The sequence below is a fragment of the Microcebus murinus genome, chromosome 19, assembly GCF_040939455.1.
Source record: "Microcebus murinus isolate Inina chromosome 19, M.murinus_Inina_mat1.0, whole genome shotgun sequence".
Classification (NCBI taxonomy): domain Eukaryota; kingdom Metazoa; phylum Chordata; class Mammalia; order Primates; family Cheirogaleidae; genus Microcebus; species Microcebus murinus.
Window position 1 is genome coordinate 1,701,353 of NC_134122.1, and position 546,031 is coordinate 2,247,383.

General features: G+C 53.9%; 29 protein-coding genes, 5 long non-coding RNA genes, 2 other non-coding genes and 1 pseudogene across 60 annotated transcripts in view; 24 read left to right on the top strand and 13 right to left on the bottom strand.

Moving 5' to 3' along the window:
• Positions 1–5,481: 5,481 nt before the first annotated feature.
• RAB26 (RAB26, member RAS oncogene family) lies at positions 5,482–11,026 on the top strand. The gene is made up of 9 exons (XM_012743879.2): positions 5,482–5,804; positions 6,816–6,926; positions 8,973–9,014; positions 9,096–9,162; positions 9,295–9,347; positions 9,615–9,680; positions 9,790–9,846; positions 9,953–10,029; positions 10,127–11,026. Exons 1-9 carry the CDS (start codon positions 5,631–5,633, stop codon positions 10,227–10,229), a joined length of 750 nt encoding a protein of 249 aa, XP_012599333.2. The 5' UTR covers positions 5,482–5,630; the 3' UTR covers positions 10,230–11,026.
• Positions 11,027–18,704: 7,678 nt separating this feature from the next.
• LOC105859643 (uncharacterized) lies at positions 18,705–28,404 on the bottom strand. 2 transcript variants are annotated; one of them, XR_001148637.3, is made up of 5 exons: positions 28,206–28,404; positions 27,902–27,979; positions 27,328–27,394; positions 19,351–20,755; positions 18,705–19,204 (listed from the first exon to the last, which is right to left on the bottom strand). It is a non-coding gene; the product is annotated as an uncharacterized LOC105859643 (long non-coding RNA). The 2 variants fall into 2 exon arrangements; XR_012913465.1 differs by having other exon boundaries at positions 18,705–20,755.
• On the bottom strand, positions 28,083–28,165 carry LOC142862494 (small nucleolar RNA SNORD60). The gene has a single exon (XR_012913580.1). It is a non-coding gene; the product is annotated as a small nucleolar RNA SNORD60 (small nucleolar RNA).
• A 407-nt stretch (positions 28,405–28,811) lies between the features above and the next one.
• Positions 28,812–46,908, top strand: TRAF7 (TNF receptor associated factor 7). 3 transcript variants are annotated; one of them, XM_012743583.3, is made up of 21 exons: positions 28,812–28,909; positions 36,660–36,778; positions 37,037–37,094; positions 38,745–38,836; positions 40,797–40,913; positions 41,369–41,461; positions 41,744–41,777; positions 42,375–42,558; positions 42,673–42,807; positions 43,300–43,517; positions 43,594–43,667; positions 43,930–43,978; positions 44,060–44,187; positions 44,364–44,446; positions 45,186–45,225; positions 45,339–45,455; positions 45,535–45,657; positions 45,819–45,938; positions 46,033–46,164; positions 46,249–46,368; positions 46,546–46,908. In XM_012743583.3, exons 2-21 carry the CDS (start codon positions 36,698–36,700, stop codon positions 46,558–46,560), a joined length of 2,013 nt encoding a protein of 670 aa, XP_012599037.2. In that variant the 5' UTR covers positions 28,812–28,909; positions 36,660–36,697; the 3' UTR covers positions 46,561–46,908. The 3 variants fall into 3 exon arrangements, with proteins under 3 accessions (XP_012599037.2, XP_012599041.2, XP_012599042.2); XM_012743587.2 differs by lacking the exon at positions 36,660–36,778 and having other exon boundaries at positions 28,830–28,909; XM_012743588.3 differs by lacking the exons at positions 28,812–28,909; positions 36,660–36,778; positions 37,037–37,094; positions 38,745–38,836 and adding an exon at positions 38,865–38,959.
• A 1,534-nt stretch (positions 46,909–48,442) lies between these two features.
• CASKIN1 (CASK interacting protein 1) lies at positions 48,443–63,536 on the bottom strand. Of its 2 annotated transcripts, XM_012743582.3 has the most exons (20): positions 63,354–63,536; positions 58,216–58,267; positions 58,016–58,113; positions 57,672–57,817; positions 57,493–57,588; positions 57,257–57,387; positions 56,673–56,781; positions 56,476–56,584; positions 56,300–56,394; positions 56,009–56,126; positions 55,147–55,248; positions 54,967–55,055; positions 54,800–54,884; positions 54,627–54,718; positions 53,673–53,783; positions 53,491–53,592; positions 51,965–52,103; positions 49,873–51,885; positions 49,013–49,424; positions 48,444–48,692 (listed from the first exon to the last, which is right to left on the bottom strand). In XM_012743582.3, the coding sequence occupies exons 1-20, from the start codon at positions 63,445–63,447 to the stop codon at positions 48,596–48,598; spliced, it is 4,290 nt and encodes a 1,429-aa protein (XP_012599036.3). In that variant the 5' UTR covers positions 63,448–63,536; the 3' UTR covers positions 48,444–48,595. The 2 variants fall into 2 exon arrangements, with proteins under 2 accessions (XP_012599034.3, XP_012599036.3); XM_012743580.3 differs by having other exon boundaries at positions 48,443–48,692; positions 57,257–57,588.
• A 6,686-nt stretch (positions 63,537–70,222) lies between these two features.
• MLST8 (MTOR associated protein MLST8) lies at positions 70,223–74,265 on the top strand. Of its 5 annotated transcripts, none has more exons than XM_075994981.1 (9): positions 70,223–70,362; positions 70,839–71,043; positions 71,192–71,243; positions 71,329–71,491; positions 71,884–71,959; positions 72,040–72,231; positions 73,061–73,185; positions 73,319–73,407; positions 73,554–73,639. In XM_075994981.1, the coding sequence occupies exons 2-9, from the start codon at positions 70,915–70,917 to the stop codon at positions 73,577–73,579; spliced, it is 852 nt and encodes a 283-aa protein (XP_075851096.1). In that variant the 5' UTR covers positions 70,223–70,362; positions 70,839–70,914; the 3' UTR covers positions 73,580–73,639. The 5 variants fall into 5 exon arrangements, with proteins under 5 accessions (XP_075851096.1, XP_075851094.1, XP_075851095.1 ...); XM_075994979.1 differs by having other exon boundaries at positions 70,230–70,362; positions 73,319–73,482; positions 73,604–74,265; XM_075994980.1 differs by having other exon boundaries at positions 70,230–70,362; positions 71,195–71,243; positions 73,319–73,482; positions 73,604–74,265.
• BRICD5 (BRICHOS domain containing 5) lies at positions 74,201–76,806 on the bottom strand. The gene is made up of 6 exons (XM_075995536.1): positions 76,744–76,806; positions 75,321–75,707; positions 74,993–75,148; positions 74,820–74,921; positions 74,420–74,573; positions 74,201–74,324 (listed from the first exon to the last, which is right to left on the bottom strand). The coding sequence occupies exons 1-6, from the start codon at positions 76,804–76,806 to the stop codon at positions 74,230–74,232; spliced, it is 957 nt and encodes a 318-aa protein (XP_075851651.1). The 3' UTR covers positions 74,201–74,229.
• On the bottom strand, positions 76,554–79,474 carry PGP (phosphoglycolate phosphatase). The gene is made up of 2 exons (XM_012743592.3): positions 78,759–79,474; positions 76,554–78,658 (listed from the first exon to the last, which is right to left on the bottom strand). Exons 1-2 carry the CDS (start codon positions 79,396–79,398, stop codon positions 78,333–78,335), a joined length of 966 nt encoding a protein of 321 aa, XP_012599046.2. The 5' UTR covers positions 79,399–79,474; the 3' UTR covers positions 76,554–78,332.
• A 4,628-nt stretch (positions 79,475–84,102) lies between these two features.
• Positions 84,103–94,058, top strand: E4F1 (E4F transcription factor 1). 3 transcript variants are annotated; one of them, XM_012743596.2, is made up of 14 exons: positions 84,103–84,317; positions 86,694–86,845; positions 87,876–87,981; positions 90,466–90,659; positions 90,745–90,865; positions 90,993–91,145; positions 91,268–91,437; positions 91,720–91,929; positions 92,187–92,295; positions 92,457–92,674; positions 92,902–93,100; positions 93,184–93,326; positions 93,397–93,459; positions 93,535–94,058. In XM_012743596.2, the coding sequence occupies exons 1-14, from the start codon at positions 84,155–84,157 to the stop codon at positions 93,889–93,891; spliced, it is 2,358 nt and encodes a 785-aa protein (XP_012599050.2). In that variant the 5' UTR covers positions 84,103–84,154; the 3' UTR covers positions 93,892–94,058. The 3 variants fall into 3 exon arrangements, with proteins under 3 accessions (XP_012599050.2, XP_012599051.2, XP_020137111.2); XM_012743597.2 differs by having other exon boundaries at positions 84,104–84,317; positions 91,720–91,911; XM_020281522.2 differs by having other exon boundaries at positions 84,104–84,317; positions 91,720–91,911; positions 92,190–92,295.
• A 97-nt stretch (positions 94,059–94,155) lies between these two features.
• Positions 94,156–97,110, top strand: DNASE1L2 (deoxyribonuclease 1 like 2). The gene is given in 7 exon segments (XM_012743605.3): positions 94,156–95,278; positions 95,377–95,465; positions 95,560–95,643; positions 95,722–95,830; positions 95,832–96,011; positions 96,140–96,391; positions 96,767–97,110. Coding segments are annotated over 7 exon segments (1,032 nt in total). The 5' UTR covers positions 94,156–95,014; the 3' UTR covers positions 96,821–97,110.
• A 1,267-nt stretch (positions 97,111–98,377) lies between these two features.
• ECI1 (enoyl-CoA delta isomerase 1) lies at positions 98,378–108,739 on the bottom strand. 2 transcript variants are annotated; one of them, XM_075994983.1, is made up of 7 exons: positions 108,643–108,739; positions 108,420–108,533; positions 104,648–104,775; positions 102,238–102,384; positions 101,175–101,296; positions 100,891–101,069; positions 98,378–98,889 (listed from the first exon to the last, which is right to left on the bottom strand). In XM_075994983.1, exons 1-7 carry the CDS (start codon positions 108,692–108,694, stop codon positions 98,723–98,725), a joined length of 909 nt encoding a protein of 302 aa, XP_075851098.1. In that variant the 5' UTR covers positions 108,695–108,739; the 3' UTR covers positions 98,378–98,722. The 2 variants fall into 2 exon arrangements, with proteins under 2 accessions (XP_075851098.1, XP_012599080.1); XM_012743626.3 differs by lacking the exons at positions 108,420–108,533; positions 108,643–108,739 and adding an exon at positions 106,092–107,014.
• A 1,223-nt stretch (positions 108,740–109,962) lies between these two features.
• RNPS1 (RNA binding protein with serine rich domain 1) lies at positions 109,963–447,954 on the bottom strand. 2 transcript variants are annotated; one of them, XM_012743624.3, is made up of 8 exons: positions 447,951–447,954; positions 120,356–120,409; positions 116,316–116,471; positions 115,493–115,684; positions 115,115–115,217; positions 114,763–114,916; positions 111,503–111,644; positions 109,963–110,880 (listed from the first exon to the last, which is right to left on the bottom strand). In XM_012743624.3, coding segments are annotated over exons 2-8 (849 nt in total). In that variant the 5' UTR covers positions 120,358–120,409; positions 447,951–447,954; the 3' UTR covers positions 109,963–110,780. The 2 variants fall into 2 exon arrangements, with proteins under 2 accessions (XP_012599078.1, XP_012599070.1); XM_012743616.3 differs by lacking the exon at positions 447,951–447,954 and adding an exon at positions 116,708–116,895 and having other exon boundaries at positions 120,356–120,415.
• LOC105859651 (uncharacterized) lies at positions 116,469–119,726 on the top strand. Its single transcript, XR_001148643.3, has 2 exons — positions 116,469–116,570; positions 118,331–119,726. It is a non-coding gene; the product is annotated as an uncharacterized LOC105859651 (long non-coding RNA).
• ABCA3 (ATP binding cassette subfamily A member 3) lies at positions 126,891–172,555 on the bottom strand. 5 transcript variants are annotated; one of them, XM_012743614.3, is made up of 34 exons: positions 172,416–172,543; positions 171,041–171,255; positions 165,857–166,062; positions 164,708–164,810; positions 163,739–163,821; positions 163,358–163,622; positions 162,057–162,184; positions 161,153–161,318; positions 157,194–157,453; positions 155,006–155,122; positions 154,656–154,776; positions 152,016–152,189; positions 150,330–150,511; positions 147,694–147,837; positions 147,062–147,191; positions 146,268–146,422; positions 145,867–146,022; positions 145,477–145,687; positions 144,070–144,220; positions 141,828–141,926; positions 138,717–138,903; positions 137,634–137,937; positions 136,706–136,979; positions 134,795–134,999; positions 134,213–134,432; positions 133,680–133,838; positions 132,711–132,883; positions 131,587–131,715; positions 131,248–131,442; positions 129,422–129,609; positions 128,828–128,998; positions 128,363–128,553; positions 128,109–128,182; positions 126,891–127,805 (listed from the first exon to the last, which is right to left on the bottom strand). In XM_012743614.3, exons 5-34 carry the CDS (start codon positions 163,790–163,792, stop codon positions 127,674–127,676), a joined length of 5,115 nt encoding a protein of 1,704 aa, XP_012599068.2. In that variant the 5' UTR covers positions 163,793–163,821; positions 164,708–164,810; positions 165,857–166,062; positions 171,041–171,255; positions 172,416–172,543; the 3' UTR covers positions 126,891–127,673. The 5 variants fall into 5 exon arrangements, with proteins under 5 accessions (XP_012599068.2, XP_012599063.2, XP_012599062.2 ...); XM_012743609.3 differs by having other exon boundaries at positions 164,708–164,884; XM_012743608.3 differs by having other exon boundaries at positions 164,708–164,971.
• LOC142862409 (uncharacterized) lies at positions 185,241–194,247 on the top strand. Its single transcript, XR_012913466.1, has 3 exons — positions 185,241–187,955; positions 189,455–189,617; positions 193,899–194,247. It is a non-coding gene; the product is annotated as an uncharacterized LOC142862409 (long non-coding RNA).
• Positions 199,970–223,867, top strand: LOC142862466 (ATP-binding cassette sub-family A member 17-like). Its single transcript, XM_075995537.1, has 7 exons — positions 199,970–200,154; positions 210,513–210,686; positions 212,669–212,841; positions 213,806–213,949; positions 215,449–215,578; positions 219,646–219,800; positions 223,673–223,867. The coding sequence occupies exons 1-7, from the start codon at positions 200,094–200,096 to the stop codon at positions 223,865–223,867; spliced, it is 1,032 nt and encodes a 343-aa protein (XP_075851652.1). The 5' UTR covers positions 199,970–200,093.
• LOC105859734 (ATP-binding cassette sub-family A member 17-like) lies at positions 251,836–261,413 on the top strand. The gene is made up of 8 exons (XM_012743816.2): positions 251,836–252,007; positions 252,517–252,639; positions 253,778–253,972; positions 258,605–258,792; positions 259,800–259,970; positions 260,244–260,434; positions 260,615–260,688; positions 261,175–261,413. Exons 1-8 carry the CDS (start codon positions 251,879–251,881, stop codon positions 261,319–261,321), a joined length of 1,218 nt encoding a protein of 405 aa, XP_012599270.2. The 5' UTR covers positions 251,836–251,878; the 3' UTR covers positions 261,322–261,413.
• CCNF (cyclin F) lies at positions 265,591–286,358 on the top strand. The gene is made up of 17 exons (XM_012743861.2): positions 265,591–265,690; positions 267,590–267,744; positions 268,787–268,893; positions 269,927–269,994; positions 271,576–271,769; positions 272,087–272,140; positions 272,928–273,032; positions 273,357–273,434; positions 275,612–275,763; positions 277,511–277,675; positions 280,718–280,841; positions 281,126–281,306; positions 281,636–281,723; positions 282,561–282,660; positions 282,772–282,899; positions 283,636–283,805; positions 284,422–286,358. Exons 1-17 carry the CDS (start codon positions 265,675–265,677, stop codon positions 284,907–284,909), a joined length of 2,373 nt encoding a protein of 790 aa, XP_012599315.2. The 5' UTR covers positions 265,591–265,674; the 3' UTR covers positions 284,910–286,358.
• On the top strand, positions 287,671–292,513 carry TEDC2 (tubulin epsilon and delta complex 2). Its single transcript, XM_012743862.2, has 10 exons — positions 287,671–287,736; positions 287,831–287,929; positions 288,153–288,223; positions 288,347–288,755; positions 289,213–289,266; positions 289,884–289,977; positions 290,147–290,258; positions 290,371–290,472; positions 291,477–291,667; positions 291,949–292,513. Exons 1-10 carry the CDS (start codon positions 287,711–287,713, stop codon positions 292,150–292,152), a joined length of 1,362 nt encoding a protein of 453 aa, XP_012599316.2. The 5' UTR covers positions 287,671–287,710; the 3' UTR covers positions 292,153–292,513.
• Positions 297,327–300,145, top strand: NTN3 (netrin 3). Its single transcript, XM_012743574.3, has 6 exons — positions 297,327–298,649; positions 298,721–298,909; positions 299,007–299,156; positions 299,274–299,324; positions 299,424–299,498; positions 299,728–300,145. Exons 1-6 carry the CDS (start codon positions 297,722–297,724, stop codon positions 300,075–300,077), a joined length of 1,743 nt encoding a protein of 580 aa, XP_012599028.2. The 5' UTR covers positions 297,327–297,721; the 3' UTR covers positions 300,078–300,145.
• Positions 301,079–322,797, top strand: TBC1D24 (TBC1 domain family member 24). 5 transcript variants are annotated; one of them, XR_012913467.1, is made up of 9 exons: positions 301,079–301,127; positions 316,376–317,453; positions 318,049–318,066; positions 318,503–318,661; positions 319,645–319,708; positions 320,064–320,159; positions 320,428–320,659; positions 321,004–321,210; positions 321,761–322,797. XR_012913467.1 is itself a non-coding variant. In XM_075994972.1 (9 exons), exons 2-8 carry the CDS (start codon positions 316,489–316,491, stop codon positions 321,156–321,158), a joined length of 1,689 nt encoding a protein of 562 aa, XP_075851087.1. In that variant the 5' UTR covers positions 301,079–301,127; positions 316,376–316,488; the 3' UTR covers positions 321,159–321,174; positions 321,761–322,797. The 5 variants fall into 5 exon arrangements, 4 of the variants coding, with proteins under 4 accessions (XP_075851087.1, XP_075851089.1, XP_075851090.1 ...); XM_075994972.1 differs by having other exon boundaries at positions 321,004–321,174; XM_075994974.1 differs by having other exon boundaries at positions 318,503–318,646; positions 321,004–321,174.
• On the bottom strand, positions 323,307–323,410 carry LOC142862515 (small nucleolar RNA U13). The gene has a single exon (XR_012913601.1). It is a non-coding gene; the product is annotated as a small nucleolar RNA U13 (small nucleolar RNA).
• Positions 324,282–326,775, bottom strand: LOC105859559 (mitochondrial calcium uniporter regulator 1 pseudogene; annotated as a pseudogene).
• ATP6V0C (ATPase H+ transporting V0 subunit c) lies at positions 336,249–342,006 on the top strand. The gene is made up of 3 exons (XM_012743678.3): positions 336,249–336,518; positions 341,040–341,223; positions 341,356–342,006. Exons 1-3 carry the CDS (start codon positions 336,443–336,445, stop codon positions 341,558–341,560), a joined length of 465 nt encoding a protein of 154 aa, XP_012599132.1. The 5' UTR covers positions 336,249–336,442; the 3' UTR covers positions 341,561–342,006.
• Positions 336,854–339,724, top strand: LOC142862410 (uncharacterized). The gene is made up of 2 exons (XR_012913468.1): positions 336,854–337,055; positions 337,640–339,724. It is a non-coding gene; the product is annotated as an uncharacterized LOC142862410 (long non-coding RNA).
• Positions 342,116–350,132, top strand: AMDHD2 (amidohydrolase domain containing 2). The gene is made up of 11 exons (XM_012743677.3): positions 342,116–342,315; positions 342,404–342,540; positions 342,620–342,759; positions 347,741–347,795; positions 347,959–348,171; positions 348,251–348,339; positions 348,431–348,575; positions 348,645–348,752; positions 348,909–348,977; positions 349,325–349,426; positions 349,845–350,132. The coding sequence occupies exons 1-11, from the start codon at positions 342,233–342,235 to the stop codon at positions 349,931–349,933; spliced, it is 1,230 nt and encodes a 409-aa protein (XP_012599131.2). The 5' UTR covers positions 342,116–342,232; the 3' UTR covers positions 349,934–350,132.
• PDPK1 (3-phosphoinositide dependent protein kinase 1) lies at positions 354,131–424,877 on the top strand. Of its 4 annotated transcripts, none has more exons than XM_012743680.3 (14): positions 354,131–354,265; positions 388,591–388,857; positions 391,716–391,758; positions 392,013–392,150; positions 396,483–396,627; positions 397,191–397,288; positions 405,549–405,624; positions 410,555–410,623; positions 410,869–410,965; positions 411,892–412,065; positions 415,385–415,602; positions 423,169–423,226; positions 424,028–424,180; positions 424,547–424,877. In XM_012743680.3, exons 1-14 carry the CDS (start codon positions 354,146–354,148, stop codon positions 424,661–424,663), a joined length of 1,773 nt encoding a protein of 590 aa, XP_012599134.2. In that variant the 5' UTR covers positions 354,131–354,145; the 3' UTR covers positions 424,664–424,877. The 4 variants fall into 4 exon arrangements, with proteins under 4 accessions (XP_012599134.2, XP_075851092.1, XP_012599135.2 ...); XM_012743681.2 differs by lacking the exon at positions 354,131–354,265 and adding an exon at positions 358,508–358,658; XM_075994976.1 differs by lacking the exon at positions 354,131–354,265 and adding an exon at positions 377,873–378,444.
• KCTD5 (potassium channel tetramerization domain containing 5) lies at positions 430,444–454,769 on the top strand. 2 transcript variants are annotated; one of them, XM_075994984.1, is made up of 7 exons: positions 430,444–430,751; positions 442,619–442,727; positions 444,678–444,769; positions 446,338–446,433; positions 448,308–448,433; positions 450,654–450,790; positions 453,079–454,769. In XM_075994984.1, exons 1-7 carry the CDS (start codon positions 430,500–430,502, stop codon positions 453,128–453,130), a joined length of 864 nt encoding a protein of 287 aa, XP_075851099.1. In that variant the 5' UTR covers positions 430,444–430,499; the 3' UTR covers positions 453,131–454,769. The 2 variants fall into 2 exon arrangements, with proteins under 2 accessions (XP_075851099.1, XP_012599141.2); XM_012743687.2 differs by lacking the exon at positions 450,654–450,790.
• A 3,153-nt stretch (positions 454,770–457,922) lies between these two features.
• Positions 457,923–464,579, bottom strand: PRSS27 (serine protease 27). The gene is made up of 9 exons (XM_075995538.1): positions 464,516–464,579; positions 464,374–464,425; positions 462,690–462,762; positions 461,304–461,424; positions 461,202–461,228; positions 460,465–460,627; positions 459,333–459,604; positions 458,533–458,702; positions 457,923–458,216 (listed from the first exon to the last, which is right to left on the bottom strand). Exons 1-9 carry the CDS (start codon positions 464,577–464,579, stop codon positions 457,923–457,925), a joined length of 1,236 nt encoding a protein of 411 aa, XP_075851653.1.
• Positions 464,580–472,096: 7,517 nt separating this feature from the next.
• Positions 472,097–477,775, top strand: LOC142862381 (uncharacterized). The gene is made up of 3 exons (XR_012913430.1): positions 472,097–472,158; positions 477,073–477,229; positions 477,662–477,775. It is a non-coding gene; the product is annotated as an uncharacterized LOC142862381 (long non-coding RNA).
• A 3,158-nt stretch (positions 477,776–480,933) lies between these two features.
• PRSS22 (serine protease 22) lies at positions 480,934–487,363 on the top strand. Its single transcript, XM_075995541.1, has 10 exons — positions 480,934–480,953; positions 481,043–481,189; positions 481,893–482,037; positions 482,709–482,765; positions 483,534–483,933; positions 484,018–484,044; positions 484,417–484,588; positions 484,811–485,088; positions 486,251–486,408; positions 486,949–487,363. Exons 1-10 carry the CDS (start codon positions 480,934–480,936, stop codon positions 487,156–487,158), a joined length of 1,614 nt encoding a protein of 537 aa, XP_075851656.1. The 3' UTR covers positions 487,159–487,363.
• A 10,095-nt stretch (positions 487,364–497,458) lies between these two features.
• Positions 497,459–500,923, top strand: LOC105859763 (serine protease 30-like). The gene is made up of 7 exons (XM_012743880.2): positions 497,459–497,626; positions 498,281–498,485; positions 498,565–498,591; positions 498,740–498,905; positions 498,996–499,267; positions 499,772–499,932; positions 500,143–500,923. The coding sequence occupies exons 2-7, from the start codon at positions 498,434–498,436 to the stop codon at positions 500,857–500,859; spliced, it is 1,395 nt and encodes a 464-aa protein (XP_012599334.2). The 5' UTR covers positions 497,459–497,626; positions 498,281–498,433; the 3' UTR covers positions 500,860–500,923.
• An 8,549-nt stretch (positions 500,924–509,472) lies between these two features.
• On the bottom strand, positions 509,473–511,181 carry ZG16B (zymogen granule protein 16B). The gene is made up of 3 exons (XM_075994869.1): positions 511,109–511,181; positions 510,879–510,964; positions 509,473–509,845 (listed from the first exon to the last, which is right to left on the bottom strand). The coding sequence occupies exons 1-3, from the start codon at positions 511,161–511,163 to the stop codon at positions 509,483–509,485; spliced, it is 504 nt and encodes a 167-aa protein (XP_075850984.1). The 5' UTR covers positions 511,164–511,181; the 3' UTR covers positions 509,473–509,482.
• Positions 511,182–521,230: 10,049 nt separating this feature from the next.
• On the bottom strand, positions 521,231–527,853 carry LOC105859730 (serine protease 41-like). Its single transcript, XM_012743798.3, has 6 exons — positions 527,753–527,853; positions 527,534–527,560; positions 527,029–527,197; positions 526,095–526,375; positions 521,823–521,980; positions 521,231–521,467 (listed from the first exon to the last, which is right to left on the bottom strand). The coding sequence occupies exons 1-6, from the start codon at positions 527,817–527,819 to the stop codon at positions 521,231–521,233; spliced, it is 939 nt and encodes a 312-aa protein (XP_012599252.2). The 5' UTR covers positions 527,820–527,853.
• A 4,001-nt stretch (positions 527,854–531,854) lies between these two features.
• On the top strand, positions 531,855–532,676 carry LOC105859732 (histone H3.3A-like). Its single transcript, XM_012743800.3, has one exon. The coding sequence runs from the start codon at positions 531,954–531,956 to the stop codon at positions 532,362–532,364; it is 411 nt and encodes a 136-aa protein (XP_012599254.2). The 5' UTR covers positions 531,855–531,953; the 3' UTR covers positions 532,365–532,676.
• A 6,126-nt stretch (positions 532,677–538,802) lies between these two features.
• On the top strand, positions 538,803–541,706 carry LOC105859561 (testisin-like). The gene is made up of 6 exons (XM_012743418.3): positions 538,803–538,891; positions 539,242–539,268; positions 539,476–539,641; positions 540,257–540,540; positions 540,982–541,136; positions 541,386–541,706. Exons 1-6 carry the CDS (start codon positions 538,825–538,827, stop codon positions 541,626–541,628), a joined length of 942 nt encoding a protein of 313 aa, XP_012598872.3. The 5' UTR covers positions 538,803–538,824; the 3' UTR covers positions 541,629–541,706.
• A 3,005-nt stretch (positions 541,707–544,711) lies between these two features.
• Positions 544,712–546,031, top strand: part of LOC105859562 (serine protease 41-like) — a 5,735-nt gene continuing 4,415 nt past the window's right edge. The window contains exons 1-4 of the mRNA XM_020281474.2: positions 544,712–544,815; positions 544,902–544,928; positions 545,267–545,435; positions 545,613–545,896. Of these exons, the coding sequence (XP_020137063.1) occupies positions 544,746–544,815; positions 544,902–544,928; positions 545,267–545,435; positions 545,613–545,896 (550 nt within the window). The 5' untranslated portion in view covers positions 544,712–544,745. The remainder of the gene's footprint in view (positions 544,816–544,901; positions 544,929–545,266; positions 545,436–545,612; positions 545,897–546,031) is intronic.

Sequence of the window (546,031 nt, forward strand, 5' to 3'; positions counted from 1 at the left end):
TGAGCCAAGGACCTCCGGCAGCTCCCAGGAACTAGAAGAGGTGAGGACCAGATTCTCCCTTGGCGGCTCCGGAAGGAACCGGCCCTGCCGCCACCTGGACTTCAGCCCCGTAAGGCTCATTCTGCACCACGGGCTCCTGACTGTGATAATAAATTTGGGTTGTTTTATACCAGTGGTGCCCAGCCTTTTTGGCACCAGGGACCAGTTTCATGGAAGACAGTTTTTCCACGGACTGCGGACGGGGTCGTTTTGGGATGATTCGAGCACATCGTATTTACTGTGCACTTTATTTCTGTTATTATTACACTGTAATATGTAATGAAATAATTATACGACTCACCATAACGCGGAATCTAATGACAGGAGGCGGAGCTCAGGCGGAGATGGAGCAATGGGAGCGGCTATAAATGCAGAGGAGGCTTGGCTCTTGCCCACCGCTCACCTCCTGCTGTGCAGCCCGGGTCCCAGCAGGCCAGGGACTGCTGTGTTTGTGGTGGTCTGTCACAGCTGCAATAGCCAACTAACGCAGACACTGCTACCAAACCTGACAGCGGCCACCACTGAAGGGTGGGATGTGAGGGAGAGGGGCGATGCTTGTTCTCACCTTTATTTTTCGTGGTGTTGACATGGCACAAAAATCACGCTACTTTTTTTTTTTTTTTTTTTTTTGAGGCAGAGTCTTGCTTTGTTGCCCAGGCTAGAGTGAGTGCCGTGGCGGCAGCCTAGCTCACAGCAACCTCAAACTCCTGGGCTCAAGCGATCCTTCTGCCTCAGCCTCCCGAGTAGCCGGGACTACAGGCATGCGCCACCATGCCCAGCTAAGTTTTTCTATATATATTAGTTGGCCAATTAATTTCTTTCTATTTATAGTAGAGATGGGGTCTTGCTCTTGCTCAGGCTGGTTTTGAACTCCTGACCTCCAGCAATCCGCCTGCCTCGGCCTCCCAGAGTGCTAGGATTACAGGCGTGAGCCACCTCGCCCGGCCACACGCTACTGTTATAATAACAAAAAGGAAACAATGCAAGACAAGCACTTGACCCAGGCCTCGGGCAAAGATGGTCTGGGGGCCTTAGTCACTGTCACGGTTCCACAGGGGTGTGTTGTATTGCTCTGTGTTGATGCCGGCACCTGCCACGAAGCCACACACATGTCACCCCGGGGCTGCCTGGAGCCACAAGCCCGGGCTCTGCCTCCTCCCGTGACCAAGGTGGCCCGCTCTGGGACCGAAGCCCCCTGGCCCTGTGGGGCTGAGGACACTGCTGTGACAAGCAGCAAGAGGCGGACATGACTTCTGCATGAGCTCATCTTCCTCTGTACAGAGCACCTCTGAGTCGCTGTGGTCACATCTGCGAGGGGACAGCTCTCTGCTTTGGCCCCACATGAAGGGTCCCCCTTCAGGCAAGGATGGACACCCACCCGTCACTACTCAGGGTCACAAAGGCGAGTGGGGTGCAGGGGAGTGTCCTCTCAGGGGGCAGGACACTCGTCACTCACGTGGCCCCTGCACACCTGGGCATTGGGGGAAAGCTCAAGTCTGATGTCACCCACTTTTTGGGGTGACTCAGTTCTTCTATCTCGGGTGGAAGTCACACTCATTGCTGCTACCGTTCTTCTGGTGTCTCCATGGCAACATTCATGCAGATTTCAGAGAACATAAGGTGTTTGAGCTGGAAGGGACCTCGGAGATCAGCTCCTCCCGCCCCCTCGTTTCATGGGAGGGAGGGGCCCAGAGAGGGGATGCTACTTGCCCAGGGTCACACTTCGAACCAGGGGCCCACCTGGCCCTCTGGCCTCCTGGCACCGTTCCCACCCTGACAGCCCAGACAGCCCAGACAGCCGGGTTCTGTAGGACTGACTTCTGCGGAGGTGCTCTGGGGGCACAAGCTTTGGGGGCTTTGCATTCCCCCACTTGCTAAAGGACGTCCAGCCTGGCTCTCTCCTGCTCAGCTACAGAGCCCTCCCTTCAGCGCTGGCTGGGAGCAGGAGCGGGGACAGGCAGGATGGGGCCCCATCCTCAGGGGGCTCACGGGCTGGCAGAGGCAGCACAGCCCCCCAGGGACCACTGGAGAGCACGCGGGCAGCAAGAAACAAGGGCAGGAGGAGCCAGGGAAGGTTCCAGGCAGAGCCTGGAAGGTTGAGGAGGATGCCCGCCTGCCTGTGTCCCCTCTCCAGCACACAAAGGCCAGCCTGAGGGCCAAGCTCTGTGAGTGAGCAGAGTGTGGGGCTAAAGCTGGAGGCCTTGGACAATGGGAGCCCAGAGTGAGACCATCCTAGGCCATTGGGCCCCCAAGTCATTGAGGCTGAGGACTTAAGGCACATGTCATTCCAGAACAAGGTCTGACACTCAGAAGGACAAGTCAGGAGGCACACTGCAGGAGCTGGAGGCCACAGCATGAACTCATCTCAACATTGGACCCTGCCTCAGGGATCTGCCCTGGTCTCTTCTCCTCTCCAGGCCTGCGGGTCCCAAGAATCTGGACATCCCCAGACCCAGCCAAGCCCACCCACCCGGCCTTTCCCGCCATACTGGCTCCCTTCCTTGCCCTTGCTGGCAGCCTGTTCCAGTTATTTATTGCTGTGTAACAAACACCCCCCAAATGCTTATGAATCTGCAGCTTGGAAGGGCTCAGTGGGGACAGCCCATTCTGCTCTGCACGGCACCAGCTGGGGCCAGGGCGTCCACCACCGACATGGCTTCTTTACTCTCAGGGCTGGCAAATCGGTTTCTCTCCCCGTGGGGAAACCCACAGTGCTACTCGGGCTTCCTCCCAGCATGGGAGAGAAGACTATTCCAGGACACAGGAAGGTCTGGGTCCAGAGATGGATACAAAGTCTCTTCTGCCATAGTTGTTGGTCAAAGCAATCACAGCTTCTACCCAGATTCAGGGACAGGGCACAGAGACCCTCCCCTTCGCTGGGAGGAACAGCAAAGACTTTCATCCATGTTTGATGCACCACAGCAGCCACTGTCTCTATCCCGTGGACTCTCACTCTTCCTTTGTTGCCTTCAGGGCTGCAGGTGTTGTCCCTCCTGGAAGACCTCTCTGACCCTATAACCTCTGCCCTGGGTTACTGCAAACCCCCCCCCCAAATTCATCCCCCTGCCCACAGGCTCCACCATTTGTCTCTGCCTGCCACGCCCCAGCGTGACACTCCTGTAGCACCGTGTCCTCTGCTCACAAACCATGCATGACTTTCTGCTTCCTGCTGGACAATGTCCAAGCTCCTCGGCATGCCATTCCCACTTCCTTAGGATCTGGCCCCCTCCTACCTTACCAGTTACCTTGCTTGCCATTTCCTCCAAGCAACTGGCCCCTACATGGCCTGTTCATCTCCAAGCGCCCACCCCTGGCACTCTGTGCCTGTGCACATTCACTCCCTCCCGCCGGTGGGTTTCCCTGTCTTGTCTTCTGTCAGACTCCAGCTCAGCCTTCAAAGCCCAGTGCAAATCCTCGCTCCTCCACAAAGCCTTGCTCTCACTGCTTGACCACTCCAGTCCTGCTCTCATTGCAGGTTGAGGCACATTCTGCCTTAAATCCTTGTTAGCAACGACATGTCCTCCTGAAGTGAGGCCTGTGTCTGTAACTCGTGTTTCTTTTGCCCATGTAATAACTGTTGATTGAGGCCCAGGGCCAGCTGCTAAGGACACAGCAGTGACCAAGACAAGCTGCTTCCTGTGCCCAGATAGTTTACATTCCAGAGGGCGAAACAGATGGCAGACAGAGGAACCAAGAGACACAATGATCAAGATTAGGGGGCTGAGGGAAGCCAAGAGAATGGGGCCATGATGCAGGCACCCAGGGCCCCCTCTTTTCAAGAGGAACCAGAGACCTGGGTTTTTACGTAAACTCTCCCAATTTTAAAGGTTCCAAGGGCAAGCCCGTCTCCTACCCTCCCAACCAGGCCTCTCACTTTCTCTGGTCACCCATCAGCACTTCTGCCCCACCCCAAAGCACCCAACCCCTCCTGGTTTCCATGCCCTGGGTGTGCCCTGGGCAGGAGCTGGCAGGAGCAGGTGGGGAGTCCACTGCCCAGGACCCTGGAGCCAGTGGGTGGCAGCTGCCCCAGACCCACTGTGCACACATGTGGGGACTGGCCTGGAAGAGGTGGGGGAGTGAGACAAGGAAAGGCAGCCTGGGGGCTCTGAGGGGGCTTCCCAGCTTTGTCCCCCAGCTCTGATAGGTCCCTGAGGAATGAGTCGCCAGAGGAGCCTGGGACCAACTCTGACATGGGACAGTTTACATTCTGGGAGCTAGAGTTCCCAGGGGCAAATCCTGGCTCGACTCCTTCATAGCCTGGTGACCTTGGATAGCTCCCCTCACTTTTCTGGGCCTCAGTTTCCCCACTTGTACACTGGGAACCACAACAGCAGCCATCCCACAGGGTAGTGTTGACAATGACAAGTGCCTGGCACATGGTAGCACTCAAGGCAGGGCAGTGCTCTGTGGCCTCTTCTTCTGTGTGGGCAGCGCCAGGCCCTCTCGCGTACCCGCTCTGCCAGGCGCGTGCCACCATCTGTGTTTTCTCAGGCCTCGGAGCCCAGGGGCAGCTCATCATTTGGGCTCTGGGCCCTGCCAGCTGGGAGGACCCAGGCTTCTGAAGGGCCCAGGGTCCTGGTGGCAGCTGTCACATCTTGGGGGACAGCCAGGCTGTCCTCTGGCTCCCAGAGGAGTACCAGGAAGCATCCCACCCCAGGGGCACTGCCCCCTGCACCCACTGCCCCCCAGGCTCATTCTCAAACCCAGAGCTCCAGTCGGCCCTGCCGGGGAGGGTGTGTCAGGCCCTGGAGAGGAGTGTGCCAGGGACCAGCTCAGGGTCTGCAGAATCAGCACAGCCACCTCGGGGCCAGAACCTGGAATGGGCAGGCTTAGGGGCCTGCTACAGCCCAGGGGAGGGGCCTCCCAACTTGTAGAGCCCCGGGGGCAGAGGCCCACGGGAAGGGACCTTCAGAGGGTGGTCCTGCTGACTGTGGCACCTGCTACCTTTTTCCCTTTCCAAGGCTTCGGCGTAGGCAGAAGCTGCGGGCAGAGTGCTATGTGCCCCTCTGTCCTGCCTCTGACGACCAGCTGTCCCGGAGCGCAGAGCGCGGGTGCAGCCCGGTTCCTCCCCCAGCCCGAGTGTTGCAGCTTCCTGGACCCGCCTGCCCTGGAGCGGACGGGGCAGGCCTTGCTGAGCAAGAAGGGACAGCTCCAGGGTGCTGACCCCTGCAGGCCCTTTGTCCCAGCGCCCTCAGGTCAGGGCAGCTCCGGCGTCCGAGGCCCGGCGGCGGTCCCGGAGGGCGCTGGGCTGGAGCAGGGCGGACAGAGGGGGCACAGGACCCCGCGGCGCTTCCTCGCCAGGCCCGCCGCCCCACGTGCGGTGCGTGCGGGGAGGCCAGGGAGGGTCGCTGGCCTGGGCGGAGCGCGAGAGGCGCATTTGCATGGCCCCGCCCCGCGGCGGCGGCGGGAGGCGGGGCCGAGCGGCTGCGCGGCCCTAAGGGCGGCGGGGGCGGGGCGAGGCGCCGGGCCCGGGATGTCGCCGCCGCCGCAAGGCAGAGGGTTCGGGTCTGGGTCGCGCTCGGCCGGCGCGGGAAGCGGGACAGCCCGGGGCGCGGCGGCCGCGGCGACAGCGCACTGAGCGCCACCCCACCATGTCCAGGAAGAAGACCCCCAGGAGCAAGGGGGCCGGCACGCCCGCTGCCAACGGGCCCCAGCCGGCGCGCCCCGGGACTGCGCGCCCGGGCCCCGACGCGCCGCCCAACGGGTCCCTGCAGCCCAGCCGGCCCTCCCTTGGCGGCGGCGACTTCTACGACGTCGCCTTCAAGGTGAGCCGGGCACCCCCCCCCCCAGGCGACAGCAGCAGGTGGCGCCCGCCCGGTCCGAGCCAAGAGGGCAGGGGCTCTGGGAGTGGGTGCAGGGCCCCGCGGACCCTCGGCATGGCGCTGGCCCGGCCAGCACCCGGCAGCTGGAACGGCTGGCTGGCTCGGGCATCGCACGCACACACACACACAGCTGTCAAGCCCAGGTTTGGGGGATTCAACAGCTGGCAGGCCTGTCCCCTACCCCCAGCTGGCAGGGCCGCACCAGAGGTCCCGCAGACATCGGGGCCCGCAGCGCCCCTTCCTGCGCCCTAACGTCCTGGCCCCCACCTGGGCCCCAGTCTCATCTCCCATACGACACCTTCCCTCACCCCCAGGGTCCGTGGATCTCCCCTTGTTTTTGGAGGGGGGAAGAGGCCAGGAAGGGGTCTGCCAGTTAGGTGGGGAGCACTTGGAGCCTTGCCCAGACCCAGGCAGAGGTGTGGGGATGGGGGCTCAGTAGGACCATCTTTGGGTTTGGGCTCATGTGGCAGCGGGTGGGGGGAGGGGCGGCCTGCCCGCTGTCCCTGTCCACAGACTCTGCCCCTCTTTCCGTCAAGATCTGACCCTGGTTTGGCAAATTTCTCCCAAGCCTTGCTGGGATTTGAAGAAGCCCCCTGGCACAGAGGCCACCACAAGTCATAGAAGGTCCCCAGCTGCTGCCCCCATCAGCTCTGCTCTCCATTAGTCCCCAGATGCTCCCCTCCCAGGTCAAGCATGGTGTCCATGGCCGGGAGGTGTAGGCAGCGTCCTGGATGGAGGCAGCTGACCTCGACCCTCCCCAGTTGAGATGGGCCACTGCTCGGAAGAGAGGGGACCAAGCCTTCCAGAGGCATAAGCTGGGCATCCAGGCCAGTGGGGACTGTGGCTGCCATCTCCCCAACGCCCTGCTGACCTTGCAGTCCTGCCCCTGAGCCACAGTCTCTCTCTGGCCAGGCCAGCTCAGCCTGACACCTCTGACTGTCCTGCCTGTCCTAGGTCATGCTGGTTGGGGATTCGGGTGTGGGGAAGACCTGCCTCCTCGTGCGCTTCAAGGATGGCGCTTTCCTGGCGGGGACCTTCATCTCCACTGTGGGCATCGACTTCCGGGTGAGAGTGGAGGCTGATGTCCCCAGCCCTGGCCAGGCCGAACCAGGCCCTGGGCCCCACGTCAGCTCCCTGCATCCCCCCAGTACTGCTGGGAAGCTGGTGGTACCAATGGGCTCATGAGATGGGGCTCCTAGCAGGGCCACTCAGATCCGGGGTGAGGGCAGTTGAGGTGGGAAGCCTTAGCCGCCAAGCCGACGGGCTGCACCTGACCAGCTGAGAGAGTTCCCATGTCAGTGGCTGGCTCTACCTAGGGGACTATATCCTGTGCCTTGGTGCAGGTAGTGCTGGCGCTCCCACTAGGGTGACAACAGTCAGAGGTAACTCAAGACCCATGTCCACTCAGGAGGCCAGCACTGCTGCCCTGCCGCACAGAGGTCTTGAGGCTGTGGGAAGTTCCAAGTGGCCTGCCTAGGTCCTACAAAACAGGTGGCTCTAGTGCTGGAGCAGATACACCACCCAGGGCCTGGGGAGGAGGGCTTCCAGGGCTCGCTTGGGGGAGAGGTCCCTGCCTTTGGGTGAGGAGATGCCCCCCACGTGAGCAGGGGCCTGTGGGGCTCTGGCACCAGGGCCCCCACCTCTGCCCACCAGTCTGAATGCCACGTGCTGAGGTGCTGGTGTGCTCTCAGCAAATCTTGGATTTGCATTTTCTCACCCTTTAATTAGACCCAGTTAGCAGGCGCCTGGGAGGGAGGCCCATTCCAGGGACAGGAAGGGGGGTGGGGAATCCCTCCAGTCTGGGGAGCCATTCTCTATCCTGTTTGGGGGGGGGGGTCCAGGCTCCCTCAAGTCCTCTGGGATGAGTCAAGAGTTGAGGTGCCAGAAGGGGTCAGGTTGGGCCAGAGGGTGGTGGTCCTTTGTTTTGCTACCCCCCTTCCCCACCTTCCTCTTAGCTCTTGGGCAGGAGGTGAGGCCGTGTGGTTTGCACCCTACTCAGGGTGCCAGGGAAGGCGAGATGTCCTCTGCAGCCTCCTCCCCAGCCCAGCAGATGGCTGTGCCTGGTTCCCCGGAGACCCAGAAGCACTCTGGCAGCAGGAGCTTGCAGAGGGAGGGGGTGTGCACTCCAGCCACCCAGGGTCTCAGGCTGTGGCTTGAAGCCTCCACCCCCACCCCAGCAGATGGGACTGGGGTTGGGCCACTCCCTGCCTCCCATCTAGTCCTCAGCCGAGAAGGCCGGCTGGGAAATACTGCCAGCAAACACGCACAAATAGGCAGTGCCCACCGGGCACAGGCAGGCTCAGCCCTTGTGGAGCTGACATCCAGTGGGGACAGGCTTTTACATCAGAACATACACTTTTAGCCAGACAGCTCTCAATGCTTTGCATATAATACTTCATTAAGTTACTGGAGCAGCCAAGTGCTGCTCTGGTCACTCGGGATGACCAGAGTGAGTGTCACTCTGGTCATCCCCCGTTTGCAGATAGGGAAACTGAGGCAGTGTTAGTAAAAGGCCTGGGGTCATACTGTGGGTGACTTCAAATATGCACAGGTGGCTTCAAGCAGGAGCAGCACGGATAGAGCAAGTGAGGACGTGGGGGGCGGGCAGAGGGCTGCAGTCTGTGCAGGGGAGGGGCATGCAGCAGGTGGAAAGTGGGCACTGGCAGGCCGCTGGAGCGGGCCCCAGGATGAGGAGGGTGGCCGGGCCGGGCTGGGCTTGAGAGGCCTGGGGGACAGGGAAGAGAGGGAGAGCCTCTAGGTGGGCAGAGGAAGAACATGCTGGCCCCAAACTGGAGACAACTAGCCATGGTCCATCACCAGGGTGGCCATCTGAGAGGAAGAGGCCTGGGCACCCTCTGTGCATGAGGCCACCATGAGAGCTGGGTGGCCCAAGAGCACTTGGGCTTTAGGGGGTGTGTGACCTGCAGATAGGATGGAAGGTGGTCAGAACAGAAGCATGTGGGGTGTGTGGGTGGCAAGCAAGAGCTCAAGAATGACTTTAGGGACTTAGCCAGGGGTAGGGCCTCCGACCCTCCTCGCCCCACCCCACCCTCAGGAGCCGGCCAGAGGCTGGCGCCAGGCCCTGGCTGGAGCTGGCTGGTTCTGTTTCAGAACAAAGTTCTGGACGTGGATGGCGTGAAGGTGAAGCTGCAGGTGAGCTGTCTGGGAGAGCAAGTTGGGGGCAGGGGACACCAGGGAGAGGCTGGGCAGCCTGACTGGTACCTGCTGCTGCAGATCTGGGACACGGCTGGCCAGGAGCGGTTCCGCAGTGTCACTCACGCCTACTATCGGGACGCTCATGGTGAGCCTGTGGATACATGGCCCCACCCCCAGGGAGTTGGGACTGTGGTCTGTGGGTGCCCTGCTTGGAGGGGCTATCTGAGCAAGAGGGTGTGGGTGACAGGGGACGTCCTCACTGCCCCTCTGCTCCCAGCACTGCTGCTGCTCTATGATGTCACCAGCAAGGCCTCCTTTGACAACATCCAGGTCAGTGGCCTCCTTCCTGGTAGGGCCCGACCCACCCCCAACCTCCTCCAGGCACGGGCCATCGGGTCGCTTCTGGGATGGAGGTGGCTCAGGTTGAGTGTGGGCTAAGGTGGTCCCAGGTGACATACCAACTTTTCCATGTGTCTCCTTGGGTAAGGTGTAAAGTGGGTGCCTCTGCCTGACACACGGGGGGCTCTTCTGGAGACAGGCAGAGGCTGTGGGGCACAGGGCAGGGCGTGCAAGGGGCACCAGCCTCTCCCCCCATAGGCCTGGCTGACCGAGATCCAAGAGTACGCCCAGCACAACGTGGTGCTCATGCTGCTGGGGAACAAGGTGGGCGGCCTGTCTTGTCCTCTCCAGCCCAGCCCCACAGAGCAGAGGTGAGGGGGGCAGGTGGCAAGCCACGGGCCAGCTGTCATCAAGACCTCTGTGCCCCGGCCAGGTGGACTCTGCCCACGAGCATAAGGTGAAGAGGGAAGATGGGGAGAAGTTGGCCAAGGTGAGTCAGGGGAGGGTGGGTGGTGAGGAGGGTGCCCCTGGGCTGTGGAGCCTGGGATGTCCCCACTATGCCAGGCCACCACCAGGCTGGCAGCGGCTGTTTGCAGGAGTACGGGCTGCCCTTCATGGAGACCAGTGCCAAGACAGGCCTCAACGTGGACTTGGCCTTCACGGGGATAGCAAAGTAAGTCCTGGTAGTCACCAGAAAGACCAAACCCAGGGTCGGAACCCTCTTGTTGGGGTACAGGAGGCCACCCTGCTTTGTCACCCTTGCTCTGTAGGGAGCTGAAGCAGCGCTCCATGAAGGCTCCCGGCGAGCCCCGCTTCCGGCTGCACGATTATGTTAAGAGGGAGGGCCGAGGGGACTCCTGCTGCCGACCCTGAACCTGGCTGAGCTCGATGCCCATCTCGGAAGGCTGGAGAGGTCTACAGGCCCTTCTGAGCTTGTCACCCAGTGGCCAACCCCATGACATCCATTTCTAGGACCCCAGCCCGAACCTTGCCCCTTCCTCCTCCCAGCAGCAGACTGTCTTCAGGCTTCAGAGGGGCAGTGGGTCCACAGCCCCCTTCCCTGGCTGTGGCCTTAATGCCTTGCCCTCGAGTCCGTCTTGTTAACAAGGCCTTCTGCACGGGAGGGGGCGTGGCAACAAGTGTACAGATAGAGCCACGGCACTCTGCTGCTCCCTACTGGGCACACCCAGCTATGAGGCTGGGCCACGGGCTGGCGCCACGTGTTCAAAGCCTAACCCCTTAGAAAAGCCATGTCTTCACTTGCACCCAGCAGCTCAGGCAGAGAAAGGACTTTGGCCCATGCCTGGGACAGAGGCCTTCACCGCCAATCACATTGTGCATTTGTGTGCCACCTGCTCCCAGCCCACCCAGCAGGAGGCTCCGGTTCACCAAACATCAACAGGGTCTTCTCATGTGACCTTGGAGGACACGTGTAGCTCTGTGATACTGGAACTAGCATGTGAGAAATCACTGCAATGTCAGGAAACTAGAATTCCAGCCCAGCCTGCTGACCAGGGTTCCAGCTCTGCAGGCCAGGGCAACAGGCCCAGCAGCCCACAGCTGAGGGCTGTGATGGCCAAGCACACCCCACCTTGCACTACAGTTATCAAGTCAGTCTTCTGACTGAAAGCCTGTTTCCAGTCCTAGTGAATAAAGTTGTGTTTCCTGAAGCGTCTGTCTCATCCATTGAAAGAAATTCCATTCCCCCATAATCCATGGCAGCTTCGAACATCAGCGCTCCTTGGGTAGCACGTGGGACCCTAGGTGGTCAGTGTCAACGCCCCTCCACAAATCCCAACACCAGAGAGAGCCTCAAGACACCACGGGCCAATAACATAAACACAACCTTTTGGCTTTATAGGCAAAAATGGAGAGCACAGTCCCAAGGAATTTGCATTTTCATACCCCTGCCCTTTTTCCAGTAGTGCCAGGACACGAAAATGATAGAGCAGTATAAGAACAACTTGTCCAGTCTGTCTCGGGCACCCTCACCAAGTCGATGCCGGGTCAGCCGCCTCCACTTACAAGCAGCTTTACCCAGCCCAAGAGCGTTCTGGAGAGGAGCGGGCCTGCCCCGTGCAGAGACCCTGAGCATAATGAAGTTTCTCCTTGTTACGTTGGTTCCCCAATGTTATGCTAAGCTCAGGGTGAAATACTCATTTTCTGAAAGGATGCAGAGTCCTAGGAATTGCTACCTTCCCACTTTTTGTCCTTGTGAGGCTGGCTCCAGAACCGTCATGGTGCCAGGTGAAAGAGGAACCACACAAAGGACAGATCTCATACCCAGGCTATGTGGGAGCAACAGAGCTGGTCTGTTATCCGAAGAGTCAGCCCAGGTGGGGGTTTTGTGAGGATTTTTATAAGCACAGCCGCCCTCCGACCTGCCCTGTTCAGTTCTTTGTTGTTTCCGGGTAGGATGCCAAACCCTCGATCCGTTTGGGCGCTGTGGCCAGGCCAGGTGGTAGCTGATGTGAAGTTTCTGATCCACATCACTGCTGTGGCGCAGCCGGATCCTGTTCAGGGGCCTCCAGGTTGGGCAGGTGACTTTCCACCACGTGCAGTTAGTGGCTGGGCTCAGTAACCGCTGCTCTGCCTATCACTCCTGCATTATTTTTGGGGTTTTTTTGAGACCGAGTCTCACTCTGTTGCCTGGGCTAGAGTGCCATGGTGTCAGCCTAGCTCACTCATTATTTTTATTACTTTATGGCATGGGGCGAAGTTTCTCAAAGCCTGCTTCCTGTGTGTGTTGGGGCGGCGTGGGCATCCAAGAGAGAGAGAGAGAGAGAGAGAGGGGGGGGGGGCAGAGAGAGAGGCGGGGTTTGGGGACATGGGGTCAGCTGGCACATGAAGAGGAGACAGGGAGCGAGGAGAAAGCATTGTGGATAAGCTTTATCAGTGACGGTAAAGGCAGTTTTGTGGATACAGCGTGTGGTGAGTTGTACAAGGGGAGCAGCAGTTTTCTGATCATAATACTAGCAGGATAAGAAGTGACCACAACCAGGTTTCCAGCTGAGACCAAAGGGAGGACATCCAATTAGAGCATAATTATCTCGGGCTTTCACGGAGTTTTGTGCTTTGTCTAGATGATTTTGCATGTGTCCCGTGTTGTTGATAGAGTAGCGGCATTCTTCCCCCAATAGATCAGGAGATGAAGGGCTCGTCTGTTTTGAAGGGCGCCCTGGGCGAGAGAGTGGGCCTGGCTGGTGAGAGCTGTCAGGGCCCCCGTGGTGTGCTGTGACATTCGCTATTGAAGGTACAATGCGGCGTCCCCAACGAGGAGGCCCGAGGTTGCCAGGAGAGTGAGTCCTGTACTGGCAATGGCCACCACAGCTCCTTCCTGCTTTTGTCACAGGGGAGGAAGAAACGGGGTGTTGGCCAGGACAGACTGGCAGGCCCTCAGCAGATGGGAGGGGCAAGGAAAGTTGGGGTGCAGCGTCCTCTCCACACGGGTGGTAAGACTGAGAGGCCTGATGCCTTGTTTTGCAGGCGAGATTCCAGTGGCTGTTACCTGCTACGTAAGGGTAGTTGGTTCCGAGGGGATCTTTGTTCCAAAGGGCGAGTTCTGCTAGGGAAACTGTGGGAGACTTGTTGGTGAGTTTGGGTGTTTTTTTGAGACAGAGTCTCACTTTGTTGCCATGGCTAGAGTGCTGTGGCGTCAGCCTAGCTCACAGCAACCTCAAACTCCTGGGCTCAAGCAATCCTCCTGCCTCAGCCTCCCGAGTAGCTGGGACTACAGGCATGCGCCACCATGCCTGGCTCATTTTTTCTATGTATTTTTAGTTGCCCAATTAATTTCTTTCTATTTTTAGTAGAGATGGGGTCTCACTCTTGCTCAGGCTGGCTTCAAACTCCTGACCTTGAGGGATCCTCCTGCCCCAGCCTCCCAGAGTGCTAGGGTTACAGGCATGAGCCACCGCGCTGGGCAGTTTGGTTTTAACAGGAAAGTTTTGCGCCCAGAGTGTGGGGATCGGTGGATCTTGCTGTCATTGGCTGGGTGGTCTATGAACAAGCACAATGAAGAGGGCTTTGTGAACTAAGGGAGAAATGAGAACAGGGTGGTGGTGGTGGGGGGGTGTTGGCAAAAGGCTGATGTAGCCATAGGGAGGATTCCACTTAGGAGGTGGTATTTTGCAGGTTAAAAAGGGGTTTTGCTGTTTTAGCTACAGGTGAGGATGAGAGGTGGCGGGGGACTTCTTGGTCAGATCTGTTTTATAATGATGGTATGGTTGCATCCGTGGGATGATAAATTGCCCAGAAAGGTCCAAAATGGGTCGAGTAACTTTCAAAGCAAATTACTGCAGGGCTGGAGAGCTCTTGGTGCCAGCTGTGGCTGACGGGAACAGATTGTCTTTAATTTGTTGGAGGAGCAGTTTTTGTGTGTGGGGGTGCAGGGTAGGATGCATTAAGGGCAGTGTGGGGGAGGAAGGTGAAGTTTAAGGTCATCCAGAATTGGAAGGGGAGAGGTGTGGCCTCGAGGGTCTCACAGCCATCCATGCACAAGTAGCAGTTGGACAAATTAAGAAGGGCTGTGGATTGAAACGCGTCTGATAGCTGTTTGGGTCTTGACAGAGGGGGGCAGGCATGGGCAGAGGTTACAGAGGCGCCAGCGTGAGTACAGGAATGAGTGAAAGGACAGAAGGGGACTTCCTCTGAGCAGCAGTCCTGCAAGGTCCCCGATCCAGTCAAGGCCATCAATATCTAGTGTTTGGGTTTAAACCATGTTAGTTCCTGGCAAATGGCAATCGGGAAGCCTTGAAACCTTGGCGAGAGGAAAGAAGAGCTCATGAAGATTACTCTAGGATTTTTGTGAGTTTCAGGGAGGTTGGGGAGAACACTTGCGATTTCCACCCGGGATGGTCGGGCTGAGCTTCAGCTGAGATCTGTGGACCCACCAGCCGGTTCCCCAGGCGGGCTGCAGCGGGACACCAAAAAGGACCCTAAAGGGGCCGTCCCACCCCGGCTTGAGAGGCCAGGGAGTGAGGTCTTTTACCAGAACTAGTTTTCCAGCCAGGTAATGTCAGTGGATGAGGGGATTGGGATGAGATTGGCAACTCTTCGTTGCTGGGTTGAAATCAGGGCCAGGTTTAATGGTGAAGATGGGGGTTTCACAAAACAGAGCAAAGTGTTGTAGGAGTTTAGGGGCAGTAAGGATGGAGGAGAGAGAAATTAATTAAGCTTGGAAGATGATGGGAGGAATACATGGATGGGGGGACACAGAGAGTATTTAACACTTTGGTACTGCACTCAGCGGCCTCAAAACCTTGCCTCGAAACTCATAGTCCGCACGGTACTTTCTGCTATGCGTTGACAACGAATCGGTTTTGCTCTTGTGTGATGAGGAAAGCTTTAAAGCACTGAAAGCTTGTTTTACTTTATAGGCAGCTTTGGTGTAATGTAAATCAGAAGAGGTAACATGCATTATGTTTTCATTATGTTATTTTTAAATATTCACAATTTTATTTTGATAAATGAAAAATTAGAAAAGTCAATTCAAAATTATAGACTAAAGTCGACCCTCGGCCGTGTGTCTTCATCTGTGGCTATCGACTGTAGTTGACGCTCGTACCAAAGTGGTTAAAGGCTTTTAATATCAGGGTAGCAGGTGCTGCCGCAGGCTGCAGGCAAGCTGGCCAACCCTGAGCGGTAAGATCTAGCTGTTTTGAGGGAAAGGGTATGGACAAGGACCCCCCAGTCTTTCAAAATAAAAGAGGAAAAAGGGCCGGGAGGGGTCAGGCAGAGCTAAAGAGGGCACTGCGGAGGTGCTGGAAGGGATGCAGGGAAAGGAGGCTGGGTCAATGGGTTCCTAGAGATTTCCTTGGCAAGGAGTGAGAAACCAGGTATCCGAAGTCTGAAATAGTTGACAGGTCCAAGGAATGAGGAGATCCTGTTTTGTGGAGGGAGGGGGCAGGCGTTGATTTCCTGGAGTTTTGCCTCAGGGAGCAATTTTTGGTTTCCCTGGAGGATGACGCCTAGATAGGAAACTGTGGGTTGGGATATTTGTGCTTTGGAAGGAGAAACTCTGCAGGCTTTAGAGAAAAGATGTCAGAGGAGCAAGACAGCGTCTCCCTGAGAAACAGAGAGGGAGGGACTGCGTAACAGGAGATTGCCGACATGCTGGAGTGTTGGCAAGCGGGGCTTGTATGAGGTAAGATCTGAAGACAGTGCTTGGCTAAAATAATGAGGGTTCCCTCTAAAACCCCGGGAAAACACCATCCAGCTAAGTGGCTGGGAAAAGGTGGTGGTGGGATCAGTCCATGTAAAAGCAAAGAGGGGTTGGGAATCAGGTTGTAGAGGGATGGAGAAAAATGCATCCTTCACATCAGGACTGTGTAGCAAGTGGTTTCGGATGGATAGTCGAGAACCACTGGATGAATGGGCTGTACTATAACAGTTGATGAGACAGAGGGCCTGGACAAGTCTGTACGATCTATAGTGCTGTAAGGAGACGGAATGCATCAGAGGCCATGGGAGAAGAGTTTGGTTATGGTGGGCTTTAGGCCCAACCAATAGAGAGGGGAGGGGATCGGATAGTGACGCTGAGCAAGGTATGGGTGATCACGTTTTAAGGGGATTTTGAAGGGAGGATGGTGTGCAGAGAGGGATTACAAACATCCTATATCTGGGGGGTCAACAGCTGGGACATTGGCACGTGGGACCAGGAACGAAACGTGAAGTTAGAAAGGCAGGTAGGGGAGATCGCTGGGACATAAAGGGTAGTAGATTTGTTAAAATATTCCTCCCTAGGCCGGGCGCGGTGGCTCACGCCTGTAATCTTAGCACTCTAGGAGGCTGAGGCGGGCGAATTGCTCGAGGATGGGAGTTCGAAACCAGCCTGAGCGAGACCCCGTCTCTACTAAAAATAGAAAGAAATTAATTGACCAACTAAATATATATATACATATATATATAAAAAAACTCTCCCTAATAATGGAGCAGGGCACGTGGGGATAACTAGAAATCTGTGTGGAAAGGAGTGGCAACCTAGGTGACACCAAAGGACGGGGTTTGGAGTGGTTCAGAAGGTCAGCCATCAATACCCACAACAGGAATTTTAGATCTGCTTAGAGGCTTATAAAAAGGCAGGGGGGGCCGCGCACTAGGCCGGGCACGGTGGCTCACGCCTGTAATCCTAGCACTCTGGGAGGCCGAGGCGGGCGGACTGCTCAAGGTCAGGAGTTCGAAACCAGCCTGAGCAAGAGTGAGACCCCATCTCTACTAAAAATAGAAATTAATTGGACAACTAAAAATATATAGAAAAAAGTAGCCGGACATGGTGGCACATGCCTGTAGTCCCAGCTACTTGGGAGGCTGAGGCAAGAGGATCCCTTGAGCCCAGGAATTTGAGGTTGCTGTGAGCTAGGCCGATGCCACGGCGCTCTATCTCGGGCAACACTGAGACTCTGCCTCAAAATAAATAAATAAATGAACAGACTTACCCTCCACTGCCAGTAACCGGGAGCTCAGCATCCATGATGGTCCACAGGCCTGCTGGGCTTCCTGGCGTCATCAGTCTGAGTAAATCCTGATACAGCTGCCAGGGGCCCTGGAAGTTGGGCTTCAGCACGGGCTGTCCCTGTGGACTCCAGTGGGCCTGGGGCAGTCAGACTTCCAGTGCGGGCCTCTGCAGGCTGGGCACAGCAGAGGGGGAGTTCCAGGCTGCAGACACTTTCTAGCCCAGTGGCCACTTTGGCCACATTTGAAACAAGGCCCGGGCGGACTCTGGAATCCTAGACCGGGCTTAGTAGTCTTTTTGGCACTGCTGCTATTGGGCTGTGTGACGGCAGAGCCAAGCATCTGCAGTTCAGTTAGTCTTTGTTTACGGGCCACTTCCTCCGTTGTTAAAGACCTTAAAGGCCACCACTGTAAGTTCCTGCTGTGGGGCTTGGGGGCCGAGGTCTAGCTTTTGGAGTTTCTTTTTAAGGTCTGGAGCGGACTGGGAAATGAGATGCATTTTGAGATTAGTCGGCCATTGGAACCCTCTGGGTCCGTAGAGAATTTCTGCATAGCCTTACTAATCGCTCCCAGAATTGGGCAGGATTCTTATCTTGGGTTTGGGTTGTTTCTCTTAATTGGTTAGAACCAACGGCTTTATGTGCCGCCTTTCTTAGTGCTTCCACCAGGCAGGCACTCATGATCTCAGGGGCCGAGCCTGAGATCTGGGGAACTGTGCTGACACTCCAAAGGGGGGTCCTCTAGAATAGCACGGGCCTCGAGGGCAGGTCCCTCGCCACTGATTGTCAGCATGTGACTGGGCCGTCAGCCCACACTCTGTCACCTTCATGGGAACTGAGGGTATTTGGAGGTTGACAGGAATATCATATGATAGGCAAAAGTACTGGAATTTCTGAATAAATTTAGTGGAATCTGCTGAGAAGACACCCAGGCGGATGGATCTGGGAGAGGTCTGTGAGGGAAAGGGGGATGTGGACACAAACGATTCCTTCTGCCCCAGCAACCCTGGAAGGGGGAGGTGATGACTAGGGCCAAGTCAGTGCAGGGGGGAAGGAGCAGGCTGGGGGCGGAGAGGGCTAGGGCTAAGTGATCTGCAGGGTCCAGCGGGTCCCGGTCTGACTGAGCGAGGAGGGGCAGAAGAAAGGAAAAGCTGAGAAGGGTCGCAGTGAGAGATGAGGGCTGTGAGTGGACAGCAAAGAAAGCCCTGGACACAGGGAGGCTCGGACCACTTACCCCGGTCAGCAAACGTTACCTTATCAAGATCTGGACAATAGGGAGGGCAAAGGTCGCATTTTTGGGCCAGTGACCCATCATCTAATTTATATTGGGACGAGGCTGTGTTACAAAAGATGAGGCATTTGGGCTTAAAGTCAGGATAAAGTCTGAGGGGCTTCAGAGCAAAAAGGACATAGGCCAGAGGAGAAAAGGGGACAGAAGATGGTAAGTTTCCCATTATGGGGTGCAGGAAACAGACGAGAGAAAAAGGACCACACCAGTGCAGCACGGAGGAAACACACGCGTCCTAGCCTGTGACCTGGGGCTGAAAAATGGCTATTACGGGTGGGGGCACCCCCATCACTGGTCACACAGAAAGGCACGACTGTCTTCCCTTGAGGAAGCCGTGAGCGACACTGGGGTTTGACACGCATGGCCAAGGGGGTGGCCCTGTGAGGAAAGGAAAGGAACAGACTTTAATGCCAAAGCCAAGACCAAGATTCCGAGACTGTGAAATGCAGCGGCGCAGGCTGATGGGTCTGAGGGCAGATGTCCTGAGAAGCGTCCTTGAAAGGTCAGGACAGGAGCCAACCTCCGGAGTCTGGAGAAGGGGCTGCCCACCCCAGGTTTTGGCACCAAATGAAAGGGGAATGACCCAAAGGACAGATCTCACACACAGGCTACATGGGAGCAACAGGGCTGGTTTATTCACTTGGGTGCAAGTGGGCTGAATCCGAAAAGAGTCTGCCCAGAAGGGGGTTTTGTGAGGACTTTTAGAAGCAGGAGAGAGCCGACCCCCTTCCCACCCGCCCTGTTCAGTTCTTTATTGTTTCTGGGTAGAACGCCAAGCTCTTGATCCATAGTTGCTGTGGTCAGGCCAGGTGGTTGTTGATATAAAAGTTCCTGATCCACATCCCTGCTGTGGTTTAGCAGGATTGGGCAGGTGTCTTTCCGCCACATGCAGTTAATGTAGGGCAGGGGTCCTCAAACTTCTTACACAGAGGCCCAGTTCACTGTTCCTTAGACCTCTGGAGGGCTGGACTATAGTTTTAAAAAAAACTATGAACAGGCTGGGCGCGGTGGCTCACGCCTGTAATCCTAGCTCTCTGGGAGGCCAAGGCGGGCGGATTGCTCGAGGTCAGGAGTTCAAAACCAGCCTGAACAAGAGTGAGACCCCGTCTCTAAAAAAAAAAAAAAAAAAAAAAAAACAAAACTATGAACAAAATCCTACGCACACTGCACATATCTCATTTAAGTAAAAAAACAAAACGGGAACAAATACAATATTTAAAACGAAGAACAAGTAAAGTTAAATCAACAAACTTACCAGTATTTCAACGGGAACTATGGGGCTGCTTTTGGCTAATGAGATGGTCGATGTCTGGTTCTATATTTGTCACCGCTAGTCGTAACAAGTGGTGCTTGTATGCATCAGTTAGTCTAGGTCTGGTTGGAGATTTCAGATGTTTCATTCTGTAAAGTCTGTTCACAGACATAAGTGCTGCCAAAGATGGTTGCCATTTTGAGTGTATGGTTCCTGAGATTAGGGTATGTCTCAGAGGGGAGAGGCACATAGAAATTAGGAAGACTTGAATGCGTCTTTCAGAGAGTCACAATTCTGCAGTTCAGCCAGTTCCATTTGATAAACTGCATCCACATTTTCAATGTCAATAGAAAATGGGTTATGGAAAAGCTGTATGTCCTATTCATGGAGATGAAGCTCTTTAAATCTAAATTGGAACTCCTTTTGCAACTTTTCCAGTGAATCCACACATTTTGTTTGGGAATACAACCAATGGTTTTTCTGCTAACAGATTTTGAGTTGTGGGGAGATAGCAGAAATTTTCCTCCTTCACTTGTTTGATGAGGAGGCTTAATTTTACTTCAAATGCTTTCACATGTGATTTACATATCACAGATGAGCTTCCCCTTTCCTTGAAGTTGCACACTGAAACTGTTGAGTAGCTCTGTTACATCTGTCAGAAAGGCAAGGTGCCACTTCCATTCTGCAGTATGATCCAAAATCACCCAATCAGCTGTGAGCATTAGCAGCGGCTCAATCAGGAGTAGGATAAGCGAGGCAGGCAGGTTTTGGTGGAACGCCCTGACATTCCCCCCCTTTGATGCTTCTTTTGCCTCTAGACAGGAGCATCAACTTCTAAAGGATTGCTACTTAAGGGGTGATAGCCTCGTGGGGCCATTATACGGGCTGTGGCCCTTTGAGTTACTGTTGTCTCTGTAAACTTTATTAGGGTGCCAAGTAGGCATGGGCCTATAGTTACCAATAGGATTGTTATCAGTGGTCCTGCCAAAGGAAGTAACCAAGGAAGTAACCACTGGCCCAGACCAAGGCCCCATCCTGAGTTTAGTTCTTGTTTTCTCTTTTGAAGCCTCTTTCAGTTCCCTTACTGTGCAGTGACGACCCGATTTACACAGTAACAGCGCTCTTCTCCAAGGAATACACAAGTTCCCCCTTTTCTGCAGTGAGATCGAGCGGTCACCTATTTTGCAGCGTGACTGCCGCCAGTGCATCTAGCTGGCTCTGGAGGGATAACAAGGAATCTGATATCTGTTCCATGTCTTCAGTAAGTTCTCGGGATAGCTTGTAGTACAGACCCAATGAGGTCCCCAGGCCGGCGGTTCGTTCCTGTGCCTGTGCCGGCTGCTATCCCTCCTCCTATGAGTATTGAGGCTAGTAGGGCACGTTTGCTCCGGGTTTGACTTTCCTCTTCCTGAAAGACAGAGACATCTCTATTAGAATTCTAGAGGAAAACGTTGGAAATACTCTTCTAGACATTGGCCTAGGCAAAGAATTTATGAAGAAGACCCCAAAGGCAATCACAGCAGCAACAAAAATAAAATGGGACCGATCAAATTAAAAAGCTTCTGCACAGCCAAATAACTGTCAAGAGAGCAAACAGACAACCCACAGAATGGGAGAAAATTTTCCCAAGCTATATATCCAATAAAGGGTTGCTAACTAGAATCTATTTAGAACTCAGGAAAATCAGCAAGAAAAAAATCAAACAACCCTATCAAAAACTGGGCAAAGGACATGAACAGAAATTTTTCAAAAGACAGAATAAAGGCCAACAAACATATGAAAAAATCCTCAACATCTCTAATCATCAGGGAAATGCAAATCAAAACTGCAATGAGGCCGGGCGCGGTGGCTCAGGCCTGTAATCCTAGCTCTCTGGGAGGCCGAGGTGGGTGGATCGTTTGAGTTCAGGAGTTCGAAACCAACCTGAGCAAGAGCGAAACCCTGTCTCTACTCTAAATAGAAAGAGGTTGCTGTGAGCTAGGCTGATGCCATGGCACTCACTCTAGCCTGGGCAACAAAGTGAGACTGTCTCAAAAAAAAAAACAAAAAAAAACCCCAGCCTGAGCAAGAGCAAGACCCTGTCTCTACTCTAAACAGAAAGAAATTAATTGGCCAATATATATAGAAAAAATTAGCTGCGCATGCCTGTAGTCCCAGCTACTCAGGAGGGTGAGGCAGAAGGATCGCTTGAGCCCAGGAGTTGTGAGCTAGGCTGACGCCACTGCACTCACTCTAGCCTGGGCAACAAAGTGAGACTCTGTCTCAAAAAAAAAAAAAAAAAACCAAAAAAATGGCAATGAGATATCATTTGTCTCCAGTAAGAATGGCCTTTATCAAAAAGTCCCCAAACAATAAACGTTGGCGTGGATGCGGAGAGATAGGAACACTCCTACACTGCTGGTGGGACTGCAAACTGGTTCGGCCTCTGTGGAAAGCAACATGGAGATACCTTAAAGTGATACAAGTAGATCTACCATTTGACCCAGCAATTCTACTACTGGGCATCTACCCAAAAGATCAAATGACACTCTACAAATGGGACACCTGCACTCGAATGTTTATAGCAGCACAGTTCACAATAGCAACAGTGTGGAAACAACCCAGGTGCCCATCAATGAGTGGATTAATAAAATGTGGTATACGTATACCATGGAGCACTATTTGGCTATAAGAAACAATGGTGATATAGCACCTCTTCTATTTTCCTGCATAGAGCTGGAACCCATTCTACTAAGTGAAGTTATCTCAAGAATGGAAAAACAAGTACCACATGTACTCACCAGCAAATTGGTATTAACGGATCAACACCTAAGTGGACATACAGGAATATTTATTGGGTGTTGGACGGGTGGGAGGGGGCCACGGGCAATAATATACATAACCTTAACATTTGTACCCCCATAATATGCTGAAATTAAAAAAAAGAGACATCTGGGGTAAGGAAAATCAACACCCAAGTAAGTACCTGTCCAGTGGCTGGGCCAGCATTGGTATGCCGTGGCTCTAGAGAGAAAGAACAATCCCTCTGGGGCACGGGTGGCACAATTTTCAGATAAGGTCAGATTACAGGAACACAGTTCCTGGGGCAATCCCCCTGCCGTTGGTTTCTCCAGGATTTTGGCAGCAGGTTATGTTTGTGGTTCCTGTAATTGCCAGCTGGACACTGTATGCTACAGGGCCTACTAAGGCAGTTTGATTGCTGTCTGAGCTCAGACTGGTGTTATTTACCCAAGTTGGAGGTACTGGGACCTGATGTAGACTCGCTCTTGGAGCGGCAAGCAGACCCAACATTGGGCAGAGCTACTAAGGTTGCGTCAAGGAATCTGGCTATCTTATGGGAAACCTTGATGGGTTCGGTGAGCTTTCTCACTCCTGTGAAGTCTGGCCTTTGGTATGGTTTTTGTGTTAATGATGAGCTCTGTCTTGACCTCTCTTTTTAAGTTTTCTTTAGCCTGGTCTTGGGCTCCTCCTCCGTCTGTTATTCCGGTATGACCATAATAGGTACAACAAACCATGCTTCACCTTTAATAACCGGAGCAGGAGCCCAGTGAGCCTGTGATTGTCCCTGTATGGTATTTTTTTTACCGTTATACATGCATTCTGTGCCCTGAATATAGCAGGAGTGGTCAAAGTGGGTGACTGAGTTGAACCATTTGCTATTCCCTGAGGCCCTCTGTCCTAGCGCATTTACAATGCTGTAGCACTCCTGAGGGCAGTCAATGGCTACAGCTGTAAAGACCCTCTACAGGAACAGTACGCCCACAAACATCCCATATAGCCAAAATAAAAAGTGACCAGGGCACATTTTTGCAGTATAGAACAGTCTTTTGGAGCCACAGCCCAAAGTCCAAGTCCCAAAAGGACGGTCAGTAGTCCGACAATAATTCGAGTCAATGTCAGCAGTCCTGTTTAGCTTTTCCCTTTCTTGTCTGTCTTGGCGGAGCTTGGTCTGGCAAGTTGTCAAGTTGTCGTCAGAGTTGGAGTTTTAGTGGGTTTTGTGGGTCTGGTCTCACTGCCCAGGGACCAGTTGCGTCGCTCGTCTCAGCCTGCTTTACTCGGATGTGGTGGATCCATGGTGCTACACCTGCAACTTTAACAGTAGTGGGAGTAACCAACATCACAATATAGGGCCCCCTAATGTGGGTTCTGAGGGTTCCCGTTTTCAATCTTTGACCCAGAGTTGGTCTCCCGGCTGGTATGAGTGAACCTGGTCGGCCCTAGTTGGAGTCTATGTCAGGAGTCCTATCAGGTCCTGGGCCTCCGATCTGTCGAGTGGTCTCACATGGAGCCCCTTCCTGGCAGCGGGCAATTCCGTTTATGAGGGCACTTATTCTTCCAATGGCCAAATCCTTTGCAGTTAGCGTACTGATCCCTTACTAGGGACACTCGCCTCCTAGCTCCCTCTTCCCTTGGGGGCATGGATGGATCCGGCCGGCCCATGGCTGCAGCCAGGAGCTTGGCCTTTTCCTTCTGTGCCATCCGAGCCCAAATGACATACACCTTCTGAGCCACTTCCATCAACTGGGTGATGTTCATTCCCATGAATCCCTCCAACTTCTGCAGCTTTCTCAGAATGCCTAGGGCTGCCTGTCCGACAAATGCAGTGTTCACCATTCTCTGATTCTCGGCTGCTTCTGGGTCAAAAGGGGTGTACACTCTATATGCTTTGCACAGGCACTCGTAAAAGTCGCTGAGTTATGAGGGCGACCTTATTCATGTTGGTTTCTTGGCCCCTTCTCACACCCCCTGCAGGAGGGTCTCTCGGTACTGACCTAGGGCTGCTCGCCTCTCCAGTGTGTTGAAGTTCCAATCGAGATGGACTTCCAGTGCCGCTCGGGACGTCTCCCAGTGCCTGATCTTGCAGCCATCTCCTGGTTCTGGCCAGGATCTATCACCGTTCCTAGTGAAGAGTGTCAACAGGAATTGTTGGCAGTCTTCCCAGGTTGGCCGGTAGGTCTGAAAGATTGACTCTAGGAGGTCGATGAGTGCCTGTGGCTTCTCCGAATAAGATGGAGTGTGGTGCTTCCAATTCAGGAGGTCCATCATGGATGGAGAAGGGTTGGTAGTACATGACGGGCTGGCCCGGCTGGGGGGGTGCCATCTTCCTGGACCTGAGTGGTTTCTTGAACTTTTTTTTTTTTTGAGACAGAGTCTCACTTTGTCGCCCAGGCTAGAGTGAGTGCCGTGGCGTCAGCCTAGCTCACAGCAACCTCAAACTCCTGGGCTCAAGCGATCCTCCTGCCTCAGCCTCCCAAGTAGCTGGGACTACAGGCATGTGCCACCAAGCCCGGCTAATTTTTTACATATATATATATATATCAGTTGGCCAATTAATTTCTTTCTACTTATAGTAGAGACGGGGTCTCGCTCTTGCTCAGGCTGGTTTTCAACTCCTGACCTCAAGCAATCCGCCCGCCTCGGCCTCCCAGAGAGCTAGGATTACAGGCGTGAGCCACCGCGCCCGGCCTAGTTCTTGAACTTTTGAGCAGAGGCATCTGGAGGGTAGATCAGTTGGAACGCAGCCGGCACGCTAGGGGAGTCCCTTCTACCTGGGACGAACTCCTTGGGGGCTCCTCCTGGGGTGGGCTTACAGACAGAGGGCTCACAGGTTCCGGAGGAGGCAGCATGTTGGGGCCAGTTGGGAGGGAGCGGCAATGGGATTGTATGGTGGTGGTAGATCTTCCATTGAGTCGCCCTGATAGATGGGCTTTGCCTTTGGGTGTCGTGCCTTTTGAGCCACCACACCTTGCTCTGTCCCTGATGCAGAACCGAGCCCAAGGGGTTGTGTTTGGGCAATCTCTAGCCAAGAATCTATGTAAGGGAATTGGTCTGGATGTCCGGGGGATCCTGTGACAACTTGCCACACAGCCTCAACTTTTGACAGACCTAGAGTGCCTTCCATAGGCCATCCTAATCTGAAGGTGGGCCACTCCAGTTCACACACGGTTTAGCCTGCCTGGGGTCATGCTGACTATATAATCCCCTTGAAATCCCTTCAAGATTTTTTTACCATGCACTTTAGAACTGTTGGTTTTGACTCAGACCCGTCCATGGCTTAACTAGGCGTTCCAACGCTCTCACCCTCTACGCCACCAACAGTGCCCCTTCCTCCCCTCCGGTTCCTGCCTAGGTGTCACCTGTGCCTCAGCACCTCCCCTTCCGTCATGAACGGAGCCGCAAGACAGACAAGGGGTGGTGTTCCTTTCAGGTGTCCGCCTGGCTGCATCCCTGGTGGGAGCTTAGGTGCATCTTGGCTAAGATGTACCAGTATAAAGTCCGGCCACTCCCTCTTACAGGGAGTGGATCGCTGTTATGCCCTACGACGCCACCACAGAACTGCAGGTTAGGACCCACTCATGCTCCACAGCTAAAGCCATGGGGCCACAGAATCAGTGGCCTCAAGCAGTCACCAAGTTGCTCTCCCTCACATGCACACAGAGGTAGTGCATTTCCACCCACTGGGTTATCCCTAACTCTTAGGAGGTAATCAAGCTCCTCTTCTGCCAGACCAGCAGGCCTCCCTGGGTCAGGTCCCTGGATCTTACCTTGTCTGACCTCCTGGTTGTTGCTTAATCGGTACGCATTTCCACTGTATCTGGGCAAGATAGCAGCCCCGGCAGGCGGCCCCGCAAATGGCAGTTCGGCGCTGGCTTGGCTCTGTTGGGGAGGTCCTGCCGTCTGCCATGCCCGTCCAGAACCAGTGGCTCAACAGGCCAGGGAGGTCAGGTTTCTTGGCCAGGGACAAGTGTTAACAACAAGTGTAACAGCTATTGACCGAGTGGCACACGGAGAGTTGGAGAGTCAGCTTTATTTCGCTGGCGGGCTCAGAGAGGCATATCTGCCACCAAACTCTTGAGCGCCGCTTTGTTTTCTTTTAGTTTTATACCTTCTTGGGAGTTACAGTTAGCCAGTCACAAGTTCTCACAAAAGTCACCTCATTTACATAGTAGCCAGCCAATCAGAAGTATGATCCAATCAGCTGTGAGCATTAGCAGCGGCTCAATCAGGAGTGAGATAAGCAAAGCAGGCAGGTTTTGGTGGAACACCCTGACATCAGTAAAATATCTATCTATATACATATATAAAGTGCTACAAAAACAATATACCAGCAATAACTTTGCCCACACAGAGACATATACACTGCACTACCCATCAATGCAGTCTGATCAGTGTCCATCGATGCAGCCTCACCAGTGCCCATATTGGAAGAACTGTGCTTTTACCTCAGGCTCACACTGGCGAGGTGCGGGCACCAGCAGGATTACAGAGCCGGTTCCTCCAACACCTTTCCAGTTCACACTACCCTATGTGAACCGTACTGCGATCTGTGAACTCGCACAGGAATCTGATTGCCTGGGTGAGAAGACCCATGCGATCAGATTCCACTGCAGGAAAAAAGAAGGCATGTATGCCTTCTTCCTTTTCTTCCTTCCTGTATGCCTTTTCTTCCGAATCTAATGCGAGTTTAGCCATATAAACATATGGCTGAAGTTGCACGGCTCAGATTGCAAGTGTGAACCAGGGCTTACACAGCACACAACATACAACATCATACACAACTCAACAGCAATCCGAATATAAACGTACTTACTGTCAATTAAATTGGGTTTCCTACTCCTCGGCTGTCTGCGGAGCCGGATTAAGTTCCCATGGGGCCCTAGGCAGATTACCAGTTTGGGGCACCCATGCGCTAACACTGACCACTGACCATTTGCATTACTACTGAGCACTTATAGATATCATTACCACCGAGCACTGACCATTTGCATTAGCACTGAGATCTATTTGCGTTACCACTGTGATGCAACCCCTTAGAAACCACCCCCAACCAACCAACTTAAAAAAAAAAAGGCGCCCCCCCATCTGCAAAAAAAAAGCCTCCTAACTTCAGGGAAAAAGCCCCCCCCCTTAACTGCAAAATAAAAAAAAAATACACCTCCTAACTTAAAAAAAAATAAGTTAATCCTAACTTGTTCTTACCTCTGTCCTCAGACAGCAGCAGGCTCTGCACAGGCAAGCTCGTGACTCCTCCGATCACACCCTGAGACTGAGAGGAGTCAAGAGACAAAGAGGAGGGGAGTCAGAGAGGGCAACGCACATTTCACACATGGGCACTGTTGGCCCAGGACGAGTTGGCTGCTAAGCAGGACAGGCAGCGGCAGCAAAAACACCCAGCGGGCCAGATAATTGTCCTCGGTGGGCGGCATGTGGCCTGTGGGCCATAGTTTGAGGAGCCCTCATGTAGGGCAATCATGGCGGAAGTGGCTGGCCTCAGCAACCACTAACTCTGCCTATCAGCAGGGGATGTGAATTTTACTAAGCTAATGAGAAAGTTTACTTTCTGTCATGAACTCCTAGCTTTTGCGCATGCCCCCAGTCAGAAAAGATCCCTAACCTCAAGTTCCTGCTGTTATGGTTTCTCTATTCTGATGTATCAGTCCTTACCCCTGGCCACCTCCCCTTGTCGCCTGCATGCCCCTAGCCCTACCTAACAAACTCACTGCCGCTACTTTATTTCTAACCAGTTCAGATAGAAACAGCGCGTCTGCCTTACCACCAGGCCCTCCTGCCTGCTGGGCCTCTGGATTAAGGTTGATTCAGATTCAAGATCTGCTGCCGGCTCACGTCGGTCCTGAAAGTCAGACAGCACCGAAATGTAGACAGAGTCTCCTCTTCCCCATTTCGGTTAAGACTCTTTTTCACTCCCAAACCCTCCCACCAAAGGTGCGCACCACAAGCCTCAGTCTTGCAAAATAATCAGACTGCACGTGCAGTTTTCATACGAGGTGTCAGAAATTAAAGCAATTCATCACAGGCTCGGAGCTATAGCGCGGAAAACAGGCCTGGCCCAGTCTTACCTGCAGGGCGCTGACGGTCTGAAACTCGGGAAGAGAGGTTTAAACTCTCAGGGCCAAGGCGAGCTGAGGCCAGGGCTTTTGTCCAGCAAAGTCTTGCAAGGTACGGGCTACCCTCGAAACCCCACCGGGAGCCCAACTGGTCCCTGAATTGTGAAAAATCAGGACGAAACAACAGCATACTTTATCTCGTTCTTAATCCCAAAAGACTGAGCGCGCGCGAGGCTCAAGCCTTTATAGAAACAAGATCACCTCCGTGATTGGGCAATCCTAGCGGAAGTGCCCGCCTTCCCTTGCCGCTGATACGCTCCACTCTCTATAGCTTTGTTTCCACCAATCGTGCCATGGCATTTCTTTAGGGAGGTGGTCTCTCAGGCGGTGACCCGAAGCTCCTCCTTTTGCAGAGTCCTTTGCGCCGAGCGGTGAGCGACAAATAGATACAGCCAATCAGACTCCGAACTGCAACATAGAGTGATTCTGAAGCCGCCAATCCCGCCCCGCGGCGACGGGGCCGCCGGAAGTCGTAGTTTCCGAAGCGCTGCTCGTGAGGCAGCTGCTCGGGCCTCGTGAGCCGCGGAACTACAAGTCCCGGCGGGCGCAGCGCTCGAGCACTTCCGGCTCGCGCTTCTGTCCATTTCCCGGCCGGCTGTCTAGGGGCACCATGAAGCGGGAGGGTGGCGCTGCCGCTCCAGGGCGGCTGCGGGCGGGTGAGTGTCCGTGCGGCGCGCCCGGATCGGGGCTCGCGCCTCGAGGCAGCGCGGTGGGGCCAGGCGGGCGCGTCGGGGCCGGCGTGGGGGAGGTTTGGGCTGGGGGGCGGGGCTGGACGTCCAGGGTCTCTGCGTCGGTCAGTCTCCCTGCCTGTCAGCTCGTCTGTCGCTTGCTCCTTCCCTCTTTCTCTCATTCTTTATTCGTTCCTTTTTCCTGCATTCACTGGGTGCCATGCACGGTTCTAGGCGCCGGGAGACTGCGGAGAACACGATCCCAGGTCTCATAAGCTCATGGTCTGGTGCAGGGTTCCTCACCCTCCGCGCTCTTGACAGTTCCGGCCGGGTCATTCTTTGCTGCGAGGGGCTGGCCGTGCATTGTAGGATGTTGAGCACCATCCCTGGCTTTTACCCACTAGATACCAGTCAACACATTCCCCTGCCGTTGTGACAACAAAAATGTCTCCAGACATTAGCAAATGTCTCCTGGTCTAGAGAAATGGCGTGGAGGGACTGACAATGGCCAGACGAAATTCCAAGGAGCAGTGAGTGAGAGGTGCTATGACAGAAAAAAACAGGGTACTGAGAAAGCGAGGGGGGGTGGCAGCGCTACGGTTAGCCAAAGATCCGATGGAGAAGCAGCCAATCCTGGGATGTTGCGGGAAGAGCATTCCAGGCAGAGGGAGCCACAGGTACAAAGGCCTTGGGTAAAAAAGGCCTTGGCATACCCCAGTGAGTATCGCCAGTGGTGGAGTTGAGTGAGGAAGTGGATGAGGCCAGGGGAGGTTCACACGGTGCAAGGTAGGGATTTTATGGTGCTGACAACCAGGCTGTTGGAGGACTTGAAGCACAGGAGAGGCAGGAGCAGATCTCGGTGTAGTAGACAGCCTTATCACATGTGGAGATCGGACTTGGGGGTTCACTGGGGAAGTGGGAGAGTATGAGAAGGCTGGGCCAACCTCTTAGTCCCCATTGGGGTCCAGCTGTCCAGGCATGGTTGTCCTGAGCCAGGCCAGGGTGGTCAGTGGGGGCTGGGGCTCAGGTCCAGGTGTGGGTCCTGTTGGGTCCCATGCTGCTCTCAGAGAGCAGGGTGGGGTTGCACCCTGCTTGTTCCTTCGCTTCCATAGGAGCACCATGCTGCCTGGACTGTCTGCCCACCTTTCTCACCACCTCTCAGACCCCTCCCTGGGGACACACAAGCCCTCTCTGGGCTGCCTGCCCCCTAGCCTTCCCCAGGCTTGTGGCCTCCCCTTCCCAGACCCCTTCCCTGAGGACCTGTGTGGCAGGCATTGCCTCTCTGATGTAAATGCCTACTTGCACTGCTCTGGGTCTTCATGTTTTCCACAGAAGCCCTGGTCCCCATGTCCCAAGGTTCTCGCATCCTATAGCTACAGTCTCTCCAGAAAGCCAGACTCTCCCTCGGAGGGGAGCAGGGATATGGGCAGCCAAGCTGAGAGAGGTGACTGCCCAGGAAGAAGGGGCCCCCAACCTGAGCCGTTCCTGTGACATGACTTCCACTGTGTGTAACTGTCAAGATATTTGTGGGACTGAGTAGAAAAGATCAGGGTCTTCAGCACCCACTGAAAAGTCTCTCAGAGAGAGTGAATGAGATTCGCGAAATGTTGACCCTCTGTCCGCCGCCTCCCCCATAGGCTCCTCGCACCTCCAGGATCAGACTTGTGTTTAGCTGTCAGTGTGCCCCCCTCCCCAGCACAAGAGCCCCCAGTAGCGTGACCCTTGGCTACCTGGCTGGCTGAAGGGCCTGGGGAGTGGGAAGAAGATACAGCTGCAGGGTCTGCCAGCCTGGGGGCACCATCAGCACACATGCTGCATGTGGCTGCTCCCCAGCTTGGTGTGGGGCCATGCACCACCCTGTGGGGCTTCTAGGTTTGTGGCAGCAGTGGAGGAAGCAGAAAGAATGGGGCTTGGCCAGTCGGTGTCACCTCTTGCTGGTGGCGTGTCCCTGGGTGGGCTTCCTGGCCTATCTCAGCCTCCAGCTGTGGCTGTCACGGAGGAGCTGCTGTCCGTGGAGCTCTCCCACTTGACCCGTGTGTCGTCTTCCTGATTCTTTCCAGATCTGGGTCCATCTCTACTAGTACCACCTCTAGTGTTATGAGAAACCCCAGGCCCAGAGTCACGTGGCTGTTAAGGGGCAGCAGTAAGATTTGAACCATGTCTGTCTGGTGCCTGTGGCCTTGGCCACTGTGCTATACTGTCTCCATGACAGACACCTGTGTGTGAAGTTCCAGCACATGCCCAGCACAGTTCCAGCACAAGAGCTGTTGGCTGGGTGTATCTGGCTCTGAATCTGGGTCCCCACCAGCCTGGCCTTACCGGTGGGTAGGCACCTAGGACTTCACCATGCCCTGTGACTGGCTCACACAGGAGGGACCCTGGAAAGGGACCCACCAACCCCTTGGCTTTTTTTTTTTTTTTTTTTGAGACAGAGTGTCACTCTGTTGCCCATGCTAGAGTGCCATGGCATCACCCTAGCTCACAGCAACCTCAAACTCCTGGGCTCAGGCGATCCTCCTGCCTCAGCCTCCCGAGTAGCTGGGACTACAGGCATGCACCACCATGCCTGGCTAATTTTTTCTATATATTTTTAGTTGGCCAATTAATTTCTATTTTTAGTAGAGATGGGGTCTCGCTCTTGCTCAGGCTGGTCTTGAACTCCTGAGATCAAGCAATCCTTCTGCCTCTGCCTCCCAGAGTGCTAGGATTACTGGTGTGAGCCACCACGCCCGGCCTCCCTTGGCTTTTTTTTTTTTTTTTTTTTTTTGAGACAGAGTCTCGCTTTGTTGTCCAGGCTAGAGTGAGTGCTGTGGCGTCAGCCTAGCTCACAGCAACCTCAAACTCCTGGGCTCGAGTGATCCTACTGCCTCAGCCTCCCAGGTAGCTGGGACTACAGGCATGCGCCACCATGCCCGGCTAATTTTTTATATATATATCAGTTGGCCAATTAATTTCTTTCTATTTATAGTAGAGACGGGGTCTTGCTCTTGCTCAGGCTGGTTTTGAACTCCTGACCTTGAGCAATCCGCCCGCCTCGGCCTCCCAAGAGCTAGGATTACAGGCGTGAGCCACAGCGCCCGGCCCTCCCTTGGCTTTTGACAGGTGTCCCCAGGGTCCCCAGTGTGCTGGTCCTGAGCAGGAGCCGAGTGGTTGCTCCCTGGAGGAGGGTGCAGCTGGGTGGGGCTGATGAAGGAGGAAGGTGGGCACAGGAGCAAGCTTCCCGGTCGTGGCCCTGTAGCTGGGTGCTGAGACAGGACAGATGCCATTTCTTCCTATGCCCCAGAATGCTCTCCCTGCACTGTATCTGGCCAGCCCTTTACTCCGGGAAGCCCTCTGGACTTCCCCCACACTGGGCCAGGTCCCCATACCACAGACAGCCATGAGAGGTGACTAGGTGGCAGCCCCTAAGGGGCAGTGGGGCAACGTGAAGAGGGGTTAGAGCCCGGCCCTCCCTCCAGCAGAGGGAGCTGTGGGTGCTGGAGCAGCGTGGCCAGGGTTGGAAAGGCTGGAGCTGGCGGGGGGGGGGGGGGGGGGGGGTGCAAAGGGGCAGAGTCCTGGGGAGGGGAAGCCAGTTAGGAGGCCTCTGATAAGTTGGGGCTGTGGGCGCAGAGAGCAGGGAGAGACGAGGTGAGGGCGGAGGCCGGGCCGGTTGCTGGGAGGGAAGGGAGGCCTGTGGAGGTTCCAAGGGAGAGCCCCAGGGGCCCCCACCATCACACCCTGCCTGTTTGGGATGGAAAAGACGTGCTAAGGGAACGTCACAGGAAGTGCGTGTGGCTTTGCTATGGCAACTAGGCCTGTTTATGTAGGATTTGGTGGCCTGGGCCTGGGCCAGGGGGCCAAGGCAGGGGCTGACCCAGGGTCCGGGTGGTCTTGGGTGCCTGGGGCAAGCTCTGTGATGCCAGAGGCTGTGCTTGGAGCTCTGGCTGCAGTCCAGCCAGTTGGCCACACACAGCTCTGTGGCCAGCGGGGCTGAGGCATCTCAGCTGCACCAGGCTCCTCCCAGGGCAGTCACAGGCCTGATGGGTCTCCGCCCCCTTGCTGGCTCAGCATGGCTGTTTAGGGGATACCCCAGCCTGGCTGCCTGGGGTTGCTGGAGGAGCTGCCTGAGGCCGAAACATCCCAGCAGGGAGCTGCACCTGAAGACCCTGTTTGCCCCAACTGCAGCAGGGCCCACCTGGCTGCTCACTCCTCTGGCCCAGACCCCTCTGGGTGTGTCCAGGGGGAAGTGGGGTGGGGACCTGTGTCCGCATCCTCCTGGAGGTGATGTCCCAGCAGATCCTGTGCTCCAGCTGGGCCTCGGGCTCTCTCCTGAGAAGGGATGGGACAGCTCCTGAGGTGTCAGAGGAAGGGCTGTGCTGGAGCAGACTGCCGGCCGGCACGACCGAAGGCAGGCTCCAGTGCTGCACTGGACCTTGAGTGTCCCCCAGGGCCCCAGAAACCCTTTGGATGTGGAGGGACAAAGACCCCTGGGTCTCCACCCCAGCCTCAGGTGAGGTGGGTGGGGCCGCACCGGAAACCACAGAGGAAGGCTGCCTGCTCATGGCTCAGCCGGCCTTCCTCGCCCTGCAGGGCCCTGAGTGTCCCAGGGTCCCCGTGAAAACAGGCATCCCGCCAGGTGCACAGACCGCTTTCTTCCTGACCTTTACTCTTTAAAGACAGAATCCCCTGGTCCCAGGAGCACCTGCCCCAGGCTCTGGGGACAGGTAGGTGGTGGGGGCTTGGAAGGGAGGGGCAGGGAGCTGATGGGGAAAGCCCTTTCTCCCCTGGCCTGCCCCTCTCGGCTTTCCCAGTTTGGGCACAAGGGTGCCCCTCCCGTGGAAGGCAGCTTCCTCCTAGCACCGAGAACTGGAGGGCAGGAGAGACCAGGCTTCTGGGGCACAGGGAACCGCCGGAGAATTCTTGCTGTGGTAGGGGGCCTCAGTAGACATGGGGTGTGGAACAGGTGCTCCCACCCTGGGGGCTGGGGCATGACACCCCCACCCAGCCCCCCTGCCTCCCAGTGGCAGGGGTGTTGGGGTGTGGCCTGCAGGGCCTGGCCTAGAGGATCGGGGGAAGCAGACTGCTATTGCAAAAGTCAGGCCCTGTGGGACTGGGCTGAGGGGAGGCTTCGGGCATCTTGCTCAATTCCAAGGTGCTAAGGATGGATCTCCGTGTCCCGGGCAGGGCACAGATGGGGTGCTGGACTCCAGCCTGGGGTCCTGGCCAGCCCTGGGTCCCAGGCTGGGGCTGAACACTGAACCCCAGGCCAAGCAGGGAAGGAGGGAGGGGGACATACTGGGCCTGGCTCTCGGGCAGTTTTGTACGTCCCCCCCACCCGGGGTGTGTGTGTGTGTGTGTGTGTGTCACTGTGGGCCTGGCTGTTATTGGCCAGCCGGGACTTTCCGGCTGATTTGCATGTTGCCCTGCGTGCCTTTCTGTTTACCTCACTTTGGAGTGAGGGAGAAGCCAGACGCTTGCTCTCCCAGACTGAGCAGCAGGCGCTCGGGGCTGGCAGGCTGGCTGAGGTCCCCGGGGAAGTGCCTGCTGGGATCCCAGCCGCCTGGGCCCCTGGTGTCACTCACTGGGGCTCTCAGCTGGCCTTGCAGCCCTGGAAACTTGCAGTGGAGGGAACAGATGGGTTTGTAAAATCCAGGTCAGTGTCTCCCAGCAGCCTGCCTGCGAGCCCCGACCCCTCCCCGCTTCACAGAGGCGGAGCCGGTCTCGGCTTCCCCACGAGGGCTGCACCTTTTGTGCTGACGGTGAGTCCTGGAGTCCTCAGGTTCAGGCTGTCTGGGCCTCCCCTGGCTGGGGCATCCTCACCCCAAGCAGGATACAAGCCGAGCCCCTGGCTGTTCTCAGACCTTCTGCTTATCGAGGAGCAGGCGGCTCTGCTGGGAAGTTGGGGAGCAGACTGGTAGAGGGTGGGAGCGGGGCTTCCAGCCATGACATGTTCACAGCTCTTTCCCAAGGCTGTCTCTGAGCTGCAGGTGCCTGGCACTGCCTACTCTCAGGAGCCCCTGCCTCTCCCCCGAGAGCCTGGTCTGGGACACAGCCAAGCCCCTCGAGTCACATTGGGCCTGTGGGTATCGGGAGGGGTGGCCTGTGTTTGGACCCTGTCCCAGCTCCTGGTTGAGGCTGGGGCTGTGGGAGGGCAGAATGCAGGAGCAGTGGAGCCTGGCTGTGCACTGGCAGGCCGATGGGGGAATTGGGGACAGGAGGAGAAGGGCTTTGGCCAAGCTCTTGGGACCCCTCACCCATCTACTTGGACCCGTAGGGTGCTCAGAGTGAGGCCGAGTGTCTCAGGGCAGTGCCGACCATGGGGACCGAGTCACCCCTGATCTGTGAGATGTCGGGCTGAGGCCTGAAGGCTGAGTGTACCCGTGGCTGGGCAGGGGGCATTGCAAGGGGCAGGCAGGGGCTGGACAGCCCAGGAGCCCTTGCAGGGAATGCCAGGGCTCCCTGCTGACCCACAGACCGGGCTGGGGAGCCACTACAGGGCCCAGGTCACACTGCACGGCCATGGTGTGGGTGACGAGTGCAATCCTGAAGGCGTGTGTGCAGGGCAGACACCACCAGAGGGGCCAGGCCAGGAGGGCCTGGCAGGGAAGGTGCGGGAACCCACTGGACTCCCTGTGGGTTGGAGCAGAGACCATCTCTGCCACCCTCTTGGCATGTGCCGGCTCAGCAGGTGTCCCACCCAGACCTTCTAGCAGCTTGTTTTCTCTCCTGTCCCTTGGGGCCTTGGCCCATGGGCAGGCCACCCTGAGGTGAGAGCAGGGCCACCAGGGTGGGCTCCCTGCTGCTGCACTGCCCCAGGGAGCAAGCTTGTTCCAAAGGCCCCACCCTGGGGCAGTAATCCTGGGCCGGGAGGGCTCCCCGCAGGGAGCTCAGCGTCAGGGGCCTGGCTTGCAGACTGCCAGGGGCACCTGCTGACAGAGTCCAGTGGCCCCCCGGGTGTGCCACTGCACTGCTAGGGCAGGTGTTGTCTCGGCAGCTCCATCCCCGAGATCTGTCCCACATGTGACCTGCTGTCTGGTCCTTTCTTCTCTAATCTCCTACTTCTCCTACACGTGCCCCTGGGCCTGGCCAGAGTTCCCGGGGCCCACCTAGCCCCTCCGCTGGGGAGGGTGATCCCCACGTGCCTCCCCTGCCACCCAGCCCAGAGCCTCAGTGGGCACACCTGGGGGTGTGGTGACTAACAGGCTCCCGCCCCTGTGGGGCACATCTCTCTCCTGTTCTCTGCTTGTCATGAGGCTCGTACTTTAGCCCCCAGGCTCGCTCTGGGGTGTGGCCAGGTGGCCACTGGCCGGCTGGGTCCTGACAGCACCTGCTGTGGCAGAAACTCATTCCTCTTGCCTTGGCTGGTCCCCATGTGACGGCTCCACTGTGTGTGCCGCACCCTGGGTGAACCCAGTGGGCTGGCAGAGACACTCCCCGGGGCCCAGCCTTGGCCCCAGGGACATTCGCCCTGTGGAGGGGAGGGCCAGGAAGTGACTGGCTGTGACTCAGGACCCAGAGAAGCAGACAGAGCCAGGTGGGGGTCTCTCCACCTCTGGAGGGCGGGCTCTTCAGAAGGGCAGAGCCCTAAGCGATGGCTCGCCTGCCTGCGCCCAGCTGGGTGGAGACGTGGAGGGGACTGTGCCCACTGTGGACCTGCCCGAGTTGGCCCTGGTGGTGGAAGGAGGCTGTAGTGTGCCCTGTGGGCTGGACGGGGCAGGCCTGCCGCCATTAAAGCCTCTTGCTTGTGCTCCACCCACAGGGGATGCTGCCCGAGGACCCTAGATGCCTCTCTAGAGCATGAGCTCGGGCAAGAGCGCCCGCTACAACCGCTTCTCCGGGGGGCCTGCCAACCTTCCCACCCCAGACATCACCACCGGGGTAAGGGTCTGCCCTCTGCACACCCCACACAGCCGGAGTCCCCAGCACGCTCCAGTGACTCGATACCGACTGCACAGCTTCCAGAGCAGACCCCTTCCTACCCCGGGGGCCCCTTGGGGTGGCACTGTTCCGAGTCTGTTTGCTACTGGTGTATCTGCACGTGCACATGCCTGGCCTGTTAGTGTGTGAGCATGTGCACACGTGCGTGGCTTTGTTCTCTCTGGGGACAAGGTCAAGTCTCCTCCATTCTCTCTACAGACCAGAATGGAAACGACCTTTGGACCGGCCTTTTCGGCCGTCACCACCATCACTAAAGGTGAGACTGAATGCTAAGGCCAGTCCCGGCTGCAAGTATTCAGGGCACCCCTACCCCCACCCTGCCAAGGCCCGAGGGCCAGTTCCTGGTGGGGCAGGTGCTGGTGCTGGGCGCTGGTGTCGGGCTCCCAGCCACTGTCCTTGCTGCCCCCCATCCCTGCCCTCCTCCCACTCTGGGCAGGACTCAGGCTGCCCGTCCCGCACTCAGCCTCCCTCTGCCTTGGCACTGCCGTGCCCCCCCACCTTGCTTGTCCCCTCTCCAGGTAGCCTACCCTGACTTCCTAGCACCACCACACACGCCCGGCCTGCCCCAGCCTCCTGGCCAGCTCCCGAAAGGTCGCAGGTCCTCTCTACAGAGGCGACAGGCGACGGCACAGCCCCCTTCCCAGAGGAAGGAGAGTGATGGGCCCCTCTCAGGGCCAGGGGTTCTAGGGCGGAGTTTGTCCCTTGCCTTTTTTGGCACTCCGCCCCTTGTAGAGGGACACCAGCTGCTAATTAGGTTTTAATTATTTCCTCCTGGTTTCCACTGGCCGAACTTAGCCACTGGGTTGAGGCCACCTAGGACACCTGCTCACACCAGCACCTCTCTGCTGCTGCGTGATCCCTCAGGGGCTCTGAAAGTACCCCCTGTTTTTCTCATCTTTTTTTTTCCTGAGGAAAAAATAAGTATCACCTCCACCATCCAACCCCACCAAGAAATGGTTCCCTCATTTCCCCCATCCCTTTAGAAACCACAGAGCACCTGTCACAACAGTTGAGCATGCCCAGCACAGAGAAGGACGTGGGCCTGTGGCACCTTGTCCGGGTGCCGGGACGGGCCAGAGCCAGGTGGTGAGGCACTGACAGTGGCCTCTCCCAGGCCCCTCCCATTAAGATGGGGAAACTGAGGCCTGGTCACAGGGCAGCTAGGTTAAAGCTTGGATCTTTAGCCCAGGCCTTTGGAGCTGGTTGTTGTGACAACTGAACCTGAGGCCGGTGACAGCCACCCCAGGGCCTCTGTCTGGGGACTGAGGAGGTGGCCCTCCCTGGCTCCCACAGGGACAGCTGACCAGCACCTTCCCTAGAGGCGGCAAGAAGGCCGTGGCTGGACCCGGGTTATGGCCGGCAGCTCCCTCCTCTGTGAACCGAGGCTATCAGAGAACTCACCTGGCAGGGTTACCTTAAGGGTCAAAAAAAGTGTCCTCAGTTCCTGCCAAGTGACCTTAGGTGTAATTAAGCAGAGTTGGCCCTGTGCCTCGGCTGGGCAGAGCAGCCCCAGGCCAGACTAGGGTGACAGAAACCTTGTAGAAGCTTTGGAAAAAGACTCCTCTGGGGATTAGGGCTGGGTGCCAGGAGCTCCCAGGCTCAGCGCTGGGACTGCCCAGGGGGCCCAGGCCCTGCAGCTGCCCTCCTGGCACCAGTTTGACCTGGGGCGGCAACACAGTTTCCCACCTGTGCCTGCACCCTTTGCATCCTGCCAGGGCCCTGGGAAGAGCTGAGAGCTACAGGTGGCCCCTGGGCCTGATGTGCAGCCAGGCCCTGCTCCGCCCCACCGCACATTCCCCCCGGGGATACCCCCGCCCACCCGGCGCAGTCAGGCCCCTGCGGCGGCCCTCGTTCATGGTGCCCTGCCCCTCTCGTTCATGGTGCCCTGCCCCTCTCGTCTTGGCAGCTGATGGGACCAGCACGTACAAGCAGCACCGCAGGACGCCCTCCTCCTCCAGCACCCTCGCCTACTCCCCGCGGGACGAAGAGGACAGCATGGTAGGTCCCCACCTCCAGGAGCAGTCACCTCTGATGAGCCTCAGGTTCCCGGAGGAGCTGACAGTGAGCTGGTGAGGCAGAGGGGACAGCAGGTGTGGGCACCCTGAGGCCTGAGCACACGTGGTGAGTCCACGAGACTAAAAGGAGGCCCCTGTGGCTGGACCGTGGGTGGCAGGGGGCAGCCAGTGAGGGCGGCCGGGCTGGGGGATGTGGTGCCTGCAGGCCAGGTCGAGGTGTGTTTGGCCCCATCTTAAGAGGGCTGGGAGGTATAGAAGGTTCAATCAGGAGAGTAAGAAGATAAAAGCTTCCTGTGCTGCTGGGTAGAGAATGAGTGGGCTTGTGGCATAGAGGCAAGGGTCGAGGGAGGTCTTGACACGGGAGATAGGCCATGGCAGGTGGGGAAGGGTGAGTGGGCCCAACCATGGGGTCAGCAGAGGCAACAGGGACCTTTCGAGGCCTGTACCAAGTGCTGGGGCAGCAGGAGGACTCCCTGGTGCTGCTCTGCAGAGTGAGGACGGGTCTCGGGTCACGGTGGCCATTTCTGCCAGTCTGGTCACTGGTGCTCACCGATGGGCTCTGGGCCAGACTGGGCCCCTGGGTGTTGGGGACCAGCCCAGCCTTGGGGCAGGGGCACAGCGCACTACGTCACCACACTGCGGCCAGCCGTCCTCTCAGGCGTGGTGGCCCCACTAACAGATCCGGCTAGCGGTCCAGTGCTCCCAGTCTTTCTCCGACCAAGGCTTCTCCCCATGCCCAGTCGCCAGGCCTGGTCTCTTTTCTTTCTCAATAGGAAGGAAAAACTTTCTTAATTAATCAAACAAACACACTCTGCACTAGTCCCTGAGGACAAGTTGACCACCCTGTTCCCTCAGGCCTCAGCAGTGTGGGTCACAGGTGGCCCCTGCCTACCACCTCCACCCCTAGGCCTGGCCCCCGTCGGCCCCTGTGCCAGCCCCTGCCAGTCCCACTCTTGCCCTCTGGCTAGGTCGCTGCAGGCGTGTTTGACTCACTTCCTCTGGCTTTCCCTGCTGTCCTCACGTGGAGTTTCCATGCAGATAGGCCACCCGGGACCCTGAAGGGTGGTGGGCACTGCCCTGGTGAGGCACGCGGGACACAGTGCCCTCCTCTGGCAGCTTGGGGACACCCGACCCTGCAACTCCTGTGCCTCTGTGTCCCGCAGGTTTCACACCTGGGCTGCTGGGAGGAGGGGTCATTCCCACAGAGGCACAGCAGAGCTGCAGGTGGGGGACCTGCAGTGTGGTGTCCTCCTGGGGCTGCTGTCAGAGCACCAGGGGAGGGGCCATGGGGAGCAATAGCTCTTGGAAACTTCTGGAAGCTTCCAGGCCCAGAGGGGAGGAAGGGACAGTGCCTGCCCCTCCCCCAGGACTCCCCAGTTGGTGGCCCAGGCTCAGGGCAGCATCTGTGGTCCTCACCTACTCTCAGAAGTCCAGCCGGGGTTTGGTGGGGGCACGGCCCTACCTTCCCCCTGGCGGGGTCTGGTGTCTCTTGGCCAGAGAGGCCAAGCAGGCGGCTGAGCCCAGCTGCGGTCCCCCAGCCAGCCTTCCTTCCGTGCCCTTCCATGCAACAGTCTTGGGCCTTTGGCTGCCTGGGATTGGCTGGTGGAGGTGCCCCTCTGTGGCCCACATTCCATCACGGGAAGCAGGAAGCAGCCTGAGCATGTCCTCGTAGAATTGAATAGCAGGAAGTCTCTCCGTTTACACAAAGAAAGTTGGCAGACGTGAGCAGGCAGCCCAGCACCAGAGGCCGTGGCCAGCCCTGGCAGGCAGGCGGGCGCCCACACACACCCACGGCCCCTGTGGGCAGCCAGAGGGCCTGCTAGGACAGAGGAAGCCCCAGGGGCACCGCTGCCCCCCAGGTTCCACAGGCTTTGTCCCTGTCCTCCTCCCACCCCACCCAGACCCCATGCTGAGACCCTGACGGGCCACCTCTCTCTGCACAGCCCCCCATCAGCACGCCCCGCCGCTCCGACTCAGCCATCTCCGTCCGCTCCCTGCACTCCGAGTCCAGCATGTCCCTGCGCTCCACGTTCTCCCTGCCCGAGGAGGAGGAGGAGCCGGTAGGTGTTGGGGCTCGGCGTGGATGGCCTTTAAGGGCCATAGCTGTCTTCAGCCTGGCTGGCAGCGAGAGGCAGATCAGGCTGGGTCAGGGCCTCCAGTCTTTGTGGGTCTATGTCAGGACTGAGGGGCCAGGTGGGTCCCCCAGGCATGTCCTCCCCCTCCCCCACCCCAGGGACAAGCTTGGGAGTCTGCGGGGCTCAGGTGGGCCTTTCCAGTCTTCTTCGCAGGAGGAGGGGCAGTGGGGTGGGCCGGGACTGGGCAGCTGGATGCAGTCCACCCTGCCCGGCCATCAAGGCCCCCTTGGCTTCATCAGGCCCCTCTCAGTTCAGGTCCCTGCCCCTGGGGGCAGCCCTGGGCCTGCAGGGGCCAGGCACCCGGTGGTGGCATGGCCCAGCGTGGCCCTGCTGCCGTGCTAGCAGCCTGTGCCCACGCTCCCCTGCCCTGCCATTTCCAGGAGCCGCTGGTGTTTGCCGAGCAGCCCTCAGTGAAGCTGTGCTGCCAGCTCTGCTGCAGCGTGTTCAAGGACCCTGTGATCACCACGTGTGGGGTGAGCCTGCCGTCCGACCCTCCGACCCCTCTCGCCACCTGCCCAGCCCAAGGCTGCGGGAAGCAGCCCCCACAGTGCACCCCCGAACCCCCAGAGGCGCGGGTGCTGCTGGCCCCTTGCATGTGGAGCTGTGGCCTTGGTCACAGGCCTGCTCTGGCTGCCCAGACAGTGTCCCCGGCAGTGGGCTCGGGGCAGGGGTGAGGCCCTGGCCGCTGCTGGCTGTGGACTTGGGCTGAGGAAGACTCTGCAGCCATCCCCCAAGTCCGCCCTTTGTCCCCACAGCACACGTTCTGTAGAAGATGTGCCTTGAAGTCAGGTAGGTGCTGCCCCAGCCCAGGCCTGGCCACCTGTGGGCTATTTTCCCCGCTGCAGAGGGAGGTCCCGGCTTAGTTCAGCTTCTCCTGGGCGGGTGGTACTGGGGCTGCTGGGGCAGTCAGCCAAGGTTCAACCTCCCTGAGCAGCACGGGGGACCCGGCACCTCTGGGGTCAGTGCTGCACTCTGTGGAGGCTGTCCTCGCTGTGAGGACACGTCCTGCTGCTCCAGTACCTGCTCCCGCCGGTGCCGCGCCCCAGGCTGGCTGCTGCGCACTCTGCCCTCTGGTCCTCCCGGCCCCACCCAGGCTTTTCCGGGCTCAGCTGAGAAGCTTCGTCGGCACCTGCTCTTCCTTCTTGGTGGTCCAGCTGTGCCCGTTCCATGCCGGGCACCTCAGAGGGGCGGATGGAGGGTGGATCAGGCACCTGATAGTGGCTTGTGTCCACCCAGGTGGGGGATCGTGTTCCAGGCCTGCCGCTGCTCCCCCACCTCTCCAGGACTCAGTTTCCCACTGGGCAGAGCTGTCCCCACTGGGCAAAGCTGCCAGGGGACGGGGTGGCCAGGCAGGCCGTGGGGAGTCAGCATGTCCTCCTTTCCCAGAGAAGTGCCCCGTGGACAACGCCAAGCTAACGGTGGTGGTGAACAACATCGCGGTGGCCGAGCAGATCGGAGAGCTCTTCATCCACTGCAGGCACGGCTGCCGCGCGGCGGGCGGTGGGAAGCCCACCATCTTCGAGGTGGACCCCCGAGGATGCCCCTTCACCATCAAGCTCAGCGCCCGGAAGTAAGTGCCCCTCCCCTAGCCACAGCCCCTGGTGGGTGCTGGGCAGCTGTGCCTCTCTGGGAGCCCCGTTGTAGGGCCCCAGCTCAGTCCCTGCCATGTCCTGCCCTCCCACAGGGACCACGAGGGCAGCTGTGACTACAGGCCCGTGCGGTGCCCCAACAACCCCAGCTGTCCCCCGCTACTCAAGATGAACCTGGAGGCTCACCTCAAAGAGTGCGAGCACATCAAGTGTCCCCACTCCAAGTACGGGTGAGTGGGCGGCCCAGTCCCTCCTGGAGCTGCCTGGTGGGTGCTGGTCCCCAGGGAGCTGGGGCATAGCTGGGAGCCACACCTGTAATCCTCACTGGAGAGCCCTGAGCCTCTGGGAAACGCAGGTGGGGGGCTGGGGGTGTGAGGGAAGGCGAGGGCAAGGGCATTCCCACAGCTGGCTCGGGGGTGGACTCCAGCAAACGGGCAAGGTTGAGAGGGGAGAGGAGGCAGGAGCGGGTCCTTCAGGGCGTTACTCCCAGGGAGAAAGGAGCCCTTGAAGAGCTTTGCCCAGGGTGATGTGGTTTGCCTTCACTTGTGAAGTGGCCTGCTGGTTGCTAGGTGGGGAGGACAGGCAGGTGTGGGTGGAGGAGGCTGGGTCTGGAGTGCACTGGGCACAGGGGCGGAACATTCCAGGGGGGATCACTGGGGTCAGAGAGGCACAGGCAGCAGTCTTGCCAAGCAGGCAGGTGGGCAGCCGTCCTGTCACTGCAGGTGCACGTTCATCGGAAACCAGGATACGTATGAGACACACCTGGAGACTTGCCGCTTCGAGGGCCTAAAGGAGTTCCTGCAGCAGACGGATGACCGCTTCCACGAGATGCATGTGGCGCTGGCCCAGAAGGACCAGGAGATCGCCTTTCTGCGCTCCATGCTGGGCAAGCTCTCAGAGAAGATCGATCAGCTGGAAAAGAGCCTCGAGCTCAAGTTTGGTGAGGGCTGGCCCAGAAGCGTGGGGACCCAGCCCCTGCTTCCGGCCCCAGTGACACCCCCTCTTCTGCCACTCAGATGTCCTGGACGAAAACCAGAGCAAGCTCAGCGAGGACCTCATGGAGTTCCGGAGGGACGCATCCATGTTGAACGTGAGTGGGTGGGGCCGTGGGCGGGGGGCCGGGAGGTGAGACCTAGGAGGCAGTCTGCGGGCAGAGCACCATGTCTCAGTCTGGGCCCTAGCAGGGAGCCTCCCCCTCTGACCTTCGCCCCTCCTGATCAGGATTAGGGGCATGTGCTCTGGGGAGGGCTGGGGAGGGTCACGCTGCCCTGCCCAGGCCGCCATGGAGAGGCTGCATTGGCAGCTGCAGCAGCTCTGCCCACCTGCCCTTCCCTCTGTTCCTGGCTTTGCAGGACGAGCTGTCCCACATTAATGCGCGGCTGAACATGGGCATCCTAGGATGTAAGTATGGGCCCCTCGGCTCCACCTGCCACCCCTGAGGCCCCCGCTAGGTCCCTCACAGCTTCTCCTATCTCTCTGCAGCCTATGACCCTCAGCAGATCTTTAAGTGCAAAGGAACCTTCGTGGGCCACCAGGGCCCCGTCTGGTGTCTGTGTGTCTACTCCATGGGTGACCTGCTTTTCAGTGGCTCCTCTGACAAGACCATCAAGGTGGGTGGGGTCCTGCAGCCTGGCTGTGCTGGGTGGACACTGCATGCCAGTCTCTGCTAGCTGTAGCCTGCCCCTGGGCGGGCCTTCTCACTGATGGCTTCCTTCCTTTCTTGCCATGCTGCCCTTTGGCACTGGGCTGACCCTGCTGGGACCTATTCTGGCCCTGGTCTCTGCAGGTGTGGGACACATGTACCACCTACAAGTGCCAGAAGACACTGGAAGGCCATGATGGCATCGTGCTGGCTCTCTGCATCCAGGGGTGAGTCCAGGTGCATATATGGCCACTGCTCACAGGGACAGGAGCCACCATGCTGCTGCTGCAGCCTGTGGACTGTGAGCTCAAGCCTGCATGGCCGTGTGCCCTCTACCCTGAACAGCGCTGGCTCACTGGGTAGGTAGCAGGAGGTGAGCTCCTTTGTGGGTCTTCTCTGAAGTCTGAGCAGCCTGGCCCTGGCCCTGGCCCTCACCCTCCTCAGGCACCCAGAGGACAGAGGTCTAGGACATTAGAGGTGGAGGCAGGTGCTCAGCTGTCACTGGCCTGCAGCCAGAGCCCTGGCACAGCTCTGGGCATGAGGCCATGGAGCAGCCACCCTGGCTTTGTGGGAGTGAGAGTGTGTTTGTGTATGCGTGTGTGTGCGTGCGTGTGTGTGTGTGTGTGTGTGTGTGTGTGTGTGTGAGGGAGGGAGGGAGGGAGGGAGAGATGCTTGCTTACAGGCAGTGGCAGCTTGACTGCCAGGACCCCGGGATTTATTCAGCGCTAACAGTCGGGTAATTACCTCCCAGCTCGCTGTCAAATGCTCTCCAGGCAGGCACCAGGGGTTGGGCTGCCACTTCCAAGGTTCCTGTGTGGAGACAGGAAAACAGGCTGCGGCTTTGGGAAACTGCACTGGGCCAAGCTGCAGGTTCCCTGTGGCCAGGCGGACCTCCTCCCTGGCTAGGGCAGTGTCAGGAGAGACGGCAGTTTCTCCTGCCTTGACACATTGGTCTTGCTTCCCCAGGTGCAAACTCTACAGCGGCTCTGCAGACTGCACCATCATTGTGAGTAGGGGCCGTGGGCAGGCGGGGGGAGGGGGCACCCGGCACACACTCCACACTCCCGGCACACCCTTTCCAGGGCTCTGGGCTCTGAGGCTTCCCATCCTCCCTGCTAGGTGTGGGACGTCCAGAACCTGCAGAAGGTGAACACCATCCGGGCCCATGACAACCCAGTGTGCACCCTGGTCTCTTCCCACAACATGCTCTTCAGTGGCTCTCTGAAGGCCATCAAGGTATGGCGAGGGGTGCCTGTGGGTGCAGCTGCCGAGGCGTCCGATGCCCGCTCAGCCCACACTCACGGCCATCGTGCAGGTCTGGGACATCGTGGGCACCGAGCTGAAGCTGAAGAAGGAGCTCACAGGCCTCAACCACTGGGTGCGGGCCCTGGTGGCCGCCCAGAGCTACCTGTACAGCGGCTCCTACCAGACAATCAAGGTGCGCCCGAACCACACCCTGCCCGGGGGGGCTCTGCCCTCCCTGCCCTACCTCGTACACACCCTGGGTGGGCAGGTGGGCTGCCCTGTGGTGTTTGAGCCCCAGAGGCCCTGGAGGTGAGGTGCCTGGCCTGGGACCAAGTGGCCCCCACTTACCCATAGATCTGGGACATCCGAACCCTCGACTGCATCCACGTCCTGCAGACGTCTGGCGGCAGCGTCTACTCTATCGCTGTGACAAATCACCACATTGTCTGTGGCACCTATGAGAACCTCATCCACGTAAGGGGTGGCCACCTGGGGGCAGGGCGAGACTCTGGGCCCATGTCCCCCACCTCGTTTTCTCTCTGAAACCTGCCTGTGCCCACCCTTCCAGGTGTGGGACATTGAGTCCAAGGAGCAGGTGCGGACCCTGACCGGCCACGTGGGCACGGTGTATGCCCTGGCAGTCATCTCCACACCAGATCAGACCAAAGTCTTCAGTGCATCCTACGACCGGTCCCTCAGGGTGCGTGCTGTCCCAGGTGGTGGGATGCTCAGAGGATGGGTGCCCGGGCTCCAGTGGGTCCTCACATCACTTGCGTCCCCCCAGGTCTGGAGTATGGACAACATGATCTGCACGCAGACCTTGCTGCGCCACCAGGGTAGCGTCACTGCGCTGGCCGTGTCGAGGGGCCGGCTCTTCTCAGGGGCTGTGGATAGCACCGTGAAGGTGAGTGTCTGGGGCTTGGGCCACCCAAAGGGGCTACACAGAACAGCAGGAGCAGGGGAAGGGTGGTGAGGAGCTAGCAGCCCCAGGCGAGTGGCGGTGGAGAGCAGGTGTGGACCTCAGTGTCATTGGGGTAGGATGGCCACAGGTCACCTGAATGAAACATCCCTTTCTTTGCAGGTTTGGACTTGCTAACAGGATCCAGGCCAGGCCTTGGCTGCTTCTTGGCCTGCCCTGGAACTGTCTGAGCCAGGCTGGCCACATGGGCTGGTCGCGGGGGTCTCTGCTTGCCCTGTGGGGACAGGTGGACAGGCTCAGGCAGCCAAGCAGTGCCCTCCCTGCCCTGTGCTCAGTCCTGTCCTTGCTGCTGCCAGGACAATGCCCAGGCCCCTCTCTGGGTGCCAGGTACGACGCTGCCCGGCTCACCGTCAGTCCCCGCCCCAGATGGACTGTGCTGGCCTTTTTACTCACCTTTTCTACTGTTTTTAGACTGTATATAGATTTGATTACTTCCCGATTGAAATAAAAGCTGCACAGACTGTGGCGCTGAGTGAGGTCAGGTCCTTGGAGTAAGGGGGCTGTGTGTGGCCTTGAGAAAGTTGGTGTGCACTGGCACCAGCCATGAGGATGAGGGACGCTGGGGACAGACCACAGAGCAGTTCCTTTGGTTGAGCCCAGGACTGCGTCCCCTCTGGGGACCTACATGCCAGGAGGAGGCTTGGCACACCTTGGCCCTGGCTTCCAGCCCTGCTTCCCTGCTTTCCCCAACACACGCACTCCCAAAAAGTGAGCCAGGCAGCTCTGTTTTCTGCTGTTTATTGACAGCCGACAGCAGCTCCCTGCCCCGACCCCCCTCCCCACCTGCTGGAGCCCCAGCCTGGGCCACCCACCGAAGAGAGGCCGGGTGGGCGTCCGGACACATCCACTTTCAGGGAAGCACTGGGTATAACACCTGGAAAGGGCCCCGCATGCCCAGATGCCCCCTCAGCCAGCCCCCTCCACCCGCCCCGCACCACAATCGCTGGTTTTCGGCGGTTTTTTTTTTAATTCTTTTTTTAAAGAAATGTCAAAGTTGTGCCCAACACTTGTGGATCAGCAAACACGAGAGAGGAGACCAGTCAGTACTTCTTGGAGAGGGAGAAAGAGACAGGAGGGGAAGAGAAGGCGGGAACAACCACACGACACAGCCTTGGACCATGAGTAGAAGTGTCCTTGGAACTTGGGTGGGGTGGGCTGGCTGCCCTGCAGGGCCAGCATGCGGCCTGGGGGGAGAGGTTTGGGCGCACCCTCGCACACGAGCCTCAAGCCACATGGAGCCTGGCACGCATGCCCCTGCACCCACGCTGCTGTCACTTGGCTGACACGCCCACGTTCACCACATTGCACGCACAGCACACCTCGCACCAGCACCCCCAGGACGCAGCCACACCCGGGAGGAGGACACAGCCCATCAGTGAGCAAGGCACATCCTTTGAGTTCTTCAGACGCGGAGAAATTACGAGAGAGAAGAGCAGAGGAGAGACCCTGGGCGGAGGACCCACCCCTCCCTGGACCCCAGCCTCCTGTTTGTGCTAGTGGGCCAGGGGCCTGGCCACTCCGGGGCGCAGGGAGGGAAGCGTGGACAGACAGACGGCCTGGGCCTCTAACAGCTTCTGTCTCAAGCTAGACTCCAGTGTCCTTTCAGTTGGTAAATGGTTTTCTATAGAATCAATAATATTTCTTTCTTTAAATATATATTTGTTAAAGTTATACCTTTTTGTTTCTCTGGGGAAATCTGCCTCAGCTCATTCCCAATAAATTAATACTCTTGATAGCTTATATTCTGGGGGGTGCAGTGGGGCAGGGGGCCCTGACCTTGGTCCCTGGCCCTTGTGCTGCGCCGGAGCAGCTGGCAGAGGCTCCCAGTGGGCAGTTCTGTGCTGGGCCTAGGCCTGTGCTCTGCCCCAGCCGGGGAGCGGCCACGGCGCCGCCCTCCCTCCTCCAGGGCGCCCGCAGCGGGCAGGGCCTGGCGCGGGGGCCAGCGGTTATTGCACAGGAGCAGCAGGCGGGGACGGGCCCGGGGCAGCGGCGTCCGCCCAGAGCCCTTGGGGCCCCGGCCCGGGCCCAGGGGCAGGAGTTGTGCTTGTGCCGGCGCCGGCCGCCCGCCCGCGCCCAGACGTGCCCGTCCTGAGGTAAAGGTCAGTGTGCGGGGCCGCAGCCCTGGCGGCGCGGGCGGCCCGACGTGGCCGCGTCACTCCAGCATGGCGTCCAGCTGGTCGGCCAGGTCGTCGAACATGCTGCCGATGTCGTCCAGGATGCTGCCCGTGCTCTTCTCCGCGGCCGAGGGGCTGCGGGCGGGCGGGCGGGCGTGAGCCGGGCGGGCGGCGGAGACCACGCCACCACGCCGGGCCCCGCCCACTCGGCCGAGGCCCGCCCCCGCCCCGTCCTAACGGGCCGAGGCCCGCCCTCAACCCCGCCCACCACGTGCAGGCCCCGCCCACGCGGCCAAGCCCTGCCCCAAACCCTAACGGCCAAGGCCCCACCCCCCAACAGAGTCCCGCCCCCCACGTGCCAGGCCGCCCCGCCCGCTCCGGGGTTCCGGACTGGCTGAGGCCCCGCCCACCGCGGCCGGCCCCGCCCACCGCGGCCGGCCCCGCCCCGCGCCTACCGCGGGCCCTGCCCGTCCTCCTGCCGGATCTTCTCCTCCACCGCCTGCAGCGCCGCGGCCAGGCACGCGCTCGTCTCCTCCAGCTTCTGCCGGGCGCTGTCCCCGGGCGAGGCGCCGTCAGGCGCGGCGGGGGCCCCGGAAGCGGCGGCGGCGGCGGCGCGCGGGGGCTTGGCGGGCACGTGCAGCGCGGGCGCGCCGGGGGACGGGGGCTTGGCGGGGCTGGCGCTCAGCGAGGGCGGCGTGCCGGCAGGCTTGGCGGCGGCGGGCGGCTGGCGCGCCGGCGAGGGCGCGGGCGACGGGCTGGCGCTGCCTGCCGGCAGCCCTGCCGCTACCTTGGCCGGCTTGGGCGCCGTGGGCGGTGGCGGCGGCTTGGGAGACACGGGCGGCGGCGTGCCGTGGGCGCGCTTCACCTCTGCGGGGAGGACTGCGCTGGCACCCCGGCAGGCACGGGCCGCGCCAGCTCCCGCACCCGGCGCGCAGCCGCTGCCCCGCAGCCTCTGGGCCCCAGCCTCCCGCGGCCGCCAGGGGCCGCACCCCCAGCTGCAAAGCTAGCTTCGCTGCTTCCGAAACCCCCTCCAGAGGTGGCCTGCATGCCTCAGGGCCTTTGCACCCCTGACCCTTCTGTCTGGAAACCTCTCCTCTCCCTTCTGCGCCTACGTCAGGGAGGGCCATCCACCTTACTCCAGCCTTAGGCTGGCAGGGTTGTCCAGCAGTGGGTGGATGAGAGGGTCTGGGGACACTTTCCCACCCTACCCCACCTGGACTTCCATCAAATCCAAGAGGAGGAAAACCTCTCAGAGTAGGGAGACAGGGCAGGGGTCCTGACTCCGGGCTGCCCTCACTTGGCTCCATGCACCTACCTGGGCTGCCAGGGCCTGGCAGCGGCACCTTCTTGGAGGTGGGTGTGGGCGAGCCCTGGATCTTGGGTACGGGCTGAGCCAGGATAGGCTTGGGAGACACAGGCGGCTTGGCCGGCTTCCGGGCATCACTCTCCGGTGGGGGCAGTGGAGGCAGGTGCACCAGGTCCGTGGGCGGCGGCTCTGCAGGTGGGGGTGGCGGGGGCAGCTCCGGGGGCCCAGCCTGCTCCGAGGCCGGCAGGCGGCGTGCAGTGCCCGTGCCATTCTGGTACACAGACAGGGGCGGAGGTGGCTCAGGCCCGGCCTCCCGCTCCTTGGCCTTGGGCCTGCGTTTGACTGTGTCAGACTCGGTCAGGATGAACTTGACGTTCTCCTGCTGGCTCTGCTTGGCCCGGATGCGCCTCTTGAGCGTGGCACTGGCCTCCACCCTGGCCAGGGGTGGGCCCTCGACATTTGCCTCACCCTTGACTGGACCTCGAGGCCGCTGCCGGCCAGCACCGTCCTCCACAAAGTGGCCTTGATCTGCCGACTCCCCGGGCACCCGACGGGCAGTGGCCAGAAGTCCAGTGACTGGCCCGCTGAGTGTGCGGCGCCGGTTCACCACCTCCCCGTCAGGCCCAATGGCCTCTTTGTGCTTCACGGAGGCCAGCACCGTGGCCACCCGGCCCGGCTCTGGACTGGCAGGCCGAGGCGTGGGGTGGCCCTCGGGAGGCCTGCGGGCAGCCCGGCCCCCACCCCCAATGGAGGACAGCTCAAGCATGGCTGCGATGCTCTTCACACTGCCGGCACTGCCCGTGTCCACGCTGCCAGCTAGGTCGCTAGCCCGCCGGCGCTGTGCCCGGACCCCCAGCAGGCCGTCTTCGGCCTCGGCGTCCGGCACCTGCTCATCAGCCAGGTTGGCACTGGCCATAGCTGAACTGGAGCGCTTGGGTGGGGGCGGTGGGGGCCCCTTCTTGCGGGGCCGCACAGCGAACGACTGGCTGCGGTTGACATTCTTGTCGGTGCCAGCAGGTGCCCTCACCGAGTGGCTGCGGCCCACACGCCGCTGGACCGTGGCGTAGGGCCCTGCAGCGGCAGGCACCAGCAGCTCGTCCCGCTCAGGCTCGCTGTCAGACGCTGCGTAGCGGTTCAGGCTGTGGGCGCGCTTCTTGGGCCGCCCTGGCTCGGTGTCAGCCTCAGGGGGCAGGCATAGCGTTGGCACAGCTGCTGGCACAGGCGGGGGTGCAGGCCCTGGGGCAGCTGGCCCGGCCTCACCCTCCACAGGCTGGGGCAGCACGTAGGCAAAGCCACGGTGCGTGGGTGACTGTGGAAGGGAGCGAGGTGACATGGGTCGCTCCGTGGGTGGTAGCAGCTGTGGGGTGGGCTTCACCTTGGCGGTGGCTGGGGCTGGACCATGAGGTCCCCCAAGGGCCTGGGGGGAGCCTGGCCGGGCTTTGGTGGGTGTCTGTGGGGGTGTAAAGTGGCTGGCACCGGGCAGGAGTACCTGCCGTGGCTTGCCAGGCACTGGGGGCACACTGGCCCTCTTGACACTGTGACCATGGCGGCCAGCCCGGACCTCCTTGGCGGGGGTGCCGGGGGCTGGCCCCTCATCCAGCAGGTACTCCTGGCTTCGAGACATGGGGCTGCCTGGCCCAGGGGGCCCGTCACCTAGCAGCTCCTGGGAGCTGCTCATGTGCCGTGCCCGCCCACCCAGGCTGGGCTCCTGCCGCACAGTGGCCCTTGGGGTGGGTGGCAGGTGGTTGGGGGGTTTTTCGGCAGCAGCAGCAGTGGCCCCCTCGGCCGGGCCAGTCAAGGCAGCCTGCAGCTCGCCGCTAAGCTCACTGTCCTGGAAGGTGGTCATCTTAGGGGACTGGCATTCAGCTGGTGCAGGCTCAGGCAGGGGTGGTGACTCAATGGCCATCACTTCCAGTGACTGGGGTGCCTTCCGACGCAGGGGTCCCCCCTCATACTTGGCGTATTCTGCCTTCTGCAGCTCCGCCAGTTTCCGCACTGCCAGCATCAGCTTCTTCTGGTGTCCTGAGAGGTGCACAGAGGGCAGGTCAGGTGGACCAGGAGCTGCGGGGGCCGGGGCTGGGCCTGGGGCTGGGGCCCTCACCCAGCTTGGTGATGCCGATCTCCTGCAGGTCCTCCCAGGTGATGTCGGTGATGAAGTCGATGTTCTCGTAGCCATTTTCCACCAGCACTTTGTAGTACTGGGCCAGGCCGATCATGGACAGCCACACAGCCAGGTTAGCCTACAGAGCAGGGGACACAGAGGGGCAGCCCGAGCTGGCTGCCCACACCCTGCCCACCCGCTCAGGGCTGTTGGAGGAGGGGTGCTGGGCCAGCAGGGCACAGACAGACAGGAGGACAAACGGACAGGCCGAGGTGCCATCGTTGGAAACCTCACAGGCAAACCTCGGCAGGAGCCCAGGGCCAGCGCCTCAGCACGGCCCCACACGCAAACATACACACGGGGACGGCCCCTCCTCAGGACGCCCTTTGAGGGGAGAAGCAAGGGCTTTGCCGCCGGCCAGGCAGCCGTGGGCACAGCACCCTGAGGAGACCCACCCCACACGTCATGGACACAGACACACAGCACCACACCAAGTACGTGTACACATACACACGCTGCACACTGCGCTCCCAGCCGCACACAGGCACTGACATCCTGTCCCGTGCCACGCTCACGCCCTCTCACTGTGTGCCCACCTGCGTCAGACACACAGCCACACTTGTGCCACACAGCCACATGCACGTGCAGATATCCACAGCAATCCACTTAGAGCCACCGATCGCTCCCTGAGCGGCATCCAGGTGTCCACACTCCCAGCTGGACGTCACTCCTGCACCCACACTTGGCACACTCAGTCACCCCAGGTGCACAGGGCAAGGCGAGGCCCACAGGACCCAGACGTGCCCCCAGGAGGCCCCCTGAGCCGCTGACTGAGTGGGGCAGGGCGGGGTGCGTGTGCACCAACTGTGAGTGCAGACCGCCCGGCAACAGATCCAGGACCCTGAGGGCCTTTGGTGGCCGCCGAGCACCTCTCCCATCAGTGGACAGGACCCCAGAGCTTCAGGCTGGGCCAGGCCCTGGGCCCACCTCCTCCAGGCCCAGACCCTACTCACTCCACCTCCCTGTAGTGACAGCATAGGCCAATGTGTACAGGTATGGCTGGAAATGGAAATGTCACCTGTCAGCATGGGCCACATGTGCGGTGGAGCATGTGTGTGCACATGCAGTTGTCGGTAGGTACCTGGAGGGCATTCAGTGCACACACGTGCTGGATGCGGTGGACTCAGGCCCTGCCAGCTCTGCGTGCGTGTGTGAGAGGTGGTGCTCAGGGGCTGGCGTGGCTAGGGGTCCCTGTAGGGCAGCCTGTGTGCAGAGGGGGTCTTTTTGGGGGGCAGGGAGGTGGAAACGGGGACTCCCCTGGCTCCAGGTTCCTCTGACCCCCACCCCTGCCCCAGGGAGTCTGGTGCCAGTGCCCAGGACGGACAAACTGGCTGTCCAGGTGGCTCACTGCTGGAGGCCTGTCCTCCACTGTCCTCTCCCTGGAGCCCCTAGGGGTGGGGAGCCAGCCAGTTTGTCTGTCTGTCTGCCCGTCCTGGGCCCAGCCACTGGGGTGCAGAGGGCCTTACGGGCTTGTGCTCAGGCAGCCAGTCGGGCACACTCAGGCCACTGATCTCTGCTGTGATCTTCTTCCGGTGGCCTGGCTTGGTGACACCGATGGCCGTGAGGTCCTAGGCAGAGGGGAGCCCATCAGCAGGAGGCTGGGCCTGTCTCTGGGATGCAGCTGGCAGGCAGCCCGCAGGAAGCTCACCTCGGGGGTCATGCGGCTGATGGTGGGCAGGTCGTAGCCAGCACTGACGAAGTTGGGAGTGTACAGCTGTAGCTGGAACGTGGCAAGCCACTGGCTGACGGCCTCGGCACTCTGGAAAACACAAGGTACTCGCTGCAGGCTCGCCGCTCCAGGCCTGCACCCCAGCCACCTCACGCCTCCTTCTCTGCTTGGCTGGCAGGCCATGTAGCCACCGGGTGTGCTGTCCGCCGGTCCATCTGCAGTCGGACCTGGCACGCCTGGCCCCGTGCTCCTCGATCGCAGTCCTGAGCGCGCCTTCCTCGAGCGTCCTCCAGCCCTTCTGCCTTCTGGGATCTCCACCAGGAGGGTCCAGTGCAGTCATGTCACGACCTCCCTGACCTTCCCCTGCCCCCGTTCCTGCACCAGGGACACCCCGCACCATCTCGGGCAGGCAGGCAGTGTGGCCCCGTGTGAGAGGGTTCTGGGGAAAGGGGCCTCTGGCTGGGCTGCACAGGGCTGTCCCCAGCTCCCTGGAAGGTGGGCTCTGTGCCCACAGGCGGGCACCTTGCTTCCTCCGCCCCGCAGGAGGACTCAGCCAGCAGCTCACGCCTCCCCAGCACCCGGGTGCACGCACACACGGCCCACTGTGCCCACGCACACACTGTGTTGTCTCACACCTGTGCCCAGCTCACAGCCACACCGCCGCACACGCACCCCACTCACTGCACGTGCCCTCCACGAGCGTGCACACACCTAGGCACACACCAGCTCACGCGTACCGCTTACATGATAGACATCACCTGTACACACGGGAGTGTGCACACAACGCACACAGACTGACAGACAGAAGTACAGGCTCTGGCCTGGCAAGACCCCTGGCCCTGCTGTGCCCGGGGCCAGGCCAGGCTGCCTGGGTGCCCATCAGACTGTCAGCCCTGCCACCCCGCCCTCCCTGAGGCTGGCCCAGCCCTGTACCTTGCCCTCTGACGCCGGCTCCAGCTTCTTCGGTGGCTGATCTCCATGGACTTGCCCGGGGTGGGCCACTGGGGGCTGGGACCGGGCCGTACCTGGGGAAGAGAGTGGTGGGGGGCAGGGGCTGCTCAGGGCCTCTTGCCCACCAGGCAGGCGCAGCTGCACCTTCCACTTACCTGCGGAACCCTCTGGAGGCTTGGCCGGGCTGTCCCCGGGGCTGGACTCGGACACGGACTTCTGGGAAAGCACCGTTGCCAGGAGCTATAACCCAGAAAGATCCGCTCACCGCCTGCTCCAGGCCCTGGCCACCCTGGCCACCTGCGCTGGCCACCACTCCACCCACCTTGACTCCCTCGGAGCCTGCATGCAGGGCGTGGCCCCCGCTGCCTCGGCCACTGGCCACGCTGCTCACACTGCCACTTCGGTCCCCACCTGCCAGCAGAAGGGAGCAGGGTGAGGCGCTGGCCCCACAGTGGAGCCCTGCAGAGTCCTGCTGCCCCAGCCCTCAGGGCCCCCAGCCCACCTGCAAAAGGCTTCCTCAGCACCCAGATCTCCTCTGGGGGCACAGAGGGCCCCAAAGAGCCGCCTCCCTGGGGTGGGCTTGGTTCGGTGCCTGCTCGAGAACCTGTAGGCCAAGCACAGACCCCTGAGCCCTGGGCCGAGGGGAGGGGCGGGCAGAACAGAGGCTAGCTCGTCCGCACTTCCAGGGGCCACACCATGGCTGCCTCCTGCCCCTGCTGTCTCCAGGGAGCGGAGGGGCCTACGGAAGGCCCCATCCACCTGGATGGCTGTGGGTGCGGGCCCTGCCTCCTAACCAGCCGCCTCTGCCCTCTCACACACCGTCGCCTGCCGTGTTCTCTGGCCCTGGAGACCACCTGTGGGCTCCGCAGCCTGGGCCCTGGGGCCAGCCACATGCCCCTCTCCCTGGCACTCACTGTGCCCCAGCTCACGGCCTCCCCTCCTCACTGCGCCCAGCCCCCTCCGGCCTCAGTGCCTGAACTGCTCTGCCCATGGCGGCCCCCCACCCCCTACCCCCCGCCAGGGCCCTCTCTGACCTCTGACCACCCCATCTAAAGCAGGCCTCTGTTCCCTTGCCCTGCGTCACTGGTACAGTTCCCTCTGTGTTTATGTCACTGTCCCTACCCGCTCCCACCCCAGGGCAAGCTCCCTGAGAGCAGGAGCAGCGTCTGGGTACCGTCTGTAGCGGTCAGCTCAGAACCACAGCGTGGCGGGCACGCGTGCTTGTGGGATGAACGGAGGGATGGGTGCGCGCGGCCACTGGCGAGGAGACGGCCGGCGGGCCACACTGCTGGACCCCTTTCTGGCCCCCAAGCAGAGGCTGACTGGCTCCTCCCTGCCGGCCCCCAGGCTGTGGTGGGACTTGCCTGCTCGCTTGACAATGGCCTCGCCCAGTGAGGACGGGAAGTAGCCCACTCGGTCATTGCCCGTCCGGTTGTCATGGATACAGCCCTTCCACCGGCCATCCGGATGCTGCTCCAGAACCTGGTCAGTGAGGTGGGGCCGTGCTCAGGATGCTGCTGCACGGGGAGCAGTCTGGGCCACCTTTCTGAGACTCCTGCCCGCCCAGCGCCCACGGCTGCTGCGGGAGGCTGTTCTGGGAGAGCCTGCCCAGGCCCCACCTGGCCCCGCTCCCCGGGCCCCGGGGCCACCCTCACTGTGATGATGTCGCCGGCCTTCACGTTGAGGCTGGTCAGGTCGTAATTGTTGCAGTAATCCTTGGTCGCCCGGACCTGCAGGGCTGCCGAGGCCTCTGGGGACACAGGGGGTGGACCTTTGTCCCGAGAGCTGGCCTCGCTGGGCCGGGCCCAGCCCCCGCCCCACCCGGGCCCACCTCGCAACAGCTGCTTGATCTCCTTGCTGGCCTGGGACGTGGTGAACTGGTGCACGATGTCCAGGGCCGTCTGGCTGTAGGTGTTCCTCACGTGGGCGTTGATCCCGCTCTGGGTGTGCAAGAGGGCGAGGCCGTCAGGAGCCTGGGCCAGCTCCCGACGCCGCCCGCCTGGGCCAGCTCCCGCAGCCCCGACTCACGTCCAGCAGCAGCCGGACCACCTCTGTCTTCCCGCAGAGCGCGGCCTCGTGCAGGGCGGTGCCCGACTTGGTCTGGCGGTTAATGTCGATGCCGGCTTGGAGGAGGAGCCTGGTGGGGGTGAAGGCGGAGCGAATGGCAGGCCTTCCAGCAGGAGCCCCCAACACCCCACACCAGGCCTCAATTCCTGGGTACCCCAATTGCCTGCTGGGGGCTGAGGACCGGCCGGCCCTGCCCCGTGTTCCTGACTGCCACGGTGTCTGACTGACCCTGTGCTAACCCTTCCCAGCTGGTATCTCCTCTAATTCTAGTGTTTGCACTGTTGGGACCCCCATCTTATGGGTGGGGAAACTGAGGCTCAGAGAATTCAGTGCCTCCACGAGGTCACCTAGCAGTGGCAGGGCCAGGACAGAGCCAGGCTTGTGGGCTGTAGCAGCCCCTGCAGCTCATCCTATACACGGGCGGTTAGAGGCCACACCAGAGGGCTGACCATGTCCCTGTGGCTCCCAGGATGTCATCCCTGAGCCCAGGGTGCCACTGAACTCTAGGAATAGTGAGGCCAAGTTCTCTCCTGCCAGGGCTGTACCTGATGATGTCGATGTGGCCATTCTTGGCTGCCAGGTGCAGGGGACTGGTGCCGTTGGGGTCAGTGGCGTCCCCCGGCCGGGGCTCCAGCAACGCCGCACACATGTTGCTGCTTAGAAGCAGCTGGACTACCTTGAAGGAGGGGGCAGGGTAGGGGGGCCCTGGCCTGGGCCACCCCAACCCCAGGTGAGGGGGACGGGCAGACTGAGCCCCACTTGGCTCTGCAGGGAGACTTACCCCAACACGGCCGAACTCACAGGCCAGGTCTAAGGGCGTCTTCCCCGAGTTGTCCACCATGCAGGGGTTGGACTGGTGCTGCAGCAGCATCTCTGACTGTGGGGCCGAGAGCACCGTCAGGCCCACGGCAGCCCCTCGGCCTGGGCTGCCCCATCCCCCCACCCCCACCCGGGTCTCACCACATCATAGTGACCGTGCTGGGCCGCCAGGTGCAGGGGAATGTGGCCCTCGTCAGACGGGATGTTCACAGCTGAGCCGGCCTTCAGCACCAGCTTCATGGGCTCCTTCCGGCCCTGCCAGGCCGCATAGTGCAAGGGCCGCATGCCTGGGGGCAGGTGGGGGCTGTTGGGAGCTAACCCCTGACCCTGAACCCAACGCTGACCTCCAGAACACGGATTGCACAAGGACTCGCCTCAACCCGGACCCAGACCCTGGGCTGAGCCATTGGGTGAGGGACCACCTGGGCCTGTGGGGGCAGCCCCTGACTGCCCACCCCCTGGCTCCAGGCCTGGGCCAAGCTTGCCTTTGTTGTCCTTGATGTCCACGGCGGCCTGGGCTTCCAGCAGCAGCGTAATCAACTCCGTGTTGCCATTCAGGGCTGCGTGGTGCAGCGCAGAGAAGCTGGCGCAGGCAGAGGGCAAATGTCGGGGAAGACCCAGCACCCCAGCTCCCCAGGAGCTGCCACCCCCTTCCAGGCTGGCACCACCCTGGCTGAGAACTCACCCATCTGGGTCCTGGAAGTTGACATTGATCTTCTTGGTGGAGCCCAGGAGCTCTGGGAGTGGAGAGGGACACGGTTAAGGGGAGGCTCTGCCCAGCCCTTCCAGGCGGCCGGAGAGCAGGGGCTCATCCACTCAGCTCTGCCCTGCTCTCGGCCCCGAGTGCCAACTGCCTGGGCCTTGGTTCCCACTGCACTGAGATGGGGGTGATTCACAGGACCAACCAAGGACTCCGGTCTGTCCCCGCCTGGGGACAGGAGACTAGGCTGTGCACCCACACAGACACACTCACACACACACACACGCACACGTGTGCACAAGCACTCCCTCCCTGGGGACGCTGGCTGAGCACCTGCCAATGGTGGGAGGGAGAGAGCCGGCCCAATCTGTCTCTCAGAAGACCCAGATGGGGCCGGGGGTGGCCAGGGAGGCTGGAACACCCGGAAATGGGGGTATCTCTGGGGGAAGAGCTGCATCTCCACCACGCGGCCACCTCACTGCCAGCTCTGGGCCACAGCCAGTGTGGGCTACCCACATGGCCAGGGCAGCGGGGAGGTAGGTGAGAGGCCAGTGACCCTGCGTGACCTGCACACAGCCATCATGGCCACAGGGCTCAGGCCACCTGAGCTCAAGGGGCCCAAGCCTGCCCGAGGGGCCTCCATCCCCCCTGGGACCATCCCCTTCCAGCCTCCACCAGCCGGCTGCCAGAGCAGGGAAGCCCACCAACGCCCTCCCAGTGGGCTCATGTCCACGTGGACTTGGGCCAACCCCCTGCCTGTCTGGGCCCTGGTTACATAACCCGTTTGTGGGTCAGTCACTCAGTGAGGGGGAGCGCGCAGGACAGAAGCCCCTTTGTCCAGGCCCAGGACAGGGGTGGGGGTGGGAGCCTGAGGGCGGGAGTCGAGGCACAGAGGCTGCAGGGCTTGCCTGGTGACCCACAGCAGCCCTGGTCTCAGCCGCCAGACACAGGGTGTGGGTCCCCTAATGACCCACGAGGCCCACAAGGTCAGACGGGCCTGAGTTCAAGTCTCCGTTCTGCCAGTGGCTAGCCCCATGGCCTTGGCCGCTGGCCTCCTCCCCAAGCTAGAGAAGGCTGTGCTGACGGGCGGCAGTGGTGGCAAGCACTTCCAGACAGGAAGCCCACGGGCCGGCACTGCCAGGGCTCAGTGAGTGGCAACGACTAACATCAGCTAGGTGGGAATTCCACCCCCACCCCCTGCAGCGAGGGGCTTCTCTTGCACAGAGTGAAGGCGTCTCCAACCACGCCAGCGCCCCCGTGCTCAGACACGTCCATTTCCACGCGTGGCAATGCCACCCTTCCCCTTTGCGGCCCAGGTCTAAGCCATGGATCCGGCCCTGGGCCTCTCCTGCATGCTGTATCCCGTCCCTCCGTGAGCCCTCCTGGCTCTGCCTTCGAGATGCTCCTGGCACGCTTGGAACCCTACTCACCGCTTCTCACCACTGCCACCACCACCAGGCCAGGCCAGGCCAGGCCAGCATCCCTCACAGGATCACTGCCACCACCTCCCCACCGCGTCCCTACGTCCTCCCTCACCCCTGGGTCTAACCTCGGTGCCCAGCAGTCAGGGGGGCCCTGTCAGAACACAAGTGGGATCCTGCCGCTCCTCTCCCGAAGACCCTCCAGCAGCCCATCTCGCTGGGGGGCGGGGGTAGGCCGAGGGAGGGCGATGATACTGCACAACGGGTCCCTCCCACCCCCGCACCTGCCCCCGCCCTGACCTCCCTGCCCACTCTCACGCCACCCCTGCTCCAGCCACATGGGCCTCCGTGACGTGCCCCCGACATACAGGCTGCCCCTGCTGCGGGACCTTTGCACGTGCCGGGGGGGCTGTTCTTCCACTACGGACCCCCACAACTCCCTCCCTCATGCCCACCGTCACCTGTCAGCAAGGCCTCCCCACCCAAGACGGCACCCCCGTCCCATGGCTGCCATGTTGCTCTGTCCTTCACGATCACTGGCCACGTCACATCTCACTGATCTCGTTCCCTACCCGCCTCCACCACTAAACTATAAGCACCAAGAGGCCAAGAGATGGAATCGACGTCCATTTCCACGTGTGGCAATGCCACCCTTGGCTAGAGCAGTGCCTGTGGGCGTGGGAGGTGCTCACTAAACCACAGACTGAACCGATAGCTCCATCTCACACTCTGTCCACCTGCCAGGGGCGGCCTCGCGGGAGTGCAACTGCCCACGCGCCCAGAAGTCCCCACGACTGCTGGGTTGCTCTGTTGTCACCATCTTTAAATTCTTAATTTTGGGACAAGGCGCCCTGCATTTTCATTCTGCACGGAACCCTGCGAATTATGTAGCTGGGCGGCCTGCACAGTCCCTGTCCCTTGCCATTAGCTGAAGGGAGTACAGACGTCACTGCCCCTCCCCCATGGCCACACTGGGGATGCTCCCCACAGGAACACGGCACCCCGCCCTTCCCAGCTCCAGCGCAGCCAGTCCTGGAGTCTCCCCCAAGACAGGCTAAGCCAGGCCCTCTCCTCCCTGCACAGTGGGACCCACGGCCAGGCCCACCTGCTCACCCAGCTACACCTGCTGGGGCTGAGATTTCAGGGGGTGGGAGGTCAAGGAGCAGAAAGTGACACCTGTGGGGGAGGAGGAGTCTCCATTAGGATGGGGACCACCCCATGAGGAGGGGCAGCAGCTCACCAAGTCAACTCATCCCTCTTTCTGCCCAGGGCCTCCTCAAAGAAGAAAGTAGCTGAAATTGGATGGTGGCAGCTTGAAGTCTTGGGACACTCTCTCCCAGTTCCTGTGAGGGATACTGGGTGGCCAGGAAGGTCCCAGAACGGACACAGGCCTGGGGCTGGGGAGGCTGCCCCTGGAGGCAGGTTCTCTGGATGAGCAGGGGTGGAGGCTGGCTGGAGGGGGCAGGTGGGGCCGGGCCGGAGGTCCAGGAGCCTCTACCAGAAGCCATTGTCCCGCCCTGCGAGGTCACTACACCCCATGGGTTCCATGTGAGTAGGAGCAACAAACCTGAGCACCCCCCTGCCTATTACCCAGCCCTTCACTGCTCCCTGAGACCAGACCTTTGCGGTCAGGTCCAAACTCCAAGCTGCAAGGAACTTAGTGGGCCAAGGTGAGAGGGTGGCAGGCACCAGTGTGCAGGGAATTCCTCCAGGGTGTCCTCAGGCCTCCTGGACGGGGACACCGGGCCCTCCTCACCAGCAGGAGGCCACCCCTGCCCCAGCATTCTCCCTCCAGAGAGCAGAGTCTCTTCTTCCCTCAAGGACAACCGCTAAGCGTGCATGTGCACACAGGGGAGGCTCCCTTCAAGGCGGGGTGACAGAGCCTGGGGTGACACTACAGTGGTGGGAGGAGGGAAGAGGCCAGGCACTGGGAGGGGACCACGAAAGCAAGGGTCATAGGAATACCTCTGGGCTCAGAGGCCTAGAGGACACTGCTGGACACCCCCCACCTCGTGGCCCAAACTCCAGCTGTACTTTGCTGAATCAAAATACATCTTACTCCAAAGCAGGCCAGCGTTGCCATGACGACGGAGCTAATTCATGGAGGGATTTCTCCATCTGATTTATTGCACCCGCCCCTGTGAGTCAGAGAGTACAGACACGGGGGCCAGGGCAGGTGTCTCCCCTGTCCCAGAGGCCAGACAGGCAGAGGCAGAGACCCAGGCAGAGGTAAAGGCCCCCATTGCCCCTGAGCGGCCTGAATAGAAAGGAGGAGGGACCCCCAAATCTGAGGCCTCCACTTCCCCAGTTCCGGGCCCGGGCCATCTAGGGGAGCAGTGGTAGTTGGCATTTGGTGAGAACTTGCTAAGTACTGGAGCCTCACATGCACTCACCTCTCGCTGTCCTCACAACACTGCTGAGAGCAAACGTCCCATCCTACAGATGGGGAGACTGAGGCCCAGAGAGCAGAGCTGTCCATGCCCAAGGTCACAGGATCACTAGGTGGAAGCCTTTCCTATGTCTATGCCTCTCTTGGCTGAGATGCCTCTGCCTGGAAGCCCTCCCTTTCTGAACCCTAAGGGTCTGAGCCAGCCCAGGGCCAGCCTGCCGACACGCAAGGCACCAGTGTCTCTCTCTCTTGCTGCATGGAGTGGACACAGGCTGGCTAGGAAGGGGGCTGGGGGGCGGGAGTACTCCTGCCCCCCCCCAGGAGCTAGTCCCAGTGCTCATCTCAGTGGAGAAAGGGGAGGGGCCTTCTGGCTACAGTCTGGGGGGGAGGGGGAGTGAGGTGCCCAGACCCCACGTGCTGACCTGCAGAGCCCTTCCCGTGCCTGCACAGGTGCCCTGACACACTGACACGGTCATACGTGTGCAGCCGCACACACGGCTGGTCCAGACGCCCATCCATCCATCTCCTGTGGCCCCCAGGGAGGTTCCGGCTGAGCAGGGATGAGTGCTAGGATCAGGGCTCCAAGCTCCTAACCCTTCCCTGGGGCTGCCACAGCGCCAGCTTGGGATGGGCAGTGGCGCCCCTCCCTCACAGCCCCCTTTACCAGCAGAAAAGCCCAAGGGGACCAGGGTCTGTTGGAGCCTGCCAGAGAAGTGGGCCCACAGCCTTGCCCGGGGCTGCCCCTGCCTGGGCGACCTTGGGCCTCTGCTCCGGGAGTAAACGGCCCCCCACCAGCCATGCAGGGGGTGGGGGGGCAGCCACACCCCCAGCGTGGTCCTGTCCCCCCTTCCCTGCGAAGCGTGTTATTAAACATGGGGCGGGGAGGGGGAGCAGGCACTGCCAGGGCCCTGGTCACCCCTTGCCGCCACGGCCCCTCCCTCTCTCCACGGTGTGTGTGTGGGGGCATCCGCCTCGCCCTTTAAAGGCCCATCCAAGACCTCCAGCTGTCAGCCCGTAGCCTGGGCAGGGAGGGGACGGAGGCAGGCAAGGAGGGATGCGAACGCCTGCGGCCGGCCGGGTAGGTGGGTGCCGTCAGGACCCCGCCGGGGGCTGCGGGGGCTGCGGTGACGGTCGGGCGCTCCGCGCCGCCCCTCCTCCCGTGCTGGGGGCAGGGGGGGCGCTGACTGAGGGTCTGGGCGCTGCTGGCCCCGCCCCGCCCCCGGGGACCCGGCAGCATCCCTCCCCGCCCTGCGCCCAGAGGGGTGGGGGGCTCGGCGCGGGAGGTGGGCCCCGGGCGCGCCCCCCGCACTCACTGGCCTTCCCGGGCCGTGGCCTCTGCAGCAGCCTCTGCGCGGTCCCCACGTCCTCCGCCTTCACCGCCTGCACCAGCTCCTGCTCCTTCCCCATGGCGCGGCCGGGCCGCAGCGACGCGGCTGCGCTCCGTGCGCTCGCGCGGCTCAGACGCGGCGGCCCTGCGGCCGCGGCCGCATCCCCTCCCTGTCCCGCCGCCTGCTCGGCCGCCCGCCGCCCCTTCGCCCTCCTCGGGCTCCGGCTCGGGCTCGGGCTCCCGGCGCGGAGGGGGCGGGGAGCGCGTCACGGGCGGGGGGCGGCCCGGGGGCGGGGGCCGGCGGCGGCGGGCGCGGGGCGGGGGCGCGGCACCTGGCGCCGCCTCCCGGACGCCTGGGTTCCCGCGGCCGCTGACCTCCGTCAGCCCGCGCCGGCCGCGCGCCCGGCTCCGTGGCTCCGCCCCCGCGCGGGCCCTCCCCCGAGACGCCCCCTCCCCACGTGCGGGCCGCGGGGCCCGGCCCGGCCTCTGCGGACAGGACCGCCCGGCGCCCGCCGGGGGCTGGACGCGGCGGCAGCGCCAGGCTGAGCCCGAAGAGCCTTCCAGAGGCTGCGGGACCCAAGCGGGGAGGGATTACCGAGGCAGGGGCGGGCGGGGGCCGGCACGGAGAGACCCGGGCGCCAGTGGCCGCGGTTCCCGTGGGAGGTGTGGAGGGGCTGTGAAGAGGAATCTCCCAGTAATGAATTCGGTGTCAGGGAACCCGCTCTCCCTGCCCCCAGCTTCACCTCTTTCCCTGCAGCGGCTGGCTCCTCTCCACAAATAATGCGGGGACAGCTTCCCCCAGCCTCAGTCTGGACCCAGCCCAGGGGCAGGTCCCACATCCACAGCAGAGGGGCCTCAGCTCCCCTACCCCGCACCACCCCCCAAGCTAGCGCCCACCCTGCGTTCTCTCCAGCCTCCAGCGGCGGGTTCTGGGGCCCCAGGAAGGACAGTCCTGGCTGACAGATGCTGACCCTACCCCACCCCCGACAGAAGTGTCACCCTCTGACCTCCTGCCTGCAGGCCTGGGCCACTCCAGGCCTGTAGCATTCTAGAGACAGACCAGTTGGGGTCTGAGTCCTGGCCCAGGCTCTGTTTCCTCATTCGCAGAGAGGGGCAGGTCACCACCCCCACTGGACAAGGCTGCAGGGAGAATTTGGTGAGGGTGGCACACATGAAGGGTGTCCTGCCCCTGCTTCCTGTGGCACAACCATCAAGCAGGTCGAGGAGGTGGGGCAGGGGAAGCAGGGGTCCCGGGATCACAAGGGCAGCTGGCCATTCCCTTTGTGGCGTCTCCCATGAGGTTAGGGAGCAAGCCCCGGTTTTCTGGCATGTGCAGAGCTGGGGGGGCTCCTAAAATGCAAGGGCCCTCACAACCCTTACAGTGACTGATTCCTGGGTACCTGCTCAGGCCAGGCACTGTGCTGGTCACTTTATAGATGAGGTTGGACTTACTGTCCTCATTTTAAGGATGAAGAAACTGAGGCTTAGAGAAGCTAAGTGGCTCATCTGATGTCCCAAAGTCTCGAGGTCATGAATCTGGACTTTGAACCCATGTTGGCTTCTGGACTTGTCCCAGTTCATCCTCTTATCAGTTTTGTGGCCATGAGCTGGCCACTTTGTCTTTCTGAGTCTGTGCCCCCACAGGGAGATGAGGGTAAGCATGAGATTCCTGGAGGATTCCTTGCGATGATGTCCCTAAAGCACTTTGCAGCAGGACTTAGTACATGCTTGATAAAAGGCTGCTGTAGATACTGTGATATTCTTAGGTTTCTCTGCCTGGGTGCTTGGCATCTTTGTATCTACAGAGTCTGGCAATGTGACTAGCATACCGGAGGAACTACAAAAAAATAAAAATAAGAAGACAGCTACCATCATTACTCTTATTTATGTTTTGGACTTGTCAAGGTAAACCGTGCTGACCTGTGCCTAACATTTACAGGGCCTGGGGCAAGAATACAGAGGCCCACACACTGAATGTTTGACAGGGTCTTTTTTTTCTCTCTGTCATCCAGGCTGGAGCGCATTGGTGGGATCACAGCTCCCTGCAATCTCCCAACTTCTGGGTTCAAGCGACCTCCTGCCTCAGTCTCCCCAGTAGCTGGGATAACAGGTGTGTACCATCGCACCTGGCTAATTATTCTGGTGTTGTTTTTCTTTTGTGTAGAGACGAGGTCTTGCCATGTTGCCCAGGCTGGTTCCAAAAGTCCAATCCTCCTGCCTGTGCCTCCCAAAGTGCTAGTGTTACAGGCATGAACCACTGCACCCAGTCTGAATACTTAAATGTTGTAAATCATGCCAATAACCTGTGAAATAAAACCTGTCCTATCCTTCTACCTTGACAAATGTAACTTTATCATGACCTGAAAGTCCAAGTTCAAATTTAGAATTCTTGGATTCCTTTGGATAATAAACTGATCCTTGCCTGCAGCTGCCCACGTGTTCTCTGCCTAGCTCCAGCACCATCTGCACCCCACAACAGGCAGCCCTTAGTCCTCAGACCCAGGGGTGGGCACTGCACTGTGTGGCTCACCTTCAGGAGGACAGACCCAGGAAGAAGGCTGCACAGATTCTGGGAGTGGGCTTGGGGCCCTTTGGGCAGGGAATTCTGGGGTCCCAGGCATGTACTCAGAGTGTGGTCTAGAAGCACCTGGGCTCCAGGTGGGCTCCTGGTCATGGCCCCTGAGGCTCCTTACATGAGGGGTGGAGTGTGGCAGGAGGAGGCCAGAACCTTCCCCTTCTAGGTTAGGCTAACGCCCAGGAAAAGTCAGGAAGCCTCAGATCCAATACTGCCAACCAGTGACCTTGGACAAGTTCCTAACGCTCAACTACCTCATCTGTTAAATGGGCCAGCAGCTCTGCCTGCAGCCCAGGGCTGATGGGAAAGTCGCATGAAAACAGAGATGTGCATCTGTCTGGGGAGGACACTCCAGCCTGGGGACTAGAGCGGCCCAGTAGGCAGCCACTCTGGCTGGGGGATGAGGATGCAGAGGCGTGGGACTCGGGCAGCCCTCCAGGAAGTCAGGCTGGGGGTGGGGGGTGGGGGGTGCCGCTGAGCCAGCAGAATTGCTGAGGCTCAGCCTGGAGTGGAGCTGGCGGTAGCTCCACTGCAGCCTGGGCTGGCCTCCTTCCCAGATGCACGGCGTCGGCTGGCCAGCTGCAGCCCCCTCCTCTGCCCACCGGCTGTGTGGCTGCTCAGGTGCTCTTGGGTGTCCCTCCTAACCCCCCAAGGCCCTGGTGCCTGGCCCTTTATGTATAAAATGGGGATGATAACGTGCTCTCCCCATGGGGTGCTGGAAGCACGAATCATACGTTAGCTGCCATGGTTTCTATCATTCCTGTGGGTGCCACCTCTGTACAGCACTTAGCTAGTGCCTGGTACATTGCAGAGGATCAAAAACCACACACTCCCGCCCAGCAGAGATGCTGGAGCTACTTAGGAGGATGGGGGCCTTGCCTATTGCATCAGCACCCCGAGGCCTGGGACACCTGCAGCCTCCCAAGAGCTGTTCCCCTGCCCTCAGCCTCCATCCAGAGGCCCCACGGAAAAGGCAAGCAGCTCAGGGTGTTGGAGACAGGTGGGAGCCTACACACCTGGCCAAGCCTGCCTCAGCCCACCCTTCTCTCCTGCACGTAGGTCCCCTCACGGGTTTAGTGGTCTCCAGGCTACAAAGGCTGGTGTTCCTGGGGCTCCTCTCCCAGCCATGCAAGCCCGAGTGTCATCCATCTGCCATTCCCCAAGCTGCCTCTGGGCCAGGCGTTGAGCCGGCCTCAGGGATCTCCTGTTCACTTCGAGAGGAAGATGAAGAGGACATATGAGGTGCAGGGCTGCCCAGGAGGAATCCCCCTAGCCAGAGGGGGAAAGATCAGGAGAGAGTTGAGCCCACGGGATGGGGCCTGGCCCAGAGCTGGGCGAAACCTGGGTCCTACCGTCTTCCAGTCGTGTCCTCTTGGATACATGGTTCTACATCTTTGAGCCTCTGTTTCCTCCAAAATGAGGGCGGTTCTTCCTCATCAGAGTCGTTGTAAGGACTCCATGCGTAGTAATGTAGGTAAAAGGCTCCTCCCAGTTTGGCGGTTCCTGCCAAAGTTGAACACAGAGTTGCCATGTGATCCAGCAATTCCACTCCTAGTATATGCCCAAGAGAAATGAAAACACACGCTCAGATGCTGGCACCTGAGTGTTCTTAGCAGCATTAGTGGCAATAGCCAAAAAGGAAAAAAAAAAAGAAATATCCAGGCCGGGCGCAGGGGCTCACGCCTGTAATCCTGGCACTCTGGGAGGCCGAGGTGGGCTGATTGCTCGATGTCAGGAGTTCAAAACCAGCCTGAGCAAGAGTGAGACCCCCGTCTCTACTATAAATAGAAAGAAATTAATTGGCCAACTAATATATAGAGAAACAATTAGCCAGGCATGGTGGCGCATGCCTGTAGTCCCAGCTACTTGAGAGGCTGAGGCAGGAGGATTGCTTGAGCCCAGGAGTTTGAGGTTGCTGTGAGCTAGGCTGACGCCACGGCACTCACTCTAGCCTGGGCAACAAAGCAAGACTCTGTCTCAAAAAAAAAAGAAAAAGAAAAAAAAGAAATATCCATGGAAGGATAAATGGTTGAATCAAATGTGGTTTGCCTGCACGGGAAAATATTATTTAGCTACAAAAGGAATGAAACACTCAAAAACATTACGCTGAGTGAAAGAAGCCAGTCGAAAAAGGCCATATATCGTATGATTTAATTTATATAAAGTGCCCAGAATAGGCAAATCTGTAGAGACAGAAAGCAGATTAGTGGTTGCCAGGGCCTGGGCCGGGGAAGGAAGGACAGGGAGTGCCTTTTGGGTCAATGAAAATGTTCTGGAACCGGATAGAGGTGGTGGGTGCACACACTGTGAGTGTACTAAGCACCACTGAATTGTTCACTTTAAATGGTTAATTTTATGTTATGTGAATTTCATCTCAATTAAAACAAAAACACCAAGCACAAAATCCCACACAGAATAAGCCCTCAAAATGCTATTACTTGTAGTTCCAGCTACTTGGGAGGCTGAAGTGGGAGGTTTGCTTGAGCCCAGGAGTTCAAGACCAGCCTGGGCAACAAAGCAAGACATCTCTGCCAAAAGAAAAAAAAAGAAAGCTATTAAAGGTGCTTAAAGCCAAGAGTTTGGCAGGGAAAGGAGTAGAGAGAAAAGTATCCCAGGCGCAGGCAAGGGCTCAAAGAGGAGGGTGTGTCTCCCCTGGCTGGAACACATGACCTGAGGAGAGACACAGGAAGCCACAGCTCCAGTAGGGGCCAGACCCAGGAGTCTAGAGGGTGATGGAGACCCTGGAAGGCTTCTAATGGGATGATAAGATCAGACTTAGATTTTTGTTCTATTGCCTGGGCTAGAGTGTGGTGGAGTGATCACAGCTCACTGCAACCTTGAACTCCTGGGCTGAAGTGATCCTCCCACCTTGGCCTCCCAAAGTATTAAGATTATAGGCATGAGACATTGCACCCAGCCCAGACGTAGGTTTTTCTAAAAGACCACTCTGTAATTCAGAGGATAGCCTGGAGAGAGCAAAAGTAAGTGGATGGGACAAGTGAGGAGACTGTTTTGGGGGGTGGGGGAGCCAGAGCCAGGGCGGTGGAAAGAAAAGGACAGGCAGGCAGGTAGGCCAGAGGTAGAATCCTGGCTGATGGGAAAGGAAGGGTGAGGGAGGGGTGCGTCCACATCTGGCCCAGCTGTAACACAAGGGGTGATGCAGCACACAGAAGGGGAAGCAGTCAGTGATGACGTGTCTTGGCCGTGGAAGGTGGTAGTGTTGGTGGGGCATTCAAGGGACAGTGATATGGAGCTGGATGTGCTTCAAAAGCGAAGGTTCTGGAAACCACCTGAGCTGGAGACAGGGTAGAAAGGCCCCAGAGCAGGGAGGCTATTGGAAGCCATTGAGCGGGGGGTTCCCAGCCCCCAGGTCTAGCATGGGGTGCAGAGAGAGGTCTCTGGAGAGCTGGCAGGAAAAGAGATCCAGTGCCAGGCAAGAGGGTAGGAGATGGGAGATTTTAAGGCGTGGCGCTGCCAACCACTGCACAGACTGTCAAGATGTGGGAGGAAAAGTATCCACTGGGTTTAGCAAAGTGAGATTGCCAGTGACCTTGAAGGGTTTTCACTGGAGAGCTGGGGGTAAAAGGCAGATCCAAGGGGTTGCGGAATGAGGGGGCGTTGAGGAAGGGAGCTAGCAAGGCAGTGAGATGGCTCTTCCAAAGAGACAGTTTGGGATTGTTTTGTGGTGTTTAAAGGCTTGGAGGAAGGAAGTAGGAAGGAGGGTTTCTGGGACCCAGGGCCTGGATGGGTGGCAAGGGACTTGGTGTGGCGGGAGGAAAGGAGGGGTGCAGGCCTGCTTATAAGCACAGTGGGAATAAACCATGGGAGAGTCCATCCCAGGGGTAAGACCACTTTTGGAAGGGCGCGGGGCTGTAATGAGTGTCTGTGGTTCTGAGGGGTCCCTGGGCTGGGTGGGGTGTCCCCAGGGTCTGGCTGGGGCTAGACAGACCTTGGCCTTGGGGTGCCAGATACAGCTAATAAAACGACAAGATAAGCAAGTTATTTTTTAGTATGAGTATGTCCCACGCAATGTTTGGGAGATACTCACACTAAAAAAATTATTTATTGCTTATCTGAAATTCCAGTCCTGTACTTGACCTGACAACCCTAGCGGGTGGTAGGGTGTGGGGACCGCGCCACTCCGCCTGGGGGTCCAAGCCTGGAAAATGGGCAGCCGTGTCAGAGGGGGTGGTGCCGATTTGGGAGAAGGCTGGGGACAAAGGCGCTGCCCACCCCCCGGGAGCCTCCAGGTTCAGGAGCCCCAGTTCCAGAACTTGGTCTCGTCCCACCCACCCCTGTCCGCACATGGTCTCGCCCTAGAGGCCCATCGATAATTCTACGCTCGACCTCGGCTTCTATCGACTCGCTCTGGCTCCCCTCGCCGTCCTGGGCCACGGCGCAGCGCGGAGCCGCCTGTAAGGTATGGAGGCCACGGGGTTAGGGTCGGGAAGCAGCTGCTGGGCCGCGGGGAGAGCGCGGCCGGGGCAGGCTGGCCAGAAGAACCAAACCAGGGCGGTCGGCGGAGAGCACTGGGGAGCTCGGGGATCCGGCCAGACATCGCCCCCCGAGCAGGGCCCGCCGCCGTCTTGCTGCGCATGCGCAGCCGCAGCGCTCGGCCGTGCCCCGGCCCGCCCGCCGCCCTGCGCACGCGCGGCTCGCCCCTGCGGCAGAGTGGGCCCGTGCGCTACTGCCCCCTGCCGGCCGCGGGGCGGGGGCGGGGAACCGAGCGCGCGCTGGAGCCCGGAGCTGCCCCTGGCGGATTGTCACGCGTGTCCCCGAACCTGTCAGCGCTGTTTTCCCGTCTCTAAATGCACATGGCAGCCATCTGTCAGCACCTAGTGGATCTGTAATCCACTTAGTACCTAGGTGTCTCTGCGTCGCCTCTCTCCTCTGCAGACGCTCTTCTGACCTGTGACCCCTGCCGGTCCGATCGCGGGCCCTTTGCAGCCTCAGTCTCCCTAACAGCCACACCATGAACACCTCGCCGGGCACGGTGGGCAGTGACCCAGTCATCTTGGCCACTGCGGGCTATGACCACACCGTGCGGTTCTGGCAGGCCCACAGCGGGATCTGCACCCGCACCGTGCAGCACCAGGACTCTGTATCCTCCACCCAGCGGGCGGGCAGGGTGGTGCTGGCAGGACGCCGGGTGGAGATGACAGCGTGGGAAGGGTGCAGCAGCAGCTTAGGCCAGATCTCGTAGGCCCTGAGGGCCTCGTTTTCCCCGCCATCCTCCTTAACAGACCCAGCAGGTGAATGCGTTGGAGATCACGCCAGACCGCAGCATGATTGCTGCTGCAGGTACCCGTGACCCTTGACCTCTGACCCCAACCTCTGGTGGGCCGACCTGGGCAGAGCCAAGCTTCAGTTCAGCCTGTCCCCCTAGGTTACCAGCACATCCGCATGTATGATCTCAACTCCAATAACCCCAACCCCATCATCAGCTATGACGGTGTCAACAAGAATATTGCGTCTGTGGGCTTCCACGAGGATGGCCGCTGGATGTACACGGGTGGGGAGGACTGCACGGCCAGGATCTGGGACCTCAGGTGTGGAGTGCTGGGCAGGAGGGGCCTGATGCCTGGCGGTGGGGTGGGCCAGGCCCGGAGACTGTGTCTAGTCAGGTTCTCTCCAAGCAGAGGCTGAGACAGGAAGCTTTAGTGTGGGTGATTTATTGCAGGAAGTGAGGAAAGCAGGACAGAGTGACTTGCTTCAAAGAGCTAGTCCTGCCTCCAGGCCAGGGGCCAGCCTGTTCCTTCCCTTTAGTTAGACACTGGCTTCAGGCTGGCCCCTGGAGGGGAGGGTGGAAGCTCCCAGTGCTTTCTACAAGGCATTTCTTATCAGCAGCGGGACAAGGATAATCCACCAGAGAGAGGTCATCTGGGTGGGGCACCAACAGCACCCGCTACAGATGGTGTGTGCCCCCACCCCCACCCTGCAGGTCCCGGAACCTGCAGTGTCAGCGGATCTTCCAGGTGAACGCGCCCATTAACTGTGTGTGCCTGCACCCCAACCAGGTGAGGGGTACTTTCGAGGCCGGCTCCTTGGGCCTCTGGAGGACAGGGGTCCTGCCTGCCTCACCTCCTCTGCACCCTAGGCAGAGCTCATCGTGGGTGACCAAAGTGGAGCTATCCACATCTGGGACTTGAAAACAGACCACAACGAGCAGCTGATTCCTGAGCCTGAGGTCTCCATCACGTCTGCTCACATCGACCCTGATGCCAGCTACATGGCAGCGGTCAATAGCACCGTGAGTCCCTGTGGTGGGCGCAGGTCAGCACGCAGCCCTGTAAGGCCCCTCCAGATGGGCTTATTCCCTTGGGTCCCTCTCTCCCCCCACAATCCTGCTTTCCCTCTTCTGGGCTCCAACACCCACACAGTCACCGAAGAGCCTGGTGTCACTGCTGATGCTACTCTGCTCCCTGCCTTAGCACATATAGCAGGGGGCGGTCACTTCAGTTTCCAGAATCTCTCTCGAGTCTGTCCACTTCCTTCTTTTCTCCTTGTTGCCTTTCCTGGTCCAGGTCATCCTTGTCTCCCCCTGACAGCAGACATACTCTCTGTGGCTTCTCTTCCTCCTCTTTGACCTCTCCTGGGCCCTGATCCATTTTCCCTTGGCCGCCAGAGTGTCCTTCAGCAGCACTGGCTAGACTGGTTCTCCTGGGGGACCCAAGATGCCCAGCTCCTGACCATGGCTGTGGGATGCTGTGGTTTGGGCCCTGCTCCCCTCTCTAGCCTCATCTTCTCCCGTTAATTTTGTTGGGATCGTAGCGCATCACTACTCTCCACGTCCCCAGACTTCCCCCCTCCAGCCTCCATCTGTGCTGTCCCTCTGTCGGGTGCCCTTGCCGCATCCTTCTTCACGTTCTTGTTGGCCAGCGGCATCCTCCAGGAGGGCATATGCAAGTCCTTGGCCAAGTGTGGCCTCCTGCACTCTTCTGGCTGATGTGGCCCTAGACTGGGGCCAGGCCTCCTGGGTGCCTCCTACAGGTAGGACCAGAGGTGCCCACCTGTGTGCCCCTGAGCACAGTTGGCTCCCAGTTTTGGAGCCCCCAAAGCATCCTTCCCTGAGTCTCAGGGCAAAGCCAGGCTCTCTGTGACTGCCTCCTACCCTACAGGGAAACTGCTATGTCTGGAATCTGACTGGGGGCATTGGTGACGAGGTGACTCAGCTTATCCCCAAGACCAAGATCCCTGCCCACACACGCTACGCCCTGCAGTGCCGCTTCAGCCCCGACTCCACGTGCGTCAGGGCCTGGTGGCCTAGGCGGGGTCCTGCCTGGGGCTGGGGGCTTGATGGGTTGGGGCCTACCTGGTGCATGGCATGGGGGTGCAGAGTGGGAGGCTATTGCTCGATGCCCCACACTTGCCCCCAGGCTCCTTGCCACCTGCTCGGCCGACCAGACGTGCAAGATTTGGAGGACGTCCAACTTCTCCCTGATGACAGAGCTGAGCATCAGGAGCGGTAACCCTGGGGAGTCATCCCGGGGCTGGATGTGGGGCTGCGCCTTCTCGGGGGACTCCCAGTATATCGTCACTGGTAAGCCCAGCCCTCCCACCTCCTCCACCCTTGCCCACCCTGCTCAGGCCTCTGCTCCTCCTCTGCCTCAGGCGGCCTGGCCTGGCTGGCGTCCTGAGCTGCTGCCTGGCCCTCCCTTCAGCCTCTTCGGACAACCTGGCCCGGCTCTGGTGCGTGGAGACTGGAGAGATCAAGAGGGAGTATGGAGGCCACCAGAAGGCTGTCGTCTGCTTGGCCTTCAACGACAGCGTGCTGGGCTAGCCTGTGCCCTTCAGGACTGTGCCGGCCTACAGCTGGCACTGCCTGGTGCAGGTGGCACTGGCTGGATATACCTGCACAGCACCAGGTCAGAGTGAAACCCCACGGGCTAGCCTCTGCCAGCCCTGGCTAACCAGACCTGACTGGCTCCCCGGGCCAGCCCAACCTGCAGGCTGCTCCGCCCTGGGCTCTCTCAACCCACAGTTGCTTATCTGGCTGTGACAGGGCCCAGGAGGTGGCCTGAGACTGGACTGGGACAGCCTGCACTCCTTTCAGAAAGTCTGGACCCCCAGGGCCTGGAGCTGTGGAGGGGTTTGAGTCTGGTGCCCCCCCAAGCCAGTGCTCTCCCCTCTCCTCCCCTCCCCACCCATGTCAGGTCTAGAGGCCATAGAGAACACCACCACAGCCAGGTGTAAGGGTTTATTAGTCCCTGCCGGCAGCTGTCCTCCATGCTGCTGGTGACCCAGCTGGCCCGCTAGACTGGGGACGGGCTGGGCTGGCCCAGGCGGCTTAGTCTGGGAGGTAATAAAAGCAGACTGACACGCAGATGTTGCTTGGGAAGCAGATGTCGATGCAGAGATAGATCAACCGCTGCCTCTGGGGCCCTAGGGGGAGGGGGCTGCATGAATTCCCGAAAAGGCTTCTCCCCTAACCCCCCAGATGTCCAGAGGAGCCTCCCCACACAGCTGCCCTCACTCACCCTCTGCTCGACGAGCCCAGTAGATGGGGGTCTTTGCACAGAGGTGCTGCACCAAAGCCCCCACCTGGGCAGGGTCCACCTCATGGCTCCCTCGCACGGCCAGCAGCTCCTGGGTATAGTGAGTGTCCTGGCTGGGGCTGCGGGACCCTTGGGCCTGCAGAGAAGGCTCTGGTGGGCTGCGGATGGGGACACCTCCCCTGCCTCTGGCTGGTGGGTCCCCTACATCCCTGCCCCCAGCCTGATGGCCCCACCCTCAGCTGTTGTCAACAGCCCCAGCTAAGGGAAGATAGAGCTTTCTGTTCCCCTGAAACCAGAGCCCCAGCCTGCCCTGGCCCAGGCTGCACACAGGACCCTTTGTCTGGCCCCTGGCCCTGGGCTGAGCCCAGCGGGGGCTGCTCACCTTCGAGGTGTTCACCAGCAGCTGCAGGGTCTCCCGATCCCGGTCCTCCATCAGGCGGAGGAAGCAGGCCTGGTGCTCCTCAGCCCGGTAACAGATGCAGCCCTGGGGAGGCAGGGGCGTGAGGTAGGGCCACCCCAGACACCTGCGGCAGTGACCCCTCCCTGCCCACTCACGCTCTGCCCGTCGAACAGCACCACCCAGCTGCGGTTGCTCTGAGGTGGAGTCACTGTAATGGTTGCCGAGTTGCGGGCTATGTCCACCAGGATGGTTTGGTTGGACCGGGGTACCTGGGGGCTTTCGAGGGTCAGTCGCAGCATCTGCAGCAATGGCTGGGAGTGGAAGTTAGAGCTCAGCTGGGCAGCCCCCCACACCCCTCAGTTCTGGGCTGTGGGGTTTCCAACATCCCCTGAACAGGCCCTCTGCTCCCAGCCCTGGCTCTCTGGAAAGCTGAGATGTGCTGGCCTCCCCTGCCCCTTCCCCTGGTCCCGAGGAGGGGCTCACCTTAGGAGGGCCCTGAGCAAAGCCAAGGAGCCCCCCAGCCACGGCCCCGGCAGTGGCCAGTGCCAACAGCAGCAGCAGGCCAGTGGCCCTCCAGCCTCCATGGCAGGGCTTGGTCTTCACCTGGGGGCACGTTGGGGTAGGTGGGTCATTGGGGTTAGATACCAGGGAGCAGGCTTGCTCAGGGAAGGAAGGGGCGGAGGTAGGGTGGGCATTTCTGTCCCCTGCCTTGCCTGGGGCATCCCCTGGGTCCTTGTCCCAGAAGCATGGGAGGCACTCACCCCCGCAGGCCCGGGCCCGGGGCTCTCCGTGCAGCCGCTCTCCTGCTCCATGCTGCAGCCCCTGCTGACAATGCGCCGATTGTCTGCAGCCCCTTGTCGGCAGCCTCGCCTAGGAAACCTCAGGACGCCTCTGATGAGCCAAACAACTGGACCCCTCCCCTCCTGACCCACAGCCTCCTGCCCAGCTCCGGATCTGATGTCCAGGTCAGAGCCAGGACAGTCGCCTCCTCCTACCTGGGGGTGCCTGTCAGCAGGCCTGGCTCTCCAGACACCTGGCCTGTGCAGACTGCGGAGTACGGGGTTTGAGAGGGTGTAGGGCACAGCCACGTGGAAAGTAAGTCCAGCCTGCTGACTGGAGGGCAGCCCAGGCCTGGGCAGGGCAGCTGATAATTTTCTTGAAGAGGTGTCTAAGTCTCCTGGGTTACCTCTAGACTACCAGGGCTGGACACAGGCCCTGGCACACAGAGAGCTGTCAATAAATGCCTGTTCAGTGAATGAGCGGTGTGGGCCTATGCACCCCTGGCCACTCCTCTGCCCCAACCAACACAAGACAGGCACCATGCAGAGCGAGTGCCACAGCAGGCTCTTGGAGGCTGGACCGTTAGGACAGCCTTGGTGTCCCGCCCAGGGCGGTTTCTAACTCAACTTCGCTCACTGCCCTGCGCCTCCAGCCATCCAGCTGCTGCATGGCGGCCCAACACAGGCACACATGCCTCCACCAGCTTCCCCCGTGGCCCTCTCTCCTCCACTTTCCCTTTATATCTTGCTTTTCCTGATTCTTCAGGACCTGTTCCTCTGTAATGGGTCTGAAATGGGGTGGATGGCATTCCAACTCTGGAACTGGAATCCCAGTCCAGCCTTCCACTTTCATCCCTCCCTGCTCCCACCTGCGGCTAGACAGCTGCCACCTCAGTGCAGGGCTAGTGCAAGACAAGAGCAAGGAATGCCTGAGTCGTTGTGGGTTTAAGAGTTTAATATGCATTCAGGGTCACACAGTGCAATGGCCCTTGTGGGCCGGCGACAGGGCACACACAGGCTCTTGGGTGGTGGGCTGAAGAGGGAAGTGTCACTGACTGCCGCACCTGCCACGTGCTCCTGGTGTGGGTGACAACGCCCTGACAGGCCTGCTCAATATCCAGACCTACCTTGAGCCGACCTCGCAGAGCCAACGTCAGCACCACCAACCTCACAGGCGCAGCTGCCCTCATGTGGCCCTGTGGCACATCCAAACTTTGGGGCCCAGGCCTGGGAGGAACTGAAGGCTCATGACACCTTTATTGCTCTGAGAACGCTCCGTGAACAACTGAAGGAGTGCTGTGACCGTGGGGCTGGGAGAAGCCACTGGGTGCAGGGCAAGGCGCCAGGAAGGAGTCAGCCAAAAGGAACAGCTTCCCAGGCTCTGCCCTGCAAGTGCTGCTGACTCTGCCTGTCAGGCCTGTTAAAAGTCTGCGGACTCAAGGAACAGGCAGAAAGGGGCAAAGCCCCTGCCAAGAACCGTGGGCTAGCTGGTGGACCCAGCCAGTACTCCTGCTGGCCACCTACAAGGGAATTCAGGGCCAAGATGGGTGGCTCCATGGGCCACTGGGCATCTAATCTCCAGCATCTAATCCTTGCCCTGACCCAACCCAGGGTATGTGAGGACAGGAAGAGACTGGTTCATAAAAGGACTTCCTGTTCTTGGGACATCTCATTCCTCCCCCACCCAGAGCCCTGGGCAACAGGCATTCCTCGGCCAACAAGTGCTTTTAGCCCTGTTGCTGGCTGCAGGCCACGGAGGCTTCTTCAGTGGGATTTTCCCTATGAGACAGAGCACAGCTATTAATCAACACACTTAAAATTCAATTCCACCACTTGACAAAGTTGTTCAAAAGTTAAAAAAGTAATTTTTGGTACCAACACTGCTTGGAGCTCCCTGCACAGCAGCCCAGAGTTCAGTGAAGGCAGCCATACCTTCTTGGCCACTCAGCCAACACCACACTCAGTGCAAGTCACCTGGGTTTAAACGTGAGAGCAGTGAGGTTTAGCTGTCTGAGTTTACAGAACTGGGCAACTCTGCATGAGCAGCAGCAGCCCTGGGTATCTAAAACGGAACAGACACTCAAGTGTGACATCAGAGTGGTTTTCAAAGACGGCGGGGAGGGGGAAGGTGGCAAATGCAGCACCCTGAAGCCCACACCCCAAGGGCAGGAAGACACCACCTGGCGCAGCCCCCTCCTCCACTCCCACCCTGCAGTGAGGAGTGGGGATGCAGAAGGCTCTGCCACTGGACAGTCACACTGATGGGGCCTTGGTTCCATCTCTGCAAGCTTCTCACCACAGTCACAATATCAGCCCCTCCTCTCTGCCCTTCAGAGCAGTTGATCCCTGAATGAATTTTCCAGCAAAATAAACGACAAACCATTCTAGACCCGTCTCAGTCCTGTTAGCAGGTCCCCAGGTGACCTGACTCCTGGGCAGACGCTGAGGCTGCCCTTGCCAAGGACACCCGAGGCCCAGAACCTGCCCCCTCAATGCCCTCCAAGCTTAAAAGTGCATCTTAAAATATAAGCATCTGTAAACAAAATCGCCCCCAAAACGTTTACTTGCAAGGTTAACAACCAATCCCTTCGCTTAACTCCAATTACACTCTGTGAAGCCACCTAGCTGAGCAGATGCTCAAGCCCCACCTATAAATTTGGGTAACTGATTTTCAATTTTTTTTTTTTTTATTCTGGAGATTAAAGACACTGAATCTTTAACCTTGAAGGGCGGGCAAAAGGTCGGCTACGCTGTCAACATAGAAGTCAGGGACCATTTTCTTCTTAGACATGCAGTCACTTTCCTGATTAGTCTTCACATCCCCTAGAGTGGAGACTCCAGTGAGGGTCAGGATGGTCTTCAGGCCACAGCTGACGCCCAGGAGGATGTCTGTGTCTAGGCGGTCTCCCACCATGACGGTGCGCTCCGGGTTGATCCCGTACTCCTGGGACACGCAGTCGAAGATGAAGCGGCTGGGCTTCCCTATGATATCCGCCTGGCGCTGGGCCGCCATCTCCACGGCTCGGACCAGACAGCCCGTACCTGCGGGGCAGAGAGGCAGGGGGAGAGAGCGACCGGGGTCAGAGCGGGGTAGGGCGCCCGACGTCCGGCCCCCAGCCGCCCGCCCCCGGGGCGCACGGACCCGCGATGAAGTGGCCATTCTCGAGCGGGAGCCGGTTGTCCATGTTGGTGCCCACGAGCAGGCAGCCGGGCTGCTGCAGGTAGCGCAGCGCCTTCGTGAGCTTCATGTAGCTGAAGTGCGGGTCGAAGCCCACCACCACCGCGCGCACGTCGGGCTCCAGCGGCGCGTGCAGCCAGTCGCCCGGGCCGTCGCCCTGCAGCGGCTCGGGCCCCACGCCCACGCTGGCGACGCCCACGGCCTCCAGCTCGGCGGCCAGGGCCGGGCTGCCCAGCACGTAGGCCTTGGGCGCCGGCGCGCCGGCCAGGCGCTGGCGCAGGTAGAGCGCCGTGCAGTAGGCCGTGCCGAAGACCTCGAGGCCGGCGCCGGGCCCCGCCGGGCCGCCGAAGCCCAGGCGCCGCAGCTTCTCGGCGTAGGCCTCGCGGGTCTTGCTGCTGTTGTTGGTGATGAAGCCGAGGCGCTTGCCGCGGGCCCGCAGCGCCCTCAGGACCTCGGGCGCGCCGGGCACGGCCGTCTCGCCGCGCCACAGCACGCCGTCGCAGTCGAACAGCAGCGTGTCCACGTCGGCCAGCAGCGCCTGGGCCCGCTCGGCGCTCAGCCGCACGCAGCGGGCGTCGTCGCCGCCGGCCTCCGCCTCCGCCATGGCCGCCAGCCGCCCGCCGCCGCCACCGGCCGCCGCCGCCGCCGCCGCCGCCGCCGCCACCGGCCGCTCCTCACAGCCGCCCGCCGCGGCGCCCGCCCCGCCCCCGGCGCGCTCATTGGCCCCGCGCCTCGCGCGCGCCTCCCATTGGCCGCTGCTTGCGCCAATCCGCCCCCGCCTCCCGCGGGCCGCTGGAACTCAGCGCCAACCGTCGCAGCCCGGCGCGGCGAGGCGGGCGGGCATTGGCTGCCGGGCTCGGGGCGCACCGGCGATTGGTTGGTGGGGCGCCAACCGGCATTCGGAGTGGAGCGCCCACTGCGGAAACGCTGCAGGGCGCCGGGGAGCCGGCGCGGGACGTAAGGTCGCGGCTTCTCTGAGGCGGCAGGGCAGGGCGCCCATTGGAGGCGAGTGGTCAGCTTAGGTGACGGAGGCCCTTGTTTAAGTGACCCTGGGCCGGGCCGGCTGCTGATTGGCTGGCTCCTCTCACAGGCGGGGCTCTCCGCAGGAGCGCGGGAGGGGCCGAGGGGCGAGGGGGGGCGACCGGAGTCACTTCCGCACCTCGGCTGGGCCGCGCCCGGGCCGGTGCCTGCGTCCAGAGCACGGTCGGGCCCGACGTCGGCGCGGGGGCGGTTTGCCCTCCAGTTCTGGAGCCAGCGGGCCGCGCGGTCTCGCCTCCAGCCCCTTCCAGTAAGGCTCTCCCTGTCACGTGGGCCGGTAATTACCAGGCGGTGGCATTAGGGTCTAAAGGGACACTGCCTATCATGTAGCACTCAGTGGGTCCCTGGAGTCATCGTCGATTATTAGGTATTGTGTGTGTGTGTGTGTGTGTGTGTGTGTGTGTGTATGTGACAGAGTCTGGCTTTGTTGCCCAGGCTAGAGTGAGTGCCATGGTATGAGCCTAGCTCACAGCAGCCTCAAACTCCTGGGCTCAAGCGATCCTGTTGCCTCAGCCTCTCAAGTAGCTGGGACTACAGGCACGGGCCACCATGCCCGGCTAATTTTTTCTATATATATTTTTAGTTGATCAGTTAATTTTTAGTAGGGGGGGTCTCGCGCAGGCTGCTTTCGAACTCCTGACCTCAAGCAATCCATCCGCCTCGGCCTCCCAGAGTGCTAGGATTACAGGTGTGAGCCACCACGCCTGGCCAGGTATTAACTTTTATTGAGGCATAACACATAGTGAAGGGCATAAGTCTTAAGTGTGGAGCCGGATGGAGTTTTTACATGTGGATATATGTATATAGCCCTGTGTAAACATAACCCAGATCAAGATATGAAATATTTCCAACACCCCAGAAAGTTCTCATTTCTTTTGGTCTCTGCTGGCCTGGAAACCCCTGGAGGACAGGGACCATAGCCTACAAGGGCAGGGCCTACTGAGTGTTACTGCCCGGAGCACCCACTGCCCAGGAGGAGAGGACCTTCTTCCCTGAGTCTTCATGCTTGGGTTTGGTGGTCAGGCTGACCCTGGGAAGAACTGGATTTGACAAGAATCACAAACCCTGCCTTTGCCATCCAGTTGATTAGATAAAACGACCAGAGTAGGAAACCCTGATGAGGTCGGGCGGTGACTCAGCTCCTGCAATACTTGTCCAATTGCCTTGGTTTCCTGGGTACTCAGGAAGCATCCGGACACCAAGCACTGCTCCTCACGTGCGTTAGCGCATCAGAACCGCAGGATAGCCCTGAGAGGCAGGGATTATTAGTATCCCCACTTATAGATGAGGAAACTGAGCAGGAGAGAGTCACCAACTTGACAATGCTGAGTTGGGATTAAACTCTGTCAACCCTGAAGCTGAGCTATGCTGCATCTGGTTGGTTTTACATCCTCTGAGTGTGCTGCGTGGTAGAGTAGTAGGGACTGAGCTGGCATAGTGGGAGAGGTGGGATGGGCAGGAGTAACAGCAAGGATGATTGTGGACAAGGTCATCGAGGAGACTGGAAGGGACAGTGCCATTTATGGGGGAGGTCTGACCATCGGTGGGAACAGGATGAGGTGGCCCTTCATCTGGAAGGGAAAGGAACCTGTCACAATGTGTTCCTGACACACAGGAGGCACTCATTACACACCTGTGACTGGATGGCACTAGTATCTCCCCAAGTGAGGAATTCGTGCCATCTGCGGAACGGGGGATGGTTTTAAGTGGTACAAGGACAGACAGTATCTTAATAGTGTTGCATGGATTTACATTCTGTTAGAAAATACAAGTAGCCATTTAATCTGTGTACAAAGATGTTATTGCTTCTAATGAGCAAAAATGAGGGTCATTGAAAAAGCACTCAAGTGGTAAAAAAAAAAAAAAGGATTCAGCCTAAATGTTCCACATGGGATTGGCTAAACACAGTACATCCAACCAATGGAGATTGAGCTGATATTGTAAAAGATTTTAGAGTTCCTGTCTAGGTATAGCCACGGAAAGTCAACACATGGTTCAGCTAGAGCCCAGGCTGAGTGCAGGGTAGGAGAGGGGACCATCTGGGAGAAGGGAGACTCCGGTCCTTCTGCCTGCTCCTGGCCACTCTGCCTTCCACTGCCCTGTCCAAGGTATGGCCCAGAACTCACCTGGCAGGATGCCTTTTTCTGACCCCCAGGGAATAACTAAGCAGAAGCCCTGGCCTGGCCCTGACCCTACATCCGGCAGGTCTACCCTGGCCCAGCCTATCCTCATGTCCATCCACACCCAGGCCCATCCTCTGCCTTCAGAATCTTTCCCCCACCCCAGTCTTCATCCGTTTTCTGTTGCTATAACTGAATACCTGCGACTAGGTAATTTATAAAAAACAAGAAATTTATTTCTTATAGTTCTGCAGTCTGGGAAGTCCAAGGTACAGGGGCCCCATCTAGTGAGGCCACACTCTGCAGAGTCCCCAGGCATGCAGGGCATCCCATGGCCATGGGAGAGGGGCAACCTGGCCTTCACAAGACACCCACTGTCAAGATAACTGACCCATTCCTGTGATAACCCTTCACCCATTAATGGATTGACCTATTCATGAAGGTGGAGCCTTCATGACCCAATCACCTCTTAAAGGCCCCACCTCTTAATACCGTTACACTAGGGATTCAGTTTCCGAAGGAGTTTTGAAGGGGTGGAACGTTCAAACCATAGCACCCTCCATTCCTCTGGATGCCGGCTTCTCTTACCCTCCAGCACAGGCTCAAGGGCAGTGACCTGGGCTCTGGGCTCACCTCCTGGCTGGCTTCACCTCACCTAGCTCTCTCTGGTCCCCCTCCCACTGGGAGCTCTTCAGATCCCTGTGCTCCAAGCCCAACCTGCTCTTCCTCTCTCAGAGACCATCCACCCTGGATCCAGTGGCTTCCTGAGCCCCGCTCCTGCCTCTGCTGGGGCCCCAAGGTCCTTTTTCTGCTCAGCAGTCAGAGGGACCCGCCTGAAACACCGACCATCATTCCCTCTGCTTGATCCCCTGCAGTGGCTCGGGACCTGCCTGCAGAGAGCAGCCCTGCTGTGACCTCGGCCTTACTGCCCATGGCTCTACCTGTTATCACACATCCCAGCTCCTCTCCTGCCAGGCCAGAGGTCCTGTTTCCCAGCTGGGCAGCTCCAGCATGGAGGCCGCCTCTGTCCAGTGCCCTTCCCACTCCCTGCTGAGGGACATGCTTCTCTTCTTGGCCCTCCTTGTGTCTGTGCTTCATCTTCCCTGGCGACTAGCCTTGCTGGAGGGGAGTGGGTCTGATGGCCCCTCGTCCCTGGCACCGAGCATCTGGCTGGCCCACAGAGAATAAGTGTGCGGGGAGGTCAAGCCATGTGGGTTCCCAGCACACAGCTCTGGACAGGCCTGCGCCAGTCTTGCCTCTGGGAAGTGTGCTATCAGTCTGGGCCTCAGCCTTTTCATCTTCAAAATGTGGATGACTATCTTAAATGAGCTACCCTGTGAAGCACTTAATTTCAAAGAGCTAATTAAATATTACCTTATAGAAAAGGAACTTGTACATGAGTGTTCACACCAGCACTATTCACAATGGCCAGAAAGGTGGCAACGACTCAAATGTGAGGTTTATCCATACAATGGAATATTATTCAGTCATAAAAAGGAGCCAAAGACTGACATTATATGGATGAACCTCGAAAACATTAGGCCGAGTGAGTGAAACCAGACACAAAAGGTCACAAGTTGAATAATTCCATTTATGCGACACGTTCGCAATAGGTAAATTCATACGGACAGATTGGTGGTCGCCAGGGCAGAGGAGGAGAACGGCAAACGACTGCTTAACAGAGACAGGTTTCATTTTGGGATGCTGACATCTCTCTGGAACTACACAGCGGTGGTGGTTGCACGACACCGTGAACTAATGGTAAACTTTATGTGTATTTACCACAATTTTAAAAATACATACAAGAATAAAAGGCTTCGCAAAGCCGCCCATGAGCGGCTCGGGTCCTCCTGAGACCCGGTAACCATCTGGAGAGGTTCTGAGGCCTGAGGGTCTGAGGGGAGCGGCGGGCACCGCACCGTCCGTTCCGGCCGGCCGCACCTGCTCTGCCTCCGGAGCCCCGGAGCCGCGCCTGCCCCGCCCGCGATCGGCTCCGCCGTAGCCCCGCCCCGCCCCGCCCCCCGGCTGTCTGTTCGGGCCCAGGCCACACCCCTCCCCAGGCCCCGCCTCGCCGCCTGTCTGTCAACTCCACTCTGGCCCCGCCCCGCCCCCTCCCGTCGTTCCTTGGCTCGGGGCTCAGCGCGGCCCGTTGTTATGACGACACGGTCGTAAATCCGCCATCTTCCTGCGGCGCGTTGCGACATGGAGGGCGCGATGGCAGTGCGGGTGACGGCCGCTCATACGGCAGAAGCCCCGGCCGAAGCTGGGCGGGAAGCGGGCGAGGGCGGGGTCGCGGCGGAAGCGGCGGCGGCGGCCTTGGCCCCTGGCGGCTTCCTCGGCTTCCCGGCGCCCTTCAGCGAGGAAGGTAACGGGGCGAGACCGGGCCGGGCGCGGCCGGGGTGGGGGCGGCTCAGCCTGGGCTGGCGGAGGCCTCAGTGGCCCGAGCTGTGAGCGCGACAGACACTCCCAGACCCAGATTCCGCGCGGACCGCACGGGGCCCCGCACAGCCAGCCACGAGCCTCCCAGGTTTTCTCGGACCCTCACGGCCTCCCCTGCGGGCCGCCCATCCCCCGCGTGGGCCCGGGTGCGTGTTCACGGGTACTCACCGGTGCCCAAGCCTCCGGGCTCTCCGTGTAGGTCTTCGCAGACGCCACCACCACCAGCCCTGCCCCCTCGGCCCGGCCCCTCTCTGCCTCCTGTGCCGAGCAGGGCTCTTCCCTCCTGCGGGCCCCCTCCCACCGCATCTGACGCGCCGCCAGGGCCCTGGCCCGGGTGGGGCTGGAGGCTCCAGGAGGGCGGGGCTCCAGGCCTGTCTGGGGACAGCAGAGCCCAGTGAAGGAGAGCTGGGGCACTGCAGCCAGCCTGTGGGCTCCGTCTCAGACCTGCCACTTTCTAGCTTTCATGCTGGGAGGGTGACAATACCTCTCTGAGCCTCCATTTCCCCTTCCAAAATGAGGTGCGTGTTGCAGCACATAATATACCCAGCACTTACTCTGCATCAGCGTTTTTCTTTCTCAAACCAATCCTGAGACGTGGATGCTGTTGTTATTCCCATTTGGGGGATGAGGAATATTGAGGTTCAGAGATGTGAACGTGACCGAGTCACCCAGCTAGTAAGTAGCAAGGACTGGACTGTATCCCAGGACTGTGAAGCTCTGCCTCTTTTCCATCTGGGCTCTGTATCTCATAGGAGAATCGTGATAATTAAAATAGAGTGTGCGTGTAAAGCCCCAAGAACGATGTCGGGCACACACCAAAGACTCATTCATGGGGGCACTGATAGCTTTTGGAGACATAGCCTGGGTCTCTACCCTCTAAGCTTGTCCCATAAGGCTGTAGAAGGGGTCAGACAGGAAGGAAGGGGTTGGCTAGTGGTACTAGAGTTAGGGTGGTCTAGTTTTTGTGCTCACAGGATTCATAGTCTGTGCATTTTTTTCTTGTCCCTTCCTATTTCAGCTTGGAGAGGGGCAGTGCCAACATGGAGAGGGTCCCTTTGGAGGTTGCTGGGCTTGCCCATACCCTGTTTCAGCGAAATGGGCTGGGTGTGTCTCCTAATGGGGTAGGGGCTCCTTTGATGGCAATGACCTGGTGCCGAGTCAGATTTGGCAAGCGGGGCGGGAAGGTTAAGAGGGTGGTGGGCACCTAGGTGCTTGGTTTCTGCCTGAGCCATCGGGAGGGGACCACCTTCTCTCGAGTGGCCTTCTGTGGGCAAGTCAGACTGTGGTTTGGCCTTTTATTTGCTCATTACTTCAACAAACATTGACCAGGTTTCTGTGCCCCAGCCTTGGGTTTGACCTTGACGTGGGACTGAACGTGAGGTGATGGAAATTGGCAGACTTTTGTGGAAGCAGAAGGGACAGCTCCCCACCCCTTGTGCAAACAGCAGGGCGTCTGGAGTAGACCCTCGGGTTCAGGTTCTGGCCCCAGCACTCAGCAGTTGGGTGATCTTGAACCTCAAATCATTTTTTTAGGATGGGAATAGTCATCTCCATTTCCCTAGGGTGCTGGCATGATTTGGTGATGTCCCCATTGGGGTGCTTGGCCCACAGGAAGGACTCAGTGAGCATGAAGTCTCTTCTGCAGGATGTGGAGCCAGCATGGTGGTGATGAGGGGCTCAGGTGCAGTGGCCCTGGGGCATGGAACTCCTCTGGAAAGCTCTACCATTGGTGTCTATGTCTGAGCAGGGGTGCTGCCTGCTGGGGACCCAATGAAGCCCCAAATCAGTGAGAGGAGTGGTCATTGGTCAGGGCCCTGCTATAGGCATCAGCCTGCAAGCCCCCACTGTACCCTCTACACGCACTGGGTCAGCCCATTTTGCAGATGAGCCAATGGACCTAGAGAGGTCACTGAGGTGCCCAAGGGTACATCCACACCCCAACAGTCTTAAATCTTAGTCCTCTACTGTTCCCAAACCTTGGGGAATTCCTCTGCCTCCCAGCCCCTTTCCTGGTTCTCTCTCCCTCGCTGCTAAAATGGAGGGTTTGGGTCTGACAGCCTGAGTGGATCCTGGCAGCTCAGCGTGTGGTCAGGGCCACACCCTACTGCATGCTGTGCTCCCTGGGTGGGCTTTGCTCCTGCAGAACTCCAGAGGATGGGGGCTGCACCCGGGGGTTACCTAGTCCTGGGTCCCCATGTGTGTTATCGTCTGGGAGGGCCGGGAAAGCAAGATGCCAGACTTGGGTGAGTTGGTCTGAGGCTGGAGGGGAAGCCCAGGCCTACTGACAGCAGGCTCATTGCAGATGAGGATGACGTGCACAGATGTGGCCGCTGCCAGGCGGAGTTCACTGCCTTGGAAGACTTCGTTCAGCACAAGATTCAGAAGGCCTGCCAGCGGGCCCCTCCAGAGGCCTTGCCCGCCACCCCTGCCACCACTGCACTCCTGGGCCAGGAGGTGAGCCCCCACCCCACTGCCACCACACGCACATGCCCATCCCTGGGCTAACCTGACAGGAGGAGGAAGAGGCAGTGTGCCAGGACAGACCTGTGCAGCTGGTTCCTGGGGACACGTGGGCGGGCAGAGGGCAGGCATCTGGCTGTAGGTAAGGGAAGGTCTAAGCTGTGTCACTAAGAGCCTGGTGTTGCCCTGGCGTGTCCTGGATTGCCTGGGGTGGCCCAGCCTTCTCAGCAGCCTCTGGCCGAAGCCTGTACAGTTAGGGGACTGTTGTCTCTTCTTTCTTGGGGTCTGAGGGTCTCTCTTGACTTGGGGGCATCAAGGTGGCTTTTGTGCTTTTGACACCTAGTTTTTGGGAATCCCACAAAGAAAGCATGGCCCTGTGGATCCCACTACCTTGTGATAAAAACGGTCAACCTTGTTGACATGCTTGCAGTATGACATGCTCCTTGGCTTGGAGCATGTCAACAAGGTTGGCCATTTTTATAAATTCTGCAGCACACCGCAGGGTGGGAGCTCTTGTCATCCTCATTGTAGAGAACAGGAGAGGAGGCTCAGAAAGAAGTCAGTGGTCTTAGGCTGCCAGCAAAGAGTGGCCCAGATGACATTGGAACCCTGGTCATCTTACTCTGATCCTGTACTTGCCTCTCCCAGAGGGGCCCTCTCCTCCAGGAGGGCTCTGGGCCTTGTCCTTTGACCCCTTAGCCGGGGCTCTTGGGTTGCCTGATTCACCTTCATTCCCGAAAACCAGCCCGGCTCCATTCCAGAGTTGTTGGTCACTCCCTGCAGATGTTCAGAGTTCTGGGTCAGCTCCTGGTGGCCAGAGACATTGGGGTGATGGGGTTGACACCTGCCCTGGGTAGGCAGGGCCAGGCTGGGAGTCAGGCTCCAAGCAGTGGTCCTCTGGGGGAAGAGAGCCCCGCCACAGGCCCTCTCCTCCACAGCTCCATGCCAAGGGAGCTCAGGCCGCACTCTGGGAACTCTGGAGCCTCCAGACAAGTCCCCTCTGCCCCCTGCTCCCCCTTGGTAGGTGCTGCCGGCGGCGGCTGGCCCAGAGGAGCCCATCACTGTGGCCCACATCGTGGTGGAGGCAGCCTCTCTGGCAGCAGACATTGGCCACGCACCGGACCTCGTTGGTAAGCCAGGCATGGCCACAGTGGGTGAGTCAGCTGTGACGCATTGCTGACTTGATAGCCAGCTATGGTCAGGGCCAGGGAATGGCTCTCTCTGCTGCCTATACCCTCCTCTCTGCCGAAAGCAAGGCCTGGCCAGGAGGGGGCTGAGGGCTCTCGTGAGCCTTCCCCAGGGCACAGCCTGCAGGAGGAGGGAGCACTGGGCACGAGGCCTTGCCAGGAACGGGGAACCAGGGCCTTGCTCACTGTGTCCATGGTGGTCTGGGCAGCTCTGGGGCACATCCTGGCATTGGGAATCTTGGATTTGTGCTTAATTATGAGCTGGTTGCTCTTTCCTGCGTGTTTTCCCAAGCTGTTCCTGCCCTGGTCCTTCTAGACTATTCCCACCCCCCAGGTTCCTACTTCTTGCCTCCAGGAAGCACCTACTGGGGACACCCCCAGGATGGCTCACTGCTCCAGCAGTGGCTCTGGCGGGTGGGTGTGGGGCAGACCTGGTAGCACCTGCTGCTCATGCAGGGCCCTGACTCACAGCCTGGCCTTGGCCTGCACCTCCCCAGAACCTCCTTATTCTGGTGTGGGGGTGGTGGTTGCTGCCCTGATATTCACACGGCTTTTATGAGCTGTACAAGCCAAGCCTCTTTTTTTTTTTTTTTTTTTTTTTTTTTTAAGCCAAGCCTCTTTGATGGCTGTTGTTTAAGTTAAAGTGCCTCACTGATGTGCAGGGTGTTGTGAGGTCTGGATTGGGTCAAGCTCTCCTTAATCAGGGACAGATGAGCATGCAAGGGGTATATTCAAAGGGCAGCCTAGGGCCTGGGCGGATGGGAGCCAGGGGCTGTCCCGGGGTGGAGATGAGTGGCTGGGCGTGCATGTGCCTTGAATGGAAGCTGGGTTGGGGCTGATGTGGTGGGAGGTTGGGAAGGGCATGGCTGTTGCTGGGGCTGCCTGCTGGGCAGGGGCTAAGGCAGGTGAGTGGGCAGCTGGACAGGAAGTGGGTCTGCATAACAGGTCCAACTTGGCCTTGGGAAGACCTGGGGAGCAGCTGTGGCTGGAAGAGCTGTGGCAGAGGCTAGCCTTGGGCCCAGGAAGGGAGCCTGGGCACAGGCTGCTCTCTGGGAGGCAGCAGGAACACCCATCTTGGTCTCTGTGCCACCTTTCCCCTGGCACTCTTACAACAAGGACACTTATCTGGGTTAGGATAGGAGGGATAGGAATGTGCATGTGGGAGGTGGGGTGTGCTCCAGCTTTGGCGGGGCATTTGGTTTCTGGGATGGCATCATTTGGGAGCCTACCTTCCCTGGGTTCCAGCAGCTGCTCCAGGCCCCTTTCCTCCCACCCCAACCTCCAGCCTCAGCTCAGCATGGCAGTCCCTCCAGGTGCTGCTCACCCCTGCCTCTCTTGCACCCTTGGGATTTTCTCTTTGTAGGCTCCCTGGGTGCCCTAAGTGTGCCCCTTGGCCAGTGCTCGGCTCAGAGGGCCGGGGCCAAGGGCTGCCTAGGACTCCTGCTGGCCTTGTGTGGAGACCAGCTGCTGGTGGCCCAGGGCGAGGCAGGGGCTGGACATACCCCTCCTGGCCCTCCTGCCTCTCCCTTGGAAACAAATCGTGTCTCCTCTCTGGATCTGGGGCAGTCGCATTCCACCTTGCATCCTCGCTGGCCAGAGCTCTCTGTCCTTTCGGGAAGATCATTTCTGGGGCATCGAGCACGTCAACCAGGGCACGGGCAAGAGAGGCCCTTAATTCTTTCTGAATCACAGCGCTTTCGCTCTGTTTCAAGAGAATGGCTTGTCAAAACAAGACGCCAAGCCGACTAAGACGATGTCTAAGAAGTGGTTTCACAGCTGTTTCCCACTTGTCATTTTTATGAGCAGAAAATGTGAAGTGTGTTTACAGCCCAGCTTTGCACATTGTCAGACTTGCTCAACACCCTGTGACAAGTGCAAAAGCCCGACTTCCTTTCCCCAGGCTATCCCAGGTGTCTGGAGAGCATTCAGTCTCCCAGGCTGAGTATCCCTAGTCTGTCTGGGGACAGGCCAGCTGGGCCTGCCAGCAGCCTAGCCAGTGGCAACCCTGGACACATTCCCTCTACAATGGTACAGGACAAATGTCAGTGAGCCAGGCTGGCCAGACTACTGTCTGTGTACTGGGCACCTTGTCACCAGGATTTGTGTGTCTTCTAGGCTTAGGGGATAGGGCATCTGTGCTCATGGTGCGTCTCCCTACTGGACACATTTCAGGAGCCCTGGGGCATCTCTGGGCTGCTCCACAGAGTCGGCGAGGGGGTTGTCTACTGCGCTTTCAGGCTGACCTTGGAGCGGCTGAGCAGTTCCCTGGCTGCCTCCCAGAGCAGCATGTCCCATGTCCTGGGCTGGGGCTGGGGCTGGTCTGGTCTGAACAGCTCCACGGCCCCATCAGTCTCTGGGTAGGGATCCCATGGAGGTGGCAAAGCCTGTGGTGGGTCCCAACGCTTAAGCTGACCTGCCTCTCCTCAGGTGGTGGGCACATCAAAGAGGTCATCGTGGCTGCTGAAGCAGAGCCAGGGGACAGTGAGATGGCGGAGGCCCCAGGCAGCCCCCACCAGCAGGGGCTGGGGCTTGCCGGGGAGGGCGAACAGGCCCAGGTCAAGCTGCTGGTGAATAAGGACGGCCGCTACGTGTGCATGCTGTGCCACAAGACCTTCAAGACGGTGAGCCACGGGGGCCGCGGGCCGGCCAGGCCTCCTGCCTGCTCCCCCAGGGAGGTGCCTGAGCCTCGCTGCCCCTCCCCCACAGGGCAGCATTCTCAAGGCCCACATGGTCACCCACAGCAGCCGCAAGGACCACGAGTGCAAGCTCTGCGGGGCCTCCTTCCGCACCAAGGGCTCGCTCATCCGGCACCACCGGCGGCACACGGGTGAGCCTGGCTGGGGCCTGAGGGCCAGAGCCGCACAGTGCCCTGCTGCCTGGCTCAGGCACCCACCCCAGCCTGGGGTGCCCTGGCTCTGGGTGTCTGCCTGGGGCTGACTCGGTGCTCTCCGCAGACGAGCGCCCCTACAAGTGTGCCAAATGTGGAAAGAGCTTCCGGGAGTCGGGTGCGCTGACGCGGCATCTCAAGTCTCTTACCCCATGCACGGAAAAAATTCGCTTCAGCATGAGCAAGGATGTGGTTGTTGGCCAAGAGGACGTGCCTGCAGGTCAGCAGGGTGGGTGTGGGCCTGGGTCGCTTGGGGCTGCCATTCCCGGTCGGGGCTGCCGGCCCAGACACCACTGGTCTGTGTGAGGGGTCTTTAAGGACTTCCTCGGCTCTGTCTTAAAGGGTCTGGAGCCTCCGCTGTGGGGACAGTTACATCACCATCGGTGACAGACGAGCCCATGGAGACTTCGCCCGTGATTCATCTGGTGACAGATGCCAAGGGCACCGTCATCCATGAAGTCCATGTCCAGATGCAGGAGCTGCCCCTGGGCATGAAAGCCCTGGCCCCAGAGGTGGGGGCAGACTGGGGGCCCCTGTAGGGCTGCTCTGTCCTCTGCCCGCTCAGTACCAGGCTTCATTCTGGGTTGTGTCTCCAGCAGGAACCCTTGCTCTGCTCTCTGGGCTGCCTCCTGGCGCTCAGTCTGGGTGCAGGGGAGGCGGGAGGCGGTGGCAGGGAAAGCTTGTCAGCAGACAGCACAGCAGAGGGCAGCGTAGGGGTGAGGGAGGAGAGTGAGGCAGGGTATGGCGTGCCTGGCTGCCTGCGGCCAGCCTCCTTCCCTCCACTTGCTCCACAGCCCCCAGTGCCTGAAGAGCTTCCCTGTGCTGGTGAGGGCGGCCGTGAGAACCTGCTGCACCAGGCCATGCAGAACTCTGGCATCGTCCTCGAGCGCGTGGCTGGGGAGGAAGGTGCCCTGGATCCAGCCCCTCCCGCCGGGTCCAGTCCCCAGCCCTTGGGAGATGGCGCCCCGGAACTGCCACTGCTGGAGGTACAGCCGATGGAGACAGTAGGTGCCTGCGCCGCTAGCACACTCCTTCCGGGGGCCAGACCCTGGAGGCCTGCTCACCCCGGGGGCTTGGTCATGTTCCTCACAGCCTGGCAGAGAATGGTGTCTCTTTCTGCTGTGACTTTGTCCACTGATCTGTTTCCTGTCTTCCCTGGGGCCAGGAGGGAGCCTGCCAGGGTGGGGCTCATGGTCATGTCCTTGTTACTTCTGGGGTGCAGCCTGCAGTGGGTGCTGGAGGCCTGCCTGTGCTCCCCCAGCAGGTGGCCAATGAGCCCTCAGCTGTGCCCAGGACCCACCCGTGCCCTCAGTGCAGCGAGACCTTCCCAACGGCAGCCACCCTGGAGGCCCACAAGAGGGGCCATGCAGGTGGGTGGCAGGAGGGTGTGTGCCTGTGGGCAGTGGATGGCCTGCGAGTGTGTAGCGTGGGCCGGTGGGCAGTGGGTGTTGAAGGTGGCCTGTGGGCAGGCAGGAGGTGGCTGAGCGGGCCCAAGGGTGGGGGGCCGGCCTGATGTGGCATGTGGCCGCAGGGCCGAGGCCGTTCACCTGCATGCAGTGTGGCAAGGCGTTCCCCAAGGCCTACCTGCTCAAGAAGCACCAGGAGGTGCATGTGCACGAGCGCCGCTTCCGCTGTGGGGACTGTGGGAAGCTTTACAAGACCATCGCCCACGTGCGTGGCCACCGGCGCGTCCACTCTGATGAGCGACCCTACCCATGTCCTGAGTGTGGCAAGCGCTACAAGACCAAGGTGGGCCTCTGGCCTCAGGACCCTGGTGGCTGACCACCCCCATCCTTTAGCTCCCTAGCCTTGGGGCCAGATGCGCCTTGTTCCCTGCCCGCACTGTCCCTCCTTGCCCCCGTCACCTCCAGCCTGTGCAGCCCAGGCTTAGGTCCTCACTCAAACCCGAGGTGGGTGGGGAGAGCACAGGCTGTGGTGGCTGAGGCCAGGCTGGTACTGACAGTGGGTCTCTGCAGAATGCCCAACAGGTGCACTTCCGGACACACCTGGAGGAGAAGCCTCACGTGTGCCAGTTCTGTAGCCGAGGCTTCCGGGAGAAGGGCTCGCTGGTGCGGCATGTGCGGCACCATACGGGCGAGAAGCCCTTCAAATGCTACAAGTGCGGCCGTGGCTTTGCTGAGCATGGCACGCTCAACCGGCACCTGCGCACCAAAGGTCCGGGACACCAGGTGGCAGGCAGTGGGAGGGGGCGAGGGCCAGGACTCACCAAGCCTTGACCGAGCTCCCCCAACCGGCAGGGGGCTGCCTGCTGGAGGTGGAGGAGCTGCTGGTGTCTGAGGAGAGCCCCGAGGCAGCTGCCACTGTCCTTGCGGAGGACCCACACACTGTGTTAGTGGAGTTCTCGTCCATGGTGGCCGACACCCAGGAGTACATCATTGAGGTGCGTGTAGGGCCGGTGGGCTGGGATAGGGCCCGGGGCAGCCGAGGCTCACCTCTGACTGTCTGCACAGGCCACTGCAGACGATGCTGAGACCAGTGAAGCCACGGAGATCATCGAGGGCACCCAGACAGAGGTGAGGGCTGGCGTGAGGGGCGGGCTGGCCTGGCTCCCTTTCGCAGCCCCTTGGCTGAGCTGTGGGCCCCTGCAGGTGGACAGCCACATCATGAAGGTGGTGCAGCAGATCGTGCACCAGGCCAGCGCCGGGCATCAGATCATCGTGCAGAACGTGACCATGGACCAGGAGGCGGGGCTGGGCCCAGAAGCAGCTGCCGCCGATACCATCACCATCGCCACCCCTGAGAGCCTGACGGAGCAGGTGGCCATGACACTGGCCTCAGCCATCAGCGAGGGCACTGTGCTCACGGCTCGAGCAGGTGCAAATGGCACTGAACAGGCCACAGTGACCATGGTGTCATCGGAGGACATTGAGATCCTGGAGCATGCGGGCGAGCTGGTCATCGCCTCACCTGAGGGTCAGCTTGAGGTGCGGACCGTTGTCGTCTAGCATGGAGGCCTGCAGGTCCCTGGTGGCTGGAGCCGGGCCGGGGTCTCTGAGTGCCCTGCCCACGCCTGGCCTGGTAGAGAAGATGGCACAGAACTCAGACGTGCAGAGGAGAAGGGGAGTGTAAATAGAGTTTTTTGTTGCTTTACAATAAAACATGAAAACCTGCAGCTTGTGATGTTCGGCAGGGACGGCTGGGCCTGGCAGCCCCGCCTTTGCAGCTTCCTCTGGCGGCAGCACCTGCCTGCCCAGGCCCCCCCTGGACTCATGCCTGTCCTCCCCGCCCAGGGGCTCCCACCCACTCTGGCGGCTCCTTGGTGGTGCGTGGGTGTCGCTGGCATGTAGACAGGCAGCCTGCTGCTGCTGCCCCGCCCAGCCGGACCCATGACCCCGGTTTCCTTAGGCTTGTGGGGTGGTGGGTGGAGGGTGCTGCTGCCCAGCCTGCTGCCATGGGGGGGCTGAGCAGCCTTGGCTTCTTACCCCAAGGGGAGGACGTGTAGGAGCAGCAGGGATGCTGGGCTGGACCCGGGCTGGTCTTTCCTGAGTGCCCTGCTTTAGTTTCCCTAAGGTGATGCCCGCTCAAGGCAGATTCTGGTGCCTGGCTTCTGGTTGATCCTCTGTCAGCCCTGAGGCTGCCTTTGTGGGGGCTGGCAGAGGGTTCCCGGCTGGTTCTGGGACCAGGCCTGGGGCACCAGAGCTGGCTCAGGCAGATCCCCTGCCCCTTGCCTCGGGTCTCCATGGGAAAGGGAGCCAGGAGTCCCAGCATCCAGCTCCATCGAGGGGGCGGGACCCAACACAGCTGGCCCCTCCCTGGACCAGGGCCACAAATACCCGTGCCCTGGTGCCAGAGCTGCTTCCCGACCAAGTCCGGGCAGTTGGTCCTGCGCGGAGACGTGCCCCCAGCCTGGACCCAGCATACCCACTGGACCAGGCTCTCTGAGTCTCTGCTACCGCCTCAGCCACATCCCAGGTGAGTCTCGGGGCTGGGTTGAGCTGGGGGCTGGGGAGTGGATGGGACCGGGTTCCTCCGTTCAGGCTTCAGTTTCCCCACGCAGTGGCAGAACACTAGGGTCCCAGAGCCCAGCACGCTACCCCTGGGACACCTGGAGAACGTGGCGGGCGGAGAATGCGCTTTGGCACCCGCTCCCCCAGCTGGTTGGTTGGGAAGCGGGCAGAGGAAGGGTCCATGTGCCTGACTCCAGGTCCACGCTCACGCTGGCCGCCGTCTGTCCCCCCAGCGCGCGCCATGGGCGGGACCCGGGTCCTGCTGGCCGCGCTTTGGGCGCTGGGGGCTGCAGGGGCCGCTGCGCTGCGCATCGGAGCCTTCAACATCCAGAGCTTCAGCGACAACAAAGTGTCGGACTCAGCCTGCGGCAGCATCATCGCACAAGTGAGGCCAGGGAGCGGGGGCGGAGCTTCGGGGCGGGGCCGCAGCTGTCTCGGGGCGACTGGCTGCTCATCACCCCGCACCTGCCGGCTCCTCCCCAGATCCTTGCTGGCTATGACATCACGCTGGTGCAGGAGGTGCGAGACCCAGACCTGAGCGCCGTATCCATGCTCATGGAGCAGATCAACAGGTGTGGCGGGCCGGGCTCCGCGTCGCGCTCCCCGGCCGGGATGCAAGGCCTCTGCGCAGCGCCTTGACCCGGGGCCTGGCCCGTATCTCCGCAGCGTGTCGGAGCATGAGTACAGCTTTGTGAGCAGCGAGCCCCTGGGTCGGGACCAGTACAAGGAAATGTACTTGTTCGTCTACAGGTGAGGGGCGGGCCTAAAGGAGGGGGCGCCCCAGCTGGAGGTGGCGGCTCAGCGCGACCACCTATTCTCTGCTCTCAGGAAAGACAAAGTGTCGGTCGTGGACACATACCAGTACCCGGACCCCGAGGACGCTTTCAGTCGCGAACCTTTCGTGGTCAAGTTCTCAGCCCCGGGCTCAGGTGAGGCCGGCCCCGCCCCTCCCGCCAGCCCCGCCCCTCCCGCCGCCCCGCACTGACAGCCTGGCCCTGCCCGCAGCCATCAGGGAGCTGGTGCTGATCCCGCTGCACTCGGCGCCGCGCCACGCCGTGGCGGAGATCGACGCTCTCTACGACGTGTACCTGGACGTGATCGACAAGTGGGGCACCGACGTAAGCCCCGTGCGCCTTGGTCCTGTGGTCCCCGTAGGCGCGCCCTGGAGGTTTGGGCCATCGAGGGTGGGGCTGGGGCTGGGGCAGCCCCTCCGGGCGGGCTCAGACCGGCTCCGCGGCGCCCGCAGGACATGCTGTTCCTGGGTGACTTCAATGCCGACTGCAAGTACGTGCGGCCGCACGACTGGGCCGCCATCCGCCTGCGCAGCAGCGAAGTCTTCAAGTGGCTGATCCCGGACAGCGCCGACACCACGGTGGGCAACTCGGACTGCGCCTATGACCGCATCGTGGTGTGCGGCGCCCAGCTGCGCAGGAGCCTGAAGCCCCAGTCCGCTGTGGTGCGCAACTTCCAGGAGGAATTCGGCCTGGACCAGACTCAGGCAAGTGCTGGGCTGGTTCCCAGGCCTGGGGTTCCCAGGCCACCCTGGTGCACGTAGGCCAGCAAACCTGCTGCCCAGGGCCGGGCCCCACCTCAGCTCCTCCCTGCACTGGGGCCTCCATCCCGCCACCAGCAGAATAATTCCGGGAAGGCAGGGCAGTGTCTCTTTGCCTTCCCCAACAGGGAGCCGTCTTGGGCCCATCTGCACCCCGCAGCCGCAGGGGTGGACACTTACTGGCTACCTCCCCACAAGGGCAGTGGTTTGTAGACGTCCATCTGGCCTGACCCTGGGGGGTGGAGGCAGCTTTCCAAGGTGGAGCCAGAGGGAGGACAGGCTGCCCAGCAAGACCCCTGAAGCTGTCCCTTCTCCCTCCAGGCTCTGGCCATCAGCGACCACTTTCCTGTGGAGGTGACCCTGAAGTCCCACTGACAGCCGAGGCCAGCCAGGGCTGCCAGCCACACTCTGGAATGGCCCCATAGTGACTCCTTCGGGTGGCAGCTACCCACAGTGAGGCCACAGGGCAAGGTCTGCTGGCCATGGACAAGTGGCCATGGACACATTATGGGACCACTGAGAGCCTCAGTTTCCACATCTGTGAGGCAGACCACACCACCCACCTCAGGGTGGTTGTGAAGAGTCCCCATGAAGGGCACTGACTGCAGTGCTGGGCACACACGTGTGCTCAATAAACGAGCTGCTCTGAGCCAGGACCACATGCAGGTTGGCTTCAAGGCCTCCGTGTCTTTTCTCAGGACTCAGCCCTTCTGGGGCATGAGGCTTGGTACGTGGTCCAGGGATAGCCTGACCTGCCCTTTCATGTCCTGGTGGGAAGTGGCAACCTCTGGGAAGCCCGTTCTTTCTTGGTGTGAATTGCAACCACCTCCAAGAACTTCTACGAATACAGCTGGGACAGTTATGGTGCCAATGCTCCCGCTGGCTTCCTGGGCCCTGGTGGATTTCAGAGCAGGTCTCCCCATGCCCACCCTGCAGCCCCCCATTCCTGGGTCCTAGAGGGACCCTTGGGTACTTGTCTGTACCCTGGACCCTGTCTCACCCACCACTGCACGGAGGCCAGGGAGGCTGGCCCAATGTCCCAGCTGGTCAGCTCCCCTGGAACTTTTGGGGAGCCCTTCAACAGTGGAAGGGCTGGACTCCTCTGTCAGCCCAGGGCGGTGGTTGGAGACTGCGTCCTTCTCAGAGAACTACACACCATGCCATGGCACAGCCCTTCAAGGGTACCTTCCTGTGTAGTGTCCCCCTCAGGAGCCCTGGGCTGGGGCCTCTGTGCTGAGGCCATCCCATTAGGGTCAGGACCAAGCAGTCCTGTGGGCACATCATGTCACAAGCACCTGATGGGGTTTCTGGTTGTTTTTCTTTCTTTTTTGAGACAAAGTCTCACTGTGTTGCCCGGGCTAGAGTGCCGTGGCGTCAGCCTAGCTCACAGCAAACTCAAACTCCTGGGCTCAAGCAATCCTCCTGCTCAGCCTCCCAAGTAGCTGGTACTATAGGCATGCGCCACCATGCCTGGCTAAGTTTTTCTATATATTTTTAGTTGTCTAGCTAATTTGTTTCTCCTTTTAGTAGAGACAGGGTCTTATTCTTGCTCAGGCTGGTCTTGAACTCCTGAGCTCAAACAATCCACCCGCCTCGACCTTCCAGAGTGCTAGGATTATAGATGTGAGCCACCACACCTGGCCGGGTTTCTGGTTTTTGAAACATCTCATCTGTGGCAGAATTTGGGAACTGGCCTGAGTCATAAGAGAGGAAACACCTTTGCTTCAAGGGTTTGGACAAGTGTGCTAAAATAAAACTTAGGATTCCAGTAGCATAGCATGCCTCTCAATTCCCCCAGTTTCTCTGAACTGCTGTCCACTCTCTCCTCAAAATGAACGAGCACAGGGTCAAAGGGCTTTTCTCCAGGAGTCCTGTGTGGGTCAGGCCAAGACTAGCTGGCCCTATGCCTCCAGCAAGCAGGTAGCCCAGGGCTGGGACAACCCAAAGAATTTATTTTTATTTACAGTTCTGCTTTGGGAAAAGGGACACTCAGTGGCGACCTTTCTGAGGTCCAGGACCCCCCCACCTGCCAGTTCATGATTCCCAAGTCAGGACACTGCTGAGCCCCTGCTGCTAGCCAGGCAGAGAGGGCACTCTTGTGGGCAGTGGTGGGGCCCTGGGACGCTGGGCTACAAGGAGCAGGACCTTCTAAGAAGATTATCAGAATAAACAGCTAAAAGTACTTTTAAGTTGAAAAATACCTTGTTTAAGACCCTGTTGGGACCACAGGCCCCTAGAGGGGCACATGTGGCTAAAAGCCCTGTGGCAGCCCAGCCACTAGCCTTTCTTTTGTTTGAGCTTTTCTAAGTATGTCTGCAGGGACTTCTGAATGGAGTCTCTGGAGATAAAGCTGACAAAATTCTGGATGTCTGCGTCACGCTGTTTGATCAGGCGGTCTGCTGTGGCCTTTCGCATCATGGCCTTGGTCAGCTGTCGAGCATGGTCTAAAGAAAACGAGTCCACTGGTGAAAACCCACTTTTAGAGATAGTAGGATCATTCCCAAGCTTTCTATGCAAGTTCAAACTCTGGTAGGAAACAGTGTTTCTGCCCACCAACTTCTTTTAAAATCATATTAGCTGATACTATAAAATTTTTATTTTTCTGTTTTGTCTTGAGACAGGGTCTCATTCTGTCACCTGGGCTAGAGTATAGTGGTGTCAGCCTAGCTCACAGCAACCTCAAACTCCTGGGCTCAAGCAATCCTTCTGCCTCAGCCTCCCAAATAACTGGAACTATAGGCATGATACACCATGCCCAGCTAATTTTTCTACTTTTTTTTGTAGAGATGGGGTCTTGCTCTTGCTCAGACTAGTCTCTAACTCCTGGCCTCAAGTAATCTTCCCACCTCAGCTTCCCAGAGTGCTACTCCTGGCCTCAAGTAATCTTCCCACCTCAGCTTCCCAGAGTGCTGGTATTATAGGTGTCAGCCACCGTGCCAGTCCAAAATTGCTTTTTTAATATGTCATTTTTTATTTTATTTTATTTTTTTGAGACAGGCTGGAGTGCCATGGTGTCAGCCCAGCTCACAACAACCTCAAACTCCTGGGCTCAAGTAATCCTCCTGCTTCGGCTTCCCGAGTAGCTGGGACTATAGGCATGCACCACCATGCCCGGCTAATTTATATATATATATATATATATATATATATATTTTTTTTTTTTTTTTTAGTTGTCCAGCTAATTTCTATTTTTTTTAGTAGAGATGGGGTCTGGCTCTTGCTCAGCCTGTTCTTAAACTCACGAGCTCGAACGATCCACCAGTCTCGGCCTCCCAGAGTGCTAGGATTACAGCCGTGAGCCCGCCCTGCTGGTCTACAAAGTCTTACTGGAACACTGTATGGAAGCCCATTGGTTCCGTGTTCTTTTTTATTTTATTTTATATTTATTTATTTAATTAATTTATTTATTTTTGAGACAGTCTTGCTTTGTTGCCCAGGCTAGAGTGAGTGCCGTGGCGTCAGCCTCGCTCACAGCAACCTCAATCTCCTGGGCTCAAGCAATCCTCCTGCCTCAGTCCCGAGTAGCTGGGACTACAGGCATGTGTCATCATGCCCGGCTAATTTTTTCTATATATATTAGTTGGCCAATTAATTTCTTTCTATTTATAGTAGTAGTAGAGATGGGGTCTTGCTCTTGCTCAGGCTGGTTTCGAACTCCTGACCTCGAGCGATCTGCCCGTCTTGGCCTCCCAGAGTGCTAGGATTACAGGCGTGAGCCACCGCGCCCGGCCGGTTCCATGTTCTGTATGGTTGCCTCCACGCTGCAGTGGCTCCCTGGCAACAAAGATCTTACCTACAGAGCTGACAAGCTATCTGGCCCTTTTTAGTTGGGGTTTGCTGGTCCTGGTCTATATCATGATTGATATGAGCAGTCCTACTTCTGCAACACAGACAAGCAGGTTTTCAGTTGTCTTTGTAGTAGGTTGAAAAGTGAACCCCAAAGGGACAGGTCCAAGTCCTAACTACCACTCTAGAACCTGTTAAGTGTGACCTTATTTGGAAAAAGTCTCTGTAGATATAATTGTGAGATCCTCATTGGATTTGGGTAGGCCCTAAGCCCAATGGCAGGTATCCTTATAAGGAAAGGGAGAGGGAGGTCTGAGACGCAGACACACACAGGGAGAATGCCACAAAAGGGCGGTGGCACACATCGGAGTGATGCGTCCACAAGCCAAGGAATGCCTGAGCCACCAGAAGCTGGGAGAGGCAGGACGGATCCTCTCCTGGAGCCTTTGGAGGGATGTGGGCCTGCCCACACCTTGATTTTGGATCCCTGGTCTACAGAACTGAGAACAAGTTTCTGTGGTCTTAGCTGCCCAGTGTGTGGTGCTTTGGTGTGCAGCCCCGGACGCCCACAGCCTGCGCGCATGCGGGGCACCTCTGGGTGTGGGAACACTCTGGTCTCACCAGGATCACAGGCTGCGGCCCGCCCCTGTGCTCCTCACCTGGAATGGCCATCCAGCGGGCCATCACTGAAAGCGCCGTGCTCTGCACCTGGTCCTCAGGCACCACCTGGTCCACTATGCCCACCTGGAGGGCCTCGGCCGGCGGGAAGAGCAGCCCCAGCTGCAGGGCATGCTCCGAGGCTCGGTGCCCAATGGTGTTCACGAGGGTGTCTTTGAACCTGGGATGCAGACACCCACTCACCTGGTGGCTCTGGAGCTCCCAGGCAGGTAGGCCTGTTCCCCCAGAGCCAACCGCTGCCTATGGGTGCAGCCCCCGGGCTTACCAGAAGGGGGCGACGATGCCCAGCAGGGTCTCGTTCAGTCCTATAGCAAACTTGGGGTTGCTGGCCAGGACACGGAAGTCGCAGGTGAGGGCCATCAGGCAGCCTCCAGCGGGGCAGGCCCCCTGCAGGGAGAGGCCAGACCATGGGGATGCTGGAGGTGCTGCCGGTCCCAGTCGTATCCAGAGGGCAGGGTGCGAGGACACCGGAGGAAGGGCCCCCTGGGGCTCTGCACCAACGCTGTCTGGGCTGGGTGTGGGAGATGGGGAAAAGGACAGGGAAGGAACTGGCCCCTCAGGGCTCAGCATGCACCTCAGGTTTGCTCATCAGCCAAGGGCCCTTGATGACAGGGTCGTCAGCTCTCAGGGGTCAGAAAAATCACTCTTTTCTGCACTGTGTGGTTAGGGTACAAGCCGCCTTTCCTCCTACAGCTTCTGTCCAGTGCTAAAGTGCTACCCAGCATTTAGCTAGAGCTGTCATTTCACATCATGGCCCCATGGGGCCCTGTACCACCACAGCAGCCAATCCCACCAGGATGTCCTGGGAACTCCAGATCCATCCTGTGTTCTCACCCCATGCACCCCCTGCCCCAAACAGATCCCCACCTCTGGTCTGCTGCTGCCGCCTCTCACACCAGGCCTCCCCTCTGCCCAGCTCGGCCCTCTGTGAACCTCGCCTGGGCTGTCACTGCCACCCCCTTGAGCACACTGGCTCCCAGGGTCCAGCCTCCCTGAAGCCAGGTCTGAGTGATGTTTCCCAAGGGGATCCGACCACCCACTTGCCCTGGCACAGCCTCACCAGGTCCATGTGGACCACAGGCCCGGGCCCGCCCACCGGACCTCTCCCCTCTGTGTCCGCCCAGGCCATCTCCGCACCCACCCACCCGGCCCGCCCGCCCTCTCCACACGTCACGTGGTCTGCTGTGGCACTTACCCGTGCATGTCTCAGGTCTCCACAACTGCCCCCTTCCCCCTAAGAGCTTCTGAGGGCTGGACCACGGTCTCTCCTGCCCCCTGGACTGGTACCACCCGAGCCAGTGGGGCCACGTGGGAGTGGGGGCACTCACATTGATGGCAGCCACCAGCACCATGTTGGAGAGGAAGAGCCGCAGCCACAGCTCCTGCACTGCCTTCCAGTACTCAGCGTAGTGGGCCGGGTTCCGCCCGCACATCTCCGTCAGGTCCAGGCCAGCCGAGAAGACACCGGGGCGGTCCTGGGGAGTAGCCAGGGCCAGGAGCCCATCAGAGCCCCCGCCACCAGCATCACACCACCAGGGCTGGGTCACGCTCATGGAGTGGGGATGATGCCCCCACGGAGCCCAGAACCGGGGGCTCCAGGAACTCAGCCCAGACCTTCCCCAGACCCCATTCCCCTCCACTTCCCAGCACACTCTTCCCTATCCAGAGTCAACCCGGAAGAGAGAACAGGCAGGGCAGGCACGGTGCCAGCTCTCTGCACCCCTGCACACGTGTGGCCTTCTGCATCCCTGGCTCTGACACCCAGCTGTCTGGCAGGGGACTTCAGGGACACAGCGAAGCTTCCTGACAGAGTCTGGAGGGGGTACGTGTTCTGATCCACCCCCAGAGGGTAAGCAAGCCACAGACCACCATGCAGGTTGGGAGTGCTGGGCAGGAGAGTGGTCTAGGTGGATGACCCAGGTCCCCACACAGCTACCAAGGAAGGAGGAGGTGTGAACTCAGAAGGAAGAGGAGGCCACTGGCTGGGGTAAAGGTTAATTGGCACAGTGGCATTCAGCAGGGCTCAGCAAAGATTCTGGACCTTCAGCCCAAGGACCGCCAGCCGGGAACACAAACTGGGGCACAGTGTGTAAAAACCCACCCCCGGCTCCTGCCGAGTCTGCACCTCTGGGCAAATGACAAAGGCCCCTCCAGAACGTCTGCAAGCTTTCTTTCCACAGCTGGAGCTCCCAAGGCTGTGGGCTGATCTGTTAACACAGCCCAACCTGGCCCCTCCAGACTCGGCGAGATGTTTACCCCACGCTGTTGACGGGAACAAAGACTGACAGCAGGCCAGGCTGGTGGGTTGCTGTGGCTCATGCCCGCCTCCTAGCGCTGCCTCACTCCCCTTCTCCTTGGCCTCTGCACACTCTCCCCTTGGGTCCTACCCAGTCCCACCCTTCCGGGACTTAAAGATGCTGCTTATTGCCCCTCCCTGACCTTAGCAATGACACTGTTCAGGGATGCTGCTCCCAGCATTTGCCAGCACTTGGAGGCAGGGCTGAGGTGCCCTCAAAAATCCATGTGGGGGCAGGGCAAAGTGGCTCAAGCCTGTAATCCTAGCACTCTGGGAGGCCGAGGCGGGCGGATTGCTCAAGGTCAGGAGTTCGAAACCACCCTGAGCAAGAGCAAGACCCCGTCTCTACTAAAAATAAAAAAACTAAATTAATTAACCAACTAAAAATATATAGAAAAAATTAGCCGGGCATGGTGGTGCATGCCTTAGTCCCAGCTACTTGGGAGGCTAAGGCAGGAGGATTGCTTGAGCCCAGGAGTCTGAGGTTGCTGTGAGCGAGGGTGACACTATGGCACTCACTCTAGCCCCGGCAAGAGAGTGAGACTCTGTCTCAAAAAAAAAAAAAAAAAAAAAAAGAAATCCATGTGGAAACGTTTGCCCTCTGTAAACTTCTTTGCAAACTGCAAGTCTGCAAACTGCATGGCTGGCTGCAGTGGCTCACGCCTGTAATCCTAGCACTCTGGGAGGCCGAGGCGGATGGATGGCTTGAGCTCAGGAGTTCAAGACCAGCCTGAGCAAGAGTGAGACCCCACTTCTACTAATTAGAAATAGAAAATTAGCCAGGTGTCATGGTGTACTCCTGTAGTCCCAGCTACTTGGAGGGCTGAGGCAGGAGGATCGCTAAAGCCCAGGAGTTGTAGGCTGCAGTGAGCTATGACGACGCCACTGCACCCTGCCCAGGTTAACAGAGTGAGACTGTCTCAAAAAAAATTTTAAAAAAAGGAAACTGAAACAGAATTTGACCTTAAGACCAGCCGAAAGATAACCTAAGAGCATGGCTTTTGCAAGAAACGTTGTTTATGGGACTGGCTCGATGCACCAAGGGGCTCTGAGGGCGGTGCCCAGGAACCCACGGTCAAGTTTGTGAAGTGGCATGAAGTTCGTGAAGTTGCCCCTGCAGACACCCCGTTCTCCCTCACTGACCCTGGCCCAGGCTGCTGAGCACCACAGCTGTGCGCAGGGTCCACTCTGACAGCTGCACAGGCCCGGGAGACCGTCTCAGACATGGTCTGCCTTCAGGAGAATGATCTGGAAGGAGAATGATGGCCACGCCCAGACCACACTTCCTGGAAGCCTCTCGTGGTGGCGTTTGGCATTCAGGGTGTCGGGGACTGTCTGGTTACTCTACACCACGTGATGGCTGGCGCCAACCTTTTTCCAGTGTGGCAACAGGTCTGCACTTTGATGAGAACGGGGGCTGTGGGGGCCGCGTGGGCACCCACCGAAGTGAGGACCACGCCGCGGAAGGCCTTGTCATTCTCCAGCTTCTCCAGGCTGATGACCAACTCCGTCAGGAGCTCCAGGCTGAGGCTGTTCACTGGCGGGTTCTTCAGTTTCATCACAGCGACCCCTACGGCACAGAATGAGGAAGACGAAGCTCACATCCAGTGCTGGGAAACCGCCCTGACCAGCCTGCACCCTCAACCAGGCCATGGGTAGCTGCACGGTTTGGGGATTTTTAAAATGGAGGTGAGATTCACATAACATAAATCAACCATTTTAAAGGGAACAATTCAGGGCTGGGTGTGGTGGCTCACACCTGTAATCCCAGCACTTTGGGAGGCCGAGGCAGGAGGACTGCTTGAGGTTAGGAGTTCAAGATCAGTCTGGGCTACATCGCAAGACCCCAGCTCAAATAAATTAAAAATGTGTCATCTTAAATCACAAAGGTGTCTAATCAAACAGCCCAATTAAACAGGCTGAAGGTGAAGCCACATTGCCAAAACCCTCCCCAGGACTCCCCACCCCACTTGCTGACCTTCCAGCCCAGTGGTGGGCCTTTCTGTAAAGGGTGAGGGAGTGAACGTCTTCAGCCTTGCAGGCCACAGGGCCACTGCACAAGTCAGCATGAAAGCAGCCACAGACAGAACAAGTGGGTTCAGCTGTATGCCAATAAAACTTTATTTATAAAAATAGGTGCTGGGCTGGATTTGCTAAGCCCGTGTTCTATAACATCATTTTTAATTTTTCTTTTTTCTAAGGAGACAGATTCCTGCTGGTACACATGGACTGCTCATATTCACACAGATGTGCGGTCTCTGAACCCAGTGTGCCGAGAGAAGGAAAATGCTGGAACTCTGATCTCCCATGCAGGGCTTGGCAGCCTCCAGCAGAACAAAGAGACCAGCAGGTTTTCTTTCTTCTGCTCACACAGCACCGTGGTGTGCAGAGTTCATTAAGTTTTGTTCGGACAGGGAGAGTTACAAATAAACTTAGAATAGAAAGGGATAGATTATTTTCCTAGTACGCTCTGTTCAAGGTATTTCTCCCCCAAATATGTCCAGAACCATGTTATCAAGTGGAGAGGCAAGCAATGCCCCCAAGGACAAAGGAACAACAACAAAAACCCCAGAGGTTTGCAACCTGTCCCCGGGACTGCGGAAAATTAAGGAGGAAGCCCTCAGAGCCCCTGGGTGTTCAGCCTCACTGCCCTGGCAGGTTGAACTGTGTACCCCCCAAAAGATGTTAAAGTCCTATCCCTTGGTACTCGGGCATGTGACCTTATTTGGAATTAGGGTCTTTGCAGATGTCATTAAGATGTAAGTTCAAATGAGGTCACACTGGGGGGGCCCTTAATCCAATATGACTGGTGTCCTTATGAGCAGAAAAGAGGTGCAAGGAGAAGCCATGTAGAGACGGGGGCAGGGGCTGCAGGAGTGCGCTTACGTGGCAAGAAGCACCAAGGATCTCGGGCAGCCAGCAGAAGTTGGAAGAGGCAAGGAGGGATCGCCTTGATCGCCAGCAGAAGTTGGAAGAGCCTGGGGAGGGAGCACCGTCCGTGCGACTTCCGGACTCCAGAACTGGGAGAACACACTTCTGTAGTCTGAGCCCCTTGGTCTGTGCTACTTTGTGACGGCAGCCCTAGGACACTAATGAAATCGCCATCTTCTGCCCCCTCTTCACCATCAAGCAGGGGCCAAGATCCCCGCAGTTCAGTCGAGTCTCATCTTTGAGGGCACTGCCCGCCTCGTGCACCTGCCCTGCCCATGGACGCGCTGGCTCTGCAGGCCCGGCCACCTGCCGACAGTTGGGTCCAGCCCCAGGCAGATGTCCGCCAGACTTCAGGGGCAGCCCTACTCTCATTCATGCATGGTTCTCTGGCAAAGACCCTTATCTTAGTTGAAGTAAAAGTTTCTCTCAAAATTAAAATCTATCCTGTAACCCGACTTCACACCGTCCAGTTCTGCCACGTCCACTCTGGACAAAGACCGACTGCCTCTTAATCCTCCACTCCAGGCCCGGAGGACACCTGAGAAGAGTCAACAAAGGTGGCTTCTGCCAATCTGGGATCTGGGCTATTGATTCTCTTGAACTCTTGACCTTGAGCAATCTTCCTGCCTTGGCCTCCCAGAGTGCTGGGATTACAGGCTGAGCCATCACGATGGCCTTGATTCTCTGTTGTGAGGGAGCAGCTGGTGGAGCCAGTCACCTCTCTTCTGCCTTCACGTGTCCCTGCCAGCTTGGCCGTACGCCTGTTTCATATCCTACTTCATCAGTTCGTTCAGTGCCCCTGTGTTCTTTTTCTGCAGTGGCAAGTCCTGTGTCCTCATGGGAGCAGGAAATGGCCTCAGCTTCTCGAGGAGCGAGAAAAACCTAAGCACCAGATATACACAGAGAAACCCCAGTGGGGAGCCTCTGGCTCACACTTGTTTGAGGATAAAGGCTGAAAATATTGGGGGTCAGATGTTCTTAAACTTTCCGTGGTCTGTCCTTTCACTCTGCCAGCAGCAGAGAAAACAGCCATTCTCTGGGAACGAGACCTAAGTCTTGACGGCAAGTGGGCTCCTTGGGCCCGTTAGTTTACAAGAAGAGGCAATTTTTCCCTAGCTGCAGGCGTGTGTAAGGCATACATATGAGAAATGAGCTGCCAGAACTTCCAGAACAAGTTCCCTAAACCTGGCTCAGAGGGAAGTTTCTAAAGTTGCCTCTGAAGTGGGCACATGGAGGACACAGGGCGGCAGAGGGCCGGGGAGGGAAAGGGGCCAAAGGTGAGCGTGAGCTCACTGGGGAGAATCTGGAAGAGCTCAGACATCACGGGGCAACGACCGCTTTCCTGGCACAGGGCGGTGCTAGACAAATGCATCCTGATTGAAACGTAAACAGTGAACCTCGGGTCAGCTTCACCGCGGTACCAACGGAAACAATAAAAAGGCAAGTTTGAGCTGTTTCTTCATCCAAGCCTCAGGTTGTCCTGAGCGATGAGTGTTTTCATTTCACAATATTTGCCTTTTCTCTGGCAATGGGGACAGAGTCAGGCCTGGCTTTCTGACCCCAGACTACTTTCTATCACACGAAGCCACAGAAGTTAGCAAGTTCTTACATGGAAGAGTGTGAAGCACTTGGGTAAAAAAATTATTTCGCCAATACTTTTTCTTTTTACTGGACACATACACACATATTTAAATGGTGCTAAAACATACATAACATTTACCATTCTAGCCATTCTGCAGTGTGAGGTCCAGTGGCATTACACACATTCAGTGTTGTGCAGTCCCACTATCCATTCCAATATTTTAAGATATGGGTTTTTACATTTTTTGAGATATATTCGAATCTGTCACAGAAATGATCCTTCAAAAACTCAAGTTTTTGTTGGGCTCATAGTTGGCCCCTCAAAAAGTGCTTCTAATCCCCTCTTCAGAGTTTCAGGTAGGGACAGGTAAGAGTGACACTGGGAGTGTTAAGGTCAATTAAAATATTTCATTCCAAAATACTTTCAATTATTTTCAAGGTCCAATGAATAGCTTACATAACAGATCATATCCTCCAAACTTTAAAAACAGAATCATCTACATCTTCATAATGAACAAAGCCCATTTAAGTCACCTGGTGTGATGACCCTTAAGTTCTAAAGAGAAACCGAATTCTAAAAACCGGGCTTCACCTCCTTGCCTTTAGAAACTCAACCACTTTCTAACACTTCAGTCTGGACCCGACCGACTGCGGGGCTCCTGGCCAGCCCTCGCCCGCCCGGAGGCGGCGGCGCCCGCTTACCTGCGGCCGGGTCCGGCTCCACCAGCACCCGCAGGTTCGTGAAGCGCCGCGCGCCGTCCCCGCCGCCGGCCGCCGGCTCCGGCCGCCCGAGGGCCGCGCCCCGGAGCCGGGCCCCTGCAGACGCAGCGCGGGAGGCCGGTTAGCTCGCCCCGGCCCCGGCCCGGGCCCGCCCCCCGCCCCCGCCGGACCCCCGCGCCGCCCCCGCCGCCGCCGCGACCCGCACCCGCACGGAGCAGCGCGCGCGCACGGACGCGCATCCCCGCCGCCAGCGCCATCTTGACCTCGCGGGGCGGGCCGGGGTCGCCCGCTGTGGCCGCCGGGCGGGGCGGGGCGGGGGCGGGCCCGGAGGGCGCCCGGCCTGGCCCCGCCCGCTCGGCTCGCCGGGTCCGCGGTCATAGGCTCAGGAGGGCTGCCGAGCGGGAAGGCGAGTCGGCCTCCCAGGCGATGCCCTGGCTCACCCCAGCCCCAGGGCGTAGGCCCTTTGCAAACGCAACCGTGACCCAACGTGGCGGCCGGGGCGGGCCCTTCCCGCGGCTGGCAGCAGGCCGGTCAGGCGCTGCCCCACCCACTGCTGAGCCCCAAGGTCAGGCCGAGAAGACACGTCCCCTCTTCCTGCTTCCGGTGGTGTCCACTGACCAAAGACCAAAACCACTATGGCAGGAGGCTGTGGGTGCCAGTTGTGAGCTCACGTGGCAATAAGGGACCGGGCAGCTCCTTGCCAGAGGCAGCTATCACAGCGTCTGAGCAGGTAAGGCCATCGGATCAGGGTGCTAAACCACACAAGGGCCCTCTGGGGAGGCCAGGGGCTGCCTAGGGTGAGTCCTGCCCCTTTGGGGAACAGGAGTCAGATTTGGCAGTTTAGCCGCAGAGGCAGCACTGGAGGTGGTTAAGAACAGCCCGGCCACCTTGCACATGAGAACCCCAAGTGTACAGACAAGGATGTCAGACAGCACCCTTGAAGGCAAGGCTGAGCCAGCAGGCACCCTCCCTGCTGTGGGACAGCAGTTGCATCTCCTAAACTTTTTATTTGCACCAACATGGAAAGGACATGAATAACTGGCCACCTGTGTGGGCAGCGCACTGAGGTGGGGGGGAAGAGGCCTCTGTACAACCTGGTGTGGGGCCTTTCCTGACTATTCAGAGCACTGGGCACACAAAGGGCCCAGCAGTGTTGGGTGATGTCAGCTTTTGTTATCACCTGAGCATTTCCAATTTTTCCTTGTGGCCCAAACCAATTTTTGAGGTAGAAAAATATATTTTCCTATAACTACTTAATATGGTAGCAGCAAATAAGATTAATATTTCTGGTCTGGCAGAATTCGAAGCTTCTGAAAAGATGAAGGTTTTGAGATGCCAGCCCTCTGTCTGTCCACCACTTCAAGCCTGTAGGACACTGGCCTTACGCTCTCCTGCCTGAAAGCTTCTGGAGGGGTCACTCTGGAAATGAGACCAAAACTCAGTTCTTAGTGAGGCACTAGAAGTCACAAATAACAAAATGTGCTGGGGACTAAGGGACAGGAAGGAGGCAGTGAAACCAGCACTCTGCACTCTAATCCTAGGTTTATTTAACACAATTCCTTCACTCTACACAGTACAAACACAATGTTATCTAAAATGCTACAAAGTTACAAAACTCAAAACAAATTTTATAGTACTGACTGTACAATACAAGAAAAAAGAAGCAATGTACATGTTGCCAAGGTAACCTGCAAAACCACCACAAAAGACAGGCCCAGTGGAGCTCTGGGCCAGCCCTGCAGCACCGGCTCTCAACTTGCTCACCAATTTCAGAGGATAGGGGTTCCAGGTGTGGCCCGTGCACGAGTACAGGAACAGACAACCATTTATGCACCGGCACTGGGGCGAGAGGCTCTTTCTTCTTGGGTGTTAGGCCCACAAGGTCAGAAAACTACTCAAGCAGGAAAGCAAAAGGCCAGGCCACAGCTCTGGCAAAAGAGCAGCTCCCTTTCCCCAAGGATGCTGCGCTGTACCGGCAAGGGTGTGACCAGGCCACATGTGGAAAATAAAAGTGTGTTCTCCAGGCTGGCCCACATTGTCACCTGGACCCTTCCTTTGGGTCCCTAGTGGCTTTGCCACTGAACTGACTCTCAGGTACTGGAACAAGGTGAGCTTCTAGCCAGAAAACTGAGGGCATCTTTACAGGCACAACCCCAAACCAGCAGTACGTCTGCAGCTAGAACCTGGACTGCAGAGCTGTCAATAGCTGGCTTCCAAGCCTGCCTGAGTGAGGAATTTCCTTTCCTACCGATCCTTTGGCTAGAAAAGTGACAAAACTGATCCGGATGGGATGGGATGGGATGGGGTATAAGTTACAGGGAGCACGAGCTTCAGTGGCCCTGCTTATCGGGAGGAGTTGGAGCTGGAGCGGCTCCTGTGGCGGCGGCGGCCAGGGGAGCGGGATCGCCGGCGCAGAGGGGACCTGCGCCTCGGGGAGCGGGACCTGTGGGAAGAGGAGAAACCATGTCAGTCAGACTCGGCATGGGCCACAGGGGCAAGCTAGCTTCTTTCTGGAACAGTTCTCCATGGTTTTACTTTTCAACACTAGAAGTTGAGACAGCTCTCATGGGATGGGAATGACCTGGAGCTCTGGGAAGGGAATGGGGTGTTCTTGAGAACAAGGACACAGGCCCAGGCTCTCCTTTCTCAGGGCTGAATGAAGTGCAGCTCAACACCCCTGGCCAGATAAGGCCAGACTGAGGCCTCTGCCAAAGGGATTACCCCCACCCCCACCACTCCTTTGACCCTTCCTGTTTTCTTAGCTAGGAAGGGGAGCAGGCCCGCACTTAGTCTCAGGATCCACAAGTCTCCTGAGAAGGCCACGCAATGTCACTGCTCAGACTCAGAAAGGAGCACTGGCACAACTCTGGGCCTCTTCTGCCTGTCACTCACTGCAGCGATGGCTCTCCTAGTAAGCTTTCCACACCAACTACCAACTATGAAGGGTCACCTCACACCCACACAGCAGTGGAGGGCAGCAGGGATGAATAAAGGGTCCCAAAGTCATTCCAATCACTGAGGTTTGTGGCCTCATCAGGCCACTGTGAGGTTCCAAATTGATTTACCTTCTCCTCATCCGTGGGGGAGACCGGCGCCACATGGGAGGTGGTGGCAGCATTCTCCTGGGAGGGCTGAATCGCCTGGGGGGTGGCCTAGGCCAGGGAGCCAGCACAGCAGTTGCAGTGATCTCCTGGCCATCGATTTGTCCTGTTGAAAAAAGGACCAAGACATAAAATATCTACCAAATACCTACACTAGACAAAATATGCCATGGTGAACAAGGCAGGCCTGGGGAATACAATGACAAACCTAAATGATCACAGAACATCATGACTGAAGTCTCATCAGGAAAACCGTAAGAGAGCATGGAACCTAACAGGGGTTTCAAACAGTGGTGTTTTGGGACAGCCATCCTGAGGAAGTGCCAACCAAGCCAAGACCTAAAGAAAGTGCTGGAATCCACTAGGGGGAAGGGAAGGGTTGTGTCTGTCCCTGAGCTGGGAAGGACCTAAAGCACTAGTGAGGGAAGGAAGCAACTAGGAAAATTACAGGTAAACATGGGGCCTCAGGGGCAGAAGGTGGTTCTTCTGGGCAGGGCCATGAAGATGGTATCAGCACTGGAGTTTCCTTCTCAAGGAGGATGGGGGCTGGGCACGGTGGCTCACGCCTGTAATCCTGGCACTCTGGGAGGCCAAGGCGGGCGGATTGCTCAAGCTCAGTTCAAGACCAGCCTGAGCAAAAGTGTCTCTGCTAAAAATAGAAAGAAATTATATGGACAACTAAAAATATATAGAAAAAATTAGCCAGGCATGGTGGCACATGCCTGTAGCCCCAGCTATTTAGGAGCCTGAGGCAAAAGGATTGCTTGAGCCTAGGAGTTTGAGGTTGCTGTGAACTAGGCTGACGCCACGGCACTCTAGCCCAGGCAACAGAGTGAGACAGTCTCAAAGACAAAAAAAAGATGGGAAACTGGGACCAAGAGGAGGGGAGACCTGTTAGGAGGATTCTGTGACATCAAATGAAATGGAGAGACGCTGGGCATGGTGGTGCCTGTAGTCCCAGCCACTCAAGAGGGTGAGGTGTGAGGATTGTTTGAGCCCAGCCTGAGCAATTTAGTGAGACCCTGTCTCTAAAAAATATTTAAAAAATTATCCAGGCATGGTGGCCACACCTGTCCAGTTACTCAGGAGGCTGAGGCAGGAGGATCACTTGAGCCTAGGAGTTTAAGGCTGCAGTGAGCTATTATGGAGCCACGGTACTCCAGCCTGGGTGATAAGACCCTGTCTCTAAAAACAAAATTAAATAATGGACAGGGGGTCCGGGCGTGGTGGCTCACGCCTGTAATCCTAGCACTTTGGGAGGCCGAGGCGGGCGGATTGCTCAAGGTCAGGAGTTCGAAACCAGCCTGAGTGAGACCCCATCTCTACCAAAAATAGAAATAAATTAATTGACCAACTAAAAATATATATACAAAAAAAAATTAGCCGGGCATGGTGGCGCATGCCTGTAGTCCCAGCTACTCAGGAGGCTGAGGCAGTAGGATCGCTGAGCCCCGGAGATTGAGGTTGCTGTGAGCCAGGCTGACGCCACGGCACTCACTCTAGCCTGGGCAACAAAGCGAGACTCTGTCTCAAAAAAAAAAAAAAAGGACAGGAGGGTGTGGCAAGAGATTATCTGGATGAGCTTCCACCTACTGAGAGGTGGGGCTCTGTGGGCAACAGCATGAAAGACGTTTCAAGAGATGTTGGGTGCTTTGTATTAGGAGTCTGAACAAGAGGCCTAGAGAGGAGACTCTGCGTGTACAATATTTAAACATCTGCGTGTGTGCCAACATCACAGCAAGAGCGAGCCGAGGCAGTGCAGGATGGAGGTCCAAGGGAGAGAAAGAGCAATGGAAACTCAAGTGCAGACTCAGGAACCTCAGGGGAGCATGTTCCCCTGACCTCAAGAGACCGTCTCCATAGCTGGGGGTGCCTGGAGTCCAACCTTAGCTCCTTTTGTGCCCCCCAAAGGCACAAGTGCTTTGTTTGCTTAACTTCCATCTTCGAAGCAACTTCAAAGGTACCTAGAGGCTAACTCAGGTACATGGACATGTGTTCTGAACATACTTAAGGGGCTTAACTTAAGTAACTCAACCCAACCAAAGGTGGCCCCTGGCCCACTGCCAAAACCAACTCAAACTAGGAATTTTATGGCACTGATTATACAATAATGAAGACAAATCCATTATATGGCTAGCTGCCACTAAAGGCCAACCCTTTCCAATCTTCTCCTGGAGACAGTGTGGACTGGCTCAGTACAGTATGGGAGACACAAAGAACAAGTCCTACTAGAATCTTAAGAAAAACCAATTTTTATAATCATGCCCACACTGGATATGCAAGTCTCTTGAGTTTTTAAGCTTATTAGCAAGTGCTCAGACTTTGTCAAATACCAGATTGGCAGACTCTAAAGCAAAGATGTGATTCACAAGGCCAAGAGTGGATGTGAGTGAGTGACACAGCGGAGCTCCTAACACACTTCAGAGATTTAACTGAAAGAGAAGTTAGCTAAGCACCAAGGAAAATTCTCTAATACCCAAACTCTACTGGAGCTTAAAGGTAATCATCAAAGAAGCTGTTAAACTATTCATAAGGTAGATAACAGGGCCTCAGAGGACCCCGAGGTTCTAGGGCATTCACACTCTCCTGCCCACCTGGGCCTGGCTCCCAGGCCAGAGGGGACTGACTGCAGACTGCGAGCTCAGCCCTTGCTGCCTACCTAGATCACTGCAGTAGGGAGCTGGACAGGGACAAATTCCACATTCCTTAAAATGTTGACTTGAGGACGAAATGAAAATTGGTCATCCAAACTATTTACAACTGTTCACTTGCTTTCAAAACCGTTCTGCCCAATACAACAGCTAAAAATGTTATAAACAGTTAAGAGAGGTAAGTGTTTAGGAAGTAAATTTTGTAAATTGAGCAAATCTGTCATTTAGCAAAATACTAAAATGTTGGGAAAATAGAAAATGACTCTCAGAAAGGATTAAATGAAGTATTCCCAACTAAAAAAGTCAAATATGTTCTTTATAAGAAACCTTCATTTGATCCTTATGCTTTTAACAGATTGAAAATTAAAAAAAAAAATGCTAATATATTCATATTTGCTGATGTCCCCCCCTAAGAATCATGTTCCTAAGACATGTTTTAGGTAAACACACACCCACTGAGTAAGAATTGGAATCCTGAGAGAGCTCTAAAGAGACTCTGAGGCGCAGCCAGGATGGAAAGGTCCCTGTGAGCAGGGGTCTCTGAGGGGACAGAGGTGCCGGCAGGTCACTCACCTCCGTCCATGTGCTTCAGTGCCTTCTCAGCTTCATCTGGATTCTCAAACTCCACATATGCATAACCTTTGGATAGATGGGGATGCATCCTTTCCACAGGCATGTCAATCATTTTAATTTTCCCATAGGTGGAAAATATCTCCATGATGTGATCCTAAAAGGGAAAGAATGGTCACTCTAATGCCACCTACCAGTTCTGATGAGAACCAGTGTCTCCTAGGCACATAATAGTCCATTAAAAGGAATTAATCAGGGCTCTACTCAAATCAAAAGGCTACATTCTAAGTTCACCTGCTGGCAAAGGCCTGCTAATCCATACCCACTGCCCACCAGATGGATCTGTGATCCTTACCTTGGTCACATTCCTGGTGAGCCTCCCGATGTGCACTTTGGTGGGTTTAGGGGAAGGGCTCCGCCTTTTCCTCTCCTTTTCATCCCTTTTAGGTGGTTTGGATCTGATTGAGAAATCAAAACAAAACACCAGAAAAAAATCAACTTCTGTCAAGTTAAAATATATCTGATTTCTTTTTAGTGGGATATTATCTGCTTGTATGATAGTTTTTATAGGGAAGACTTTCCCACCACTTCCTGTATGTTATTCCTGTCTCAGAAATCTTAGTAACACTGGAAGACTCCTTTTTGGTCTACGTTTATAATAGCCCCAGCAAATTTACAGCTCCCAGATTGTAAAGTTAAGTTCCTAGATAGTTCACAAGCTTGGAGCACTTACTTGGAGCGGGAGCGCCGCCTGTTGTCGTGTCTGCGCCGAGAAGGACTTGGAGAGCCAGAGGAACTGCTCGAGCTGGAGCTGCGGGACGTGCTGGAACTTCCTGAGCGGCTTGACGCTGAGGAGGAGCTAGAGCCACTACTTGAGCCAGTGCTGGTGCTGGAGCCTGAGCTGGAGGTTGAGCTGGAGCGAGACCTGAGGGCAACATGGGGGTGGTGATGTCGCAATAGGCAGGGTGGTAAAGCAGAGGCCTGTCTCCTTCAAGCCTGTCTTGTGCTCCTCAGAGGAGGAAACAGCTGTCCCTTCCACCCCCACTGCCTTTCCCAGTGGGGAAAACACCTTCCCACTCTCCCCTCTCTGGTCCTTGGCTTCACAGTGTGCAGGTGTGAGGAAAGGGGGATAGGCTGCTCTCTACCTACACAGATACCTTTCCTACTAGGAGGTAAAAAGAGTCTGACAAAAGCCAGAACCACCAACTTAAGCTGGGAAGGTGGCTGCTGGCTGACTCAGACTGGTATCAACTACTGAAAAATAAACTCTAGAGTAGGGCAAGCCAATCACAATTCTGAATAAAACACACTTGAGCAAAATATACCCTTCAAATGTCATGTCCCCATATATCTATAGAAAAGGAAAAAATCCAAACACATCTTTTATATGTAACTAGAGCAAACCACAGACTGCTCTGCCATAAAACAGGGTCTCTATTAACAATCTGAGGGTGTGTTTTCTTTGGAAATAATCAAGAAAACTGAGCCCTCTGTGGAAAGGAGGGAGGTGGCTGCTGCAGCAGGGTCCTTCCAGGCTCCAGGCCAGCCAGCCCCACCTGGTGCTGCTGCTACCACTGGAAGCGCTGCGCCTTTTTCGAGTTTTATCCCTGCCGCGATCCTTCTCACTCGACTCCTTGGCAGCCCCTTTATCTTTGGAGCGATCCTTTGACTTCTCATCAGAGCGGTCTTTGCGTTTGGTAGGCGAAGGAGCCCTGGATGGTGAGGAAGAGTGTGAGACTGCATGCTCCTGTGACCAAACCCTAAAACAACAGCACAACCCACAAGCTCCAGCAGGGCTACAAAGATCCCGGGTGAGCACAGAGCAAAATGGTCTGTGGCTTAGGACACTCACTGCAGAATACAAAACATTTTCAATCTTCCCCTTTCTGAGGGTCCCTAGCAGTGAGCACCCCCATAGTAGCACTAGAAAAATCTTACAGAGGATTACCTAGTGCTGGACTTTTTATTATTTTCTTTGACTCCTAGCAAGCTCTTCTTTTTCACTCCTGATAAATCCATTGTCCCCTTCTGAGGTGTTCAAAGCAGCAATGGCGGCCTCACTTATCTGAACTCTCACTTCTAACTGGATTCTGAGAAACGATCCCTAATCGATTGCAATTTACGCCAAAGAGCAGCCTAATAACAAGATAAAAGGATTTAAAGAGTGAACGAATTGGCAAGGCAACAAATCTACTTTGCAGTAAAAGCTGAGTACATGAGAAGGCAGCAAGGGAACACAGTAAGCAACTAGTGTCCACACAGCCAGAACCCGTGGGGACAGTCACCATCTCCTCATGGAGGGTTCTCTACCCCTACAGGCATAGGCAGAACTGACACCTCAGCATCTTAAAAAAAATAAATAAAAAGGAGGTGGCAGTGGTACCCATCGTTGTTGTTATATACATTGTACAATACCAGTTTTCACTCCTAAGTTTGAGGACAAGCCCTCTGTGGTTCTGTCAAAACACTATAGCACCATTTGCATGCAGAACAGAGAAAAAGCTAACTCCAAGTGTGGCTCTGCAGACAGGATTAGATCTTGTTTTATTTTGGTAATTTCCTTTTTCTTTTTGAGAAGGAGTCTCGCTTTGTTGCCCAGGCTAGAGTGAGTGCCGTGGCGTCAGCCTAGCTCACAGCAACCTCAAACTCCTGGGCTCAAGCAATCCTCCTGCCTCAGCCTCCCGAGTAGCTGGGACTACAGGCATGCGCCACCATGCCCGGCTAATTTTTTCTATATATATTAGTTGGCCAATTAATTTCTATTTTATAGTAGAGACGGGGTCTCGCTCTTGCTCAGGCTGGTTTCGAACTCCTGACCTCGAGCAATCTGCCCGCCTCGGCCTCCCAGAGTGCTAGGATTACAGGCGTGAGCCACCATGCCCGGCCTATTGTGGTAATTTCCTTTTAGGATACACTGGGTAATATGACTGGAGTTTTGCTTTCCATTTCAAAGGCAACTGTACTAGCATTAAAACATTTAACACTCAAACGCAATTAGATGCAATTTCCCATATGAACATTTAAAAAGCAGTTGAAGAATTATAACAAATACTGAACTTTGGTTAATAATATGCATATGGAATGTATATGGGAAAGTACACACAAATCTGCAATTTACCTTGAAATGCAAAAAAAGGTAAAGATTGATGGGTGGCAATGCATGATAAAGCAAATATGGCAGAAACGTGACTTGTAGAATCTAGGTGTGGTTATGTGGGTATTAACTGAACGATTCTTTCATTGCTTAGAAATAAGATGTTAGGGGAAAAAAAGCAGACATTGAAATTGGGTGAGATACTGCATGTCACACACGAAAAGGTTTAGCAAAATGCCTGGATTGTAGCATGTGCCCAAATAATGTCAACAAATTACTACTCAAAAACAAACTACTGCCCAGGTGTGGTAACTCACACCTATAATCCCAGCACTTTAGGAGGCAGCGGTGGGAGAATTGCTTGAGGTTACAGTGAGCTATGATTGTGCCACTGCACTCCAGCCTGGACCCTGTCTCAAAAGAAAAAAACCAAAAAAACCCACAAACAACTAATTCATTATATGCCCTATTTTCCAGGGACTGCTGCCTTCGGCATTTCCAGAGAGGCTTTGTACAATCTCCATGAGTTGTAAGCAAAGATCTCAGGATGCTGGTTTTAACTACTTCTGTCTCACCTTCTCCATCAGCCTGTAAATAAGGAGGACACAGCACACCAATCGAGTCCTGGTTTCACACATGCAGGGTACACCTGCCAGGAGTGCTTCAAAATGCTGCTGAATACACATTCTGACCCAAGAAAGAAGAGCACTTGGCTTTGGGCAAATGGGAGTGGAAGAGGGCAGAATACCACTTTTGCTGCTCTTTTACAGGGATGTCAAACCTTTACAAAATGTTTTACCTTAAAACAGTGAGATACTAGATAAACCTAGCAGGCAGCACCTGACAAGGTTAGTGAATACAATTCAGAGATTAAGAGTCTGGAGTCAGCATGCCTGGGTTTGATGTGAGGTTTTGCTGTGTAATCTTAGACAAATCATTTATTCTTTTGAGGTTTCTCACTGGCAATATGGTGACAATTAGTTCCCACCTTATAGTTATTAGGGGCATTAATTAAGTTAATTCACAAAAGAGACATGGCACCCAGTTAAGCTTCAATAAATGTTAGCTTATGTTAGACTTGGGTCTCCATATTGGAGGCTCCTTCCCCATATACAAGCTGTTTCCAAAGCCACGCAATTTCTGAATGCTCAATAGGGGTTCCTGGACCAAGGCCCCCCCCCCCCACTTAGGATCACCTAGAGCAGCACCGTCCAATAGACTGTGAGCCACAAGCATAACCTGAAATTTCCTAATAGCCACATCACAAAAGTACATGAAATTAGTTTTTAAGATTTGACACACTATATCTGAAATATATTTCCAACATATTACTATTAAAATTTAATAATAAAGGTTTACTTTTTCTCATAGTAAACAAAGTCTTTTAAATCTGGCATGCATCATTTTATCATCTCAGTTTGGATTAGCTATATCTCAAATGCTCAATAGCTACACGTGGCCAAAGGCTACTACTGGACAGTGCGGACCTAGAGTGGAGGTTGCACACACAGATTCCAACCACAACCCCTTCCCCGCCCCCGTCCTAAAGATCTGTCCGAATGTACTTTGTGTAACAAGCACCAGTTATTCTTAAGCACTCTAAAAACTAAAAACCACAAAGTGATCGCCTTGCTGGTGGGTATGGTCGAGTGCTAGAAAGCAAAGGTTGAGGTTCTGTGTTCACACAAGTTCAGGTAACAGCTCAGGACCTTGGTTACCTCCCCCATCCTCCGGAAAGGTGCGCGTCCAACAGAGAGAGAGAGAACAATTAGTTAAATCTCTAGCAGATGGCGTTTCAGCACAAATCTTCAGAGGACCTTCCCCATTTAGAAGTACATTTCAGGCATAATTCATGCAAAATAAAAACAGAAAAGCCTACTCCACGTTTCTCCTCCATCGACTTTAACCTTCCCGTGTCCACCCTTCTAGGGTACTCCGTCGAAATGAGCTCGGCCACCGTGCTCGGTCCACACTAGGTTGTATCCCCAAGGCCTAGCGCCAAGAGAGGTAACAGGAGCCCAGTGAACGTTCAGGGAGTCAATGTTTGAATAATGACTCCGAAGGGAGAATCAGCCGGCCTTCCGCGGAATGCCACAAAGAAACTGCGCCCGCCGGCACCGGCCCGAGACGCCGACCTCGCCGCTCCCCGTACCCTTCCAGGGCAGGGCCTGGCGTTGCGGGCCTGGGTCTCTGGCCCAGGGGGAAAGCCCCAAGAGGGGAAACCGCGCTCCCTGAGTCCCGGGGGCCTGGTGGGGCCGCCGCCGCCGCCGCGGAGCGGACGAAACACGGACGCCCTTCTGTCCGCTGCGGCCCCGACCACTTCCGGGCCGCGGCCCGGACGCCTCCCACTCTGCCCGCCCCGAGCCACGCTTTCTTTTTGGATTCCGCGCCGCGCCGCCGCACCGCGGTACTGAGGAGCGAGCCGGATTCACGATGCGCCCCACCGAGCCTGGCGGGGGGACCCTGAAGCTCGGATGCGGCCGGATTCTGGCCCCAACTTACATCTTCCCGCCGCCACCTCCTGCTCTCCTTAGCCGCTGAGGCCGGCGCGGCTCTGGCGTCAGAGCAAAGGAGCGGGAAGGCACCGCCGTCCGGCGCGCAGCGATGACGCAGAACGTCTGAACCAATGGGCGCGAGCGGGGTAGTGTTAAAGGGCCAAGGCAGTTTGTGGGGAGTCGCGTTGGGGCGCTTAGTGTGTCTACCCCTTGGACGAGTCTCCGGGGCTGCCCCGGGCTGGCCGCGCGCCTACCAGAGTGGACAAACTGGCAGTTTTAGGGGCTGCGGGACCGCGCCGCGTGGTCGGCTCGTCCGCGGCGGAGGGGGTTAACGCGGCCGCGGCCCCGGCCCTTTCCGTGCGCGTGCGCCTCAGGTGCCGGGTTGCTGGCCCGGCGTCTGCTCGTCCAGGCGGCCGGGGGCCCCGGGAGGGGGAGCGCGCAGGGACCGCGACCTCGCGCGGCCAGCCGCAGGGGCCTTCAGGGTGGAGGCAGCTCAGAGACGGGCCGGTGCGGGGCGTGGGCTCGTGCGGCCAAAACTCGCAGGTGGTGTGCGGGGTGACCGTGTAGACGCGGCCTCGGCGCTGGCGGAACTCGGCGGGTGGGCGCGGTAGGCGGGCAGTGCGGCCGGAGGGAACAGGAGCTTGGGCAGAGCCGACGGTGAGGCGCAAAGGGAGAGGCGTCTCCGAGGAGGCGATGTTGCAGCTGAGACCGAGGGGAAGCGCGCGCCTGGTGGCGGGAACAGCAGGTGCAGAGGCGTCGTCGAGGGTCGTGGGGGAAGCGGAGGGAGGCCAGTGCGCTGGCTCGCGGGCCGGGGCTAGTTCAGCGGTGGGGGACGTGGAGGAGGTGCGGGGTACGGCGCCAAGCCTTCATCCCAGCGGCCGGTGGAGAGCCCGGGCGGGGAGACTGTCGGGCTTTCTGGGAAGGACAGTGGAGGGGCTGCGGGTGTGGAGGCCGGCCCCGGAGGAGGAGGCGGTCGGAGCAACGACCGGCGCTGAGAGAGTGAGCACCTGGCGGGCTTTGTTCACCGCTGTGTCCCCCGCGTCCCCCTCTGTGCCTCGCAAGCAGTCGTTGCTCTGTGATCATTTGTGCAAGGAAGGAAGGCGCACTCAGCCCCAGACGTTGTCTGAACAGCTTGGTGGCAGCAAGGAAGAGAGAAGGGGAAAGATCCAAGCCTACCTTTTGGATGAGGGAACCAGCGTGACTTGGGGATGTTAGATGTCAATGCGGAAAACAGGAAAGAGTCCAGGGTGCAGCTCGGTGACCTGGGATGGACGGAGGGGACCCGGTCTGCAGTCACTGCTCTCTTCCCTACCTGCTTTTTGCAGCCAGTGTGTGGTGACTCCCTTCCCAAGCTCACTCCCACCGTTCTGTCCAGGTGTGTCAGGTGTGCTTTTAACGTTTCATCCTAGGCTGAGGGATGTCCATGGAATTGAGAACAAAGGACAGCTGAGTGGAGGAGTCACCTCCAGAGTCCACTCCACTGAGCCCTCCCCCCCCCCCATTCCTGTGGGTGGAGGTTGCCAGGCCCAGTCAGTCTGGTCCAGGAATCCCCGTTGGGCTTAGATTTGATGTGCAGAGCATTTAAAATAAGTTAAATTGTCTCCATTACTATCATATCTGCCGTGGCCAAGCCTGAAGGGGTAAGTGGAACAGCCCCTCCCTGCTGCAGGGAAGGGCCCTGGGAGGCCTTGGTGGTCAGGGCAGGCAGCAGATGGAGTTGGAGGCAGGGGAGCCCGGTGCTCAGAAAGGCTCTTGGAGGGCCCCCAACCCAGAGCCTGTGCCCAGGGCAGCACTGACACCCTAGGAGGGTGGCCTGGTGACCCCACCGTCATGGACAGAACCAGCTGGGCTGACAGCCCCACTTCCTGCTTTTTTAAACACTTTTGAAGTAATTTAATGTGGGCTGCATATAAGCTTTAACACATTTTATATTAAATCCAAAAGCATGATTTATTCAGACACGAATTTAATCAAATTTGCTTCTAAATGTTACTGATAATTTTATGAAAAGTGCTATCAGCTGTCAAGCTTTAAAAATTGAGCATCCTGACTTTTGCCATTTTGAGAATCGGCAGAAACATGTTCGGAAGAAACATAAGCATATAAGATTTGCTTATATGCTGGGTGCAGTGGCTCACACCTGTTATCCCAACACTTTGGGAGGCTGAGGCAGGAGGATCACTTGTGGCCAGGTGTCTGAGTCCAGCCTGGGCAATGTATTGAGGCCCCCCGTCTCTACAAAAAATTAAATTATCCAGCCATGGTGGTGCATACTTCTAGTTCCAGCTGCTTGGGAGGCTATGGCGGGAGGATTACTTGAGCCCTGGAGTTGGAGGCTGCAGGGAGCTATGATGATGCCACTGTACCCCAGCCTGGGTGGACAGAGTGAGACCCTGTCTCTAAAAAGAATTAAAATAAAATTCTGGAGTCTACTAGCTCCACCACCATCCTTCCAGGAGTTCTAGCGATTCTCCTACCCACTGCCCTTAACCTGTTAGGGCCTGGGAGGCTAAGAGCTGTGGAGCTGTGGCCTTTGGGACCTCAGGGGATTTTCAGTCCCCTGGAAGGGGCATTTGGTAGCTGGATAGAGCCCTGGAGTGCTGTGCCACAGGCACCCTGTGGGCTCTGGCCAGTGTCCTGAGCTGCGGGTCACCTGGGGGCGATTTGAGTCTGGTCTGACTTTGAGCACGTGTTAAGGCAGACTGTTCTCCCCGCCTTCATCCTGTGTGTGCCCGATGGCTTCTGCAGTGCCCGCCCTTGGAGCTGGTGGCCCAGGACACTGCGAGAGTCAGTGATAGCCTGGGCTGTGGTGGAGGTCACAATGGGCCACCAGGAACTTTGGACAGGCAGCGCATCCCCTCGTAAACCGAGTCAAGGAAACACTTCTACCCGCCACTAAAACTGGGCTCTAGGCTGAGGGCAGGTGTGGCCTGCCCAGGTGGAATAGAAGGTTATGACTGGTGACCTCTGGGGAGGCAGTAGAAGAGGAGCTGCCAAGAGGGCAGTCACCAAGTCCTGGCACCTGTCTGAGGAGTGGGTGGGGCTGGGTCCTTCTGGGTGGCCAGGCTGGGTCCAAAAGGGCCAGCCAGGCAGTGGGTTTGGGGCGAGCTTGGCCAGCTGGGAGAGGCTGGAGTTGCGAGAGGCCGCCCTACTCCAGGTGTGTGTCCTCAGGGTAGGGGACCATCAGGGCCTGAGGCGTCCACAGGCCTCTCCTGAGTGGTAGATGTGGGAGCCTGTGCTCGTTCTCACACCGAAAGCCACGTGTCCATCTCTGTCATGAGGAAGCTAAGGGTCAAGATACCTGAGCTGCCCACCCAGGTGGCCTCGGGCAGGTTGGGGCAGACCAGCCGAGGAGCTGGCCAGGCCTCTGGCTGGGCTGTGGTGCTGACCAGGCCCAGCTGCCCTGGTGCCATCTGTAGCCAGTCGATGTGGAGCTTCTCTGACCAGGAGGCACCCGATGTTGGCGTCTGTGGGGTGCGGGCCGGGCCCCAGGAGCGGGGCCTGGGCAGCCCCGTGTGTTGAGGAAGGAAGGCAGGGCCCCCGCTCCCCGGGCCCGCCCCACTGCTTCACCCCACTCCTGCCTTTCCGAAGCCTGGCCAGGAGGGCCCATCAGGTGAGAAGGGGGCCCCGCCCAGCACTGGCCTGACTGCTGCCTGCCTCCTGGGGGTGCAGGGTGGTTGCAGGGGCCTGGGGGCAGTGGTGAGGCCTCATGGGGCTTCTTTGGGGAAGGCAGCGGGGCTGCAAGGGCTTGCCAGGGATCGGGCCTGGGGCCTCCTGTTGGAGGGAGGGGCGTGCCTGTTGGGGGGAGGGGTGCAACAGCCTGACTCTGACTTCAGTGCTGGGCCGTCTCCTCCATGCTGGAGTCGGGGGCCTTTGGCTCCTCTGGGCTCACGCGAGGCTCAGGCTGCCCTACCCAGGACAGTCCTTCAGACCTGTGTGCAGGGCAGGCTGAGGCCTTTAGCACAGGCAGCACTGGCCTTCACATAGACCCCTGGGAGTTGGGGGGGTCCCAAAGTGCCCAGCTGGCTGACGCCATGAGCATCGTGCTGGCCCCAGAGGTGAGCGGAATGCTATTCAGATGGAGCAGAGGCAACACGCCCTGGCTGGGGTTCTAGCCCTGGGCTGGCCTAGTGGAACCCCCTCTGTCACCCCCGGCACTGGCCCTGCAGGTGTCAGGTCTGACTACCCTGCAGCCTTGGGATGTTGCCCCCTCTGTGTGTTCAGGGAAGTGACAGCTCAGGCTGGGCTGGGGTTCTGGGGTGGGCTGAGGGGGCCAGGCCAGCTCCTGTGTCCACCTGCTGTATGTAGTTACCCGCAGACAGCTTGCTGCCACGCTTGGACCTCTGGCCTCGGCTCACTCAGGCGACCTTGGTTCCCCCTGGAATCCTGGACTACACATCTGTCACTGGAATTTTCCCAGCAGGAAATGGTCCTGTTGGCTTCTCTTTTCTGAATCCCTGCAACCAAAGGGCCAGGACACTCTGGGGTAGGCCCTGGGATATGGCCACTTCTGCCAGAGGGGTGTCCTGGGTGCCATGGGGTGTCACCAGCTCAGGTGGACACTGCGGGGGTTGGGGGCCACCTCCAGAGGGACACAGATCCTGCCTTCTGTGCCTGTGGTGGGTCTGTGGTCACGTCCTGCCTGGGTTCCCTGTGCTTGGCATAGGTGCCTATGTTCTGGGCAGAACTAGGCACGTGGAAGCCAGTGGCGTCTGGGAGTTGTCTGAAGGTTCTGGGTCAGCCAAAGGTGCCCTTCTGTCGCCCCGCCCCCTGCTTCCTGCTGATTCCAGACCAAGAGAGGACCTTGAGAGAGCCCCTCACCAGGGTGGGGAGCAGGCAGGGGGAGCCTGGCTCCCCAAGACCCCGGAGGTGGCAAAGCCCTGGACTGCCTTCTGCAGACCTAGAACACAGCTGAGAAATAAACTTTCTTAAACCTCTGTGATCAGGGTTTTCTGGGGCTGGGTTCCCTGACCTGTGGCTGGCGCTGCCTGGTGGCCTGCCTGCCCCCTGTGAGGGCAGTGGAGGAGCTCAGCGTTGGCCGAGCCCCATGGCACTTTCTCCCTCACCCTTGTTCTTGGTGCAGTGACCACTGTCCCAATGGACTGGGCAGGACTTGGGGGAAAAAATCACAAGCTTTTCCGTGGGTCTGGCTCTCAGCCTCCTCAGGCGTCTGCCCCGGGGGAGCGAGAGGCCAGGCCGTGCAGAGCAGCGAAGGCAAAACCTTTCCTCCCACAGCTCACTGAGCTGTGGCGCAGGAGCGAGTCTCCACGGAAGCGTCTCCAGACGCCTGGATGGGGTGGCGTGAAGCAGGCCGGCTCCTGTTGCTCCAGTCCATGGCCCCCCTTCCCTACCCCCACCCCCCGCAAGGTTGAGAACTGCCAAAGCCCAAACCATTAGGCTTCCATCCTCGAGGACTGGCTCCAGCACTGAGTAGGGGCCTTGGGGACACCTGGTAGGCCCCTCCAGCTGCTCCTGGGTCCACATTGACGGGATTGGCCCTTAGGCTCCCCCACAGACACCTCATTCTTCCCCCAGCTCTGCGTGCACCTGTCCCCTGGCCCCCACGCAGTGGCCTCGGCTGTGCCCATGTCACCCCCTCCGTAGCTGCGGGTCATCTCCCTAAGAAGGATTTCTGGCTGTGAAATTTAAACTTCTCACGTAAAAATCTGTTGGCATGGTCCTGCGCCAGGAGGGATGACCAGGCTCCTCGGCATGTCCTGGCCACATAGGTTGGTCACAGGTGCGGTACCTCCCGTGGGCTGTGTCTTTAGTCCTAGATGCCTTCCTCACACCCCTTTTTTATGGTATCGAAGGAGGAAAATGACAGATTCATAAATCTCTAGCACATGGGTTTAGAAACAAGTCCAAGGATGCCCTGATGTAGGGTTGTCGGTTGTCCATGTGCCCTGGGTTCTGTGCCCTCCCAACCCACAGGCCCTGGCCGCGGAGCTGGTTGGTGAGGGACTGGGACAGGCCCGCCTCTTGTCTCTTTTCTCCTGGACAGTGTTTAGGCCACAACCGCTCCTCAAGTTTACTTTTTCCAATGTGGAACTAAATGATGATAGTTTGAAGAATTTTAAAGGGAATAAAAAGCTGCTGGCAACTTTGCAGCTTTCATCAACTTTCAGGGACTGGTAAGAACACAAATTTGAAATTGTCCAAAGTGAGGAAAAGTCCTTTCCGCAATTATGAAATCTAAGGGAATGTAAAGTGCACAGGAATTCAATCGCAAGGTTGCAGAAAACCACCGAAGTAACTGCGTGAATGGGGGGCCGACAAATGGGGCGTCTTCAGGGGAGGGGCATGAGGCCCATGGTGATCCCAGAGCCAGGGCCTCCCGCCCACCCAGGTGCCTCCCGCGCCAGCCCACACGCTCTCCTTGGCCGTAGACTGGGGATCTGGCCGGTGGGCGTTTGTCTGCCCTGCTTTTCCATTTGTGTTTTGAGCCTGTTGCTTCGCCTCAGGTCACCGAGGTGTCTCCCTACCCAGAAAAGTGAATGACGGAGCCCTGGACCCCCACTCCTGTGTGACGCAGACGGTGATCGTGTCCCTTCAGCCTTTATTTTCTGGACAGACTCAATGTGTTCAGTGTGGCCTTGAGAGACGGCTGCCCAGCCCCTGTAGTGGTCCCTGACTGTCCTGGGGCCGGTGACTTCTCCAAGGCGCAGTGTTGGGAACAGAGGACTGTGCTTCCCATCTGGACCCTTCCCTCCCTGCACCAGAGGCTTCCGGAATATGCTCCTGGGATGGTGCCCAGGCCCTACACCCGAGGAACAGCTCGCCAAGGACACTTCCGGGGCTGCCCTGGACGTGGAGGCCCCAGCACGTAATCACGACCAACATCTCTTCATGGATGGTGACTTGCAACTTTCCTGTTCTCAGCAGCCTGGGGGCTGTGCTACAGTTCATCCGGCTTCTCATTTCCTCCCCAGGGGAGTTTAGTGTCATGTAAACACGAACATGTCACTGGGTCCTCTCTGAATGCGCACCCCCAGGTCAGCTGCAGTCCCTTCCTGGGACACCTGTCCACCCAGAGACCCCAGGGCTTGCCCACGCAGACCTGCTCGTAGTCTGGGGACGTGACTCCAGGGTGCCTGCGGAGGTGGGTGTCGGCATGCTGACCCCTGGCGGGGGGGCCCTGACGTATCTGGTCCCTTCTGTGCACACTGCCTTGATTTTTTCATGTTCATCATAGAAAACAGTGATTAAAAATAAAAGATAAGATAAACCCAGAGGGAGAGGAGGCAGCCCGCACACCGGCTTGTCCTGTCTCGGCACGGCTCGTCCTGTCCCAGCACGGCGCCCGCGAGGCGGCAGCAGGCCCCTCATCGGCTGTCCTCTGCAGCGGGTGGCTGCAGGTGGGCGAAGCTCAGGAAGACCTGCTCCAGCGAGATCTGGCTCACGGAGTAGTCGTCCACTCCGTACTTCTCCTTGGCCTTCTCCAGAATGCCAAACACCTTTGGGAAGCAGAAAAGCCGCTGGTAAGAGAGGCCAGGGCCAGGCTCCTCGATTGGACTTGGGAGGAGTCTGGCAACCAGCAGCTGGCAGGGCGCCCAGGTCCCGCTGTACCCAGCCCTGCCCCACAGCCCCAGCAAGAAGTCGGCTAGGGGGGCCCACTGTGCTCCAGGGTGAGGATGACCTGGAGGCAGCTATACCCCTCTGGGTAGGTACTGGAGGAGAAATGGGCAGGGAGAGGGCCTGGCAGCCCCTGGAGGGACCTTGCCCAGCCCCAGCAGTGGGGCCGCAGGGCCTGCACTCACCTTTGCCCAGCTGAGGTCACGGCCTGGCAGGTGGTAATGGACCATGCCTTGGTGCTCATCCTCCAGTACACTGCCTGCATGACAGGGAGACCAAGTTCCTGTGAGGGCTGGGCTGGAGGGGACCCTTGTCCCAGGAGTCAGGGAGACGGGACTTGGCAGGGGTGAGGCACAGACACCCTCTGCACGGTGGCTGGAAGAGGGCTACGCAGGGGCCCAGGGCCCAGCCAGCGGGGGCTGCCAGGGCTGGCACACACCTGAGAAGGTCAGGTCCACGAACGCCTTGAACTCCTGCAGCGCCTCCTGCTGCCCTTCGCTCCGCACCTTGGCCCGCAGGGAGTAGCCACTGCCGAACTTGCTCTTGAGGTGCTGGGGGCTGCCCAGGCACTTGAACTGGCCCTGCACCATGATGGCCAGCCGGGTGCACAAGGCTTCGCACTCCTCCATGCTGGGGAGAGGGGGCAGAGGCCTGAGACGGCTGGGGGACGCTGACGCCTGCCCTGGGTGTCAAAGGCTTGTGGGGACGGGAAGGTGTCCACACCCAGATCGGGCCGTTCCTGGTTCCCGTGCTGGGAGTGTGGCCCACGTGTAGGGCCTGGGGATCTCCCGGCAGACTCTGCACCAGCTGCTGACAGGTCTTCTGAGACTCGGCCCTGCCAGCCCAGCCCTCCGATGGACCTGCTTCTGATTCTGTCACTGACCCACAAAGACCCAGGCTCTACCTGTGGGAGGTGATGACGATGGCCTTGCCAGACTCCCGGGCCCGGGCCACTGTGTCCCAGAGCAGGCGCCGGGCCACGGGGTCCATGCCGGTGGACGGCTCATCCAGGAAGATGACCGCGGGCTCTCCTATCAGGGCGATGCCGGTGCTCAGCTTCCGCTTGTTTCCACCACTGTGGGCAGAGGGGTGCCAGGTTAGCACAGGCTCCGTGTCCCGGCAGAGGCCTGTGCGCAGTGACGGCAGAGCACCCCTGGTGAAGAGGAGGGGCCGTGCACTGCACAGTGGGAGGCTCCAGAGAAAGCCAAGCCCAGGGCTCGGGCCACGCTCCTACCGAGAGCAGGAGTGCCATCTGCCTGCACCTGAGGGGCCTGAGAGATCCCTGACATCACTCACCGCTGGCCTGGTGTCCAGGCGGTAGGAACCACCAGGGCAGCCCCTCTTACCCAGCACTGCCTGGGTCCTGCTCCCAAATCTTGCTCAGGCCTGGGCCCGTGGGCAAGAGCTCCGGCCACTGGCCTGCGGAGTCGCTTCCGCTCTATGCTCAGGAGACCCCGCCCTCTCCCTGGGAAGGGCCTGGGCTGGGTGCAGCTCGCACCTGTAAGTCCTGACCAGCTTGTTGGCGTGTGGCTCCAGGAGCAGGCCCCGGAGAGTGTTCTCCACACAGGCCCCGATGTGGCGCTCAGGGATGCCCCGGAGCCGGGCGTACATGACCAGCATCTCGCGGCCTGTCATGTGGTCCAGCAGGGCGTCGAACTGCGGGCAGTAGCCGATGCGCTGCCGCACCTGCAGTAGATGCAGCCAGGGAGAAAGCAGGTCAGAGGGAAGCCCCACAGGGCCCCTGCCCTGGTGCCCACCTCAGGCTGTTTCTGGCCTCCGGGATCTGTCCAGGGTGGTCCATGGAGCTGTGCCCAGGCTGTGGCAGCTGCCTACGGCTGACCTCACTGAGCAGTGCTTAGCAGGGACACAGGAAGGGCTTGGCTGGCCGGGCCCAGGATCCCAGACCTGCTCGAAGACCTGCCATCACTTGGTTCTCACCCTGAAGTCACAGGCCAGCAAGGTCCAGCCTGGAGCCTGGTCCACCACAGGCAGCCACGGGTCAGCGTGGAGTAAGAATGGCCGACTGAGGACGTGACATGATCTCCATGCAAACCTCACACAGAAGACTTTACAGCTCCTAGCTGGTCACCTGCTCCTTTGTTCCCAGGTATTTAGCGAACATATAACATGTGCCAGGCCTGGCTTTCTTCCCCCTCTAATGGGACATGTTTGCTGGCAGCTCCTTCGTGGTGGAGCGTTACTTGGTCAGTTGGCACAGCAGCTGTTCTCTGAGCGGGTGGCCACGTCCAGCAGAGCCAGGACGCCACCGTGTGGCCTCCCAGGGCTGCCAGCCACCACCTGTGCAGCTACCCTCAGCAACTGGCAGGGGACAGGTGTGCCTGGGTTCTGTGGATTCCAGAGACCAGGTTTCCTCACCCTCCTTGGGGTCCCTCAGGCTTTCAGCATCTGTTTTTAGTGGGTTTAGAAAGAATTCGTAGCCAAGTAGACAAACACGTACTGTCTTTGGCTGCTACCTTTGCCGTTCCTTCTCCTTTCCTCCTGGGACTCACATGCATTCAGGGCATCCCACCTCCCCTCCATGTCTAGGTCACATGTAGTGCCCTCTCTCCTGCATGTATGTCAAGTCACTTAATCTATTTCTGTAAACATGGTGAACAGCTATTGTATAACCTGGCCTGACACCTGTAGATCTGAGGTCTGTGGGTTTGTCCCTCCCATGGGGCCTGGAGTCTGGATTCCAGCCACGGTGCCTGTCGCCTTTGTCTGTTTTTTGTGCAGCACTCGCCTTGGAACATTATTTGGGGGACTCTTCGAGTACCAGGATAAGCCTTTCTCCTGAGAGGACCTAGTGTGCTCTGGCTTGAGGGCCACAGTCCACAGCTCCTGCTGCCAGCTCTAGACAGGACCCAAGGCCACGTCTCAGGCTCTTTGCCTTTTCATGTCCCTGGCTCTGCTTGGCACACGGGGACCTTCTGCATGGGCAGCAGGGGCAAAATGGCTGCCTCTGGTCCACCTCTACGCTGGGGGATAGCCTGTGGGGTTCAGCCCAATGTGGGGAAACTGGCGGGTCCTAGGCCTTCACTTCTGTCCCCTCATTCAGCAAGGCCTCTGAGCCCACACTGCAGTCGCCTGGACACAAACGGCTTCTGTCAGTGTGGGATGTGCCTCTCAGCGCTCACAGGTGTGGCACCTGTCTGTCCTCCCCATCGCCTGCCTGGCCTGGCCCTGCCACTGCCTCGTCCTGCCATCCACAAGTGTGTGCTGTGCCCACTGGGAGCCAGAGGGTGGCTCCAGCCCTTCCTTCGGAGTTCCCCCTGCCAGGCCTGCCCCCTGTCCCCTGTGGGGCCCCCTGGCTGTGCCCACCTTCCCGATGTCAGAGCTGATGCTGTGGCCCCCGACAAAGGCATCCCCGGAAGTGATGCTGTCCTCCCCAGTCAGCATTTTGAAAGTCGTGGTTTTCCCAGCTCCGTTGAAGCCCAGCAAGCCAAAGCACTCCCCTTTCTGGACTGCGAGGGAGACCTTGTCCACGGCCAGGAGGGGCACCCGCTGCTCGTACACCTGCGGTGCCCGATGGAAAATGCCAGAATGAGGAGGCGTGGAGACCCACCAGAGCAACCCTGGGCTTCAGCCCCTGCAAGCTTCCGGGGACGGGGCCAGACCCCAGGGATGGCTGGTGGGAAGGGCCCCACGTCCCAGCCTTGCCTTGGAGAGCTCCTTGATGACCAGAGGCGTGTCAAGCAGGGAGTCCAGGCTGGGGGCCAGGACCCGGCTCCTCTCGTCTGCCACATCTTGGTCCTCAGGAAGCACCGACGTCCGGGTGCACAGTTCCGCCTGATTGTTTAAGTCAAAGACCACGTGAGTGAAGCCCAGCCCCAGGGTCCCTCCGAGGGAGGAGGTGGAGGCAGAGGTGTGAGATAGGTTGGCCAGACTAAGGTTTCTAGGCTTTTCGCCCCCCCACGCCCCATGTGTGCGACTCAGACCTTTCACAAGAAGGCCGAGGGACCTTATAGACTGAAATAAGCACCCGGGAAACATACGCTACCCAAGGAACAAGAATTGCACTGACTCACTGAGAAAATAAAAACTCCCTGAGGTATGCAGGAGATTTTCACATGTCAAAAGAAACTTCCTTTGGAGAAGTCGTAATTTTCTTTTTGAGACAGGGTCTTACTCTGTCGCCTGGGGTGGAGTGCCGTGGCGTCAGCCTAGCTCACTGCAACTTCAAACTCCTAGGCTCAAGCAATCCTCCTGCCTCATCCTCCCAAGTAGCTGGGACTACAGGCCTGTGCCACCACGCCTGGCTAATTTTCCTATTTTTTGTAGGAAATGTTCCTATATTTTGCTCTTGCTCAGGCTGGTCTTGAACTCCTGACCTCAAGCAATCTTCCCACCTCAGCCTCCCAGAGTGCTAGGATTACAAGTGTGAGCCACCATGCCAGGCTGAGAAGTCTCAATATCTTAAAGAAGCTAATTCACCAGGTCGAGCTGTCTATCCCATGCAATCTTAACGGGTTTTGTTTCATTGTTTGCAGGGTAGGACATGGAGACTTGAAGTGTTTTTGAAAAAACAACCCCAGGCCCAGCTGACCCTGAGGCACCGGGGCTCAAGACTCAGAGCCTTGCAAGGTGTGAGGGCCGTGCCCCTGCCCGGGTGGACAGTGCACTTGGGCCCGGCTATGCTGTGCTGAGGCCGCCAGCACTGGCCATGAGGAAGCCTGACCGCCGTGGGGGCCGGAGAGAGGGAGGTGAGTGCAGTCCCTTGTGCTGGGCCCAAGTGGAGGCATGGGGAGCATCTGGCTAGCGTCCCCAAACTGCCTAGGACTCACCAGCGTCTGCTTCCTCCGGAAGGCACAGAGGAAGGTCCTAAGTCTCCACAGCAGGTTGGTCTCGATGAGGAAGAGCAGAGAGAGATATGCACACCCTGAGGCAGCCATGGAGGCCACGAACCTGCCGACGCCCGGGGCCCTCCAGGCGTAGAAGTTCTCCTGGTACTCGATGTCTGTGCAGGCCAAGGAGACACACTGAGCCCGTGGCCTGGGACGCCCTCCCCACCATCCCCCGCAGCACGAGGTGCCTGTGCCCAGCCCCTCCATGAGGTGCCAAGTTCCTCCTGCCCCGAGTGCGCCCTGTGTCTGTCACCCCGTGTGGGAGCCTGAAGTACTTCCCGTGCCTCGGGGGAACTTTGCCAGGCAAGGTGCCCCCACGCACCCTCATGCACTCACACACCTGATTCCCTGAGTTGGGGACTGTGCTGAGATATAAAAACTGGCTTAGGGAAGTTTAGGGAGGGGACAAGCACATGTCAAGCAGTTACTACTCCTGTTGTACAAGTGACTAGGTGGCAGGAGCCACCTGGGCCTGCCCAAGACATGCACACAGGGCTCTGCAGAGGGGCCCAGCTGCCTGCAGATGTGGGATGGAGACTGTTCCAGGTGCAGAGGGGAGGGAGTGTGTGGTGGGCTGAGGGTGGCCCCAAAGGATAGGTCCAAGTCCTATCCCCCAACCTGAGAGCGTGACCTTGCTTAGCATTAAGGTCTTGGAGATGTAATTAGGTAAGGGTCTGGAGATGAGATTTGGGATTTAGGGCCGGCTCTACAGCCAACGATAGTGTCCTTGTAAGACAAAGGCAGCAGGAGATTGGGTCTGGGGCAGGAGCTAGGCGGCTGGCACGGTGGGGTGAGGCGGATGCCGACGAGGGGTGAGCGCCAGGCCGCTCAGAACACAGGAGGCCGCTGAGCTCGGGAGCCCCTCTGCAGTGACGACCGACTGACCGTCCAGGGGCGCAGGACACTCACTGTACTTCTTGCAGTAGTGGGCAGCGACCTCGGAGGAGGTGCAGTACCTCCGTGTCTCGTAGTTCTCGTAGAAGCTGCTGACCGCCATCCCCAGACAGTGGTTGGGCAGCACCAGGAACACGTGGTCCAGAGTTCTGGAAAGTTCTTCTAATTTTACCGCTGCAATGAGGAGGTACAGACCAGTTAGCGCTGGAGGGCACACCACACCTGCTCCCAGGGCAGATCTAGTCTGAGAATGTTAGGTCCCCAGGTGTCCCCACAGATCAGGCGCCTCCATGGACAGGGCCTTGTCCCTGCTGTGCCAAGGAGGTGGCACCTCCCAGGGGACGCCCCCGCCAGCTCTGCCGAAGCTGCCCGGGAAGGGATGTGCAGACGCCTGCCCACCACAGCTGGCTGAGCAGGGCTGCCTTGGGCAGAGGGGCCAGGTACCTGGTGCCTGAGCCCCACCCCTGGCCCAGAGTCAGTGCCACCCCCGTGTGGCCCCGGTGCGGCCCCCAAGGTGGCCACTGGGGAGGGGTTCTCCGTGCCCCCACCTGGGATGCGCATGATGGTGACCATGAGGAAGGTGGCAATGCCCGACAGGATGTTGAATATGGTCAGCCTCGCATAGGCGGTGGCTGCCCCCGAGAAGAAGAAATTCATCAGGTACATGAGGGGGATGATGGCCCAGCCGTACAGTAGGAGCAGCAGCAGCGTGTCGGCCACATGGCCGTCCCTCGTGAAGGCGCGCACGTCGAAGGCTTTGAACACCACCTGTGGCAGCAGGGGTGAGGCGGCTCAGCAAGCAGGCAGAGCTCCGGCACCCCCTTGGGCGGGGCAGAGACAGGTAGGAGCACTTCTGACAGATCAGCCAGCCCAGGCCGATGGCCCCACGGGCTGTGTCTGGCCTCCGAGGTGGCTTTCAGCCCTGGGATCCCTCTGACCAGCAGCTCCCCTTGTCCCTGTGCTGCTACAGTCGACTGGGCAGCGGCTCGGCCCGGCACACCCAAGAGGGGCAGAGGCTGGGGGCATCTCCAACCACCCTCCTGGCACCCAGGCTGGCTCCGACCCTGCAGGGCCCCTGAGGCAAGCCCACTGCGGTCTGCAGGGAGGACCCAGCGCCACCCAGCACTCACCAGCAGCAGCAGACTGGGGACGAGGAAGGAGATGAGGTCCCACAGCAGAGCGGAGAGCCAGAAAGTAGCCACGCGGACTCCGCTCACAAACTGCACATGCTTGGCCTGCCCGGTCCTCTCGCTGACCGCCAGGATGGAGAACGTGCTGGCCAAGAAGGCCATGGCGAAGAGCAAATTGAGGGCGATGTCAAAGCCCTTTCGGCCCCTGCGGGGACAGGGCAGATCAGGGCAGAGCACAGCCGACCAGGAGGGGGAAAGAGTGGTCCTCCGTCACTGCGGTCCAGAGCGTGGGGCGCGGCAGCCCGACCTCTAGAGGGGGCTGCGGGGGAAAGCTAGAGCCAGGGGTGCCTGGGCACCTGGAAGACTCCCACCCCTAAGAACGGCTACTCCTCGGGACTTCCTCTCCCAACTGGTGGCAGTGAGCATTGCTCTGCCCTGAGCCGCTGTCCCCACATGTACTTGGGGGACAGTACCGCGTCCCTAGTGCCTTTCCCATTTCTCCTGGGGAACACTCTGCCTTGTTCTCTTCATATCGCCCCAGATCAGACCCCGCTGTCAGATGCTCGCATCACTGCAGTAGCTAAACTCTCCCTGCAAGTGCAATCGACTCTGCACGTGGTTGCCAGCAACACCTTCCAGAAACAGGCTCTGGCGGCATTATTCTTTTGCTTTAAAACCTTCTGATGGTTTCAACAAATGGTTCTGGGACAATGGAATATTATCTGGCATTAAAAAAAAAAGGCGGCAGCAATAACGCTACAACATGGGTGGACCTTGAGGAGAGGCGGACGTGTTAGGGACATGAAATGTCCCAGTCGGGCAGATCCTCAGAGGCAAAGCAGATCGGCAGCTGCCAGGGGCGGTGACCTGGGAGAATGGGGAGTGGCTGCGATCGGGCATGGGTGTCTTTTTGGGGTGATGGAAATGTTCTGTACAATTATGTTGTGGCAACAGTCCCACAGCTCTGTGAATACACTGGCAGGCGTTCCACTATGGACTGTAAGTTGGTGGATTATGTGGTGAGGGAATTGCATCTCCCAAACCCGTTAAGAAATTCTTCTGCCTGGTCCACTGTCACCATAACAAGCCCGGACCCCTCAGCCCAACCTCCCAGTCCTGAGCCCACCAGGCCATGACCCCCTGCCAGGCTTGCAGCCTCCCATGGGTCCCATCTCCTTCCTGAGTCGCCTGGAGGTCTTGAAGGAGAAGCCCCTCCCATGCCCTACAAGACGTTTCAAGGCCCTGTAGGCTGCCATAGGCCAAGAGATGAGGCCGTTGACTTTCTGCTCTGGGGCAGGGATGGGGCCAGCAGAAGGGGACACAGATGTCACAAGGCTCAGGCACAGCCTAGAGAGGGGTAGAGATGAAATGGCCCCCCAGTGGAGACTGTTCTAAAATTAGCAGACTCTGTGGCTTCCTCTGGGTGGGTCCCAGAGTCCTGGTGCCCTGTGTTTGGGGTGAGGGACAGCCCTGCCCACATGACGGCATGACAAGGCTCCCAATGTGTGGCCACTGAGGGTCAGGGACACTGATTCTTGCTGAGTCCTGCTGTCCTCCCCCTTCCTCCTCTGGCTCACGTACACAGCAAGTGCTGTGGGGGGCATGGCCACACTGGCTGCCCCACTGCAGAGAGCAGTCCTGGTGAGCACGGTGACCAGCAGGGGCGGGGGTAGGTTTGGGAGAAGGCAAAGCTGCCCTCCGAGCCCTCAGACGTCCCTGTGCGGACTGTGCAGCGTGGGACAGGCCTCCGTGGCTGTCACAGGGCAGGCCAAGTGGGGATGGCTGAGGAGGGGGCAGGGTCCCCAGCAGCTCTGGAAGGGTAGGGACGATGCTCTATCTGTCCACGACCCTTGGCAGTGCCCATGGTGGCCAGTCCTCAGGAGGGGCCCTGGTGGGCAGCAAATGACATACTCGCTGAACTGGTCCTTGGCAGCCTGCAGGGCGCTCCGGGGCTGGGGGTAGTTGGAGACCACAATGGAGGCCTGGGGGCTGCACAGCAGCTTGAAGAGAAGGTTGTCCACGACGGCCAGGGCGGTGGCTGGGGAGTGGTACGCCTGGTTGTTGAACAGGGCAGTGACAACCGTCCGTTCTCCCACGTCTCTGAAGGACACCGCCACAAGGCACCGCTCGTTAAAGCCTCCCCCTTCCACCGAGGCCCTGAAAATCAGGAACTCCTCCAGGTCACCTGGGGAGCAATGGCAGAGTCAAGGGACACAGGAGATGGCAGGTGGAGGTGCCGCCGCTGTCTCAGCATGGCCCAGCAGTACCCAGCACCGTGCCGCACGTGCCGAGCTGCCCCCGTGGCCAGCTTCTTCCCAAGAAGAGCCCAGTTTCTGTTTAGAGTTTGTCCAAAGTGCCGAGCCTCAAAGCTGCAGGTCAGGAAGTGGGAGGGAATAGTAAGGTGAGAAAACCTTCCAGCATGTTCCATCTAACCAGAGCATAGTCCCTGTTCTAAGCCTGGGGCAATATCCAGCTGTGTCTCGAGGCAGTCGTGTCTTAAGATGCTGGAGGAAAACACCACGTCACACGGAGACACAGTGTGACTGGCCTCATAAACAAAGGAAAGGCCACCGAACGCTTGCATTTTGCTTATGAATGGTCCTGACGGATCAGCTTTAGGACGCGGTGTGGCCCCAGTGATGTGCCTGGGTCTGCAGCCTCCCCAGGGCACCTCCTCTGACTCAGTGTCATGATCTGCCTTGTGGGGGCGTCTGGCACTGTCAGGGGCACGTGTGATTGTCAGGATGGGCGGCAGCAGAGGCACTGGTGAGCCCAGCCAGGAACCACCCACCCCAGAAGCTCTGACCGCCCATGGGGCCCTGACCCAGGACGCCCTTACCCAGCACCTCGCGCGGCTCCTGGCCCTCTGCCTGCAGCATGTCCTTCAAGTGCTCTGACAGCTGCTGATCCAGCCGGGAGGTCCCGGAGACTGAGAAGGGCACTACAGTTCTGCCATATGCACCCAAGGTCAGCTTCAGGATGGGGTCGTCGAAGATCTCGGAGGAGTAGTTGATGGCCAGGAGGGCCAGGGTGACACAGGTCAGCGGGACCAGGACCTGGGCCACCACCATCTTCCACTCCCGCCAGCTGTATGCGGCCTTCTTCAGGAACATGGCCCAGAACTGCTGGCAGTGCAGGGCAAGCTGCGGCAGAGGGGACTCAGGTGACACTGGCACCGCTCGAGACCACGCTAAGAGCCTCCTGGGGCTTCTTGCGGGGGCCATTGGAGGAGCTCAGTAAACGATAAATGACACGGAGGGCACGGCTGTCCACGTCCCTGCAGGTCCCAACACGGATCTGCACATCAACCCCGGGGGCTCACTACAGCCATGGAGGCGGGGCAGACATTGTTTGACTGTGGCAGGACATATGGGACCAGCTGCCATCCCCTGCCTTCCCCTGCCCTACAGAGACGTGCCATGCAGGAGGGCCCTGGTCCCGCTCCCACATGAGTAGACGCACAAACCTCCCCACTGCTCCCCAGACTGACTGCCCAACTTCCCAGCACCACCCCTCACGACCCACTAAGTGCAGGAGCACCTGGGCTTCACGGTCGGGCTGGCCCGGGACCAGACCCTCGCTCTGTCACAACTGGCCATTCCACTTTGGCCCAGGCCTCAGTTTCCTGACTATAAAATGGAACTAGCATGTTAAGCCTTCTTAGCACCGAGCTGGGTAAAAGGCAAGCTCTTTCTCGATAAAGTACTGTGCCCAAGTTAGAATGTTCAGAAATTTCCATTGCTCCATTAAAACGCTCCGTTTCCCTTCTCCCTGCCAACCCACGAGCTGTAACCGGCCCTATGCCCAGTGCACTGACCCTCTGGAGGCCTGTGCCTGCCTTCATGGGCTCTCCTCTGCGTCACCTAACACCAGGGGCTCAGGGGCCACCAGCCTTCCCGTGCTGCCCGCCTGGAGCACTCACCCCAGTGTTGAGCTTGACGGCGGCACGCTCTTCCTCGATGAGGGCGCCGATGCCGTCGGTTGGGTCCATGGCCCCGCACAGGTTGCTGTCCACTGCCCAGTCGCTTGCCCGCCTCTCGTGCTGGTACTGCAGGGCAGGGAGCTGGATGGCCTGCATGTCCATGCTGGTGTCCACCAGCTTCCCAACCCTGTGCGGACACAGGCACCACTCACACACTGTGCTCTCGGGGCGGGGCAAAGCTGTCTCCCAAGCAGCAGGGAGAGGCAGACAGAGGGCTGTTATCAGAGGCCCTGAAGCAAAGCCACCCCAGCAATTCCTTTGCTCGTTCATTGTGCTCATTCGTTCACTCACTCATCCATAGTTATCTCCAGAGCAGCATCTGTCCTCCGCCAAGCAAGGTCCCGGGGAGAGGGACAAGCTGATGGGGCCCCTGCCCAGGGAGACTGTCCAGACAGTCAGCATTCATGACCAGGGCTTTGGAGAGGGACAGAAGGCGGGCAGGGCACAGTGGTGGCTCTAGGGAGGGCACAGCCAGCCCGATGCCAGGAAGGTACAGATCGGGGCACTTGCTACCAGGGTGAGGCTGGGAGGCGGATGACCATGCTCTAGGGGGGCAACCCTGGCATGGGCAGGCCAGGGACAGGCATGGAGGGCCGGCAGGGTGGGCCGGCAGGGCTCACAGCAGGGGCCTGGTGTTGGGCTGTGCTGGCTGAGCGGTAGCCTGTGAGCCACCGGATCTGCTTCAGAGACCCCAGGGTTGGCGCTTTCAGGCGCACGTTCCTGTCATGCTCTGACTGTAAACGCCGACTCTCCGCTCAGTCTCCCGAGAGACTGGAAGGTTCTCAGGGGCAGAGGCCCTGTCTGATTGTCTGCCCCAGACCTTGCGTGGCCGGGTACAGATGGAGTCCCCTCCATGGTCACTGAGGGACAGGTGAATGAATGAATGGATGAACAAACGAGCTAATGCATCAGAGGCCTTCTTCTACGCTAGTGCTTCTGACAGCAGCCTCTAAAGGAAGGACACTTGTCACAAATGGAGTGACTAAAGGTTACACACAGCTACTGTGCCCACTCTGAAATATACGCCTAAGAGAAGTAAAAACACACATCCAAAACCTGCACACAAATGTGCACGGCAGCAGTGTTCACCCAGCCAAAAAGTGGAAAACCCTCCTGACGTTCCTCGGCCGGTGAGTGAATGAGCTACAAGTGATCTATTCACGTGCTGGAACATGAGCCACAGAGGGAGTGAGGCTCTGGCACCTGCCGCAACCTAAAGACAGTACGCTCAGTGAAAGAGTCGGCCACGGAAGACCACGTGCTGTCTGACTCCCATTACGGGAAACATTCAGAACAGAACAGAGATGGGGAGCAGTGGTCACCAGGGGCTGGGATGTGGCTGCTATCCCGTGTGGGTTTATTTTGTGGGGTGATAAAAGTTCTCAAATTGATTGTGGCGATGGCTACAAAACTGTGTGAATATGGCATACAGAAAGAAGGTGATTTTTTAAACAATATACAGATTATATATATATATATATATATATATAAAACTTTCATTTAAACACATGAAACCCTCCCACAGCTCCCCGATGACTGGAAATCACAGCGAGGTTGCCGAGCAGGCGTGGGAGCAAGTTCATCCCCACCGCCCTGGGGCGAAGCCGAGCAAAGGAGCCACCGCTCCCTTGGTCCCACACGAGCTGCTGTGCGAGGCCCCGGTCGCCGCTCGGCTGGCCCCTTGCTCAGAGTCCCTAGTCCTTCCCTGGATTCCCCCAGACCCACTTATCTTTCCTGGCTCACATCACAGATTCGGGCCAGGGAGACATGCGTCGCCATCTTGCTGACATTCCCTTGAATCCAAGCCACCCCGCCCTACCCAGCTGCTGTGGCGCTGGCGCCACGCTGACCCCACGCTGACCCCACCAGCGTCCTGGACAGAGGCTCTGATTACTTCTTGGGACCAAGAGCATGGAGAGACCACCCTCAGGAGGGGGCTCTGGAGCTGAGTTACGGGTGGGCCATGGGCCAACTCTAAGGGGGCAGGAGAGGCCCAAGACCCCAGAAACACAGAGACAAGAAGCCCTGCGGCTGTAGGAATGAGCTGGTCTGACACCCAGGTCCAGTCGACACCCTCTTGCCATGGTTTTCACATTTTCCCACTTCCTTTGTTCAACCTGACAGCCACTCTGTGCCAGATCCTTCCCTCCTGCACCTCCTCACCACCCCATTTCAGGGAGTCTGTTCCTGGGAGCTGGGTCTGAGCCCCCTCCCTGCTGGTGTCCTCGTGGCACCCTGGGCCATATCCCCAGAGCACACACCTCACAGCTGTGCGCCTATGGCCACTTATTCTTTTGTCTCCTCCGGGCCACGAGCTCCTCAAGGAGAAACATCTACCTGTGGTTTTTTGTTTTTGTTTTTGTTTTGAGACAGAGTCTCACTTTGTTGCCTGGGCTAGAGTGAGTGCTGTGGCATCAGCCTAGCTCACACCAACCTTAATCTCCTGGGCTCAAGCAATCCTGCTGCCTCAGCCTCCCGAGTAGCTGGGACTACAGGCATGTACCACCATGCCCGGCTAATTTTTTCTATATATTTTTAGTTGGCCAATTAATTTCTTTCTATTTTTAGTAGAGACGGGGTCTTGCTCTTGCTCACGCTGGTTTCGAACTCCTGACCTTGAACAATCCTCCCACTTCGGCCTCCCAGAGTGCTGGGATTACAGGCTTGAGCCACTGCACCTGGCCTGCTTGTGTTTATTTTTATTTCTAGTTCTTAGCACTGCATCTGCCAAATAAATATTCCGGAAACGTCTGGTAGGTGCGCTGGTTGCCTCAAGCTCCCCTGGTAATTCTGAGGGTCTGAATGCTAAACTTCATGTTCGTTACTGACACAGGCAGGCCCCCCCCCCCCCCCCCCCCCCGTGTGCAGGCCGTTGGCAACTATTACATCTGACAGGGGCTCTGCCAGCGCCACTGTCCCGCCTACCCCAGGCCGCTCCTCCACCCTCACATGGGCCTGCCAGCTCAGGACTAAGGTGACTGCTTTATCTCAGCGCTTTGAAAGTCTCCCGCAGCCCGAGGCCTAGGCCGCTGGAGATGCACAGCTACTGACCGAAGGAAGACCTCCTCCATGGTGGTGACGGAGGCCCCAAAGCTGGCGATGCCCAGCTCCTTCTGCTTCTTTTCCAGCTTCGTAAAAAGGCTTTCGAACCTGAAAAAAAAAAAAAAAAAAAGACCCAGAGTGACAAGTTGCTTCTCAGTGACTCTCTAGATAATTTGCTCCTAAATAATTACCTCCCTGTAGAACAGGGCAGGGGCCACAGGAGGTTACACTTTGAAATGCCACTTAAAAAATAATAAAAGCTGGCCGGGCGCTGTGGCTCACGCCTGTAATCCTAGCTCTTGGGAGGCCGAGGCGGGCGGATTGCTCAAGGTCAGGAGTTCAAAACCAGCCTGAGCAAGAGCGAGACCCCGTCTCTACTATAAATAGAAAGAAATTAATTGGCCAACTGATATATATATATAAAAAATTAGCCGGGCATGGTGGCGCATGCCTGTAGTCCCAGCTACCCGGGAGGCTGAGGCAGGAGGATCACTCGAGCCCAGGAGTTTGAGGTTGCTGTGAGCTAGGCTGACGCCACGGCACTCACTCTAGCCTGGGCAACAAAGCGAGACTCTGTCTCAAAAAAAAAAAAAAAATAATAATAATAATAATAAAAGCTAAGTTCATATGGTTTCATTTCCTGGTTTTTTACCTTTCCTTTTCTTTTTTAAAGACTTTTGGTTTTGTAGAGAAGGTTTTAGGTTCATGGCAAAATTGAGAGCAAGGGACTGAGATTTCCCACATACCCCTGCCCTACCCTGTGTTTCTTTCTCACAGAACATCTTGTGAGCACCTTGGCCTGTTAGATGTTCCTTGAGAGCAAACACCTACATGAAATTACAAAAAAACAAAACAACAACAACAACAAAAAAACCCAGAAGAAACTGGCAAGGCAGCTGGGCACAGTGACTCACACCTGTAATACCAGCATTTTGGGAGTTTGAGGAGAAAGGATCATTTGAGCCCAGCAGTTCGAGACCAGCCTGGAGAACATAGTGAAACCCCATCTCTACAAAAATTTTTAAAAAATCAGCCAGGCATGGTGGTGCACACCTATAGTCCCAGCTACTCAGGAGGCTTAGGCAGGAGGATCACTTGAGCCCAGGAGTTTGAGGCTGCTGTGAGCTATGATGATGCCACTGCACTCCAGCCTGGGTGACAAAGGAAGACCCTGTCACTAAAATAAAATTTAAAAAAGGGAAGAAACTGGCAAGTATTTATTTGATTATAGGATAGAAAACCACTTAGAATAAAGGAATGGAAGAAATCACAACAAAGAGGATATGGTACAATACAGGTAATATCTGTATAGAAAAACAATGCCACAGAATCAAACTAGAGAAAGTCACAACAAAAATGATTAATGTTAACATATAAAACTGAACCATAAACAAGCAAAAGACAAATATACAAAACCTAAAAGCAGCAAGACCTAACGCCAAACAGGCACTGAACACATTCCACCACCTGTTGATAGGAACTGAAGAAGTGCAAAAAGCCAACCAGACAGCCACCTGCCACTTTCACACAAGCAAATATGAAAGAGCAACCACGGGAGTGGATACTCCCCTATCCACCAACAGGGAAGCAAAGCCACGCCTTCTTTCTGGGAGGATATTTGGGGATATATTCTGAGGGGGTCATTGGAGATCTGGACAAAGAGTTTCCTAGAAGGATGTTTACTGGCATATTTTGGGGGGGAACGTGAATACATGGTAAGAGAGAAATGTTAAAACATGATCTCATATATCCGAATCATGGAACAGTGTGCAGCTATAAAACTACATTACTTAATCGGATTGGCAGGAAGATTAAATGTACTTTAAAGACACACATCCCAAAGTTTCTGAACGTGAACCAAGAGCTTGGCTTCTCCCTCCCACACGGGCGGTTCTGCCCTGTGGACGGGACAGTGATGAGGCGAGTGCCCACACTTGAGCTCTCCGACCGACATCCACAGATCTCAGCTGCACAAGGACTCCCTGGTGTCAGGAGGGAGAGCATGAATGGCACAGGGGTGCCGAGTGCCCCTTCGATTCAGGTCCCTTATGCTGTTCCTCGCCAGGAGGCCTGGCCCACAACACCCAACCACGCAGAGTCACCATGGCTGACTGTCCCCAGGCCCAGGGCTGAGAGAGACCCACGGACCCATCCAGAGAGAGGCAGGGCAGGTGATTCTGAGCACTGAGCCCATGGGGGGTACCTTCTTGGATTTTTACCTGTGCGTGCTGTCTGTGGGAGGGAGGCGTACCTGTGAGTGCTCTCCTTGGGAAGAATAAAGGACAGCTCAGCTCCAGCACTGCTTTCCAGCGTGGCGTTGGGCACGTGGTGGTAGACCAGCTGGGAGACGCCTTCAGGGTTGCAGTGTGGCTCCTTTACCAGTGTCATGTGGTAGCCTGCGCCTGGAACACGGGCCGAGTGTGAGGCCCCTGGGCTATTCCCCAGCTTTGCCTCCTGCCCACACTACGGTCTCCAGGGCTCAGGCTGGGCAGGCTCACGGGAAAGGGGCTGGAAGGCCAGGGTGGAGGAAGCAGAATGGATGAACCACGGAGCTCCTTAGTGCCCTCCCAAGGTTCTCGCCTCCCACCCACTAGCTAGGGAGAGACGCTGGGGTTTTGGGGTGCTGAGCTCAGGCAGCAGCACCTGCTCGAAGGCAGAGTCTTCCCTCACTGTGCAGCTGCTAGGGAAGGAGGTCAGCAATAATAACCCTGGCATTTAAGGGTCTCTGTACTGTGGGGCGATGCTGAGGGTTATCAGGTGACGATGACAGGGAGGGAGACCATCTGCAGGGCCAGAGTGCGAGTGGCACAGCCACATTACACAGCACTTCGCTGCAAAGCGCTTTCGGGCATATCGCCTCACCTCCTTCCCAATGTCACTTTGTGGGAAATAGTATTTCCATGTACCCTTGTAAGACAAGGATGCTGGGTCTGGGACGAGCCATGGCTTGGCCACCTGGGCAGCCAGGCAGGAATCAGCAGGTGAGACGCCCAGAGGCTGTGGCAGGGACCACACTTTGTCACCTCAAGACCTGTTCTCCCCCCTTTCTTGGTGATGGGCCCATGTGTCTTTGCTGGGCACATGGCCACCCAGGGTGAAGGTTGCCCCTCCAGGCCTCCCCCGCCTGCTGCTGACCATGTTGGGTGGCCACCTAGTCCCGGGGGCTGGCATGCTGGCCCCAGGAAACCAGGAGAGTGGGGCTTGCACTCCAGGGTGTTCTAAGGGGAGCAGCGCTTCTGGATCTTTGCTCAAACCCCCTTTGAATGTGTTGGGGGGGGGCAGGCACGCCAGCACCAGGTAGGGCCAGCAGGCAGTCTTGAGAAGGGACACAGAGCAGAGCTGCTCTCACTTGGGATTTGCAGCAGCGGCCAGTGTGCTTGCCCTCTGCAAAGATGCCGCTGGGCTTGGCCTCAGCTCTTTTGGTCGTGGCTGAACCAAATCCTAACCACATCGGGACTTTCTGCTCCACTCTGTCCTTACCACCCTCACGGCCCCTCTGCCTGGGGCCTGCGTCTCCACCCAGGGGCAGCAGAGCAGGAGTCCAGAGGGGGCCCTTCATGAAGCTGACGGTGGGCAGTTCCCTTCAGCACAGCGGGCCAGGGACGCGGACCCCGTCATGGGATGGAGGCTGGACTGCTGCCCACTCCCCTCCACTCACCGTATTTCTGCTTGAGGAACAGGGACGACCCACAGCACTGCAGCTCCCCCTTGGCCATGATGGCGATGCGGTCCCCCAGCAGGTCGGCCTCATCCATGAAGTGGGTGGTCAGCAGGATGGTGCGGTCACTTTTCTGCTGCTGAAGAAGGTCCCAGATGGCCCTCCTGGAGATGGCGTCCATGCCTGAGGTGGGCTCGTCCAGCATCAACACCTGGAGGGCAGAGGCACAGCCTCGTGACAACAGCAGAGCCACAACCCAGGCCCCCGTCAGACTGGCTGTCCACGGTGTTGAGGGCTGAGGTGCCTGGACCACGGTCACAAGGCCAGCAACCAGCCCAGGCTGAGTGGGAGCTACAGCCCGATGCCCCTGGGCCCTGCGGAGCCCGGTACCTTGGAGCCCGCTATGAGGGCGATGCCGATGGAGAGCTTGCGCTTCATGCCCCCGCTCAGGTACCGGCTCCGGGAGTCCCACTTGTCCTCCAGACTGAGGATGTGCAGCATCTGCTTCACTTCCTCAGGGCACTTCTGGCGTGACAAGCCTTTCAGCTGGAACAACAGGGACAGGGGAGATGGATGGGGCAAGGCTCCTGACAGAGGCCGACCCCAAGCGGCGAGCTCCTGGCCCCAGAGAAGCTTCCCTTGGTGCTGCTGGACTTGGAGCCTTGGCTGCTGCCCCCAGCTCCCTGGAACAGCTCCTCAGAATGCGTTCAGGGGCTCGGAAAGCCTCAGAAACTCAAGTGTGCCACTGATAGAACAGCCACCACTGGCAGGTTCCCATCACCCCAATGCACCTGAGCGTAGAAGTAAAGATGTTCTGCGACTGTGAGGTTGTCAAACAGGATGTCGTGCTGGGGGCACAGACCCAAGCTCTTCCGAATCTGGACCATGTCCTGGGAAATTTCATACCCGCTGATGTACGCCTGTCCGCTGGTAGGGGGAAAGAGACCTGGGGCCGAGCAGCAGACCCCCAAATTCAGAATGAAAATCTTGTTCATCAGTATGAAGTGTAGCCACCCCCCCAAGTCCCACAGTTCCTGTTTCACCCAAGGAGCTAGCCCATGAGGGAGACAATGCCAGGATCCCCACTCTCGACTGCAGTGGGCTGTGCTGGGCCTGTAGCTGGGCTGGCAGGAGACAGGAGAGGGACAGGGTGGCCCTGCTGCCTGGATGCACAAGCTCATCAGGAATGACAAATGCACGCACACGCTTGCATATATGAGTCACTTGCACTCCCAAAGCCCCTGCCCCAGGTCCCAGCCTGTACTACTGCCAGATGTCCCTGTGCTCAGGGGAGACAAAGTATGACACCAGAGTCAGTGTGATGCACCAGGAGTGCAGGGTTGGGACAACAGACGCAATATCAGACCTGCCCCGAGTGGCCGGAGAGTCGACCTCATTTGTTTCTACTGATCCCGCCAAGCACGGGCACTCACGGGCGAGGCAGTGAGGAGAGCGGGGGCTGCCCGGGGGCTGCCCACGTGGGGCCCTAGGGCTGAGGCCTTGCCAGCGGTAAGGGCATCTGGCTCCTTGAACTGCAGTTGGAGGGCTGCCAATTGCAGGTGGGCATGGAGCTGCCCTGTCTCACCAGTGAGCATGGACAAGGTGGTGGTCTTCCCAGCGCCATTGTGGCCCAGCAGGACGGTGATCTGCCCTTCATACAGGTTCAGGTTCAGGTCCCAGACAGCCGCCTGTTCCTTATTCCCCACTCTGAACACCTGCAGGAAAGGCACAGGCTGCCCTGGCTGTCCTCGGGCTTCCCAATTGCCTGCCCGGCCATCGCAGGAGACCCAGCCCAGCCCCTGCCAATGGGCACACAGAGAGGAGTGATGTTTGGGCAGAGGCAGCTCCCTGCTGCTCCCCTCCAGTTTCCCCTGACCCTAACACATCCCATGACATCCTTGGTGTCTCTGCAGGATCAAAAGGCCCGTGAGGCCGAGGCATGGCCTTAGTACAGCCACATACACATCCCAAGAAGCTGCGAGAGACAAAGCCAGGATGGCACGTCTGCTGAGCTCCACAGGAGCCTGGCTCCATGCTGGGCACCGGGGACACAGACACTGAGCCCTGGCCACAGCAGCCAAGGGCACCCTGCCCTCCTTCACCAGATACTCAGGAGGCTCCAGGGAGCACCTGCTGGCGGTCAGGCCAGCCCCGGCCCCACCCTATTCCCAGAGGGAGGTGGCACCTTGGACACCTGTCCCAACAGGGAGGTGGCACCTTGGAGAGATGCTTAATCTTGATCCCGGCCACCAGGTCCTCTGGCTCAGCTTCAAAGTACTCCGTCCTGAGCGCTTTCTCAGGGTCATTGTCTTCTTCCTTTTTCCCCACGACCGTCCTCGGGGTCCCGAACCAATATGAGGGCTGGGGTGGAAGGCAGACAGGTGTCAGTCATTCTGTCTGTGATGAGCAAAGCAACAATCGGCGTGCTAGGTGCCTTCAGCGACGTGCCCTTCACCTTAATGCACCAAGGCACTGCTGAGAAGACACCACTCAGCACAGACCCCGGAGTGGGTCCTAGCTTGTTTTACCCCTGGGGAAGGTCTAAGCCTCTGTTTCCTAATCTAGCGAAGGGGTGTAATGGTAACTCTCAGGCTTGTTGTCAACATCAACCCTGCTATGATACCGAGGAAAAGGAGTTTGTCGATTAGGAAATTTGACAGAGAGAGGTTGTCACCCGTTGCCCTGCTCAAGCCACATGGGAACTCATGACAGGGCAAGAGGAGACAGGACCTCCTCCCTCCATGAGAAAGTCTCTTCCCACCCTTTCTGCGGGGTGCGTGGGGCAAGAACACAGTGCAGCCCGGTGCACACGGAGACCACGCAAGGAACACAGTGGTGTGGGCAGAGCGGCAGGAAGGTGAGAACAGCAGCCCTGGAAGAATCGGCACTGGGGAAGCCACGTGTGGGCACTTGTTCCGCCCACGGCTCTATCCCAGGGTATGCCAGAGCCTGGAATAGCGACCGGCATGTACTATATTTCATTGGTTTTAAAGACGTTTTTCTTACATTTAAAGTGGCTTTAGAATCAGAATGGGTCTTACATTACGAGATGCCACAGTGTAGCTGTGGCATTTTCTTTCTTAGTGATAGGCAAAGTAACTGTTGCCTCTAATAATGAATGTCATCTTGGATTCAGTGAAATACAGCAGGGGACACTTGACAAACATTTGCTGAATCAAAGAACAAAGAAGTGTCCCTAACTAACCATCAATAGGAAATTAGTCAAGTACATGGTGGTGCCTCCATGTGACAGAATACTGTGTAGTCATTATAAGTGAAGTCGACTCTTAAACAGGTAATATTTAGATACAAATATATTTATAAATAAATAAAATGAAATTTGTCAATAGGTTTAGATAAAAATCTAAAACTACATTTATAAATAGACACACACATATATTTTGTATTTTTATTTTTATTTTAAATGGAGTCTTGCTCTGTCACCTAGGCTGGAGTGCAGTGGCATCATCATAGCTCACATCAACCTCAAACACCTGGGCTCAAGCGAGCCTCTTGCCTCAGCCTCCCAAGTAGCTAGAACTATAGGCATGCGCTACCATGCCCAGCTGATTTTTTCTACATACCATGTTTCCCCGAAAATAAGATCTACCCATAAAATAAGCCCTAGTAGGATTTCTAAGCATTTGTGCAATAGAAGCCCTACCCCAAAAATAAGAGCTAGTGATGGGCGTGCCTACGCAGAGTATCTGCACAACCAATGCATTTCGTCACGGAGCGGTAAAGACGATGAGCAGCCTTTCTCATCTGCCCCATCGTGATAGCTACTATCCAAGAGGTGACCAGAAAGGTGTGGGCAGCCCCACCAACAAGGTTGGTTCCCCCTGTCAGGTCCTGGCCATCCTGTGCGTGCTGCAAGTTGAGGCTTTGAGGGGAAAATAACACATCTCCTGAAAATAAGCCCTAGGGTGTCTTCTTGAGGAAAAATAAATATAAGACCCTGTCTTATTTTCGGAGAAACAGTATTTTTAGTTTTCCAGCTAATTTCTTTCTATTCTTAGTAGAGATGGGGTCTCACTTTTGCTCAGGCTGATCTCTAACTCCTGAGCTCAAACGATCCTCTTGCCTCGGTCTTGTAGAGTGCTAGGATTACAGGCGTGAGCCACTGCACCCAGCCAGTATATATATCTAAGATACCTAAGATATACTGTTAGGTTTTTAAAAAAACAAGTTTCATGCTGGGCATGTTGGCTCATGCCCATCACCCTAGCACTCTGGGAGGCCAAGGCAGGAGGATCCCTTGAGCTTAGGAGGTCAAGACCAGCCTAAGCAAGACTGATACCTTGTCTCTACAAAAAATAGAAAAATTGGCTGGGCATGGTGGTGTGCACCTGTAGTCCTAGCTACTCAGGAGGGTGAGGCAGGAGGATCTCTCGAGACCAGGAGTTTGTTTGCTGTGAACTATGATGATTCCACTGCACTCTAGCCCAGGTAACAGAGTGAGACTCGTCTCCAAACAAACAAAAAAAACAAAAAAAAGTAAGTTTCAAGCATATTTTACAACATAATCTCATTTTTATGAAACAGACGTAGGTATGTTATACACATACCTGTGTGTGCTCTATGACAGTAAATGCCTAGAAAAACCTGAAGTGCACGCGGTGTCCACGGTGCTTGTCCGTGGTGGGGGCTGCGCTGCATGTTCCAGCGCCGCAGTCACTTTTATGAGCAGCGTGTTTATTTTGTAGGCAGAAAACCCTCACTTTTATGAGCAGCGTGTTTATTTTGTAGGCAGAAAACGCAGGAAGATTTTTTATGAGAAAGGAAGTGAGGGCTGGGGGGCAACTGGACCGCACGGAGTGGCCGACCTGAGGAGCAGGGGCGCCACAACTCACCAGGACGCAGAAGTACCAGGGCTGGGGCACGCCGAACTGCCCTGGGAAGACGGCCTCCACGTACCAGGCGGCCATGCCGTAGAGCACAGAGTCCAGCAGCAGCATCCCCAGCACTTGCCCGAAGCAGAAGTCATCGTCCACGCTGACAGGGCTCAGGAGGTCTCGCCACTGGATGCCTGTGCCTGGGGACACACCAGCAAAGTGGCCCGAGACCAGGCAGGCTGGGAGGGCCGGGGGAGCCCTCCTGAAGCCCTTGAGGGCCCCTCCATGCATGCCGGACTCCCCGTGCTAGGGCAGTGTGTCTGCTAGGGCAGTGTGTCTGCTAGGGCAGTGTGACTCTGCCCTCCTGGAATGTAACAAATCTGATCACTTTCTTCAAGTCTTTAAGACAACAGCAAGTTCCAAAATCAGGAAGTTACAGAACCAGCAAAGCTCGCTGACTGGCTGGGCTTGCATGGAATTTTCAACATACTTACACACATAGACACATGCACACACGTGATTTGGGTAAGGCCGATGAGGGCCAATGTGCACTTAATGTAAGTCTTTTCTTAAAAGGGAAACATTTCAGACACTCAGAAAGCTCTACTGAAACTCAAGGCTTTGTGTCTTCTCTCTGGTTTGCTGACGGCAGAGTCCCTGCCATGCCTGGGGGGTCTCTGTTGGCCCACGGGCCCCTGATGGAAATCTCCAGTCTTGGTGAATCTTCACTTCCGATGACTAGAGATTTGTCTCTTTTAAGAAAATTCACTATACAACTTTGGGGGAAAAAAATGGAGGTGTCACATAGTCAGACTCCTTCTTGCATGCGGCCTTTTAAAAGCCTTTGAGCCCTGGAAGGGAACGCTCATTTACGAAGTCTACATTTTTTCGGAATGTAGGAAACTACAGAACCCCAGATATGTAAAAGCTAAAGTGTGAAAAGACACTGCCAACTGAAGGAAGAAGTTCTAATTCATGGTAAAGCAACCCTGAGCCCACCTGTGGTTGCTCGATGACCCCCTTCTGCAGACCCGTAACCCTAAAAACTACACTGACCAGAAGCCTGGCAGTGCTGTGGCACAAACATGCCCCCAGATTGTGTGTTGGGGACTTAATCCTGACACCACAGCGGTGGGAGCTGGGCCTGACGGGAGTGCTCACATCAGCCGCTCAGGGTCTGCAAGGCCAAAGTCAGCCCAAAGAAGTGTTTTATTTGACCCCCGTGATGTTTAAAAAATCTGAAGATGTCACAGAAACCAAGAAAAAACTCCCTGGTTGATCACGTGTTTCTCTCTCGGGCCTCCCTGCCTTCTCAGCGAACCTTGTCGAAGGGACTTGGGGAGCAGGAGGGGGAGACACCAATCTGCCCTTTACCAAGAGCTCGGGGTTCATCAAAAGTCCTCAGACCCCACGGACTTGCGGAGCTCTGGGGCAATAATTCTGGATGTCCCACAAAGCTGAAAGACACTTGGAAGTCACTGAGTTAAACTCATCATTGGACTGACGCAGGTGCGACAGGTCTCCCATCATTCCTGTCATGTCTTCTGTCCCCCAGGTGGTGCCCGGCACCCAGGGCAGACCCAGGGCCCATCTGCCAATGACCTGCTCGCTTAGCTGGCGTGGGGGCCTGTCCTTTGTCGGAGCCTAACTGTGAGGGTGTTCCAGGTTAGATGCAGGGCCGATAGCGAGAGGGAGAACACTCACCTTTGGCTTCAAATTTTCCTATGAGCTGGGCTCCCATTGCCATGGCAACATTGGACAGCAGACAGGAGCAGAGCTTCTGGTTTAGAGTCATCCAGTTGTACCGAGGAGCAATGAAGAAGTAGGGGACATACGTGAGGAAGTAAAGGAAGCCCCCCACGGCCGCTGCCATGTTGGCTGAGGGGAGAGGAGAGCACAGGTGTCACCGTGGGTGTGCCAGCAGGGTCAAGGGCCCACCGTACCAGGGACCCTCTCTGGGGGCCGATTTGCCCCACCCTTGCACCTGCCGTCCACACGGGCACTGGGAGGCCCAGGCCTGTAGCCGCTTCTCTTTCTGGCGTGCTGGTTCCCTGGGGATGGTCTCCTGCCTGGGGCCACACGTGTTGTCCCCATCCTGGGACACACTCCCCCCCCATATCTCCAGCCCATCCAGCTGCCTCCCTGACTAATAGTGAAGCCCTGAAACTCACCCAGTCTGCTCAATCTCTCTCATGTATTCATTCATTCATTCAAGACTCACTGAACACCTACTCCGTGCTACGTACTGTTGTAGCCCTAGGGAGACCGCCCCGCACAGAACAGAAAGGCTCCGCCCTCCCGGAGCCCAGAAGCTAGTGGGGAGCACAGCACAGAGCAGGGAGTGTGGAGTGCACTTGCTTGACAAGGATAAGCGCTGGGCAGGAAGATGCCCTGAGGCTAGGGGCGCCTGGGGGAAAGGATGACACGTGAGGAAGACCCGAAAGAGGTAAGTGGCTGAGTCAGGGAGGTGTAGTGGGGTCACCGTGGTTGCAGCCCTCGAGAAACACTTTGGTCTTAAGCCCCTTTTCCACCCTTAAGGGCTTTTATGTGTGTTGTACATGTCCCTATTTACTCTACGAGAAATTAATAGTGAAACAATTTAAAGTTTTTAAAATTTAAGAATAGCAATAAGCCTGCTACAAGTTAGCATAAATATTTTTATGAAACATCACATTTTCCACAATTCAGTGAGAAGAGTGGCAGTTTTCCCATTTATTTATGTAGGCCCCTTCCACCCCGTCACCCTCTGTCCTTGAATCAGGAGCAATGTTTCACATTTCTGCAAACTTCGCTGATGTCTGACTTGATAGGTTGCAGCTAGAGTCTCATATCTGCCTCTGAACTTACTCTGTCATATTATGTTGTTGTGGTTGAAGTATATGAATAAAATCCAGCTTCACAGATGCACACTTGGGTACTGTAATACCCAGTACAGATATTTGGGGATATTCTTCTTTCATACTATGCCATTCAACAAGTGGTAGTTTCTGAAAGGGTACTGGCCATGTGCCACCAGATTAACCAATGAACTCTACCCTTGTACTCTATTACATTAAAGTACATTGGTTTATCTCGCACCTTGAATGGATTTTTACTCTTGCGTGCTTTTATAACATGATGCGGTAGTCATTTGGTGAATAGTACTTATTTACTAAATATTATGCAAATATGCCAATCATTGACACAGTTTCTTATACAATATCATAAAAATCATATTTGTTAATATTATTACCAGTCCCATAAAAAGCTCTTTAAGTACTGGGAAGCTGTCAAGCTCGTGGTGGTAGATTTAAGTTTGTAAAATTCTATTTTTTACTTGAATGCTTGAATTTTATTATTGACATCAGAAACTACTGGTAATTTTCCTTAGGAAGGCTCATATTTGAGGCTTTGAAAGAAAATAAGGATAAAAAAAGGCTTAGTTGAGAAAATGCCTACCAAATATGCAAGTGTGAAAAACTATAGTCTAACGGTTGTTCCTTCAAGCACAAATGGTGTTCCGTGAAAAAAGTGGCTAGTCCAGCTGGCAACTCAATTGTGTACCAGCTTTTCCTCAAGATAATCGATATGCAGCACAAGTATTCTGCGTGTATCTCATTTCATCACTCAGAAGACTACAAAAAACTATAGAGAGATCAAGATACGATAAAATTAATAATTTTTACTGCTCCATCAAGGACATTCTTGAGAGAATCTGGCATTTTCTGTCTGTTTGCTGTGAGTGTGTGGTGGTGAAGAACAATGATGACTAGTATGGTTTGGTGCCATGGTCCATGCTCAGGGCCTGGCGGTTTTGCCCACTGTTGCTTTCATGCCAACACTATGCAATGTCAACAAGGTGGAAGAGGCAAACATCGTCTTGGCGTCATTATAAAACCATTTTGATTTTGTGAACCCCCTAAATCCCTGAGGATTTCAGGAGTCTACAGGCTATGCCTTGAGAACCTCTAACTTAGAGACAAAAGCCCCAGGAGGGAATGTGACAGGCACAGTGCAAATGGGGAGAGCAGCCACAGACACAGACAGCAGCGGGCCCTGCTGGATAGGGTCTTGCCGGCCACGGCAGGGGCTTCGTCTTTTCCTCCATGTGAGACAGACTGTCCCAGGAGGCTTCTGAGCAGAAGTGTGACAAGTTCTGACTTAACATTTTAGGAGGATCACATCTGGCTACGTTGAGAACAAAAGGAGGCTAAGGGCGGATGTAGGGAGACCAGTGAGGAGGCCACTGACGCCTTAACTCCACACATCCCAGCAACCTGCCCGGCCTCCCCGGACCAGCTCACTCCTACAGCGAGACCGGCTCACCCCCACGGCCCTCTGGCTCCAGGGCAGCCAGCGACTCACCTTTACTGAAGAAGGTGCTGACCATGAAGCTGAAGGAGATGGAGGCGATGGCAAAGCACACCAGGAAGGCCAGCACCAGAGAGGGCTCGCTGTGAGCCAGCACCGCCACGTCCTTCTTCACCTGCACGACACGCACTCGGGAGTCGGGGGCGGGCGGGCTGGGAGGGAGGGGCACTGCTGAGGACGGAGGGGGCTCTTCCTCCCCTGGGGAAGGATCTCCCCCCACACACCCACAGTTGGTGACCCTGACATTCTCTCCAAAGCACAACCTGAACGTGAGCCTTGGGCGCCCGTGGCAGTGCCAGAGCCACCTGACTCTCCCTCGCCTCTCCTCAGGCGACACCACTCACCTTGATGCAGAGAAGCAGGGTCATCAGGGAGACAGCCACGAGGAGGAAGAGGAAGAAAAGGAGGAACCAAGCGCTCCAGTGCAGCCAGTTGCTGAGCCCCATCATGCGCATGTACTCCTGGGGGGGAGGGGCTGTCAGGTCTGAGGGCCTGTGCTCCCCCTGCCCCTCCTCAGGGCCTCTGTGTGTGTGTGTATCTGCGTGTACATGTCTGCACGTGTGTGCATGTCTCGATCCATATCTCATCTGTGCTCGTGTGGGCTATACATCCATGGACCGAGGGGCACAATGGACGCCATACTGTAGACTAGAGGCTGGGGCGGCACAGCACACGCCAGGCTGGACGGCAGAGGCCCCAGCTCGACACCGCTCAGCCGCATGGCAGAGGGAATCCTGCCATCTCCTACTGTTCCCTTCCTCACAAGCTGTTTCCAACGTCCAAAGCAGGGAAAGGTAAGTGCGATGGTCGCTCACATTCCCACCACTTAGATCCAATAATCATTTCACATTTTGCCCTACTTCTTTTACCTCTGTATCTGTAGATGGGTATGTGTGCACACACACTTTCTGTGGACAATTTCACGGCTCACTGCTGACTACCTCAACGTTGTACTGTGTTATTAAAGGCATTTAAGATCACTGAGCAGACCACGACACTCCTTGCTGGCTTTCCAAGCCTCTCATCTGCAGCGATTTAGAAGCTCCAGCAATCACCAAGAATGTCCTCAATGCTATTTCACTGGCACTGTGGACATTTCCAGAGGAGGAACTTCAGAGAAGTTTTGGGGGATGGCAGTGTCGTTGGTATGAGTTTACAGGTGACTCTACGCATTCAGCTGTACTTAATTAAGTCCGTTATGTGACTTCATCATGACACTTCATATACTTAATTTCCCATTACATTATGCCTAACAGTCTGTGACTACAGCTGTACTTGGTCTATATGTAACATAATTATCCGCCTGTTCAGCCATATATTTAAACTCTTTTTCTTTCGAGACAGGGTCTTGCTCTGTCACCCCTGCTAGTGTGTGCAGTGGTGTCATCATAAGCTCACTGCAACCTCAAACTCCTGGGCTCGAGTGATCCTCCTGCATCAGCCTCCTGAGTAGCTGGGTCTACAGGCACACACCACCACACCGGGCTAATTTTTTCTATTTTTGTAGAGATGGGGTCTCCCTCTTACTCAGGCTGGTCTCGAACTCCTGACTTCAAGGAATCCTCCTGCCTCGGCCTCCCAGAGTGCTGGGATTACAGGCATAAGCCACTGTGCCCAGCCAATTTAAACATTTTATCTCACCATTGATCTACTCTCTAGAGCTGTGCTGTTCAAGCAAAATAGAATCTGAGCCCCATAGGTAATTTTCAGCTTTATGATAGCCACATCAAAAACATTAAAAGAGACAAGTAAAATTAATTTTTTTTTTTTTCTTGAGACAGAGTCTCACTCTGTTGCCCTGGCTAGAGTGAGTGCCGTGGCGTCAGCCTAGCTCACAGCAACCTCAAACTCCTGGGCTCAAGCAATCCTCCTGCCTCAGCCTCCCGAGTAGCTGGGACTACAGGCATGTGCCACCATGCCCGGCTAATTTTTTCTGTATGTATTACTTGGCCAATTAATTTCTTCCTATTTATAGTAGAGACGGGGTTTCGCTCTTGCTCAGGCTGGTTTCGAACTCCTGACATCGAGCAATCCGCCTGCCTCGGCCTCCCAGAGTGCTAGGATTACAGGCATGAGCCACCGCGCCCGGCCTAAAATTAATTTTGACGATAAGTTCTACTTAACTCACTATATCCAAAATATTGTCTTTCTAACATATAATCAATATAAAAGTTACATACAAGATGGTTTACATTCCTTTGTCCTGTGCCTTCAATACGTTTCACACTTTTGGTGCGTCTCATGTGGGCCCTGGCACACGGTGGGTGTTCAAGGCTCCTGCGTTGGGCAGCACAGCTCTGGAGCCACCTCCGGTCCCAGTGTACAAACTATGGTGCTGTGCCAGAGTTTTGAAACCCCAGCTATACCAGCCTGAGTTCTAGGAAGCCCCAAGATGGGCTAGAACTACAGAGGGCATCCGCCCCACCAGCCCTGCTCTTGCAGCGCCAGCCTGAGTGATGACGGGGCAGCCTCTAAGTGAGCGCCTATACACCACCTGCTAGAACGGCATAAGGCCAGCACCACCCGGGTTACCTTCAGCTTCCTCTCTTTCTCCTGCACGACGGCCCGCGTGATGGTGAGCGAGGCATAGGTGAAGCTGAGCATGAGAAGCAGCGGGAGCTGGTACTGGATGGCAGCCAGGAAGGGGTCCGAGATAAATGGCGGGTATGGGAACCTCTTCGCAATCACGGTGAGGTTCTGGAACAGCTGGCGCGTGGCGGCGTCCGCGTGGTACTGCATGATGGCTCTGTCCACAGCATGCTGCACAGCCAAGAAACCCTCTCGGATGTACCCTGCGCGTGGGAGCAGAGGGCAGACCAGCCATGTCACGGCGCTGCTTGCTTAAAGCAGAGAGCCGCAGGCACTGGACTGTGCCAGGTGTCCCCGAGGTCTGCAAAGTGAGGGGTGCAGGGGGCAACGGAGTGACTGCACCTAATGCCCCCACCCCAGCCAAAGCATTCCACGCTGTTCTGTGGGCCGTCCCCTGGGAGAAGGGAGAAAACACACCACATGCCCATAGCAAAGGAGAAGAGTGACGTTATTGTCACTTCCACTCATAACTAACACAACACACACACACAAATCGCTTGTAAAAGTGAAGTTGGCTGGAAAGACCCCACATGCCCCAAGTGGGTTTGATGGGACTCTGAGCAAATAAACAAAAGTTAGGCCAAAAATGCGCTAGGAAGGAGTATGCCAAAAGGGTTAGGTTAGGGAAGCGGGACGGCAACGGAGGTCGGAGAGTAAAGAGCGCATTTCCCCACATCTTGTGTAGACCCTAGCCCAAGGGTCACCCCGCAGTCTGGGCACACAGAGGGGAAGAAGCAAATGCCCATGCGCCCCACACGACTTCAGGAAGGAGGCCATTGGGACCAGAAAGAGGCTGATGCGCTTCGCTAGAGATGGAGTCAGAAGAGAAGGGTTTGGTGAGTGTGTTTCCTGTTGCTGCTTTAACAAATCACCACAAATGTAGTGGTTTTAGACAATGGAAATCACTGTCTTATAGTCCTGGCAGTACGGGTCTCCCTGACCTAAAATCGAGGTGTTGGCAGGGCCACGCTCCCTCCTGGCATTTTTGGTGTGTAGAGGCTGTCAGCATCCTATGGCTTGTGGCCCCTTCCGCCACCCTCAAAGCCAGCAACGCAGTACCCCTCGGACCCTCCTCCTTCATCTCAGCATTCTCTGCCCCTGTCTGCTGCTTCACTCATCCACTTTTAAGGACTCTTGTGATGACACTGGGCCCCCAGGGATAATGGGTAAGCACTTTGCTTAAGGTCAGCTGATCTTAAGGTCAGCTGATTAGCAACCCTAATTCCCCCCTGCCATGGCCCCTGACATACTCCCAGGTCCCGAGGATTAGGCTATAGACCACTCTGGGTGGGGGCTGCCATCCCATTGACCTCGGCCAGCTGGGGTCCTCCAGCCACCATCTCAAAGGCAGGCTGGCAGCACAGCCCAAAGGCCATCACAGTAAGAGCTTTGTGTGCTTTGTAATTTCTCTGTTTGCTCTTCTTGACTCCCCAAAGTGTTCTGTAATAAAATTCTCAAAGGGAGGCTGGGCGTATTGCTCAAGGTCAGGAGTTCAAAACCAGCCTGAGCAAGAGCGAGACCCCGTCTCTACTATAAATAGAAAGAAATTAATTGGCCAACTAATATATATAGAAAAAATTAGCCGGGCATGGTGGCGAATGCCTATAGTCCCAGCTACTCGGGAGGCTGAGGCAGAAGGATCGCTTGAGCCCAGGAGTTGGAGGTTGCTGTGAGCTAGGCTGACGCCACGGCACTCACTTTAGCCTGGGCAACAAAGTGAGACTCTGTCTCAAAAAAAAAAAAAAAAAAAAAAAAAATTCTCAAAGGGAAAAGGGCCTGGGGGAGTGACAGCTGGAGAAACAGTGTTCCCAGGAGCATGAGGCCTGAGAGAGACTCAGCCCAGGGAAGGAGTGGGCTTAGCTCTGGGGAGAAAAAGGCAGCCCAAGGCCCCGAGCTGAGCCCCAGGGACAGGGACAGAGACAGAGCACCGCGGCAGGTGTGGGCGGCCTGGGCGCCTCCCCTACAAAGTACACTGACAGTGAGAACATCCAGTGTCCTCTAACACACAAACATCCCCTGCCTGGGTTCCAGCCCCTAGAAAAGAGAAACACAACATGCCGACCACAGCCTCGTGCAGGGTTCCCGTGCACACGTCTCTACCTCTCCCTCTGGTTAGGTCTTCCTACGGCTGCAACAGAGGTGGTGTCAGTCAGTGCTATACGTTGTGTGCCAAGGACAGCTTCACAACAAGCCTGCACAGCAGGTGGCGACACCCCGTTGGCCCGGTGGGGACACCGAGGGCCGGGGCGCTGAACTGCACAACTGAGGGGCTGAGCTGGGGACACCAGGTGCTTTGGCTTCAGGGTCAGCATCTTTACATGACATCTGCCTGTCTCCCCCCGAGACCTTCCCGCTACTGCTCGCACGCTGTTCTCTCGGGAGGCTTTCCATGCTGCTGTGCAGTCTCCATATCCTTGTAACCTTGTGGCTGTTGGATCATATTCTGAGGCATAAAGCCCCCAGTCGTACGTAATCAAACGTTTCCCAAGTGCTGAGGTTTTTATGATCATAAATAAAGCTACAGTGGACATCTTTACACATGCGGACCTTCTCCTCTTCCAGGTTATTCTGGGGCTAAATTCTCACCGGGGGGTTAGTGGGTCTAAGGCAAGGACATCTGAGGGTGTCTGGGGACAAAAAGGAGGACAAGAACGTACCAGAGCCAGCTCTGTGCCGGCCCCGCATGCTTTCTGCCTGTTTCTCTTTTCTCTTTTTCTAGCCCACTTGCATGTGTCCTTTTATAACAGAATACACTTGCCCTTTGTCATCTGCCACAGATGATCCCCCGTCTCCTAATTGCTTTAAAATTGGTGTTAGGCCTTTTCATTTCTTGGCAAATTCTGAGTTTGTACCTGCTGAAATCTGTTGGCCTTTTCCTTTGAGGGTTTTTTCCTATTGTTTCCAAGCCTAGGAAATTGTCCCCAACACACAGGAGGGAGCTGAGGGCTCCAACCCAGCCCTGGGTCTGTCCCCGGGGCCATAGGCAGCCTGTGCCACGGCCAGATTCAGCCTCTCCCGAGCCCTGGGTCAGGTGACCTGCCCAGGGCCTCACCCTGGGCCTCTCACACCACACTCGGGGCCTTGCTCATCTAAGTTCCTCTTCCAGAGCAGCCTGGCAGCCACAGACAGACATCTCTAAATGCCAGCTGCCCACGCATGCCCTTCTGCCTGCCTGGTCCTCCTGGTCTCAGAGCCGTGCTCCTGGGAGGCATGATCCCATGACTTCCATCGAACCCTCTAACGAGCCCTGTCTCCTGCCAGACCCATGGAACACTGTGTTCTCTGGACACCCTGTACTTCCGCCCAGAACCTGCAGCTGGGTCTCGGCCCGAGAAGTAAGTCTAGTCCTGAGTCCCAGTCACTTCTGGGCTATCCCTAGCTGGGTTCCCAGACGTGCCCACGCTTCAGAGGAGGCACAGACGTGACCACCTGCCTGCCAAAGTGCTACCCACTGCCGGGGCAGCAGAGTCACCCAGATCCAACCCCAGGAAAGTCACGCTGGTCCATTCAAACCACGGATGTATTACGTAAGGACGATAGAGCTTAAAAAACTTATAAAACTGTGCACAGAGAAGGTCAGGGACAGAAGGAAAATGTAAACGAAGCCCAGAAGATTTAAACAGAAGCCTCTTAAAACTGAAATTCGAGTGCGTCATTCAAGAGGATGTGTCTTCTGGGACACAGGGAGAGGCCACTACTATTTTTTAAGGATGAATTTAGCCTTTCAGAAGCCAATTTTACTGGCTGTTTTCTTCCATTTCCTACAAACAAGAAGATTAAATGTTCCTAAATAGTTATTTCTGCAGAGAAAGGCCAGGTGGGCACCCTGTGTTGCGAGTGGGCACCCCGTGTTGCGAGTGGGCAGCCTGGTCAGGCAACATGGCCCTGAAAGTGCTTCTCACCGGGTTCTCCGCCGTCAGCGGACGTAGGTTCCCTCGGTCCCGGGTTTGGGAAAAGTGGAAAGAGGGACGTGGTGTGCCAGCCTTCCGTCTCCTTCAGGAAAAAGGAGCCCGTCTGGGTCCACATGTAGTTTCTCCTTGTGTAACTGAACCGTAGGTGGTACTTCACCTGTGGAAACACAGAGAATACCAGCCGTCCCAAGGGATCCAGGCGGGGTGGCATGTGGTGCAGTTGAGTGAGCGCTCAGGGGACTCCTGTCGCCATGGAGAGCTCACCATCTCCACCCCTGAAGGGTTCAAGGGGCCTCAGGATGTCCGAGTGAGGGTCCTGCCCCAATGGGAGCCAGGAGCTCCTCGGGGCAGCTTTGAGAGGTTCCTGGCCACCCCTCTCTTGCCAACTGCCGGCAGGAGCTCCATGAGTGAGGCACCGCCTGTCCAGGACCCACCAACACAGTGAGAGACAGGCTTGATAGCTTCCCAGGTTTAATATCATCAGGCCACCAAAAACTCCTTTTCTCCTTTTTTTTTCTTCCTGTCAGACAATATTTAATTTCCAAATCTCTGCTACTTCCCTATCTACGCTATGTGACTTTATCCAGAGGCCTGGAAACCAGCGACGCCATGTATAAAATGTGGTGAGCAAAAGGGCCTGGGGCCACCGTGCACAGGCAGGTGCGTTTTCCAAGCTGCTCTGCACGGATAGGTTAACACGTCGCTGGGCCCCCTCCAGTGGGCATCGGGATGGTGATGATGGACCCAAAGGAGAGTCTGACATTTACTCCCAGGCAGGCAGGACTTTAAGGAAAAGTGGCTGTGTTTACAGCTGCATTAGTCACTCGGGGAGCTGAGCCCTGCTGATGGGGTGTGACCACTCAGCATGGCAACCGGGACCCAGCGCGAGTCTCACCGCCAGCGGCAGGGGGTCCTTGCTGTGGTTGAAGGTGTGCTCGAACACCACAGCGGCCAGCACGTTGGTAGAGTGGTTGTCGTACCTAATGTAGTCCTCAAAGTCCTTCTCGGAGGGAAAGCCACGAACTGTGGAGAGAGCACAGGGCCTGAGAGTCACCCATGGTCCCTTCTACTTGAAAAATCAGATGGCAGACTCACCAGGTTCTCGGGGGCTCTGTAAACCTTCCCAAGACTCAAGGTGGCTTTCATCATTGGCAGACTGACAGGCTGCCAGAAAGACGGGCAGAACAGAGGGTGCTCTCACCACGACTTCTGACCAGAGCTGGAAGCTCAGAGCCGGGCAGGCACCTAGGCTGAGCTGCGCAGACCTACAACCCAGCCTGGCCTGGGTTCCCCGGCCAGGGCAGCTTCTCTCTCGTGACCATAATGGAGTGTTTTAAGAGTCGGAGTGGGCCGGGTGCGTTGGCTCACGCCTGTAATCCTAGCTCTCTGGGAGGCCAAGGCGGGTGGATTGCTCGAGGTCAGGAGTTCAAAACCAGCCTGAGCAAGAGCGAGACCCCATTTCTACTATAAATAGAAAGAAATTAATTGGCCAACTGATATATATATATATATATATATAAAATTAGCCGGGCATGGTGGCTCATGCCTGTAGTCCCAGCTACTCGGGAGGCTGAGGCAGTAGGATCGCTTGAGCCCAGGAGTTTGAGGTTGCTGTGAGCTAGGCTGATGCCACGGCACTCACTCTAGCCTAGACAACAAAGTGAGACTCTGTCTTAAAAAAAAAGAATTGGAGTAGACACTAACTTATAGTTTCTCAAATGATTTCTCTTGTTACACAGACCCCATTTTACATAGAGGCTTTTACTGTGATCATTTACTGAGGGACCAAGGAACATCCTCTAAGTGTCTGCTATATTGACTTAAACAAGGCACTGCAGGATATACCAAAATGAAGAGGAAAAAAGGGGACAATAGTTTTTACCCTGAAAGCAACTAGAAAAGATGACTGGTACACATTTATTGGGAGTGTCCCTCGGCAGGCTTTCTCATGGGCTTTTTTTGAGCTCCCCTCTCAAAACCACATCCCAGAAAGGGTTCCCTGTGCCACACACTCAAACCATGCTTATAACTGAAGAGCTTCCCTTGGCCCCGGTCCACCCAGTTTTCCCTGTGAATTCCTACGCCCACTGTCAATCATCAGTGGGATGGGTTCGACCTCCACAGCACAAGGCCCGTGGAGACAATGCCACAGAGACGGAGATGGTGGCAGTGGCCCAGAGCCCTGCTGGGTCTCACCTCTCATGTTGATCACCAGCTCCCTCCTCACTGTCTGGGTGATGGCTCTGGCGGTGTCGCTGTGGGAGGGGACAAAGGCGAGCTCCCAGGTGCCCCCGGGCGGGGGGAAGGTGAAGAACAGGGGCAGCTCCTGAATGGACTGGCCGGGGTAGATGGTGGCGTTGGGCACGTTTTCAGACTGAATCTTCAAGCGGAGCCAAATCAGGATTCCAGAAAACAGTAACGGCAGGAAGAGCTCCAGGACTGTCACTAGAACCTTCCGCTTCTAGAAGAGTAACAACAACCCCACATGGAGGGAGTTGTGAAGTTGTGGAGCCCACACATGGCCCTTCTCGAGGGTGTCCTGGGAGCCTCTGCCACCCTTGGGGGGGCTGGACCCACCTGCAGGGTGTAGTTCTTCCAGAGGAGGAGCGCCAGCTGCCTGAGCACGGCCATCTTCTCACCGGAGGCACGCCCAGCGCTAGCTGCCAACCAAAGGCAGAAAGTTTAGGTATGCGAAGAAAACTCGAATAGTGGGTTTTTAGGGAAGAGCTGCAAACCCTCTTCCTCCATCTTTCTCACTTTCTTTTATGCCATCTTAACTCCAAACACCCCCAGAGGGGTAGAGAAAGGAACCAGGCTGTGGGCCATCCTGACATCTCAGACACTGTACTCCATACGTCCAAAGAACACCCTTTTTCTGGAGACTGCCTTGTTTCTTACCGAACGTGAGACTGACATGCTTTCATGAGTGCTGTGACTGGTGTAGTGGTGTTTACCGTTAGAGAACCAACTACCCGGATGTTCTCTGCAGTTGATATGAATTTGCTATATATTAACAAAATGTTCAGGCTTATGGAATGCCCCTCCTGACCCACTTTATTCTCAATCAATCAACACAGAACCAGTACAAGAAAACTCAACATCGTGCCCTGGCTGGGGGCATTCCTAGGACTTGCAGAGGGCTGTCGGGACAAGGGTAAGGAAAGGAGCCTGGAATCAGGGCCTGGAATGAGGAACAGGACGGGGTGGGCACAGGGGGCATGGTCAGTCGGGCTCTCCTGCCTTGAATCTAAGGACGAGTTCTTCTTGTTGCTACTATAGGTATTGGTATCAGAGCCTCCAGTGCATAAGACTGGCCATTTTCATCTTTACCACTTGTCCAAAGAAAATATATCCAAAAATACCTATCCTGTGTTACGTATAAATATGATATTTAAATCTGACACATAAAATTGGGAAAAACACAAGTGATAGCAGAAATAAGAGCTCAGATCTATAAAGGTATCCCTCAAGTTACATACACCCATTTTACTAAATGTCAAATGTAAGAAACCGAGACAGTGAACCCTGAGTTCACTGGATGCTAACCTGCCGGAGAAGTAGGTGGACCCTGCGGCACGCAGGACGCAGAAGGAACTTGCTCTGAAGGCTGAGGGCAGGGGGCTGGGCTGCGTGGACACGGCTGCTCTGCCTGGAGAGGGCAGAGAAGGCGATGGAGCAGGGGCAGCCCCCAGGGAGCCTCAGGTCCTGGCCACGCACTGAGAACTGCAGGCAAAGCGAAAAGAAGCCCTTCGCAGCTCGGCGACTCACAGTGGAAGAGTTTCAAGTTCAATCAGCTCCATGCAGCTGATACTAATCAAACACCATCCATCAGTCGGGGTAAAACAGCACAGAATACAGAGACACAATTAGTGGATCATTCATTAATTAACAAGAGCTAACACAACCACCAAAATGACCCTTTGGAGACTCCAGTGCTCACAGTGAGGGGCCGTTTGCTTTTAAAAATGACCCATTTTACTTTTGACTTCCATCAGTTGAAAATCATTTCCAGTAAGATTCTTTTTTATTAAAATTCTTGCTGTGTTTTTAAAAGATGTGGCTGTTGATAGCTATCTGATAATACTCAAAATTTATGCTTTAAAAGGGTAGTCAATAAATATCTGTACAAAAAACAAGTGTAAAAACTTAGTTACAAATTAATTTGAAATATGACTTTGAATTAACCGCATGGTTAAAATGTGAAGAAATTAAAGCTTAAAATGGTATTGCTATTAAATGGCACCTTAATAAATTATCCCAATTCTTTACAAATTAATAAGGTAGAAATCCTGTCTTAAAATCAGTTGCAGAGGATTAATAAAAGAGTAGTGACTTAATGATACACACTAAGGCCTGTGGTTTATGAGAGGTTTCCAGAAGCGGTTTAGGCAAAACAGAGAGGCCAGGACCTCCAGTTGGGGCCAGTCGTCCTGGGAAGGACTATCTGGATGGGCAGCAGTGTGGCTGAGATGAACTTTCTCGCTCTACCAAGAGAAGAACATCAAAGGGTCACAGTTCAAAGAACCCTCCTGGTCAGAGAAATAGATGACTCCCTTTTCTGGAAAAGTCTGGCCCAGAAAGAAAACATGCCATGCTTAATCCCATCCTCTCCAGGCCCAGGGCTGGGAGGAAAAGCACAAAGACAGACTGTCCACCTCCTTTTACCTGCCAGAGAAGCAGCAGCAGAGAACTGACCTGAATGCTGGGAGAGGCTCCAGGCAGTGGGTCTTCCTTCAGGCTACAGGAGAATTGGCTGGGAGGAGGCAGCCCTGCACACAGGGCTCCGGGGTGGGGCCGGGGCACCTCTCGGGCGGAGCGGGGTGACCCTGGGGTTTGAGGGCACTGAGGCCTTGCGGGACATCAGGAGTGACCCAGGGCTCACCGGCATTACTCTCTGGCACCTTTGGGAAGACAGAGGGCATGTGGGCAAAATTTGGAAAATAATCATAACACGCCTCTTACCAAGTTAGAAAATAAAACAGCAAAATAGGTGACAAGTATGTTACTTAAAACAGAGCAGATCTGCTCACGAAGAAATATGGATTTAGAAAACAGTTACCCCAGGACTCTTTCCTGACACATTAAAATATAAGATACTTTTCATATCCTGTACTTCTATACTTAGAAGGATTATACTTCTGTAGCCTCCTAACCCTGCTCTGGCTTCCAGTGTTGTTACCTTTTCCAGGTGAAGAAGCCAGGAGGAAGTACCTGGCCCCAAATCACACAGCAAGAAAGCCACAGAGCCAGGATCGGAACCTCAGCCCGAGTTGCAACTTCAAAGTCTGTTCTCACCACTACACTACCACATCCTTGTGGATCCTAAAACCAGTGAACTTCTTTATAACATTTTAATATATTGCTCCTAGAACATTGGAAACCAAAAGGAAAAAGTGTCCCATAAGCCCCACCACCTCCACAGGTACTTCACGTGTTCCCGCGCCCCACAGCACCCAGGCTGCTGTTCTGTGCGTGCCAGGCATTAGCTAAAGTCTCCCTGAATGCTATGCTCGGATCTGTTCTGTTTGGGTAAAAGGCATTTGAAGGAGGAGGTCCCGGAATTACAAAATCTGGAAAGCTTTCTGGTTATGAAAGCATATGTACCCGAGAGAAGGAAGTTAAAGTTCCTTAAAACACTCGACCCTGTGGCTGCACAGAGAGTCCCCAGACATGACGGCTGTGGCCCAGACCAGCACAGGAGCTGGGCCCCTTCAGCTACTCCAAGGCAAACACTCAGGACTGCAGCCACTTGCAAAGCTGCCACCTCCGCCCGACAAGAGCTTGTCAAGAACTTCCCTCTAAGGAGGGCTCACTTCACTTGTCCCAGGGACAAGGCCGGGAAGGGGAAGGCAAACCTCTTTTCCCCTCTACTAAAAAGTTTGTGTGCTTACTGTTAAGATATTCAACATTACACCAATCACTGAGTATTTCAATGTTTGTTTTTTAGGTGAGCAACTGAATTGCGGCACAGTGAGCACATACTGTGGGCTGCTAGTTTCTGAGAACTCTCTTGACGACACACAGGATTCCTCTAAAAATGGTCTTTCCAGTAACTGTGGTGAAGCAAGCATGACAGGTACTTAATTAATGTTTGCTGGTAGAATCTGGGGCCTCTTAGGATACACAAGACAAGAAACATTTATTCATTCCACAAACATTTGCCCAGGTTTTACTACGTGATGGGCATTTGTGCGAGGTGTGAAGGATTTGGGAATGAGAATGATAATGTTCTGAATCGCAGTCTATGAATGCTTGTATGCATTGTACTTGCTGTAACTGATGCTGAATAAAACATCACAAGACTCTGGAGAAGACTGGAATTAATTGTGTGTGTGTATGTGTGTGTGTGTGTGAGGGTGAGTATGACAGAGAGATGGCCCAGGTGGGCGACAAAGAGGAGGTGACAAGGGAGACCAGTGTGGAGGGGCTCATTGGCTGGGGTGGGGAGGGCATTACAGGATCCTGGAAAGGTGAAAGAAAGAGTGAGTATGGGGAACAGAAGGTCGTGCTGGGTGCTGGGACAGCAACAGGAAGAACAGCAGTGGGAATGAGCCGGAAAGGGAAGGAGACATGGGCTCCACGTTGCCAGGGCCTTGCGTGCTGCACCAAGAAGGGGGCTGGGGTGTGTACAAATGTGCAGTGACAATGCTTGAGGGGGTAGGGTTTGGTTTAATCTTTTACCCAGTATATTATCTTTTGGGGGGGGGAGTTGGTGAATGAAATAAATATTTGAAAATTTCAATTCAATGGAGCCTGTGGATAAAATGCCCAAACACCATTAAATATTGTGAAAACAACAGGCTGAAAACAGCAGGCACACTTACAGAGTATGGTTCCTGCCCACGGACCTTACTAGTGGTCTCTGAGTGGGGTGAGCAAGACAGTCCGTGGCAGTGAAGGAATGGTGAGAAAATCTACTTATCAGTATTTCTCTTTAAAAATGTGGGAAAACAGGCCAGACGTAGTGGCTCAGGCCTGTAATCCTAGCACTCTGGGAGGCTGAGGCGGGCGGATTCCTCGAGGTCAGGAGTTCGAAACCAGCCTGAGTGAGACCCTGTCTCTACTAAAAGTAGAAAGAAATTAATTGAACAACTAAAAATATATATACAAAAAATTAGTCGGGCATGGTGGCGCATGCCTGTAGTCCCAGCTACTCGGGAGGCTGAGGCAGTAGGATCACTTGAGCCCAGGAGATTGAGGTTGCTGTGAGCTAGGACACCATGGCACTCACTCTAGCCTGGGCAACAAAGTGAGACTCTATCTCAAAAAAAAAAAAAGTGGGAAAACATTGGTTTTACTGGTAGATGGAGCCTGGTGCTAGCGCCAGCCTGTGCATCAGGGCTACGGCATCCTGACAGAGGAGGAAGAGATGCCCTGTGACGTGGGTGGGGACGGTGACAGTGGGTCCTCATCCACAAGTTGACTTTAGGCATCTCAGACATGCTGGAGTTTACATGCTTCAGGATATTATGGTTGTGTTCAATTAACAAGCAATGACAACAAGACCCCAAAATAGCCAAAGCTTTATACTACTTTGTATTGATTGGGTAAGTGACCATTAGTTATCTTTTGTGTGATATGGAGGTTCACTGGTTGTCTATGACTTCATGAAAAGTTTCAAATCCAGAGACCTTTTTTCTCAATGACTGTAGGAGTGTGCCAATTAGCCTTTTTGGGGTTTTTTTTTGTTTGTTTTTTTCTTTTGAGATAGGGTTTCACTTTGTTGCCCAGACTAGAGTGCAGTGGTATCATCATAGCCCTCCTCAAAGTCCTGGGCTCAAGTGATCTGCCTGCCTCATCCTCCTGAGTAGCTGGGACTACAGGCATGTGCCACCATGCCCAGCTAATATTTTTTATTTTTTGTGTAGAGATGTGGGTCTCACTATGTTGCGCAGGCTGATCTTGACTCCTGGCCTCAAGCAATCCTCCCTTCTCAGCTTTCCAAAGTGCTGGGATTATAGGCATGAGCCACCATGCTTGGCTACTTTTTTCTTCTAAACAAACACACTTAAATCTGTCCCTTCAAGGAAAAGGTAACAATGCCATGAGTTACAGTTTTCAAAATAATTTGTTCCAAGAACAGTGCATTTGTGAAAACAGATGTTTGAAGATGTGAGTGCATTGCCAATGATGGTACAAGAATATCATCTACTTGAACACTTATACCTGCACACTAAAAAACCTTCAAAACCAGAAGTCCCACCTTCCCTGATAGCCTCTGATCATACATCAGCCCAAATTCATCCAGGGCCCTCACGTGATTGGTGACTGGGATAGAAAAATGAGTCCCCTCCTGCACCAGGTGTACAGTGTTTACTTGTGAACACTCCAGGGAACAGCATCTGAAATAAACAGAACTTAGAACCAGACCTTCAAATGCTGCACTTAAGTTTCACAAGGCGTGCATACATGGGTTGTGGACTTGATCATATGGTTTTCATTTTAAGAAAACATGTTTATGCAATAGTTTTTGTACCACTTATATGTTGGAAAAACATAATCATGTTTACTTCACCTCTCACCTCTTTAAAAGACCTATATTTCTGTACATTTCTATGTCCGCAATATATCATGACTATAGTATATGGCTTTAATTTATAATTAAATTATATATATATATATTGCATTGATGCTCAAATTCTTGCACATAAAGCAGTGCACAGAAAAAAGTATGAGGATGACTTGTTTACACAGCAGCCCTTGTTCGGATAAGATGGGAACAAATGCACAAGCCACATCCACTGTCCCAGAGCCCCTGAGGCCGGGCGGGAGGCTGTGGTCATCCGCATAGCAGCCCAGGTGGAGTCCCAGCGCACTGGTTCTCACACTCAGCACCACCAGCTCTGTCCAGGGTTGGAAGTGGCTATCCAGGATCACAAGGCTCTGGGTTTACACTGAAGCTCCTTGAAGGGGTTGGCAGGGTGTATTTTTAAGCCATAGATGTGGTTTAAAGGATGCTATTGGGAGAGAGTTCCACAAAATCTTCCCTAACCCTTGCTGCGGCCTCAGTCTCATTTCCCTGTCTGGCTGGCTGTTCTGCCTCTCTAGGGTAGGAAATGAGGTAATGAGGCAATCGAGAATCCCCAGAGAGAGGTAACCATGGATCTTCTGTAACAAGCCAGGTAGTAAGGACCTCATTACACAGCTCCCTCAAAGGCGCCTATCTGCCTCTTGCCTCCAAACCTCTCCAAATGCCGCAAACCCTCTGAGCCATTCAAAGGAATGGGAGCTGCAGGATTCTCCCAGCACAACGACTGATGTACCTTACTCTTCCCCACAAACTGGGGGCCTTCAGCATTTTGTTTGCTTAGGCTATCACCCAACATACCTGCTGAACCCTACCTGTCACTTCCCAGCCTGCTTCTAGCACCACACCCTCTGTGAAGCAGTCTCTGATGAGCCTGTTTCAGGCAGGGGTTTGTATTCATTCATCTTGGCTGTCTGCACAGTGGAATTTTCTGGGGCACTTTAAGACAGAAACTGATGTCTGAGGTCCACCCCTGGAGATTCTGGGCTCTTCTGGGAATGGGAACATTTCCCCAGGGGATTGTAATGTGCAGCCTTGGTGGAGACCCAGCCACTTCTCCTCTACCTCTGGGCACCTGCAGCACCTTTTCTCAACATGTCACGTGGTACTCATCTTGTTCCATTTTATGTCACAGCAATTTGTGAATATATCTATCACCTCTTTAGCTCCACCCTAAGGTCTCTAAGAGGGGGGACCATGTCCAGTTAATCTTTCAATCAGGCGCAGAGCCTTCTCCACCAGGGCAGACTCCAGAGTTTTAAAGGCTTCCCCTGCACAGGCTCAACAGCTGAGACATCTGTGCCATTTTGAGAAGCAGGGCTGGAGAAAAAACTGTAAATTAGGGATCTTACCTGGGCCTTCCCAGTTGAGACTAAGACAAAATAGGTTCCCATGAGACTGCCTGGCACATGCACTGTGGAACACTAATGTCTTTTTAGAAACAACTGCAGCTACCCTCTTGTTCCAAAAGGCTGTCTGGTCAGAATGGTGGCAGATCACCGTAGAGAGGGAAAGATGTCATCCTCTTTGTCAGATATGGTAAGCGAAGGTTCAGTTAAAACATTCCCTGTGGAGTTAAGATAAAGCATGGGGAAATTCCCATGGCATGCATTTTTACCTGTTTCCCCCTTTGTTTTACATTTCCCACCAGACCCACTCGCTAAAAGGAAACTGTCTTAGTGTTTTCAAGTTTACAAAAAGTGGCACCCAGACTTTCTGAATAAAATGATATGGCTGCTCAGAAAAAAACTGTCAAACTCTTCCACTTGCACCTCGCCCGGGCCTCCGCGGTCAGAGGGTCTTAGCCACTCATTCGCCCAGCATTTCCTGAGCACCTGTTATGTGCCAGGAATACCAATACCAACGCGATCCCACCCGAGCCTTCAAGGAGCTGCAGTCCAGGAGGCCGACAGGCAAACAAACAGAAATGACACACTCTCGTTCAGCCATGTACAAGGAAGTGTGGAGAGACATCCCTCCAGGCAACAAATCGACACCAAGCATCTGCCTACCCTGAGCCCTCGCTCAGAAGACAGGCCGGGCCCCCACGGAGCTTGGAGTCGTCCTGGAAAGGAGCCAGAACCTAGGGAACACCAACTCATAGCGCGCACGCAGCGACCATGGCCACCAGGGAGGGCGAGGCGGCCCTTGGGCTGCTGCCGGCCCCTCCGCTCCGACACCCCACAGGGGAGGGCGACGCAGGCTCCCACCACTGACGGTGGGCGGCTGGATGGATCCCCCTCAGGGGCTGACCGGAGTGAGGGGGTGGGGGCAGGGACCCATTCCCACCCACGCCGGGAGCCTGCGGAGCCAAGCCGGGCATCCCTGCGGCCCTGCCTCTGTCGCCAGCCAGCCCGGGACGCGGGTCGCCACGCCCAGGGGTGCGCGGCAGGAGCCGGCGCGTCTGCCCGCACCAGGGCTGCCGGGTGCCAAAGGTCGGCCGCCCGGCTCCGCACAAAGAATTCCGCAGTGACGCCGGCTCGGGCGAGGTGAAGTTTCTCCGCGCGGAGCCGGCTTCGGAAGCTGCCCGCAGTGCCGCGGACACACCCAGGCGCGCGAGGCAGAGCCCCCTCCGCCGCGGGAGCCGCACCTGCGGGAGCCGGGCGGAGCGCGGGGAGCAGGGCGGGCCCGGGCGGCCCGGGACTCCGGCCGGCGAGGGTGGGAAAGGCGAGCCCGGGCACGGAGGCGGGCCCGGAGCCGCGAGCCCCGGGTCCCGGAGACACTCACCGACCCTCAGCGCCGGGGCGGCGGCGGCGCGCAGCCTCTCGCGGGGTCCCCTCCCTCGCCCCGCGGCTGCGTTCCAGTCTCGCACGGGCGGCGGCAGCCGGCGCTGACGGCTGCGACGCCGCCCTGCGGAGAGGCGGTGCCTGCGACCCGCGACGGGCGGACGCACTCGGCCGCGCGGGCGCCTGCAGGGGGCGCGCTGGGTTGCGCGTGCGCAGTCGGCTGCCCCTGCGGGTGCCCGGTTCGTCCCCGGCCGCCTCGGCTGCCCGGGCCGGCCCGACCCCGCGCCTGCGCAGTGCCCCGCGCGTGCCGTCCGCGTCGGCGCGCGCGAAGTCGGCCACGCTGCGGGTGCGCGTCGCGCCTGCGTGGCGCCCGCGCCCACGTCCACGTCCACCTCCGCCGGGGTACCGCGGTGGAGGTTCCCAGTGCGACGCCGAGCGCGGGTGCTGCGGGCCCTGAGGAGAATGGCTTTGTGCACATGCTTGTCACAGCAGTCGAAGTAATCACATCGGGAAATTCCCCTTTCGTTGCTCTTTTCCCACTTCCCCTCCGCGCTCTCCCCAGAGCTCCTCCTTTCTTGGGCCCCTCGCAGGTGGCTCGTCGCTCCTGTCCAAGGGAAGGCGGGATGAGGGCCAGGAACCTTCTGGAATTTGGCCATGGCGTGGGCGTCGAGTTTATGGGAGAAGACCCGGTATCCCAGAGTGTGGCCCAGTCATGGCCTCAATTCGGGAGCGCGGAGACCTCCAGGTCCTGCGGCCAGGTCGGGGTCACCTCAGGCAGGGGTCCGGGCCTAGGTCGGGTCACCTGGGGGGACAGGCCTGGGGCTAGGTTGGGTCACCGGGTCGGAGTCACCTGTGGGGATCCCCATGGCCAGGCAGGGGTCACTATGGTGTGGCCAGGACCCGGCAGGGTGAGGGTCTCCCGGGCGGGAGCGAGGGGTGTGGGCGCGGGGCGTGCCCAACAGTCGCTGCCGGCCGGGTCCATTGGGTCCCCGGAGCCACCAGTCAGCGGCAGGACCACGGTGAGAAGTGTCCGTGGTCCCGGCGCCCGCCCTTCTGCGGGCGTCCCAGCCAGTGGTGGCCGGGCCCGGAGCCCCGGGGGCCCGCACCTGGAGAGCCACCTTCGACTCAGCCCGCCCATCCCGGCGCCCCACCCGCCTCCCGCTCCGAGATGGGGCTGACAGAACGGTAATGTAATGCCCTGGTTAAGGGCTGATGTCTCTCAGCCCCTGGGACTCCTTACGGAGCGGCTCCTTGCCCCATTGTCTTTATAACATCTTTAATTCTCTGAGATGTCGTTCTTGTTAGCCCAGGAGGTGGACTCCATGAGGGAAAGGGTTTTGTCTGCTTCCTCTGTAGAGCCAGGGTCCTAGAGTGCCTGGCACAGAGGGGGCCCTTGTTAAATATTTGTTCAATGAAGGAGTCTCAAAGGCATGACTTCAAATCTTGGCCCACTCCTTAACTAGTATAGATAATATCGTTTTACCTTTCTGAACCTGAATTTCCTATCCTTGAAATTGAAATGATAATAATAGCAAACTCAAAATTTTGTTTTGTTGTTGTTTTATTTATTTATTTTTTTCAGCATATTTTTTTTTTTTTTTTGAGACAGAGTCTCACTTTGTTGCCCAGGCTAGAGTGAGTGCCGTGGCGTCAGCCTAGCTCACAGCAACCTCAAACTCCTGGGCTCGAGTGATCCTTCTGCCTCAGCCTCCCCGGTAGCTGGGACTACAGGCATGCGCCACCATGCCCGGCTAATTTTTTATATATATATCAGTTGGCCAATTAATTTCTTTGTATTTATAGTAGAGACGGGGTCTCACTCTTGCTCAGGCTGGTTTTGAACTCCTGACCTTGAGCAATCCGCCCGCCTCGGCCTCCCAAGAGCTAGGATTACAGGCGTGAGCCACAGCGCCCGGCCTTTTTCAGCATATTATGGGGGTACAAATGTTAAGGTTACGTATATAACCTTAACCTGCCCCTCCTCCCCGTTTTATCTTTTTTTTTGAGGGTCAAATAAGAAAAAGCATGTTTAAGTGCTTATCACAATGCCTGGCACAGAAACGTCAAATAAATAGTGTTATAATGTGAGTAGGCTGGAGATTTACATAGACTACAAGGCCCTAGTTTCTATAATGAGCATATAGGAAAAAAGCAGTTGAATGCAGTTACAGATGGGTGGGGGAGTAGATTTTTAATGTGCTGCAAAAATCTTAAAAACCATTCTCTCCATCTTTTCTCACAAATTGCACACCCATCCTCAACCAAAAAGGCCTCCCCATTCTCTACTCCCTGCCAGAAACCTGTGTGAACTGGTCATCTGGACCTTCTCTTCACCCTGCCACATCCTCACTCAGTGATATTTTTCTTTTGAAAACCAATCCTCTGCTGGCACTGGTGGCATGAACCAGTAGTCTAACTACTTAGGAGGCTGAGGTGGGAGGATCACTTGAGCCCAGGAGTTGGAGGCTGCAGCAAGCTGTGATTGTGCCACAGCACTCCAGCCTGGGCCACAGTGAGAAAGTGAGAAAACCGCCCAAAACAACAATCCTTGCATTTTTTCCAGCCCTTTCTCAACCTGATCCCAGTTCTGCATAACAAAATCTAGTAACAGCTTGCTAACTCAGAATTTCCTTTAGATGAAGATGATGGTGGAAGTTTTGGAAACCAATTTTTTCTATTCTCAGTCATCCAGCTAATTTTTTCTATTTTTAGTAGAGATGGGGTGTCACTCTTGCTGATGCTGGTGACATCATACCCAGATGACTTTTTTTTTTTCTTTTTTGTAGAGATAAGTTCTTGCTGTGTTGCTCAGGTTGCTCTGGAACTTCTGACCTCAAGAAATCCTCTCACCCTTGGCTTCCTGGAGTGCTAGGATTATAGGCATGATCCACTGTGCCCAACCCCCAACAATACATTGTTAGAAGCAAAGATAGAACAATTGAAAATAATATAGACTGGGCCTGTCTTTAAAAAAAATCCTGTGTGTTTTGCCCATTCATCCCTTTGTCTCTCGACCCCTGGCAACCATTAATTTTTTTAGATCAGATTCACATGGTAGACATTTTCTTTTTTTTTTTTTTTTATTTTTTTTAATTTATTTATTTATTTTTTTTGACCTGGCAATAGACTGATGGATTTTAAATTTTTTTTTTTTTTTTTTTTTTTTGAGACAAGAGTCTCGCTTTGTTGCCCAGGCTAGAGTGAGTGCCGTGGCGTCAGCCTAGCTCACAGCAACCTCAAACTCCTGGGCTCAAGCAATCCTTCTGCCTCAGCCTCCTGAGTAGCTGGGATTACATGCATGTGCCACCATGCCCGGCTAATTTTTTCTATATATATTAGTTGGCCAATTAATTTCTTCCTATTTATAGTAGAGACAGGGTCTCACTCTTGCTCAGACTGGTTTTGAACTCCTGACCTCGAGCAATCCACCTGCCTCGGCCTCCCAGAGTGCTAGGATTACAGGCGTGAGCCACCACACCTGGCCCGGTAGACATTTTCATCCCAAGGATAATTGGAATGCATACTTTAAATCAGAATTATACTAACAATGATGAATTATCATCCAAAAAGTATTTTTTACAAGAACTCCATTTAGACACTCCTTAATGAACCACATTAATTTCTCAGCCTCTTGTTAGGAAGCAGAGGTCAAGGCTTCTAGAAGCAGTAAACTGAGGACCAGTGAGCCTTAGCTGTGGTAAGAGACAGAACCCCATCACTGCCAACCAGATTCAAGCCCTGGGATTGGACATAGTATCTGCTTTTAGTCGCCACCCTGGGGAGCTATTCATAACATAATGTAAATTGACTGGCAAATTAGTGATATTTTACTGGAATTGCATTTATAGAAAAAGAAAATGTTCAATAGGAAAAGCCTTAAATTCCTCAGTAAATACCTCCTTAGGTAATCCCTACATATTCCCCAAACCATACTGACAATAAGTGTGCTACTAAGGTGCTGTAGCTCCCCAGAAAGGAAATTGACTCACCTGTAATCTCAGCACTCTGGGAGGCTGAGGTGGGAGGATTGCTTGAGGTCAGGGGTTGGAGATCAACCTGAGCAAGAGCGAGACCCTGTCTCTATTAAAAAATAGAAAAATTAGCCAGGTGTGTTGGGCAGCACCTGTAGTCTCAGCTATTCAGGAGGCTGAGGCAGGAGAATTGCTTGAACCCTGGAGTTTGAGGTTGCAGTGAGCTGTGATGATGCCACTGCACTCTAGCCCAGATGACAGAGTGAGACTCTTTCAAAAAAAAAGCAAGAGAGGAAAAAAAGTTTAAAAAGACAGGAAATTGAATACAGGCAAGGTGGCTCCTGCCTATAATCTCAGCACTTTGGGAGACCAAGGTGGGAGGATCACTTGAGGCCAGGAGTTTGAAACCAGCCTGGGCAACATGGCCAGACCCTGTCACTACAAAATATAAAAAGTTAGCTGGGTATGGTGGTATACCCCTGTAGTCCCAGCTACTCAGGACTCACTGGGCAAGGAGGATGGCTTGAGCCCAGGAGTTTGAAGCTGCAGTGAGCTCTGATCATGCCACTGCACTCTACCCTGGGCAACAGAGCAAGACCCTGTCTCTTAAAAAAAACAAAAAAGTAAAAGGGAAATTGTCTCTAGTTTCCTTATCATGAAGGACCGTGAATCGTGGTGAATTACCACTTTTCCCTCCACTGTTCTGTATTGGGTGACTTGAGTGGTCATATTCTCATTTTTTAGCTAAAAGTGCCAGACCCTGGGGAGACATACCTAGAACAGGACCAGAGGAATGCACATTACCCAGCAGCCTAGCTTTGCTGCTGGATACCGAAACTGCACAAAACCTGGTAGATCTTCTTTTGTAGAGGAAGTGAGTATGTTTTATATTGTACATAGATGGTTTATTGTATTATGAGGATTCTCGAAACTTTATGTATAGGAAGAAGGATTTCTTTTTGAGGAGCAGAAAAGAGGTACACTTTCCCTCCCCCTTTTTGCTCATAATAGAAAACTGTTTTGATTGTGGTGTGTGTTGGGGGGGTAACCATTCCACATGGTTCAGGAGGTACTGACTCTTTCTCCCCCTTTTTCCTTGTCCTCCTCCCACCTGCCACCTTGCTGGCACCTAAGCAAAGCAAACCAGAGTCTTCCTTGGGATTTTTTTATGGAGGAAGGAGACATTCTTTTCTCTGGGATTTCTGATATGAGCCTAGAGCTCCAGGGGGCCATTGCAGCCACTGTATGTTCAGAGACTGCCTGACAAGAGGCTACATGGAGGAAGGTAGAATGGAGAGAGAGACAGAGCCCTGGTTACATTACTTGAATACATGGGTTCAGCTGTGTTCTGTAGCATATTCCACTTGGGATCTCCAGTTGGGCAAAAAAATGAATCTTCCCTTTTTATCTTTTCTTTCTTTCTTTTTTTTTTTTTTTTTTTGGCTTAAGCTATGTTGGGTTGGATTTCTGTTACTTGTAATGGAGAGAATTCCTACTTGGTATATCAGTTTAACTTTGTGACTTGAACTGGGCTAATAGCAGAGATATAGAAAGAAGTAGATGGGTTGAGAAATCTTTCAGAGACAGAGTCATGAGGACTCACTAATGGATTTGATATGAGAAGTGAGGGAAGGAGAATGATTGAGGTCGGAACCTAGGTTTTTGGCTTAGGTAACTGGTAGAGATTTACCATTTACTACAGATCCCAGAAGAAAAGCAATATATCAGCTCTTCCTTTTTAAATTTAAGGTTACATTATAACTTAATTGTTTATATAATTAGTCCCCTGTTGGTGGGTACTGGGCTCTTTACATTCTTTTGTTATTATAAATATACTGCAATGAGTAATCTACGCGTTATTTCATACTAGTGCAGGTGTGTCTATAGAATAGATTACCAGAAGTGGAGTCGAGGGGCCAATGGCCTTTCCTAATGTTGTTCAGGCAGAAATTCTGAATAGCTGCTGTGTTGCTTATTTTCAGTCCATTTTTTTATTCTTCTTTCTGGATCATCTGTTTCCCCAAATAAGCATCCTCAGGTTTTCCTTTATTACCCTCCTTGCTTATTTGGGACCCCTTTGAATCCTTTTCTCAGACTCTAGCTTGAAGGTGGCGATTCATCATGTGTGTTTTGTGGAGACCTTGCAGAAACGGCAACGGCCTGTGTTTGGACTGTGTGGCAGCCCAGCTTCTCTTTGCCCATGCCTGCCTCCTTTGCACCCCACAAGGACTAGGTCAAAAGTGTTCCCCAGGAACGTCCTGTGCAGAAATCTCTCTCAGTGTCTGCTCTATAGTTTAGATAAGATCCATGGCTGATCAATCTTTTTATGATAACGTTTTACTTGGACACAGTGCCTTCGATACAGAATTGCTGCATTAACAGATGGTTGTGCATTACAAACTTTTAAATAAACCTTCTTTATAAAGAAACAGCCCACCTCTATTATTACAAATTTAAAAAGATGCTTAGTAGGAAAATCTCCATCTGCTCATATTTTTTTCCTGTCCCGTTCCACTGAATGGTAACTGTGGTTGGAGAAAACCACGTATTCCCATTGTCTCTGGCTTTTATTTTCTTGTTTTGGGATAGTCATGAGCCAAAATGCTGTCTCATCTAGATGGTGAGAGTTAAGGTTGGCAAATTCACAACACAAGTTTTTAAAGAATTAAGTTTTGGGTGTTTTGGTAGCTGGATATTGTTCCCAGCTCTTCACTGTTCCTTGCATAAAGTTTTACATCCATACCCTTCACTTTGTGGCTTTGCGGAAGTCCAGGCTAGGGATGGTAAGAGTAGGCGTGGTGCTTTAAAGGGATTGGATTCTGGGTATACTTTGAAGGTAGAGCCGACAGTGTGTGCTGACAAACAGGATTTAAGCTGTAAGAAAGAAGTCAAGAATAATCCTGTTAGAAGTAAATACTGTTAATGTTTTGGTGTATAAACTTCCAGTTCCTTGTATGCATGTTCATACTATTTATTTATTTATGTAGTTATCATAGTTAGAGACAGGGTCACGCTCAGTCACCCAGGCTGGAGTGCCGTGGATTGATCATAGCTCACTTTAACCTTGAATTCCTGGGCTCAAGCAATCCTCCTATCTCAGTCTCCCAAGTAGCTAGGACTATAGGCATGCACCACCACGCCTGGATAATTTTTTAATTTTTTGTAGAGACAGGGTCTTTACTATGTTGCCCAGACTGGTCTTGAACTGCTGGCCCTAAGCAATCCTCCTGCCTTGGCCTCCTAAAGTGCTGAGATTGCAGGTGTGAGCTGCTGCACCCAGCCCTATACTTTTTAATTTTTTAAAAATAATAAATGAAGTTATCCTCTACCTACTACTTGTAACCAGATTGTTTCATAACATGTTATTTTCCTGTGTTATTAAATAATTACATCAGTCTTGTAAAAAGAATAATCCTGTTTAACTGAAATGATGGAACTGATGTTAGTTGAGAAGAGGAAGACTGTAAGACAGCCTGATGTAAGGGAAATATGACTAGGCCAGTTTGGCCATGTCAGCTTTGAGATGAAACACATGGAGACATCAAGCAGGCAATTGGATAACTGAGTCTAGATTTAGAGGGAAAGTGCCGGCTGGAGGTAGAAATTTAGAAGCCATCAGCAGATACGTGCATTCAAACCTAAGAGCTGAGTGAGATGGCCTAAGAAGTGAGTATCGCTGTAAAAGACAAGAGAACACAGACTAAGCCCTGGAGTACTTTCATATTCAGAGGTTGGAGAGGAGAAAGAATCAGCAAGACAGACTCAGAAGGAACTGCTAGAGGGGTAGGAGGAAAAGTAGTCCAGCCCAGTGATCTGAAAGCCCAAAGGAAGAAAGCTTTCCAAGTGGAGCCTGGTGGCTCATGCCTGTTATTATCCTAGTACTCTGGGAGGCTGCGACAGGAGGATTGTTTAAGGTCAGGAACTCAAGGCCAGCTTCAGTACCAGCGAGACTGTCTCTACCAAAAATAGAAAAAATTAGCCAGGCATGTTGGCACATGCCTGTAGTCCCAGCTACTCGGGAGGCTGAGGCAGCAGGATCGCTTGAGCCCAGGAATTTGAGGTTGCTGTGAGATAGGCTGATGCCACTGCACTCTAGCTGGGGCAACAGTGTGAGACTCTGTCTCAAAAAAAGAAAAAAATTGGCCGGGAATGGTGGTGCTCATGTAGCCCCAACTACTGGGGAGGCTGAGGCAGGAGGATCGCTCAGGCCCAGGAGTTTGAGGTTGCTGTGAGCTAGGCTGACACCACTGATCCCAGGAACCCAGGTGACAGAGTGAGACTATGTCTCAAAAAAAAAAAAAAGTTTTCCAGAATGAAAGAGTAAAACTTTCAACATGCATAATATTTCCCTTCATTTGTTTCCTGACTAGTGATGAGTCCTCCTCTTCATCTAGAAAAGTGGCAGTGTTCAAGAAGTTAAAACTTCTTCTCTGGAAGAATTTCATCTTAAAGGTGGGTATTGTTATATGTGGGGAAAATGTAAGTCCTTGGGAGGGAGCGAATATTTAATTCAAATTGTTTTATAATAATGGGTTAAAAAAAATTAAGACCTTTACTTGTAAAGGGGCTTTTTTCTGCAAACAAGTCATGTTTCCCCAGTATTGTGTTAACCCTAATTATTATAGATGACGTCATTGTTACTGATGTCTAGCCATTGGTGTTACAGAAAAGCTAAAGGAAGATGTTTCTAGCTAATTCTCATTCTATTTTTTTTTTTTCATGTGTTATATAGGGTGGCTAGAAGAAATGAAAGTGTTCTTAATGGAAGAACATTCACCACATAGTGATTTACACTTATGTTCTGTTTTGGGTTAACACATAGCTTTTGTTTTTATTTTAGAAGCGGAAGACTCTGGTAACAATCCTTGAAATCTTGATGCCATTACTGTTTTCTGCAGTTGTGTTGTATCTTCGTTTCAATAGTGTGCCAAGAAAAAGATCTTCTGGTTACTATCGTGCATTTGATATCAGTTTACTGCCAGAATTCTTCTATCATTTTCCTTTGAAAAATAGATTTCAACTGGTTTATATCCCTTCCAAAAGTGAAACTTTGAAGGCTGTCACTGGAATGGTGGAACAAAGCTTTGATGTTGAGTTTGAAGGTTAGCCATAAAGATGGGGTAAGGATAGGGAGGGTGTTTTTATAAAGTATAGTGTGAAGTTTTTCCCTGAGAGTTGTTGGTAGTGATTCCAGAGCTGGGGTCTGCAAATTCTAGGCAGCCTACAGAGGGATGGTTGGGGGGAAGCTGCCCATGAAGTATTTTTATTATTCCAGACAACACACTAGAGAATTATATATTTATGTCACAAGGCTTCAAGGCTAATTAAAATGTTAAATGTTAAGTATTTGCTTTTAACTCACTATTGTGATACCCATCATCTCTGATTGATCAGAAGGTCTGATTGGCACTTAAACGTCTCGGACTAATAAAAAATGGAAAGCATTCAGCATTCAGAGATTCTGACATAGCCTTCCAGCTGGTCTCTCTGCTTCTCCTCTTGTCCCATTTTAATCCCATCTCTATGTGGAGGTAGAAAGATCTTCAAAAGGTTGGTAGGATTTGGCCAGTCCCCTGTTTAACCTCTTCAGTGTCTTCCCACGGCAGTCAGAGTAAACTCTGACTCTTCTCTGGGACTGACCCTGCTTTTCTGCCCAGCCTTACCTGTTCGACTCCTCCCTGTGCTCCTGCACCCTGGCCATGCTGGCGCCTGTCGGTTCCTGTCCTTAGAGCCTTTGCCCCCAGCCTTCCCTGTGCATTGCTTCCTCGTGTCCTTCAGGTTTCAGCTGCAGTGACACTTAGGAAGACAGCTAAATGGCTTTAGGTTGCTCACTTCTACCTTCTCTTTCACAGAACCTTGTGTGATACCTTCTTCGCATTTTTATAAATGTTTAATTACATGTTCACTTCCTTGCTTTCTGTGTATTGTCTGCCTCTCCCCACGAAACTCCACCTCTGAGGGCAGGACCACATCTGTTATGTTCACCACTGTGCCTGTTGTGCCTGGCACAGAGGAGATGCTCAATAAATATTTATTGAATAGATTAATGCAGTTAGGTAGATAAGATTTTTCAGAATGTGGAAGCCACAGGAGAAAATTTTTAAAAATTACTATAATTGCTCTATATGCTATTGTAAAAGTATTCTAATAAGATATAGGGCACAAAGTGAAAAGAGTTTTCGTCTCCCAGCTCTAGTACCACTCAGTGGAGACAGTTCTTTTAAAGGCTGTCCGTGGTGAAATGTGCAGAAACCATTGTTTTGAAAGTTGTGCTTTATGCTTGTCTAGTATCCTAAAATACTACATATTCTAACTCACTTCATAAATATGAGATTATGAAATTTGAAAAAAACATGAAATTTTCTCTGGGGCGGGTAAGTTAGTTAAGACAAGAATGATACAGAATAAGCCGTGTGAGATAGGATGGCGGTGGGTGTCAGAAGCAAGGGGCTGCCCAGGTAAGGGCAGAAAGTAGCAAGGCTCTGGGGTGGAAAATACTCAGGTGTCTAAAGGCCCGAAAGTCAGCACGCCAGCCTGAAGTGCTTTGAGAGGGTGGTTTGAGATGAGCTGTGAAGAGCTGGGAGGAGCCACATCCTTTAGAGCCTTGCAGGCCACATTAAAGTAGTTGGGTTTTCTTCTGCATGCAAAGGCAGCCACTGAAGGGGTTTCAAGAAGAGGAGTTATACAATGTAATTTGTTATAAATGAGATTTCTGTGGCCATTCTCTGGAAGTGTGATTGGAAGGAGGCAGTATTTGCAGAAATTCTTGAGGAAAAAGATAATGAATGATGGAAATATGTAGTTGAATTTAAGACAGTTTTGGAGTTATAGGTCATCAGTCAGACGACCTCCTGCCTCTTTTGAGCCTTCTCAGCAATTCCTCCCTCTGGAGAAATATTTCCATCTGGGTTTGATTTCCCCCTCACTTTTAAATAAGCCTCAATCACCTTCACTTTAGAAGAAAGCATTTCCTATTCTGTCTTCCCTGTAATATCCTTCCTCAGACAATTTAATTTCCCCCCCATCAATGTCTTGAAAGTTTATTTCTATTTTATTTCCCACTCATTTCATAACTTACTATAATCTGTATTCTACTCTCAATACCATACTGATAGCTAAGAAAACGTCATCCATGTCTTGCTAATTGTCAAATATACTGTTTTCTTTCCAGTCTCCTATTTGTCCTCACTGTAGCAAGGATGCTTTTAACTACTCCTTCCTTGGAATTCTGTTCCCCTTTGAATCCTAAGGTAGTGTTGTCCTCTGCTTCTACCTTCCTCCTGCCTCCCTTTCAGTCTTCTCGGCTTTCATGTCCTCTAAGCAGCTCCTTGCCTTCCTCTTCTTCCTCTCTCCTTAGGACGACGGTGGTACGTGAAAGAGTACAGGTTTAAAGTAAAACGTTAAAGCTTTCATCCCAGATCCCACTTCCCAGAAGAATTATTTAATGCATTAAAATGTATTTTTCTGGGATTTAACATTTAAAAAAAAACACCTTAAAATTTACAATAAAATAGGAGTTCTTTGCACTGAAAATTCCAAACAGCACAAGATAAAGAATGAAAGGTAAATTTCCTCTTCATGCCATCCCCTAAGCAAATCCTCTGCCCCAGAAGCGATGACAAATAACAGTTTGATGATCCTTTCTAAACTGTGGTGGACATGTGTTCTGTTTCTTCTTTCTCCATTTGACATACATAGCCTGTTTCTTTCTGGGGGTCTGATCCCTCTGCCACTCTCAGACCATGTACTGCTGGTGTTGTTGACTCCACCCTGAGCTCAGGATGGATCATGTAACCTGTGTCTAAACCAGTTTTCACTTTGCATTCCCCTTGCTACAGTGATCTGTCCAGGAAGAACACTTAGTAGGAGTTAATGCGACAGTGAGGTCTTTCTTGGGGATTTCTAAGAAGAGATTAGTGCCATTCCATTTCTGGTAATATAGTAGACTAGATTATTTGAATCAATCCTCCAGTTGAAAAACAAATGCTAGATAAAATATTAAAATTATGTTCTTGAAAACATTAAAGAACTAAATAGATAGCAAGGAACTATCTAGATAAAAAAAACTAAGGTAAAAATATTGTATTTATTGATCCAAAGGGTGATGACTTAGGTGTTCATTTTATAACTATTCATTAAACTGAGCATTTGTGTTTTGTATACTTTCCTATATATATGTTATTTTTCACAATTTAACCCTGTGTGTCTGTGTGTGCATGTGTGTATTTAAGAAACCTGAATAAGGCTAAGGAAACAAAAGAACAAAAAAAAAGTGAGGAGAAAAAGTCTGTGGAAAGATGGAATTATAAGATAAAAATTAAAAAATATAAACTCTATTTCACAAGCTCCATGGGTTCAAGACACTTTTGTAAGCGATGACACCAGCCATTTAGTCCATCCCTGGAGGACTGAGGGTCTTGGGACTTTAACCATGTTAATGCAGACTTTTTAACATTATTACCTGAAGAAAAATGGGTGCCCTTTAAAGTTTTTTTTAAGAGTAGGAACCAAAAAGAAGTCAGAAGGGCCGGGCGCGGTGGCTCACGCCTGTAATCCTAGCACTTTGGGAGGCCGAGGCGGGCGGATCGCTCAAGGTCAGGAGTTCAAAACCAGCCTGAGTGAGACCCCGTCTCTACCAAAAATAGAAAGAAATTAATTGACCAACTAAAAATATATATACAAAAAATTAGCCGGGCATGGTGGCACATGCCTGTAGTCCCAGCTACTCGGGAGGCTGAGGCAGTAGGATCGCTGAGCCCAGGAGATTGAGGTTGCTGTGAGCCAGGCTGATGCCACGGCACTCACTCTAGCCTGGGCAACAAAGTGAGACTCTGTCTCAAAAAAAAAAAAAAAAAAAAAGAAGTCAGAAGGAGCCAAATCATGACTGGAAGGTGGATGCCTAACAATTTCTCTTCAGAACTCTTGAAAAATTGCCCTTGTTAGATGAGAGGAATGGGCAGGAGCACTGTGGTGGTGGAGAATGACTCTCTGGCGAAGTTTCCCAGACGTTTTTCTGCTATAAAGCTCTGGCTAACTTCCTCAAAGCACTCTCATAATAAGCAGGTGTTATCATTCTTTGGTCCTCCAGAAAATCAACAAGCAGAACCCCTGAGCATCCCCCCAAACTAGTGCCATGACCTTTGCTCTGGACCTCTTGGTGACCTCGTGGTGGCTTAGATTGTGCTTTGTCTCCAGGACTGTACTGTAAAGCCATGTTTCGTCTCTTGTTGCAGTTCTTCAAAGAAGCACTTCAGGGCCTTGAACCTACTGGTTTAAAACTTCTATTGAAAGCTCTGCTCTCGTCTGCGGCTGATCTGGGTGCAGTCATTTTGGCAACTGTCAAGTGGAACGTTCGCTCCACTTTAATTTTTCAGCCAGGATTGTGTAAGCTGAACCAGTTGGCATGTTTATAGTGTTGGCTGGTTTTTCTGCTGTTAATCGTTGGTCCTTGTCAGTTTTGGCACAGACAAGATTAATTTTTCCTCGAAAATTGATAATGATGTTCTGAGGCTGGGGGTTTCATCTTCAACATTGTCTCGTTGCTTCTTAAAATGAGTGATTCATTTGCAAACTGCTGATTTCTTTGTGGCATTGTCTCCATAAACTTTTTATAAAACATCAGTAATTGCAACATTTTTCCACCCAAGTTTCACTGTTAACTTGGTATTGCTTCAATTTTAGCAGAACTCATGTTGCTCTGTTAGAGGCTCTTTTCAAATTGGTGTCTTATCCTTTTTAGTCCCTCAAACTAGATCCTGTTCAGACATGTTACAACAAGTTAGTACTAGATTATTTTGGTGCAAAAATTTTGAAATCCATGCATAATTTTTTGTTTTCTTTTTAAAAGTGCAGTGGCACAATCATAGCTCACTTCAACCTCAGACTCTTGGGCTCAAACAATCCTTCGGCTCAGCCTCCTGAGTAGCTGAGACTACAGGCACGTGCCACTACACCTGGCTATTTTTTAAAAATTTTTGGTAGAGATTCTTGCTGTATTGCCCAGGCTGGTCTCAAACTCTTGGCTTCAAGCGATCCTGCTGCCTCTGCCTCCCAAAGCGTTAATGTTACAGTCATGAGCCACCGCACCCTGGCAATTTCTTCATAAAACATATTTTTCATGAACTTTTTAAAGTCCTCTTATATATAAGAAAAAAGAAAATTCACTCATTATTTCATATCTTGGTGTGCACGCTTCCTGCCTTTTTGTAAAAAACAAAAATAACATCCTGTTATAATAGTGAGCTATTTTGTTGTCTGCCTTTTATTTTATTGTGAACATGTTTCCAGATTACTAGATAGTTTCCTAAATTAAAAAATCTAGGTGAAGGAAAGAACCCAAAGAGGTCATTGGAGGCCCTAATGAAAACATGCCTCGTACTAGGAGAAATTGAACTTTAGTTTTCATAGCCTTGAAAGGCACAGAGGGAAAGAAGGAAAGGTTAAGGCCCATTCAAGGTGGGGTGTCTAATAATAAGAGACTATCTCCCCATAAAGCTGGGAGCCCAAATGCCTACATCATACATGGTGGTTAACATAAGATTGAGCCTGAAGTAAACATGCCCCATTCTCACTCCTAAGGGACTGCAAGGAACACTGCCTCGGAACTAAGCACAACAGCAAGGGACCAGCCCTGAGATTTGTAGCTCAACATCACCTGGTTGGTAAAAAAAGAAAGAGACAAGAGAAAACCCTTTGCAGTGGGACTCAGACTGACCGATGCAAATGTGTTCTGGAAGAACACACCTTCTTTCTCTATCTCAGAAGACTCAACGCGAGCACAGGAAGGTCGATGAGCAGACACTAGGAGATGAGACGCCAAGGGTGACACTCAGTACTAACAACAGAAGCCATAAGAGAACTAGAACTATTTCAGATGACGGAATTATTAGTGAAGGATTATAAAATCACTATGTTTACTTGGTTTGAAGAAATCAAAGACAAGCTGAAAGGATTTAGAGGTAGCATGTCACTCTAAAGAGTCACCTAGAAGATTTGGGAGAAAAAAAAGAACCAAATAGAACTTCTAAAAATGAAAAATGAAATAACGCGTAAAACTCAGATTAAAAGGATCAAACTGAACTTAAACGTCCTACAAGAACAAAGCTCATTCTTTAACAATGAACAAACTATGAAGCTTGTTCCAGATCTCAAATTGGGTGATTGGGACTTAAATTCTCTCTCTTCCTTCCTCAGCTTACGTTGATCTTCCAAGACACAGTTCCTGGGACTACAGACTGAATTATAAAGTTCTGAGTTGAACAACAAGAGTCACGTCTCTTAATCTCTCTTCCGTGTTTCTTTTTGTCTCTCTGCTCATATTCTTGCAGAACAAATGAGTGAGTGAATGGAGAAGCTGGCAATCTTAAGTCTCCTTAGGTAGAAGTGGGGTAGTTGGGCAGCATTTGCCTTCACACCAGCCTGATTGAATTTTTTTCTCTGTAGTTTTAGGCTACTCTTCGGTAACTTTGTTTGAAAATGACATAATTAATGATCCCAAAGCTTTCTACATATTGGCAGGAATTGTTTTTGACTATAACTTCAATGACAGCAATGCACCGTTGCCACTTGCGGTAAGAACATCTTTTCTATAACAGTCTCACTGTGCTACCCAGCCTTGAGAAGGGGTTTCTTAAGCAGCCTTGCTACCTGGTCTGCCCCTCAGCCCTCCTCTGTGGCAGCTTTGCCATCTTATTTCCAGAGGAGATAAGAGAATGCTCCTGTGTTTCACATCTTGCAGCCTAGACTTTGAGATCCCTTCCAGTTTTCAGATTCTTTAAAAGACTTGTTCTGAGCAAGCTCCACCCTGAGAGTATAGGATGGTCCGTGTTTAACTGCTTGATTGCAACGACACCAGGCTCTGTAGATGTGAGTCCAGCTCTGCAACTTACTAGCTATGTAATCTCAAGAAAGTTACTACCATTTCTGGGCTTCAGTGTCCTTACTGGTGTTGTGGGGTTAATATGAGTACCTAACTCAGAGGCGTTGTGGGAATTAAATGAATTTATGCCTATAAAGTGCTTAGAATAGAGCTCAGCACAGAGGAATTTTCCAGAGGGATTCATTATTATTGTTGTCATTACACCAGTCCCACTGACTTCAGATATGGTAGGTCTGTGTGTGTTTGTTTAAGGAAAGGGCAGCATTTAAATATAGGAATATTTTGGTTTATGTTTTGGAATGGAGAAATCACTCACAACTTTTGTGCTGTATAGTCTATCTAATGATTAACTGTTAGAACTTGCATGGGGTATTGGTAGATGGAGAGAGACATGTTAATAAAGTAATCAACAGTGTTTTTCAAGCATTTGTTTATGCCAAGCATATCACAGGGACCATCTCAATCCTACAGCAGCCTATGAGGTAGGTGCTATTAATATCATCCCCATTTTACTGATGAGGAAACTGATGTATGAAGAGTAAGTAACTTGCCTGAGGCGATTTGGGTTTTGGACCTTGGTGGCCTGGCTCCAGAGCCCTCACTCTGGACTATTCTGCAGCACACCCTTCCCAAAAGTGGCTCAGTAGCCACTTGGCTGTTTGCCAGGGTGGTAGCAGGGGTAATTCCCAAAGTTCTCAGGGAAGACCAGTGTGCTACCCAGAGAACACCATGGCAACCCAGAAACCCCACTGGGGTCCCAGTGCCCCACAGGTCACTACCCTCCTAAGGCACACAACTATTCTGTCTGCTGATAAAAAATGATTTTGAAAAATTATTTACACACCATCCAGCCCTGTGTGTTTATACACATATCACCTTGTTTAGCTCCATCTCGCAGGGCCAAGCTTCTAGTTATGCACAAAGTATTTAACTTCCAGGTTTTCTCTAAGTTTAGCAACTGAAAAATTGTGGCTGTATGTGATTTTAGAACTCTCTCTTTATTTCCATTTAGGGGGAAAATTATTTCTCATTTTGGAAACTTGCTTTACTTTTTGGTATTCTCACTTCCCACCAAGGCCAGTGGGTGCCTTTCCTCCAGTCGCGGCTTCTGCCACACACAGCGTTGCTGTCTGTGTTTTGCTGAGTGCCAGGATCCCGCGACTGAATTTATTTTCTCTTTATCTTTCGTAGGTTAAGTATGAATTGCGCTTTAGTTACATTCAGAGGAATTATTTATCATTGAAGCATATATTTTCTGAAGATGATCTAGAGGGCTGGTGCACATCCTTCCTTTATCCTCCTAACCCAAGCCAAGGACCCCGGGAATTTGCATCTACGGACGGGGGAAACCCTGGTGAGGAAGCTCCGAAGCCTGAGTGTGTTAAGAGCCCACGGCCATGTTTGTCCTGTGGTACATGTTTGTGATGCTATTTTGTTGTTGTTGTTTTGATGCCAGAACACTTGCTAACCTAACATTTCAAAATTGATTGAAGGAGCTACATTTAGAAATGTGGCATTCAGTAAAATGCTTACATTCTAGAGTAAGTTAGAACTGGAGTTGTGTATTTGATTGTTTGTAACCATTATTTAGAGAAAGGATGGAACCATTTTATAGGAACGAGGAATGCAAATCCCTTCCCTACGTGTCTGTATATATTAACTTTTATATTTGTAAAAATGCATTTTTGGTTTTTGCTATCTATAGACTACCATTTAAGAGGCCTTATTTTTATAAGTTGTTAAAACTCTCATAAAATAATTACTCTTCTACTTTTTCTTAAAATGATTTGATTTGGGCTCAGGCCTTTGCCAAGCTGTTCTCACCCTGCCTCCTGCTTCACAGGGCTTGGTCTCTGTTTAACTGTCTGGTGTGGATGCTGCATTCTAGAGTGTTTTGCTTTTTTTTTAACTTTTTATTGAAGTGCAACATATGTACAGAAAGGTACACAAGTCATAGAGGTACAGCTCTATGAATTTTCACAAATGGGATACGTCTGTGTAACCAGAACTCAGGTCTAGAAACAGAACATTATAGCAACCCAGGAACCCCATTCTGCCCCTCAGTCACTGCCCTCCCAAGGGAAATAGCTCTTCTGGCTGCTAATTAAAAGTGACTTTCAAAAATTATTGATACACCATCAGGCCCTATGGTATGTGTTTATACACCTACTGTCTCACTTAGCTCTTGCATTTGTCGCATGGCAAAGCTTCTGGTTATCTAGAAAAGTATTTAACTTCTGAGCTTAACTGAAAAAATTGTAGCTACATGTGACGTTAGAACCCTCTCTTTCATTTCCATTTTTTGGGGAAAATTATTTCTCATTTTGGAAACTTGCTTCACTTTTTGGTATTCTTACTTCCCACAATTTGAGAAAAATTTCCTGTGGCATATTTTCTCCTGCTACATTTTAAGCTTCCTTCCTATTTTGTTTTAGCATATCATATCCAATTAGGTACCTTCTAATCCTTCCGTATTCCATAACCAGGAAAGAGAGGGAAATGAGAATGTCCACATCACGGAATGCCATTCCACTGCTTTCTCCAGTTCCATCCTTAGCCTCCTGCTTAGCTGTCCAAGTCTCCTGGCTCTTGCTTTCCTCAGCTGTAGTCCCAGGGACTGACTGGGCCTGTTCTCCTCTCACCAGTTGCCATTCCCCCTCTAGCCCTTGGGCTGCTTCTCTCTTTCCCTCCAGATCCTCATTTCTTTGTACCCTTTGAAGACAAACATCCAGTATCTTTTCATTTTAAGGAATTTACAGCTGATTTCAGTGAGTATTGTGTGGGAAATCATCTAGATGCCATGGTAGCTTCCAAGGCTACTATCAGGAAAGCTGTCCCAGAGGCAAGAGAATGCAACATTCATATGTCCTGCTCTCTCTACTGCACTAGCCTCCCCCGATGGTGTAGGTAGGGGCCAGAGCTCAGGATGAGCGAGGTAGCTAAGCAAACACCAACATGCACTTGCTCTGTTGGACACATGTGGAAGCAGGACCACCCGGCAGACCTGTAGCTCCTGAGTAACCTCTTGAGCTCCCATGAGCTTCATCTGTGTTTCTTGGGCAGAGGACTTACAGGGCCCAAGTAGGACCATAACAGGTGTTACCAGTGGGTGGCCAATTTAAGGGTGACATATTTATCATCGTGGAGGAAACATGATCAATGCTTTATGATTATTTAAAATTGTCTTGGCCTCACTTTTCTGCCTGTACGTTCTACTCGTTTGTTCTATCCTTTTAAAAACGCATCCTGTTCAACACCCACATTCTGTTTTAACTGCAAATATCTAACTTTCTTGTTTCACTATCTCCACTAAACATGTCCTTTGCATTTCATGTATGTCATTTTATTTAATAAAGAAGAAACAGAAGGCAGTCGTCCACACTGCCTCAGGGCTCCCTGCCTACCCATCAGCTCTAAAGGTTTGGTTCCTGCTTCTAGGGATGTTTCCAGGCTTTGCCTCCAGAGCCCCTGAGCTGTGTCTGGCTTGTTCCTTGGCTCATCCTTTACTCAGATTTTACTCGCTCTGACTGATGCTTTAGATCTTTCTTTGATTCCTGTTCTCCTCCCTGCCCCACCCCCGCCACTGGTGCAAGAATGCCAGTTCCCTTTTCTTCTGATCTCATAATCGTGGCTGATCATCCCCATTTCTGCTCCTGTGTCCCCCTGTCTGGAACCCTAGCCTGGGAAAAGTCCCTTGCCACTCCCCGTTTTACTCAGGATAAGGGGACAGAAAATTAATGCTAGAGGTTGGGGTTTTTCCAGGAACTCTTATTTGTCCTAAAGGATGGTGTGTAGTCCCAGCGCTGGGTCCTGACCCCTGGCTGCCATCGTCCTCTCTCCTTGGAGAGCTGTGCTGACTTTCTGCCCTGGTGCCCTCCGGCCAGGGTGCAGAGGAGCCTTGCTGAGTGGCTGCTTTCCCTCAGCTTGCTCTCTCCCGCAGAGAGGGCTCTAACTCTACCTGATCGAGCAAACGCCTACACTTGGCACCCAGTTCAGGACCTGGAGCTGCCTGCACCATCACAGCCCCTGCTCTCATTCTGGCAATCTCAGGCACTCAGAGAAGTATTGGGACAAAAATATCTACTTATCCTATGTCCTTCACTTCACAATAAGCATTGTATTCCTGACTGGAGGCCCCTGGGCCAATCTCTCATAAAGGACTCGTGCTCTTCAATTCACGTTAGATTTTTGGGTCTCCCTCTTGGTGAGGGCTTTAGGGTGAGCACCCTCTAGGCAACCAACTGTTCTTAGAAATTAGTTTTTGAGATTTGAGGTCTCTCTCTATCACCCAGGCTGGAGTGCAATGGTGTCATCATAGCTCACTGCAGCCTTGAACTCCTGGGCTCAAGCAATCTTCCTACCTCAGCCTCCTGTATAACTAGGACTGCACTTCTCTATAGAATGACCCCACAGCTGGCTTGAAGCCTTGGGCCGCCATGCCCACCAAGTGGGAATCTAAGTCCAAGTACTTAACTTCATGTAACTCTAGATAAGTTTCAGCAGTTCTGCAGTGAAGATACTCCTACACACAATCAAGAATATGTCGCCGGGCGCGGTGGCTCACGCCTATAATCCTAGCTCTCTGGGAGGCCAAGGCGGGCGGATTGCTCGAGGTCAGGAGTTCAAAACCAGCCTGAGCAAGAGCGAGACCCCGTCTCTACTATAAATAGAAAGAAATTAATTGGCCAACTAATATATATAGAAAAAATTAGCCGGGCATGGTGGTGCATGCCTGTAGTCCCAGCTACTTGGGAGGCTGAGGCAGAAGGATTGCTTGAGCCAGGAGTTTGAGGTTGCTGTGAGCTAGGCTGATGCCATGGCACTCACTCTAGCCTAGGCAACAAAGTGAGACTCTGTCTCAAAAAAAAAAAAAAAAAATATGTAACAGTTCCCAAAATTCATTACCAGCAATTTGTTCCTCCTTTTTTAATCTTGACAAATGTGGGGTCTGCCTAGGTCCAGACTGTCAGAAGACCACAGCCATCTCTACTCCAGGGCTGATGTATCCCACCCTGGCTCAGCCCACATAGAGGGTTGGTGGCCCTTGGAGGTGGGGATATTATCTCTTAGAAGGCCCCCAAACCGATTTTTCCTGAAAGCTGACCCCAACACACAACTTACGCAGTATTGAAAAGAGGGTTACTTGTGGTCAGGAGTGTTTTTGAGAATTGGCAGCAAAATTCAGTGACCATAATGCTCAGGCTATAGCAGTAATGATGACTCAAAAATAGGTCACAGCAAATTACACAAGCTTCAAGCACTGTGAATTAAACCATCCTGTGCACACTGTGTGATCAAACTCTAGAACAGGTGTGCTTTCCTTAAAGTCTGAGTAGGGGAGAAGATGTGGCCCCACCGTGGAAGATTCTTGAATTGTCCATCCCTTATTTTGTCTTCCCAGAACTCCTTTACCCCATTTTCTGATCATAGGTGCTATCAGCCTCAGCCCCAGGGGCCTCCATTGTCACTCCTCTCTTTCTTCCACACTTCGAGCTGTGGACTATGAGGATGCCTTCCCTACCGTTGTCTGTCTGGCTCTATGAATGGCTGGGCACGAGCCATCTGGATTGTCAGTTGCTTCACATCTTCAGTCTTCCTTAATTTCTTATGCTTGATACTCACCGTTTTCTGGTAGGATACCACAAAGAGGGCTTCCTGGCCATACAGCATGCTGTGGATAAAGCCATCATGTGGTACCACGCTCGCAATGCATCGACCGACATGTTTGAGAGTCTCAGTGTGCTTATGAAGAGATTCCCGTATGGAGCCTATGTTCAGGACAGGTTCTTCCTCGTCCTGCAGAACGAGTTCCCTCTGCTCCTCATGCTCAGTTTCATCTGCATCGAGCTCAACATCATCAACTCCATTGGACTGGAGAAAGAAAAGAGACTGAAGGTAACCCCGCCTACCTCAGACTGCGCCTCTCCTGGGACAGGGCTGTGCACAAGCTACTGAGGGAAAATGACAGTATAGGAATGAGGCCAAAGCAGGTAAGAGGTTGCTTTAGGTGTCAGAGTGGCCTCCAGGGTGAGTGGGAACATGGAAGTTCTTTCATAATTTTAACCTGGTTGTAACTCAGGTGGTTCCGTCTGTTACTATGACATGAATCCTTGCGTTTAGACTGGGAATGTCCTGCCACATGCTTCCTGGTTAGCTAGTACACAACTCCCACAGGGTAGGTGTTCAAAAAATGCTTGTGGAATGATGGACTGATAAACCTAGAGGGGGATGTTGCCCCCAGTTCGCTCACTCTGTTGGCTGTAGGGTGGGTAGGAATCATCTACAGGAAGACACACTGAGGACAAGCTTGATCCTGCCGACTGGCTCCCAAAATCTCTGATTTTACTCTGCTTTCTGCACTCTCCTGTTGTCCTGCTCTTGCCTGTTACTTCTCTCCTCACTTTCTGCTCTCTTTAAAAAGTCTTCTCACTCTTTTTTTTTTTTTTTTTTTGAGACAGAGTCTCGCTTTGTTGCCCAGGCTAGAGTGAGGCTCGTGGCATCAGCCTCGCTCACAGCAACCTCAAACTCCTGGGCTCAAGCAATCCTCCTGCCTCAGCCTCCCAAGTAGCTGGGACTACAGGCATGCGCCACCATGCCCGGCTAGTTTTTTCTATATATATTAGTTGGCCAATTAATTTCTTTCTATTTATAGTAGAGACGGGGTCTCGCTCTTGCTCAGGCTGGTTTTGAACTCCTGACCTCGAGCAATCCGCCCGCCTCAGCCTCCCAGAGTGCTAGGATTACAGGCATGAGCCACCGCACCCAGCCATCTTCTCACTCTTTAATTTTCTTCTCCTTTTATTCTTAGGACTGTGTACCATCATACATCACCTAACGACAGGGATATATTCTGAGAAATGCATCATTAGGCAATTTCGTACTCACGTGTGCATCCCAGAGTGCGCTTTACATAAATCCAGACAGTTCATCCTACTACACACCTAGGCCAGGCGGCATGGTCTGTTCTCCTGGGCTGCAAACCTACACAGCGCGCGACTACTGAACAGTGCAGGCAGCCGTCACACAGTGGGAAGTATTTGTGTATCTAGATACATGTATTAAAAGCTATTGTTTCTAAAAAATTAAAAAGAAACAGACGAGGTACAGTAAAGACGCAGTGTCATAATCCCACAGGACCATCGTCATGCGTGGGTCTGCTGTTGACAGAAACGACGTTATGCAGCACGACTATATTAAAATAGCCTGCCGGTCCCTGAGCCTTGGTGGCCACTGATGATGTCTCACAGTGAAGAGCTAATCTCCCTCTCTGCTTTGTCTTCTTGTGTCATCAGTTGTAAGGAGCAGGGACTGAGGCTGCCTCCTGAGGCTGCCTGTGGGGTGCACTGTCTTTGCTTTCCTTGTCTTTTCCTTTCTGCTGTGACAACGGAGGGCAGTGGGACAGTGGGCTGACTGGCAGGCTCTTCCGCCAGCTCTGCACCTACTGGAAAACCTCAGGGAAACTAGAAGCTTCTGGTGTGTTGTTGGGAGCCCCTTTCAGTTTCCAGGTGTGGGATGGAGTTTTACCTTCCCTGTTTGTTAAATTGTTTCAGCAATACACTGGTAGAGAGAGGTGGTGGGCTTCAGATGTCTGCATTTCAGTCACTAAACTGGTTGTGTATTTCCTATTTCATGCTTGAGTCTGCTCTTTAGACAAAGGTAGGTTAAAAAATGCTTTTGGAAACCTTTCTGCGTCTTGCTGTCTGCTCTGAAGGCTGACCTGTAGGGATTCCAATGTGTCCCCCAAGGACTTGGCAGGCCCTCAGGAGGAAGAGTGAGGACGGAGTCCTAGTGCTGCTCCCCAGCTCCCTCCCTGCAGGGCATTCTAGGCTCTGCTCCTTCCTTAACTGAAGGTCACTGTTCTCTCAAGATGTCTTGCTCTACAAGACTCTTCCCCCTTCTGAATTATGGTCACCTCTCTTCCTTCTCATCCCTTTGGGCCCAAGAAGGGTAATAACTCTGTTGCTGCTCGCCCTAGGTTTCTGCACTGTCCTGTAGAGTTTCTGTCCCTGTGTACACATTTGCAGTTAGATCTGTTATAAGCCAACCCTCTTTGAATTATTCTAACTTGAGTGTAACAGCTGTTTCCTTTGGGGACCCTGACGGATATACACTTCTAGAAGAGAACTACTACTATTATTCTTATTTAGCAGAGGAACTAACCTCACACATATAGAGGTTAAAAATTTCAAAATACTTGTATGGGACAGCACAACCCAGCCATAAAAAAAATAGTTTTTATTCCCAGATAAAGAATATCTCTCCCTAAGCAAAGTAAAAACAGTTTTCCAATAATTAAGCTTTAGCTTCTCCAGGTGGACTCTTAGATGAAATGTGCCAGAGAGGAGGAATATGCTCCGTTTCTGCGGCAAAGATGGTTCCCGGGGAGTTCCACAACAGCTTTCAGCCCTGCATGCTGACAGGATCTGTGTGATCGGCTCCTCTTTTCCATTCAGATGATGCCCTGAGACCCAACCCAAACTTCTCAACTCTTCCTGGCAAGGACCCAGGAGTTGGCAAGTTGCATTCCAGGAGGAGTCCTTTAATACAGAAACTATTCAAGAGGGAGAATGCCCTGACAGTTTGTCCCTAGGACCAAGGTGGGATAACAGGGGATGGGGCACTAATGTCATTTTCTTCTTTGAACACCGAATACAACTAATAGAACTCTCTTTCTTAAAATCCAACATGTCGATCTAGTTTTAATCTAATCTGACTACATGGATGGGTTAAAGAAAATTAAAATAGATTGTCTTTAATTTAGGAGCCACCTGTAACACCCTTGACCCTCCCTCTCCCCACTTCCTCCTCAGCACAGGCAGGTTCTGGTTGATTGTGTTCCTTTTCTACTCCCCAGATAGGTACTAACTACACTGCTCCTCCTATAAGTGAGCCCTCTGTTTGGAACACCCTCTCATTCAAAATTTGTATTGCAGTTCACCTCCTTCAAGAAGTCTTTCTAGGCCAGGTATGGTGGCTCCCACCTGTAATCCTAGCATTTGGGGAGGCTGAGGAAGGAGGATTGCTTAAGCCCAGGAGTTTGAGGTTGTAGTGAGCTATGATGATGCCACTGCACTCCAGCCTGGATAACAAAGCAAGACCGTGTCTCTAAAAAAAAAAAGGAAGTCTTTCTAAATTTCATCGATCTTCCATCCCATCTTCCCACAGCATGTTGTTTCCATTTCTGCCATAGCACAGTTGGAGCATTCTTAACTGATCTCCACGTAAGCAGTTGTCCAAAGTAACTGACACTTCTATCCCCTCTGTAAAATTTCGGATTGGAGCTCCCTGCACACTGCAGCTGGTAGACTTCTCCCTCATACACGTGGGCTCATCTCTTACTAGCTGAGTTGTAGGCTTATCAAGATTTGTTCCTAAACCTCTTTGTACCTGTACTTGTTCTTATAATTTGTGATTTAATTAAATCTTATTATATAAATTGATGAAGCGGACAGGAATTTCCTTTGAAAGATTAGTTGAATGCTTTGGAAAGTAAGGCAGATCTCTAAAAAAACATGCTAATAAATTTCATGTAGGTGAAACCACTGTAAAATTTGGGGAAAAAAATTGTAAAAAGCCTTTGCGTAGTCTGCATTGGTCTCTTCACACCTGTATTTACGTCCTCAGTCCACTTTCGAGACTGATGGTGGTGTGTGCGGTTTGAGGGAGCATTACGTTACTGCTTCCAAGAGCAGGCCCAGGCTGCAAGAGGAGAGCTCATGTTCTGACATCCAAATACTGGCCCGCATTATACATTTGTATGCTATAATTAAAAGCAAAAATGTAAGGTATGTGTGTATCATTTTTGTGATTCCTGCTTTAACCAACTTGTTTTTGATTAATCAACCAACTGCTAGTTCCAGTGTTCACAGCTAAAAAGGCAACTTCTGCAATTACAGTGTGGCACATTCAGTGTTGTTACCACATGTGTGTCTTCGGCACCTTTGCCTGTTACCTTCTCCACATCTTCCACGCAGTGCCTAGCACAGCACTTTGCACATGTTCATTTGCCAGACATTGACTGAGTGACTTATTTTAGTATCTGCCACACATGTCTGTTAGGGATGCAGATACAAGTGACACAGACCTTTTCCTTGGGTGATGCGTGGCAGTAAGACTAAGTGTTACAGAAGAATCCCAGTGCTAAGGTAACAGAATGTACAGGTACTATGGGTGTGTGGAGGATGGGTAAGGCTGCCCAGAGAAGGCTTCCTAGAGCAGGTGGCTCTTGAACTAGGTTTTGAAAATCAAGTAGGATTTTGCTAGGTAAAAAGAGGATGAGAGAAAAAAGAATGGAAACAGTGCATGTGAAAAAAAGACATAGAGGTCACGTCTCATTCAGTGAATTGCAATAAGGTTTGTGTGACCAGGGCATAGGATGTCAAGCAGTTTAGATTTATTCTCAGGGCCATAGGAGCCATTCACTTATAGTAGGCATTCCATAAATGGATGAATGAATGGAATCCTTACCATTGCAAAAGAAGAATGATTTCAATACGAGGCCTGTCTCTACCATAGTGAAGCCAAATTAGTGCCACTCACTGGTTTGTACTTCTCTTTCCAACTCACTCAGTCTCCATCACCCCCTACTGGCAAGTTCCCCCCAGTACACACATGACCCTTCACCCTAGTCTGCTAGGGTTTCAGTCACAGGCTGCTGGACCAGACCAGCTGGAATTGAGTGTTGGGCCTCATGTCTGCTGCTTTTACTTTCTCTAGGAGTACATGTGCATGATGGGACTGGAAAGCTGGCTACACTGGGTTGCTTGGTTCATCGTGTTCTTGATTTCTGTCTTCATTGCTGTTTCTTTCATGACCATTCTCTTCTGCATGAAGGTATATATGTCTCTTGTCCTTCAGGATGTGCTAAGCTATGAATAGGCAGGAAAGAAATTTAGTGTTGCGTAGGGGGTGGTGCTGAGACTCGATACGTGATGGAAACACAGTTATTGCTGACCACTTAAAATGCTCAGGTTGATGTGTGGTGGCATTTGCTGAAACTTGGGGGAATCAAGCATTTTTTAAGATCTTTAGTTAGGATCAGGGAGAGCTTTGCCCTCCTTTCAGTTCCCAGGTCTTTGGGTACTGGACATGGGTGTGGTTAATTCCATTAGTAAAGGGAATACCAAAAAAAAATTTTATAAACTTTAAAACATTGCAAATTTTATACTCTACAAAAAGTTGAAAATAGTTATTATGAAAGATGAGGACATTCTTTTATGTCTATGGTATCTTGGGTGTTTTTCTTTTATATTCTCAATGGAATTTGGTGTTAAAATGTGCCAACTTGCATTTAATGACTAAATTATAACCCACTGTTTGGATATATGAAAATTTACATTCTAACTTACCAAAATAGGGGCAGTTTGGACAAAGGAAGATAAGAAAATCCAGACAAAATAGCAAAATATGTAAAACAAAGGAAATGGCCAGAAAACATTAAAAAGAGAAGATACAAGATATCAAAAGAAATATCAAAATTATCTATAATAGTGATAATGACAAATGAGATAAACTCACTTATTAAAAGAAAAAAACATTCACATTGGATCCAGAATTAAAACCAAACTTACATTTTCCAAAAAAAGATACATGTACAGGGCATAGTTTGTAAATGGTAATGAAGCTGAGTCAAAAGTCTGCCTTAAAAATCTATATAAATTGTCTAAGATAATTTCAGATTTTAAAAATATTTCCTGTATTATTTGACAGTAGTTTATGCTTTCATCTTATTCTTTCCATGTAAAAATTATGTACATCTATGATTGTTTTATAGGTGGAAAATGAGGCAGTATTCAAGAACAGTGACCCTAGTTTGATATTTATTTTTCTGATGTGTTTTGCCATTGCCACAATTTTCTTTGCCTTCATGATCAGCACATTCTTCCAAAGAGGTGAGTGCTAATATAATTTTCTATCTGGGGGTGTTTATGACTTATTTTTCTGATAGCATTGCTATTTCCATTACCTACACAATTAATTATTCCTCAAGAGCCAAGTTTTCATTTTTATGGTTATTTTAGCAATGGAAGACTTCTATTCCCACTAAAGACTTATTGAAATATCTCAATATATGTTTTTTTTAAAATATATATATGTTTTTATGCTTCGTTTGTCTCCTTAATGTAACTTCAAATGGAGGCAGCAAAACTCAATGTGGAAGGAAATGAGGGAGTTACCAGACATCCAAGGCAGATAATTTTCCAGATCTTGATTGTGAAGTTGGGGCACAATAGTAGGGTGGCTTCTGGATCACCATAGTAAGAGAGGAATCCCTTTGAATTTGGTCTTGTCAGGAGATATGTTATCTCTAAAACTATTGGTAGAATTGATGAACTAGGAATGACAAAAATAATAAGTAGAGTCAAAGTCACAGTGTAGGAGAACTGAACTGTGAGTCAACCTAGAGAGGTAGAGTAGAAACATATAATGAAGGACAGGCCCAGCAATTGATGACAAAAAGAAAGGGAGGGGTGGGGAGAGGCTCAAGAGAACTGGGGAAAAAAATCAATGTGTGGTATAAATGAAGCCAGGCAGCTTATCATTACATTTGTGACTATTTTACATCAAATAGCATATTCTTTTTTTTTTTTTTTTTTTTTTTTTTTTTGAGACAGAGTCTCACTTTGTTGTCCAGGCTAGAGTGAGTGCCGTGGCGTCAGCCTAGCTCACAGCAACCTCAAACTCCTGGGCTTGAGCGATCCTTCTGCCTCAGCCTCCCGAGTAGCTGGGACTACAGGCATGCGCCACCATGCCCGGCTAATTTTTTATATATATATATCAGTTGGCCAATTAATTTCTTTCTATTTATAGTAGAGACGGGGTCTCGCTCTTGCTCAGGCTGGTTTTGAACTCCTGACCTCGAGCAATCCGCCCGCCTCGGCCTCCCAAGAGCTAGGATTACAGGCGTGAGCCACAGCGCCCGGCCCAAATAGCATATTCTAATATGTGGGCCCTGGCAAATCTCTTCTCTGCCAAGAGGGGTTGGATCCTTGGAGAGATTGAATGGGCCTGAACACTATCTCCTGATTCAAACTCTATATCTAGTCTCCTACCTCCCCCTCCATGGCTTTAGGGTAAGCATGGCAGGAGATGGTCAAGTAGGAGAGTTGTGTGGGGAGCCTGGAGCATGAGTATCAAAGGAAGCCTCCAACCTAAGGCTTAAGGGATGCTAAAGGTTGAAGCCTGGACAGCTAAATTTGTGGTCAAATGCAAGAAATAAACAGAGGGCTTCAAATAAAAGACAAAGACCAATGAGGTCAGAAGCATGATAAATCAGGACCAGAGTGGGAAGCAAATATCAGGGAAGAGCACCAAACAAAAGAAAAACTATAATATGTAACCCAACATTTATGATAATTGATTTTCAACAAAGGGGCCAAGACAATTCAATGAGGAAAGAATAGTCTTTTCAACAAATGGTACCGGAATAACTGGATATCCACATTTAAAAGAACAAACATGGACATCTACATTACATCGTAAACAAAAATTAACTCAAAGTAGATTATAACCCTAATTGTAAGAGCTACAACTATAATATAAAACTCTTAGAAGAAAATGCAAGAGAAAAATCTTTGTGATCGTAGGTTAGACAGTGATTTCTTAGATAGGACACCAAAAACACAACTGATAAAAGAGAACATTGGTAAGTTGGACTTCATCAAAATTAAAAACTTTTGTGCTTTAAAGATACCATTAAGAAAGCGAAAGAGAAATTAGAATGTTCCCAACACACATGAAAAAAGATAAATGCTAGAGATGATGGGCATCCTACTTACCCTGATTTGATCATTACACATTGTATGCTTGTGTCAGAATTTCATATGTACCCCATACATATGTACAACTATTAAGTATTCACAAAAATTAAAAATTAAAAAAAATTTAGGGAAACAAATTTAAAATTTTTTAGTTTTTAAAAAAGATATGTACTTTTATATGTGTTCAAGTTTTAGATTATTGACAAAAAATGTGAAGTTTTCAATGAAATATTGTATCTTAGGACCAATAATTATTTTTTATTTTTAAAAAATAGTCTTCAAATTAAAAAAAAAGGAAAGTAGAAAAACAGAAAAAAAATAAGAAAAAAGGAAAATGTTAAGATAACCCTCAGATTGGAATAAAACATTTACAAATGATATGTATCGTAAGAGATATATTCAGAATACATAAAGGAACTAAAAAGTAAGAAAAAAATACTCCTAACTCATTTTGTAAGGCTGGCATTCCCTTGATACCCAAACTGGAAAAGACATCACAATAAAACTGGAAACCAGTATCTCCCATGAATATAGATGGAAAGATCCTCAACAAAATGCCAGCAAGCCAAATCAAGCAGCATATTAGAAGGGATCATACTCTGTGTCAATGGGATTTATCCCAGGAATGTAAGAGTGGTTCATCATATGAAAAGCAATCAGCAGAATACACCTCTTAGTAGAATGAAGAAAAAAAAATAAACACATGATCATCTAAATTAATACCAAAAAAGCATTTGACAAAATTCAGTATCTTTCCATAATAAAAACACTTTAACAAACCACGATATAAAGGAACTTCCTCAATCGGATGAGGGGCATTTATGAGAACCACACAGTCAGCATTATATTCAATGGTGAAAAATTAAAGGCCTTCCCCCTAAAATCAAGAAAAAGACAAGGATGCCTGTTTTTACCACTTTGATTCAACATTGTACTGGAAGTTCTAGCCAGAGCAATTAGGAAAGAAAAAGAAGTAAAAGGCATTCAATTGGAGAAGAAGAAATATTAAAATAAAACTGTCTCTATTCAAGGATGACATGATCTTATATAGAGAAAATCCTAAAGAATTCACAAAAGAATCTATTAGAGCCAATAAATGAATTCATCAAATTTGTGGGTTACAAGGTCAACACATAAAAATCAGTTGTATTTCTATATAGTAGCAATGAACATTCTGAAAAGGAAATTAAGAAAACAATTCCACCCATATGCAAAGACCATGCGCCGGAATACCATTCTTCGCCAGGCCAGGAATCACAAACTTCGGGTGGCTAAGGCAGCTGCAGCAGTAGGGGACAAATCAGATGAGAAGGGGGTTGCAGGCAAAAAGCCTGTAGTAGTGAAGAAAGGAAAAACACTTGTTGGTGTTAAGAAGCAGAAGAAGCCTCTGGTGGGAAAAAAGGCTGCCTCTACCAAGAAACCTGCAGCTGAAAAGAACCCAACAGCTGAAAAGAAACCTACCACAGAAGAAAAAAAGCCTACTGCATAAACTCTTAAATTTGTTTATTACATGAAGGTCAAATCATTTTGGACACCTTATTTTGAATGAAGACCTGATCCAAGAGGCAGTGAAAAAAAAAATAAAAAATAAAACAATTCCATTTAGAATAGCATCTAACATAAGATACCTAGGAATAAATTTAACCAAAGAGGTGAAAGGATTTATACTGAAAACTACAAAGCATGGCTGAAAGAAGTAAAAGAAGACTTAAATCAATAGAAAAATATCCTATTCTCATAGATTGGAAACTTAATATTGTGAAGATGGCAATATTCCACAAACTGATATAGATTCCCTATTGCAATCCCTATTAAAATTCTAGCTGTCTTTTTTTCAGAAACAGACAAGTCGATCCTAAAATCCATATGGAATTACAAAGGGGCCTCAAAAGCCAAAACAATATTGAAAAAGAACATAGAGTTGGAGGACTCAAATTTTCTGATTTCAAACTTAATACAAAGCTACAGAGATCAAAACAGTATGGTTTTAACATAAGGATAGACATACAGACCAATGGAATACAATTGGGAGCCCAGAAATAAACTCATACATCTACGGCCAGTTGATTTTTGGTAAAGGTGCCAAGACCATTCTCTGGGGAAAGAATAGTTTCTTCAACAATTCAGGGACAACTGGATAACCATTTGTAAAAGAATGAAGTTGGACTTTTACTTCACTCCATATACAAAAATTAACTCAAAATGAAAAAAACATAAGGGTAAACCTTCATGACCTCATATTTGGCAATAAATTTTTAGATTTGACACCAAAAACAGGAACAATAAAAGAAAAACTAGATAAATTGTACTTTATCAAAATTTAAAACTTTATACATCAAAGGACATCATTTAGAAAGTGAAAAGACAACTTACAGAATGGGAAATCATGTATCTGACAAGTACTTAATATCTGGAATATATACAGCATTCTTTTTTTTTTTTTTTTGAGACAGAGTCTCACTTTGTTGCCCAGGCTAGAGTGAGCGCCATGGCGTCAGCCTAGCTCACAGCAACCTCAAACTCCTGGGCTCAAGCAATCCTTCTGTCTCAGCCTCCCAAGCAGCTGGGACTACAGGCATGCGCCACCATGCCCGGCTAATTTTTTTTTTCTATGTATATTAGTTGGCCAATTAATTTCTTTCTATTTATAATAGAGATGGGGTCTCGCTCTTGCTCAGGCTGATTTCGAACTCCTGACCTCGAGCAATCTGCCCACCTCGGTCTCCCAGAGTGCTAGGATTACAGGCGTGAGCCACCGCACCCGGCCTACAGCATTCTTAAAACTTAACAACAAAAAGACAAATAACCCAATTTAAAAATGGGCAAATTAGCCAGTTCCAGCTACTCAGGAGACTGACATGGGAGTATCACTTGAGCCTAGGAGTTCAGGTCTAGCCTGTGCAACATAGTAAGACCCCATCTCTAAAAAATCGAAAAAAATAAATAAAATTTTTAAAAAATATAGGCAAGTGACTTGAATAGACGTTTCTCCAAAGAAGATACACAAATGGCAAGGAAGCACATGGAAAGATGTTCAACATCTTGGCCATTAAAGAAAAGCAAATCAAGACCACAATGAGATACCATTTTGTACCCACAAGGGTGATTTTAATACAAAAAAAAAAAAAAAAAACAGAAAATAAGTGTTAGGTTTTCTTTTGGGGCGATGAATGTTTTAGAACTTGATATAGATGGTGGTTACACACATATCATTTAAAATGTACTAAATGCCAGTGAATTGCATACTTTGGTTAATTTTACCTCATTTTAAAAAACAGAATAAAAACTTACAATCCAATTTAGCATAATTTGTCTACGGTTCACATATTAATAAGTTATAGCATGTATCAGTACTTCACTTGTTTTATGGCTAAATAATATTCCATCATAGGTACATACCACAATTTGTTCATCTATTCGTTTGTTGATAGACCTTTGGTTCATTCTCACTTTTGACTATTATTAATAATATTGTTATGAACATATCTACAAATTTCTATGTGGACATTGCAGTCCTCATTAAGAAACAATAGCGATCCTAGGGGATGGGAAAGAATATGATTTCCAGAGTTACCATATTACAATATTCAAAATGTACACTTCTTAAGAACAACCAAAATACAAAGCATACAAAGAAACAGGAAAGTATGGCCCATTCACAGGAAAAAAGAAGTCAACCAAAGCTATCTTTGAAGAAGACCAGATATTGAACTTATTAAAACTAAGAACTACTTGATTAATATACAAGAATGTAGGAAAATCAAACAGCACCTCATGCTACAAAGAAAAAAAAAGAAGACAGGAAGAGATGAACACAGAAAAACAGATGAAAAACATTTAAAAATAGCAAAATGGTAGACTTAAACTAAGTCATATAAAAATTACATTAAATATAAATGGACTAAACACATAAGTTACAAAGCAAAGGTGGTTTGATGAGATAAAAAAGAAGACCTGGCTGGGTACAATGGCTCATTCCTATAGTCCTAGCTACTCAGGGAGCTGAGGTGGGAGGATTGCTTGAGCTCAGGAGTTTGAGTTACAGTGAGCTATGGTCACCTCACTGCACTCTAGCAACAGCAAGACTCTCATATCTTAAAAAAACAAAAAAAGGAAGACCCAATTTGAGAGATGCACTGTAAATATGAAGATTTGAGTTAAAAATAAAAGGATGGAAAAAGATGAACTATGCAAACAGAAAGAACAAGAAAGCTGGCAGCAAGACTAAGAAAGCTAATGTAGCTATAATTATATCAGGCAAAGATAGCCTTTAAGTCCAGGGTGTTATCAGGGATGAAGAGGGACATTTCAAAATGATAAAAGTTCATCAGGAAGACAATCGTAAATGTAAAGCCTCTAATAACAGAGCTGCAAAACACGTGAAGCTAGAAATAGGCAAATCTACAACCATTGGAAAGTTTAACATTTCTCTTGTTAAGAGTCATTTGATTTGAAAAATCAATAAGGATATAGATTTGTATGCCACCACAGACTACCTTGACCTACCTGGCTGTCGTATTTTCCCTTGAATTTGGTCTTGCAGTCTTTCTGAAGAGTGGCTGTAAACTCTAACCGGGCCCTGACAGCACTCCAGCAAGTTTGGCTTGGGTGTTCACAGTACGCCTTTCAGCACTGCTTTATCCTGGCAGATGGCCCAGTGCCTGTGTGGCTAACCTGTGATCAGGTGTCTTCTCACAGGAAACTTCTTTGTATGTGCAGATAGCCCTGTGGTCCAGCCTGTGTACTGTTTATTCCTACCACGATAGCCCATCTTTAGGGGAACTTTGATGAGACAGGTTTGGGTGTGTGGGTCAAGTGAGACACCGAGGAGACAATTCAACAAAATGTGAGATAACAAGCAGCGTATTACTTGCAGATCCAGAGAGAAGAGGGAAGCTTGCTTCATAGGGCCAAGTACAGGAAGGGGGTGAGAGGGCTGTGGACATGTGTGCTCAATCAGCGCATGGGAGCAAGAGCCAGAGAGACCTGTGGGCCAAGCATTTACTGGGATGTGAGGCATTATCCTAAGCAGGTTTCTGACAGGGAGTTCTGACCGGTGAGTTCAGAGCAAGCAGACACGAGCTTCGTGGAGTCATGCTGTGGTCACTGCAGCAGATCTGAGCAGCAAATGTAGGGTGAGGGGGTCTGTGGGGAGAGTCGAGGAGGTTGTATCTAGCTTCCTGTGGGGAGGGGTCACCAGGAGCTGGAAGTGTGAGGCAGATATCTGGATGAATCACAGTAAGGAACTGGGAGGAGGTGGAGAACTGGAAACCATCTGCATGACTAAGCCCTGCTTCTGGTATGAGAGTCAAACCTGTATTCAGAGTAGATGTTTAGACAACACAATTATAAGAACTTACCACACTGACATTTTAGGAACCCCACACCCAACTATTTGCAGGTACACATTTTTTCAAGTGCCAAGGAATGTATACCAAGAAATGCTGAGCCATAAAATTAGTCTCAAGAAACATGAAAAGGTAAAATCTAACAATATATTGTTTGACCACAATGGAATTAAACTTGAAATCGATAAAAAGATATTCAGAAAAGAACCAAATACTTAAAATCAAACAACACATTTCTAAATAAAGCATGGGAAAAAGCAGAAATCACAAGGGATTCTTTCTTAATCTGAATGATAATGAAAATGCATTACATAAAAATTTGTGAGATGCAACTAAACAGTGCTTAGAGGAACGTCTAAAGCTTTAGGGCCAGACATAGTGGTTCACGCCTATAATCCCCACAAGGTGGGAAAATCACTTGAAACCAAGAGTCGGAGACCAGCCTGGGTAACAGAGTGAGACCCCGTCTCTAAAGAAAAAGAGAGAGAGAGAGAAAACTAGCCAGGCATCGTAGAATAGGGGAACAGTAGGCTGTAGTCCTCCCTACTTAGGAAGCTGAGGCCAGAAGATCCCTTGAGCCCAGGAGTTTAAGACTGCAGTGAGCTGTGATGACACCACTGCAGTCTAGCCCGGACAACAGAGTGAAATCCTGTCTTAATAAAAAGGAAGAAATAATACCAAATTTAAACAAACTGTTTCAGAAAGTGGAGGAGGAAGGAATACTTCCCAGCTATTTTTAAAAGTCAGGTTTATTGAGGATATAATGCACTTACATTAAAAGTGACCCTTTTATTAAAAAAAATTGAAAACTAAAAATTGAACTCATATAAATAAAAAGTAAATACTGGATACTGGGAATAGGATAGGGGGAAGGGGGCCACAAGGAGAGATTGCTAAAGGATACAAAACTGCAGCTAAATAGGAAGAGTAAGTTCTAGTGTTCTATGGTACTGTAGGATGACTGTAGTTAACAATAATGTATAGTTTCAAATATCTAGACAGAAGATATTCAATGTTCCCCGCAAAAAGAAATGCTAAATGTCTGGGATGATGGATATGCTAATTATTACCCTGATTTGATCACTATATAGGATATGTATTGAAACATCACTATGTGCTCCATAAATATGTAGAATTATTATGTTTCAATTAAAAACATAAAATAAGACCAGGCACTGTGGCTCATTCCTGTAATCCTAGCACTCTGGGAGGGCAGAGGCAGGAGGATCACTTGAGGCCAGGAGTTCAAGACCTGCCTGAGCAAGGGCAAGACCCCGTCTCTACAAAAAATAGAAAAATTAGCTTGGCGTGGTGGTGTGCACCTGTAGACTCAGATACTCAGGAGGCTGAGGCAGGAGGATTGCTTGAGCCCAGGAGTTTGAGGTTGCTGTGAGCTGGGCTGATGCTATGGCACTCTAGCCCGGGCAACAGAGTGAGACTCTGTCTCAAAAAAAACACAAAAAAAAAAAAACCCAAGAAAAACCATGAATTAATACAGAAACCCTCATTGGTCATGACTGAAGATTGCTAGGACAATCTGACAGTAGTTACTTCATAATGTAATTGTGAAGGTTAAATGGTATATTACACAAGAAATGCTGAGAATAGGACTTGGTATATAGTAAGAAGTTAGTAAATATCAGCAATTGTTGTCACCTTTTACAAAAGAAGAAGGTGGGACACAGATAAGTCATAGAAGATTAGCCAATACTTCATGTGACTAGAGCTGCCTCCTGCCTTAGCTGCAGCTCTTGCTTTTACATACAAACCCTCACATTTTCAATCCTTATTCTCTTAACTTCCTAGAAATCAAATATTTACGTTTAATTTTAGTTCAGCCCCCAGGCTTCAGTCAGGTTGGCCTTGTTTCCAAATCTGGAGCCACTGTGTTTAGAGCCTGGAAAACCTTTAGTCTGTCACTGTAATTTACTAGCTTTATTTTTATTTTTTTATTTTTTTGAGACAGTCTCGCTTTGATGCCCAGGCTAGAGTGAGTGCCGTGGCGTCAGCCTAGCTCACAGCAACCTCAAACTCCTGGGCTCAAGCGATCCTGCTACCTCAGCCTCCCGAGTAGCTGGGACTACAGGCATGTGCCACGATGCCCGGCTAATTTTTTCTATATATATGTTAGTTGGCCAATTAATTTCTTTCTATTTATAGTAGAGACAGGGTCTCGCTCTTGCTCAGGCTGGTTTCGAACTCCTGACCTCGAGCAATCCGCCCGCCTCGGCCTCCCAGGGTACTAGGATTACAGGCGTGAGCCACCGCGCCCGGCCAATTTACTAGCTTTATGACAGCACATTTCTTTAATGTAGCTGAAGTTCAGTTTCCTCTGAACTGGGAAGTTATAAAGATTAAATAAGATGATGTCTTTACAGTGTTGATCATAGGGCCATAGTGTTTAATAGATGTTATACAAATCTACCACTCATCTTTCAAGAAGAGCGTCTGTTTGTTTGTTTGTTTTGCTGTTTTGGGGGGGGTGGGTTGAGGCAGGGTCTCACTCTGTGACCTAGGCTGGAGTGCACTGTTGTCATCATAGCTCACTACAACCTCAAAGTCTTGGGCTCAAGGGATCCTTCTACCTCAGCCCCCTGAGTAGCTGGGACAACAGGCATGCACCACCACACTTGGCTAATTTTTCTATGTTTTATAGAGATAGGGTCTTGCTACATTGCCCAGGCTGGTCTTGAAGTCCTGGCCTTAAGCAGTCCTCCTGCCTGAGCCTCCCAAAGTGCTGGATTACAGGCGTGAGCCACCATGCCCAGCCTAGAAGAGGAATTTTATTGTAGGAGAAATTAATACAGTGTTAGGGAGTGGAAGTTTTAGGTGGTTAGATATTTGAGCCTTTATGTAAGGATCTATTCATTTTTTAAGTGCCACAAATGTTCTTCATCTTTCCTTAGTGAGAATGCAACTATAAAAGGTTTCTATCAATATTTCTTACTTTCCTTCCTTTTTTTTAATTGTTATTTTTACTGAACCCGCTCTCCTGCAGAAGATTGCTTCCCTTCTAAAATGCTGAAACAAGTGCAGAGACAATTCTCTTACCACGGCAGGGAAAGGGGGCATGTGTCATCACTGACTTCCTCTGTGCATTATTGACTGAACTCTTTACATTTCTTTCCTCTGAACATGCAGCCCATGCTGGAACTGCCTTAGGAGGCATCATCTTCTTCTTCACCTACCTCCCATACCTGTACCTCACTTTCAGCTATACCCAGAGAAGCTACTTGCAAAAGATTGTCTCTTGCCTCTTTTCGAATGTTGCCATGGCAATGGGAGTCCGACTCATCTCCATGTTTGAGTCACAAGGTGAGCCTTCTCTCTCTGAGCTGCCTTGATGCTTTTCCATGGGCAAGGCTGGCCTTTGTGTCCAAATAAACATAACTGGCTCAGTGTTTGAGCACTGACAATATACTTAAAATTATGGTGAGCACTGTGTGGGACACTAAAGAAATACAAAATATGGTTCACAATATGCAGTTTACAGCGTAGTTGGGGAGAAAAACTAAAGCATATTAAAGAAGTAGGAATTTATATGCCTTTGTAATTAGATAGATATATAGGTTTATGACTGGAAGTTCAGATAATAGTTTAGAACTTCACAGATATGTAGTGCTTTTTACATATATCATATTTTATTCTTATAGCCTTTGGGGGTCTCTTCTTTTACAGGTTGATCTAGAGGACCTTCTATCAGAGGTTTCTAGCTCCCTTATAACTTCCATAGTTGGAGTGCAATCCTAAACTTTCAAACTCCTATGTTTCTGGAGTTTGAAGAATTCCTCATGGCATCTGCAGTTCTTTGCGGAAGATTATAGCCCAACTATCAGTCAAAATGTGGGACACCCTAAGCTCTGGGGGTTTTTGATACTTGCTGTCTCCAGTTCCAGTGGTACACTAAGATGGTGTACTTGCGACTGTTCTAGCAAGTGCTTTCATTGCTCAGTGTTTGGTTCCGAATATTACATCTGGTTTAGCAGCAGATGACAGGAATAGGAGTTATAAGCTGGATCTAGTTTGTGGATCCCCTTGGTGTGATTGGGATAACCACAATGACTTGGTTAGAGGCTTCACCTACCAATGAATTAATTTAAGTTGGGATGGTCCAAATGGGCCCTAGGCTTAAAGCTACCTAAAATATAGTAAAGGATGTTAAGTCAATGATAATTTATTGAAATTAAGTGGTTTTATTTAACAAAACAATGATGAAATCACAATTACAAATACTCATGGGGAAAAATAGATTTAAATGGTAAGTTGATTCCTTATATGTTAGTGAATGAATATGTGTTCTTTGTGGGGCCCATCTGTTGAAAGTTGAGAGCATTAGGGGGAGAGGTTTCACTGAATTAACTCTTAGATTTGTCATACACTAAGGTTCTCTTGGTTTGAAAGCACACTGACCTTGTTGAACTTGGGATCAGTGTCCTTCCTGAAAGGCACAGGATGGCTCCCAAATGCATGTCTGCTGTCACGGATGCAGGCGCACAGATGAATGTGCCCACGGGCAGGCAGTGATCCCTAAGAACCTGAATAATGGAATGTTGGGCATCTGCTTACAGCAGACCCCAAGTCAGGGGTTGGAGATACTGAGATAAAGACTGTCTCTGGCCCCAGAGACACACACCGGGGATAGTGGTAAGTGGACAGATTCACAGCACAGGGCAGGACCTTCTTTGAGGTAGCACAGAAGGGTGATCTAGACGCACATGGATTGAGCATCTAACCCAGACAAGGAGAGGGGGTATATGTGCTTCTTGGATAAGGAACTGTCTGCACTGGTCTTTGAAGTAAGAATTAACAAAGAAGGCGGGAGGAGTAGGAAAACATTCCAGATAGCATGTGCGAAGGTGTGGAGATGTGGCCAAATTCCTTACTTCTTGTGCCAATGAAAGTACTACCACCTTTTGGTAATAACAAAAATATTTTATCTCAGGGAGGAAACTTCTGGAGTTTTCCCCTTTCCTGTGCCTAGCATTGGTCCCATAATGCCCCAGACACAAATAGCCCAGTCTTATCATCGGCCTGGTCCCTGACTATTTGAAAAATTCTGGTAACTGTTCTCCTCTGTCTTTTGTTTTTTCAGAGGCAGGGCCTCAGTGGGCTGTCCAGGCCGGAGTGCAGTGGCTGTTCACAGGCATGAACACAGTTCACGTGGCAGCCTTGAAGTCCTGGGCACAAGCAACCCCCCTGCCTCTGCCTCTTGAGTAGCAGGGACTACAGGCACATCCCGCCATGCCCGGCTTCTCTCTGTCTTTGATGTGATGACCGATTTCCTTCCTCTGGAACAGGCACAGGCATCCAGTGGAGGAACATGGGCGGTGTGAGTGGAGAGCTGAGCTTCACTCAGGTGCTGCTGATGCTGCTGCTAGACTCTTTCTTATACTGCTTAGTGGCCTGGTATGTGGAGTCCATCTTCCCAGGAAAGTACGGTACACCCAAGCCCTGGTACTTCTTTGTTCTGGTGAGTACTGATGCTGTTTTATGGACTGGTATGAGACTTTACCTTGTTTATTATCAACATTCCTACCCCTTGCAGTGATGTCCTGATCCAAATCCTCAAACTCCAGGAAATCTCTAATCTCTGTGTTCATTCCAATCCTATCAGCTTATGGTTGCCAATGGGGCATAATTAACAGTGAGGCTCAGTTTCCGCGACTCTTACCCCACTGCTGATGTACGGTGTCAGTCCACGCAGAGTCCCCCACCCCTGAGAGTACCTGCGCATGTCTTGCATGTGCCCACTCAAATGTCAGGGTGCATTCTCCCAGTGTGCTACAGTTTTCACGCTACCTGTTTTCCCATTGAGCTGCACTGTTGGCATGGCCCTGAAGCTTTTTGAGACCTCTGTGACTCCCAGGGCACTGGCAGGGGACACAGCTTTTGTTGACAAAATGAAGTTCTCAAAAATGAAGTTCTTGGAATCACTTCTCTCCCATGATGACCAAGTTTTTCTTACAAAGCTGAGCTCTTCATGCCTGCTTTAGTCCTCCCGCAGTAGCATCTGGTGGCCTTGCCCCATGGTCTTGCTGTGACTGATCCTGTCTGGATGGCACTCAGTTTGGACCTCTGCAAAGGCTGCCACGCTTGCCCTTCTTGTGGGGAAATGGGTACATAGTTAACTCCAGTGTTTCTTCAGGCCTCCACCCACAAGGATGCTGAGTGCTGACACGATGGCTTCCCTGGAACACCAGGAGCATCTTTTGTAACTCCATCCTCAGGACATGGGCTATAGGTTGAAATGCAGTTGATTAGTAGTGAATCTATGAGTAAGTTGCTTAACTTCTCCAGGCACAATTAAATATTTGATACAACAAGTAAGCTGTGTGGCTGGTGGGAAGGTTCTAATTTACCAAAATATTTGCCTTCCAGAAAAGGAAATTAATTCACCTAAATGATTAATGTGTACATTGACTCTTCTTCTCCAGCCCTCCTACTGGCATGGAAAACCTATACCTGCTACACAGTCATGGCTGGACATGAGGGATCCTGTAAAAGCTCTGAAAAGTGAGTTATTTCAGGAAGAGCCTACCGATTTGATTAAAGGAATTGAAATTCAGCATCTACGCAAGGTATTGGCTCACAAATCTCCTTCCAAGAACTTAAGATATAGTGCATATAAGCTTCTGTTTTATTCTAATAGTGGTTACCAGGTATGTTTTGTGATTGAAGATTTTAATTCCCTTTTATTATGCTATCCTCAGAATTAGAAATATAACTTGAAATGTCCCATTTTCTGTCATAAAGTTAAATGACAAGATAGAGGGTCTAGATGATCTCTCTCTCAAAAACAGTCCTCTCTCATCCTCCCAATGCCAAACACACCCTTGTTGGAGACACATTGGAATTCAGCCATTTGATGGATGACCTTTATATAACAAAATCATATTTTAAATGAGATTCCACTGTTAGCTTCCAAACATAGAAGTAGAGGCATTTGCTCTTTCACAAGGGTTGGCTGAGCACTTGCTGCATGGAGAGCCTTGAGTTGACTGAGCACACCCACAACAGAATGCCTGGATGTAAATGTGTGCCCTGGAATGTCCTACAGAGCATTGCTGTTTCATGTGAAATCTTCCGTTCTTCAACTCTGAAGGACACGGCAGTGTCCTTGTACCGCTGATGCAGCGGCACTGTGCTGCCTTGTTCTGCTTGTCGAGTCAAGTGGATCTTGTCCCAGCCCAAGGGACTCAGGAAGCAGTGCTGCTTCCAGCTGCTCTATGCAGCACGGGGGTAGTTAGGAATGCTCGAGTCTTCACCCAGCTTACTGTGGGGACTTTGGTTTCTTTTCCCACTTAACAAGCAGTTAAGGCAGATGATTCTGGCATGATTTCCACTATTCAACAAAGCCATCCCAGGCCACAATGCCTTCTGATTGATTGATTGATTGATTGATTGATTGATTTTCCCCGGGCCATTTGTAGCCTATTAGCTTTTATCCATAATCTCATGGTTGCAAGATGGATACTTAGCTTCTCTATGGGGAAAGATTAGAGTTAAAATGCTTTCTTTTGGCAAGACTATCTTACTCCCTCCCTTCCTTCTTTCTTTCCTTCTATTACCTCTTATTTTTATTGCCTAGAATTCTGTCACATGGTTACTTCTACTGCAAGGAAGACTGAGAAGTCAGGGAACAAGACTGTCATACTTGACTTAAAATAATTAAGGATGGGCACGTTGGCTCACATCTGTAATCCTAGCACTTTGGGAGGCTGAGACAGGAGGATTGCTTGAGGCCAGGAGTTCAGCCTGAGCAAGAGGGAGACTCAGTCTCTATAAAAAATAAAAAAATCTACAGGCTCCAGGCCCTCTGTGGTTTAGGTGCTCTACCACCAGGTTCCAGGTATCAGGGAAAAGATCCCATGGGATTGCTCTGGGTCAGCTTCCTCAGTACTCCAGGCAGTTAAAAACTAATAGAAAGGGCTCCCTATCTAAGATTTCCACTTATACTCCCACTGACGAACTGTCAACGGAAGTTGATGGGTGTGCAGCCTGTCATAGGTTCTTCAGAAATGTTCTTCTTCCATGTGCACATGTTATACTGTCAATCACACCTTGACTTTTTCCACAGGTGTTTCACAGAGGAAAGGCTACACACATAGCAGTCAAAGATCTCACCATGAATCTATACAGAGGACAGATCACTGTTCTTCTGGGACACAATGGATCAGGAAAAACCTCCACCTGCTTCATGCTCACAGGTATGTGTGTGTGTGTGGGGGGGGGGGGTCAGGCCCCTGAGGAAGCCCTGAAAAAGTCATTGAATGGATCTAGATTTCTGTCTCTATCTCCCCTTCATTAGATTTCACTGATATTTTAATATTAAGCATTGTTTGCTGTTTGTTTTACCATCTATGTAGTGTCTGGTTGTTCAGTTTACCCTATACTAGGAAAAGGAAATCTTTGGCTTTTAGTCAATCTGCAGAACTTATTTTTATTCACTTATTAACTGAAGAAAATGATGATGTTCATAAACTTGGAAAGGAGAGTTTTGTCTCTCATAAAGCATTGCAGCCTGCGGGTGGCTAATCTGACAGGCCAGAAAGCAGAGCCCCAGCCACAAGTCAGGAACATGTGCTTCAAGGCAGGGACAGTGGGAACAGGAATTTATACTGAGTGGGGTGGCCAAATATACATATTTAACAAGCTATAGGAGGAGTCATGCATATTTATGAAAGGAGAAACATGCACCTGTGCAGTGGAACTTTCTGCCTCTTTATAGGGTCCATGTTCAGGAATGGTGGCTCTGATGTCAAAAGGTGAAGCAAGGACATGAAAACTCTCTGTACCTGCTCTGTATACCGGTCAGAACCACTCCATGGCCGGTGTTCTCATGTCAGGAATGAGTGCTGGTCTGGATCGTGAGGCTGGTTTCTGTTTATAAACACCCTTAGGAAAAAAGCCTGATGGCTGTTAGCAAGGGAGGGGGTAAAAAAAGGCATATTTGACCTCCCACCCATCATGGCTGGGAGCTCAGTGTTAAGGTTTCTCTGGAGTCGTCGCCTTGGCCAAGAGGGAGTTGTTCAGTCAGCAGGGGCTTAGGATTGTATTTTAGTTCATGTACTATTGAGAAGCTATGAACAATACTTAGCAATTCTTTTCAGATAGAACCTCCTATTCTGTTAGGAAAAATGATTTCAGTTTCAGAATAATTTTTATGCCTAAATAATTCTTTCACATTCTATCAACTAAAATATTAATAACATTCTTGAAATTCAACAACTCTTTTATTCAAGAAACATATATTTACTGAAGGCTTAACATGTGTAAATGAACCAATGAGATTCCTTTTCAACCTTCAAGGAGCTCAAAAAGGCAACCAGTTCTTCTGCATTGAACACAGCACACCTAGTGGCTTGGAGGCCGCTGGCGCCCGGCAAAGCTAGTCTGGGTGCTTCTCCCACAGTGCTGGTGTGCCCCCATGGAAGACATAAGAAGAGCAGCAAAATAGTGAAGTTTGGTCAGAGGTATCTGTAGCCACCCCTGTGGTATCAGGACTTTAAAAGCCAAGTCTCGGCCCAGCAGGTGCTCACTGGCTAAGCTCTGTGTTTGTCAGGACTGAGGACTGAGCCCCAGCCATCGTCCCGGACTGGGACACAGTGGTGTTTCTTGAAGTACAGTCCTGTCTCAGGTGTGGGCATTGTTGCTTCCGGCAGTGTGACCGTTTAGGGAAGGCCTCTCTGCTATATGGCCTGTGAGGTCCTCACTGTCTGAAGGGTGATCCAGCCCCATGCCCCAGCTAAGCGGTGGCAGAGGCAAGCCAGGCCTCAGCACTGTTTAAGGAGGGCACGTGGTAGAAACACCGCACGGGCTCTTTTACATTCCTTTCTGTTTTGTGCCCAGTATTCCTTGCATTCTGTAATCATTTCATTTGTTTGTGTGTATGTGTGTTATTTCTGTCTCCCCCATCCCTTTCCCTAGTTCTGTTTGCTTCTGGATTCAGTGCATGAACAGTGCTTAGCACAGAACAGGCACTCAATAAAGACCATTGCAGGAATGACTGAATTAATTAATTAACATAATTGCAAATACTGCCAAAATGCCAACTGTGAATGACGTTATTATAGAAACCCTGCTGTGACATTCTACTAACAGTGACAGGGCATAAATAAAGCTAACACAGCCCTGCAGAAAGGGGCATGGCTAGAAGACACGTAATGGGGTTCAGTAGCCCTGAAGATGCTAAGCTGGAAAGGAGAATCTGGCTGATTGCCCAGGACATCGGACAGAAAAGGCTACCTATCACAATTATTTATAAAAAGGGCCAAAACTTGGCCCAGGAATTTTCTGTCTTAAGCCCCATTTCTCTTTCCGGTAAAGTTATGTGAGTGTTTTGGTTCTTCTATGAGTTCTTCTATTTAGTTCTTCTGCTGTTATAACTTTACATTGAAAGACTTGTTACATTTACTATAGAATAGCATCACCTTTTCCCTTCTTTCCCCCAAAAAATTATGACTGCTTTATTACTCACAGCCAAAATGGAAGTTCTAAAAACCCAACCACAGGGTACATTGGCAGTAAGTATCAAAAACCTTTAAAGTCTTGTCCCCCTTTTGACCTACCAAATCTATTTATATCAAATTAGAGTAAGGACATCGGCCGGGTGCGGTGGCTCACGCCTGTAATCCTAGCACTCTGGGAGGCCGAGGTGGGCGGATTGCTCGAGGTCAGGAGTTCAAAACCAGTCTGAGCAAGAGTAAGACCCATCTCTACTAGATACAGAAAGAAATTAATTGGCCAACTAATATATATATAAAAAAAAATTAGCCGGGCATGGTGGTGCATGCCTGTAGTCCCAGCTACTTGGGAGGCTGGGGCAGGAGGATTGCTTGAGCCCAGGAGTTTGAGGTTGCTGTGAGCTAGGCTGACACACTACAGCACTCACTCTAGACTGGGCAACAAAGCAAGACTCTGTCTCAAAAAAAAAAAAAAATAGAGTAAGGATATCATTGTGGAAGTAGGCAAAGTTACATTGCATGTTTATACTTGTGAAAAATTCCAAATAAGCTAAATATCCATCAGTGTGGGTTGAATAAATAGGGTATATTCATAACAATGAAATCTTTTTAGTTCTTAAAAATGACACAGATTTCGTTGAGGTGGACAAATGGCCTCCATACATTGTTATGTGGAAAAGCCAGTTAATATGGTATTAGAAAGCCAGATAAAAAGTAGAATTTACACTTACATTCTCATTTTTGTTAAAAAATGAATATGTGAGTTGGTCATGCATAAAAATAGCTAAGGCTATATAGCAAAATGTTAACAGAAGTTATCTTTCGGTGATGGGACTTGTACAACCTTTGTTTTGTTACCTTTTTCTTTTTCTAACCTTGTTGCAATAAGAATTTATTGCCTTTTTCAACATGAGAAATATATTTAGAATAAGAATTAGAATAAAGACAAAGGTAGTATGCAAGTGGGCAGACTGCAAAGTTTTACTCTGGGGTTTATTTGGTAGTGAGTGTAGTCATTCATTCATTCATTCATTCCTTGAGCATATATTTCTTCGGAATCAGATGAGTCATAGACCTTACCTTCAAGAATCTCAGTTCAGGCCGCATGGTGGCTCACGCCTGTAATCCTAGCTCTCTGGGAGGCCGAGGTGGGCGGATTGCTTGAGGTCGGGAGTTCGAAACCAGCCTGAGCAAGAGTGAGACCCCGTCTCTACTATAAATAGAAAGAAACTAATTGGCCAACTAATATATATAGAAAAAATTAGCCGGGCATGGTGGCGCATGCCTGTAGTCCCAGCTACTTGGGAGGCTGAGACAGAAGGATTGCTTGAGCCCAGGAGTTTGAGGTTGCTGTGAGCTAGGCTGATGCCACGGCACTCACTCTAGCCTAGGCAACAAAGTGAGACTCTGTCTCAAAAAAAAAAAAAAAAAAAAAAGAATATCAGTTCAAAACTTAGATTCTTGAAATACTTTTCTCCTTAACCATATTTACTAGGCACCCAAATCATTATTTAGTACTTACAGTAATATCATTTGCTTTATTAGAACCTGTGTGTGTTATTCACTTAACCAGACTGGAATTCCTCAAAAACAGGAGGGACCTCTCCTATCTCTGATACTAATTTTACCACATATCCTTGTACATTGTTGTGCATAGATATTCCTTGGATGTCATTGATTGCCTGGCAAAGAAGTAGAATATGGATAGTCTGTGAAAACAAGCAAAGAAAGCAGAAGGTATCATTAGGCCTTTGTATTGCAGTGTGCTCTTACTGGAGATGGTTTTAGGATATGTCTTCCCTTGGTTCTAGGTCTCATTACACCTTCAAGTGGACGGGCGTATGTCAATGGATATGAAATTTCACAAGACATGTTTCACATTAGGAAGAGCCTGGGCTGGTGCCCTCAACATGATATCTTATTTGAAAACTTCACGGTAGCAGAACATCTTTCTTTCTATGCTCAGGTGAGTTGGTGGATAACAGTGATTTGTTTCCTCTGTATGCATTCTTGGGAATAGTGAGATAGATTGCAGCTCTCTGACTCCACCTGGGAAGGCCTTTAAAAAGAACCCTCATATTTCTCTACTCTCAACACTTCTGATACCAAATGTGTGTGGGGTTTTCCCACACCAACCAATTCTGCAACTTTCCAGCCACCAACTGGGTGTTCTGTGATTCACTTCTGCCACTAACAGACCCCACAGATTTAGGGCTCAGTCCCACAAGACATCCCCCCTACTTCAGATACCAATTACAAGTCCCAGGTTGTCAACTTCTAACCAAATGGCTGTCAATTGGGGGTTCCCACAATCACCTCCCTAGGTTCAACAATTTGCTATAATGGCTTACAAAACTCAGGTGAACACCAGATGAAGCCGTGTTAATACATAGATCAAGGTATGTGGAAAGGGGTGCAGAGCTTCCATGCTCTCTCTGAGCGTGCTACTCTCCCAGCACCTCAATGTATTCACCGGCCTAGAAATTCTTCAAACCCCGTAGTTTAGATATTTTCGTGTAGGCTTCATCATGACCAATTATTAGCTCAATTTCCAGCCCCTCCCCTCTCCCTAAATGATTGGGGGTGGGGCTGAAAGTTCCAAGCTTCAAATCATGGCTTAGTCTTTCTGGTGACCAGCCCCCATCCTGTAGCTATCAGAGAGCCCACCCAGAGTTGCCTCATTAGAACAAAAGACATTCCTATCACCCAAGGGATTTAGGAGCTCTGTCAGGAACCAAGGCAGAGACCAAATATGTGTTTCTTATTATGTCACAATCTAGAAGCCTCTTCTGGACACAATTACCTAAACATTCAGGAAGGAGGAAGGGTGTGGCATTTTAGTCAAGATTTCTGAGTTAAAGGATTTCTAGAAACTATATATATAGTTTCTAGAAATATAAATATATATTTAAAATATATATATATATATATTTTTTTTTTTTTTTTTTGAAACAGGACCTCACTTTATCTCCCAGGCTGGAGTTCAGTGGCATTGTCATAGCTCACTGCAGCCTTGAACTCCTGGGCTCAAGCAATCCTCCTACCTCAGCCTCTGGAGTAGCTGGAGAGCTAGTCCAGCCTCTGGACTACAGGCATGCACCACAACACTTGGCTAATCTTTATTTTTTGTAGAGATGGGGTCTCAAGATATTGCCCAAGCTGGTCTTAAACTCCTGGCTTCAAGCAAACCTCCCACCTTAGCCTCCCAACGTGCTGAGATTATAGGCATGAGTCACTGTGCCTGGGCTAATTTTTTATATTTAATTTTTTACTTTTTATTGAGATAAAATTCACATAACATAAAATTCAACATTTTACTCATTTTACAATGTCCAATTCAGTGGGTTTTAGTATACTCACAATGCTATACAACCATCACCACTGTCTAGTTGGAGAACATTTTCATTGCCCCAAAAAGAAACTTACACACAATGGCAGTGGCTTTCCATTGCTCCCCAGACCCATCAGCCACTGGCAACCCCTAATCTGATTTCTGTCTCTATGGATTTGCCTATCCTGGATATTTCATATAAATAGAATCATAAATTATGTGGCTTTTTGTCTGGCTTATTTCACTTAACGGTGTTTTCAAGGTTCACCATGTTTTAGTATGTATCAATATTTTACTCCTTTTAATATCTGAACAGTATCAATTCAATACTCAGCTGAATGTTTATCTGTTCATTCATTGATGGAAATCTGGGTTGTTTCTAGACTTTGGTCATTGTGTACAGTGCTGCTGTGAACACTGGTGTTCACATTTTTGTTGAAATACCTATTTTCAGTACTTTAGTAAATACCTAGGAGTGAAATTTGTGGTTCATATGGTAATTCTATTTTTACCTTTTTTTCTTTTTTTTTTTTTTTTTTTTTTTTACTTTTTGAGAAACTGCCATTATAGTGGGTATGAAGTAGTATCTTATGGTTTTGATTTGCATTTCCCTGATGACTAATGATGTTGATGAGCACCTTTTCATGTGCTAATTGTCCATTTGTATACTTCTTTGGAGCAATATCTATTCAAGTCCTTTGCCCATTTTTCAGTTCGGTTCTTTAGCTTTTTGTAGTTGAGTTGTAAGAGGTTTTTTAAATATATTCTAGATACCACACCCTGATTAGATATATGATTTGCAAATATTTTTCTCCCATTCTGTGGATTCTCTTTTCCCTGTATTGATACAATTCTTTGATGCACAGAAGTTTTAAATTTTGATGAAGTTCAGTTTATCTATTTTTTATTTGTTACCTATGCTTTTGATATCGTATTTTAAAAACCATTTACACCTGTATTTCCTTCTAAGGTTTCATAGTTCTTATTATACATTTAGGTCTTTGATCCATTATGAGTAAATTTTTGCGTGCATTGGGAGGTAGAGGTCCACATTTATTCCTCTGAGTGTGGATAGCTCGTTGTCTCAGCACCATTTGTTGAAGAGACTGCTCTTTCCCATTGAGTAGTCTTGGCACCCTTGTCAACATCAATTTACTGTGCACACGTGGGATTGTTTCTGGACTGTCAGTGCTACCCATTGTGCTATATATGTCTGTCCTTAAGCCAGCATCACGATGTCTTGATTACTGTACCTTTGTAGTAAATTTTGAAATCAGGAAGTGTGAGTCCTCCAACCTTATTCTTCTTTTCCAGATTGTTTTGGCTATTCTGAGACTTTTGTATTTCCATATGAATTTTAGGATCTGTTTGCCCATTTCTGAAAAAAATAAAAAAGGCTCTTGGAATTTTGATAGGGATCACATTGACTCTTTAGATTGCTTTGGGTAGTAATGTCATCCCAACAATATTGAGAGTTTTAATCCATGAACATGAAAAGTATAATATTTCCATTTATTTAGGTCTTCTTTCTTGCACTTCTTTGGTTAAATTTATTCTTACATTTTATTTATTTATTTATTTTGGAGACAGGGTCTCACTCTATTACCCAGGTTAGGTATGGTGCTGTGATCATAGCTCACTGTAACCTTAAACTCCTGGGTTCAAACAATCCTCCTGCAGCAGCCTCCCAAGTAGCTAAGACTACGGATGCATGCCACCATGCCTGGCTAATTTTTTATTTTTTTGTAGAGACAGGGTCTTGCTATGTTGCCCAGGCTGGTGTCTAACTCCTGGCCTCCAGTGATCCTCCCACTCAGCTCTGCGTCCTCAGGATGTGTCACTCTCTAGGCACATCCTATCAAGATGGCTCACCTGAGCTTTAGGTGTCCAGAGGTTTTATTGGGGTTTTATTACTCAGGCATGAATAACTGCATCTTGGCCACATTATTAAACTCAATCTCTGGTCCCTCCTCTCCCAGGAGGTCGGGAGGTCAGGTGGATATCACATGGCTCAAAACCCCAACCCTCTAATCACTTGGTTGGTCTTTATGGTGTGACCACCCCGATCCTGGGGCATCAGTAGCAAAAGGTCAGGCCTGACCTGAGGGTACCATGCATACCAAAGACACCTGTGTGCATGGGAAGTTCCAAGGGCTTAGAGCCTTCTTCCCAGTAACTGGGGACAAAGGCCAGCCAAATTCTTTGTTGTGAAACACTTACATTGATTTTTCATATACTGAACCACTCTTGCATTCCTGGGATATATCCCACTTGGTCATGATGTACAGTTCTTTCAACATGCTGCTGTATCTACCTTCTTTAAGTCATGTATTTATTTATGCGGTTCAAATGCAGAAGCCTTTGATCTGTCCCTTTCTGTAAGGTAGTAAGTTCCTTTTGTATCTTTCTTGTGTATATTTTATGTATCTACAAGCAAAACATTCATGGCACAGGGTCAGTCTCCCATCAGGAGCCCTGCCCCATCTCCCCTGTCCCTGTCGTTCCAGCTGAAAGGCTTGTCACGCCAGAAGTGCCCTGAGGAAGTGAAGCAGATGCTGCACATCCTCAGTCTGGAGGACAAGTGGGACTCCCGGAGCCGGTACCTAAGCGGGGGCATGAAGCGCAAGCTCTCCATCGGCATCGCCCTCATAGCGGGCTCCAAGGTACCGGGCTCCAAGGGGCTCAGGGGCATCGGGCTCTAGCTCCCACTCAGCCTGGGCTGGCTGCTGGCCCTATGACTGTGGCCCGGGCACCTCAGCCCTCAACACCAGACAGCCAGTCTGACGGGGGCCTGGGTTGTGGCTCTGCCGTTGTCACGAGGCTGTGTCTCTGCCCTCCAGGTGTTGATACTGGATGAGCCCACCTCAGGCATGGATGCCATCTCCAGGAGGGCCATCTGGGACCTTCTTCAGCAGCAGAAAAGTGACCGCACCATCCTGCTGACCACCCACTTCATGGACGAGGCCGACCTGCTGGGGGACCGCATCGCCATCATGGCCAAGGGGGAGCTGCGGTGCTGTGGGTCGTCCCTGTTCCTCAAGCAGAAATACGGTGAGTGGCGGGGAGCGGGCAGCAGTCCAACCTCCATCCCATGACGGGGTCCGCGTCCCTGGCCTGCTGTGCTGAAGGGAACTGCCCACTGTCAGCTTCATGAAGGGCCCCCTCTGGACTCCTGCTCTGCTGCCCCTGGGTGGAGACGCAGGCCCCAGGCAGAGGGGCTGTGCGGGTGGAGAGGAAATGAAGTAAACAGAGTCTCCTTAGCACTTGTCACTAACACCCCCAACATATCACTGACTTATCTGTTTGTCGTCTGTCTCCCACCCCTTTAGTGAAAGCCTGTGAGAATAGGGATTTTTGAGTATTTGGTCCATTGCTATATCCTCAGCACCTAGAACAGAATGCCTGTCACATCCTAGGAATGTCACATACAAGAAATGTTTGTTGAATGAATCATCATCAGCATAATAATAATAAGTGTTACTAAATTCTGAAAGAAAGTTTAGAATGCCATAAGGTATGTATCCTCAGAAACATCATTTAATTATTATACAGGTATCTTTGTTCTTTACCTTAAAATTCAAGACCTCTGCCTACTAAGTTTTTACTTCCCCAAGTTAGTTGTCGCTCAAAGGGAATGCCACCCTTAATCAGCCCTCCTTCATTTTGCCTAGCCTTGCTAAGTTTGCCATCACCACCTCCCTGTGATAGAGAAGACTCCAAAAAACAGCACTACGGAGCGTTCTAGGAGAGTTCGTTGTGGTTTCAGTTAGACCCCATTGGCTCTCCAGCTTCTCTTTCCCTTGGAGCTGGAGCCACTCCAAGCTACAGAAAACTAAATGTGGCTGAAGAAGAGAAGTATGAAGAGTAAAACTGTTTCATGGTCTTCTAAATGGCATTTCAGGTGCAGGATATTACATGACTTTACTGAAAAAACCTCATTGTAACACAGAGAAGATTTATGATCTGATTTATCATCACATACCAAAGGCCACTTTGGAGTCCAACATCGGAGAAGAATTAACATTTATACTTCCCAAAGAGAGTGTGCACAGGTATGGACCCGAGAGGGCTGCAGGTGTTGTTTGCCCGTGCTGAGTGTCCAGCGCTGTCTCCCTGTCTGTGTGCTGGGCATAGGCACTCTGTGTGGTAGCGTCTGGAGGCCAGGCCTTTAGCATTTCCTAGAAAGACAGCACCCTGCAGCCAGAACATACATTCAGCTATGGGATTCTGATCATGTCACCTCCCTCCTTGAACTCTCAGTGTCTCCCGGTTGACTTCAGGTTAAAGCCAAATTCCATAATATGGCTTTACAGGGACCCTTGATTTTGTTAACTCCAACTATCAGTACTGACTTACTGAGCTCTGGTGAAGATTTTACTTTAGATTATTTATTTCAGACCTCAAATAGGTTCCGAACCCTTCCCTTTCTCCTCCTCAGCCCTTCATGTCACTCTTAGATCAGAATCTTATGTTACACTTCATTGAGAAAATGAAAACCATCAAACCATCTTTATCACAAACCTGCAAAAAACCTACTTGCTTTTATACTTGTTTTTTTCTTTCTTCCAAGTTGGTGCAGCTTAGAGGTTGTTTCTCTTTCTGTTACAGTCCCACCCTTCAACACCAGCTCAAGACCCATCCACCCCATCTCCTCAAGAATTCCCTTGTTTGAGTAACCTCTCTCTCATCTGCATCAGCAATTTTTCTCTTTCCTGCATCATTTCTATTCACATGCTAGCATGCTCTGAAGAAAAACCTTCTTGGGCCTACCTCTCTTTCCAGCCACCACTCTGTGTCTCTGTTACACCCCATAAAGACTAGGCTAAACATGTTGCTTCCTCGCTCTTGCACCCCATGCACTTCTCAGTCTACTCAGTGGCTTCAGCCTGTACCCTTCCATCCAAACTGCTGTTTCAAGACCAGCAGCAGCTATCATCACCAGGTAAGATGTCACTTAAGGCAGTAGGGATTTTTCTCTCTTTCTTTAAAAAAAAGTATTAGAGGTCAGGCACAGTGGCTCACTCCTGTAATCCTAGTATTTACGGAGGCTGAGGCAGGAGGATTACTTGAGGCCAGGAATTCAAGACCAGTCTGAGCAAGAGCAAGACCCTGTTTCTAGAAAAAATAGAAAAATTAGCTGGGTGTGGTGGTGCGTACCTGTAGTTCCAGCTACTTGGTAGGCTGAGGCAGGACACACAGCCGTAATTAGTCTGTAGCAATTCTGAATTCTAGCTGGGCATGTGTCACCAATTTCTGCTTTTTTAGGAGCAAGAAATGTATGTTGATTAGGACATAGTTTGGCTTCCTAAGAGTGGTTTTGATCAGCCTTTTACTCTATCCACTGGGCTGTATGATCTCTGACTACAATGGAATTAAATTAGAAATTGATTACAATATGAAATCTAGTCCAGGCTTGATGGCTCATGCCTGTAATCCTAGCACTTTGGAAGGCTGAGGTGGAAGGATTCTTTGAGGCCAGGAGTTTGAGGCTGCAGTGAGCTATGATCATGCCACTGCACTCCAGCCTGGGCAACAGAGGGTGACCCTGTCTCTTAAAAAAAAACAAAAAGTCTAGCAAAACAATATTTGGAAGTTAAACAACATACTTCTACTGGTCATGTGATGGGGGAAGTGGCTGCCTAGGTGGGTTCTCCAGTCTGTGGCTGGCCAATAAAAAAAGCAAACAACATACTTCCAACATATCAAAAAGTTTCAAATGTTACTGTAGCTGTGCTTAGAGGGAAATAAATAGCTTTTAAAAACTTACATTAGAACATAAAAAGGGCTTAAAATTGCCTTAGTTTCCAACTGGAGAGATAGGAAAAGAAGAGAAATTTAAATCAGATACAATAGAAGAGAAGAAATGAAAAATATAGGGAGAGAAAACAATGTAATAGGAAACAAAAAAATGGATAAAACTTAAAAAGCCAAATGTTGTTTATTTAAAAGTTTAATGAAATTGATAAATTCGTTTATAACCACTAAATGATAATCTATTAATTATAAGACCATTAGAAAAAGAAAGAAAAAAAAACAAATTAACCAGCATCAGGAATGAAAGACTGCTCTAGTCGCACAGCCTGACATTACAACAGGACAAAAAGAAAATATTATAAATGAATAAATTGGACAATTTAGATAAAATGGACTGATTCCTTGAAAAATATAGCTTCTCAAAGCTGACACAAAATGAGGTAGAAAAATCTGAATAACCATACACCTATTCATGAAATTTAATTTGCAATAAAAAATATTCCCCAAAAGAAAACTCCAGATCCTATCAAACATTAAAGAAAAAAATAATCCCAATCTTTTGAAAAATGGAGAAAGGAACATCCCAACTCATATTAAGGGTAGCACAACTCTGATACCAAAACCTGGAGAAGGTATGACAACAGAAAATCACAGACTAATATTCCTCATGAACCTAGATGAGTTGGTGAACGGACTTACATGGAAGTTCCAAAATGGCTTTGTTCATATCTAGTTCTTTGGCAGGGATTGCTGGAAGCCTGAGCTCACCTGGGACTGTTGACCAGAGGGTCATACATGTCCTCTGTAGCATGGTGGTTTCAGGGGTAGTGAGGCATCTTACCTGATGGCTTAGGGCTCCCAGAGAAATCAAGGCACCTGAAGCCTTCTGCCTAACCTCCATTACTTCCAGTGCTTCCTCTTTGTCAAGCAAGTCACTAAGACCAGCCCAGATAAAAAGAATGGGAATTAAAGGCTGCCTCTCAGTGGGAGAAGTAGCAAAGAATTTGCAGTTATCCTTTACCTACTATGTTGTCCAAGATAAATGAAAGCATATGTCCAAGCACAGGATATGTTAGAAGACCATTTACAGCAGCTTTATTCCTAAGCATCCTTCCATGGAAACCATCCAGATGTCAATCAGCAGGAGAATAGATGCTTTCCTTCTATTGAATACTGTTCAACAGCTAGCAAGAATGGGCTGATGCGTACAACATGGCTGAACCTCAAAGTACTTTGTATGGATGAAGCTAAATATAAAAAAGACTGTCAGATTCCATTTATATGAAAAGCATGAAAGACAAAACTAACCTACAGTGATAGAAATCAGGACTGGTTGTCTGAGGGCATGAGGGCATTTCCTAGCATGATGGAATGTTCTGTGTCTTGATTGGAGTGGGATTACACATTTGTCAAAACTCATCAAACTGTACACTTAGAAGAAAGACACTTCACTGTGTGTAAATTGGCTCAGTGTTTTAAAAGGGACACTTTGAGCTTATTGGCAAGACAGTAGCAATGGCATGAGTACAATTTCAGTAACTGGAAACTGAATAAAGAGCAAGATATTGAGCATATTGAAGATATCAATATTGACGGTATTTGGTAAATAGTATTTGCTGAACGTCTAACATAGGCTGGCTACTTTGCTAAATGATTTTACATTTTTCTCAATCCTAATAACAGCTCTATGAATTAGGCATTATCTATTTTACAGATGAGGAAAGATTTGGAGAAATAAAATAACTAGCCCAAAGTCACACAGCTAGTGAGTGGCACAGTCTGGACTCAAATCCAGCCCCAGTTAATTTATAACCACTGTCTGCCTATGGGGGCGCCCACAGAACTCTTATGGGCATCTGGCATGTGAATGTGGTTCCTCAAAAGCACTTTGTTGGGCTGGCCACTGGGTTGTGAGAGAAGAGAAGCCTCCACTGTAGAAGATTGTGATGGATTTCTTAATATCACACAAAAAGCCACGCTTCATTCAGTTCAAAGAAATGGAAGGCATTTATGAGAAAGGTTCAAGGTTAGCAGACTGGTCAACATTAGTTAGTTCCTTTTCTCATTTAGCATTGCAGTGAAAAGCACTATCTTTGGAGACAGAAGGCATGAGATTGAATCCTAGCTCTGCTACTCAGTGTTTGACCTCGGGGAAGTCTCTTAACCTCTCAGCTCTACCCTAAAGGAGTTATTGAAAGGATTGACAGATTTAATACATGTAAAAGTGCCAAGAATGGCCCCAGACATTTAGTAAGCACTCCAAAAACAGTAGTTATTTCTTTCTACTAAAAAGAAAAAAAAAAGAATTAATGATTACTTTGCATCTGTGATATGCTAGATGTAGTTTAGGTTTATCCTTACAGGAACCTTCCATAGTAAATGCTATTACTCATAGTTATGTTCAAGTTCCCACAGTTATGAGGATAGAGAATAATGAAGTTAGTGTGAGAACAAATATCTTCCTGACACCAAACACTGTGCTTTTTCCCCTGTAGAGAGTCAAGGGTGGTAATGAAGGATTCACTTCACATCTTTCAGAAATAAAACCATTCTTTCTTTCCAGGTTTGAATCTCTCTTTACTGACTTGGAACTGAGGCAGACAGAGCTGGGTATCACCAGCTTTGGGGCCTCTGTCACCACCATGGAGGATGTCTTCCTCCGGTAAGCAAGTGTAAAACTGTAGACTCCAAGGATTTGGAAGGATTGGAAGGGACCTTAAAGATCATTTGTCTAAACATTGCCCAGTGCTTGAATCTTTTCTGGTAGAGCCTCACTGAATGGTCTTTGAACCTCTGACTAGTACTTCAAACAATGGGGATATTGGATATTGGACATGATGTTAAATGTATTATCATCCAAGAAATAAAATTTTAACAGAAATTTTTAGAAATGAAAAGCAGAAAAAAAGGCATTGTATCAGTTGGGATGTTCTTCCCAATTCAGTCGCTCTAAACCAACTCAGCTGGTTTGTTTGTTTATTTATTCCTTCCTTCCTTCCTTTCAATATCGTTCCCAATCAACTGGTTTAAACAAAAAGGAGTTACTATTTTTTTTTTTTTTTTTTTTTTTTGAGACAGAGTCTCGGTTTGTTGTCCAGGCTAGAGTGAGTGCCGTGGCGTCAGCCTAGCTCACAGCAACCTCAATCTCCTGGGCTCGAGCGATCCTTCTGCCTCAGCCTCCCGAGTAGCTGGGACTATAGGCATGCGCCACCATGCCCGGCTAATTTTTTATATATATATCAGTTGGCCAATTAATTTCTTTCTATTTATAGTAGAGACGGGGTCTCGCTCTTGCTCAGGCTGGTTTTGAACTCCTGACCTTAAGCAATCCGCCCGCCTCGGCCTCCCAAGAGCTAGGATTACAGGCGTGAGCCACCGCGCCCGGCCAGGAGTTACTATTTTATTTTAAAAGAATTCCGGCTGGGTGTCGTGGCTCATGCCTGTAATCCTAGCCCTTTGGGAGGCCAAGGTGGGAGGATTGCTTGAGGTCAGGAGGTGGAGACCAGTCTGGGCAAGAGCAAGCAAGACCCTATCTCTATAAAACATAGGAAAAGTAGCCAGGTGTGGTGGTACACGCCTGTGGTCCCAAATACTTGTGGGGGCTGAGGCAGGAGAATTGCTTGAGGCCAGGAGTTTGAGGTTGCTGTGATCTATGATGATGCCTCTGCACTCTAGCCCAGGCAACAGAGCCAGACCCTGTCTCAAAAAATAAAAAAATAATTCCCAATGTCGGACAGCCCTAGGGTTGGCTTATTGAGGGTGCTGAAGCAGGGTGCAGGCTCGATTCCTGAGAAGCCTTGATGGAGCACTGAATGTCAGCTACCCTGGAGGCTGCACTAGACCAGAGAGTGGCTGTGAGAACAGGTATTATTTTATCCAGTCTGGCAATATTTGTCTTTAACTGGAACATGTAGTCTGTTTACAAGTGTTAGTTATGGTATTAATAATATATTCAGATTTATATCATTTTACCTATGTGGCTTTTTAAATTTTTTTATTGATACATAATAAGTATACATATTAATGGGGTACCTGTAATATTTTGATACATGCATATAATGTGTAATGTTCAAATTAGGGCATTTAGGATATCCGTCACCTCAGACATTTATCATTTCTTTATATTGGGAACTTTTCAACATTTAAAATCTTCTAGCTTGGCCGGGCGCTGTGGCTCACGCCTGTAATCCTAGCTCTTGGGAGGCCGAGGCGGGCGGATTGCTCAAGGTCAGGAGTTCAAAACCAGCCTGAGCAAGAGCGAGACCCCGTCTCTACTATAAAAACAGAAAGAAATTAATTGGCCAACTGATATATATATATAAAAAATTAGCCGGGCATAGTGGCACATGCCTGTAGTCCCAGCTACTCGGGAGGCTGAGGCAGAAGGATCACTCGAGCCCAGGAGTTTGAGGTTGCTGTGAGCTAGGCTGACGCCACGGCACTCACTCTAGCCTGGACAACAAAGTGAGACTCTGTCTCAAAAAAAAAAAAAAAAAAAATCTTCTAGCTATTTTGAAAGATGCAATAAATTATTGGGGATATTTTGTTTGTTTGTTTAGAGACAGAGTTTCTCTCTGTTACCTGGGCTGGAGTGCAGTGGCTCCATCATAGCTCACTGCAGCCATGAGCTCCTGGGCTTCAGCGGTCCTCCAGCATTGCATCAACTTCATGAATAGCTGGGATAACAGCCATAAGCCACCATGCCTGGCCAATATTGTTAATTATAGTCATCCTACTGTGCTATGGAATACTAGAACTTATTCCTTCTGTCTAATTGTATGTCCATACCCATTAACAACCTTCTCTTCATCTTTATCCCACACCAGTCCCAGCTTTCTGGTAACTATCATTCTACTTTCCACCTCCATGAGATCAACTTTTTTAGGTCCCACACGTGAGTAAGGACATGTGATATTTGTCTTTCTGTGCCTGGCTTATTTCATTTAACCTAATGACCTCATCCATTTTGCTGCAAATGACAGGATTTCATTTTTTATGGCTGAATAGTATCCCATTGTGTGTGTGTATGTGCGTGTGCACGTATTTATAATATACATAATATATATCACATTTTCTGTATACATTCATCCATTGATGGCCACTTAGGTTGACCCTTTATCTCGGTTATCGTGAATACAGCTGCAATAAACATGGGAGTGCAGGCATCCCTTTGCAGGTATCCCATGGGAGTACAGAATATCCCTACTGATATTCTTTCCTTTGGATAAATACCCAGTAGTGGGACTGCTGGATTGTATGGTACTTCTATTTTAGGGTTTTGAGAACTATCCATACTATTTTCCATAATGGCTGTACTAATTTACATTCCCGCCAATGGGGTGTAAGAGTTCCCTTTTCTCCTCATCCTCACCAGCATTTCTTATTTTTTGTCTTTGTTAATAGCCGTTCAAACTGGAGTGAAGTGACATTTCATTGTGGTTTTGATTTACATTTCCCTATGATCTGTGATATTGAGAATTTTTTCATATATGTTTGGCCATTTGTATGTCCTCTTTTGAGAAATGTCTATTCAGATTCTTTACCCACTAATTATTTGGGTTTTTGCTATTGAGTTGTTTGAGTTCCTTGTATATTCTGGATATTAGTCCCTTGTTTGATCAATAGTTTGCAAATATTTTCTCCTATTCTACAAATTGTCTCTTCACTCTCTTGGTTGTTTCCTTGCTGTGCAGAATCTTTTTAGTTTAAGGTTGTCTGTTTGCCTATTATTGTTTTGTTGCCATGATTTTGAAGTTAGCCATAAAATCTTTGCCTAGAGTCTAGGCCCTAGCCCAATGTCCTGAAAGATTTTGCCTATTTTTCCTCTAGTAGTTTTACAGTTTAGGGTCTTAGGATTAACTCTTTAATCCATTTTGAGTTGCTTTTTGTATATGGTGAGAGATAGGGATATGGTTTCATTCTTCATGTGAATATCCAGTTTTTCCAGCACCATTTATTGAAGAGAGTGTCCTTTCCCCAATGTATGTTCTTGGGGCCTTTATTGAAAATCAGTTGGCTGTAAATACATGGATTTATTTCTGGGTTCTCTGTTTTGTTCCATTGGTCCATCTCTGTTTTTATACCAATGCCATGCTATTTTGGTTACTATAGCTTCATAGCATATTTTGAAGTCAGTTAGTGTAATGCCTCCAACTTTGCTTTTTTACTCAGTATTGCTTTGGCTATTGGGGGTCTTTTGTGGTTCCATACAAATTTTAGGATTGTTTTTTCTGTTTCTGAGAAGAATGTCACTGGTATTTTCATAGGGATTGCATTGAATTTGGGTAGTGTGGCCATTTTAATAATATTAATTCTTCCAACCCATGAGTATGAATGCCTTTCCATTTGTTTGTGTCCTCTTCAATTTTTTATTAGTGTTTTATAGTTTTCACTGTAGTATGTGGCTTTTCTTTCCTTTTTTGGATTTATTTTTATCATTCTATATTCCCACATACACACACTAGTTGGAAATTATGCAATATTTATTATTTTAATGGTCAGCCCAGACACTGAGACACATATAATTTGTAATTTGTTAAAGGCTTAAGTAAATTAATATCTTTACTCCACTCCTGGAAAATGCCAGGACCTTGGAACACCTTAATTTCTTTCACATATGTCCCATCATTACCAGTTTACATACTATTGTATATTTTAATTCCTTTCCTCCTTTTTTTTTCCTTTTTCTTTTTTAAGAGAGAGGAGGGTCTTTTTCTTTTTCTTTCTTTTTTTTTTTTTTGAGAGTCTCACTTTGTTGCCCACGATAGAGTGCCGTGGCATCAGCCTAGCTCACAGCAACCTCAAACTCCTGGGCTCAAGCGATCCTCTTGCCTCAGCCTCCTGAGTAGCTGGGACTATAGGCATGCGCCACGATGCCTGGCTAATTTTTTCTATATATTTTTAGCTGTCCAATTAACTTCTTTCTATTTTTGGTAGAGATGGGGTCTTGCTCTTGCTCAGGCTGGTCTTGAACTCCTGAGCTCAAACAATCCACCTGCCTCGGCCTCCCAGAGTGCTAGGATTATAGACGTGAGCCACTGCGCCAGGCCAGATGAGGGTTTGTTTCTGCTGCCCCAGCTGAAGTGAAGTGATGTGATCACTGCTCACTGCAGCTTCTAACTCCTGGGCTCAAGCAATCTCCCTACCTTAGCCTTAAGAGTAGCTGGGACCATAGCGTGCACCACTAGGCCCGGCTAATTCGTTTTTAGAGAAAGGGTCTCTCTCTGTCATCCGGGCTGGGTTGCAGTGGCACAATCATAGCTCCCTGTAACCTTGAACTCCTGGGCTCAAATGATCCTCTCACCTCAGCCTCCCAAGAAGATAGAACTACAGGTGTGCACCCCCCTTCCTGGCTAATTTATTTTTTTATTTTTTGTAGAGACAGAGTCTCATTATGTTGCCCTAGGTTGGTCTCAAACTCCTGGCCTCAAGGAATTCTCCTGTCTCGGCCTCCCAAAGTGCTGAGATTACAGGCATGAGCTATGATGCCCAGCCTAATTCTCTTTTTTAACTCCGAAAAACATTATTATTGTAGGCAGAGACAGCCATTAGTCATTTAGATTCGTGTACATACGTACCTCTTTCTGTGTTATTACCTCTTATTTGTTAGAACTTTCCTCTGCCCTATAATGCATTCTGTACAGTGTCCTTTACTGTTCTTAGGCCAGTGTCAAAGATAGCACAAACTGGTTTTGGTCTGGAAATAATTTTATTTCTCTCTCATTTTTGAAGGATATTTTCACCAGATTGAAAGCTATTTTCCTTAAGTATGCTGAAAATATTATTTCACAGTCTGTTGCTGATGAAAATCCAGCTGTAGCTTCAGCCATTGTTTCTGTGGAAGTAATCTGGATGCTCTTTTTTCTGGTGCCACACAGTTTCACTATGGTGTCTCTAAGTATGAGTTTGTTTTTAATTATTCTACTGAGACTTGGTTGACTTCTGGCTATGAATTGATGTCCTTCATGAATTGAGAATGTCCAGCCATTACCTGTTCATTCAGTGCCTGTGCTCAAACTACTCTTCTCATTTTGGAACTCCAATTAGGCATATTAGATCTTTTCACTCTATACTATGTGAATTTTAACTTTTTCATATTTTCCAATTCTTTGTCTCCCTGGGCTACATTCTACCTAACATCTTCTGATATCACCCAGGTCATTGATTCTGTGTCTAGATGTTTCTCATCTTCAGTTAAACACTTCCATTGAGGTTTTTAAAAAATAATTACACTTTTATTGAAGTATAACATACATACCAAAAGGTGCACAGTTATTAAACCTATAGCTCAGTTTTTATTTTATTTTTGAGTTGTTGGAGTTCTTACAGAGTCTGGATTCAAGTGTTTTGCTAGATATGTGTTTTGTCTACATTTTCTTCCAGTATGTGGCTTGCTTCTTCATACTCTTAGTGGCAGCTTTTGATGAGAAGTTTTTCATTTTTATGAAAGTTGATTTCAAAATTTTTATAGTTATTGTTTTCTGTGTCATTTCTAAAATAATTTGCCTACAATTAGGTTATAATGTTGTTTTTCTACTTTTTCTTCTAGTAACTATCATTTTAGCTTTTACATGTGAATAATTTTTATGTGTGGTTTGATAAGGGGTTGAATAGAAAAACACACACTGTTTTTCCTCTGCTTTCACACCACAACAACAATCAATACAGAAGACTTCTGTGACCAGATATGTGGGAATTTTCCCCACCAACAAGCAAGCAATCAGTTCTACAGCAGACACCAGCTGGGTGTCCTCCAATTCAAATCTGACACTATCTGGAGATAGTGTCAGATCCCATGGGTAAAGGACTTAATCCCACAAGACTGTCCCCACTTCCAGTGCCAATCATAAGCCCCAGGTTATTTTACCTGTGCTTCTGATCAACTGCCTATAAATCAGTGATCCCACAGCCCCCTCCTTGGATCTGATCAATTTGCTAGAACTGCTCACAGAACTCAGGGAGACACTTAAATTTTCCAGTTTATTATTTATTTTATTCCAGTTTATTATTTAAAGGATATTACAAATGAAGAGATAAATAGGGCACGGTATGGGTGAAGAGGCATGGAGCATCCCTGCCCTCCCTGGGCATGCCACCCCCAAGGAACCTCTATGTGTTCAGCTATCTGGAAGCTCTCCATACCCTGCGTCCTCTTGGGCCTTTTATGGAGACTTCATTGGATAGGCATGATTAAAGCAGGGACAACCATGTAGAAATGTGATTGGACAAAAAGGGTATGATTTACTACTAATAGACCAAGTGGAGAAACCCAGCAAGGCCTGTCTGTTCAGATTCTCCTTGGCCTATCTGCACAGCATTCCTTCCTCCAGGGTATGAGGGAGGACCCCTTCTGAAATGGCGGTCTTATGACCTACAATCAGACAATGTAGGTCAGAGATTTTATGGCCAACTCTAACATAGAACAGTGGGGGCTTATTAGAGTATACTTTGAATTTCCATGGCCTGCCTTTGAGAGAAATTACAAGGACTATAAGGAGCTATGAGCCAGGAACTGTGAACAAAAACCTCTGTATATATACACATATATGTACATATCATAATTTCACAGAGGTCTAGGTTCATTGTCTTCCACATGGGACAGAACTATCTGTTGAAAAGACTTTTCTTTCCACATTGAGATGTTTAGATGTTTAGAGTTATCAATTATAACTAATGTGTCACACTAAGGCAAGATGTTAATAATAGGGGAAATGGATGGGCAAGAGGAGATGGATATCTGGGAAACTCTCTGTACTTTCTGCTCTTGGAAGTAGATGCTCTAGTCCCAGTTGAGCCTTCAGGCAGCTGCAGCCCCAACCAATAGCTTGACTGCAGCCTCATGAGAAACCCAGACCACTCAGCTAAGCCACACCCAAATTTCCAACCCACAGAAACTATGTAATTGCTAACTTTTGTGATAATCTGTGTCACAGCAATAGATAACAAATATACCATCTTTTTTTTTATTAAGAGATGGTCTTCAGTAGCAAAATACACCATCTTTTACAGAACTGTACTGAAGGGAAAATGAGTCACAATTTCCTGGATTATTTTGCTGTGACACATTCCCAAGAGTACAATAATGGCCCAAAGACTATGAATAGAAATAGTTTCCTGGCACATTAGCACTTTGCTGCAAACATTGAACATATCTTTTTGCCTGGGGCAGGGTTCAACAAACTTTATCTTAAAGGGCCAAATAGTAAGTATTTTATACTACATGGGCTTAATGGCATAATCAAGAATATTATTTAGGGAATTATATAACCATCTAACATGTAACATAAAATCTATTCTAAGTTCAGGACCATACAAAAATAGGCCTTGGGCTGGATATAGTCCATTGGCCACTGGCTTAGAGTCTCCACAGTGCTATGTTTTATAATTTTCAGTTTTTTTCATAAAATAGATATTAAATGATATATCATTTTTGTTTTAATTTGCTTACAGTATCTTTTAAGGGAAGTAACAAAATCTGTTCATAATATCAGTGTCATCTCAGTTCTCTGGAAAAGCCATTGGTTAGTTAACTGAGTACTCAGTACTGATATTTTTTCTTCTTCTTTTTTTCCTTATTATTTTAAATTTTAAAATTCTGAGGTCACTGGAATGGAATTCAGTACTTATTTAAGACCTTGCTCTACCCAGTGTATAATCTAGATGCAGTTCCTTTTTCTCTCATTATTCTGTCCTACTTATTATTCTCAATATTATATTACTTTTGCTCTTTAAATCCAAACAAAATGAAATGTGCTGTGATTTTGAGTATTTGTATTTGTTTTTGGTTTTGGTTTGGTTTAGGGTTTGTATGTTGGCGGATGCCTGTAGAGCTTTCCCAAAGAGGAAGCGTCCCTCTCTCCGTCCCCAGCCCCGGCTTGACAGGGTTCCTGTTGACAGAATTAGACATCTTCATTCAAGCATCTACTCAGTACATACTGGGATGCCAATCAGACCAAACACTGGGGTAAGCAACGTATTCCAAATGCATGCAAGAAAACAGATATTGGTTTAATTCTTAGAATTATGCCATCATTCTTTCAAGAAGCATACATCAGACTGGGCACAGTGGCTCACGCCTGTAATCCTAGCCCTCTGGGAGGCTGAGGTAGGAGGATCACTTGAGGTTAGGAGTTCAAGACCAGCCTGAGCAAGAGCCAGACCCTGTCTCTACTAAAAATAGAAAAATTAGCCATGCATGGTGGCATATACCTGTAGTCCCAACTACTAGGACAGCTGAGGCAGGAGGATTACTTGAGCCCAGGAGTTTGAGGTTGTAGTGGGCTATCATCACACCACTGCACTCTGGCCTGGGATAAGAGAGTGAGACTCTGTCTCAAAAAAAAAAAAAAAAAACAGAAGAAAGAAAAGAAAAGAAAAAAATGTGCAGATTTTAGGCATAAAAAACTGGCCTCACCAGTTTGAACAATATAAAATTATCTGTTCTACTTCAAAAGCAAAAGGTGGCGTTTTGGACACGTTATTAACCCAATGGAGAAGTTATCAGAAAAGATCATTGTACAGGTCCTGGCCATTCCTCTAACCGGGAAGAAGATAGAATAAAAACACTAAATCTACTGGCCAAAAAGCACATTTAATCTTTGTCTGTGAGAAAAATCAGGCATTATATCACCTGGAATTAAAAATTTTTAAATATATCCTTATGAAATGTATGGACAACCTATAATGTTCTTTTAATATTGAAATAAAAGAAAATCGATGTACATTTTATAAAGTATTACTGATGTAACTATACACAGGCATTGATATAACATAAGATGGACTTTCATGGGTTAGTGAAGAGATTAATTTCATTGTCTCATAATCTTGAATCACATATTAAAGGGGAAGCTGTCAACCATGGAGCCTCCAAGTTGGGAAAGATCTTGGAGTCATCTAGACCAGCCACCTGTCCTGTATAGGAAGCTCTTCTCTAACTCCCAGCAAGAGATTTTCCAGGCTCCACTTGGCCAAGCTCTGATTTTTGGAGACAGCACTCAGGTCTTTTTAGGAAGTAATTCTCAGTGTGCAACTGTAGACAAATCATTAGCACAGCCTTTTGATGACTGCTTGGGGTGAATGTGGCCTCCATCAGGTTGAGTGTAGAAAATTCAGGGAGTATATAGTAGAGACTTTCGGGGATCTGCTGATATTTTGGGCCAGGAAATTAAACCTGACCACTAAGCCTCCTCCCACAAGGGCTCCCAAGGGTGAAGAGCTGTGCATGAGGAACACTGGCATCTAAGGCTTGGAGGCTCCTCCCCATCCCAGCTCCTGCGGCACCACAGAAAGCTGAATGTGAGCGTGTGGTGCCAGCTTCCAGGGTCCTCCTTCCCCCAGGCCCGACTCCAGCTCTTGGGATCTCAGCACATGTGACAATGAACTTTGACATTGACTGTCATTACGGCAGGGGACCTCTTTGTGAATGGGACTAACATACTTATACAAGTAATCTGTAGGATACATTGCTAGAAATGGAATTTCTAGGTTAAAAATTATATGGATATGAAATTAAATTTTATTCAAGCGAACAATCTGTTCTCTGAAAAAGTCATATCAAATTAAAACCGCATCAACAGTGGCATTTTCCCCACATCCTCATCAACTTAAAATTCTTGCCAATCTCATAGGTGAAAAAACTATACCAATTTACGTGTGGTATCTGTCTAGTCTGCTCGTCCAGACTTATTTCCGTCTGTGCCTTCTCTTCCTGTCATTAAACATCAGTCAGATCTTAAGTACAAGGAACTTTAACTTGAAGCAAATTGTGAACATAATTGAAAAGTTGGTCAGAAGTACTAGGAAGGAGTGCCGTTGGGCACACACTGGGGGCCACCTAGTGCCTGCTGGCTTCTGTCTGTGACCGTGTTAATGCTGTGTCTCCCGTTCATTTTTTTATTATAGTTCAGTCTTCTCTGCCAACAATTCTATGCCATGCTCCTGAAAAAGGTTTCATATTCTTGGCGCAACTGGATGTTGATGTTGTCGATACAGATCCTCGTTCCTCTGGTGGTCGTCATGTTAAGCCTCATATTCTTCAACTTCAAAACAAGAAGCATGAAAAATGTCCCATTAGACCTTACTCTAAAAACATACGGTCAGACTGTTGTTCCATTCTTTATTTCTCAGAATTCCAGCCTGGGTCCTCAACTTTCAGAGCGCTTTGCGAGTATGCTCATGGCTGAGGGACAGATTCCTCTGGAAGTCCAGGGTAAGTACTGGCACAGGAGCATGGGGCACAACAAGCCTGCTGTCCTTTGTAGCGAAGCGTGTCCTCCCTGGGCATGTGGTGCTCTCTGAAGTCATGCTGAATAGCCAGAAGTCCCAGAAAAGCATCTTTCAAACCCAAAATAATAGGAGAGGTAGAGTTCCTAGAATGAGACCAAGTATGTGTCTTTCTAGGGATGAAAGCATGCCCAAAAATAAAATTGGTAAATTATCTCATGTGTTTAAATGTATTGAAAGAAGATTTACATGTCTATGGACAGTTTGTGGATGAATGGGTGCTAGATATAAAGAAAACTGAGCTAATGAGAAAAGGAGGACATTACTAACTTCAGGGGGAAAAATAATGTCCTACTTGGTTCAACTGTAAATAGTTTTTACTTAGTCACAACAATGTCAAAACTAACTATAGATTTATCTAAAATTGTGATTTAACTCTAGTGGGAGTAAGGGGAGGGGAAGTCCATAGTGGTTGGGGAGGGTTGTAAGGGAACAAAATATAAATGTACTATTGAGGAATGTGGATAAACGCCAGCTAAAGGGTGTGAAAGGGGTGCTTCTGGTGAGCAGGCACTGAGGGTGGAGAGGGCTAGGGCAGGGCACTGCTGTTTCTTATTATAAGTCTTATAGAACTATTTAATTTTTAAATTATATTTGTGTATTATTTTATTAAATAAAATGTTGAAGTAATGACTTTTTTTTTTTTTTTTTTGATATAGAGTCTTGCTCTATTGCCCAGGCTAGAGTACCGTGGCATCAGTCTAGCTCACAGCAACCTCAGACTCCTAGGCTCAAGTGATCCTCCTGCTTCAGCCTCCTAAGTAGCTGGGACTACAAGACACGTACCACCACACCTGGCTAATTTTTTCTAATTTTAGTAGAGATGGGGTCTTGATCTTGCTCAGTCTGGTCTCAAACTCCTGACCTGAAGCAATCCTCCCAGAGTGCTAGGATTACAGGTGTGAGGCACCACACCTGGCCATGACTTTAAGAAAGTAAAGTGAAGAGGCTAGGTACAATGGTGCTCTGTAATCTTAGCACTCTGGGAGGCCAAGATGGGAGGATCACTTGAGGCCAGGAGTTCGAGACCAGCCTGGGCAATAGCAAGACTCCATCCCTACAAATTTTAAATTAGCTGGGCATGGTGGTGCATGCCTGTAGTCCCAGCTCTTCGGGAGGCTGAGGCAGGAAGATTGCTTGAGCCCAAGAGTTTGAGGTTGCTGTGAGCTGATGATGTCACAGCATTCTAGCCTAGGCAATAGAGTGAGACTCTGTCAGTAAATATAATAATACTTAAAATAATAATAATACTTAAAATAATACTTTAAAATAACACTTTAAAATAAATAGATAAGTAAATAAAGAGATCAAGTACAGAATGTGATGTGACAAAAGGGTTGGGATCGTAATGCCGACTTCTCTATTACTTGGTTTCTTCGTATGCCAAATGAGGAAAATAATAAATCTTGCCTCGCCGGGCGCGGTGGCTCACGCCTGTAATCCTAGCTCTTGGGAGGCCCAGGCGGGCGGATTGCTCAAGGTCAGGAGTTCAAAACCAGCCTGAGCAAGAGCGAGACCCCGTCTCTACTATAAATAGAAAGAAATTAATTGGCCAACTGATATATATATAAAAAAAACTAGCCGGGCATGGTGGCTCATGCCTGTAGTCCCAGCTACTCGGGAGGCTGAGGCAGAAGGATCGCTCGAGCCCAGGAGATTGAGGTTGCTGTGAGCTAGGCTGACGCCACGGCACTCACTCTAGCCTGGACAACAAAGCGAGACTCTGTCTAAAAAAAAATAAAAATAAAAAAATAAATCTTGCCTCGTAATGTCGTTAGGATGATTCCATGAGGGAGCACCCAGCAGTGGTACTATTGTCATTTTTGTTGTCATTGTGATTGAAGATTCCTTCCAGTACTAGAGAGTCCAGAATTCTAGATGGGGCATGTGTTTGACTTGGCACTGTGTGCTGGGAGTACAGTAATGACCAATATCATCACCAGCCCTCAAGGACCTTCTGGTCAAGAGGCCTTATGGATGAGTGATACATAATTAGAACACAAAGTGACAGTGACTGATTGGAGTGCTGTGGGACTACACAGCCATCTCTCCACCTTGGAGGGTCAGAGGAGGCTCCAGGGTGAAAGCCTGAGATAAGAGTAGGACTGACCAACAGAAGGGAAAACATGAAGAGCATTTGAAGGTTGGGGCACTGTGAGTCCTTTTGCATGTCTGGAACTCAAAGACATGAGGCTGAGTTTGGGTGGCCAGGGAGCTCTGCAGGTTGTGCGCAAGAATTTGGCTGTATCACGAGGGCAGCTGAGGGCAACTGCAAGTCGATTGGTGGGGTGCAGTGCGACCAGATGTGTCCTTTCTGACAGAGCCTGGAGATACCAGACAGAAGGCAGGAGCTTGTTAGCACCACATGGATCTGGTGCAGATGGTGGGACCTGGCCCCGGAGAGGCAGTGGGAAGGAGAGAAGACAGAGTTGAAAGAGATTTTTTTTTTTTTTTTTTTGAGACAAAGTCTCACTCTGTTGCCCCTGGCTAGAGTGCCATAGCATCAGCCTAGCTCACAGCAACCTCAAACTCCTGGGCTCAAGCAATCCTCCTGCCTCAGCCTCCCTAGTAGCTGGGACTACAGGCATGGGCCACCATGCCCGGCTAATTTTATATATATACTTTTAGTTGTCCAGTTAATTTCTTTCTAATTTTTTTAGTAGAGACCTGGTCTCTTGTTCAGGCTGGTCTCAAACTCCTGAGCTCAAAAGATCCACCCACCTCGGTCTCCCAGAGTGCTAGGATTACAGGCATGAGCCACGGCGCCTGGCCTGATAGAGATTTTTAAAAGATAAATAGAAGAGACTTAGAAATTGACTGGGCATCAGGGCGGTTGTGGCAGGGAGAGGCTGGCTTCTGGATGTGGTGGGGGTTGGGGATACCAACTGGGCAGCAGGCTGGGGGAGACGATGGTGAGTGCACAGCACCTCACAGCCTGGTGTGACGCTTTCTGTCATTCTTATTGCCTAGTGGGTACTTTGCTCCCTTCCAGGTTCTATGGATACATTCCTATTGAATAAGGCAAAAGAGGAGCCTGAGGCATTTAATAAGCTTTACATAGTGGCAGCTTCCTTTGAAGACATGGGAAACCACACTGTGGTGACAGCGTTGTTCAACAACCAGGCATACCATTCCCCGGCCCTGGCTCTGGCTTTGGTGGACAATTTCCTCTTCAAGTTGCTTTCTGGTGCCAGGGCTTCCATCACCGTGTTCAATCATCCTCAGCCTCAGACCGCCACAGAAGTCTCGGAGAGTATCTTGTATCAGTATGTGCATCTTTTCTTCCCTCCAGGTTAAAGCTTACACGTTTGTAAGGCTTCTCACTCTACCACCTATTTCTTTCTTTGTTTCTTGTTTTAATGACAAATTGTTATTTTGGAAGATGGTTGCTGTTAGCAGTTCTGCATAAACCGCATAAACTTTCTCCTCATGTTCTCTCTTTATAGGGGTCCTAAAGGACATTACCTTGTTATCAACTTGCTTTTTGGATTAGCTTTCCTGTCTAGCTCTTTTTCCATCTTGACTGTCAGAGAGAGGCGCATTAAGGCCAAGCACATCCAGTTCCTCAGTGGAGTTTACGTGGCTACTTTCTGGCTCTCTGCTCTGCTGTGGGACCTCATCTCCTTCCTGGTCCCCAGTCTGCTGCTGGCGGTGAGTGCTGGGTGGCACTGGGATCCTTCCCCTGCAGAACACAGTGAGCTTACCTTGGGGACCCCTATGCAGAACCAGAGCCAGCTAGGAAGTCTAGGCTGGCAGCTCATGCCCTAACTGGGGATCCTGGGTTTGAAAGCGCCTTCATCACTGACCCTCAGTAGAAGATTACTCAGGTGAGGCATAGTGGTTCATGCCTGTAACCCTAGCACTTTGGGAGGCCGAGGCAGAAGGATCACTGGAACCTAGGAGTTTGAAGTTGCAGTGAGCTATCATGAGGCCATTGCACCCTAGCCCAGGCAACAGAATGATACCCTGTCTAAAAAAAAAAAAAAAGATGACTCAGTTCCTGGCATTGTTAGGAGCAAAGGGACCTGCTCCCTGCTCTGTGGTCTCTACGTGGCATCCACAGAATTGCTGCCTAAAGCTAGTAAAAAGTAGTCCTTTGGGGACATGTGTTTGTTGTCCAGAAATACCTCACCAGGTACTGATGGGTTGAAGCATTTAATTGTGGTTGAATTAGATAGTTTGAGAGTTCCCTGGTTATTTTACTCACAGTGGATCACTCCCTGCTTTGTTCTGCCTGTGGGACTTGAAACATCCCTGGATCCTCGGCCATACTGCACCGCTGCTGTCCAGGGCAGCCCTGAGCAGAGTGTGGGGCTTGCCCCACTCTGCCCTGGGGGAGGAGAGGAAGCAGGGAGGTGCCTGTGGATTGTTGGCACCTTTTTTTTAAAATTGAGGTTATTGTATTGTTTTCTCCAGTGCTCAGGATTGACTCATAGTGACTTTTCCAAATTCTTCTCCCTCTCCTTTCCTCAGGGGGTGTTTTTCTACTACAAGGAGGAAGCTTTCACACACAACGGAAACGTCTTGGCTGTCATCTTGATGTTAATGCTCTATGGCTCAGCCATCATCCCATGCATCTACCTGGTCAGCTTCTCCTTTGAAAGTGCCGGCAATGCGTGTGTCAAGCTTGTCGTGATGCTCACCTTCTTGAGCATCTGCCCCTTTGTTCTCGTCTCCGTCACAGGGGAGCAAGGTAAGGACTGCTGTAGCCGAATGTCACATAAAGCTTTCACTGTTCCTCCAGCAGCCTCAGAAATTATGCCCAGGAAGGTGGGTGTCTACTAAAGACCCGAGAGAGAGTATTCACTGCAGCTATAATCTGAAGAGTCCCAAACTGGAAATGTCCCAGACATACATCTCCAGGAGAATGGATAAACACATCGGTCATATTAATTCAATGTATCACTGCTCAGCAGTAAAAAAGGAACATGCAACCGTGTGGATGAACATAAGAGATACCATATCGAGCCAAAGAGTGTCGTGTCACTGTGTGACACCTTTAATGTCAAGTCCACAGCCAGACAAACTAATCCTGGTGACGGAATCAGAAAAGTGGTTTCCTCAGAGTTGGCGAGAGGGAAATTGACTAAAAAGAGACTTTAGAGGACTTTCTGCAGTGGTGGATATGTTCTTTATCTTGGTTGGGATGTTGGTTACATGGGCTTATATTTTTCAAAGTTCATCAGATTGTCCACTTATGCTCTGAGCATTTTACTGCAATATATTATTCCTCAATAAAGAAAGGTAATAAGTAAATAAATAGGCCCAGGTTGAGGAAAGGCAGGTTAGTGAGTGTAGTTAGAGTAAAAGAGGCTAGGAGGGAGGCCTCGTTCACACTGCACACCTTAACACTGGAGTCTTCAGATTTAGGCTGCCATCTCTCTGGGTCAGGGTTGACTAAACGCACTGATATCTTACGTCTGTAATGCTCTCGGGAGACGTTCTGTCTCCTCAGGGACCCTTAATGATAATTTTGTCACCTCCTCTGTCTGTAAGATGACGTTCAGACAACTCTGAAGCTGGCCCACCAGACCTGCTCTTGCGGCCCAGCTCACTTGTAAGCCTTGTCTCCACCTGCCCTCAACTCCGCCTCTCTGCAGCTGCGCCCCGTGCTGCAGCCGTGCTTTTGCTGATTTCCCTAAACGCCACTTTCTCTGGTTCTTCCACGTGAACAACTGGAATAGAAGTAAAGTGACAGATTCAAAGAGCACCGCAAAAGAAAAAATACGTATGTGTTGGAGGTTGAATGACCACAAAGGAAGAGGGAAAACTAGGAGTCAGGGAGAACCAGGTTCTGGTCTAGCGGCCTGGGAGTGTGACGGTGTAGTGACAGGTGGAGAATGGAGAGGCACGCTGGGTTAGGAGAGATGATAGAGGACGTGCCCTTTCTACCTGCAAGTAGAGTTAATGTTTCCTATTCCCTTCACAGAGCTAGGCTACACAACAGTCTCAAAATCCTTGGATCAAATGTTCCTGATACTTCCAGGCCACTGCCTGGCAATGGCTTTCTCCAACTTATATTACAACTTTGAGCTACAGAAGTTTTGCAGGTCCAAGAACATGACTCAGACTGAGTGTAATGAAGTTTGTGAGTATTATAAATGGAATTTTTAGTTATATTTTTATTCAGATATAATTCACATAAAATCCACCCTTTTAAAGTTTACAAGTGAGTAGTTTTTTGTATATTCAGAGAGCTCAACCTTCATCACTGTCTAATTACAGAATATTCATCATTCCAAAAAGAAACCCTGTGCCGCTTAATAGTCACTCCCCGTTCCCTTCTCACCTAAGGCAATTACTAATCTACTTCCTGTCTCAATGGTTTGCCTGTTCTGGATTTTTCACATAAATGCAGTCATATAAGGTGGGCCTTTTGTGTCTGTCTTCTTTCGCTTAGCACGAAGTTTTCCACGTTCGCCCAAGCTGTGGCCTGCATCAAGGCTCCGTTGCTTCTTACAGCTGAGCAATAGTTACGCCACAATTGTCTTTGCATCAGTTGATGGACACCTGGGTTGTTTCTACTTTTTGAGTATTATGAATAACACTATAATAAACGCTTGGATACAAATTTTTGTGTGAATATATGTTTTCAAATATACCTAGAAGTAGATTTGCTGCGTCCTTGTGGTAACTTTGTGTTTAGCTTTTTGAAGAACTACCAAACTGCCTTTCAGAGTAGCTGGACCATTTTACATTCCCCCCAGCAATGTGTGAGGATTCCAGTTTGTCCACATCCTCTCTGATGCTTTTTAAAAATTATTTATTTTTTAATTATGGCAAAATATACATAACTTTTTTTTTTTTTTTTTTTTTGAGATAGAGTCTCACTCTGTTGCCCGGGCTAGAGTGCCGTGGCATCAGGCCAGCTCACAGCAACCTCAAACTCCTAGGCTCAAGCAATCCTCCTGCCTCAGCCTCCTGAGTAGCTGGGACTACAGGCATGTGCCACCATGCCCGGCTAATTTTTTTTTCTATTTTTAGTTGTTTGGCTAATTTCTTTCTGTTTAGAGTAGAGACAGGGTCTCGCTCTTGCTCAGGCTGGTCTCAAACTCCTGAGCTCAAGCAATTCTCCCTCCTCAGCCTCCCAGAGTGCTAGGATTACAGGCGTGAGCCACCATGCCCAGGCTATACATAACATTAAATTTGCCATTTTAACCATTTTTAAGTGTACAGTTCAGTGGCATTAAGTATATTTACATTGTTGCGAATTCACATGCACATCCATCTCCAGAACGTTTTTTTGTCTTGCAAAACTAAAACTCTATACCCATTAAACAATAATTAATTAAACTCATCATTCCCCCCACCCTCAGCCCCTGACAATCAGCATTCTACTTTCTGTCTCTTTGAATTTGATTAAGTACTTCATATGAAACATTTTAATTTCTTTCTCATTTCCTTTTGTTGTATATTCTCTGACTAATTTTCTTTGTGGTTACCATGGGGAGTATATCTTTTTTTTTTTTTTTTGAGACATAGCCTCACTCTGTCACATGACTAGAGCATAGCAGCAGCATCATAGCCCACGGCAACCTCAGTCTCTGGGCTCCAGCGATACTCCCATGGAGCCATGCCCAGCTAGTTTTTCTGTGTTTTGTAGAGGTGGGGTCTTGACCTTCTTCAAGATGGTCTCGAACTCTTGGCTTCAAGCAATCCTCCCTTCTCCCAAAGTGCCAGGATTACGCCCAGCCCTTTGTCTCTTTATACGGTGCCAGGTTACTCTCTAGTCTCCTCTCATTTCAACCTGAAGGACTGCCTTTAGCATTTCTTACTGGGCGGTCTAGTGGTAATTTTATGCCCCATTCTCCAACACTTTTTAATTTCCTTTTTAAGATTTTATTATTATATAAAGTTGAGTATAGTAGTCCCAGCTACTTTGGGAGGCTGAGGCAAGAGAATCACTTGAGCCCAGGAGTTTGATGCCAGCCTGGGCAACATAGCAAGATTCCGTCTCTTAAAAAAAATGGTTATAGCTATTCTAGTGGGTATAAATTAGTATTTCATTGTGGTTTGACTAACGATGTTGGGCATCTTTTCATGTGCTTTTGGCCATTTGTATATCTTCTTGGGAGAGCTGTCTAGTCAAATTCTTTCTCAGTTTTTAATTGGGTTATTTGTCTTTTTATCACAAAGTTGTAAGAATTCTTTATAGATTTGGATACTGTACACTTATCAGATATATAATTTTCAGGTATTTCCTCTCATTTTGCAGGTCATCTTTTTATTTTCTTGATAGTGTCCATTGATGCACAAAAGTTTTTAATTATGACAAAGTCCAATTTATCTATTTTTGTCTTTTGTTGCTCTTGCTTTTAAGAAACCATTGCTTTATCCAAGATATGGAAGATTTACATGTATATTTTCTTGTAAAAGTTTTAGCTCTTATCTTTAGGTCTTTGATCCATTTTGACTTTTTTTTTTTTTAGAGGAAAGGTCTTGCTCTGTCACCCAGGCTGGAGTGCAGTGGTGTCACATACCTCACTGTAGCCTCTAACTCCTGTGGTCAAGTGATCCTTCTGCTTCAGCCTCCTGAGTAGCTGAGACTACAAGGCATGTGCCACCATGCCCAGCTAATTTTAAAAAAATTTTTATAGTAATGAGGTCTCACTTGAGGTTTTGTTTTTTGTTTTTGTTTTTGTTTTTGTTTTTGTTTTGAGACAGAGTCTCACTTTGTTGTCCAGGCTAGAGTGAGTGCCGTGGCGTCAGCCTAGCTCACAGCAACCTCAAACTCCTGGCTCAAGCAATCCTCCTGCCTCAGCCTCCCAAGTAGCTGGGACTACAGGCATGTGCCACCATGCCCGGCTTTTTTTTTCTATATGTATTAGTTGGCCAATTAATTTCTTTCTATTTATAGTAGAGACAGGGTCTCGCTCTTGCTCAGGCTGGTTTCGAACTCCTGACCTCGAGCAATCCACCCGCCTCGGTCTCCCAGAGAGCTAGGATTACAGGCGTGAGCCACCGCGCCCGGCCTGTTTTTGTTTTTAAGACAGAGTCTCGCTCTGTCACCTGGGCTAGAATTCCGTGGCATCATCATAGTTCACTGCAACCTCAAACTCCTGGGTTCAAGCGGTCCTCCTGCCTCAGCCTCCCAAGTAGCTGGGACCACAGGTGGGGGGGGGGCACAAAGCCCAGATAATTTTTCCATTTTTAGTAGAGAGGGGGTCTTGACCTTGCTCAAGCTGGTCTCAAACTCCTGACCTCAAGCAGTCCTCCCACCTTGGCCTCCCAGAATGCTAGGATTATAGGCGTGAGCCACTGCACCCAGCCTTGAGTTAATTTTTTACGTGGTGTCAGGTAGAGGTCCAGATTCATTCTTTTGCATACATATCTAATTTTCTCAGCACCATTCTTTGAAAAGTTAAAGATTTATGGTTTGGAATATTTTTAATTACAAATTCAATTTATTTAATAGCTCAGTTTATCGGTTTCTACTTAGGTAAGTTTTGGTAGTTTGTGACTTTCAGAGAATTAGTTTCAGCTCAGTTGTCTCACTTATGTGCTAAAATTGTTCATAGTATTCCCTTATAATTATTTTAATGTCTATGGGGTCTGTAGTGATGTAAGGTCCTTTTTTTCATTCCTGATATTGGCTATATTTTCTCTTTCTTCTTTTGTCAATCTTGTCAGAGATTTACCAATTTTATTGTTCTTTTCAAAGAACCCCCTTTTGGTTTCATTGATTTTTCTCTATTGTTTTTGTTTCAATTTCAGTAATTTTTGCTCATAATATGATTTCCTTTTTTCTGCTTGATTTGGGTTTATTTTGCTGGTCTTTTATGTAGTATCTAAACTTGGAAGTATAGATTATTGATTTGAGAACTTTCCTTTTTTATTGAGACAGAGTCTCACTCTGTCATCCTGGGTAGAGTGCAGTGGTGTCATCATAGCTCACTGCAACCTCAAACTCCTGGGCTCTAATGATCCTCCTGCCTCAGCCTCCTGAATAGCTAGGACTACAAGCCCAGCTAATTTTTCTATTTTTTGCAGAGACAGGGTATCATTGTGTTGCCCAGGCTGGTCTTTTTTTTTTTTTTTTTTTTTAGACAGAGTCTCGCTTTCTTGCCCAGGCTAGAGTGAGTGCCATGGCATCAGCCCAGCTCACAGCAACCTCAATCTCCTGGGCTCAAGCAATCCTCCTGCCTCAGCCTCCCGAGTAGCTGGGACTACAGGCATGCACCACCATGCCCGGCTAATTTTTTCTATATATATTAGTTGGCCAATTAATTTACTTCTATTTATAGTAGAGATGGGGTCTCGCTCTTGCTCAGGCTGGTTTCGAACTCCTGACCTCGAGCAATCCACCTGCCTCGGCCTCCCAGAGTGCTAGGATTACAAGCGTGAGCCACCGCGCCCGGCCCCCAGGCTGGTCTTGAAGTCCTGGCCTCAAGTAATCCTTCTGCCTTCCAAAGTGCTAGGATTACAGGTATGAGCCACCCCCACCTGGCCATTATTTATTAATTTTTAAAAGTGCTTTTAAAAGTGCATACCCTTATTTTTAAAAAAAAAAAAAAAAAAAAAAAAAAGGCCGGGCGCTGTGGCTCACGCCTGTAATCCTAGCTCTTGGGAGGCCGAGGCGGGCGGATTGCTCAAGGTCAGGAGTTCGAAACCAGCCTGAGCAAGAGCGAGACCCCGTCTCTATTTTTAAAAAAAAAATAAAAAGTGCATACCCTTTGACCCAGTTATCTATACTTCTAGAAATTAGAAATTTATTTTGCAGAAGTAACTACCACCAAGATTATAAATTATACATATAATTTATAAATTATATGATTACATATATAACTATTATAAATAAAATTTATTTTAGTATTGCTTTATAAAAGTAAAAATATAGAAATAAATGTATGCCAAAAAGAGACTGGTTAAAAAATTATGGTACACAAAATGATGCAGGCATCAAAAAGAATTATTTTAAACTGTATGTCCTGATAAGATCAATGTTCATTATATAGTATTAAATGCAGCAAGTAAATGCAGCAAGATAATGCATAGCATCATTCCATTTTTATTTTTTATTCCATTTAATTTTAGAAGATAATATCCAGAAAATATGTAAGGATTATACACAAAACTGTCACAGTACCTATGCTTTCTTTTTCATGTCTCTTTTTTCCAGTGAGCATTAATTTATTGTATAATTTTAAAATACATACATTTAAAAGAAAAATTTTTAAGGCAGACCTTAAAGAGTATAGAGGCTCCTAAGTGTTTTTTACATGTGTAGTCAGTTGAAGTTACAGGATGATTAGTGATTGATAGTGATGATAGTGATTGAAGAACCAAACATATAAATATTTTTAATTTCAAATAACTGTTATGTGGATAAGGAGAAGCCTTTTATTTATTTTATTTCATTTTTTAATTGACAAAGAAAAATTATATATATTTATTGTATACAACATGAGAGAAGTCTTTTATTACATTATTTTTAGAAAACATGGGTTATAGCAAGGAAACAAAATATTAATGTTTACTATTTGCTGGGACATGGTGATAGCACTGATGACAATAATGCTTCTGTTAAGTTCTATCTGCTGTAACGGGAGTTTACCTCCTCTACATAAAGATGAGGGATAGCTTTGGAAATCACCCAGAGATTTGTAACATGTGTTTATCCCATTGTAGCAGAAGGATATGTGGTCCAAAAGAACATCTATGCCTGGGAGTCTCTAGGGATGGGGAAGTACCTAGCAGCCCTGGCTGTCTCAGGACCCCTGTATATGATCCTGCTTTTCTTTGTTGAAACCAATACGTTCTGGAAACTGAAAACCAGGTTTGCTGACTTCTGGACGAAACAAAAGTTGGTGAGTACGTCAGAGTGTAAATCTCAGGACAGGGCAAGGCCGGGCTCTGTGGCTTCCATAGTGTGCTTGGTGGCTCCCTGGATTCTCAGCACCAGAAGGAGCCTGGAGACCGTCTGTGCCAATCTCAGAGCAGAGAGGTGACAGCCATGCCTGGGGACACCCAGAGAGGGAGGAGGACTCTGCCTTAGCTCCTGTGACCCCAATCCAGATGCTGGTCACCCGGTGTCCTTTCAGGGCTTGCTCCTCAGACTCTGGGTTTCCTAAAACGAGTCACCTTCTGGAACACCCCTTCCCCATAGTCATTCATGAGCCAGATAGGAGAAGGGTCTATTCAGCTTTTAGTCAGAATGTCTTCTAGAGGCCAAGGCTACCCAAGGAAGCTGTGGAAAATGGGCTTTTGTTATGTTCTGACATGCCCAGGCTTTAGGTCTTACAGTGGTTCCCCTCAACCTCTACCTCCTGCCCTCACAAAAACAGTTACATTTTCTCTTCTTGTCTTGGGAATGTAGGCAACATGCAAAGTAGCGCTAGTGCCTGAAGACCAAGATGTGGCAAAGGAGGCAAAGATGATCCAGACTAATCTAGGACAGTTGTGTGAGAAAAATCCACTAGTTGTCAAAGAAATGTCAAAGGTAAAGTCAGCCTTGGCTTTAAAAAGTCAAGAACATTATTCTGTGGGGCCCTTTGTTGAGGAATTGGCAAGTTGGAGGGCTCCTGGCCTTGCCTGTGGGCTTGGAGTCCTGGCAGCTGACTCAAAGTGAGGTTTCTGGCTGGACGCAGTGGCTCACGCCTGTAATCCTAGCACTCTGGGAGGCCAAGGCAGGAGGATTGCTCAAGGTCAGGAGTTCAAAACCAGCCTGAGCAAGAGCGAGACCCCGTCTCTACTATAAATAGAAAGAAATTAATTGGCCAACTAATATATATAGAAAAAATTAGCCAGGCATGGTGGCGCACGCCTGTAGTCCCAGCTACTCAGGAGGCTGAGGCAGCAGGATTGCTTGAGCCCAGGAATTTGAGGTTGCTGTGAGCTAGCCTGACACCACGGCACTCACTCTAACCTGGCTAACCTGGGCAACAAAGTGATACTCTGTCTCAAAAAAAAAAACAAAGTGAGGTTTCCTCTGTGAGTGAATCGCATCCGAGTCCACACATGTGCCCTGAGACAGATGTCAGCCACTCAGCCCTCTGTTGTCTGCGCTGTGGCCCCTAGAAGATAGGAAGGCCTGGGATAGGAGGGAACCAAAGCCATGAACCCTAAGAAGCAAGGCAGGCTGGAAAGTCAGACGTGACTGGTTGGATCTCTCCCGATCTAGAGGATCCAAGGTGGGGGGAGGGCTCAGAAGGCTCAAGCCAGCTTCTTCTCCCTGATGGGGGGGAGGGGGATTTTCCACACATCAGGGAGCTTGGTAACATTTTGCCCTAAGTTTGTTAGTTTTATTGTTTCCCTATAGTTACCATTGGTTAAAAACAAAGAAAACCCTCAGATAAGCATCAAAAAGATATTGTTTGCTTCAGGGACAGAGGGAAAAAGGCTTGTCTTAGAGAAGTAAGTTCTCAATATGCAAGGACAGCTGGAGGAGAGAAGACCTAATTAACCCATGCTGGGAGTGGCAGCTGAGAAAAGGCAGGTCCCTGCCCAGCCAGGTGTAGGAGAGGCCACCTGGGCCCAAGGGCAGCTCAGACCTGTCCCAGAGCGCTGTGCAGTGAGTGCAGCCCCAGGACTGTTCACGGGCAGCGTCCTTACTGCATGTCCTGTCTTCTGTACCTCAGATCTATGTCAAGAAGGTGGCCCTGCTGGCTGTGAACAAGGTATCCTTCACCGTTCAAGCACAAGAATGCTTTGGCCTTCTTGGCCTCAATGGAGCTGGGAAGTCTTCCATTTTCACAATGCTGACGGGGGAGAAGCCCATAACCTCTGGGGATGCCTTTATCAAGGGCCTGAGCATCAGCTCTGATGTAGGGAAGGTGGGTGTGGCCTTGGAGACAAAGCTGGAGATGTGGGAAGGGGGATTGGAATGCAACTTGGTCTCTGACAGGCTCCATGTTGTCAGTTTCGTCTGTGGCCCCCAAGTCCATGGCTCCATCCTAGATGCTTCCCTGAGCTCCAGATTATATGTCCAGCTGCTCACTCATTGCCATCTCATGAATGTCCCTCAGGCACCTGAAACTCAACGGGCCCCCAAAGTGTCTCACGGTGCTTCCTGCGGGAGGGAGTGGCACATGCCCACCCGATGTTGAAGGCCCCATCAAGACGTACAGTCAGCATGTCCACAGTAACCCCTGAATCGGCTCTCCCAGCTCCCCATTCCTGCTGCACACACCTTGGCTGGAGCAACTGCTAATTGCTCATCTATATCTTCCTTGACTTCTCTGCAGCGTTTGTTGATGCTGGCCTTTCCTCCTGCAAGCACCCGCCTGCCTTTGTTTAATTCTGTGGCTGCCCTCTCTTCTGGCTCTTCTGTCTCTAGCACTTCTTTTTCACATTCCTTTGGCAGCTCTTCTTCTTCACCTGGCCTGTTAGCTGGGTGCTCCTCAGGGGTGCATGGCCAGCCCATTGCCTTTCCATCAACACACACTGTGCTGCCTGGTCTCATTTGGCTCTGATTCCCATCACCATCTGTTAGTGGACATCTCCCCAGTAGCCACATCCCAGCCCAACCGCAGTCCCGTGCTTCAGTGCGGCATGAAGGTGCCTTCCAGTCAGCCTCACTCAGACATGTTGCAGTTATTTCAAACTTGAACTTTTTATCTAACCCTCAAACCTGACCCTCTTGTTGGAGTTTCTATTTCAATTTTGGCTCCAATTCAGTGAGACACTTTGTGAATGCTCTTATGCATTACGAGTTGTGCTGGATTCTGTGGTTCTACCTGCCAAGGGTGCGCACGATCCCATGAACAAGCCCTCGCCACGCAGTGAGGTGAGTGTAACGACTGAGGTGGTACAGGGAGGAGATAGCAAGAGGCATGATCAAAGCTGTACCCTTCACCACAGAACATGCATGAATCATATGATTACCAAGACATTTGTCAAACCAGCCTCAATATCCATGACCTAAGTAATGTTCAGAGAGACAGTAGGAAAACCTACACAGGCTAGTTCCAGCATCCATGCTCCAAAGTATCTGTATTGTCTTTTGGTATACATGGCGTGGCTGAACTAAGCCCCTCATGGCTATGAAACATTTACTATTAATTTTAACTTTTTATCATTTAAAGAATTATGGGCAAGGTCTTATGGTAATGGCAAACTAGATGATGATAACTAGAAACATTGGACCAAATGTTGCAACCATCTGTTTGAAGGCTTCAGAGAGCCAACAAAATAGTGAAAACTTACTGGGCCAGGAGATAGAGGAGAACATGGGCCCAGGCTGGTGACCAGTTCAAGGCTGGGTGCTCTTGATGCTGAAGTGACAGTGATTGGAGGTCAGGGCTCCCACGGGGAAAGAAACGCCTGATGAATGCATTTTTTTCTGTGAATTGGGAAGCTGAAGGCCTACTCTGTTGATGTAGGGGTAAACTACACTTAGACAAGCTCATACAATGATTGGAAGACAGCTTGGACTCAAACCAGTCTCCGAAATGATATTGATGTGACCCTGAATTGCCGGCAGAAACAAACGCCAATCTTCTCTGGAGGAATATCAGATCATCCTATGCTCAAATGATTTCTGCAAACAATTTTACAAATGCAATGCTTGGTACATAATAAAAAATAACCAGGTACATGTGGATAAAAGTCAACACCATACCCCAGCCAAAAAAAAAAAAGTTTTTTTAAGAGACAGGGTCTCTGTCACCCAGACTAGAGTGTGATGATAGCTCACTGCACCCATGAACTTCTGGCCTCAAATGACCCTCCCACCTAGGCTTCCCAAAATGCTGGGATTATAGTAATGAGCCACCATGCCCAGCTAGAAGTTATTTTCTAAAAGACATTTTCAGATATTGAATCTTGGGTTATAAGAAAAAAAGTTTTTCAGAGAAACAAAAACAGAGAGAACTTACCACCAGCAGATGTACACAAAAGGAATTAATAAAGTGTTAGTGTCACATGGAAGGAGAATGATCCCAGATGGAAAGATATAGAAAGGAATGAAGAGTGATTTTTTTTTTAAAAAAAGGCAAATGTATAAGTTTTGACTAAAAGCTATAATAATAATATTTTAATAATATCTCATGAGGTTTAAGATACATATAAAATTAAAGTACCTGGAAACAGTGGATTTAAGTCAGGAGTTGACTGAATGAAGTTAAAGTATTAAATATGTTAAGGTCTTTGCCTTGTTAATGAATAAAGAGTTAATATTATTCATTGCTGAGTCAAGGATGCACACCTTAGTCTCTAAGGAAACAACCAAAATAATGAGAGGAAAGGAGTATGCACTTTTTAAGCTAATAGAGGATAAAATAGAAAAATGAAAAAAATAATGTGACAGAAGTTAAGAATTGAGAGGGGAAAAAAGAACATAGAACATATGGGACAAATAATGCCTTAAACTTAGGAGTAAGGAACATAAGGGATAAATAGATACCCTGAATAAGATTGTAGATTTATGTCCAAATATGAGGTCTGTTCAGAAAGTATCCAGCCATTATATCCATGTATCATTGTATCCATGACTGGATACTTTCTGGACAGCCCTCATATATCAGTAATTATATTAGATGTAAGTGGAATAAAGACTCAAATCAAAAGATTTAAATTATCTCAGAGAACTGGGCAGGGTGGCTTATGCCTGTAATCCCACCACTTTAGGATGCAAGGGCAAGAGGATCGCTTGAGCCCAGGAGTTTGAGGTTGCTGTGAGCTAGGCTGACACCACTGCACTCTAGCCTGGGCAACAGACCAAAACTCTATCAAAAAAAAAAAAAAAGACTTAAATAAAAAAGTAAATGTTTAAAAAATAAATAGAATAAAAAATAAATAGAAAACTTGTATACATCAAAACTGGAGGTAAAAATGAAATGATGGTTAAAGACTACTTCTTAAAAGGCTCTAGACTGAAAGGGACTGATAAGTGGGCCCTTCCTTCACATGTAACCCATTCCAAAACATGGGAGAAGGCAGATGCACCCAACTGACTAGTGGGTAGCAAAAGCAGATGAGGACAGCACCCAAAATGAGTCCTAGGCCAGCTTCACACAGGAACACAATATCCTAAATGAGATATTAACAGTACAAGTGACCAGTATATTGAATGCATAAAAAGTAAGATCAAGTTCATTTATCCCAGAAATGTAATTAAGGTCCAGCAGCATAAAATCCACCAATACAAATTATCACCTTAATAGACTAAAGGAGAAAAATATTTATTCAATATATATTGGGAAAGCATTTGACAAAAACTCAACACCCAGTCATGATTTTTTAAAATTCTTAGTGAATTAGAAACAGAAGACACATTAAGTTAAAAATCACTTAATAAATGCAGTCTACTAGGAAGCTTCATATTTAACAGTGAAATATTTGAAGCGTCCTTATTCAAGTCATTTGTGTCTTTCTTCTCAGCAATTCCCACAGGCCTGGGGACATCTGTCTTCCAGGGAAGCCCCACTCTGGGAGCCAACGTCCTGCCCTTAGTTGTGTGCAAACATTCTTTCTTCCCTGCTGACAGCTGCCTGGCTTCACTCTTCTGTTTTGCACTCTGTCAAATCCTCCCCGCCTTCCCCCACGGGCAGTGGAGCCCAGGGCCGTGCAGCCACTTGAACCGGGAGGCAGGGAGGGTAGTAAACAGGAGGGAAAAACATGGATTGCTTTTCAGAAACGGTACCTGCTCCTCTCAGCAGCTGGCAACATGTGAACACAGGCACAAACCAAGGTGCTTAGCTGCAAGTTTATAATGGCTAAAACGTGGAAATAACTCAAATGTGGCTGAAATTTTTAAAATCTAGAAACCTTCTTTGGATGACTAAGTAGCAGTTAAACTAAGTTGCAGTAGGTCTGTATTGACTGATCAAGGAAGATTTTAAGACATAACGTTAGAAGAGCACGTTACAGAGTGGTAGATACAGTGTGAGACTGTTCAGCACAAACAACACATGGCCAGCCATGGGCAGGGCCACGCGTCTGTGTGGACGCCTGCGTCACAGGAGCTTAGAGCATGTGCACTCGCCTGACCACTGGGCCTGGGTCGGGCCCTGGCAGAGACTCCAGGGCCTTTGTGTGAATATTTTACAAAGAAAGTCTATCTTCATATTACTAGTCTAATAGAAAATATTTCTAAAGGGGAGGGAGGAAGTAAGTCTTTTCTATTGACTAGACACTTCAAAAATGACCATGAAGGTGCTAGGTGCTGAAGTTTTACGACAGGTGGGCAGGAGCCACACGAGTGCTCCACTCCACCTGTGCCCTCCAGAAATGTCCTGTCCATGGATGCCACCAACAAGGGCTGCATCTCAGGCTTCCTAACATGATTATAATCCCACTCATGGCCCATTCGTGGTGTACGTGTCTGTTCACGTGGCAAACGTGGGCATTGACAGAGGCAGGAGCCTGGAGCAAGGCCTGGCAGGTGTCCAGGCCCCACCTAGTCTTGGTGAGTGTGGCTTCCCTCTGACATGCCTCTCTCTCTCGGGGCTGTGTTCTAACCCCAGGTGCGGAAGTGGATCGGTTACTGTCCTCAGTTTGATGCTCTGCTGAACTTCATGACAGGCCGTGAGATGTTGGTCATGTATGCCAGGATCCGGGGCATCCCCGAGCGCCACATTAGTGTTTGTGTGGACCAGATTGTTGATGATTTAGCCATGGACACGTATGCTGATGAGCTGGTAAAGACCTACAGGTGAGGTCTGGGACTTTCCTTGATCTACAGTTACAAGATGAGCCCCAGTTCTTCTCAGCACTGGAGTGCAGGGAACAGCCTGTCAGCTTCAGGCACGGGGCAGCTGTGCAGGTGAGGGCGGTGGTCTCCATGTCCTGTAGACAGCCGATATGGCTAAGGACCGACTAATGGCACCACAGGTGTTATTGTCCTGACAGGGTGAGGACAGACCTTGTTTCCTGCCCCTTCACAAAGGGCTTTCTATATATGGTAGGTTTGCATTTTAAGTCCACAGTTACTACATACCCCTGTGTCTGGGACATCTGAGCTGCTGGTGTTCTGCTGAGGAGCCTGAGGCACTCATTCCTCAAGCTTCTGTTGCCAGTGTTAGAAACCCAACTCCCAAGTAACTTAAAGCAAGGCCACGTGCTGTCCGTGTCCAAGGACTCCCTTCATTCTGTGCGCAGCGCCCCTGGAGGTGAGTGGCGGTACTGCAATCCGGGACTAGGAAATCCAGAGATGACCATGGCCTCTGTCTGGCACGGTGGACCCTGTGGTCAGATGACAATGTCCTTAGCTCTTCCCTCTCTGTTGGCTTCAGGTTTTCATGATTCCTTGTACCTTTTGAAGATCAAATGAATTTACATTTGCAAAGTTTAGTGCCTTTCACATAGTAAACACTACATGTATTTTAAAAATAGCTAAAATGGACCTATGCCCTTATTCTCAGATAGAGGAAAAGCGCTCTCCCCCCACAACACACATAGAGACCCTCAAAGAAGACTCATGGACCTGTGCTCACCTTGGACTGATCCCTGTGTCCAGGGGAATGTTTTATCCCGAGCGGACAGCCCAAGTCATAATTCAGCCCTGGACAAAGGTGTTGGGGCCACGTTTCTGAGAGCCTCATGGGGGATGTGGGAGCACTTCCTGAACAGAGGGGGAGGGGGTGGGTGTTGAAACAGCAGGGTTGACTGCTGGAGACCAATGATTGCCATTCACCGGGACCTTCTCTCCTCTGCCCACAGTGGTGGAAACAAGCGGAAGCTGAGCGCCAGCATCGCCCTGATAGGAGAGCCCGCGCTCATCTTCCTGGACGAGCCGTCCACCGGCATGGACCCCGTGGCCCGGCGCCTGTTCTGGAATGCCGTGGGCTGGGTCCGCGAGTCTGGCAAGGCCATCATCATCACTTCCCACAGGTAGAGCCTGGGTCTCTGTGGGTCAGTGACAGAATCAGAAGCAGGTCCATGAGCGGGCTGGGCTGGCAGGGCCGAGTGTCAGAAGACCTGTCAGCAGCTGGTGCAGAGTCTGCCGGGAGATCCCCAGGCCCTACACGTGGGCCACACTCCCAGCACGGGAACCAGGAACGGCCCGATCTGGGTGTGGACACCTTCCCGTCCCCACAAGCCTTTGACACCCAGGGAGGCGTCAGCGTCCCCCAGCCGTCTCAGGCCTCTGCCCCCTCTCCCCAGCATGGAGGAGTGCGAAGCCTTGTGCACCCGGCTGGCCATCATGGTGCAGGGCCAGTTCAAGTGCCTGGGCAGCCCCCAGCACCTCAAGAGCAAGTTCGGCAGTGGCTACTCCCTACGGGCCAAGGTGCGGAGCGAAGGGCAGCAGGAGGCGCTGCAGGAGTTCAAGGCGTTCGTGGACCTGACCTTCTCAGGTGTGTGCCAGCCCTGGCAGCCCCCGCTGGGTGGGCCCTGGGCCCCTGCGTAGCCCTCTTCCAGCCACCGTGCAGAGGGTGTCTGTGCCTCACCCCTGCCAAGTCCCGTCTCCCTGACTCCTGGGACAAGGGTCCCTTCCAGCCCAGCCCTCACAGGAACTTGGTCTCCCTGTCATGCAGGCAGTGTACTGGAGGATGAGCATCAGGGGATGGTCCAATATCACCTGCCGGGCCATAACCTCACCTGGGCAAAGGTGAGTGCATGCCCCTGACATGACCCACTTTCTGGGGTAACTCGGTTTCTCTTTCTCCTCCCACCCCCCAAGTAGTATTCAGTGCTACTCCTGTCCTCAGGTGTCTCCATGGCAGTGTTCCCATGGATTTCATAGCACATAAGGTGTTTGAGCTGGAAGGGACCTAAAAGATCAGCTCTTCCCACTCACTCCCTCATTTCACAAAGAGGGGGTGCTACTCACCCAGGGTCATGTGCAAGGGAGGGAACCAGCTAGGCCTTTGCCCTTCTGGCAGCATCCCCACCCCGAGAGTACAGACAGCTGAGTTCCGTAGGACTGACTTCTTGGAAGGTGCTCTGGAGCAGCTGAAAGAGGGATGAGCCTCTGGGGGACCTTGTCACAATCCCAGAGGCCAAGCCGTTTTCCTCCCTCTCTTCATCTTTCTCTTCCCTTGTGTGCATTGTCTATGAGAGAACCTGTCCATGGCAGCCTCCTCCCTTCCCACAGGTGTTTGGCATTCTGGAGCAAGCCAAGAAGAAGTACATGTTGGAGGACTACTCAGTCAGCCAGGTCTCCCTAGAGGACATCTTCCTGAGCTTCGCCAACCCCGTGCCCCTTGTCAAAGGAGAAGACCAACAAGAGCAAGCAGAGTGAGCAGGCCTCTCATCACCCTCCCTGCCTCCCTCCTGCCCTCCCTCACTGCCTCCCTCAGAGCCTGTCCTGCTATAATAAAGATATCCTAATGCCAGGTTAGCCCAGGTGTTCATGGCCAGCCATGAGTTGTGAAGGTCCAGAGGCAGCTTACAGCCCAGCAAGCTCAGTGCAGGCTCTTTCCAGACTGCAGAGCAGAGGGGGGCCATTGCTCAGAGCCCTCATGGAGAACCCTGGTGCACTTCAGTAGAAAGGGATCCCCCTGAGTCCCATCTGGGTGGCCTGTGGTCTCATTGAGACCTGGCTGTGGAAGTACCCTCAGAGGAACACCTTGCATGTCCTCTCAAAGGGCAGTGGCTAGAGTAGGGAGTGACCAAAGTAGTAATTATGGCCTTGCCTGATGCTGGCTCTTTGCTCAGCCCTCTGCATGCATCATGTCACTTGACCTTTCCACCCTTAGGCCCAGGCTCAATGGGCCTGAGAACAGGCTGCAGAGGGCCACTCCCTGGCCATGCCCTTGCTGATGGGTGAGAAGTCTGCAGGGCTGAGGAGTGTGCCCTTCCTTCCCCAGAATCCCCTGCCCAGACAATCTTCCCATCCAGAGCACCCTCCCAAGGCAGGTCATGCCACCTGCACGTATCCTAAGAGCCGAGGTGAGGCGAGGCAGATGGCTGTCTACAGAATTGTAGGCAGTCTGGATGGATGCACGGGGTATGCACCCAGATCCCTTGGCAAACAAGATGGAACCAGAAGTGAGAGAAAAGGGGGCAACCACAGACCAGGGCTGGAGCTGGGCCCCTACATAACACCATATTCGGGATGGAGCCTCACAGAGACCCTGGATTCTAAGCTCAAACCTGGTCTCCCAGGTTGTAATGACACTTTTCCTGAAGGTAGGAGGAAGGAACATATTGATGAGTTGGCCAGCCTAAGTCATACTTTTTCAATATTTAAATATTTTGATTTGTGGGCCTTAATTCTCTTCTTTGGCTCCTGCAGATGTTAAGGCTGGGCCTGCATGTGCTCTCATATCAACCCACGAAGTAGACATCACCCTACTTCCCAGAGAGTAAGCCACACTGAGACATATTCTGCAGCGCTCCGCAGCAAGCGGATAGTAAAGCCAAGAGTTTCTCAAAGTGGGCTGGGCAGGGTGGCTCACACCTGTAATCCTAGCTCTCTGGGAGGCCGAGGCAGGAGGATGGCTCAAGGTCAGGAGTTTGAAACCAGCCTGAGCAAGAGCAAGACCCTGTCTCTACTAAAAATAGAAGAAATTAATTGGACGACTAAAAATATATATAAGAAAATTTTAGCCGGGCATGGTGGTGCATGCCTGTAGGCCCAGCTACTCGGGAGGCTGAGGCAGAAGGATTGCTTGAGCCCAGGAGTTTGAGGTTGCTGTGAGCTGGCCTGATGCCACGGCACTCTAGCCCGGGCAACAGAGTGAGACTCTGTCTCAAAAAAAAAAAAAAAAAAAAAAAAAAAGAGTTCTCAAAGTGGGTCCCCAACTAGCAGCATCAGCATCATCTGAAAACTTGTTAGAAATGTAGACTCTTGGGACCCCACCACCACCACCCCGCCATGCCTGTTGAATCAGATATTCTTTGGGCAGGGCCCAGCAATCTGCATTGTACCAAGCCCTGTAACCGGTGCTTCTCATGGAGCTCAGGCATGAGAACCCCACATGCTGCAGACCTGAGCACACTCCAGATGCACATGGATGAGGCCGTGCACCTCTGTCTTGTGGAGGCTCACCTCTCCTCTACATGTGCTCCATCCAGCAGCCCTTCTCTCTCCGTTGAGCTGCCCCTGCCCCTTGCCTTGGGCCCTTGGGCTCCCCTCTGGGTAGTGCAGGTGTTGTTCTCTGTCCCTTTGTTATATAGCCGAGATTCACAGGGCCGTAGGACAGAGAGACAGAGTCACCGAGGCTGCAGTTATGAAAAGGAGTTTTATTGTCTAGCTCGAGCTAGGGTCCAGGCCTCCAGAGTGCCAGCGCAGTGGCCTCTTCTTCTGGCAGGACCCCCCTTTGTGTGCTAGTGACCTTTTATACCCAAGCTGTTTACATACTGATCATGCATCTGCCCCCACAGTGATTCTTACTTCATCCTTCCCCTGATAGGCTCTAACCCGTTCCAGGTCCTAGCTGAGAGACTCCAGTTTCTGCGTTCTTTGTCTTTCTCCTCTGCATCCCATAATGTACTCATAATGCCTTGTGGTTAGCAAACAGGCAATAAACAGAAGCTGGAAGGTGTCCATTGTCCTTATAGCCCAGTATCTTACACCTTCTCAGCCAAGATTCAGGGAAGTGTCATCCATAGGCCTTGTCGAAACTTCCTGTGGCCCCTCACCCAAAACACAGCAAGGACACATTCCTGGTCACCATACATCAAACTTCACAAGGTCCCTGTTCCTGGCCTCTGCCCCCCACATCTGATCTCCTCATTCCTCCATTGTCTTCCTCTCTCTGAATGGTGGGATGCTTCAGGCTCCCCACCAACTTCACTTTTCCTTATTTCATGCTGCACCCTGCCACCCTTGAGCTTTTTCTCATTCACCCCAGGCCTTCAACTGACACGTTTTTCCACCAAGAACTTCCCTGAACTTCTAACAGTCTAGACTTTTCCAACAAGTTCTCTCGCTGTCCTACAGCCCAAGGGGAAATGGGCTGGTCTCATACCCTGGAGGAGTGGCTCGTTACCCTAGCTTGGCCCTAGATGCCTCCAACTGCCAGTGCAGGGGGTGGGGGTGAAGGCAGTCACAGATGCAGCTAAGAGAACACCTTTTCCTAAAAAATAAGAAAAATGTGCCTCTGAGTGAGTAAAAGAGAGTGATTAGCACACAAAGAACAAGATAGAGTTAAAGGACAACCTAGGGACTTTGAGGAACCAGGGATGCTGTCACTGATTCTATGACAACAGCAACACAGGGAGTGGAGGAGGGAATGTGGCTGATCTGCTCATTGTTGGATTTAGTTTATCAGTCCCTTCAAGGGGCAAGTAGAAGCTAACACTGAAAGTGCACCTCTGCCCTGGGGGAGACAGGGAACAAAGTAACACAGTGCAGGGGAGGAGGACAAGGTAACAAATTGGGAAACAGTAACCCATGGGGACAAGGTGTGGCAAAGGGATGAGGAATCTGAGGTTCCACCATGGACTACTCCCTTTGCTTTGTTTAAAATAATTTTATTCTTTCATTTGCATAGATGCCTATTTTATTATTGTTTTGTTAAATCTTGTGTTTTTGTAATTTCTTATTCTTATTAGATTTAAATTGTCTACTTTTTGTTTTTCTACTGGCAAGTATGTAGAGCAGCCTTCCCTTGCTTTTGTGAGGGTGTGCGGGGCACCAGGGGAGCAGGCCCCCAAAGTGCCCAGCTCTGTCCACTCCTTGCCCTTCCTCCACCACCTTCCCAGGGCTGGGGCAGGGAGCAGTCCCAACTTCCGTGAGGGCCTCTGGGACCACTGGGACTGGCACAGAGCCTTGACATCATGTGCCCAGCACTGGCCAAGCACCCTGAAGGGCTTCGAGAGCATGAGGGTGTGTGGGGAGGTAGGAGGGGGTCGAGCCTTGGCCCAGACCCCCAGTTCCTCCAGGAAAGCCACTCAGTCCCCACCAAACACGCTCCAGGAGAGCACATGTCCTCCCTTGACGATGTCTCAGGAACCGAGCCTGTTTCTTAAGGACAGGCCAGATGCCCAGCGCAGAAGGAACAGGGCGCGCCCGGGCGAATTTGACATTCCCTATGGCTTCCTAAAACTTTCCTTTTCAGGAAGAGCTCGTAGGTGGCGATGAGGACAGACTGGGGACAGACAGGGGACGGCATCTGGTCAAATTGGTGGTGGGGGCAAACGAGAGTGCGTGGTTAGCCACGGTCCTGGGAAGAAGGGAAACGAGAGGGTTGGGCCGAAGCCTTGGAGCCCGGGTCATCTTCCTGCAAGACCCCAAACCAGGGGTCTCTACCGCAGCACGCGGCGGAAAGAACGGCCGTGCGGGCTCGAATCCGCGTCCGCGCCCAGCACTCTCAGCCACCGCACCGACCTTCGCGGCCCACTGCGCCGCGACTTCTGGTCAGCGGGGGGGCGGGAGGCGGGAGGCCGCGCGGGCTCCGCCAATCAACGGCCAGTGTTCGAATTCGCGTCCTGGCGCGGCCAATCGCGGGCGCGCGCAGCCGGCGGGGCGGGCGGGGCCGGGGCGGGGCGGGAGGCGCCCCCTGGGCAGGCCAATGGGAGCGCCGGGCGCGTTTGAAAACCGGGGCGGGCGGCGGGCTGGGCGGCGCCTGCGCGGGGCGGCGCTCACTGGCCGGGCGCGGGCGCGCTTGCGGGAGGCGCGGGCGGCGGCGGAGGAGCCGGAGCGGCGATGGGGAGCGGCGGCGGTGAGTGCTCGGGGTGGGCGGGCGGCGGAACAGCCCCGCGCGCCTGCTGCCTGCCCGGCGCGGGGACGGCGGGTCCTGCGTGAGGAGACGCCCCGACGCGGCGGGCACTGCTGGCTCGCGCCCCTCTCCCGGAGCGGGGGCCGCAGCCGCCGCCGCTCACGCCCTGCGCGCGGGGAGCCCCCAGCCCCCGCCGCCCACGTCCGGGTGCGGCGGGTTTGGATGCCCGGGGCGCCCGCACCCGCTCGGGGCGCCTCCCGGCCGTTCCCGGGAGGGCAGCGGCTCAGGCCAACCGCTCCTGCGGTTCAGGGACCCGGGCTTCCCAAGCGGGCGGCGGCCCGGTGGGCTCGGCCGCCCAACGTCCCGTCCGCGCACCTGCGGGCCGCTAGCTGGGTGCCTCGGGGAAGGGCGCCCGCGCTGCCGGGTCCTTGTCAGTGGGCGATAGCGGGGCCTGCGCCCTGTGAGAGCTTCGCACCGGGCCGGCATGTGCCGAGGGCTCGGTGGACCTGAGCTGCGATGTCAGTTATTACGGCAGTGATCATTACACTCTCCAAGTGTCCGTCCTAGAGCGAGAGAATGAGGAGCCTCTTGTGGTGCAGTCCGTATGATCTGTAGGAATTAGGCGCCGCGGGAGTACCTTTGGCATTTGTAGCACATCTACTTGCTGACCGGAAGACCCAGATGGGGGGGACAGTCGCTGGAGAAGCCCGGGGGAGGGTCCGTGCAGACAGGAGAGCAGCCGCTCTGTCAGGAGCCGGAGGAGGAATGGGTAGAAAGGTACATTTGTGGGGGAGAGGCAGGCTCTTGAGATTCCTGTCTGGGGGCTTCTTCTCTCCTGTGACACAGGGCATGGTTGTTTGCTTGAAAGGAGGAAGGGATGGCTGGAGTGGCAGCACCATGGTGGGGACCAGGGGACACAGAACTCTTCAGGGAAGGACCACCCTGCAGCGCTTCTCCTTTACTAATTGAACCTGTGTAGGTCTAGGTTTATGTTGGGATATGTCAAATCCCCATTTTACAGAGGAGGACAGAGATTTGGGCTGGGCAGGTCTGCAGAGCTGAGACTCAGACTTCGGCTGGCCTGGCCTGCAGGTCTCTTGCTTCTCTCCAAGGCTGACTCTCCTAATTTGGACTCAAAAACTAGCTTCTTCAAGTCTGTAGATCCTTATTGAACATTATGCTTTTTGGTCATATGTACAAAAAGCAGGAGACCTACCCAGAAGGGCCCAAGGAGCCTTCCTGAGAATGAAATGCAAGAAAAACCAACCTCAGCGTTGGCTGCTTTCCCCTTCCTGGTTGTCGTGTGGGTTCTGGGTCAGAAATTTTCCCAGTAGCCAAATTGCATGACGCCTGCTTTTTTCCATAAATATTTGTTAAATGTTTTAACGGGCCAGGCTTGGTGTCTCATGCCTGCAATCCTAGCACTCTGGGAGGCCAAGGTGGGTGGATTGTTTGAGCTCAGGAGTTTGAGACCAGCCTGAGCAAGAGCAAGACCCCATCTCTACTAAAAATAGAAAGAAGTGAATTGAACAACTAAAAATATATAGAAAAAAAAATTAGCTGGGCATGGTGGCACATGCCTATAGTCCCAGCTTCTTGGGAGGCTGAGGCGGGAGGATCACTTGAGCCCAGGAGTTTGAGGTTGCTATGAGCTAGGCTGACACCATGGCACTCTAGCCTGAGTAACAGAGTTGAGACTCTGTCTCAAAAAAAAAAAAATGTTTGAACTGCTTAGGATGTCTTCTGTAATTTGTACAGTGCTACTCCTTTATTTAATCTGTGTTTGGGACTAGAAATATAGTTAGTTTCTTCTCTTGTGGGGCAAGGGACGGTAACTATTAGATCATCTTCAGATATAACTTTTCATCTTACTGAGATTCCTGGGTTTGTTTGTTTCCTAAGTGGTCCACTGTAGGTGTGCCAAGTGTTTCTGCTATCCTACGAAGCGAAGAGTACGAAGGAGGCCCCGAAGCCTAACCATCTTGAGTCTCCCCGAAGATGTGCTCTTTCATATCCTGAAATGGCTTTCCGTTGGGGACATCCTTGCTGTCCGAGCTGTAAGTTGCTAGGTGAAAACAGTGTCAGCTCTAGATCTGTTGGTTATACCATTGAGGCCTTGAGTCCTTAAATGTCAGAGCAAAACCTTGGCTACAGAGGGGGGCAAGGGAAACAAGGACAATGTTGTTACTAAGTGCTTGAAGATGTTCTGGTTACAGGAACAGGACGCTAAGGTTTGCCTCTATTCATTGTAGTGTTTATTTGGACAGAGAAAGTTCTCTTTTTCGGTAGTGAAATTTGCATCCCTTAAGAAATAAGATAACATTACACAGAATAAAAATATACTTTTTAGGACCAATCCCATGTAACATCCAACACTGAAATGGACTCTAGGAGTTATTTTTATAGATACTGAAACCAGAGCCTCACTGTGAGCGACTTAACTGATGGTATACAGTGAATTTGTGGGAAAACTCCAACGAGAACCCATTTCCTCACTCCCAAAGGCACCTCCATTACCTGAGATACACTTTATAGAAGCTATGGGGTGCTGAATTTCCAATGGTGGTGGACTCTGTAGCACTTAAGATGCTCCCCTGTGTTCACAGTCCTGGCCGGGTGCTTCGTGTGTCTGCCAGGGCAGAGGCTCCAGGTGCTGCCTCAGGCCAGCATTACAGGTGTCAGTCTTTTCCTGAAGTCCCTTTGAACTCCAGGCCACACAGCCACCAGCAAGGCCTTGGGTAGAGAAGCACAAAACAGGTTTCTGTCCTACCTGCCTCCATTTAGAGTCAGTTTCCCCAGTCCTTGCAGGTATATACCTTTGCAGAGATGTTGCCCCTCTTCTTCAACCTGGGTGCTCGTTCCCCTCTTCAGGACCATTGCCCCCTGCCCCCTCTTTAGAATTTCATAGGAACTCGTTTCAGGGCTTGTTTCTCTGTCCAGAGCAGCAGTTACTTGTATACACAGAGACTAGGGTCCTTTACTACTTGGGATTGGGATGATGACTGGAGACCCTCTGTCTACAGCATGTCTTCAGGAGCCTCCAGGAGTGAGTTTCAGGTGGCCCTTCAGTAATCCACCCCTGGATCTCTTATTCTACAGGTACACTCCCACCTCAAGGACCTGGTGGACAACCACGCCAGTGTGTGGGCATGTGCCAACTTCCAGGAGCTGTGGCCTTCTCCAAAGAACCTGAAGCTCTTTGAAAGGTACCCTGCACCCCGAAAACAGCTCTGTTCCCCTTGCCTTTGGGCTTCCCAGTGTGTGAGCCAGTGTCCCAAAGCCTGCTTCAGGAATGATTTTCCTGTTGGTGTCTCCCATGTCACTGCCTCATCCTTGGGGACTTACTGAGGACTGTAGACTTTACCCATCGAGTCACACGCCGTGTCATCGATCCTCCTCCATCACACTGGCATAGGCCCATGGTGCTTCCAGAGGGTCCCCATGTGACCCAGTCGTGAGTCACTTGCGTAGGGACACTTTACTCAGCCTTTTTTTCTTTGGTCAAAGTTGTGGGATTTCAGTTCTATTGCATTTCGCTCCTGGGCTAATCCCACTGCCTCTGACCCACGGGCCAGTAATGAGCCCCACCGCACAAGTGTGCTGGTGATACCAGGCTCAGCTTGAACTTTTACAAATTGAGAAGCCACAGCTTGGGGGCGGGGACTTTCCTGACCAGGGAGCACACTGGCCCCCATCCACCTGAGTTGCCAGTAATCCAGTTAGCAAGTGCAGGACGGCTGTGTTGTCTTGGCCACACTTGAGCTGCTTCTGGATACAATGTGTGTATTTCTTAGTGAGATGTAATCCACATACCATACAATTCACCCATTTTGTTTTTACTATAGTCAATTGTTCAAACATCACCACTATAAAACTTGAGAATTCTCATTACCCCAAAAAGTAACCTTGAACCCATTAACAGTCACTCCCCATTTTACAATCCCTGAAACCCTAGGTGGCCTCTTATTAATTTACTGTATCTGTGGCTTTGCCTGTTCTGAACATTTCATGTGAAAGGAATCAACAATATGTGGACTTTGCGACCAGCTTCTTTCACAGAGCCTGATTGTTCTCAAGGTTCATGTATGACATAGGATATAATGGATAATTCATATTTGACTATATTATGGAAAAAAATGTTTTGTTCAAAAAACAAGTATTGCAGCTTCAAGTGCTGTGTGGTGCTGCACAGCCTTTGCGGCATAAAACAGCGTGGTGTTTGTGTTCCCAATGTTGTAGGGCTGCTGAGAAGGGGAACTTTGAAGCAGCCGTGAAGCTGGGCATAGCCTATCTCTACAACGAAGGCCGTAAGTCATCCCCGCCTGGGCACTGACGCTGCTGTCCTGCCGTGTCTCACAGTCTGCCTGACTGTCCCTCTCAGGAGTTGTGCCCAGATGTGCCCTGCCAAGGGACCCATTGATGATACTGTGACTTTATAGGTTACAAGAGTCATGTCCTGTCTTAGCAAGCCCGTTAATCTTGTTGGCAAAGAATGACCCTGAGCCAGGGACCCACAATGGGGGCTCCTCCAGCAAGCCAGCCTTTCCCCAGGCTCCTGCCCCCATCTGGCTGACGCCAAGGCCCACATGTAGATGCCAGCGCCTCTCTTTGGCCATCCTCTGTGGGACTCTGAGGCAGAGGTCAGTGTGTTTAATCCCACGGGGTGTCAGTAGTACCAGTAGCCACGGTTCTAAGCCGGAAGCAGGTGCAGCAGGCCAGGGCTGGCCTGGGGCCTGGATTCCTGCATCCCCAGAGGCCAGGTGCTCCTGAAAGAACCTTTTGCCACCCTTCTAAACAGGGTCTTGCTCTGTCACCTGGGCTGGAGTGCTGTGGCATTGTCATAGCTTACTTCAACCTCAAACTCTTAGGCTCAAACAATCCTCCTGCCTCAGCCTCCCAAAGTGCTGAGATTACAGGTGTGAGCCACCGCACCCAGCCACAGCCTTTTCTTCTACCAATCCTGTTCAGCACCCCAAGGAATGAGCCTGTAGTATTCCACCTTCCAAAACACATAAAGACTGAGGTAAGCCAGGTGCAGTGGCTCATGCCTATAATTCCAGCAATTTGGAAGGCCGAGGCCAGGTTTTTGAGACCCGCCTGGGCAACATAGCAAGACCCCATCTCTACAAAATATAAAAAAAATTAGCCACACACGGCAGTGTGCACCTGTAGTCCTGCTGCTTGCGAGGCTAAGGCAGGAGAATTGCTTGAGCCCAGGAATTCAAGGCTCTAGTGAGCTATGATCATGCCACTGCACTCCAGCCTGGGTGACAGAGTAAGTAAGGACCCTATCTCAGAAAAAAGAAAAAGAAAAAAACTGGGGTGTAGCCCACTATGTTCCTACTTCGAAAAAGATTCAGTGTCTTGCTGAGAGATGGTCCCTTCCCAGAATTGCTGTGACTGCAGAGACCCCTTCCTCCCTGTTGAGGAGGGCTAAGCTCCCGCCCCCACCCTCCCACGGAGCGCTTCCAACATGTAATGCGCACATCGTACAGTTCACCCTTCTATAGTGTGCAGTTCACAGAGTGTGCAGCCATGTCTTCTGTCTAATTTTAGAACATTCTTGTCCCCAAAAGAATCCCCACCCCACCCTGCACGCATTAGCAGGGTTCAGGCAGCGGCTCCCAGCTGGAGGGAGGATGTCATGGAAAGCCTCCGTGGGGCTCCCTCCCCAGCCCACAGAGTCCAGGCCCTGGGAGGGCTACAGGGGGGCATACGGTCACAAACGCCCAGCGCTCCGGGCCTTAGTGGGAGAAAGGGGAGGAGCCCCATCCTGGAGGGCTCTTTCCTCCCAAGACACCAGCAGCTTCTCACTGGCTTGAGGTTGCAGACTTTCTGCGTTCCGTCCCCCAAGACATGCCCGGGTTTTGTCCTGTCCATCCCTGCAGTGTCTGTGTCTGATGAGGCCCGCGCGGAAGTGAACGGCCTGAAGGCCTCTCACTTCTTCAGTCTGGCCGAGCGGCTGAATGTGGCCGCGGCGCCCTTCATCTGGCTCTTCATCCGCCCGCCGTGGTCGGTGTCCGGAAGCTGCTGCAAGGCTGTGGTGCATGAGAGCCTCAGGGCAGAATGCCAGCTGCAGAGAGTGAGTCCTGGCAAGAGGGGTTCTGGGACATAGTAAAACCCTGAGCCTAGACCCTGTGGGTCACGTGAGGTCAGGAACCTCGGTGAAGTGGGGGTGCAGAAAATGGCAGGTGCAGATACAGGGCCCGTTGGAGAGTAGGAAGCCTCAGAGGCCGGGGTGGACCGCGGGGTTCTGGGCAGATGTGTTGACAGCTGGAAATAGGGGGGTCACGGAGCCTGAGCCTAAAGTCAGGGGCAGGGGCCACGAGGACACAGGCTGCGAGAGGGGCTGGCAGTTCTCTGCTCACGATCACGCTTCTTCCTCCCTTTTTTCCCCAGACTCACAAAGCGTCCATCCTGCACTGCCTGGGCAGAGTGCTGAGTCTTTTTGAGGTGAGTCGAGTTACTCACTGCACCTGGGCTTTGCATGTTTGATGTGTCCCTGGCCGAGATCCAGGAAGTACTTGAAAAGCAGCACAAAGGGGTGACCAAGGTCCAGAGCGCAAGTGGACAGGCCCTTGTGGAGCCAGTGGCATGCATGGACTGGCCCCGGGCTTGGATCCTGGCTCCACCCTCACTGCCTGTGTGGCCCTGAGCGAGTGACTGACCCAGCCCTCCCCCCACCAGGTGCTGGTGAGAATTGTATAGTAGGACACAGGGGCCCTGAACAGCTGGTGCCAGCTCCCTGCCTGGTGGCTCTGCTGCTGGCAGGCCTCTCCTCCTGCTCAGGTGGACCCCTCTGTCCCTCGTCCTCATGGGCTTTGTCATCAGTGACCTCCTTTGCGACACATGTAGGGATGGTGGAGGCTTGTAGAGACCGATGCGGCAACAGCATCAGGAGAGATGCCGAGGGGAGAGGCTCCGAGAGCCACCAGCGCCACTGACCAGGCAGCTCGGGTAGCTCCTGTGGAGCATGAGTGAAGGGCAGGCCCCGGCGCGGCACAGAGCTAAGCCAGGCATCCCCAGACCTCGTCCCGAAAGACAGCAGGCCCTGAGGCCGGCACGCCCCGTTCATACTCCTGCTGGTGGTCGCGTGGTGTATCTTTAGAGAAGTCATTTCTGCTCTGATTTAGTGAGCTCATCTTATCAAAGGCCACGTGACTGGGGTGGGGAGCGGGTGGTTAGAATGACTTAGCATCGAGTAGAGAGTGAGGACGGGCGGTGCTGGGTCTCCCTCCAGGATGAAGAGAAGCAGCAGCAGGCCCGGGACCTGTTTGAAGAGTCCGCTAATCAGGGGTGTTTGACCAGCTCGTACCTCCTCTGGGAAAGTGACAGAAGGACAGATGTGAGTGCACCCAGGTCTGGGGAGAGGAAGAATTACGTTGGCCAAAGGCACATTCTCTAAACTGGCCCTTGGACGAGGTTCTGTCAGCAAGAGGGAGGATCCTCTTAGAGCTCCTGGCCCCTCTCGACCCTGCAGCCCCGGGTCAGTGGCTGCTGTTGTCACCCAGAAACAGCCACTGTGCTCTGAGGGATGACACATGGGAAGCAGCACAGCTGGGGAGCTCCTGGGGGTGTGGGAGGAACATTTAAGAACCCCATGGGTCAGTTCTTAGTTCATCCCAAGACACAACCGCATGAAGACACGGAGACTTTCTCCTGTTGACAGATGTCGGATCCCGGACGGTGTCTCCACAGCTTCCGGAAACTCAGGGACTACGCTGCCAAGGGCTGCTGGGAAGCACAGGTGACGTGGGGAGCTGGCCTTTCTCCGTGCAGCCTCGGGGCGGCGTTGCCTGGGCCCCCACACAGGAGCTCAGGATGGGGGGTGCAACAAAACTGGTGCAGGACCAGAGCCGAGTCATAAGGGAACTGAGCTCACGAGTGCACAGGGAGAAGAACCTGGGAATGCTCCATCCGTCCTTGCCTGTCTCCCCACTTGCCTCTGAGCCATCTGGCCTCTTAAGTTTTAAATGCTCTGGACTGCACCTGCTGTCGAAATCCGTACCACTCTTGAAAGTTGTCCTATAGGTAAAACGTATCTTTTGACACAAAACTCAAGGCTGCTTGAGAGTGGAGGGGCACATGGGTCACGTTTCCATTCCTCTTGGCCACTTACTGGTCATGTGATCTGCTCGCCAGGTCAGAGCCAGCAAACCAAGGGGTGTGCTAGGCGCTCACCAGGGTCTCCCCCCTTGCAGCCAGGAAGAAGCCCTTCTTTCAGGAGAAGTCAGGGCACGTGGCTAGAAGCTTGTTCTTGTCACTCCACCCAGTGCATGTTGGCGAGTCATCTGTGCTCAAACACTGGGAAGAGATCACAAGTAGATAGAAGGACCAACCTGACGTGCCACAGAAAGTTAGGATGTTCGTGTCCAGAAAGGCAGTCAACAGATTTACAAGAAATATAACCATGTAGCTCTATTAGAAGTTCCAGGTAATCAGTAAGAATATTAAGACCCTGATAGACATTCATAGGGCCTCAGTAGAATCTCAAAAAGGAGGAAATAAATTCAACTGGTTAAAAAGTGGAACGACATTCAGCCTCACTGCTAGTCAGAAGAGCGTGCCTTGGCCAGGCACGGTGGCTGACACCTGGGACCCCAGTGCTCCGGGTGGCCGAGGTGAGAGGATCGCTTGAGCCCAGGAGTTCGAGACCAGGCTGAGCAACATAGCAAGACCCCATCTCTACAGAAAATAAAGTTAGCTGGGTGTGGTGGCACAGGCACACCTTCAGTCCCACCTGCAGTCCCAGCTACTCGGAAGGCTGAGGCAGGAGGATCACTTGAGCCCAGAAGTTCAACGTTACAGTGAGCTGTGATAGCACCACTGCACTCCAGCCTGGGCAACAGAGCGAGACTCTGTCTCTTTAAAATAAAACCAAAAATAAGTTTAGCTCTAAATGAGTTCTTGGGCTGATCACATTAGCAAATTGTATATATGTATTTTTTTCCTCTCTCTGTTTTTTGAGTGGATAGCTAGTAACTTCTGAAAATAGATATTTTTTTTAATGATAGCATTTTTTGCTCTCAAAGATGTGATGAAGTAGGTGCTCCCATTAATGGATGTGAGAGTCAGCTCGAGCCTTTCAGAGGACTCGCAGGCACAGGCAGCAAAAGGCCTCACACGGCCGCTCCCGGGACCGAGCATGGCAGGAGCCGGGTGCAGACACCATCCAGGCTGCAAGGTGACGCCCCACAGAGTGACGAATCAGAATCACCCACATGGGAGAATAGCTGACACATCTCAGGGAACCCTCGTCACCTGCCAGTGCAGATGCTGTCGCTGTGCCGTCCCCGAAAGAGGAGGAGCCGGAGTGCGCAGAGGGCTCCAGTGTGCCTGTGGTCAACTGGGCCCGGCCAGCTCTTGGCCACTTTGCTGTGTGCTCTCCCCCAGGAGCATCGAATGTTCTCACCGGGAGGATGAACAGAAACAGACTTTTATTTTTTTATAATTCCTAGACAGAGAATTTAAATTGGCTGAGGACCAGTACCAGGGTGGGAAGGCACCTGACATTTCGTTGTATACCTTTTGTCCTTCTTTTCTTTATGTTAACATGATTAACTTTATATCTCTTCTCTCAGTTTATTTTTATTTGTTTGTTTATTTTTAGAGGCGGGGTCTCACTCTGGGTCTCCCGGGCTGGAGCGCAATGGCAGGGTCACAGCTCACTGCAGCCTGGGCTCAAGTGATCCTCCTGCCTTGGCCTCCTGAGTCCTTTTGTCCCTTCAAAAAAGGTTTATCCTGTGGTATGCTACTTATTCAAAACAGGAGAGTGAAACCCTCAGCCATGCTGTCGCAGAGGTCGAGGAGGTTTGGGTTCAGCAGGGCGAACGTGCACACACGTGTTCTCCGCCTGCGCTGCCCTTTGCTTTGGAAACAGCCTGTCGCAGCTCCTTGCTCACGCTGGTGCCTTCCCTCCCACAGCTGTCGCTAGCCAAAGCCTGTGCGAACGGGAGCCAGCTCGGGCTGGAGGCGAAGGCGTCCGGCGAGCTGGTCTGCCAGCTGTTCCAGGCCTCCCGCGCCGTCAGTAAGCAGCAGGTCTTCTCTGTGCAGAAGGGACTCAATGACACGATGAGGTGAGGCGGCTGCTGGAGCTGCTTCTGCTAACCTAAGTCACCTGTCCCTGGCAGCAAAGTGCTGGGTCATCAACCTGCCTTATAACCCCCCACCCCGTGCGCATGTGCGTTTTCTAAAACCTGCGGTACCCAAGTTATCCAGGACTTTGAGGAAGAAAATATCCTACTCTGCTCTCTCTAGTTTTCCTTTTTAAGCCACGGAATGTGTTAAATACATTTTAAATATCTTTCTGAGACAAGGGGGTGCAGGTCCCCAGCTCCCAAATCCTGACCTTTCCTTGTGACCTCCCCCTCACGTGGGCATCGGTGTCACATGAGGCCAGCAGGCGCTGTGCCCTTGGCGCAGCTGCCAGGACACCCCAGCAAGACCTGCACCTTCCTGTGGGTCCATGTGCCTCTGAGGTTTGCAGATAACATACTTTTACACAAAATCACAGAACGTGTTAGAGGGCAAAACGGAAAATGTGACTGATTGCTCAGGCCTAGGCCTGACATTGGTAGCCTCTGATGCTGCCCTTCTGGCAGACAGTTCCCAGCACACAGTAGGTGCTCAGTTAGTGGGTCCTCTTCCTTGGAGGGGCGGGCTCAGGTATGCAGCAAACTCCGCCCCCCAAAGGGCTCTCAGCTGTGGGGTTTTGCCCGGCCCCAGCCCCTCCTTCTCTGTGCTGGAAGAACACCTTCCGACTCTCAGGCTGCTTTTTTCTTTCTCGTGCTATTCATTTGAAGTGTGGGTGGGCGAGGGCTAAATGTAAATTTAAGCATTTTAAAGTGGTCTGTTTCTAGAAGTCAGATCGTTGAGCTTGTGAAGTCCATGTGCTTAGGGGGGTCCCCCCTGTGCTCTTTGTCCTGGGGGGAAATAGAGCCTTGCCTGCTGCTCCTCTGCCTCTCATCGACTGGCCTGTTTGCCCGTCCCTTCTCCCCCCTGGAGGTACTTCTGACACCTGTGCCTGCCCGTCTGCCTCATCTGTGCTTGTCACTGTCCCTCCCCTCTGCTTTGAGACGTGTCTCATCTCTGCTTAGAAAGGTGTTTGGGGACTTTCTGTGTTTGGGCATCCTTCCACGTTCCCTTGTGACCATTTGAGATCCTGACCCTGGCTTTGGCCCCCTGTGGAGAGGGCCCTTGTCTGTCAACCCTTGGGCATATGGCAGGGTGGCTGGGTGAGTGGGGCTGAGAACTCCTGCCCGTGGCCTCAATGGCTCTTGCTTTAGCTGTGTTCCTGGCCCCTTGCTGTGTTGAGGAGATTGTGAGAAACGACCCGGGTGAGCAAGCTGCTCCAAGGGGGATTTGGGTTTGCAGAAGCATTGCAGCTCTTGCCGCTTTTGAGTGACTTTTCTCATTCCAGGCCCAACCCCACGGCACAACTTACCATCCCCCCCCACCTGCACGCCATGCGGGTGTCAATTCTGGAAGCTGAGAGCTGCCCTTTCACTTTGCACTAGGTCCAGGCCCCGAAATGCTTTCGTTTATGAGCACCGGGAATGTGGGGCCTGGGGGAGGGGGTTGGCAGCCCACCCGCCTCCCGGGAAAGAAGCAGGGAGACACAGGGCTCACCAGAGGCTGGGAGTGGGGACCCCCAGGGCCTCGATAGAGGCTGGGATGCGGCATTCCCAGCCTGGGTTCCTGGGGAAACCAGTGGTTCCACACGTGACCGGCTCACTCGCTCAGTCCGACACACCCAGGTGGGAGCTGGAGATGGGCGCCTGGAGGACCGGTGCCCTGGTGTTCAGGGCAGCACTCTTTCCACAGGTACATTCTGATCGACTGGCTGGTGGAGGTTGCCACCATGAAGGACTTCACGAGCCTGTGCCTGCACCTGACCGTGGAGTGTGTGGACCGGTACCTGCGCCGGAGGCTGGTGCCCCGGTACCGGCTGCAGCTGCTGGGCATCGCCTGCATGGTCATCTGCACCCGGTGAGATGCCCCCAGCCTGGCCAGCAGGGACATGCTGGCCCTCCTGGGCTCAAGGGGCACCCGTGCATCACGTGCTAGTAGTTGGTCCCGGCTGGTCAGAGGGTAGAAGCCCAGGCTGAGCGGCCTCTGCAGGCAGGGGTGGCAGCTGCTTTGCGGGGCTCCTTGTCCAGCCAGCGTGTCCCAGCAGTCTCGGGACCTGAGTGTGGCCTCAGTCTTGCAGGCTCAGGCTGCTCCTGAGGGCAAGAGGGTGACCAGGGAGGGTCACAGTCAGCTGCTCTCCTCCCGGTGTTCAGAGTTCACAGAGAGAACCGCCTCTCTGAGGTCGAGTTCTCAAGTCTGTCACCAAAGTTCCTGGAGTTAGAGGGTCTAGTGCCACCCACTGATGCCCCAGCAGAGCCCACTTCAACCACGTGGATGTCATTCCTGCACCCCAGCAGCCCCGACTTTTCACAGTGGGCCACCTTGCATTTTACCCAAACCTACTTTCCCTTAACCTGATCATCCTGGTTTTGCCATAGGAGCAATGTGGAAGCCAACTCCTGAGATATGTTTTGCATTTGCTTGTTTTCCTAAGTCAGCCTCCCCAGCATTCCCTTGGGAAGTGCTTCTCAGACCCGCTGGTTGTCTGTTGGGCTCCTCGGGTGCGGAATAGGTTTGGCCACACATAGCGATGGGGAAACCCACAGAGACTCATTTCTCTGCTGCACAAGGAACCCAGAGGCAGAGGGTCCAGGCTCAGGTCACCGGGGCAGTTTTTGTTTCTCGAGGTCATGGTAGAGCCCAGCCCCCATCTCGTCTCTGCCGTCCTGGGGTGCTGCTGCCCTTGTCCCCGAGACCCCTCGGCTACTGTGTCCACCTTTGAGCTGAGCTTAGTCATGGAGCTGTACCACGATGGGCCCTGGGAAGTGTGGCCTCTGTGAGGCAGGTGTGTGCCCGCTCAAAGCAGTGTCCCGTCACATGGGAGGAGGGAGCGTGGGCTTGCAAGGTGGGCAGACCAGCCTCTCACCAACCAGGGCTGTCTTCAGATATGCTCTTGGCCCTGAACGCAGCATCCAGGGCTTCCAACCAGACGGCCAAAAAGGTCAGGCCGCTGCCTCCGAGCTCCTGGGCCGCAAACTGGCCAGCAGTGAAAGAATAACTGTTAAAAGTGCTTTAGGGGCCGGGCGCTGTGGCTCACACCTGTAATCCTAGCTCTTGGGAGGCCGAGGCGGGCGGATTGCTCAAGGTCAGGAGTTCAAAACCAGCCTGAGCAAGAGCGAGACCCCGTCTCTACTATAAATAGAAAGAAATTAATTGGCCAACTGATATATATATAAAAAAATTAGCCGGGCATGGTGGCGTATGCCTGTAGTCCCAGCTACTCGGGAGGCTGAGGCAGAAGGATCACTCAAGCCCAGGAGTTTGAGGTTGCTGTGAGCTAGGCTGACGCCACGGCACTCACTCTAGCCTGGACAACAAAGCGAGACTCTGTCTCAAAAAAAAAAAAAAAAAAAAAAGTGCTTTAGGGAGTTGAGTCCAAACTCCCTCCCCCACTGCAAGACCTGGTGCACTGGACCCCATACCTAGTACCATGGCCCCCCTGAGTAAAGTCTGCTCTACTAGCCTTGGGGTGGGGGGGAAGGCCAGGCGTGGTGGCTCATGTCTGAAATCCCAGCACTCTGGGAGGCTGAGGCAGGAAGATCACTTGAGACCAGGAGTTTTAGACCAGCCTGGGCAACATTGTGAGACCCCATCTCTACAAAAAATAGAAAAATTATCCGGGCATGGTGACATGCACCTGTAGTCCCAGCTACTCAGAAGGCTGAGGCAGGAGGATCGCTTGAGCCCAGGAGTTTGAGGCTGCAGGGAGCTATGATGACACCACTGTGCTCTACCTGGGGCAACAGAGTGCGACTCTGTCTCAAGAAAAGAATGGATGGCCGGGCGTGGTGGCTCACACCTGTAATCCTAGCACTCTGGGTGGGAGGATCACTCAAGGTCAGGAGTTCGAAACCAGCCTGAGCAAGAGCGAGACCCTGTCTCTACTAAAAATAGAAAGAAATTAATTGGCCTACTAAAATATATATATATATATATAAATTAGCCGGGCATGGTGGCACATGCCTACAGTCCCAGCTACTCAGGAGGCTGAGGCAGGAGGATTGCTTGAGCCCAGCACTTTGAGGTTGCTGTGAGCTAGGCTGACGCCGCAGCACTCTAGCCCGGGCAACAGAGTAAGACTCTGTCTCAAAATAATAATAATAATAATAATGCAGGAGTGATACTCAGTTTAAAAAAAAAAAAAAGAAAGAAAAAGAAGAAAACAAAAAAGGCTGAGGCGCCTCCACCTCCACTCTCAGAGCAGCACCTGCCATGTCCCCACCAGCCACCGCAAACCGTCTTTTTGGTGTTTGTGGCCTTCATGCCGGCAGGCACGGCCCCTGTGCCTCCTGTCCTCCCTGTCAAAATGGTGACCAGTGCAGAGGCCCCAGGACGGGGCAGCAAACACACTTGGCCCCAGTCCAAGGGAAGGCTCCCTCGGGACGCTGGAACAGCGTGTTCCTGGATGGCAGGTGCAGGCAGGTGGTAGAGAACAAGGTGACCACCTGCCCTGACCACTGTCAGGACCCCTGTGGTCAGACACTGCTGTGCACAGACCTTCAGGTGGCCTTTGGGGCCTCTGCCTCCAACTCCGAGTCAAAGGCTCACCCACCTTCTGAGTTTAAAACATTTATATTAGATTGATGGACACTGTCACAAGACAGGGCAAATCCTCATCCTTAAGGTCATTTAGAACTGAATGACTGTGTTACTCTGGGGCCTTTTGCAGAGACGTTTTGGCGTTTGCCTCACCGCCCTGCCGTCCCACTCTGCCTTTGCCTTGTGGCTCTGGGCCTCTTTCCAGCACCTTCTGACCACGCTGTGCTTTAATTCTCGTTGGCCACAGCAGCTGGGTCCATTGAGTAACCTCCTTTTGTCAACGAAGCCCAAAGCCACCCCTTCCTCCTTACTTGAAGCCTCCCAGAGCCTGGGCCCCGCTGAGGTCCCTTCTTGGCATTCCAGGTTCATCAGCAAGGAGATCCTGACCATCCGCGAGGCCGTGTGGCTCACGGACAACACATACAAGTATGAGGACCTGGTGCGGATGATGGGAGAGATCGTGTCTGCCCTGGAAGGGAAGATTCGAGTAAGTGGCAGCTTTCTTATTGCCTGTTAGTTACAGTTATCACTGTGTTGCGGACATAGGAGGGCATTCAGCTTTGCTGCTCTAGGAGCTTGTCATGGACCCAGAGGGCAGCTGTCTCTGCTGTGCCCAGAGCCATGGACCAAGAGGCCATGGCTGCATTGCATCATTCCATGCCCTGGTGCCCTGTACTCACCCAGGCCACGCCCCGGGCTGGGCCCATTCAGCCATGTGGCGGAGAAACCCTCCAAGTGCTAAGACTCCACACCCACCTCCCGTCTGTCTAGGTCCCCACGGTGGTGGATTACAAAGAGGTCCTGCTGACCCTGGTCCCTATGGCGCCAAGAACCCAGCACCTGTGCAGCTTCCTCTGCGAGCTCTCCCTGCTGCACACCAGCCTGTCCGCCTTCACCCCGGCCCGCCTGGCTGCTGCAGCGCTGCTCCTGGCCAGACTGACGCATGGGCAGAGTAAGGAACAGACCGTCCCAGAGACTCCTGGGGTCAGGGGAGAGGGGTTGGGAGGAAAAGAAATCAGGTGTCTACCTGTCCTGGAGAAGGAAATGCACCAAGTAAACCAAAGGCAGTTCTCTCTGGGAGTGAATGGCAGCTCCAGCTTAAGTTTTCCCAAAATTTCTGACAGTGAGTGTACATGCTCTACATACGAGGTCTTTCCAATTGGCTTTAAAAGGATTGCAACCCTGAGTTCCAGGAAATCACCGTAGAACCGGCAGAGTTGTGGGCGGGAGTGGCCAGGCAGCCATCCTGACAGCCCCTCTGTCCCATCTGCCCCTCCCCAGCACAGCCCTGGACCCCTCGGTTGTGGGAGCTCACTGGATTCTCCCGCGAAGACCTCGTGCCCTGCGTCTTGAGCCTGCATAAGAAGTGGTGAGTTTGTAGAGGAAAGGATTCCTCTGGCCGGGCTGGGCCAGAGTGGGCGGGCCGCACGGACCACCACAGGCGTTTGCTTCCGCTTGTGATGGCTGTTGGTCCATATGCAGGTCTTCCCGAAGCGAGGGTCAGGCCAGAAATGTTACCCAGAGTTGCTGTTTTAAAATTCCAGGGCTGTGGTTCTTGCTTGATAAGTTTTTCACATTCGGCACGCATACGTCAGCTCTCTCACCCAAGCCGGGCTCCAGAGGCGGCAGGAACACAGCTCCTGTTACTTTCTGTAGCTGACGAACTGTCATTTTGCTCAGGAGTTGCAAACTCTGGCCCCCACCTGCTGTGCTTCCTGTCTCCGTGGATTTGCCTGTTTTGGACATTTTGTCAGTGGGGTCATAGGCTGTGTGGCCTTTGTGCCTGGTCATTTCACTCGGCACGTTGTCTTCTGGGTTCGCGGAGCCACCGCGTGTTGGGGCTGCTCTCCTCTCCACGGCTGAGCCACGTTCCGCTGTGCACTCGGCGCCGGTGTTCCTCCTTCCATCAGGGTGGACATCCGTGCGTTTCTGCCTTTTGGGTGTGGCGAACACCACCGCCGTGAGCGTTCTCGTGCACGTCCTGTGGACATGCTCGTAGTTTCCAGTTCTCTCAGGCGTGACCTGGGTGGAATTGCTGGTCACATGTAGCTCTGTGTGCAACTGTTCCAGGAGCTGCCAGACAGTTTCCAAAGGGGCCGCGCTGCTGTGCGTTCTCATCGCTGCGAGCGTGTCCCCTCACTTCCGTGAGCTGAGGCTACAAGTGGGGTGGGAGCCTCACGCGTCCACCTCACCTATCCATTTCCAGCTTCCACGATGACGCCCCCAAGGACTACAGGCAGGTGTCGCTGACCGCCGTGAAGCAGCGATTCGAGGACAAGCGCTACGAAGAAATCAGCCAGCAAGAGGTGCCTCCCGCCCCAGCCTCGGGGCATCTGACCAGGGCTGCCGGGTGGGCACGGGCTCCTCAGCCTCTCCCTGCAGTACCTGGAAGGCGCCCTGACTCTGCCTCCCTCCAGGTGCTGAGCTACGGCCAGCTGTGTGCGGCACTGGGAGTGGAGCAGGACAGCCCAGAACCCCCGTGTTTCCTCAGCACGGGGGACCTCCACGCCTTCCTCAGCTCTCCCTCCGGGAGGAGAACCAAACGGTTAGTTGGACCCAGGTCCAGGCTGCGCCGGGGGTGGGGTGCTGCTCCTACGTGCCGGTCTGCCCTCGAGCATGACAGCATCTTCCACTGTGCTGAACGCGGGAGGCCTAGGTCCCTCCCAGCAGGGCCGCCATCTGCATCTTACTCTGTAGATGGCACCTTGACCACTGGGGGACCAAGTCCTCTACACAAGCAAAGCCAGCGCACAGACGTACGTGTCATCTGGGAGAGAAACCCCCTAGGTGACAGCGGGGCATCTCCAACCACTGCCAGGGGTCAGGAAGCAGAAAGGCTCCGCTGCTCTGGCCTCTAGCCCATTCCAGGCATGGCCTGAGCCCCGCCGACAGCGGTGCTGTCTGCCAGGGATGAGCTGCTCTGTGTGGGCCTTGCCCGGTGCCAGGCCAAGCACTGCCCGCACTCTGCTTCGTCAGCACTAGAGGATGGCATCGCCCTCCTGCCAGTTTCCAGAGGGTCCCACAGCTGACCAGGGTGGACCAGGGTTCACAGCCAGACCAAGGCCTGATTTTGCCTGAATCGTCCTTTCTCTGGCTCGGCTCCTGCCCTCGAGGGCTTTTCCCCGTTCTAGCTTCGTGGGCATTTTCTACACAGCAAACTTTGAGGAGCACACAGGGTGGCCCGGGCCAGGCAGGCATCAGAGGCAGGTGCAGAGGACTGGGCCGGGCCTCGCAGTGCTGCCGCCTGTGACTGGGTTTCCTGGACTCTCCCCACCTTGCAGGAAGCGGGAGAACAGCCTCCAGGAGGACAGGGGCAGCTTCGTCACCACCCCCACTGCAGAGCTGTCCAGCCAGGAGGAGACGCTGCTGGGCAGCTTCTTGGACTGGAGCCTGGACTGCTGCTCCGGCTACGAGGGCGACCAGGAGAGCGAGGGCGAGAAGGAGGGTGATGGTGAGTGTGCAGCTGGGGCACGCAGGGGACAGCGTGTGGGGGGCTCCTGCGAATGCTCCAGCAGGGAGCGTGTGCCAGCAGAGGACAGGTCCAGACGCCGGTGGGGGTGCGGGTGTGAGGAGAGCCTCTAAAACATCAGTGCTTTTCCTGCCACACTGTGGGGAGAGGATTAGGCCAGGCCCGTGCCCAGCTGCAGCTGGGTCTGTGTTGGCCTCGCAGGCAGGCCCGTCTCTGGATTCACGGTAAGGTCTTTCCAGAATGCTGTTTGAAATGTGCCACACGGTGTCCGTAAGCCCTCCCACGACGCCCCACTGTCGACTTTCCAGTGGCTTACGTGTCCACCTCAGAGGAAGTTAGACGGCTGGTTTGCTGTCACGCTCCACTGCTCTCAAAATCCTGGCAGGCAGCCCTCCGAGCTCAAAAGAGGCATGTCACCCACAGCCTCTTACCCAAAGAGAGCAACGCAGGGGACTATAGCAAGGGCCCCAGGGTGGATATTCGGCCCAGCACACGGTGTTTTAAACTGTCCTGGACAAGTCAGTCAAGAGCTGTCTTGACCAGGCCGGGCCTCCTCCGATGCCCGGCTATGGCATGACCTCTCTAACGTTTCCTGCAGTGACAGCTCCCAGCGGTGTCCTCGATGTCACTGTGGTCTACCTGAACCCAGAACAGCACTGCTGCCAGGAATCCAGTGACGAGGAGGCCTGCCCGGAGGACAGGGGAGGCCAGGACCCACATTCCCCAGCACCAGGCACCCAGACACCTCCCACTCCAGGGCCTGAGCCCCCACACCACGTCAGGAGGGAGCCGGGCAAGGACATCACAACCTCAGGGTACTCCTCCATCAGCAGCGCAAGTCCCACAAGCTCCGTGGATGGCAGCTTGGGGGGCCCGCCCCAAACTACCTCAGTGCTGTCCCTAGGCAGCGACTCACACACACAGCCTTGCCACCATCAGGCCAGGAAGTCATGTTTACAGTGTCGTCCCCTGAGCCCCCGGGAGAGCAGCGTTCCCCAGCAACAGGTGAAGCGGAAAAACCTATCCGTGCATGGTGAGGAGCAGGAGGAGGAGGAGGACATGAACTTGGGCTTTCTGAAGCTGTGAGTGGGTGTCGGTGTGTTTGCCACAGTGAATGTTTACCGAGGGAGGCTGCTGTTTCGCTAGCAAGGGATGGGCCACTGCAGAGGAACACTATTGAGACCCAGAGGCCGTCACACACAGAGCAAAGAGGGGGACTCGTAGCCACCAGGGGAACCTGTGTGCACCCTCAGAATGTCCGAGTCAGAACAAAAAGCTCAGATCCTTCTCTTTGGAACGTTTAGCCTCCTACCAAGCATGCCACACCGTGTGAAGGCTCTCTGTACCCTCCCATGTCCCACTGTCTCTGGAAGCTTAAGCCCGTGTGTGTCCTGGTCTGCCCAGCCCCACAGAGCCCCACGCCAGCAGCCGACAGCTTTCACACTCAGAGTAGGTGCGACCCAGGCAGCCTGGCACAGCTCGTGCCCCTGCCTGCATCTGCCTGGTTTGGGCCCCAGCGGGGAGTGGACGGCTCTGAGCGCAATGCTGCCCCTCACCCAGCGTGGCCTCATGGGGCACCTACTCCCTTCTGGGTGGTGGGTTCCCTTGCGGGGAGCCCCCGTGCCCTGCAAAGCAGTGTGGATGGTGTGGCCGCCAGGCGTGGGAACTCCCTTTGGTGCTTTGGCCACAGGCTATTCCCTCCGCTCTCCCCACTGGGTTTAGAAATCTGCCCCTCCCCCAGGATGGTTTGCCTCATGTGGGGGGGGGCGGTCTGTGAACATCTCTCTTTATACTTAATTTCTGGGCCATTCTTTTCCTGTTTTACTTCTAGACTTCATTCTCTAAAGATGAAAGCAAAAGGACAATTAAAAAGAGAGGATATTAAATAAAAAAATGAGATTCCCAACATTATTTAGGGTTCAACTGAAAAAAAAAAAAAAGAAAATTTGACTCCAGCCCCTCAATGCTGTCCTGACACTCTTGATTCAAAAGGAATTTCCCCAGAGTGGTTAGCCAGAAAAAATTTAAAAGTTCTCTGTAATGTCTGAAATAACCAGGAGGAAGGAGAGCAGGGGAGTCAAGGACTTGCCCCTGATGGACACTGACCGTGTGCCCCTGCCCTTCCCCGCTGGCCGTGACCTCTCCCCGGCTGGGTTGATCACTGACACACACACACCCTGCTGGGATACTTTGTTTCCTCTGGAAATGTAAGGAAGAACCACTTGGCCAGGAGTGTCCCCAAAATGCTCTTGAACCAGAAATACAGGGATGTGGAGATGTTAGCTCAGTGGTTGCTCTTCTGTGTGCTCGTACAGGTGTGGGTGTCTCCGTGGCAGCTGTCTTGTTGCTACTGTAAGAGAATTCTGTCCACCCCAGGTGGTGTGTGGTTGGGGTGAGGGGAACCCAGGCATTGGAATTGCAGACCTATCCTGTCGACTGCCCCTGGCGTGCGTGAGCCTTAGTTTCCTCATCTGTAAGATGGGGCAATGATACCTACCTCACAGGGGTGTTGTGAGGATTAAATGTGATGGAGATAGTGGCAAGTGAGTGATGTGCATCCCTTAACTGCCTCGACCACTTGTCTGTGGTCTCCTGTGTCAAAATCCCAACTTGATGGATTCGCTTCTCTGCTCTCCCAGCCTGCTTCCGGGAGCAGAAGGAAACTACTCCCAGGGGGCCTGGCACCACCTGCTTGGTCTCCTTGCCACTGCCCAAACCCTGATGGTCACTCCAGCGCCTCCTGCCTGTGGCATGAGGGCTCCTTGCGTCCCCTAAGTGCCACCTGAGCCCTTTTCCCCTCCCCTCCCGCTTCACAGAGAAATCCCACATCAGCACGACTGCAGCCAGCCTCCAGCCAGCCTCCCCACCGCTGAGGGATGGGCCTGCCCTGGATCCCAGCCCCCTTCCTCTTCTGTGCCCTGCACCCTCAACTCCCCTCCTTTGTGTCCTCCATCCCTTTGCTGTGGCATCTCCTGTGAATGACTAAAATGGACTCACCTCTCCCATCCTTAATGGACTCACCACACCCAAGTCTGTCCTGCCTCCAGCTGCCACCTGAGATTTCTTGGCCTCTTCAGGGTTTGAGTTCATCGTTTATTCCTGTTACCTCCCATCACGGTGGGCCCTGCTGCCCTCCTCACTTGCACCCACCCACTGTCTGTTCCTCCCCCAGCTGTCCCCTGCAGCACTGAAGGCCTCATTCACCCACATGCAGAGGCTGCCTGGGCCTCCGCAGCAGCACTTGGTCCACAGCCCCTCCCTCTTAGGCCTCCCATTGCTTCTGTGACTGTGCTCCACTGTCCTCCACCTCTGGCATTCTCTGGGCTCCATCATCCATGGCGCACCTGTTCCCAATCATGGAGCCCATGTGTCCAGGTGCCAACCTGACACTTCCCTGGGGGTCCAAATGTGAGCACATTCTTGTCCCTTGTCTGGGCTCCTATCACAGACTGTTCCCTCCTCCGTGCGCCTGAGCCTGTGTTGTGCCGCCCCCGGGTCAGCAAGACAGCTGTCCCTGCTTTAGAGCACCTTCAGTAGGGACAGACATGAAGCCAACCAGTAAACCACCACAGGAGCCCTGCAAGAGGAGGGCGGGAATGGCTCCACCATCCACCCGGTTTTCCAAACCAGAAGCCTGAGGTCACCGAACTCACCCTGCCCCGGGGCCCACCCAGCTCAGAGCCAGAGTCCGGGCCAGGCCTGCGGGGGTGGGGCCAGGCCTGCGGGGCGGGGCCAGGCCTGCGGGGGCGGGGCCGCGATGGGGGTGCTCCGGTCGTCGGGGGGCGGGCCCTGAGCTCTGAACTCGGGGCCGGAAGGGGGCGGTCTTCTTCCCCGGAAGGGGCGGGATCTTCCGGTGGCGGCAATTGCAAAGAGCCGTAGCCGCCTTCATGCTACCCTCCGGCTGCTCGCGCCGGTGAGGCCCGCGGCGGCAGGGGGCGGGGCCGGGGCCGGGCGGGCGCGGGGCCCGAGGCCAGCCGAGGTGCTGAGCCGCCGGTGCGTCTCCCCAGGCTGGTGGCCGAGCTGCAGGGTGCCCTGGACGACTGCGCAGAGCGACAGCTGCAGCTGGAGCAGAGCCTGCGCGTCTCTCGTCGGCTGCTGCGGGCCTGGTATGCGGACCCCGGGACCCCCTGGCGGGCCTCCCGCGGACCCTCAGAATCCTGCACAGAGCCCTGGGGCTGGGAGGCCGGGCGCAGTCTCCCACTTCCAAGTTTCGGGTTGTCAGTGCCACCCCTCTTACCCAGCAGCCTCTGAGTCTGGGAGCCAAGCAGACTCTGGGGTCTGCCTGGGCCCTGCCTCCTGGCTGTGCTACAGCTGCCCGTTTCTTTGCAGGGAACCAGCTGGGATCTTGGCTCCAGAACCACCTCTAGGGCCAGAAACTAAAGAAGAGGATCCCTCTCCAGGTAAACCTCTGCCACCCACCTTCTCCCGGTGCTGCCCAGACCGGACTTCTGGCATGCAGTTGTGAGAGACCCTTTTTGGGATGCAGTGGGGAAAGACCCCTGCATGATTCTTGGCTTTCACAGCATGTACACCCAGCCCCCAAGACCTCAAGGAGCTGGAACTTCTGACCCAGGCCCTGGAGAAGGCTGTCCGGGTGCGAAAAGTCATTTCTAAGGCTGGAGAAAGAGACAAGGCCCCCAGCCTGAAATCCGGGTCTTTTGCCACGTCTCCTGGCATGACAGCCTCTGCCCCAACCCGGGCCCCAGGCCAGGCTGGCAGCTGCACATCAGAGGCAAAACCCACCAGGGGCATCCACCAGACCACAGTGCCTGCCAAGGGCCACCCTGAGCGCAGGCTCCTCTCAGCGGGCAATAGGGCCCGTGTGGGGGTAGAAGCCAGAGCCACCAGGCCTGGGCCAGGCCTCAGGGACCAACACGTGGGCCCATCAGCTGCTCCTCAGGCCCTAGAAGCCTTCACACTCAAGGAGAAGGGGTAGGTTTCCCAGACCCTCATTGGAGGCACTGGTGTCTCTTTCTTCTCAGACCCTGGCCAGCAACAGGAGTCTGGGATTTGGGGTGGTAGGAAGGGCAAGGGATTGAGCAGGGTGTGGGTCACAGGAGCCCAGGGGTGCTAGCCCCTGAGGCTCATTCTCTGAAGCTAGCAAAATGTAGCAGCTGGTGTGACGGAGCCCAGTTTAACATGGTGGAGTATGTCCTGCCCTCTTCTCCATGGCTGTCCCCTTATCCACCCAGCCCACGCACTCCGGATGGGCTCTGGAGGGGCTGGGCTGGCTCCCTTGGCCACTCTGGAAGTCCTGTCCAGGGGGGATTGTCTTAGAATGGGTGGTGGGGCAGAGGGTGCAAGAAGCCTCCCTCATTGGGCTCTGGGCAGGGAACAGACTTACTGCCGCCAGAGGCGAGGCTGCTCTGAACACTGGCTTCTCTGACAGGCGCCTGCTGCAGCTGCCTGCAGCCTTCAGGAAGGCGGCTTCCCAGAACTCCCGGTAGGCTGGGTCTTTCGGCCATGGTGGGGGCAGAGGGGAGACCAGAGAGGCATCACCAGGTCAGGAATGTGTAGGAGAAACAGGCGGTTCTGCCTACTTTCTTTACTGGGGGGGGGAGGGGGGGTCACTGTCAACGTGAAAAAGTCTGCCCAGCTAGGACATTGTAGTCACCTTAGATTCAGCAGTTTGTGAAGCCCCCAGCTCAACCATTCAATAAGCTGTAAGACTTGAACGGGAAACTTGGTGTCTCCAAGTCCCAATTTGTCTTCCCTCTGGAGGTGACAATAGTAGCAGCTTCACAGATGTTGTAAGGGTTAAAGGAGATGGTACCTTTCAAGTGTTGCACTACTTGGTATAGAGAAGCACCCAGCGCTCTTAGCAGTGTCACAGTGACTAGTCACTGCCAGCTCTACCCGTGAATTGTCTCTTAGCTCTGTCCCCTATCCTGGGCAGTGTCCTCTTGGCTCCCCCAGGCCTCTGAAGGCCCCTCCTGGCACTCAGCACAGCCAGACACCCAGCCTGGGGCCGCCACCCTGGCCCTTGCCTACCTCCCAGGGCCCAACCAGCTAGAATAACCACATCCCTCTGGTTCCCGGGGTGCCGTGTCTGCAACCCAGGTTGTGGGCCCAGCTCCGCTCTGCTCAGCCCAGGGATTCCACAGATGCTGCCGCTGCCGCCAAAACCCAGTTCCTCCAGAAGATGCAGACAGCCGTATCCTTGCGGGGCTTGCAGGAGCCCAGGGGACTTCTGCTCCAAACCTGGCAGGTTGAAGAGTGGCCCTAGGAAGGGCTGGTATGGGATGGCCAGGGCCACTGCTAGACCAGCCCTTGGTGGGAGGGGAGGGGCCTGGTCACAGGGAGTTTTCCTGACCCGTGTGCAGTCAGGCCGGCCTGGCCCCGTGCTCAGTGCGGTGGAGGTGGAGGCGGAGGTGGGGCGCCTACAGGAGGCCTGCTCGCTGCTGAGCCTGCGCATGAAGGAAGAGCTCTCTGCGGGTCAGTGGGCCAACAGGGGCCTCTGGAGGGCGTGGGGAAGGCAGGGTGCAGGGAAGGTTTCAAGACTGGCATCACCCCAGCCTGCCTCCCCCCCCCCCAAACTCTTGCATAGCCCCCACGGACTGGACGCAGGAGTACCACTGCCTGCTTACCCTGGAGGGGCTGCAGGCTGTCACTGGGCAGTGTCTCCACAGGCTGCAGGAGCTGCATGCAGGTAAAGCCCCACCCCTGCCCTGCCACCTGTGCTGAGGCCTGGACCAGCACCAGGGACTTTGGCCAGCCTTGCCCATGCCTCCAGGAAAAGCGAGCAGGCCCTTCCTACGCCGCCCTGCAGTGCTGGGCTCTTGCCAGCTGTCCTATGGGACCAGCTCACCTCCCTCACCACATCGGGACAGCCTCCTGCCCCACTGCTCCCAACAAGCAGCCCCTCATCACTCTGAGCAGTTGGCTTATTTATCCAGTGCAGAAAAAGCAGCATATGAGCATCAGAAAGACCCTGGGAGGTGACTCTCCAGGTATTGCAAGAGGTGGTTATTTGTGGACAATAGCGCTTCTTTTCTCTGTTGTATTATTTATTTATTTATTTTTAAATTATTTTTAGACAGAGTCTCACTTTGTTGCTCAGGCTAGAGTGAGTACGTTGGCGTCAGCCTAGCTCACAGCAACCTCAAACTCCTGGGCTCAAGCGATCCTTCTGCCTCAGCCTCCCGAGTAGCTGGGACTACAGGCATGCGCCACCATGCCCGGCTAATTTTTTCTATATATTTTTAGTTGGCCAATTAATTTCTTTCTATTTTTAATAGAGACGGGGTCTTGCTCTTGTTCAGGCTGGTCTCGAACTCCTGACCTTGAGCGATCCACCTGCCCCGGCCTCCCAGAGTGCTAGGATTAGAGGTGTGAGTCACCACACCCGGCCTCTCCATTGTATTTTTTAATTGCTCAAAGTTTTAAGAGTAATGATATCTAATTTGTCAAAAACAAAGTCAGTCTCAAAACAGTTACGTGTGAGTAAGCACAGTAAAGAAATCCAGGAGGCAGAGGAGATTTCACAGAGGACCTCCGGCCACAGCGAGCCCAGGCCCACCTCACCCCATCTTGTGCTGGGCTGTTCTGGAAGCCTGACTGTACCCCTGAAAGGGGGCAGGAGGTGAGGAGGAGGTGCCTGGACAACTGGGCACAGCTGCCCTCTCATGTAGCCACATCCTCCTGTCCACGTAGCACTGGCAGAGCAGCCTGTGGGGCCGTGTCCTATGGAGAGGCCATCCAGGACCCCACCGCCCTGTGGAGGGGCAGCAGACCCCTTCTGGAGCCCCCAGCTGCTTCTCTACTCCAGCACCCAGGAGCTGCAGACCCTGGCGGCCCTCAGGCTGCGGGTGGCCATGCTGGACCAGCAGGTGCACCTGGAAAAGGTACTCGTGTGCAGCCAGGGGGTGCCTGGGGGAGCCATTGGCCGTGGGGAGGACTCCTCCTCAACAGGAGAATGGCCGGGCATCACGCTTGACTGTGTTGCACCCCCAGGACCCAGGGGGTGGGGAGTGAGCCCCTGAGTCTGGGTGGGCCAGGGCAGCAGAACAGCCTGAAGCCTCAGAAAGTGTTGAGGGCCTTGAAGACTGTCCTGCGATCACCCCACCACCTAGGCCAGCCACCCAGGACTGGGCACCCCTGAGACCTGGCCCTGCACTGTCCCTAGGTCCTAATGGCTGAACTCCTCCCCCTGGTGAGCTCCCAGGAGCCTCCCTCGCTGGCCCTGTGCCGTGCTGTGCACAGCCTGCTCTGTGAGGGGGGCGAGCGCTTCCTCACCATCCTGCACGATGACCCTGCAGACAGCCCGCCCCCCTCGCCCAGGCCTCAGGACCCCGTCAGGGAGAGTCCCCTCCTCCCTGGTCGGAGTTAAGTGGGGGTTGAGGGGACTCTCCCTGTTGCTGTGGGCGTGGGGACCAGAGATGCCTGTACCCCTGGGAAACCTGGGTTTCTGAGGTGCAGCAGGGCAGCCCCGCTCTTGCCCGACAGCTAACCTGCTGGGCAGAGCTGGAGGCCAGAGGCTGGGGGAGCCCTTCCTCACTGCCTCTGCTTTCTCTCGCTGTAAACCTACGAGCCACTTGTGTGATATTAAAGCTACTTTGGAAAGTATGTTTAAATCATACCAAGGTGGGACTTAGTAGAGTGGGTTGTTCTTGGTTTTTGTTTCTTTATAGTTTTATTTTTCAAGTATATCATTGCTTGATACTTATTCTGCTGTATAAAATAGAGTATGTCAAGTGTACTTGTCAAGCATCTGAATATCCCTTCCGTACAAAGTAGGGGGCGTTTGTCCCAGCACACCTAAAACCCCTGCCCCCCCCATGCCTAGAGCTGGACTCAGCTCATCAGAGACACAAAAGCCCTAAGCCCATGTCGGAGGGCGGGCCAGTCTCTGCCCACAGCCACCTAGCTCTGCTTCCCGTGGTCTCCTGTGCCGGGGTCCAATACCTCCTCCTGGCGCTGGTGCTGTGGCAGGTATGGGGTCTGCCTTTCTCAGGGCCAAGGCCCTTTACCCCTTCACCCACTCCACTGTCACCTCCCCGGCTTCCCCAGAAAGGCAGCAAGGGTTTCGGGGGCAGCCAGACTGGGGTTTGCATCATGACTTGTTTTTTGCAGTGGGATTTCCAGCAAGATCCTTGAGAAGCCTTAGCCTCAGTCTCCAGGCTTGTCCCCACTGTCATGCCAGGGGACCAGTTATTACCCTTCGGGGCTGGCGTGAAGATTCATGAAATGATGCATCTAATGCCCTTGGCCATGGAGGCTGCAGCATTAGCCCAGCCAGTGCTCAGAGCACTGGGCAAATGAACCTTCACTGAGGGCCTGTGGTGTCCCAGGTGATCCTTAGAGATGGGGCTGGCTCTTTGTGTGGTCAGTTTTGGTGCTTTGCCACAATGGGCTTTGGACAGGGACCTGGGGCCAGGAAAAATACCAGCCTCTCCCCCAGGGTGCTCAGGCCCCTGAGGGCAGCAGCACAGGAGGTGGTGACACTTGGGGAACCGGGTCTTCAAGAGCCAGGTGAAGCGCTGGCTGTAGATGATGGTGAAGCAGCTCTGAGGTGGCTTCTCGGTGGGCACAGAAGGTCCTGCCCGTGAGGACCGCAGTCGGCAGGCCAGAGGCCCGCTCCGACACAGAATGGGGTTGAGGACAGCTGGACCGGATGGCAGAGACCAAAGTAGGAAGCAGAAGACTGGTCCTCATTGCACTGAGGGGACAGAACAGGAACCCCAGGATCGGTGAGCCCAGAGTGGGCGAGACCCTGTGGGCTGCCCTGCCCTGCCCTGCTAGGCTGGCACCCAGTCCCAGGGGAGTGAGGTCAGCCAGCTGTGCCTCTCCTGGCCACCTCATTGCTGTCTCCAGAGCTTATACCCCAGTGCTCTGATGTGGGGGACCCTTTAAATCCCTGAATGCCACCACTCCCTGCTACTGTACACCCCGGCCCTGGTTTCCATAGCAGGTAGTCTCTGCCCAGAATTACTTCATTGACTGCCTCACTCGGTTTATTGTCCACCATCCCCAGAGGGCGTTTGCCCAAGGAGGACAGGGGCCCTATTCCCCTCTACCCCTGGCCAGGCCCAGGTGGGAGCACAGTGGTCACTGGCTGGACGATCCACTCTCCGGTGGCCAGTCCAAGGCACTGGTGGTGACCTGCAGATCACTGGGGGCGCGCCAGGGCCCCCTTGGGCAGGAAGACGCCCTGGATAGCTTTGGTGGGGGGTGAGAGGGGTGCCTAAGTGGGTCCCAACTCAAGGGTTCCAAAGCAGGAAAGGCAGATTGCCCTCCGGGTAACGCCTGCCCGCCCTGATTCCTCACCAAAGCAGGGAGGAGGCGTCTAACTCCCCAGGCCTCCCGGATGGCGTCAGTACGTCCCAGGCCAATCGGCTCTGACGTGGCGGGTCTGGAGCGGGGACTGCGCGGCGCCCACACCACCCCCGAGCGCGGCCACTGCATCAGCGGCGTGAGCGCGCCCTCCCCGCCAGGCCGAGCGCGCCCAGAGTCCCCCGGGGCTCTGCGCGCGGCGCTCTTGGACACCGGTGGCGCGGGGGGCTCGTGGCCGCGCTGTGTCCTGCCGTTCGGTGCCGTGGCCGTGCTGGCCGGTGCCGCCGCCACGGCCATCACTTTCTCTCTGCGCGGACCCTGCCTGGCCCTGGCCCAGGGCGCGTCGCTGGCCGCGCTCGGCTCGGGGCTCGGGCTCCTGACCACCGCCTTTCTGTGCTGGCGCGCTCAGCGGCGGCGCCGGCCCAGGGCCGGGCGCGGGGGGAGAAAGGAGCCGGGGACGCCCTGAGCCAGCGCGCGAGGCCCCCTCCCTTAGTGGTCACGGCGAGCGGGCGGGGGACGTGCACAGCGCAGGTCGCCGAAGCCACCTCCCACACCCTCTCCGCAAACCGTTTCTTTCCGAACCCTTTGGGCGGAGGCGGCTACGGGCCATTTCCCTCCCCTGCCTCTCTGCGTTGCCCCCTCCGCCCAACGTCGCTTTTCGGCGCTTCGCTTGGCGCGCAGAGCTGGTCGCGACCACAAGGCCGGAGGGGCGGGCGGGAGGCGGCGGACGCGGCTGGGCGTGACTGCTCTCCACCCTGGCGGGCGCAGCGCGCGACGCCCCTCCCGGAGCTATCCCCCTTCCGCGCCGGGTTGGGAGGCCCTCGAGGCATAACAGGCGCTCAATAAATGTGCAGTTCGTGAACAAGTGGTGGCTTGCGAGCATCGGGAGGGGGCTTAGGTCCGTGCTGGGCCGGGAATTATTTGATCAATCGGCCTCTTAAGGGAAAGACCCTCGGCTCCCTGCGGCTGGGGACGGTCAAGCCCTTCCGTCCCCTCTTCCCAGCCTGAGCCCGAAACCGAGGCTGCCATTGGGGGGAGGGGGAGGAGCAGGTGGGGGGAGGGGAGGCGGAGCTGCTTTGTCGCCGAAGGTGCCAGGAGGAGGCAGGGCCATGGAGAGGTGGGAGGTGTGAGAGGCCCCAGGCTGGGGCTGGGACAGGTGGCTGGGTCCGCAGGGAGCAATGAGCCTCGTCTGGGGGCTGTGGGGAAGGCCCTCCCTAACTCCGGGTCACACCATCTGCGAGGGGAGGCAGAGGACTACCCGGCTGAGGCCTTGCAGCCTGCAGCCTCCTCCCTGGGGAGCTGGTCACACAATGGCCCTCAGGGGCCTGGCCTCCCGCCTGCTGACCCAGATGAGCACTTGCAGCAGGGCTGAGCCTGGGTCGCACCTACTTCCACCCCCGCCAGATGCCACCAGACTTCCTGCAGACCCCAGCCCCAGCTGGGGGGAGGCTGGGCTAGAGACAAAGCCAGCCCCACTGACGGGTGGGAGAGCTGCTCCACACGGTCCTCCCTCCGCAGCCTGGTGAATCCAGCAGGGTCCTGAAGTCCAAAGATTCCCTGGGCTTCCCTGGAGGCTTGTCTGCAGCTCGCTGGGCGCCCCCCATGAAAGGACTGGGCTTTTCTCTGGAGCCAGAAGGACTTTGAAGAAGGTGGTCTGGAAGGTGCTGGGTCTGAACTTGACCCATCCCAGACCACAGCATAAGGACTGTGAGGTCCCTCACAGTGAGGGACGTCACTAAGAGTCTGCGCCCCGCAGCACCAGGAGGCAGGGGCTGGGAGGGGTGGGGAGGCCAGCAGCCCCTCTGCCCTCTGCTCAGTCCTGCCACCTCCATCTTGCATCTGTGACTGTCAGGCCTGGGAAAAGGCCCACCAGTGGGTGGCAGTTACTCCAGGAGCCAGCCAGGTGCCCCATCACCCTGTCTTCCTGTTCCTCCTCCTCCAAGGTCAGGCCTTCCCACCCCCTTCTCTACTCTGGCTTCCACTGGGAGGCCCCAGTGTCCTCCTGCTCCTCTTCTCCCAAACAGCATGGTGTCTCTGTTTCTCATGGATGCTTCCTATTTGTGCTTACATCTCTGGCCCTGTCCAGGGGAGCAGCTCTGCCTACAGACGCACCCATGTGGCCCCCTCCACGGGCTGCAGGGCCTGGCCTGGGGTTGCGTGTGGACGTGCAGGCCTCAGGGCTGCCCCTCTGCTGGGGCTAACCCCAGTCCTCCCTGGGGTGGTTAGTCCCCTCTGTAGAGGACCTAAAGGTATAGGGCAGGGGATTTCTCTCTCCTGAGCAATCCCTGGCCACTCTTTGCTGGGCTTGGTCCCCGCAGCAGCTGCCCCCTCCCCAGCTAGTGCCCAGGCTACCCAGCTAAGCTTCTGCCTCAGTTTCCCTGCCGAGACCTGCTAGGATGTAGGCCAGCAGGCTCAGGGGTCCTGACACTGAGTCATTCGTGAGCAGCCCCACCCCAGGAATGAAACCCCACTCCTTGCCCCCCCCAGAGGGTTCCTCAACAGCTAACCATGCCCCTGAGTGCCACCTGGCCTCCTGGTGGACAATACTGCCTGGACCCCTCAGCTGAGCTCAGGCCTGCGAGTCCTTCCCCGAAGGCGGGAGGCTGCGCAGCTCCTGACTCAGGGCTGACACCTATGCCAGCTTGGCCCGTCCAAACCTCTGCAAAGCACACCACGAGGAAACAGGCATCTGGCCGATGAGGAAACTGCAGAACCCAAATCACACAGCCAGAAATTGGAGCAATTTGGATTCAAAATCAGACCTGGCCCCAATCCTGGACTCTTTCTACCAGAGCAGACTGTGGCTTTGGGGATACTTCCATAACCCCCCACCCGGCTCCCTTGCCCAGGGGGCACAGGCTTCTGCCGTCAGACCCAGGCCAGCCCACCTGATGGGCCCAGACCCCCGCCCAGCGTGTGGCACAGCCCCAGGAGCAGTCAAGCCCTGGCTCTGGGCCGGGGACCCTGCTGGGTGGTCCCCCACGGGCTGTGGGGCTGAGCTGCCCCTCCAGACCCCTCCCGCCAGCGCATTCCTGGCTCCCTGGCCCCTCCCCCGGCTCCTGGGCCTCCCAGCCCCCTCCCCCGCTGGCCCAGCCCGAGTCTGAATCTGCTTCTGATTCCAGCTCTGCCGCCCAGGCCCCCTCCCCTCCCTACCCTCCTTCCCGGCCCGAGCAGCCCCGCCCCCGGCTGGGCCCAGGCTTGCGCCTGCTGCGCCCCCCAGCCGCTCCTGGCACAGCTCGTCTGCCCTCGCTGCAGCCGGGAGGAGGCGGCGGCCCAGGGACCCCTGGCCCCGCCCGCCCACAGCCCTTCCCGGGAGGCCAGGAGACCTGCTCCACCCGGCCCTCGGTGGGTGAGTGCGCGCCTCGGGCGGCGGGTGGGGCCTCCTTGGGGCCGAGGCACGGGGGAGCGGGGCGACGCCTGTCAACGCTCCAGGCCCATCGGGAGGACGCGCCAACATCCCCGCTGCTGCACTCGGCCTGGCTTGCCGCCGCTGCTCCCATCTCTGGGCCCTGGTCCGGGGCTGCTGGGGCGGCACTGCGGGGAGCAGGAGGAGCCTGAGACGGGGCTCTGCCTCCCGAGGGCAGCGTCGTGGGGCCCCTGCCGGCTGACCCGAGGCTGCTCTGGCCATGCACTGCTGGCCCTGGGGGCTGCTGCTGACCGCCAACACTCTGTCAGCCGCACTGAGCCCCGGGCCGCCTGCGCCCCCTGACCCTTGCCATGATGAGGGGGGTGCACCCCGCAGCTGCGTGCCAGGCCTGGTGAATGCAGCCCTGGGCCGCCAGGTGCTGGCGTCCAGCACGTGTGGGCGGCCGGCCACTCGAGCCTGTGACGCCTCAGACCCGCAGCGGGCACACCCTGCTGCCCTCCTGACCTCTGCAGGGGGCACGGCAAGCCCTCTGTGTTGGCGCTCAGACTTGCTGCCCCGGGTTCCCCTCAACGTGACCCTCACGGTGCCCCTGGGCAAGGCTTTTGAGCTGGTCTTCGTGAGCCTGCGCTTCTGCTCGGCCCCTCCGGCGTCAGCGGCCCTGCTCAAGTCGCAGGACCATGGCCGCAGCTGGGCCCCCCTGGGCTTCTTCTCCTCCCACTGTGGCCTGGATTACGGCCGCCTGCCTGCCCCTGCCGACGGCCCGGCTGGCCCAGGGCCTGAGGCCCTGTGCTTCCCTGCACCCCAGGCCCAGCCCGACGGTGGTGGCCTTCTGGCCTTCAGTGTGCAGGACGGCAGCCCACCAGGCCTGGATCTGGACAGCAGCCCGGTGCTCCAAGACTGGGTGACCGCCACAGACATCCGTGTAGTGCTCACAAGGCCTGCCACACTGGCAGGCACCAGGGACTCGGAGGCCACAGCCCCGTACTCCTACTCAGCCACTGAACTGCAGGTGGGCGGCCGCTGCAAGTGTAATGGGCATGCCTCGAGGTGCCTGCTGGACACTCAGGGCCACCTGATCTGCGACTGCCGGCATGGCACTGAGGGCCCCGACTGTGGCCGCTGCAAGCCCTTCTACTGCGACAGGCCATGGCAGCGGGCCACGGCCCGGGAATCCCACGCCTGCCTTGGTGAGGCCTTGGAGGGTGGCCTGGGGGTCTCAGGCCCGACCAGTCTGCCCCTGACTCGTCCCTCCTTGCAGCTTGCTCCTGCAACGGCCACGCCCGCCGCTGCCGCTTCAACATGGAGCTGTACCGACTGTCTGGCCGCCGCAGTGGGGGTGTCTGCCTCAATTGCCGGCACAACACTGCTGGCCGCCACTGCCACTACTGCCGGGAGGGCTTCTACCGAGACCCTGGCCATGCCCTGAGTGACCGCCGCGCTTGCAGGGGTGAGCCTGCTTCCAGCCACCCGCATGCCCTCACCCCCCTTGGCTCCCAGAGCCCCAGATGGGGTTCTGATCAGGCCCTTCCCACCTCTGCCCTCAGCCTGCGACTGTCACCCCGTGGGTGCTGCTGGCAAAACCTGCAACCAGACCACAGGCCAGTGTCCCTGCAAGGACGGGGTCACTGGCCTCACCTGCAACCGCTGTGCCCCTGGCTTCCAGCAGAGCCGCTCCCCGGTGGCGCCCTGTGTTAGTGAGTGACCCTGCCCTGCTTCAGCCACCCAGCTCCCTGCTGTTGCCTGTCTGCCCCTGGGGCCCTGCAGACGCCCCTGCCCCTCCATGGCCTGCCATTCTCCCACCCTCTCCGCAGAGACCCCTGTCCCTGGACCCACTGAGGAGAGCAGTCCGGTGGAGCCCCAGGGTGAGTGGACAGGGAACAGGGTCCCTGAGTCAGGTATGACCATGGGGGAGCTGCGATGGGTTGGGGGGGTTCTGTGCCAGCCTCCCACCCTCTCCCCAGACTGTGACTCGCACTGCAGACCTGCTCGGGGCAGCTACCGCATCAGCCTGAGGAAGTTCTGCAGGAAGGACTACGGTAGGCTGCCCTGGGCCTCCCGCCTCGACCTTCTCTCCTTCCTTCTCCCGCCTTGCCCCCCCCTCCACCAACCTCCCCTTAGAATACCTTGACCCTCACTGCCCAAGGTCTCCCACTTTCGCCGGCCCCGCCCCTCCAGCCCCCCCCATGTCCTCTGTGCTCTCGCCACGCCCTGTGTCCTGCGCGCGGCCCGCCCCTCCAGACCCCGCCCCTCTCTCCTTCCCCGCAGCGGTGCAGGTGGCGGTGGGCGCCCGCGGCGAGGCACGCGGCGCGTGGACACGCTTCCCGGTGGCGGTGCTCGCCGTGTTCCGGAGCGGCGAGGAGCGCGCGCGGCGCGGGAGCAGCGCGCTGTGGGTGCCGGCCCAGGACGCGGCCTGCGGCTGCCCGCGCCTGCTACCCGGCCGCCGCTACCTGCTGCTGGGGGGCGGGCCGGGATCCGCGGGCGGGGGCGCGGGAGGCAGGGGACCGGGGCTCAGCGCGGCTCGCGGAAGCCTCGTGCTGCCCTGGAGGGACGCGTGGACGCGGCGCCTGCGGAGGCTGCAGCGGCGCGAGCGGCGGGGGCGCTGCGGCGCAGCCTGAGCCCGCGGGCGGAGCGCGCACAGCCCGGCGCACGTTCATCCCGCGCCTTCGCCGCCGAGGAGTCTGCTCGCTTCTCGCGTGTCGCCATCTGGGCCCCTGCCTCATCCCCGCCCGGCACCTCCCTCGGTGCCTCACGCCTGGGTCTCCGAGGGTGTGACCGGCGCCGCGACACGCGACACCCGCCCCGACTCGCAAGCGCGAGACAGCCCCAGGTTGCTGCCTGGAGGCACGTGGGCAGTTGTTATCGCCAGGGCTCCCGGGCTCCCCACCCTCACGCTGCCTGCCCTCTCCCAGGACACTGACACCCCAGAAGGATGTGAACCCCCTGTGATGCCAGGACCTCTCCGGGGTCAGAGAACATTCCAGGAGCCACTGTGATTGATACCCTGCCCCCCCCCCACGCGGTGATCCGCCGCTCTGACCTCCCAAAGAGACACCGTGGCCACCATAAATGCCTGTGGATCCCTATGGGGCTCGGTGACCACTGCCCGGACAGCGACCCCGCGCGGACGGCCGCCCCTGACCAACTCAAGTGGGGGCTCTCCGGTCCCTCCGTCGGTGCCGGCCTGTCTCTGCGGCTGGACGCCCGTGTCCCTGCCTCTGGTCTCCGTCCGGCGGCCTCTGCGCCGCGTCTCGGGCTCCCCAGCTCGGGTCCCGCCCCAGGACCCTCCTGCGCCCCTTATCCCCCGTCTCGGGACCGCACGTCGCGCCCACGCGGCCCCGGGTTCACGCGTGACCCGGCAGGGCGGGACTCCAGCGGGCAGCTGTCCGGGCTCCCCACGCCCGCAGCCCCCGCCGCGCTTGGCTCGCCCCGGGCGACCCCCCGCCAGCCCCAGGCCCTCAGCCCGCGGACCCGGCCTCCCCGGCGCATGCTCCCGCCGCAGCGGCCGCGGCGTCAGCGCGCATGCCCAGAGCCCGCCGGGCCGCGACCCGCGGGCGCTCGGGGTGGGCAGCGGGCGGCGCGCTCGGGGGGCGGGGCCGCGTGCGCGCGTGCGCAGAAGGCTGCCGCCGTCGCGCGGAGAGCGGAGGAGCCGGCGGCGCGGCGCGGAGGTGGGTGCGCGCGGGGGCGTGACGGGGTCGCGGGGGCGCCGGGCCGGGCGCCGCTGTCACCGCGGCGGGGGCGCCCCCCAGCGGGCGTGGGGCCGGGCTGCGGGGCCTCGTCTGAGGCGGGCGTGCGGGGGGCCCACGCGCCGCTCAGGGGGCTCCGGAGCCTGGCAGCGCCCGGCGGACCGGCCTCGGGCTGGGACACGACTCGGGGGAGGGCGAAGTGGCTTCGGAAAGAGCTGTCTCTGTCACTCTCTCCTCGGGGTGCTCTCCGTCTCTGCCGGGTAGGAAATCCTCTTCTGGACTCCGTCAAAATCGCAAGATTCTCTCATAGGTTCTGCCCTGGAAGACCTGCAGCTCCTCCCAGCCCTCCACTTGCCCCTAGGTGACACACCTGTCCACTTTACCTAGGTGTCCACCCAGCTTCTGAGCCCTATCCAGCGGGTGCCCTCCTGGCTCCTGTTCCAGGCTCTGGCCTGGGAAGTGGAAGCTGGGGGCCCGCCCTGAGTGAGCACAGCTGGGGGTAGAGCTGCCACCACCTGGGATGGCTGCACCTGGGCTGCTGGGGGCCTGGGCACAGGTTTCCTTTGGCGACAGTACGAACAGGCTGGGTAGCAAACAGATGTGCTGCAGGCCTTCTGGGTTGCTACTTGCTGGGCTGACATCAAAGGCCGAAGATTGTTAACCATCTGGGTTGTGTGCAGGTACAGGCTGTTAGGTGGTTAGTGGCTGTGGTGGTGACACTGGGGTCGCTGTTTTTCCCCTGGCAGCTTATTCCTCGTGAGGAGGAGTCTAACAAGCGCCAGAAAGTGATTTTCCTTATTTCGCCGCCGCCCGTATGGTTGCTCCAGAATCAGCAGGTGATCCCCAGCAGTTTGTAGAAAGAACCTTCTGTTTGGAATGTGTTGCCATTCCCTCCGCTGGAGGGCAAGGGCTTCACCTTCACTTTCTGTCCCCAGCACAAAGCGGGTACCTGTATTTACAGGCACCCAGTAGGTACCTGTAAATGGCCTTGAGGACATGCGGGCAGGTTCTTTTCATTTTAAGGAAACTGGACCAGGAGAAACTAGCCCAGATAAGAAAAGGCAAGACATCCCTCCGAGATTTTACGGTTTCTGTGCCTAGCCAGGGGCATGACCCCACGTACGCATCCTTTTATTCTGGGTTGATCCTCATCTAATCTCCTCAGCACTCAGATAAAGCCTTTGCGTGAAGTGTCTGTCGGGTAGCAAGTGCCCTGTTCAGAAGCACTCCTGTCTTTCCTGTGAGCAGGGCCAGAGCAGAGCCACCGTCTGTCCGTCTCGGCTCCCCCACAGCCTGGCATGGGATGGGTTGGAGGTTTTCTCTGAATGGTTTTTGAAGTGGATCAAGGTGCTCTTGTCAGAACCATGGATGTGAACCAATGCAGTGGCTCTCAGCCGGGTTCAGGGTGACCTTCTGGGGACACAGAAGTAACCTAGCAATCTAGGCAGGGTTTTCATAGCAATGCATTTTACCACCCTAGGGCTGCAAGTTCACCTGCAGGTGGGCCTTATTAGCTCTCACTGACCACAACTGCCAGGACTGCCTGGTAGGTTTAAGTGACCTTGGGCACACAGTGTCACTCTTAATTCTCTATAGATGGAGCCAACTTCGGAAAACCTATTTGTTTGCCTTTAGATGGTTTCTTGTTGAACTTACATAAGGACTGTGAAGCAGGTTGTAAAAAAGGCACTTAATACTGACCCTGTTCAATGTTCTACCTATTTGAGCATAGCTTTTCTGTTATGACAACTCTGTACGTTGAAGAAGTGCTTTTCAACTCAAAGCAGCAATTTCAGTGGCTGTTTCAAACATTGCCTTTCAAATGCAGATAATATCAGAAAAACAAAACCTCAGGCTTTGACTGAGAATGAACTTGAATTCTTTTTTTTTTTTTTTTTTTTTTTTTTTTTGAGACAGAGTCTCGCTTTGTTGCCCAGGCTAGAGTGAGTGCCGTGGCGTCAGCCTAGCTCACAGCAACCTCAAACTCCTGGGCTCAAGTGATCCTTCTGCCTCAGCCTCCCGGGTAGCTGGGACTACAGGCATGCGCCACCATGCCCGGCTAATTTTTTATATATATATCAGTTGGCCAATTAATTTCTTTCTATTTATAGTAGAGACGGGGTCTCACTCTTGCTCAGGCTGGTTTCGAACTCCTGACCTTGAGCAATCCGCCCGCCTCGGCCTCCCAAGAGCTAGGATTACAGGCGTGAGCCACAGCGCCCGGCCTGAACTTGAATTCTTTATTCAGTGATTTTCTCTATCCTTTTAGCATGCCTGGTTTTTTTTGTTTTGTTTGAGACAGGGTCTTGCTCCGTTGCCCAGGCTGGAGTGCAGTGGCGTCATCATAGCTCGCTGCAGCCTCCAACTCATGGGCTCAAGCAATCCTCCTGCCTCAGTTTCCCAAGTAGCTGGGACTACAGGTGTGTACTACCACGCCTGGCTAATTTTTCTGCTTTTTGTAGAAATGGGGTCTTGCTCTTGCTCAGGCTGGTCTCAAACTCCAGCCTCAAGCAGTCTTCACATCTTGGCCTCCCAGAGTGCTAGGAGTACAGGCGTGAGCCACTGCACCAGGCTTCAGCATGTGTTTATTGAATTTGCACCTCACGTGAAGAGGTGCCATGTGCCTTGTGGCTAGGACATTGAGTAAGGCTTGGTTTCTGCCCCTGAGCTTACAGTGCAGTGGGGAGATGGGTGAATGGGCATGGTAGGCGCTCGGACAGAGGCGGGCGGAGGTTGCAGTGGGTTCGGAGGCGTGGCGTCAGACTGGATGTCGTGGGTGGTGGTCCTGAGAAGGACTTGAGCTTTGTGTTGAAGGATGGTTGGTAGTGGCAAGGCCGTGAGAGCGGAAGAGCCTTCTTGGCAAAGGGGCAGTGTGCATGGAGTAACAAGGACATGGTGTCCCCCCCACCAGCTTCTGGGAGAAGGGCAGTGGGCAGCCCCGGGAGGAGGGCTGAGGAGGGGGAGGAAGTGAGGAGTTGGGCTGGCAGCAGACCAGGAAGGGCCTTGAGCGCCAGCCCAAGACTTTGACTTTCACCGTGAGTGGCAGGAAGCCGTTGAAGATCTTGGGTTTGTGAGTAATCGATCCGATTCATGTCTGCGGAGGATGAGTGGGCAGTGGTGGCCAGGGTGGGCTGGGGGAGGCCTGCAGGGAGGCCGGGGTGCACCCAGAGACAGGCAAGCACAGAAGGAAGAGCAAGACTCACAGACAAGGGGCAGATAGGCAGAGCCAGCCAGGAGGGAGGGGACGATCTGAGATCGGTGGCTGGCGGCTGGCCGTGCCGCTCCCCGCAGGGCGTGTGCGGGAAGGGAGCAGGCTTGGGGAAAGGTCCTGACTCTCCTGTGGAGATGGTGATCTGGCCATGGGTGAGACATCCAGTGTGGTGGGTAGATACAGGTTGGTCTGGAGCCAAGGAGAGCGTTTTGCAGGTGCTGTGCGGTGTCGGGGCTGGGGAGTGGATTGGGTCTTCCCGAGAGAGTGTATATCATGAGAAGAAGAGTGCTGAACCCTACAGGTGCTTAATATTATGTTCTTAAGACAGCAAATAGTTAACAGAAGGCCAATGAGGAACGCATTGGTTTGGGGGGATGGGGGCAGGGAGTGAGTGGGCTTTTAACTTCTATTGCAGAGATCTAGTGTCTCTTAGAGTAAAGGAATTTGAGCTGCTAAAGGGGCGCACTCGCAAGTTTCCAGTGTCCTTCCTGTTTCAAGAGTCTGTCTGCCTTCTGGGGAACCTCCAGACTGGGGGTCACTCGCCTCAAAGTGTTTCAAGAGTCTGTCTGCCTTCTGGGGAACCTCCAGACTGGGGGTCACTCGCCTCAAAGTGGCCAGCACACATCACCCGAGCTGGGGTGACTGAGGGCAGGACCCCATTTATGTCCAGACTGAGGGCCGGTCCTGTCAGAGCATTCTCACTCTCAGAACCCTGGAGAAAGCCTTCTCGAGCCCTGAGACCCAGGGTTGCAGCGTCTTCAGGGTCCCTCACTCTCCTTCCAGTATCCCGGTTTTTGTGCGGCCCGTTGGTGGCAACCGTGGGCAGGACTTTGGAAAGAGTCAGCTGAGGACGCAGAGGCCAGGTGTGTGGTGTCCCCCCCCCCCCCCGCCAGTCCTCCTGCACCAAGGGGCCATGGGTGGGGCCAGGGAAGGGCTGATGCTGCCCCACCTGCCCGCAGCCGGCACGTGGTCCCCATGGGGCGTGGGGCTGCTGGGCTGCAGAGGGGTCTGGTACACGGCTTGCGTGCAACTGGCCTTGGTCTCCCCTTTACAGGGACCAAGGACACACTACACGTGTCTCCGAACCTGTGTGTCTGCCTGACGTCACACAATCTTAATTGGGTGGTGGGCGATTCTGCTACCAATAAAAGCCCTTCCACTGGCTGTGGCATTGTAAGTGGAGCTGGTCACCTGGGTCCCTTCAGCCTTCCCTTGAGTCATGTTGCTCCGTCCCTAGTTATCTCCTGTGATCCTCTCCCAGTGAAGGTCCTTCCAGGCTTCCTGTCTCGGTAAACTGCTGGGCCTTAGAAGGATTGAGGTGTGGACGTCAACTCTTCTGTCCTCCTGGGCTGTCCCCTCCCTGCACATAGGGCACCGTTGTTACCAGCAGCCCCGTGGGTCCCAGGCTGCCGCCTCAGGCCCTTTGGCTGCTTGGCACCCATGAGTCTAGACGATAGAACCGTCTTTTAATCTGACGCCCACTGGCCTGCACTCACCGAGCCAGACAGCCCTGAGCAGGCTCTGCCCTCCCTGGCCCGTGCTTTGCCCACGCTGTCTGTGCCGCGTCCTGGGGTCAAGGCCCGGCTGAGGCGGGTGCCAGCTCCAGGAAGCCTTCCCTGGCCCTCTGCCCTTGTGGGCATGGGGCCCAGACATCCCCCGAGCTCCTGTCAGAGGACCTGCACCTTGCACTGGCGTGGCCAGCACACGTCACCCGAGCTGGGGTGACCGAGGGCAGGGCAGGGTCGGGCCTCCGTACCCCAGCCTCGGCACGCTGGCATCTGGGAAGTGTGCCTCGAATGCCTGTTAGGATGATTAAACCTGCACGACTTCGTTCTGGCTGGCGTGCTCGCACAGTCTGAAGACACTTGTGGAGAACCTGCTACGCGCCTGGCCTTCCAGGGTGCACCTGTCACAGGGCCTGGCTCGGCACTCAGACCCGTCAGAATGCGCTTCCCCTGCCGCTTCCGTGCCCTGGCGGGCGTCTCTCCAGACCTGCTGTCCGGGAGACCCTTTGCGTCCAGAAAACACTGATCCTGGGTTGGCGGAGCCCCATTCCAGCTCCGCCCTGCCTGTGGGCGGCCAGGCCGGCTGGGGAAGGTGTTCTGCCTGAGACGGGGACGCAGGGACTGTCTGGAGAGGCTAGCCAGGGGTGGGACTCAGACTGCCCCGTGGGGCCCCCTGCGGTAGCTCAGGAGCGGCCATAAGGGTGCGTTTGAACTCCAGCAGAGCAGGCGGGCCAGCTGGCCCGTGGCGCTGTGACTCACAGCTCGTTGCTGGCCACACCCCTGTTGTACCTGGCACGTGCCCGCCATTGTGTGTCAGCAGCAGAGAGCCCACTATCAGATTCCCTGGCAGCCAGCTACCTGCAGTCACTGCGGGATGCCGGGCGCCATTAATATTTGAAAAATTCCTGTGTGCTGCTCCAGGGCTGAGGCTGCGCGCACCTCACGGCGCTGGCACGCAAAGGTGCCCGCCCGGAAGGTCTCGTGCCTGGGACACACTGGTGGATGCTCCCTGTTGTCACGTGGCCTTCGAAATTAAATGTTCATCTGGGGCCCAAGTAGCTTGTGATTTTTTTGAGTCTCTGCCTGTCTCCTTCTCCTGTCTCCCCTCCCCAGGGCACACTGGGTGTCGTGTGAGGCACCTGGGTGCGGAAGTCACCCTGCAGTAGAAGAGCGGGACCTACGGGTCGGTCAGGACAACGGTGTGCCTGGGGTGAGAGCAGATTTGGACGGGAGGAGTTGAGCTCTGCGGGGCTCAACCCTGCCCAGGGGGCCGCATGAGGGCCTGGGAGGGAGGGAGGGGCGACTGGACGAGAGGAGAAAGGGGGTGCAGGGACAGGTGTGACAGTCCCTCTGAATGTAGCATGGGGACTGCGTTGGCACTGTGTGGCCAGGACTCTTGAAGTCACTGCTGGAGGGGCCGACCCTGGAGGGCGGGGGCAGGAAGGGACCGGGCGGAGCAGGGCGCCAGGGCGAGGCGGGCAGGAGCCCCGGAGCCAAGTGAGCGGCCCTGGAGTCAGTGGAGCATGAACGTGGTGGGACGTTGGTGAGGCACCCGGGAGGCAGCTGGAGGGACGGGCCTGGAGCTCACAGCGGGACTCCAGGCTCAGAAGAGGTTGGGCTCCCGCAAAAACAGCCAGGAAGAGACTGCGGGGAGAGGTGAGGAGACGCGCTTTAGGGAGGCAGGCAGGAAAGGCCCCAAAGGGGTCAGTTAGACTTGGCAGCCGCCGGGAGGGGCGAAGGCAGCTGGAGGAAGGAAGGAGAGGGAGGAGGGCAGAGCGGGGCGGGCCTTGGCACTCTGGCGCCGTTTTGGGGGCTTGCCTGTGGCACAGGCAGTGAGAGCCGGGCCCTGGGGGACAGGGAGTGCAGTGGAGTGGGGAGCCCCCGAGAGACAGCCCCCAGCCTCTGGGGCAGCAGGTGGGAGGCTGCCAGCTGGCGTGAGGCTCGCACTAGGGACCAGGATGGTGAGCAGGATGTTCCCCACCCCCCGGGCTCTCGTGCCTTGGGCTGGCTTCCTTGCGCGGTTTTTCCATGTGGCTGAGACAGGAGGAGGGACGTGGGGGCTTGGTGTGACTCAGCAGGCTGAGCCAGCAAAGGGGTGAAGCCAGAAGGGGCTGGCAGACAGGAGGAGGGCCGTGAGGAGCCCTGGGACGGGGCTTACCAGGGGCTTTGGGAATATGTGACCTCTGTGTGGGGTGGTTTTCTGGGATGGCCAGGGTCTGGATAAACGGGCGGAGATCCCCACTTGGCCCTCAAGTGGTGGCAGCACCGGGCTGGGAAGCAGAGAGGGGTCAGGGTGCCGGGGAGGGGCAGCGCCTGGGGAGGGCCTGCCTGCTGTCCGGCGGGAGGAGGGCGCGTTTGGCAGGGGATGTGTGTGTGTTTGCCATAGACAAGTTCCAGAGCAGAAGAAAGGGTGGGAGCTGGGGGAGGGGGGCGGCCAAAAGCAGAGCAGCCGGGTCAGGAGGCCTGGGGACACCAGTGACCAGAGTCACAGGGGTTAGTGACACCGTTACCAATGGTCATCCCACCAGAATTGGATGTTGTCCTACAGCCAAGGGGTGGGGGGGGGTCGGTTTTCAACTGTGCCGTGTGGGGCCCCTCCCACCCCCAGCACTGTGCACGGGAAGGGCTGGGCGGGCCCCACCCCGTGTGCAGCGGACACCGGGCGGCCAGTCTGCCCCCTCCTCGCCACCCACCTTGTTGCCCTCTGGCCACACGGTTCTCCTGCCTCTGCACCTGCCCTCCAGGCTGCCAGCAGGCAGATCTTTCTGGAATGAAAGCCTGATCACACCCCAGTACCCTGGTGGCCCCCATACCAGTGGGTGGCCCCCATACCACACGGCACAGTTGAGAACCGCGCCCCCCCCAGTGAGACCCTTGGCTGTAGGACAACATCCGATTCTGGTGGGATGACCAGTGGTAATGGTGTCACTAACCAGGGTGACTCTGGTCGGGGCCCCTCCGTGGGGCAGAGGCCTCCTCACCCTCCCCGATTTAGAAACGCTCCCAGGAAGCAGTGGTTTTGTAGCCCCCCGAACACAGCAAGTCTTGTATTTCTGGGTGGGGTGTGTGCCGGTCCCTCGCCTGCAACGCCCACCGGCCCCTGAGCCCCTGCTGGGCGGGTGACCTTCCGTGCTGTGGCGCAGTGGCCCGTGCTGCCACTCTGCCGCTCGGGCCTCTACAGATCAGCTCCGACTGTCCCGCCAGGCGTTTCATTTCCACGTCTGCTGTACCTAGCTCAGTGCCAGGGACCTCGTGTAGGCACCCGGAAGTTTCCAGAAAGATATGCTTGGTGGACAGATGAGGCCGGTCGAGGGTCAGGGCCCACCGTGCTGCCCTGTCGTCCCAGGGGCCCGGGGGGTTGAGCATTCGCCCCTCGGGAGCTGCGTGTGTGGAGGCGTCCGCGGACCTTGGAGGACCCGCTAGGCCTTTCCCTGACCGCTCCCCGGTAGGTGGTGGGAGGACTGGGCCCTCGTGAGGAAGTGAGACGCGACCCGGCCCTGAGAGGAAGGTTCCCCCAACGGGCAGGGTGTCCTCAACTGTGGGTGAGTGCTGGCAGCCACCCTCCCGTCCTGCCCCGAGTGTTCCTCCCGCTTCCCAGCTCTTCCTCCTCTTCCCTGGCTCCGGGACATCTCCCCTCCTCCCTCTCCCAGCACCTGTGCCACCTGACTCCCTACCCAGATGCCCTTCCAGGCTCTGTCCCCTGAGCCTGCCTGGCAGGAGCCCTTAGCTGCCCAGACGTGCCCTCCCCCACCGGCCAGCGCCCTGGAGTGTCCCCACCCCCAGAGCATCTCCTCCTCAGCAGCAAACTTGTGCGCCCCAGGGGCTGGAACGGGGCCTGGTCACATCACCTCTGTTGTCCTCCCCCGCCCAGCGAGTTGGTGCCAGGGACTGCAGCTTCCTGGGACTGATGGTCTGTTTCCTGGGTCGAGGGGCTGTGTTAGGGGAACTGGCCTGAGGAGTGCCCATCTCCCTGCGAAGCAGAAATCCTCCCGGACCAAAGGGCCTCCTCTTTGCAGTCCTGTCCTCCCCTGTGCTTGAGTGCCCAGGGCTCCCCGCGTGCTTGGGGTGCCCGGCCAGCTCTGCATTCCTGATCCCCCACCCAGACTGGAGAGGAGCTGAGCAAGCGGCACCTGATGCCTGAGCCCTGCTCTGTGACAGTGACTAAGGCTCGGCCAGCAGAGCCCTGGGGCCTTGTGAGCCTCCGCCGGGCCTAAGGGCTGCTCCTGTGGCCCAGGTGGGTTGAGGGCCAGGCCGAGGCTGGGGGCCTGGCCCGGGCCTGCGGCACCAGCTCTGCACACTGGAGTCCTACTGAGCGCCCGCCTCCCGCAGTTGGCCCTTTTGTAGGGTCTGGGTGTGTGTGCGGCCCCCACCTCATGTGCCGTGGGCTTGCCTGGGACACATGGCGCCGTGAGGCCCCCTGGGCCCTGCCTGCAACCCCAGTGGCACTGGCATTTTCGAAGCATCTGTACTGAAACTGGCACTTAAAACTCCAAAATGAGCAGAGTAAGGTGGCTCAGGCCTGTAGTCCCAGCACTTTGGGAGGCTGAGGCCAGAGTTCAAGGCCACAGTGAGCTGTGTTCCTGTCACTGCCCTTCAGCCTAGGCGTCAGAAAACTCCAAAGTGGAGTGTCCCCGGGCTGGGATTCTCTTGTTCATTGCTTGACTCAGCCAGAGTCCCCACGTGGCCTGGCCTCTGTCCCCCATCAGGCCACGCTGTCGGATGGGGTCCACCCTCCTAGGCGCGGCCTTGTCCCGGCCCCCAGAGTCCCATCTGGACTCTGCCTTCTGTCCCCCCCAGCTCTTCCACCCCCCTCCTCCACGGCCACCAGGGGCTTCTAAGTGCAGATCTGACACCACCTGCTCAGACCTCCCCAGCCCCGTGGGGAGCCCCTCCTCCCCTTGCCCTCCCCTGCCTCTGTGCCTCTGGGCACACGCCGTCCCGCCCACTGCAGGCCGACACCCGTCTTTGTGGGTTTGGGGCGCAGTTGCCCTCTGCAGCAGTCCAGCTGCTGCTCTCCTGCACTTGTTGGGAGGCTGGGTACAGCCTCCTCTTGGGCCTCCTCTACTCTCCCCGGCGCCCAGCCTGGGACCTGGCGCAGTTCCTCTGGGGTGAGGGGGGCCAGGGCAGGAGGGTCTGCCGGCCCCTCCCCTTCCCGTTACCGGGAGCTGCAGGCCCAGTGTGTGTGGGGGTTAAGATATAATCACCTAAACCTGTGGTTCTGTTTTTGTCACATGAAAGAGAGTTTGTTTGCAAATCCAATTGTTTGGGAAAATCACATCCCCCACTTAAGAGGTGAGAAGTGCAGCAGGTTTGTGACTCATCAGGCCCTGCAGCAGTGTTTGGGGACAGCGGGGCATTGAGAGGCTGGCTGAGAACTCGCTGGGGAGGCAGCTGGGTCGCCTGTGCCTCACTGGTGATGTGACTCCCACTCCATGAGCGCTCTGGAGTCCCCAGACTAGGGTTGGTCCTCCCTGTGTTTGGGGACCCCTGGTGCCTCTCTGTTTTGGTCTCCTCATCTCTAAAGTGGAGCAAACACTTGCACCGGCCGTGCTGGGGATTGGTGAGAAGGTGTGTGGCCCTGGGGGTGGGCGAGGGGACTGTCTGCTTGAGGGGGTGCCCTGCTTGGTCCTGGTGTCTCCTGCCACCGTGCAGGGGGAGGCCGGTCCCCCCTGCATGTACCACTTTCTCCTCCCACCCCGGCTCCCGGTGGGATGGGCTCCTTGCAGAGTGGAGGCAGTGGAGCAGAGGCCGTAGGTGTTGAGCCACGGACCCCTCCCTCCCAGCTCCCAGCCCCCTCCTGGGTGCTCGCTGCGGAGGACAGACTTGGGGGGTTATTTGAGCTCCCGTAAGAGTGAGGACATGTGCTGCTGTGGGGTGTTCCTGGCTGAGGAGTCACCTGTAGGAACTGCCATCCCCGGAGGAGGCTGCCAGGCCCTGGAGCCACTTGCAGGGCGTCTGAGCCTGTGGTCTCACCCCTGGCAGACCCCGACCAAGGACTGTGGCCTGAGGGCACAGTGGTCACCTGTAGCAAGGTAACAATCTGGGGGAATGGAACATCCCTGGTTTCCACTTGAATATTTCTTTCTTTTTGAGGGTCGTCTGCTTCCCATCTGCGGGTACCTGAGTGTGTGAGGAATAGGCCGCGTAGCTCACTGGAGGTGACTTCCCGGGTGGGGAGGACGTAGCTCGATCACAGGGGTGGTGGCGGGCAGGGGGAGGGCGGGACAGTGAGGGGCTGTTCTGTGGGGGGCTGCTCACCCAGCCCCCATGGCCACACCCCTCTGCAGGATGATGAAGGCATCGGCCCACAGGGGCTGTCACTGCGCGGACACTTGATGTCTCCCTAGTGCCAGGCCCCAGATCCTGGGGACACCTGAGCCACCCTGGCCTGCCAGCTGGGCCAGGTGCTTTCTATAAACAACCTCCACTGATCCTTGAAACAAAAACATGAGCTGGATCCCATCCCTACCCTGCTTCCCACTGCACTCAGGCAGAATCCAACCTGGGCACCACTGGGCCACCTGTCCCATCCAGCCTGTCTCTGCTGTCCCTGCCTCAGGGCCTTTGCACTTGCTCTTCCATTGTCCTGACTACTTCCTTCTCCTCTGTGCAGCTCAAATGCTGGCTCTTGGGGAAGATCCACCCTGAGGACCCTTTGTAAAGTAGCTGTCACCCTCCAGACCCGGCACACTGTGTGGAAGCCCCGCCACCTGAAATGGGCACTGTCTGTAATTGTTGTGGGCCTGACACGGTGTCTAGTGGACTTCTCCCTGTTTTCCCGGAATTGCGGGCTAGGCCCAGGGCTGAGGCCAAGAGACGCAGTGCTTCCCCACCGCCCACATTCAGGGAGCCGCTGCGGGGCCGCTGGGCTGAGAGAACCAGCCCCGCGCACCCCCACGCCGGTCCCTGCAGTGAACTCGAGGCTGGGGGGCTTTAGGTGGCGGAAACTATTTCCTCCCTGGCTTCCGAGGCCAAGGGAAAGTGGTTTCCCAGGAACGCAGGCTCCTCTCGCAGCGGCAGGCAGGCGGCCTGCGCTGGGCTGCGCGGGGCAGAGAGCGGGTTTCGTGGGCTATGCGCTCGTGGGCTGTCACCCTAATGTCGCCTGCACCCCCCGCCCCCAGTGAGGGCAGAGTAAGCCTGAAACGCAGTCACAGGCGTTGCTTGGGAACCAAGGCCCGCGAGGCGGTGACTGCTGTTTATTAGCTCTGCTTTATAGACAGGGAAACTGCGGGTTTAGGGAACATGCCTGGCTTGGCCAAGGTTCAAGCAAACAAGTGGCAAAGCTGGACTTTGTGGCCGGCCCGTCTGACTCCAGAGCGAGAGCGTTTCCCGCCCCAGGCTCTCCACCGCCCAGGCAGGAAGAGGAGGAGGACGCTGGCGCCTCCTCCAGGCGGGGCGCCTCCCTCAGCAGCCGCGGCCATAGTGTATAACGGCCAGGACGGGGCACTTCGGCTATGAACCCCACCTCCAGACCGCGGGGCTCCCAGCCGGTTGAGATCACTTTCCTCCCTCTCCCGCCTCCCCGACCCAATGACCAGTTTAGAGAAAATCTAACTCTGTTGCAAATGTGTGTAAAGGCAAGGAAAAGGTTTCAAAGCGTCTATACCAAACTGTTAATGGTAATTATCTTAGGTGAGGGGGCGTAGGAATAGAGGGGATGATTTAAACAGAACTCTAAACCTTTACTCTATAATTTGGTACCATTTGACTTTTTTGTGATTATGTATTTATATATCACTTGTGTAATAAAAAAACATTTTTTTGACCTAAGGAAACCAACCCAGGCCTGGTCTTTATAAATGCCTTATGGAGGTCATGACAATCCTTGTTTGCCTGGCCCCAGAAATACTGGGCTCTCTTTTTGGGTGGGAGCCAGGGGAAGAGGTGAGAAGCCAGGGGCACCTTCAGGCTCCTGGGCACATGTCCTTTCCTCGGTGACCCTCTGAATCCAGCGTGTCCCTGGACCGCCCGCTGCGTCGTAAAACTCAGGGTCTGCTTCTCCCCGGAGGAACTCTGCAAGGTGCAACAATCGCTTTTAGAGTTTCCAGTTTAATATTCAACCTGAACCTGGGACCGGTTGAGCGAAGGTTGGCGCTGTCCTGCCCGGCTCCTGTTCTGTTTGTAAACACCTTTATTGCCCTGAGAAGGAGCTAGGTCTTTTCACTCAAACGGGATGGGCCAGGGGTTGCTGCAGAGGTCAGTGAGCCCAGAGCCGAGGGGCTGCTCATGGAAGAGCGTGTGGCGTGGCCTGGGCACGGGTGCGGGGCCTTCGCAGCCAGGGCAGAAGGGGGCCCTCCCGCGTCCCTCTGGGACAGCTCAAACTGATCAACTGCCTTAAGGGTTTCTTTTCTTCCGGCGAGGAAGGTGGCCCTGGCAGTGGCCTCGTCCTGCTGTGGGCATATCAGAGTCAATATGATCTTAATGTTTTCATCAGAAAACCTTGTTATTTATTTATTTATTTATAGAGTCTCACTCTGTTGCCCTGGCTAGAGTGCCGTGGCGTCAGTCTAGCTCACAGCAACCTCAAACTCCTGGGCTCAAGCGATCCTCCTGCCTCAGCCTCTCGAGTGGCTGGGACTACAGGCATGCGCCACCATGCCCGGCTAATTTTTTTCTATATATTTTTAGTGGGCCAATTCATTTGTTTCTAATTTTAGTAGAGACAGGGTCTCGCTCTTGCTCAGGCTGGTCTCGAACTCCTGACCTAGAGCAATCCACCTGCCTCGGCCTCCCAGAGTGCCGGGATTACAGGCGTGAGCCGCCGCGCCCGGCCTGAAAACCTTGTTTCAATCAATGCTTTCTGTGGAGGGGAGTCCCTGCAGAAACAGTACCGGTGGACGTGTCCCCCACCAATCGGAAGCAGGGACCCAAGTCACTGTTCACACGTGTTCATAGCAGTGTCCTTCCCAGTAGCGGGGGGAGGGAACGACCCAGTGTCTGTCACAGACGACGGGTAAACCAGGTGGTCTCCGTGTGACGGGCGCAGTAGCACTCAGCCTCCACGAGGAGGGACGTTCTGACGCTTGCTGTGAGGCTGCTGGGCCTCGAGGACGTCACGCCCAGTGAAGTAAGCCGGACACAGAAGGGCGGACGCGTGGGATCCCGCTCCCACGAGGCCCCTGTCCTGGTCGGACGGTGGTTGTCTGGGCGGTGGGGAGTTGCAGTTTGGGAAGGTAAAAAAGTTCAGGGGATGGATGCTGGTGACGGTCGCCCAGCAGTGCTTAATGTCCCTGAACTAAAAATGGCTAAAACTGGTGACTCAGAGAGTGGAAGAGTGAGTGAGTGAGTGAGCCGAAAAAAAATTTAAAAATAAAAGTAAAACACGGCTAAAAGTAGCTCAGCCCCTCACACCTGTAATCCCAGCACGTTGGGAGCTCGAGGTGGGAGGATCACCTGCAGCCAGGAGTTCAAGGTTCTAGGGCGCCGTGACGCTAAGATGACGCCCCTGCACTCCAGCCTGGGTGGCAGGATGTCCCAAAATAAATAAATAAATAAATAAATAAATAAAAGGCTGAAAGAGTAAATCTATGTCACATGTATCTTACCACACGGGAAAGGGCGCAGTACCGAAGTGCTTTCTCAAGACTGTCTCACAGGCATGTTTTTTTCACACTGTAATTTTTTGCCTTTCGTTCGATGTTTTAAAGTAGCATTTGCATTTTCTATTTTTAGAAATAGATGCACGGGAGGCCAGGACGCACTAAAGTAGGCCTCTGTGACCTGTCTGGACGCTGTGCCGCCCCAGGCGGGGAGGCCGGTCTGCCCCGAGTGGGCAAAGGCTGCACTTTGCGCCCAGGACAGCAGCCCTTGGCGGCGGCAGCGCCCGTCCTCGCGCGGCCTCGGAAAGCGCGTCTTCCCCGCTTCTCTCATGTCTGCCCCGCTTCTCTCATGTCTGCCCGCACCCAGCGGCCGCCCGACGTGGAAACCAAGCGCCAGTACTCCTGGCTCCTTTGGACCCCGCAGTGTCTGATTTTGAAGCTGCGACACCTTCCATTTGGTCCTCACCTCTCCCTCTTGCACCTGCCTGTTCCCCACCAGCGACTCTGCTCTGGAGTGACCTGCCTGGAACAGAGCTTTCGAGCTCACGGTTTTTATAAAGTTCGGAGCTGGCTTCAGAATTCCAGCCCCTGGCACGTGGACAGGGGACATGTGTGTTTTCCCTACCGCACACGGCTGGCTGAAGGCCTCGGAGCTGGCCAGCTCCTTCTCAGAAGCCCCCGGCCGCAGGGGGTGGTTGGGGCTAGCGTGAGCCCCCCACCCCAGCAGAGAGCTGTTTTCAGCAGAGTCTGCTCTGGAAGCCCCTCCGGGAACTCTGTGTCCGGCCCCTCGTTAGAACGGCGTGACCACGCTGGTGACGCCACGAGCTAACTCGAGATCGTGACGGCATCTCAGAATAGTCACTTGTCGTAACTGGCACCTTTCTGATTCGTGCAGAGAGATTAAAGCAAAACACATGTTTTGCACAGTGTGAGCCTTTAAACACACGCACTGAAACCGTGTTTTTACTCCTGCAGAGCGAGATGGCCCACGGGCTAGCGGGAGGCCCTCGGAGAGGGGGCTGGAGGATCTAGCGCCTCTGGGTCCCCCTCCCGGCAGCCGGGGCCTCCCCCGGGGCACGGCGGGCGCCATGGACTCGCTGGGGTACAACTGCTTCGTGGACCGAGACAAGATGGAGGCCGCCATCCAAGACCTGGGGCCCAAGGAGCTGAGCTGCACGGAGCTGCCGGAGCTGAAGCAGCTGGCGCGCCAGGGCTACTGGGCCCGCAGCCACGCCCTGCGGGGGAAGGTGTACCAGCGCCTGATCCGAGACATCCCCTGCCGCACGGTCACGCCGGACGCCAGTGTGTACAGCGACATCGTGGGCAAGATCGTGGGCAAGCACAGCGCCAGCAGCCTGCCGCTGCCCGAGTTCGTGGACAACACGCAGGTGCCCAGCTACTGCCTGAACGCACGCGGCGAGGGGGCCGTGCGCAAGATCCTCCTGTGCATCGCCAACCAGTTCCCCGACGTGTCCTTCTGCCCCGCGCTGCCGGCCGTGGTGGCGCTGCTGCTGCACTACAGCGCTGACGAGGCCGAGTGCTTCGAGAAGGCCTGCCGCATCCTGGCCTGCAACGAGCCGGGCCGCAAGCTGGTGGACCAGAGCTTCCTGGCCTTCGAGTCCTCCTGCATGACGTTCGGGGACCTGGTGAACAAGTACTGCCAGGCGGCCCACAAGCTGATGGTGGCCGTGTCGGAGGACGTGCTGCAGGTGTACGCGGACTGGCAGCGCTGGCTGTTCGGGGAGCTGCCCCTCAGCCACTTCGCCCGCGTCTTTGATGTCTTCCTGGTGGAAGGCTACAAGGTGCTGTACCGCGTCGCCCTGGCGATCCTCAAGTTCTTCCACAAGGTGCGGGCCGGGCAGCCGCTCGAGTCCGACAACGTGAAGCAGGACATCCGCGAGTTCGTGAAGGACATCGCCAAGACCGTGTCCCCCGAGAAGCTGCTGGAGAAGGCGTTCGCCATCCGCCTGTTCTCGCGCAAGGAGATCCAGCTGCTGCAGATGGCCAACGAGAAGGCCCTGAAGCAGAAGGGCATCACCGTCAAGCAGAAGAGGTAGGAGCCGCGGGCCGCCGGGTGGGGCCGGGGTGAGCGGGAGGGGTAGGAGCCGCCCGGCTGCCGGGGCCGTTGGGTGGGCGGAACGTGCGTGGGGCGGGGGTGAGCGCGGCCTGCCAGCTTTGGGCCGCCCACCCGCTGCCCGCCCGTCGTGAGTGGGCAGAAGGACCCTGGAAGACAGGAAGGGCCCTCCTGGTCCTGCCGGAGAGGGTGGCCCCAGGCTGAGATGGGGGCTGGGTGCTGAGCGTGGAGTCGGAGGCCTGGGGGGCCGGGTCCGCCCCCCAGCGGGCACCTCAGAGCAGCCCCTGCGCCGCCCTTCAGCTCTGGGCTGCGTGGCCAGCCGTCCCCGTGGCTGCGGGACGTGGCCTCCCTGCCCTGAGCACAGGCCCTGGGGAGCAAGGTAGGGAAGGGACACAGTGTCCCAAGACGGCTCAGCAGCCGGCACTGTGAGCGTGCCACCGCGTGGCCTGTTGGCGCGGAGCCCTCTTTCTCCTGGGCCAGAGGAAGGTGCGTCTGGGGATAGGGCTCACCACTAACCTCTCCTTGTCTGTTTTATTTTTCTTCTCCGTGTCCGTTGCTTCCTCCTGTTTTTCAGTGTCTCACTTTCTAAAAGGTAGGTCTGAAAGCGCGTCTCCACGCTGGCTCTGTCTCTGTCGCTGTCTCCGCTCCGGCCGCTCACTGTCTCCCAGGCTGGCTGGCTCTCGCAGCCCGGCTTTGCCGGCCCCTCTGTCTGTCCGCGTGCCTCACTTGTGCTGTGTCCGGTGCTTGGCTGGCCCTGAAGCCCTGTCTTGCCAGAGCAGCCACTCTCTGTCCTGATTTCCTAGAGAAAAGGCGCTTTTGTCCCAACGCGAGCTGGGCCTTCTTCCCTCTCTGTGTCGGGCGGGAGGTCTTTCCTGTCCCGCTGGGAACCAGGCTCTGAACCTGGCCCAGCGGGTGAGGCGCTCCCTCCAGGCTCAGTTCCACACAGAGGCTCCCGGGGACAGCTCGGGGGCTGGGGCGTGGCAGGGCCGTGGTCTCCCTGGACTCTGACCCCTCCCCGCTGTCCCCAGGCAGTTTGTGCACTTGGCCGTCCACGCAGAGAACTTCCGCTCGGAGATCGTCAGCGTGAAGGAGATGAGAGACATCTGGTCCTGGGTCCCCGAGCGCTTCGCCCTCTGCCAGCCCCTCCTGCTGTTCTCCTCGCTGCAGCATGGGTACAGCCTGACACGGTAACGCCCCGAGGCAGGGGGCGGTGCGCGGAGGGCCAGGGCGAGCTGTGGAGCTGCCTCCTGGCCCGGGTCCTGCCTGTGCTGGCTGGACGTGGCCTGGAGCACTTGGTGAGGCCCTGCCTCTCCCTGCGGCGCCTGAGAACCGTGGGCCCCTTTTCTGGGCGTCTGTCATTCCCAGGCCACCCAGACCTTGGGGGTCCCGGCCAGGCTCCCCACAGCTCAGGGCCCTGGCTAGGCCCCGGCAAGACATGAGGCGGGACTCCCACGCCAGGAGCCCACAGAGCTGTGGGGAGAGGCGCACGTGGGCGGCGGGCCCTGGCTTCACCCCCTGCCCCTGCGCCCCCACTGGGTTTCTGGTGGGGGGTCCCAGGCACACTGCCCTCCAAGGCGGCTCTGCCGGGCACCGCTGCCCTTGAGCCCCGGATGGCAGGTGGCCTTGGAAGCTCTGGCCTGGGCCCCAGGTGACCTGGCGGAGGTGATGCAGACGGTGCTGGCCCAGCCCCCGGGCAGACCGTCCACAGCGCCATGAGCGTCTTGGCGCTGCTGGAGCCACACCACCCGGCCGCACCGGGGACGCCGGCCAAGCCCTGGGCACCTCCCCAGGCTTCCCGTTGCCGCTGGCTCCCCACACGCCAGGCTCCGCAGGGCAGGCCGAGCCTCCTGCCGTGGGACCTGTTCCTCTGGTTCTCACTTCTCCGAAGCCCCTGGCCTTCGGCGCTGCCCTCGGGGCCATCTGCCATGCAGCTTCTCCTGGTCACACCAGGGCAGGCGAGCCCAGGATGGCCAAGAAGGGCCTGGTGGGAAGAGGCCAGGGCGAGGGCGTTGACAGGTCCTCAGCCACCAAGCCTGGTCCCCAGAGAGAAGGAAGCACAGTTCCCAGGCGTGTCCACCCCCAGACAGCCGGGCCGAGGGTCTGTGCGGGCGGGGCGGGGTGCGGGGCAGGGCGTGCAGGCGGCCGCTGGCACGTGTGCTCTCCGGCCCAGGTTCTACTTCCAGTGCGAAGGACACGAGCCCACCCTCCTGCTCATCAAGACCACGCAGAAGGAGGTGAGGAGGGCCAGAGGAGCGGGGTGCTCTGGGGGCCGTGTCTCCCCTGGCTGATGTCAAAGTCAGAGCCGGGATGTTGCCAGCACATGGGGCTCGGCCTGTGCTCGAGGCCATGGAGGGGAATGAGGATGGCCCAGAGGTGACCACCCACCGCCCTCGATGCCAGCCCCAAGCCCTGGCGGGAAAGGGGTGCGCCCACCCCAAACTCTGCCTTTCCCTTGCTGCTGCTGTCCCGAGAGGTGGTGGAGACTGCCCCGCAGCACGGCCCCCAGCTGGGCCCCTCCCTCGGCAGGCCCGAAGCAAGGCTCCACTCCGGGAATGGCAGGGGCGGCCTCACCCACCCCTTCCTCCCCAGGTGTGTGGGGCTTACCTGTCAACAGACTGGAGCGAGAGACACAAGTTTGGCGGCAAGCTGGGCTTCTTCGGGACCGGAGAATGCTTCGTGTTTAGGGTGAGTGGGGCCAAGCACAGCCCCCCTCCCGGACCCTGCCTTGCTTTCCTTGTGGTTGGTACCTACAGGACAATTTCCTTGTTTCTTCTCTGGGTCTTGGTTCTTAGACCCTGTGCTCCCTGACGGGGGCTTTATCTGCCTGGCCACGACCTCCCAAGCCCCTGGCTTCCCCCCGACCCCCCTCGGGCTCTGGATAAAGATTCTCAGGATGAAGACGGGCCTTTTTTCGGGGGCCCGGGCACCAGCCCCTCACGCCCTTTTGCCCCAGCTGCAGCCGGAGGTGCAGCGCTACGAGTGGGTGGTCATCAGGCACCCGGAGCTGACCAAGCCGACGTCCCTCATGTCCTCGGAGACCACTTCCGCCCCTGCCACGCTCAGCCACCCCGTGTCCTCAGACCCCTCGGACCGCCTCTCGCCGTTCCTGGCCACGCGGCACTTCAACCTGCCCTCCAAGACCGAGTCCATGTTCATGGCGGGGGGCAGTGACTGCCTCATCATCGGTGGGTCCCCCACCCCCTGGGCCTCGGGCGGGCCCTGCCTACCCTGGGGGATGGCACAGGGATGATGGCGGCTGAGCCCCTGCCCAGCCTCTCACCAGGACGGCAGCTGCCTCACCAGAGCCCCCGGACCCTGGGTTGCCTGGAGTGGGCCAGGCAGGAGGGGCAGAGAAATGGGCTGGGGAGCAGGGTCCTGTCCACCCAGGGGCTTTGGAGGGTCAGAGGTCGGCATGTGGTTTCAGAGAGGGTTCTGGCAGGTGGGGGACCCTGAGGCAGTGCCCAGGGCCCTAGAGGGGGACGCCCTGCGGTTGGGTGGAGGGGCGGCGCCTAACCTGAGCATCCCACAGGGGGAGGCGGTGGCCAGGCACTCTACATCGACGGGGACCTGAACCGGGGCCGCACGGGCCACTGTGACACCTTCAACAACCAGCCCCTCTGCTCTGAGAACTTCCTCATTGCTGCCATCGAGGCCTGGGGCTTCCAAGACCCTGACACTCAGTGACAGGCCTGCGCCAACGGTGACTGAGCCCCCGCCATGGGGTGGTGGGGCAGAGGTGGGCTCCTCCCCAGGGAGCTGAGTGTGAACGGACCAGCAGGCGTGGTGGGCAGGGTTGGGGGCCGAGCCTGGCATGGCTGGACTGGCTCTTGGGGCCCACCTGCCTCCCGGGGCAGGTGCCCCACACCCCAGCACCTGCCTAGAGGCATCTTGCTCCCCTGCCCAGTGCCCTGGTCCTCCTTGGGGGTGGGGGGCCCGTCCTGAGCTGGAGGCCTTGTGGGTGGGGGCTCCTCCCATCTCCATGAAGGCTTCCGGCCTGGGGTTCAGGAAATGCAGCAGGAGCCTGCCGCCAAGTGTGGGGCCGCGGGGCCCCCTGCTGGTGCTGCGTGGCATTGCTCACCTCACAAGCATGGGTCCTGGGAAGAGACAGGCGCTGGTCCTGCGCCCTGGCAGGTCCCCCGCCCACCCCAGCCCCAGCAGCCTCTGCCTGGCCTCTGGCCCTGTTCCCATGACCCCACGCAGGTCCCCAGGGCTGCATCTGCCACTGCTGAGGGCTGCACCCCGGCCATCAGGGAGGGGGCTGACCTCATGTCCTTGTATTTCTGCAGGGCCCGAAGCTCTTGCTGGCCTCGCCTTGGGTTCACGCCTGGAGGGGAGGCCCTGGGAGGAGGGGCCCTCTGTGAAGGACCCAAACCAGCCTGAGACACCTCCAAGGGTCTGCGCAGAGAAGCCGGGACCCACCGGCTTCCCAGCCGCCGCCTCTCCAGCCCAACCGCTTCCCCGAGCCCCCTGCAGCCACTGTGGCTGCCCCAATTCACCTGCGTTGCCGCAGTGACCTGGGCCCAGCTCCTGTCCACACCCCCAGCGTGGCCAGCTGCCTGCCCACTGCCCCTCCTCTTCGCAGGCCCTGCGCCCTCCCGGGCCCACGTGGTGCACGTCCGCCCTCTGCCCCTCTCGGCGCTATGGCCCGTCATGGGCCAGAGATTTCTGCCACTCTCCTCCTACAGCCCCCGGGGGCCTGGGCCCCTGCACAGCCTGAGCCTGTGGCTGCAGTGCACAGGAGGTGCGGGGCGGACTTGCCACGGCACTGCAGGGAGCAGCCCTGCCCATGACTTTCCCTCCTGCCTTGTGACCTCCTTCAGCTGGTCCTGAGGGGAGCACGGACAGACAGAAGAGGGGAGAAGCAGAGACCCAGGGGCTGTGCCAGCGCCATGGAGGCCGGGGTCACGGGTGCAGATGCCAGGGGTCCCACCCCGCCCCACCCCCACGTGACTCCAGCCGGCACCATTCGGGGAGCCTGTGCCCGTCTCTGCTGGTTTCCTTGCTCTTCCTGTGTGGGAGGGGGTTGTTGTCATCCTCTGCCCATCTGTTTGTGTCACCTCTGAACGGGGCCATGGTGGTACAGGAGCAAGGACCAGGAACCCCTGTGGCTTTGGGCAAGCTGGTAAGCCTGTCTGGAACTCAGTTTGCCCAACTGTGAAATTGGCCTGTCATTCTGCCCTGCTGTCCTCAAGGGGAGCGGGCTGAGAGGGGGTGTCCCCGCTCACCCCACTGACCGAGGCAGCCCTCCCTACCCCCTGCGTCCCACAGCCCCGGTCTGTACCGCCGACTTAGGTGTTCATTAAACACAGTCTTGTCGTGTTGACTCCAGGGGTCCAAGTCTGGTCTCTTCAGCCGGAGGGGTCCCCAGGGCCTTCCCCGGGGCTGCACCTGCAGTGCTCGTCCTCATCCTCGCTTTGTCACCCGGGGCGCCGCAGACTTCCTGGCCGGGGTGGGGGGTGGGGTGGGGGGGTGATTTTCTGGTGAGAAAGTCCAGCAGGTTCTGTGCGGCCGCCCTGGACAGCCAGAACAGGTGGGCCAAGGCCACTCAGTCACGGTTTTGACGTCATGAGCAAGGCTCTGTGTGTGTATGTGCGTGACATACTTAGTTTCTCTAAATGTAGTATCTTCTACTAACTTTTTTTTGGGAGGGAGAGGGACCAAACCATGTGGCTTCATTATACACTCCTGGACGAGGTTCTGGGACCCCAAGAGAGGGGACACCGGAAGTCTCCTCCATTTGAAGGGGCTGAGGCCTTTTATCTCTGCTAACTTTTGATGTGTGATTATTGTCTCTCAGTTTTATCTATGTTTTATTCTTTTTTTTTTTTTTAATGTCAGACAGGTGAAGTGCTGGCATCGTAGCAAGGTTTCAGGGAGGCATATCTCACGGGTGTGCATGACAACCCAATCATCACGCCTGTGAACTACAAAAGGATCTCTTTTTTTATTCTTATCATTGTCCTTGGCCGGGCGCTGTGGCTCACGCCTGTATCCCAGCGCTCTGGGAGGCTGAGGTGGGAGGATAACTTGAGCTCAGGAGTTCGAGACCAGCCTGAGCAAGAGCGAGACCACATCTCTATTAAAAAATAGAAGGAAATTAGCTGGACAGCTAAAAATATATAGAAAAAAAATTAGCCGGGCATGGTGGCGCATGCCTGTAGTCCCAGCTACTCGGGAGGCTGAGGCAGGAGGATCACTTGAGCCCAGGAGTTTGAGGTTGCTGTGAGCTAGGCTGATGCCACCACGGCACTCACCCAGGCAACAGAATGAGACTGTCTCAAAAAAAAACTAAACATTATCCTTGCTATTATCTGATACTAGGTGTTCTGAAACAGAACATATTTATTTTGTTAATATTTTCTGTTATTTCTTCTTGATTATTTGTTTTGTTTTGTTTTTTGAGACAGAGTCTCACTTTTTTGCTCAGGCTAGAGTGAGTGCCATGGCATCAGCCTAGCTCACAGCAACCTCAACCTCCTGGGCTCAAGCGATCCTCCTGCCTCAGCCTCCCGAGTAGCTGGGATTACAGGCATGCGCCACCATGCCCAGATAATTTTTTTTCAATATATTTTTAGTTGGCCAATTAATTTCTTTCTGTTTTTGGTAGAGACAGGGTCTCGCTCAGGCTGTTTTCGAACTCCTGACCTTGAGCAATCCGCCCACCTCGGCCTCCTAGAGTGCTAGGATTACAGGTGTGAGCCAGCGTGCCCGGCCCAATTATTTGTTTTTGATGTTAAAAATTAGCCAAAATTGGATGGAATTGCTTAATGAATTATTTTTTCAGAAACAATTATTCTTTAATTATTTTTTTTTCTCTTTAAATAGATGCTTTATTATATTCACAGGCGATAAAATCCCAGAGCTACTGTTAGGCACGTAAATATAGAACCTGCTAAGTATTTAATATTATCAAGCTTGTGCGACTCGAGCATGGTTTTGAGGCCGGCAACCTCAGTTTCTATCTTCCTGTCTGTTTGGGTGAGGGCCCGATCCTGCTGGGCATGCAATGCCATTATTTCTGTTCTTAATTCCAGCAGCTTCCTTTCGTTCATTGAATACAATTCTTTTACTCTGCTCTTTTCTAGATTGAAGTCTAACTTGGTATCTGTTCGGACTTTGATCACTTCATCCATTACTTGTTGTTTTAATTGATGTAGTTCGAGTTTTATTTTCTCATTTTCTGCTCTGAGGGCTGAAAATTCACTCTTCTCCAAAATAATCATATCCTTTTTCACATTAGCAATCTGAGACATTGTTTGCTGAAGAGTGATTCCCTGCTGCATCTTAGTGACCGTGTCTTTGTAGACGACATCCATGTTGGCCTCCATGATCTTGACCAATGCAGATACAATGATTTCTGCTTGTTGAGTAGTAAACCCATTTTCTTCAAGTAAGCACACTAAGGCATGGGTGTCAAAGTAGAGCTTCCTACTCCCAGAAGAGGTGAAATCTCTCCTTTTACGCTCTAGCTGCAAGTACCCAGCAGGCAAGCTTAGCTCTCTCCTGCAGAAAGCGAGGGCGGCCGCCGGGCCGTGGCACAGGTGAAGGGCGCCGGCGATGCCCGGGGCGAGGCCCGGCTGGCACCTCCACGCGCCGCTGCGCCCGGCCGGCGGGGTAGCGGGCCGGGGCGGGGGCGCTCCCAGTCCCGGCTGCCGGTGCGGGGCAGCCGCAGCCACCCACGGACTCTTTAATTATTTTAATAGACCATTTTGCACTGAATAAACATTTATTTTTACAACAAAATTGGGCTGGGTGTGGTGGCTCACACCTACAATCCTAGCACTCTGGGAGGCCATGGCGGGCAGATCACTCAAGATCAGGAGTTCGAAAGAGCCTGAGCAAGAGCGAGACCCCGTCTTTACTAAAAATAGGAAGAAATTAATTGGCCAACTAAAAACATATAGAAAAAATTAGTCGGGCATGGTGGCGCATGCCTGTAGTCCCAGCTACTCGGGAGGCTGAGGCAGGAGGATCGCTTGAGCCCAGGAGTCTGAGGTTGCTGTGAGCTAGGCTGATGCTATGGCACTCACTCTAGCCCGGGCAACAGAGTGAGACTCTGTCTCAAAAACAAAAAATTAAAAAAAAAAAATTGAACCTAATTTAAACCGGTTTTTTAAATAAAAATGAATTCAGTAAAGCAGACTATAGCCTTTAGGGCTTCATAAAAATCAGTTTTTTAAAAATTTAGAAGAGGAAGTCTTTTAGGTTTTATGAATATTTCAGAGTTTTAATCATTAAACTAAAGTATTTCAATGTTTTCTGTTTTTATAAGCTGCATGCTTAATTTTTTGAGTTTTTCAGTGCAATGTATTTTAGAACATTCTGACAATTTCAGAAGGCCTTCAAATTTGTCTTAACCTATTTCCTGAACCCAGAAGGCCTTTGCAGTCTCCTTAAGTATTTTATATTTAATAATTTAGTGTTTGTACCTTTTTATTTTGAAGTATTCGATTTGAGGAGGAGGTGCGGAGGTGGTACAGTCTCCCCACGCCCTCTCCCAACTTCCCCCAACACCAACATCAGAACAGGGCAATTGACATGGACGCGATGCGTGAACCAAGCCACAGATCCCGTGTAGATCGCCCGGCTTTTCTAGCCTCCAGGAACGGATTTAATGTTCATAGTTACTGACTTTCTCGCATTTTTACGAAGTCCAGAATGTCATCAAGCAAGATTAACGCCGGCCCCAAAAAATTTTTTTGCCTTTAATTAGGCAACGTAGCCAGTGTCTCAAATGTGGCTTCTCGATGATTCTCTTCCTCGGCCTGAATGTCTTGTTTGCATGGAAAAATTACCACGCGAGACAGGAGTGCCACGCAGGCCTCAGGGGCACTTCATGCTACATCTGTGTGATGTACAAAAGCATGTGGATTTTAAAAAAATAATCTGGTATGGCTTTTTTTAAGTGTTCTTCCTCATGTTAGTGTCAGATTGTGCTCAAGAAGTGGTTACCACGTCATGTGATTCATCGCTGCAAACAAAAGGCCTCACACGTTTGCAGAGTCACTCCTTTTACGGAACTGTGGGATTCACCACCCTGCCTGGGACCACAGAAGAAGCAGTCAGTGGGCACGGGGTCATGCAGACACATGACACAGAGACGACACCAAAGAAACCTTCTGCTGCAGACTGCTGGGTCCAGAGTCACCTGGCGGCTCACTCAGCATCACAAGTCACAGCCGGCGTATCCGGCGAGGTGCTCCTGGCCTGGCGGGGCCTCACTCATCCTGCCATGCGGGGCACGTGGGCAGGCCGATGCCGTCCCCGCTACCCGGCTCCTGTGTCTGTCCCTGCGTGTCATGCTGCAGCGCACTGACCGCCCGAGGACACGTGCAGCCCAAAGCTTATCAACGAAAGATGGGCGGGAGAAAAGAGTTGTAGGAATAATTTTGCCTTTTAGTACTACTTGTGGAGGCTGGCTGGTTAGCGGGTTTGAACAACGGTTTCCTGGACTGATACTTCGGAGCATCCGAATGATTGTGATAAACAGGCGACCGCGCAGGGAACCAGTGTGTGGGCGTGTGGCCAAGTCCAGCTTTGAAAGAGTGAAAATGCGGCCGGGCGCGGTGGCTCACGCCTGTAATCCTAGCACTCTGGGAGGCCGAGGCGGGTGGATCACTTGAGATCAGGAGTTCGAAACCAGTCTGAGCAAGAGCAAGACCCCGTCTCTACTATAAATAGAAAGAAATTAATTGGCCAACTAAAAATATATTGAAAAAAAATTAGCCGGGCATGGTGGCGCATGCCTGTAGTCCCAGCTACTCGGGAGGCTGAGGCAGGAGGAGGATCGCTTGAGCCCAGGAGTTTGAGGTTGCTGTGAGCTAGGCTGACGCCACGGCACTCACTCTAGCCTGGGCAACAAAACCAGACTCTGTCTCAAAAAAAAAAAAAAAAAAGAAAAGAAAAAGAAATCAGCCCAGCATGGTGTCACATGCCTATAGTCCCAGCTACTTGGGAGGCTGAGGCAGTAGAATCACTTGAGCCCAGGAGATTGAGGTTGCTGTGAGCTAGGCTGACGCCACGGCACTCACTCTAGCCTGGGCAACAAAGCAAGACTCTGTCTCAAAAAAAAGAAAAGAAAAGAGGCCAGGCGCTGTGGCTCACGCATGTAATCCTAGCTCTTGGGAGGCCGAGGCGGGCGGATTGCTCAAGGTCAGGAGTTCAAAACCAGCCTGAGCAAGAGCGAGACCCCGTCTCTACTATAAATAGAAAGAAATTAATTGGCCAACTGATACATATATAAAAAAATTAGCCGGGCATGGTGGTGCATGCCTGTAGTCCCAGCTACCCGGGAGGCTGAGGCAGAAGGATCACTTGAGCCCAGGAGTTTGAGGTTACTGTGAGCTAGGCTGACGCCACGGCACTCACTCTAGCCTGGGCAACAAAGCAAGACTCTGTCTCAAAAAAAAGAAAAGAAAAGAGGCCAGGCGCTGTGGCTCACGCATGTAATCCTAGCTCTTGGGAGGCCGAGGCGGGCGGATTGCTCAAGGTCAGGAGTTCAAAACCAGCCTGAGCAAGAGCGAGACCCCGTCTCTACTATAAATAGAAAGAAATTAATTGGCCAACTGATACATATATAAAAAAATTAGCCGGGCATGGTGGTGCATGCCTGTAGTCCCAGCTACCCGGGAGGCTGAGGCAGAAGGATCACTTGAGCCCAGGAGTTTGAGGTTACTGTGAGCTAGGCTGACGCCACGGCACTCACTCTAGCCTGGGCAACAAAGCGAGACTCTGTCTCAAAAAAAAAAAAAAAAGAACAGAAAAGAAAAGAAAAAAATCAGCCGAGCATGGTGTCACATGCCTGTAGTCTCAGCTACTTGGGGGGCTGAGGCAGCAGGATCACTTGAGCCCAGGAGTTTGAGGTTGCTGTGAGCTAGGCTGATGCTACGGCACTCACTATAGCCTAGGCAACAAAGTGAGACTCTCTCTCAAAAAAAAGAGTGAAAATGAGTGATTTAGCGGTGCATGTTTGGTTGGTGTTAATGTGAATCCTAAATAAAATCGAGAACTGACAGAATAACTTCACTGTGACACACCTGTTGTGAAAGGGCTTGGGGGATGGGGAACTCCAGGTGCCTGTCGCCAGGATACCCGAGTAGCAGCAGCAGCGGATGCGGGATGGGCTGCCCCCATCTCGTGGAATTGAAGAGGCGGCATCAGCTGGGGGAGACTGCCGGCGAGAAGTTTCTCTCCATTGAGGAGACAGGTACGTCCTGTGCTCCATTTGCTGCCATCAGCCACTGCAGACCATGTGATTCCCTGGTTTGCTTATTTCCTTCTGTCCCTAGTGCCTGTCCCACGGTTGCACTCAGCTAATGTTTGGGGAATGGACAGGAGCCATCAGGAATCACTGTCAAAAGTCAAGAATCCCACAGAAGAAAAAAGCTCAACATGGTGGTTGGCTGTAGTCCCACCCGCTCAGGAAGCTGAGATGGGAGGACCACTTGAGCCCAGGAGTTTGAGGTTATAGTGAGCTGTGATCGTGCCACTGCCCTCCAGCCTAGGCAACATAGTGAGACCCTGTCTCTTAAAAAATTGTATGGTCTCTTTCATTTGCAAAACTCAATATCAAAAAGCAAACTCACATATCTCATTCAAAATGAGAATATTTTATTGGGATGTTTACATAAGTCAATATTAATGTCCTTTCTAATATCTTATATTCTAATTGTGTATCTATATAATATAAAGACACATGGAACACCTTTTTTCCTTTTTTAAGATGGAGTCTCGCTCTGTCACCCTGGCTAGAGTGCAGTAGTGTCATCATAGCTCACAGCAACCTCAACCTCCTGGGCTCAAGTGATCCTCCTGCCTCAACCTCCCGAGTAGCTGGGACTACAGGCATGCATCGCCACACTGGCTAATTTTTTCTATTTTTGGTAGAGATGGGGTCTCACTCTTGCTCAGGCTGGTCTCAAACTCTTGAACTCAAGTGATCCGTCTGCCTCGGCCTCCCAGAGTGTTAGGATTACAGGCGTGAGCCACCAAGCCCAGGGGAAACACGTTTTTCCTTCAAGCCCAGCACAGATGTCCCCTCCCCGTCCAGTTCTCTCCCAGCGAGACTGCCGGGCGCCCCTCACTCCCTTCCCATGGCTACTGTGGGGCTCTGCTCACCATCCGTGAAACTGCCTCTGTCCACTCATCGTCTTACCCAGACTGGACACGAGGATGGACGCATCCTGGCATGCTCCTCCTCCACTGCCACCTAACACCAGCCCTTTCCTGCTGCGCCTTCAGGTGATCGCTAGGGGTGCAGGTGGGAGGCCGGCCTGGGTCTAAGTCCCTGGGGTGGCCCCAGGTGCTCACTGGCGCCAGCTTTTGTCAGTTCCTCTGATGAACCAAGAGCATGTGGCCTGGCCTTTGCGGCACGGTCCCTTCCCAGGAGGCTTTCCCAGGCCCCGGCCGAGTGAGACCCTCTGTTACAACTCTGCCAGTCTCCCCGCCCCCCAGCCTGGTGACCCAGCAGGGCAGCACGAAGGGAAGCCCCACCCACCCCCGTGTCTGTCCAGGGCAATCCCGGAGATGCGTCCCGTCCCGGCCTGTGCCTGGGCAGGCCCCCGCGTTCCCTGCAGGGACGTCTTCCTCTTACTGTAAGTGCTTCGGACGGTCCTGTGGTTGACATTAGGCACTGACACAGGCCAGAATTGGGCAAGTCCTGTTCCTGAGTGGGGAGCGGAGACTGCCCTGGCCGGGAGTGGAGGGAGGGTGCAGAGCTGTGTCCTCGGTGTCTCGGGGACCCGCTCCCTCAGGGTGGCTCGGCAGGGTGGGGGGCACACTGTTGGCCCAGAGCCAGACCAGGCGGGGTCACTCTGGCTTCCCCCCAACTTACCTTCCCACAGGCCCCTTTCTGGGGACTGGGCTGCGGCTGGCACAAGCCTCCCCTCTGGCCTGTCGTGGAACTCCCTTGTTTTGTTGTCTCTTTCAAAAACTGAAGTGAAATTTATGTAACATACAATTAACTACGTTAAAGCGAACAGAATCCAGCGTGTTGTGCAACCACCCCTCTAGCTAGTTCTGCGGCATTCTCCGTCTCAGGAGGGAGGCTTGTCCCCTGTGAGCATTTGCTCCCCTTTTCTCTTCATCTTAGGGTTTTTGGAAAGGTGAAATGGGCACCTAGTAGAAGATGCAGAACGAAGACGTTGGAGTGGGAAGCTGGTCTCCCCAACCCGGGCCCCCGCAGGAACCACGCGTGCGTGTGTTTGCGTCCGCACGCCTGTGCCCTCTCCTCTGCCTCCTGTCCCCCACTGCTCATTCACAGCGGTCCGCGCTCTGTGGTTGGAATGGCGTGTGACTCATTTAAACGGGGGTCCTCAAACTTTTTAAACAGGGGGCCAGTTCACTGTCCCTCAGACTGTCGGAGCGCTGGACTATAGTTTTAAAAAGACTATAAACAAATTCCTATGCACACTGCACATATCATATTTTGAAATAAAAAAACAAATGGACAAAAACACCTGCATGTGGCCTGCGGGCCGTAGTTTGCGGACGCCTGTGAGGCCGAGACGGGCGATTTGCTTGAGCTCAGGAGTTCGAAACCAGGCTGAGCAAGAGCAAGACCCCGTCTCTACTATAAATAGAAAGAAATTAATTGGCCAACTAAAAATATATTGAAAAAAAAATTAGCCAGGCATGGTGGCACATGCTTGTAGTCCCAGCTACTCGGGAGGCTGAGGCAGGAGGATTGCTTGAGCCCAGGAGTTTGAGGTTGCTGTGAGCTAGGCTGATGCCTCGGCACTCACTCTAGCCTGGGCAACAAAGTGAGACTCTGTCTAAATAAATAAATAAAAATAAATAAATAAATAAATAAATAAATACTGACTAGGCCGGGCGCAGTGGCTCACACCCGTAATCCTAGCACTCTGGGGCTAGGGCCGAGGCCGAGGCGAGGCCGAGGCGGGCAGATCGCTCCAGGTCAGGAGTTCGAAACCAGCTTGAGCAAGAGCGAGACCCCGTCTCTACTAAAAATAGAAATTAATTGTTGTCAAACTAAAAATATATGGAAAAAATTAGCCGGGCATGGTGGTGCATGCCTGTAGTCAGAGCTACTCGGGAGGCTGAGGCAGGAGGATCACTTGAGCCCAGGAGTTTGAGGTTGCTGTGAGCTAGGCTGACACCACGGCACTCACTCTAGCCTGGGCTACAGAGTGAGACTCTGTCTCAATAAATAAATAAGTAAATATAAACTGGCTCATGTCTCTCCGCTGCTCAAAACTCCATCTTCTAAGTCCCCATCCCAAGATCACCTCTCCTGGGGCCCCTCTCCCGTGTGCCACCTCTGCTTCTCCCAAGCACCTTTCTGGCTTGGCGCTGGCCGAGTGCGTGGAGACACCCTTGCTCCCTGTGGGCTGCCAGCTCTCCGAGGGCCGGGCGCCCTCGCCTGTCTGTGGGCCTGGAGCCACCCTGGGCGCCTGTCGCTCAGGCACAGCCCAGGGCCCGGGGCTGGAGGTGGGAGCCTGAAGGTGGAGAGTGAGGAAGTCGTCCTGGCGGGCAGGTGTGCCCCCCCGCCCTGTGCCAGACGTGGGGCCAAGGTAGACACGGCTCCCTCCCGCCATCCAGGGCTGAGGACTCAATGGCACTTTCTGAGAACCTGCTCCCCTAGACGCTGGATCCTCCCTCCCCAGCCTGCCCGCCCTGTCTCCTCCTTGGGCCCTTTTGTGTCAACCCTCAAAACTGGGGTGAGCTAGAAGGGGAGCCGCCCTGTCCTTGAGGTCAGCGCAGTCGTCCCCCTCTGCCCTCTCGCCCCTCTTGGTGCTGGCGTCCAGCGGGCACAGCTGAGGATTCTCGGTCCCCCCGGCCACCCTGGACTGCACCTGTGTTGCGCGAAGCCACGGTGGCTGGGGGCAGGTCTTACTTGCACTGAGTAGTATTTGCCTATAGCACATTTTTTTTTACTTAAAAAAGAAAACTCCTTATGCCGGGCATGGTGACTGGACCCTATAATCCCAGCTACTTGAGAGGCTGAGGCAGGAGGATGGTTTGAGGGCAGGAATTTGAGACCAGCCTGGGCAACATAGCAAGACCCCTATCTCTACCAAAAAGAGAAGAAGAGAAAAATACCTTGTGCCACTTCATAACCCTAATTTTTAGTTACAAAACAAACCCACCTTTAGTTATTACTCCCCCCCCCGCAATAGTACAACGGCGTCCTCGTTCTGTTTCCTCCCGGCCTTGCCTGGCCGCAGGTGGCTGTGTGTGTCCAGGTAGAGAGGTGGCTGCCGTCTCAGTGTGGGGACGCCTCTGGGTGTCTTCATGGCGACTCAGAACGGGCTGTCCACGGGGAGAAGGCACCTGCCAGGGCCCTCCATCTGGGCACGAGGCCGCTGTGTGGGGCTGCTGCCTCCTCCTCCTCCTCCTCCTCCTCCGGAACAGCTTCTGGGGCAGTGCTCGTCTTTCCCATCATTCGAAGCCACTGGGGACCTTATCCCTGGTCTCTTCCCATCAGACACCTTTCCTCGGCCTCTGCAACATGCCTGCAGTGACTCGGGACCCCACCGCGCAGCTCCCTCCGCTGCCCCGTGGGGACTCTGACCCGAGTCTCCCAAAACCTCCCCCGGTTCCTGGAAATCCTCCCCCCCCCCCCCCCCCCCGCGGAAGCCGGGCCAGGGCTCGTGACCTGCAACTGCTCCAGGGGGAAGTAGCTACGAGGGAGCAGAGAGACGTGTGTCGTGCCCATCCCGGTCTTCAGCCCCTTGCCACCCCCACCCAGAGTGCACTCCACCCCGGGGCCCTGCCCAGCGCTGGGGACGCCAGGGGGACGGAGGCCTGGGTCTTGCCAGCCCCTCCACTGGTCACCAGCCATTTGCCAAGCCCTGCGCAGAGGCAGGCCCAGGCCCTGGGCTTGAGTTTCAGTTCCGCCACTCACCCGGCTCCCAGCCCGTGACCCGAGCAAGGCTCTTAACTTCCCTGGGCCTGTTTCCTTGTCCACAAAATGATGGTGACAGAGTGAAATGCGCTATTACCCCAAAGGTACTTAGGACACGGCCTGGCACGCCTGGGTGTTCAGTGAATGTCGCTGTATGTCAGGGGACTCCAGGGGCTGGGGTGCAGAGCCCTGCAATGGGGAGGCAGTGAGTGGAGAATAGTGACATGGAGTGGGAAGGGGCCACACAGAGAGGGAGGTGCCTGGCGGGGAGGAAGAGGGCCAGGAAGGGAGGGTAGGAGGGCTTCATGGAGGAGGTGGTGTTGTAAGCACTGAGCTGCATTCTCTAAGGAAGGAGGGAGGGCCGGGCACAGTTGCTCACGCCTATGATCCCAGCACTTTGGGAGCCCGGGAGTTCGGGGCTGTAGTGAGCCGTGATCGTGCCACTAAGTGCTGGTTAGAAAGATCCTGTGATTCAGAGTGAAGACCTGGGTGGCAGGGGCTTGGGGAGGTGAGGCTGGGCAGGCAGAGCGGGTGAGAGAGGTGAGAAGACCCAGGCCGGCAGCGGTGGGGGAGAGCAGAGCAGAGAGCTGGGAGGCAGCACAGACCTGGGGACTCCTGAGTAATTAAGAGGGAGGCGAAAGGAGCAGTGGCGACAGGGCTGCTGGCCTGGGCAGCTTTTGCCAGCATGGGAATAACCGAGTGGACGCTGGTGGTGATGGGGGGTGGGGGGGTGAGCTCAGCTTAAGACACTGGTTCGAGGTGTCAGCAGCCTGCTCGACCCAGTGTGACCTCTCACACCAGAACTGAAGCAGGAAATGAGAGGGCAGAGGCGAGTAGGCTGACCTGCTCCCCATCCTGCCAGGGGCAGCCTCCCTGTCTCCGTTCTCGGTATTTCACCCGTGGTGGGGTTACGTGCACTTTGTTCACCCCTGCGCGTTTGCCTGTGTGGTTTCGACTTCTGCCTCTCCTCTCCTTGCTCTGAATTCTCCCCCTGCACGCAGCCTCTCCGGCCCGGAGCCAGCGCCACCTCCCTGGAGTCGGCTTCTCTGGTCCTGTACCCCAAGTGCCTGGAGTGATGGGGCAGGCGCTGGATGTTCCCTCACTCAGGGGGTGGTCAGGCTGGACAGGTGCAGGTGAGGGACAGGACAGTATAAGATGGAAGATAAAGCAGGGGAGGATGGGCTTACTCAGGGGAAGGGCAAAGCCGGGGAGCCTTGGGGACACCCAGGCACCCCAGGACCTGCAGTGCAGCCCAGGCTATGCGCCTGGACCTGCCCTTTGACCACAGGAAGAATGAGGTGTCTGAGCCGTAGCAAGTCAGCAGGAGAGGGAAGAGAGGGTGTGGAGAAGTGGGCAGCACAGGGCCCACTCAGCCTGACAAATGCCCCTCTGCTTAGAGAAACGGTCGTCACCGGTGACCTTGGCAAGGGCAAGGAGCTGAGGAAGGAAGGGCAGAGGAGGAAGTGGAGACACAGAGTGAAGATTCCTCTTTCCAGAAACCAGAGTCAAGCAAGAAAGAGGGAGGTGGAGGAAGGGCTTCTGGCCTATCTGCTGATTCCTCTCCTTTGAAACAGGACAGGCTTGGCCCCTCCGTGGGCTGCAAGTTCAGAAAGCGGCAGACCCAGCCTAGCTGGGTGGAAAGGGCCTGAGGGCGGTTCCTGTTGTGGAAGGTGGCACTGAGTGGCCAGCTGGAGGGCCAGGCAGGGAAGGTGACCCCACTCCCTACAGGAAGAGGCTGATGAGCCGGCAACCAGGCGACTCAGGGGGAGCACCCTAACCCGGGCTGAGGGCTCAAGGGAGACCCGGGCCTGGTGGCAGCTGCCCAGGGCTCCTGAAAGGGACGCGATGGAGAGGGCACCGGGGAGCCAGAGCTGTCGGATGGAGATGACATCTGGCTGGGGCGCAGGGCCTGCCACACGGGGATCGGCAGGGCAGTGTCAGGCTGGTGCGGCTGCCCGCACGGCGCGGGGAGCCGCTCCCCGCTTCCAGGGTGCAACGGAGAGAAACGTGGTCCTGCAGGCGCGGGTTTTGTGCGGGGGGTCAAGGGACAGGCAGGAGGACCCCGACGCCAGAACGTGCAGAAATCCGGGGAGCCGCCACAGGGCGCAGCACCGACAGGCCTTCAAAGCAGTCACGCCCGCACCTTGAGGGGCAGAAACACCCCTCAAGTAACGTTTGCGTGCCAGACGCAAGAGATGGAGCGATGTTGGGGAGGGAGCTCCCGGTTCTCGGAAGCAAGGGGTGAAGTCACCGACCGCTGGGTCTGAGGATGGTGGGTGGGTCTGGAGGAGACCGGGGACAGGGAGGAGGGAGGTGATCGGGAACACCGAAGGGCTGCGGCCACAAGCCAGGACTCCCAGGTGGGGGGCGGGGGCCGTCCCCGCCGGAGCAGAGGCGGCAGCGCCCCGCACTCGGGGTCTCAGACGCTTAGCTCGGCCTAGGGGACGTGGAGCGATCCCCGGAGACGGTGCTCCAGCTCGCGCCTTTCCTGGGGCGCGGAGCCAGGCGCTGGCCTGGGGCAAGGCCGTGAGAACCCTGCGCCGCGGGAGGGCCCGGGGCTCCGCGCTGGGGAGCGAGGAGGCGTCCCAGGGAACCGAGCCCGCGGGCGCAGCGCAGCCGCAGAGGAGGCGGGGCACGCTCAGACCCCGCCCCATATGGTAATGCAGCACCACCGCCCCGCCCCGGCCCAGGGGCCGGACGGGTCCAACCCGCGAGATCGAGAGGCCGGCGGCGCCCAGCAGCGCACCCGCAGAGGCCGAGGGCGCGGGGCCTGGCGCCAGGGCCGGGCCGACGGGCTGGCAGCGCAGCCTGGGGATGGTCAGCCGGCCGCTCGCGTGTCCCGGGCCGTGGCTCCCCCGCCGGCGCGAAGTGGTACGCCCCGCAGGGGCGTGGCCCGGGTCATGTGACGCAGCCGCGGCCGCCATTTTGTTCTGCGGTGCTGGTATTTAGAGCGCAGCAGCTGCCGGGCCGGACGCCCTCGCCGCCGCCTCTCCGCTCGCCTTCGCGCCTGCCCACCGCGTCCTGCCCGCGCTCGCCCCAGCTTCGGCCCGCAGAGCTCGCCCCAGCTTCGGCCCGCAGAGCTCGCCCCACCCCACCCGCAGACATGTCCGAGAGCAAGAGCCCTGAGTATGCTTCGTTTTTCGCCGTCATGGGCGCCTCGTCCGCCATGATCTTCAGTGGTGAGCGCCGGGGCAGGAGGGACCCGCGGGGCGGGGGGCACCGGGGGCGCGCGTGGGGCTCGTGCCCGCCGCTCGCCGGGGTTCAGTGTGTGACGTCACTCTGACGTAATCCCGAGCTGTTGGGGGACCCAGCCTCGCGTGACTGCGGGCGGGGGTCGGGGCCCCGAGGGCTGCGGGAGGCCAGGGGCGGGCCTCGGGGGTCCCGGGCCGGCGGCCCTGCCAGCCGGCCGTGTCGGTGCGGGGGTGGGGCGGCGGCACCGCTGCCATCTTAGCCCCGGGAGAGGCGAGAGGGAGGCTGGGGTGGGGGCGCGGGGGGCGGCGCGCGGTCCTGCGCCTGCTCCGCACTCCCCCATTTCTGCAGGCAGGTGTGACATCACGCCTCGGAAAGCGCCCCGTCCGTGGGCGGCGGCGGCAGTGGTCGGGCCCGGGAGCTCCTCGGAGGAGAGTCCTTGGTGCTCCCTGGACGGTGGGAGCCTGTGTCTCCGCCAAGGTCCACAGCCTTCGCCTATGTGGCGGCCAGACCCCTGCGGGGGTCAGGTAGGCCTGTAACAGAGGCAGGTGCTTCCTGTTAGAGGTGTCATGGTTTCCCAATGGCCCTGTCGTGTGGGTTGATTGGGAAAGCTGGGCTGAGGGGTGGGTCCTGAGAGCCCTCAGGGACACAAGGGTGGAGTGTATGGAAATGGAGGGGGAGAGGGGAAGGCCGGCCGCTGTCATCGCTGGCTGTGTGTGTGTATGCTTGCTGCTGAGGGTCTGTGCTTTGAGGGGGTTGAGAGAGTGGCATGAGGTGTCAGATTTATGGGGTTTGGTATTTGTTTCTTAGGAGGCAGTCTTCCACTTTTGGCCCTAATGAATGGATGGATGCATGAATGAATGACTTTCAGTTTTCCTTCCTGAGGCCTGGAATTGGGAGGGGCTGCCCCGTGCCTGTAGAAGGGGCTTCCTTGGGCCTTGACAGTCCTGGGTTGTCAAATTTAGTGGAAATCGGTCTACCTGGGAGAAAAGCGACTGGGTTAGGCCCAGGAATGTGGGACCCAGGGAGGTAAGTTCTGACCCAGTCTCAGCCCCTGTGGACTGGTCTAGCCTGGTCTGGTCTCCGCCTCCTCAGTTAGGTCTGGTTTTAGGCTTTGATGACCTCGCCCTGCCACACCCTCCCTGGTGAGAGTGGGGGAGGCTCACAGTTCAGGTATGTGGAGAGTTTGAACTCCAAACAGTCTCTGCTGCCTGTAAACACCTGTGGGGGCTTGGGACTCTGCTCACTTGGGGGCCTCCCTCTGCCTGGGCCTGTCCGCCAGTCATTTGTGGCTGAGCTAGCCCTGCCCTTCCAATCATGTGCAAGTCAGGGGTCATTTGTGGTGGGAGAAATGGTCTAGTTTTCCCCTTCCCTCCCAGGCACCGCCTGCTCTTTCCACACCTACCCGGCTCCCTCAGGTGCTGCCACACACCCCAGCCCTCAGCCAAGGGGGCTGTTCTTTGTTCCCAGAATGCCTCCTGAGACTCTCCTTTGCTTGGCCACCTGTGGATCCTGCTGTAGCTGCCATGCATTCGTTCATCTACAAATTTTGATTGACCTCCTACCAGCACGCTAGGTGCTGGGCATATCAGCAAATAAAATGAGCCTTGCCCATATGGGACTCCTGTTCTGGCTGTCACTGCTTGCTCCTGAAGCCCTGAGTTTGTTCGTTGACCCCTTTCTGTGCACCTAGCTCTTTGCTCCCCATCAAGAACCTACATGTGCTTTGCAGCAGAGCCAGGCATTCAGGTGTCTGGAAATGATCAAGGACGGGGTATCAGTGGCCTAGGCCTTTCCTTACACTGCGGCTCCTGGGGACTGAGGCCTGTGTGCTCCTAGTGACTCTCGTGTGGCTCCTCTCTCTGTACCCTCAGCTCCACATGGCGCTCAGTGTGGCCCTGTGGTTGCTAGCCTCTCACTTGGCCTGTCAGGTCAACTTCTGACTTCGTTTCTGCCCTCCAGACATGCCTTTCCCTGGGACTTGTCTTCATCTCCTGTGCTTACACGAACAAACCCCTCTGTCCTCCTGTGGCCTCTGCTGTTGCTACCTGGCTGGCTCCAAGCTCTGTCACAGCTCTGGCACTGCCTGCCTAGGACTCGGCTGATTGGTCTTAAACCGAATGAGGTCCATGCACAAGTTTCAGGCCCCCCATTCCCCATCCCACTGTCCAGCTTCCCCTTTTTTCTTATGACAAACATCCTGTTGGTGCTTTCTTCATCATGTCTTCCGAGAAGCTGTCATTTGCTCCCTTTCCATATTTTCTGTGAGTTCCTCCCTCCTGGTGGGCACCCCATATTTGGTAGTTGTGTTCCTAGAGCTGCCTCCACTCTTTCTGTCTCTTGCGCAGTCTGTCATTGTTGACAGGTCTGCCTTCCACAGCCCTGGCAGGCTCGGTCCCCAGAGCTAGTGTCTAGGGCCCTCCATGCTTTGCTGTTGTTTTATGTCCTGTCCCTGTGGCTCCTGCTGGTCATCTTGGCTTCTTCCTTTGTTCCTCTGGTTGCCTCCCCCCCCCCCCCCAGCTACATGATCCGTCTGCTGCCTTCTGTAGCCAAGGGCCCGGATCACTGCCTGCTCTGCCAGGCGCTGGCCTCACAGGGTCCCACTCCCGCTGGCACCGAATTCCCTCTGTTCGGCTCCCCACCTGGTGCGGCTGTGGCCTGTGGTCTCCCTGTTCAGTAACATGTCCCCAAGGGTGCGAGCCATGCTCTGGTCTCGCGCATATGTGCTGCTGTCTGACCTGCTGGGCCTGCAGTGGGAGCCCCCAAAATAACCTGTAACGGAGAGTTCCAGGACAGGCCCTCAAAGGTGGGCCCCAGGCAGAAGGCACTTATGTCTGGCCACTTTAGGGATGGTGTGGGGGAGGCAGTTAGCTGCCCTGGCCTCCTTCCTCCGTCTTGTCGCTGCTTAGCCTGTGCCATCTTGTTTGGCACCTCCAAATACGCTGTCTGGAATCATTTTGCCGCCTTGCTCTGCCTTCTTGTGACTCCTTGCTCACTGCCATTTCGGCTTCTCCCCACTCCCCCCACCACCCTCTTCTCCACTCTCCTGTGATGTGTTGCCAGGTCTGGAGGTCACCGTACGTGTGTCTTCTGAGCCCTGGGAAGGAGAGCCCTTCTGACCTGACTCTTGCTCAGCGCTGAGCACAGAATAGGTATCATTTGTGGCCCAGAAAGATCAATAAAATGTGCAGAGGAATGCCTGGGATGGTCCCGTCCCTTCTGTCTCTGACCTACATTGTCTTCTGTGGGTAAGGCCAGGTATCCATCTGCTCCCCTAAAAGGACCATGGCGTGAGTGCCCTGGGCAGAGATGGGGCATGGGTCTGTCAATGCAGCCTGCTCAAGCAGCTTACTGGTCCCTGTGGTGGCCCTGGAGGGCAGGTGGCAGACATCAGAGGAGCCATCTGAGCCCCACCGTGTCTCTATTCTGTGTTGACATTCTCCACTTTGAGGCCAGCAAGGGAAATAAAGTTCCTGAAAAGGAAGGCAGCATCACCTATGGAGAGGAGGAGGGACAGCTCCAGAGGAAACACGGCACCCTAGAGTCTCACCTCCCCCGTACGGATGTGGTGGGAGGCTCAGGTGGCCCAGCCAGGCTTCTGAGCTCAAGGCCTCGTGGTCAGGCTGGGTGTCGACTGCGATAGCCCTGTCCTCTCCTCGGCTCTCCGTTTCTCCTCTCTGGTTAGTAGAGAAGATTAATCTGTCAGGGGTCTAAGGCCTGCTCTGTGGCCGAGGGTGCCCAGAGTTGCCCTTTGTGGAAGAGCCCCCAGCCTTCCTGTAGCATGTTGAGGGCTTGGCATTGTGGCAAGTTTGGTGGGCTGGGCAGAGAGTTAGGGAAGCTCTGGCCTGGGGCGGGGGTGGGGGGGCAGAGACAACAGGTTGGCTGCTTCTGACCCTGAGGTCACACCCTGTGGCAGTAGCTATGCCATCTGGCCTGTTGTGGCGTTTGGCCTGTGTTGTCCCTGGGCAATAGCCACAGGGCTGGCTGGCTGACCCTGGCCCAGCGTCTGGGCTGCTGAGATACAGTCAACTTAGTACTTTCCCCGGGGCTTTCCTGACTTGAGTGCCAGGGACTCTGGGTAGGACAGGGGTGCTCAGAATCCCAGGCTAGGCTCCTGGGGTCCCAGCTGCCTTCTTTACCACGTGGCTGGGCTGCCTGAGGTCGCGGGCAGCTTGAGGATGGGGGCAGCCGTATTGAGGCTCCCAAGGAGTATGGGGTCTGTGCAGCAGGCTTGGGCAGCACAGGCTGGAGTTACACAGCAGAGCTGGGAACCCCAGATAGGCTAGAGGGCTGTAAGGGCTACTGCTGGAGGAAGAGCTGGACTGTAGGGGTGAGGGGGCCTGAGGCTCCAGATAAGGGAAAGGAGGGAGTGGCTGCTCTAGCTGGGTGCCTTCTGCAGCTCCCTCTGCGTGTGGTTACTTGCGGTAACTCACAGCGGTGCCACAGGCGTCCCTTCCAGCCCCCAGGTGGCCAGTGTGCTGCTCTGGGCTCACTTCATTCTCCTCCCACAGCCCTGGGGGCTGCCTATGGCACCGCCAAGAGTGGCACAGGCATCGCAGCCATGTCTGTCATGCGGCCGGAGCTGATCATGAAGTCCATCATCCCGGTGGTCATGGCCGGCATCATCGCCATCTACGGCCTGGTGGTGGCTGTGCTCATCGCCAACTCCCTGAACGAAGGCATCAACCTGTACAGGTGAGTGCTGGGGCTGCGCTGCAGGGCTTGGAGGGCTGTGGGCAGGTGTGGTGGGCGGGTGCAGGAGACCCCGCAGCCCCTTCTCTGGCCTGCCGGCTGCTAACAACAGGTCTGTGTCTTTTCTCCCTCCAGGAGTTTCCTCCAGTTGGGCGCGGGCCTGAGTGTGGGCCTGAGTGGGCTGGCGGCCGGCTTCGCCATTGGCATCGTGGGGGACGCCGGGGTGCGGGGCACTGCCCAGCAGCCACGCCTGTTCGTCGGCATGATCCTGATCCTCATTTTCGCCGAGGTGCTCGGCCTCTATGGTCTCATTGTCGCCCTCATCCTCTCCACAAAGTAGCCCGTCTCCGAGCCCACCAGCCACAGAATACGATGTAAAGACCACCCCTCCTCATTCCAGAACGAACAGCCCGGCACGCAGCACAGGGCCCCCCGTAGTCGGTCTTGTACATGCGCAGTGTCCTAGTGCCCGTTCTTGCTCGCCCCATCCTGCCCTGTGCCGCGGCCGCCGGCTGCCCCTCACCCCGCCGCCGGCGAGGACCCTAGAGTGCTGTGTGTAAGGGTGCATTAGAGCTGTCATTCCCTCTCACTGGATGTTTATTTATAAAGAGCCGATCTGTCCATCCGTCTGTGGAGCAGCCCTCGTTCCCTCCTATATAGTACCCCCAGTAGTTGCGCCGTGGGCCCATTTGGTGGGACGCGTGGGCGGAGCCCCGCCCTCGGGCCTGGGGCGGTGTGCGGCCCGCGGCCCGAGCTGTGTCAATAAAGTTCTCGGTTGTGACTGGAGCCCGTGTCTGCGCCGCTTGTGGGGGGTGGGGGCGGGCCGCGCGCGCCGCGTCACGCCTGCCGCCGGACCTTGCCGGTCACGTGGACCCCGCGATCACGTGGGTGCGGCAGTCACGTGGCGCTCCGGCTCAGTCAGCTGAGGGTCACGTGGACGCAGCGGCGCCCTGGGCTCCGGTTCGGCGCTGGCGCGGGATTCGCCTCCGCGGGCTCGCGGCGCCGGCTCAGGATGCGCGGCCGGGAGGGCGCGGCGCGGGCCCCGGTGCTCCAGTTCACCAACTGCCGCATCCTGCGGGGCGGCGCGCTGCTCAGGTGCGCGGCCGGGGCCGGGGGCGCGGGCTGGCGGGGCGGGGGCCGCGGGGGCGGGCGGCCATCCGAACGCCCGCCGCTCCGTCCGCAGGGAGGATCTGTGGGTGCGCGGGGGCCGCATCCTGGACCCGGAAAAGCTGTTTTTCGAGGAGCGGCGCGTGGCCGACGAGCAGCGGGACTGCGGGGGCCGCATCCTGGCACCCGGCTTCATCGACGTGCAGATCAACGGTGCGGCCTGGGCGGGGCAGGGAGCTGGGGTGGGGGGAGCTCTGAGCACCGGGCGACTCGGACTTTTGTGTGGTCGCAGGTGGATTTGGTGTTGACTTCTCCCAGGCCACGGAGGACGTGGCTTCGGGGATCGCCCTGGTGGCCCGGAGGATCCTGTCGCATGGTGTCACCTCTTTCTGCCCCACCCTGGTGACTTCCCCACCGGAGGTTTATCACAAGGTGAGGTCAAGCTCCAGCGTCCAGCGAAGGAGGCCGAAGAGGCCCGTAGGAACAGCCAGTCCCTTAATTTTCTTTCTTTCTTTTTTTTTTTTTTTGAGACAGAGTCTCACTCTCTTGCCCGGGCTAGAGTGAGTGCCGTGGCGTCAGCCTAGCTCACAGCAACCTCAAACTCCTGGGCTAAAACGATCCTCCTGCCTCAGCCTCCCGAGTAGCTGGGACTACAGGCATGCACCACCATGCCCGGCTAATTTTTTCTATTTTTGGTAGAGACGGGGTCTCTTTCTTGGTCATAGCCCCTTTATTTTCAAACCCCATGCCCTCCCGCCCCAGCTCATTCCCCGTGGCACCTCAGCCTGGCCTTCCTTCTCGCTTCCCTCCACCTGGGCCTGAGGTTCCGCTGGGCTTTCTCCATCACTTGTCGGTCTGCCTGGCCGCTGTCCGCACACTTGCTGGCTCAACACCCCGACCTGCGCAGGCCCTTCCCACTCCGCACGCTGCCTGCCTCGGTGCTTCAGAAGGCCCCCACCCCCGACTGAGGTGTGGGGACTTCCTGGTTGCCACACCAGTCCCCGGTCAGGCTCTTCCTCCCCAACCTGTCAGCGGTTCTGACTCAGTTGAGACTCTCTGGCTCTTGTGCTGCTCTTGCCTGCATCCCCACCCTTGGACTTTCCTTCGCCCTAGGAGGTTGTCCTCAGTCTGGTTTTCCTTTACCCAGGTTCTCTGCTGCACTTTTTCATTCAGGTTCCTGCTGGCTGTGGGTATGTTACTGTTTTTCCCCCTGAACTGTTTGGGGATAGGTTGCATACACCATACCTGTTTGTTCCTTAATACTTAACTATTCTTGAAAAATATGGGTGTTTTCTTATGCACCCACGATAGCTAGTGAGTTTAGGAAATGGGCACTGTTGATACTTTAATCCACTGTCTATGTTCTAGTTTTGTTGATTGCCCCAGCGGTTTTTTCCTGAAGTACAGTGTTCATGGCAGGGTCATGATGACCCTGCCCACAGAGTCAGAGCAGGAGCTGTTGGGGTCCACTGCGGGCTTTGGGTTTGGGCTTCCTGGGCTTGGTCCTGGCGTCTGAATTCATCTGCCTGCTGGAAGACTCGGGACAACCTTACTCCCTCTGACCCTGTTTCCTCAAACCTAGAGCGAGAGCGGTAACAGCTATTGTCTCTGTGACAGCACTGTTGTGTTGTGCTCAGCACTGGGCTTGGTATGAGGCGGGATTTTCCACCACTCTCCCACTGGAGTCAGATGTCAAAAACCAAACTTGTCTTCCGGCTTCAAACCGGTGCCTGGTTCTCCCAGCTGCTCTCCAGGCTCTGGGCCCTGCCGGAGTGACCTTTCCAAGAACTAGGACTCAGCATCCCCAGCCCTGTCCCCCGCCCTGCAGCATTCCTTTCCTATCTGTTAGGCCTTCTTTCTCCCCAGGCACCCTCCCTTCTCCTGGCCCGGGTTCTCTTCCTGGAAGGCCTTCCCCTGGCGCCTGTGGTAGCCAACTGGTTCCAGGCCTCCCTGGCCAGCCCTTGCCCACCTGCCCACCATGCCAGGCACACCGCCCATGCTTGTGGACGGGAGGGACTGCCCGCCCTTCTTCCCTAGGAACGGGAGTGTCTGGCGAGTAGCACGTTTTCTTTTCATATCTACTGCAGTCCAGGTACCCTAACCTATAGACCCTGGGCAAACACTTCCCGGGTGAAGGCCTTGGGAGGCAGAGCATAAAACTGTTGAGGGTGGAAATTGTATCGGGCTCTGGATATGAAAACCTATGCTGTATCGTCTTAGAAACCAGGCGACCCTTCACTTGGCTCATTCTCCCACCATCCCCCTACCTTCCTCCAGGTCCCATTTCAACCTGGGTTGAATTGGATGGCAGCTTTGCCAGGTGTTACCCATGTCTTTTGTTGTGTTTTGGTCCATTGAGACCATCTGCTGCTTTTTGGGTGGTATCCTCTGGCCCTGCCCTGTGCTGCCATACCTAGAGGCAGATCTGATCACTTGTTCTCTGCTCCAAGCCTATTTGCTGAGCCAAGGTCAGGCACCTCCTCGGAGTGGCAGCCAGGCCACTGTCTCTGGCCACACACACCCTCTACTTAGTGCTGCTTTGCTTTCCCTCTTCAAGGCTTTGGAAAAACTCAGCCACTATCTCTTCCCTAATCTTTAATAGACTTGTATATCCACCTGGCTTGTTAGGAAAAAGCAGCCCTTTGCCCCAACTAGTTTCTACCCTAGGGACAGTCCCTTTCAACTTAATGACTCTTTGGAATTTGGCCCCAGGTCTCTAGAAAATACGCTGGTATCTCCACTTGGCTCTTTAGTTTCTGGCAGCCTCTGTGGCTTCCCACTGGGACTGATGAGGATTAGCCCTTTCATCCCTGTGTGTCCCCTCGTCCTCCCCAGGTACCACCGCATGGATCAGGCAGCAGGACTGTGAAGGGCTCTCGGTGCAGTTACATCTTCCCACCTGCCAACCCTGCTTTCCGTGGAGTCAGTGTTGTCTCCTTAATTTGTTAGCTATTAACTCGATTGCAAGTTTTCTACCCATTGAGCCACTCTGTCTGGCTATTTAGACTCACCATGGGGTCTATCAATTTTGTGTTTCTGCAGAAGCCTTTGGGACCTGGTCTCCCGGCACTGGCTGCCCTGGGAACTCCCTTCCCCTCACCTGGGGATGTCCCTTGGCCTCTTTCTGCTGGGTCTCTCATGCCCAGGGTCCGATGTCTTTCACTTGGCTCGTTTATGGCTTCATTTTGGTAAAGCAAATACTCCAGTAACTTCCAGAGAAAGGATCAGGAGAGGTCAAGTTTTGAGATCTTGAAGGCCTGAAAAGTCTTTATTCTCTTGACCAATGGCTTGGTTGGGTTAGAATTCTAGGTGAGAAGTTGTTTTTCTCTAGAATTCTAAAGGTACTGCTGTGTTGTGTTTTAACTTCCTGGACTGCAAATGAGAAGTCTGAAACTGTTTGATCCTTGACCCTTTGTAGGTGACCTGTTTCTTCTCTCTGGAAGCTTAAGGAATCTTTCCTCTGTCCCTGGATCCTGAAGTCTCAGTGTGGCACTCTTTGGGGACCGGGGAGTTCATCCATTTTGCTGGCTGTTGGCAGGCCTGTCAATCTGGAAGCTCAGTTTTTGGTTTTGTTCTTTTACTTTTCTTGTGTTACTTCTTTGGTGATTTTTTTTTCCTTCCCGTTTCTGTGTTGTCTCTTTGTGGTTCTTTTTTTTTGAGCCAGAGTCTCGCTTTGTTGCCCAGGCTGGAGTGCAGTGGTGTCAGCCTAGCTCACAGCAACCTCAAACTCCTGGGCTCAAGCAATCCTGCTGCCTCAGCCTCCCAAGTAGCTGGGACTACAGGCACATGCCACCATGCCTGGCTAATTTTTTCTACATATGTTAGTTGGCCAATTAATTTTTTTCTATTTATAGTAGAGACGGGGTCTCGCTCTTGCTCAGGCTGGTTTTGGACTCCTGACCTCCAGCAATCTGCCCGCCTCGGCCTCCCAGAGTGCTAGGATTACAGGCGTGAGCCACCGCGGCCAGCCTCTGTGTTGTCTCTTTGTAGGACCTGTAATCCCACTGTTGGGCTTCCTGGACTGGTCCCTACTTTTTTCTTCTCATTTTCTTTCTCTTTGACTTTGCCTTTCTTTTCTGGACATTCCCTCGACTTTATTTATTTATTTTTTTATTTTGGTATTAGAGACAGAGTCTCGCTCTGTTGCCCCGGCTGGAGTCCAGTGGTGTGATCACAGCTCACTGCAGCCTCCAACTGCTGTGCTCAAGCAATCCTCACACCCCAGCCTCCTGAGTAGCACATAGGCACACCTCACCATGCCCAGCTAATTTTTAAATTTTTTGTAGAGATGGGGTCTCACTGTGGAGTGCAGTCTTGTGATCACAGCTCACTGTAACCTCGAATTCCTGGGCTCAAGCAGTCAGCCTCCCGAGTAGCTGGGACAGCAGGTGTATGCACAGTGTCTGGCTCATACGCTTAATTTTGACGTGCTTGCTTTGTCCTCCCCCACCTCGCCCTGTGTTCCTTTTTCTAACATTCTGTTCTTGTTTCATGGATGCAAACCTCTTGCCACCTTGAGGCTACTAACAATGGCTTTGTCCTGTGTCTTTGTATTCTCCGGGTTTTGGCTTTCCCTACTCACTCTGTCCTCGTTTGCTGTGCCTTTGGTCTCCTTAGCGAGGCTTTCCCGAGCTGCCTGGCGAACCGGACTGTGAAGTGTCTTTGAGAACAGGCACCAGCAGACTGGCTGGCAGCACCTAGCCCGGGGGCGCAGTTTTCTGGGGACAGTCGTAGGTTGGTCCCTGAGTCCTTTCTCTTGGGCTGGTCCGGTCCCAGGAGAAGAAGGGACAGGCCTGGCCGGTGCCCTGCTGAGGGCCTCACGGACACACACGTCCACTTGAGTACCCGCTTCCCGCCGTGCCTCACACTCCCCTGCACAGAGGCCCATGCGTGCTTCTCTGTACGCTGCACTGGGCATGCTTGGGGCAGGAGCTTCGGGGACCCAGCTACTCCTTAGTGAGTCTCCTTTGTTGGTCCCCATCACCCCACTTCTCAAGGTACAGGCGCTGCCAAGGCCTGAGCCTGTGGGGTCACTGTCCCCACTGCGTGCGCCTTCCAGAATCTGCCCAGTGTCTGCCTGCTGAGCTGAGTCTGCCTGCTCCCTCCCGTCCTCTTTGCCCCGGGTTTGAGCCTGTTAAAATCCCTTAGTTTTGTTTGGGGTGGGGAGTTCCAGTAGAGGGCACAATCCGGCCACCATCCCTACCCTGCCCTTGGCCGTAGATCCCATAGTTGTGGTGGCTGTGCTTTTCCTGGCTGACCACTCTTGGGGGCCTTTGGCCACCTTCTGATACCTGAGGGATGGCCAGCGGGGGCTGGGTCCTGAACTCTGACCTGTGATCTCTGACCTTGGTTGGGCTGTGACCTCTGGACACTGGGCCGTGGGGGCAGGGCTTTAACAGCTGGTTCCCCCCAGGTCCTTCCTCAGATCCCTGTGACGAGTGGTGGCCCCCATGGGGCAGGGGTCCTCGGTGAGTGGCTGACCCTCTCCCTACCCTCCCTGGGAGGCTCCTGGGGCACCTGTTGGCAGCCCCTCCCCTTCCAGATGCCCAACTGGGGAGGGAGGGCGGGAGGTGAGGCGAGGGGCCGGGGCAGGGTGGGGGGCTGCTGGAGCCGCTCTGCTCCCTCCCCCAGGGCTGCACCTAGAGGGTCCGTTCATCAGCCGGGAGAAGCGGGGTGCGCACCCTGAGGCCCACCTCCGCTGCTTTGAGGCCAATGCCTTCCACGATGTGCTGGCCACCTACGGGCCCCTGGACAATGTCCGCATTGTGACTTTGGCACCTGAGCTGGGCCGCAGCCACGAGGTGATCCGGGAGCTGACAGCCCGTGGCATCTGTGTGTCCCTAGGTGAGTGGGGCCATCTCCATGGGGGGGCGGCCAGGGGTCCTGGGCCGGGTGCAGAGTCTGAGTCCAGGCCCCTGCCCAGGGCACTCGGTGGCTGACCTGCGGGCGGCAGAGGCAGCGGTGCAGAGTGGAGCCACCTTCATCACCCACCTCTTCAACGCCATGCTGCCTGTGAGTGCCTCCCCAGCACCCTTGCCGGGTCCGAGGTGGGAGGGGGCTCGGCGGCCCTGCTGTCGCTCAGCTGTCTCCTTACCCTGTGCAGTTCCACCACCGTGACCCAGGCATTGTGGGGCTCCTGACCAGTGACCAGCTGCCCCCGGGCCGTGGCATCTTCTATGGGATGATCGCCGACGGCATACACACCAACCCGGCCGCCCTGCGGATCGCCCACCGGGCCCATCCCCAGGGTGAGCCTCCGGGCGGGGAGGGGAAGGACGGTGGCCGGTGGGCAGGTCCTGAAGTTCCTTTCTCCCCAGGACTGGTGCTGGTCACCGATGCCATCCCTGCCCTGGGCCTGGGCAATGGCCATCACACACTGGGACAGCAGGAGGTAGAGGTAGACGGGCTGACGGCCTACGTAGCAGGTGAGTGGTCCCCTCCTCACTCACTGCCCTCATGAGAACAGCCCCTCTGCCCCTTGGGTGGGAGGAGAGAACCCAAGTGTGCCCTGCTTGCCCACGGGACCCCAGCCACGACCTAGTGGCCCACAGCCCCCTCAGAGCCCGGCCTCTGCTCTCAAGGCACTACGACGCTGTGCGGCAGCATAGCCCCGATGGACGTCTGCGTCCGGCACTTCCTGCAGGCCACAGGTCAGTGGGCCGGTGCCGAGTGTGCGGGGGCCATGTCTGCATTTGGGAGAAGCTGGAGGGAAGAGTGGGACCCACCCAGGCCCTGTCCCGCCGCCTCTGTCTATGGCTGTGGGGTTCCCAGGGTAGGGACCGGCCCCTGGGAATGTTGCCGAGGCCCTGCCCACACGCTCACGGGCAGCAGGCACACCGTGACTCGTGCCTAGGGTGACAGGCAGTCACCCTGGACACTCAGAGCTAGGGTCCTTGTCACAAAGTCCCTGAGATGGGAGCTTGAGCTGCGGGGTGTGGGGGCTGCTGGTACAGTCATAGGGATTGAGGATTGTCACCAAGCTGTGTCCCCTGAGCAGGCTGCAGCGTGGAGTCAGCCCTGGAGGCTGCATCCCTGCACCCTGCACAGCTGCTGGGGCTGGAGAAGTGTAAGGGGACCCTGGACTTCGGAGCTGACGCAGGTGAGGGCCGGTGCAGGGCAGTCAGCAGCCTTGGCTCTGCCTGCTAACCTGAGAGTTCTCGGGGGGCCTGGGATGGGGTAGGAAGAGTGGGTCTTCCTGAGCACCCACTCCCAGGTGGCCTTGCCCCGCCACCAGCCTCAGCCTGGTCTCTGGTGCCCGTCAGGCCAGGCTTTCTGGTGTGCAGGACCAGGCCAGGCTTGCAGGGAGCATTGTCCCTGTCCTCAGCTGCTGGGAGTTGGAGCTCTTGGTTCTAGCACCTCTGTCAGTCTGTGATAGGTCAGGGTGTCCTGCATGGGTTGCGCCCCTGGGCCTCAGTTTCCCCACCAGCCTCGGGTTGTGGGGAAAGATTCCAGGTGGGGGTGGGGTAGTGGCCCCGCCCCAGCCCCAGCCCTTTCCTCACCGCCTGGCTCTGACCCAGACTTCGTGGTGCTCGATGACTCCCTCCATGTTCGGGCCACCTACATCTCGGGTGAGCTGGTGTGGCAGGCAGAGGAAGCCGGGCAGTGATGAGGACCTCGGCTGGAGAGGACACCTGGCCCCAGCTGGATACCTGTCAGGGCCAGGCAGCTGGGGAGCTGGCCTCCAGGGAGCAAGTGGGGCCCTGCCCCAGGCTGACAGCCTTGGCTCTCGTGGCCACCCTGGAGGCGACTGCATAAACATGCGCCCAGCAGGGACTCGCCCTTCTCTGGGTTTTGCTTGCACTCGACACTGGCTCCTTGCTGTTTGCTCCTCCCCTGGTACCCTCCTGGGGACGGCATGTGTGGCTTGTGGGTGGGAATTGCTGGATTCCAGCTCAGCCCAGGCCTGTGGGGCCCCAGTGAAGGAGACAGAGTCCACCCTGGTAGGTGGCCCTGCCTGAGGCCTGCAGACACAGGAAGATGTTGGGATGAGCAATGAATGGGGGCAGATGGGGATGCAGTCAGCGCGGGTGCCATGGGGTGGAAGCCATGGGCCGCAGGCGGGAGACCTGGCAGGAACGGGCCTGGAACAGGGAGTGTGGACGGTGTCAGGAGTTTGCTGTCTGCACTCGGAGATGGGTGGGCAGAGCAGAAGCCCAAGGCGTAGTCCTGGGCCAGGGCACAGAGACAGGGCCTCCACTGCAATACTTGACCTTCAGGAAGGAGTCCACACTGGCTGGAGGTCCCTGACCCCTGCTCCCGGGCCTGCCCAACCTGCCCAGCGCTCAGTCCCACCGCCTCACGGCCCTGGTGGGTAATCGAGGTTCCACTTCCTTTGGTGTCTTTCAACAACCCCATCTGCTGGCCTGATCCCAGGTGGACATGGCGAGCCCTCCTTTGTCTCAGTGCACAGGCAGCTGTGGGGACCCTGTCTGGTATTGGTGGGCAGCTGGGTGTCACTAGTGTCCTGTGCCCTGAAACTGTTTGCCCTGTTGGTGTCATCCTGCAGCCTTCCTGTTCCCTCGGCCTGGCAGCTCACCCTATATCCACTTTCCCACTCCTCGTGGGGAGCATGGGCTGTTTGGCTTCTTGGGTAGCTTTGAGGCCAGGGAGCTTTGGGGATCCCTTGACTCTGAGGGTGACCAGGATGTGGGGGGCAGATGTCCAGGTGAGTGTTTGTAGCCCCAGGTCTGGAGTTGTCTGGACTTCCAGGTGCTGGGGTGGGCGGCCCCTTGCATATGGTGCTTGCAGTCCTCAGTGCGGGACATTTCGGACACCGTTGCACCTGGCCCGGCCACTGTTCCCTTCCCTTCTGCCTCTGCTGCGAAGCCCACCCAAGGAAATGTCTGCAGGCGCAAAGTGACAAAGATGGTCTCCAGCTCCACCTGTGTTTGAGGGCGAATGGCCTGGGAAGGACAGCCTTTGCTCAGGGCCTGGCTGGCCCAGGGCTGAGGGAGGGCCTGGGCAGGGGCCACCTGTGGGGGCACAGGGGACCTGTCCTCAGCCCACGTGTCCCCAGGGTGCACACCGTCAGTCCATGAGTGCCAAGGGATCCTGACCTGAGAGGCATGGGGTGCAGGGACGCCCAGGTCCACTGTGGACAGTGATGGTCCCCTCTGCACGTGGCTGGCCAACTCCCGAGTGTGCCAGGTCCCAGGAGAGGGCCTGTGCACAGGGGATCGCAGTGGCAGGGAGGTACAGACGCGCTTCTCGGCAAACATTAAAAGCTGAGCAGGGCTTGCACCTCCCTTGCTGGTGTAAGTACTTGGTGTTGTCCCTGCTCTTACCAGAAATCCAGAAATGTCCTCTTGGTCATCCCCATTTCTCAGGTGGGGAAAGGAGCACTGAGACCTGGCAGGCCCTGTGCCGTTCAGCTCGCCACCACGCCCCCTCTCTGGTGGAAAAGCTGGCTGAGATAGGTGGGCAGCAGGTCCCCTGGGTGACAGGAGCCGGCACTGGGTAGAGCACTTCAGCCCAGGGCCAGAGGCCAGGCAGGGCCTTGGTGTGTTGGAAGGAAGCGGGCGGGGGCCGGGGGTGAGCGGGCTTTGGGCTGCTGAAGGGGTGGGTTTTATTTGAGGTGTGGGGAAATACTGGGGGTGGTCTTTGGTTTTTTGTAAGTATAACAAGCATGAAGTTCAGTGGCGTTAAGTGCATTCACATTTGTGTGTTCAGCGCCTCCATCCATCTCCAGAACGGTCCCATCTTCCCAGACTGAAATTCTGTACCCCCAAACACTCCCTCTGCGCCCCTGACAGTCCCCTTCTGCCCTGTGCCCGCCCATGAAGTCCAGGCAGGAGGCTGTGGGCGGGGAGGTGGCGCGGAGGTGGAGGTCCGGGGGAGACCTAGCGTCGTGGCCCGTCGCTTCCTGGACGAGAGTGGAGGCCAGAGACCCTGCGTGGGCCCCACGCACGGCGCCAGGCCAGGAATTCGCTCCTCGGCTCGCAAGGGCCGCCTGGTGGCCGGGCCTGGGAGCGCAACGGCCCTCCACTTGGCGCGCCGGGCCGGCCGCGGGTTCGAATCCCCGCTCTCGGGGACACAGCCACCCATCTCACCCTCCGGGCCTCCTGGGCTCCGAGCGCACCCGGCACGTCGCGGGGGGGCCATGCGCTCGGGGCCGGACGGTGACTCGTGGAGGGGTTCCAGGTCGTCCAAATCTGAGAACTTGGTTGGGAGGTGTGGGGACGGGGGACATGCATCAGCGGCGACCGCGCCGGGACGGCAGCGGACCCAGGTGGCAGGATGCCCGCGATGGATCTGTGCCTGCCCGCTCCACCACGCCGCCGTCCTGCGGCCCGGGTGCCGGGTGCACCGCGCCAGTCTGGGAAGCATGCGGCGCGGGACACGCCTGCCGGGGGCGGGGCTTCTGGGGGCCAATTAGGACAGTGGTGGGCGGGGCGAGTTGCCCTCCGGTGCAGTCGATAGACGCGGGCCGGAGCGGAGAGCCCGCCGGCCCCGCTGCACCCCTGCGCCCGATCTCCGTGTGGGGAGGCCGAAGGGCGGGCTGGGCCACCAGTCCCTTAGGCCCCGCCCCGCTCGGGCGTTTCCGGGCTTGGGAGCTGGGTGGGCGCAGCGCGGGGTGGGGGAGCCAGGGGGGCTGGAGGGAGGGCGGCCGTGCTCCGACCCGGGGGTGGGGGGCGTCTCCCCTGCCCGCTTCCCAGCTCCCAGTGCTCGGGTGGGATGCCCGGGCCGCACCTAGCCTGGTGCCCCGCTGCGTCCTGGTCCTGCGCCTTTTACCGCATTTGCGTCACGTGCTTTTTTTCTGAATGGGTCTGCGCTTTTGCCATTGCTTTGCGGTTCGTTGCTTTTAAGTGGAACAACGCGAGTGGAGAGCTTCCTGGGTGGGGATGTGTGGATCTGTCTCGCCAGTGTAAGAAGGTGCCCAGTATCCTAGTAGGTTAGCGTGCTCCCTAACCCCACCCCACCCCCGCGGGGGGCGCACCTGGAGGTGGGGGGCGGGCGTCTGGGAGCCCGGACCCACAAGGGGTTCTGCGTGGCTGTCCTCTCGGCCCTGTAGTTCCCTACCCTCTGCCCCCAGGACAGCCACAGCAGGGCCTTCCGAATGAGTTTCCTGTTGCTGCTGTCACGAATCACCGCAAACTCAGTGGTTTCAAACAACGCAGATTTATTTAGCAGTTCTGCGGGGCTAAGTCAGAAATGGGTCTCAGTGGGCTGAGATCAAGGTGCTGCCAGATCTTTGTTTTTTCCTAAAGGCTCCAGGGGAGAATCCATTTCCTACGTTTCTCATCCTCCAGGGCTGCTGGTGCCCTCGGATGGTGGCCCCTGCTATTTGCAAAGCCAGTGAGTCTGTCTCACTTTGCATCACTGCGACCCACACTCTTCCTGTTTCTTGCTCTCATCTTTTGGGAACACTCGTGATTATACTGGGCCCACCTGGATGATTCTGGCTCATCTCCCAATTATTATTATTATTATTTTTTTTAGTCAGTCTCACTCTGTTGCCCCGGCTAGCGAGGACTTGGTGCTGGCTGCCCCTGTGTGGCACCCGCGTGAGCGCCTAGGCCAGCCCATGCAGCCAGGCCACTTCTGGTGCCCAACCCGCAGAAACCACAAGATAACACGCTTGTTTTTGGGGTCTACATCTTGGGATGGTTTGTTACACAGCAGGTCACAGTACACTAGCTGTCCGATGTTCCTTAGGCTCTGAACCCTGCTCCCTCCCTTGTGCCCTGAGGGTGACGGGAGTGAGGCCCAAGCCCAGGGCCTGGTGTGTGGCCGGAGAGCACGCCCTGCGCCTGCACAGCCCCCAGCCCCTGCAGGCAGCCATCTCCTTGCCCCTCCCTGGGCAGATCATGACCTCACAATGTCAGGCCACCTCACTGCATCCTTTGGGCCCCAACAGAGGCTCTGGGCAGAAAAGAGTCAGAAAAGGGCCAGGGGGTGGGCCCTCCTCCAGCGGGGTGCCAGTGAGCTGCTGGGCCAGGTGAGACCATCTGCCCCTTGGCTGCTGTCCACAGTGAACTGCGATTGTGCTTCCTTTCTGGTACAGCTGGTTTTGGGGAATATTCCTAGTCTCACTGACAGCTTCTCAATTCAGCTTTCTATGTAGTGAGAATCTATCATGTTCAGTATTTTTCTGGAGTCTTCTGGGAGCCTGCTCCACTTGGGTCGAGGTGCTCCCTGCTGACAGCTTTTATTCTCCTCACACACCTATTTAAACGTGTACTTTTCTCCCCAGGCACTCCTGCAACTCCATTTGCCTGATTTTGTTTCTTCCCCACAGCACGTATTGCCTGCTAATGTGCCGTAAGACTTCCATGTTCATTAGACTTGCTCTCTTCCCCCACTCTGCCAGTGGTACTGGTGTTCCACAAGGGCAGAGACTTTTGTGTTTGGTTCACTGATGAATCACCAGTGTCTAGTGCAGTACATGGCATGGAAGGGAGGCTCAATAAATAGTTGTTAAATGGACTTCCCTTCATCACATTCCTGTGCATTCTGTTTCTTTTTGTTTCCTGGATCTCAGCTCTTCTTTTTTGGTTTACTCCCTTCTTTGATAGAGCAGATCCTTCAGTAACTTTCTGAGAAAAGATGCTTGTGATATATTTAGATTCTATAGCTTTGCACATATTTACACTTACGTTCACTGTAGTCTGGCAAATGTCTTCACATGAAAGACGGTATTAATAAATATTGAGTATCTGTCTTATAAGGTGGTAATGAGAAGTAAGGTAAATCATATGAAATGGTTAGCATTCTCTCAGTACAAGTTTGTACTACCTTTTTTTTTTGGTTTGTTTTATATGAAGGGGTAGGGCTTTGTGAGAAGGGGCGCTCAGTTGTCTTGTTTGTTTTTTGTTGAGACAGGGTCTTACTCGCCACCCAGGCTAGAGTGCTGTGGCATCACCCTAGCTCACAGCAACCTCAAACTTCTGGGCTCAAGTGGTCCTTCTGCATCAGCTTCCTGGGTAGTTGGGACTACAGGTGCACATCCCACGCCTGGCTGTGTGGTTTTGTTTTTTTTTTTTTTTCTTGTCTTTTTGGTAGAGATGGGGTCTCACTCTTGTTCAGGCTGGTCTTGAACTTCTGAGCTCAAACAATTCTCTGGCCTTGGCCTCTCAGAGTGCTAAGATTATAGGTATGAGCCACTGCGCCCAGCCTTTTACTACTTTTGGAGGACTAAAATAAATATAAAAGAATGGCTGTGGGGAGGCAGTTGAACATAGTGGCTAAAAGGAGGGCATTGGAGTTGATCAGGGCTGGTTTTTAGTCTTGTGCTCTGTAAGCTAACTATGATGGAAATCCCTGAAGCCTCGGTTTCCTCATGTAAACAATGGGAAGGATCATAGCACCTGCAACTAATGGGGCCGTTGTGTGGCACGGGCAGATACACTGCTCTTAATACGTAGAGGGCTATTGATGTAGAATAATGATACCCATGTTCCCCCATTTTTTTTTTTGAGGCAGAGTCTAACTTTGTTGCCCTGGGTAGAGTGCTGTGGTGTCAGCCTAGCTCACAGCAACCTCAAACTCCTGGCCTCAAGCGATCTTCCTGCTTCAGTCTCCTGAGTAGCTGGGACTACAGGTATGTGCTATGATGCCTGGCTGATTTTTCTATTTTTATTAGAGATGGGGTCTCTTGCTCAGGCTGGTCTTGAATTCCTGTCCTCCAGCAGTCCTCCTGCCTCAGCTTTCCAGAGTGCTAGGATTACAGGTGTGAGCCACTGAGCCCGGCGTCATGTTCCCAAATGTTGAATGTGTCTTGGTATGGTGACAAGAGATAATGTCTACCTTGAACTTGCAATTCTGTATGCTAAGAATTTATCCTAAGGAAATAAGTAAAAGTATGCCTGGATTTAAGTGCAGGGCCTTGTTAGTGAGAAAAAAGCATGGGAACTATTTTAGTATTTATTGTTAAGAGAGTTGGCCTGGAAAACATAGGAAGACCCTGTCTCTACAAAAAAATTTAAAATTAGCCATTCGTGGTGACAAGTGCCTGTAGTCTCAGCTACTCAGGAGGCTGAGGCAGAAGGATCGCTTGAGCCCAGGAGTTTGAGGTTGCAGTAAGTTGGGATAATACCACTGTACTCTAGCTCAGGCAACAGAATGAGACCCTGTATGTGTGTGTCTCTGTCTCTGTCTCTGTCTCTGTCTCTGTCTCTCTCTCTCTCTCTCTCTCTCACACACACACACACACACACACACACACACACACACACACACACGGGCCAGGCTTGGTGGCTCACGCCTGTAATCCTAGCACTCTGGGAGGCCGAGGCAGGTAGATCACTTGAGCTCAGGAGTATGAGACCAGTCTGAGCAAGAGTGACACCCCGTCTCTACTGAAAATAGAAAAAATTAGCTGGCCATGATGGTGCATACCTGTAGTCCCAGCTACTTGGGAGGCTAAGGCAGAAGGATCGCTTGAGCCCAGGAGTTTGAGGTTGCTGTGAGCTAGGTTGAGGCCATGGCACTGTAGCTGGAGCAGCAGAGTGAGACCCTGTTTCAAAAGAAAAAAATAGAACTTGGTCAATACATGGATCCATAAACTATGGGATGTTCCCCCATTAGAGTCCTCTGCACCTCTTACAACTGAGGAGAGCTGTACAGGATACAGGATGATACATTGTTAAGTGAAAAAAAAAAAAAGCAAGTATCAAAGCAGCATGAACAGCTTCAGCCCTTCTTGGGGGTAGGGGTTACATTTGCTTTTTGTTGTTGTTGAAGGTGTATAAAACATGCAGAGGACAGGAAGACTGGATAGTCAGACAGGGTCTGTAAAACCTGGGGACCGATGTACCGACTCTGGCACATGTCTGTCCTGGAATCTACACTACCTTGAGCAAGTTACAGAATTGCCTTGTGGCTTAGTTTCCTCATCTGAAAAGTGGGGCAACAGTACCAGGGATGCTTGGTTAGAGTAAATGAGATTTGGCATGAAAATGCCTCACTTAGAGTAAGTGCTGAGTAAACCTTAGTTTACTAGTTTACTATTCACTAGTAAACTTAGTTTACTATTCACTACTATTCAACAATTTATTCTGTCCACCTGGGACTATGGGCTCATTTATTTGATTGTTACTTGTATTGTCTAAATTTTTAGTTATTTTATTTATTTATTTTTTTCAGACAGTCTCGCTGTGTTGTCCAGGCTAGAGTGAGTGCGGTGGCGTCAGCCTAGCTCACAGCAACCTCAAACTCCTGGGCTCAAGCGATCCTGCTGCCTCAGCCTCCCAAGTAGCTGGGACTACAGGCATGCACCACCATGCCTGGCTAATTTTTTCTATATATATTAGTTGGCAAATTAATTTCTTTCTATTTATAGAAGAGACAGGGTCTTGCTCTAGCTCAGGTTGGTTTTGAACTCCTGACCTCAAGCAATCCTCCTGCCTCGGCCTCCCAGAGAGCTAGGATAAATTTTTATTTTTTATAATAAAGATATATCATTCCTCTCGGAAATAGAAAAAAGGACTATTCAAAAATATGCAAACTGTCAGATAACAAGGATGATACAAATTTTGCTTAAAACATTAACATCGCACAATAATGTGAACGTAATGTCGCTGAATTGTACACTTAAAAACTGGTTAAGATGGTAAATTTTATGTGTATTTTATCACAATTAAAAAGACCCAGCATCAACATCATCGTCAACAGTTAAAACGACAAAGGGGAAAAAAAAGCCCCCACACACATTTATAGGCAAAGACAAAAGTTCTGAGAGTGTCTCCGGGACTATGAACGGTGATAGGATGGGCTTATTTCTGCCTTATAAATGTAGCTTTATAGCCCGAATTTCCTTCCGCGAACGCTTGTTAGCTGCGAAACTAGTAAAGTTGCGTCTCCTGACGTTTGCTAAGGGCCGGCTCTGGCAGCCAGGCCGCAGGTTCGAGGCCAGCCCCGCCACTGCCTCGGGCGTGACCTTGGCAGCCCCTCTGAGCCTCAGTTTCCCCGTCTGTCAGCTCGGGATGACAGCTGGCCCCCCGCCCCGCCCGGCCCCGCCCGCGGGCCCCAGGATTGGTTCGCGCGGGGTCCCCCTCCCCAGGCGGGGCCGGGCCGCTCCCGCCCGCCAGGTCCCAACCCGGAAATGCAGCTGGGGCAGGGGCGGAGCCCGCCTGGGCCGCGGCGGAGCGATGACTGGCATGGCCTATGGGCGCGGACGGCGGCGGCCGCGCGGCGGAAGTTCCGCCCGGCGTCGCGCGGGGGCGGGGCGCCGCCGGGGGCGGCGGGCGGCGGGGCGGGCGCAGGATGAGGGCGGCCATTGCTGGGGCTTCGCTGCGGGGAGGAGGACGCTGAGGAGGCGCCGAGCCGCGCTGCGCTGCGGGGGAGGCGCCCGCGCTGACGCGGGGCTCATGGCCAGGACCACCAGCCAGCTGGTGAGTGCACGGCGGCGGGCTGGGCGTGGCGGCCGCCCGGGTCCGGCGAGGCGCGACGGCCCGGGGTCCCGAGGGCCGGGCGGCGCCTCACCTGCTGCCGGGCGGCAGGGCCGGGGACAGCGGGCGCCAGCCTGGGGCGCCGCTCGGGTGCGGCGGGGAGCCAGGGCCCGGGCCGGGGCTGCGGCAGGCGCCGGGGGCGCTGACAGACGCGCGGCGGGCGGGGGAGTCCGGGGAGGTGTCACCGGGCCAGGCGGGGTGGAAGTGCTTGGAAAGTTTGTTTTCTGCTTGGCGCAGGCTGGAGCCGAGTCTCCGGGTTACCTTTCGGTTGTGTCTGCGGAGGAACCGCCCTGGGTCTTCACCTGGAACGGGGTTCCGGTGCCTCCGCCTGCGAGAGAAGCAGAAAGTGCGAGTTCTTGCTGAAAGCACCTGATGCTCCTGGGCCCCGTTTCCAAGTACTTGATTAGAGTGGTCTGGAAAACTCCTTTCACTGCCCGGCGAATGGGCATTTGGGTGCTTTTCCTGCCTTGTGGCTCTGCTCAGTGTTGTGGGAAGCCCCTGGGAGGCCGGGCTTGAAGGCGTCACTCAGAGGAAAGTAAGCTTGACAGGTAGGAGGGATTTTAGTTGAAAAGACCCAAACAAACCACTTGTTGGGTGAAATGTTTTGCTAAAAGTATCTCTGGTGTGTCTGTGTTTTTTCTCTGTTGCTAAAAGTATCCCTAGCGTTTTTATGTTTTTTCCTTGTTAAGTTCGGGAGTCTTAGGATGATGGTTTAAGAATTTATACCCTGTACGCGCTGTGAAGTGGGTGATGAAAGAATGTCTGGAGAGCTTGCAAAATTTGATTTAAAAGACAAGTCTCTTAAATGAAGGAAGAGCCAAGAAATTTACTTGACCCCTTCCAGGATTTGGCTCTATGGTACTGGTTTGTATTCTTTTTTGGAGGGTCATGGAGGGTCATGAGCCCCTTTGAGAATCTGAGGAAAGATACGGGCCCTCTTTTAAGAAAAGCGCACAGCTACACTGAATTTTGTAACTGCTTTAGAGTGTTCTTGAACCTTCAACTCATCTGTGGATTCAGGTTGAGAACCCTGCTTTATAGAGATGGGTGATAATTGATCTGAAGTCTCAGAGAAGGAGGACCTGTCAGTTTAGAAAAATGGTCAAAAGGAATAGGAATGCGTTTTGACCGTTGAGGCACCTGTGGCTATACCCTGGAGTGCCTGGGCTAATGTGCGAAAACACGAATTAGGCTGCATGACGAGCCCCAGCGGAGACTGGGGCCGTCGGTCACGGTGAAGTGTATAAAGTGAATTTGCACACAGTGATGCTGTTGCAATGCAAGGTGTGTGTTTGACAGCATCGTGGGAAGAAGAAAAGAGCACATTTTCTTATGGCCTTGGCAGTTGCACTTGTGGACATTTGCAGTTTTCTTGACACAAGGCAGATTTTTAGTACAAAACACTGGAATCCAGTGAGCAAAAATGATTTACAGAATAGAGGATAGAGTTCTACATAAGGAAGTGTGAGGAACTAGGCTTTTTCATCTTTGTGGAGATTATCCCATACTTCCTGTCAGGAATGGCAGAGACAGCCCAATGTTGGATTTTCACCTGGGACAGATAGATTTTCAGGGTTCAAGTGGGTTTGTGTCTGGACTTTAAGGTGGTACTCTAGGCCCTGGATATGAGAAGCCTCCCTTCCAATTACTAACTTTCCCATGTCTTTGTGCGCGTGTACAGCCAACAGGGGGAGCAGTGCGGGCTGAGAAGGTAAGACTTGGCCAGCTGGGTCTGATTCCAGCTGGGTGGGAGGCTGTGAGTTTTATCTTGCTGACTGGCTGGAAGGCAGGCACTCCACTAGGTACCTTCACACCACGTTGCAAGGCAGATGTCCTTCCTATTTTACAGGGGCAGAAATTGAGGTACAGAGAGCATAAGTACCTGCCTCATTAATTAACTAGAGTACAATTTGGCAGTGACCCCAGTGTCTCCTGCCCCTCATGTAAGGCACCCCAGAGAGAGGGTCTGGCCAGGCAGCTTAGCATGAGGAAAGTCCTCTGTGCCACTGCCCAGGATGTCTTCTCAGGGGCTGGGCCTGAATGTGTTGACTGTGCCATGCTGGAGGCAGGAGAGATGTCTTCATATGGAAGGACAGCACACACACGTTTTTGGGCAGATGGCTGGGCTCTGTGACCCCTGGGGCTCAGCCTCCTGCTGTCAGAAAGCAGCTGTTAGGAAGGAGGCTCTGCTTCGGCCTGTTTTGAGGGCTGCTGCACCTGAACAGGTGAGGCTTGGAATCCTCTTTTGGAACGATGTGTAATTTTGTTAAAAGTAGAATTGGGAGATTGGGCTGAGTGGCTCTCTGCACACTCTAGGGAGGCTCTGTCCTTTGCAAGGATGGCTGCAAAAGCTGTGGGAAAAGCAGAGAGCATGGAGAAAAGGGACTTCCGATTTCCCTACTCCCTCTTGGGTAGCTTCTTGTCCTGTGGCTGGTCCAGTGTTCATCATGATATGTCTCTGTCCCTGGTAATGTCCTGACAGCTGGAACAAGCTGAGTCCAGAGCTGGCAAGGTGAGGTCCTGATACTAATAAGAGGAGGAAGATTAGGATGGTTCTGCTCTTCTGACATGTGTTGTATGAGGAAGACCTAGCAGCAGAGATGTGGGGCCTGAGAAGAGGCTTTGGGCAGCTCTTCAAGGCAGGTCTTAGACTGTAGGCTGCCTTCAGCACAGCTTCGAGGAGGAACAGGTGGCTTCTGGGTGTGTCCCCTTTTCAGCCCCTGCTCTCATCCCCTGAGCCAGGGCATGAGCGCTCATGGCAGCTGATTGGCGCTGGGGAGGGGGATGTAGTCAGGCAAACGGGTGAGCTTGGAAGCACTGCAGAAATGCGGATGCATGCAGCCAGTCCCTTCTGGGATGATGTGTTTGGAAGAGAGTGAATCTTCCGTGGAAATAGACTTTGCCAGGCTCGTACGTGGTGTTTCAGTTCTGTGAGGAGAGCATGTAGTCGCTGCTGAGGAACACTGGGTGTGGAAATGACTCCCTCAGCAGGTGCAAGGGCTAAGGCCAGTGTGTGTGCGCGCACACGCGCCTGCCCGTGTGATGACAGGTGGCAATGGGGGTGCACAGTGCAGTTGTTTTGAAGGCAGGTTCAAAGGGCAGTTTGCTGGGGAGGAAGTGCTGGTGTGGAAACTCTTAAGTTTTAGACATGGATTGCTCAGGTCTTTTCAGCAGTGTGTTCTTCCGTAACTGGACTGCATTCTTCACTTGCTCAGGCCATGTAAAAAAAATTATTTGAATATTGAGAACAGGTTGTATGTTCAGGCTCTAGCTGGTAGATCACAGGCAGGGTGCATTTTCTCAATAATGGGGAATGTGTTCTCTCAGAGCAGAAGGACCTGTTTGGGTTCATGATGGTTGTTGGGGTCTATTTTCTATACATGATGTTGGTTTTATTTATATAGTTGTACCACATCTATTTTTATTCGTTTGTTCCATATTTAAACTGGAATTTTTACTCCAAGAAAGTCCAGGTCATTTTGAATCTGTTAAGAGAAATACTCAGTTTATTATAAAGGAGTGGCTTTTAGAAAGGGGTTCCAGTCTTTTACCAGAGCACCTGATTCTGGTTTCTGTTTAAATAGTTGAGTTACACATAAGCCCATGGAATCTAGAACTGACAGTGCTGCAGATTCTGTGTATGAAGAGCATGGGTGAATCTGATGTCAGCAGCCCTTTACTGAGCGCAGCCCCCTGCAGAATAAACAATGTGTGGTCTCTGTCTGTAATTTGGCCTTGGGGCCTGATGAAGGTGAGCATATAATAGTTCCTGGATAGCCCAGTGACTTCCTTTCCTCCACAGACAGGATTAAGGGCCCTCTGTACCAGCCTCCGTGCTGGGGACTGGCCCAGTCTGTGTTTCAAATCAGCTTGCAGCCTACAGGGAATTGAAATATTTAAAGACGTGGTTGGAAGGTATGTCTGGAAGTTGGTTCCGGAGGTCTGCATCTTCTGCGTGTTTGTGGAGCGAGTGGCAGGTCTGCCTACGTTGGAGGGCCGATGAGAGGCTGTGTGTCTCAGCAGTATGCCATTCAGAATTCATCCAGCTAAAGGCTTGGTTTTTACAATAAATTCATTGTTAAAGTCCCATTCTTCAACTTGTTTTTTCCCATTTTGGAATGAATTTTACTGCAGTAGGAAGGGGTTGTGGCTCAGAGTGACAGCTGTGCATTGAGTGCTGCCAGAGAGGCTGATAGGACTTGGGGGGAATCCTCACTGATGTGCTTTGACCTGAGGGAAGTCTGGAGCAAGGCGTGAGCTCCCACTGCAGTTCTCCCTTTGTGCTTCCAGGAGACCCAGAGGTAGGAGGCAGGACAGCACCTGCCGTGGCCATGGTACCTTCCAGTCTTGAGTGTGGTGCTGTGTGGCCCCCGGGCTTGTAGTGCAGCTGGGCTGAGGGCCAGGGCGTTCACCTCTGCTCACCTCTGCAGGGGGCCGCTCTGCACGCTGCATTCTCTTCTTCCACGCTGGCCATCACTGTCCTTCTGCTCCCCCTTTTCTGGTGAGGGAGGACTCCAGGGCTTTGCTGGCTGGGTCCCCAGGTGCCAGCACTCCTGCCTCTCCCCCTACTTTCTTGGCCTGTCACTATGTTCCTCTTCTGTGAGGGGCCCTGCCTCAGATGACCTGCCAGGGCTTCTGTTACCAGCCTGCACGGCCCAGGGAGTGTCCGGGATGTGCGTGGCTGCTGTGTCGTAGTCAGTTCTCATCTTTTCCAGGCCCTTCCTCTTTGCTGAAGAAATTCCCCTCCATGGGAATCCCCTGTGGCTGTGCAGTCTTTCTTGACCAGTCTGCCTTTTCTCCAGGCCTTTGGTCCGCACCAGATTCTGTTGCATGGTCCATGTTCTGTTTCTCTAACACAGGTTTTGTACCTTGTGCTGTCTTGGTTTTTCTGAGCCTGGAGTCTCTAGGTGGCTTCTGTTACTCTCTTTCTTGCTTTCTCTTCATGGTTCTCATACCTGGGCTTCCTGTGGTGTATTGGTCACATGTCTGCCTGTTTACTTACCATTTTTGCTTTTTATTAAGAAAAACGTGTCTGAATCCTGCATGTAGGTTCTGACTCTTCCTGGTTCAGAGCTGTGTATGTTTGAGGGGTGCAGGGTCTCACTATAAACTGTTGTCTATTTAATGCTAAATATGAAGGCTTTCCAAATGATGACCAAGTCAATCGTTGAAAACACGGACCTGTGTTCCACCTGTTCATTACCCATGGAAATATTTTAAAAGGGTATAGCTTTTTTCTGTATGTATATTATGCAAGAAAAAGGTTTTTTTTTTTTTTTTTTTTTTTGAGACAGAGTCTCGCTTTGTTGTCCAGGCTAGAATGAGTGCCATGGCGTCAGCCTAGCTCACAGCAACCTCAAACTCCTGGGCTCGAGCGATCCTTCTGCCTCAGCCTCCCGAGTAGCTGGGACTACAGGCATGCGCCACCTTGCCCGGCTAATTTTTTATATATATATCAGTTGGCCAATTAATTTCTTTCTATTTATAGTAGAGACGGGGTCTTGCTCTTGCTCAGGCTGGTTTTGAACTCCTGACCTTGAGCAATCCGCCCGCCTCGGCCTCCCAAGAGCTAGGATTACAGGCGTGAGCCACCGCGCCCGGCCTGTTTTTTTTTTTTGAGGTGGAGTCTTGCTGTGTCACCTGGGCTAAAGTGCTGTGGCATCAGCCTAGCTTACAGCAACCTCAAAATCCTGGACTCAAGTAATCCTCTAGCCTCAGCCTCCCAAGTAAAGGGAACTACAGGCGTTCGCTAACATGCCTAGCTAATTTTTCTATTTTTAGTAGAGATGTGGTCTTACTTTTGCTCAGGCTGGTCTCAAACTCCGGATGTCAAGTGATTCTCCTGCCTTGGCCTCCCAGAGTGTTAGGATTACAGTAGTGAGCCACCGAGCCAGACCTACAATAAAAAGTTTTAAAATATAAATAACTTAAAAACACTTTGCCAGGTTACAGCACAATGTGAACATACATAATGCCACAGGTTAAAATGGTAAATTTTATGTTATGCATATATTATCACAATTTAAAAAGAAATCACTTTCCCCAAATGAAATGGCAATAGGTAGTGTTTGAGGAGGGAGGCTAGAACTCACTGCTGAGGTGGGGATGGCAGTGGTAAGTCACCAATGTGCATTCACAGAGAGAGAGAGAGAGACTACTTGATATAACAATTCAATTTCTGGGAATTAAGTTCAGAAAATAATTATGTTGTGTGAAAGATTTTACTACTAGAATATTGGCCAGGCATGGTGGCTCAGGCCTGTAATCCTAGCACTCTGGGAGGCCGAGGCAGGCGGATTGCTTGAGGTCAGGAGTTCTAAACCAAGAGTGAGACCCGGTCTCTACTATAAATAGAAAGAAATTAATTGGCCAGCATATATATATAGAAAAAATTAGCCGGGCATGGTGGCGCATGCCTGTAGTCCCAGCTACTCGGGAGGCTGAGGCAGGAGGATCGCTTGAGCCCAGGAGTTTGAGGTTGCTGTGAGCTAGGCTGACGCCACAGCACTCACTCTAGCCTAGGCAACAAAGCGAGACTCTGTCTCAAAAAAAAAAAAAAAAAAAAAAAAGAATATTTATCACAGTTGTGAAATAGGGAAGAACTGGAAATATCCTACATTCCCCTCAGCCAGAGAGAGGTTGAGAACACTGGTGAGTCCATATACACAACATGCTCAGCACAGACACAATTTTTTTCTCCCAATACTTTCCATCTACTTTTGGTTGAGGGCCAACTGTGTTTTCTTGAGAGGTGGTTACAAAGTGTCTGTAAGTGAAAAGACCTGGTTGCAAAGCAGCCCGCCCCCTCCTCCCCCCAACATTTCTAAGATCCAGAAAAAAGCCTGGAAGGTGGTTTCTGGAGGAGGTTAGTGGGGCTGGATGAGGACCAGGTGTTCGGCTCGCAGCAGGGAGACAGTGGTGAGTAGGGTGGTCCTGTCCCCTGTCCTCCAGGGCTTGCCGAATTGACAGTGATCCTTCTCTTTTAATTTTTATTTTGAACAATTTCTAAACTAAAAAGAGTTGAAAGCATAGTACAATGAATATCCATTGTCCCTTCCCTAGTTTCTGCCAGTTGTTAACTTGCCTGATACTTGCTGTATGTACTCCCCGATCTCCAAAAGTTTTGTTCTCTTCTTTTTATCATGGGAAAGTAAGCCACAGACATGCTAGCACACAGCACGCTCACCCCGCATTCCTCCCCAGGCACCTTCTGAGCACAAGGGCCACCCCCTGCACACATGCATCTTCACCACCACACACGAGACAGCTGGCATTGACTCCGAGCTATCCAGTACGCAGGCCATGTGGTCCCCAAAACCATCTTTATAACTATCTTTCTTTAGTAGCCAGGATCCAATCAAGAATTACTCACTTGTGTGTCTCTTTAGTTTCCTTTAATCCAGAACAGTTACCTTGCCTTTTTTCCCCCTTTAAACATGGACGTATTTCCACATGTTCTCGCTGTCAAAAAAAAAAAAAAAAAAAAAACCATGGACGTATTTTGAAATATGAGGCTAGTGATCTTGTATAATGCCCCACAGTCTGGATTTATCTCATTGTTTCCTCATTAGATTAGATTCAGGCTAAGTGTTTGTGGCAAGGGTACTGCTTAGATGTGCTAGAGTGTGATTCATAATGCCTTTTTTTTTTAGAACAGTTTAAATTTGTGGAACAATTGTAAAGACAATAGAGTTGCCAAATACCTAGGCCCAGTTTCCTCTATTACTGACAAATTAGTGTTGTACATTTGTTACAAGTAATGGACCAGTGTTAATACATAGGAAACCAAAGTCTATAATTTATTCAGAATTCCTTGGTTTTTACCTTATATCCTTTTATCCCAGGATCCCATCCAGGTCCCAGGTGACATTTGGTTGTCATCTCACCATAGGCTCCCCTTGGCTGTGGCAGTTTCTCTGACTTCCTTGCTGTTTGGTGACCTTGACAGTTACAAGGAGTGCTGGTCAGGTGTCCTGCAGGGTGCCCCTCCATGAGATTTGTCTGCTGTCTTTCTCATGATTAGACTGGGGTTATGGCTTTGGGAGGGAGGGCACAGAGGTAGTGTCATTTTCATCACATATCAAAGCTCTGTGCTATGGAAATGCTGTATCAGCGTTGATGTTGACCTTGATCACCTGGCTGAGGCAGTGTTTGTCCAGTTCCTCTCCTGTGAAGTTATTCCCCTCCCAGCCTTCCCATACTGTACTCTTTGGAAGAAAGTCACTGTGTGCAACCCACACCTAACAAGTGGGGCATTATGCACTCCATTTATATTTTGTCAGAATATACTAATTTTTATTACTGTGAGCATGTTTACTTATCACAACTAATCTAGCATCAATACAGCCTGCATTGGCGTATTAGTTCTGGACAGGTTTTAGCATTGTTGGAGATGATAAATGAAGAAAAGAAGGTAATAGTTGGAAGTCTAGGCCTGCCTTTGAAATTTTACCTTTGGAAAGGGAGATAACTAAGCATTGTTTTCATAACTGAGTGACAACATTTGGTTTTATTAAAATTTAAAATTAAAAGTAATCTCAAGTTCAAGATGATACTTTGAATCTGTCTTTGAAACAAGAGATGTCTAATTCTGGGGTCCCTGACTGATGGAGGATCTCTGGCCTAGCTGGCTGCTCTCAGCTGTCACTCCCATCTTTCTAGAGCTTGGCTGTTGTTTTAATGTGAGGGCACATGCCCTCAGTGGACAGTGCTTCACAGCCTGACTTCTGGGATTGAGAGGGATGTGTCTTTTGTTACTAACGTCAGCACAGGTGTTATCCTGGTGTGGCCTTTCCCACGGCTTGTCCACACGAGTCTTTGCAGCTTCCCCGCTCCCCTCACAGAAGTGGAGAGAGACCGAGTGGCTCAGGCTTATAGATTTGGAGCCACAGCCTGGGGAGCTGAATCTGATAATTGAATCCTGAGCCCAGATGATGGGATCTTTTTTGCATCTCTCTGTCATCTAGATCTTTTCTTTTCATTCATCAGGACCTACCTGACCCTTGAAAGGTTGTATTTCAAAACCATTGGTTGCTTTGTATACTGAAACCCTTCTTGGGAAATTTTTTTTTTTTTTTTTGAGATGGGGTCTTGCCTTGTTGCCTAGGCTGGATTCCCACTCCTGTGCTCAAGCAGTCCTCTCGCTTAAACCTCTGGAGTAGCTGGAATTATAGGTGCTTGCCAGTGTGCCCAGCTCCTTCCTGGGAAATTTTGACTACCAAATGTTGGATTAAATCTGGATTAGTTGAATACAGTGTCAAGACATGCAGTGTTCTGAGCTGACACTCTCCACATTGGCCCTGCTGCCATGTCCTCACATGGCCAGACCCTTAGTTCCTAACCTATGGGTGAGTTTTGCCCAAGAAGCGCCATGCCAAGGCAGGCGTTTTCCCAACTGGAAGACTCTTTCTCTGAAGCGCTTAGGATCAGATCCTAGTGGTTCTTCTGACCTGAAGCTCCTTTTCCTTCCTGACATGGGGGCCCTGCTCTGGTCGTCTCTTTTGCTGCTTGGGCAAGGTCCAAGAGGGCTTTTCCTAGGCCTTGACTTTGCTTATATTTCTAAGGTGTTCTGTGGTGTCTGTGGGTGGGTGCAGTTACCTGCAGAGCCACAGCTGCGCCCCCAGGATGCTTGTGCAGCTGGTGGTCCTGGGGGACCCCAGAACTCAGTCAGAGGAGCCCCCCTTGTCTCAGGGTTTCCTGCTGTGCACCATGCAGGGTGTTCAGTGAGTGTTGAGTGAGTGAGAGCCCCGCGACGGGGGGGAGGGGGCGCAAATTCCCTGTCAGACCCTTAGACCCAGTAAGTGCTGACATTGGCCAGCACGTAGTGCTACCTGGATTTCCCTTTGGGAAATGATGGGATGGACTAGTCTCTGGGAGAATGACCTAAGCGTCGGCTTTGCTCAGTCATGTCTTGGGAAGGTTGATCTGGAGACCCCCAGCGGCCAGACCCTGGGGAAGCAGCTAAGTTAGCAAGCTGACTTACCAGCATGCCAGGAAGCCTGATGGCTGCTCATTTCCGGGTCGTGCCCTCATCACAGGGAATCTTTCCTTGAGGGTGAGGACTTAGCTGTTTGTTCTGCGTGTCCCAGTTGGGACTTGCGCTGGACTGAGGATTACACTGTTCCTCAGAGCACTCACAGCAGCTCAGCATTTACTGCTTGCTTTTCCATTGTTAACTCATTTTTTCTTCCTTCAGTTTGGTATTTTTCTTTCATGAGTTTTTTTTCATTGGTCAAAATTATAGTATTCCACTGATTGTATGTACGTAACTAGTTATTATCAGACATATAGTTTTATTAAAAATGTGCATCTAAATCATCTAAATATAGATTTTATTTGTGAATGTATTTTATTCCCCAAAAAAAGTTCTTTTGATCTAAATGATGCTTTTTTTTTTTAACCTTAGCAAACTCTGCTTTTGTTAAGATTTTTCAAGTATTTTGTACAATGTCCCTCAGTTTGGGTTTGTCTGATGTTTTCTTATGATTAGACAGGTTATGGGTTAGGAAGAACCCCATGGAAGTGAGGTGCCCTTAGTGCATCATATCGGGGTACGTGACATCCACATGACTTATTGCTAGTGATGCTAAATAAAATTAGTTTTACCTTTGCTCCCCCCCTCCCCCCCTTGAGATGAGGTCTTGCCGTGTTTCCCAGGCTGGTCTCAAACTCCTGGGCTCAAGTGCTCCTCCTCCAGCCTCCCAAAGTGCTAGAACTACATGTACGTGCCACCATGCCTGGCAAAATTAGTTTTACTGTACTAAAATTAGGTCTGTGGTTCTGCTCTACTCTCTGCCACTTGCAGTTTGTGTCATAGATCGTAGGACAACCACGGTATTTTAATTTTGGAAGAGATATTTATGGTTATTCATTTGGATCCTTCCACTTTCCAGATGGAGACACTTAGGACTTGGAGGACTTCTGACCACGTACAGGGTTAGAGCCACGTGGAGTCCCTGCTCTGACCACTTTCTGCAGGCACGGTCACTCCCAGGACACTCTGCAGAGACAGAGACATCCCCAGCAGTGCAGATGAGCCTGAACTTGCTCACAGAACTGGTTTCTAATTCGGGGCAGGTCTGTGTCCCTCTGGAGGACTTGAAGGTGGCTGTTTGTGATCTAATCTGCTCTGCTTAGGTGGGCTCAGTGGCTGTGTGCCTTCTTGGCAGGTGGGAGGATAGGTTTGTATCACCTGGCCTTTGTAAAGTAGGAGGTCAGCTTTGATACATTCTCTAGTTTTTTTTTTTTCTTTCAGGTGAAGCTGCAATGTTATTTATTGTCTGAAGACCTTTGCTTTGGGTCACAGACTCACCTGTGGGCTGTTATGTTGTTTGAGGCTTTTAAATTGAACAGAGTGCACTTTTTTCTAGTGCAGAGCTCAGAAGATAGGCATTTTAGGAAATTCATGAGTTTAGTTTGTTTCCTACCCATCTACAGAGTCACTCGTCCAGCTTCCTTTCTGCATGACCACAGCAAAAACAGGATGCATACGATGGTAGGAGCCTGCAGGAAGACCGGCACAGATATAGTGGAACACACCTTGTGGGGATGATGGTGTAATTGGGGGCTGTGCGGGTGGTGGGCTGAGAGGCCTCAACGTCAGTGCTGCCTCTGGGACAGCCTGTCCGCAGCCTGTGTTTTAGGTGCTGGGAGTTGGAGAGAAGGCGAAATACCAGACTGCGCCTGCCCCCCGTCTCTGGTAACTAAACTCTAAATTGGTGACTGCTTGGAGGTGTGGGAGAATGTCATGCTTGACAAAATCTTTCTTTTTTTCCTTTTTATTCTTTTGGCCATCCTCAGTCTGAAGGAGACAAAATAGATCTTTCTGCATGCTGATGACGTTGTGCCACTAACTTTGGGATAAAGTCTGTGTCTCAGTTGGCCATTATTGTCCCTAGCAAGAAATTCCTTATTCAAAATTTGCACATAAAAAGCACAGGAAGGGAGAGCGCCTGTTCCTGTGCTGTTTCAGGTGTCAGGCATTCTTGGTTAGAGATAAGCTGGGTCTCTCTTACTTGGTTGCAAACCCGCTAGAGGGGTGTGCCTCCGTGACATCTATATATGCATGATCAGTGGCATTCTGGGGGCTGATTTGTTTTTTTTTTTGTTTTTCTTCTATTTCAAGGAGACGGTAGCTTCAGAGGATTAAAAAAATACAAGCTTGACCACATTAATCCAGCATTTTCCTTACAAGATCACCTATTAAGGTTCCTAGAACAGTTATACATGTTACTGTGGTCATACCTTTGTGTTTGAGAAACACTAAGTAAACAGAATCCAAGGCATCTTGAGAAATTCCCTGTGACGTTCTGACAGGTCCCTTGGCTGTTCTTGGGAATCCAGCACCTTGCCTAGGGAGACCCTGCTCATGTGGGGAATACACAAGCCATGGCCAGCAGGGACAAAGTAACACAGTCCACACTGAAGTGGAAGGACAGAGTAGGAAAGGGCAGAGCTAGTGGGCTGGTGTCAGCGAGAGGCTGGTGACCAGGGCTGCTGCAGTAACTATAGAGGGGTCCCCAGCCCAGCAGAGTAGGGATTGTTCTTGAAGGGGAGTGGCAGGCCAGCCATGGGGATGGGGAGGGGTTGGTGGGGCTAGAACCACAGAGGGGAAGGTTCTCATCTCATTGGAAGTGCCCATGCACTCTAGATTTCATTTCGGTGTTTGACCTTTTAGTCTTGGAGGCCAAGGAGGTTTCCTGTAATGAGCTGAGTCAGACACTGAGCAGTGGGAAAGAGGTGGCCAGGGCCAGGCTCCTCTGGGCAGGATGGGGAATGTTTAGCATCTGCTGGCCCTTAACTATCATGAGATTCCCAGACTAGATTGTGGGGAAAACGTTTCCTGAATGAATGTGATTCCCAAGGAAAGATTCATATTTAAATGGTATATAAGTAATGTGGCTTCAGGTTGGAAACTCAATTTTTCTTCGTTTTCAGCTTTGGTATGTTAAATTATTAATTTTGGCAAAACAGAAGGGAAGAGCCTATTGATATGATTATTTTCTGACTTAAGAATAGGTTTCATTGAGTAAAGCTTTTTTTTTTTTTTTTTGAGACAGTCTCTCATTTTGTTGTCCAGGCTAGAGTGAGTGCTGTGGTGTCAGCCTAGCTCATAGCAACCTCAAACTCCTGGGCTCAAGCAATCCTGCTGCATCAGCCTCCCGAGTAGCTGGGACTACAGGCATGCGCCACCATGCCCGGCTCATTTTTTCTCTATATATTAGTTGGCCAATTAATTTCTTTCTATTTATAGTAGAGATGGGGTCTCCCTCTTGCTCAGGCTGGTTTTGAACTCCTGACCTCAAGCAATCCGCCCACCTCAGCCTCCCAGAGTGCTAGGATTACAGGCATGAGCCACCGCGCCGCTTGAGTAAAGCTTTTTTTTTTTTTTTTTTTTTTTTTTTTTTTTGGAGACAGTCTCGCTTTGTTGCTCAGGCTAGAGTGAGTGCCGTGGCGTCAGCCTAGCTCACAGCAACCTCAAACTCCTGGGCTTGAGTGATCCTTCTGCCTCAGCCTCCCGGGTAGCTGGGACTACAGGCATGCGCCACCATGCCCGGCTAATTTTTTTTTTTTTATATATGTATCAGTTGGCCAATTAATTTCTTTCTATTTATAGTAGAGACGGGGTCTCGCTCTTGCTCAGGCTGGTTTTGAACTCCTGACCTTGAGCAATCCGCCCGCCTCGGCCTCCCAAGAGCTAGGATTACAGGCGTGAGCCACAGCGCCCGGCCTTGAGTAAAGCTTTTAATGCATAGTCATTCTAAATTTTATCCAAGGTGATTTGGCTGTGAAGTGGAATCTGAAGCATATGGATTGGGTTAATTATCTTTGAAGTGCTGCTGCCTTTCTGATACTGCTCCGGTAGTTAATGATTCCTGCCCCCGGAAGCTACTAGTTCATTTATCTACTCATTAGCAAGTTTGAGTGAATGAACCAAACCTGGAGGAATGCTCAAAAGGTTTATGGGCCCCACCTGGTCTCCAAGTACTGGGAGGACTTAGTGGCTCCTGTGGTGGGTGGGTCCCTCAGAGGTGCCTTTTGCACCCTCTCCTCACCAAGAGAGGGTCCTGGGGACTATTCCTGCTGACTCTGGCTGGCTGCCCTTGTCCTTTGCAGTTTTCAAAGTGACTACTTAGAGAAGGAACCTAGACCTGCCCTCCCCTTACTCAGAGATCATCACTCCTAACACGTTGATATCTGTCTTTTTAAAACCAAATTTGGGACATAATTTTGTCTCCTGTTTTCACTTAACATTTTGCATGAGCATTTCTTTAACACTCCACTTCTGAGTGGCTGCATAATACTACTTTCTGTGGGTGCACCACTGTCGTCTTATCCTTAGGCATTTGCTTAGGTTGTTTCCAGTTCTTTGGAGTAATTTCTTTCTTTTCTTTTTTTTAAAGACAGAGTCTTGCTCTGTCACTCTGGGTAGAGTGCAGTACCATCATAGTTCACTGCAACCTCAAACTCCTGGTCTCAGGCATTCCTCCTGCCTCAGCCCCCCAAATAACTGGGACTATAGGCATGCACCACCACACTGGCTAATTTTTTCTGTTTTTGATAGAAATGGGGTCTTGCTCGGGCTGGTCTTAAACTCCTGACCTCAAGCAATCCTCCTGCCTTGGCCTCCCAGAGTGCTATTATTGCACAGCAGTTGCCCTTGTGGTGGAAACCTGTGGGGGTGGGAGGAGGTAGCAGTGGTCACTTCCCTGACACCCCTGCCTCCACCTGGTCTGGGCCTAGCTTTGGGGGATTTCCTGGGGTGAGAGGAGATTCTTACCATAATGTTCTTTGGGATTGATCACAGCCAGCCTGAGAGCAGTATCCCTTTGGGGATGAGCTGGTTGGATTTGGGGTCAGCTTCCTACAGCTTGTGTACAGTGGCCTGAAGAGGGATGTTTCGACTTGCTGTGTGTGTGTGTGTATGTGTATATGTATCTGTTGGTTGCACCTGTTGCACTGCATTCCAAAGCTCTGGGCTTCAGAGCACATGTTGACATTTAAAGGCAGCTTGGCTTTTGGGTTGGGGATCTTTTCCATTGCTAGCTGCAGCGTTAAGCTATGTAACAGCATGTTGACCATAGCAGGCCCTGATTTCAGTCTTGATTCCTCTTCTGTGTATTGGGAAACTCAGCCTTCCTGTATACTTTTGTCCTGGAAGTTAGAGTTGGGCCTCCTAATGTAGTAGGTATTTAATGCGGTTTTACTCACAGATAAATGAACAGCATTTGGAAAGGGGGACATGCTTCAGTTTGGCCTTGAAAAGCTTATTTTATGATCTAATGACCCTTGGTTGGGAAAACTTTGTCTTCTGTGTTATTTAATAGTAAAGTGCTTATAACTGGCGCCCTCTGAGCTGGGCCTGCTCAGGTGCTTCTTGTGGATTAACTCATTAAGTCCTCAGGCCTGGGAGGTCAGTTCTCCTCCTCCCTGGCTTTTAGATGAAGAATCGGAGCCATGGAGAGGTGTGGAAGTTGGAGGGCTAAGGCAGAGCTGGGATCACAGCCCCAGGCAGCATAGGAGCTCTGACATTGCGCCTATAATGTATCTCAGTTTGAGGCCCTGGGACAAGTTCATGTGCAAAGGGTTTAGACAGGTAAGTAACTAATGATTAGTCTTTTGGATCTATTCTGGTGATATTGTGGACTTAAATTCTTCCTCAGCAGGTTCGTAGGGGGAAAAACCTCTTAAGAGCCAGTACATGTTTAAGTAATCTAATTCTAATTCCTCAAATATCGGGTGTGTAGAGAACAGCAGCCTCCTCCTGAGGCTGAAAGACTGTTTCTTATTGCTCCAGCCCTGAGTCCGTGGAAGCTTCCAGTTTCTTAAACTCATTCTTTATATATTTTTTTCATGTTCACCTGTAGTTCCATGCATCATTCTTTATATAAAATACTTGCTTACTTTGCATTTTATCTTTCTTAGAGAAGATACAGAGGGATCTAAGGGACACCAGTCAACTCTATCCTTCCAAATCCAACCTCTTGCCTGCCTGTACTGACCATGAGTCTTCTCTTTTCAGTCCTGGGCTCAGTTAGCATGGGACTCTTCTTTCTTTATTTTTTTTTTTGAGACAGAGTCTCGCTTTGTTGCCCAGGCTAGAGTGAGTGCCGTGGCGTCAGCCTAGCTCACAGCAACCTCAAACTCCTGGCTCAAGCAATCCTTCTGTCTCAGCCTCCCAAGTAGCTGGGACTACAGGCATGAGCCACCATGCCCGGCTAATTTTTTCTATATATATTAGTTGGCCAATTAGTTTCTTTCTATTTTATAGTAGAGACGGGGTCTCGCTCTTACTCAGGCTGGTTTCGAACTCCTGACCTCGAGCAATCCGCTCGCCTCGGCCTCCCAGAGAGCTAGGATTACAGGCGTGAGCCACCGCGCCCGGCCGGGACTCTTCTTTATTAATTTTTTCTTCTTTTTTTCTTATTTCCTTGCCACAGGTTAATCTGCTTCATTATTTTTTTATTCTTTGTTAACTTTTGTTTCTTTTTTCTTAGCATGGGGCTCTTCTTGGTAGGTACTCAGTGGATATGTGTTAGGGGACTGAATGGGTAAATCACTTTTCATTGTAAAAGTATCTTAAACTACATTTCAAAACAGAAGAGGAAAAACCGCCCGTGTTCTCCCACTGTAACACAATCCCACAGAACCGTTCTGGAGAAGAAAGCACATCTTCAGTGGGCCCCTCCCAGGAGCCTTGGGAAGCTAAAGACATGGGACTCGCTGCCCCGCTCGAGCTGCCCTGGGCCATGCTGGTGCTTCTCCCCTGCACGCTGGTGTTGGCCTTCTGAAACCTGGGCAAGTCACATCGCCTCTCTACTTCCTCATCTGCCCCATGCAAGACTGACTTGCCACCAGGCAATTAAGGGCTCTGAGGTGGGCTTTAAAAATGTAAGGCTTGTATTTTAAAAGATAGGCTTCCATCTACCTGGCAATTAGTCTCCTAAGAGATAGTGAAGCATCGTCTGCAGCTTTGGAAGACTGGAGATGTCTGGTGTGTGAGACTTGATGGGAGGGGGAAAAGAAACCCATGGGTCATTTGTTTTCCCCCAAATTCATTGACATTTTAATCTATTTGTCAATCAAATGGTTGTTACACTTAACAGTTTTGAATGTTGGATACTGGATATTTTGTTACTGACATTTTTCTAAACACTTGTTAGTGACTGAGCAGTGTAGCAATGTGCAATCTATGTACCTCAGTTGAGTCTTGATCTGTTTTTGGTGGATATGAAAATATAATTAGATTTCAAAATAATTTTCCTTTTTTTTTTTTTTTTGGAAACACGGTCTTGCTCTGTCCACCCAGGCTGGAGTGCAGTTGTGCAAGTTGACTGCAGCCTTAAACTCCTGGGATCAAACCATGCTGTCACCTCAGCACCCCACACCAAGTAGCTGGGACTACAGGCGTGTGCCACCACGCCCTGCTATAATTTTCACTGGAGGGCTTCTGCTACTAAGAGAAGAGGACTGCTGGACTCAGTATTCAAGAAAGTCAAGTTGTTCTTACAGGCCGGGCGCGGTGGCTCACACCTTAATCCTAGCACTCTGGGAGGCCGAGGCAGGCAGATTGCTTGAGGTCAGGAGTTCGAGACCAGCCTGAGCAAGAGCGAGACCCCGTCTCTACTATAAATAGAAGGAAATTAATTGGCCAACTAATATATATAGAAAAAATGAGCCAGGCATGGTGGCGCATGCCTGTAGTCCCAGCTACTCGGGAGGCTGAGGTCGCAGGATTGCTTGAGCCCAGGAGTTTGAGGTTGCTGTGAGCTAGGCTGACGCTATAGTACTCACTCTAGCATATGCAACAAAGCGAGACTCTGTCTCAAAAAAAAAAAAAGTTCTTACATACACATTGTATAAAAAAATTGAAATCCTGGGCCGGGTGCGATGGCTCACACCTGTAATCCCAGCACTCTGGGAGGCCGAGGCAGGTGGATTGCTCAAGTCCAGGAGTGCTGAGCAAGAGTGAGACCCCGTCTCTACTATAAATAGAAATTAATTGGCCAACTAAACATATATATATATAAAAACACACACACATATATATATATATAAATAAAAATTGGCCAGGCATAGTGGCGCATGCCTGTAGTCCCAGCTACTTGGGAGGCTGAGGCAGGAGGATCACCTGAGCCCAGGAGTTTGAGGTTGCTGTGAGCTAGGCTGACGCCACGGCACTCTAGCCTGGGCAACAAAAGTGAGACTCTGTCTCAAAGAAAAAAAAAAAAAAGAAAAGAAATCCTCAGAAAACACTCAGTTTACAATTGGGCTATATATATTTTTGCAAGTTCATTTGGAAATCAGTTATTTAAAACTCAGGGCTTGTTTTCCTGTCAGAGACGTGGTTACGGTGGCAGGGGGTGGGTAGTAGTCCTTGCTGAGACCCCAAGTGCTCACTTTGGACAGGAGCAGCACATGGCGCTCCCACTTAGGGAGTCGGTGCGTGGGTGAGGGAGCAGTGATTCATACTGAGCAATGGGGTGAGACTCACTTTCCAGAGACTCTGGGGCAGTGCCCAGCAGCTGTAAGGACTTCGAGTGCTGGTGGCCCTGACCTTCTCAGCTAAACTTGGTTTAGAACCTTGGTCCTTCTTTGTTCTCAGTAGGTCTGCACATCTTTCATGTGTCTCAGCAAGGATGATGTTACTTGTCCTGACAACTGAGTAGGAGGCAGGAGAGAGGACAGAAGGGGTCCCATCCTGAGGCGGAGGCCGATTGGTCGACGGGACTGGAAAGTGGGTATGGAAGGGTTACTGGAAAGTGGGTATGGAAGGGTGGGTGTTGGGGCCGGTTGGTGGGAGGCTCCTGGTAGGGAAGGAGCCACACCTACCAGGCAGGCCCTGGCAGCCCAGTCTTCGCTTGGGGGTGGGGGGCTTGGGTGTAGGAAAGGCCAGTGAGCAGATCATAGTTGGAGGGAAGGGCGGCTCTCACAGTGACACTGTGCCTGCTGGATCTGCAGACTGCCTGTCGGTGAACTTCTCATGTTAGGGGCTCCATTTTATTAGAGAGGACACGGATGGTAGACAGGCACACCTAGGGTTTTGTTGCTTTAACTTTCTCCAGAAATTTAAATTTCAGAAGGTATTGAGTAACCAAAAGTATTTGCATGCCATAATTTTTAGGTTACAAAGTAGGTGGCAAACCAGTGAGGTTGTGCAGGGAAGGAATGACTTGCCCAGAGTCCCTGGGATCTGTGGGGCTGACGAGGGGGCGCCTCAGGAGCCCTGTGGGGCCACTGGCAGTGTGTGTCCTCCAGATTGGGGCGGATGGCCTCGGAGTGCTGTCTACGCAGCTTAATCACCACCTAAAAATGCTATACAATCTGCCCTCTAGAACAACAGCTGTAGTACAAATAAATATTTAGGTTTTCACACTGAAAGAGGACTTTTTCCTCAGGCTTTTCATTTCACAATTGATGTTTGAAAATGCTTTAGAAGGTAATATTGCAACCATTTTTTTAACTGCATAAGTAAAATGGCTTATTAAAACATACCTATGGTAGCAAGTTGTGATGGCCTGGAAGAGCAGGCAAGAGCATTGTTAACCTTACAAACATAGCCTTCGCAGGGAGGGGCCCAGAGGTGCTTGGCTGGTGTGCTGTGGCCGATGCAGGAAGGAAATTGCGGAATTCCACAAAAGCGGAAGGCTGCCAGTTGACAGGCCCCGTGTCATCGTGCCTGTGAGAGTGGCAGTGGTCTGATGGGAGCATCTGGGGGCCGAGAGCGATGGTGCGTGCCTGGGCCTTGAGCTGGTGCTAGGCTGCATCAGGAGTCAGGAAGTCCCATGCCTCATGCTTTCACCCTGTGGTCTGAGGTGTCTAGCAGGCACCAGAAGTGACCCGGGAAAGGGTATCCTAGGGCACTGAGGTCCCTGCCTGGCAGCCAGGGGGATTCCAGACGAGCTCCTGCCTCTGGGCCTTTGCCCGGAGAGTTGCCCAGATGTCTTCGGGGCTGTCCCCCGTCTTGCGTCTTTGCTCAGATGTTACCTTCCCAGTAGGGGCTTCTGGTTGAATTTGCTCCACCCCATCCAGATAGTCCTGTGCTCCCTGTGCTCCTTTCACATTTTATTTTTCTCATGGTAAATTTTTTTTTTTTTTTTGAGTGTGTGTCTTGTGTCTTGCTTTGTTGCCTGGGCTGGAGTGCAGTGGTGTCATCATAGCTGTCTGCAACCTTGAACTCCTGGGCTCAATCGATCCTCAGCCTCTCAAGTAGGTGGGACTACAGGTGTGCACTACCATGCCTGGCTAATTTTTTAAATTGTTTTTTTTTTATAGGGATTGAGTCTTGCTATGTTGCCCAGGCTGGTCTTGAACTCCTGGGCTCAAGTGATCCTCTTGTCTTGGCCTCCCAAAATGCTGGGATTACAGGCCTGAGCCATTGCACCAGCCTCTCATGGTAGTTATTACCATCTGACATAATGGACAGTTTACTTGTTTTGTTTTTTTTAGCTTTGCTCCACTGGAATGAGAGTTTAAGAGCATGGGCTTGTTTTTGTTCTTTGCTGTATCTCCAGCGTTCCAGACGATGTATGGCATGCGGTGGGTGCTCACTGAGCATTGTGGTCGTGATGGGCCTGTGTTTGCTTAATGTCACTGTAGAGGGGGTGAGGTGCTGGTGGAGTTCTGCCATTTCCTATAAAGCATGTGATGGAAAAGCAGTGTTGTGGGGGGGGTGTCTGTCTGTCTGTATTATATCATCTGTTATTGCTGTTTCAAAAATCCAGAGTTCCTTCTACACTTCACTTGGATGTTGATTTCAGAATGACTGAGTCTTCTTTCTGACTCATGAAGGCTCCTGTGTTTTGCATTTGAAACATTGGGGACGTGAAACTTTAAAATGTGTGGTGCACATTAGCTCTTGTGACATTTCATTTTGTGCCATGCAAACCATCATCACCCTCCCCTGGGCCAGTGTTGCAGCTATTCTGCCAGTCTGCTGAGGCCCTGGCCTGCCCTCCCTGGCTCCACAGCAGCCAAGGGGCTGCCTGGAGTCTCCCAGCCCCATTGGCTCCGTGTAGCCACCTCTACCACTTTAACTGGAGGGCTCTGTGCTGAGGTCACCCCGTAGGATGTACGGTTTCTGTGGGCAGAGACCAGGTCTGTCTGGCGGTGTCTCTAGGGCCTTGCTAGTACAGCAGCCATGTTGGTTGAGTGATTGGGTAAATATGTGGTTAATTTACCTCCTTTAAGAAACTTTTTTTTTGTTTTGTTTAAGAGACAGGGTCTTGCTCTGTTACTCAGGCTGGAGTGCAGTGGTGTGGTCATAGCTCACTGCAGGCTCAAAACTCCTGCCTCAGCCTCCGGAGCAGCTGGAACTACAGGTGTGTGTGACCATGCCTCTCCTTTAAGAAACTTTGAGCAAAATAAGTGCATATATTCTTAGGAAATAACAGAAAAACATGTCATTGGAGAGTGTGGTGTACTGCATGTAGCTGAGCAAGCTAAGGGCCTTGGCTCTCCCCTTGACCCTTCCAGGACTGTGGACATGCTGTGAGCTGTGCAGATAACACAAATGTGCCTCCTGAGTGGGGCAGATGAAGGGACTGGAGCAATTCAAGAGGTTGAAGGCAGCCAAGTTCTGAAAATTCTGCGTAGAGGGTCTGGTGGCCCTGCACTGGAGGGTTGCTGCCCAGCTGATGTGTTTGTCAACACCACAGTCTTTTCCCTGCCCCTCAGCTTGGGCTGGGCCCTCACCCTGCCTCTCATCAGCACGATCATTTCTGTCCTCTGTCTCCAGCTTAGTCTTTTGCTTTATGCTACCAAATGGAGTCAAGTACAGCTTAGCTCAGGCTCCAGAGCATTCTGCACCTGTCTTTGATGTCTGATGGCTTCATACAGATGTCAGCAGCAAACTAAGACAAGTAACTAGTTTGTATTAACTTATACTAAAGTGACATGTACATCTTAAAGGAGAGGCTTATTAATACCTTTGCACCTTTCATTGGAATTGTATGGTTGGGTCAGGTGATGCTGCCAGGCATCTGTTGAAGGTAAGAGTTAGCATTAGGTGCATTAATGTTTACAGGTATAAGAAACCTGGACTTAAACCTTTCTCCTATGTTGGGTTCTGGGAGTTAGACGGAACATGATGTTTCTTTACTATCTCAATCCTAAATTGCCAACAGGGTACAGTGCTAAGACTATGCTCATGGTGGGGAATTGGAGTTTAATGCTCCTTTACCTGCTGCAAGGGTGTGGTGAGGATGTGGCTCCTTTCCAGAAAGGTGATTCTGCCCTGTAGGGAACAGCTGCTTGGGACAGGCTCCAGACTCAGCCAGGACTTCTCACGTACCAGTTTCCTGGCTGAATGTATTCCTACTCTGCAGTGGCTTGCTCTTCCATAGAAAAAACAGGGTGTTCTTAGGAGTCAGACCTGACGACTTAGATGTGCTTTTCATCCCTGTTCCATTCCGACTTTGCTTCTTTAAAAAAAAATTCTTAAATCAGAGAAATTATTGGGTATAATCCTACAGTAAGTAAAATGTCAAAGGCTGACATTTGGAAACAGCATTGTCAAGCAGAGTTCCAGCCAAAATCTGCGACGTGACCAGCTGAGCCAGGAGTTCACAAGAAATTGAAAAAGAAAGTGAGGGCTCATGCCATGGCAGTGGATGGGTGTCTTACCTGCATCTGCTGTTGGATTGTGGGCCAGTCTCACCAGAAGGAATGGCTTCCACCATCTTTGCTGGTTTAGCATGTCACACCTTCTGCTACTAAAGAAGTGGCAGTGTCATCTCAGCTCTCGGGGTGTGCCCACTCCCCTCCTCTCAGCCCCTGCAGGGGTCCAGGCTCTGCAACTTTCCTCCCCAAACCACCTTCAGCTCCCTCAGCCCCTCAGGGCATCTGTGAGGCTCAGCCAGTGTCTGAAGTATGTTCCATGTATGCTTGATTCTGCTTCAGTTTAGTATTTCTCAGTTTAAAAGCACATCCCCTTATTGGGGATCTTACTGCCATTTTGTACTGTGTGTGTAGTGGAGATCAGTTTTTTTGTTTCACAAACACAACATTGGGATTATTAAAATATCCTGCTTCAGACTGGGCAGCGCTTAGCCTCTGGGGCTCCCAGCATCCTGTGCTGCTGTCTTCCTCCCCTTCTGCCCTGCGGGCTGGCTGTGGGGTGCTGCCCACGCCCCTGTGCTGGGCTCAGAGAGGCTGCTGAAGACTCTGGGGGCTTCTTCCTGGTGGAGCCGGGTTGAGTCTGTGAGGACGGAGCAGGGTTTCTTAGTGGGAACTGTTGATCTTCAGGCCAGTTATTTTCTTGGAGGTGTCAACTTATTCGTTGTAAGATGTTTGGCAGCATCCCTGCCCTGACCCACCGGGTGCTAGTCACTTTCTCCCTCCCCCAGTTACGACAACCAAAAATGTCTCCAGACACATCTGGGGGGGGGCACCGTTGCCCCGTGAGAGGCACTGGGATGGACTTTGTGCCAGGACCTGACTTCCTAAGACTGGCCACTCACAGGAGTGTCAGCAGCGGGGTCCTGTGTCTCGGCAGCCCCTAGGAGGAGCCCTGTGTAGAGACCGCCCCAGGACTGTTCTCATGTTCACTGCTGTGGACCAACACGTGTGTCCCCCTGGGGACGGAGTTTTCAAAGTGCATCTGGGCCAGCCAGATGTTTTTAGGAGCTGGGCTTAGAGTCATCTTCATCGAAATGTGTCCACACAGAGCAATCTTGTCTGCTGCCCCCCAGCCAACACCACCAGTAAGGACAGCACTCACTTCCTGGCCTTCAAATCTCAGTTCTTGTGGCACCTCCCGTTTTCTCTCACACTTGCTTAGGTGGCGCGGGCATTTTCCTAGTGCTTACCTAAGGACTCAAGTTATCCACAATGTTCCACGTCCTCCCAACCAGTGCCTGTCAGTGTCACCAGGTCCCTTGGGTCAGGGCGAGCTCTGTTGAGGTAGCTCATTGGTTGTCAGTGTGCCTCATGCTCTGGCTGGCAGCTGCCACGGTGACTGGGCGCCTTGGGCCAACTGCCTGATTGGTGCCTGGACGAGGGTGAGGTGCAAACGTGGATTGTCTACAGGGCAGCGCTTTCCTTTTGAGGATCTGTTCCGGAGACCTTTTTTATAACCATGGAAACCACTTTGTTGAGAAGAAAAGAATGCTCTTCGAAACACGTGCGCGTGAATCAGTCTCCTCAGACTTGCCTTCAGTTGTCTTTGTCTCTGGGGGTGGCTCCCCAGGGGCTGGAGCTCTGTTTAAATTAGTCAGGAAGTTTGAGCTGGATTTAGCTCAAAGTGCCCCTGAAGGCAGCGTGTAAGTGTTCTTTGCTGTTTTGTGTCCCTCTGGGGTGCTTGATACGAGGGTTGTCTGTCCCCAGCACAGGCCCAGTTCTTTGGTGCCCTTGTGTCCTGTTGATGTGGAGGCTACTGCCTGCGTTGCTGTCTCCTCAGCTACTGCGCTGACCTTCCGGAAAACTCATTGCTCTTGTGTGTTGCTCACAGCATTTTTCAGGGCTGAGGTCTTGCCACCATGTGGCAGCTACATGGGCAGACTCGTCCTTGGGTCTGGGAGCATGTCGATGTACAGTCACATTTTTCCAAGTCCACGAACCAGCCTGTCAAATTTTGTTGTTTAAGAAATTCATTCATATTTGAGGCTGGGTGTGGTGGCTCATGCCTGTAATCCTAGCACTCTGGGAAGCTGAGGCAGGAGGATTGCTTGGTGTCAGGAGTTCAAGACCAGACTGATCAAGAGCAAGACCTTGTGTCAACAAAAGATAAAACATTTAGCTAGTCATGGTGGCATGTGACTGTAGTCCCAGCTACTCAGGAGGCTGCGGCAAGAGGATCGCTTGAGCCCTGGAGTTGGAGGTGGTAGTGAGTTATGATGATGCCACTGCGTTCTAGCCTGGGCGACAGAGTGAGACTCTGTCTCAAAAAAATAAATAAATAAAAATTTCATATTTGAGATTATACTCGGTTCACTTGTCAGTTTTTAATTAAAAGCAGTGCATTCTTTTAAATCTCGCTTAAATCGAAGCTTCTTATTTATGTAAGCTGTCTAGAGGTTGATCTCTAGAGCTGCACACTCATTGGGTGTTCTGTGTCAGGACCTCTGCTGCTCTGGGTGGGACCAGGACTGGGCTGGACCTCTCATCTGGTGAAGAAGTGGCTGGAGCCTAACTTGCGGAGGCCAGCGTTTGCCACTGTCCCATGCATCCCTCCAGCTGTCTCCTTGAGCTGTGCTTAGTGGAATGCTGGGCACACAGATCAAGTAAACTCGCCCATGTCGATCTGACTTCATGTTGTGGGACCGGCAGGCATTGCTCCCTCCCCCACCCGTGGGACAGTGATGGCTGCCCACGGAGTGGCCAGGTCAGTGTGCAGTGGTGCCATAGTGCCCAGTACGGCACAGCATGGAGAGCTGCTTCCTCCCACCTCCCTCCCTGTGCATGTCCCTGTAGGTCAGCAGAGTCCTGCTGTTCCACAGTTCAGGGTCTGCTCACAGGGTGGCCCTGAGCCCCTTCACTACGTCCAGGAAACTGTGGTAAGGTGACTTAGTGTACACGTAACATGTCTGGCCTGCCTTGTGAGGACATTCCAGGCCAATCACAGTTTTTGTTGACTTGAGCCTGGTGATTGCGACCTTTTTCCCATTTACCATCACTTCTGAAGATGGGAAGTTCTTGCTAATCTCTGAGGGAAGAGTTGCTAGAGTCTGATTGTACTTACGGTCTGTTGTCACAGGCTCTACTTATAGGGACAAATCATCAATGTACCAACTGAACTGACTTTAACTCCTGGTTCCTCTTGTGAAAGGTAGTATTCATGAAATTCGTGCGGCACACATGACAGCTTTCCGTAAATAATGTGTTCCTTGGTGCCCGGTCCAGCTAGACATTCTGTGTCACTGGTCACACATGTGCCGGGGCCCGGTCCCCTCACGGAGCCTGCATGTAGGCCACACACTGGGGAAGGTGTTCCGTCATTGAGCTTTGGGAATCCCTGATTAAAGAGTTCGCAGGCATTTCGCTGAGTGCAAGTGTGGAGGACTCCGTGCTTCTAGGGGCGCCAGAGCCTGATGTTCTCTCTGGCTGCTGAACCAGCTTCTTGGACACACGAGGAGTGTTTCTCCACCCTAGAGGCCACCAGCCAACCTTTTGCCAGCGCAAAGCTTGGAACCTTTGGCTTAAAATTACATTTAGCTTGGATTTTCGTTTTTTATTTTGTTCTGGTTCTATTAAAAGTGTGTCAGAAAGAAAAATCCATAATCCTACTACTTTAACAGCTGCTTTTTAATTTGTCATTTTCTTGTCTCATAGTGTGCTTATAACATTTTTATAGTGTTAATATTCATACAATTTTTTGTGTGTATAAATATATATATATATATATATTTTTTTTTTTTTTTTGAGACAGAGTCTCACTTTATTGCCCAGGCTAGAGTGAGTGCCATGGCGTCAGCCTAGCTCACAGCAACCTCAATCTCCTGGGCTCAAGCAATCCTACTGCCTCTGCCTCCCGATTAGCAGGGACTATAGGCATGCGCCACCATGCCCGGCTAATTTTTTGTATATGTATTTTTAGTTGGTCAATTAATTTCTTTCTATTTTTTTTTTTTTTTGTAGAGACAGGGTCTCACTCAGGTTGGTTTCGAACTCCTGACCTCGAGCAATCCGCCTGCCTTGGCCTCCCAGCGTGCTAGGATTACAGGCACGAGCCACCGCGTCCAACCTAAATATATTTTTGAGACAGGGTCTCACTCTGTTATCCAGGCTGGAGAGCAGTGGTATCATCATAGCTCACTGTAACCTCAAACTCCTGGGCTTACGTGATCCTCCTGCCTCAGACTCCCGAGTAGCTGGAACTACAGGTGCACACCTCCACGCCTGGCTACTTTTCTGTTTTTATTTTGTAGAGATAAGATTTTGTTCTTCCTCAGGTTGGTACCTAACTCCTTGCCTGAAGGGATCCTCCTGGTCAGCCTCCCATAGTTCTAGGATTACAGATATGAGTCATTGCGCCTGGCTAATTTTGTATTCTTTTGTACATATATTTCACTTTTTAATTAGGTGTAATTTCAAACTTGTAGAGAAGTTGCCAGAAGAGTAAAGAAAATTCTGATATCCAGAGATAGGCATAGGCATGGGTGAGACTGAGGCAAGATGATCATTTGTGTGCAGCTTAAGACCAGCCTGGGCAATGTAGTGAGACTTCGTTGTTTTTGTTTTTTGAGATGAAGTTTTGCTCTCTCACTCTGGGTAGAGTGCAGTGGCATCATCATAGCTTACTGCAACCTCAAACTCCTAGAATGGAGCCTCCCAAGTAGCTGAGACTACAGGTGTATGCCACCACACCCAGCTATTTTTTTCTATTTTTGGTAGAGACAAGGTCCTGCTCTTGTTCAGGCTGGTCTTGAACTTCTAGCCTCAAGTGATCTTCCGCCTTGGCCTCTCAGAGTGCTGGGATTACAGGCATGAGCCATCATACCCAACCAAGACTTCCTCTCTTAAGAAAACAAAAGAAAAATCCAATATCCCCTTACCCCAGATTCACCAGTTGCTTTAATTTTGTAACCATGTTTCTATAGCTTTTTTATCTGTTTTTAAGGGATGCATGATATTTCATCAAGTGTGTATGCCCCAGTTTACTTAATCATTTCTGTGTTGTGAACATGTAGGCTGTTCTAAGGTTTTGCTGTAATATCCAAGGCTGCAGTGGAATGTTTTATAAATGTGGCTTTAAAATGCTGTTGAATCATCCTCCCAGGAACTCACCCTAAGAGAAAGACTGAGGGTGATGACTGTGTGTCTGAGGGGTTTTTATATGGAAAATACTTGCTTGTATTTGAACTTAACGTTCAATTTACTAAGTTGCATGTGCTGAAGATTTTAGTGAGAATTTCAACACCTACTAGCACACTAGAAAATAAATGTACACATTTTGTTGATCAGATTCTTTTTTTTTTTTTCTTTTTTTTTTTTTTTTGAGACAGAGTCTTGCTTTGTTGCCCAGGCTAGAGTGAGTGCCGTGGTGTCAGCCTAGCTCACAGCAACCTCAAACTCCTGGGCTCAAGCAATCCTCCTGCCCCAGCCTCCCAAATAGCTGGGACTACAGGCACGCGCCACCATGCCCGGCTCATTTTTTGTATATATTAGTTGGCAATTTCTTTCTATTTATAGTAGAGATGGGGTCTTGCTCTGGCTGGTTTCGAACTCCTGACATCAAGCAATCCACCTGCCTCAGCCTCCCAGGGTGCTAGGATTACAGGCGTGAGCCACCGCACCTGGCCGATCAGATTCTTTTATATTTGTTACAAAGTCAGTTGGTCATGTTTCATGGATACTGTCTATTTGGTTAACTCCTTCACATTTTTTATACCTTGCCCGGAGTTGTGATGAACTTAGCAGACTGTGAGAAGGAGCCCCCTGTCTCCTCCTGGCGGCAGTATAGGTCCAGAGCTGGGACAGGGCATGTTTTCCAGGAGACCCTGTCTGCGCCACTTTTCTGGGGAGGCCTCCCGAGAGCTGCTGAGGCTGCTGCGCCACAGGGACTGCCCAGGCGCCACCTGTCCCTGCTGTCTGCCACCTCCCTTCTCCACCTCTGTGTTCATCACGTTTGGGTCACAGGATGTTCTGTCTAGATTTGTTTTTGTCCTGTGATGTGCTTTGAGATCGCAAGATGGAGCGATTCCATCAGTGCTGCTTTGGTGGCCCAGCTGGCTTCCTGCTGTGCACTGTTGGTTACTGTGTGCCCACTTGTCTTTCCTGTTCTCGATACAGTTTCTACCTCTCCAGAACTTGGGCTTCACAGTTGTCTCTGTGTACCCTTCCCCAGGTGGAGGGAGAAAATCCTTGTCTAAGCTTTAATCCTTGTCTAAACAAATACAATACATGAAATAGCTCTATAGGTCACACTCCCTTATTTATTTAAATTAATAAAATCAAGCACTCAATTGTATTCACCTGTTTATATTACAATATTAATGTACGTTTTACTACCTTTGTGTATCATTAGACATGCATGCCTTTTTCCAGTTTTGTCTTACTTTAATATGTTTTAGTGTTTAAAAGGGTCACAACTTGGCCAGCGACAGCCCCTCCCAGCTGGCTTTGCTGCTCTTCTGTCCCCACTCAGATGCATGAGGAGGCTCCCCTGTCCTCAGACAGAGTGTGGGTTCCAGAACATACTGAGACAGGAGTCAGGTGTTTTTCTGAGTTCTTTAAGTGGGGAGTAGTATTAGAAGCCAACACCTGGGTGTCGCGAGTTTATCTCGTGTTCTAGCACAGTCTGAGGGTGGATGGGCCAGTGTCACCATGTGAGAACACCTCAGGGTTAGAGCTGGAGGAGGGGATTTTATGGCTGTGGCATAACTTTTAGGTATTGCTGATTCTGCTTTGAACACTCTGATGTTTTCTTAGTGCCCACTTTCATTGTTCACTGTTTTCACCCTCGCTCATCTCTTTTGTATTTCTGTGTTCTCATTGACAACTGTTCGGTAGTCACTTTGTTGACAATTGCCAAATTGCTTTCCAAAAATGTTTCCACCAGCCCCGGTTGTATGAGTGAGCTTGCTTTATCACAGCTTTGCTGTGTGGTAAACAGTTTAATCAGCACTCTTATCTAGCCGTCCCCCATAATTAACCATGCACAGTGCTGCCTCTGGTTGCTTTCGGGTGGCCTTGGGGGCAGTGCTGAGGCAGAGGGCTAGGCCCTGCCCAGGGGAGTAACGGATGGATGGAGCAGGGAGGAGGACACGGAAGAGGAGGGAGGGCTGTAGCCCGATGGAGAGCGGAAGGTCAGACAGCCTGCCCTGTCCTTGGGTTTGTGCTTCAGCAGTGCTGAGGTGGAGTGCTCTCACTTGACTTCATCCATGCGGGACAAGTGAGCCACGTTGAGCCTTGCCTCTCTTGCCTCTCTGTCCAACAGTATGACACCGTTCCTATCCAGTCCAGTGTGGTGTTATGTTCCTGCCCGTCCCCATCAATGGTGAGGACCCAGACTGAGTCTGGCACGGCCCCTGGCGTTCCCGGTGGTGGGAGCAGGCAGGGCCCTGCCATGGACGGCACCGCAGCTGAGTCCCGGACGAGCGCCAGCTCCCTGCAGCACGCCTCCCAGCCACCACAACAGCCTCGGAAGAAACGGCCTGAAGACTTCAAGTTCGGGAAAATTCTTGGCGAAGGTTCTTTTTCGACAGTGAGTATATGCTGCAGTTGTTTGTCAAGTGAGTGTGTTTTTCTTGGGAAGGCTAACCTTCCTGGTGGCTCACTGGGGTGTCTAGACACAAGGCTGGTGTTCACTCTAGGAGGCAGGTCTCAAGCCCTTCATGGGTTGGCTTCTGTTGTGAAGGCCACTTGATCCTTTGGGGGCTAGACTTTCCCTGAGCAGATCACATGAGGAGTGTGGCTAAAATATATAATCTTGGTTTTATAGATGAGAGCTTTGAAAAGCAAGTTTTATGGTTTTTGTTTGTTTTTGGTGTCTTTTTTTAAGAGGCAGAGTCTCACTCTGTTGCCCAGGCTGGACTACAGTGACCCGATCATAGCTCACTGTAGCCTTGAACTCTTAGGCTCTCAAGTGATCCTCCCACCTAAGCCTCCAGAGTAGCCAGGACTACAGGCACGTGCCACCACGCCTGGCTAGTTTTTAAATTTTTTGTAGAGTTGGGGTCTCACTGTGTTGCCCAGGCTGGTCTTGAACTCCTGGCTTCAGGCTATCCTGCCTTGGCTTCCTAGAGTGCTAGGATTTCAGGTGTGCCCTTACAGTTTTAATTTAGATTTTTAAATTGTAACTTTTGTGAAAGAATTTTATGAGAGGGTTGTGCCCTCATGCAAAACCACCTCCATGTGAGGTCCCCTGTAGTTCTGGTACTCACAGATCCTTCAGAAGGAAGAAACTGTTTTGAGAAGAGCCTCAGTGTCCTGCTTGATTGCTCATGTAGTCCCATAGAAAAGAGGTCTCCCTCTTGTTCAGTCTTCTGCTTTACATTTATCTCAGCTGGAAGACGAGGACTTAGAATTGCCCACGTCTGGGTCCCCCAGTGGATGGAGAGCAGGTGCCAACCTTTCTGGAGCTGCAGCCCAGTCCTTGGCCATTGCCTTTCTGCACCCGCGCCAGGAGGTGCCGGGAGAGCACTGTGAGCTGGAGTTGCTCTTCCAGGGCCCTTTGGCATTCACAGAGCTGGGTCTTGGTTATGTGTGTTACCCTCAGCCCTTTCTCACCAGTCCTGAAACAGATACCACTTAATGTTTAATTTCTGGGGGTGGGTCAAGGGCGAGGGCAGTTGTGAGGCTGGGCAGGTCCTGGCTTGGCAGCCGAGTGCCAGCACTGGGAGCTGGGGCCCCGACGGCATCACTCATGGCCAGGCTTGCTTTGCCACGTGGAGTGATGTGTTATTCTCTGGAAGGGGACCCTCCCTCCTTGTAGGAAACCTTATACATTGCTGAATTTAGACAACAAGAGATGACACAAATATCTCCTTAGAAATGATTCCACTAAATATTAGTACTTTTTTTTTTTTTGAGACAGAGTCTCACTTTGTTGTCCAGACTAGAGTGAGTGCCATGGTGTCAGCCTAGCTCACAGCAACCTCAATCTCCTGGACTCAAGCAAGGAGTCCTCAATCCTCTTGCCTCAGCCTCCCAAGTAGCTGGGACTACAGGCATGTGCCACCATGCCCGGCTAATTTTTTTCTATATATATTAGTTGGCCAATTAATTTATTTCTATTTATAATAGAGACAGGGTCTCACTCTTGGTGAGGCTGGTTTTGTACTCCTGACCTCGAGCAAGCTGCCTGCCTTGGCCTCCCAGAGTGCTAGGATTACAGGTGTGAGCCACCTGGCCTGGCCAATATTAGTACTTTTTAATAATTCTTTCTTCCTTTTTTCTGTGTACATACATGCTCCTGTGAAGAAATATAACACTGCATGATGTATAGTCTGGAGATGGGAAGTCCTGCCCAGCCTGCACCCTCGTTCCTTAGTGAATGAGAACCATCCACACATGGTGTATTCCTCTGGAAAGATCTTTCCACGCCAGCACATAGGATCTGACTGCGTTCTTCCTCATCAGCGCAGGGTGGCATCTCTCACACTCCTTGTCCAGGGTCACTTCTGTTGGGTCCTGTTAAAAATCCCGCCGTGGGATGTAACTAAGTCCCAGGGCCCAGGTGAACCTGGCCTGTGGCCTCCTGAAGGTCTTCCTACCAGGCTGAGGGAGTGTCATGGGACAGTTTTTGTCTGCTCTCTGGCCCTCAGGCTTTCCCTATGCAGGCGTCCGTTGGCACTGTCTGCCTGGCGGTGGTGGAGCCCCTGTGGTGGAGGGGCCCTGGGCCTATCCAGTGTTTCCAATTTGATGCCTCAAGGTGTGCCAGTGTTGCTCATGTAGAACCATCTTTTCCACGGCGGGGATGCTGTGTTGGAGCGCTGTCCCTAAAGTGGAGTTTGAGCCAAGGCTCAGGTGTACTGCGGAGAGGACAGGGCTGAAAGTGTGGGGCACCCTGGGAAGGTGGCTTACTCTGTGGGCACAAAGATCCACATGTTTGTTTAGCTCCCTATGCCCTTTATAGCCATGTTCATGTTTATAGTATTCATCAAAGGACGTGTATGGTAACAATTATTTGGAAAAGCCCAGATTTAGGGTGGCTTTTTGCACTGGATGTAAACTGGGACATATTCTTGAAGTTTCCTTTTCAAGGACTCCCCAGTGCCCACTTGTGGTGGTATTTGCTGCATCTTCCCACACTTCAGGAAGGGCGTGTCAGTCTATGAGGCTCCTGGATTTGTACTTCCACTGCACCAGGAGGGCTCCTGGCAGCTGATCAAGAACCTTCTGAAAACAATGAAGAGATTGATGGGTTTGCTGTCAACTATCAAGAAAAAGTTAACATGAGCATTGGCCTCATTAGTGTAGGACCAAGAGTATTGGAATGTAGTTTCAAACCTTCAGTGGGATGGGGAGCCTGTGTGTGGTTGTAGAGTAACTTGTCAACTCTATGTCCTGGTTATTACATTTTTTTTTCCTTCCCTTTTTCCCCTTTTCTTTCCAAACCAGGTTGTCTTGGCTCGAGAACTGGCGACCTCCAGGGAATATGCTAGTAAGTGCTAAGTGTGGTGAGCTATGTGTCTGGGGTGCAGGGACCGCACAGTCTCCGTGGGCGAGGCAGCCCGGGTGACAGGGCCCAGGCTTGCTTTGCGGACCTCAGGGTACAGGACACTGTTGGTCTCAGACCAAGAAGCTGGTGTGTATGATTTTTGAACAAATAATTTGTATCAGTGACCTCTGAGTTGTGTCTTCAGTATTTATTATTGTTTCTGATTGTTAGTAACTAACTTCTCTCTTCACCTTAAGTTAAAATTCTAGAGAAACGGCATATTATAAAAGAGAACAAGGTCCCATATGTAACCAGAGAGCGAGATGTGATGTCACGCCTGGATCACCCCTTCTTTGTTAAGCTTTACTTCACATTTCAGGATGATGAAAAGCTGTGTATCCTTTGCATGGGCGGTGCCATCTGAAACCATACCAGTCACCCTGGTTTGGGAATCACAACCCCGTTGTTTTCAGAAGCAGCCCCTCCCTGAAGGGCAAGGGTACAGCAAGAACCCCCATACTGCTTTGGGATCTTTGGGATTCAGGGAGGCGTCTGGGCAGTGCTGAAGGCATGGCTGAGGTGTAGGACACAGAAAGTTATCTTAAGGGGAGACCACCAGACATTTTTGAGGTTTTTATTGCTTGACATTTCATCTAAAGTGGTGTTGCCTATTACTTTAACCCTTGGCTGTAGGGCGTTTATGCAGAGGCGTTCCCTCATCCCACTAACTGATGTCCTTGGGGGAGCTGTTAGTGTTGATTCCTGCACTCAGACGCAGCTGCCCAAGGGGTCAGCCTCCCCAGCCTCCTGGGGTACACTGGCCTCCCTATCCTCTTCAGCCCTTATCTGTGGGGTTTGATTAGAGGGATGTCTTTACTGGACTCAGTGCCTGTTTGAAAAGTCTAGGGAGTGACCATGGGCACCTGAGCCCTCTCCCTGCTGTCCCAGGGAGCTGTCCTTGCTTCCTGGGGCCCTCACTGCCGACTGTCCCTCTGATGGCCTCATCCTTCACTCTCTGCACTGGCTGGACTATTTCTTCAGCAGAGATTTGATTCACTTTTTGCTGCTGCTCGCTTTTTGGCGTCCTTGCACCCCAACCTCTCATCTAAGCCCTAGGGAGCCTTATTTAGGGATCAGGGAGGCAGGGCCCAGTGGAAGTCAGGGTGGGCCCTGCCTGTGTGCTGTCCAGCTCGCCTCTGGGCTAGCCATACTATCCACACTCCCAGCAGATGTTCCTTCCCTCCCTGTGCCTGTCAGTGGAGGGCCCTTCCCACCCCCCAACACCCCCAAAGCTGGCCCAGGTGTCTTTGGGCTCAACTTCCCCATCCCTCCTGGGGGGTGGGGCTTGACAACTCTTTATCTGCTCCACCCCTCACCCAATTCTTCTCTGTTAAAACTTGGCTCTATCCTGTTCCCACTTTTTTTTTTTTTTTTTTTTTGAGACAGAGTCTCACTTTGTTGTCCAGGCTAGAGTGAGTGGCATGGTGTCAGCCTAGCTCACAGCAACCTCAATCTCCTGGGCTCAGGCGATCCTCCTGCCTCAGCCTCCCGAGTAGCTGGGACTACAGACATGCGCCCCCATGCCCGGATAATTTTTTATATATATATTTTTAGTTGGTCAGTTAATTTCTTTCTATTTTTAGTAGAGACAGGGTCTTGCTCAGGCTGGTTTCGAACTCCTGCTCCTACTTTGACGCCATCTTCTGACTCCTTCACCTGCTGGCTGAATTTTTTTATTCCTTTGTTTACTTGGAAGGTCCTTGTTGAGTGCAGGGTGATGGAGATATTCTGGCAAATACAGTGAAGGCTCTCCCCTCATTCAGTTTACATTTTGGAGGAGGATTTAGACGTGCACAGAACATCCGATGTAGCGCAGACTTGCAGGTAGCAGAGCGTGCTGCTAAGGTAGCGAGGCTGGGTAAGGGCTGCCTGGATGCTGAGGCTCTTTGGGCTTGGTGCTCTGATTAGATGATGTTCTGGAAACTTGGACACACTAGGGCAGAAGCGTCAGAGCCCAAGGGGTGGCCAGTGCATTGCACTGGGGTTGAGGGTGCATGGGGGAGTGAGAAGGCTCATCATGGCTAGCTCTTTGAGCACGTGGCAGCCTGGCGCTGATTTTGGATTTTCTTCTTTTTGTGGTGGGAAGTGAGGGATTTCCTCTGACTCTGGCTGCTCATGGTCCAGGCTGGAGGACAGGGCCTGGGGGCAGTGGTGGAGGTTCGTTCTTATAAGCAGACTGGGCGAGAGGATGGAGTCAGGACTGCTCCTGGGAGTTTGCCTGCAGAGCCTGATGTGCAGTGGTGGCTGTTACTGACCCAGGAGAGGCCGGGCTGGGGGCGGGTGCTGGGTTGGCATTTCACACGTTGGCTGGTACTGCTGTCCAAGGGCCAAGTGGGTAGTTGGGTGGCTGCCAACAGAGCTCTAGGAGGAGTCAGGGTGATGTGCAGACCTAGAGTTTCTAGGTGAGCTGGCTGGCCACCCAGAGGTTGGCTCGTCTAGAGGCAGAGCCTGGGGGCACCTGCGAAGCAGCCTGACAATAGGCCTTGGATCCGTGCAGGGACCTGCTGTGGTTCACCTTCACCAGATGCAGGCCCGGCTCCCAGGATGAGGGTCAGACACAGTGGCCAGGCAGAGGGCGGCCAGGGGTGCAGTGAGGGAGCCTTTCTTTTGAGCACCATGAAGGCCATGGCTAGGCCTCACACCTGGGGTCCTGGAGGTGGTGATACTACTGGGAACACTGCGGCCAGCCCAGGTCAGGCCGCTTGTCTAGCCAGTGCTGAGCTCCAGCCTGGGCTGAGCAGGCCAGAGCTGGTGACCCTGACAGCCTGTGGTAACGAGGTTCTCAGCACTTGGGCTGCTGGGTGAGGAGGTGCGGGCACCAGCCTTCCCGTGGAGAGGAGCAGCATGGAGTGGCAAGGGGGCTGGCTGAGACCTGTCGCCTTCCGTGAAGTAAAGAGAGGTTTGTGTTTTGTCTCAGGTGTTTTGCTCCTGTTCAACATTGTCCAGGTTGGGAGGGCTGGGTGCTCAGGCGTGGCCTGGACGAGTGTGGCAGATTTGGTTGCTGCTTTCTTCCCTCCTAAGTTTGTCTTCAGTGTCCCGAAGCATCAGGCTCCTTCCTCAGCGGGAGATGACAATGCCTGGGCAAACAGAAACGAGAATGGAGCAAACTGCCCAGCCGGGCACCCTGAGCACAGGCTGCCCTTCCTAGCCTCGAGAGCTGCTGCCAAAGGCAGGCGGGCGCTGGGGTCCCTGTGTCCTAGGCTGTCAGCAAGGGTAAAGTACCTGGAGATTATTTCCAGTAACAGGTGTAAATCTTTGGTGCTCTCAGGGGGAAACAGTTATATGGGATCCATTTATTGTCAACCTTAAATTCTCGAGGGAAAGGAGAATACAAACACAACACCTCACAGTGCGGTGGTGCCGGGAGGAAGATAGCTGTCTCTCCTGTCTCTTTCTGGTGGGTCCCTAACAAACAGAATGAATCAGGAACTTCATAAATGGCTTTTCTCTCAGAAAACATGTTCCTTTTATCCACAGAAGGAGCAGTCACACGAATGGACTCAGCACAGCACAGGGAGTCTCCACCAAGGTTAGCTGCGGTGCTAATTTTTTTTTTTTTTTTTTTTTTTTTTTTGAGACAGAGTCTCGCTTTGTTGCCCAGGCTAGAGTGAGTGCTGTGGCGTCAGCCTAGCTCACAGCAACCTCAAACTCCTGGGCTCAAGCGATCTGCTGCCTGAGCCTCCCAGGTGGCTGGTACTATAGGCATGTGCCACCATGCCTGGCTAATTTTTTCTATATATATATTAGTTGGCCAATTAATTTCTTTCTATTTATAGTAGAGACAGTGTCTCACTCTTGCTCAGGCTGGTTTTGAACTCCTGACCTCGAGCAATCAGCCAGCCTCAGCCTCCCAGAGTGCTAGGATTATAGGCGTGAGCCACTGCACCCGGCCTTGTGGTGCTATTTTGAATCTACCCTCCCCTGACCCTAATTTTTCTTTCTTTTTTTTTTTTTTGGAGACAGAGTTTTGCTCTGTCACCCAGGCTAGAGTGCAGTGGCATCATCATAGCTCACTGCAACTTCCAACTCCCGGGCTCAAGGGATCCTCCTGCTTCAGCCTCCCCAGTTGCTGAGACCACAGGTGCGCACCACCACGCACCGCTAGTTTTTCTTATTTTTTGTAGAGATGGGATCTCGCCATGTTGCTTAGGCTGGTCTTAAACTGCCCTCAAGTGATCCTCCTGCTCCTGCCTCTGCCTCTCAGAGTGCTAGAATTACAGTGTGAGCCACTGCACCTGACACCCACTACTGCCCCCAGCCAAAGCTGTTCTTTGTGTTAATGAAGCCTGCACATGAGCCGTTTAGTTGTTTGTGCCTTTGGCAAGGAGCAGTGGGCCCCATCTCTAGTGGTTCCCTTGCACTGAGGCCATAGCCACCTTCTGGAGACAGTGTGGTCCAGAGGGGCAGTCTGGGCCGAGAGGGGTGGTGCATGTTTCTCTGGGGACTGTGTCCTTGTGTTCCTGGTGAGAAGCCTCCAGCTGTGCCTAGTCTTGTAGTCAGGGCCTGGGCTTCCTGTCAGACCGAGTAGCCACAGATCTGACCATGGCATGGCTATTTTGGGCCACAGGTACTTTGAGTTTGCACCTAATTTCAATAAATTCCTAATTGGACCTTTAAGGTTTTTAAGAAATGATTTTTACACTCTTCCTTAACTATACAATATTCAGATTTTGGCCTTAGTTATGCCAAAAACGGAGAACTACTTAAATACATTCGCAAAATCGGTTCATTCGATGAGACCTGCACCAGATTCTACACAGCTGAAATCGTGTCTGCCTTGGAGTACCTGCACGGCAAGGGCATCATCCACAGGTGACCGGGGCACCCTGGCTGGTGTTGGCGGGGCGGTCAGTTCAACGATCAGGGCCCACGAGCTACGGCTAATGCCCAAGCCGTCGCAGCCCTCTGGGGTCAGCCTTGGCCTGCTCCCTGCAGGGAAGGACAGAGCTGCTGGCTGGTGCTGAGAGACTCGCCTGTAGATGTCGGGGGTCTTTCTTGCCAAGCTAAGGGTATTTCTGCCTGTCTTAACTGATGCTTTGTCAGTTGTAACTTTTGTGTGTACTTATTTGTGGCCTCATTATCCATGACTTTCTGATAAAGTCAAATTGGAAGTGTTTATAAACTATTTTATGAGTTAAAACTGAGAGATACTTCAGTAAATTTATTAAAGTAATAGCTGCAGTTATGAAGTGATTTATTTTGAATGTCCTTATTGTATGCAGTTGATACTTGTTCAGTGTGAACTTTAGACCTCTAGTTTGTCAGTCTGTAGGTTATAAGCATTCATTAGTTCTTTTTTTTCTTCAGCAAAATTTAGAGTATGCTATGTGGTTGTTTTAAGTATCTTATCTCAATGTAAAAATCTACTTTTACAGGGATCTTAAACCAGAAAACATTTTGTTAAATGAAGATATGCACATCCAGATCACAGATTTTGGAACAGCAAAAGTATTGTCCCCAGAGAGCAAGCAAGGTGTGTGAGATTTATTTCTAGCAGAGCCTGGCTCTGCTTAAGATCGGAAGCAACTTCTGAAAAATGTTTTGCCTTTGTTGTTAATGACAGAAGTCTGTGGTACTATTGCTATCGTGACCCAGATCTCGAGCTTTTCCCAGGGAAGGCCCTGCCGTGCCAGGTCTTACGGAGCAGCCCCAGGCAGTGCGTCTGGTCTGGCGGGTGGAGTGGGGAAGGTCATCCGTTCTCACGGGTGCCTGCTGTGGCTCATCTTCCCTCGTCGTCTTCCTGGACAGTGCTGGGCGCCACACCACATTCATGCCTGGTCCTGCGCACAGGGAGTGTAGTGGGTGTGGTCAGCTCTGGCTTCTCTTGTGCTGATGTCTGAGGAGCACACCCTGTACCCTGGGCCCTCCCTCCCTCCATCTGCCTGTCCATCGCCCTGTCTGGTGTGTGCTGCTGCCTGTGGTGGCCTAGGCACTCTGATTTTAGTGAGGTTCTAGAAAATCACAGAACAAGGGGGTGTGGATTTTACCTGATGGTCAAGTATATGTTTATAATCACAGGGCCTCCTAGTCCTGCTCCCCTAGGGTAGTCTCTGGCCTTGGAGTATATCGTGACAACCCCATCACCTGAGCAGGTGTTGCTGAAAGTACACTCAGACCATAAAAGTGACCTGAGTGGTCTTAGCCAGCCTAGGGCATCTTGCTTCCCTTAAGGTCCTTGTTGGATGGAAATCCTAAACTCTGGAGGTGTAAAGAATGGCAGTTGAACTTCTGAAGACTGTTCTAGAGTGTTGTGGAGAGAAGATAAAGTCACTGGGATAAAGTCTGGGGGAAGCTGACGGCTGTTGTGTGCATTAATAAGTGACCTTGAAAAAGAGCCTTGGGTCTTTAGATGGGTGTGATGCCCTTGCTGTCCCGGCCCCGAGGCCGGTGGGGCCTCTGTGCAGGGCCTCCATCTGGTCCCGGCGCACCTACGAGAGAAAGGCCTCTGTAGAAAATGCTGAGAGGGGACGGGTGTGCTGGATATGGGCTTGGAGGGGTGTGAGTGTTGGTTTGCTGGTGGAAGAAAGTTTGAAATGAAGCGGCCACGTTGTTGCAGTTGCCTTCGTGAGGAAAGGGAGCAGGAACACAGGGCGGCAGCTTCCCAGCTTGTTCCCAGATGCAGGGAGCTGCCTACAGCAGCCAGAGAAGACTGCAGCTAGGGTGGAGAATAGTCTGTTGAGCAAAGCAGGTGTTCAGAACTCTACTGAGTATCGCTTCTGTGTCTTTTGCGTTGGCCTAGTGTTCCATGTACACAGGGCCACCGAGATGTGCTGCCAGCGCCCCTCCTGGCCTGTCGTGGCACCTCGGGGTAGCGCTGGCTTCCTCCATGCAGGTCTTTCCTTCATGGCTGTTTTCTACCCTGTGTTTTCACGTTGATTCTTGCTAAGATTCTATCAGCTTTCTATATAAGATTCTATAGTGCTTTCATCTCTGCATAGTCACTGAGGCACTAAGATCTCATCATGGATTTGGGAATTTCCCTGAGAATCCTAAATCATCGCTTTTTTGGGACTGAAAACAAAACTTGCAGTCAAAGAAGAGGCTCTAATTTCCTGAGGTGGCCTAGTTCTGCTGCTCTTCCCCTGCCTTTTGCCACCCTGCCCCTGTCCCCTCTTCCCTATCTGGCAGTGTGTGAGGATGAGTACCTCAGGGCACTTCTGGCTCTTCTGAGATATCCCAAAACCTTGATCTCTTTGATATTCCCATTAAATAGTAACCATTTTAGTGGCCAGTAATTTTTTTTTTTTGAGACAGGTTCTTGTTCTGTCACACAGGTTGGAGTACAGTGGCACCATCATAGCTCACAGCATCTGCAAACTCCAGGGCTCAAGCGATTCTTCTGCCTCAGTCTCCCTAGTAGCTGGGATTGTAGTCACACACCACCAAGCCCGGCTAATTTTTCTATTTTTTGTAGAGGCAGGGTCTCGCTCTTTCGGAGGCTGGTCTTGAGCTCCTGGCCTCAAGTGATCCTCCTGCCTCAGCCTCCCAAGTAGCTGGGACTACAGGCACCAATTGTTGTATCTTACCTGCATTCAAATCTGTGCAGGCCTCTGGTATGCAGCTGGGGGTGGAGGCCCCACTCACCAAACAGGAAGGAGAAGTGGGCCAGCAGGGATGGCAGGGTGGCTGGAGAGAGGATGGATGGGAGGAGGTTTAGTCCAGTGGCCGCTCTGTCCCCACCTGTGGATGGCCATCATCCAGACCCTCAGACCAGCTGCTCTTTCCCTTCCTGTTGTGCTATGGACTTGAGAGACCCTCTCACAAGGGTCACAGCTGCCATGAGCTTGCTGTCGTTCTAGTTGAGGCTGTATTCCCCACCCCCGGGACAGAGAAGAGCCTCCTTCAGAATGGATTTTCCTCCACTGTGAGAGAGGAGTTGGTCCCCATGTGTCCGCCACCGAGCATGGCTCCTGCCGTCTTTGTACAGTCCATTTGGTCCTTCCAGTGTTGGTATCAGTTTGGACATGGCTGTAACACACGGTGGGGTATGTGTGTTTGCACAGAATAATTGCTTATTGTAAAGCATTCACACAGTACTTGTGACCTGGCTCCTAACACTATCGATTTGTTTTCCCTGTAAATATTTCAGTATATATTGTTAAGATTATAAAGCATAAAACATAAAACATAACCACAATACTGTACCATTTTTATATGTAAAATGTTCACGGTAATTACTTAATATCTCACGATATTCAGAGTTAAGGTCCCAGTCGTCTCATGCATCATAATTTTTGTTATTGTTTACTTGAATCAGGATCCAAACAAGGTCTGCATACATTTCTTTTAATCTGTAGTTTCCCCTCCATTTTAATTTTTCCCCTTTCATTTTGTTGAAGAAACCAGGTCACTCGTCTGCCCCAAGGACACTGGAGTTTGCTGAATACATCTCTGTGGAGTCACTTTTACAGGCTCCTGTCTCCTCTTGTTTCCTGGGAGTTGTCTGGTCACTAGATCATATTCAGATTCAATGCCCTCCTTTCCCCACTCAAAGCCTCATGGTGGGTGTTATATGTAACACCCAGGCACCTCTCTGTGATGTCAGCAGCTGTTTATAGCCATAATTGGCCTAAATTCATTAATTCATGACATATGCAGAATGGTCATAATCTAATTTATTCACAAGGTAGAATTCTTTAAAGAAAAACTTCTCAGCAGCTGTTTAACCAGTGGTATTGTTTGTAAAGGAAAAGCAGGATAAATGCTAGTTTTTTTCTCCTTTATGTGCCATTTTTGAAAACCTCAAATTGGTTCACCATTATCCTCCAGTGATGATTAGTTCATTAAAAAATGATTACCCCTACCTCACACCATACACAGAAGTTAAGTCAGAATGCATTAGAGATCTAAATGTGAGAGTGACAACTGTAACATTTAGAAGAAAGTATAGGAGTAAATGTTTGTGACCTTAGGTTAGGCAGTGGTTTCTTAGATGTAATACCAAAAGGACAAGCAATGAAAGAAAAAGTAGGTAAGTTGGGCCAGGCATGGTGGCTCACGCCTGTAATCCTAGCACTCTAGGAGGCCGAGGCGGGCGGATTGCTCCAGGTCAGGAGTTCGAAAACAGCCTGAACAAGAGCGAGACCCCGTCTCTACTATAAATACAGAGAAATTAATAGGCCAACTAATATATATAGAAAAAATAAGCCGGGTATGGTGGCCCATGCCTATAGTCCCAGCCACCCGGGAGGCTGAGGCAGGAGGATCGCTTGAGCCCAGGAGTTTGAGGTTGCTGTGAGCTAGGCTGACGCCATGGCACTCACTCTAGCCTGGGCAACAAAGCGAGACTCTGTCTCAAAAAAAAAAAAAAAAGAAAAAGTAGATAAGTTAGACTATAAATTTAAGAAATTTTGTACTACAAGGGATAGCATCAAGAAGGTGAAAAGGAAAGGAAAAAATGTCTGCAAATTATCTATCTGATAAGGGACTTGTATCTGGAATATAAGGAACTCTTGCAACTCAGTCATTAAGAAAATAAAAAATAAAACTGGACAGAGAGCCTGGAGAGACATTTCTTCAAAGAAGACATATACAAATGGCCAATAAGTACATGAAAGTTGCTCAGCATCGTTAGTCATCAGGGAAATGCAAACCACAGTGAGATACCATTTCCCACCCACTAGATGGCTGTAATCAAAATTTTAGACAGATAATAACAGGTGTTAGCAAGGATGTGGAGAAATTGGAATCCACGTACGCTATGGGTGGGAATGTCAAATGGTACAGTCACTTTGGAAAACCGTCTGGCAGCTCCTCAAAAGGAAACATAGTTACCATATGACCCAGCAGTTCCACTCCTAGGTATGTACCCGAAAGGAATGAAAACATACATTTAAACAAAAACTTGTATTAGAATGTTCCTAGCATTATTCACAACAGCCAAAAGGTGGAAAAAACCCACATGTGACCAGCAGATGAATGGATAAGCACATTATGGTCTGCCTGTATGCTGGAATATCATTCAGCCGTAAGGAGGAAGGAGGCGGTACAGGCTGCAATGTGTATGAATCTTGCAAGGAAAGGTGGTTCTCAGTGGAAGCCTGCTGCGGTGGGCTATAGGGACTGCATTGAGTCTGTAGAGCGGTTTACAGAGTATCACCATCTTAGCAATATTAAGTCTTCTGATCCATCAACATGAGCTGTGTTTCCATTTATTTAGATCTTTAATATCTTCAAAAATGTATGCAATGGAATGATCTCTACTACAGAAACAAAAAAAGTATGTTGTAGTTTTTGGGATATAAGAAGCTTTGTACTTTTGTTAAATTTATTCCTAAGTATTTTATTTTCGATACTATTGTAAATAGAATTGTTTTCTTAATTTTATTTTCAGATTGTTCATGACAAGTGTATAGAAACAGTTAATTTTTGTATACTAAGCTGTGTCCTGCACCCTTGCTGAACTCTTTAATCAGTTGCAATAGTTTCTTAGTGGATCTTCTGTAATATATATGGGATCATGTCATCTGTGATTAGAACTAGTTTTATTTCTTTCCATCTGATGCCTTTTCTTTCCTAATTGCTCTGGCTACGACCTCTATTATAATGTCTACTAGGTGTGGCGAGGGTGGGTGTCCTTGTCTTGCTCCCATCTTGGGGGAAAGCTTTCAGTCGTTCATCATATTCCATGATGACTGCCGTGGGTTTTTGCAGGCACCCTTTACCTACCTCGGGCTGTTCCCAGCTATGCCTAGTTCATTAAGTATTTTTATCATGCAGAGGTGTTGAATTTTTGTCAAATGCTTTTTCTGCTTCTATTGAGATGACCATATGGGGTTTTTTGGGTTCTTTGTTCTGATGATGTGATGTAATGCATTCATTTTTGTATGTTGAACTGACCTTGCACTCACACACTTGATTGTAGTGCCTAGTCCGTTTGTATGTTGCTGCACTTGGTTCGCTAGTGTTTTGTCCAAGGGTTAGTCACATTTTGTGGGTGTTTCCTGTGCTTCAGGTGTAGGTTTGCAGATAAGGCGGCAGCCTGCAGCCTGGGCTTTGAAGAGAGTGAGGGTGTGTTCTGAGCTTAGAGTCACTTCTTCAGGTCCTCCCTCCTCACTGGCTTCTCTGAGTCTGACTGGCAGATCTGTGGCACCCAGGGTGGCCTGCAGTCCAGGATGTGGCACACCACTTTGAGGGTGGAGAGAACAACCCAGCCGGAGAGCCTTCTCTTTTACCCCGACTACTGTGGGTACCTCGAGTGGATCAGTGGTATGGAAGAGGCAGCAGCAGCAGCCAACAGTTGGTTCTGTGCCCGAGTTTCCAGTAGCTGGAGAAGATTGGTCTGTGGCTAATCTCTGGGCTTCCAGAGGGAAATAACTAGGTTCTCAGTGGTTTTCTAACACTCTATCTAGGGCTCTTAACCTGGGTGTCACAGATGAAAGTCAGGGCATCCATGAAGCTGGATAGGAGGACATTACTTATTTTCATTGACCTTCCAGAGAAGTTTAACATTTCCTTCCATTATGAATGTAGGCAACCTTGCCAGGAGAAATCACAGATATGTTCACATCCTATTAACAGTTGTTACATTACAGTAGTGGTGGCACACCTGTTAAGCTGAACGCTGAAAAGTAAGTATCCAGTGACGTCCCTGTCTCCACCAGTGGCTACAGCCCTTGATTTTTTTTTTTTTTTAAGAGATGGGCACAGTCTGCTCACCACTACTGCAGAATTGCTGTGTCATTAGACCTGCTAAATCTTGTTATTTAATGCATTAATAAAGCAAGTCATATATTACTATATCACAAATCTATTATTTTAATATTTTGATACTTATATTTCCTTATAATCACTTTCCTTTGTAGTCCTGTATATTTTATGCATTTAGAAAACGATTCTGAGGACAGTCATCTTCTCCACACTCTAACCTGTCTGTAGGTTAACTAATGAGAGGTCCTTTTTCAAGGGGGTGACTTTGCATATTCCCAGGGACTTGGAGTCCCACCTTTGGGAAGGCAGGCAGAGGAAGCGAGGGCAGGGGAACACTGAGGAAAGAAGGGCAGGCTCGGAGGACCTGGAGGAGCCAGGAGGAGGTGAGGGGGGTAGGAGAGCAGCGTTGGGCAGAGTAGCTGGGGGGCACATGTAGCTGTTTAAAAACACCAACAGTTCTGTGTACTGTTTGATAATGTGAATTATTTAATTATGCATAATATCCATCCTTCCATATGAAAACATATTTCTTAGAACTTAATGACATTTTAAAAAAGTAGAAATCACCAAAGTAACATATAATTGTAGTAAAGATTAGAAATACTGAAAAGTAAGTAAAGTATCCAGTGACGTCCCTGTCTCTACCAGTGGCTACGGCCCTTGATTTTGTTTGTTTTTTTTTTTAAAGAGATGGGCTCAGTGTGTTGCTGAGGCTAGAGTGCAGTGGCTCCATTGTAGCTCACTGCAGCCTTAACTCGTGGGCTCAAGGATCCTCCTACTTCAGGCTCCCTAGTAGCTGGGAGTGACTAGCTGGGACATGCCCAGCCCTGTTCCATTCTTTAGGATCAGGTGCTAGAAGTGGAATTGCGTTGGGAGCAAGAGGTCCATCCTTTATTACTTTTGTTGTTTATTAGAAAGTTGTCCCCCAAACTTATTCTATCTTATAGCCCCACTAGCAGTGTTGCACCTGTTCCCCAAATTCTTGCCAACATTGTATTTGTATACTTTTTTCTCTTGCTGATTTGATAGGCTATCATGTTTTAATTTGTATTTCTTTGGTTAGTTGGGTGGCTAAACAGCTTTGTTTGTTTTTGGCTCTAGGTTTGGTTTTCTTTCAGGAATCTCCTCTGTGTTCTTGGCAGTATTATTCAGGGTCCTGGCAGGACACAAATGCAGCCATGAAGTCTTTATGTGCATTCACTGAAGGGACCATTTACAAAGCTGGATCTGTGAGCCTCCCTTGGCCTGGCCCCAGGGGCCAGGTGAGGGGCAGCTTAGAACCCACCTGCGGGCAGGACAATTGCAGACAGCGCTGTGCTCTGTGGTGGCCCCAGCCTAGTCTAGCCCCTGAGCAGTGGGAGCTGGCTGGCTTGTGTTGTGGTGCTGCTCTGTCAGGCCACAGCTGCTGCAGAGTCCTCTTGGTGCTTAAGGGCCACTGGGTGGTGGGTGTCTCTGTGATGAGTGGATCCAGGTGTCTTGGTGCCCACCTTATAGTCTGCAAGTGAACTTGGTGACCTTGTGCAGCACAGGCCAGTACTAGAGGTGGCAGGATGTGGAGTAGGGTCCCTGGCTGAGGCCTGAGTCTCATTTCCCCGTGGCCCCTTGACTCTCCAGCTGTTTGTGACTGAGTATAGGGCTGTCCCTGGCCCGGAGCTGTTTACTCCTGGGAGTGTCTGGGAGTGCATTTAGGCACCACAGGTCCAGCAGTGAGCGGAACAGGACCCCTTGCCTTCAGGTCCCATGTTGGGGTGCTGCTGGCAGAATGGCAGACAAGTGTGCTGAACAGGTTCTCCAGCAGAGTCCCATTGGAGTGCCAGAGAGGAGAGGGGCACAGCATTGTAGGGGTGAGGCGGGTGTTTCTGAGCAGGTGACCTTTGAGCCAGCCATGGGGGGCCCTGGACAAGCCTTGCTCCTGGGAGTGGTCAGTCCGTTCCAGGCCACCAGCGCTGCCCTGCAGAAGAGCCCCAGGCTACCCACTCTTAAGCCACAATGTCCTGATGCACAGACACCGCCTGTGTGGCTGCCACGATTGTCAACTGAGTGCCTGTCAGAGCGTGACCTTTTTTCTCTCTCCCTCTTCTCAGCCAGGGCCAACTCGTTTGTAGGAACAGCACAGTACGTTTCTCCAGAGCTGCTCACAGAGAAATCGGCCTGTAAAAGGTAACCTGCTTTTATCTGATCCATACTTCTCTTTTCTTTAAAATAGCTAGTAAGTTTTTTCACGAGGAATTAATATTTGAGAGATGGCTGGGCGCGGTGGCTCACGCCCGTAATCCTAGCACTGTCGGAGGCCGAGGTGGGCGGATTGGTCGAGGTCAGGAGTTTGAAACCAGCCTGAGCGAGAGTGAGACCCTGTCTTTACTATAAATAGAAAGCAATTAATTGGCCAGGCATGGTGGCGCATGCCTGTAGTCCCAGCTACTCAGGAGGCTGAGGCAGAAGGATCGCTTGAGCCCAGGAGTTTGAGGTTGCTGTGAGCTAGGCTAACACCATGGCACTCACTGTAGCCTGGGCAACAAAGTGATACTGTCTCAAAAAAAAAAAAAAAAAAAAAAGAGAGAGTGGCTTTGGCTTTTAAGGAGCTAGGCGTACTTTGAAAGAATTTAGTGTTTTAGATATACATGCATGCTACTTTATTGTTATATTTTATACTTCCTGTGTTAATGCTTTTTGGTTTCAGATTTGATCTTGTTTATTTAGTAAAAATTATTCAGTGGGCAAAGTGTGGCTGTCCTTGGGGAGCCTGGCTGCAGGGGTGTGTGGTGGAGCAAGCTTTGCAGAGTGCAGGGGAGGCCCCAGGGGGCCGTGGACGAGGAAGGAGAAGGATGGAGGCGGTTTCTGGCAGGCATGAGGGTCTTCAAGAGGTACAGCTGGGCCTTAGCGGAGGCATCGGTAGTAAAAATCAGAGGTATGGGCGGTGCAGGGGGCATAGGGCTGGCGAGGGTCTGAGGCGGAGAGAATGCAGACGGGCCAGCACAGGCAGTGGGCAGCAGAGGCAAGGAGTCGGAGTCGGCAGCTGGGACAGGGGAAGCGAAAGGCCCTGTGTTGGGTGGGCGTGACGAGGCAGGTGGGAGACTGAGAGAGGAGATATCCGAATCTGGGTGTCACAGTTGGAGAGCAGTTCTCTGGAATGAAAGTGTTACTTTAGGGTGGAGAAAGCCTTTGGCCTTGCTGTGGAGAGATCTCCAAGCTCGACTAACACATGCCTGGGGGCCCCCTGTATGTGAAAGGGGGGAATGTGTATTCATGTTTGCTCGTACATGCATTCCAGGTTCTCTAGGAGGATGTTCAGGGAACGGATAACTACAGTGGCTGCCTCTGGGAGTGGAGCAGGGCTGTGAGGGAGGCATCACTGTATCTTTTTGTTTTTAAACTTTTTTTTTTTTTTTTTTTTTGAGACAGAGTCTCGCTTTGTTGCCCAGGCTAGAGTGAGTGCCATGGCGTCAGCCTAGCTCACAGCAACCTCAAACTCCTGGGCTCAAGCAATCCTGCTGCCTCAGCCTCCCAAGTAGCTGGGACTACAGGCATGCGCCACCATGCCCGGCTAATTTTTTCTATATATATTAGTTGGCCAATTAATTTCTATTTATAGTAGAGACGGGGTCTCGCTCTTGCTCAGGCTGGTTTTGAACTCCTGACCTCAAGCAATCCACCCGCCTCGGCCTCCTAGAGTGCTAGGATTACAGGCATGAGCCACCACGCCCGGCCTGTTTTTAAACTTTTTAATCACGTGATATTCATTAAAAAATAGTTAAGAGTTTTTTTTTTCTGATTTTAAAATCTATACCTATTCGTTATAAAGACTTCTTGGAAAATAAGTCTCTGAACCTACTTGCATCACAAATAATAATTTGGTGCACATATATGTCTTCCCATTCCCTTGTTGCTGTGCACTCTGTATGTGCTTATGTGATTCGTATGCAGCTGGAGTCAGACAGAATGGCCAGTTTGAATCCTGCTCCTCATGGTTCTTTGATGAACATTCCCTGTGTCATTGAAATTATTTGCAGACATCTTTAACAGACGTGTGGTTTTCAGTTGTATGAGTTTATTGTAGTTTATTGAACTATTCCTTTGCTGCTGTTTGGAAGTGTTTCTCATTTATTCAGCACATACCAGCTTGCCTGGGTGGCACAGGAGAAGGGCATTCTGCCTTGAGAGGTGTCCTGTTGTTCACCCAGTGGAAGGGAAGGATGCTTGCTCCGTTTGGATTTTTTTTAAGAGACAGAGTCTTGCTCTGTTGGCCCAGGATGAAGTACAGTGGCACAGTCACAGTGCTCACTGCAGCCTTGAACTCTGGGACTCAAGCAATCCTCCCATGTTGGCCTCCCGGAATTGGGATTACAGGTGTGAGCCTCTGCACCCAGCCCAGTTGGATTTCAAGAAGTGTCATGGCTTGATGTAACTGAACATTAAAAAAAAATCCTTGGTACATACTACTTTCCAGAAATATCATACTGGCTTCCCCTTTTATTAATCGATTAATTTTTTTGTTTGTTTGTTTAAATAGAGACAGAGTCTTTCTCTGTCACCCAGGCTAGAGTGCAGTGGTGCGATTGTACCTCACTGCACCCTTGAACTACTGGGCTCAAGTGATTCTTTTGCCTCAGTCTCCTGAGTAGCTGGGACTACAGGCACACACAACCATGCCTGGCTAAGTTTTTGTTTTGTTTTGTTTTTTTGTTTTTTGTAGAAGCAAAGTATCACTATGTTGCTTAGGCTGTTTTTTTTTTTTTTTTTTTTTTTTTTTTTTGAAGGGGATGTTGTATGGAGAGATGCTCAGTTTTCTTTGTTGTTGTTGAGATAGTCTCTCACTCTGTCGCCCTGAGTAGAATGCAGTGGTGTCATCATAGCTCACTGCAACCTCCAACCCCTGAGCTTAAGCGATCCTCCTGCCTCAGCCTCCCAGGTAGCTGAGACTACAGGCGTGTGCCACCACGCCTGGCTAATTTTTTCTATTTTTGGTAGAGATGGGGTCTTGCTCTAGCTCAGGCTGGTTTTGAACTCCTGAGCTCTAGTGATCCTCCCACCTCAGCCTCCCAGAGTGCTGGGATTTCAGGTGTGAGCCACTGCACTCAGCCTTTCCCCTTTAATGTTTTATTAGATTAAAAAAATTTAAATTCTAAAGTACATGTTCATGATAAAACATTCGATAGTTTTCGGGCTATCCAAAAAGCCCTTTCTGCTTGCATTCCATACTCCAGAGATGGTCCCGTCCCCACTGCCATGCCCTCTACTTCCACACTGAGAGGTAGATCCTTTTCTGCCTGTTTTCTTGTGTTGCCCCCCATTTTAACTAGACTAAACAGTAAGAAAAACCAGACATAGGAGCTACAGTCATGCGTTGCTTAACTATAGGGATACGTTCTGAGAAACATGTCGTCAGGCGATTTTTATCGCTGTGAGAACGTCACAGAGCATCCTCACACGAACCTAGATGGCTCAGCCTGCCACACGCCTAGACTGTGTGGCACGGCCTGTTGCTGTCGGGCTTCAAGCCTGTGCAGCAGTTACTGTACTGCACACTGCAGGCAGCTGTGACACAGTGTGAAGTGTTTGGGTATCTAAACATTGGTTAACATAGAAAAGGTACAGTAAAAATACGGTCTTACGGGACCACCATCATTTACACTGCCTGTTATCAATGTGAAGTGGTACGCAGCACATGGCCATAGTTATTAAATGCCCTTTGCTCTGTATCTATATGTTGTAGACCAGATTTCTGCGTTGCATTTTTTTTTTTTTTTTTTTTGAGACAGAGTCTCACTTTGTTGCCCAGGCTAGAGTGAGTGCCGTGGCGTCAGCCTAGCTCACAGCAACCTCAAACTCTTGGGCTCAAGCGATCCTCCTGCCTCAGCCTCCCGAGTTGCTGGGACTACAGGCATGCCCACCATGCCCAGCTGATGTTTTGTATATATATTTTTGGTTGGTCAATTAATTTCTTTCTATTTTTAGTAGAGATGGGGTCTCGCTCAGGCTGGTTTCGAACTCCTAACCTTGAGCAATCCACCCACCTTGGCCTCCCAGAGTGCTAGGATTACAGGTGTGAGCCACTGCGCCCGGCCTCTGCATTGCATTTTTAAGCCTCCACCAAGCGCCTTATCTGTGCAGGACCCTGTGGGTGCTGGTGACACATGGTACAAGGACAGAACTTTCCCTTATGGTCCCTGGCACTTGGTTGACATCCTGTCTGAAGCGATGGTTTTCACCCACACCCTGCGATTTCACCTCTCCCTGAAGTTGACTGTATGCAGCAGCCCAGGGGCCTGCACATGCCCAGTGAGAGAGGGGAGGAGCTAGGAGTGGAGGCAGGATTTGGAGGAGATCGCAGTGAAGACAGGACCTTGGGCCCAGCCCTGAGGGTAGGGGTGGGGGATGAGCAAGGGCAGAGCTGGGGTGACAGGTGAGGGGCAGCCCTGCAGGTCCCTAACAGCGGGGGACACTTGGGAAACCTAGCTATGTTCTGGAAATAACTTAAATTTACAACTGTAATGTTTTTCCTTTAAAATGGATAATTGAAGTGTTTATGAAAGAGGGGCAGGGCTTTTCACAGCGGATTCCAAGAAGAGGGAGATGCAGCCTGCTCTGCGCCCATCTGGGGATGTTCTCATTTGCCTTCTTGGTGTGTGAGTTTGCACCTGTCCTGGGTGAACATGGAGTTGGTCGGGAGGCAGAACCTGCATTTTGTCTGATTGGCACCTTCTTGCCCCTGACTCAGGCAAGCCCTCCCTGCCTGGCCCGACCCCCCTACCTTGCTGGGCACTGGCAGGAGGGGGCTTCCTGTCAGCTTTCCCTGTCATTTTCCTGGAAACAGTGCCAGCACCACCTTTAACCTCCCATCCCATGCCCTCTGCTTCAGGATGAGCTGTCTGTGTGTGGAAACTGGTAACCCCTGTGGGAGGTGGCAGAGCTTCGGGGGCAGCTGAACAACTGATGGCTGCCATTGTGTAGACCTTCTCCTCCAGGTCTTGCCCTCACACCTAACTGGTCTTAAAGGACAGAAGATATTGGAGGCAACAGGTGGAAGGTGAACTGTGTCTGTCACTTAGCTTTTACAAATGTTGTTCTTTGTTTTCTCCCTATCTTAAAGTTCAGACCTCTGGGCTCTTGGATGCATAATATACCAGCTTGTGGCAGGACTCCCGCCTTTCCGAGCCGGGTAAGGATATGGTGTTTGCGGGGCCTCTGAGCCCATCATGGTGCCTCCCTGACAGAGGCTGTGCCCAGTTAGGGGAGGGACTTTGACGGGCACTCATGAGTGCGTGGCTTGGGGGTTTATGTCTGTGTTGGGCAGTAGGGGAGGTGCTGTGCCGTCCTGGGGAAAGCAGGTCCCTGCCCGTGGAGGTTTGTAGGTGCCTGCCTGGAGTGATGTTGTTTTTTTTTTTTTTTTTTTTAATTTTATAGAAACGAATATCTTATATTTCAGAAGATCATTAAGTTGGAATATGATTTCCCAGAAAAATTCTTCCCTAAGGCAAGAGACCTTGTGGAAAAACTTTTGGTAAATATTTTGAATTTCCTCCTGGTAAGATGATCCAGTACCGCATCCTGAGTCCCTCTGAGCCTGTGCTCTTGGGCTTTCCTGGGGGCACCTGTGTTTAAGAAAATGATGTTTTTAGGGTTGAAATGATTATAGATAATCACGTCTTATATCTCATGTCATTATAAGTCCCTCAATTTCCAAATGTCTGATTCTTGACAGGAAACTACTGTAACAGGAATTATAAAATAAAAATAATTAAATATAAATAAGACAGGAAACTACTGTATCATTTTGCATTTGCCCATCAACATAGCATTTTAAGTTACTTGTGCTAGAGCAGCTGCATTTATTACAGTGGCAGATGCTGTAAATCCTATTCAGTGACTTCTGTAAATGTCAAATTTAGCGTAAGCTACATGAAGATTTTAAAGATCAACCCAGGTAATATGGCAGAGAGACAGATTTACCTGGGGAAGGTATGTCAGCTTGTGTCCTAGAAACAAGTGTCCCAGCACTGCTATGCTTTCCTCCTTACCTTGATATTTTGGGTAGCAGGGTCAGTCCTGCCTCCGAGTATGGTCCCAGGGATGGGCACCAGTGTGGCCTGCTATGGGGCCAGGAAAGTGCCGCGGTCCACCTCTGCCCCCTATCTTGCCTGTTCCTTCCCTGTCATGGGGGCCGAGGCTTGGTCCTCTTGAGGGTGTAAGAGATTGAGATTCATTTTCAGTGGGAGGCTGAGAGGGTTGGGGGGGAGCAGAGTCTCGAGAGCTGCCACAGGACCTTGGAACATGCCTCAGTCATCCCTCGTGGGGTGGGCCTAGGGGCTGGGCCATGGTGTCCCTGCTCCTTCCAGGAGATACCGAGAATTGAAAAGAATCTTTGCGTGTCAGAATTACATTTTCACATTTCACCGTGACAATGAGTTGTCTTGACTATCGTTCAAGGTTTTAGATGCCACAAAGCGGTTAGGCTGTGAAGAAATGGAAGGGTACGCACCTCTTAAAGCTCATCCGTTCTTTGAGTCCATCACATGGGAGAACCTGCACCAGCAGACGCCGCCAAAGCTCACGGCTTACTTGCCTGCCATGTCGGAGGACGACGAGGACTGCTACGGCAACGTAAGCCAGCTTGGTGTGGGGCGGCCTGGGGCGGAGATGAGCTCTGCCAGCGCAGCTCCTCTGCATGTCGCGCCCCCTTGCCGCGGGACCCTGTGCACGATGAGTGGCTGCGAGGGGAAGATGGAGCTGATTTTGTAGGCCTGTTGGTGGTTGAACGTTTGCTGCCGTGAGGTGGTGGCGGGTGAGGTGCCCTGGGTGTGCTAGGTCCTTTCTCTCATTTCCTCAGTTGTGATTACTCTGAGTTTTCGCCCAGAGGGTGTAGCTGGAGCCAGGGAGAGCAGTGCCCGCACTTGCTGCCGGTAGAGCCCCTGCGAGGCTCCTTGGCAGCTGCTTTGAGCCTGGTGCCTTTGTGACTGAGTGTCCAGGACAGTCCAGAACGCTGCTTACCTTTCTGACAGAAACCTGGAGCGCTGCCTTTTTGAACTTCTGTGATACGGTGTTGGAGGTGGGCACTGGTCACCGCTTCAGTGCATGTTGGCACAGGCGCTGTACAGCGCCAGGGGGCACCGTACCAAGTCTGCGGGACACAGATGGTGCGGGCTTTGAGGCTGATTGTCTCCCACGACTTGACGCAGACATAGGAGCTTAAATGCACTGTGTTCACTAAAGTTTTTGTTGTGGGAAATGTGGGCCATACTCAGAAGGGACAGAGGCCGTCCTGAGTGCAGGTTCCTCGCTGCTTCTGGGCTTGTTCCATCAAAGCTGCTCTCACCATCCTCCATCCGGATATTTGAATGTGATTGTAAAAGTTGCCATTGTTGTTGATACCTGTTTTTCTGGCTTGACTTCTGTCCCTGTGGCTTATTCTAATCACTTACCATATGGCGCTCCACTTTAGTTGACCGTGGAATTCTAGATTTTATCTAAGTCATCCAAAGCTAAATTAAAATGGCTACTAGTATTACTTCTTGGAGATCAAGGGTCCCCTACGTCTCCTGCCTGCTGCATAGCACGCCCCCCCCCCCCCAGTCCTGAGGTGCCCCTTGTGCCCAAACTTGAAGGGAGCTGGGCCTGGAGAGCAGCCTGCGCCAACCTGCCGACCTCCCGCTCGAGGCTGTCCGCCGCCCCTGTGAGTGCAGACTGCTGAGGACTTGACCCCAGGAGCCCACCCTGTGTGCCCCCTGGGCGCTCCTGGTCATGCCAGTGAGAGTTGGCAGGAGCTGCTGGGCCTGCTGTTGCTGCGGAACTTGCACCTGGGACTGGGATGCAGCAGTTCGGCCCATGGGCTTCATGCCCTGTTGCTAGTCGCTCCTGGAAGGTAGCTGAGCACTGAAGGAGCCACGTAGGCCCCACTTGTGTCTGATCTCAGCACCCAGAGCTGCTCTTCACATGCGGTGCGGGTGCCCCTCGGCCCGTGTCTGTGCCCGCTGAGAACTCTGGCTTCTGCATCTGCAGGCTCTGGTTGTCGCCTGTGAAGTCGGGCTCCATGTGGTAGCAGCTTGCTTTTTGTAGATGGCTCATCCTTAGCTTCCAAAAGCTGTATGGTTTGAAAGCCTTGGAGAATGTCCAGGCAGAGAACTCCCCGTTGCAAACCCGAGTCCCGGTGGTGAGCGAGTCTCGGGAAAGATGTTGGCTTGGAGAGGTGTTGTGCAGGTGGAACCCCTCCCAGCAGGGGGTGTAGACAGCAGGTCATGGAGGGGACAGTTTCTTCTGAGAGGCCCCGAGAGTTGGTTGCCCTTTCAGCAGGGAGGAGGCTTCTGCTGGTGGGGAGGGGCTGGCAGCTGTCATCCATTCTTGATTTGGGTCCGAGGAGAACAGGCACTTCATTTTCTCCAGTTTGCACCATTTCCTGCCAACTGCTGACGGCAGTATTTGTTGCCGGACTCAGCACTATTGGAGACCAGTGATCGGGCTGAGGCTGGTGCACCTTGGAGGAAAGGTCACGTGGGGCACTGTCTCCCTGTCCACTGGAACACCTCATCCATCCTGTGTCCCGTTTGTCCACACGTCTTTCCTAGGCCTGAGCCTAGTGCTGCTGAGTGGGGAGGGTGGAGAATAGGAAAGGGTATTGGGAGCTTTCTGTGGGGGACAATATAGTGGAGCCCCCAAGAGGGAGGAATGTTCGCCAGAGATGCAGAAGTCTGGCTGTGAGTTCAGTGTTGGCCAGCAGGATATGACCTTGGGCCAGTTTCTGAGCCTCTGTTTCCCCATTTCAGCAGTGGGGACAATGCTAATAAGTACCTTGCTGGCTCTGAAGGCTTGTGTTACCCCGGTGGGGTGCCCATAGGAGGCTCTGTAGACTGAGATGCTATGCGGAGGCAGCTTCGTGCCCTGGAGCCTTCAGGGAGGAAGTGAGCATATGCCGGGGACTGTCCTGGGGTCCCTCCCCACTGGGAGCGGCAGGGCAGGGCTGAGGCTGCTGTCTGGTGTGCTGTGTGGCTGCAGGAGTGGGTGCACGTTGGGAGGGAGGACTGCAGATGGGGGCTGACCCCTGTGGAGTGGCAGCCTGCGCCCTCTTTCTGGAGGGGGGGGGTGTGTGGAGGGATGCGCTGCACTCATCACAGCTGCTGCCAGTGGCATCTTCTCCTCTGCCCCTTCCTGGCCTAAGCAGGGTTCAGGTGTAGGGCATGCAGCCTTGGAGGCCAGCTGGCCATGTGCCCACCTGCCCAGGTCTGTGCTGGGGGCTCTTTGGCCCCGTCCGCATCTCCAGGAGTGTGTTAGTGCACAGGCTGTGCCTGTTTGGCACATTTGTAATTACTTCATTTTCTGTGTCAATACTAGTTTGCAGTTTTCTCTGGAATAACAGGCCACTTTGTCTATATTCAGCTAATCTTTGCTGGCATTAAAAGTAATGTTTTTTAAAAAACAGAATGCAGTTAGTCAAATCGAAATATGTAGTGGCCACCGCAAACTTGGAAGACCCTGGGACCAAAGAGAAAGGCACCTGGGTGCTAAGGCCCTGCATCCTAGCCTGAGCACAGCTGGGCTTCCGCCCGGAGGAGCATGAATCCTCTGGTCCCTTCTCTTCCCAGCAGGCATCCCAATCCCCTACCTCCAGGGGCAGCACAGGGGCTGTCCATGCCACACTGAATGAGGGGCCCCAGGTCCCCTCTTCCTGGAGGCGAAGGCTGAGGTTTAGCCTGTCCCATTGGAAGAGGAACTTGGACCAGGCAGGACCCAGCTATGCCTTGGTTAGGTGGCCACATGTTCACTTAACCAGAGAATCTGAGCTGCCTACACTTGCCAGCAGCAGCCGGGCCTTGCACTGTGGCATGTGTGAGGTGGCTAGGTGTGAGAGCAGTGACAGGGGCGTGGGTGTGGGTCTTTGGGCCTTGGAGGTGAGCTGAGGGGCTCTCTCACTTTGCCTTCTTCTCTGCAGTACGACAATCTCCTGAGCCAGTTTGGCTGCATGCAGGTGTCGTTATCGTCTTCCTCCCACTCCTTGTCTGCCCCGGATGCGAGCCTGCCCCAGAGGTCGGGCAGCAACATAGAGCAGTACATCCACGATTTGGACACTAATTCTTTTGAACTGGACTTACAGTTTTCCGAAGAAGAGAAGAGGTTATTATTGGAGAAGCAGGCTGGTGGAAACCCTTGGTAAGAATTTACAGACATAAGCAATACTCCATGTGGAACTGCACTGGGAACGCATGGGAATATGGGAGACTCTGGAGCACCTGCAGGGGCCACATTGAGACCCAAGGTGGGCGTTTTCACCTTGTCGTTGCCTCCCACAGCTACCTTGGATGCCCGGCAAAGGTGGACCCTCAAGGATGCGGTTGGAAACGGGTGTTTAGGAGGCGTTGGGCCGGGGGTGTGGGTTGGGGTGGCGTGTGGGTTTACAGCCCTTGGGCGCTGTGGTGGGCAGGGCGTGGGTGGCTCTCCTGCTATGCGGCATGTGGATATCCCCAGTGTGGATGTAGGTTCACTGGGATTTAAATAACTGCTGCCCCGTGCTGAGACATTTGCAGCATTTCCGAGGTTTTGCTGTTGTATGTCATTTTTTTACACACAGCTTTTCCCCCTTGACTGATTATTTCTTTTGGAGTGGACCTTGGGGGTGGCATGTGTTCTGAGGCTGTGCACATTTCAAGACGGCTGTGATTTGTACCAGTGGTGCCAAGAACCTGAGTTTCCCAGTGGCCTTGCCTGGCCTTGAATGTTTTGATGCAGTAAAAGTGGGCTCATGTGAATTTTCACTTTTATTCTAATTGAAGCAGACATCTTCTATGTTCATTGGCCATTTATGTTTTATTTTTTTTAAGGTACTTTGTATCCTTTGACTTTTTTTCTTGTATGTTTTGCATCTTTTTAAAGTTGGTTTTTTAGAGACATATATATGAAGAATATTCTCCATTGTGTATTTTGCCAATGTTTTTCTTCAGTCTGTCAATGCTGTGTTACATGGAAGTGGCAAATTCTTACAAAATCCATCCTGTCTCTGTTTTTATGTTTTCCATCTTAGTCTGTTGAGAAGGTTGTCTCTGTCCCAATATTTTTACCTGCATTTTCTTCAAGCATTTTTATGCTTTCACCTTTTTTGTGGGCAGAGAGGGGCCCAAGGCAGGTGGAGAGACAGGAATGAGTGTTGGGGTGATGGGAGGGAAGGACGAGGCAGGGGCAGGTTTGAGGACAGTGTGACTTGGGGGGAGGAACGAGAGAATGGAGGTGAGCTCTCGGACGCTCGCCAGCGTTGCGGTGAGACTAGGGTTCTGTGCTTTTAGAAGTTCTCGCCTCTTAGAACAGCTGAGCACAGATGTTGGCCAGTAGCAATCTACAGTGCTAGTGTTTAAACTTGTTCTTTACCTCACTGTTTCCTATAGGGTTATTGCTAGGAGTATTAATACACACTGAGCAGGAAAAAGGGCTTTTGATCAGTTTGAGCAGTGCTGGCCAGGCAGCTCCTAGCAGCTGTGTGGTGTGTGTACTGGTTGTGCAGGAGCTTCTAGACTCTTGTGTGCTGGGCTCTCTGAGAATGGTCTGCCTTGTCCTCTCCTCAGGCTTGGCCAAGAGCACTTTCTCTGCAGAGTCCAGCCAAGAAGCGGAGTCTGCACGTGTGTGCACGTTTCAGCTCCTTTGGTGACTCCCCAGAAGGCCCCAGTGTGTCTCTGCCTTGGTGCTGGGCGGGACAGCAGATGCAGCTGGCTGTAGGTCAAGACGCACGCCCTCCTGCCTGCTTCCTTTGTGTTCAGGCTTCTCCTCCCTTCCCTCAGATTTCAGGCCATTTTAGAAGCTGACAACTGCCAAGAGCCTGAGGGATCTCTTAATTTGGTCAGTTTGGAGATTCTTCAAGCATAGAACCGTGTTTCCTGCCAGCCATGGTGGCTCATGTTTGTAGTCCCAGCACTTTGGGAGGCTAAGGTGGGAGGATCACTTGAGCCCAGAGTTAAGGCTGCAGTGAGCCATAATTGCACCACTGTACTTCAGCCTGGGCAACAGAGCAAGATCCTGTCTCTAAAATAAAAATTAAAAAAAACCTTTTACCTGAAACTTACTTTGTATTTAATATTTTATCCTAAAATAAAATTTACAGTATTTTTCATATTTATGTATGGATCATTGACTTAAAAAGGGAGAAGACTTGCCTTCTCAGCCCTCTGTGGCACTTTGTCTAGAGATGCTAAAAAGCAGCAGCTGACGTGCCAGAGAGCCCTGGTGGGTGGAGGGAGGCGTAAGCTCCTCCAGGGAAACCGGGCAAAGCTGCAAGTGTAAAGGAAAACGGGACAGAAGCTGTTTTTGCCTTGGCTGCGAGGACCTTAGGCTGCCTGCTTGTGTCTGTGAACAGACGTTTTCACATGTTATCATGGTACCAGTTGCAACATCACTTTGAGACCTATCATTCAGAGTTTTCAAGATAAAGGGATTTTTAAATTTAAAAGAACCATTTTAAACACATACGTGATGAGCTCTTTAAAAGCCAAAGTTGGTTGTTAAAGCTTTCAGACTAGAAATTAAAGAGCTGCTGCTCCTACAGAGAAGGTGCGTTGTTGAGGCTGGAAGTGCCACATGGTGGCTGGGAGACAAAAGCCTGGATGAGGCATTCTAGCACGCAGCTGTCCTCAGTCCAGAGACTTGCTGGAGTCAAAGTGTGACCGCGAAGCAGGAGCTACTGTCTCTGCTGCCAAGTTGTGCTTTTGCCTTACAAACGGTGGCTCTGCAGTCAGGACTGGGCTTGTTGCTTTGCTTTTTGTCCTCCAGCTTCTCGTTAGAGTCCTTTCATCCGAGTGCGTGGCGGTCTCACTCATGGTGCTGCATCGAAGTGGGGGGTGACCGCCTGAATCTCACGTTTGTTTCTTATGGAACAAACGTGTTCTCGTTTGCACTAATGGCACAGAAGCCGTGGTGGGGGAACTGCTGGCTTTTGAGCACCAAGTGACGCCGGCTCTTCACAGCCACTCGCTCCCAGAGGGGAGAGAACAGAACTAGTCCTGCTCCTGAACGTTTAGAAACAAAAGGGCTTGGCCCTTTTTGCTACATTAGGGCGTCCCCTTTGTCGTCTGTGGCGAACATATTTTGCTCTTGCTCTGTAAACTTATCTTCCTCAATAAACTTTGTTCCACACTTGGGAAAAAACAAAACGAAACACGACTGTTGTCAATGCTATGTGACGAAATGGGAAGTGTGCGGAAGCACTCACGCTGCAGACCGAGCGTGACAGCTGCCGCGCGGAGAAGCACTAGTCGGCTGCTGGCGTGCTGTCTGCGGCACGCCATCTCCACTGGCACGTCTCACTGACAGGCAGGCTGAGGCTGTGCAGACTTGGCTATTTGGCCAACATTTTTCTTGAAAATGATTGGAATGAGCTTGCCACTTCAAGGAAAACAACTGCCAGTATTTATACCAATGATAAAGTTGAAACCTTCAAGTGAAAATTAGTATTTCAGAAAACTGTGAGCTTGACATCTTCCCAATACTCAAATACATTTTTGAAGAGATACGTAGTGATATCAGTGAATCAGGTCTGTCGATATCGTAGATTGAAATTTATCAGCATTTAGAAGCTCTACGTGACTCAGCAAACCAATACTTTCCAGGTGACACATGCATAGCACTATAAACTCATGTAAGGGTAGAAGATCTGTTAAAGCTATGAGGTAGATTGATGGATTTTAATGTCGCAGCGCATGAAAAATTCATTGTTACGAATTCAGATTCCATATTGCAACCAACTTTTAAGAAACTGCCACTTGTTGGGTTGTGGTGTAGTATCGAAGAATATCAACAAATATCTTGAAAGCCTATTAAAATGTTCCTCCGTCTTACACCTATTTACCTGAGTGAGACTGAGTTTTCCGTGTCCTTCCACCTACACGAGAGCTCACGTGGAGCGAAGGCACGGCCGGTGGAGAGCCCAGCTCTCTTCTCATTAGCCACACATTCAAGAGATTTGCAGAATGTGCTGCAACACCACTCTTTCATTCTTTATTTTGTTTTAGAAAATAGTCATTTTTAAAATGAAATTTATATTGATAAGTAATGAGTTTATTGTTTTTTTAATGAATTAAGTATTTGAAAATGTCTCAGTTTTAGTTTCTCACACAGTACATATTGTACCATATAATCCAGAGAAAGGGAAGAGTGTAAAAGGCTGCCGGAGCCACCCCTGCGGGTCCTCCCTTGCCTGAGGGGAAGCCAGGTCGGCCCTTTGCCTGGTGTCAGGAAAGCTGCACATGAGCTCTGGCAGCCACACTGCAGCTCTCCTGGGAGTGGCTGTGTGCTTCGCTGCTGCAGGCCTTGGGCTTGGATCCTTGAAAATGGTCTTTTCAGGGTCTGGGTGGGGGGCATCAAGGGAGGAGGTAAGAGCTCTGACTTTGGAATCAGGAAAAGGGGGCTCTACATGGTCACCCCTTGTGAATGGATGGGGGTGGGCCCCTCAGTCCCTGCACCCTCATCTGTGCAGAGGTGGCGGGAGAGGTCTCTATCCGAAGGGAGCCAAAATGCCAGATGTGAAAGTGAGACCATCTGCTGGAGGGTCCTATCTTCATGCTGAGGAAATAGGTGTGTTTCCAGTGTGGGTTTGGCTGTGGCTCTTAATCTTCAGATGGTACCTGTGGGCTGCCAGGGAGTAAAAGGGCACTTAGGGCCGGGGTTCTCTTTGGAAGAGTGGGGACTGACTTGTTGAAGTAAAGATTCAAAATGCTTCCTTTCCGTGCTTAAACTTTTCATAGCCGATAAATAGCCTGTGGTAATTGTCTGAATGGACGGACTCTGGTGTTTCTGCTGATGATGGGACTTCATCGACTGTCTCTGTCCATCCCTCTGAGTTCCGGCTCCCGGCCTCAGCGGAACGGGCGGTTTCCCCTGGGTGAAGCTGGAGAGGTGGGACTGAGTTGTGTGCGGGGGTCCCGGTCTGCTCGCTGCATCGCTGGCTGTGCTGACGCTGCACACTGCGGCCTCAGCCTCACCGGTGTGAGTGACGACCCTGCTGGGAAGGCATCTGTGCTCCTTGTCTGTTTTTTCCTTAGTGTAGATTTCTGGGCATGAGGTTACTTCTCAACGCACATTTCCAAATTGCTTTTCAGCAAGTCCTCGTTCCAGCCCGTTGGTGCCAAGTGAGAACAGCACTTCGGCAGCTCTTTGCCTCGGCACCGGCACCCTGGGGACAGTGGGAAGTGGTACTCAGTTCCATTCCTGTATTCAGGGCCATTGCAGATTTTTTTGTGTCACCTAATTCCTCTTTTGGGAATTTCCAGTTTGTGTTCTTTGTTCACATTTCTGTTGCGAGATTAGGCCTTTCATGACACTTTTTATTTGCTCGGTGGAGTACACATGTTGCCCCTTTGTAGGTTACAGTTGCTGGAAATCTCTCCCAGCCTGTTTCCTGTTATCTGGGATATTTTTGAAGGTAGAGGTTATCTCTATTCTTGTGGAGTCATGTCTGTTGCCTGGTGTTTGATCACTTCTTTTGCTTTCAGCTTGGAAGGTAACCCCGCCTGCATAGGCTTAAGGAATATCCTGTTATCTTTTCCTTCTAGTCCTTCTCTTGAGTTAGTCTCTTTTTTTTTTTTTTTTTTTTTTTTGAGACAGTCTCATTCTGTTGCCCAGGCTGGAGTGCTGTGGCATCAGCCTAGCTCACAGCAACCTTGAACTCCTGGGCTCAAGCAATCCTCCTGCCTCAGCCTCCTGAGTAGCAGGCACTACAGGCATGCGCCACCATGTCCAGCTAACTTTTTCTATATGTTTTTAGTTGGCCAATTAATTTCTTTCTATTTTTAGTAGAGATGGAGTCTTGTTCTTGCTCAGGCTGGTTTCGAACTCCTGGCCTCGAGCAATCCTCCTGCCTTGTCCTCCCAGGGTGCTAGGATTACAGGCATGAGCCACCGTGCCCAGCCTTGAGTTAGTATCTTGAACTGTCTCCCCTGTCATCCTTTCTGGTGCTTTGGTGTGCTGCGAAGGCTGAGGCTGGAAAGACACTGTGAGGCCCCCTTGCCTGCATGCCAGGCTTCCCTGCGATCTGGAATTCGGTGCCTGCTGCCCCCTGCACTTGCAGCCAGGCTCCCTGGCAAGTTGGCCAGTGAGAGCTCTCACCAGGCTGGATTCAGAGGGACCCTCTGTCTCCCACACTGACTGTCCCTCCAGTAGGACCTAACCAGTCTGTCTGCTCTGAATCATCCCTTGTGATTCTTTATCTCACTCGATAGGGCCTGTTAGAATGGGCTTTCTGTCAGCCTCTGTGGGTTTGTCTGTGTATTTTGTGCTTTGTGTTGCGGTAGCTCCTGCTCATCACGTCTTTTGCAGGAGTCTCCTTGGTTTTCTTTCTCTGTATTTCGTGTGTGTGTGTGTGTGTGTGTGTGTGTGTGTGTGTGTTAAATACCTGAGAGAGGATTGCATGATCCCCATACAGGTCACAGCACTCTTGTTCAAAATCTTAGTTGTTTTCAAAACCCACACAGTGCCTCCTTGGTTTGTGTACCCAAGGCCAGGCCTTTGGTGACAAGGTGTCTCTCAGGGCAGGCCTGGCACTGGTCAGGTCGGGGTGGGTCGCCTGGTTCTGCCAGCTCAGCCAATCTTGGGGAGCCAGGCTGGTGTGTGGATGTGCTTAGATCTTTACTTGGTTATCTTAAGCCTTTTCCTTTTCTTTTCTTTTCTTTTCTTTTTTTTTTTTCTTTTTTTTTTGAGACAGGGTCTCACTCTGTCACCTGGACTGGACTGGAGTGCAGTGGCATCATCATAGCTCACTGTCACCCCAAACTCCTGGGCTCAAGTCGTCCTCCCACCTCAGCCTCCTGAGTAGTTAGGACTATAGGCATTTGCCATCATGCCTGGCTAATTTAAAAAAAAATTTTTTTTTTTGGCAGAGACAGGGTCTTGCTGTTGCTCAGACTGGTCTTGAACTCCTGGGCTCAAACAATCCTCCTGCCTCAGCCCCCTGAGTGCTGGGATTAAGATGTGTGAGCCACATACACCCAGCCAAATATATTTCTGTAGTAGAACCTCTGATCAGGAATTTCAGTAAAATCAGATGGAACATAAATCAGTAACTGTTAGTTTTAGCCAAGTGAGGTCAACTGCAGATATTAAAACAATTTCTTAAACTCCTAAGAATCAGAGTGAGGTTTACTTGCTAATAATGTGTATTAAATCAAAGCCTATATTTGAAGCTTTCTTTTCCAAATTCCTGCTATATTTGAATTAAAGTATTTTAATGGTAGAAATGCCAAAGATGTTCTTAAGCCAAGTACAGGTTGGGTCTTTCAGGGCTTTGTGATCCTAAACTGCTCAGTGGATCCTGAGCACTGAATCGTGGATCCTGACTTAGGGGTAACTTAAGAACGACCACCTTGTCCTGCTGACTCCCAGTGGCATCCAGTGTGCTGTCACCAGAGCTCTGTTAGGGTGACAGCGTGTGTGCGCTGCTTGCTTGGTTCTGTGCACCACGCCCTCCACCTCCACCAAAAGTGCTGGCTGAGAGGTGACTGCAGGCCGTGTTTGTGGTCTCTGTAGACTCTGGTCCAAACATAAACTACAAACTCTCCATGGCATTGGGTGCATTTGAGTTTTCTCCTGTTACTGAAGGGAGGCTGGATCTTTGAGGGGTGCAGGGAGTCCACAGAGGCCACTAGGGAGTTTGTCTGAAGGGAGGGAGAAGTGTGGAGAATTTCTGTCTATAACTTTCATGTGAGTGTCTCATTCTTGTTTCTTTTCTTTTCTTTTTTTTAATAGGCATCAGTTTGTAGAGAATAATTTAATACTGAAAATGGGTCCAGTGGATAAGCGAAAGGTGAGTCAAATTCCTGGTGCTTTTCGTGCCAGTTGGTGTCTTCCTCCTGGTCCTAACTCGGGTCAGATCTCTTTCCTCTTTCTCTTGCCATGACCTGTTGGACAGAGCTTCCTTCATCTTGGTTCACTTTTTAGCGATCATCTCTAGCTTTCATAGCTAAGGAAGATTTAAGCCACTCAGGGGATCAGTTTGGAATCACCCAAGTAGGTAGCAAGCGTCAAAGCGTCTCACTCAGGAGCCCAGGTTCTCACTTTTACGCAGTGGTGGCCAGTTTCAAGCTCTCTGTCAAGTTGAGGACGCTGATATCCTAGCAGGTAGTCTAATATTTCATTTAGAAGTGTTTTTAAAGCACTTAAGGGTTGTTACTTACTGTGTTTTATGGAGTAAATGGATTATGTCAGAAAATATCAGGGCCCATGTGCTGGCCTGGGGCCCCTTCCAGGCACGGGCTTCTGACCTCCATTCCTCACTAGGAGTGAGAATCTGTGAGGGGCTGAGGTGTGGCTGCTGAGGGCGACCCTGTGCCTCGGAGCAGCAGAGGGGCCAGGGGAGCTATAGGCCTGGCCATCGTTGGGGCCGTTGCACTAGCTCAGCAGCAGGCACCTGTGCTGCCATGTCCGAGACTTGAGCAGCTCGGCCCAGGTGGGGAGGAGGCATCCCAGGTGAGTGGACAGGTGGCTGTGGTGGTCCCTGTGCACCGAGTGACTCTGGGGACAGTCCATCCTCTGAGGCAGCAGTAAGTGCTGTCAGCAACCACTTTGGAGCCTTGATAAACAGGGTCTTTTTTTTTTTTTGTATCAGGGTTTATTTGCACGACGACGACAGTTATTGCTTACAGAAGGACCACATTTATATTATGTGGATCCTGTCAACAAAGTCCTGAAAGGTGAAATTCCATGGTCACAAGAACTCCGACCGGAGGCCAAGAATTTTAAAACTTTCTTTGTTCACACGGTGAGCCTGTTTGGTTGGAGGGTTTTATGCCTCTGAGGGGAAGCATCCAAGTACTTTGGCCCAGGGGGAGCAGTTGGGGTCAGGGCAGCTGTCTCCCCCTTTCCTGCATCCCAGGGGCCCTGCTAATGACTTAGTCCCAAATGGGGCCAGGAGATCCCCGGTGCTTCTTTTTCACTTTGGGGGTGACCTGAGGAGGGCAGGTCATTCACCTGTATATTTAACTTTTGCATGTGTGGAGTGAAGAAACCCACCCTGCTCACAGGCTTCCAGAAGGCACCTGCAGTGCCGGCAGCAGGACCCTCACAGGCGGGGGGGTGGGTTCTGGTGGCCTCCCTTGAGAACGGTGGATGGCTTCTGTCTTTGCAGCCTAACAGGACGTATTACCTGATGGATCCCAGTGGGAATGCTCACAAGTGGTGCAGAAAGATCCAGGAGGTTTGGAGGCAGCGATACCAGAGCCACCCGGATGCTGCTGTGCAGTGACGTGGCCTGTGGCTGGGCTGCCCTTCGCTGCCAGGACACCTGCCCCAGCGCGGCTCAGCCGCCATCCGGGACGCTTCCAGACCACCTGCCAGCCATCTCAAGGGGAACGCAGAAGGCGGAAACCTTGCAGCTTTTTTATTTAAAAGAAAAGAAGAAAAAAAAATACCCAACCACACAAAGAACAAAACCGATAACAAACAGGAATTCAGGGTTGCTTTGCTTGCTCTCTGTGCTCCGTGGAGGCTTCCACACGCCCTTGTCGCTGTGGGGACCCAGCTCCGTGCACGTCAGCCCAGTTCCCGCCCAGACTAGTGGACAGACCTGGCGTTACCAGCTTCTCCTAGCATCAGTCAGAATCGTGTGCTGTGCCCTCCTGCCCCGTGCTGGCCCTGCCCTGGCCGAGGGGACCGGGTGTGTCTCGGCTCTTCCCCCCCTCCTGACACATGATCATGGAACCCTTCACCAGGGAGGGAGCTTCTGCAGTCTCGCTGGGGTGGCCACCAGCCCTGTGCTGGAGGGTTTTTGGCTTCTGTGCGTGTGCCCTCTTTCTTGCGTTCCTGTTGATGGCCCTTAGGTGCGGCTGGGCCCCTTGCGTGTCTCCCGCATGGCTCTGATGGCAGGATTTCTGTGGTCTCTGCCGTCTGCAGGCAGACTCCATGCATTGAGGAGCAGGAGGGCGTGGAGTGACACGGGCAGACTGCCCAGGGGGCGGGCGTGCTGCCCCACGGCTCGGCTTCTTGGTTCCACTGAGTGTGTTGGTCTCTGGGGCTGAGCCCATGCCCGGGACGGGGGGGCCAGTGGAAGTGACCCGATTAGCACCCCCAGGGTCATTGCAAGAGAGACAGAGTCCTGCCCTGAGCCCCAGGTGAGGCCAGGAGGTGCCTTGGAGAATTCAGCCAGAGTAGATTGGGTCTGCTAGCCTCCAGGGGGAGTAGTGAATGAGGCCCATGCCCTTCCGAAGAGTCTCTCAAAAGGTTTAAGTGCGAAAGCCTCCCTGATTGGTGAAGTAGGGTCTGAGAGAGAATCCTGGGATTAACAGACCAGGGCGTGTCAGTCTCCTGCAGATGGCACCCGAGTGCAGGTGCCCAGTGTCACACGCACCCTGTTTGTATTGTGGTTAAACATTTCTCAGAGCCGAGTTTTTACATCTCTATGTTGAAAACCTAAAAGCCTCCTTATGTTGCTGAGTCACCTAGTCCCATAAAGAGTGGGCTTTGCCTGTTGGCGTTGTGTGGAAGGTGAGAATAGTGCACTTAACCTGGGCTTGCCTGGTCTGATCTCCTCTGCTTCTTTTCAACGCGTTGGTGGTGGTGCACTGCTGTGAAGCACAGTCTGAACGCATTAGTGTGTTGCCTTGCTGCTCCCCAGGTTGAGCGAGCTGCTGAGGCCTGGCAGGGCTGGGCCGTCCTGCTCCCCGGGGGCAGCCGACAGTCTCGTGGGGGAGAGGCAGGCGTTGCTGCTGCCTTCACAGTCTGCTCACAGACATGCCTCTGACTCGAATGTGCCTGGGGGATGAACAGCTTTGCCATTTCTGTAGACTTTCACAAAGGTACCAGCAGAAGGCCCACACAGAAAAGATTCCCATAACCCTTCCTGTCCCCTCGTCCTCCATCTCATATGACCCATCAGTCACCCTGTGTACCAGGTCCAAATGGAGAGCAATGATAAGAGTGGCTCCTCTTAAACTCCAGGGGGGAGTGCAGATGTGGGATGTTCTGTCGTGCTGGGGCAGTGAGGGAGCCCCAGTGACTATGAGTCGTGTGCAGTTCCGGCGTTGCAGGGAGCAGGACGCTCTGGGGCCCAGCACATAGCCCTGAGCCTGTGGCCAGAGGCTCAGCTCCTCTCTTCCTCTTAGCTTTTGAAAAGGCTTGCCTGTGTCAGTTGGGTCTCACTTGGCCGTTTCTTTCAGGAATTTCTGTTCAAGCTTACTCCCTTTCATCAGCTATTTTACCCTTTGCAGAACGTCCTGCGTCTGTGTGTGCAGGAGCTGCTTCCGAACTCCTGACTGCAGACATGGATGCAGAAGAGACGTCTTTCCTGGCATGTAGTTACAGGGAAACAAGCAGAGCTGACACTCAGCTTTAATAAGAGCACTTGGCTGGGCTGCTGGGGGAGAATCTTCTGTTGCATTCTTCCCTCTGGATAGCGCCACTACCTCCTGGGCTTCACCGACAAGCTCCATCTTAACCTCCAAAACCACAGAATTAGGGGTTCAGAGCTGGCACTTGCAGCCAACAGCTGAAACATCTGCCCTGTCTGAGCTGATGCCAGCTGAGCCCTTCTTGTGGGTCACCTTTTTCCTCACTGAGTCCCTTTTTTCCTGGCCTTTAATTTTTAAAAGTCCATGCATATTCATATTCTTTAATTACCTGTACTGACTCATATCAACTAAAGTTTTATCCATCCCATCCTCAGAGCCATCACCTGGCATGCCCAGGTGCCTTACATTCTAAGATGGGATGTGGGTGACAGTCTACATACATATACATACATACATGGAAATATATTGTTGATTTATCCAAGGTGAGAAAATTAGTGCCCTGTTGTTTAATAGATCCGAAGAGCCATGTGTCAGTTACTAAGAGTGGGCAAGGGTAAATGTGAAGCCCTGCATGGCCTCTTGGTTCAGAGGGGAGGATGCCACCAGAAGGCTGTAGTCACTGTCAGCTCAGACAGCCCACTGCATCTTGCTTTTCCCTGGGACACAGAGGAAGCCAGGTATCAAGGGGTTGTTTTCTCCTCTCTTCCTGTGGCAGCAGCCAGGCAGTGAGCGGTCCCCGTGTGGAGCACTAAACCTCTCTACCCCAGTGAGTGGCAGCACAGTGTGGCTCCCATTTGGAATCTTAACTTGTTTGGAAGCCTGTTAAAAATTTGCTTTGAGGAGGACAGCTCATGACATGCCACAGCTGGGGGAATGTGGCCAGCTCCAGCCCTCTTGGGACATGTTCTGGTATTTGTGGCCCGTGCCCAAAGGAATTGCAGAGACAGGCCCGTGGCTCAGACACCCAGGGTGCCTGCACAGGGGCTGTGAGTGATTCTGTACTCTCTTCAGACTAACATTTATTTTCTGAAAAAACCCGCTGTAGGCTCCCCACGTGGAGGAGAGCATTGTGAATATTTGGTCTCCCATGTCCTGCCCCCCCCCCCATTTGTTTGCTTTTTTAACTAAACTGGGAACATACAACATAAACTGTTTTGCATCTAGCTTTTTTCACTTGATTTTTAAAAAGCATTTTCCCATGTCTCGAGTAATTGAAAAACATGTTTTTAATGATTGTAGAGTTTAATGGTTGTAAATTTTATCATAATTTATCTCACCATCTCCCTATTGTAAGCATTTATGTGGTTTCTGGTTTTTCACTATTTAAATGATGCTGTGATATGAATATCCTTAATCTTTGGTTTTTGACTCTTTTTTTCCCCCTTAGATGCCTAGAAGTGGTATTTTTGGTCAAAGAGTTTGTTCATTTTAAAGATACTACTCTCTTTTCTCTTGACCTGATGCTTAGATGCTCAGAGTTCCATTAACAGAACTTCCTTAGCTGTGTCCTACAGATTCTGAACAAATCAGTTTCTGATAAGCTGTGTGTTCCAAAGAATGTTTGAATAAGACCACTTTTTTTATAAATGCTGAAATGATGTCATTACTGCACTCCATTCGTGACAGGTTTTTCCAAGAGCCAGTTTCCTTATTTGCGTTGCAGGAATCTGGCTATGCCTGCATGTTCTCCTCATCCCTGCTGCTATGGCTTTCAAGTGCTTGGTGATATTTTCAGAATCTTGTACTTTGTGTCCACAATGGTACTGAATTTGCATCTGCACAGTCAGCAGAGATAAAGTGTTGAACTGACCTTGCCACATGCTTAATGGGTGATTTGTAATTAAGTTTATAGACTCAGAAAGTACATTGGGCCATTTGGAATCAGTAGCAGAGCAAAAGCTCTACTTGGAAAAGAAACTGTGTAGATCATTGGATTTTACAGAAGCTATTTGTCGTCCTCCCCCACTCCCTCACCTCGGTAAGGTTTAGTGGTTCAGAAGAGCACGATGGCCAGGCCTTTTCACTGTAGAATGTGCTTGTCCTGGCTGGTATGGATTTAAGGCCTTCTCCCCACTCCCTGCCCACAGTGTTGTAGGTTGCCTAGTTGTCTTCAAGTCCAGATCACCCGAATTTGGTTGCATTCTTAATGTCTCCACTTTTGTTGGGGTCCATTGATTGAGGGGAAACATGCATGACACATATTTCTAGGTGCCACGCTCAGTACTACTTGACTTTACCAGAGATTATGGCTGAATTGTGCAGTATTAGGTCTCCTGCCGGCTGATGCCCTGAGGCCCCTCCCTTGGCTAGCCACAAACCCAGATCGCTCACTGCTGAGATTTTCGGGCGGTTGTAGCTGCAGTGAGAATATGGTGAAGGTGCTGTTCTTGGAGATGTCGCCATAGCTTTTTTCCATTTTGTTTCTTTTCAAACCTAACATGAACCGATGGTGACTCAAGTGGGTGTGGCCCTTTTTTAGGCAGCATATACCACAGAGACCCTAGAATTGGGGCTGGAGTCACTTCCAGAGCCTCTGAGGGGCACCCACTTCTGGCCCAAGATTGCAGGGTTGTAAACCAGGCTGCCTGTGGAGAACTTGTCTGGGGAGGAAGCAAAGAGCAGTTTTATCTGCTGCTGAGATGGCCATGATGGGCAACTGAATGAGCCTACGTGCATACCTGAATTTTCCCCATAACTCATTTCTTCAATATGAAGAAACACCAAACTGTGTACAGAGAACTTTTTACAAAAGGCAAACCTTTTTTTAGCTGTGTAACCCACCCTAGTCTAACCGTCTGGCTGAGTGACTACTAATAGAGGGGTCATTTTTCTGGTGAAAGCCTCTATTACTGTAAGTTTGGAAGTTGGCAAAATTAAATGTTACAGTATTTAGAGCTGCTGTAGCTGTTCCTTAACAACATAAAATAGGATGAATCAGTGTGTTAGCTGTCTTTCAGGTTGGTGGCAGTCAGTTAGGACATGTGTAATATTCTCTACCTGGTCTGTAGCTGTAACTGTGATGTACAGGCAAAGCAAAAATTAAGAGAAAACTTATGAAAACAAATAATGCAATGATATTAGGATATACACTTTTGTATTTTTATTCTTATATAAGGTTATTTGCTGGCTGTTGTTGGCCTCTAGTTCAGTCTGTGTTATTTAAATTCTAATATATGAATTATTTGGATTGAATTCATGTTCGAGGCCACAGTGTTGTATGTATTCATGTACAGCCTTGAATGTGAATAATTATTGTAAACTATATTTTACAACTTTTTTTCTGGCTTTATTATATAAATTTTCTATTTGGTCAATGATTTAATCATATAATTTAATGAATCTGTTTATTCTCTTTTTTTTTTTTTCAAATATTTGTGCTTCAGGTGTAGTTACCGGATGATGAATTTTCCTTGTATGCTCGGTAGTCTTGTAATAAAAGCATGTAGAGTGTAGTCGTTCGCTGGTGTGGCTCTTCCTTTGACCGCGGTCCGGGTTGTCCGGAGCCGGATCGGCGTCCACGCGCCGCTCATGCGAGCTGAGGCTGGCGAGCCCCGCCGAACCCGAGGCCAGGCTCCGCCGCTGGCCTCACGTGTAGGTGCTGGGGCCGCGCGCAGCCCGCTCCGGCCGGAAGGGGGCATGACCGGTTGCTTTTCCGGACCGGAACTTCCGCCGCCCGCGTGACGCCGGGCGGGCGCTTTACGAGGGCGGACTTTTGGGCGGGACAGCGCTCAGGGGACGGTATTAAAGGCCGGACGCTTCCGGTGGAGGGGAGCTGTGGCGGGGCTTGCTGGGATCATGGCGGAGAATCACTGCGAGCTGCTGCCACCGGCCCCGAGCGGCCTCGGGGTGGGGCTGGGGGGCGGCCTGTGTCGCCGTTGCAGCGCGGGGCTCGGCGCCCTGGCCCAGCGCCCCGGTAGCGTGTCCAAGTGGGTCCGGCTCAACGTCGGCGGCACCTACTTCCTCACCACCCGGCAGACGCTGTGCCGGGACCCGAAATCCTTCCTGTACCGCTTGTGCCAGGCCGACCCCGACCTGGACTCGGACAAGGTGAGGGCCGCGCGGGCCAGCGGGAGGGTCAGGCCGCCCTGGCCTGCGGCCCGTCGCACACCCACTGCTCGGCGCGGAGGAGACCTCGGCGGGAGCGGGCCACTCTCCTCCGGCTCCGAGCCTCGCGCTGCCTAGTCGCCAGCTCGACCGGGTCTCCCTCCGACTCCCTGGGCCGGGGAAGGAGAGGATGGCGCCCTGGCACCCACCGCCCTGGAGGATCCCCAGTCGCTTTACCTTGGGGTGCTTCTCTCTATCTTTGCCCTCTCTGCTCTTCGTTGGAGGAGGTTTCCTAGACCCCGGACTTTGCTTTGGATCTACTTTTTCTAACTAAAGTCTTCGGCCCGGGTGTGTGAACACCTTCTCTTCTCCGTCCCAGTGTACTTGCTGGCTCTGGAAACAGAACACTTGCGTTCGTCTTTCCTTTCACACACCGGACATTTGAATTAACGTTGGCGTGGGGGTAGACACGGGAGGCCCTCTTCTTCCAGTGACTTGCATTTAGAGTTGGCACTCTATGCTTTGCGTCCACAACACGCACCCACTCAGAAGCTCTTAGAAGCATCCGTAGTATGATTTTCCGAAGGGGATATTGCTCTCATTAAGGGGTGGCTTAGGATGTCAGGGAGAGAGAGGCCAGGTAGGGAATCTTCTTCAATCTGCATTTTAATTAGGTTTGTTTTCCCACTGGTCTCGCTAAAGGATAGAAATTCCCAGGGTAGTTTGCGACTTGTCTTTCATCAACTTAAATGTGCATAATGTAATTTGCTTAATGTGCATAATGTAATTTGCAGTATTACTGCAGATTATAATAGAAACTATTTTGATTATTACCTTTATTTTACAAGAGTTGTGTGAAAGAGGGAGTGGTACAAGGTTGAAACTCAAAAAAAAGCGTGTTTGAAGAAAAGTTGTTACCTATGTTTATCCTAGGCAGTTCACAAGCTGTGTACAGTTCACAAGTTTGCTGGGTTTTTCAGTCAAGGCTGCGTGATTGCACTTGGCTTTGTGCCTTGCCAGTCTGAGGCTGCTGTGCATGAGGCTTCCCAGAAAGATCCGGATCCCTCTTCACGTTTGAGAAGCCTGACAGACCATTCTCAACGTGGCATGACCTTACGATCAGGAAATGAGAACTCTTGAGTTACTGCAGAACAATTCATCATGGGTAGAAATTAGGGTTTGAGATGCCACCACTCCTGTGGTGCACCTTCCTCCCACACCCCAGCGTCCCAGCTGTTTCCATTGCTCATTTGACCCAGCTCTCTGCACTTAGAGAATTGACCCACCAGAAAATGACAGTCATTTCCAGGATGGAAATAGGCTTTTGTTAGCTATGATTTTCTTTTTATAATGTGGGTGTGTGTTTTACTGTTTGGTTTTTCTTTTGAACAATGTGTCTTAGTGGTCATTTGCTTGCCTTGCTACTCAGGCATTCCTGTTTTGTACGTTAAATTAGACCTTATATTGCTCTTGTCCATTGGGTTCTTTTGAGGCAATGGGTGTCTATTCAGCACTGAAACAGTTGATTCTGAGCCAATTAACTTTAGCACAGTTAAACCATTTCATCCTTTTATTTTGCTGTCTCTTAAGACTACTTTGATAATTATGCTTTACTATAGGAAGGGGGGGGTAGTTAATCTGTCAGAACATATCTGTGTTGTAGCTGCCTTTTTTGTCATCATCCATTTAACTACATTTGATTTCCAAATTGTGAATCCAAAATTCAGAACGTGAAGGTGATACAGCAGATATAGTCTCTGTCATGTAAAATAGTTGATAGTAAATAAGGCTAGTTTTAGTTACAGATAACTTGCCAGAAAGAGTACTGCTAATTCACATTAGTCATGGTACTGAAGTGTTTTACTTCAAATGAGAAAATGTATAAAATGCTCCATGTTCTCGTTTTTTTTTTTTTTTTTTTTTTCTGCCTATGGTTCTGATGAAAGACTGTCCTAGGAGATTCCTCCTAGATAATTAAATCGTGAGTGAGGAATCTAAGGAGGAGGGGAAGGGGAGTCAGAAGTGGGAGGTCACTAATTACACAGTGAAAGACAAACAAACAGGATGTTGATTCACCTGTAATGATCTCCAAGCCCCAACCTCAGAATTGAGATTAAGGAAAGGCTATCTGGCATGGTTTCCTGGAGTCGAGCTTGAGCGTGGGCCTGGTGGGAGAGTCCCTGCCCAGATTCCACTGGTGCTTGCTGAGCACCTGGCTTGCAGAATATGCTCTGGACAGGATCTGGGTGGGAGGTTTAAGGGGGAGGAATCCCCAAGAAGCTACAGAACTTGAGGAGCCTGAGAGGTCGGAAGAGCACCCTGCTACAGAAGACTGGTGGGAAGGGGAGCTGTAGACAGGCAGGTTGTCAGTGGGTGTAGCATGTCACGCACACCAGGGGCTGGCTTGGCTGCCCTACCTGCCCCACATCTAGGCTTCTAGGCTGCAACTGCCCCCTCCAGGTCTTTGGGGCCCAGCTTGAGACCCACGGCCTGCCATGACCTCTGTTCCCAAACCCTTAGCCTCTTGTCTCAAGGGCCAAAGGGCGACTTGAGGCCCCGCCAGGTGTGAGCGCTCACTTCTCCCTGCAGCTTCCTCCAGCGGACTGCATTTCAGTATCCGCTCATCTGTGTCATTTTCTCTTCCACCATGTCCTTAGGAGCAGGCCAGATGGAATACTCCTCCCCAAAGTCTTGATGCGCTTTGGTTGTGTCTCTTTTTATGCTATGCCACCCAGCCCAGAGATTTCGCAGAGATTTCTATGTCAATGCCTAGCTAAGGGGATATTTCTAAGAAGTCGGTCCTAGAGCCTTTAAAATAACCATTCTTTAAAGAATTATCTCGCCATCGATCACCATTACTTCAAGAACAGTGGCCCCTTTCACCATCCTTTCACGAATAATTTTTTTGAGTGGCCTGTGTGAGAGGTGGGAAGTGCGGGTCCTGGGTCAGTCCTTCCCTCTAGCTGGTTATCCTGAGAGATGAGAAGTGCGCATGCGCGAGATGGGTGAAAAGTGCGGATCCTGTTTCAGTCTGAAGACTGAAATGTTGGAAACAAAGTAGAGTTTGTTTTTAGCAGACCCAGCCCCTGCTTTGGTATAGAGGTACTTTGGGAGTTAAAGGGAAATGGGAAATGCCACTTTAAGTTGGGAAACCACTCAGTGTGAGGGGGTTTGAGGAGGGTTCAGTCCCTGCAGCTGAGCCAGGCCCGCAGGAAACTGCTGGTTGCACATGGACTTTTGCTCTTTGAACAGGGCCGTGGTCCCGGCTTCAGTGTTGCAGACATGGTGGCATTTGATGGGTCTCTGGGGGTGGGGCAGTCACAGTGCTTCTGACAACAGTGCACTCAGTGTTGGCAAGACTTTCAGTGTTGGAAGGATAGGAAGGACATTTTACAGACAGGGCTAAGTGATGAGGAGTCCTGTCTTTGGAGCTGCTTGGCAAGAGACGTGGGGATCACTGGAGTGGAAATGGCAGGCTCCGCTCCGTGTAACTGGTGCCGGGGAGACGGCGCTGGCCACGAGTGGGCGTCAGAGGCGCGGATGCACTTCCTTTCACGCTTCAGCCGAGGGCGTGTGGTCTATGCACGACGCGAGCGCATGGTCCTGCTAGTGCTGTGGGCTCCCCGTCGGCACCCTGCTGCAGCAGGTTCTCGTCCTCTGTGAGTCTGTGGTCACCTCTCTACCAGCCCTTCTGACCTGAGCCAGGCCGCAAGTCAGAACTGTTAAGTTCCTGAGAAAAGGACTTGTTTTTTTGTGATAAAAATGAACCTTCCTGTGGAGAGCTTGTTTTGGGGCTTTCAGTTGCTCTGGTCCAGCCGGTCTTGATTGAGAGCAGAGGAAAACTCTGATCCACCTACCAGTTTTTGCAAGTGAAGTTTTATGGGGACACAGAGATGCCCATTTGCTTACGGATTTTGTGTGGCCGCTTTTGCTCTAAAAGCTCAGCATGGAGCCCAAAGTCCTCACCGTGTGGCCCTTCTCAGAGAGCACGTGCTGGCCCTGGTCCGAGTGGACAGCGCTGCGGTGCGGGTGCCCGCTGCCCTGCTCTCCCCAGCCCTGCCCACCCGGTGAGGGCCCATGGCTGTGAGCAGGTGCTCCTTTGCTCAGACCTGTGCCATTTTGGGTCTTTCAGCAGATCCTTCCTCTGCATGCTCCAGTCAGTGGTCTTGAGCCGAGGTGTTTAAAGTCTGCTTGGCACCGTGGGAGGGTCCTCATGGCCAAGGTGCCAGCAGACCCCCTCTGCCCTGGGACACACACTCATTCTTGCCAGGCTTTAAGTGGGCAGTTCTCCCTGGACTACAGAGTACCCAGAAGATTCCAGTCTGGGGTTGGTAGGTTTTCTTTGGTGCAGAGCTAGACTTGGGGAGCCTGGGTTTGACTCTGCCTCTCATTTGCCTGCTGTGTGACTTGGGGTGAGTCAGTGTACCTCTTTGAGCTTTAGTTTCTTCCTCTGTAAAGTGAAGGTGATGCCCTCCTCCTGGAGTAGTTTAGAGAGTTAAGGAAGATGACGAGTGTGACCCCTCCTGCTCGGTGCCTGGTCCTGGGTTAGTGCAGTAAATAGAGAATGCTACTAGCAGTCTTTATTTTTGTACTTTGCTTTTAGAAAGGATATGCCAAGAATGCATTTTTCTCCCCATCAGAGTTTATGTCTGTTAACGTCTGCCGCTCATATATGCTCATCCCTGTGAACCTCACGGTCTGGGCTGGGGAGCTCACAGTGAGCGCACAGGGTCAGCCTGCACAGGACAGGCCCCTGGAGGGTGAATCCCCAGCTCTGGGCACCAGAGCCTGTGCTGTGGGGAGGGGCAGGGCTTCCTGGGCAGCCACTGAACTTTCTTGCAAGAAGCTTGATGACTTCAAGCCTGGAAAACGCAGCCTCGAGGCCCCAATGCTATACATGGGTGTTGCTGGTACGGCACCCTCGTGGGGGTGCACCCACGTCCCTCCCCAGCATCATCCTTGTCCTGGCGGGTTCTGGCTTCTTCCGGGGTGGGCTTCCATGTTCTTCAGCCTTGGTGTGTGAGTCAGGCTGGGGTGGCAGTCCTGAAGGTCACGCTCTGGGCCAGCTCTTCGTTGCCCGTGGACCGTGTAGGGTTTTTGATGCAGGTAAGGGAGGGGCTGGCACCGCTGGGCACTGGGCAGTCCTCAGGGAGGAGGAAGAGGGTGGGCGAGAGAGCAGAGGAGCTGAAGGCTGCCCTTCAGCCCCGAGAGCAGGAAGGGAGGACTCTGCCCTCGATCTGCTGCATGGGCGTGTGGGGAGAGCGGAGGCCACCTAGCAGGAAACCAGCGGGCGGTGGCCATGGGGATAGCCGGTCGGGAGGGCTTGGGCACCTCAAAGCTACGAGTGAACCCTGGCTGGGGTGTGCTGTCTGCAGAGTGTCCTGGGAGGAGGTCCTGCCTGCCAGCACCGAGGGGGAGAGCCTGGCGGCTGGGGAGGCCTCACCCCCAGCTTGCAGAGCCACTTCTCAGGGTGTTTGCAGCCAGGGAGCCTGGTTGTTCCTGTGTGGGGCTTCCACCCCTGTCATCATGTTTCCTGCCTGTTTTCTGTTTAGTTTTATTTATTTAGTTAGTTAGTTTAGAGACAGGGTCTCTCTCTGTCACCCAGGCTGGAGTGCAGTGCTGTCATCATAGCTCACAGCAACCAACCTCCAACTTCTGGGCTCAAGCAATCCTCTTGTCTCAGTCTCCTGAGTAGGTGGGACTATGGGCGTGCCACTACACCTGGCTAATTTCTCTTTTTTTTAGAGACGGGGTCTCACTGATGTTGCTTAGGCTGGTCTCAACTCCTGACTTCAAACAATTCTCCTGCTCAGCCTCTTAGAGTGCTGGGATGACAGGCGTGGGCTACCGCACCCGGCCTTGCCTGTTTTCATTTAGTTGTTTTGCTAATCCAGCAGCTTTGTGTTAAGCACCTGCTTACACCAGTATGGTAAGGAGTGTGATATCTGTTGGGGACTCATTTGTAGGTTTTCTGTAGCTAGAGTGTCCCTAGGCAGGAAGCCACCTGAGAAATCTAGTGGGTGGACATGCCCTTGCCTGTGACACAGCAGCTGCAACCTGCACAGGTGGCCTGGAGTGGTGGCAGGCAGCACCTGCCCGACTGTCACCTCCCAGCCGCAGGCTGACCCAGTGCCCGCTTCCGTCTGTGACACAGTCGGTGGGACCGCTGCTCCTAAGAGGGTTCTGGCTCTGCCGAGCAGGCCGCAGCGCTCTGAAACAGACCTGGGCTTCAGGGAGGCGGTAGGACCGACCTTCGGTGAATCAAGCACGTTCTTCCTGAGAGGCCCAGGAGCCTCACGCTGGGGTCCAGGTCATGAGTCCACAGGAGTCTGCTTCTTGCCAAGCTACCCATGCGTTGTGTGACGCACTGACACCATGAGTTCTCATTTCTAAGCTGCACTGAGTGCAGTGGTGGCGCTGTCTGGGGCCGGGGAGGCACGCGGGGGTTGGGCTGAGGGCTGGGGGTGCCCTCCAGGGGAGGCGGCGTGCCATCGTGCTGAGGGTTGGGTGACATGGAGCCCTCACTTCTCCTTTATTTCCTGTGTGCCAGGAGCGTCTGGGGTCTCTGGGTGTGCGCGGGCCGCGTGTGGGGGAGTGGGTGTGCGGCCCTCCTGGCTGTCTCGTGCTGGCTCGGGTGCTCTGGAGAGGGGTGTGGTGGGCAGGCAGCAGCCCCCGGTCCCAGCCCCACTCTGCGAATCGGACAGGCCTCCTCAGTCTCTGGGCCTCAGTTTCCTCATTTGTGAGGGGTGCTGTCTAAGGCCTCTCGTGGGTCAAAGACACCCTAAAACAGAAGAGAGAGCAGAGGTGAAGGTTTCGTGTGTGAATTTGAAACAGTCACCTGAAATGGATAATTTTGGAGTGAAAACTAAGTATTTCTAACTAGGTTGGTTCCAGAAAATTCTTTGCTTTTGCGTTTAAATTTCAGTGGGGAAATTGGACAGGATTTATCTCCCACATTTGGCTCACCCTCAACTCTCTTAATTTTAATTCTGCTCCAGTGGCCGAGCCCTTTCTGTCGCAGCATGGGGGTGCTCGTGCTTGTGAACATCAGGGTGTGACCAGTGGGAAGCTCACAGGGCCAGCGCAGGACGTGCAGCGGAATCGATCTCAGCACAGGGTCTGTGTGAGGCCTCACGTGTGCCACCCTCACTCCCCACTGCGTGTTCAGGGCAAGTGGCTGTGTTGAGGGACGTGGCCTGGGGGACAACAGGTGCCCTGCTCTGCCAGGCAGCAGTGTGGGGGTGCAGAGAGCTGTTGCCAGGGTCTGACCGTGGCCTGGCAGAGCGGCCGGGGCTCTCTCCACAGCTCTGACCATGGCTTTCCTGGCCAGAAACCAGCTGGGGAGGGTGCACGGGACCTGGCCTACCTGCTTTCAGGAGGCGTGTCACTGGGGTCCAGGCAGGTTGGCCGTGGATCCTCCCTCCGTCTTGGGACTGCTGGTCTGGGGTCTCGTGGGGGTGCCCGAGGCATGGGCTCAGCCCCCCCTTTGCTCACTCACTGCTCTCGAGGAGACAGCTTTGGGTGCCGACCCCTCTGCTGGCTGGAAACCGCCCTGCCCTTCCCCGTGGCTGGCGGCTGAGGCTCAGGGCTGCTTCCCCCTGGAGACAGGTGGCTCAGCCTCGCTGGTGGGCCCACTTGATGCCAGCTTGGGCACAGCCACGCTAGGCCAGACGCTGATTCAGTGAGAAGTGGGGCAGATCAGTAAAGAAAACGATGTGTCAAGAAAGCAGTCTTAGTTCTGGCTCTTTTACAAGGAAACACAACGAACCTTCCCCACTACATAAATGTGGCACGTGCTTGTTACATAAATCGTGGGAAGGACGGGAGAGGAGGGAAGGAGGAAGTGCCCTCGTGTCTCACCAGCCAGCCGCAGGCTGCCGGTCTGGGCCCCGGCCGCCTGTCCTCAGCGCCTGTTGGTTTCTGAGTTACGGCCACACGAGTCTGCTTCGTGAGTTGTCCCCGAGTCGCAGGCGCCTAGAGCAGTGCTGGGGCTGTGCGGGCAGCCGCAGGGCGGGCCCGCCCTCCTGGGTGCGGCGCTGATGCCCCAGCTGGTCCTCACTGCCTCTGCATACGTGAGCCTGAGACTGACGTTCTGAATTTTGGATATTTTGTGTTTTTTCCATTCTGTATTTTTCTTTATTTCTGCTTTAGGATGGAGGCCCCAAGCCGCATTACCCATGTGAGGACACAGGTGCCCAGGGCCCTGGGCGGGTTCCTGTCCAGGCCTGGGCTGGTCAGCGCTGTCCTTGGGTGCTGGTGCCACGAGTAACCCTTGCTGTCGCTGTGACAGTCAGAGCCCGCGGCTGCCCCTGCTGGGAGCGCCGAGAGACCGGGCCTATGTGTGCGCCCAAGTGACGGTCAGGCCTCAGCACAGATCAGTCCCAGTGGGATTTGGCGGTCTTGGGTTAGGAACCTGTAGAAGTTGAAATCTCCCACTGAAAGCTTTGAAGAGCTCCCCCCACACTGCCCCCCAATCCTGGCTCTGCGTCCCTGGCCTGCCCCTCTGCCCAGGCAGCGGCCTGGTTCCTGAAGGGAACCCACCCATTTGGAGGAGTTTACAAGAAGAAACAGGCCAGAGAGCTCTGATGTGACACCACAGAGGAGACTGTTCTTCCATGGGCATGGCCTGCCGTGAGGCCATCAACTCTTTTTTTCTTCTTCTTTTTGAGACACAGTCTCACTCTGTTGCCCCAGGCTAGAGTGCCGTGGCATCAGCCTTGCTCCCAGCAACCTCAAACTCCTGGGCTGAAGCGATCCTCCTGCCTCAGCCTCCAGAGTAGCTGGGACTACAGGCATGCACCACTGTGCCCGACTAATTTGTGTGTGTGCACGCGTGTGTGTGTGTGTGTATTTTTTTAGTTAGCCAATTAATTTCTTTCTATTTTTAGTAGAGACAGGGTCTTGCTCTTGCTGGTCTCCAACTCCTGAGCTGGAACAATCCGCCTGCCTCAGCCTCTCAGAGTGCTGGGATTATAGGTGTGAGCCACCGCGCCCAGCCGCCATTGACCCTTCAGCCTCTGGCAAGCCCTCGCTCTGCTGGGGTCCTGGATCCCGGTGGCCTCCAGGCGGGTGTGGTCTCTGCAGCTTTAGTTCCTGAAAGGGCCTTCAGGTTGAACCTCAGTACTCCAGCCTGGGTGACAGCGAGACCCTGTCTCAAAAACAAACAGTTAAAAAGAACAAAGATTCAAGTGTAAAATTCATGTGGATTTTTAAGAAGCCACGAACGTCATTTGAGGCGTATCCAAAACCCGCACACGGAGTGCTGCTCTAGCTGACGCCTTGTTGGGCAGAGCTGAGGAGCCGAGGCCTGGGCCTCACTCTCCTGGGCTCTGGCTCTGCCATTCCCTGCCTCTGTGGCCAGGACACATGGCTTCCTTTCCCTTGGAATTTGTCACACCCACCAAGATGGGGTCCCAAGCGCCGCGCTTCCTTCCCTGATGCAGGGAGGTGGGCTGCAGCACACGCTGAAAAGCTGGAGGGAGCTCCAGGTCATCTTGGCTAAAGGTCTTATTTGGCACATGGGGAAACTGAGGCCCAGAGAGGAGTGACTCACCTGCAAGTGACTGAGCACAAACCTGGCCCTTTGGTGATTGGCTTTCCACGTGCTGCGGCCTGGCCGCTGGCCCGCACCTGTGTCCTGGCTGCAGGGCCCCAGCACTATCCCCTTAGGCTCTGTTGGGGGTGCATTTGGGGTCTCTGTGCTCTCCTGCCCTGGCTCCAGTGAGGACAGCGGTGGCATCTTGGACCCTTTGGTCTCATCTTCTGGGTATCTCTGAGGGGCTGTTCCTCTGAAGTCTCCTCTTATTTGGAAGCAGGTGGGGGTCCCCACGCGGTACCAGCCTGCCCGTCCCTGGACAGCTGGGAATTCGGCACACAGGCTGCTGGCCCCAGCACAGGACCCGGGCTGGGACCCGAGACTGCACTGCGGTTTGGGAGGGCCCCAGGGGCTGCACAGCCCAACTCAGCCCAGCCCCCCCTTGGTCACAAGTTCATACACAGCCAGCACGGTCTCACTTCCGGGGCCCTGAGGAGGTGCCATTGCCCCAGCTGGTGAACTTGGCCTTGAAGAGCCCCATGTCCCGTGTTTGGATGCATCCTGTCCCTGCCCTGGGCCAGCTGTGCTCCAGGCCGAGAGGTCAGACTGCAGCAGGAGTTTCTGCCACGCACCTGCCAGCAAAGACGCCTCCTGAAGGGGCTCACCTGCCCGTCGCTTGTCCTTCCAGTGTCCCCTTGTCCTTCCAGCGTCACAGGCCTGGGTCCCTGTGGGCATCTCCCGTGGCTCAGTGCACCAGTGGCACTCAGTACTCTCCTTCCTCTTCTGCTGGGTCCCAGTGCCCAGCAAGATGCCTGGCGCCACCTTTGCCAAGGGGTGCTTGCTCACCAGTGGTGCTGTCGTGGGTGCAGGACATGGGGTGGGACACGGGCCTGGGGCACCCCTGCTGCTCGTAGCTGCCCTCGTCCCATTTTACTCAGAAGAAACGGAGGAGCCCTGGTCTTGAGCCCAAGGTCTGACCAACTGAGGCCAGGCTCAGAGGCTGAGGCCATTGGTGGCCGGGGGGGGGGGGTCCTGGGTTTGTCTGGGTGGAGATGAGTGTATCACCATCTGATCTCTCCATGACCTTCGGCCAGCGGCCTGTCCAGGTGTTCTGATGTCACACAGTGGACACGCTCCCTGCGGGGGTGGGGGGGCGGGGGGAGAGAGCCCTGTCCCCGTGGCAGCCCCGCCTTTCTCTCCAGACTCTGGCCCCAGAGCGCAGGACTGCCAGAGCATACTTTTTCCAGAAGCTGCTCCGCTTGGTCCCAGGCTTTGTATGGAGAGCAGTAGGGGTGTGGAGGGTTGGGAGAAGAGCCTGGGGTCTCGGCTGGGAGGCGGGACCCCTGAGGGCACTATAGGTGTGGGGGAAGCTCTGGCCTGCGGGTCCTGAGCCGGGGCGGGCATGAGGTGGAGCTGGAGGGTCTGTGTGGGCCAGGGCCCACGGGGAGAGAGGAGGGGCACAGAGGTGCTCAGGTCACCAAGGCTGCAGTTCTAGTGCCCCCGTGTCCAGAGCTCTGGTGGGGTAATCTAGGTCACAGCGCTGCTTTGTCCCTTTGACCCAAGTAACGCAGGTTTTTATAGCTTTCATGGTGGGCTCTGGGGGAAAAACACTGGAATCACCAGGTTTTACTGCCCAAACTGCAAAATTTGATATCCACGAATGAAGAATAGGGTCCTGACACAGCCTGTAGCTAGGTGGTCAAGACACTTCCAGCCTACCGAGCAGCAATGCCAGATGCCGTCCTCCCAGATCCTGGCGCTCTCCACGGAGCCTGGCGAGCTTGGGGCCTGCCCCTGCCGAGCCCGAGTGAGCCGGGGGAGCCGCTGTATGGCCGGGGAGGCCACGTCCACCCCTCTGACTATGGACTGACTTTCTCTCCTGAGCACTTGGCCATGGCCTTGCTGAGGGAGGGTGTGGGTTCTGCATGTCTGTCCAGGGAGAAGCCAGGCACGAGGAGGGCAGGCCCTGGCCGGGAGGCTGTGTCTGGAGCTCCAGGGCTGCCTTTGAGTCCGGTGGGGAGGATCTGTGCCTGAGGCCGTCCACACTTCCATAGAGCTGCGAGGAGGGGGCTCACCCACCATCGCCTCGCCTCGGGGCAAACACAGGGAGGCCCTCTTGATGCAAACAGAACTTAAAACTTGCCTTAGACCTAGTGGCAACAGGCAGGGTGAAGCAGCACCACGTACGGGTTCCCCAAGGTCCCCCAGACATGGGTCTGGTTTGGGGTGACCCTGATGCCTCTGAAACTCTTTGCTACTTAAGTCGCCGGCCATGTTGTAGCTGCAGGACCTCTTGGTTTCTCATCCAGGACTCACGGTGTCTCGTTCTATGTAGGATGAAACAGGTGCCTATCTAATCGACAGAGACCCCACCTACTTCGGGCCCGTGCTGAACTACCTGAGACACGGGAAGCTGGTCATCAACAAAGACCTTGCGGAAGAAGGTGAGCTGTCCTTCTGCACAGATGCCTGAGCTTTGGGGCCAGAGGACCTAACGGAGGTACTGATGGGTTCGTCTAAGATGCAGACCCCTCTGTCTGGAGCCCCTGCCAGGGCAGGTCCTGACCTGTGAGTGGGGCGGGGCCCTCGCCCCCTCCAGACACTGTCTCACGAGGCCACGCCCAGACACCTGTGAGCCTCCTAGCAAGGCGAGAGCCTTGAGCCGCACTCCCTGGCCACGGGCCTTTCGAGGGCTCTGTCTTTCGAGTGTCTCGTTGTTGACACCTGTCGGGGTGGGGCCTCTTCCTGGGAAGGCCGTGGGTTCTCACAGTGGTCCAAGGCCCGGGTTAGGATGCAGCTGCTGAGTCCTGTGGGTGTGCTTAGACCCCGGCGTGCCCGGCCTGCTCTCCTGCAAGGACAGCTCGAGGGTGGTGGGCACCTCTGTGCCATTACCAGTTGCTGTGCCACATTCCAGCTGGTCACAGCACACAAGGTGGGACACCCACGTTCGAGCTGCCTGGCCTCAGGCCTGAGGCTGCCTGTCTATGCGCTCCAGTGTGGGCTCGGGAGAGCTGGGGAGGCCCTGTTCCCGCAGGCCCTGTGAGGTTCTGGGCGCCTTGCTCAGGCATGGCTCTGGCTCCCCCTGCCTTGGCCATGTCTCTGGAACCATCCTTCCCGGCCTGCTGCCTCTCGCCCTGTTTCTTTCCTAGGCTTTGGGATCTGCCCCTTTCTCTTTTTTTTTTGAGACAGAGACTCACTCTGTTGCCTGGGGTGAGTGCTGTGGCATCAGCCTAGCTCACAGCAACCTCAAACTCCTGGGCTCAAGCGATCTTCCCACTTCGGCCTCCCAGAGTGCTAGGATTACAGGTGTGAGCCACCGCGCCCGGCTTGCCCCCCTTCTCTTGAGTTCCACAGCCCCCCAGGGCTGCTGGTGCTGCTGCCCAGGGTCTGCGCAGACCTGTGAGAACACTTTGTGTCCACTTGCATTGTCTTTGGCAGTGAACCGTTGTCACACACTGGTTGCTTGGGGCGGCTGCTTTGTGCTATGTGTAGAGCTGTGCGGTGGCACCTGTCCAAGCGAGGTTTGCTCAGCTCGGGCGCTGCTCACACGTCACCCCGCCCAGTCTCGCCGGCTGCCTCTGACTGGCCTCGGCCGTGGCTGCTGTGAGGGCGCCTGGCACTCGAGCGTCCAGCTGGGGTGGGATGCCCTGCGGGCGACACTCTGGGTCTGGGGACAGGGAGCCTGTGCTGTCCTGGGTAGCTCGGCTCCCGGTGGCCCTGTCCTGAGTAGGTCATCGTGTGTTGTCCTGCGCTATCACATCCTACATGCAGCTTCCCTTTGGAGGGCTGAAGAAATTCAGCAGACCAGGAGGGTCCCTGAAGCAGGGTCTGCGCAGTCTGTCCTTAAGGGTTCCTGGGAGGCTTCGAGGTCCTAGACGTGGTGTGGCGCACACGGCAGTGCTGGAGGGTCCTGGGGCCAGGAGACTCCCTCAGCCGGCCTCAGTCTTGCCTTTGACGGGGAAACTGAGGTGCCAAGTGACTCAGACACGTGCAGGAGGCGCCTGGCCAGGCCTGAGTCCCACGTTTCCCCACCCGTGGCCTGGCCACATGCTGCGTCCCGCAGGAAGAGCCAGCACAGGACAGGCAGCCTCTGGGCTGTGGAGGGACTTGCCGCTTCTGCTCCCCGACACTCGTGCACCGGAGTGAATGTGCTGGAGCTGCCTTTGAACCAGCTGTTCTGCACCCAGTGGGTCGTTTTCCACCTTCTGCCCCATGCGCGGGGAACCTCGCCGTGTGCCAGTGAGGGTCCGCCGAGTCTGCCAGGGCTGGGCCGGAGGGTCCTGCAGGCCTCGACTGGGCCTGGTGGGTCCGTATCGGGCAGGACAGGCATGAAACATTTATTCCTTGGCTTGGTCTGGTCTCCTGAAAGTTACAGTTGGTTTTCTCTATTCCAGGAGTGTTGGAGGAAGCGGAATTTTACAACATCACCTCGTTAATAAAACTGGTAAAGGACAAAATTAGAGAACGAGACAGCAAAACGTCACAGGTGAGACAAGTGACTGATGTGCCAGGAGCCTGCAGGGCCTGGCAGAGGTGTGGCTCCCCTCCTGCCTGCCCGGCTGCTGGGCAGCCTCCCGCTCGGGGCCTTGGGGCGGGCTGTCGCCTTCTTGCCCACCCCTGTCACCCTTGCAGTGCCCGATGACCCAGCCGTGCCACCTGCTCCCCTCGCGGCTCTGCCCGGCCTGCCTTGGGAGCTCTGGGAGCTCGGCTCCTGGGGGAAGGGACCATGCGGGCAAGGCTGTGGAGGAGGGGAGGGCCGTGGGGGTGGGGCCTCTGAAGGGCCTGAGGGCGACAGTGGCCCTGGCTGGGCTGGGCCTGGAGCGGTGTGCTGTGTTAGTGCCACCACCGTTAGCATTAGTGTCGCCATGGTGCCAGCTCTGCACTGGGCGCCGAGCCCTTGAGTTCAGCCACTTCAGGAAGACGCCGGGAAGTGGACGTCGGTGGCTGTTGTTACCTGAAGGTCTCGAGTCTCTGTCTGTGTGAGACTGTCTCATTTCCCCAACCCCCACAGTGTGCCAGGCAGGCCCTGTGCCCGCGCTTGGCTGGGTGGAGGCTGGCTGGTGGCCTGGCCACTTGAAGCAGCCTGTCGGTGTCCGGGTGGGCACACACCTGATGTCGGGAGGGCCCCTTGTCCGAGGGTGGCAGACATGCCCTGGATGCTCCAGGTCACCCCACCCAGGGCGCCCCTCTTCCCTTGGGCCCAGCCACCCCTCTCATGACTGGTGACCTGGAAGGGCTGAGCCTCCTCCCCCCATGTGGGACAGAGAGACCCTCCTCTTGGGTCCCGGCGTGCAGTGACACCAGCAGCCAGTCTTACTTGCTGTGGAAGCACTGAGGCTGTGTGACTGGGAGACCAGTGTGTGACTTTGTCACTGCATGTCCTAGCATGAGTCACTGCCTTAACATGAGGGACCATGGCTCCTGAGGCCCTTCCCCCTCAATGTCACATGTCCTATCCATGTTCCACAGCCACCACCTCTTGCCTGATTAGCAGCCCCTGAGGGCAGAGCTGAGTCCGGGGCTCTAGGACCGGAGCCCGCCTTGGTCGCAGCGTGGTGACTCTGTGGCGGGCAGGTGTGGTTGAGAGACAGATTCAGCTGGAGGGCCAGCTCAGCTGGGGCTGCTGTGCCTGCCCACAGCTTCCCCAGTGTCGCCCCAGGCCCCTAGCACTCCTTTCCCACAGGTCAGCTCAGCGGCTTCCTGCCGTCCCGTGTGGCGCAGACACGGACGCTCTTGAGTATTCCTGTCTGGCCACAGGTGTTCTGGGATTTCAGGAACATGACTCATCCTATTTTGGGATTTAGAAATGGAAATATTTTTGGAGGCGAACGAGGAACAGAAAACAGCAGCTGCCGCGGGCCACGCATTGGCTTTCTCTGGCCGTGTTCGGGTTGCCGTGGGCCTCGTGACCCGAGCTGAGAGACGTGGAGCGAGCTTCGGCCTCACTCAGGCCCCCTGGAAAGCTCCCGAGTCGGCGCTGGGCAGGGCTGCTGGGCTGGGACGTGGCGGCGGCGTGTGGTGTGGCCCAGTCTCACCGCGGCTGTGTTCTTGCAGGTGCCCGTGAAGCACGTGTACCGCGTGCTGCAGTGTCAGGAGGAGGAGCTCACGCAGATGGTGTCCACCATGTCTGATGGCTGGAAGTTCGAGCAGGTGAGGGGGCTCGCCACGCTGACAGCAGCCCCCGGTGCGGTTGAACGTTTCCTTATGGAGGCCCCGGGTCCTCGGGGACCGGCTGAGGCGCTTGCCTCCTGGTGGCTCCTGGAGACACAGGGCTCGCTTTGTGTCCTCCAGGCCTGGGGGCTCACAGACAGCCGCCTGCGTGGTCCTGGGTGGACTCGCCTGGGCGTTCGAGTGGGGCAGGAGGGCGTCCTAGGTCCTGCCTCCTTCTTCCTGACGCTTTCTCTGCAGCTTTTCCTGTCACTCCAGCCGATCCCTCTGGGCTCTGCCTTTCTGTGCCCTGACACCCCCGTGTGCGGCCTGGCCCATGCCCGCTCCTGCTGCTGGGCGGTGGCATTCTGCTGCCCCCTGTCCGCTCGTGCCAGGGAGACACTGCTGGCTCCAGTTGTCCCTCTGCCCTCTCTGGTCTTGCCTGCCCGAGTCAGGTTGGGGCCGGGGCTTTCCCGAGTGCCACAGGGAGCACCGCCGTGCCTGTGCAGGGCGTGTACTTTCCCCAGGGGGTGCTGGCCGGAGATCTCGTCTCTGCTGTAGCTGTTCATAGGTGAACGCTGAGCCTGGGGACCAGGACCTTGTCCAGTCCCTGTCCCGACAGTTTGCTCTGTTGCTCGCTTCTGTCTAAGGCAGGTTCTGTCCATGGCGAGGGGCCCTGCCAGAGAATGTGGTTCCCCACTGCCCCTCCTCAGCAAGGCTTCCCTTTCCTTTGGGTTTTTTGAAATAGCGGGTCACTCTGTAGAGAGCTTGGAGTCCCCTTGAAATGTCACTAAAGACAGGTTCGGTCAGCATTTGCATCCCGCCCTCCATGCCGGACCCCTGGGCTGGTGGGCAGCAGGCGACGCCGTGGCCTCTGTCGGGCGGGCAGCAGCTTGTCGGTGCAGGCCCTGCCCTGCCAGGGCCACGCTTCTCATGCTCTGGCCCATCAGAACTGCCAGAGACTCACAGGAACACCCCCTGCTGGCTGGAGAGCCCTGCCCACGGGGTGGTCCCTCAGTGGTGGCCACGGGAAGCTGTGTCTCCAGTTCAGGACCTGTGAGAGGGCCGTCCTCACGGCGCCTGTGGCTCTTCCGCTGTCTGTGACTTTCCTGGCTAGAAGGGAGGCTCTCCTGCCTCCTGGGCCGCTGCCCACGGCCAGCGACAGGACCTTGTCCGTGGCTCTTCGGGGTGGATCCCGAATCCACTGCAGAGTGTGGGTTCCCCCCCCATTCTTGAGCAGGCAGGTTGGCCCTCAGCCCCACGTGGCATATCTGGTGCTGGAGGGACTCGGGTGTGTTAGAGAGGGTGTGCCCACCAAGTCCCAGCAGGACTGGACTCTGAGGCACAGCTTCCCAGCAGGTCTTTCAGACTCTGCACCTGGGCCCCGGGCTCCTCCTTCCAGGAGCCACTGGCCTCGCGTTCCCCGCCCTGCTGGGAGCAGGTCAGCCGCATCAGTCCTGCTGCCCTGGGGAAGGCCTGGTGGCAGGTGCATGTGGCAGCCCCTCCCCCCACCCCACCGCCCCCATGTACGCATGCTCCACGGCTCCATGCCAGCCCCACTGTCCTTCAGCCTTCCCTGGGCTGGTTGTCACCGTGCCCTGTTGGCCCAACTGGAAACACTGAGGAGCTCAGTGTCCCCAAGAGGAAGAGCCTGTGCGGCAGCCGTGCAGCTGCATGGTGGCACAGGTGTGTGCACGCACCTGCACAGGTGTCTCAGGAGCTTGTGTTCTGTGCGTGCATTAACCGTCTCCTGAAACTCGCCCTTGGCGTCCCACGGGATGGCCGTCGCTGCCACGGCTGTGTGCCGGCTGCAGCTTCCCTCATGGTGGGCGTCGGAGCCGGCGCCTGTCACAGGGGCCTCCCACGTGTCTCCCCAGCTCGTCAGCATCGGCTCCTCCTACAACTACGGGAACGAAGACCAGGCGGAGTTCCTGTGTGTGGTTTCCAAGGAGCTGCACAACACGCCCTACGGCACGGCCAGCGAGCCCAGCGAGAAGGCCAAGGTGAGCGCCAGCCCCTCCGGTGGAGGCTCGCCCAGGTCGTTGCCGCCACCTGAAGGGCGGGTTTTGGAAGGTTTTGCTTCTCAGAGCTTCCCCTTTTCTCACCATTCTCAGCAAGCCAGGTCCAGGCCCCTGCGGGCCACCATCACTGACTCCTGGCTGGTCAGAGGCAGGGTCTCCCGTGGAACGACGGGGCTTGTGGCACAGCTCCCCAGAAATGTCCTCTGGGCCTGCCGGCAGGGGCTGTACTTTTAAGGAATGCCCCTGGGGGCTGTTTTCTTGGTGGACCCAGGGATCCTCTAGTCCCAGGGGACTGCCACCTGTGGTGATCATGGGACAGGCCCTGTGCCCATCCCCCGAGTGCATGAATGGGCTCTCAGGCTGGCAGCTGCCTCACCACATCCAGCCTGGTCTTGGGACGTGTGTTTAGTTTGTAAGAGGAGAGTGTCCTGCGGTCCTGTGATTCTTAGGCTCCATGGAGTGTCTTGTCTGCCCACATGTGGCCAGCCCCTGTATGGACTGGCATGGGCCCCCTGTCTCCTAAGGAGGCTGGTGGCACCTGAGAGAAAACAGGGAACCACCTGCTTCAGTGGCTTTTGGATTAGCCCTGTGGCCCTGCCTCCTGGTAACCCATTCTGGTGGCATTTCCTCTGGCCATGTTCTTAAGGTTGGGGCTCCAGGACAGACAGACACATCTGTCCTTGCAGAAGCTGGCATTGGCCTGGGCTGGCTCTGCCTGGTAGGACTCCTGGACCTCAGTGGCAGGCTTGGCGAGGAGCCTGCAGCCTGCTGAGGGGGGTTGGGGGCTTGGGAGGAGTCTAGCAGGGCCTGGGAGATGGGACAGGCCTCTGTGGGCCCACAAGTGACCCTGGTAAAGGCTCAGGCGTTGACGAAGGGCCTTTCCTGGGTGCAGGAAAAGGCCAGAACTGAAGGGTTTTGACTGATGACATTAAACCCAGGACCCCTGGGGTGTCCTCAGACTCTGGCTGTGGCCTTTGGCTGGCTGCCAGCAGCATTTGTCGTCATGGCTGGCAGCCACCTGCCCAGCACCGACCTTGTGAGCCTTTCCAGGTCTTCCTGGGAAGGGGTGGGCTTGGGAGCAGCTGGAGTCACCAAGAGCGTCTCAAGGAGGCCGAGCTGGCCCATGGCGGTGTTCTCGCCACTCGTGACGTGAGGGTGCGTCCTCGCTGTGGACACCCAGGCCTGAGCCTCCTGCTCCCGGGCCCCCGGCAGGCGCGCTGCCTGTGCGGAGGCCAGGCCCGCTCTGCTGGTGCCACGCCCAGGCACGTGCTTCTGCCGAGCCCCGAGCCTGGTCAGGAGCAGGGCCTTCTCTCTCTGAGCAGTTGCAGGGCTCTTATAAATTGCTTTATTTTTAGAAGCTTTTTATTTCTGGACTTAAATGGTCTTCATAACCAGGCTCACCAGGGCTCAGTTCCCTCAGGTGCCTCTTCAGCTGCAGAAAGGACACATTCTGTGCTGTGAGGGAGCCCCAAGTGTGACCCGAATCCCTCTGCTGTGGAAGTGTGGCCCTGTTTCTCTCCAAAAATACCTGGCTGTGAAGTGGGGCAGCCGCGAGGCTTCTAAATGTGGCAGCAGCTCCAGGAGGCCGAGTGTGGTCCGGGGCCTCCAGGGGCCGGGGAAGGTTGGGGGCCAGGTTTGGAGGGTGGGGGTTCGGGGCTCCCTGGGTGCAGCCTGGCTGGAGCAGGGCCGCATGTCCTGTAGGCAGCGGTCTCTGCAGACCCTCCTCACTGGTGTCCCTGCAGCGTTGGGTTCAAGTTGGAAATGGGGGGAACGAGGGGGCCAGAGTCCCCAAGGCTGTGGCCAGCTGCCAGCAGAGGGACATCCACACACAGGCGCCCTTGCTGCCAACACCAGCTGCCAGCACGGGCCTGGAACCACTGTCAGGCTGGAGAACTTGCTAGAGGGACTCGCAGACGCACCAAGAGCGGTTTAACTCAGGGCTTCCGTTTATTAGAGGAGTGGAGCGAGATGTGGGGGGCAGAGGCCTGGACAGGCCCCCCCCCTGGAGTCAGGGCACGTCCCCTCCTGCCACTCCTGGGGCGCTGCCCACCAGAGAAGCCGTTTCTGGGGCTCCCTCACAGTGGCACGACTGGGCAACGGACTTGGACTCCTTGGACCTGAGGCCCCACTCTCCGTCACCCAGCAGTGGGGCCTGTGCAGTGTGGCCCACGGCCCCCAGGCTGGCAAACGCCTTCCTGACAGGACGGGCCCAGGGCTGGAGACCACCCCCAGGAGCCAAGGCCAAAGTCCAGGCCTCTTTCTGGGCAGGGCTTCCTCCACGTGGCCGGCAGGGGGGACTTCAGGCTCCTGGACTCCAGGGTGCAGGCTGCCACCTGCAGGTGAGGTCACTTCCCTGGGCAGCGACAGGCCCCTGAGCCCTCGCAGCACTTTCCCCTCGGTGCGGTCTGGGCACGGGGGTTGGGCCCGGGGCTCCCCAGCCGCTGCGGGGCTTCCCTCGGGCCTGCCGGCTGGCACCTGACATGTCTTCTCTCCACGACACACGCTGCCCGCCCCTCCAGAGTGACTGCGAGGACGAAGGTCACGAAGGGAGTGACTCAGATTAAGTGTAGATGTCATGGTGAGCTCTGCACCCTTGTGATTGACCCCTGCACCGTAGACTTCCTGACCCTGCGACCCAGCTGACCCTTGCCCACAGCGCCCCCACGTCTGTCCCGTGCTATAGTTAGCAGAACCCTCCGTGCTGGATGCCAACCGTAGACCCACAGTAGAGCTGCCTTCGGGGCGGGGGCTGTTGCTAGGATGCTGGGCACCACGCTGTCATTGTCCCCTCCATGACACTTGTGGGCAGGAGGACGGGCACTTGCAATGGCAGAGAGCCCTTTGTGCCAGTGGACAGCAGCAGGTGTGGATGCGCGGGCTGGGCAGTGTGCACTCACGCCAGCCCCGGGGGGACCGCCTCCCTGCCTGGCTTAGGCCATGGGCTCAGGGCCATGGGGTGAAGGCCACGCAGCAGATGGTGGACCCCAATCCTGGACGCCAGAGCCCAGGGTGTCCCTGCTCCGCCCGAGCCCCCCAGGCCGGGGATGCCACTCTCTGGTCCCAGAAGCCATGTCAGCCCCTCATGCTGGGGCCTGGCCTGAGGGCCGTTGCTGGTCGGGTGCAGCCTCCCTGGTCCCTGGCTGGCTGGTCTCCTCAGTTGGACGCAAGCCTCCCTGTGGAGGGTGGCCCTGTGCGGGAGCGTGCCCAGAAGAGGAGGGTCTCACCTGAAGTCGGTCTAGGGCAGACAGTGCTGTCCTGGCCTTGGGAGGGGAAGGACGGCGCTGTGACAGTCACAAGCCCTGGGGTTCCTGGCCAGGTTGTCCCTGCTTAGTTTGCTGACTTCCTCTGCTCGGTGCCTCCAGCTCCGCATGGGGCTGGTGGGGGCTCAGGGCTCAGCGGGGCAGCAGGGCCGCACTGTCACCCTGCGTCTCCTCAGCTCAGCATCAGTCTGACTTGAGGCGCTTGCCGTTGTCGGCCAGGAGGGGCCTGCTGCCCTGGCATAGTGGGGGGCGCCCTGTGGAGGCACCGGAGAGCCAGTGGGAGCTACGGGCTGGGCAGGGACCGCCCGGGGACAGGCAGTGGACAGGCAGGAGTGACTCGAGAGAAGGTGCCATCTCTTGAGCCGTCCAGGACGAGCCTCAGGGAGGTGAGCTCTTTCCGCTGCCAGCAGGCTCCCGGGAGTTGTCTGGTGGGGGCCACTGCGCTGGGCTCGCGGTGTCCTGTCCTCTGGCCTGGCACTTAGCAGCCTGGACACGACCTGCAGAACCAGCCGGCTCTGGCCAGCTTGCCAGCTCCAAAGCTGCCTGCCTGGGGCACGGGGTGGGCCCCCTACACCTGGCCTGTGGGCTGCTGTGGCTCATTTTGCAGGTTCAGCTGAGCGTTTGCCAGTGCCCAGGCCTGTCCTCAGGGAGCCCCAGGCAGGCAGAGGCGGGGGCCAGGGAGGGGGTCGAGGTGGGGGAGGGGATTCCAGGAGGGCCTTGTGTGTAGAGGTGGAACGGCGTATAGGGTGGGGGTGTGGGCTGCAGCGGGTGTGGAGAGGGGAGGGACAGGTCGGGGCAGGGGCTGCTGAGGGACCCTGGGGCCCTGCTGCACATGTCTGTCTGGGGCCCAGGCTCTGGCTGGGCTCATAAGGTGCGTGGTGAGTCCCCAGGTGGGCTCTGCCCCCTTGGGAGGCAGCCACAGGCTGAGGAGCAGGTGGGGACTGAGACACAAGGCCCTGAGAGGGAGGGGGCAGGTTCCCTGGGCTGACAGAGCAGGGACTGCCCTGGGGGGGTCTCTGGGGTCTTGCCAAGGAGCTATTCCCCTTGAGGGCCATGCCGGGTTTCTCACAGTGGGGCAGGGCAGCAGGCTTGCCGTGGGGGAGGGTGTGCTGGAACGAGGGGCTGGTGGAGACTGGCGAGCCGGGGTGAGCCGAGTGTGTGGCGAGGGTGCCATGGGCAGGGTGCCGGCCGCGCACAGTGGGGGTCCTGGGCTGGCCCGCGGGCGCTCCGGCCTGCCAGGCCGGTTGCCTGGGACCCTGAGCAGAGCCGTCCGTGTCTGTGGCCGACTCGACCTGTGGGCTCTGCTGCCTGGAGCAGGCGCTTGGTCAGGGCCTGAGCCCTCACTCTGTGCATTTGCTGTCTTTCAGATTTTGCAAGAACGGGGCTCAAGGATGTGAGGGACACAGTATTGACAGCTGAAGAAATGAACTACTTTTTCCAAGATGCAATGAACCGCCTTGTCCAGGAAGCTTGGCTGTGAGAAGAAACCTGCTTTTGATCATTTTCCTAGAGATCTGGGTGTGAATCCTTTTTTGCCTCTGAGGTGGGTGGTGAGAGACGGGCCCAGCTGTCCAAGGCCAGGCGTCCCCACGGGGAGGAGGCGCCGTGGCCAGTGGGCGCTGTCTCTGGGGGCCTCGTTCTGCTTTTTGCAAGTGCCACATGAGACCGAGGCAGGATGCTTCCGGGGAGCCCGTGTGGTCACTGGAGACCGTCTACAGGACAGTGTTCTTGGTGCTACATGAACAGTCTGTAAAGGCAGCCTGGGCCCTCGTGCAGGGAGGTAGCTGCCGCGCTGTCAGCGGCATGCGGGGCCTCCGGTCTGGGTGTCCTCTGGTCACCCGCTCAGTGCCAGGCCCTGGTCCTCGGCCTCCCAGGTGTGCTCGTGCGACGGTTTCTCAGCCTGGGCAGCAGCTCCTGACAGCGGTGGCGTCTGTGTTGGCACTGCTTCCCGGGCGTTGCTCCCGGGGTCCGGCCTCCTTGGGAACCAGGCCCCGCGCCCGGGCTGCTCGGCCGGCACAGTCACGGCCTCTCCATCCATTTGTATTTTCCAGGCGAGAGAACTTTGTATCCCTTTTTTCAAGCGTGGGTGGTCTCCCCAGTGTTTGTACTCTCCAGAAACGCCCACACGCGTTGCTCCGTGTGGACCGGCCTGTTAGACCCTCTGGGGGAGGTGGCAGCGCCGCCTGGGCCTCCCACCCGCGGGCTCGCGGGAGCTGGCGCCGTCAGTGCCTTGTAGCGCCCGGGACGGAGGCGAGGCCTGCCCGCCGGCTTCCGGAGCCGCGGCTCCGGTCGTGGGGACGGCTCGGGGTGTTCCGGCGCGTCGCAGACGTCTCTCGCCAGCCCTCTGTCTTCTCTGCGCAACTATGCAGTCTTCTCTCCTTCTGGGAGGTTCGAGACTACACAGCCCACACGGGCCGCCGCCTGGCCTGCCGGGGGCTGCCGGCCCGTAGCCGCCGCCGCACGCCTGGAGCACAGGCCCCCGCTGGCCGTGGGGACCAGTCTGGCCGGGGACCTGGCTGAACGAGCAAGCTCTCTGCGCCCGGGCCCCGGGGAGCCGCGCACGCTGACTGCCGGGGCCGCCCGCGTGTAGGTCACAGGTCCGCCAGTGTCTAGTGTCAAACGCTTCCGGAGACTTCCTGCCCGGGCCTCCTCCCTCTCCTTTGCCAATAACCTGATTAACCGAGTTCTCCAGCACCTAGGACTTACCTCCTCCTTTTGTAAGGTCTCTTGTGTGTTGTTAAATGTCTGGCTTCAACAGTTCCCAGCAGCCTCTGCACAGGGCGGGGGAGGCCCCCGGCCGCCCTGTCCCCCCACGGGGGCGCAGCCTGTGGCCTAGGCCGCGCTCGCCGCTCCCCACGTTTGGTTTCTGACCTTGACGTGATAGATAGGCTTGTGGTTTTTTTAATTTAAAGATATTAAGACTTAATTCACTAAAATTTATTCTAAGGGGATATTTATACTTTTATACTTTTTTAGGTATCCGTATTTTATCAGCTTACAGTTTAATGCCTAAGTTTCCCCTGAAAATAGCGAATAAAATTGTGTATTTAAGAACGAGCGTGACTGTTGGTATCTTGCAACGCTCAGGAGGGGAGTCGCCACCCAGGCTGCCGGCCGGGCTGGAGCCGCCGTCCGCCTTTCTGTCCCCACTGGGGCTGGCTTGGGCCAGGCTAGTGGTGACAGCTGGACACCTGCCACCTCTTGCCGACATCATGTCCTCACCCCAGGGGACAGAAGAACATATACAAGTGACTTTTTTTTTTAAGAGACGAGGTCTCGTGATGTTGCCAAGGCTGGACTGCAGCTCCTGGCCTCAAGTGATCCTCTTGTCGTAGCCTCCCAAGTAGCTGAGACACAGGTGCCACCGCCTTGCCCAGCTCGAGTGACGTTTTCTGAAAGTGCTGACACCCCATGGAGTGCGTGTCCACCGCCCTTGTCTCTCCTGCCGGGCAGAGGCGCCGGGTGCTGAGCTCGGCGTGGGGGCAGCTCTGGGGCCGGCGCCCCGGCTGCGCCTGGTGGCTGCTCTGCAGAGGTTCATCTGCTGCTCTCTGGGAGAAGTTGCTGTTCCCAGTGTCCCCTGGGGGCTCTGGCTGCCTGAGGTGGGCCAAGAATCCTGGACCCCAGATGCTGGAGTGTCTCCCAGCCTTGTCCTCTGTCCAGGCGTGTGGCTGATGGGCCCATGTGGACCCCGGGCCCTGCTGAGGACTGTCCTGCCCTCCTGGGCTGGCATGTGGAGTGGGGGCTGTCTACAGTGGGGACAAGCGGTTTCCCGGTGCTCAGTATGCAGCCAAGGGGTCTTCTGGTCATCCGGAGCCCCGACATGCCTTGCAGCCCCGACATGCCTTGCAGCCCCTTGGCCAGGCAAGCCGTGGGCACTTGGGAGAGGCCTGAGCATGGCAGGTGGCCCCAGTTGAAGCCGGAGCCGTCCCCCATCTGAGTGAAGGCTGCCTGTCCAGTCTGCGTGCTGGGCCAGGCCTAGCGCCCCAGGGCCGCTGGGTCTGCTGGGTGGGGCAGCCCTGGCCCAGCCTGCCCTCCATGGGGGCCGGGGGGCTGGGGAGGCAGATCTCTTGAGGAAGTGTCAGGCACCAGCCCTGTGGCTCTGGGAAGCCAGAGGACGGCAGGAGAGGGAGGCAAGGCTCGGAGCGTGCAGGTTCCCCCCATGCAGTTCCCATGCCTAGAACCTTCCAGGGCACTGCAGGGGGCAGGCACCCTCCTTGGCATCTCTCTCCTCCCCTTCCCTCAATTCATTGGTGTCCATCTTCCGTCCTCCAGAGCTGGTGGCAGTGGCTGGCTGGCGCCCGACCCGCAGATGTCCATGCCAACCACAACCTGGGGGGACGGAGGGGCTCTGGCTTTGGGGCCTCCCCTCCTCCCTGCCACTGCCCGTCCCACCCGTGAGCACCTGAGTGCTGGGTGGCGGGTGGCACTTTGCCCTCAGACCCCCCACCCTACACAGATGCCTGTTTTGTCCTCAGACCCCCCCACACACACACACACAGATGCGGTTTTCTTCCTTGGGCTCCCAGGCTGATCACGTATGATGTGTGTGCATGTGTGTGGGGGGGTGTGGTGTGTGTGAGTGCATGTGTCACGTGCATGTGGATTTCTGGCTGCAGCCCCTGGAGGCGTGTGTGGCCCTGGCACCCGCGGGCTGCTGCGGCTGGCTGAGGTGGGCTTTCACTGCGACCCCGCTGGACTGAGCCCAGGGAGGTGGCTCCAGCCTTCTGCCTGTCTTCTGTGCCCAGGCCCTGCCAGCCTGTCCCTCGAGTTCTTCCTGCAGCTGCAGAGGGCCCTGCCGCCGCCGCCGCCCACCTGGCAAATGGCTCTGCTTGGCGACAGCGTGCAAGTTGCATTTGAGCTGCACCCCCGCCCATGGTGGGAGAGGGAACCTGGGACAAAACCTGGGACGTGTCTCTTGCTACCAACCATCCTTCTCCCAACACTAAGCTTAGTATGAACTGGAAATCGCATGAAATAGACCTGTTTTTCCTTTTAAACCCAGGTCCCTGAGGAGAGTTCTGCAGACGTCTGTGGGCTTGCCTGGGCCTGGGCCTGGTCGAGGGCTGGTGACATGGGTGGGCGGGGCTGTGTTCTGGGAGCCTGGTCCCTGCCTGGGGTCACCCAGGAGCTGGCCTTCATCCAGGCCTCACCACACAGACGTGGGTGTGGGGGGGGCTCCCTCCAGAGACAACCTCGCCTCTCTGACCTCCCCCACCCAGGGCCCCTGCTCAGCCTGGCGCTCGCCCCTCCCTGCCCTTCCCCCTCTGCTTGGCTTCCCTGCACCGGCCTCCCCCTGTGGAAGTGGCCGCAGGGCACACACGCACACACACACAGGCCAAGTGGCGCCCTGGGGGGATTCCTTGTGTTTTGTTCCCAACTGTGTCCCCAGGGCCAGTGCTCAGCAGGTGCTTGCTAAGTGGGCACCAATTCTTTCCCTGCCGGGTGGGGCAGGTCGGCCATGGAGGACATAGTTGTGCCTCCCGGGCCTGGGCTGGGTGCGTGCGGGTTGGGCGTGCACACACGTGTGGGTGGTCTCCCTAGTGGGAAGGACTCGGACAGGGGTGGGGGAGAGGAGTAGGGGTCTGGGGAGAACCCAGGGCATGGGGAGCCCCTGGACAAGGCCAGGGCACCAGGAGTAGCAGAGGTGGGGGTGCCTCCGTCGCACCCCTGCCTCCTTGCATGGGGCAGGAAAGCACAGGGTGCAGGCACTCACCAAGGGGACAGCCGCCATCGGTCTCCCTGCTGACGTCACCCAGAGAAGCCTGGGTGATGCCGAGAGGCCGGCATCCTCCTCCCCTCCCCCTCCTCTGGCTCCACTTCCCCCCACTGAGACCCCAGCTGTCCCACCTCGGTCTTTGCACCTGTCTGTTGCTGTCTCCAGCTCCTGGCACAGGGCACTCTCGGCAGACGCTCAAGGTGAGGAAACAGCACGGGTGGCAACAGGGAGCAGGGAGGGTGGCTGGGACAGGTGTCACAGGGACACTGTAGCCCAGGAGTCCAGTGATGTCCTCGCCTCGGGTGCCGGCTGTGGCCCCTTCCCGCTGGGAAGCCAGCCCTCCGTCTTCCCCGCCCGGGACACACCTCAGCCCCAGGACCCCACGGCAGCGGTGCTGGCACTGGGACTTTATTGGGTGAACATAAATAAAAATAACCGGGCACTGGAGAGGCCCAACAGGGCTACTTACAAAGGGACAGCGCTGGCCGGGGCGGCTCAGAGGCGGGTGAGCAGCGCCAGGAGGACCAGCAGGACAGTGGGGGCAGCCCCGCAGGGTGCGAGGTTCCGGCTGCTGGGCTGCTGGCCACGGGGGCCTCTCTGCTGGCCGCCCCGCCTGGCCCGCTGGAACTGCAGTTCAGGGATGACCCGGTGGATCCAGTTGTGGTGGGAAGTGACCCGGATGTAGACGCCGGGGCGGTTCTCCCGGGCGCAGCCCTCGCCCCAGCTGATCACCCCAGCCTGCAGCCACGACTGGCCCACAAGGCACACCAGGGGGCCACCGGAGTCGCCCTGCGGGTCAGCGGAGGCACGTCAGGGCCCCGAGCCCAGGCACACACACCTGCGCTGACTCCGCGTCCGCCTCTCTCCCCTCAGCCTCCGTGGCCTACCTTTTCTTGACAAAGGTCCCCATTTCTCTAGTGCCCCCAGGTCACCTGCCCTAGTCACCTGGGGGATGTGTTGAAAATGCGGTTTCCTAGGCCCAGCCCAGACCCACTGACTCGCACTCTCCTGGCGTCCCAGGAATCCGATTTTCAAAACAAGTTTCCCAGCCGATTGGACGCCCACCTGGACCGGGACCAAGTCCCTCGGCCACGGCGGCCCCTACCTTGCAGGCATCCTTCTTGCCCTCGGCGAAGCCGGCACAGACCATGTCGTCCTTAATGGTTTTGGGCTGGAAGCCAGACTCGGCGTCCTTGCTGTAGAGCAGGTTGCACTTGGGCGTGTCGATGATGGGCACGGCCAGCTTCTGCAGGATCCGGGGGTTGGGCAGGTTGTCTGCGGGGGGAGCGGCCTGCAGCTCAGCGGGGTCTCGGTGAGGCCCACGGCCCTGGGGTCTTGGTAGCCTCTGCTCTGTCCCTCCCCATCTTTCTCTTTTCTTTCTTTTTTTTCCCCGAAACAGGGTCTTGCTCAGTCTCCTGGGCTACAGTGCAGTGGCATCATCACAGCTCACAGTATCCTCAGACTCCTGGGCTCAAGTGATCCTCCTGCCTCAGCCTCCCAAGTAGCTGGGACTACAGATGTGTGCCACCACGCCCAGCTAGTTTTTCTATTTTTGTAGAGACAGGAGTTCACTATATTGTCCAGGCTGGCCTTGAACTCTTGGCCTCAGGTGATCTTCCCACCTCGGCCTCCCAAAGTGCTGGGATTGCAGGCATGAGCCAGTGCACCCAGCCTTTCCCTGCCCATCTCGTGCTGGTGGTTAGATCTTCTCTCCTGGCTCAGGGCTCGGACCCACTTCCTCCCTCTTTCTAAGCACCAGGCGGGGCTTTCTGCCCCTTCCCTCCACTTCTCTGGGCTCGGCTTTCTGGGTCTGCTGCCCACACCCACTCGTGTGAGCAGAGATCTTGTGTAGGCGCCCTCTCTGGGCATGTGCCCCCTTGTCCCGGGGCCACCCCGCTTGCTCACCTTGCTCACTGGGGCTGCCCCAGCCCGTGACCCAGCAGTTTGTGCCCGTCTCAAAGCTGACGGAGGGGTCGGGCACGCACACGGGCAGGATGTAGTTGGTGAACGTCACTGGTGCCTCGAGCTCCACCAGGGCCACGTCGGCACTGGAGGCCATGCCCTGGTACAGGGGGTTGCTCTCCACCCGCTTCACCCGGGCGAGCACGGCGTGTGGCCCTGGCCGCACCAGCTGCCGCGCCCCCAGCAGGACCTGGTACAGCGATGTTTCAGAGGTGCTGGAGGGGGAGAGCGGAGAGTTGGCCGGGCGTCCCCTCCCCGCATGGAGAAGGGGGCCGGGAGGGCCGGGGTGCTCCTTGGCCCACTGCAGTGCATGGCACCCCCTCTGCACACTGTCTCCAAGGCAGCGCCCTGCAGTGGGGCGCAGCGGCTCAGGGTGTAGAAACTGAGGCCAGGCCACCTGGCCTTGATGCTCTCTCCACCCTTGGCCCCTGGGTGACCTTGTGCAAGTCACTGAACAAGTTTTCTGTGACTCAGCTTCCTCATCTGTAACATGGGGACAGTAACAGTCCCTACCTGAAAGGCTTGCTGCGAGAGGTGAAGGGGAGGACCCCACACTCTGGGTGTGTGAGGCCCAGCCCGGCCTCGCGGGGGCAGGTGACCTGCTCCCTGAGCCTGAGCTCCTGAATCTGAGATGTGGGTTTATAAGCATCAGAGCTTCGAGGAGGAGGGATGCTTGGGAAGCCCTGCAGGTCCGGGCCAGCGTGCTGTGGACCGGGTGACCTGGCCCTTTGCTCAGGGATTGATTGCACCGCTGACCTTGGAGGAAGGGACATTCTGCTACAGTCCCAGCCAGGCAGAGTGTCCTGGATTTGCGATGGGGAGGCCAGAGTGAGGGAGGAGTCTGCCAGCATTCCTGGCACAGGGCCCCAGGCGTGGCCAAGTGCCTCCTTGGCAAGACCAGCAGCCAGGCTGGCGGGAGGAAGGGCTGAGGGCAGCGACCACAGCTGGAAGTCAGCCCTGGCGCGGGACCTAAAGGGAGCATGGGCCTGGGAAGGCGGCCAGGGCCCCGCAGGCGGCCGGGCGGGCGGCGCTGTCCGCGGTGCTGAAGCGGCGGGCTCGGGGCGCAGGGACTCACTTGGAGAAGCAGTGCGCCGCGGTGAGGACCCACCGCTCCGTGATGAGGCTGCCCCCGCAGAAGTGGCTCCCGTTGTGCTGGATGCTGACCTGCCAGGGCCACTCGCCCTCCAGGGCGTCCTGCCCGCCCACCATCCGGGTCAGCCTCTGCGGGCGCCCGCAGGCTGGGGGGACACAACGGGGTGGGCACTCGCTGGGGCTCCCTGCTCTGCTCCCCCCAGTCCCACGCTCCAGTTTCTCCTTTCTGGTCGATGCTCGGCCCCCCGCCGGCTGCCCGAGGGGGCCCTCGAGTGGCGTAGCATCTGGGCAGGCAGACCCTGCAGGCTGCTACAGTCCCCGGGAGCCGGCTGTCCCCGCACAGGGAAGGCGGCATAAGTCCCACCTCTGGGGGCCCCGGGGGGTTGGGATGACACGCTGTCCTGGGGCCTGGCACAGAACAGGCGGTGACTGGGGTATCACGCCCTCGAGAGGCAGGCGACCCAGAGGGGACAGTCATTGTTGGGGATGGTCTCCAGACCCTGTCCCCGGCCCCCACACCTCAGTGCAGGTCAGACCATCCTCCTTCCGGGCGCCAGTTCTGCAGAGCCACAGCCTCTCCCAACTTTGTGTCAGGAAACGTTAGGAATGCTCCCTGCACATCCATTGTCCCTTCTGGGCATGTGTGCGTCCCTGGCCCATCTTGCAGCTCTCAGTCAAGTTGGCACCTGTCCTTCCCACCCAAGGGCCTGGGATGCTTACCTCTGGACACCTTGGCCCCCTGCGTCCCTGGAAGTGAGAAAGGGGTGATCAGCCGACTGCCAAGGCCTGCTCCTTCCCACCCCGCTCCCCCACCTCCCCCACCTCCTCCGGGCTCAGGAGGGACGGCCTGCAGGGGGACCCCGGAGGAGGGGCCAGGGGTCTTCCTTCCCACCAGGCCTGGCTCTGCAGTGTTGCAGGCCCAGGCCTGTGGGGCAGAGCTGACCTGCAAGGGCAGACAATCTCCTCGCCCCACAGGGAGCGGATCCGGATCAGGAGATTGCACTGAAGGGACCCTGTGGCCTGATGTCCCCTTCTCATCCTTGCAAGGGCCTCTCCCTCAACACCCCACACCCATCCCTGTCTGGAAGCTTCAGGGGAGGGTCTGGCCTCCAGCCTCGGCACCGTGGGGTCTCCCTTTCTCCCTGGAACAGCTGGGAGCCGGGTCACAAGAGCCCAGGAGCCGCCTCCCGGGGCTTCCTCGTGGTCTGTGCCAGAGGGAGCACGTCCCCTCCAGTTCTCCCGAGTCTCACTCGCTTCTGCTCCGAGCCTCCAGCCCCGGCCCTGAGGGCTCCACCCTGGTCTCAGGGGAGTAGAGAAGCTGACCCAGTGGCCACCAAGGGCCAGCCCTCCAGGACTCTCTGTCTCGGGCATGCCAGCAAGACCCCTGCTGGGCCACATGTGCCTCATCCTCCAGGGGAAGGGGACAGGCAGAGAAATGAGGACTAGGGCCATTCTGTGGAAACCGGGAACAGGGATCCATTGTCCCCACACCTCTGGACACAGGGCGAGGCTTGTGACGTGGCCTTTACCAAGTGCTGGGACCTCTGGCCCAGGCGGAGACCCCCGCCAGGGAGGCAGCCCCCAGCCCCAGCCCAGGGTCAGCACCACCCCGGAGATGAAGGAGACCTCCCGGCGTCCCACGCCCAGCACATGTGGGTCCTGGGGGCAGGTCTGGGGCGGAGGACTAGAGCAGCCACCTCTCCACCCTCAGCCCCAGTCTCTCTCCGGGGCCCAGAGGTCAAGAAACCTCCTATGGACCAAGTCTTCACTCTGACACTCTGACCAGAAAAGGCTACCAATGCCATGGAGTCGAGGAGCCATGGGGACAGGAAGTGGCCGTGGGGTGTCCAAGGACCCTGAGGATTTTTTATTTTTGAGACAGAGTCTCACTCTGTCGCCCGGGCTAGAGTGCCGTGGCATCAGCCTAGCTCACAGCAACCTCAAACTCCTGGGCTCAAGCGATCCTCCTGCCTCAGCCTCCCAAGTAGCTGGGACTACAGGCATGCGCCACCATGCCCGGCTGATTTTTTCTATATATTTTTAGTTGGCCAATTACTTTCTATTTATAGTAGAGATGGGGTCTCACTCTTGCTCAGGCTGGTTTCAAACTAACTCCTGACCTTGAGCAATCCTCTTGCCTCGGCCTCCCAGAGTGCTAGGATTACAGGAGTGAGCCACCTCGCCCGGCCTGATCCTGAGGATTTTTACAGGATCCTTATTCTTGCTGCAAGAGCCCCGGCTGAGGGGCACATGGCGGGTGAGGACGCGAAGGGTGGGGTCCCTGGAGGGGGCAGGAGGAGCAGGCAGCCGCTGACAGCAGGGGCCAGCGGGAAGTCTGCCCCGGACACTGCTCATTCCTTCGTGTCCATGCGGGGCCTGTTTAGGGTGCAGATGCCCCTGGGGGGGATCATCGCCCCTGGTCCCCAAAGCAATTCAGGTTCCCAGCACCTGACCTCTTGCTCTTGCTCAGGCCTGGTGATGCTGCCTGCAAGTGCAGGCCCATCCGCCACCTCTGTCCTCGCTGCTGTGAGGCTCTCCCCCTCCGCCCCGGGAGAGTGCAGGAGCCTAGTTCTCGTCCTCCCTGCCCCCTCCTCCCTCGCAGACCTCCCCTGCCTAGTGCCACCCGCTGCTGCTTGTGTAGCCCCGGCCTCGCCTCTGAGTGTTCCCTGTCCCCACTCCACACCCGGATGTGCTTTCCTCCCAGTCTCTACAAGTCCGAACCTCCATCTAGAGATCAAGGCCTAACCAAAGTGCCATCTCTTCCGGGAAGCCCTCCTTGCATGCACTGTCCATCTTGGAAGCCGCCTGACCTCTCTGTCCTCCCAGCAGGCCGCCCAGAGCTCTGCCCACCTCAGCCTGGAGTTAAAGTCGGCGTCTCATCCCACTTCTGGGCCCAGGAGGGCCGTGAGGGCAGAGCCCACATGTGGGGCTTGAGTCCCGGGAGAGTGGTTGTCGGGGGCTGGCTAGGAAGGGGTGATGTGGGGAGCTGGGCTCTTCAGGTGTCCTGTCGAGAGCTTGGCAAGACCACCGGTGGGTCAGGCCCCTGACATCCCCATGGCCGGTGGGGCTGGGGGAGGCCTAAAGTCCCAGGCAGCACTAGCCAGGGACCTGGTGGGGTCTGGGCCCCTCTGGCTGGGGGAGAAGGTGGCATCTGGGAGTCCAGCCTCTGGTCACCATGGACTGTGAGCCAAATGCAGCCACTTTTCCACTTTGGCAATGACCGTGATTACTCAACCCATGGGGAGCAATTGCTGCCCTACAGCCCCGTGGAGAGGGGCTGCCCTCAATGATGCCATTGTCCTTGTGCCAGAGGCCAGGAGTGGGAGGCCCCCTCCCCCAGAGGTGCCACCCTGGTGCCCTCCTAGCCCAGAGAACAAGGAAGCACAGAGCCCTGGCCGAGCTGCCATCTGGGGTGACCCGGCCCAGCCCTGGGAGGTGACTTGAGGACAGGGAAGTGTGGTGGCTGCCAGGCTGGCCGGGCTGGCCCAGGAATGCGGGAGGGTTTCCCTGGCAGAGAGTGGCCCGCCCCGCAGGGAGGGGCTGGCACCTGCTGGCTGTGACCCAGGACAGGGAGAGGGCACTGTGGGCACCGCCTGCTCCTCTGTCAGCGGGAGGGGGCCCTCTGCAGCCTGCACCCCGCGCCCCACCCTGCTGAGCCCCCAGCTACAGCAGCCCCGGGATTTGGAGCCCCGTGTCTCCATCTGGGCAGTGGGGGGACAGGCTGAGACGAGGACACCAGGGAGCAGGCCCTGAGCTGAGCACCCTGCATGAGCCCAAGGAAAGGCAGGGAGGAGGCCCTTGCCAGTCCCGGCCCCCAGGTCCCCTCAGGCCTGTGCCCACACTCCCCGTCCTGGCCTCCCTGCTTTGGTTCCCCAGGTGGCACATCCAGGACCTTCCTGCATAGCCTGGGGACGGCACAGTTGGGGCGGGCAGCGGGGGCCGTCCTGCAGCCCAGGGAGTGGGGGCTCGGCCCGGCAGCGCAGGAGGCCTCGCAAGGCACGAGCCACTCCCTGCGCCTTCCCGACCAGACTCACCAGACCGCAGCTGCAGCAGCAGCAGCAGCAGCAGCAGCAGCTCCGCCGCCAGGGGCCGCCTCATGTCCTCGGGCCTGGCTGGGGCGCGGGGCCTTGGTCGGCGGCGCGAGCTCCAGAGCACTGGCGCTGCCCGGCTCCATGAAGTGGGTTTTATGCCAGAGGTGAGCACCGGCCCCGCGATGCCGCCCAACCTGTCGGCCCGGCCTGGCCAGCTCTGCTCCCCAGGAAGGAGGCACCCCAGAACCCGGCTGCTCCGTGACCTGGCCCTGAACCCCCAAAGTCCACGAGGCAGGCCCCTCACCCCAACATGCCACAGGGTGCTGGTGCGGGGCGTGCCCGCCCCTCCGGGTGCTTGTGGCCTGGGGCTGCCCCCGTTCCCCACATGAGTGACCACAGACACCCCAACGGGCCCACATGAGCTGACCACAGGCCCCCCCACCCCTGGGGGACCCTCCCTGCCCATTCATTGGTTTGTTGATTCATCCAGCACGGGGTCAGGCTTGGGGCAGGACAAGCAAGGGAGGAATCGGTGGTGGGCGGGGGTCCCTCCTCCCAGGACTCTGGTCCCTGAAGGCGCCGCCCTGTCCCAGTGGGGTGGGTGGGGGGCTTCCCAGCACGGGCCGGAGGCAGCTCCCGGAAGGCCCCGAGTCCCGCCCTGACGGCAGCACCGGGAGCATGTTGTCCAGGACGCAGGGCTGACGTCAGAGCCACCTGGGCTGGGCGTGGGGGCGGTGGATGGCAGACCAGCCCCTGCCTCGGTTTCCCCCCACACACGACCTGCACTCAGACCTGGAGCTCGGGATGCCTGGAAGCAGTGGGGACCCCAGGGAGTAGGACCTGCCCCCTCTGGGTCTCCACTCTCAGCCCCCTCAACAGGCCGGGCCGCCTCCCCCAGGTAAGGGCTCCAGGTGCCAGCGGCCCCCCAGCTCCTGCCCGCCCTGGGTTCCGTGGGCCGTGGGGTGCGGGGCCCTGGGGGCTGGAGGGAAGGAGGGACGGAGGAGCCGAGGGGGAGGGACTCACGCCTCCCTCGTGCGCAGGTGCTGTCCGCGCACACCCGGTGCCAGCGCTGTCGGGCGGGGAACACGGGTGGGCGAGGCAGACCTCAGCCCTGGGGTGACACACTCGAAGGCTGTGGGTCCCCAGGCCCCGGTGCGGGTCTGCGGCCTGTTAAGGACACACAACTCCCCCCCTCTACCCTCCTCCGCCTGGAAAAATTGTGCCCTGGTGCCAAAAAAGTTTTGGGACCGCTGCTTTAAGGATAAATGTCTAATTATAAACAGTGGGAAGCGTTTCCCAAGGTCCGGGCTATGCAGGCATCCTACCCCGATTCTCTGAATCTCAGAGGCGGCTCCAGAGCTTTGGGGCTACTCCCTCCTGGGCAGGTTTCTCTGCCCTCCACCCCACATTTTTTTAAAAAGGTAGCTCTGCCTCAAAGCCAAGCAAGCTACAAAGGCCAGGATTCGCCTCAGAAAGTGAGGGCACCAGGGAAGCTGGAGTCCTGGGGAACCAAAGACGGGGACTTTAGTGACTGGAGCAGCGGGGGGCCTCACCCAGCGCCCGGCCCAGCCTGCTGTGCCCAGGGCCGGAGCCCGGGAGCTGGTCCCTCCTCACACCGCCCGCCAAACACATGAGGAGGGGACTGAAGTCCACAATGGTTTTTGTGTTTTTAAAAAATCAATCTTTCCAAAAAAAAAAAAAAAAGTATTGGACATTTATCAACCTTTGGGAAAGATGAGAGTTTTCTAAGGTTGGACGTCATGGGAGACAGCACAAAAGAAAAGAGCTGTGGCCCTCAAGTTAAACTACACTGGTGACATCGGTTCCAAAGCAAGAAGGCAAACGATGGGAAAGCCATTTGCAGGAGACTGACCGGGCAGAGTACTGGCAATGCGGCACCCACAGAGCTCAGGAAACCGATGGGGAACCACTGACCTCCTCAGGGTGACATGGGTGAAGGTCACGGACAAGGAGGCCAAAGCGGAAACTAATTGGGTTAATTGACTCACTGAGAAATGTGCAGCCTCGGCGATTGAGTAAATGCAAATCGAAGCCACAGCAAGAAGGTGCCGTTCTGCGCCAGGCCAGCCGGGCCTGGGGACCTTGGCAGTCACAGCGCCAGGGGACCGGCCCTGCTGGAGCTGGCAGGTCTCCCTTTGTAAAAGTTATTCCCTTCGTGTCACCAGTCAGGGTCTGTCCCATCGTACATACAGAAGAAAAGGCGTTTTGACCAAAGGTATTAGTTGCCAGGTTGATTATATTCACAAAAACAGACTGGGCGCGGTGGCTCACGCCTGTAATCCTAGCTCTCTGGGAGGCCGAGGCGGGCGGCTGCTCGAGGTCAGGAGTTCGAAACCAGCCTGAGGAAGAGCAAGACCCCGTCTCTACTATAAATAGAAAGAAATTAATTGGCTAACTAATATATATATAGAAAAAATTAGCTGGGCATGGTGGCTCATGCCTGTAGTCCCAGCTACTTGGGAGGCTGAGGCAGGAGGATCACCTGAGCCCAGGCGTTTGAGGTTGCTGTGAGCTAGGCTGATGCCATGGTGCTCACTCTAGCCCAGGCAACCAAGTGAGACTCTGTCTCAAAAAAAAGAAGGAAGGAAGGAAGGAAGGAAGGAAGGAAGGAAGGAAGGAAGGAAGAAAGAAAGAAAGAAAGAAAGAAAGAAAGAAAGAAAGAAAGAAAGAAAGAAAGAAAGAAAGAAAGAAAGAAAGAAAGAAAGAAAGAAAAAGAAAGAAAGAACTATGACAACATTTAAACTTCAAAACAACAGCAGCAACATCTAAAAATAAAGCTGCAGATGTTCCGCAAGGGGCGGGGGTGGCTCTGTGGCCGCATCGCAGGCGGCGGAAGACAGAGCTTAGGCACCTGGAACGCAACAGGTGTCGGTGGCCGGGTGGCCGTTCCGGGTCCTTCCTGAAAGGCTCTGCTTCAAATCCACTGATCTGAATCTTTTGAATTCCTTCCTCTCTAATCTGCTTTGAAGCCCACCTAGTTTTTATTCCAGACGTTGTTATTTTTCAGTCCCAGAATTTCCACTGGGTCTTTTTCTATAGTTTATATTTCTCATATGAAAGCTCATATATTTTCATTCATCACGAGCACATTTCCCTTTACATTCTTACGAACGGTTACCATCATTCGTGGCAGACGGGCTCTAAAGGAGCCCCGTGGTGCCCGCCTGCTGGGCTCCATGCCCTGGCACAATACGAGTCCGTCCTTTTGAGTGTGGGAAGAAACAGTGACTTGCTTCTCAATGAGAATGGCCAAGTGTCATCCTGGCATGTTGCTTCTGCGATGAGATTATGCCGTGTGACTCTTGTTAGCAGACTCACTCCAGAGACTTCTCTCCCCAGCTGGCTGCGCAGGAGCGAGTGGCCCTGCTGGGAGGCTCCTGGGGCAGATTGCTGAGCGCAGCCCCCAACAGCCAGTTCCATCCCACATCCACAAGGACATAAGCTCTGCTGACAACCTGAGCAGGTGCGGAAGCAGATTCCTTCCCCTCAAGCCCCCAGTTGAGAACGTGGCCTGACGGACACCTCGGCCACACCCTTGTGAGACACTAAGCAAAGGACCCAGCTAAGTCACCCCCAGAGTCCGGATCCACAGAATTTAGGAGACCACAAACGTGTGTTGCTCTAAGCTGCCAAGTTCATTTGTTATGCAGCGATATATAACTAATTATTATTATTTTTGAGACACAGTCTCACTCTGTCACCCCAGCTAGAGTGTAATGGCATCAGCCTAGCTCACTGCAACCTCAAACTCCTGGACTCAAGGGGTCCTTCTGCCTCAGCCTCCCGAGTAGCTGCCTGGCTGATTTTTCTATTTTTGTAGAGTGGCATCTCCCCTTATGTTACTCAGGCTGGTCTTGAACTCCTAGCCTCAAGCAATCCTCTGGCCCCAGCCTCCCAAAGTGCTAGGATTACAGCCATGAGCCACTGCACCTGGCCTGTATGACAAATTAAACATTGAAAACAAGTGCTTTAAAACCCTTGCCACCAATTCTGACACCTGGATCATCTCAGAGCTTAAATTTCATTTAAATGAAGTCCTAGAACAGGCAAAATCACTTTATAGGAACAGACATCAGATCCATGAAGGAACTTTCTGGGGCAAGGAAAATGCTCTATATCTTGATTGGAAGTTAGGGTTAAACAGGTGGAAATATTTGTCCAGACGGGGTGAGTGGCACACTTAGAATGGGTGCGTTCTATCGGATGTAGAGTTGGATGTAAAGAGGCCTTAGAAGGAGTTGCCCTTTCTCTTTGTTTTCCCTGTGCCACGAGAACAGCAGGGAGCAGGTCGGAGCTGCCCCTTCCTGGAGCCAGAGCCATGGCAGACACAGCCACTGGCATGTCACTGGGGGAGAAAGAAACATTTGTTGTAAACCAGTGAGATTTCAGGGTTGTTTGTTGCAGCGGCAAAACTGACCAATACATAAACAAAATAAATCGTAAAAGGAATTTATAAATTCAAACAACATTAAGGTAAACGTTCACCCGTCACATTGGTCAAGGCTGAGCGAATCATGACGTCTACGACTTGTTCACTATCTACTCAACCCCAACCAGCCACCCACATCCCAGTAAGGATGGCAGTCATGACTGCCCGGTGATGTTCTGACTCTAAATGTGTCTTTTCCTAATTCGACTGATATTAAGCCCTAATGATAACTTTATTATGACATTGGTTGGGTGCTGGCATACATATTTAGAATAGTCAAGATATTCTTGGTATTAATATTCTGTCACTTCTAAGTGTTTTCTTATAACAGTCTGATTCTGTTGCCAGAGGCTCACTGCACTCGAGTTAGGCACAGGCTAGGGACTGAAGAGTTAACATCTACACTGATATGATTTTAAGGTTCTCAAGATTTTGACATTAGGAAAATAAGGACATTTTTTGGCAGGGAGTGGTGGCTCATGCCTATAATTCTAACACTCTGGGAGGTCGAGGAGGGAGGATTGCTTGCGGTCAGGAGTTTTACACCAGACTGAGCAAGAGCAAGACCCCCGTCTCTAGCAAAAATAGAAAAATTAGCCGAGCACGGTAGTGCATATTTATAGTCCCCGCCACTTGGGAGGCTGAGGCAGGAGGATCACTTGAGCCGAGAAATTGGAGGTTGGAGGATGATGTTTAACCACTTCGGTACCAGCGTCAACTATAGTCAATAGCCACAGATGAATGTGCACAGCGACTTTAGCCGACAGCCGTGATATGACTTTTCTAATTTTTCATTTATCAAAATAAAATTGTGAACATTTAAAAATAACATAATGAAAACATATATATATATTACCTATTCTGATTTACATTACAAGTAAAGTTGCCTATAAAGTAAAACAAGCTTTCAGTGCTTTAAAGCTTTCCTCATCACACAAAAGCAAAATGGATTCATCGTCAATGCACAGCACAAACTATCTTGCGGACCATGAGTGCCGGCTGTGGGCGAGGTTTTGTGGCCGGTGAGTGCAGTGCCGAAGCGGTTAAGGGTACAGTTCAGTAGCACTAAGTACATTCACATTGTTGTGCAACTTTCACCACCATTGTTTCCAGAATGTTTTCATCATTTCATACTGAAACTCATTGAACAATAACTTCCCACTTTCCTATCCTTCCAGCCTCAGGTAGCCACTGTTCTACTCTCTATGTGTATTCATGTCACTTTTCAAGATACTTTGTATAAGTGGAATCATGCAATATTTGTTCTTTTGCACCTGGCTTATTTCAGTTAGTATAACATCTTCAAAGTTCAGCCACATTGTAGCATGTATCAGAATTTCCTTCTTTTTAAGGTTGAATAATATTCCATTGTGTGGCTAGACCACATTTCGTCTATCCATTCATCTATCAGTGGACACATGAGTTGTTGCCACCTGTTGACTATTGTGCATATGCTGCCATGAGCATGGGGCTACAGCACACTGCTTTCAGTTCTTCTGTGAATACACCCAGAAATGGGGTTGCTGGATCAAATGGTAATTCTATATTTAATTTTTTGAGGAACAGCCACAGTGTATCCCAATTTTTAAAAAGAAAATTCATGACTACTTGTTGAAGACAATTCAACATCTAAAATTAACTTCAATCTTTAATTTTAAAACCCCTCTGAAGAAAATGCCCTTTTTGATTGTTATGCAAGCAAAGTAAGTCTCACGGATTTTGCTACCATGGGTACTATAAAGACAGTTATTTAATCTAGTTTCTGAAGGAAAATAAAATAAAGTTCCTCCACAAATTAGCAGATGAAACTGTCTCATCCACTTGTTCCCTGAGTCCTCTCCGTACTGGAATATATATTTGAAACAAGCAAAACAAATGACGACCCAAGTGACGAGGAGAAATGAGTTCAACTTCACTGAAATATTGATAGAAAACATTTATCAAAATTAAAAGCTTTTCAGAGGCAATTTTTGTTTTTCAGGTTGTGAAAAAAAATCTCCGGGCATTGGCTGTGAATGAAGGCATCCAGCTTTGTGCTGAAGTTAGGTAAGAGTTTACAAAACAATGAGAGAGAGGGAGGGACAGAGAGGGAACATGTGTCCGAAAATATACTAATTGCCTAGTGATTAACTCCAGCCAAGAAATGACCTGGACTCGCTCAGGATACCCAGGCACAGGAGGTGGGCTGATCGCGCCAGGGATGCCCGGAAGGCCCCCCGGGCCGACTTCCGGCCAGAGAGGACGCCGGGTATGGCAGCCTCCGGGACGCGCCTGCGCGGTCTGCGGGACCTCTCTGGGCACTTCGGGCCAGAGCGCGGTTTTCCAGACAACGAACCCGGAACCCCTGCGAGCGCCCCTGCCCGGGACACGCCCGAAGTGGCGGGAGCAGCGTCTCCGTCGTCCCTGGGGGCAGAGACGAGGCCCAGCGGATGAGCCCCGGGGTCTCCGCCTCCGCTCCCCGCCGCGCTTTGGCGGTGTCTGCCGGCCAGGTGCAGAGTCAGGAACCTTCGTCCGCACGGATCAGCTTCCTTCCCGCCTAGACGGCAGGGGAAGGCACGGCTAAAATGTCGGATTCTGCTCAACCTGGAGAAGAATAAAGGACAGCCCCAACCCCATTCTGTCGAGGACTCACGTTCTGCCCCATCACTGACCATCCTGCTCAGGGTCAGCAGAGCAACTCTAGCCCTTTCCAGTGGCACCCTCCCCTCCATCAACCTCCCTGTGGTTTTCCATTCCAGGCCACGTGCCTTCCTTTCCCGACAGCTCCCTCCGCCGGTCCCCTCAGCTTCCTCGCCTCCCCAGGGCAGGGTGAATCGCTCTTTGACACTTTGACCTGCCCGCCCCCCCCCTCGCGTTTACCACACTCACAGTAACTGTTTACACCTCCTGCCCCAGAAGGCCGAGCTCCCTGGAGCCCTGGGTTGCAGCTCACTCTGTTCTCCGCAGCCCCATCCCTCCCTAGCGGTATGTGCTGACCTGAGTCTCGACCTCCCTGTTTCTGTCTGTTACTGGCCTCACCGCCTACACACAGGCGCCTGTTCTTAGCCTAGAACAGAGTTTGGATCACATAACCCCCAATTCTGAATCCTTGCCTGGCTGACGTTCGCCTTTACAGCTCTTTCAATTTTTGGCTTCCAAGGCCTTGCATGCCGTGCAACGGGGCTGACCGTGAGGACGTTAATCAGAATGAGTTCAGGTGAGAGTCACGGTCAGGGCCAATGTCAGGTGGAGATCTTCAGGAAATCGAGAGAGCCTAGGTTAGCAGCACCTCATTCCCTCCCTCTCCTTGTCCTCAAACACTCATTAAGCACCATGGGGCAGTTACTGTGCTAGGCCTTAGAAAAATGAAAACGATTACATTCTTGCACTGGCCCCCAAAAGACATGGGCCTTGCTCTATCCCTCCACTCTGGCTGCCATCTGACTCCAGTGGAGTGCTGGTGAGCGTTCAGTGACGGACTTTCTGGGAGAACATAATGAAATAATTAGGACGTGATACATTTTGAGCATTTTCCACCTTTGTTTTTCATATAGTTTAATTGTAGGTTTATATGATGCGATTTTTTTGAGACAGGGCTCTTCTGTTGCCCAGGCTGAAGTGCTCGAACTTAGCTCACTGCAGCCTCCAATCCCTTGACTCAAGCGATCCTTCCGCCTCAGCCTCCCAAGTAGCTTAACTGGGACTACTGGCACGTGCCGCCACGTCCGGCTAATTTTAAAAAATGTCTTCTTTTTAAGAGACAAGTTCTCGCCACGTTGCCCAGGCTGGTTTGCTGACTTAAGGGTGCACATTTCACTCCTGAAACGCGCCGCCCAGCCACGAGGGGGCGCCACGTCACGGAGCGAGGCGGGCGCGGTGCCTTACCAGGCCACCGGGGGGCGACAGACACCGCCAAAGCGCGGCGGGGAGCGGAGGCGGAGACCCCGGGGCTCAGCCACTGGGCCTCGTCTCTGCCCCCAGGAGACGCTCCTTCGGCTACTTCGGGCGTGTCCCGGGCAGGGGCGCTCGCAGGGGTTCCGGGTTCGTTGTCTGGAAAACCCGCGCTCTGGCCCGAAGAGCCCAGAGAGGTCCCGCAGACCGCGCAGGCGCGTCCCGGAGGCTGCCATACCCGGCGTCCTCTCTGGCCGGAAGTCGGCCTGGCGGGCCTTCCGGGCATCCCTGGCGCGATCAGCCCACTTCCTGTGCCTGGGTATCCTGAGCGAGTCCAGGTCATTTCTTGGCTGGAGTTAATTAATCACCAGGCAATTAGTTTATATTTTCTCGGATCCTGAGGCCAGCTGGATTGGTGAGGAAGAACTAGGTACAAGAGCTTCCTCTTGAGTCACCCTAAGGCAGCAGCACCTGGGAGATGCAGGGAAGGAGACAGCCTAGGTTTCCCGTAGGGGCTGCCTGCGAGGGCAGGGCAGGGCTCGGGTAGTAAAGCCTGCAGTTTGGATGAGGAAGCCTGGATTCTCCTCCCAGATCTCCTGCCAGCTCTGCCTGACCTTGAACAAAGCATTTACTCTGCTGGGCTCCAGTTTCTTCAGCAAACACTGATACTCCCTGACAACCATTTCATTCCTTCCTCCCTCCTCCTCCTTTCTTCCCCCCAACCTCCAACAAAGCAAACGCAGAGCTTTGGCAGACACAGGCCATCCTACCAGGGCCAGATATTTATTAAATGTCCCCCAGACACAACCATGTCCACTAGTTATCTGCAACTCAAAGCATATAGTTATGGGTGCATTGCATTTACTCTGTAGAGAGAGTTGCATGTTCATGTTTAATGAAACATGGTGGGAGCTTTAAAGCTAAGAATGGCCCAGGTTTATCAAGGTCTTAAAATGGCCCTGTGACGTTTGAGTCCTGGCCTTCCTACTTCCCAGCCATGTGAATTGCTCCTCCAACTCCTCCCTCTCTGAGCTCATTTCCTCATAGGTACAGCAGGGAAGACAATGCTTTGGGCAGAGTAAGGAGATGGCTTGTTGAGCATAGTAACGAGCAGTATTTGGAACTGAGGGCCCAGTGATTCTTGGAAAGCCTCAGCCCTGCAAACTATGGATCTGGGACGATAAGCCCTGAGACCACAGCTGATAGGAAGCAAGTTTACGAGGATTCAGAGAGCTAATTGGGTTGAGGAAAGCAGGAGAAATGAGGAGGATATTCACCACTGTCCCAGCCTAGAGAGTCTGGAACTTACTCAGGTCAGTTCCTGCACTGACCTGCATATTCAACAACCAGGTTTTTTTGTTGTTGTTGTTGTGTTTACAGGCTTGAAACAATCAGAGCAGGCTTGCTGGGGACCCTGGAGGCCCACTGTGTCCACAGGCATTAACTCCTTAATTGCTAGATTTGAGGGGAAGTCTAGTGGAGGGACTGGTGCAGCTGGGCAGTAAGGGGCACCTGGGGGGCTTGGGGAAGTGGCTCATCACCAGCCTGTAACTGGCACTCAGTTTGGCCCTATCAGAGTATACTGGCTGGAAATCTGCCTTGCTTAGGGAGGGATCCGCAGGTACCAGGCATGGGGCAAGTGAAGGTTGGCAGTACGGCTCGGTGAGCAGGTGATGCTGCACTCCCTGGCACCTCAAGGCTGGGGTCAACCAGTAGTCTCGGCTCCCTGGGGCTCCTGGACGTTTGAGCAAGAACCCCCCACCCCACCCCTGCATAGAACTTCACTAGGATTTCTGGTACTGCCAGCTCTGGGACGTGGGAAAATCCTCTCCCCTGGATGTTTCTAGTTGAGGGATTTCCTGTCACCTCTGTCTTCAAACCACTGCTCTCCTCTTTCAAAACAGACTTGAGACCACCATCATTAGCAACCAAAAAACTAGTTCTTCTTTCTTCAAGAGCAAGAAAGGCTGAATCTTCCAACCCTGCCAGGATACAAGGGGAAATATTTGCATTATGTTTTTGTATGGTAAGGAAAGAGAAGAAAAATAAAGCACTTATAACTTTCTAGAGTGTAGTTTTATAATGTCTATCATCAAAAGTTGTAAATAAATGTATAACCTTTGACCTAGTAGTTTTCCTTCTAGGAATGTAATGAGGAAATAACTGGAAATGCTTTCAAAGATTTATGAAAAGATTTATTGATGAATTATATACAGTAGTAAAAAGAATGAATGTCTGGTGTCAGAGGGTGTGGGCTGGGTACCTTATGGTACATTATTGGCTTAGTTTGTTTGTGCTGCTATAACAGAATTCCTGAGACTGGGTAATTTGTAATGAACAGAAATTTATTGGCTCATGATTCTAGAGGCTGGGAAGTGCAAGACCAAGGGGCCACAGCTTGTGAGGGCCTTCGTGCTGTGTCATGACATAGCAGAAACCATCACATGGCAAGAAAGTGTGCTCACAAGAGGGGAAGGGGGCAGAACTCATACTTTTATCATGAACCCACTCTCACAATAACTAGTCCACTCCTAAAACAATGGCGCCAACCCATTCCTGAGGGCAGAGGCCTTGTTGTAACCTAATCAACTCTTAAAGTTACCACCTTTCAACACTGTTGCATTGGGGATTAAGTTCCAACACATGAACTTTGGGGGACACATTCAAATCATAGCAATTATACAATGCAATGTTATATAAACTTTAATAACCACGTCATGAATAGTTTGTTAACATAGGAAGATACCAAAAGATACTGAATTTTAAAAGCAGATTATAATTATGGAGCAGTATGATTCCAATGATATCCAAAGAAAATAATACAATCTGCACATCATTTCATTAATTAAATAAGAATTTATAAACTGTGTTTCATTTTATCAACCAATTGATTCAACAAACCTGGGGTGTCACTACATGCCAGGCAGTGAAGATATATAACATGAATAGTAAGCTGTTAGAAGCATAATTAAAAACAAAAAATAAAAGCATGACTTTCAAATAAATATAAAATGAGCATGTGTTCAAGATTTTAACCCAGTAATGAATGAGGAAAACTGGACAGTGTTAGAACTTGTTTAAAAGATAAAGGCATCTCCGTGGGAAATCAGGAATGCTGGAATCAACTTAATGGATGCAGAGCTGGTCCGTGGCCTGCAGAGCAGTGACATGTAATGTTTGGAATCATCTTTACTGCAGGACGGAGGGGAGAAAGCTATTTGTAAAGTAGCCCAGTCAAAGACAAAGGCACGAAGCGCCCCACAGATGAGCTGACCGCCAAGGACCTGCAGTGGTGTCAGCACGCCCGTGAGGGGGCACCGTGACACCTTCTCTGTCATTTCGGTTTCTTCTCGCAACAGTTCCTATCTTCATGGAGCATGTAGTCTACTAAGGCAGTTTGTAAACAAACACCTTAAAATGAAACTTAATGAGAGAAATAAACAGGCTGCTATTAACCACTTCAGTGCGGCGCTCACCGGCCGCGACACCTCGCCCACGGCCGGCACTCACAGTCCGCACGGTAGCTTGTGCTGTGCATCGACGGCGCATTCGTTTTGCTCTTGTGTGGTGAGGAAAGCTTGAAAGCTTGTTTTACTTTACAGGCAGCTTTACTTGTAGTGTAAATCAGAATAGGTAACATATACATATATGTTTTCATTATGTTATTTTTAAATGTTCACAATTTTATTTTGATAAATGAAAAATTAGAAAAGCCATATCAGGGCTGTTGGCTAAAGTCAACGTGCACGCTCATCTGTGGCTGTCGACTATAGTCGACGCTGGTACCTAAGTGGTTAAAGCATAATTTTCATAAAAGGTAAAACTCTGACTTTCCTAAGATCATCTCGAAGGTTTTATTTAACTTATCAATTAGCGAGGGGACCAGTTAAGATATTGCAACTTTGTTCAAGAGAGGACTTGAGACACCACACACTTGTGGCCGGGTAAGGATCACTAATACCGAAATGCTTCGCCAGTGGATGCGAAACTGTCGAAACCGTCCATCCCCACCGAGGGATGCAATTTGCATTTCTTTGAACAGGAATTGTTTGCATTACTATCAGTTTTCTGCCAACTAGCTCCTATGTCTGTGGAGCTGTAGAGTCGCCAGCTCCGAGACACACAAGGCACGTTCCCTTCCCGGCCAAAGGATCAGATGAGCCAGCCCTGGAGGCCCCATTGAAAGCGTAGCCGGTAATCTCACTTGCCCGTTTCTAATCTTCCTTACTTTTCCCTACAGGGGTGGGTAAAAGAATAAGGGGGAAGGAGTCACTTAAACTGAGGCCTGAAGAGAAGGTGCCAACTCTGAATGCACCCCCCGAAGGCCTTCCGGAGCACGTGCAAAGGCCCTTAGATGGACAGGGCCACAGAGGAAACAGGCCGGCGAGGCTGGACAGGTGTGAGCTGGGGAGGGGCGTGAAGGCAGAGTGCCGGCAGGGGCGGATGGGGTGGGGCTGCCAGGGAGGAGGTGAGGATTACAGCATCTCCTTCTAACTCTGCTGGCACCGCTGGAGTGGCTCTGACTGCTGTGGGGAGAAGAGGCTGGAGGGACCCGGGGATCTGTCGGGCCTGTTGCAGCGTCAGAGGGAGTGACGGTGCTAGGCCTGAGACACGGCCACTGGCCAGGAGACGGGGACGGGTTGGGGGAGAAGCAAAGTTGCTGCCTTTGTGATAGAGGTAAAGGTCTGAAAAGGGGCAACGAAATCACGAGTTGTCTTTTTAATGCCCCCACCTTTGGGAATTAAAACTCGCATTCCTTCCCGAGGCCCGTCATCAAAGGGGCAGAAAAATGTTCTTTGCTGTTTGTTCTCGATTATCTTAAACCACAGGAGACGGCTCAACAGAATTGTCCAGACAAGGGTCCCGAGACTGTCCTCACTGGAGATGAGGCGGCAGTAACCCGAGACCGAAACCACCAATCACAGTGAAGCAACAGCAGCTGGAAGTGGAGGCGTGTGACACGGGTCACGTAGGCCCGAGCCTAACCATCGAAAGCCCCCTTCGAAAAGCCCTGGTTTTGTGCTTACAGGCAGGAAAGTGGTCTTCGAGATGCTACTCTGCCACGCTCCTCACTTGCCAACAAATGAATACATTTCCCTTTCCTCTTTCGTCAAACCCGTTGTCCTCGTTCTTCATTCTCATTGATTCCGCCTTGAGGACAAGTACCGAGCTTTTGGTAACACCCAGGCTTACGGTTAGAGCACCCGGGTGAGAGGCAGCGCCATTTCCTGAGGGGGGGCCTGGGGGAGGGTCGAACTTGAGGGACACTCCACATTCCCTGGTTTGAGAGGCCTGTTGGAGGTCCAAGTCGCCAGTGCCCAGATCATGGCCCGAAGGCCCAGCTGTGAGCTGTGGCGGTGCTTGTGGGGCTTCACCCCACCTGGCCCCCGGCACCTGGGCCTCTCTACCCCGGAGCTGTCTGTCCTCCTGGCTGGGGAAACCCTCCATGCTCTGACTTACCTGGAGCCTCTCATCAGCAGTAATTAGCAGACTCACTCATTTCCCTGGAGGGATGAGGGGGGAGGAACGTGGTTGCTGGTGGCTCCCCACCCCTCGGGGGTGGCCAGAGCTGGTTTCTCCATGCTTCCTCTCCCGGCAGGCATGACGTGGCTGCCCAGGTCACCCTGGGGGCTAGGTCACAGCTCAGCAGGTTCCCCTGAAGGAGGGACTGCAGACCCCAGCTCTGCACAGCTCGCCCCGGGACCCCCCTGGCTAATCCCCATGTGGACAGCCACTTCCTCTCCCATGATCCTCAGCACTCCGAAGCAAGTGGACAGCCCCAGGCCGTGACCTCTGATCTGGGGACTCTGAGGTCCTGCCCCCTCTCCTCTGAGTCACTGTGAGTCACCGAGAGCATGAGGAGCTGCCCAGCCCGGTGACAGGTGCCGGCGAGTCAGCTCACCTGCCCGCCACTTCCTCTGTGCCACCTCCCCTGGCTCTGTCCCTGTCCTTCCCATCCTAGAGCCCTCCCTCCCTGCCTCCGGGTGGCAGAGTTTGCAAACTCCTTCCAGTCTGAGTTCTTAGCACTGGGGCTTCCGGTTGCAGCAAGAGTAGGCGGGAAGGAAGAATCCCTGACTGCGTGGGAGTATGCGCCCAGTGCTGGTCACATGGTAACGTGACCCGTAACACTCAGGGTTTGCGTCTGTGTTGAGCAGTGGGTACCTCAGGTGGGGAGACCTGTTTCGTAGCATTTGCTGATTTCTGTTGTACGAACTGTCCCACCACGCATGACTGGTTTCAAGATGCTAACATGATGTCAGCCGCTTGCAATGTGCAAATTTTGTGAAAATTAACTATCAGTTCTTTTTTGTTGTTGTTGTTACAGAGGTCTCACTTTGTTGCCCAGGCTAGAGTGAGTGCCGTGGCATCAGCCTAGCTCACAGCAGCCTCAAACTCCAGGACTCAGGCGATCCTCCTGCCTCAGCCTCCCTAGTAGCTGGGACTACAGGCATAGCCACCGTGCCCAGCTAAGTTTTTCTATATATATTAGTTGGCCAATTAACCTCTTTCTATTTTTAGTAGAGATGGGGTCTCCCTCTTGCTCAGGCTGGTCTCCAACTCCTGAGCTCAAACGATCCGCCCGCTTCAGCCTCCCAGAGTGCTGGGATTACGGGCGGGCATGAGCCACCGTGCCCGGCCTAACAGAGGGTATTTAAAGGTAAACAAGCAGGCGAAGCCCGGGGGCTCCAGGCTCACCTGTGATCGACTGAATTAACCAGGCGCGGGGGTGGGGGACGTCCTTGTGGTGTGGTGGTGATAGGAGCTTTTCCAGCAAGCCGAGGCTCGGGTGTAGGCTGGTAAGCGGGGAAGGCCTGCGGGGTTCTGGCACTCAGAGTGGACAGTCCAAGGACATTTCCATAGGAGCCTCCAAGGGCAGGGAAGCCCGGAGTGACAGGCGGGTTACCAGGGAAACAGGTTCCAAGGACAGCTCGGAAGTGAGGTTAGATGGGAGGAAGGACATCCGTGGGACATCTCGGCCTCCAGCGCCCCTGGGCCTCGAAGGCCAGGCTCCTGCCGCCATTAGAGCCCCGGAAAACCCTGCCGGCGCAGGGGCGTAGCCTGTGCCGTTGCCCCGCCGCCCTCCGCGCTTGGAGGCCACCAGCCCTTCTCACCTGAGCGGCCGTTTCTCCTGTGGTCCTGGCGGGTGTGGCCAGCGCCGACCGGGCCCTGTCACACACAGGCGAACAAGCAGAGGCCCGGGCTGGAGAGGGGCTGCTCTGCAGTGCTCTGCCCGCTCCAGCTTGAGTGGCCCCGGGAGGGACTGAGGTCTGCTGTCCCCAGCTGTGCCCTCCAAGAGCAGTGTCAAGAACTCAAATGCTCCAGGACCCAGGGTGGACCTGGTGCAGTGGCCGGGGCCACAGGTCGGGGGACGGATGCCACAATCCATGAAGATTCCGATATTTAATGAAAAGGTGGGAATCCAGAATTTGTTTAGTTGTAGTAAAATATACATAAGCTTTACCACAGTAGCCGATTTCCAATACCTTCATTCTGTTGCGCGACCATCACACCATCACCTCCATCCCTCTCCGGAACGTTCCCATCTTCCCGAACTGAGACTCCGTCCCTGTCAGGTGCTTACTTCCGGTTCCCCCACCCGGCCTGGTTCCGGGCCTCACCCAAGGGGACCTAACAGGTCGCTGCACACACGTGACCTCCTCTGCCCACCCCCCGGCAGCCCCCAGTCCTCGGCTGCTAGGGGCTGGAATGTTCTCCCGCATGGGCGGCTCTTGGGGTCACTGCGCCAGAGCCCTGCCCGCGCCCCCAGCCTTGCACCCCGGCCCTCCCCTCACGCGGTGCCTGCTCCCGTTTCCCCACGGATTTTACCAACTATTAGACTACATGGGCTCAACACAGCCCCTGGCACTGAGTAGCCTCTGGGGTGACAATGGATGGGGTCCCCGGTCCAAAGGATCTCCTGGCTCCTGGGCCCACATCTGAAACATTCCCTCGGGGCAGTCACTTCTTTGGCTTAAGCATTGCCAGCTCCGGCCACTAGCACGAAAGTCACCGCTGCCTCCGTGCGGGTCGCCCAGTGACCCCCAGACCAGGCTGGCGTGGGTGGCAGGGCGGGCGGCTCCTCCAGCTCTTGCGAGCAGACATGCCCCACCGGGACGCCCGGTGTGGGTCTGGCGTGGGGTAGGCACTCAATAAACATTTTGCTGAATCGATGTTGAATCAGGCAGGGTCTCCGCTCCCTGGCCCTTCAGAGACTCTGCCCACCACGCCTTGGGAATTGAGGACAGGTGCCAGGAAGTCTTCACCTGGCTCCACAGGACTTCCCCTGGCTCCTATGAGGCCCTTCTCCCTGGGGCCATCTTCCTGGTCATCCCGTCCCAGGGATGGCAGCAGCTCGGGCAAAGCACATGCCCCTTGGGTCCCCAGGGCAGTAAGCCAGGTTTTAGGCAGAGAAAGCTGGAGAGGAAGCTGGGGAGGGAGGAGACTGGAACCATCAGTCCCCAGCCACCTCCAGACTCACCTCTTCCACGCTCATTTATTCATTCAACAAACATCCATTGAGACCTGATGTGCAGCAGGCACCAAACATGATCCTGAGGATCCATGGGGACCCTCCCCTCCACACCCTGTCCCCCTGCTCAGGGAGCCACAGCACAGCACCCAGCTTTACAGGGCCCCCCAGGGGCCGTGCCACAGCCTCTGTGCCCCCCACGAGGCCCCACTCTCATCCCCCAGTCACCTGCCCCCACCCCCAAAAAGATGCGAGTCTCTGAACGCAAGACCTGTCTTGTTCATCTTTGTGTGTCCTGGCACCTGGCACAGGGCCTGACATCAGCAGGTGCCCAATAAATGTCGGGTGAGCTGGGGAGGACAACCACCTCAGTTCCAGAAGGGAACGGGTTGGAGAGCGTGGGGTGCAGGGCCAGCCGCAGGCGTAGGGGCCCCAGGAGAGAGCAGGTGAGGAGGCCCCGGGGCCCTGCCCCTCACCTGGCCACTGTGTGCGGGCATTTCCTGCAGTGCCTCAACCCTTCAGAGTCCTGGGATGGAGAATAGTGCGGTCTCCCCCCACCCCCCCACCCCCGCCCTCCGGGTCTCATGCAGCCCCTGGCTGGGCCTGGCCCTGGGCGGGGGAGGGCAGCTCTTGCTAGTGGCAGACTCCAGCTGCCTGGGACCCCGACAGCAACAGTCCTGTGGCCACCCTGACCCTGACAGACTGCAGAGGGCTCCGACCCGCATTCTCCAGGAGGTGAGGTTGGGCTCACGGGTCCCTCCCGTCTGAGCCTCTGCACCTGTCTCTCTATCTGGAAGGATGTCACTGTCCCTGTCACCATGCCTCTGCAGGGCCAACCTTGCTCTTCTCCAGGGCCCTGAGTCAATGGCCCCTTTCCTGGGCAGCCTTTGCTGACCCCCCGATTGGGGTCAGGTTCCCCAGAGCTCCCGCCCCAGCACTGAGGGCCCCTGCAAAATGCTCCACCCCGGCAGGAGCTCCCCTGAGTCTAGTCTCACAGCTGTCTGCAGAATTGGGGTTCAGATCTGGGTTTCACCACTCACCGACCGGTTGGGGGACCTTGGGCAAGTCACTTAGCCTCCCTGAGCTGCCTCAGTTTCCTCATCTGCAGGCTGGGAGTGATAAGGAAATTCGAAAATGATTGTTTTGTTCACACTTCCAGCCAAACCAGCCCCCACCCCCAGGTCTGTTGCTCAGATGAGAGAATGGGCCTAAAGTTGCTGCCAGTCTGGAGGAAGCCTGGCCTGCTCGGCTGAGGGGGCTGTCGAAAGCGTGGACCGCGCAGGGCGCTGGCAGGGCTGAGTCAGAGCGGGAGGAAACACCTCGCTCGCCCCCAGCCCCAGCTCCTCCTCCACCCCCAGCCCAGCCCCACCCGCCCAGCGGCTTTGACCCCTGGGGGTTCCTGGCAGAGGTTGCCACAGGCCAGCCCAGGTGCCCGCCGGCTCCTCCCCTTCCCGCGAGTCCAGGTGAGAGGTGAGTGCAGGGACAGGGCTGAGCCCCACCCACAGGGACAACTGGAGGGCGGCCCCAGGGATGGTGGCTCCAAGGATGGAGGCCACTCGGGCCTGATTCACAGCCTTCCGGGAAGTGGGTTAACGGGATTCCAGGGCCCCAGGTGGGGCCAGGTCTCTAGGCTGTGTCACGGGGCCCAGGTCCCTGGAGTTGGGAGCCGTTACAGAGCCTCAGGCACCCCCTCGCAGCCCCTAAAGCCCTGGGGCACCCCCAACACCCGGGGCTGCAGCCTTTAGCCTCCCAGCCCCTCTTCCTTTCCACGCCACGGGGACCTTTCTTTGCCCCCTGGGCAGTCTTTGTCAGGGACCCCAGGGCCGGGGCCCCTCACCCGCCCCTCCCGAGGCCACAGCCTGGACCCACAGCCCCATCCTGGGCCTGAGCCCACCCTCAGCCCGAGCCTCCCGTCCCTAGCGGCTCATTTCCTCCCCGCGGCCCCGCCCGCCCCGTCACCCCCAGTCTGGGTAGCCGAGACTGAGCCGCCCGGGAGACTGGTCTGACGGCATTCCGCCTCCCCGGATAAAACCTGAGGCGACCCGCAGGGAACCCTACACTCTCAGGCCACCCGCCACGCCTGTCCCGACCTGCACAGCCCTCGGGTCCCTCGAGCCCGCCGTGCGCTGCCCCCCCCCCCGCCGCCATGGTGGTTCCCAGACCCCCCCCAGCTCTGGGTGGGGCCCGTCTCAGGATCCTGGCCTCCCTGCTGCTGCTGGCGGCCTCCGCAGGTGAGTCCCCGGCTGCCCCTCCCTCCCCCGCAGGCGGCCGCCGCCTCCGCGCAGACGCCGGCCCTTCCGCCCGCCCGAGCCGGCCTCTCCCTCCGCCCTCGTGCCCTCCGTGCGGCGCTCTCTGTCCCCGGCTACTTCACCGCCGAGCCCGTTCCCCTAGAGCGGCGAGGGTCCAGTGAAAGGATGCGGTGCTCTCCCGCGCGTCCTTCCGGCCCCGCCGCCCCTGCGGGCTCGCGCGTGCGGTCAGCAGGCTTCGCTCCTGGGGCAGGAGGCCACGGGGAGGGCGCCGGGTGGCAGCAGCGTCCAGGCCCCTGGGAGGAGCCGCCCCTCGCCCCACCCCTTGCCCGATCCCTCACACCCGCTGGCGGACCGAGCGCCGCGCAGGCCGGGCAGGGCGCAGGTGCGAGGCCCGGAGGGATCCCTGGGCCCTGGGGGAGGGGGCTGCTCTCCCCGCCGGCCTGACCCTCCCTTCTCTCACCCTCAGCCACCCTCAAAGCCGCCAGGATTCCCGGTGAGTGGGAGCTGCCGTCGGGGCGGGGAAGGAAAGCCAGGGGGGTAGGCCAGGCCCCCTCCACCCCAGTGTCCCGTCCTGGGGACACGGCCCAGGGGCCCGGGGTGAGGGGGGCGCTGGAGACGAAGGAGGTGGGAGAGGAGGACCGGCCTGGAGGTGCCTGGCAGGTGGGCGGAGCGGAAGCGGCCTGGGGGAGGGGACAGACCAGAGGTCACAGAGTGGAGGGAAGGGCCCAGAAAGGGCAGCACAGAGGAGGATGAGCTGGTGGTGGAGGGAGAGATGCCAGGATGTGACGGGACGTGGCGGGGCTTGAGCTCTGCCTGTGGCCTGGGGGGTGCTGGGAGCTGAGGTGCCAGAATCTTGCCCCGCCAGCGCCCCCAGCCTGCGGGAAGCCCCAGCGGCTGGACCGGGTAGTGGGCGGCCAGAACAGCGCGGACGCAGAGTGGCCGTGGGTCGTGAGCATCCAGAAGAACGGGACCCACCACTGCGCAGGCTCCCTGCTCAGCAGCCGCTGGGTGGCCACCGCTGCCCACTGCTTCAAGGGGTATGTACGGCCAGGCCGGTCCACGTGGTCCTCCGGGACCTCAGGCTTCCTCCCCTCGCAGTCCCCACTTCCACGCCTCCGTCCAACCTTGGCGCCCCTCGGAAGAGACCCCTGTTCTACCGGGCGGGGCCTCTCTCGCCTTCAGGGCCTTCCTAACTTCGCTGTTGCCCCAGACAGCTCCCCCCAGAGCCCTCCCGGCTGACCCTGACCCTGCCCTTCCAGGAATCTGGACCAGCCATCCCTGTTCTCCGTGCTGCTGGGGGCCTGGCAGCTGGGGCGCCCTGGCCCTCGGTCCCAGAAGGTGGGCATCGCCTGGGTGCTGCCCCACCCTGTGTACTCCTGGAAGGAGGGTGCCGGCGCAGACATCGCCCTGGTGCGCCTGGAGCACCCCATCCAGTTCTCTGAGCGCATCCTGCCCATCTGCCTGCCCGACCCCTCCGTGCACCTCCCCGCAGACACCGACTGCTGGATCGTGGGCTGGGGGAGTGTCCAAGATGGAGGTGCGGCTTCTTCCTCTCTGAGGTGGTTGGGGACGGATGGGGACCGAGGGTGGTGGACACTCAGAGACACAGGTGCCATGAGCAGCAAGGGGTAGAGGCCAGAGGCACAGCATGACAGAGACAGAAGAGAAGATGGGCTAGAACTGAGATGTGAAGTCACAGAGACCTAAGTGGACAATCTTGGGTCATTTCTTGTTCAAAGGTATCTTTTGAGTTTCCAGGTAGCAGCAGCCAGGTGGACGAAGCTATTTGTTAATATAGGAAGGCTGAGAGGTGTGTTGGGGGGCAAGGAGGGCAAGCTGAATGCTGGTCAATGTGGAGAGCCTGAGGGGGATGGGGACCCCTGGTGGCAGCATGTCACAATTGCAGGTAAAACTCCCAGGAGGAAATTCAGACTCCATGATGGTAAAATATAATTTCCAAACCAAGTCTGCGGTTTGGAAAACATCATCTAGAAACACAAACCAGATTGAATAAAGCAAGAGGCAAAGAAGCAGCAAGGGAAAGACAGGTGACAGGTAGACAGACATATGCATGATGGATGGGGACGGGGCCAAGGAAAGAAAACATACAGGCAGAGACAGGGGCTGAAAGAGATGGGGAGAGACAGAGACCTGGGAGTGACAGATTTCAAGAGAGAAAGAGGTAGAGACTAAATAAGGACAAAGTGTAAGAAAAATGGGATTTAACCAGATTCCAACAATTAAGAGAAATGACACCAGTTAGGATATGTGGGGTCCCCCTGACTCTGAGGTTGCAGCCTCCCCAGGGGCTTCTGCAAGAGCTGGTTGTGACCTGGAGAGATCCATGGGCCAACCCCAGGAGGGCATGGGGGATCCTGCAATATCCAATGTCTAGTGGACACTTCCTGAACACTTGTTCTGTGGCAGTCCCCATGCTGGGTGACGATGCAGCCCCTGAGACACGTAAAGCTGGGACCAGTGCTCTGAACCATCTGGGGCACCAGAGAGCTTAATGCAGAGGCAGATCTCAGGCTCCGCGTCCAGGTTCTTGTTCAGTGAGGCCAGAGGTGCAGACCTGAATCCGGTTTTCTGAAAGCAGCTTGGGAGAGGCTGACAGAGCTGCTGGCAGAAAGGGAGACAGTCCCCTGAGGAGGACTAAGAGGGGGGAACCCAAGCCTGACTGTCCTCCTTGCCCCCAGTGCCCCTGCCCCACCCTCAGACCCTGCAGAAGCTGAAGGTTCCCATCATCGACTGGGAAACCTGCAGCCGGCTGTACTGGCGCGGCGCCGGCCAGGGAGCCCTCACCAAGGACATGCTGTGCGCCGGCTACCTGGAGGGGCAGCGAGATGCCTGCCTGGTGAGCACCCCAGCCCACCTCCCACACTGGCTCAGGGCCTCGAGAAAGAGCCAGCATCAGCCCTGTCCCCACCGGGCTCTGTCACCTTTTCCTGGGCACCTCTCTGGAATCGGCTGGGCCGACAGTCCCCCAGTCCCTGCAGCCAGCCTCAGCCTGGCCCAGCCGTTCACTGGTCTGCGCAGACGCCAGACGTACACTGAGCACCCGGCTGCCTCATCTGGGGAGCCCACGCTGTCTTGAGGGGGTCCCCAGCTCGGTCCGCAGCTCCAGCGACCGTGGTGGAGGGTGGCAGGAGTGTGTGACTGTTAGCACCGGCCTGGACCTCGGGAGGCAGGGTCGTAATCAGCGCTTGGGTGCCCGCCTGGGTAGAGTTTCCTCTCTGCAGAACAGAGATGGCGACATGGGCCGGAGGGGCCAAGGCGGGCGAGAAGCGCGCTGGAAGTGGGTCTGGAGGGCGCGTCCTTACCGCCGGCCTGGCGTGGGTCCCGGGCTCTGCCCGCCCCTGCCTGGCAGTCCCTAACGTCCTCTCTTCTCCCGCAGGGCGACTCTGGAGGTCCCCTGATGTGCCAGGTGGACGGCGCCTGGCTGCTGGCCGGTGTCATCAGCTGGGGCGAGGGCTGCGCGGAGCGCAACCGGCCTGGCGTCTACACCAGCGTGTCCGCACACCGCGCCTGGGTGGAGAGGGTCGCGCAGGGCGTGCAGCTCCGCGGGCGTGCGCAGGGCGGCCCCGGGGCCAGTGGGGCCGCCTAGCCTGGGATGTCAAGCACGTGGCCTCTGCTGCAAACAAGCACCCACCCCGGGTCCACATTGGGTCACGCGTCGGGGGGAGCAGGCCCTGCCCCCAGGCCGGGAGCACCTTAGTGTATATATTATGTTAATGGTTTGTACAGTTGTTTGTAACCCTGCCCACATATCTTATTTATTCTTCCAATTTCAATAAATTATTTATTCTCCCGTTCCTGGTTTTGCCCACGTATGGGGACATCGGGAAGCAATGCTGGGGCTAAAATGAGGGGAGTGGGGCATGAGCTTGGCGTTGGCCTGGTGGGGCCCAGGTGTCCTCTCCGCCTGCGGCTCCAGCGGCCCCCCGGTTTGCACCTAGGGTTTGGCATCCTGACCCCTGACCCTTGCAGCCTGAGCCTGCCCTCCCTTCCTGTCCCCCTCCCACCAGGGTGGCCGAATTGAGTGGGGGTCTAGTGGCCTGGGCAGGGGTTGGAGGCCCCTCCACTGCCCTTTGGAATTCCAAATAGGGCTGGCTAGGAGAAACACAGCCATGGAGAGTGGGGTGGTAGCTCCTGCCTCAGGCCAATACCCCCCACTGCCCCGCAGGGCCCAGGATCCTGGGTTGGAGGGCCCTGGGCTTGGAGGGGAGGTGTCCAGGTGAACTTCGAGAGGAGCCCTCTGTCTCCCAGGCTTGGCCACTGCTCACTCCCAGGAGCTGATTCAGGAGTGACTCACTGCTGACCCTCTAAGTCCCCCTGCGGAGGAAGGAGCAGGACAAAGAGACCCCAGGTCTCCAGACGCTCAGGGCTTGCAGGGGTGGGGGGCGCTGGTCCAGGCTGGTGTCTGTCTTTGGAAGTGAAAAAAAAAAAAAAAGAGAAGAAAAATTAATAGAAAATTAATATAAATATTAAAAAAAAAGAGGGGGGAAATGGGCATTTATTGAAACCTTAAAATCTGTACCCCCATAATATGCCAAAAAAAAAAAAAAGAAAAAAAAGAAAAAAAAAGAAACAACCAGGTCTGATCACACTGAAAAAAAGAGATAGTCCTCTGCCACAAAGCCTCTCCAACTAGACAGGGTCAGGGGAGTGGCGAGTTTTTGAGGAGGCACCTCGGGTTTCTGTGCGCGCGTCCTCTGTTGGGAGTGCAGTTCTCAAATATTTCCTCACTCTGTTTTGATTACCTTTATGATATTAGATCACTGTACATGCTGCGGGGTTGTCTTTGTTAAGAAACAAACAAATAAACCACAAAAACTGGACTCCTGCCTGCCAGAGAACCAGCCTGGGGTGTGCTGGGGTGACTCAGTGTCCCCACGGCCCCTCCCTCTGTGACCGGGTCCCCCCCATGGTCCATCTTTCTGCTCTCTGGCTCTCCACAGCCTCCACCTTCTTTCAGCTCCCTTCCCTTGCTAACCCTCATTTGCTGGCCCCACTCCCTGCCTCAGTTTCCCCCTCTGTCCTTGCCCTCCCTGCTCCTCCCTTCCCCCACTTTCTATTCCTGAGTGCCCCCTCCCCGCATTTCTCCTCCTCCTTTCCGTCTCCCTTCTCTGTCCTGGGGTCTCTCCTTTTGCCCCCGGCCCTCCCCCCTCGCTTTGGCCGCAGACCCCCCACCCCCATCTCCATCTCCCTCTCGTCTCCTGTCCCCCTTCTGTCCCGCTGCATCTCTTCCTTCTCACTCTCACTCTCCAACCCTCTGCTCTCAGGCCTGTCTCTCTACCCTCCAGCAACTCCCTTCGATGGGATCCTTACGGAAGCCCCTGAGAAAGCGATGCCTGGAAATTTCTGCTGGGGTAGAGAATCGCCCCATGAATGTTGGGACACTCAGGCAAGGGTGGGGATTTCTCCGAGTTGGGAGGTCACCTCCAGGTAGCATCTGGGCCCTCCTTGCTGGCTCTGTGGGATCCGAGGGGCCCAAGGGGCAGGCTGGGGTGTGACGTGGGGAGCCGGCCCCGGCTCTCCAGTGCAACAGGACTTCCGGGGACCCCTCTCCCAGGCGGGGTGGAAAGCGTAGTCGCCCCCAGGCCCTGCAGGGTTCAGCCAGTTCGTGCAGCTCCTGCTCCCGGGCAGCCTTCTCTTGGGGGCTTCTGCGGGTGGGTGGGGTGTTCACCCCACTCAGAATCACGGTCACTCCACGTCCTCAAGCCTTGCTGGACACACAGTAGCCTCCTTCTCCTTGCTGGAGCCTGGCCTGTGAACAGGTCCCAAATGTAGACACTCTAGGTGGAGAGGCCTCACTATTTTGGTCCCACCAACATCACCTGCCTCTAGGGGCTGCAGACAGACCGCCCTGGGCTTCCAGGCTGTCCCCGAGAGAGGACATCCCACATGGTCCAGCTGGAATTGGCCCCCCTGGCTGGCCAATTCCAACTTGACTCCTGGGCAGGTGTCTCTGACCATCTTCAACCTCCTGCCCAGGAAAGCCTTTCCCGGAGCTCTCCCTCCCTCCCCAAGGGCAGGGTGGGCCCATCTGGCCCGAGTGACAAATGTCCTTGTGGAAGGAACTGCCTTGGCTGCAGGCTGTGCGGTCTGGCTTCGCCTCCTTCACACACTCCTTCCAAGCTCCATCCTCAGGTCCTTACCCCTCGAGGGGACTGTCAGCATGGTACCTGGGACGTCCCAACTTCCCATCACTCTGCATCCGGAGCAAATGTTTAAAAACACACATTTAACCACAGGACTTCCCTGGGCTGCAGCCTCCTTTGGTTGGCTAAGCCAAGACCCGCTTCCCCTCCTCTCCCTGTGTCTTCACTTCCAAGGCTGGAAGCTACGTGCTCACTCCCAGTCTCCCGCACGGGTCACATGCACCTGTGGGACTAAGTGTTGGCCTCTGAGTTGGGAAGACTTTCTTTTTTCCTGGTAAAAGGGACTTATTCAGCGGGCATCATCCTTTCGCATCTTCCTTCTTCTAGTCTTGGATGCAGATGCAATGCCCACACTTCAGCAGCCATCTCACGACAATAAGGCTCGACCTGCTAATGACAGTCCACCAAGACTCAGCAGCTATGGGTGGGACGACATGACCGAGATACTGCCCTGCTCTGACACACCTGTCTCCTTCCAGGCTTCTGCTTGCTTTAAGCCACTGTTGGTTGGACTTTCTTTTACTTGCAGCTCAATGCATTCCTAATTGATATCTACTTCTAACCCCTTATTTTCTTATTTTTAGATTTGCAGAAAACTTTTTTTTTTTTTAACAGAAAATTCTTTTTGTTTTCATGGACACAGTATGTCAGATCTCATCAGCACAATTGCATCACATATAAATTACCCAGATTAGGAAGGCCTTGAATTCCTACCAGTCCACAAGAATTTTGGCCCCTCAAAGGGTTCCCCACTTAGTTTCAGTTGTGCCCAGGTTTTTATATCACATCTATTCAAGAACAAGTGTTGGCCGGGCTAGTTGGCTCACGTCTGTAATCCCAGCACGTTGGTGGGAGGATGGGAGGATGGGGGTGAGGGATGAGGTGGGAGGATGGCTGGAGCCCAGGAGTTCCACTTAGTGACACCCTGTCTCTACAAAACAAACAAACAACGACAACAACAACAAAACTAGCCCAGCATGGTGTTGCATATCTATAGTCCCAGCTACCTGGGAGGCTGAGGCGGGAGGATCGCTTGAGCCCAGAAGTTCAAGACTGCCATGAGCTATAATTGCGCCACTGGGCTCCAACCTGGGTGACAGAGCAAGGCTTTGTCAAAAAACAAAACAAAACAAAACAAAAAACAGAAAAACCCCACGTCTTCCCTTTTTCCTCTCCCTTTCCTGTTGGAAGTGTCCAAGTCAGTGCTGCTGCCCAGGAAGGCAGTTAAAGGAGTCTCACTGCAGCACCGGTGGCAGGGTGACAGTGTTCTTACAGCCCACAATGTCCGCACTGGGGGCACTGTCTGCCCAGGCTCCCCGGAGCACCCCTGGCAGGCCTGGCTGGGCAGTATGAGGACACACACGATGGCGGAAAGAATGGCTTTTCCCAGCTCGAGTGGCACTCTGTCACCTGTGCCCAGGTGGTTGTACTCATAGTACCACAAAGTCGCTCACAGAGATGTCCCTTCCATGGGCCTAAGGACTGATTTCCTGTGAGCATCTGCAAACCGCTGTGGCAGGCAACCAAGACATACAGCAGTTTTCAGGGGCACAGTTGTCTCACCCCATACCGAGGGGAGCAATCGCTGAATAAAGTCAGTTTCGCCTGTTCTTCCTCAGCCTCCCCAACCTGCAAATGAGGAGGGCCCCAGCCGGGTCCCTGTGCAAGCTGCTTCTCTCCTGCTTCGAGACTTCTGCTCACTCTCTAGGCGACACCGCCGGGCTTCACGCTTCGTATCCCTTCACTAGCTGGGTGACTTGAGCCAGAGAGCTCCCCCTGCACGTCTGCCCAGCCGCCGAATGTGCCTGCGTTCATCTGGCACACACATCTCAGCCTTAGCACGGCCCCCACGAATCCTGACGTTGCCACCCAAGCGGGCTCCGCTGGCGCCAGGTCCCATCTCAGGAAAAGGCAGGAGCGAGTCCGCCCGACCGCTCCGTTTTGCGAAACCAAAGGCGGAGAGTGCTGGGGAGGACGCGGCAGCCGGGCCCCTCGCGCCTTGCGGGTGGGAATGTGGAGCTCCTTCGCAAAACTGGCTGGCCACCTCTTGTAAAGTTTAACAGACACACAGCAATGCTACCCCTGGGAGGTGTCCAGGAGAAGGGACAGCACAAACACAAAAGCCTGCATGCAGATAGTTATTAGGACAGCTTCATTCGTAATGATCAGCGGACACTGGAGACCACCCGACGACGCCTGCAGCTGGCGAGGGGCGAGCAGGCCGCGCCGCCCGCGGAATTCTGCCTCGCGGCAACAAGGAGCAAAGTGCACGCAACACGGTGGGGCTCACGCGTCACGCTGCGTGAAAGATGCCGGGCTCCAAAGGCTACGTACTGTACGATGGCATTTGTAGGACATCCTGGGCAAGGCAAAACTGCAGGGACAGAGAGCAGATGTGTGGCAACCGGGGCTAGGACGGGGACGCACTGACCACAAAGGAGCAGGGGGGGGGGCTGGGGGGGCTTTGGTAGCGAAGGACGCGGCGCTAGGTCTTGGTTGTGGTGGTTACACAGCCGCATGAGTTCATCAAAACCCAGAGGACTGTACACTCAAAATGGCGGATTTCCCTGTGTGTAAACTATACCTTCCTAAACCTGCTTCGAAACACACACCCGCTCCTTCTCTGGCTCTGCGTAATAGCCCCCCAACCGGCATCCGCTGACAGCCCGGCCAGTCTGTTCTCAGCACAGCGGCCAGAGTGGTTCTCCTAAAACCTAAGTCACTCTTCCTCTCGACACCCTCTGACAGCTCCCCATTTTACTCAGAGGAAATGACATCAGCTTTCTGGCATCCCTCTTCCCGCCCCCTCCCTGGTCACTGCACTTCAGCCACAGTGGCTTCCTAGCAGTTTTCTGGAGCACAGCAGGCGTGCTCCTGCCCCAGGGCCCTTGCACTTGCAGTTTCCTCTTCCCCCAGATGTCACCTGGCTCATCCTTCACTTCCTACAGATCTCTGCCCAAACGTCACCCTGTCACCATCCTGTTTACAATAGCATTTGTTCCCTCCCTCCCCCTAGCTGGCTTCCTTTCCTGCTTTTCCTTTCTAAGGGACCTTTGTTACTATTTGATATACTATGTATTTTCTTATTTATTTGTTTGTTGACTTCTCCCAAACACACACACCAGAAGTTAAGTTACTGTGCCCGAATTTGTCATATTCTGTTATTACTCTCTGTGCACTTGACCATCTTTCCCGAGAAACATTCCGAGTTTATCAGGGTCAGACCTTTATCGTATTCACCGTGGTGCAGTGTTGGTGCAGCCAGCCAGGCTCACTGCCCGCCGCTCAGGAGGAAGCCAGCGCACCGAGACAGCAGGAGTGACAGTGGAGAAAGAGCTTACTATCACAGGCAGCATGCGAGGAAACGGGAGGAATTTCTCAAATCCGTCTCCCCGAGAATTTGAGAGAAAGGGTTTCCAAAGACAGTTTGGCAGGCAAAGGGCTAGGCAGCTGGGTCTGGTGACTGTCTGGCATGAACTCACAGGGCGAGGAAGCATAAACTGTCTTCTTATGTTGAGTCAGGTCCCAGTTGGACCAGTTGGATCGCTGTTCTCGTTGGGTCAGCTGGTCCACGAGAATGCAGGGCCTGGAAGACACCTCAAAGGCCAGTTAGGTTTCACAAGGGTGATGTCGTCTATGGGAGCAATGAAGAAAGCTAAGAATCTTCATGCCCATCAGCTACGTGACTCCTGAGTCATGAGCAATTACAGGAAAGCCAGCTGGGGGACAATGGCTGGGGACACACACACACACGCACTGTGTCTATACCTTTGCAGAGTTCAGGTTCCTGCCACTGTTCCCACCTTATGGCCTTTTATTAATTTTATAAAAGGTGGTGTCAGCGCCCAGAAAAAGGGCCTGGAAGAATAGTGTTACTTAGTAAATGTTTCAAAAGTTAATGGTAATAAATAGCATCTATTTCATCAGTTTGGTTGACAATGTGGACATAGCTGTTTTGCTTTTCTAATTAATTCTCAGTTACCATATTCTCTCATTCGTAGAGATCATTTCTGTCTTGAGATCTTCCCACTTCATCCACGAAGTATCCAAGAATCCCAGAGGTTTACTCAGTCCAAAGGAACCAGTCCTAAGAGAACTGGAAAATTCCATGATTCCTTCAATTCAGTTCCATTGCTTTGGTCAACATCCAGTAGTGACACTGATGGACACTGGTCCCCACAGTCTGATAGACGCTCCCCCAGTGCACTGGTGACACCCTTGCTCACCTGGCTCATGGCCAGCCCACCCTGCTCCCTTATGTGGAATCTGGGTTTGGTGGTCGTCAAAGTCATAACTCACAGGCCTTGTCATTATGTCCCATTATGCCTTTACTTTGAGATGTCCTGCCTCAGCAGGCCAAACCAATGTATACCTTCCATGTATTGATTTATGATTTTACCTTCAATTCCTATCTCTCAAAATGTATAAAACCAGACTGTAGACTGTCTTCCTGGGGATCACTTACTCAGGGCTTCTCAGGTTTATGAATCTCTGGGCCATGGTCACTCATATTGGCTCAGAATAAACCTCTTTAAATTATTTTACAGAGTTTGGGTTTTTTCCCCCCCATTAATACCATGTATGAGTTACATCTTTCAAATTTCCTGTTCTGTGATTATAATGGCTCTAGGAAATGCTGTGGATATATACCTGTGTTGGCATTTTTTTTGCCTAACTTGTGTATCATGGCACATGGCCAAGAGATACTGGGTGTAAGCCACAAACCAGGAAGCTATGGTCATTTCACTGGGGACCCCATAAAGGCTTAATGACAGAGTTCCTTTTAGGCTGGCTCCTTTGTACTACGCAAATTTATATATGCCATCACTCGTATTTGCATATCAAAAGGTTCTACAGAAGGTCACCTCAGGCTTTAACAGTCCACAGATAAAAGGTCCCATCATATCATCACCCTAGACAAATGGTGCTCACTAACAATGAAGAAGGGCTGCTCATGTGATTCCAGATAATAAAAACCCTTCTCCAGTGACACAGTCTCCTGCTTGTAAACCTAGAGGAAGCATCATCATAGAGTTGACCTCGCTTACCTCAAAAGTTACAAAAGGAACACCTGGCAGTGTCACGCGCATTAATTTATATTTCATTATAACTGGGTGACTCAGAGACTGGCTATTTTCACTCTGGATTTTTGAGATCAATTACAGATTTTCTCCCCTGTATGTATCTCTAAAAGATAGGGGCATTACAGCAGTTCAAGACCAGTCTGAGCAATATAGCAAGACCCTGTCTCCACACAAAATTTTTTTTTTTTTTGAGACAGAGTCTCACTTTATTGCCCAGGCTAGAGTGAGTGCTGTGGCGTCAGCCTCGCTCACAGCAACCTCAAACTCCTGGCTCAAGCAATCCTCCTGCCTCAGCCTCCCAAGTAGCTGGGACTACAGGCATTCGCCACCATGCCCAGCTAATTTTTTGTATATATATATTAGTTGGCCAATTAATTTCTTTCTATTTATAGTAGAGACGGGGTCTCGCTCTTGCTCAGGCTGGTTTCGAACTCCTGACCTCGAGCAATCCGCCCGCCTCGGCCTCCCAGAGAGCTAGGATTACAGGCGTGAGCCACCACGCCCGGCCTCCACACAAAAATTTTAAAAAAATAAACTGGGTATGGTGGTGTGTGCTTGTAGCTCCAGCTACTTGGGGGGCCGAGGTGGAAGGATCCCTTGAGCCCAGGAGCTTGAGGTTGCAGTGAGCTATGATGACATCACTGCACTCTAGCCCAGGCAACAGAGCAAGGCCCTGTCTAAAAAAAAAAAAAAAAAAAAATTAAAAAAATCTACAGGCCAGGCGCGGTGGCTCACGCCTGTAATCCTAGCACTCTGGGAGGCCGAGGCGGGCGGGTTGCTTGAGGTCAGGAGTTCGAAACCAGCCTGAGCAAGAGCGAGACCCCGTCTCTACTATAAATAAAAAGAAACTAATTGGCCAACTAATATATATAGAAAAAATTAGCCGGGCATGGTGGCACATGCCTGTAGTCCCAGCTACTCAGGAGGCTGAGGCAGTAGGATTGTTTGAGCCCAAGAGTTTGAGGTTGCTGTGAGCTAGGCTGATGCCACGGCACTCACTCTAGCCTGGGCAACAAAGCAACACTCTGTCTCAAAAAAAAAAAAAAAAAAATCTACAATACCATTATTATACTATACAAAACTAACAATTCATTAATAGCATCAAATATAATTAGTGTTCACATTTCACAATCCCAGATCATTTTATGTATTCCAATGTGTGTGAGTTTGAATCAGGATATAAATTGTTAAAGGATAATTTTTAAAAAGATAAAATCATGACTCATACAAATATAAATTGAACATGTGTCAATGTTTTTATTTAACTCAGTGAATGACAGAGCAAGTAAGATGTGGCAAGTAGTTCAAAACAGAATTCAGAGTAAATACATATACAGGCCATAAGGAATGTTGAAATTGATTTGCTTAATGGATGCAAAACTAGTTTGTTCCACTGTGGAGGAGGAAAATCCATTAAACTTCTAAAGACAAAAATCATTTGCAGGCTGGGCTCCGTGGGTCATGCCTGTAATCCTAGCACTCTGGGAGCCCAAGGCGGATAGATCACTCAAGGACAGGAGTTCGAAACCAGCCTGAGCAAGAGCGAGACCCTGTCTCTACTCAAAATAGAAAGAAATTAATTGGGCAACTAAAAATATATGGAAAAAATTAGCCGGGCATGGTGGTAAGTGCCTATAGTCCCAGCTACTCAAGAGGCTCAGGCAGGAGAATCGCTTGAGCCCAGAAGTTTGAGGTTGCTGTGAGCTAGGCTGATGCCATGGCACTCTAGCCCGGGCAACAGAGTGAGACTCTGTCTCGAAAAAAAAAATCATTTACAATTCTACAGACAAGAATAATTTGCATTCCTATCAGCTAGCTACAATTCAGAGAGTCTTAAACAGTTCAAAGGCAGGGTCCTACACAGAATCAGAAAACCTGCAGGAGTCTGCTAGGTAACCCCACTGAAGTTACCCAATAATCTTTCTGGTCCACTTTAAAGTCTGTCACAACTTTCCTTTACAAAATAAAGTTTACTTACTGCAGTTGATTGCTATATCTCTGAAGTTTCTTTTATTTTAGAGGTTCTCTCCCCATCTCTTTTTTTCTTGCCCCTTTTTGAGTAACGCTGGTCATTTGTCCTTTATTCTCACCATGTGGATTTCCTGACTGTATCCCCATGATGTCTCTAACTCGATGGTCTGTATGCAGGCTTCCTATAAGTCTGTAATTACATTTAGAGTCTTGAGCAAACTCAGGTTTTATTTTTCCAGAATGGTCTCCTATCAGGGGATACATAATGGCTGCTTGTCTCTGGGTGATGGGCGCTGTTGTTAAAAAATCATTGCTTCCTCAATTAATTCACCAGATTGCAACATGGTGATGTTCCTGCTTCCTTTATTATCTGGAATTCTTCCATAAGGACAAGCTTAGCTTCAACATCCACTGTCAACATAACGAGTTATTTGTGCAGCACACTCCAAAATGACGGATGAGGTCTTTTTCGCAGTATCATTATGAACACATGGGTTTATCTTTATTTGATGTATTTTGGTCACTGGAAGTTATTGCTCAGGCTGTCGCATCTTCAGCTCGCTGGCTCCCGAGAGGGACCACTCTCTTCCCGGGCGATGGCCCGAGGCCAATGAGCAGACGCGGTTGGGAGGCGCTCGCGGAACCCCGCAGGCGCACACCGGAAGCCCGCCGGAAACCCGCCGGAAACCCTCTGGGAGCCCACCGGAAGTCCACTGAACGCCCCTCCCCCTCCGAAAACTGCTGAAAACGGACGGGAAGGCGCCTCACGGCGCCTCCTGTCGGCGGAGTCGCCGGCAAAGCCGAAATGGGGTTTGCGGCGAGGCCACCTGAGCGTCTCCCGGCCGTGGCAGGATGGGTGGGTTTGGAGCTGAGAAGCGACTGTGAGGAGCCCAGGCTTGCGGCCCTACAGAGCCCCGGGCGCCTCGCGGAGTCCTCCCCGCCTTGGGGATTGGCTGCGGACCTGCCCTGGGCCTCCCCTGCTCCTGCCCCTCGAGTGGGGGCCGCAGGTTTTGAGTGGCGGGAGGGCGAAATCATACCTGGGAAACGTGTATTCTGAGTTGACCCTTCCTGGCCTGGAGGCTGAGCCCTGCCTGCGTTTGTTGCCATAGCAACAAACAGGGCTCCCTTGGGCTCCTGACGGGTAAATAGGGTTGGCCAGGGATGGGCTCTCCAGGAGCTGCAGAGTTTGCTCTGCTGAGAAGGCAGAGGTGGCCTCCGTCAGTCAGTCCCTGGCTGGTCTGTATGGAGACATCACATCTCCTGGCATGGGACGGGGACAAGAGGAGGGTTGGACCCCCCTTTAACCAGGAGCAGAGACTCCAGGTCTCCCGGGCAAAGTGGGTGGACTGGTGGTGGTCTCCTGCCTGCCTGTAGGATGGGTGAGGCTTCCACATCACAGCCTAGTGGGGTGGACTGGCCAGCTCCTCTGACCTCTGGCTCCTCAGAGAGACTGGCCTGAGGTGGGCCACGGCACCCCGGCCTCCTCTGATCCATCCCCTAAAATACACAGGACAGGAGCCCGAGCAGCGTCTAGGAGAGGGTGGGTTCTGCCGGGCACAGCCGGCTCCAGCGTGATTGCCACTATTAATGACCTGCCAACCCCTCCCTTGATGGCCATTCGAGGACTCTGAGCCCAGAGCGGCATCCACAGGGAAAGAGAGCCATGGGTCCGCGGGCAGGCTCTCTCCTGCTTCTGCTGCTGCAGCTGGCGCCAGGTGAGGGATGCTCCTCCGTCCCTGCCTGCCCCCGCCGCCGCTGGCCTGTGTGCTCCCCCTCTGCTCTCTTGTTTTCCAGGGGCCCGCGGGGATGAGCTGCCAACAGGTAAAGGGCCAGCCTTGGACATCCCAGCAGAGTTGAGGGCGGTGAGATGTCAGGAGGTTAGGGTACAGAGTGAGAGCACGGGGTGGGTCTGATGGCTGGGACGGGGGGGAAGAGAGCAGAAGCCCCTCACCTGCCAGTTCCTCCACAGAGTGCGGCCACTCTTCGAGTGCCGGGACGGCTGTGCATGGCCAAGACAACCCACTAGCACGTTGGCCATGGCAGGTTGGCGTGTGGATGTCCAAATGGGGGCACATGTGTGGGGGCACCCTCCTTCACCACAGCTGGGTGCTCTCGGCCGCCCATTGCTTCCTCAAGTGAGTGGGGCCAGGCTGGAGGGAGCCGGGCGCTCCACCTCCCCTCTGTCAGCACTGCCCTCAGCAGGCTGCGTCTCTGTCCCCTCCTAGGTCTTCGGACCCTAAGGCCTACACCGTTAAAATTGGAGGGCTGACAGTCTCCGCTTTGGAGCCTCACACTTTCATGGTGTCCGTGGAGAGTCTCTTCCTCCACCCCTCGTACCACAGAAGCAAGCTGTCCAGTGGAGACATCGCCCTGCTGCACCTGGCCACCCCCGTGCAGCTCTCCCTCTTCACCCCCATCTGCCTCCCAACACCTCAGGACTCCTTTGCCGTTGGGACCCTTTGCTGGGTAACAGGCTGGGGCTCCATCCTGCAGAGAGGTAAGGGGCATGTGTACACAGCCAGGCCTACTCCTGGCCATGCTGAGGCTCTCGGCCCTGGGAGCCCCACCTGTCTGTGCCCTGCCTGCTTGCTGTCCACCAAGGTCTGCATGTTCCTCTTCCCACCCCACCCCCACCCCTGAAGCTGGGAGCACTTGGGGCCAGGGACCTTGCTGTCCAAATTGTGGGACTCCTCTTGGCCAGCATGACCACCAGACGTGTTGGATCTGGGAGATCCTGTGCCAGTGTCCACGATTCGCCCACTGTTGGATGAATCTGCTGAGGCTGAGAGATTGTGAGATTAACCAGGGTCACATGGCTCCCAGGTGCAGGGTCTGGGCTTGACCCTGCTCCCTGACCCCCTTACCTCCTGGCTTTGCGTGCTGGGAGGGACAGGGAGGAGGTGGAGGTCCAGGCCACAGTGCTCACAGGTAGGGGAAGGGGGCTCACCTGGTAGGGGCGAGGCTCCAGGTGGACTCAGGCTGGACCCTTTGTCTGGTTCAGCCCTGTCAACTGTCCTTGAGGAAGTGGCTGTGCCGCTGCTGGACTCGAACATGTGCGAGCTGTTGTACCATCTCGGGGAGTCCAACCTGGTGGGGCAGCACCTCATCAAGGATGACATGCTGTGTGCTGGCTTTGTCGAGGGCAGGAAAGAGTCCTGTAAGGTGATGGCAACTTCTGGCCACCCTGTCAACTTCTGGCCACCCTGTCCCCATCTGTGGGCTCCCCAGGCTCACCCTGTCCTGGGCTCTGTCCCTACATCCCACACGCCAGGGGTTCCAGAGGGGCCAGAGTCCTTGCCCAGCTCCCGTGGCCTCAGCAGCACATGCTCCCAGGTGAGTGGGACACAGGTGTCTTCTTCAACTCTCCCCCAGGGTGACTCCGGGGGACCGCTGGTCTGTGCCGTCAACAACACGTGGATCCAGGTTGGGATTGTGAGCTGGGGATTTGGCTGTATTTGGGCATACCGGCCTGGCGTCTACACCCGAGTGTCATCCTACACAGACTGGATTAAAAAAACCATGTCCGAGCATCAGTCAAGCGCCCCTGACCCCTTGTCAAGCACCTCTGAGTCCGGCCCAGGTGTCCCGGTGTCCCCCCCAGGCACCTCTGAGTCTGGCCCAGGTGTCCCGGAGGCCCCCCCAGGCGCCTCTGAGTCTGGCCTAGGTTTCCCGGGGTCCCCCCCAGGTGCCTCTGAGTCTGCCCCAGGTGGCCCAGCGCACCCCTCAGGCCCCTCTGAGTCCCACCCAGGTGCCTCAGAGTCCCACCCAGGTGCCTCAGAGTCCCACCCAGGTGCCTCGGAGTCCCACCCAGGTGCCTCGGAGTCCCACCCAGGTGCCTCGGAGTCCCACCCAGGTGCCTCGGAGTCCCATCCAGGTGCCTCAGAGTCCCACCCAGGTGCCTCGGAGTCCCACCCAGGTGCCTCGGAGTCCCACCCAGGCGCCTCAGAGTCCCACCCAGGGAGCCCCGAGTCCCACCCAGGGAGCCCCGCGTCCCACCCAGGCTCCACAGGGTCTGCCCCAGGCCCCCCTGGGGCCTGCCCAGCGCTGCTGCCCGTGCTGTGGGCCGTCCCCTCGCTCGGGGTCCCCTGAGCCAAGCCTCCTCCTGGTGGGGTTTGTTGAATCTAATAATAAAAGATGCAGGTTATGTAATTTATATGTATTTGCTTTTCTCTCCCATTTTTCTAGTAATTCGTTTTTGCTGTATTTTATAAACATAACTGACCATGGCAGCTTGGGAAAACATAGTCCTTCACAGAGTTTGCAGAGCCTTGTCACAAACAAATGTGACCTGTGTTTCCTCTGTATGTCTTCGTAGTTAGGCCACTGTGTGCTCCCTCGCTCTCCCAAAAGTGCCTCAAAAGCGGATGATGAGTTAAACTGTCATCATGACTCAGCCGACCGGGAGCCCACGCCCTTGCAGCCCACAGGATTTTCAGTCTCAGGCATCCTCAGTGGACATGGCCCTCAGTGGCAGATGAAGGGCCTTGCTCCCCAGCTCTGGCCAGCCCCCGCCCCGCTGTGCCTACCAGGCTGCCCTGGGCGTCCACAGGGACCCTGGGGCCGTGCTGGCCCTCCCCAGCACGGTGCACAGCGCCCTCTGGCTGCCGCAGAGCCGCACAGCACTTGCAGGACGGGGAACGTTGAGGAATTTCCATCCTCTTGGTCCCAGTTGAATAAACTCCCACCACCTCCATGAGACCCCTGGTGAGCGGCTGTCGGGGGACGACCACTCGCTGGCCTGGTCGTAATCCGGAACCCAGGACCTGTGCCCGGCGGCCTCAGCGCTGGTCTCAGCGGCACTCTCCACCTGTCAGGCTGTCTGGAACCCTCCACGGAGGGGGCTGCAGGCAGCCCAGGCTCAAAGCCCAGTGCGGCATAGGGGAGGGGCGGTAGGTCTGTCACCTGGAGCCTCTGCCTCCCTGGGACAGGCAGCCACAAGGCCTCTTGGTTGTGTCTGGGAGAAAATTTAGATCACGTATTGCCCGAGAAGACAAGATGCTCTAGAGTCATTCGTTCCTTTTCCTGCGGTTCCTCTTTACAGAGTCCCCAGGGGAGCGCCCTGTCCCCTCCGTTGGCGTCCCTCCCTCTCCTTTAGGGACTTGGCCTCCCAGGTGAAGTTTCCGGCCTTTCAGAGTATTTGCCGTGTCCAATAACTTTCTCTTGCGAGTAAATTTCATGTGTCCCTTTGCTGATGAATTCTCCAGCTCTCTGCTCGGCAGTAACCCCTCCCAGAAATCAGTGAGGAGGGCAGGGTAGTGGATTAAACCAAAATCCAAAACTCGGTTCTTTTGCATTTCCGTTTAGCATTTTATGGCTGGCAAACGTCCTGAGTCCCAACCACTAGGACATCTCAGAAATGCCACCCCTCTCCTTAAGCCACCAGGCCCTTCCATCCCTCCCTAAATGACCAATGGCCAGAGTCTCTGTGTCATGCAGCCTGCTCCGGGACCCGGGCCCACAGGGACGCTGCCTGCCCAGGCTGTGCCTGTGAGTCCCTGTGTCTGTCTGTGTGTAGGGTGTATGTGTGTGTTTGCGTGTGTCTTTGTGTGTTTGTGTATGTCTGTGTGTATCTGTGTGCGGGGGTGTGTACGTGTGTGGGTGTGTGTGTCTGTGTGCGGCGACTGTGTTTCTCAGGCCCCCGCATTGCCCGTAGCACACGACCCCCACCCCCAGGGGAGGCTCGGAGGCCGCCTCCTGCAGAGGCTGGGCGGAGGAAGAGTCTGAAGCGGCAGCAGAGCCCGCCCTGCTTCCCGCCTGCCCTGCTGCGCACACAGCCCCCTTTGTCTCCTCTCCCGCGGCCCCTCTGCAGTGCTGTTTGTGGAGGATCTAGAAGACTGGCGGTTCTGGTTATAAAGCCGTGGTCCCTGGCCTTTTTGGCACCACGGACTGGTTCATGGGAGACAATTTTTCCACGGGTGGCAGTGCAGGGGGGTGGGGAAAGGTGGGGGAGGGAGGCAGAGCTCAGGCGGTGGCGCATGGCCTGTGTTACCTACAGGCCACGGACCGACTGGTACCGGCCGCGGCCAGGGCTGGAGACAGCAGTTAGAACGCACCTCCCACCTGGGCCTTATTGCAACAGACCAAGAGGCTTCTCCTGGTGCCTGGTGTGGGCGGTGCAGGTGCGGGGCCAGGTGTGGGGCCAGGTGCGGGGCCAGGGTGGGGCTGGCACACTGCACTGCCTCGGGCAGCTCCTCTCGGCGCCCAGCTGCCCGCCCGACCACATGGCAGCCACACTAAGTTTCTGTCAAGGGCACCCAGCTCGCTGGCTGGCCTGTCCGTGTGCCAGGTGGCCTCCAACAGGCCCTGGGACAATGACATTGTTCAGGGACAGGCTGGGGCAGGAGCCACACAGTTCAATGTTGTGTAAGAGGAAATAATTCGTGGCCATCGCATAAATGTTCCTTCAGAGTTGAGCCAGTACATGGATGAGGAAGTGGTACGATTGACTCAGATGTTCCGGAAGGCTGACAGGCTGCCTGGGTCCAAAGGCCACAGTCTCCCAGGGAATGTTTGGCCAAGGATGGGGAGCAGGAGCACAGGTGGGAGCCAGTGCAGGGGAGCAGTCCCTCCCTCTGCCTGGAGCTCAGGGTGCGTGGTCAGCACCCGCCTCCCCTCTGCACGCACGGTGAGGAATTCACAGACCGCGGCGGACCTGCTGCTGCACCGCATGTGCTGGGGCCCCGGTTTCCAGAGCAAGAGAACCCCACATGTGCGTGCTAAAGTAGCTGGGCACTTGGGGCACAGGGACACTCAGGAGAGGACATCCTCTCCCTGGGGTAGGGGGCGGGGCCGGGCCAACACGTGAGCAGGGAGTGGCAAGTGGACTGTGGGATTCAAGTTTAAATTTCATGACTCACCTCTCTCAGCCTGGGCTTCCTCATCTGCAAAATGGGAGATTAATACCAAGGGTGTTTGTGATGATTAAACGAGGTATCAATTGTGCAAGCACCTAGTATAGGGCCTGGTCCAAAATTGGTACACAATGAATGCTAGTGTGTTTTTCCTTCCATTTATTTACCCACCCACCCATCCATCCATGCACCTGCCTACCACCTAACTACCTACCCATCCATTCATCCACTTACTCACCCACCCACCCATCCATGCACCTGCCTACCACCTACCTACCTACCCATCCATTCGTCCACTTACCCACCCATCCATCCATTCATGCACCTGCCTGCCACCAACCCACCTACCCACCCATCCATCCATGCACCTGCCTACCACCTACCCACCTCCCACCCATCCATCCGTGCACCTACCTACCACCTACCCACCTCCCACCCATCCATCCGTGCACCTACCTACCACCTACCTACCTACCTACACACGCATCCATCCATCCATCCACCCACCCACCCATCTATCCATCCACCCACCCACCCACCTACCACCTACCTATCTACCTACCCACCCATCCATCCGTCCATCCATCCATACATCCGCCTGCCCACCACCACCTACCTACCTATCCATCCATCCATCCATCCTTCCATCCACTCACCAGGAAAATGACCCTGATCACAGTGGACTAGTGGGCCCTGATCACCAGCTCACTAGTAGACTAGCACACATACTCAAACCACTTCAGCAGAAACCAATTTCCACAAGCAGTTCTTGGCACCCAGTCCCTTTCATCAAATAATTTTTCGTTATTGTCCAAACCTCCCCCTTTACAACCCTCCCCCAGCCCTCTCAACCCTCAGTTTCAAACGTGGTCCCATAGAAGCACGGAGGTCTGGCTTCTCTGGTCTCTTCTTGTGTCTTGCAATTTGCCCTGGACAACTTTTGGATGCCTCCTCCTGTCCTCAGAGAGACTCTTTCTCCCCTAAAGCCAACTTCAGTGGCTAGATGTCCTTTTTATTAACTTTTAACGCTTTTATAGGTCTAAAATCCATTCTAAAATACTGGAAATAGATATGTCAAAATGTCAACAATGAGTATCTCTGGGTAGAGGGAATTCTTTTTAAATTTAGCCATCTTTCCTAAACTTTCTGCAGTATACACATGCATGACTTTTGTCATTGGAAACATAATATTTAAAAATGATACTTCATAAATATTTCAATTTCTATTACCTCTCCTCTCCTCTATCAAAGCTTCTTTTCCTATTTTACCAACTTTGGGAATGTTTTTAGCCCATTCATTGAATGAGTTTCATGCCCTTTAGTTCAAGGAGGTAGGGACATTTCTAGCTTCAAGTCAGAAAACAAAGACCTTCAGAGAAAGTCCGGACTGCAGGCACACCAGTCTGCGCGTCTCTGTTTTCTGGCCGTGAGGCTGACGGTGAGCCCGGGTAGGGGCCTGACAGTGAAGACCCTGCTTATGTTGCGCGGTGTGCGGCCTTTAGACCTTTCTTTGCCCACTATACCAAGATAACAGCCGGGAGGAAAACGATTTTAATATTAAAGAAAAATCAAACAGCTGGGCAAATGATTTGGGGAGGTGCTTCACAAAGGAAGAAATACGAAGTGAACGAGGCACACACGAAAACTTACTCCACCTTGTTAGCTACCAGAACGTCCCTCTTAGAAAGAAGAGCAAAGCTACTGCTGGCAAGGACACGGGCAGCGAGCAGGACTGCAAAAGGGGACAGTCGCTTTGGGAGGCTGCTTGGCAGTTTCTTATGGACTTGCACACACACTCCCCCATGTGAGTCGTCAGCTCCGCGTCTAGACATTTATCCAGGAGGGATGAAAACTCTCTGTGTCTACCCAGAGCCTCAGGTACAAATGTTCATAGGAGCTCCATTCATCATGGCCCCAAACAGACAGCCCGGAGGTTCACCCACTGGTGAGTGGGTAAGTAAGGTGAGATCTAAGTAAAAGGAAGTGCTGCTCAGTCAGAGAAAGGAACAGACGACGGAACTGCAAATAACACAGCTGAACCTCGAAACAGCATGCTGAACGCAGTCAGCAGGTGTGTGCCGCCTGGTTTCGTTTATGTGAGACTTAAGAAAAGGCAACTCGAGTTGATACTGACAGAAAGCACGTCGGTGCTTGCCTGGAACTCAGTGTGGGGAGACTTCAAGTCAAGGGGACAATTTTCGGGGTGATGGAAACTTTCTATGCTTTGCTGGCGATGGTTACAGAGGTCTATACATTTTTTAAAAGTTATCAAACTGCAGAGAAAACACAGATGCATGTTATTGTACGCAAGTCGACCTCAGTAAAGTCTATTAAAACTCACAACAAGAAAACTAGGACAGAGGGCAGTTGAATATCAAAGCTCCGTAGAAAGTAGGATGGCCTAACCTTTGAGAGCTAGACAGAACTATAAAGACGTGAACAGATCTGGTACATAAAATTGAAAACTTCTACTTGCAGAAATATTTTAAGGGGAAATAAAACGTGAGATGAAATGTTCGGAGTGACTGCTCACAGGTGCAGGGCTTCCCACTGGACAATGACAGAGTCTGGGGAACAGGTGGCGGCGGTGCCCGCTCATCACTGCCTGTGTGCCTAAGGCCGCTGAATTGTACACTTTAACATGGTTTAAATGTTAAATTTTATGTTATGTGTATTCTACCGTAATGAAAAATATTTTCTAACCTATCACGACATATAAATTGATACAGAAAAAACCATAGTGCCCCTCTGTAGCTGGGTAACCCCAGAGAGAGTGGGGGCCGGGGCTGGCCAGGGAGGAAGCTCGGGGGAAACAAGGCTCTCCCGCAGCGCTGCCCACTGAAGTCTGGGGCGAGGGAATTCTTCCCTGGAGGGGAGGGTGGGGGACTGTCCCGTGATAGACACTTAGCAGCATCCCAGGCCCCCACCGGCGAGAGTCCAGTAACACCCAGCCCCCAGCGTGACAGCCAAACGCGTCTCCAGACCTGGCCCGGTGTTCCCTGGGAAGCCCCGGTGAGGACTGATGTTCTGATCCAAGGGGGGTGGTCCCCCACCTTGGGAAAATTTGTGGCTCCCCAAATAAAACCAAGTTCAGATCCCTTTGGCCCGAAGGTCTCCTGGGGCCGTGGTCCTGAGGACCGCCACGCGCCCCGCCCGGCCGAGAGCCGCCGGGCCTCCCGCAAGGGCAGCAACGGGTGTTCTGACCTCGCCAGCTGCAGCCGGCGGGGAGAAGCCGCCAACCAACCGCTGGGCAGGTGTCTCCAGCCCCTGACGGAGACCCAGCCCTGGGGGACACAGACCCCTCTGGCCCGCGGAGACCAGGCAGCTGTGGGCTCCAGCACCTTCCTCTGTGATTGCCGGTGCCAGACTGCCCCGGCGTGTGTCTGTGGCCGCACCCCGCTCCCCTCTGCCGCCTCCTCTTAGTTTGCGGTGGGACCAAACAGAGTGACTGTACCGTTCCTGGTCCTGGGATTGACATGTGGTAATGACAGGAAAAGTGTGCCTCCTGGACCCCCAGGGGAGCCCCTGGACCCCCGGCCCTCCCGCCCCCTGAATGCATTCCTGTTGGCTCACTTTCCTGCTCGTCTAGCCCTGGACTCAAACCTGCGCCCTCCCTCCCAGCTGCTCTGGCCTGAGCTGAGCATCCTGCATCCCCTTGGGGGGCCTGCAGGGACACAGGCTCAGGAAAGGGGTGCAAGTCCTCCAGGAGGCTGGAGTGTGGGGCCTCTAAAGGAGCTCCCTTCTCGGGGTCTTCTGGCTGCCTTGGGGCTCCTTGGTAGTGAGTGACAGAAACCTACTCAAGGGAGCTGAAAAGACTCCGTCTTCACCCGGCCGTGTCACCCGGACTTAAGTGATCCTTCTGCCTCAGCCTCCCAAGTAGCTGGGACTACAGGCATGCACCACCATGCCCCCAGCTAATTTTTTCCATATATTTTTAGTTGGCCAATAATTTCTTTCTATCTTAGTAGAGACGGGGTCTCACTCTTGCTCAGATTGATTTTGAACTCCTGACCTTGAGCGATCCTCCCACCTTGGCCTCCCAGAGTGCTGGGATCACTGGTGTGAGCCAGCGCGCCCGGCCTGAAAGTTCTCTTTCAGCAAGCTGGGGCCAGGAAATTAAGTAAGCCTCAGAACGTGTCCTCTAGCCTTAAGGAGCAGCTGAGAAGGTCAGATGGGAGGTCCCCTGTGCACCCCAGTGACTCGTCATCCTCATGCAGGGAGGAAAGGGGTTTCTCCTCCTTCCGGGCTCCTGCAGATACACTTATCAAAGTGTTTTCTTAAATGTGTCCTATGCCTGTGCTTTGATCATTGACACACTCAATGGCAAGTCTGAAAACAGTCATTACTCTGAACTCGTGACGGGCGTAGGTTTCAGGATGTCTGTGACAACTGTAACTGACACGGCAAGTTCACAGGTGCCATGTCCGGCAGAGGACAGTAAGAACAAAGAGGTCATTGTTTTTTACACAACCCAATTTGGGAATCCCTGAAGTTCGTCCACAGACCTGAGGCTAAGAAGGAACTCTCCAGCAGCCTTTAGCACTAAATAGAAACACACCCAGCAGAGAAGAGAATGTCAGTGTGAATCTCACGCAGAAAGATGAGGATTGGTTGTGAAATCTTTGCCCCAGCCTGGGGATCAGGGCCCAGACTTTGCAGCTAGACCCCTTCAAGTGGAACCTCCTCAGCCACATACCGCTGTGTGGGACAAGTCACCTGGCTCTCCGTGCCTCAGTTTCCTCATTGTGCAAATGGGGACAATGGAAGTCTGACCCCTATATTATTGTGAGGAGAGACGTCGGGTGGGGCCCCTGGAAGTGGGCCTGGCACGTCCCTGGTCACCGAGGGTTTGGCTGCGGCATTGTACGGCTGTGTTTCCGGCATCACCAATGTAGTGAATGTCTTCCCTCAAGTCATGGTCAAAATGGTTTGAAGCCTCATCCCTGGAGGACCCCGGCCTCAGGCCTTGCCAAGTCCTGACATGGGATTTGAGGTTTGGGAAGGGGGATAGGAAGAGTGGGCCAGGTCCAGGCCTTTGTTAGTTTCCTGTGCCGCAGTAGGAAATGACCATGCTTTGAGGGGCTCTGTCCCCAGCTGTCTCTGGCTCTGGCCTTAACCCAGAGATTCCTCAGGCTGGAACGTCCTCCTCCCCTTGTTTTCACTCCACCAATTCTCCCTCATCCTTTAAGATTTAGCTCAGACAGCGCCTCCTCCAGGAAGACTTCCCTGAAGCACGCCCCGGCCGCCTCACCTCTGGGCAGGTGCCTGCGCACAGCCCCCACACGTGCGCCCATCAGTGCAGGTGCTACTGCGACCTGCCACCATCTGCTTCTGCATCTGCCCCATGGGGCAGCCAGGTCCGAAGCCGCACACCTGGCCCCGTCTGTGCACCCCAGGGCCTGGGAGCCCGGTGTAGACACCCTTGGCAAATGACCGCTGCGTGAATGGGTGAACCAGGGGCTGCCCTGAGGCCCCGTGGCCGCTCAGACAAGCCTGGCACTGAGCCCGGCCAGGAGAGGCAGCGGATGGGCCTGGGGGACGGGGCAGTGGAGGCCTTGGAGGCAGACTCCTCAACCACCGTGGGGTCAGGGCGCGGCCTCTGCGGGCCGCCTCTCGTCTTTGGCGGAGGCCCCTCTGCCCCACCCCTCAGCTTGCTTCTTTGGGCTGCAGCCCGGGGGCTTCGTGCCCCAGAGGCGGGAAGGCTTGGGCGCTATTGGTGGTGCCCAGGAGCCAAGCACCACACTGGACGCACTGTCCCTGCAGAAGCTTTATTGATTGGAGCATCACCGTTACCCCAGGACTGTTAGCCCACCACACCCCAGCTGGCTGCAGTGTTAGTGAACTTGCACACTGCCCTGTAACTATTTCCTACTAGATTGGGTAGCTGGTGCTACAGTGGAGTCCTCCACTAGCGGATAATCCCAGGTAAAACCAATGGCCTTGAGGCCGAGGAGTCCGTACTGGCCAAAGATGCCCGTGAGCACCTGTCCCTCTTGGCTGGGGAAGGCAGAGAACTGCTTGCCAGCGATCTTCCCAAAGGAGACGCAGCCTCTCACGTCGGTGCACACGACCAGGTAGTGGATTAACATGTCAAATGCGCCGTGGATCTCGGTGATGTGTTCTCCCGGCCACAGGAGGAGCTCCTGGCTTGTCCCACCCGAGGCGCCACGACGATCATCCCAGCTGTCTCCAAATTTCACCTGGATACTGCGAGGGAGGTGAAGCTTGAAGCCCTGCCATCGGGGTGACCCAGCCCCTCCCAGGGCTTCCGTGCCCCACCCTCCCCTCCTGACACAGGGACAGCAGCCCTAGTAGAGTGGGGTCCCCAGATGGACCTGCTGGCCTCAAGCCCTTTCCCTGCCACTGTCAGGCCCGTGACCTTGAGCTGGTCACCAGGCTGTGCCGGGCTCGGCTCCTCATGTGCAGAGCGGGAGCGGTTGTTGGGGGGTTGCCCAGATCACGGTAGGAGAGGCCGGGTGGACGAGGTCGTCACGGCCCTCAGGAGGGGCCACAGCCGTCCCCACGGCTCACAGCGGGGCTGTCCCTGGCCAAGCTGGGGCTCCTGAGCCCAAGTCACCCCTGAAGGAGCAGCTCCCGGGGCTGACGAGCAGCTGACTTCCCACACTCTCCCGCCCACCCAGCTGGGCGTCTCTGTCCCTCCCTGCCTGGGTGTTGTCCTGGACACCCCCCCCCTGGCCCCATCCGCAAGTCCCCCTCTGCTGTTGGGCCCTTCTCCCCCTGCCCTCTCCCGGGACCCCAGCACCCCTCAGTGCAGAGCATAGATCCACGCCAGGCCTTGAGCAGGGACATCTCAATATGAGGGGAATGCCCGGGCTTTCTGCCTCTAACAATTGTGCTGAGGCGTGCTCAATCAGTGGTCCACTCTGACCCTCAACTCCTGTGTTCTTTACCTTCCCTTGATGTTCTCATCAGCCATTGGGCCTGGGAGGCCATTTCTGCTCGAGTGCAGCGTGGTCAGAAAGCAAATGGCAGGGAACGGACACTTCGCCCTCCCAGACCAGCTCAGGGAGCAGGGGCAGGATATACAGGGGAGCCGGAGGGAGGGGGCAGGTGAGGGGAGAGGAGGTGGCTGAGGAACAGGGACACATGGAAGGGAGGTGTCCGGGGGCTCCAAGGGCCCAGCTGGCCTCACGGAGTCCCAGGGGCCAGGCAGGGCGTTGCCAGGCTCTGGCTGCGTTGGGACGGGGTGTCGCACTGTGGCCTGGAGCCCACTCACGCTCTGATGTTGTTAATGGCACCAAAAAACACCCGCAGCCCTGTGATTTCAAGATCGTAGTTTTCAGAGGTGCTGAAATAGGTGCCTCCACCGTTCCCGTACTGCTCTGCAGGATGAGAGAAACGGGAGGGAAGCCCACTCAGGGATGGGCAGGCGGCCTTGCAGCACAGGGGACATGCCCCTCCGGACAGACAGGGTGGTCTGGGACCAGAGTCCCCCCATGACAAGGCTGGGGTGAGTCGGGACTTACGGGCGGCCCAGCAGGGGCGGCTCCCCAGGAGTGCGATTGTCAGCAGCAGCAGCATGGCCTTGGCGCGTCCGGGGCTCTGGGGGGAAGAGGAGAGGCCTCCCGACTCCCACTGGGACAGTCTGCACCAGGGACTCTTGCTGTGGCTGGGCGCCCTCCACCTGGCCTTTATACCCTCCGAGCGCCGTGGCCCCGGTCCAGGAGGAAGGAGCGAGGGGCCACCAGGGCCAGGAAGGGGCTGGCGGCGGGGCTCTTCCTGGGGGAGGCTCCCAGTCGCGCAGTGTTTGCTGTCCTGGCCCCGCAGCCTACACAAACACCACTGGGGACAGTGACAGGCATTTCTCGGTCATCTCTGGATTCCCTATTGTCAGCACCTGCACATGCCTTTTCTGCAGAGGTGGGGAGAGCTTTGCTCAGAGTCTTCTCCAGCTCAGCCAGACAGGAGTCAACCGGGCGGGCGAGGCCAGGTGCCCACGGACACTCCGCCACGGGCAGACCTGGCCTCAGGCCCCTCCGGGCCCAGGCAGCTCCTGGCATTTTCCAGGCTTTCTGGGACCCAGCCGACTTCCCTGCTGACCCTGGGAGCCAGAGTGGACAGTCCAGTTCCTTGTGCCCTAAACAGGGGGTCAGGGACACCGCAGACATCTGCTGGGCCTGCATGTGCTGTCCGCGGAAGGTGGCCGTGGTCCCTGCTGTGCGCGGGGTGCGGGCGTAGGGGGGATGAACCCGAGTTGATGGGCTCACAGGCCAGGGGAGGGAAGGACAGCAAAGGTGCAGTTGGTGCGCTGACAGGAGGCAGGGGGTCTCGGGAGGGCCACTGTCCCGGCCAGGACTTCTGAGAGCGCCTATGGCCAGGCCGAGGGCCGCCCAACCTGGGCAATGGCTGGGGCCCTGGGAGGAGCCCTGGGAGGGAGCCCTGTGCGGTGGACGGGGACCCCTGTTTGCATGAGCCCCTCGCGTGCAGATGTTTCATCCCAAGGATTTTGAAGGAACCAAAGCCACCCGTCTGGGAAGGAACGGGGTCTGGGGAAGCGGTCGGCTTGTAGGGTAAGGATGGGGGAGAAGGGACAAAGGCCCTGGGACACCCACCCAGAGCAGGTGGAGGGACCGAGAGCAGCAGTGGGGGTCCATGCGTGTCCTGTGCACACCTGGTGGGACGTGGTGGCTGAAGCCTGGGCTGTGCCGGGGGACGGCCCGGGCGGGCGTTACCAGCACAGCGCGGAGCCGCACTCCGCCCAGGCCCGGCCTCGCCCCCGCTGGGGAGACTCAGGCGCTGGTGGGACTCGTGTGCTGGGGGGGGACTCGGGCACTGGCTTTCCCGCTCTGTGCTGTGACAGCCTCACCTGCTCTACCTGGATCAGCCTAGAGGCCCCCACCGGGCGGCCATCTCCGTGGAAGGGCCGGTCACCCGTAGCTTGACCTCACGCCGTGCAGGCAGGTGCGCTATGTTCTTCTCTGGAAAGAGCAACGATTAGAGACACCGGACGTGCCCACCTGGAGACACGTGCACCGCGGGGGTCCTCACCGGGTCCTGCGGGGTGGGGTCGCAGGCCGGCTCCCGCTGCAGGGGCCTGGCCCGAGGGCAGCAGGCCGGGGCAGCCGCGTGTCCAGACGCCCCAGCGGCGGGGTGTGCGCAGCCCGCCCTGTGAGTGCGGCTCACGGGAACAGGGGACGCCGGGCTGTGGGGACGACAGGGGGGTACGGCAGGCGGGGACTCCCGTTACCTGCGCCAGGTGCCTGCGCCGGGGCGGGGACTCTGTGGCTGAAGGCCAGACCGGCCTCTGCCCGCACCGCACGGCAGGAGCCAAGCGTGAGTTTCACATGCTGGACTGTTAGACACAATTGGACACCAATGTTTATGAGAGATGACAATCCTTCGAGATTCGGATGCGGGTGTTCACAGGCGCTGCCGCCCGCGGCCACGTGCCTTCAGCGCCGGGTGAGGCCTCGGGAGGAGCCTCCTTCGCGGAGGGGCCCAAGCCCTTGGCCAGCGCAGCCCTGGAGCCGGAGCCGGAGCCGGAGGCGCCTCAAAGGGGCTTGTCCTCGCCCCAGCCCAGCCCGCGGGCACTTTTCCTGTTGTTGCTGCCAGCTCCGTCCCTTCTTTCTTGCTCCAGGCTGGCAGGGTCGGTGCCCACAAGGAGTGTCCCTGTGGCTGGGGTGGCTGGGCCGGAGGAACAGACCGAGGCAGCCCGGCCCGTGGAATCCGGCCCTTGCCCAAGCTCACGCTGGGGCGCATTTTCAGAGCACACCAGGCGGCGAGCACAGATGCGCCTCCACACATGTGTGGAACACGCACGATGCACACGTGAGGGCTCCCCAAACACGCATGCTGCCCCTTGTCCCACATGGGAGCCGCAGACGCGCATCACTCCCGCGCCCTGCGTGCGGGGGGCTGGGGGTGGCCCACCTGCTGGGAGGTCCCGGTCCTGCAGAACCCTGCCCCTCCCTCTCTGTCCACCCTGGCCCAGTGCTGGCCCTGAGCCACGCCCGGGGACACTCAACACAGGCCCTTTGTCCCTTGGGATCAGGGCTCTCCAAGAGGGGATTTACTGAGCATTTATTTCCTGGCCCGGACACGCCCCAGTCCCACCTCTGCCAGGAAACTGGACAATGAGGCCTTCCCCTGCCAGCAGTGGTGGGCCCTGTGCTGGCCGGCCCTGGTGTCAGGGGTGGGGTTAGGGCCACAGGCCCCTGGGCCCCCTGCCCTCCACGTGTGGGGCTTGGAGGCGCCTCTGCGGCCTGGGGCTCAGCATACAGTGTGTCCATCTGCAGCGCCCTCAGAGCCAGGGCCTCGTGGGAAGGCCCAGCCTCAGAAGGACAGAGGAGCCTGTGCCCCTGGCTCAGGTCTGGGCCAGGCCTGGCCTGGCTGCGGCTCCTGGGGCAGGGCCCGAGCTGGCCCCTCCACGCGGCCTAGGGGATCCCTGGAGCCTGGGGGACGGGAGGGCAGAGCCTGCCTGGGGGAGGGAGCAGTCAGAGCGGAGGGGCGTTTCTGTCCCCTTCCAGGGAAGGCCCCCAGCTTCCAGCAAGGAGCCCCCCCAAGGGGAAGGCACGGGACAATTGGGGTGTCATTCCTGAAACACTCAGTGCTCCCAGCCCCCTCCACTCACTGGGACTCTGATCGGTGCTGCGCTCCGTGCTAAGCGTCGTGTCTGCACACACTTCTCCCCAGAGAAACTCAGCACTCGTACTGGAACACCCGGACACCTAGCCACCTATTGTCCATCTGTGACTTTGATTACTCTCAGCGCCTTGTGTAAGTGGAATCTTACAGTACTTCCATCCTTGGACTGGCTCATTCCACTCAGTGTGCTCAAGGTTCAGTCGTGTCATAGCATGTGCCAAAATTTCCTTCCTTTCCAAGGCTCAACAATATTCCATTGTTCGTGCATAACACAATCCACTCATCCGTCCAGGGGCACTTGGGCTGTGTCCACGTTCCGGCGGCTGTGAGTGACACCACTGTGAAGACGGGATGCAATGACCTCTTCCCAACCCTGGTTCCAGTAGGGTGTGGACTCAGACAGGGATTGCTGCACCCTGTGGGAATTATTCTACGTTTAATTTTTTGAGGAAGTGCCATACTGTTTTCCATAGAAACGACAGCAGTTTACATTCCCACCAATAGTGAACAAGGGTTCCAATTTCTCTACATCCTACCAAGACTTGTTATTTTCTGTTTCCATTTTTGTAACCTTCCCAGTGGGTATGAGGTGGTAGCTCACTGTAGTTTGGATTTGCATTTATTAATGATTGAGTTGGGCACCTCTTCATGTGCTTTTGGGCCACTTGTATATCTTCAGAAAAATTCTACTCAGATTGTTTCTCCGTTTTTGAATGAGGTTGTTTTGTTGTTGTTGGTTGAATGTTAGGAGTTTTCTGTATACCCTGGGTATCAATCCCTATCAGAAGTTTGATTTGCAAATATTCTCTCCCATTTTATGCTGTTCTGATGCACCAAATGCCTCCATTTTCATGACGTATAATTTGTCTATTTTTTTCTTTTGTTGCCTGAGCCTTTGCTGTCATGCCTAAGAAGTCACTGCCAAATCCAACATCGTGAAGCTTTTGCCCTATATTTTCTTCTAAGACTTTTGTAGTTTTAGGTCTTACATATAGGTCTTTGATCTGTTTTGCTGTGAGGTTGGGGTCCAGTGTCGTTACTTTGCATGTGGATGTTCAGCGTTCCCAGCACCATTTGGTGAAAAGCCTGTCCTTTCCCCACGGAGTGGTCTTGTCCAGTCATTTGGCCTCGCGTGCGAGGGTTTATTTCCAGGCTCTCTGTTCTACTCCATCGGTCCGTGTGTCTGTACTTTTGCCAGGACCACGCTGTTTTGATACCATAGGTTTTTACCTAGTTGTGAAATGAGGAAGCCTGAGTCCTCTGTCTTTGTCCTTTTTCAAGATTGCTTTACTATTCGGGGCCCTTGAGATTCCGTATGAATTTAAGGATGGGCTTCTGCTTTCTGCAAAATGACCCACTGGAATTTTGATGAGGATTGCAGTGAATCTGCCATCGGATTAGGTGGCATTGACACCTCAACAATATTAAGGCTTCTGATTCATTAGCATGAGATGTATGTCCTTTTATTTTGATGTCTTCTTTCATTTCTTTCTGCAACATTTTATAATCTTCATTGTACAAATTTTTCATCTCCTTGGTGTGATTAGTTCCTGAGTATATAATTCTTTTTGGTGCTATGATACATGGAATTGTTTGTGTAATTTCCCTCTTAGTTTTCCTTGTTAGTGAGTACAAATGCAAGTGATTTCTGTGTGTTCACTTTGTATCTTTCCACATTGCTGAATGTATTTATTAGTTCGAACAGATTTTTAGGTGGAGTCTTTATCGTTTTCTACACACGAGATCATGTCACCTAGAAAGAGACTTAATTTTACTCCTTCCTTTCCAATGTGGACGCCTTTTATTTCTTTTTTCTTGCCCAATTGCTCTGTCCAGAGCTTCCAGTACTATGTTGAACAGAAGTGTTGAGAGCAGGCAGCCCTGGTACAAGGGGTTTTGACTGATGCGTACGTCCGTGAAACACAGACTCCTTTCAAGATACGGCACTCGACTTTGACCCCAGAAAGCTCCCCCTGCTGGGTCCCGGTTAGTCCCCCCACACACCTCCTGGCAACCACCGTTCACCACCAAAGTTCTCAACTGCGCGACAACTTAGGCAGCACAGCCGTCTTAGGAATACGTGGGAAATCAAATCAATCCAGCCAAGAGAGGAGGCAGAATAAAGACCTTACGTAGCAAACTGAGTTTATTTACATACAGAACAAATATGAAGTATCTGCGGGAATGGTCGTTACAGAGCAGACTAGGAAAGTTATAAACGTTAACAACCTACAAACAATCCGGAACTAACCAGAACCGGGAGGAGAAGCTTAGTTTTCTACGGCTGCCAGAACAAATCACCACAAACTGGGTGGCTTCAAGCGACGGGAATTTATTCTCTCTCACTTCTGGAGGCCAGAGGTCTGAAATGAAGTTGGAACAAGGGGCTGGGTCCCCCCAAGACTCCAGGGGAGGGTCCGTCCCTGCCTCTCGCAGGCTCTGGGTGTGCGGGTGTCCTTGGCTTGGAGACGCTTCACTCTCGTCGCTGCCTCCGTCTTCATGTGGCCTGCGCCTCGTCCCTGTGTCTCCTTCTCTGCCATTTATAAGGACATAGGGACTGCATACCCTTATGAATGGCCTGCTGCCCTTGGATGTAGGGCTGCTCTCTCCTGCATGGTCTCCTCTCCAGACCCCTGCCTTAATGACTTCTGCTACGACCCTTGGGCCAAATGAGGTCGCATTCTGAGGTTCCGGGTAGACAAATCCCTTTTGAGGAAGCCACAGTTCAACCCACTCTAGGGAGTTCCCCAAACAGGGAGCTTGAGGTTTGCCTGGGCTCACTGTGTCCCTGCTGGAAGCCCCCAAGCCCCACCCCAGCCACACTGAGGCCCCCGCTCCCACCAACTAAGCCCCATCCGCCCCTTCCTTCGAAGGCCCCACGCTGGGGTCTGGCACTCTGGGAGAATTATTCCCTCGGGGACATCTGCTTGCTGTTTTCTAGAGTTTGCAGGAGTCTGGGGGAGGCAGGTACGTGTGTCCAGTCCTCCATCCCCTCCTGACCCGTGCCCCGTCCACCCTTCATCTGCCGGTCCTGGAGCCTCCTTTCCCAACAGAGAGATTTCTGGAATGATGTTCAAATCATATGGCTATTTTCAGATGGTGGGAATGAGGGCACTTATCTTTCTTTTCTTTTCTCTTTCTTTCTTTCTTGTTTGAACAGGGTCTCGCTCCCTTGCCCAGGCTGGAGTGCAGTGGGGTCGTCACAGCTCACTGCAGCCTCACACTGCCCAGCTGAGCCCCGCTGGGAGAACACCGCATGCCGAGCTAATTGTTCCCTTCCCTCCTTCCTTCCTCTCTCTCCATTCTGTTCTCCTCCCAACCTTCCTCCCCTTCCCTTTCTTGAGACGGGGTCTCGCTACCTTGCACAGGCTGGTCTCCACAGACGTCCTGGCCTCAGAAGATCCTCCCCCTCGGCCTCCCGGCGCTGGGTGACAGGCCTGAGCCACCGGGCCCAGCCCCGTTACATGCTTTGTGTTCCTTTAACTGAAAGAAGATTGTGCCAATTTTACAAGAACGAAGCGATTACTCTATTTAAGGCGGAGGTGCAATTCTCCCGTGCCGGCTCTCAGCGACGAGCAGGCGGAAGTCGTCAGGGCCGGGGCAGAGTGGCCGCGGGAGCACTGCGCTGCCGGCGTGCGCGGGGCCTTCCGCCTCGCCAGCCTGAGGAGCGACGCCCTGCGGCCGCGACAGCGCACGCGCAGGCCACGGTCCCGCGACGGAGCACAGGGCGGCCGCGGTCCGTGCGGGGAGCGCGCGGGGCGACCGCCTCAGCGACGGACGCCAACGCCGGGCCGGCTAGCAGTGCGGTTCTGGGCATTTCCCGGCCTTTCCTCTTCCCGCTCCTTCTGCCGGCTGCGTTTTCCAGGCCGCGCGCGTGGGGCCCCGCCCGGGAAGCGAGCGCCGCCCCGCGGGGACGCGCCGGTCCCGCGTCCGCGTCCCGCCGCGCGAGGCGTCTCCGCCGCGGCCTCGGCTCGGCGCGCCCCCTGGCGTCGCGCGGGCGCGCTGCGAGGACCCGCGCGTCCACCTGGAGCGGCAGCGTGGGCGACTCGGGCGTCCCAGGGCGGGGAGGGCCTCGGAGCGGAGGCTGTCTCCGTCTCAGTCCTGCCGCCTCGGCGTGTGCATCGAGGACGTCAGATTGCTGTGGCTGGTCTTGCAAAACGACCCCTCCCTGGTTAGTTTTAGTTTTTGTGTTTCTTTTTTTGGCCGAGGGGCAGATTCCCGTCGTCCTGAATGTACACGCCCGTGCGGGTTTTTCTGTGGGTCTCTCCCCGGCGCCTCAGGCGTCCCAGAGAAAGCTGGCGAGCAGACTCAGCGGGCGTCCCCCCCTCCTGGCCGCCGCCGGCGCCGCCCGCGGCTGAGCGCGCTCCGGCCCTGCGGGCCCGGACTTCCGGCCGCACAGCCTCACCTGCGCACCGGCCGCGTGGGAACCTCGCCCTGGGCTGCTTCCGGAGAGGCATTTGAGGCTGCGCCTCCCGCCCTCCTGGCGGATGCCATCCCTGGTGAGATTCGGTTCTGCTTGGCGATTCTTGTGGTCTCAGTAACCGGCTCTCTGCGGCGAGTCATTTTGGACCCGGGTCGGACCCCTTCTGGGTTGGGTAACGTGAGTGTAGCCAGCACGCGCATAGGCCTCACTCCGGGCCAGGTGCTGCTGTGACTGTGCTATGTGTCCACTCATTTCATCCTCGCAGCAGCCTACAAGGTAGGTACGACATTTTAAACGTAAAAATACTAAGTATTGAGACATTCAATAACCGAGTCCATGTAGCTACCAAGGGGCGGGGCAGGGTTTGCCGCTGGACGGTGCAGCTCTGGGTGCTGGCAGATGGCCGCAATTCCTCATAGGCTCACCCTGAGGAGGTGGACTCAATTTTCCCATCCCGTGTACGTGAGCTGCCCTTGAGGCTTGCTGCTGGCTAAATGTAGTGAAAGTGTCACTGTATGAGTTCTGAGGCCTGGCATCTTCTGCTTCTGTGGCTCTCGGGACCTCTCTCGCCAGTGCCATCTGACTAAGCCAAGCTGGCCTGTTGGAGGCTGAGCCCCCACGTGGAGGTGAGCTGAGGTGCCCTAGCCCACGGCCGGCCCCCACCAGCCAGCACATGACTAAGGTAAGCGGAGCGTGGCTCAGAATAGAAGAACTCAGAGCTGAGTCCAGCCCAGAATGCTGACACAGAAAACTGTGAGTCAAATAAATGGTAGCACCTCTCGTGGTCTCAGTAATTGGCTCTCTGTGCAGTGAGTAATTGGACCTAGGTCAGACCCCTTTTGTGTTTGGTAACAGTGGATTTAAGCCACTGATGTTTGGGATGGTTTGTTATTCAGCAAAAGCCTAATGACACAGGCACCAAAGTCCAGGTTCTTCTATATATTAGTGCTTTATATGGTAGGGAGTTACTAAGTATTGAACCATTTTGCAATCCCACGAGCAGTGTTTGAGATCTGATTTCTTCACATTCTCACCCACACTTGTTTTCTATTTTGTTTTGTTGTTTTAAAGTTAAAGCTTTCCTTGTGAGTGTGAAGTGGTATTTCATTGTATTTTTGATTTGACTGTCCTTAAACACCAGTGATTTTAAACATTTTCATTTGCTTGTTGGCTATTTGCATATTTTCTCTGTGTAAATGTGCGTTCAAGTCCTCTGCCCATTTTCTTTTCTTTTCTTTTCTTTTTTTTCTGAGACAGAGTCTCACCATGTTGCCTGGGCTAGAGTACCCTGGCGTCAGCCTAACTCACAGCAACCTCAAACTCCTAGGCTCAAGCAGTCCTCCTGCCTCAGTCTCCCAGGTAGCTGGGACTACAGGCATGTACCACCATGCCCAGCTAACTTTTTCTATATATTTTTAGTTGGCCAATTAATTTCTATTTTTAGTATAGATAGGAGTCTCACTCTTGCTCAGGCTGGTTTCGAACTCCTGACCTGGAGCAATCCGCCCACCTCAGCCTCCCAGAGTGCTAGGATTACAGGTGTGAGCCATCGCGCCTGGCCTCCATCACCATTTTTTAAATTTTTTAATTCTTTCCTCATTGGATAGTATTGGTATACTTGTCATAATTCAATTGACCATAGCTATTTGGGTTCATTTAGGAACCATATCATATTCCATTGGTAAATATGTGTTTACAATGTGGCCACTTCCATCCTGTTTTAATTACTGCAATTTTGCATTAAGTTTTGAAATTGGCCGGGAGCAGGGGCTCATACCTGTAATCCCAGCACTTTGGGAAGCTAAGATGAGAGGATTGCTTGAGGTTAGGAGTTTGATACCAGCCTAGGCAACATAGTGAGACTTTGTCTCTATAAAAAAAAAAAATTAACTTGATATGGTGGCCCATACCTGTAGACCTAGCTACTTGGGAGGCTGAGGAAGGACAATTGCTTGAGCCCAGGAGTTTGAGGTTGCAATGAGCTATGATCATGCCATTGTATTTCAGCCTGGGTGACAGACCAAGATCTCATCTCAAAAAAAAAAAAGGGGGGGGGGAGATTCCTCTGAATTAATTTTAATCTGTTTCCTACTGCTCTAAAAGAATACCACAAACAGGATAACTTAAAAAGAGAAGATATTTATTTGGCTTGTGGTTTTGAAGACAAGGAAGTACAAGAGCATGGCACTGGCATCAGGTGAATCTTCCATGGAAGAAAGGCAAGGAAGTGGACAAGGCCAAGAAGGGATGGAGGCCAAACTTCATCCTTTTATCAGGAACCCACTCCCATGATAACAGCATAAATCCATTCACGAAGGCAGAGCTCTCATGACCCCAGGTGGGGTCTGGGCCTGAACTGGACACGAGCAAACAGGAGGGAGGTGTCTGCAAGTCCACTTGGGTCCACAGAAAGCTCTGCAAGCATCAACTTGAACATACATAGTCTTTATTAGCAATCCGGACAGGGAGGACTACAGCCGGATCCAGCAGGCAGTCCTGACCCTGATCTAGCAGTGCCCATGACCTGGGGGAGTGTGCCAAGGCTGTGGTGCCCACTGTACCCCCACGGCCTTGGGCAGACTCAGACCAGCCGCAGGAGTCGGGGGGACCACAGCAGAGCGAGGAGCAGCAGTAACCCAGAGGAGTCCGGCCGGGGTGGAGTGCAGGAAATCATCGTCTCTATCCAGGTGAAGTACACACTGACGTTGGTGTAGAGACCAGGCCGGTTGGGCCGACCACAGCCCATTCCCGAGCTCACGACTCCAACCTGATACCACAGTCCGTCCTTGTCACAGACCAAGGGTCCGCCTGAGTCACCCTGGGGAGCAGCGTGGGTGAGACCAGCCTGGGGCAGGCCCAGGGAGCAGAGGAGGGGCTGGGAGAGCAGGAGGGGCCCTGGGGCTGGGTGCAAATCCTATTTCTTCCCTGGAAGTGACCAGGCCTCAGTTTCTGCATCTGCAAAGTGGAGCAGTAGCCTCCCAGGGTTGGTGGGATGATCAGAGGAGGTACAATTTATTCAAAATGAAAAGCATGTTTTATAGCCTTGGTAAATAAGGACTGCAAATGTTTTCTCATGAATAAATGCCCAGGGTGGGTTTGTGTGGGCACATGGGGTTGCTCTCAGGCCCGGGGTTGGGAAGGGTGGGATTCCCTGGTGGGGCACGGGCACTCACTTTGCAGGCGTCTACGCTGCCATCCTCAGCACCAGCACAAAACATGGAATCTTGAATCATACTGCGGCCTGCAGGCTGTTCAAACAGGTAGCTACACCTGGTGTTGTTTAAGATGGTGACCTGCACTTCCCGGAGGTTGTAGGGAGGCGGAATAAATGCTGGGGGAAAGGACAGAGGAACACAGCAACCTTAGCCTCTCCCCCAACATCTGGGGCAAGGGGAAGAGGAAGGCCCTATGTTACAGTGGTGGGGGGTGTCCCTGGCACACCCACAGTGCCTGGACATTGCTCTTGATGACTTCCCAGCACACAGCACAACATGGGCAATTAATGATGTCATAGAGAGAACCAATGGATAGACAGGTGTCATAGCTCACCTAGATACTGGATTTCTCTATTAATAGAATGAAGATAACAGTCCCTGCCTGAGCCAGTGGAGAGATTCCTTAGCCAAAGCATGGTGGGGGGAGGGGCCAAGGTGGATGAGAATGTTTGTTTAATACTCTACGGCTGCAGGATTCAGGCCAAAGCTTGCCAAACTTGATGAAAGACTTGAATATACAGATTCAAGAAGCTAAGCAGGCCAGGCGTGGTGGCTCACGCCTGTAATCCTAGCACTCTGGGAGGCCGAGGCGGGTGGATTGCTCGAGCTCAGGAGTTCAAAACCAGCCTGAGCAAGAGTAAGACCCCGTCTCTACTATAAATAGAAAGAAATTAATTGGCCAACTAATATACATAGAAAAAATTAGCCGGGCATGGTGGCGCATGCCTGTAGTCCCAGCTCCTCGGGAGGCTGAGGCAGGAGGATCACTTGAGCCCAGGAGTTTGAGGTTGCTGGGAGCTAAGTTGACGCCACAGCACTCACTCTAGCCTGGGCAACAAAGTGAGACTCTGTCTCAAAAAAAAAAAAAAAAAAAGAAGCTAAGCAAACTCCCAGTGGGATAAACACAAAGAGACCCACACTGTGATTTGTTCTTTCTCTTTTTTTTGGATGACGGCAGATGGCGCCAGGTTTGCTTCCTCCCATCTCCCTCCATCACATTGAAATTTGATTATAATGTTATAATCAAACGTGTGAAGACAAATACAGAATCTAGTGAACAGCAGGAGAGAAATGACTCATCAAGGAGTAGGGATCTTCAACAAGATTAACAAAACAAATCTGACAAAATTCAACATCCTTTCACCATAGAAAATACTCAACATCACACCTGTAATCCCAGCACTCTGGGAGGCTGAGGCAGGAGGATGGCTTGAGCTCAGGAATTTGAGACCAGCCTGAGCAAGAGCGAGACCCCATCTCTACTAAAAATAGAAAAATTTGGCTGGGTGTGCTGTCGTACGCCTGTAGTCCCAGCTACTCCAGAGGCTGAGACAGGAAGATGGCTTGAGCCCAGGATTTGGATACTATTGCACTCTACCAGGGGCGAGAGTGACACCCTGTCTCAAAAAAAACAAAACAAAACACAAACAAAAACAAAACAAACTAGGAATAGAAGAAAACTACCTCAACATAATAAAGGCCATATAGGAAAAGCCCACAGCTAAAACCATACTCAACAGTGAAAACCTCAAAGCTTTTCTTTTAGGATCAGGAACAGGTCAAGTATGCCCGCTTGCACCACTTCTATTCCACGGAGTACTGGAAGTCCTAGCCAGAGCACTTAGGCAAGAAAAAGAAATAAAGGACATTCCAATTGGAAAACAAGAAGTAAAATTACCTCTGTTCACAGATGACACAGTCTTTTATGTATAAATGCCTGAAGATTCAAAAAAAAGTGATAGAACTAACAAATTCAGCAGTTGCAACAATACAAAATCAACACTCAAAAATTAGTGGTGTTTCTATAAACTCAGAATGAACAATGCAAAAAGGAAATCGAGAAAACACCCATTTACAATAGCATCAAAGAGAATAAAACAAGAATAAATTTAATTTTGGAGGTACAAGAATTGTGCAAAAAAAGTCAATACATTGCTGAAAGAAATTAAAGTCTTAAATAAATGGAAACACATTGTGTGTTCATGATTGGAGACTTATTAAGATGGCAATAATCCTCAAAGCAATCTACATGTTTAATGCAACCACTATCCAAATCTCAATGGCCTTTTCTTATAGAATATCATAAGCTGATTCTAAAATTCACACAAAATATAAAAGGACCAAAACAGTATCCAAAAAGTAGAATAAAGTTGGAGGACTCACACTTCTACATTTTAAGACATACTGTAAAGCTACAGGAATCAAACAGTGTGGTCTTGGCAGATAGACAGACACATGTCCAGTGGAATTGAACTGTGAGACTAAGAATAAACCAGACATCTATGGCTAAGCAATTTGCAATAAGGGTGCAAGACAATACGATGGGGTGGGGAAGAATAGTCTGTCCAAGAAATGACACTTGGACAACTGGATATCCACATGCAAAGAAATGAAGTTGGAAACCTACCTCACTTCATCTATAAAAACCAACTAAGGCCGGATGTGGTGGCTCATGCCTGTAATCCTAGCACTCTGGGAGGCCAAGGTGGGTGGATTGTTTCAGCTAAGGAGTTCGAGACCAGCTTGAGTAAGAGTGAGACCCCATCTATACCAAAAATAGAAAGAAATTAGCTGGACAACTAAAAATATGTAGAAAAAAATTAGCCAGGCATGGTGGCACATGCCTGTAGTCCCAAGCTACTTGGGAGGCTGAGGCAGAAGGATCACTTGAGTCTGGGAATTTGAGGTTGCTGTAAGCTAGGCTGACACCACGGCACTCTAGCCCGGGCAACAGAGTGAGACTCTGTCTAAAAAAGAAAAAAAAAAAAAAAAAAAAAAAGCAACTCAAACTAGATCAAAGTCATAAATGTAAGAGTGAAAACTATAAAACTCTTCCCAAAAATAGCGGTAAATCTTTACAACTTGGGATTTGGCAATGGTTTCTTAGCTATGACACCAAAAGAACAAGCAGCAAAGGAAAAAATAAGTAATTCTGACTTCATCAAAATTAAAAACTTTTTTCAATACTATCAAAATAAAGGGAAAAGAAAACCTACAGAATCGGAGAAGATAGTTGCAAATCATATATTTGATAAGGGTCTAGTATCCAGAACATATAAGAATGATACAACTCAATAACAACAATAACAAAAAAACCCCTAATTTAAAAATGGGCAAACAATGTGAATAGGCATTTCTCTAAGTAATATATACACGTGGCCAGAATGCACATGGAAAATGCTCAGCATCATCTGTCATTAGGGAAACGCAAGTGAAAACCGCAATGAGATACCGCTCCATGCTCTCTAGGAAGGCCACAGTAAAAAAAATTGGAAAATAAGAAGCGTTGACAAGAATCGGGAGGAATTGTAGCCCTCATTTTTGATGAGAATGTAAAACAGTGCAGTTACTATAGAACAGTGTTTGGTGGCTCCTCAAAAAGATAAACACAGCATTACAGTATGATACAGCAATTGCATCCCTAAATATATACCTACAATAATTGAAAAGAGGTGTTCCAACATGCGCTTGTGTACTAATCTTGATAGCAGTTCTAGCCACAATACTGAAAAGGTTAACATGATGCAGCTGTCCTTAGATGGAAGAATGGTAAACGAGCAATGGCACATGACTCAGCCACAGAAAGAATGAGGTTCTTCTGCAGGCTACGCCACGGATGAAACTTTAAGACACTATGTTATGCGAAAGAAGCCAGACCAAAAAGACCAATGTTGTGTGATTCTATTTATGTGGGAGGTCATGGGCCTGGGGAATGGGGGACTGGGAGTCATGACTGAGTAGTATGACATTCTACTTTGAGATGAGGAAATCTGCAATCAGACAGTGGTGATGGTTGTACATCGTTATGAGTTTATTAAATACCACTGAACTGTATACTTCAAAACTGCACACTTAAGACTTTTATGGTTGTAAATTAAGTCTCAATGGTAAAAAATCACTGCCTGAGGCCTCTGTCACCAGGCTCATCCCCAAACCCGCCACCCCTGCAGCCTGGCCTCCCTCTCAAGTCTCCTTCTGGCCCCCACAGTCTGGGCCAGCAAGAGCTGGGTGTCTGGTTCCTGCCCTGGCAGGTGGGAGCCAGCGCAGAGAGGCAGGTGAGGAGAGGAGAGGACCAGGCTGGCAGGGCGTCCCACCCCGCCCAGGCCAGGGAGGGGGCTGCGTGCCTGTGTGCCAAACAGAGGTGGAGGGTAAGGCCAGGGCCACCCCAACCTCCACCCTCCCACACCCTATGGGCCTCCATCCCCCCACCCCGTCTGTCCCCAGCCTCACTGTCATTCTCGCTGAGTACCCCCCAGCCAGTCACCCAGCAGTTGGGCCGGTGCTGGAACATGAAGGTGGACGACAGGACACAAATGGGCTGGATGTACTTAGTGTAGGTGACAGGGGTGGCCAGTCTCAGCAGGGCTATGTCACTGAGACCCTCATAGAAGCTGGGGTTCACAATGATATCCTGCACCCTGTATCGATTGATGTAGGCCCGAAGGTTCCAGATGGATGGCTTAAGAGTTAGCTCTCCAAGCTGGACCAACCAGTTGGAGGCATCATGGAACCTGGCAAAAGAGAAGAGAGTGGCTGGGGGCCCTGGCAGGAGAGTTGGCCACCTGAGCACACCTGGGGGCCCAGTCCATGATGTGAGACTGTGGGGTAGGTACTACTTGCTCACCCTGGCTGCCATTAGCAAGTTCTTCTCATGGGCAAAACAGCCCCCTGCAGACATGGGAGAGCCCAGAGAGGCCAAAACCAAAGTCCCAAATCCTGGGAGCTGTGGGTGTGTGGAGTCGAAGGGTGGGGTCTTGTTGGCTCCAGGATACTGAAATTGAGCCAAGCCCTCCATGGCGATTCCCATGCAGGCCCAAAGTAGGACGAGCTATGCCCAGGCAATGAGCAAGGGCACCAGGATACAGTCAATACAGCTTCCCAGGGAGTGCTCGCCACAGCCAGGCCCCGGGCTCCACATCCGCTGGGAGCCATAATGACAGACGGATGCAGGGTGGTGCCATGTGGGTTGAAAAAAATAATAACATTACACCCAAGCATGAGTTGAAATGTTCTGGGAAAGCATCCTGGAAGAACCTGAACAGGGTTCCCTCCAAATGCACCAAAGGCAACTGGTGTCACCAGGTGCAGCTGGGACTCAGAAGAAAAACAGACATAGTGACAGAGGTCAGCCGCCCTGTCTGCCCCCACGTGCCCCCAGACTCACCTTTGGAAGCAGTGCGCAGCCGAGAGCACCCAGCGGCGGCTGAGCAGGCTCCCTCCGCAGAAGTGGCCTTCCCGCACTCGCAAGAGGGCCTGCCACGGCCAGCGCCCGCGCACCGTCTCCACTCCGCCCACCACCAGCGGGTGAATGATGTCGCGGTGGCCGCAGGGCCCTGGGGCGGACACACGCACCCGCCATGCACCCGCGGCTCAGCCGCGAAGCAGGCCCGCCCCTCCCGGCCTCGCCTCCGCGGTGCGTGCAGGCGGTACCCCGGGATCCGCGCCCTCCCAGGACCCCCGCGCGTCCCGGGTCGAGTCCAGGCGGAGGAAGGTGACTGGGGACCCTCCCACGTGCTCCACAGGGCCCGTCCCTCCCCCCCCAGGGCCCGTCAGTTACTTGATAGCAGCCTAGCTTCTGTGGAACCTGGGGCGGGAGAGGAAGAGATGAGGCGCCCACTGCGCCCCGGCCCACGTGCACCGCGCAGGGAGGCGCGATCCGGGCGCCTTACCTGACAACAGGTCGGCCTCCTGCGACTCTGGGAGGAGGCAAGAAGGTGTGCCCCACTGCGTGCCGCCCCCGCGACCCACCGCCCTCCCCTGTGTCACTTGTGCCGCCCCCCACCCCTGCAATCTCCATGCCGCCCACCCCCCACGCGGCCTCCCCGCGGCTCCCTGGCTGCACCGGCCACCCCGGCTGCCGCCCCCGCGTCCCCAGCCGCGGAGTTCACCTGGTGTCCCCAGGCTCCCCCGCGCCAGCAGCAGCGCCAGCAGCAGCGCGCCGGCCCGCGCGCCCATGGCCTCGGCTGCGCAGCGTGGCGCCCCCTCTGCTTCCTCCTCCCAGGCCGGCTGGGCGCCCCCTGGGGAGCGGGAGCCAGGGCGCCCTGGCCCAGCACCTGCCCCAGCTGGGCCTCCTGGGCCCGGGCTGTTTGGGGACCCTCAGGCCTCACAGTGCCCTGGCTTTCCGCTCCTGTGGGCCGCGTCCCCAACCACGCTCCTTGGAGTGACCTGGGGACCTGTGGACCTGAACACGCTCTTTCTTTTCTGCAGGCCCAGAGGCTGACCCCCCGGCTCCCTCATCTCCACCCACTACTTCCCCCAGGACCCAGGACCGGGGACACAGCCCACAGCGGAGTCCCTGTTAAAGCTCATTAACAAGTCTTCATTGAGGGCCGACTTGTGGCCTTACATTGGGTCACCTGTTGCTAAACGTCATGGTCCCGGGTCGTGACCAGGTGGAGAAAGGACCCACGGAATGAGAGGCGGCCGGCTCCCCATCTGGAGGGCTCTGAGCCCACGTCTCTGCCCGCTGCCCTGCAAAAGGCCCCACACACTGCATGGAGCCCACGGCCCCCTCTCCTTCCTCGTGGGGGTGTCGTGGGGCTGCCAACGGACCCCAGCTGCCCTCGGATCCTAGCTGCGAGTGGACAAGTGAGTCGGGTCCACGACACCACCCTCGGGCAGTGATTCACAGCTCTCAGCAAACCAGCGACTCCTGGGCATGGTTTCCGCAGCGAAGGGTGCACAGGTCAGAGCCCGGGAGAGCCCAGGGCGGAAGTTCCGGCTGCGGTCCCGGTGCAGTCTGTGGACAGCGCCCAGTGCGCCCGCCATCCAGGGCAGCAGCACAGGTGACGCCCTGCCACCCAGGGAGGCTCCCTGAGCCCTGGTGGCCAGGGTGTGTACTGGAGAGTGGTCGTGTGGGCTGGAGCAGGTGGGCTGACACCGGTCAGTCAGTCTCCAGCCCCTGCAGAGGTCAAGGGATACCGCATGGCCCAGGCCCTGCCAGCGATCACGTTTTAGCATACACTGTCTGGGGGAGCCCCAGGCTCTGGGTGGGCAGAGACATTCTTATCAGGCAGGACACTCAAGGGCTTAGAGTTCCTCCCAGGACCTGGCCAAGGACCAGCCTTTATTGGATGTGCAGCATTTGACACCCCAAGCCTGCTGAGTTCGCATTTTGCTGTAAAGGTGCCCCTTGGCCCTTATGGCAAAACGATCATAGTTTTCTGAGCATCTGAGGCTGGAATGCAAATAAGAGCATGGCCAGGCAGGGCTGGGAGGCCCCAGTACTTGACCACAGCTCCCTCCTGAGGCCACAGTGTACTGGTTGTACCCCAAGGCTGGTGCAGTGAGGACAGCTTCTCCAGTGAGCGTTTGTTATAAATGGCCTTTATTATGTTGAAGTGTGTTCCTTCTATGCTGCATTTGTTGACAGTTTTTATCATGAAGGCTATTGAATTTTATCACATGGTTTTTCTGCATCTATTGAGATGATCAACCGATCATGATCGGTTTTCGTGGTTCATTCTGTTGATGCGAGGGATAACATTTATTGATTTGGGTATGCTGAAGCATGCTTGCACCCATGGGATGAATTCCAATTGAACGCTGTGTATTCTATTTTTAAAGTGCTGTTGGATTCAGTTTGCTAGTAATTTGTTGATGATTTTTGCACCTATCTTCATCGGGGATCTTGGCCTGTAGTTTTCTATTTTTGCTGTATTCTTTTCTGGTTTTCATGTAAGAGTAATTCTGGCCCCACAGAAGGAGTTTGGGAGAATTCCCTTCTCTTGAATCTTTTGGAATAGTTTGAGGAGAATAGGTGTTAGTTCTTTGTAAGTTTGGAAGAAAGAGCTCATGCAGTGAAGCCATCCAGTCCTGGGCTTTGTAGGGAGTCTTTTTATTACTGATTCAATCTTATTACTTGTTATTTGTCTATTCAGGTTTTTTATTTCTTCCCAAGTCACTCTTAGTAGGTTGGATGTGTCCAGGAATTCATCCATTTCTGCCAGGTTTTCCAGTTTGTTAGGATATAGTTGTACAAAGGTCTCTGACAATCTTTTTTATTTCTGTGGTATCACTTGTATTGTCTCCTTTGTTATTTCTGAATTTGTTTATTTGGATTTTCTCTCTTTTTTTTTCTTGGTTAGTCTAGTTAGCAGTTTATCAGTTTTGTTTATCTTTTCAAAAAACTAACTTTTCATTTCGTTGATCCTTTGTACATTTTTTTAGTCTATTTCATTTAGTTCTGTTCTGATCTTTATTATTCCTTTCCTTCTACTAATTTGGGGTTTGGTTTGTTCTTATTTTTCTAGTTCTTTCAGGTGCATCATTAAATTGTTTATTTGAAATCTTTCCACTTTTTTGATATGGGCATTTTTTGCTATAACTTCCTTCTTAATACTGCTCTTACTCTGTCCCATAGGTATTAATTGGTGTGCTGTGTTTCTCTTTTCACTTGTTTAAAGAATTTTTTTTATTTCCTCCGTAATTTCTTCATTGATCCAATGATCATTCAAGAGCATGTTGTTCAATATCTATGTATTTGTACAATTCTGGAAGTTGCTCTTGTTATTGACTTCTAGTTTTATTCCATTGTTGTCAGTAAAGATATTTTATATGATTTTGATTTTTAAAACTTTGTTGAGACTTGTTTTGTGGCCTAACATATGGTCTATCCTGGAAAACAATGATGAGAAGAATATATATTCTGAAGCTGCTGGATGAATTGTTCTGTAAATGTCTGTTAGATCCATTTGTTCTCAGGTGCAGTTTAAATCCAATGTTCCTTTGTTAATGTTCTGTCTGGATAGTCTGTATAATTTTGATAGTGGGGTGTTGATGTCCATAACTATTACTATATTGGAGTCTACCTCCTTTCTGGTTAAATCATGTTCTCTTTATATATCTGAGTGCTCTGGTGTTCAGTGCTCATATATTGAGAACTGTCATATCCTCTTGATGTATCGATCCTTTCATCATTATATAATGACTTTTCTTTTTACTGCTTTTGACTTAAAGTATTTTATCTGTTGTAAGTATAGCTACTTCTGTGTACCTTTGGTTTTCTTTTGTATGGAATATCTTCTTTTCATCTCTTTACTTTCAGTCTATTTGTGTTTTTTCAAAGTAATATGAGTTTCCTGCAGACAGCAACTATAGTTGGGTCATTTTTCTTCACCCATTTAACCCTCTATATCTTTTAAGTGGAAAGTTTAATCCATTTACATTCAAGGTTATTATTGGTATGTGAGGGCTTATTGCTAGCGGTTTATTAATTTTTTTCTTCTTGTTTTATATATCCTTTGTTCCTTCCTTTCTCTCTTATTGTTTATCATTATGGTTTGACGTTTTTCTGTATTGGTAACTTTTGAGTCCTTTCTCTCTTTCTCAGCCTTCTTTGTGTGTTTATTTTACCATTGGGTTTTATACTTTCATGTGTGTTCATGGGAGTAGAGATTATCCTTTGACTTCCAGGTACAGGATTCCCTGGGGCATTTCTTAGAGAGCCAGTCTGTGGTGATGAATTCCACAAGCTTTTGCTTATCTAGGAAAGACTTTACTTCTCCTTCATTTACTAAGGATAACTTTGCTGGGCATAGTATCCTTGCCTGGCAATTTTTTTTCTTTGAGCATTTTGATTATATCATCACATTCTCTTACAGCCTGTAAAGTATCTGCTGAGAAATCCACTGGTCTGATGGGGGTTCCCTATAAATGACTAGATGCTTTTCTCTTGATGTTTTTAGAATTCTGTCTTTGACTTTGACTTTTGACAGTTTCACTATAATTTGTTGCTCAGAAGACCTGTTAGGGTTGTATCTATTTGGGGATCTCTGAGCTTCCTGTATCTGGATGTTTAAATATGTAGATAGATTTGGGAAGTTTTCCCCTATCGTTTTATTAAATAGGTTTTCTGTCCCTTTGTTCTTCTCTTCATCTTCTGGGAAAGCAACAGTTCTAATATTTGGTTGCTTTGTGGTGTCTCATATGTAACCAAGGATTTGCTTATTTTAAAAATTATTTTTTGCTTTTTTCAGTTGTGTTCGCAGCCGCCGCCATGCAGCTGTCGCTCTCAAGCGCCAGCGCCGCCTCTTGCTCCGAGCTCCAGCCGAAGGAGAAGGGGGGTAAGTAAGGAGGTCTTTATATACCATGGCTCGCACAAAGCAGACTGCCCGCAAACCGACCGGTGCTAAAGCACCCAGGAAGCAACTGGCTACAAAAGCCGCTCGCAAGAGTGCGCCCTCTACTGGAGGGGTGAAGAAACCTCATCGCTACAGGCCTGGTACAGTGGCACTCCGTGAAATTAGACGTTATCGGAAGTCCACCGAACTTCTGATTCGCAAACTTCCTTTCCAGCGTCTGGTGCGAGAAATTGCTCAGGACTTCAAAACAGATCTGCACTTCCAGAGCGCAGCTATTGGTGCTTTGCAGGAGGCAAGTGAGGCCTATCTGGTTGGCCTTCTTGAAGACACCAATCTGTGTGCTATCCATGCCAAACGTGTAACAATTGTGCCAAAAGACATCCAGCTAGCACGCCGCATACGTGGAGAACGTGCTTAAGAATCCACTATGATGGGAAAACATTTCATTCTCAAAAAAAAGATTCTCTTCTTCCTGTTATTGGTAGTTGTAAACGTTAGATTTTTTTTCCCCCCCCATGGGGTCAAAAGGTACCTAAGTATATGATTTCAAGTGGAAAAATAGGGGACAGAAATCAGGTATTGGCAGTTTTTCCATTTTCATTTGTGTGTGACTTTTTAATATAAATGCAGGATGTGAAGCATTAATGCAAGTCAAATGTTTCAGTGAACAAGTTTCAGCAGTTCAACTTTATAACAATTATAAATAAACCTGTTAAATTTTTCTGGACAATGCCAGCATTTGGATTTCTTTTTTTTTTTATTTTTTTTATTTATTTTTTATTTTTTTTAACAAGAGTTTCACACAAGTTCATGGATTTCTTTTAAAACAAGTAAATTTCTTATTGACAGTAACTAAAAAAAAAAGAAAAAATTATTTTTTCTTTGTTTTTGTCTGATTTGGTTTTTCAAAAGACCTGTCTTCAAGTTCTGAAGTTCTTTTTTTTTTTTTTTTTTTTTTTGAGACAGAGTCTCGCTTTGTTGCTCAGGCTAGAGTGAGTGCCATGGCGTCAGCCCAGCTCACAGCAACCTCAAACTCCTGGCTCAAGCAATCCTGCTGCCTCAGCCTCCCAAGTAGCTGGGACTACAGGCATTCGCCACCATGCCCGGCTAATTTTTTGTATATATATTAGTTGGCCAATTAATTTCTTTCTATTTATAGTAGAGACAGGGTCTCACTCTTGCTCAGGTTGGTTTCGAACTCCTGACCTTGAGCAATCCGCCCGCCTCAGCCTCCCAGAGAGCTAGGATTACAGGCGTGAGCCACCGCGCCTGGCAAGTTCTGAAGTTCTTTCTTCTGCTTGATCTAGTCTATTGTTGAAGCTCAAAGATTTTGTTTTTAAATTTTATTCAATGAATTCTTCAGTTCCAAGATTTCTGTTTGGTTCTTTTTTATGATGTATATCCCTTTAGTAAATTTCTCATTCACATCCTGAATTATTTGTCTGATTTATTTGTATTGTTTTTCTGTGTTTTTTGCATCTCACTGAGCTACTTTAAATCATTCATTCCTTCCTTTCTTCTTTTTTTTTTTCTTTTTTTTTTTGAGACAGAGTCTCACATTCTGTTTCCAGGGCTAGAGTGCAGCTCACTGCAACTTCAAACTCCTGGGCTGAAGCAATCCTTCTGCCTCAGCCTCCTTCGTAGCTCAGACTACAGGCACATACCACCACGCCTAGATAATTTTTCTATTTTTTGTAGAGATGGGGTCTTGCTCTTGCTAAGGCATGTCTCGAACTCCTGGCCTCAAATGATCCTTCCAACTTGGGCTCCCAAAGTGCTAGGATTACAGATGTGAGCCACCATGCCTGGCCAATATCATTATTTTCAGTTCTTCTTCTGGCATTTCACAAATTTCTTTTTCATTGGGATCTGCTCCTGGAGAATTATTGTGCTCCATTGGAGGTTCATATTTCTGGGTCTTTTTTTTCATGTTTCTTGTGATGCTATGTTGATATCTGCGCATCTGGTGTAATAGCTGCATCTTCCATGTTTTAAAAATTTTCTTTCATGGGGTGGTGCTTTTTTCTGAAGATGTATCTCTGGTGTTGGTTGAGGGCACTGTGGCTTTGATTCTGAGTGCATGTAGTAGTGTAGTCTCTGTGTATTTTCTTTGGCTATAAACAGTGTCAGTGGTGTTTGTGATACCCTCAGTGGCTAAGGGTGCTGGGGATGGGGATGCCAGGTAGGCCTGTCTTCAGGCCCCAGTGGTGGCAGCGGCAGGCCAACCACGCCTGTTTTGGGGCCCCAGGGTAGCATACACTGGCACGCAGTGTGGGTGGGTCAAGGAAAGTTGATTCTTGGGCCAACTTGCCTTGGGCAGGTTGATTCTTGCTTGAGTTCTGGCAGTGGCAGGGATGGGCCAGGCAAGTGGCTGGGTTCTCAAGCCCCTGGACAGCAGATGTGGCATGGGCAATGGCAGTAGCAGTGGCAGGGCAACCCTCTGGCTCCCAAGCAATCTGTGCTGGTCCAGGTGGTTGCTGTGGCAGGTGGGGATGGCCAGAGCCAAGGCCCACAGGTAATACACACAGGTGGGTGCCAGCCGTAGTAATGGCAGAATAGGTGGGTCCATACTCAGTCCCCCGGGAGGGGTGCTCAGGTGTCAGTGGTGGTGGATAGAGTGATCCCCAGGCCCCAGGATGGCATGCTTGGGTGCTAGGGAGGCAGAACCAGGTCAGGCAGGCCTGTCCTCAGGCCCCCTCATGGTCTCTGGGAGTGCTGGCCATGATGGGCAAAGGCAGTGCCAAACCCGACCCCAGGTGCAGTACTTGGGCGTGGGCAGCAGTGGCGGTGGGGGGTGGGGGAGCCTGCCCTCAAGGGGTATGCAAATGCGCTGTGGCCCTGCAGCTGGGGAGCTGCTATCAGCGACAGCAGCACAGGCAGGTGGCTGGCCCCCAGGCATGCAGCTGTGGGCCAGGAGGCTGTCCTCAGGGCCTGTGCTGATGTGCAGCAGCTTCACTGCTGGGGGAGGTGTCGCTGCTGCCAGTTGCCTGAGCTTTGGTCCTGGCTGCAGCTGAGAGCAGCGGTGGTGGCTGCAGGCCAGGGAGGTCAATGGGGCTCCAGGGATGTGAAGATGCCCGGCTGTTGGGCCCTAAGCCAGGATGTAGTCTGTTCAGGCTGGGCTCTTAGAAAGGCAAAACACTGCAGCTGCTTAAGTCTTGGGGGAGGGGAGTTTGTAGGACCCAGCACGGGCTCCCTCTCTGCCGCAATGTCCTTGCATGCTCTCCAGGCAGCCCGCTAGGTTAGTGCCAGAATAGGGGTTGGGGCTGTGAACCTCAGTTTCCCACCTGTGTGAGGAGGACTGCTGGCCCTGAGCCGCTGGGCCCTCAAGCTCCTACACAGTGGGTCCCTTCTTTATCCCAGGGTGATTCTGGAGGCCCCCTGGTCTGTGACATTGGTGGCGCCTGGACCCAGGCAGGGGCGCTGAGTTGGGGGTCCAACTGTGGCCTCCCTGAGAAGATGGGTGTCTGCACCAACGTCACCATCCACACCACGTGCACTGCCAGCTCGATCTGCAGCTCAACCTCAGGTGGCAGCAGCTCCTCGCCAAGGCTTGCTGGGACCTTCTTCTCAGACCTGTTGCCGCTGCCGGGACCCCTGAGGGGACCCTTGTTTCCCTGGGGCGTACCTAACAGGGCATCCCATTACCGCAGCCTCTGTGCTCCAGATCCCTGCACTCGCTCTGCTCCCGGCCAGTAGCAGCTTCTCGAAATGAACCGCTGCCCTCCCCTCCCTGGGTAGCTGCCTGCTGCGATCCACCCAGTGCCCAAAGCTCCAGGGCCCCTCTCCGGCCCCTCCCCCTACAGAAAGCCATTCCTCATCCCACAGCGCCCCCTCCTCAGACCCTTGTGGCCCTCAGCTCGGCCCTCACCTGTCTCCCTGGGGCCCTGCTCTGCACCCTCCCTGCCAGCCTGTGGGCTCCAGGGGACACAGCCTGGCATCTTGACCTCCTGTTCGACCCCTGCCCACGGAGCAGAGCGATGAGCTGCAGCCACCTCTATGGGTTCCTTTCCAGGGTTTTGCCACTGTTGGAATCGAGGTTTCCAGCCCATGAGGCTGGGGTGGGGTCCCTTTGCCGGTGTGTCTGCCCATGAGGTGATAAAGCCTGGAGCTGGCAGGACACTTCCCCCACCTGGGGGTTCTGCCCATGTCTATGAGCCACAGCTGTCTCCAGGGCCCAGAAAGAAATCCATGGAAGTGTCTCCTTTGTAGGGGACTTGGCCCACAGAGTGTCACCAGATGCTCACAGCAGCCCTGGGAGGTGCACACCATCAGCACCTGTGGAGACAAAAGTGACTCCATCTTGGATGCTAATCAGCCAAGTTGACTTCTGAGTAACCCTGTCCCCTTGCACACCTCCTGATTTCTACTGTATCTCCTTAGCATAGAACACGTGCTCATCATGCATCCTGCCTTGAGATCAAAGCAACCTTGATGTTATGGAAAAAATTATAGGCTCAGACACACAGTGTGCGTGCCTGTTCTGGGCACTGCACAGAGCGGGTCACCCTTTCCCTCTTGTCCCTAAGCCCTGGGTACGGGGACAGCAGGTGCGGAGATTTAGCTGTCTTGATGCACTCCGACTTCTGTCATAAGTTCCCGAAATAAACTGTCCTTTAACAAAAAACTGGATTTGTCTGACTGGCTCTTGGTTTCCCAGCTCTTTCTGCATTTGGGAGTCACTTTGAATATATGGCCCTTTCAAAAAACAGCCCCCCTTTCAGACAGGCCACTGTCCTCAGCAGCCCTGCCTTAGGCCCAGTGGGTAGCAAAGCAGCACATCCTGGGGGTCCTAAGGTCAACTGGAGGGCTGGGGGGGAATCCCAGGGTCATGAATAGGGCTGGGGGTGAGACTTGGGGTCATTGATAGGGCTGGGGGAATCCCAAAGTCCTGGCCAGGGCTGGGGCCGGGGCCCTGCCTGCCTGGGCACTTGCCTGGCAGATGAAGAGAGCCAGTCTATGAAGCCCACAGCCAGCGCCAGTCCTGGGCAGGTCGCCCCACTGGCCTGAGCCCGTGCCCCTCACCCTGGGGACACTCTGCCAGCCCACGCGCCTCCCATTGCTCCTCCCTTCTGCGCTCCGCCCTCGCCCCCTTCTGTGCTCCGCCAACCCTCAGATTCAACCAACTCAGCGTGTTGTGCACAGGGCTGGGTGGCAGCCAGTGACACACCCACAAAGAAAAACAACGTCACTTTGGATATCGCTACATTCTAGGAAGAAACCACCTCAGGAAGGTGGGGTGGATGGTCAGTGGGGGCCAAGGGGTTGCTTTAGGCGGGCCAGGGGCAGAGAGAGCCAGGCTGGGAGGGGAGGAAGCCAGCCCGCAGCTGTCTGGAAAGGAGGCTGCAGGGAGAGGCGACCGAGCCCGGAGCCAGCTTGGCGCTCGCTGGGACAGGACACACCGGGGCCAAGGGCAGGTAGGTGGGCACAAGAAGGAGAGAGCCAGGCGGGCAGGGGCTCTCTAGGGCCATGGGGAGTCCCCAGGGCGTCTGGCAGGACCCGAGACTGAGGCGATCCCTTGGGCCCCAGTTGAGAAGGGCCTCTCTGGGCCACTCCACGGCACCTGGCGGTGGTTGTGGGCGCAGTGTCCTGAGCGATGGGCCATGCATGTCCCTGAGAGCAGGGGTGTGCAGGAGCCTGGCGAGTCACAAGTGCTGTCATGCCCTGGGACACAGAGGGAAGGTACTTGTAGGGAAAACCTCACCCCCTGGCTGTGCTCGGGGGGCTCGTCCCCACCCAGCCCTGGCCTCCCCTTGGGCTCCTTTCTGCTCAGTCCCCAGCCCATGCCCCAGGCCCGTCTCGCTGCAGGGCGTCTTGGGTGGGGTGCAGGGCCCAGCGCAGGATGTCAAGGACCGGTGGTCCTGGGCCCGCATCAACATCTGGAGAAGGATCTCTGGTCCCCCAGCTCCTGGTGTCTCGCCAGCATCTCTCTCAAGGCGCCCTGGATCGAGGACACCGGCTGGCCATCTCCACTACTGCTCCCCAGGCAGGAACCCTGGCTCTGCCGGCTCCTGCTCCGCACCTGGGCCCGGGCCCAGGACTCCCAGAGAGTGGCCTTGGAGGAAGCTCCTGGGAGTCCCTCTGGAGGGAGCCCCCTGAGGCGACGCTGGGGAGCTGGTCACTCTGCAAATCCCTCCGTGTCCCTTCCGGTGTTCAGGACACACAGAGAGGCACCAAGCAGGCACAGCCTCCAGAGACCCCCTCCAGAGTCACGGGTCACAGGGACATGGCTGAACCACCTAGTGGCGCCTGTCTCCCTTTCTGCCCCTTTCCTTCCATCCAGGATCCCCAACAATAAAGTCGGCCAAGGGCAGTGTTGACTTCCAGAAAGGGTTAACCCCAAAGATAGTGACGGGAGCGGAGCAAGAGCCCTTGCCAGGGTGTGGCCAGGGCAGGTGGGCACAGCTGGCTGCCGGCTCAGGGAAGACAAGCCCAGGACCATCACTGTTCCCAAGAAAGTGCTGTGAAGGAAACTTGTCCTGCCCAGCCCAACGGGGCTAGGCCCCAACCCAGCACAGGGAGGACCTGCTCTTGCGCCCTAACAGGGGCTCAGCTGCCGGCCAGGTCCCGGGTCCTGGGGGAAGTAGTGGGTGGAGGAGAGGGGGAGGGGGTCAGCTGGGACCTCTGGGTTGCAGAAAAGAAAGGGCGTGTTCAGGTCCACGGGTTCTCGCGTCACACCATGGAGTGTGGTTGGGGACGCGGCCCACAGGAGCGGAAAGCCAGGGCACTGTGAGGCCTGAGGGTCCCCAGACGGCCCGGGCCCAGGAGGCCCAGCTGGGGCAGGTGCTGGGCCAGGGCGCCCTGGCTCCCGCTCCCCAGGGGGCGCCCAGCCGGCCTGGGAGGAGGAAGCAGAGGGGGCGCCACGCTGCGCAGCCGAGGCCATGGGCGTGCGGGCCTGCGCGCTGCTGCTGGCGCTGCTGCTGGCGCGGGCGACCCTCGGGATACCAGGTGAGTCCCGGGGGGCCGCCCTGGGCTGGGGACGCTGGGGCAGCACGCGGGTCGCGGCGTGTGCAGGGAACCGCGCTGAGGGTGCGGTGGGGCCGCACGGGGGTGGTGGTGAGGCAGCAGGGGAGCCATGGAGAGCCGCGCAGCTGGGGGCACGCTGGGGGGTGGGGGGGGCGTCGGTTCGATAAAAGGGGAGGCTCTCGGGCCACAAGGGGAGGTCACCTTCCTGCCTCCTCCCAGAGTCGCAGGAGGCCGACCTGTTGTCAGGTAAGGCGCCCGGATCGCGCCTCCCTGCGTGGTGCACATGGGCGGGGCGCAGTGGGCGTCTCATCTATATTCCTCTCCCGCCCTAGGTCCCATGAACGCGAGGCTGCTATTAAGTAATTGAGGGGCCCTGGGGGGAGGGCCGGGCCCTGCAGACCACGTGGGAGGGTCCCCAGGCACGTTCCTCCACCTGCGTGCGCGCTGGATCCTGGGAGGGCGAGGGTATCCCAGGGTACCCCCACTACACACCGCGGGTGTGGGGCCGAGGCGGGGAGGGGCGAGCCGGCTTGGAGGCTGAGCTGGGATCCGTCTGTCCCTCCCAGGGCCATGCGGCTGGCAGACCAAACCGTCGCGTGTGGTGGGTGGAGATGACTCGAAGCTTGGGCGCTGGCCATGGCAGGGGAGCCTGCGTTACTGGGGCTCCCACCTTTGCGGAGCAAGCCTGCTCAGCCGCCGTTGGGTGCTCACAGCTGCACACTGCTTCAGAAAGTGAGTCTGGGGTCAGGTGGGGTCAGCCAAGGCAGGCGGGAGGGCGGTGCCCCTGACCTTGGAACCCTGTTCAGGTTCTTCCAGAATATTTCTACGTTCATCTGGGGGTATTCTTTTTGTGTGTGTGTCCTTAACCCAAATGGCACTACCCTCTGTGCTATCTGCCCTCATTCCACCTCTGGTGGCTGCGTGCCACAGGAGTGCAGGACAGGGAGGAGGGGCACCCGCCGGGCACTGAGCCTGGCTGCCGCGAGCACTCCCAGGGAAGCTGTGCTGGCTGCGTCCGGCTGGGCGCCCACAACGCCCCGGCGCATCTGCTCTTTCTTCTCTGCTGGCCTGGGGTCCCGCTGGAGGGCTCTGCCGGATTCCAGTATCCTTAGGACAGCTCTGTGAGCTGACGAGACCCCACCCTCCCTCCCAGTCCCCAGGTTCTGGCACTTTGGCTGTGGCCTCTCTGGGCTGCCCCATGTCTACAGGGGCTGTCATGCCCAGGAGAAGGACTTGCTAATGGCGCCTGGGAGGAGGAGTAGCAGCCCCACAGCCTCACCTCCCACATCGGGCCCTCTGGTGGCCAAACCTTGTCAGGGCCCCTGACTGCTCTCTTCTCCCCACCAGGTCAACTCTCCCCTTTTCATGGTCGGTTCAGTTTGGCGAGCTGAGTTCCATGCCATCTTTATGGAACCTTCAGGCCTACTACAATCGTTACAATGTGGAGCGTATTTATTTGAGCCCCAGGTTCACGGGGTTTGCACCTCATGACATTGCCATGGTGAAGTTGTCCACCTCTGTCGTGTACTCTAAACACATCAGGCCCGTCTGTGTCCTGTCCTCCACATTTGAGTTCGAGAACCGGACGGACTGCTGGGTGACCGGCTGGGGGAACATCCATGAGCATATACGTGAGGCTGGGGACAGGCGGGTCGGGGAGGTCCTACCCTCATTCATCTGTGCCCAAGTCTCAGGCATAGCAGCCCCCTCCTTGGCCTGGGCATGGTGGAACCCCCTGCCAGCCTGCTCCCCTCCTCTCCTCACCTGCCTCTCTGCGCTGGCTCCCACCTGCCAGGGCAGGAACCAGACACTCAGCTCTCCCTGGCCCAGACTGTGGGGGCCACAGGGAGGCTAGCTTGGCCCAGGCTGCAGGGGGTAGGGATGGGGAGAGCCTGGTGACAGAGGCCTCAGCCACTTCCCCACGATGCTCATGCACCCCCAGGCGTTAGCTGCCACCCCCCCGCCCCGGGCTCATCAAGAATAGAGTCCCAGGCCCACCCCAGCCTGTGTCACCCATCCCTAGAGAAGAGCCTCAAGTTGCTGTCTTTCTCTGTCCCCCCATCCCCCAATAGCTCTGCCATATCCCTACACCCTCCAGGAAGTGCAGGTTGCCATCATAAACAACTCCATATGCAACCACCTGTTTCAAAGGCCTGATTTCCGCATGAACATCTGGGGAGACATGGTTTGCGCTGGTTATGCCCAAGGCGGCAAGGACTCCTGCTTCGTGAGTGTCCCTCCCACCACGCCCAGTCCCAGGGGTAAGAGCAGCCTGTGTCCCTTACCTCATGTGATCCGTACACCAACCCTGGGAGGCAGAGGCGGTGGGCCCCCTTTTGCACATGCACGAACTGAGGCTTGGTGACTGCCCCGGGGGAGTAGGATTCGCACCCAGCCCCACGGCCCCTCCAGCTCTCCCGGCCTCTGCTGCTCCCTGAGCCTGCCCCAGGCTGGTCTCACCCACATTGCTCCCCAGGGTGACTCAGGTGGACCCTTGGTGTGCGAGAAGCAGGGACTGTGGTATCAGGTTGGAGTCGTGAGCTGGGGAGTGGGCTGTGGTCGGCCCAACCGGCCCGGTGTCTACACCAATGTCAGCCAGCACTTCCAATGGATCCTGAACCACATGATCCGGAATGGCATGCCCAGGCCAGACCCCTGCCTGCCGCTGCTCCTCCTCACGCTGCTCTGGGCTCCCCGACTCCTGCAGCTTGGGGCTTGAGTGTCCTGCGCCCGTGAGGATCGAGTCGCCTGCTGAGCCAGGCTCTGGTCTCTCCTGTCCTGTGTGCCAATAAACACGTTTGAGTGACGCCTGGCAGAGTGTTCCTCCAGCCTGGGGGCTCCCTGACAACTTCCTCCCAGTCACCCATGTCCAGTTCAGCCCCTGAGCTGCCCTAACCCCTTAGTCCTTGCCCGCCCACGTGCATTACCCCAGGTTTTGTTACAAACGGCAGAGCTGTCTCCGGGAAGATACTGGATGGAAGAGCAGTAGCAGCTGCAGCGTGTCCAGGGCTGGGAAGGCTGGGGGTGGGGGCGCCAAGGAGGAAACACTCCCAAAGTCCCCATCCCAGGCTTCCCTGGCACACGCACGCCAGACACTCCTGGTCTCACCACAGACCCTGCAAGGCTTGCCAAGGCCAGGACCTGGTTGGTACAGGGAGTTTATCTGGCAGGGGTCCCAGGGAGCAGGTGAAGAAGGAGGGACACCAAGGCAGGGGAGGGGCAGGGCATGGTGGCTCATGCCTGTAATGCTAGCACTCTGGGAGGCCCAGATGGGAGGATCGCTTGAGGTCAGGAGTTTGAGACCAGCCTGAATCACAGTGAGAACCCATCTCTACTAAAAATATAGAAAATTAGCTAGGCCTGGTGGTAAGCGCCTGTAGTCCTAGCTACTTGGGAGGCTGAGGCAGGAGGATTGCCTGAGAGTTTGAGGTTGCTGTGAGCTAGGCTGACACCTTGGCACTCTAGCCCATGCAACAGAGTGAGACTCTGTCTATAATAATAATAATAATACAAAGTCAGGGAAGGAACAAGTTCTGATGAGTTTGTATAACCAAAGAGATCGCCATTTTAGCCCACTGAGCTACAGTCCTGCTGGGGGCTCAGTATTGGCCCACTGAGGACAAGGACAGTAGTGGTGAGCATTTCTCTCTTGATATCTCAGCTCCTGCTACATGTAGAGGATTTGTAACCATGGGGCCAGCCCAAACTGGGCCTACCCTGTTCATAGCAAAATGTTGAGTTGCTTTTAGGAATAACAGAGCCCCAAACTGCAAGGCATGTAGCTCAGGCATGTACAATAAAAGGCTCTTTGACCTCTAAGACACCCAGAATTAATGATTCTGCTCCCCTTGGGACCCAGAATACTCGGGCATGACTGGAATCTGACTGCTGGAACTCTTTCAGAAGTGAAAGGTCCATTAGCCCAAAAGATCCAGGGCTAAAATCTACCTCAACGTACCTTGCCGTCAACGGCCAAATTTGAAGCCCTGCAATCCATGCCTGCCAAGCCAACATGCCTCACACCTTTCCCTTCTCCTCCAAGCCCTGAAACTTGCCCCAACCCCCTAGTCAGGGACACTGCTGAGCCTCCTGTCTCCCTTCTGGCAGGTCTTGCCACGAAACCTCTGTTCTCAAAGCTGGCGCCGTGAGGTCGGCTCCTGTGCAGTCGGGCAGGGAGCCCGGGAGCTTGAGAACAAGTGCTGGTGCCCAGGGTGGGGCCGCCGCCTGCCTGAGGCACTGTTGCTGGGGGGGCGGGGCTCACCAACCCTGAGTGGTGTCACTCAGACCCCTTTACCTAGGTGCTTTGATGGGAGGACCCTGTATTCTGCCATCTCACTTTAGTTTCCTTGAGGGCAACTTGCTCTTTTGAGGAAAGAAATTGCTCCTGGGAGTCCGCTTGCTCAATGCTTCTTGGGGGTGGCTCCGGTAAAAAGAAAAAAACAAAAGAAATTGCTTCTAGATTAGACATCTTTTTGGGTGAGTACTTCATTAATATGTGCTTGTACCTTGCTTGTCTCTACTATAAATAGAAATTAATTGGCCAACTAATATATATAGTAAAAATGAGCCGGGCATGGTGGCACATGCCTGTAGTCCCAGCTACTCGGGAGGCTGAGGCAGCAGGATCGCTTGAGCCAGGAGTTTGAGGTTGCTGTGAGCTAGGCTGACGCCACGGCACTCACTCTAGCCTGGACAACAAGGCGAAACTGTCTCAACAACAACAACAAAAAACACTACATGGCCTCAATATTCATAGGGATCAGAGGAAAAATGATCCAAGAATGGTTCTCTAAACTATAATAGTATTCTACAACTAGACCTGTTTTGTAAAAGAGGAAAATTGAGATGAAACCACTTATGTACAATCTTTTATGTCCTTAATCCAAAATAAGAATTTACAAAAGAGATCACAATTGAAAGCAAGAATCCAAGGAGAAAACTTGTCCTTCCAGAATCCAGATCAGATAATGGTCTTGTCTTCCCTCATTTGCTGTCTGCTACCTCACCTGTGCTGCTGCCCTGGATGGCGGGCGCACTGGGCGCTGTCCACAGACTGCACCGGGACCGCAGCCGGAACTTCCGCCCTGGGCTCTCCCGGGCTCTGACCTGTGCACCCTTCGCTGCGGAAACCATGCCCAGGAGTCGCTGGTTTGCTGAGAGCTGTGAATCACTGCCCCAGGGTGGTGTCGTGGACCCGACTCACTTGTCCACTCGCAGCTAGGATCCGAGGGCAGCTGGGGTCCGTTGGCAGCCCCACGACACCCCCACGAGGAAGGAGAGGGGGCCGTGGGCTCCATTCAGTGTGTGGGGCCTTTTGCAGGGCAGCGGGCAGAGACGTGGGCTCAGAGCCCTCCAGATGGGGAGCCGGCCGCCTCTCATTCCGTGGGTCCTTCCTCCACCTGGTCACGACCCGGGACCATGACGTTTAGCAACAGGTGACCCGATGTAAGGCCACAAGTCGGCCCTCAATGAAGACTTGTTAATGAGCTTTAACAGGGACTCCGCTGTGGGCTGTGTCCCCGGTCCTGGGTCCTGGGGGAAGTAGTGGGTGGAGATGAGGGAGCCGGGGGGTCAGCCTCTGGGCCTGCAGAAAAGAAAGAGCGTGTTCAGGTCCACAGGTCCCCAGGTCACACCAAGGAGCGTGGTTGGGGATGCGGCCCACAGGAGCGCAAAGCCAGGGCGCTGTGAGGCCTGAGGGTCCCCAGACGGCCCGGGCCCAGGAGGCCCAGCTGGGGCAGGTGCTGGGCCAGGGCGCCCTGGCTCCCGCTCCCCAGGGGGCGCCCAGCCGGCCTGGGAGGAGGAAGCAGAGGAGGCGCCACGCTGCGCAGCCGAGGCCATGGGCGCGCGGGCCTGCGCGCTGCTGCTGGCGCTGCTGCTGGCGCGGGGGGACCAGGAGAAGAAGCCGGGTGAGCTCCGGGGGGGCCGCTGCCGGGCTGGGGACGCGGGGACGGTACCGGCAGCACCGGGAGCTCACCTTCTTGCCTCCTCCCAGAGTCGCAGGAGGCCGACCTGTTGTCAGGTAAGGCGCCCGGATCGCGCCTCCCTGCGCGGTGCACGTGGGCCGGGGCCCAGTGGGCGCCTCATCTCTTCCTCTCCCGCCCCAGGTTCCACAGAAGCTAGGCTGCTATCAAGTAACTGACGGGCCCTGGGGGGAGGGACGGGCCCTGTGGAGCACGTGGGAGGGTCCCCAGTCACCTTCCTCCACCTGGACTCGACCTGACCCGGACGTGCGGGGGTCCTGGGAGGGCGCGGATCCCGGGGTACCGCCTGCACGCACCGCGGAGGCGAGGCCAGGAGGGGCGGGCCTGCTTCGCGGCTGAGCCGCGGGTGCGTGGCGGGTGCGTGTGTCCGCCCCAGGGCCCTGCGGCCACCGCGACATCATTCACCCGCTGGTGGTGGGCGGAGTGGAGACGGTGCGCGGGCGCTGGCCGTGGCAGGCCAGCCTGCGCTTGGACAAAGGCCACCACTGCGGAGGGAGCCTGCTCAGCCGCCGCTGGGTGCTCTCGGCTGCGCACTGCTTCCGGAGGTGAGTCTAGGGGAGATCCGGTGGGGGTTCTGAGGGGGACGAGGCTGCTGACTTGCTAATGGCAGCCAAGATGAGCAAGTAGTACCTGCCCCCCAGCCTCACGTCATGGCCTGGGCCCCCAGGTGTGCTCAGGTAGCCAACTCTCCTGCCAGGGCCCCTGACTGTTCTCTTTGCCAGGTACTATGATCCTTCCATGTGGTTGGTGCAGTTTGGGGAGTTGACTTCCAAGCCGACTCTCTGGAACCTTCGGGCCTACATCAGTCGATACGCGGTGCAGGATATCATTGTGAACCCCAGCTACAATGGAGTTTCATTCAACGACATAGCCCTGCTGAGACTGGCCACCCCTGTCACCTACACTAAGTACATCCAGCCCATTTGTGTCCTCTCATCCACCTTCATGTTCCAGCACCGGCCCGACTGCTGGGTGACTGGCTGGGGGGTACTCAGCGAGAATGACAGTGAGGCTGGGGACAGACGGGGTGGGGGGATGGAGGCCCATAGGGTGGGAGGGTGGAGGTTGGGGTAGCCCTGGCATTACCCTCCACCTCTGTTTGGCACACAGGCACGCAGCCCCCTCCCTGGCCTGGGCGGGG

What these genes read in the sequence shown, in the direction of transcription:
- KCTD5 (XM_075994984.1), top strand. Translation starts at nt 430,500, where the DNA reads ATGGCGGAGAATCACTGCGAGCTGCTGCCACCGGCCCCGAGCGGCCTC. An exon ending in AGCCCAGCGAGAAGGCCAAG is followed by an intron (nt 448,434 to 450,653) that starts GTGAGCGCCAGC and finishes CCTTCCTGACAG; the next exon opens with GACGGGCCCAGGGCTGGAGA. An exon ending in GTGCAGGCTGCCACCTGCAG is followed by an intron (nt 450,791 to 453,078) that starts GTGAGGTCACTT and finishes GCTGTCTTTCAG; the next exon opens with ATTTTGCAAGAACGGGGCTC.
- LOC105859734 (XM_012743816.2), top strand. Translation starts at nt 251,879, where the DNA reads ATGGGGAAGTACCTAGCAGCCCTGGCTGTCTCAGGACCCCTGTATATG. An exon ending in ATCATCATCACTTCCCACAG is followed by an intron (nt 259,971 to 260,243) that starts GTAGAGCCTGGG and finishes CCCTCTCCCCAG; the next exon opens with CATGGAGGAGTGCGAAGCCT. An exon ending in ATAACCTCACCTGGGCAAAG is followed by an intron (nt 260,689 to 261,174) that starts GTGAGTGCATGC and finishes CCCTTCCCACAG; the next exon opens with GTGTTTGGCATTCTGGAGCA.
- TBC1D24 (XM_075994972.1), top strand. Translation starts at nt 316,489, where the DNA reads ATGGACTCGCTGGGGTACAACTGCTTCGTGGACCGAGACAAGATGGAG. An exon ending in CATGGGTACAGCCTGACACG is followed by an intron (nt 318,662 to 319,644) that starts GTAACGCCCCGA and finishes TCTCCGGCCCAG; the next exon opens with GTTCTACTTCCAGTGCGAAG. An exon ending in TCAAGACCACGCAGAAGGAG is followed by an intron (nt 319,709 to 320,063) that starts GTGAGGAGGGCC and finishes CTTCCTCCCCAG; the next exon opens with GTGTGTGGGGCTTACCTGTC.
- PGP (XM_012743592.3), bottom strand. Translation starts at nt 79,398, where the DNA reads ATGGCGGAGGCGGAGGCCGGCGGCGACGACGCCCGCTGCGTGCGGCTG. An exon ending in GAATGGCCACTTCATCGCGG is followed by an intron (nt 78,659 to 78,758) that starts GTCCGTGCGCCC and finishes TCTGCCCCGCAG; the next exon opens with GTACGGGCTGTCTGGTCCGA.
- LOC105859732 (XM_012743800.3), top strand. Translation starts at nt 531,954, where the DNA reads ATGGCTCGCACAAAGCAGACTGCCCGCAAACCGACCGGTGCTAAAGCA.
- BRICD5 (XM_075995536.1), bottom strand. Translation starts at nt 76,806, where the DNA reads ATGAGGGCAGCTGCGCCTGTGAGGTTGGTGGTGCTGACGTTGGCTCTG. An exon ending in TGCTGGTGAACACCTCGAAG is followed by an intron (nt 74,574 to 74,819) that starts GTGAGCAGCCCC and finishes CCTTCTCTGCAG; the next exon opens with GCCCAAGGGTCCCGCAGCCC. An exon ending in CTGGGCTCGTCGAGCAGAGG is followed by an intron (nt 74,325 to 74,419) that starts GTGAGTGAGGGC and finishes CCCTCCCCCTAG; the next exon opens with GGCCCCAGAGGCAGCGGTTG.
- RAB26 (XM_012743879.2), top strand. Translation starts at nt 5,631, where the DNA reads ATGTCCAGGAAGAAGACCCCCAGGAGCAAGGGGGCCGGCACGCCCGCT. An exon ending in TCTACGACGTCGCCTTCAAG is followed by an intron (nt 5,805 to 6,815) that starts GTGAGCCGGGCA and finishes TGCCTGTCCTAG; the next exon opens with GTCATGCTGGTTGGGGATTC. An exon ending in GCGTGAAGGTGAAGCTGCAG is followed by an intron (nt 9,015 to 9,095) that starts GTGAGCTGTCTG and finishes CTGCTGCTGCAG; the next exon opens with ATCTGGGACACGGCTGGCCA.
- CASKIN1 (XM_012743580.3), bottom strand. Translation starts at nt 63,447, where the DNA reads ATGGGGAAGGAGCAGGAGCTGGTGCAGGCGGTGAAGGCGGAGGACGTG. An exon ending in GCCACGGCCCGGGAAGGCCA is followed by an intron (nt 58,268 to 63,353) that starts GTGAGTGCGGGG and finishes CTCCACTCCCAG; the next exon opens with AGCTCCTGGGCTCCACCAAG. An exon ending in AGCACGGTCACTATGATGTG is followed by an intron (nt 57,589 to 57,671) that starts GTGAGACCCGGG and finishes TCGGCCCCACAG; the next exon opens with TCAGAGATGCTGCTGCAGCA.
- LOC105859730 (XM_012743798.3), bottom strand. Translation starts at nt 527,819, where the DNA reads ATGGGCGCGCGGGCCGGCGCGCTGCTGCTGGCGCTGCTGCTGGCGCGG. An exon ending in GGGGAGCCTGGGGACACCAG is followed by an intron (nt 527,561 to 527,752) that starts GTGAACTCCGCG and finishes GCCTCCTCCCAG; the next exon opens with AGTCGCAGGAGGCCGACCTG. An exon ending in GGTACTCAGCGAGAATGACA is followed by an intron (nt 521,981 to 526,094) that starts GTGAGGCTGGGG and finishes CCTTTCCCCCAG; the next exon opens with CATTTATTCCGCCTCCCTAC.
- CCNF (XM_012743861.2), top strand. An exon ending in GGACTCAATGACACGATGAG is followed by an intron (nt 275,764 to 277,510) that starts GTGAGGCGGCTG and finishes CTCTTTCCACAG; the next exon opens with GTACATTCTGATCGACTGGC. An exon ending in GGGCGAGAAGGAGGGTGATG is followed by an intron (nt 283,806 to 284,421) that starts GTGAGTGTGCAG and finishes CGTTTCCTGCAG; the next exon opens with TGACAGCTCCCAGCGGTGTC.
- E4F1 (XM_012743596.2), top strand. Translation starts at nt 84,155, where the DNA reads ATGGAGGGCGCGATGGCAGTGCGGGTGACGGCCGCTCATACGGCAGAA. An exon ending in GGCGCCCTTCAGCGAGGAAG is followed by an intron (nt 84,318 to 86,693) that starts GTAACGGGGCGA and finishes GGCTCATTGCAG; the next exon opens with ATGAGGATGACGTGCACAGA. An exon ending in GCAAGCGCTACAAGACCAAG is followed by an intron (nt 92,675 to 92,901) that starts GTGGGCCTCTGG and finishes GGGTCTCTGCAG; the next exon opens with AATGCCCAACAGGTGCACTT.
- ZG16B (XM_075994869.1), bottom strand. Translation starts at nt 511,163, where the DNA reads ATGCTGCTGCTGCTGACAATCGCACTCCTGGGGAGCCGCCCCTGCTGG. An exon ending in CCGCCCCTGCTGGGCCGCCC is followed by an intron (nt 510,965 to 511,108) that starts GTAAGTCCCGAC and finishes CTCATCCTGCAG; the next exon opens with AGCAGTACGGGAACGGTGGA. An exon ending in GGCTGCGGGTGTTTTTTGGT is followed by an intron (nt 509,846 to 510,878) that starts GCCATTAACAAC and finishes CAGGGCTTCAAG; the next exon opens with CTTCACCTCCCTCGCAGTAT.
- TEDC2 (XM_012743862.2), top strand. Translation starts at nt 287,711, where the DNA reads ATGCTACCCTCCGGCTGCTCGCGCCG. An exon ending in TCCAGAAGATGCAGACAGCC is followed by an intron (nt 289,978 to 290,146) that starts GTATCCTTGCGG and finishes ACCCGTGTGCAG; the next exon opens with TCAGGCCGGCCTGGCCCCGT. An exon ending in GAAGGAAGAGCTCTCTGCGG is followed by an intron (nt 290,259 to 290,370) that starts GTCAGTGGGCCA and finishes ACTCTTGCATAG; the next exon opens with CCCCCACGGACTGGACGCAG.
- ATP6V0C (XM_012743678.3), top strand. Translation starts at nt 336,443, where the DNA reads ATGTCCGAGAGCAAGAGCCCTGAGTATGCTTCGTTTTTCGCCGTCATG. An exon ending in GTCCGCCATGATCTTCAGTG is followed by an intron (nt 336,519 to 341,039) that starts GTGAGCGCCGGG and finishes CTCCTCCCACAG; the next exon opens with CCCTGGGGGCTGCCTATGGC. An exon ending in GAAGGCATCAACCTGTACAG is followed by an intron (nt 341,224 to 341,355) that starts GTGAGTGCTGGG and finishes TTCTCCCTCCAG; the next exon opens with GAGTTTCCTCCAGTTGGGCG.
- NTN3 (XM_012743574.3), top strand. Translation starts at nt 297,722, where the DNA reads ATGCACTGCTGGCCCTGGGGGCTGCTGCTGACCGCCAACACTCTGTCA. An exon ending in GGAATCCCACGCCTGCCTTG is followed by an intron (nt 298,650 to 298,720) that starts GTGAGGCCTTGG and finishes CCCTCCTTGCAG; the next exon opens with CTTGCTCCTGCAACGGCCAC. An exon ending in GTTCTGCAGGAAGGACTACG is followed by an intron (nt 299,499 to 299,727) that starts GTAGGCTGCCCT and finishes CCTTCCCCGCAG; the next exon opens with CGGTGCAGGTGGCGGTGGGC.
- ECI1 (XM_075994983.1), bottom strand. Translation starts at nt 108,694, where the DNA reads ATGGCGCTGGCGGCGGGGATGCGCGTCCGTGCGCGCGCGCTGCTCCGT. An exon ending in TGCTGGTGGCTGCCATCAAT is followed by an intron (nt 101,297 to 102,237) that starts GTGAGTGCCCCC and finishes CTCTCCCTGCAG; the next exon opens with GGGGCCTGCCCCGCTGGAGG. An exon ending in GGCATCGTCGCCCCCTTCTG is followed by an intron (nt 101,070 to 101,174) that starts GTAAGCCCGGGG and finishes TCTGCATCCCAG; the next exon opens with GTTCAAAGACACCCTCGTGA.
- RNPS1 (XM_012743616.3), bottom strand. Translation starts at nt 116,778, where the DNA reads ATGGATTTATCAGGAGTGAAAAAGAAGAGCTTGCTAGGAGTCAAAGAA. An exon ending in ACTGAAGCACATGGACGGAG is followed by an intron (nt 111,645 to 114,762) that starts GTGAGTGACCTG and finishes TTTTTTCAACAG; the next exon opens with GACAAATCGATGGCCAGGAG. An exon ending in CCCCCACGGATGAGGAGAAG is followed by an intron (nt 110,881 to 111,502) that starts GTAAATCAATTT and finishes CTCTTCCCACAG; the next exon opens with GTCCCGCTCCCCGAGGCGCA.
- LOC142862466 (XM_075995537.1), top strand. Translation starts at nt 200,094, where the DNA reads ATGTGTTTTGCCATTGCCACAATTTTCTTTGCCTTCATGATCAGCACA. An exon ending in CTCCATGTTTGAGTCACAAG is followed by an intron (nt 210,687 to 212,668) that starts GTGAGCCTTCTC and finishes CCTCTGGAACAG; the next exon opens with GCACAGGCATCCAGTGGAGG. An exon ending in ATCTTTCTTTCTATGCTCAG is followed by an intron (nt 219,801 to 223,672) that starts GTGAGTTGGTGG and finishes CTGTCGTTCCAG; the next exon opens with CTGAAAGGCTTGTCACGCCA.
- MLST8 (XM_075994979.1), top strand. Translation starts at nt 70,915, where the DNA reads ATGAACACCTCGCCGGGCACGGTGGGCAGTGACCCAGTCATCTTGGCC. An exon ending in CAGCATGATTGCTGCTGCAG is followed by an intron (nt 71,244 to 71,328) that starts GTACCCGTGACC and finishes CTGTCCCCCTAG; the next exon opens with GTTACCAGCACATCCGCATG. An exon ending in GCCAGGATCTGGGACCTCAG is followed by an intron (nt 71,492 to 71,883) that starts GTGTGGAGTGCT and finishes CCCACCCTGCAG; the next exon opens with GTCCCGGAACCTGCAGTGTC.
- ABCA3 (XM_012743612.3), bottom strand. Translation starts at nt 163,792, where the DNA reads ATGGCCGTGCTCAGGCAGCTGGCGCTCCTCCTCTGGAAGAACTACACC. An exon ending in CCACTACTGCAAGAAGTACA is followed by an intron (nt 132,884 to 133,679) that starts GTGAGTGTCCTG and finishes TGGCCTGCACAG; the next exon opens with ACATCGAGTACCAGGAGAAC. An exon ending in TCAGCTCTGACATCGGGAAG is followed by an intron (nt 129,610 to 131,247) that starts GTGGGCACAGCC and finishes CATCTACTGCAG; the next exon opens with GTGCGGCAGCGCATCGGCTA.
- PRSS22 (XM_075995541.1), top strand. Translation starts at nt 480,934, where the DNA reads ATGCCCCACCGGGACGCCCG. An exon ending in ATGCCCCACCGGGACGCCCG is followed by an intron (nt 480,954 to 481,042) that starts GTGTGGGTCTGG and finishes CTGGCCCTTCAG; the next exon opens with AGACTCTGCCCACCACGCCT. An exon ending in GGGGAGTGTCCAAGATGGAG is followed by an intron (nt 485,089 to 486,250) that starts GTGCGGCTTCTT and finishes CCTTGCCCCCAG; the next exon opens with TGCCCCTGCCCCACCCTCAG.
- AMDHD2 (XM_012743677.3), top strand. Translation starts at nt 342,233, where the DNA reads ATGCGCGGCCGGGAGGGCGCGGCGCGGGCCCCGGTGCTCCAGTTCACC. An exon ending in CGGGGCGGCGCGCTGCTCAG is followed by an intron (nt 342,316 to 342,403) that starts GTGCGCGGCCGG and finishes CTCCGTCCGCAG; the next exon opens with GGAGGATCTGTGGGTGCGCG. An exon ending in CATCGACGTGCAGATCAACG is followed by an intron (nt 342,541 to 342,619) that starts GTGCGGCCTGGG and finishes GTGTGGTCGCAG; the next exon opens with GTGGATTTGGTGTTGACTTC.
- PRSS27 (XM_075995538.1), bottom strand. Translation starts at nt 464,579, where the DNA reads ATGAGGCGGCCCCTGGCGGCGGAGCTGCTGCTGCTGCTGCTGCTGCTG. An exon ending in GGGGGCCAAGGTGTCCAGAG is followed by an intron (nt 460,628 to 461,201) that starts GTAAGCATCCCA and finishes GTGTCCCCCCAG; the next exon opens with CCTGCGGGCGCCCGCAGAGG. An exon ending in GGGCAGCCCCAGTGAGCAAG is followed by an intron (nt 458,703 to 459,332) that starts GTGAGCAAGCGG and finishes CTCCCCCCGCAG; the next exon opens with ACAACCTGCCCAACCCCCGG.
- PDPK1 (XM_012743680.3), top strand. Translation starts at nt 354,146, where the DNA reads ATGTCAGGCCACCTCACTGCATCCTTTGGGCCCCAACAGAGGCTCTGG. An exon ending in GCGAAGGTTCTTTTTCGACA is followed by an intron (nt 388,858 to 391,715) that starts GTGAGTATATGC and finishes TTTCCAAACCAG; the next exon opens with GTTGTCTTGGCTCGAGAACT. An exon ending in GTCCAGTGGATAAGCGAAAG is followed by an intron (nt 423,227 to 424,027) that starts GTGAGTCAAATT and finishes TTTTTGTATCAG; the next exon opens with GGTTTATTTGCACGACGACG.
- LOC105859763 (XM_012743880.2), top strand. Translation starts at nt 498,434, where the DNA reads ATGGGTCCGCGGGCAGGCTCTCTCCTGCTTCTGCTGCTGCAGCTGGCG. An exon ending in GGGCTCCATCCTGCAGAGAG is followed by an intron (nt 499,268 to 499,771) that starts GTAAGGGGCATG and finishes TGTCTGGTTCAG; the next exon opens with CCCTGTCAACTGTCCTTGAG. An exon ending in GCAGGAAAGAGTCCTGTAAG is followed by an intron (nt 499,933 to 500,142) that starts GTGATGGCAACT and finishes ACTCTCCCCCAG; the next exon opens with GGTGACTCCGGGGGACCGCT.
- TRAF7 (XM_012743583.3), top strand. Translation starts at nt 36,698, where the DNA reads ATGAGCTCGGGCAAGAGCGCCCGCTACAACCGCTTCTCCGGGGGGCCT. An exon ending in ATCAAGCTCAGCGCCCGGAA is followed by an intron (nt 42,559 to 42,672) that starts GTAAGTGCCCCT and finishes GCCCTCCCACAG; the next exon opens with GGACCACGAGGGCAGCTGTG. An exon ending in TGTCCCCACTCCAAGTACGG is followed by an intron (nt 42,808 to 43,299) that starts GTGAGTGGGCGG and finishes CTGTCACTGCAG; the next exon opens with GTGCACGTTCATCGGAAACC.
- LOC105859561 (XM_012743418.3), top strand. Translation starts at nt 538,825, where the DNA reads ATGGGCGTGCGGGCCTGCGCGCTGCTGCTGGCGCTGCTGCTGGCGCGG. An exon ending in GAACATCCATGAGCATATAC is followed by an intron (nt 540,541 to 540,981) that starts GTGAGGCTGGGG and finishes ATCCCCCAATAG; the next exon opens with CTCTGCCATATCCCTACACC. An exon ending in GCGGCAAGGACTCCTGCTTC is followed by an intron (nt 541,137 to 541,385) that starts GTGAGTGTCCCT and finishes ATTGCTCCCCAG; the next exon opens with GGTGACTCAGGTGGACCCTT.